A 450,788-nucleotide genomic window follows, 5' to 3' on the forward strand; every position below is an offset into this window, starting at 1 on the left:
GGCTTGTGTGTGTGTATTTTGTATCTTGTATCTATGTGTGAGCGCTTGGAAACAGAATGTGGCACACTTAGCGCTCGGTCGACGTCGCTGCGCTGCGCAAAAAGTTTCCCCTGCCCCCCATGTGTAATGTATGCGAGTGTGTGTGTGGTGAGACCCACCAGTTTCTTCTGTGCCAGGTCCCAGTCCATCGGTATCCGAAAGATACAAAAAGCGACGCTGCAGCTTTGTTGCCTCGCTCCGCATACATGGCCATTTGAATCCGCTTAGAAGTGCGCGCGCGCGCTGCCAGAGCGAAAGAGACGAAAGCAGCGGCAGCGCAGTTTCGTTAAAAAGCTTCCAGTTTGCGCCAACACACAGTCACGTGGGGCCGCGTATCTGTGTGTGCCAGTGCCAGTGCCCGTGTATCTTTGTATCTCTGTATCTTTGCGGGCGAGCTTCGGCTTCTTGGCCGCTTTTTGCGGCCTGAGCTGAGTCAGCAGGCAGCGGGCAGGCACCATTAGTTGGAGCACATTTTGTGTATGCTGCCATTAGTTTTTTCTTTTCGTCCCTCTTTTTTTTCTCTCTCTCTTCCGAGGTTTTCTATGGCCCTGCACAGATACTCAGATACACAGATACAGATACATTTGCCATGGAAAAAAGGCCTTACGCAGCCAAGAACCAGACCGCAGCTGCACTTCTTTTTCCCACAGAACTGCATCCACTTCCACTTCATTATTGACCCAGTTTTCCCCACTAGGCTTTCACAGCTGCTGCTCTCGCTCGCTGCACCGCCTTTTGAGCGGCCAAAACCCTATGATTAAGCCAGGTCCAGTCCGAAACTAGACTAAGCGCATAGCTTCGCCTCTTGGCTGCACAAATCAACCAAAAAAATAGAAAAATTGAAAGCGGCAAGTCCCTCGTTAAACAGAAATGGCAGCGGAAATTGGCCAAAAAAATAAAAATCTGGCTCAGGCCAAAGTGAAATCGGAAATGGAGGACTCCTGCTCATACAGCAACCCTTTAGCTTTGCCAAGTATTCCCTTTTGGCCACTCCATTCCAATCGTCAATCATAGCATTATTGGGAAGTAAATGGAAAACATAATTCAATCAGTCAGACCAATATTCCTTCAATCGAAATTGCATAAATATATCCTTGCAGGGTATTATCATGTTTGTCAAAAGCTTGTAACGCTGCAAGGAGTCATTTCCGACCCTATAAATCATATATATTCTTCATCAGAATCAACAGCAGAGTCGATCTAGCTATGTCTGGTGGAAAAATAAATTTTTCACATTTTTGAAAATTTCAAAATTTTATAAGGGGTTACATCGTTCAAATTGTCAAAATTTGGCAAAAAATTGATTTTTTTAATTTAAAAAATGAGTATGCATATTTGTTAATCTAGTAAAAATTAGCAAAGAACAGCTTTCTGAATTAAAATTAATGTTTCTTTGACTTAGTTATGAGAATTTTAAAACTACTATGTACAGGTGAAAATCCAAATGAAAAGAAATGAGTATATATCTTTAAAAGTTAGTCAAAAATAACGATTTTATATAAGAGCTAGTATTTTCGTTACTAACTATGTTATTTAATATATAACACTCTTTGTTTTTCTTTATATTTTTATGTTTAACTATATTAATATGTATCTGATTAAACAAAGATATTTTATTCAGAAGACAAATCTAACTGGAAATCTAAAGGATTCATCCTCGAAATCTCATCAGTATATTTATATATTTAATTTTTAACTCAAGATATTTACCATGTAGCTTTGGAAATCCTCCAATTTTCCATAAAATTTTTTTTTAGCAGTGTTTTCAATGATTTACTGATTTGCCAATCCAGATGCACTCAATCGCTTTGACCAGCAACTTGAGGGCATTCATGTGTCCTCACATTTCTATGGATGTTTCAGATCCCCTCACTTGGAATCCCAACCCATCGACACACTGCTGCGGCTTTTTCCCTACAGTTCCGTGACATATTCCCCTGGATATATGATGGAGCACGTTGCTCCAACCAGTGCTACCTACCTACCTACCCCTGTCCACAGTCCGCGATTGATTGAATGGATGCAAACACTGATTGACTGATTGAGGCTACCTGCCTGCCTGCAGGTTGTCAGCGGACGCTTTGCATTGACCGTTAATTGAATTCGCCTCCAGGTGGCATTCGTCGAGGTGGAGCAGCAGCTCCAGCAGGAAATTGCACAGCTTGCGTTCAATTAGATGGAATTCGATTTGTCCCATCCCGCATCCCCGTACAAAATTCATTTAGCAGTGATGCATTTTAATTGGTTCCTCCCATCCAGGAGTGGATACATGAATACTACATACATACATATGCTTCCAACCCAAGTGATCCTAGGCATAGGGACCAATGCCAGCGGCACGTCCCATTAGAGCCGGAATGTTGCTCTGCTCATAGTTGCCGCTAAAGTACTGAGCATATGGTCCCGAGGCGTATACTGGGACATCATCACCTCCATGGGATTCGGCATCCAAGGGAACCAAAGTGGGGTGCTGGAAGTCAGGGTCCTCCATGAACTTCTCCTTGAGCAGGGCTCGACCCTCGGCACGATTGTAGGCGGAGGTATAACCAGGACCATTGGCATACGAGAGAATTGTGTAAGGTAGATCATCGTCCGCCAACTGGGCCAAGCCAGTGATGTCCTGATCGCGGAACTGCAATAAGAAGGAAGATAATCAGTAATAGTAAGTTTTTTTCAGGCTCATCCCTCCTCACCGGATATCCATTGATAGACATGACATGTCCATGATCGGCAGTGACCACAATTAGGGTATCCTCCTCGGAGGTCAGTTCACGAGCCACTTGCACAGCTCTGGCAAACTCGGCGGTGTCCTCAAGGGATCTCCTAGCATAGGTGTCATGATGCGCCATGTCAATGCGGGCGCCCTCGACGAACAGGAAGAATCCCTCGTCATTGCGTCGCAGAACCTTAATGGCGGCTTCCGTTAGCTCGCTCAGCGAAGGATCCGCCAACTGGCTGCGTTTCCGGTTCCTGTCTCCATTGTAGGGCAAGTGAGAGCTGGCAAAGAGACCTAGCAAATAGTCCGTTTTGTCCAGATCCACCAGGCTAAGACCCTTGCGACTCCACACATAATTGGCAGAGACATTAGCTTCCTGTTTGTGGGCCAACCAGTCGCGGATCAAGTGACGCCCATCGGTTCTATACCCAGGATAACCCTCCTCATCGTTCACGGTGGTATTGATAAAGTTCTGCCGGCCACCGCCGAGGATCACCTTGAGACCCTGACCCACCGGTTGCTCCACCAGCTGGCGGGCAATATCAAGTGTCTTCTCGGGATCACAATTCCTGTTGGCCACCTCCCAGTCATTCTCCCAGTTACGATCCGCGGTGTGGGCATAAACGCCGGCTGGCGAGGCATGTGTCACCCGAGCGGTGGTCACCAGACCAGCATTCTTACCCGCAGCCTGAGCCCACTGAGCGATGCTTAGCACCTGGTTCTCCTCCAGTTGATCACCATCGCAGTTGTACCTCGGAACATTCGCATTTATGCCAATGGTTCCGTAGTTTCCTTTGACGCCGCCCAAATAAGCGGTGGCCGTGCAGGCGGAATCCGCCACTTGCCTGTTGACGCAGTACGTCTTGGAGAGACCCGTGTACGGGAAACCCTCAAAGTACACCTGCTCTGCACTGTCGCCCAGCAGATTCCGAGTGGCGGTCACCGTGTGCACGGACATGCCATCGCCCAGGAAGAGGATTACATTCTTGGCCTTGTTCGTGTGTGCTGCCTGGGTTTCGGCCAGCTTGGACAGCAGCTTGGCCTGAGCCTTGTCCACCCAGTATTGCGACTGCTGCTCCTCGGCATTCTTGATGGGATGTGCTTCGGGATCGAAGGAACGTCCTCGTGGGTGGTCTGGCAAAAGTGGGGCAACAAAGTTTGTAAGAAACACTTATTGAAGGCTAAAACCTCTATAAATCACTTCGGGAGACTTGGGGGATTTCTAAAATATATCACCGGGATTACGGAGTCTTATCTCTACGCAAGAGTTAGCATGTACTTTTCGATAACAAGTTATTTTCCAAGAATTTTTAGCTCAATGAAATTACTTCCTAAAAGTTAAAATAAAAGAGGAAATTGCATTTTTGGATTAAGCTTCATGATCGATTTCTAATACTATCCCATAGTTTCATAGCAAACTGCAAGGATACATAAGCCTTGGCTTCCCGAAGTTAGTTTTCTTTCTTATTACTTATTACTTCTACATTATTTTTAAAACTTTTATTAGTTGTTTAAAGCTGAAGACTTCTTACTAAAAAGTATGTTTATCCTTTGATTCCCATTTCTCAAAATCAAGACATCTTACCCCTTTGTCCGCTGACACTACCACTCAGCCAGATGGCCACGAGGAGAATCAAAATGAATCTTTTGGCCATTTTCCGCTAATCCCAAGTTACCCAAAGCGACTTGTGTGGAGACCAGACCTTGGTTACAGACTGAATCGACTGACCGGGGCCCCTCGAAATGGCCATCGCTGGCAGCTTATCGCCCTAAATATCACAGAATAAATCTAATCAAAAGAACTAATCTAGACGGTTCAATTCAAACATCATTTATGGCTGGCCAAGAATCAGTTAACAGAAGTCGTAGAAGGCAGCCAGCCAAATGGCCAATGCCAAAATATGCTCACGTGCCCAGGCCACAAACTTTATGAATCTCAGTGGACTCCAATCAATGATTGATTACGTGTAGAAGGAGTCATGCAATCGAGTTCAGTGAATGAAGCTAGGAGTCAGGATTCTGGAGCCTGGGAAATTGGAGACTGGAGCTGGGAGTCTGGAAAATCAAACCCAAAACCTCTTTAGACTTTTTTAACCAACTTTTCTTAAACAACTCTTTGGTGTTTACAGCAAAGGCTTTATTTTTCAGACACACTTCAGTCTGTGGAATTTTATGGTATCCTTTTGGAATTTTGCCACTACAACTTTTGTGGCTTTGATTAAAAGAATTTTTGATTGTGCATTGTTTATAAATTTCTTGTTTGCATACTTTCGGGCTAGCTGGAAGCCACAAAAAATAGTTGAGGGAAATACCAAGATACATATTCCTTTTTTTATATTATAGTTTTGGCCAACGCCACAATGGAACCTGTAAATTTAATAACCTAAAAAAAAGTCTTAAGTGAGTTAAAAGATATCTCTCCTTGTTAAGTATTAAACCCACCGCAGTGAAGACTGGCAGGGAAGGAGCAAAGAATGGAACTTTGACGGTAATGGCTCGTTGGGCTCGCAGGATAATCAGGAATACCCGACGACGTGTCTCCCGATCCCATTCATACCAGGCACTGCTATAGGCAGCTTCTCCCAAGGAAAGGCTCTGCAAGAAGGGATAATATTCTAGTCTAGATTCTAAATAGAATGGGAAGAATATCTAATGAGACTAAGGACTCACCTTAGTGGCCATTTCTGTGCCTCCATAGCAGTAGAGAAATATAGCTGAGCAAACAGTGAATGTGTATACCACATACCGAATGATATTGTAGCCGGAATACTTATTTAAAATGTAATCAAATAAATATATAAATTAGATTACATATATATGCTTACCAGAAGTATGTCTATCAGACTGGTGGCTATCACTAGACTGGCTGACAGGAAATGCACAAATGTGGGTGCTCCCATGAGAACCGAGAAACGCTCGACAATTCTCTCGATTTCATTATGACGATCTACGATATCGACCAAGCGATGACAGCATATTTCACTATCTCTAGGTAAAGGATCTATAAAAAAGAAAAGGAGGAATAATATGAAATTAGTTAAACTTAAGATATTACTTTAAAATCTAATCCTATCCCTTTGAAACCACTTCATCTTATTTCAAACTCAAATTATATTTACCTTGAATAGGCCTAAGGGTATCCTGAATATCCCATTCCAGAGCCTGGAGCAGAAAAGCCACATAGAGGGTAAAACCAAAGAAGAAACCATCGGTGCCAGCAAAGGCATAAACTGTGACCTGACCACTCCAAGTGGAGTACAGATAGAACAATGGAAACCAAGGCATTCGATGGGCAAAATCCGGAAATCTAAATGTCAAGCAACCTATTAAAAATATATATAAAACTAATACCAAGAACCTACAGCATTCGAAAGGGCATATCGAATTTGAACTCCTGCCGGCGACGTGCATACAGAAGGATCGCAGGACAAAGGCGCAGGTGGTGATGCTGCCCAGTGTGAAAACCATCATGCCACATCTAGTCACCATCACATAGCAGCTCCTTTGGGCCACATCTCGCCGCTTGTCCCGCCTCTTCTCCTGCTCTCCAATAAGCTGACGGATGCGCTCCATCAAGGCAGCCACCTCCTGACAGCGCCACCACATCCAGCACAGCTTAAAGAGCGTGGTCAGGCTGCAGGCCAGCGGGCAGAAGGCATCCATGGCATCCACAGGACTCGTCCGCAGATGGCTCCACCCAAAGACGAACTCCGCCTGACAGCAGTGCGCCAGATTTATGACATTGAAGACCAACCAAATCAGTTGCCACCACGACAATTGCTTCTGGCCGAAGCTCAGGCCCAGCAGACCAAAGGAGTATCTGGTCACGAAGAACAGATGCTTCGCCAGGGGATAGTTGCGGTCTAGAAATTTAGGATACATGTCTTTACTTTTGGAACAGCAGCTATTCCTTTTATACAGAAGCAGAGCTCTAATGAGGAGCGTCTACTAATTGCTTAATAATTGTTTTACCCACGGAGAACACGACACCTGGCCGGGTGTTTAATAACAGGATTATTGAATATCCCTAATTGAGTGGTCAACACCCACCAAACACATGTCATGTTATGGTCACAGGTGTTTAAATCTTAATAATTAACAATTGCTTTAAAATTGACTAATTGAAAGTCAACTTAAGTTCAAGTGAAATTCTCATAAATAAAGCATCCCTATATATGCAGATTCCTTCGCTTTGGTTTCAATAACCTTTTGCCATTTATCTGGAAGTACTTATAAATTCCTTTTGACATTGATTTCAGACAAGGACAAATGCCATAGATACATCTGTTATTCATATTTCCGAGGGAAAGTACTTGCTTAATAAAGGAAATGAAATAAGTTTGTGAATGGGAAGCAGGAATTTCTCAATCTTCGAAGCCTGCTCTGTTTAAGATACATTGCTGAAAACATTGATGACATTGGCCTATTGATGACATGTTTTGGTTCTACAGGATGGTCCTCTGTCTTTTGTGTAGTTTGTTGAACTCCCAATGAACTCGCGCCTCGAAATTGGAATTTCAAATCACTCAGCAATGTGGGTCAGCCGAGAAGAAACAATCAGAAAACAAAAATTCGTGTAGAATTAGCATAGGATTCGCGGCGCACACAGATTTATGTTGATGCATGCAATCCGAGTGTGGATTCTCCTTTATTTTCTTTGGGCTGAATCACTTTTAATTAAGTTCTTTGTCCGGGGCTCACGTGGCGTATGAGTAATATTGATTTTCAATGGGGGCAGCAAGGAACTCCCTCTCTCTCTCTCTCTGTCTCTCTCTTGATTATGATTATTTTGCCAAGGAGTCGCGTAATCTGAGTAGGAAGGAAAGGAAAAACATCCCCGCGCCCCCAAGGCTGATATCATCATCATCGCAGGGCCACCACCCCCGAAAAGAAAACCCCAAGCTTTGGCGCCTCATTTTATGATGGCCCTGCAGCATTTGTTGGAGGGTGGAGGTGCGGCAAACCACCCCCGAAAAAGGCAACAAAGGTGACCCCGACACACCCTGTTGAGCTGTGCTGGAAAAGTTCACCCTGGAAGCCCAAGGAAAGCCATTACATTTGATTTTCCTGGCGCCCTGCGATCCTGCTGCAGGAAAATGAGGAAAACCTACCGTACCACACGTAGCATAGCAAGTGGAAAAGCTAGAGGAGTGCCAGCTGGAAGCGAGGAAAAAGGAGGCCAGCGTGTCAGCGAGTCGCCAAAAAAAAAATAGAAGCAGAAAAAAAACAGTTGCAGAACCCGAATGAAAAACCCGTTTTCCCACTCGTCGCTGCTGGTTGGCCCACATTCGCCGTGTTGCTGTGGAAAATGGAAGCGAGTTTTCCCAGTTTTCCCCCCCTTGAGCTGTACAAAAAGCAAAGGTGCCCCGAAACAGGTTGATTTTCCTGCCAACGCCGTTGGCCATTAGCCAAATGGGATTTCACACGCTTCCTTTTGGGCACCGACTCCAGCCCGGGCTCGGGATCTCCGCTCTGATGCGTTCGCCTCACGCCATGTCCCAGTTGGAGTTGGAGTTGGAGCTGAAGTTGGAGTTGGAGGTGCTGTTGGTGCCTGTCAGCGCCACCCATCCAACATCCATCCCACTCAACTGCCATCATCATTGTCAACATCACCATCCAGTCATACAGTCATCCAGTCATCCATCTAGCCATACCAGTCCTTTAGCTCCAGGCGGGATCAATTATTAAGGCGCCGCTCTGGAGGTGTGTGTGTGTGTGTGTATGTGTGTGTGTGTGTGACAACCTGATTGACAACCTGAGCCTGGAGCCTCAGAGCCTCTCAGCACGTCATCCGATTGGCACAAAGCCCATATTCACGGTTGGCAATCAGTTCCAGGTGACAGATTAAGGGGAGTTTTAAGTGGAAGAAATGTAAGGCTTTTATGAATGTCTTATTTAGATAGTATAAGGTTGTTCTTGATTCAAATAGGGTTTTATATAGTTTTTAATATATTTAATATATTTAAATAGAAAATATACCTATTTGAGCAACCTTACTGTAAAAATTAGAGTAGAATAATCATAGAATTTATTCAAATATTATTTTGCAATATATTATAGTTATCTCTCTCAGACATTAAGTCCAGTGTGGAACCAAAGTTTTAAACAAAGATGACCTTTCTACTGTTATACCCTTGCGGGTATTCAAATTTTATTCAGAAGCTTGATACACTGTAAAGGAGTCATTTCCCATAAATCATATATATATTCTTGATCAGCATCGCAAGCTGAGTCGATCTAGCCATCTTTGGGGAAAACAAAAATTTTCACAATTTTTCGAAATTTTATATATTTATTTTAAAATGTAAAAATTTGTACTTTTTTCTTAATACTTAATGCAGTATACAGACTTATTACCCTAATAAAAACTAACATAAGAATGCCGAATTGAAATCAATGCTTTTTTGGCTTAGTTATGAATTTTTTAAACTTGAATTTGTCAAAAAAATGTCATATAAATTATTAAAATTATTATTTTAAGCTTAATTATGATCGATTTCGCATATGATCCTATAATTCAATTGGAAACTGTAAGGATTTATAATCCTTAGCTTCCCCATATAAGTTTTCTTTCTTGTTTTTGTTAAATGTTGTTTTTAAAATTTTAAAATACAAAACTTGCATGTTTTCACTTATTTCCTGGAATTAAAGCATTTATAATAAACATGTATATATATATAATAATGATTGCAAAAATTTCCTTTTCATTTCGTGTCACTCTGTAACTGACTTTACTGTCAACCAGTTGGGACGTCTCGTTTTTATTAAGCTCGGAAAAAAAAAAAAAAAAACTACGGAAATATCGAATCTACAACTAAATTTTTCTACATTTCATTTTGGAAAATTCTTCAAAACAATTTAAAAAGAAAACAGTATTCATTGTGCGAAGCAGGATACCTTGCCCGGCTGTGGCTTGGTGGTTTCTGCTATGCAGAAGCCACCCACAGCTGGCCCCTCGAATAAGGAGGAGGCTACTCTATCTCGACGGTTAACCCGCGAAGACAACTCTCGATCGGCTACCCCTACTAGCTCAATTGACGTTGCGGCTGAGCTCCGCAGCGCTGCTCTCAAACGTGCCCAGCCAAAGAAATCCCTTGGATCCTCCCAGAGTACTGTCGCTGACCTTCCCGAATGGAAAACTAAAGGAATCAACCATGTCTTTAAGTCGAGCACTATTGATTGGCAGCGGGTGCAGCCCAAAAGACGACGATTGCAAAATCAGGCACCGCAGTTCAAAAATGTTATAGCTTCGCAACTGCCCACTGTATCACGTTCTCAGCAGCCAAATACTCCACTTGGCCATAATCAGTTTGCCTCGCTGATGAGCGTTGATGATGATGACATCGTGGAAGTCGATGAAGTGAAGGATGCGGTCAATACAAAGCCAGATTCCCCATTGAAAATCAAGAAACCAAGGCCCATTAGAATTCCAGATGTCGTTGATATTAATGCCTTGGAGGCCTTCCTTTCCCCCATTATCCCATCTGATGATTTTGAATTTCGATTGTCTCCTGCTGGGGATGTCAGAATTTACGCAAAGGATTCTAACACCCACCGCCAGATACTCAAGTTGCTTAATGCTCATAATGTTGAGTATACCCATTTCTGCCTAGACGAGGATAAAACGTTCCGTATAGTGGTGCGTAATCTACCTGCCTCAACTCCTGTAGACACGATTGTCCAAGAGTTTAAAAAGCAAGGCCACTCGGTTGTCAATGCGTACAATCCGAAGTCGAGGCTTCCTCATCGAGTCAACTCTGATGGAAGTATCAATGCCCAGCCGAAACAGAATATATGGTTCCTAAACCTGTCTCCAGCTCCCAACAACAGGGACGTTTTCAAGATTTCTAGAGTTGGCCGAATGCGAGTATCAATTGAAGTACCCAGAAAGAATAATACTCTGAGGCAATGCTTCAGGTGTTTCGACTTCGACCACACTAAAAATTACTGTCTAAAGAGGCCCGTGTGTGGACGATGTTCACTTGAACACCCAACTGGTTCTATTCTGTGCTTGGCAAAGACTACCAACGACCTCATTTGTGTAAACTGCCTGGGTAATCACGCGGCTTATGATCGAGCTTGTCCTGTATATTCCCTCAAACTGAACAATCGTCGATCTGGGATTAACCTTGCCGCTCCACGACAACCAAGTTCTAGATGTCAAAACCAATCTATCCCGTCCTTGGCTGTCCGCAATGGACTGTCCTTTGCGGATGTTATCGGGCAACGTAGTAAGCCTATTTCTCAAATGGACTCGTCTCCTCGTAACTGGAATACAAACAACTATAACACGGAGTTTCCTAACCTTCTTGGTAATGGCAAGAGAGCGAGATCCAGAACTAGAGTCCGTGCTCCTTCCTCTGCGCATGTTGCTCCTTCTGCCTCCACTCCTGACTTGTTGAGTTTGTTCCAAATGATGCAAGAGCTCCAAAGGGTGGTCGCTCAGCTATCCCTCTCAGTGGCAGCAATAGCCCAGAATGTGAACCAGATTCAGGGAGGATCCTCTCTGACAATTCCCAGATATAGTGCCCATTATGACTAATGATCTCCGCATTGGATTCTGGAACGCCCGCAGCCTGGCATCAAATGCGAATGAGCTGCTTATATTTACTCTACAGCATAAAATTGACATCATGTTAATTGCGGAGACTTATTTACACCCTGGAATCAACTTTACTCTTGCAGGATTCGAATGCCTGAGAGCTGACCACCCTGGCAATACTCGTCGAGGTGGCTCAGCCATTCTGATCAAGGAAGGAATTTCCTATTACCAACTTCATGTTGTCAGGGATTGGAAAGTTCAACTAACTACCGCCATGATCTCATCTAGCAGTGGAGAGCTATTGATTGGTGCAGCGTATCTTCCTCCTTCATTAGGTTGGACTAGTGCTGAATTTGATCACCTCCTTTCAGAACTGGGCCATAAGTTCATCCTAGGCGGGGACTTCAACGCAAAACATCGACTTTGGGGTAGCTACAGAGCCGACGGTAGAGGGAGCGCTCTACATGATGCTATTACGAATTCTTCAGCACAAATTCTAGCAACTGGAAGCCCTACGTGCTTTCCATCCAATTCTAGGGCCACCCCGTCCTGCATTGACTTTTTTATCTACAAATCGATTACAAGTAACCTGCTTTCCATCAGGAACGAGCATGATCTTAGCTCTGATCACTTGCCGCTGGTAGCAACATTTGCGTCTGCTCCTACAACCATTGTCTCTAGATCCAGCCTGCTGAAACCTGGATTTTGTCTCTCCGCCTTCCAAGATTCACTGGATAACTCCCTTGAGCTTTCCACCTCCCTAAACACGAAGGAGGACGTGGATTCAGCCATTAACATCCTTCTTACTAGGATTGGGGAGGCTGCTGCAGTTGCGGCCCCTTCGGTGATTCCAGGCTCTCTTACGGCAAGGCGTCATTGTGTGCTCTCTTCTGAAGTTGAGGGATTGCTGTTGCTGAAGAAGAGGCTTAGGCGAGAGTACATCCGCACATCCGACATGAGAATCAACAGATTGTTCAGGAGGATTTCCAACAGAGTACGTAAAAAATTGTCGTTACTCAAGGCTGAAGCTACGGATCGCATGCTGGAAACCGTGACAGCTGATGCGAGCTCCAACTATTCCCTTTGGAAGCTGACTGGATCCTATAAAAGGCAAGCTACTCCTAAGTTTCCAATCAAAACAGAGGATGGTACATGGGCAAGATCAACACAAGACAGAGTTGAAGCTTTTGCTCAAAGTCTAGAAGATAGATTTACTCCCTTCGGAACAGCCTCTGTCCGGAGACAACAGATTGTGGCTGACAAGCTTGCGATTACACACCAAATGGAGCTTCCGGTGCCACCTATAACTGTGCAGGAGGTTAAGGAGGACATAAAAAAGTTAAATGTCAAGAAAGCCCCTGGAGATGACCAAATTGATAATCGTATTGCACGAACGCTACCTCTTAGAGCACTGCTATACCTTATACTCATCTTCAATGCTTCCCTGAGGTTGAGCTACTTCCCAAAGGCTTGGAAGAGTGCTCGGATTGTAATGATCCTTAAACCTGGGAAACCACCCGAGGACCTAAACAGTTATCGGCCTATTAGCCTCCTTTCCACATTTGGTAAGCTGCTGGAAAGATGCATCCTTAGAAGATTACGTCAGTCTCAGTTGGCAATGAACGCTCTTCCCAAATTTCAGTTTGGGTTCAGACTTAGGCATGGCACCCCTGAACAGCTGCACCGTGTTGTTGAGTATATACTCGAGGGGTTTCACTCTAAACAATACGTGGTGGCTGCCTACCTGGACATACAGCAGGCTTTTGATAGGGTGTGGCATCCAGGGCTACTCTATAAACTCAAGCCATTACTAAACCCACAACTGTTCGAAATGGTTAGAAGCTTCCTCTCTGAAAGGACATTCAAAGTGGTTCAGGACGGTACCCTATCCTCTCTAAGGCCGATAAAGGCTGGAGTTCCCCAAGGAAGCGTGCTGGGACCGACGCTGTACAGCTTGTTCACTCATGACATGCCGAAGTCCACGGGACATGATCATAATTCTATGCTGGCCACATTTGCTGACGATACTGCTGTCCTCTCCAGATCCAACTGTATCTATGACGCCACTGATATGCTTCAGCTATACCTCAAAAGGTTTGAGAATTGGGCCTGTCGCTGGAACATTTCAATTAATCCGGCAAAGTGTGCTGTAGTGACGCACTCCCTCAGAAAGGAGTCGTGCCCTGGACTGTTCCTGCATGGAGAGCTTCTTGAGCAGGTCAGAGATTATAAATACCTGGGGGTCACCCTGGACACTAGATTAACCTTCGCCAAGCATACAAGGTTAGTTAGGCGTTCATTGGAGGATAAAGCCAGAAGGCTGTACTGGCTCCTAAAGGCAAATAATCACCTGAGTCTGGCGAATAAGGTACAGATATATAAGTCCATACTTGCCCCTACTTGGAGATATGGGATTCAAGTTTATGGCATAGCGGCCAAATCTAATCTGAGTTACATCCGGGTCTTCCAAAGCAAGTTCCTGAGGAGAATTACTGGTGCTGAGTGGTTTATTCGGAACACTGACCTAGCGAGGGACCTTAAAGTTCCCTTGATAGGGGATATTATCAATGAACAAGCCGAACATTACAAAAATAAGCTCATGTCTCACCCAAACATTCTAGCCAGGAGACTTGCGTCTCGGCGGGCAAGGCGGAGACTTAAAAGGATTCATCCCTCGGACCTACCAAGAAGGAAAATTTATTAAACACTAACTAAACTCCCTGCCACTTGTTACTTCTTCACTTCTTACACTTTTGTAATAATCCAATGAACTCCTCCGCTCACTATTGCATAAGTTGCTACACTACAGTAATTTGCAATAATAAATTCAGTCAAAATGGAAAAAAAAAAAAAAAAAAAAAATTTCGTGTCAATCTTTATAGGCTTTTGACATGATATTTAACCATTTTATATGCATGATCCTAGAGACACATGCCAGAATCACTTAACCCAATCTCGTAACCTATATAGAATAACCTATATATAAGCAAACTTTCAGAAATTCCCAACGACAATCCGAAACAACTATTTTTCTTTAAATTAGAACTACATATATGATGATTCGCTTTCTGCTGGTTAATTCACAAAGCGGCGTTAATTATAATTAAAACAGGCCAACTAAATGAATAAATGTATAATTAGCCTGTACATCACTCTATATACAATCGAGTCATATCTAGAGAAGCACTCATAGAGATATATGTATATATATATATATATTGTAGTAAATATATATGGAATATGTGGGGCTTATATCCCGTTCACATGGCCACAGATCGAGCGTGACACAATACAATTTGTGGCGCTTTGTTCTAAGCGCTTGAAAACTCTTCGCTTCTAGCCGCATGGCCGCCCAACCCCCGTCTTTGGCCCCGATTGCTTTTCCCCACCCCCACCGTTTTTCCCCACCCCCTCAACAGCCCCTTTGGCACTGAGCAGACGTGACATAAGCTAAATTGTTTTAAATTTTGTTGAATCGCTTTTCCAATGACTGCCAAGCATTCGGGGTACTACTGCCGCTGGCGATAAATTGGAACCGCTTCGCATGTCATGTGGTCGAGTGGTTGGAAATTGTGGCTGCTGCTGCAAGGAAGGAAGGAAGGGAGGTGGGTGGGTGGGTTAGGTTCTGGGTCTGCGGTGTGGAGCGAAACTTGTGTCTAACTTAGCCTCCGGGCGGGGAGCAGATCTTTAAACTGCGGCTGCACTGCATCGGATAATTGCCGGTCGGAATGGAGATGTCAGCTGATGGTGCGGAAGGGGTATCGGAATGGGGCACACCACAGGCAAACGCCTCTGATTAATGACAATTAGCGCGGATCGATGTTGGATCGGTGATGGCCTCCAGTTTGGTCATAGTTACAGCTGGGAACATGAGCAAGCACTTCCTCCTCCGTCCATGTGTAATGACATCAACATGCATTTAACATAACAAGGCTACTTAGGAGAGTGGGTAGCATGGGAGTGTTGAAATCGAGTTGATATTAATTAAGTTCCATTTGTAATGGGTTATGTTAATTTGGGCAATAATTATTATAGTAATGTTTTTAAAACACACAAATAATATATGTATATACATACATTCAATGACTGTATATACTATATACAGTTACATTACTTAGTACATTTATTTCTGCCGAAATTAAGCTAATATTTAATAGGTTTTAAAATATTCTATTTAAACCTTTTAACCATAACATGTTAATATCGAAACAGGAAAGGAAACTAATTCCAGGAAGCCGAAGTTTATATATCCTAGCAGTTTTCAATAATATAGGACCGATATGAAAATCTATCATAACTATCACATTCTTTAATTTGATATTTATCAATATTTTTAGGACAATTTTGTTGACAAATCAAAGTTTAAAAATCTCATAACTAAGCCAAAAAAACATTAATTTCAATTCGGAAAGCTTTCCTATGTTAGTTTTTGTTTGGTTAATAAATCTGCTTACTCAATATAAAATTTTTAAAAATTTAAAAATTTTCCAATTTTTGACAATTTTAACGATGTAACCCCTTTCCATTTTTTTTTTTAAATTTAAAAGTTTTGAATAATTTTTTATTCTTCGAGAGATGGCTAGATCAACTCGGCTGTTGATGCTGATCAAAAATATATATGATTTCTAGGGTCGGAAATGACTCCTTCACAGTGTTACAAGCTTCTGACTGAAGTTACAATACCCTGCAAAGGTATATTGATAGGTCTATATATTTGGTATGTAGTTACCAAATTTAAATATATTTTTTATGTTTATTATAAGTCCAGGAAATAAATGTTTACTCCTCATTATTGGTATTAAATTTAAAAAGGAAATTATTTAAAACTAAATTATAATAACCTTAAATTTGTTATCTTTGTATTATGTGAACCCTTAAATTGTAAGCCTTTTCTACTGTTAAGATTCTTATACCAACAAAGCCCTGAATCATGACATCTTGATCCCACCTGGATTATTCTAAGGGTAACTTTGTGGGTATTACAGTTTTGACATCCAGCCCTTAACCTTTACAAACAAAGCAGAAAGCTGAAAGCTTCAATGGAGCGCAGGCTTCTCCCCCACCTAAAAAACCCATTAATCACACAGCACAAAACCCGGCCACAAAAGTGTTCTGAAGCTAAAGCTAAAGCTGAAGTGAGGCTAAGAGCCAAACTCGCTGCCTTCAAGGCCAACTTCTTATTAAATGCCAAAATGCGAGAGCCTTAGAGCTTAAGGCAGTTCCTAAAAAGTTGCAAGGGCTATGATTATAATTACAGATCCGACCAAAGATCGAAAATCGAACGATTGGCTCAATACCTTAGTGAGTACTAAGGGATTATTGTAAAACTATTGTATAACTAGCTTTCAGAGATCATCAAATGCAAGATGGCGTCATCTCTGCTTAGCAACTGATGTAGAATTTATCCGGATAGATCGTTGGAAAAGGGGTCGGGGATGCCTTTGCTAATGAGTAACAAGTCTACTGTAAGGCCATAAAGTACAGTGGAGTTTCGATAACTTAAAAGTCTCTATTGGTTGCAAGTACTTGGAAAACATTCTTGTTAATATTTAATTAATTATATATTAGTTTGTAAAAAGAGACTTCTATAGAAATACAACTGTCTATAAATAGAGATGCAATGCACAATTCCAAGTTATGGACGTTGCACTGTAAATACACAGATCTGTTTGCTCGCCCCGTCTCTTTCTCGCCTACTATGTGCTTTGGCTTTGTCTCTCGGTCCAAGGTCAGCAGCTGCAGGCGATAGAAAGAGACGCTGGAAGGGAGGGAGCAAGCTAAACTTCGACTCCGAACCGCAAAGTCAAAGTTTTCAATGCAACAACAACAACAAAAAACCTAAATTATGCATTGCGAATAGTTGATAGTTATTGTGTTAGATTTCCAAGGTCCCCCCGCAAATTACTCCGGACAATGTATTGTTTAGTTGAATGTTAGATATATAATATTGTTAGCACGCTAAATATCTATCTATATCTATATTTGCTGTAGTTTCCAAGCGAGTGCCCCGTGTAACAAGCACCTGAAAAGCCAATTTATATAATTCTGTACAGTGTGTTTTTTTTAGAATAATTTCAGCAAACTGCAGTTTTCATTGCTGCCCTCGCATCTCACTTAGTCATTCCGCCTTAATTAATGGGAAAAATAAGTGCCAGCAAAAAGCCCCATGACAAATGGTGATTGTTTATTGTACAAGTGCCGTGCATTTGAAAGTCTCAGTCTCCGTCTCCGTCTCGGATTCATTCTTTGGAATATAATATGATTCATTCCTCCGATAGAAACTTGATTTTCTACTTCTCCTTTTCGAAAAACTAGAAACATAATTCTTCACACACACACTGGCTCGCTTGTAGACATGCGTGTTTACGTAAGTTTCGCTTTTGTTGTGCGAGCATTTCGTATTTCCTATCGCCCTGCTCTGCTCTATCCTACCCACCGTTGTTCATTGTACAGTTTCATTTCTTTTCCATGCCGTACAACAACAACAACAATTTATATCATTCACCGACTCTTGGCAACAGACAAACCGAAAAAGACCAACAACAACCACGCGCTGTCGTAACGGTTCTCGCTCTACCCCCTCCTCGTCGGCCACCCACCCGTTAGCTTTGCGTGCGGGAACAAAGCACATACAACGAAACCCACTATTGAAGGGGAGCAGCTCGGGTCAAAGTGTATGCGTGCGAGTGGGCCAGCAATAAGGCAGTGATGCGTGTGGAATGATAAAACGTGTAATGAAGAGTCATGAGAAACATTGGGAGGAGAGAGCGACCAAACGAACGGTTTCAGTTGAATAGCTCCTGGTGCTGGTAAAAGAGAGAGAGGAGCATTTATTTATTTAAATTTAAATTTTGTGGGGCGATTACAAATATGGCAGCTTAAGAATAGGCACAAAACTATTATTAATTCGTTTCACTTCACTTTCCTACATGTTGATTCGCTTGCAATTTGTATAGGAGAGAGAAAAAGACTGACTTCTTAAAAAGCACAGTGAGTCCCCGTCTCGCTCCGACATTGGTTGCAGTACGTTGAGTTCATAAATTATTAAAAACTAGCACACTACTGATGGCTTTCTGTTCGATCTCACTGTAAAAACACTCGCAAGACAGTTGCACAAGCGGGCCGCAAAAAATTCCATTAGATTTGCGCGGCGACAGCAAACGACGAAAAAGAGAAACGCGCGGAAAAAACGCGGCCAACTTTGTCCGTCCGCTGTGCAGCTGCAAATGAACGAAGGAAACAAAATGCCGAGCCAAACTTGACGAAGCCGAACTGAACGAACGCGAAAGCGTTTCGTTAGAATTCGCGCGCGCTGCTGTGTGCGTGCGTTCCATAAAAATATGACGTCGGCAGAGCTTTTCGCTCGCAGTCTCTCATTCTCTTCAAATTTGGGTGAAAAAGTAAATGTGTGTGTGGATTTTTTCCAACTTGCCGTTTGTCTTCCGATAATGAAAAGCACACAATTACAGGGGCCTTAGAAACACGACGGGGAGAGCGAGACGGCGGAAGGAAAGTCGGACCAGCAGGCGAGTGAGCGAGCAAGAAGCCCGCAGCGCCATTTGCAAGTTGCGTAATTGATTCGGAAAAAGAAATGTGTCATCCAGCGCGTCCGCGTGCCAAGTTCCTGCTGCTGTCTCCCTCTTTTCACTCCGCTTCTCCTCGCCACGTCCGTGTGTTCTCCTTGAAATTCCTGCTCTTTACGTAATTCGCGGCGAGTTTTTATTTTGTGTTTTAATTTTGTAGAATTCCGTTTTGTTCGGGTTTCGGTTCGCTTTAACGACTTTTTTTTTCCGAGTTTTGTTAATTATTATTGTTCTATGCAAAGTTCACTCGAGGAAAACCACCACCAAATCAACCGTCGCGCCACTGTGTTCGACGACTATTTTCGACGTTAGCAACAGCGCTCTCCGCTCCCGTTCGCTCTCGCTCTCCCTCATTACTCTCCACTGTGCGTTTGCTCTCCTTGAGGGTTTTCCCGTTTCACCAAGTTGTGGAATTATTAGGAAGAGGCGAGTTCGAGGAGTGGATGTATTGCTGCAAGCGCTAAATGAACCACACGGGTCGGCCGTTCCACGATGAATGAAACGCAGAACGGGAAAACGCGAGCCAAAAACGCTTCCAAACGCGCGGCTAGTGGCGACTCGCAAGTACAGTACAGGGCTATTTACACGCGCGCGGGTGCGAGCGAGAGCGCATGTCGAAGCTTTCGGTCGTTGTATATAAACGGGTTTGCGGTATGTGTTAGTGAGTGTTGCTTTGTCGTTGACACATATTCAAGTTGCTGCTTACTGTTTGGCTGTGTTGCTTTTCCATTGAAGTGCGCGCGCTGTAGTTTTGTGGCCGTGTAGCCCACTCTTGTTGAAATTTTCCGCGTCGCGTCGTGATGTTTTTCCATTGAAACGTAACCATGTAAAGCTCGTAGGCTGGTAAGTGTATATTTATGTATGTATGTATTATGTATAGTTGTATGTGTGAAGATAAATGACAAAAGATAAAGACCTCCGCCTGGAAAACGCAATCTAATTAGAAATCTGCATGTTGCTTAAAGAAAGTAGGTTAGTTTGATTAGTTAAAAAGGCCTTCAGCGCTGTAATGTGAACATGCATACATACGTATGTATGTATTTCTATGCTGACTTGATGTGTGTGTGTTGGTGTGAAAAAGTGTGTCATCACTTGGCGCAACTAGAAAACTTGCTTATATACCATGTATACATACTTATCTTTGTATGTACATACATTTACCAGTTTTTTCCACTACATACATACATATGTACGTACGCACATACAGAAATAGTTCTTTGTGTGTAAGTAAGTGCAAACTAGAAACAGAAAACAGAAAACTAGGTTATTGGCGCGCGATTCTCCATCTTCTATCCCTCTCTTTGCCTCTCCTTTTGCCATCCACCTCCTTGGCCTCTCTTTTGCTTGCATTTTCCACTTGGCACGCGAAGCTGCAGCTGCATTTGTTGTTTTTCTTTTTTCGTCTTTTTTGTCTTCTTTAGTTCAGTTGCCAAGCAACGGGATCAGAGGCGTCGGCAAAAGGGGTGTGCATAGAGGGTGGGCGGAAATTGCATCAATTTTTGGGGGCTTCGTGATGACGACATCAAAAGAAACCAAACCAGTTCGAAAGCGAAACAAATTTTCGGCGATGACGCCACAATTGCCGTCGCTGCTGCGTTGTTGTTTCTTTTATTGCGTTTTATGTTTTATGCTCGAAAATTAAAAGCCACACGAAGAGCCGAAAAAAAAAACACTTGAAGCAAAAGAAAGCTGGCAAGATCTGTTGCTGTCCCGCTCGCCCCTTTGGACGTGCGTTGCATGTGATTTCATTTAATTTTCGTCTCTGTTTACGTTTACCACAAAGCAAAAGGCCGAAAGAGAAGCAGAAACAGAAAATGTTTTCAGCTTTTTTTTTGGGTTAAAAGTTAATGCGCTCCAGGCACGAATCTTTATGTTCTTCCCCCGAATCTCTAGAGAGTATCTTTCAATTACGTTGGACACGCACAAATTCAGCTTGGGAATTATGTACATACATATGTATAAAAGGGTGAGGCGGAAGGAGGTCGGATTTGGGTGTTTTTTACAGGTATTTTTCGCTTTCCCTAATTCGAAATAAAGAAAACCTTTTGGACCTCTCAAAAAAGCTTTTAATCTAGAGAAAGATTTAGAGGAATCTTCTTGAGAACTATTTTATGTTGTTCTTGGTTTTAGCTGTCAATTTCTCGAATCTCTAGAAAGAATTATGAAATTATATTTCCTTAAAATTCAATTTATTTCTTTATCTCTAAATATTATAATTCTTTATGTTTCTTTTATATTGCAATAAGTTTATTGAGCCCTTTTTAGATGTTTTTTAAGCTTGGGAATGGGACTTTCTAATAGAAAATAAGAGAACTTTGTGTATTTTCTTTGTATTTTCTCACCAAACAAATTATTCAAATAGCAGAGAATTATGAAATCTGGTATATCTTTTCCCTGATTTTTTAAATATTTTTTAATATAAACAAGAGAAATAAATTATTTCTCTGTTCTGAAAATCTATCGCATTTCGATAATACACAAATCTTCAAATCATCATCTGAGACATTAAAGGAGAATCTCAAAGATTTCTCTTCCTTGGGTTAAAAACTGGTTTCTATAGAATGGTATTACCCTAACAACCACTTCTAATTGGCTTCTAGCTTATAGCCTTGTGAATTGAGCTTTTGAACTTTAAATTCTAATCCGTCAGCTGAGTGTACCTGGGAACAAAAAGCCGTACACCTTGAACGACCCACACATATTAGCGATTGACTAATTAGAGAGTCGGTTTGCCGAGAATAACCAATAATAAATCGAATGATACTGCTGAGAGAGCTAGGGGTACTGTAATTTTATGCAATTATCGTGCTTGCAGGTCGAACATTTGCCAATAGCCATTAATATTTAATAATGGTAGCTGCTTCAACATCTGGCATCTGGTCCAAAGTTGGACTTTGATTGGGAACGGAGAGCGGTCCAAGGAATGTGTGTTATCAGAAGGCTAAGCGTTTTGGGGGCTTTTTAATATTTGTATACCCATCCAGGGTATCAGAAGCTTGTGAAGAAGTCATTTCAAAACCTATAAATCATATATATTCTTGATCAGCATCAACAGCCAAATTAATTTGGCCATATCCGGGAGAAAAAAAATGTTTCAAAAATAGACAAGAGGTTAAATTTTCAAAAATGTTCAACATTTTTTTTAACCTTTTAAAAACTAGCATAGAAAAGTATTTCGATTTAAAATTAATGATATTTTGGCTGAGTTATGAGTTTTTTAAACTTTGATTAGTGAATAAAATGTTCATATAATAATATTTCTATCTTCCTGGAGTTAGTTTTCGTTTTTGTTTTTACAGTTGAAATTGCTTATATTGGAAATGGTTTTAAAAACTTAAAGGAAGTGTATTAAAATTCTAAGGAACCTATTGGGTGTGGTTTCTAGGTTCGTAACACTGTTCCTTTTAATATTTTTTAATAGAATCTCCACTCCATATTTCAAGTTATGTAAAGTATCCACAAACTGAGACATTTCTCTTCAACCAGATGTTTCCATTTCGTTTGGGGTTCGACTGTAATTCCCTACTTACTTGGTCCAGAATCTCCAGGAATGCGTTTATCAGCCAAAGCAAAAAGAAAGAAAAATAAAACTGATAAGCGAAAAACCCGAGCACTCGCTCTGGGCAACCGGGGTGAGCAACAACGCGTCTAATGCCAGCGGATCAAGATTGGCGAATGCCCTGCCAGAGACTTGGTTTCGGTCTCAGTCTCGGGACTTGGACTCGGAATCGGAATCTGAATCGGACTCCAACTCGCTTTCTGTTCGGCCAAAAATCGTTTCTATATGCGTAGCACATGGCCATAAAAAGTGTATGTACATAGAGTAAAGTTCTGTATAAGCTTTTTCATGTACACTGTTGTGGGTCTTCGGGTGGGGCGGAAAAGGGAGGAGCGTGTGTAGGTCACCGAGCCACAACGCCGACGCCGCTGCTCTGGAGCCACCAAGATGTCTGCGGCACAGAGAATCTCTCAGACCTCAAAAAGGCATCTTGAATGGTAGAAGATCTGAGGAAAAACTTACGGGGTGTCGACTGGGCATGGAAATTGCGCACAAAAGGCGGAAAAACTTGGCCAGCGCTGCTGCGCAGTTGATAAGAAAAGCGGAAAATTGGGGGCAATGGAGGAGACGCTAGGCTTAGTCACTTTCAGACGATAGAAGTGTTTCCGCCTTGGAATATGATTGCGAAGCCCTGCTTATCAGTCCTGGACAGCTAAGTACCATTGTAGCTTTTGTTTTCTCTGATATTTCTCTATCAAAACAATGCCGACCAAGCCACACCACCCCTGGGCTTGTTTTTTCCCGCTTGGAAACCTCAAACCCGCCCTGGAAAGTCGGTCCCGACACTACTGCGCATGTTTCCACATTCTTTTGCAGTTTCCTTTGTAAAGCATTCGCCCTGCAACATACATTCATATGGGGAACATATAGAATTTTATAGGGGCAGAGAAAATGTCTCATTGTTTTCCTGTTTCTCGCTTACCTGAAGGCATTTTTCATTAGAATGATAACTTGGCAAGAAATTGCGTCTTATCAAGAGGGGCCTCTGGCTTCCTTTTCCCTTGTGTTTTTCCCATTCCTTACCCTAAGTGCAATTGCAGTTAGAGTGACAAGGGAGGGGGGATATCTTGAAATACAACCAGTTTGCTGGCATTTGCATTTATACTCGAATGTTTCCCTAAAGAAATGGATCCGATAGATTGCCTCTGTCCAGGAATTTGAGTTCATAATGAATGTAATGAGTCCGCTTTTGTTGATGTTTAAGGGATCCTAGGAAAAGGACTGATATTGTTTTAGTTTTCCAAGACTATTTAATAATGATCAAAAGTTACAATGGTATTATCATGATTATAATTCAAAAATTGTGAAATGATATCTGAGACCTTCAACTAGTTGGAACCATAATATGTTAATGTTAATATTAACACTCGAAGTGCTTATTATATAATTCCTATTAAATATAATAAATATAAATATGCTATATATTAAAGAGTGGTAATTAAAACAAGTTCCAGAGATATAGAGGCAGTTGGTATAAGGAGTTTTCCTAAATCAATTCAAATTTTTATAAACTTGCAAGGGTATTTTAATATTAGTCAGAAGCTTGTAACGCTATGAAGGAGTCATTTCCGACCCTAAAAATCGTATATATTCTTGATCAGCATCAAAATTAGAACCGATCTAGACATTTCCGGAAGAAAAATAAAATTTTCACAAAATTTCGATTTTTTCAAAAAGGGGTTACATCGTTAAAATATTCAAAAATTGACAAAATTTTCATTTTTCTAAAATCTTCAATTGAGTATGCAGATTTATTAACCTAATAAAAACTAACATAGGAAGGCTTTTTTGGCTTAGTTATGAGTTTTTGAAACTTTGATTTGCAGATAAAATTGTCATATAAATATATGTATATGTATGTGATAAATATCGAATTAAAGAACGCAAATGTTTTAAGCTTTGTTATGATAGATTTCCAACTCAATTCTACAATTCAATTGCAAACTTCAAGGATATATGTACATATTATCTTTGGCTTTCAGAAGTTAGTTTCCTGTCTGGTTTAAAGTCAAGAAAATTAATCTTTAAAATTTCTGACTCAAACTATATCTATTAAATTGCAATCAATATAGAAATGTATACACACATCTATAGATAAAGATGCTGCATTTTCCGTTCAATTCTGACCGTATTAAATTTCCTGGCCACAATCTTGGCCAAAAGGCAAACAATCTGAGCCTAATTGGTAACCAAAGAGCTCGCTGATTCTCAAATAAAATATAATTAGAAGGTCTTCAACGTTTGATTTGGGGATTAAGGATTTCGGTTTTGAGTTTTCCGTATCAGTGAATGCTCATTTGTGATGGTAATTCAAAGGGCAGGAGGTAGAAGAAAATGCTTACGGGTCAGGTAGAGGTTGCGAAAACTGTAAACCGAAACGATTGCTGGGGAGATGGGAAATGGATTTTGATGGGTTTGGGGTGGGGGTGCCCATGAGAAGGTCGTTTCCCCGAGCTGCTGGCCATTTCCCCCTGGAGTGAGTACGGGAATCCGTGACACGGAATTTCCATTTAGCTCCCGATCTGAACGAGACTCCGTGTGTGTGTGTGTGTGTTAATGAAGGCATTTGAGCATTTGAGCTGAGCAAGTTGCAGTTTCCCTTGCACTGAGAAAATTACAATAGAAATTACAATGTAAAGAATGAAATGATACTAAGTTCGGCAACCCGAAGTTTGCAATTGAATTATAGGACTGACTCGGAATTCGATCATAACTAAGCTTAAAATCGATATTTATCCACATTTTAAATGAAAATTTATTCAACATATCAAATTTTAAAAAAGTCATAACTAAGGCAAGCATTAGGAACTATCAAGTTTTGTTTTCTGTGCACCTTTAAAAAGGGAAACCCAACCGACTCAAGGAAACTCAAACTCCCAGAGCTCCGAAAAAGTCGTTGCCCAAAAAGTGAGCGAGAAGAAGAGGCCAGAGAAAGAGAGCTAGAGCGAGGGAGACAGAGAAGAAAGGGCAGCCGACAATGCAGCTAAGTAAACAAAAAGAGGCGAAGAAGGGAGAGAGCGAAGAAAGGAAAACATTTACAAAAGAAAGTTCGTTGAACTGATGTGTGTGTGTGTCAGTTTTGTGCTGTGGCTACTTTGCTCCCCCCTCCCCCTTAGACCCATGGATTCCCCTACTGACTCCCATGACTTCCCTTGGAATATATGGGGATATATGGATGTTGATGACGTCTTCAGGTTGAATTTCAAACCAAACAATAACACAGAAATGTCAACGCCAACGTCAGTGACCGCTACGTTTGCCTAGCTTGGCCCGGCTCAGGGAAAAGCCTCCTACCGAGGATCGATTTACAATAGCAGGAATCTTCATTTCCATTCCAGAAAATGAATTCCCTATGTGTAGTAATCTGAATTCTTTGTTTAAAAAAACGTAGAAAATGGTTTCAGTTTTAGTATTCAAATATCCACAAAACAACAAATAAGCTTTTAGAATAAAGATTGATTAATTATTGATTACATTAACCTGATCTTGAACGCCAGCACACAATCGATATTATTATAGAATATTGTATATTATTATTTATTTGCTTTTATCATACTTATTTAACAATTAAGATTTATATGAAGACATATCTTATAAGTATAAGGATCTTCCAAGCACATGATTTTTATAAAAATTATCGGGTTTAAATAGTCCCAGGACTCCAATTCTATAAAAAAGAAAAAATTCTAATTATAACAAATAAAAAAGGTAATTATTAATAATTTATACAATATTAATAATAAGGTTTATTAATATTATTCAGTTTTATAAAACAAGCCAAAAGAAAACATTCGTATTTTTTAGGCTTCCACTTGCGGAATTGCTCAAATAATACAAAAAGAAATCCCATAAAAACTATGTATATTTATCTTTAATACATAAGCGTTGTGTTCACTATACCGAGAGCACACTGTAGTTATCACTGCCAAAATAGTCTTTGTTTATTTGAGCCGCTCATTTTTACGAAACAAACGGTATAGAAAACGGGCAAGAAGAAGGGGAACAAGCGATCGGTTATTGCTCGCAAGTGTTTAGAGCGATTAGTGCGAATATTTATCAATAAAGAAAAGCAAATTCGATACATACAAATGTACATTCATACGTACATACCTGCATGCATGGCATGCAGCGACACGAAAACATCACGTATACATGAGCTTCATTTACATACAGATGTACATACAAACATAGCCACAAATGTACATACCGCTGTTCGTTAAGTTTTGCGACGACGACAACGACAACAACGACAACGACTACGAATGAACGAAACAAAAACGATGAAGAACAGAACGCGATGAAACCGTACGTAAGCGCGCGCCAATGTGTGAGTGAGAACAGTGTCCGTGTGTAGAGTTCTACAGCCAGGTGGTGGCTGCCGGGGGTACGGGAGAGCGAAAGAGCGGAAGAGAGGCTAACGAAGAGCGACAGAGACACAGACACACTCACGCGCGCGCCTGTTGCAAAATTCATTCCGTTGCTCTCATTCGTGAAGAAAGGATGTACAGCCGGTTGTAGCCGAATGAATCCGTGTACATCATCGCCACAGCACATGCCTCGCGGCCACGGAGGAGCCGGTGGCTCTGCCCCAAACGCTGGCCTGGAGTCCCATGCCATGCAGCTGCTCGAGATGGGAGCCAAGGAGGAATACGAAGAGCTACGAGACCTGCTCCACTCCTGGGACGTCGCCGATCTGCTGCCCCATCTGCAAGGTAAACACAAAACATATATACATACATACATACATACATACAGAAAAAACACAAGCACAAAGAAGAGGTAAAGATAAATAGCCGGCAAAGTGAGAGAGAGAGAGAGAGAGACAGCGGCAGACCTTAACCCTGCATTCGTCACTGCCAACTTGACTAATAACTTAAAACCCAAAAGTTTCGTTGAGTTTATGAATTTTTTATACCCTTAGAAAAAAGGTATTTTAAGCAGCACAAAAACATGATGCTACCGATCGAATTATGTGGAAATAGTATTGATAAAAGTCTCGGTTAGAATACAGTAGTGCCTCTCTAAATATTACAAGTCTAATGGAAATTAATTAGTATTATTATTTAATTAAATAATTATAAAATACCTAATATCAGAACGTTTTAGAAACGAATACTTGAATTTTAAAATATTCAAATTAATATATAATTTTTACATTAAACTCTTAAAGATAAAGAAAACATTAATTTAAAATACTAATAATAATAATGAAGAAATTAATTGAATATTTGCAATATCGTCTTCTATAAGTATGTATTTAATTATATGTTTATTTTATTTCGAAATTTGTTCAAATTGATATTTATCAATATTTTTACATGCTAATTTTTCAAACAAATCAATGTTTACCACAACTTGGTCAAAAAAGCATTAATTTAAATTTGGAAACTGTTCCATACTATTTTTTATTTGGTTAATAAATGTGCATACTAAATTTAATATTTAAAAAAATAAAGATTTTTGTCAATTTTTGAAAATTTGAACGATGTAACCCCTTATATATTTGAAACAAATTTCAAAAATTTATTTTAAGACCGGACATGGCCAGATCGACTCGCCTGTTGACGTTGATCAAGAATATATATGATTTATAGGGTCTAAACTGTCTTCTTCTTTGTGTAACAAGCATTTGACTAAAGGTATAATACCCTAAAACGGCATTATACTGGTCGTGCAGATCACAATCTAAATCTTCTAGAATCTTCTGCCTAGTAAGGCTTACCTTCTAATTCTTGGTTCTTCTTCTCTTCTAGATGAGGCCATCAATGTGGACGAGCTGCAGATGATAAAGCGTCACCACTTGTCCGAGTTGCTACGAAACTTTCGCTTCGGCACCCGCATACGCTTTGAGCACCACCTGGAACGGTGGCGTCGCTGGCTAAATGTGCCACTGCAGGGAGGCCAGGATCAGGGCTCCGGACATTGCAATGGATGTCGATGTTCAGAGATGCAAGCGCAGGCCCAGATCCAGTCTGAGACGCTGTGCCAGCAACCGATGGTGGAAATGAATGATTCAGAGACACAGAACGACGTTGGATCGAAGAACGTGGACAAGGACATTCCACCGCTGGTGGCTCTCAGCGATCAACGCACAATGACAGTGCCCTTTCAGACAATTGATCCCAAGGAGACGGATGGACTGATGATGGTCAAGCAGGAGCAGCCCTCAATGGGAGGCGGAATTGGAGTTGGAGGAGTGCCTCTGAAAGCCGAAGAAGAAGACCCTAGCATTGCCATAGCCTCAATATTTGCTGGCGGAGAAGACCAAATGTCATCGTCTGGGGATCAGGAAGTCAGCGTTCTGGGCATCCTGCAGGCATACGGCATGAAAGCCCAATCCCTGCTGGAACGCATTGGTCAAAACACTCCGCTGGATGCAGTGCAGCGCCTGCTGCTGATCCAGCTGGTGTGCAGCTTCTACGAAGATAACCATCTGCACCTGACCCTGCAGCGCAGTCATCTGCTGGAGCGTGAGATTCTCCAGCTATTCCCATGCGAGGAGCTGCACTACTATCGCACCGAGCGACGTGGCAAAATCTATGTGAGATTCACCAATATGAAGAGGAGCAAGCGTGCAACTTCCTCACGCCCGGACAGCAAGCGACGACGCGCAGACAACATACGGCAAGCAGGTGGACAGATGGGGCCACAGGCCAAGACGAATGTGAATAGTTCTGCCACTGGGGAGCAGACCTCCAGTCCGGATCGCTCCGAATGACAATGGACATAGTTTTTGTAAGGAGAAGACGAAGCTAGATCCAAACGTAATGCTAATCGTAGGTTAAGTGAAAACCAACTGTTTTATTTGTTGTGTGACTGGATGTACAATAGTAGGGTATTATGCGGGTCGATGAACGATCCACCGACTGATGATACTAAATCGCAAATGATTTTTGGTTACACTATGACGACTCGGCAGTTTTCTTTGAAGAGAGAGGGACCGAATAACTACTAAAACTGATTACATCAGCAACGAAAATAGCCAGGCGGCAGAGTGTTAACAATTGGCTAACACGACACCAGCTACTTTTCGCTGACTAAACTGCAAGAATAGTATCTGTAAGATACGCAGTGTAATAAGTAAATGTAGGAGAGGGAAAAACTAATTAATTAAGTTGCCTTGGTGGCTCTGGATTGTGGCTCTTTAGGTTCTCCAGCTACAGATTCCAGTGCCAGTTTCCCTGGCACATGTTCCCTGCTAATTGCCTTTATCAGCGACGCGACAGAGAGCAAACAAAACTATCTTTATCTGCAGGCCCCGACGGATAGCAAAATAGCACCATATAATTGCCATTGGGTTTTATATATACATATTTGTATTCTCCAACCCACCCAGGCCCAGGGGGTTCTGTATTTTTCCCATTTTCCCCTATTTACACCCCTTTTGATTTTCCCTTGTTTTAACGCCCATTTTCGTTGCAATTCTTTCAGAGATTTGTGCCAGCGAGCGCATTCCAATAGATCTCTCATCGTCATGTAAAAGGGGTATCTTCTCTGCCTTTTTTTTTGTTTCATTTTCAAGCGTTTTCAAGCAAAGCAATTGTTCTGTGCATGTATCTGATGGATACGAGTGCGCTGCCAAGTAGTAAATAGGTCGCTGGCAACAAGCTGGTGTATATTGTGTATATGTATGTATGTATCTGTGTGTATTTCTCAGCTGCAAAGCGACAAACTATTTTTTATTTGTTGCTTTCAGCCAGCGAAAGCGTATTGCTGAGCTTTGCCTGTTTTGCTTAGCTGCAAAAGCTTGCCTTTGTACACTTTGTATCTGTTAGATACTTTTTGGGGTTTTTGTTGAATTTCACGAATTCTGGCTCATTACAAGACCTATCAAGTGGGTTAGTTCTTGGCCGCAACTATAGGTTCTAAATTTGTGAGTAATTTCTCTGGGTTTTGATTATCTTATCTGCATTTTTTTCAAGCTTTTTCCAAGGCATTTCGGTTTGCTGGACAAGCTACTCGCACAGATACAGATACAGATACAGCTGGTGCTGCTACTGCTACTGCCTGGTGTGATGTGGCTGTTGCCTTTGCTTTTTCGAGTGGGGAAAGTAGGTCAATTACACGTGTCGTGTGTGTATGTACTGTGGGTCGTACATATGTCTATGGCGCCCGTACATAGAGACGGTTTTTTATGCTTGGCCAGCATAATCAAACAAGCTCTTTGTGTTGCCAGCGTTTTCTGGTTTTTCTGTGTTGTTTGTTGTTTTTTCTTCTCTTTTTCTGGTTTTCTGGTTTCTTTGGTTTTTCGTTCTCCATTCTCCATTCTCTGCTCTCTGTTTCTTTTTGGCCTGATCAAAAGTTTACTATTTGCTCAGTTCTTCATTCTTTGTTCTTTGTTTTCTCTTTTTTTCCCCCTTTGGTTTCTAGGCCAAAACGCTGCAATGGGCAATCGTTCTTCTTGTTTATCTTCCATGGAGTTCTGGTCTGTAGATACATATATCTATCTACAAATTGTAGATAGATAGCTGGCGGTTGTTGCTGGCTGAGATAATAAATCGAGCTAGGGCCCTTTTAGGGGGTGTTTGTTGTTTGTTATATACTTTTTATCTAGAGTAAAGGCACTTTTAAAAAGTAAATATACCCATACATTTCTGGGTATTTAGATCTTTCCTTAAAGCATTTTTTAAAGTGGATAATTAGGTAAGATTATTATAAAGGAAACCATCAAGAAATCTATGTTTTATCGTACAGTTAAAAGATCTAATTAAAACCCATACTTTAGAATATATTAGATAATTATCTATTAGTTACAAATTGTAGTAAGTTTATATACTGCAAACTTTATAAATTTTGCCTGATGATTAAGGTTAAAACAGACTTATGAAAAGGTTTTTATATGCCAATTACAACCTTTTTTGATTTCTTATTTCCTCAATAAAACCTATGATATTCCAATTTTTTTAAGTCATTTCAATTTGGAAAGCTGTTCTGTTCTAGGTTTCATTAGGTTTATAAATCTGCGTACTAGATATAATATTTTGAAAAATTTTAATTGATGTAACCCCTTTCCTTTTTTTAAAAAATTGAACGTTTTTGAAAATTTGTTTTTCATGTCGGAGATGGCTAGATTTATTCGGCTTTTGATGCTGATCAAGAATATATTTGATTTATGGGGTAGGAAATGATTCCTTCACTGTGTTTTTAGCTTCTAAATACATTTAAAATCCTTTTTATTAGTATAAAAACGTTTCAGTGAAAGTTTATATTTTTTTTTTAACTTAAGCTTCGTGACAGAAACTTAAATAAAAAAGAAAAAGGTAATTTTGCAATGGAGAGATAGACTTTCTAATCAGTAAATAAATAAATGTATACTGTTGTTTTTATTAAAACCCTTTTCCTATAAAATAATATAATTTCCGCTTTAAATCTTCATTTTTTCATAATTTTTAAAAATGTAATACTTAGCACTAGTTCTACTTAATTTTACCCATTTTTGGACTCCAAAAACTATGTTTAATTTCCTAAAACCAAAAATAGCAAAGCTCTCGAATGCTTGGAGGACATTTTTCCCGTGTGGAAAGGACGTTGAAAGGACAAGGAAAAGCATTGGAATGTGCGAATGTGCGGGGTTGGATGTGGGGGTGGTATGTACATACACCAAATGGCGCAATTTAGTGGGAGGCATTTTCGGTGCTCCCAGAGGGTGCTGGGTGGGCGGGGTGTAAGGAGGGGAGTGAGATAAAAAACCGTCCAACTACAGCAACAACATACATATATATATATAAATATATATACCCGCAAATTGGGTCAATCGATAAAAGAGGCAACGACGCTGACAGCGAGAGGCGGCACATGCGCTGACATCGAGGTTGGGGGATGGGGTGTGGCGCCCCAAGGAGCTTTCCCTCCCAGCTATGACCAGCTTTTCCAGCTTTTCCTTTTTTCCTAGCTGCCGGGAAAGAGAGAGAGAAAGAGAGAGAAAGAGTAATCCAATTGTAGGTGGCTCCAAATATATGTATTTATATATTGAAGCCTGGTATATATAGCCTCGTTCCATATATACATTTATAGCAGCCTTGCTGCCGTTACATGGCTCCAGCAATATGGATTACATCACACGAGGTTCTGTTTCTGCAGACCATGGGGTCTCTGGGTGGGTGTGGGTGTCTGTGTGTGTGCCGGGGTGTGTGTGTGTGACTTTTAATATTTTATAGGGCAGCTGTCACTGCTCCTGCTGCTCCAGTTGCCACCCATAAAAGGCGCCACCAACGCACCCCATAAAAATCCCCGCTCCAAGCCACTAACTGCGGGCTCATAAAACTGAGTTTTTGGGGCAAATATATATATTTACACGTATATATATATATATATATATATATATATATATATATATATATATATATATATATATATACATATACATATGTATATATTGCTGATAAAATAAATAAAAGAAATCAAGCCCGGGAGTCGTAATGAATGTTTTTTCTCTTTTGCCAGGGCTGATTAAATTTTTGCCAGCAAAATTCTAAGTATTTCTTAGCCCCCAAAGAATGTTAAACACTTTGGACTTCTTCTCCGGGCTCAAAAAGTTGCTCGGACTTTGGTTTTTAGCAGTACAAAAATGATTTTTTGAAAGTTATGCAGGATATATGTAGGTTGAGTGGCTTTTTAGGTAAAAGTTAGTTATACTATTTTCTATTTTCTTGAGATATTACAACTTTGAAATAAGTCTTGTTTTTTACTTTTGTTAAACTTAAGCTTTTAATATAACATTTTATTTATTTAAAAGAAGGCCTTTATATTCTTTCAGTTTATTTTTATTTCAGCTTCAGATAGAGAGTAATAAACACTCCTTTTAAATAGATTTCCTGTTACCTTTTTTGGCATTTCCTTTGAGTTAAAAAAACTTGACCACATTTTCTATATCTTGTATTATTTTTAATAATAGGAACGTAAGTTCAAAAAACACTTGATAAGCTAGGAATTTATACTAAATTGATACTTAAAAAGAAATCAATTGTTGTCCACCTTTATAGCCTGATAATTACCTTTATAAACAACCTGTAATACCCGGAAGTGGGTTTTTTACACAGATTTGAGAGATTTTATAGAGACATGAGAGACTAAAAGATATTTTCACAGTAGTATTTATATTTTTAAATATTTATACTTAATTTAGCCTTCTATTTTTAGTATTAAAATGAGAAAAATAAGCTAGATTAACTTTGATTTTGATATATTTATAAAAATTATAAGCTATATTAACTTTTTTCTACATGTATAAATGTAGAATGAATGTAATTATTATTGTTCATACAGCGACACCTGGTGGCTTACAAATAAAAGTTATCTCGTTAGTTCCAAGGTGAGCCACTGGATGGCGCTGTAGCAGCATAATAAGCGATACGGCAAGGCCTAACATACGGCGGAAATTTCAAATAATTTGATATAACAAAAAAAGTAATTTAACGAGGAGGATTGTAAATAGTTTGTTGTTACAATTTGTATAGTTTGTTGACAAAAACATGCAGGCGATGTAAATGCATTAAATACTTGATTCCAACCTTATGAAATTTATTATTGAATTTATAAATTTAAAATAAAAACCAACAGGGAAACTAACTTCGGAAAATCAAAATTTATATACCTTTGTGGCTTAAAATACTTCCATTTTGTAAATTGATATTTACCAATATTTTTAAGTGACAATTTGTTGGGGCAAGTGAAAATTTTAAAAACTCATAACTAAATCTAAACGCATTAATTTAATTTAGAAGGCATTCTCATTTTAGATTTTATTAGGTTAATAAATCTGAATTACAAATTTTAAATTAAAAATAAATAAAAAAAGGTTTTGACTAACATTATAATACCCTACAGGGAAAATTAAAATCTATGGAAATCAAGTAAAGTAATCCCGTAAAATCATTTAAATTGCAAAACTGGTTGATATTATTTGAAATATATTTTATTGGTAGGCAGTTTTGAAGAACATTTGTAATGACATTTATATAATGAACATGTTTCAAATAATCATTTTCATCTCGCTTTACTTTCCTCACCCATTCTTTTTTTTGTAATATTCTTCTATGTATGTATGTATATAATAAATTTATTTACTTTATTATTATTATTATTAATATTATTATTATTATTATTATTATTATTATTATTATTATTATTATTATAATTATTATTATATATTTTCCCACCTCTCCTCTAATCAATTTTTTTCACTTTGTTTAGTTGCTGCGGTTGCTTTCTTGTTTTTTGTTTACCGTTTATGTTGCTCTTTGTTTTTGTTGTTCTTTGTGGTTGATTTATAATTTGTTGTCATATACCTTGTAAACTTATGTAGTTCCATATATGTATAATTTATATATATATATATATATATGTATGTATATATATATGTGTGTATATATAATGGCTTACTATAAGTTACTTAAAAAACATTATATAATAAATATTTACTCGTACTTTATGTGTATGCCTCCCCCTTGTTTCCGTTCACATTACTTTTTCTACTCCTCCTTAAAGTCCAGTACTCAGATCGACAAAATTTCCTTGTGGGGTTCGAGAACCAAGACGAAGGACGAGAAGGATGGCATAGTGTGCCCGTTCAACTATCGGTGATTTGTGTCTGTCTATTGAATGGCCACACTGTGTCGATATTTTTAGTTTTCCAAACGCTTTGATCGATCTGAGTACTGGGCTTTACTTCATATATTTGTATAATATATGTATATATATATATTCTTTTTATTTTACTTTATTTTATTTTATTTATCAATAATTATTACCAATATCGTAGATCACCAAACTTGTTTTTAAAAAAATGTTTACACGAAATTGATGTTGTCCTTCTCTGCGGTTTTCATTATCTGTTTTGGGTAGTTCAGTTATGGATTTATATATGTTTTCTTTGCTAGAGGGATTCCCACTGTTCTGTTCTGCCTCTTCCTCTCTATCCAAGTTTTTGCTTTGACTACGATCTTCGGCTCTGATGGATGATGCTGTGTGTAATATGTCGTATCTATATAATTTGCGCTCGCTTTTTTATATTATATTCATGTATATATTCTATATTCATCTATCGTATGCTTTGCTCTAGTCATAAATATTTATATATTTATATTTATATTTATATATATATAGGTCTATGTACAGAGAAGTACACAATGGGGGGCTAATTAATTAATCGCTTGCATTATCGATAGGTAATTGTCGACTTGTGATCGTTACTTTCCCATATAAATTCATTTAGTGGCCTTGCCCGGGATCGCTTTATTATGTTTTCTTGCCTGATATCTGTTAGGGTGTGTGTTTGAGTGTGTGCCTATATTGAGTTTACAATTTGCTAAATTACATTATTCGAGACTTTTGGGTTTGCTTTCGTTTTGTATTTGTTTTTTTTTTCTTTTTGCTAGATTGTATAGAAAAAGTCGACAAAGCTTTCCTGGCTATCCTTTAGTTTCGTATTTTGTTTTAATTTTATTATTTAGTTTTTGTTTTTTTATTTTATTTTTAGTTTTTGTTTTTGTTTTAGTTTTTTTTTGTATTTGTAAGTAGGGTACACGACGGCGGGGATAATATGATTAAAGTGTCTTTACGGCAAATACTATAAGTATTAGATAGTACACCGTTAGTTCATGTTCTTATTCTCAGATTTTGTTCGTTACTGCTGCTGCTGCTGTAATTGAGACTATCTAGGCTAACCATACGATACGTGGTAAGTTAAGTTTAGTTAAGTTAAGTTAAGTTTAGTTAAGTCAAGTTAAGTTATGTTAAATAGTTAAAGGCAAACGTTTCTTTCATCTTTTATATAACTCGAGATCGAGAGTGAAAGTGAAAGTGACTGGGTGACCAAAGTGGAACTCGCAGCGTTAGGAAATCGCTTTTTCAAAAATTTGTGGATGCTATGGATATCGGATATCTAGCACTTCTTTCGCCTCAGATATGTTGGCTTCCAATAAAGCAATTTGTTTTTGTAAAAAATGTACCATCTACCTTGTTGATCCATCTGAAACTGTATCTGACTGAGATCGTGAGTGTATCTGTATCTGTAACTGTATCTGAGAGTGTGTAAGTTTCGTGGTGTGTCCTTGTGGGTGGTTGTATTGTCAACGTGTGTTTGTCTTTTATATCTCAGGAGCCCAGGAGCCAGAGTGATGTGTTGGTTCTACGGTGAAGTTAGTTCGGTTTTGATTTGTCGATAGTTAATTGTTCTCGTGTTCTCAATGGTCTGCATATAGGTTGATTTCATATCGTTATATCATTATATATATGTATATATAGGTTAACTTTCATATATAATACAATTGCGTTTATGCTTACACAACTAGACACTTATGTACACTTCTGTCGAACACGAAGATGTAACTAATTATTACTTGACGCGCGAACTCGCATTCATTTCTGCCCTTCTGCACCGTAAAAAAAATCCGATGTTCCTGGTATAGGAACTTTTTGGGGATCTCTTTTTGTTTTGGCGGGAGCCAGGGAGAAAGGGGGGACGAAAAGGAGTACCCTAACATATGTACATACAAATCGAAGGATGGCAAAACTTAAAAGTCAAAGCAAATAAAGAATGCATCTCTATCGTTATTTTCTTGGTCGTTAATCGATTATCGAAATGGTGGCAAGTACTTTATCGATTCGATCTAATAATCGATTTATTAGGTGCTGAAAGATCTGCGGTTAATTTAAAGCGCTATGCAGAGTCTTCCCTCTGGGTTCTACTTCTTCTTCGTTCTGGGATTATGATATAGGCTTGTTATGATATGATTGTGTTGTGTCTTTTGCTTCGTATCTTTTTGCTGAATGTCTTCGTGGTGTTGGGGCTTCTCTATATGGTAACCGAAAGTCGAAAATAATGCAATAATCGAATTGATAATCCCTAGGCCTCTAATTCCGTTCTATCAAATATGCTTGCTTACACTGGCAGTGATGACTCCTTACCCTATCTCACGTATTCTTTCCTATATTCCATTTAAATTTCATTCTAGGTAAATTATACATAAACAAAATCAATCGGAAACACTAACGTTTGCTACTATAGCTATGTAAATATATATATATATGGGTACATATATGTTAGTTAACAATAACACTCTTCATTCTGTTTATAAATCAAAAGCAAAGGATTACAAGGGGGACCCCGGACTATATGTATATAGATCTAATATATATAAATACTCCTTCCTTATTCGCATTCACAGCTGAGATAGGTAAAGCTTGCGTAATGGACTCGATCTATGCTGTATGTTATTAGGGGCTAAGGAACGTGGGGATATCGTGTAGATTTGAACTAATTAAAATAGAGATTGCGTTTTGGTTTGTAGTTAATGCTGGAGTTTATTTTTTAATCGGTAATATCCATACTAGGCGATACGAATGGTTAGGTAGTGTCTTTGCTCCGTTCTCATTATGGATCTGTATATGTATATACTCGTAGATAGTTCTTTGGTACACGGCTAAAGGCTACGCAATATAATTGGTATAATCGCAATGCATGTAACTACAATTTACATGTATATATATATATATATTTCATATCTGTATTATCTGTGGTGTATCATTTATTGCTCTACATATATGTAGTATCCGTATCTGATGGATGCCAATGCTTTATGTACATGTATGTATGTTGTGACTGTGTGTTGGTTGTGTGAAGTGATGAATGCTCATGTTTAACTAACTATAACAGGGACTAGCTTATATAACACAGTGCACTCTGGGTCCAAAGCGGATCATTATCTACTTTAATGCGACTTTAATGCTGTTACTACATCTCCTAGCCTCCTCTCCTCGATAGTCATGGCTAATGGCTGTGCCTCAGGAAGTAGTCTTCTTCGACCGACAGAGAGAAAGTGAAGGACAGAAAGCTCTTAACGGATGGGGGATAGAAAGGACCTCAAGGCGAGTGTGTCTGTGTTTTTGTGTTGTCTAACGATAAACTTTAAGTTGAGTTTGAGTTTGAAAAAGGATTGAGTTTAGAGAGAGAGAGTTAAGAGAGTTTACAAAGTACGCTATACCAGCTGACTTTTAAATGCATCCACAATTTGAGTATAGCGGCAAACCTAATTACACAATACACATAAATATCAAATAATTTGCATTTACATGGTGTCATTTACAATGTGTGTGTGTGTCTCAGTGTTTTTGTTGTGTATATATCGTGTGTGTTTTTTAGAAATACTGCATAGTTGGTATTGGTTTTTGGTATCGGTATCGGCATCGGTAGTATACAAAATAGTAGACAGTGCTTTTTTGGTAATTTTCTTATGCTGTGTTTTCGGTTTTTCCATTAACGCTGCAGGTAAATAGTACAGGTGTATTCCCTTAGCCATACTTGCATCTGAATCTGTGTTTAGGTTTCTGTGGGCACTGTTTAGAAAAAGCTCTTCAAGAAGCCAGCTGGACCAGCCTAAAGAGGGGAAAGTAATTCGAATTAAGTTAGGTTCATCTCTTATATCCTTGAAAACTTACATCCTGCTGCTGCTGTTGTTGCGTTTGTGCTTGTTTGACTTTGGCTTGAGCGATCTTTAAGGCTCTGCAAGGACAATATTTGGTTAGCTTATATCCTAGGTTAAAGTTCAATTAAGGACTCACTGTTGCAAATCCATGATGGTCTTCTCCTTGGCATTCTGCTCTTCCTGCGACATTTGTACCAATTGCAGCAAGCGTTCCGTTTCGGTTGCCGCCTTCTTGTGCTCTTCCTTTGTGTTTTGCAGCTCCTTGACGCACCTGAAATTGGGGAAAATATCGAATAATGTTATATATCTGCTATGACTTTGATATAATTTAGAAAATTGCGCAAGATACTTACGCTTCCAGTTGACGCTGCGTATCCATGAGCTTCTTGTTGAGCTCCCCGGCTGCTGCCGCTCCGCCACCTTGCGTCTGGAGTGATTTCTCCAGCTGGTCCATTTGCTCCTTGCGCTTGCGCAACTGTACATCGAATTCGGCCATTTTCTTCTCCTTATCCTCGATGTCCTTGCGCTTGGCATCGATCTGCTTGCGCTGCTCGTCGATGATCTTACGCTCGCCCTCGGTGGCCTTGGCCTGGTTGTCGATCTGCTTCCGAACCTCCTCCAGCTGCTTTTGCTGCTGCTCCAGCTGCTGGCGTTGCACATCGGTGGCACCGGCTCCCGCACTGGCTGCCTGTTGCAATTGTTGCATCTGTTGCTGCAACTGTTGCACCTGCTGCTGCAATTGTTGTACTTGTTGCTGCGCTGTTTGAAGCTGTTTGGCCTGCTCCTGGTTGGACATCTGGTAGGGAAATCGAATGAATATTGTGTTGAAGGAAAAAATGCACATCCAGCTCACCTGGCTCTTTTCCAGCTCCTGAACTAGGAGCTCTAGTTGCTGCTGGAAGCGATCCCGCTCGGTGCAGGCTGCCTGCAGCTCGCCCTTGACCTTCTCCAGTTCCTTGGCATCCGCTCCGCCAGCACTTGCCGCCGTTTGTTGCTGCTGTGCCGCCTGCTGCTGCTGCTGCGCTGCCTGTTGCTGCTGCTGTTGCATCTGTTGCTGCATCTTCTGCATTTGGGCATGCTGGTCCTTGATGTGTTGGTCCATAAGCTATGTCCAAGAACAATGGGAATTGTTAGCTATCAACTTGATTAAAGGTTTTCTTTTACAATAAAAATGTTTCTATTGGATCCAATATTAGTTTCAAAAGAGCTGTAACAGTTGGAACAAGTGTAAGTGTTTTCATAAATTGAAATAATGATAAATAATGAAAGCTTCAAGCCTTTAAATTTAATATTAGTAAAGGTAAATTGAACCTGAATTAACCTTAACGAAATCATACAACTACAAAATTATAATGTGAAATACTTACTTACATTGGCATTAAAAATGTGTGAAAATTAGTGACTTAGAAAGTATCAGAGTATTATGTTGTGTTATATATAAAAGATTAACATTTGTGATCATTTTTGGTGATATTTCGTATCTCTTTGTGAACTTCTGCATCCATTTCTCCTCCATTCTCACCTGAATCCGCTTGTGCATCTCCTGGGCTGCCTTGTCGGCCATGTCGGCACGTCCTTTCTCCTGCTCGATGACCTTGCGCCATTGCTCGATCTCCTCGCGACTCGCACCGGCCGCCGCTGCAGCCTGAGCCTGCTGAGGACCGGCAGCTGCCAGAGCCCGCTCCGATTCCTGGAGCTTTTGCTGCAGTGCCTGGATCTCCTTCTGCATGGCCTGGATCTCGGCGGGAGAGGCTCCGGCGGGTGCTGCTGGCTGGGGTGGCACTTGGTGGCCATTCCTCAGCTTGCGATTCTCCTCGCGTGTCTTTTGCAACTCCGCCTCGGCATTCTGCAGCTCCTTTTGGAAGTTCATGAGAATCTCCTGGCTCTTCTCCAGCTGCAGCACCAGTTGCTCCCTCTCCATGGCCAGCTGCTTGACATCGGACTCGAGCTTCTGGACATGCTTCTCCAGCTGCGGATGGGGGGCACCGCCAGGACCATTTCGGCTGGCTTGACGCAGTGCCTCGCGCTCGGCCTCGGCCTTCTCGAGGCGGTCGTGCAGGCGTCCCAGCTCGGCGCCCATGCGCTCGAACTCGATCCGCGTGGACTCGGTGTTCTCCTGCTGCTTGGCCAGATGCATTTGCGCCTTCTCCAGTTCCTTGGCCAAGCGACCGGCCTCCAGCTCGGTGGCGTCGCGCGACTGCAGCGCCTTCTCGAGGCGGTCGCGCAGCCGATCGATCTCCTGCCGCTCGCCAGCGGACAGAGCGGAAGAGGAGGACGTCGACGCTCGGACCGGATCGCCGGGGCTCACCGAGGACTGTTGCAGGCGCAAACGATCGACCTCCTTCAGCAGCTTCTCGTGCTTGTCCCGTGCCTTCTCCCGCTCGATGTGGGCCCGCTCCAGCTCGGAGCGCTGCTTGTCCTGGTTGGCCAGCAGCTTGGCCACCTCGCCCTTGGACAGCTCCAGCTGCAGGCTGGTCTCGTGCAGCTTCGACTCCATGTTCTGCACCTCGTTCTCGATCTTCTCGTACTTGTCCTTGTACTTCTCGAACGACTCCGACTCGTACTGCGACTTGCCCCGGATCGTCTCCAGCTCCATGAGCGTCTTGTCCAGCTTCTCGCGCAGCCGCTCGTTCTCCTCCTTGAGGCGTCGCGTCTCCCGCCCAAAGGTGTCCGTGTCCTGGAGCTTGCGCAGCTCCACCTGGCTCTTCTCGTACCGATCGCGCATCTTCTCCAGCTCCACGGCATAGTGGGCGGCCTCCTCCTTGGCGGCCTCCACACTGGCTGCCGCCTTGGTTTGTGCGGCATGTGCCCGCTCCAGTTCGTAGGTAACCCGTTCCAGCTCCGACTGGAAGTGCTCCTTCTCGCCCTGGGCCCGCCGTATGTCCGTTTGCAGTTTGTCGAAGCGATCACGACTGTGCTCCAGCTCGCTGCGCGCATTATCCTCGCACTCCTTGGCGCGGCTCAGCTGGAGCGCCGCCCGATCGCAGGCCTCCTGCAGCCGTGTGCTCTCGTCCTGCAGCTTGCGCAGATCCTCGCGTGCCTTGCCGGCGGCCAGGCCAGACCGTTCCGCTTCCACCTCCAGGCGAGCACGATCAGCTTCGGCTGTGTCGCAGCGGGACTGCAACCGATAGATCTCGTTCTGGGCTCGGTCATACTTCTCCAGCATCTTCTCGAACTCCTTGTTGGAGGTGTCCTTTTCGTCGATCAACTTCTGACTGGCATACAGGGCCTTGTCCAGCTTCTCCTTGAGGATCTCCACCTCGGTGACGGCATCATCACGCTCCATCTGAAAGATAGTTAGCACAAGGGAAGGGGGATTAGGTCACAGGGGGATGTACGCCAGTGGACAGCGGGATGCGTGGGGAAAGCTACGGATTTTTACATATACAGCCAATTCACTGGTACTTCAGTTCAGTTTTCATGCGGTTTTTGTTTTGTTTTTTGTTTTTTCGAAACAATATGCAGTACAGACAAGTCAAGGATTATATAGTATATAGAGTGGGAGTTAAGGGTTAAGGTTTTTGGGTTTGATAGCCAATTGTTTTGGGTTTCGTTTCTTAATGGGATTACCAGGGGGGATACCTGAAGAAGAACGAATCACTGTTAAAAGTTAGTGGGGGAAGAGGGTCAATTACCTGGAGTTTCTGCTGGATGGCGTGGGATTTTTCATAGCGCTCCTTCAGGACCTCCAGATCCGTTTGCATTGCCTCCCTGTCGCGGGCAGCCTTCATGAGGAGCGTATTCGAGGACTCGGAGCGCTCCTTGAGCGTTTCCAGCTCATCGGAGAACTGATCCCGCTCCTTCTGGATGCGCGCCAGTTGCATCTGGGATTTCCAAAGTTGAGTGTGTTTTTGTGTGTTGTGTGTGTTTGAGGTGTAAGGTGTGACAGTCGAAAGATAGTTACGCATACGTAGAGATATATGTTAGGGTTAAGTAGTTAAATATATATACAAGGCAGGGTTTTAGGGAGCTTGGGGGTAAAGCAATAGCAGTCACATTGATCTAAGCGAGGCTTCGGTATGTTTATATTTAGTAGTTGTTATTGGTTAGTTAGTCTATATAGTATCTCAGGGGTGGGGATTTGGTTAGCACAACACAGTTTACACGTTTACGGTCACAGACATATGTAGGTATCGGTTAGCTAGTCACTTCGAAGATGGGTTTGCATTTGGTTTGGTGTGGGTTTCGGAGGGCTTGGATGGGACCCGGGCATACCTGCGTCTTCTCCAGCTTCTCCCGAATGCGGTCCGTGTCCAGGGTGAGCGTTTCGCGCTCCTTCTGTATGCGGGCCGCCTGGCCCAGGGCCTTGTCCAGCTGCGACTGCAGGTTGTCATAGTCATAGGTGAGCTTCTCCTTCTCCAGCACCAGGCGACGGTTCTCGGTGCCCATCTTGTCCAGCTTATCCTGCAGATGATCGACCTCGTTCTGGGCCTTGTCCAGCGAGTTCTGCAGCTTCTCGTGCTGCAGCTGCGATTTGCCCAGCGTCGCCTGCGTGCGCTCCATCTCCTCCTTGATCTTTTCCACCTCGGAGAAGGCCTGTGCAACGGATGGTGGTTTTGTTTTTTGGGTGAGAGAGTGGTGTGGTTGGGTTGGTTAGGTGGGGTCTTCAGGGGTTACGGATTTGGATGCTTAGCTATAGCTAAACGGTTTTGCCTACCCGATCGCGATCGGCGTGAATGCGCGAGACGCCGCTCTGCGCCTTCTCCAGCTCCTGGCGTAGACTCTCCTGCTCGCCCTGGGCATTCTCCAGCTTCGCCTTGAGCCGATACACCTCGCCCTGGCTCTTCTCCAGCTTCTCCTGCAAGGCGGCGGCCTCTTCACGTGCCCGCTCAGCATCCGACTGTATTTCGATTTCCATTTCCGTTTCCGTTTCCGGTTCGTTGATTGGTTTTCATTATCAATCGATCGAACGTTGTTGGATCGATGGTTTTATGATGTTGTTGTTTCGGAGGGGGGTAGAGTGGATGTTGGATAACGGATATTATTTACATGGCCATCATGGGGGACTAGGTTCTTAAATGACTGATTCGACTGACTGACTGACTGGATGTCTGACCGATTAGTAGACACAAATCAAAGGTTTAAGGTTGACAAACAACAAATACTAAATAACAATAAGTAATACTTAATTTACGATAACGATTACGAACACGATTACAACGTCTAGCGAGCGAGATAGCGATAGAGAGAGAGAGGAATAGCGAGCGATTTATGCTGCAAGAAGCTGACATTTGATAGGAAGAGAGATAGAGAGCGAGCGAGAGGTCACAGGAAGTGAGAGTAATGAACAGGAAATGAACTCGTTGGTTGGGTTTTTTTTAGCTTAAGATTTTTGGGGTGTATTAGGTATACTAGACTGATTAAAATGTGTATAAAATATATTTTTCATAAACAGGTAACTTTGGATTTAAGGGAAAACTGGGAAAAAAAATTAAGGCAAAAACAGTTCAAGGAAGGCTAGAATGAAACAACAGGCTTACTAAGGCCAAGGTGGATCTGTCGTTGAAATTATAATAAGGCAAGTGAAGTGCCTGTTAAATAGCATATAGTTATCTATCCTTGCTCCTTGGCAAAGTTTTGAGATACAATTTAATGCAAGGAATGTATGAGTTGAAAATGTATCTAGGTTTTATGTAGTTATAGTTACCAAAAGGTTTCTAATTCTTCTTTAACTTTTAATTAACTCACAAAAATTCCATTCGGGATTAATAAAAGTTATACAAATTTAAGGAATTCTAATAAATCTTAGACTGAATCCCAAAAATCCTTAAGAGCTTAAGATAGGAACTGGGTAATGGAAATGGAAATGGAGTACGACTTGGCAAACACTGGGTTCCAGATGAGTTCAGGATGAAGTTGACAAACCACAGATGGCTCATTAGTGCAAGAGGAAAATTGGGAGGACCAAGAGTGAAAATAGCGTGTGTTGATTAAGGAAAGTAGAGTGAAAGGTGCGAGAGCAAAGTAAGGCAAAGTGTGTGTGTGTGTGTGCGTAATGGTGTGCGCTTGTGTGGGAGAGCGAGTGTGAGAGCGAGTGAAAGTGAAAGTGACAACGCAGTTAAGTCAATTAACTAGGGCCATAAGCCAGTTTCCGCTTTTCTTTTTGGCTTCCTTCTCTAGGACCTCCCTTCTCGTACTGACAGTGTGTGGGTGTACGCGGTGTGTGTTTGTGTGTGTCCAAAGGCAAAACGCTCCAGGATACTTTGTCATACTTTGCTAGCTTCCGGTTTTGGGGCAGGCTTTTCGTATCGAGGATTACACCGGAACTATGACGGATAAGCTCTAGGCAGATTTTTCTTCACCAAGGTCAAATGATGAATTTATGTACAATGTTTATGTATGTTATATATATATAGTATATGTATGTGTGTGTATTTTTATGCTTTTATGACAGCAATGTTAGTATATTCACAGGCAATATGCAAGTTACATTAAATTGAACAAGTGACAGATTGCAACTAGCTTTTTGGTTTGGTTTTGGAATACTTTTTGTTTTGGGTTTTCGTTCAAGTTGGCAATCGAATTTAATTACGATTAAGTTGCTTTACTAAAAACTTGTTTGATTGATTGATTGCTTGGAAGCGGTTTTACTCACAAAACGTTTTTCAAAGTCGCCCTATATATAGAGAATGAATGTAAGCACAACGGTTTGGATAGAGTTTTGGTTTTAGTATACATTGTCTCAACGGTGGCTTTTTGCATAAATATAAGTTTCTTTACAATTTACATACAGTTACTAAGACAATATACAAATTACAAGTTACAGTTACATTTACGTTAAAGTTTAAGTTAAATTAAAGTTTACGAAAGAAGCAATAGAACTGAAAAAGAGCTCAAATCGAGTTTATAAACTTCAGGTCCTTAGAGCCAGGACTTTAAAGGTGTGTGTGTGTGTGTTGTGCTCGGGTTGTGTGGGCTTTAGCATGTGGCAGCGGAAACAGGTGTTCGAGGTGTGTGTGTGTGTGTGTTCAGGGGGGGAAAAGTGTCAATCGGAAAAGTCTCTTCTTCGCGGGGTCCATCAACAAGGCACACACGCACGCCGAGAAACGAGTATATAAGATATATATTTTACACACACACAGAGAGAGAGAGATTGTAGGCATTTGCCGGGGCAATGCACTTGCAGAGTTCATTTCATACATCAAATGTTCATATTTATATATTCATATATGTTATATATATATGTATATGTATAGCTAACTAAAAAGAGCATTCGCATATCGATATATATAAATATGTTTATGGCTGTCTCGATTCGCAATTCAAAATGTGGCTTCAAGTGGACCATACCTGGGTGACCCTCAGCTCGGCCTGAGTGCGTCGCAGTTCGGCGGATGCCTTATCCGCCCGCTCCTGGGCCCGGTCCAGTTCCTGGGATGTGGTCATTGTGGTCCTGCCAAACGTCGTCTATTCGTGGACGAGAAACGGGTAAATTAGTGATATGAACACAGCCAGAAGGAGTTTTTTAGGATAACAAAGTGCAAAGAAACAACAATCGAAAGCGATTCAAGGCATTAGCAAATGTGTGAAGTGATGTGTGTTTGTTTACAAGGATAATGCTGATAAGGATAATGATGATGATGATGATGGTGCTCGAATGAGTCCAGCAGGCGAGCTGTTGTCCAATTCATAAAGCTGTGAATGATTCAATGAGACTTTTACTTTGACTTTTGCTTGTGCTTTTTGAGTGCATTTGACGCTTGGTTCTCTAGTTATATAACATATATTCATTCGATCTGGTTATCGTGACGTGAGCTTTACTTTTTGTAATTTGTATCTATATAGACTGGCTATATATATTACGCTGGGTAGGGAGAAAAATGACTGATTTAGGCTGGGTCAGCGGCTTGGCCGACTTACCGATATCTTGCCCGTTTCGAACATTAACTTTTGTACATTCTGCAAGAGTACGGATACGGAACATATTTATATATATCTCTTAATCTTAGGTCACGCCCTCAGGTGTGATTCGTGGATGGTGAATGTGTGTGCATGTTCGGTGGCAATCAATTCAACTTATTCACACCTCCGTTTTTTTTTCTGCACACCGATTAAATCAAAACGAACCCAACTAGGTGAGGGCTGCTAATCCCTGTCTAAGTATAAGTATCTAAGTATCTAAGTGCGCAATATGTCAGGACTTTATCGGATCTGAAATCGTTGAAGGTGCTGCTGAGTGCTGCTAAGTGAGACTTCAGCCTGCTGCTGGCTCTAAATAATGGAATGGCGATAATTTAAATAGGGTTTTGGTGTTATTTTTTTAGGGTAGCTAATGTGAGTTATATACGATATACGATATAGACATATGTTGTGGGGTTTTACGATATATAAAAGGTGCGATTTGCATAATAGCGGAATTCGATGTTTCGATATTTTGTCTTGGTTGATGTTAACGAAAAGAACTATTTATAATACTTGAGTTGTTTGCTTTTACAAGTTACTTAAGATCAGAAAATGGAAGATTTTTAATTAGATATTACAATACTTCGCTTTACGATCAAATATACTATTACGATATTCAAGAGCAGCGGTGGGCATAAACAAAGAGTCAGGGAGAGCATTCAATACCCTAAGTACTACTTCTCGAAGTTATTTTCCTTTATTGATTTTGTATATTATAATCGATATTAATATTAAATGTTGATATATCAAACTAAAAGAGATTTTCGAAATGCTAAAATTTTTGTTATTTTAAATTTTAATATATATTAAACTTTATGATATTGTCAATATCGCTTTGTATAATTATCAATATACAAATCATTTAAAAATACCCATCGCTGCTCTTCTGTGAAAACTCAAATGTTTACGATATTCAAAGTTATTGTCTACAAAACACTACGATTTACGATATTATGCAATTGATCTAGTTTTTGGTAATTGGAAGATTGGAATTTGGATTATTGGGCTTACTTTGTGTAGTGTGGTCTGTTCATCTAGCTGCATCTATATTTGGTTTATGTTGGGTGAGTTTTTTAATATTTTTATTTTTAGGTCGGTTGTTGGTTGTAGTTATTATTATTGTTGTTGTTGGGTAGTTGGGATGCGTAATGTGTACATGTAAATACATATTCAGATACAGATATAGATATAGATATATAGATATAAATATAGATATTGATGTGGATACAGATAGCACATATAGTATGTATGTTTATGCAAAATGGGTTCATTGATTATCGATATAGCAGTATGTACGTATGCGTGGGTGTTCCCTTGATTATATATACACAGCCCACACACATACATACGAACAGATTGATGATAAGTTAGTTATGATTATATTTATGGTCTTGATGTCATGGTATATATCTGTTAGGATATGCGAGTTAAACTGGTCATAATGCACGAGTACCTGCGAACGCTCCAAATCGTGTTTCAGCCGCTCGTTCTCCAGCTCCAAGCGGGCAATCCTCTGCTTGGTGGACTCCCAGTCGGCACTGCTCCGACCCATCTCACAGGTGGCCTTCTCCAGCTCGGCCTTGGACTTGCCCAGTTCGCTCTGCGAAGCCTCCAGCTTGATCTCGAGTCGCTCCCGCTCGGTCACGGCCCGCTCCAGGCGCGTCTGTAGCTTCTCCACCTCACTTTCGGCGGCACGGAGCTTGATCTTATAGTCGGCCACCTCACGCTCATGGAGATCACGCTCCTCCTGCTTCTCATGCTCGGCACGATCACGCTGATCTCTCAGCTGGGCCATTTGCTTCTCCTTATCGCCAATGGCCTCCTCCAGGCTGGTCAAGGCACCCTCGGAGCTGCTGTGATGAGCTTGCATGGCGGAGAGACGGGCCCGTGCCATATCCACCTGGTTATCCTTCTCCTTGAGCAGATCCTCCAGGTTTTCAATCTACAGGGGGAAGAAATTAGGGCTTGAGGATGGTGCATCGAAAAGGAAGAGTTTCCTTTGGTTGGGGGTTTTTCTTCAAGTTCTTAAAGTCTTTTTGAAATACTTTATTTTCTTAACCTTATCTGAGACATTAACTAAACTTTTTAAAGATTAAAAGATTACTAAAATACTGAGTAGAATTTTACTATAAATTGCATAAACTATATTTTAATATATTTTTTCCACTAAAAATCTCATTATTAACCCATCAAATTAAACGAAACTCTTTGTTTTTCTGGCTGCTAACAAGGTGTAAGGGTTGATTTAAGGAGTCTAACCTTGCGCTGGAGGACACTGATCTTGCGGTCCTTGATGTCCATGTGGTCCTTGATCTCGGTCAGTTCGCTGGTGAGGCGATTCCGCTCCTGCACGGTTTGGAGTGTGCCCTGGGTCTTCTTCTCGATGAGACGATTCTTCTCCTCGAGGCGGGCCCGCATCTCCTCGACATCCGTCTGCAGCATGTTGTAGTGCTCCTCTTTGGCACATAGCGACTCCTTGAGCACCGCTATGTGCCGCTGGTAGTCCTAATGGATATTACTTTACTGTGCAAACAACAAACTTGGTGACCCAACGCCTGGGGGGATTCATTTACCTGATGCTGCTCCTCGAGGGTTTTCATTTTGGCCGCCATCGCCAGGATCTCTTGATCCCTTCTCTGTATTTCAAGACGGAATTCGTCCAGCTGAATGGTCGAATGGGAGGTTGGGTTGTTGTTGTGGGTGGTGGTGTGATGGTTGGTGATTGGAAAGGAACGAACAAGTACAGAAGATAATTAGATCAGAATATGCTTGGCTCACTGGTAATGCCTGGGCCGGGGATAGATCCTTAGCCAGGACTACAGATACTGTTGGTGTGTTTTCTTGGTCTGCTTATTATTTGTTTGTTTGGTTATCGCAACAGGAAGTACGAGTATCTTGCTGCTGTGGCAAACTGAGTGTGGAAATGAGCGATTTAGAGGTGCGAAGAGCGAGCTTACGCCTTGTTGAGGAGATGACTGAGAAGTGGTGGAGATAATGGGATAATGTCTTTGGGCCCCTCCCCGTATCGGTACAGGTACTGGTACAGGTACAGGTACTGGTACTGGTACTGGTACAGGTACTCGTTATCCTAACCGCCCTCGTTGGGTGTTATCCTGTGTGTATTTTGGTGGGTGTGCTTGTGAACTATTATATTTAGTTCTTTTCATATATATTTTCTTTTCATGAACGACTTTCGGACGTTCGGTTTTCGTATGTAATTTTTTATTGTTTGCTTTCGAAAAGTTTCCATTTTATAATGCTTACAGCTTACAGTTAAGTTTAACAGATTTTCGAGAATATTCTTTGTTGCTTGTCGGAATTAAGTCTGAATGCGTTCTTAATTAGGTTTACAGTTAAATCATTGTATAAATAGTACATCCCGTGGGACCATAAATGTATATGCGTATAATCAGAATATTAACCATAATTATTCAAATACAATACAAGTATGTATATATTTATATATATATATAGAGAGAGTTATGTATAATGTGTGTATATCTTATATCAATATTCAAATGCCTCGTTTCTTGTTCTGTTCGTCGTCTTGTAGAAGGGGGATTATACAAATCAAACCTAATCGAAGGGGGGGAAATCTAAGTAGATCTTCTTTTCTTTGGCTGAGCAACAACAAGAACAGAAGTTGGAAAAGCTAGTGGATAATAGTATCTTTGTATCTTTGTATCTACTTATCTATTCACACGCTAGCACCGAAGTGCTGTCTTTCGAATTGGCTAGTGATAAGCTTTTATCTCTCGACTACACTCACATTATATATATATGTATGTATATATAAACAATTGAAAAGAGTTTTTTGTTTTTATCTATGAACACAATTTTCCGTTTTGCGATTGCTGCATATTTTATGGGGGGAAAAACTACCAACTACAACTAGGGTTCAAAAAAACGAAAGTAACTCCCGGATTCACAACTTCAAAACGGAATCATCTATATTGTATGTATATTAACCACTACTTTAACAAGAATTTTTCTTTTTTACTTTCTTTGAGAAATATCATCTACGCATTATAATTTCGATTTTTTCAAGCACAAATAAACAAGATATAATCGATAGCCCGACTTGGAAGTGTCCACTACTCAAAAGAATTCCTCTTATAATACTAATAAATGATCAAATTGATTTTAGGCTTCAGAATAAAGAGAGAGAGAGAATAAAACTCAACTCGGGGGGATTAGCTTTTCAATATTTTGTATACTTATCGATCGATATCTATCGAGTGTATAAAGCGCTTCTTCGAATACGAAATACAAACACTAGTTGAGTCGAATATATATATTATATATTCGCATAGACACATTTTGAATGCTTCATCGTTTCACTTTGCTGGCTGTCTCTCAGACACACAAAAAACTAATCCAACCGATCTAATGCGATCTATATAATCCGGCTCTAGATTGCACATACATATAAATTTCAATGTTTTCGTTCATAATTGACCTTCATTGCTAATCACACGCTAGTTAATAAGTTTATAACTCTTGCATTTGCTTTTGCTGGGGAAGGCTTTCAGGGATACTTGAAACTTAATCGATACCTAACTTTACAAGGATGCTAAGACTGAGGCTGAGGCTGAGGCTGAGGAGATAAATAGTAAAGTTAGGCCTAAGTTAAACAATTGTTCTACACAAATGATGCCCACTAATACGAGATAGAGAGATAGGAAAAGTTTTAATTGGGTTAGAGCTGCTGGTTAATTAGGTTAGTTAGGTAGTTAGTAGGTTGCTTGGGTATAGGAAAGGACCCTCGGTTACTATGACCATGCAGGGGCTTCGTTACTTAGTCACTTACAGATAGATAGAGTGTGTGTGTCTGTGCTGCACTAACAATTGGCTAAGTTGTCATCGAATTTTTCATACTAAGTACGAGTTACACTATAGGTTTTGATTTAATAAATTTCAAGCTTCGTTTATTTTTGCTTCTTGCTTTCACACAAAGTTTAAAGTAAATGTTTATTTCTTATCCTGTGTGTGTGTGTGTATATATAAATTGTTGTTTAACTTGTGAGTAAATCTCATTTAGTTTTTTATATACAGTCTTTTACTTTTGAGAGTCAAGAGCAAGGTTCTACAAATTTCCACAAACAGAAAGTCAAACAATTGGCGTTCTTCCGTCCTATTTTTTCACTGAAAAGTTCTGCCCTGAGTGCTCTATGCAAAGAACCTAAATCGAAATCAAGGATAAAGCATTAATCGTTATATATATCGTTATTTATATCATTCGTTTCTTTCGGTTTTTGTTTCGTTTCGCTTTGACTGTTTGCTACTTTAAAATGGCACATGAAACAATAGTTCTCCTTCCTCCACTCTCCGCTGCTTAGCCTAGTTCTACTAAGAGTATTCCGATTTATTATCATATATCTTGTATATATATATATTGTATGTATAATACTTGGTGTCTTATCTTTTCTCCCTAAGCGAGAACCGTTCACTGCCAATGGGGCTCACTGGTTGATGCAGAGGAAAGCGTTAAATGCAGATCGGCCCGTTGGCCAGATCTTCTTCCAATGGGGTTTCATTCGATCTCTGATTGTTATATATATTTGTATATTTAATATATATAGAGGATGACTTTATGGTTTTCAATGACGTCGAGTTGTTATGGGGGGGACTTTACGAATTAATTCAAATTTCTTTCTCAGGGCTTTTTCCTGATTTTATAGTTCAGTTTTGAGTTTTCAGTTTTCGGGACGGGGAGGACTATGATGATTCTTTTTAGGAGTCTAGGGATAGCGTGTCTACGTCAAATTTAAAACTTACTTGTCGCTTATGCTCTTGCGGCAGTTTCGGGTAATCTAAGTCTAGTTTCGAGTATGGCAGATGATGGTGATGATGGGCTTGATGAGGCTGCGGACCCTGCGCCCCCTGATGGTGCGTATGCGAGTGCGGATATGCCGTGTGATGCGAGTGATGCGAGGAGTGATGCGGATGCGAGTGCAGATGCGAATGCAGATGCTGATGCGGATGCTGATGCTGGTGCTGATGCTGCGTGTGGCCATGATGCAGTCCCTCAGCATAATCCCTGGCGCTGCTGGCCAACGTTCCGCCAAAGGGTCCCGCCGTATTGGCCAGCGAAGCCAATGGATGGGTCTGCAGGTGATTCTGATGCTGATGCACATGGTACTGGTACTGTGGATGCATCTGCTGCTGCACCGATGCCTGGATGTGCGAGTGTCCTAGCGGCGGTCCTTGGGCACTGCCTCCATAGTGCTGCGTCCCGGCGAACTGTTGCTGCAGGTTATAGGCCAATGCACCGGCAGCTCCTGCTCCGGGCACCTGGCTTTGGTAGTACTGCGAAATGGCGGGATTGGAGGCATGCAACGATTGGGCCAACAGTTGACGCTGCTGGAAGGGAGCCAGGGGATTCCCATAGCCGCCGGCAACCCCCAGGTCACTCTGGTAGGGATTACCCCCATAGCCCCCACCATACTTGCAGGCCCCGTAGCCCGTTGTGGTGGGATAGCTGGACACCAGATTCGTCACCGAGTATGCCGGCCGCAATCGCGCCGCCGCTGCAGCGGCACTCTGGGCCGCCGTCAGCTGCGTGGGCAGGACCTGCTGGGCCTGCGCCGCCGGCTGGAAGTACATGTTCGGCTGCGAGGAGAAGCTCTGGGACATCTGCAGCAGGTTATCGTTGAGGTACGGCGGCGAGGTGTCTCCCGGGTGCAGCGTCGGGTAGCTGGACACGACACGGCCCAGGCCCATTCCTCCCACACCTCCCAGGGGCGTCGTCACCAGCTGTCCCAGCTGGCGAGCCTGATTCGTGAGATTAAGGATCTGCGAGCTGCGCGATATCGACTTGTGGGCCTCGTTCAGCAGATTCACAATGTTCGAGGAGCTGGTCTGGTGCAACGGTGGCGCTGGATAACCATAGACATCATTGTACATGGTGGCCGAGGGCAGACCGGCAATGCTATAGCGTCTCCTGCGTATTGGCGAGGTCTGGCACTGACCCGTCCCATAGAGCTGGGCGGTGGACAAGGGATCGTAGAGGCCGCCATAGCCGCCGGCGGTGGCTGAGGTCGAGGGTCCGTACAGATCGTAGGCGGGGCCGTAACCGTTGCCCGCCGCTGAGCCGTAGGGCAGGGATCCGGGACCCAGGACCGTGGGACCTGGTCCGTAATACTGACCAATAATATCCGGCAAGGGTGGGCTGGTTCCGGCAATGCCCGAGTAGTTATTGTACATCTGAAACGGGGCGATTTCAAATGGTGGTTGCTGTAACTGCTGTGACTGACTGACTGACTGGTTGGGTTAGTTTGGTATTATTGGTTCTTTGGTACTTGGCTGTTTCTGTGGTGTCTAGAGAGCTCTCTGGGTCTGTTTTGCTATTGTTGGGTCTGGTGTTATATATCTGTTATCTTTTAACTTTCACTCGATTTTCCGGCTTCGATGTGCTCACAGCATGATTTGGTATTAGTTTTGGTTTCAGTTTCAGTTTAAGTTTAAGTTTTAATTTAAGTATTAGCTTTGTTTCTGGTTTAAGTTTAAGTTCAAGTTTGAGTTTTGTTTCTGGTTCTGGTTCTGGTTCTGGTTTCTGGCTTTTCGTGTGGAGCGTGATCATGATCGTGGCTTAACAAACATTAGCTATCTATATATATAGAGGTTACATTATATATATTATATATATATATATATATAGGTATTTTTGAATTGGATTACATTTAACATAGCGAAAGCGATTTTTGCCCGAAACACTTACGAACTATTCTGGCCCCATTTTAAAACGTAAATAATTAGCTTTGGTTTTGTTTTTTGCTGCTCTTGTTCTTGTTATCATTATTAATATTATTATTAATTAATTATATTTGTTGTTTTTCTTCAAGTTTTTCAGTCTTTTCTTTTTTGTTGTTGACACTTTTTTGCGCTTAATTTACAATAAGGTTTTGTAATAGAATATGAGATTTGTTGATTATGAATTATGATTTTTTTCGGTTCTGGCTTTTTGGTACTTTCCATTTGGTTAACTCTTTCGGCTTTTGGCTTTATATAGTTAGTTCCTAGGCACTTTCAATGGCTCTTGTTGGCACCCAAAAAAAGTTCAACAAGGGCGGGGGGTGGGCGTTAAAGTTGTACTGTGTGTATGGTGTGTTGTGTGTGTGTGTTTGGTGTGTGTTGCGTATGAGAAATGTTTGTGAGGGGGAGAGAGGAGAGGCGCAACATGAAATGTGTGTCACTTGGTTGACAGCCGCCACGAGGATGCGGTAGCTGCTAGTTCTTGTATCTATTTATGTGTGGATGCCTGTATCTATGTATCTATGTATCTTTGTATCTGAGCGAGTGGCAGGTTGGGTATTTTGTGGTGGTGGTGGTATCCCTGTATCTGCGTGTGTGTGTGTTTGTGAATGTATCTCTGGTCGCTGGCATGATCAACGTGGCATACAAAATGCAACTCGAATTCTGATTTCGTATTTTGTTTATTCTCAAAAAATGGTTCGTTTGGCATGTTTTCTTGATAGTTTTTTTTTTGGAGGTATTGGGTTTCAGTATTTTTGTTTTGTTTTTTGTACAATTGTATTTTTCGGTATTTTGTTTGTACGCAGAAATGAAACATAAATATTCGTATAACAATATATAGTTCAGATGCATTATAGAAATAACGTGCAAAAGTATATTTGTTAAATAATTTGGTTCGGTGTGTTGGAGAAACAAACAAACAAAATATATATTCATATAGTTGTTTAGACAGACAGTGAGCGAGAGAGAGAGAGACAGATAGAGTTAGAGAGAGAGATAGAGAGAGTGTGTGTGAAAGAGATCGACAGAGACAGCTTACATAGAGACTTAGGAGAGATAGAGAGAGATAACGCAAGTTATGTATTTCAGACAGAGCAGAGTATCGTTTTCTTTCGTTTCTTGTTCTGGAATTTTATAAATTCATGAAATATCTTTCAGTGTAATTTCCAGTGTGTTCTTGTGACAGAAGGGGGGGCCTGGGTCTGTGTTTCTGTGAGTGTGTGCGAGTGTGGAACCCATCATGAAGGTGTTCTTGTTGCATTGCGTCGTGTGTTCTGTGTGTGTGGTGTGTATCTGTGAAATCGATAATTATCGATAAAGTTCGAGAGCTTCGATCCGATCGGTCAACGTTTGTAGGTGAGGTTAGTTCGATATTTACAAAAACCAAAAAGTAATATATCATACACAAACATGAATACACCGCCACACATGTGCACATAAGGACACACATGAACGTGTGTGTGTAAATGTCCTTTTTTTGTTTGTTTACTTTTTTCTCTTTTTCTTTCTGGTCGGGGATCTTGGGGGGCGGGACTTCAAGGACCTTTTTTTGGGGGAATGGCGGGGGCTTATATCTCGGTCTGTCGTAAGCGGAGTAACGCAATAATATCGAAAACAACATACTGGAGAGTAACATATTTATATATATATATAGTAGTTGTAGTTGCTGATATTCGGTATATATATTTATATATATAATGAGCGACAGAGATAGAAAGAGACAGACAGAGAGAGAGAGAGCGAGAGATGGAGAGAGAGATAGAGAGAGTGAGTGAGTGGGGAGAAACAGAGACAGAAACAGAGGAGTAGGAGTATATATTCATATGTTTGTTAGCCATATTGTGGATATATATACACGTCGTAATTGTTTTATCATTTTATCGTCAAAGAGTTGTCAGTGAATGAATCGAACTTCTTTGCTTATCTTCTTCTTCTTGCCCGTCTAATCGAAGTATTAATCAATTTGTTATCGCTTTCCTTTCGGTAGTATTTTCTTCATTTGTTATGTAGTTATTTTGATTTTATTAGATTTTTTTATTTTATTTTTGATTTGGTATCGTGCGAAAATATTACAAAAGCATATTGTAAATAGTTGCATACGTTTATATACTTGGTAAACAAATTTGTTTTTATATTTGTTATTGCATTTCTTCAATTGTTTTTCGGTTTCGTATTTTTTTTTCGTGATTTCTTTTAGAACAACAACAAAATATATGTTTTTTTTTTGGTACGTAATTAATAAAAAGATCAATTCTGAAAACAAATATATATTTTGCATTTATTGATTGAGTCGCTTGATCTTGCTTAATGATTTAAGAATTCTTGCCTATTTGAAAGTGTTTTTATTTTTAATTTTTTTGTTCGTTTAGATTTGAATTTGAATTTTGATATTGATTCGATAATGCCAATTATTGGAGCCATTACAATCGATAGGTTTCGTGGAAAAATCATTCTGCATCTTTTGGCAATAAAATGACAAAAGAATTATTCTTGTATGCTAAATAGATCACAGTTCACTAATGTTTTGTTAATTGGTATCCTGATCATTTCAGTTGGGATTTTGCTTTCGGTTTCGTTTTCGGATATATATTTTCTGAATTTCTGATTTGTGATTTCTGAATTCTGATTTTCGGATTTCTATGGTTTGCTCTTTGGTGTGTTTTGGTTAAATGTTATATATTACTTTTTGATTATGTAAGAACAGTAAGAAAAAGGAGTTCAAAAATCAGCGTTCCGTTCAAAATGCTAAATTTAAATTTAACGCAGAACAAACATTGTGTGACTGTGGCTGTGTGTGTGTGTGTGCGTGTGTGTTGGTGTGTGTAAAGTCATTAAAGTAAATCTAAATAAAAAAGCGAGTGTCGAAAGTGTAAGGGAATAATTTATTTATATATATAAAGTGATTAAAGGAAACTAGGGGAGTTACTAGGGGTAGGAAAGTTGGTGAGCTACAGGGGCGAAATGTTAAACAAACGATTACACGAACAACATTAAGACACAAAAACACACATTTATATATACTTTTATGCTCCAAGTAAAACAAAGATTAATTTAAATTTAGAAAATGATGCCAACTGGCAAGAGGAAGAGTACAAAGAGTGGCAAAGCAGGATAGACTGAGAGAAAGCTAGAGCGAGAGTGGGAGAGAGAGACAGCGCAGGTGAGCAGAGCACTTAAAATAATGCCAAGAACTTTGGCTCACCCACACACACTCACACACAAACAAAAAAACGCACACACAAACACATGGAAATGGCGGACCGAAATAACAACATTTTGGTTACAAGGTTACGTATACGTCACGTGTGTTTGTGTGTCTTTGAACAGGGACTACAATAGCGGTAACTGAGCAAAAGAGAGAGAGAGAGAGAGAGAAAGTCAGAGCCAGAGAGAGAGAGAGAGAGAGAAGAGGAGACCGGGAGGGGTATGGCTAGAGAGGGGCCGATAGAGAAAGAGAGAGAGAGAGAGAGAGAGAGAGCTAGAACAAAGCCAAAAAGAACACAAGTAAGAGGCGAAATCAAAAGCCGAGAAATATCCAAGTGTATGTGTATGTGTGTGTGTGTGTTGAAAGTGTGTTAAGTGCCAAATACATGTAGCAGAGTGTATATTTTCTGGCTTTTCACTCACTTTGCTGCTATTTTTGGTTTTGTTGCGTGCCCAGCACAAATCATAAAATTAAAAAACAAACACATTAAACCGAATATGTATTGCAAAATGAAAACAATGCTGAAGGGAAAACAATTTCAAATTTTATGACTTTACGAGTGGTAGGGAGAGCAAGAAAAGGAGGAAGAAAGTAAGGGAGAGCGAGACTGTACCCCTCCTAAAAAACGACATTGACATGTGAGCACATCAAAAACTAAAAAAATAAGGCAGAAAAGCCATTTAGCCAGATTTCAATTCCCCGACTATGATATACATTTCCTACTAAGTTAACATTTGATGCCATAACTGATTCGAAGTTGCATTGTCCTTTTTTTATCATTTGTCTTTATGTTGCATACTTAGTGGGGCTTCTCCAAACACCTTTTAGGTTCAATTTCCCTTTTCATAACTAATGCTTTAATCCTTTCTTTATGCATCCTTTTTGGGTTACATGCATTGGCACGTACTAAATACACCCTTGAACTCTGTGCAAGACAAAAATTAAAGAGGATGCGGGCAAAGTCCCCGCTTTTCAATGAGGGAAGGGGATTCCCATTCCCCTGCGCTAATCATGACAAATCATCACGTTCACGTTTCGTTTCGTTTGTACTTCTTCCTTTCAGTTTTTTGTTGTTTCTGTTGTTGTATTTTGTTGTTGCTAGCAAGGCCAGACAGAGAGTCCTTTTCCCCATTGTATCCTGTCTGACGCCCCCCAAACCCCAATCCCCATTCTTAACCCATTGTCAGTTTCTGTCCCGTGCTTTTCCCGCACGCACGTGCCCGATGGAAGCATATTTCAAGTGACATTTATGAAGTGCATCCCTGTCAGTTCGCTAGCTCTCTCGCTTTGGAATCTGTTTTTTTTCGGTAGGCCTTTCTGCTAATGAGAGCAGATGTGTTGAGCAGAGGGCGGGGGGAAGGGAATAGGAAATAAGGAGGAGGGTGGAAAAATGTGGGGGGCTGGGAAATGGAAAAACGGGTGCCAGGGCCCGTCTGCACTTGCTGTCTATGCTTCTTGCACTTTTCTGCAAGTTGTTCGCCCTGTTGCCGAATTTCACTAATTACGCAGAAAAGCAGGCAATGCGCTTTCCCCCCTTTTTTTAGACAGCATGGCCTGCCGCATTACTGTTATGTTGGCTTTGGCCCTGTACGGCTGTGTGTTTGTGTGTGTGTGTGTGTAAGTGCTGATATGTGGCACTGTATGTGTGAAATTAAATTTGCAGCTCGAGGCCACAAAAGGACAGGCTAAACAGAAGAAGTTTAACAAGTTTTATTTGTTTTGCGTGCCAGTTGTTGCACAGAGAAAAATATCTTAGGGATATGTTATCGATATACATTAGAAAATTAAATTTTATATAAGAACTAAGCTGGTTTTCTCTATTTAAAATGTTGTAAATATCATGTTATTAGCTCTACTATATATTTATTCGTTTAAACTGATTTTTCCTGTTTGTTTTTTCTAACTGTGATCAATTTTTCTAAGCTTTACCCGCTCTCATCGCTCACTTACTCCCTTTCCTTTCCTCTCCTCTTTGGAGTTGCTCATGTTACGCCTTGACAGGACATTTAAATGGCTTTTGGTGTCTGGATGTCTGGGGTGTGTGTGTGTGTGTGAGGACTGTCTATTGTGGCCCCATTGATAGCCATCGTTTTGATTTACACTATTTCCATGCGAACTGTACCATGACCGAGCCGAGGATTGCATTTACCCTACGATAATGCGCCAATTGTACCACCAAAACCGTAGAGGGAGGAGGATAAGAAGTGGTTGGAAATTGTGAAAATTCCACCCAGAGACATTTTCGTTTAGTTGCATTTCGTCGTCGGTTTTGTTAGTTTGTTATGTTGAGTTTTGCCTCTGGCTGATTGACTTTTGAATGGAGTTGAAGGTTCTTGTGTGCTGATGATGAAGTAATGACATTTGCGAGCTGATGACATGATGGTATTTCTCGGCGACTGACTGACTGACTGATTGGATGACTGTTTCCGTTTGCTGGACTGCTGATGGGCATAATACCTTGTAGTAGACATAGGCATTGTCCATAGGTTTCTGGGTGTCTCGCCTGGTCGTTAAGATCTAATGTTGCTGCAGTGCTGCAGTTCGTTGTACTTGGACTTAGTGCTGTTTTGGCTCCCCGCCTGCTTGCCCTCTAGAGCCAGGCCTGCCTGCCTATTTATGTAAGTTGAGCTGCCCGCTGGTTGTGTGTTGTGCGCAGGTGTCTGGCTGCGTTTGTGGGTGTGTGTGTGTCTCAAGTATTATTGTAATACAATAATAAACTACTGCTGGCCGTCGTTACTATTCACTTTTCCGGGAAAAAAGAAACTTGCTTATTTTATCTTGTCGCTGCTTCCGGATTCTTAGTGCTTAATGCAAATGGAGGAAGATGTGTGATTGTGAATGTAACCTTCTGGCCGCACCGCACACACACACTCGTACATTCTCACTGCGGAGACACACACACACACACGCACACACAGAAATCGCTGGCAGGACGAGGAAGAGGACGAGAGCTATAAAAAGAAATTGTTGTTTTTCTCGTTTCGCTGTCTGTGTGCGTGTGTTGTCTTTGTTGTTTGCTAGTTAATGTTTGCTGGCAAAGAACTTTGCTTTTCTTTTTTTTCGGCTGCTGCGGCTGCTTAAGCAAAAATTATTGATTTTATGCTGCTGCTGCTGCTGATGCTCTGGTTTTTCTGCTGCTCCTGCTCCTGCTGCTGCTGCTGATTTTCCTTTAGCTGCTTGGCTAAAACAATGGGAATGCTGGGGTTTTTTTTTTGTAACTGCACTGGCACTCTCGATTCAAGCAATTATTATTTGCAAAACACAGACACTGACATTTACAGGTAAAGGCACAATAATGAAATGCTCAACATTTCCTTCTTCTTTTTTTCTACATCCTTCTTCGGTCAAGGAGCGGATTTTTCAAATATATATGTATAAATATACATATATTATATTCTTTGGCAGCACACGCGTTCGCGCCACGAGTGTGGGATTTTCTTTCGCGAATCTGTACGGCGGATGATATATAGTAGTGGTGGGGCCTCCACTCGGTATTCGTGTGGGCCTCGTTATCCTGGCGGAGTCCTAATTCACTTGGCGTTGGCTCGCTGCCCACTACACAATTTGTGTGCCATTTGCCACTCGCCTCCTTGCCACACTTTGTTTCTTTCGTTATTTTTTTTTCTTTGCTGTGCGTTTTTCGCGACGCGCTCTGCTCGATTCTCCTCTCCTGCGACTGGTTCGGTTCTATGCGATACAATTCTTTCCGTTCTTTCGTCCGTGTCTCGGCTCGGCGGCTGGAGCGTTGCGTGTACAACTGTTCGCGCCTGCGGAGCTTTTGCGACCACGAGGCCACTCGGCAGTCAGCATATCACTCATACGCCCCGTGGGTGGGCTAGCTTTTTTGCAGTCACACTCGTTGGAGGCGCTTGGCAGCTTTCACTCGGCTATCAGGAGCTCTTCGAGGCTTTCGGCACTAGTCAGGAGGATCTTAGTTATGAAGATTATATTATTAATTTAGTTTTGTTTTTAATTATAGAGCGCCAGGACGTAACTAACATTACTTTACTCGTTTTACCTCTCATTAGGTATAGATTTGGAAGGTTTTTAGCCCGTATTTTATCAGTTTTGCCTCTAAATTGTTTACTGGTTCGATTTATAGTCCACTTTTAATCAGCACATCTTTCGTCAGTCAATCAGAAGTCATCGAAACACAAAGAATTATGTTTTATGTAGGCCCTTACCCTCAAACTACTCATTACCTACTATGGTAATCATTATTATTCTACACAAACTTCAACATATTTTATTTAAGTTTTTCTCAGTGCCTGAAAACAACTCCTGTTTATCCTATTTTATCCCATTTCTCAGCTGTTTATAGCTGAGCTTTTGCCACCCAGTTTCTGCGAATGGAGAAACATTAACTTCTCATTCATTTAACTGTTCGGTTTTCATTCAGCCTTTCTACTCGTCATTGCTCGACTTGAAGAACTTAAAAACTTAACAACTTTCGGCACCAAGAAAGCCCAGTCTTTAGAGGACTCTCTAGGCTAAGGATACTCTCTCTAATTGTAAGACTCAACCCAATTGAGTGAAATTCCAGACTTCCGCTCACTAGACCAGTCATGTGGTCTGCGCCCCTTAGAGCTTTACAAGTCAGGCGAGAGCTTTTACGTTCAATTACGCTCAAAAGCTATGATATTGATTACTTCATAAAGGAAAAGGCAGAGAGAGAGAGTGAAAGAACGAACTCGTTTTACAAGTTACTCGCTGAAACCTTAACCCTGCAGTGGCTGCTAACGGTTGAAACAGCCACATGCCACATGCAACTGACGGCCTGCGCATGACATGGCCTGCACTTCTCGAGCAGCTGACTTTGCGGGGGGTCCTGCTGCTGCTGCTCCTGCCTGCCTGCCTGCCTTCTGCCTCCTCCTTAACGCTTTCCCTATAAACTGGCCCGCAAAAGTAGGCAACACTTTGCATATTTAGCCAGCTTCCATTCAATTATTATGCTAAGTGGGCAACTCATCAGGCAGTCATTTGTTTTTCGACAAGCAATTACGCTCCAAGCTTCAAAATCGATAAATCGAAGTCCCTCTTTAAATGCATAAAATGCATCACATTGCGGAACTTGGCCGAGTAGGAGTTTTGCCTGTGCGGTTCTGCGTCTTTTTTCTCCTGCGTTCCTGTGAGCTGGTAAAATGAATTTTGCGGTAGGCCGCGTAATTATTTTATGCGCTGCTTCTTCCCCCGCAAAACAATGAGCTGCCTGCCCTGCCAGCAGAGAAGCATAATATATCAAGCGTTGAGCAAGGCCCACACTGGCAGCCATAACGAGCTCACAGTTCCGAGTTACCGGCTACCAGGACTCAGCTCCCTGCTACCAGGATCTACTCCCTGCTACCAGCTGCACCCCCATCTTCCGTGCTCCATGCCCATTATTATTTATGCGTATGCATAGGACGCAGGGCTGGCTCTGGCATCGGTTTAACTTTATGTGCGAGGGTGTCGTGTGAGCCTTATTTAGTGACCTGCGAGTGAGGCAATGCCTGCCTGCCGCAATCGGTTGTTGGATGGTTGGAAAATTTAATATAGCTTCAGGGAGTGCACAGTATTTTATATCGGTCTGGTCAGCTTACAATTTTTGCCTTTTTAAATTTACGATTTAACCCAATTTTTTGGGTGCTTTATTCTTGGGGTTGATTACTCCATTTGGCCAAATGTATTGTGATTTATATGCAATGCCAGCTTCTTTTTTGGGTCAATATAAGAAGGTAATTTACTATGTAGTGCTATATTTTGGTCGTATGTCGAAAGTTATATATGTGAGTTTTTGCTTAAATTTTGCATGATTTGATATGCAATGGAATTTCCTTGAAATTAAGCAGGGTTCCTAAGATGTACTTCAGTTTTAAGTAAGAATCAGGTTTTAGCTTGGGAGCTGGAAGAATATTTCTGTATTTTAAATGATATTTAATATCAGTTTTTTAAGTAGGACAGTTCTTCTATGACAAACCCCACAGTTGATATGACTTTTCATTCTCTATAATATATCTAAATCACTTTCCACTTTTAATTTATAAATATAAAATAGAGTTAACCAATTCTAGGTCCTTTTACTATTTCCCTTTATATTCCTAGGAATTTCTGGTTATTTTCCAATCAAATACTTCTATTTTAAGCCCCCCTCAGAGCACCTAAGTCCGCTCCTGTCTCTTTGGCATGTGCCAATCCCCGTAATACATCTAGATCCCGCCACTTACCCCTTTTGGCCCTTTGGCTTAGGCTGCTAATTAAAATTCAGCCATTGGCATCGTTTTGCATAGTTTCTAATTTGCCAGGGCGTTACAGAGAGATAGAGAAGGACAGACAGAGAGAGGGAGAAAGAGAGAGAAAAGGGTGAGAAAATGGAGGGCGCCTAAAGAGGGGTCGAGCCAAACAACATGAATATTTGAATATGGATTTGTGTATATATAGCTACATATTTGTATATGTTCTGTGTGTGCCTTTTCTGGTTTTTTTTTGTTTGGAAGGGGCTGATTGTAAGCCGAAAGTTAGAGCTTCGAGCAGACAAAATGGCGTCAGTTAAATGGCCATAAGAAGTAGACAATAAAAGCAAGAGGGGACTCTCGTAAAAAGTATATTCCAAGCTGGAGATACATGCGTGTGCCACTCGCCTTATGTAAGAGTGCCAAAAGTTGGAGCTTACAGGGGGAAAAAGTCGATGGATGCTGGGTCCCAAACTTGGTTCTAAACACTTTGAATTATAGAAAGTTTTTGTTTTTCTCTCTATGTAGTAGGCTTTCAACTGCAGTTTTGCAATAAATAGAATCTACACTGAGCACCGAAATAGGAAAAAATGGGAAATGTAAAACGCAGTGACCTCGAAAGAACTGCGCCATTGCGCCGCCTCGATTGCTCCCTTTTCCGGCCGTTGTTAACGCGGCGTATACGCAACAACTTTTAATTGCTCAACCGACGAGGCGAAATTTTTGTTTTCCTTCTTTTGTTTTTTTTTTTTTTTGTATTTTATGTGAGCCTCCAATTGTGTGGGCGTTTTTTTTATTTTGCCTTTGATTCGGTTGGGGTTTTGTGGGTTGCTTTTTAATTACTGCTGTCCGGGCCATGTAACTATGCCGCATTTCCCCATACACTTGTCTGTTTCTTTTTTATCAGTGACAAATTAATTTCGAGCCTTACCAATCGCTGGTGAAGGCAGTTCTTGTTGTCATTTCCTTTTCAATTGGTATAATATAATAAAGAACCTATCGCCCGCTGGCTTACGTTTTACGCAGAAAAATAAAATGTGATTCCCCCGAACAGAAAAAAAGTACCATTCGGCACTGAGCCAAGAAAAGAGCTCGAAAAAAGCGGCAACTGAATAGCCATTGTGCAGAGTCATTCCATAGAATTGGTGGCCGAATGGCCGAAAAAAAAGGATGTTAAGCTTATGCAAATGGCTTTAACGCCACAGGGAACCAACGAGATAAAGTATGAAGTTTGAAATTCAGTCAAGGATAAGTGGCCTTAGCACTTGAGTTGTCACAATGCGAATGCATATAATACAAAATGTGTGAAATATACTCCACTCCAATATGCTGTCAGTTCCTGTGACCCTACAATTTATGAGTATTTCTATATAGCAATGATATGCCATTAAAGAGCATCTCGATGCGAAAATAGTTAGATTTTCCCTTAGCTCTGATGGTTATATTCCCATTGGTCTCCGCTTGGTCTGTTGTCCTTAAATAGATTTTCTGTTTCTGTATCAAGGTTATTTATGCTGCCCACTGGGAATATTCCCCAACTGTCTCTGTCTTTGTCTCGGAAAATGCCATTTCCTACCGTATATTTTCCTCTTCCCTATTTTTATATATATTTTTGTTGTTGTTTGCCTGACTGCCTCCTGCCTTCTGCCTTCTGCCTTTTGTTCTGTTTGCTCTTAATATTACGCATACGCCATGTGTGCTTGTGTGTGGGAGTTTAGCCAAGGGGCAAACATGTAATTAGAGAGGGGGGAAAGGGGAACGAGTTGGGATCAGTAATAAGCAGTTGGTTGTTTGTTACGTCCTTGGGGAGGTCGCTGTCGCTGTAGCTGTAGCTGGCTTAAAACTTGGTCTAAAGACCAAAGGACTAAATGCAGTTTTGCAGCAAACTCCAAAAACCATTTCAAATTGATTTCCCCCGGGGAATGGGTAGGGTAAAGCACTATGTCGATAAATAATGAAATGCAACAATGAATGCAGCAGGGCAGGGCAGGGAGGAGGAGAGGGAGGAGGGCGGGTAAGGAAATGCACTTTTCCCTGGCAGGGGCAATGTATTACTTGCTGCATAAGTGGGGCACCGAAGATGCATCCATTATGGCGCCGAAAAGTGTGCAACAGAATCGAGACTTTATTGGGCGGCGAACAATGAAATGACTAAGCTGCTGTCTGAGTGTGAGTGAGTGTGTGTGAATGGGTGGATGTGTCTGTGTGTGTATGTATGTATGTGTGTCTTTCTGTACTGCACTTAATGTTAATTTGAACGACGTTCATTGATGTTGACTGGCGTCCCCATTCTCATCTCGTTGTCGGCACAAAAGTTGCAAATTAATTAAGCGACACAAACGGCAAACAAGAACAAAACATTTAAAAAATATGCAAAACATGTAGCAAACTGAATGAAACGTGTCAAGCTCTGCGTATATGTATGCGAGTGTGTGTGTGTGTGGAAAATGGAAAATCAACAGTGAAAAACATAGAAAAAACAGTGTTGAAAGAACACTATGTTAGCTAGCAACTACAAGCTCGAGCTTTATTTTTCCATAAAAGCGAACATTTTCTAGGCTCTACTTTAGTTTTATATTTTTTTTTTTGTTTCAACTAGATTGTAACAGATATGGCTGTGTGTGTATAGTATAGTATATAGTATAGTATATAGAGGCTTAGTGTGTGTATATGTGTTGGTGGGAATTAAACAAAAGTTTTTACAGTTCTGATGTTGCATCAAATGTTTCGAACTCAAGATGCATAAAAAGTGTTTGTGTTTTCTTCTTTTTCGTGTGTGTGTGTCAGAGAGAAAGGGCAGGCGGCGGAGAGAAAGAGTTGGAGATAGAGTGGGGGGAGAGAAGTCTCCCAGTTTCTCCATCTCTCATCTTCTCTCTCTCTCTCCCCGCCTGCCCGTGTACGAAATCATTCTCTAGAGCATTGTTTGCCGAACGAAAGAAAATTAGAGAGATAGGTTGACAGAGATATATATATATATATATAAAGAGGCTGAGAGAGAGAGAGAGAGAAAGACTGGGGGGGAGAGAGAGAGAAAGATGGCCAGATTGGGACGCGGGACAGGGACTCGTCCGCGACCTTGTCCAGCGGGTAGTTGGGGGGGTCTTGGGTCCAAAGCATCTGATCGTTTGGGTCTTACCTGCTTCTGGGCCATGGCCTGCATTTGCTGGAACATCTGGCGCTCCTCCTCTTTGCCTAGAAGTGAATAAAATCAGTTACAGATTACTTTCTCCTTTATTTTGGAGTATATAAAGTTTAAGGACTCACCCATGCCCTTGGCCTGCAGCATCTCCAGCAGCTTCTTGATGCTCTCATCGCGGGCAATCAGCGTTTGCTTCTGGGTCTCCACCCGGCACTCAAGATCCTTAATGGTCTCTCTTAGGATGCTGATTTCCCGCTGCAGATGATCGTTTTCCGCGTATATAGCCTCCATTTGCTGCTGCATTTCCAGGTTGGGCTGCCGCATCCTGAGACGCAGCTCCTCTTCCAGCTGGCGCACCAACATGGCTTGTTTCTATTTGAAAACATTTAGAATGATTATAATGTAATGTAAATTAAGCATACAAAATCCTACCTGATTCTCCGTGCTGAGCAACTTCAACTGATCATTGATCAGACTATACTTGGCACTCTCCTCCTTGCGCAGTGCCCGCTCCTTCTTCAGCTCCGGCGACCAGAAGGTCTTGATGCTGTGCATCGAACTGCCCAGCTTCTGATTGGTCAGCTCCAGTTCGCGCTTGAGGTTGCCCAGCTCCCGCTGCAAATCGGTATTCTGATGCTGCAGGTCACCCAAATAGGCCCGATCCGATGTCGGACCCATGCCCGTATTATAGCCACCCATGGCACTGGGACTCTGGCGCGCCGATCTGCCATATAGTTCGTCCTCTAAATACAGTCCCCGTTCGAGGGATCTGTCCCGGGAGCGGTCACGTGGCTCCCGGATGGGTATGAACTCGCGATCGTGGGGATCCACGAGTCCACCGCGATCCAGTGATTGGTAGCGGGTTCCTGTCAGGGGATATAAGAGAATGTTTTAGTATAAAGGAAACTGATATATCTTTTTGCTTTTCTTTGTCAATATTTTCCTAAATGTGTTAAAATATTATTAATTTTAATTTGCTTATTAATTCTTTTCATAAATATTTACAGGTCTTACGGCAATATGTTTCGTTTAAAGATACTTTCAAGGATTGCTTCATTACCTCTTTAGGGTAAGTCCTTCTTTAATCTATCTGTTATTATTTTATAATTATATTTTTATACCCTTGAAAGGGTATTATTACTAATAATTTCCGACTAATCATTTCCGACCCTATAAATTATATATATTATTGATCAGCATCAACAGCCGAGTCGTTCTAGCTATGTCCGGTCGAACAATATGTTTTTAAAATTTTTTTCGATTGTATCAAAAAACGATAAGGGATTACATCGTTAAAATTTTCAAAAATTGGCAAAATTATGATTTTCCTACAATTTTAAATTGAGTATGCAGATTTATTAAGCTAATAAAAACTAACATAGGAACGATTTCAGAATTAAAATGAATGCTTTTTTAGCTTAGTTGTGAGTTTTTAAAACTTTGATTTGCCGAAAAAGTTTACGTACAAAAGTACTGATAAATATCAATTCAAAGAAAGCGAATATTTGAACATTAGTTAGGATCGATTTCTGATTCCATCCTATATTATTTTCAAAATGCAAATGCATAAAATCTTCGGCTTACAGAAGTTGGTTTTCTTTCGTTAAGATTCCTTTCAAGCAAAATGATATCCCGTCACATTAAATTGTATAACATTTTCAAAGACTAATTTCCAAACTTAATAACTAGTTCTTTGGTAATTATTATTATTTACTTTTCTATATTTGATTATATTATATTATATTAATTATATTTGCAATATTCGATATATATTTATGAGATTTAAAAACAATCATTACGTGGATAATCCATGGCATGGGCCATCGGTGGTCTGCTGGCGCTCCGGCTGCGATGGTGACCCGCTCCGGCCGGACTTGTTGGCTCATCCATGTCGCGGTAGTATGGACTGCCCATTGCTGAAATTCACACACACACAGAATTCATGAGGATGACCGAAATGAGTGGATGATGGAACGGGTGGACGGGTTTTGTTGGGTTTGCTGGGTTTTTGCTGGGTTTTCGGTGGTTTTATCTCTGGTGGTGGTTCTGATTCTGATTCTGACTCTGGTTCAGGTTCAGTTGCTTGTTTCGTGTTTTTCGTTTTTCGGCTCCTCATTCGGCCACCAAAAACAAAAAAAAAGAAGACAGAGAGAGAGAGAAGGAAGGCAACCGAAAAACAAAAAACCAAAAACTGAAAAACAACACAGGGAAAACAGGATCACAGGAACAGAGTGTGTCTCTATAGGTGGCAAACTAGTGCATTGGCGTAGTCTCTGCCTCATTTTCTTTGGTTAGCTTTGGTTAGTGGTGAGGGTGGCGGGGAACGCAGGTAACTTGTACAAAAATGTAAAAGGAAAAACAAAGTAAAAGTCAACAGGCAAGGCAACAAGGGAGCGAGGGAGCGAGGTAGAAGTGTTTGTCGTGTCCTGGCTTTGGTTTGTACTTGCACCCCCACTCTAACTACATTGTGTGTCCTGGCTCATATTTCACCTGCCCTGAACCCACTCTTCAACCAGCGAGGGCCATAAACTAAGTTTTCCTAGCACGAAATCATTTTGCACGTCGAGAGCACGAAACTAAATTTGCGGTTCCTCGTCCTCATCCACGTCACCGTCATCGTCCGTCAGTGGTTCGCTGCTCGACTCATAAATGGTTTATTTCAGACCCTCAATGGCGGCCAAAATGCTAATTAGCTGGAGTAACCAAGTGCCCTGACCCCGTTCAAGTGCAAAACAGTTTAGCTAACCATAATTGTAATCCAGTTTGAGGCTTTGATATCAAGCTGAGTGCCCCCGGCAAAGTTACTTTGCTGCCGCGCACAGTGTCAGTTCAAGGTGCACACTTTTCCGCTGTTCTGTGTGGTTTGTTTTGTATTCCTTTCGGCTGGCTCAGCTGTGGTCCATGTGTCCTGCTCTCTAATGCAATTTTCCAGCAGCTGTAGCTGCTGCCTCAGTCCCGTACTGATTTTCCCCAACCAATTCAATTCAATTCAATTCCATTCAATTGAATTCCATTCGCCCCGCAAGGAATCCAATTTGCATGTGTTTGTGGCCAAGGAGTGTCGAGGGTCGTTTGTGTGGGTTAATTGAAATGAAAAAGTGAGATAGAAGTCGGCGGTAGAGATTCGCAAGATGAGTGAAGCGAAACGGAAACGGAAACGATAAAAAATAACGAAGAAGAAGAAGTAATAGTAATGAAAATTAAATAAATGAGAATCGAATCAAAGTGAAAAATGAAATGAAATCAAATTTATGTACCATGCGCATGCGTGTGATGTTAGACAGAAATAATAGAGTTTAGTTAGAAATTGCATTAGTTGAGTCGACTACAAATAGTACGAGAAATGAAAATGTTTATACTATATGGCGGTACAAGTTAAGAGAGCTTAGCGAGCGATATACAAATCTCAGAACAGAAGCGATAATTTTGCATAATGAATACTGGCGAATTTTGGGCGAGTCTCTTTGCGAATCATATTTTGAAACTAATTTTGAATGAATTTTCAACGAATTTTAAGCAATTTATGTAATGACAACTGCTCAATGGGCAGCATTTGGGTTAGTAGTTCGATATACGAAATCAGGAAAAAGCATGGCCAATTGATCGAATTAATCGAAAATAATTGTAAATAATTGGGAATTTCAAATGATCTCTCGCACAAACGATTCTGGGTGCTGGATTGGACTACGTTTGTGCTCGGATTATGCTTTGGACTAGCTCCGTTAGCAACTATGATCGATTTAGATCGATTTTTGTCGGGATGAAGGATTCATTCACCTAAAGGACTTCCGCGTGGCGCGCCGTAGTCCCGGGATGGTGATCGATCGACTGTCGGCAATTCCTGGAGACGCCGCACGCGACCCGGACTGCGCACACCAGAGCTAGTTACTGGATTATAATCGTCACGTGACATAATCCGCGGCTCATCCGCGGCATGCAATCTCCAACTCCGATTCCGATTCCGATTCCGAATCCGATTTTGTTTAGGAGCCTTAACCCAAGGATACGGGCAAGAGAGAGTGTCCTGCTTGATGCGGTTCGTTTAAATGCAACGTTGAACTTTGATTTCGGGCTTCTCGGTTGATATGCACGGTTTTGATTGATTGATTGATTGATCTATTCGCGACTCCCTCTCTCTCTCTCTTGCTCTCTCTCGCTCTCGCTCTCTCTTTCTCTCTCTTTCGCTCGCTCTTTCTCTCTCTTTCGCTCGCTCTTTCTCTCTCACGCTCTTGTGCGGCATCTGGAAGTGAAAGAATTGAAAAGAGAACGAAAAACATACACACAAATAGTACACAATCTGCGAGTTACTCTGGCTAGAGACAATATATTACATTACGCATACGCCCCGTGGCACGCTTCCGTCTTTGCATTTAAATTGGCTCCCCATCCCCGCATCCTCTTTCCACCTCTTGCATATCCTTAACCTTTTTACCTAAATCTCAGCCAGGAGCTGTCCCATAAGCGCATAAACAAATACCATAAACAGACTCACGGACAGAAGCGAATACATCTCGCCGAGCATTGCATTACGGCGGCTCTATGCAAATTCAAGCTTCACGATGGCAACAAATCGCATGCAAATTGCCACTTGAGCGGTTGCCACTTCTCGGTTGCCAAAGAAAAGAAAGTCTGTCGCTGGCTAAGACTCTGCCTTTGCCTTAGACTCCTCCTCGAACTCAGAGACAGCCGCAGGTGGAAGTTTATGCCGCGCGCAAAAGTGTTCATAATGTATTCAAAACTTTGACTTTAAAATAGGCAGCTTTGCCTCACGAAAATATTAACAAACTTGTGAACAAGATTTTTGGTGTTAAGTAAGGCATAATTTCCTTGCTTACTTCTTAAGTAAAAAGTAATTTAACCAAGAGAGTGAAACCTTCTTCTTCAATTGGAAACCTTATGGAATTAAAACTTTTGTGAAGTAATGTATTAAATATTCATGTTTCACTTGAACTTGTATGCCACAGACGTACTTCTCCCCATTTCCCCAACAGGCAGGATTTGAAATATGACTGTGAATGTCATGAATAGCAAATTGCAATTAAGCCGCCCCGCATAAACAATGCGACATGGCGATAAGTCGCTACGGAACGGCGGTGCCTGACTGCCTGAATGGGCCAAGAGTGCGGATATCAACGGCACCAGCACCAGCTGCAGCGTCTCAAATGAAAGCATAAACGAATCAGCAAAGCCGGAAGCCCATTCACATTCACAAGCCGGCAGACTCCGTTAGCTGGAGTCTACTGGCTGTGACACAGAAGGAAGAAAAAATAGATATATAAGGAAACAACAGATAAAAACGAAAAGGAGAAGGAAGCGCCAGCAGATGAGGTCAGGATATGGCAGACAGGCCATAAAATATCAGGCCCAGATTCGATTACATCGCCATGCCATTAGGGAGCCCCAAGCACTGCACTTTGCTCGGCAAACATGGCAATGTACTCTATATACTATATATGTAGAGTATGTATATGGCCAGAAGAGGAAGCCCAGATAGATTGCACTTTGAGCTGCATACTTAGGGGGCACCAGGCTGGGGACCGGAGTCTGGGCCAGAGCTGGATGACGGCATGCTGACCGGGGCCATCATCTTATCAAACTATCTGCCATGCTCCACCCCAAAACAAACATGTTGAATAGCCATCGCCACCAAAAAAGAGAAAGAGAGTTGGATCCGTAAAGAGAAGGCCTAGGAGAAAGTCTCAGAGAAATGCCGGAGAGCGAACTCACCACGGTTGGGGCTATGCGCAAATGCGTGGCATCTCCGGTGCCACACACTCTTTTTGCTCACAACAATAGCGTCATCGTAAAATATTTTGCCGTATTTTGTTGTTACCACTGGCCCAATGTATGGATTGGCGGCGTTTTTCTTTTCTTGCACCCACACACACACACACATACACCCGCACACTGACACACACACACACAAGGCACATGTAAAATAAGGTTAAAATTTGAAATCAATAAAACTTATTCGACTGATCTAAAATTAGAGCAGGCAACTCAAATAACAACCGAAAGAAATAAATAATAAAGGCAAACACCGCAGCATTGACACGAAAACCACCGTACATAAAAAATAATAAAAGAAATATATATTGGGAAAAGGAAATATAAAAAACTGACAAATCATGCGAGCATTCGCGAGGTGCGTTCGAGCCTGCCCCAAAAAGAAGAAATCTACCAAGCCCCTTCTCTGATATATCTAATTATGAGTTTCCAAATTGCTTGCCAATCCGTTTGATTGATTGATTGAAAACCGTACGGGGCGTATGGGTAATATATATATATCTAAAATTACAGACTAAACTAAGGTTTATACTCTCGGTCTACAACTATTATTATGACTCCAACTAGATCTAAGGCAATCAGGGAATCGCGATAAATTATAATTATATTTCGAGTCTCAAAAGGAAAAGTATCAAAAGAAATCACAACATAAAGGAGAGAAGGGGAACTGGGAGTAGTTACCGCAGGCACAATGTATAGATTACTCATAACTGATTACGGTTAAATTATGGCAACTCCTGTTACACAAGGCTTATATATATATAGATAGATATATACATGTACATGTACGCACAAATCAGAAATCAATATTGCTTACGGTTCACATCACAAATTGAAGTTCTTTTCGTGTGTGTGTATGGGTGTCTGTGTCTGGTTTTTGTGACTGGGTGTGAGTGTTACGTATACGTAATGTGTGTTAAATAGCTCACCCGCTTTGCTTAGGCGATGAATTTTGAATGATTTTTCGTTAACGTTTTGCAGGCGAATGAAATTTTGCTAATCTATCTCCGGATGCTCCTGCTCCTGCTGCTGCTGCTGCTGCTGCTGCTGCTCCTCCTTCGTTTGCCGCCTTATCCTAACCTGCCACTTCCGGTTCCGGCTTGCAGAGCCGCAACAATTTGCTGCGCCTCCCTCTCACACTCACACGCGCGCGCGCACACACACACACACACAGAGGCAAACTCGCACTGCAACTACATGTGTGTGTGGGCGATTTGTTGCTCGTCTTGATTGCAATATTTGTTGTCGCTGCTGCCGCTGCTACTGCTGTCAGGCGGCTCAATGGGCATTTCCGTTTCCGTTTACGCTTCCGGTTAGCTTGCCGCTCGCTGCTCGCTGCTTGCTGCTGCTGGTTGCACTAATTCAGTTGATGACACTTGGTTAGGCTTTAGTTAGTTTGTTGACTTTGGTGGTAATGGCGTGGCGTGGCGTGTCGTGGTCGCTGGCTAATTGCATCTTGTGTATGATTTAAACGGGTTTTGTTTTTATGTACATGGCTGTGTTGAGAGTTTTTTTTTTTGAGAAAAGGGAGGAGGAGGAGGATTACGATAATTAGACACCGCAAAAGCTTTTTGTTGTTTTCAAAACTAATTAAAGTATTCATTCAGATTTTTTTCACTCCTCCGAGTTTCGAGTGGTTTGGCTTCGTGGCTTCGTGCCCAACGAGGCGGGTTTTTTTATATTCCGAACTCGCGACAGCATAGGAAAAAGCCACTGACACACATTCGAGGCACACTCACATACACTCACTCACACACACACACACACACACTGTGGCACCCACACAGATGCGCCGCCAGGCAGAGAGTAGATAGGGGAGTTTGAAGAGTGCTCCGAAAAATGGAGTGCAGAGTGCAGAAAGGAGAGTGGAGAGCGTTCTACGCACGAGTTACGCTCAACGCTCACAGACGACGTAAGGCGCAACGTAATGCGAGAAAGGGGGGGGGGGGGTGAAGGGGGAAGGGTGTCTTTAAGGGTGGCCTAGGGTGGCTCCAGCATAATGCCCTGGCACCACCTTCTGCCACTTCATTCGCTCGGCTCTAGGCTCTGTTATACAGCTTATGGCTTTTCAAACTTAATGTCTCTGCTGTAAGCGTGTGCCAGAGTGTGTGTGTGTGCCTGTGTGTGTATATATACACACATACATATACGTATCTCGCATGGCTTATATGTAGGTTGAAGCAATTTATAATAATTTTTCCGTTCTTTCGCCCCAATCGATAGGCAACGTTTAGTGGGGCAGATTACTCCTTTTTGATTGACAGCTACACCATGTGTGTGTGTGTGTGTGTACTGGTATTTATCGTCAAGCGTTATGGGTTAAGGGTTAAGGGTTAACTCTCTGTTCGGTTCACACACAAAGACTGTAGGTTAAATGGACCCTCTTTTTAAGGCACTTTTCGGCTACATTTTCTAGCATTTTTTCGCAGCACATTTTGCAGGAAATCACTTTTCTGTATCCAGGGAGCTGCCTCCAGCGCTATTTGCTGCCACTCACGCACACTCACTCACTGCTCACTCGCACACACACTCACACCGATATACACACATACACTGTGGCTAGTACAAATTATTTATTTAATGTGCTTCGATCACAGCGAATCAATGGAATTTTCACGCGATGCTTGTGTTTTTTATTTTCTTCACTTTTCGCCGCCGCTGCGAATGCAATTAAGTTGGATTTTTTTGCCTGGCCTTATACATTTCTCTGGCCCGAGATACATATACTTTGCGTGTGTGAATGTGTGTGGGAATGCGAGAGGGTGTTGGTGTCGCTATCTGTGTGTGCTTGTATGTGTGTGTGTGTATGTTCCTAACCCAAAAATGTATTGTGCGGCAGCTGAGGTGGCCCGTTTTCGGCAACGCCGTTGTCCAACTAACTACCCTCAAAGAACTGAGCGCCGCTCGTGCGAGCCAGTCGCTGATATAGTCGCTGCTAGTGGTGAGTTTTCCGGGGACTTTTCCCTCCCCTCCTTCTACCTCTTCTTCTCACTTGTGAGAGAGAGAGAGAGAGCGAGTGCTCTGGCGATTGCAATCAATGAATTTTCTTTTTGGCGCTCGCGCAGTTCGGCAAGTGCTGGCATTTCGTTTGCGAGCTGCCAGGCCAACTTAATGGATCCGGATTCCGGAATCCGGAATTCCAATGCCAAAATACATATGAAGCCAGGCGCAATGCGTTACGCTCCCTGAGAAAGCAGCACCTTACGTTGCGGTTGAGGCTATCATTTCAAACTGGCAATGCTGCGCGCCAACTATTTGAACCGCCCTGAAATGTATGCTACGGTTTTGGTTGATGGAAAGTAAATGCGCTGAATTTGTTTAGTTTTTAAATTGCAACTATTTAGTATTCAAATCTTTCAAATCAAATCTGAATCTGAAGCTAGGTTTATTGTGGTTCTTATTGATTTCATTAAATATTTAAGTGACTTATTTTTGACTTAGTTTAGATCTCTAGTAAGCACCTAAAAACCTATAAACTGTATTTGGTTTAAAACCTAAACGAATTAACAAAACAATTATTTATAAAGTTTTTAAATTTAAATTAAGTAAATACATCTATTTTTACATATACATTTTTATATGACTACTTTTTTGATTAAACCAAGATTAAAAATGTTAAAACTCAGCGAAAAAAGCATTAATTTCAATTCGGAAAGCGGTTCTGTGCTAGTTTTTACAAGGTTAAAAAATCTGCGTACTTAATATATAATTTTAAAGAATTCAGATTTTTGCCAATTTTTGACAATTTTAACGATGTAACCCCTTATAAAATTTTCAAATTTTGAAAAAATTTCAAAAATTTGTTTTTTGACCGGACATGGCTAGATCGAATCTGCTGTTGATTCTGATCAAGAATATATATGATATATAGGGTCGGAAATGATTCCTTCACTGCATTGTATGCATATAAAAATAAAAAAGATGTTTAAAAAGTAGTCAGTTTGTATAATTTTCTTTTAATTTGTGTACCTTGTTTTTAGAAAGCATTTACGAAATTTCCTAGCTAAATGTACATTTAGAATGCATTTCATTCAAACTAAAATTCAAAATATTTATATATTGAGGTAGTTATAAAGATGAATAATGCTACAATGTATTTTGGACAGGGTATACAAACTGAAATCTAAAACGACAAAGTGCACAATAAAAGGTTGCAATGCAAATGTGCCTAGAAATATTAAGAGCAACACATGCAGCATGCTGTTAAAACATCGATGTTGCAGATGTTCAGCAAACATTATGATTTAAGGAATTCCCAATTGTCATATATATTATATCTTACTCTGATAACCTTAGAGAAGTCTGACAGGCAGATAAACATGGCTAAATCGCCTCCCCTAGTGTTGCTTATACAGTATACTTACCCAAAATAAGCTCTGAAATATCTCCATCTGAAAATAACATAAATTTTATAATAAAAACACATTGTTTGTGATTGTTAACTTGTTACTCTTTATTCTGGAATGTGTGTGTTTTTATGGTGGTGTTGTTTTGTGTTTTTGTGAGTGTAATACATTTCTCATAATACTTAAGTAACGCATTTCCTATGACATAGCCCCCAAGCAATAGCGGCATCCTGGGCCGTCCATTTCCGTCTATTTACAGGTGAACTCCTCGTAGCTCTCGTCGCATTCCTCGCACTTGACCTCGCAGCACCAACGGAACTGGCAGTGACACTGCCTGCTCCGCCGTATGTGTTGTGTGTTGTGACCACGTCCACAGCACAGGAGGTCACAGCTGCCGGGACCATGGCCATTTCGTTGGCAAATCCTACCGCCAGTTCCCTGGCTTCCCATCTGAAGGCTGCGTTCGCAGTAGTTGGGCGATGCCTCCAAATACACCAGCTCCATGCGTTTGGGCCAGTCGAGAACCGGTTTCTGGGCACGAGCCGCACCGGCATGCTTCTTTCTGCAAAGATTCAGATATTGAAGGGTCCCTCTTCACATCAATCTCGAGCTTTTCTCACCTGCTTAATACTAATCTCAGTCCACGTTTGCCTTTGACGGCTTGAACAGTTTTGGCTTTTTGATACTTTGTCATGAGCTTGTCGCCGATCAGGCGAAAGGGCGGCAGGCTCTTCCAGCAGGTTTTCATCACACAGGACCCACTGACGCCATGGCACTTGCAGTCCGTGCGCAGCATCTTCTTTACCAGCTGGAAAATATATATAGCTTAGAAATAAGGTAGCAATCGAAAGGTTACTCATACGCACCGTTCTCCCTGCCCGATTGTTGTGCAGATTCATTAGCGTGCGAGCATCTCGCTCTAGTTCCCGGGCATCCATGAACCTTCGGGCATATCGCATCCCAAAGTCCACGTCTGCAGAGCAACCGCCCCATTTCCAGGGCTCTTCTGGTGCTTCTCCACCTGGAGCAGCTGGCGCAGACTTGTGCCGCACATCACAGCCGCAGGTGGAGATGTTGCCACGGGCACAGGCGGCAGTTACCGCATAAGCGGCTCCGGCGCTGGCTATCGCATAGGTGTAGGCTGCCTCACGCGAAGCTAGAGAGGATCGGGGAAATAAATTTGTCTAAAGTAATGCTTCAGCAAATAAAAGAATCGAGAATCTCCGTCTAATAATATTAATGTTGCTTGAGATTATTCTGCGAGGGCGTTGCCTTCGAGAGTTAGATCTTGGGATGTTCACTCACCTGTGGGTATGACATGGGCGAAGACATTGGCCTGCCACACCTTGGAGCAGTTCCAGCGGTGGCCACGGAATTGCTGCTGGCACTCCTGGGCGCCCAGCTGGTGGCCCTCGCCCAGGGCAATCAGGGCTTCCGGCATCTCGCCGCACATGTGACGCTGGCCGGGAGTCAGGCCCGGAATCCGGCCGCAGAGCATGGCGGATGTAAAGCTGGACACTAATCTGACAAGAAGGCAAATCGAACAGAACCATAAATAACAGCTCATGGAGCTACAATATCGCTATATAAGCAGAATAAATAAGTAAATAAACAGACAAGAAACAAATGCCGATCGATGGCGTTGATCTGGATCGTTCGATTGGCAATGGCTGAAAAGTCGTGCACAGCAAATGCCGCCGGCTCTTTTTGGGTTGGCTGGAAATGCATTTCCATTTCGTTTGCCATTGGAGGGAGCTGAAACCTAGCCACGAGCCACCACCAGCTCCAAGCTCTAGCTCCGGATCTCAGCCAATCGAACACACAAAAGCACCGAATCGGGTCTGGCCAAGATTAATGCCTGGCAGTTGTCTGAGGCACGGAAAGAAATAATAGAATTTGTTTATATTTTTCCATAATAAAACGATGTAAAGAACATGCAATGAAAGGGTATGTTGTGAAAAGCCACACTGAAGCATTATTTGTTTTTGGAATATTTATATAAATTAGAAAAGTTAAATGTGCTTCTCCTCATAAAACCATTCAGGCAGTAATGAAATATATGCTCAATTCCTTAAATGTACACTGTAAAATTTTTAAAAATACCCTTACGGGGTATTCTAATTTCACTTATAAGCTTGTTACACCCTGAAGGAGTCATTTCCGACCCCATAAATCATATATATTCTTGATCAGAATCAACAGCAGAGTTGATCTAGCAATGTCCGGTCAAAAAATAAATTTTTGAAAATTTGTCGAAAATTTCAAAATTTTATAAGGGGTTACATCATTAAAAATGTCAAAAATTGACAAAATATTGAATTTCTTAAAATGTTCAATTTGGTATGTAGATTTATTAACTTAAGAAAAACTAGCACAGAACTGGTTTTAGAATTGAAATTGATGCTTTTTTGACAGAGTTATGGTTATGTGAATCTGTGATTTGTACAAAAAATTATCTTATGTAAATATTGATTTAAATTAGAGGAATATTTTAGGTCTTCTTAAGGGCAAAAGATATCCAAAAAGGTTGTGATTTCCGAACTAAATATATATATGTTACGATTCGTTATTAAAATCCTAAATAAATAATATTAAAATGTTAATAATGAAATTTCAAAACAATGTTAAAATGATCTCTCCTTAATATTTCAATTTTTTATCATAAATTTAGCAAAAAACCAACTGAAACTTTAATAAACAATTTGTATATGGCTTTAAATAAATACCTATTTGTTAGTATCCCTTTCTGTATTATTTTAAATACTTAACATTAAATTTTGTAAGTTATAGGTATACAGATTTTTTGCCATGTAACATCATATCTATGGCAGGTGGCTGTGGGCTTGGGCGTTGTACTGTCAGTTTTAGCCAAATCCCAGCCGCCAGCCGTATTATTAGCCATAATTACGGAGATGCAGATGGAGAAGCTTGGCCATCCGTCGTGACTGGCTGGAGTGTCCAATCAAGTCGCATTTACTTCAGACTCAGACTCTGTCTCAGCTTCAGCTTTGACTTCAACTTGACTTCAGTTAAGTTGTCGAGCTAAATGGCGAAATTAATGTTTGCAGTCGAAAATGGCAAATGGGATTAATGAGTTTTGACAATGAGTTGCAAATTGCCAATTTCTGCTGTCTCCCTCTCTATGTATATATTTTGGAGGCGCCTCCCACCTGCCGCCCACTCTCACCCACATCCCCCCCACTTCCTGCCTCCTCTGCCCCTGCACGAGACGTGTCGGCTGTCTAACCTGTCGAGTTGCGGCTGCCAAACCAATCAGCATCAAACAGCTGCGGCAATAATCATGCGATCGATCGATTTTGGTCCACAGTCTGGGCCAACAAAAAATAAATAAAGAGCCAGGGAAAGAGCCAAAGAAACACATCCCCGGGCCAAACAACTGGCGCACGGGTGGGCAACTCCAAAACGTTAACTTTGAATGCAACGTTAACTTCAATTGCCAGGCCATATGGTTACACAGGGGAAAAAACTAAGGGCTTTCAACTTCATTAACATCTATTTTATAGACATTTTAGATCAAAGAGAGTGATGCCTATGTTTTGGATGGAAATTTGATGTTATATATTTATAATGTTAAGAGTGTTGTGACTTTAATCTGACAGCTAAAAGAACATGAATACTTTACCAAGAACCTTTTCTTATTACACACAAATTGTGGTATAGCAATGTAAAGAACTTGTTCTTTTATGAAATAAAATACTGATTATTAGCCTAGAAATGTAAAGGTCCCAAAGATAATATCAATAAAAAAGTAAGGAAACTAACTTCGGTAAGCCAAATCGTATCTTATCTTTTTGGAGAATACAATTGAATTATAAGGTCGCATTGGAAATTGATCGAAACTAAGCTTAAAATATTTTTAAATTGATATTTTAATATGACAACTTTTAGCGACGAACCAAAGTTTAAAAAACTCACAACTCAGCCAAAAATGCATTAAATTTCATTCGGAAAGCTTTTTTTATGCTAGTTTTTAATAGATAAATAAATCATCATACTTAATATATAATTTGAAGAAATTCAAATTTTTATAAATTTTTGAAAATTTTAATGATGTAACCCCTTTGATTTTTTTCAAAAAATTGAAAAAAAAAATTTTTTCTATGGGAGATGGCTAGATTGACTCGGCTGTTCATGCTGATCAAGAATATATGTGATTTATGGGGTCGGAAATGACTTCTTCACGGTGTAGAAAGCTTCTAACTGAAGTTATAATACCCTGAAATGGTATATTTATTACAAAGTAAAAATCATTTAATTTCTAAATAGTAACCCTAGTCACTATTAATAAATATATTTGTGTTACTACAACCCAAGAATAATATATTGATATATCCTAAATATATTCCAAACGATTTCCATTTCTTTGCCGTGTAAAAAACAAATGCAAGTGGCTTTCGCTGCCTGCCACTCGAGTGTCTCCAACTGCAACTCCAGCTTCGAGTTAAACAGAAATTCCCGCTCCAGCTTGAGCTTCAGCTTCAGCTGGCGAGGCACTCTTAAATGCAGCAATTAAATCAATTTACAGAAATTACACATTTTACCAACCGCAGAGGAGCACGAAGACATGAGCTTGAAAACCCTCGCCTGTCGATCGCTCTGATCGCTGTGATCGTCGATTTGCGATATGCGATCGCTTTGCAGCGTTGTTGCTGGCTTGTTGAACACGCTGTTAACATGGCTCAAACTCGAGTCGACGTTGAAATTGGTGGTAAAACTAATAATTAGGCTCGTTTAACAGGTCCGCAAGGAAGGGAGGCGACCGCAACAGCAAAACCTTCAACTCCAGACTTGGCCCAAAATACGCGATCGATCTGTCAGCAGTTGGGAGCATCCGCTCAGGCAGTTAGTCAGTCTTTCAGTCCGTCAGTCAGTCATCCAATCAGTCAGTCAGTCAGTTAGTCAATAGCTTTTACGTGCGTTCGCTCAGCGTGACCGTCAAGCCACCCCGCACCTTGGTACACCTCACATACTCCTCCTCCTCTGAACTCCGTACCCGTACTCCAAAACTGAAACGCAATCAAGGCAGCCATCTCCAACTCCTCGCAAACCCTTTTGTTTTTAGCTGCTTTATTTAATTTGTCGCTTGGCCCGCCCCTTCAGCCGGTTGCCGGTTGCCCTGTTGCATGTCAACGCCGACAATTTCATCATCATCATCTTCGCCATTAACAGAACACATTTCAGTTCCAGACTTCTACACAGACGAAAAATCATTTAAATTGATCTATAATTTAGAGTTACTTATTAGCAATAAAGTTGGGGTTACTTAACAAACGATTTTGAATACTGATTGGCATTTAGAATTCCAGAAAAACAAAACCAATTGAAGTTGAAATATTTAAAAATGAATGCGAGATACACAATTAATAGATTCTTTTAGCGAAACAAGAGTATCAAGGCAGATATTAAGAGTAAGTTCAGCAATATTTTGTTTATCTTTTATAAGACTTTCTTTAGTTAGTAATATAAAATAAAAACCCTAAAATATCTGTACAAATTTACATGCAGCTTCTAGATAGCATTATACTTTATATATTACAAATTAATGTAGTCTTGTCTTAGAGAAATCTAAGGTCTAAACATTCTACAGGATCTATACATTTTGCCCTTTGAATTTTGTAGACTTTTTGATAAACTGTGACTATAATTTAGGTCTCACTAAAAGCCACTACATGACCCTTAAAATATTCTATATCTTTTGACAAACTTTGACCATAATTGTAATCTCTCTACAACCTTTTGTATATCCTTAAGGTTTGACAAACTTTGTCTACAATTTAAGACTCTGTAAACTCCTTTTCAAGCCTCTTAATGATCCTCAAAACCATCTAAATCTTCTGACAAATGTTGGTCATAATTTTGTTCTCTGTAGAACCCTTTCCAAAACCTCTTCAAGATCCCTTCAGAATCTTGAACAGCCCAAGTCACGTGTGCTTGATTCGCGCTTTGTTTTTGATTCTCCCCCTGTGCTTTTTTTTTGCTCATAGTCCTTGGACTGCTTTACTTTTTTTTGTTGTGTTTATCTCCAGTTCTATATCGGGATTGTGTTCGTGACCCTTTATGCTGCGTGAGAGCAAGGACCTGTCATGAACTTGATACCGCTTCCGCCTCTGCCTCCTTGTGCTAAATAGAGCCTGAGTTGGCATTTACAAAATGCGAAACTAGTTCCATTGACAGTCTTATGGCTTCTGCCGTCGGACAAATTGGTGATTCCTCACAGCCACTAATTTGCACAAAAATATTTGCCACGACACAACGCCGGCGGACTCATTAAAAATGGATTAAGCCGAGTGCATAATTCAACGGCAGCCAAGACGGGGCCACTAATGCAGCATAAATGCTTGCCTCCTCCTCCTCCTCCTCCTCCTCGTTGCCCCCTCTGACTTCAAGGCGGGCCAATAACAAGCCCCAAACCAGAAGCAGCAGCCACAGCAGCAGCAGCAACAAAAAAAGCCACAAGAAATGCTGACTTAATGCGCACTTTGGAGCCTCATAAAAATATGAGTTTAATATTTTCACGCGCAGGCGTAGCGGCAGCCACTGGCGATCAGGGAACTGTATAAATGTCTGTATATATATATATATATATATAGATATATATGTATATAGGCTGGAGGCTAAGTCTAGGGCCCTGTCATAATTGTGCGAATCTAGTCGGCCAAATAGTTTCGACCCACCGCTGTGCAGGCGGCTTTGGCTATTTATACCCAGTAATTGAAGAGGAAAAGGGTATAATGTATTTGTAAATAGAAAACTATAAGAAGAAAGCATTACCTATAAATATGTGCCAAGCTAAATGTAGAACAAGGAAGTTATTTACTTAAAGTTGAGAGTTATAGTCACTGTCTTTGCTTTAAAGAGTTCGATCATAACCTAAACAGAACTAAGAACAAATTACCAACTACTATTAAGTTAAATTGGGTTCTTAAGTTCTTCTAACAAATCAGGAACAGTTCTTTCATAAAATACGCATATTATAATATCTCTTAAATATCTCCCAATCAAATAATAAGTATCTCATAGTACACGACCTTCTAGCAAACATATTGCTTAGGTTTTATTCCCTGGACTTGGCTCTATGGTATCTGACCGGTAGCGCCTCCAATAGCAGGCAGATATATATGACCGGCGCTCCGTCTGGTAATTACATGCCTTGCTGACATGTTCATGGCCCTCCGCGGACCCTGTCTCCGCCTCAAGTTCTCCTCTCCTTGGCCAACTCCACCTCCACCTCCATCTCCATCTCCACCTCCAAGTTTGCCAAGCGCCAATTGGAGGCGGAAGCAACAAAGGCGCTTTAATCCGACCAAAACAATGCGTTGGTCCAGGAGGGAATGCTCGTGGGGTTCCCCTTTGCTTCCCCTTCGCTTTTCGGGCGCATTTGAAAGTTCCGTGTGCGCTGATAAAACAGCTTTGCTCTCCTCCAGCTGCATGTAAAGTGGGCGGGGCCGGGATCGGGACCAGGGGGATAGAGAGGGAGTGGCCCAGGCAAAGGGGGCAGTGAACAAACCGAAAACCCATAAAGGCTGTTCAACATGCCATCAATAAAATACAAATATTCCAAAAGAGGGGGGCCAAGCGGAGGAGCATTGAAACGAGGAGGAGCAGGAGGAGTAGGTGCAGGAGGAGGAGGAGTAGAAGGAGGAGCACTGGAGCGGAGCAGACCATGGTCATGGCCAAGAAAAATGTCGCTGCCACGCTCAGACAAACGGCAACAGCAACAATTGCTGGCCATCCTGGCCACAAAAACGACGACGTAATTGACCAGAGAAAGACATATGTACAAGCACTGAGAGAAAATATTTGGGTGAATCATTGAAAGGATATAATATTTTAAACAACTTTTAAGTATTTTTATAATAGATGAAGAATTTTAACAGACTTTACGGGATTTTAAAGAAGATGTACAACTGTTCAAAGGTCAATATATCAACCTCATTAGTATCTAACTTGAGTGTTCACCAGCTAGATCCAGTTGGGAATTGTAGAGCAATTGAAGTTCTTAAATTCTGAAGAGGTCCTTTGTATGCTTTGGTCTTTTTTTCATTTAAAAGTATTCAAAACATTTATTTATGGGTACTATAATCTGCTATGCAAGTTATCTTGAAAGCCACAGCAAGTTATAAATTATTTTTCCGGTTTTCTCCTAATTTATTTTTGCAAGCTTTTCTCTCTGTGCATGCATGCCGTGTCCATGTAACAGGTAAAAGCCAAAACGGATCGTTCGTCATGGACAATTGGCAGAGACCAAGTGGTCGAATGGCCACTCAGGCAGTTAGCCAGTCAGTTGGCCTGGCTTGAATCGCTCTCGCTCTCGCTCTCGCCCTTGCCGTCACCATCCAACATCGTTATAGCCATCGCTCGCCCTGGCAAACAGATCAACGCAGATAGTTTTGTTTGTGCTTTGAGGTTTGCAGTCGATCACTCATCCATAGCCACAGTCGTAGCCACAAAAAACTCAGAGTGGTAAGAGCCACAATGCCAGACCAGGCCTAAAAACTGAGAAAAAAGAAGAGATTCCTCGACCACCGTTCCGATGGGATGCCAGGCGACGGCTCCCGCACAGTGTTGGCATTGCACAGGTTGGCCTGGGAAACGAGGAAACGTGGAAACTTGGCCGACTGGCGGCGACTGGCAAAACCTGGCAAGAGTTTATGCCTTTTTGGGGGGCTTGTAAATGCTGGCACAAACTGGCGCAGAGTGATCTTGATCGCAATTTGAGCGTTTGTCTGCACGTTCATGCGTTCCAATTGTCCATGTACGATGAGCATGAGGAGATGCATCTGTATCTGGAGGATGCAGCTGGTTTCCTGTGCCGGGGCATGCGCTTTAAAATTGCAGGTAACCTCAATTACACGAGCTAAACATTTTCTGGGTTAAGACCCTTTGGAGCTTCTTGCTTCTCTCTTTTCTTATTCTTTTTTTTCGGTTTTACTGGGAGATCTGCCCACTGACAGACCAGCCCACTGACAGAGAGAAAAACAGAGGAAAGCCTCCTGCCCCATCAAGTTGCGAGCGCGTATCTTTAAGATACACTCAACTTATTGCAAGTTGCAACTGCATCAAGGCAATTAGATAGCAGTCGAAACAAACACACACACACACACACGGCAGGTCTATACACAAGGCAACGTTGATGAGTTTATGGCAAAAATTGATTTCCACTTGTCGTTGCTCCTCCCCCAGGCACCACCCCTCTCTATCCTGAATCCGATTTTAGCCATGGTTTCAGATACAGATAGAAAAACAAGTAGAAGCCTTAAAGCTTAATGGGATTTTGTTAAAAGAATTTACTGAGCAACTTGAAACGGATGGATTTGGTAATATTTGTAGTTAAAGATTAATTAGTTCCCTTATTTAAATTGTTCTGACACTTAATTATATAATTGTGGTTATATTTTGTAAAGGTTTTATCTTTAGTTTCCTTACAAAGATATTTACAATGCTAACTTGCTTTACATTTTGTTCTATACTAATTTCAAACAATTTTCTAAAGAGTAAATAAATTTAATACTTTAGTATCCATGATATTTATCTTGTTTTTCTGAATCATAAGAATCATGAATTTTAACTACGTTTCTTAACCCTTTAACCCGGAAATTACACAGTTGTAAGATGAAATATTTGACAGATATTTTTCTTCAGGGTATATAAAGATTGTTTTGAACGATTCTCTGGGACTAGAAGTGTTATTACGGTCTCTAATTATACTTCATTAAATGTTCAAAATGTTGTATAAGAAGAACTTATACAAATATACGAAAAATGCATGTAATAATTGAACATAAAATATTCATCTTTGGGATCTTTTATCCTAAATATTCCCATTATTTTGCTCGGTGCTCTCCTCGCTTGATTCGCCGCGATGAGAGACTGCTGTCTTTCTGTCAGTTTTGTGTTTTAGTTGCTGCCTGCCATTTAATTGCCAATTTTAATGAGATTTTTTCTCCGAAAGCTTTTCCCCCTTTTCCCCAAACAGCTGCCTGGCTGCGGATTGGCCCACAACGCCAACTATAGAATATACATAGAGGAGATAGTACCACCGAGGCGGTTACTGTTTGGGCGTTCCGATAAGGATTTAACATACATCGAGCCGTGGCTCTGGAGATAAAAATTAGCGATCGTGTCCGGCGATGTGCCTGATAGGTAAACTTGTACCAAAACACAGATCGAAATTCGAAGCGAAGCGAAAGAGTTGTCAACTCGTGCAGATCTGTCTGCGATAAAAGTTAAACCAAGGGGAGCCGCCGCAGGGAAGTGCTGGGAAAATGCCTGGAAAAACCCAACCCAACTCTAGCAAAACCTTGGGGGTTATATGAAACTTAACATAACTTTCGGTCGTTCGTTTGTTCGTTTATTCGTTAATGTTAATGGGCATGGAGCATTTATGGGGCTACTATACCTTATTTCCATAATCCAGAGTATGTAGATTAAGAGCTTGTTATGTATTTTCCACATGACGATGCAAATCCACGAATACGAGCCCACCAGCAGCTGGCCACTATCATCATATTCTATTCGCACTAAAAGTCTCAATACATTCGAGGCTTAATTTTCCTTTCGCTGAGCTTTGCACAATAGTAATAACAATAATAATAATAATGCCAGTCTCCAATTTCCACTAAAGAGCTGGACAGTTTACACAGAAACCAATGCCATGCGAGACCGAAGGGGAACACTCTTCTTCTATTGGTAAAGTTTACTCTGCTTTTTGTTATTAATGAACCGAGAAAAAGCAGACGGCAGCACTCGGTAAGTGACCGAAACCGAGAGAAAAAACTACCAAAATACAGCAAAGGCTTTGTCCATTTGTTCGTATGCTAATTAACACCTTCTGCTACGGTTCGGCCAGCGGCGTTTCAATTAAGTCATCGCAAGATCGGTGATCACCAGGCGGCTAAAGATGACCAGCTTTGGTTCCAGCTCCAGCTTCAGATTCAGTTTCAGATCGTTTATCAGCGCGTGCGTTTCATTCATGCAAATCTCCGGACTTGGCCCGGCCATAACTCAGACCCGAAATTGCCATCAGCGGCATCATCATCCATCAGTGGGGATCCAAGTATTATTTTTCTTTTGGTTTTTTGTGGGGGCCGTGGTCCCTTCCCTCGGCGACTACACGATTTTTTAATTTATGATAAAGCGCCTCCGACTGTCACAACGGAATTGCGGCAATAACCATAAACGGCTCAGCAGGTGAAAACTACCAAAAATGAGAAAAGGAAAAGCAAAAGAAGTGCCGAATGCCGAACGATATGGAGATGGGATCGATCCCCGATCTTTGGATCGTGCAGCGCTTAGACGTCCCGGGTGCTGAGATTAACATAAATGCAGCTCATTAGTGACGCAATTAAAGAGCCAAGACGAGCCGACAAAAACGCTTTTTGGGGTCCAGGAGACGCACTCGATCGATCGATCGATCGATTCACTTTGGGTTATTTGAGCACTTGGAACTGGACACTGATCGCTGCGACTGTCGAGTGCGAGGTTTGAATAAGAACTGAGCAAAGCCCGAAAAAAAATCAAACTATTCACATGCCAGCAGATATCGAACATGTTCGGGTTCGATGGGATTTTAACTGGTGGTTAAAGGTCTTTTGGGTCTAAAAGAGGATTGTGAAGAAAAAAATGGGAAAAACCATCTTAACAAGTATCTAACATTTTAAACAATGTATATTTAATAAATAATTAAATTAATTAATTATTAATTTGTATTATATATTAATTAATTATTTTGTATACCCTTTTGGGGTATTTTACTGTTATTCTGAAGCTTACTACACCCTGAAGGAGTCATTTCCGACCCCATATTTCATATATATTCTTGATCAGCATCAACAACAGATTCGATCTAGCCATGGCCGGTCAAAGAATAAATTTTCAAAATTTTTTTAAAATTTTAAAATTTTATAAGGGGTTACATCATTAAAATTGACAAAAAAAAGCAAAATTTTGAACTTTCCTAAATTTTAAATTGAGTATGCAGATTTTTTAACCTAACAAAAACTAGCACAGAACAGCTTTCCGAATTGAAATTGATGCTTTTTTGGCTGAGTTATGGCTATATTAACATTTGAATTTTCTATACAAAACTGCATATAAAAATATGGAAAAAGATCTTGACAGCTTTCACTGTCACTTAGACATTTGTATTTTATTTATGTACTATATCTTATATATATTTATTATACTTCACAATATATATTGTAATCAAGTGATAAATAATCACACTTTGTGCCAAAACGAACATAGAAAGTAGGAAAGCCGCAGTCGACTTTATGATATTCAATACCCAAAAGCAGTCCTAACATGGACATGGCTAATTTACTTTGTCTAATTGTGCTTAAATTGTTGACAAACTTATATTAAAAAGGGCTGAAGGCAAAACATGTTGACAAATTAAGGGAAATGTGGCTGGGAACATGTTGAGCAGCAGCCACAATTAAGACAAATTTATGAGACAAGTTGGTAGAGTTAACTTTTAGAGTCACTGATATCGGTTCTTTGTGACAGAAGGACAGACTGATATCCTGTGATTGACGAATTACTTATTCGTTCCAACAGGACAATCGAACTGCAACTACCAGCCTCAAGCTAGGTATGAGCTCGACTCAGTTTGCTGCAAACAAGTTGTTCAACCAAGTTGCAGAGCCCTGTTCGATGAGGCTGGATGCAACTAGCCAACTTCAGGTGATTCTTCGCCCATCAATTATGGCCTATTGGCGATCCTGCACGTGACTTGGTCTCCTCGCTGAATGAATGATAATGACGGAGACCTCAATTTAATGTTAGTCGGGCCTTTTTTGGGGAAAAAAAAACGAGAAACAACTTTCGTCGGCAATCAAATCAATTATGTGGGTAAAAGTCGTGTTGGCCGAGAACGGCTTTGGGCCTAAACGGTGGGGCTTCAGCTGAGGAGATGAGCCTCAGCTAACCGATCAGAGATCTTCATGCTCTGCGGCTGCATTCGGCGATTTGTCAGCGTGTCGAACAAAACACAAATCATGTTCATCAAAGTGCGGCTACAAATGTGTGTTTTGTGGCTTTTTCGCAAATTTATAACTTGTTGTGTGTGTTGACTTTGGCATCAACTTCAACTACAACAGAGGCGCGATTGCTGCGTTATTTTTTTACAAATTGTTTTTGAACATTTGTTCAAAATGATTTATCGACAGTTATTTACAGTCCGCCTCTTGACCAGTTGGGAAATTTGTTCATTTTTTATTTTTCTACCAACACTGCCAACAGCTACCATGGAACCTCCTTCGACTCCGGCTTCTCCCCCGACCACCTCCACAAACGGTAGCTGCAAAAGTGGCCAAGAAGGCCGACCATCTAATGCATTTCTCGGATACGTGTGTCGTCTTAATTGATATGTCATTTATGCTAATTCCTGGGCAGGCCGCCAGACAGGCTCACTTCTCACGACCGGACCAGGCCAGGCCAGGTCTGTCTCTGACGGGCTACAAGATGTGTTTAGTGCCGTTGGAGTAACACTCGATGGCAGCCTATTAAATGCAATTAAGTTAATTTAAACAGTTTGGTGGAAAGCGCTGACAGCTTACAATAAACAGGTGGCTCAGGCTCGCAAAACAATTGAACAGCCATTGTTGTACTTACCTGATCTTGGTCTGACTCACTAGCTAGAATGACGATGCGCTGCTCACTGTTAATCCCAATAATGGTGAACGTCAATTATCGGCAAGTGTCGTCACCTCCGATTGAGGTAAATACCCATAACATACTCTTGGGCCCAATCACTGCTTTAGCCTGACCCAGATTCCAGAGACAAGTACCTACGAGTATGGCTTAGTTTATTGTGTGCCAAGACTTTTAAATTCAAGATAATTGTTTTATGGCCCCTCCAAAGTCTCTTTATGGCAGCCAATCGATCGCTGATTAGCAGCAGCAACAGCAGCAGCAGCGTGAAAATGTCGCTGCAACATTGTAGCAAAACGCTCACGAGGCTTGTGGGTGTTCTCCACGGGAGGGGAATCAATTGTCTTAATCCCAAATTAAAGACCGTTTTAGTTCCTTGCCACCTTTGGAGATTTAAGAGCAATTAAAGTCGGAAATGTTTTTTTGCTGTTTATTTTTCTTAACGTTTTCACACCTCTATCAACACTGATTAAATGTCCTGTTTTTGGGAACAATATTTACAGAAAACTGAAAATAGATCATAAAAATAGCGGTCTTAAAACGGTTTCATGTCCTCGATCACTTTTTTCAAATTAAATTAAATAGTCCTTCTTAATTTCTAAACAATTGTATAGCACTTATTATGTTTTTTAAAAGAAACAAAGCTAGATTCGAGATTTCGAAAATCATAAACCCATATACCATATCATGAAAATTATCATAACTAAGTCAAAAATGCATAAATTTCAATTCGGAAAGCGTTTTTATATTACTTATTAGACAGTTAATAAAACTGCATACTCCATTTTAAATGTGAATTTTTGGCCGTTTTCGAAAATTTTAACGATGTAACCCCTTTCCTTTTTTCAAAAAATGGAAAATTCTGAAAAAAAAAAAATACATTTCGGCCGGGTACAGCTAGAAAAATTTGCCTGTAAATGCTGATCAAGAATATATATGATTTATGGGATCGGAAATGGCTTATTCATTATGTTCTTAGCTTCCGACTGAAATTATAATTCCCTTTGAGGGTACTATTAATATAATAATTATTTCTTTCTTTCTGTCTTCTTCAAGTAATTTAATTATGAAAGCTTACTTTACTTTTGTTTAAAACAAATGTATCTATATTTTACTGCTAGATATGATCGTTTTGTTTTTAACTTCTGATCATTTATTATTTTCTGACAACTATATCAACTAAATAGGAAAATCGATATTACTTCATTGTATTTTTTTATTGTTTTAAAATGGCAATAAGCTTTCCCCAATTTTCTTTCATTCAAATTTATATATTTATCTATATATTGTACGTTCCTAAACTAATTTTATATAGTTTCCTATTCCTGTGATAATAGAAATTAACACAGATGTAAATTTCTAGATACGAATACCGTTTTTGGGTCAAGTTTTTTGTTCAAGTCTTTTGTTTGTGTAATTAATTTTATAATTTCATTGTGATTGAAAATCTTCACATTTTGTTTAAACAACCCAATTGAATGAAATGAAATTAGAACCTCTAAAAAAATAAAAAGAGAACCCATTCCAATTTTATTGGCTACCTTTGCCCTTTTTAACTGAATGGAAGCCGGCTTACGCCACTTCACAGTGGCAGCGTCACTCAATGACCATAAAATAATATATAAAACGAACACACAAAACAAGGCACTGAAACAATCATGAATAGCCCGAAAATTCCAACTAAACAACGACTACTCTTTACCAAAAAACAAAAATAAAAACAACCGAAATACAATAAAAACTGGAGAGAGAGAATTGCTTTCGGTTTATTGTTGTGGCTGGAAAGCGCTAACGGAGGGCAACGCTTGGTTTCACATTACCCAGCGGAGCAGCAGCTTCCGCTGCTGACAGACCGAATGTCAAGCAGCCAGCCAGTGAAGCGATCAGGCCCCGAGGAGCGAGAAAATCGCATTCGGAAAATGAATATGATTTTTTTTTGTTTGTGGACTAAACAGCATGGCGATTGGCCATAAACAAGTGTAAATTGAGCTGGAAAAGCGGAAAGGTTCCGGCATCCGATTTCCAGCAGCAGCAGCGGCAAAAGGTCGAGAGTTGGGCGATTTATTAACAAGACACTGCCAGTGCGAGTGCGAATGCCTTGGCATTTTGCATTGTGCTCGTAATTACGAAACAACGCAGCCCAGCTAAAAGATACAGATACAAAGATACAGATGTGTCTGCGTCCACGCCCCATTAGCTCATCCTCGGCCCCGCCCCCGCAGTGCGGCAAGTGTTAATTGAGAGCTGAGCCCCGGGGGAAAGAGGAAAAACTGGAAGAAAAGGAAATGCCCAATGACCCAAGCAGCTGAGGGTATTTTTTCTTATTAATTTTTTGTTACCTGAAGTTTGCTTTCCTTTTGGGAAGATAGGGTTAGTCCGAAGGACAATCCATTGATAATGACTGGCGCCAGCTGTTAGGCGGCTCACTTAGACAAATTGATTACTAATTGGTTTGTCAGGTCGGCAAGAAGACAGGGAAAGGGCCTCTAGATGGGCCAAGGATAAAGACTAGGACCAGTTTAAAGTGTTGAATTAAACTTTATTGGATGTAATTACAATTTTACAGAAACTGGAAAGTCGTTTTACAATATATATATATTGTATATTGTATATATAACTCTATGCTTTTGTGTTGTGGGTGTTGTTTGTTGTTGTGTGTTTCTGAATCTGTACATATAATAATAATACGTTGATTTTTTTCGTTAAACATTTCTATATAGCTTGCGGATATATGTATGTGTATAGTTCATGCTAAGTATCCCGTACAAGTTAGGTATAATATTTAAAAAGAGTACACGCTAGGGTATATTTCGCTTAAGGGTTTTAGTTAACAGTTTCTTACCGATGCATCTACTAAGCTGAAAATCGGAAACAAACGATTCAAATTCAAGCTGCCATATATTTCAATTTGGATTTGGGGATAGTGTTGGTTTTATGCTTGATTTTTTTGTTGTTATTATTTAACTAGCTGAAGTTGGAGTTGTAGTTGTAGTTTGGATTTGAAGTTGAAGTTCAGTTTAAAGTCAAAGTGGAAGTAGACCGCCGCACTTTAGAAGTTATAATAAGACGAAGAAGATATATAGGTGTAAATGATCTAACAGATATGTGAGTACAAATATCCAATTATGTTGGCTATAATAGATTCATTGGTATTGTGTAAAGTTTCGTTAGATACTATAAACAATCTTGGTGTTGCATTGCATAATTTGTTTTTTCAAAGATTTTTAGTTCAGTTGAAAGAAAAAACATTCAAACAAAACTATATTAGGCTATAGGCCCTACAATCCGCTAGGATGTTTTCGAAAAAAACACCTCCACTTGTTATATTTCGGTATTTCTAATTGTTTTTTATTTCTTTTTTGTTAGATTTAAGTTTAGTTTTAGTGCCAATTGGCTTAAGGTACTTAAGTTTTCTCTGCCTTTTGGCCTCGCCGCGCCTTTCTCTCTATCTAAAAAAGACTTTCTCACTGTCTTACTTTCTTTAAAACACACTCAGGTTGCTACTTTGAGGTTTATAAATTGTGTGTAAGTGTGTGTGTGGGTGTTACGAGTTTAGTATGTGTGTGTAAGATGTGCAAATATTGCAATTAATTGGTTTTAAGTTATCAGCTGTTTTCATACATATCTAACACCCTGCCTAAACAGTTTTAACAAAATTGATTGCAATTCTTAAGTCAGTTGAGTAGTGAAATCGTATTTAGTCTTCATTTCGAATCAGTTATCAGATTTATACATAGTTAAGTTGGAGCAAAATGCAATCAAAGTTTCGTCGAGTAATATAATAGTGCGAATTAAGTATAATAGTTTCGTAGTTAAATAGTTAACAATGTGATAAATCCTAGATCCCGCCCACAACAGCTGCACTTCCAATACCCTCTGATTGTGACCAAAAACATGCTCGTTGAGTACAGTCTGCCTTTTTGCACTTGGTTTTTTATATTAATTATTATTCTTTTTTGGGGATTTTATTTATGGTGTCTTGCTCTGCTGGAGGTAAGTGCCTGTATAACTAAGGTGCTACCCATAGTTTTCGCAGCCTGTGTGTCTGTATGTGTTTTTGTTAATACGAACTTGAGGGGTACTTTATCAGTATCAGTATCGGCTCTTTCTATATTATATATATATTTATATATTGTATATTTGTAAGTATATATGTTCTTGTTGGTATGTTATGAAAGCTAACAATGTGGACGGACAAAAATAATTTACAAAAATTCATTTATTGTTACATTTAGTTTAAAAACTTTACTCTCTTGCATATATATATGTATATATATATATATATATATATATATTTGTCTTTATCGAGCAATGAAGACTGACTTGGGGGGAGTTAGCGACAGCAAAAAGTTGGAAATTCCATGCCAAAGCCCAAAGGCTTCTTCTGCTCTTTGATTTCTTCTATCATTAGCTAGGCTTAGTCTAGATAAGTTAGGACTTGGTACACATTTATCGTAGTAAGTACTTGCTTAGGGGAAATTAGAATAGAGTTTGCTTTCTTTGAAACATGATAGAACGCCATACGAATCTGATTTTAGAAATCAACAACAACGTTTGCTTTTTTTATACTTTAAGTGGAGTCTTAAGGAGCTAGCATTTAGCAACTAGTTAGGATCGAGGATTAATGCTTTTCTTATATATTTTTTTGTTTGTTTTTCTTTTTTTTTTTGCTTTAAAGACAAGCATAGTCGCATCGCAGAGCTTGGTAATACATACGTTAAAATAGACTAGAGTTTATTTAGTTAGTTATCCTCGAGTTAGGCCTTATCTATATACAAATGTAACTATTTAGAGGCATACACATGCGTAATATTGGTTTAAATCGTATGTATATATATATAATATAATATATTTTGCAGGCTACGTTTTCCACTACAATTGGAGTTAAAAAGTTGTTGTTTTCAAAGGCTTCGGTAATAAGTTCTTTCGAGTTGACAAATGGAAAAATTGTGTTCTCATCTTCTCCCTGGAGTCCGATCTTTAGTTAGGTTTAAGATAATACCCTTTAAAAAAACACTAACCTAGGCAACTACATTTCGGTTTGAAAATACATACTTTCTTAAAATTCGTTAGGCAAATGAATCAAAGTGCAGGTTTTAGTTGCTACTAATTCAGTGTGAGTTTGTATGTGGTGTAAGATCTAGAGAGTTTTAGAGAAACAAAGTTCCACTATATATAGAGGTGCTTGGGATTGGTTTGTCCTAATGGGAACAACGAATACGAAAGTAGAAAGTTTCACTCGATTGTTAAAGCTATTCATAAATTCTTATGGAACATGCAGCTCGTTCCTATGTTAAAAGTTCTTCACTCAGTTGGCGACCCTCACTGATTGGATTGTATTTGGTGTAGATTGTTGATGTTGCTGGCACCGGTGTTGCCACTACTCGTTGCTGAATTGCTGTGAAATCAATCAAATTAATTATTTAATTAAATATATATATAATTGTGGTTCACTGACCTATTTTCGTGGCACACCAACATTTCCTGCTGCCCTTGAAACTGCAAGTTTTGAAGGTATTCCGCCCTGCGTTGGTGCACCAGCTTCTCTTTTTCGGCTCGCTCTTTCTGTAGTCTGTTGGTTATTAAATAAATACATTTGGATTAGTTTGTGTAAGGTTAGGAGGTTCAAATAAACTTTGGAAATCAACAAGTTTAAAAACTAAAACCAAAACCTTTCCACGGTCTTACCAAAGTCGTCAAATTGCCATCCCAAATGCTTGCGTGCAAATTACATTACATCCGATGAGTTAGCTTAGCATTAGACTTAGAGACTAATTAATTGAATCAATTAGTAGTACTTACTTGATGCGTGATTGTCTCATAAACTGTTGGATTTTTCTGGCAGCTTGATTTTGGGTGGATTGCGAGTAGGTTCGCCTGTGAAAAATTAAAGAATAATAGTTTGTTTATAACAACATTGAAATACTCTTCACTTCAACATCAAAAAACAAAAGCCTCTACAAGATGGCATTATATTTCGTGAAATGAAGTTAATAATCATTAAAAATAGGTAATTATTCCTTCACTCACTTCAACGGTCCCGATGGACTCGTTTCCTTGGGCGTGCTCGGCTGCGAGCCCATCTCATGCTGCTGCTGCTGATCCTGCTTGTAATGATCATAGAAGCTGGACAGGCACTGTGAGTTGCTGCTGACGCTACCGTGATCACTGCCACTACCCATGCCACCCAGGCCGCTCTTCTTGAAGCGCTTGTTGCGCCGATAGGAGCGATATCCATGCTGGATAACCAGGGCAGCGTTCGTCATCTGCCTGTAGTAGGCATACTGCTTGTATCGTCTATAATAGTTCTGAATGACGGTGGCGGCGGTGCGTTCCTTATTCTGCTCCTCCATCTTCTGCCTGCCCTTGTACGAGCGATAGGCCTTCTGTATGCACTTGGCCGCTTCGTACAGCTCCCGCTGCTCAGTGTCCGTGAGCGTGAGCTTCGAGAAATCCGCCTCGAAGGGATACTGCGAAATGCTGGAGGCATGCAGGAATTCCGTAAGTTGTTTTGTCGACGGCGGCGGACTCGGTGAGCTGACCGATGGATCGGTGCCCAGTATGGAGTAACTGGCAGGCGACTGCAACGGTCCCGAACTGGCTGGACTCAGACTGGAACAGGGCGTGCTGACATCATGATAGCGATAGCTATGGTCATGGAAATCAAAGCTAAAATCACTGTCAAAATGGGTATTGGGTAGGGAATCTAGCAAAGGATCCATAAAGCTGTCTGTCAAAGCTGACGATTCGGAAGTCAGGGGTTCTGTCAAGGGGCTGCCCAGAACCATCATCTCATCGGCTTCATTCTGAAGAAATGAAAGAAACAATTGTAATGCATTGTTATTATATATGAGATAGTAACTCACCTTAATGCGTTCTGGCATGGCTGCTATTATGTGCTCGGCCAGGGTCAGCACTTTGGCATCCGAATCCCCTGAAACAGGTCAAAAGTTGACTTACAAAAACTATTTCAAAACTATAAATATCAATACAAATACATGGCAAACAAGTCTACAGAACAGAGTTGGTCACTTTTTACAGTTTCTGATATTAAGTTCGAGTGGAACTTTAATCGATAAATGATTATAATGAGTCCCCAAATTGATCACGATATATAAACAAAGTCGTTGTTAATTATTATTATACACACACACAGATACACACCGACAAGCATATTGATTATAGTGTTTCGCTAGCTATATTTACATACACCTCGATTTATATTTACAAACGATCAAATCGTGACTAAAATTATGCGGCGAGTGTTTTTGTTAGTACAAGTAATTTGGTTAAATGTAGACATCGATAAAAGCGCACAGGAGGGGAGGCCTCCAATCAATATTATTATTAATAATGAACATTTACATTCGATTAAACGAGCTTCCGTACGCACACTCCACACACCACACACCACACTCCACACACATGATTACATATAACAACAAACAGCAATAGCAACAACAACAACATCAACAACATCGATATAGCCACAGCCCCATATACATAGTTAGTATGGTTTTTTTGTTTTAACTACAGTGTTTAGAGATTACGGGTGAGAGCTGTGTCCTGCTCTGACCATCATCACTGACCTACAACGGCATCGGGCAGGGCCAAGTCATTGCCAATGGTCACATCGGTGGCGCTGGTCGAGTTGTCATCGATGTCTTTGTCGTTAACGGGGCTCGATTCGCCCGTGGATACCACCTCGCCTATTTGTGAATTTACCGGAGAAAATTTTGAGCATTTTGATTTTTGATTTCCATTAAAACCATTATTTTGAGCTAATTGAAGATGGGTTTCTCTGGGAGACCAAACCAACCCAAAACTTACACAAGGCAAAGTCCATTTTGCGTAACGGCGACAGCAAACAGTTGGTGCCGGTCAACGAGTCCAGCGGCGAGTCCACGCCCAGGGCATAATTGTCATGACTCTCATAGTTGCTAGATAAAATTATAATTAATACTTATTGAAACTGAGAGGGCTTTGTAAGTGTACCTATGAAGCCTGGCCAATGGTTTGCCTGATTTACTGCGTATGTCCATATTAATGCCACTGTCTATTGAAGAGCGTTTCGAGTAGCGACTGCCACTATTTGGAGGACTTTGATTGCTAAGGGTTTAGATGAAAAGAAAACCATTAACAAAAATCTAGTAAGCTATATGCATATGACCCCCTACCTATGCACAGCTACTGGTCTCAGGAAAACCCCATCATGCTTTCGCTGTAGCTCCAAATCAAAGCCGCTAAAGCTTTGCTGTTGCTGCTGCTGTTGTTGTAGCTCCTCTGCTTCCGCTTCCACGCCCATGTTCATTGAGAGATTGGCCAAGCCACCACGCAATTGGGGCTTCCGGCAGCGCTCCTTCTCCAGCCGGAACATTTGCGCCAGCAAATGCTTGTGTCCTCGCATGCTGGCCAAATCCAGAGGCGTTTGCTGTGCCTGCGTCTTGATCTTCAGTGCATTGTGATTCCACTTGTAGAGCAACAGCGAGCACTCCACATGGCCACGCACACAGGCCCAGGCGAGCGGCGTAAAGCCATAAACATCCTGGCTTAGGGCGTCCAGCTCCGTCTCGAGTATGATATGTGGATTCTCTGACCGCCAGTTGAGCATGGCGCCCACTAGCTTGGCGTAACCCAAGGCGGCGGCCAGATGGAGGAGCGTCATGCCACGCAATCCCACTGTCCAGGAAGCCACCGTGCTGGGCATGCTCCATGCATGCTTGATCAACTTGTGGCAATAGGCCACCAGCTTCTCCTCAAAGTTGGGCTCCAGATAGAGAGCGGTGTGGTCGGTTAGCTCTTGCTCGGTCTTCACCTGCAGCTTCTCATCGATGGTAGACAGGCGATTGAGTAGGGTGAACTTGTACAGGCAGTCGTTGGAGCTGCTGGCATCGAACGGAGCATCCGCCAGCAGGGACAACTTGTACTCGAACATCACCGAGTTCGAGACGAGGAATCCGCCGCAGGCCACCTGCAACGTTACGAATCCCGCCTCGTGGGCAGGACAGTAGCAACGGAGGACGCCCTCTTGCACCAGTTGCGTGGGCACGGGCTGAGCATCAAATAGCACCGTGTAGGCGCCACTATTGCTACTTGTCCAGGGTCCTGCCACCAGGACCTTAACGCCTCCCTCCGTGTACGACCATTCGGGACTAAAGTCGCATATGTTCAGGACCTTGCGTGGCTGCGTCTGCGGCGCAGGCTCTCCCAAATACGATCCCTGCTCCAGGGCTGTGTTATTGAGGGCCTGCTTATCATCCAGATCTAGTTCGGGAAACTCTACGAGCATATCGAAAGCATCCAGATTGGCAAACACATCATCCGTTTCATCCTCCTCGGGTTCCGTTTCTGCCTCAGTTCCCGTCGAGGATTTCTTCTCCGTCTCCTGTTGATTGTTCTTGGCTTTGGTGTTGCATGTTGCTGCTGCAATTGCTGAGGGCGCACTAGCTCCTGCTGCTGCGCTTGCTTCTGCTGAAGGTGCCTGTACGCTGTACGGCATGTTGGCTATCAAGGTGCGCTGAATGTCCTCGTGGGACAGATCCAGCGTCTCATTAAAGAAGCTCAGCGCCGCGGCCTGGGGCTCATCCTCGCTACTGCTGCTGCTGCTGTTGCTGCTACTGCTGCTGTTCTCGCTGGCGCTTATTTGGCTGCTGTTATCACTGGAAGCTCTGAAAGTTGCACAACCATTTGGGTTCAGGGGTTGAGTCTGCGACTGACTCCTGTTGAGGACTTCTGTGGCCTGATTGTTGATGTTGCCGTTGCCGTTGCCATTGCTGTGGTTATGGCTGTTGCTGCTGCTGCTGCTGCCCAAGTCCTGCTGTCGAATAAGTTTGAATTTAATCAACATAAACATCATACGCCTCTGCGGTTTCTACTACTCACCTCAGAAAGCGCATTGGCGCTCATTAAATTATCACAATTTGCTGCTGCCGCCGTCGACGTCGTTGTAATTTGTTGCTGCTGATTGCCATCGATAATCGATTGTAAGGAACTCGAAGTGGATGAGCTGACCGATGTGGGTGTGGATGTGGATGCGCAGGAGGGGTTGCCAGCGGAAGACGTGGCAGCTGGGGGCTGACTTCTGCTATTGCTGCCGTTGCTGCTGCTGCTGCTGCTGTTGCGGTGCTCCGGCGACATGCACATGGCCTCCACAGGGGGTTGGGGTTGAGCCTGAGACTGAGGCTGAGGCTGGGGTTGGCCACTGCTTGGGGTTGCTGCTGTCTGTTGCAATTTATAATAATGTTGTTGTTGCTGCTGCTGCTGGCTGCTGTTGTTGCTGTTGCTGGAAGCATTAAGTTGCTGCTGATGATTGTACATGAAGTTATTATTGTTGCCGGTGTCGTTATTATTTACGACATTTAATTCGTTGTTTGTTTGGCCTGCTAATTGCTTGCCGGCATTGCTGCTACTGCTGCTGCTGCTGTTATTATTGCTGCCGGAGTTTGTGATTTTGTTTGCGGTCATGTGGCTTTGGGTTTCAATTAGTTCGGTGTCCATAACATTTGAGGCAACTACAGCTGCCGCTGCCGCCGCTGCTGCTGCTGCTGCAGCTGCTCCTCCTCCAGTCGTTGCAGGATCTCTGGCTGTGGCCGTGATTGTTGTATTGGCAATTTGCAGCCGGTGCTGCTGATTGAGATGCACCGAGTTCTGGCTTTGACTGGCCACGAACCTCTGCAGGCTCAGGTGCTGCTGCTGTTGCTGCTGCTGCTGCTGCTGATGGTATTGCTGCTGCTGCTGTTGATGTTGCTGCTGCTGCTGCATCACCAGATTGCTTCTTGCGGCCAGCATTTGACTGGCACCTCGATACTGTTGGTAGCTTCCATCTCCATGTCCTGCCTGCTGTTGCTGTTGCTGCTGCTGTTGTTGCTGCTGCTGCTGTGGCGGAATGATCTGGAACTTGATGGCCGACTCCTGAGGCAACTGCTGCGTGGCATTGTGGAACTGTCCGTGGCTATCCATGTGCTGCCTTGGTCGCTCTGCCCAGCGGGAGTACAGCTTGCTGGCCACCACCACATTGGGCGTGTTGCCGTTAAAGGGCTCCCCTAGTCGCTTCTCCTGCACCGAGGACTTGAGGATAGCGCCAGAACGCCGCATCACAGGATGCGTGCAGGTCTTACCATCCGCACATCCTGCATCCCCACAACCGCAGTCCAGCTGCTTGACCAACGCAGCCTGGCGGGACAATCGCTGTTTCTCCATCAATTGGCAAACTATTGACTCCACTGTCTCTGCCGTCTTTTTGGGGAAATTTATCATTAAGTCAAATGAGGAAGTTTCTCATTGCATCCTTGTACTTACCGATATTTCTATATCGTTGCCAGAGTCTGAGTCATCATCAGAGTTGACTGTGGAGACTATATAATGATTTTTTCAATTACATTTACAGGGTAATCCTTAAAATTACTCTAAAACTTACGCATTGGCTTCAGTTGGCTAACCAGCTCCTCCTTGGTCCACTCCTTTTTGTCCCCCCAAAGGGTGATGCTGGGCGCTATCACGGCCATTTTATTATCATCCGGATATGGCACATTCAGATAATGCACCAAAACAATGTCGGGATTCTAGGGAGAGTGATTTCCAAGCATTAGGAATAAGAGGAGCAGGCCTCCGGAGTCCTCCTCACTTACCTGCAACAGCCAGTAACATCTGCGATGAAATGTGGGCAATATGGCCGAGTGTACATAACAACCATAGATGCACTGTGGGGAGAGAAGGTGGCACAAATCGAGGGAAATTCAATTTATCAAACCGGAAAAGCACAAACAAGAGCATAAAATAGGCCCCTCCACGCAGCTCGGTGCTCACCCGCGGAGAGCAAATCCATTTAATTGGAAAACATAAAAACGAAGAGATCAAATTAAATTACCAACCGCCCACGCTTTGGGGCGCCACTTGGTCTTGGTCCTTGCTCCTGGTAAGTGCCAAAAATCAGAACTCAAACTCTGAGCCCAGAGACAGGCGAACTGTAACGGAAGAGCTACGGAAAAAGGGTTTCCCTGACTTATAAAACATTTCGTTGCGCATTTTTCTTGTTCTCAAGACTTTTTCTACACTTTTTTCTATCTTAGTTTTTGATTTTATTTTTGTTTTTTTGTTGTATCCTTTTGGAAGAGGGTAACTTCTTGTGCCCGCTGATAAATTTGTTGGCTCTCGTTGGCCGCGATATGCCGCTGACTTCTTCTGCTTCTCTCCTTTGGCACTTCCTTTGTCCTGGCCGCCTCGTTTGGGCCCAGTTATCATGTAAGAAGACGGCACCCCGCCAGCACTGCCAACTGCATATAAATCTCTTTGCCGAATGTATTAAAATAAAAATTAAAATAAAAACAAACGGGGCACAGAGCCCAGTAAGAAAGAAAAAAATTGGCGTGAAATTGCCAAATGTTTTTATGTTTCTGTAATGGACTACTGACTGGTCGGTTGGGGGATATTCCTTCGACTACAGACAGACATTCAGACAGACATTATAAATAAGCTTAACCCTTGGCAAAGGCTTATTTCATTAGCAGGGAACGGCGTCGTTGCATGCATCCTTGAGCAAACACTTGCCATGGATGAAACGGATGAAGGAATCCCGGCCAGGACACCGTAAGTTTCTGTCTACTTCCGGCGGGAAATCATAACTCACCCAAAAGGAACCCCCCTCGTACGGTCAAGAGGAGAAAAAAACATAAAAACTGAACTGTGAACCCCAAGGAAATCGCTGGAATTTAAGCACATTTTTTTCTCTAGACCGTTGACAAATGACTCCAATGTCCTGCTTGAGGACGGTCTCTTCCGGCTAATTGCCTAATTGTGCCTAGCTAACAAACAGGACTCGTCCAGGATATGAAAACAATTTCGGACTCACCTCTGTGCCTTGTACTTTTAGTTTCATGTGATCCTCGCGCGTTGTCTTGCCATCCTTACGCTTTTTCCAGCAGTAACCATCGCGTCTGTAGCGGACCTTCTTCCTGGAGTACAGCAATAGGGATCCACTTTTGGGTCTAAGGAGGAGAATCAATTTGGAATTTGTTAATTAAATAGCTGTAGCTTATTTGTACCTATAAGAAATATTATTAAACTCTAATTTTTAATCATTTTAAACCCCCAATTCTTGCCCTAATGACTCACCTAGTTCGAACCTCCTTGGACTGCCATTCGCCATGCTTATCAAAGCTGATAAGAATTGCTGCGATTTCCTGGAAGACACCAAAAAAAACACAGACTATGATAAATATTCCAATATTTGCATTTATATATTCGCCAGATAGCAAGAGAATGGCCTTCGTAGTCCAACTTTATCATTGCTGCGACACTGGAACTCTGGTTACTTTTACCAGCTAGCCATATATTTGGTTGGTATCCCCCGCTAACTTGGCTAACTGACCTTAACTAACGTGCTAACAATTTCCGGACTTAATGGGCTCCGTTGACCAGTGCCCAGTCACGGAACTCGCGGCATTTCCTCCGTCAAAAAAAAAGCTGGATGGGAGGGATTTCTGCGCCATAAAACAAAGGAAAACATTTTAGAAATTTCATTTGACCGCAAAGCGGACACTGCCACACACACAAGGATGAAGGTGAATATGGTGAGGGGGAAAGGCAGTGTGTTAACCACAATTTACAGGTGTCGCCGCCAGTTGACACTTAACCAGGCTGGAAGCAAAAAAAAAAGGAGTAACAGCAGCAGCAGGAGAAGAGACGCATCCCAAGTGCAATTTGTGTGCATATTTGAAATGCCCTCCAGGCAGTCGGGAATATGTTGGCTTATGTTTGCTTAAAAGCAAGCCAAGTCAAAGGACATTCGAATGCAAATCACACAACAGTAACAGTCAGCGAAAGTTCACAGAGGAAAAATCTCCCCAATGGTCGTCGCTTTTTGGCCATTTTAGACATTTCATTGCATGTTTTGCCGATAAAGTTATCAATTTGTTTGCTTCCTTGACGTTGCATGAATAATGCAAAGTGGCCATCCATCCATTCACATTCGCTGGAGCAGCATCCTCAGCATCCTCAGCATCTTCAGCATCCTCAGCTGTGCTGTCAGAGAGATTCGCCACATGTCTCAGTTTTGGGGCAGATATCGCAGCATTTGCGAGTGTCATAAAAATTGTATATCGGGAAATATAGGAGGGAGTTTGAGAGCAAATCACAGGCGCGTGTTTGTCAAGTGGCAAACGTTTGCATTTTGCCCAGAATTGCCCCTGACTTTAGCCTTTAGGAAAAACGGAGCATATGGAGAGACATATGGAATGATAGAAACATGTACATATGTATAGAGATGGATGGCTCTCGCTTATTTATGCATGGCCCAAGAGCGACCTACGACCTACGACCTACTCCACACTCCTCCTCCTCCTCCTGGCTTTATGATGAATTCCAGGCACATACACCAAGCGGCGAGGCATTAAATATTTATGCCCACCTCAGCGTATTCCACGCTTTTCCCTCCCAAATGGGCGTGGTCTTAGTCAAATGTTATTTCAACACTTTCGCTCAAGCGATGAACAAACGTTGCATCAATCAATCAGGAAGTCCAAATCAAAACTTATTCAGTCAACGGGGATTTATAAAGCTAAAATTGCAAGAGAAATTTGTTGTTAAAAATGTTTTATGCTATTATTATTCTCTAAAATTTACTTAAAAAGAAAAATATAATAAAGAACTACAATGAACCAGAAGGAAAGCTAACTTTGGAAAGCCTAAAATTGTATACCTTTGGAGTTTGTAATTGGTTTCTGGGATTAAATGTGAAGCCTATCATAACTTCGCCACAAAAGGCATTGACCATCTTAAACTATAAAGAAAATCGAAATAAATGCATTTATTAAATCGCTAATTATTAATATTTCTATATGCTAATTTGTGGTACAAAGTAAATTATAATATAGCCATAGTTCAGTCAAAAATGCATTAATTTCAATTCGGAAAGCAGTTCTGTGCTAGTTTTAATTGGGTTTATAAATCTGCATACTCAATTTATAATTTTAGAAATTTTAATTTTTTGTCAATTTTTTAAAATTTTAAATTTTCAAATTTTGAAAAAATTTTAAAAATTTATTTTTTGACCGGATATAGCTAGATCGATTCGGGTGGTGATGCAGATCAAGAATATATATTATTTATGGGGTCGGAAATGATTCCTTCACCGAGTTTTAAGCTTCTGACTATATCTAAAGTTGACTTAAGGTTCTCTTGATATTTTGATATAATCGCTCTTTAAAATCATAGATAATTTCAAAAGTACTCTTTCTATTTCTTATCTAAGGTTAATTTTTTAAACAAAACCACTGTAATAGATCCTTCTTTTAATTAAAATAACGCAATTATATCATATTCCCGCTGATTTTCACACCTTAACCCAAGGATTTTCGTACATTTCGTACCCATTTCGAATGTCCTTAGAACAAGGAGACCAGAGACTAATTTCAAACCCAGCCACTTAATCATTTCCAGCCAAGTGGTCCCTTTTTCGGGTGACCAACGCAGAACGGTAAGTTCGGGTCACCCAGAAAACGAATGAGGCGCAATGAAAAAAATAAGCATAAAATTGCGACTCATTATCAATTTAACTTTTTGATTTTTAAGCTGCATCCTTTTTGCAACCACACACACACACAGAGGCACACACATGGTCATTGTTGCTGCTATTATTTTGCAGTTGCTTTATGAGCAGGGTCGAGTGGCTCTGCTCCGTGCTCTGGTTTTTGGCCCCGGGGCAGGCTACTCCTGCTTAAATGCCAAATTAAAACCATGTGGTTAAAGCGACAGTGGATGGCGGACGGGGTCAGGGGTCAGGGGTCAGAGTCCCACAACTGCGCCCCGTTTTTCCCTGTAAGCAGACTAAAATAAGCGTGCGTAATTTTATTTATGCCCCGAACACTGCTACATTTTGTAATTTTTGCATCCTGATGCAGTGGAGGGAGGAGGAAGGAGGGAGGAAAGAGAGGTCCTTCACAAGTCCTGCTGCCGCTACTGGATTTCGAAGCTGGCACTGGCCATGTCCTGGGATTCTTTGCCTTTTGTATGGTCAACTTTTTATTTTAATCAACTATTTAATGCTCTCACGGGAACAGGTTTTATATATCATCTATAATTTTATAGAAATATTTATGAAACTATGGAGATTTATATCTTTTCAGTTAGTTATATTTTGGAACAAATGTTGTTTAACAAAGTGTCAGAAAATGGCCATATAATACTGTTAACCATAGCACTTCAATAAGATAGAAGTTAACTAACTTCACCTAAGAAGTTTTACCTTATTAAACAATTTCAAAATTAATTTTAATCTCTAAACCTTCTCCCTTATTTTACTTTATCGTTAGAAACCTTTCTTTGCTCTCCAACTTCCATTAATTTAGTCAACTTTTAGTGGCAAAAAGAGTGTGGAAATAAAAACCCTACCCAAAAACCCTTACCACCGTGAACTTTACAACTGTCCAAATGAATATTTGCGGTTGCGCTTAATTCACAAGTAAAACAACAAGCCAAGCTCATTGCAAAGAATTGTCTCCCTTTTTTTATATATACATATATTTTGCTGTTGTTGTTTTCTCATTTTCCGCGAAAACTTTTATTGCAAACCAAAAATAAATAAAGGGAGTGGACAACACGGAAGCGAAACTTTTCGGCGACGCGTGGTCAGGTTTTTAAAAAAGCCACGTTGTCCCCGAAAAACACACAGTTTCCCTGTGGCACTAGTTTTAACCCATGTTTGCATTATAGTTTTGTGGCGCAATAAAAACGTCGCGAAGCGTTTCCTAATAGACTGGCCACCATCTCATTAATCTGCATATAGAAATGGGCAAGTGTATGTATGTGTGGCAAGCCAAGGAAGAGCCGTCGTCGAAGGCTGTCAAAGTGTCCTGGCCGAGGACTGGCAGGCTCATCCGCCTGTCAAGTGTCCAAGAAACCCCTTGGATTACTTGGCCAGAGTTCCAAGTTCGTAGTACAGAGTACAGAGTCCTTCGGTGCCGCCCCTCAGCACTCGACGACAACGACTTGCCTTTGGCTTTCACTTGACTTCCCCGTTTCGACAATTTTATGTGCAATCAAATGCAAATAGAAACAGAAAACAGAACAGAAATGCCAGGGAGGCAAATACAAACAGAAATAGTCAACAACACACAAACTTAGAACTAAAACTGACCTCATTTGTATTCCAACGATGGCGCTGTGATGGAAAACTGTCGGCTCTTGGCAGGCTCTCCAAATTGTCGGGCAGCTTGATGGGTTCGCCATCTGTAAAACGGGTGAGAAAATGGTTGTAGTAGAGTGTACTGAAAGCGCAAGTCGTCCGCCGACTTTTATAAATCAATTTTGCATATCTATATATTTTTCAAGCCCCACCAGTAGCCCAGCCAGTAACCCTTCCTTCCCACCTTTGTGACGCCCAACAGGTGCAACTGTCGGACATTCATAAATGCGACAAAAATGTAAATCAGTTTAGAGCAATGATTTATAGCTGGGTGTACAGGAGACAACTTAAAAAGGAGGAAAGAAATCCTATAATGTCAACATTAATAAACGAGTTTCTGCATTTATCCATTTATCACATCCCAAAAGATTTTCCCCTGGCTTTTCCCTGATTCAGTTTTCAGTTACCTCTGGCTGTGGCAGAATATGCGTGGCAAACTTTTTCGGCTTTGAGTCATTGAATAATTACCCACACTTAATGGTGCTTGCAACGTAAATCGAACCAACTTTCGGTTTATTAAAATGCCACGCAACTTGCCGGGTAAATAAACTTTGCGGCCAAACTGTAATTTAGCAAAAATGTGTAATAAAAGCGGACACATCTCTAGCCACCGACTCCTTCTCCGTCTCCAGCACATCGCACATCGTCGTATATCAAAGAGCCAATAGGTTGCACTCGAAGAGCCATAAAAAGTATTTGTACACAATTTATATAAAGTGCTTGGAGCGGAGCGGACCGGAGTGACTTTGCTTGCCAGTTCGCCGGTTTGTCAGTAAAAGGCCGCGTAACCAAAATGTGTTGCCAAATTGCAAATGCCAGACGATGGGGCGGGTTAGAGAGGTAGTGGGGGTGACAACCCCTTCCCAGAGCTGAGACTGTGCGTGGGGTTGTGGTGGCCCCTCAAAAGAGGTGAGCTCACATGAACCAGGGATCTGGCTATGATTTTATGATCATTATTTACCTGTGACTTAAAAAGGAACAATATTGTGTGGAATGATGAATTTGAATTATTGAGTAGAATTAAATTTAGTAAGTTAAGTTGATGTTATAAACCCCCAACGATTTTTTTTAATATTTTTTACTCTATCAGTATCAAAAGGAGACTTCATTTAGCCAATCGGAGTTGCTCAACATGTTTCCAGCAACATTACCGTAGTAACAACATTTACCTAGCAACATTTGTCTATCAACATTGATCCAGCAACATTTGCATAGCCACATTCGGCCATCAATATTTTTAGTACATTTCGTCAATATATTTTAAAGTTTTTCATATGTCATATAACTTAACATACAAAACTTTACATATCAAAAATTTTATAATAGAACCTAGCTGTCTTGCTTGTTTTTTATGTGTAAATAATTTTTGTATTCATGTTTTGTCAGATAAAAAAATATACATAAACTAGAAACAAACAAACTCTTTTAACAATACAATTAATATTTAAGCCAGACAATTTTATATCCTTGTAGAAAAAGTTAAAGAAAACCCCTACAATATAAACAGAAAGGAAACAAACTTCGGAAAGCTAAAGTTTGCAATAAATTATAAAATCAAATCGGAATTCGTTCATAACTAAGCTTAAAATATTCCCATTCTTTGTATGTTATAGATATTTATCGTAATTTTGTATGGTAATTTTAACGACAAATCAAAGTTTAAAAAACTCATAACTAAGCCAAAAAAGCACCAATTTTAAAAGCTGACCAATGTTAATTTTTATTAGGGCAACAAATCTGCATACTCAATTTAATATTTTAGGAATATAAAATTTTTGCCGATTTTTGACAATTATAATGATTTAACCCCTTATAAAATTTCGAAATTTTTGAAAAAACTAGATTTTGGCCGGAGATAGCTAGATCGATTCGGCTTTTGATTCTGATCAAGAATATATATGATTTATAGGGTCGAAAATGACTCCTTAACTTTCTTTTAAGCTTCTGACTGAAGGTAAAATACCATTTTTTAATCAATATTAACTATATTTTTATATGCAAATTTTACAACAAATCTAAATTTAAAAAACTCATAACTAAGCCAAAAATTCATTAATTTCAATTCGTTCATTTTTAGCCGGTTAATAAAACTGCATTTAAAATGTGAATTTTTGCCAATTTTCCAACATTTTAATGACCCCTTTCCTTAAAAAAAAAAAAAAATGTAAAACTTCTGATATAGCTGAAAAGATTCCCCTGTTGATGCTGATCAAGAATATATATGAATTATAGGTTCGGAAACGATTTCTTCACAGTGTTTTAAGCTTCTAACTAAAGTTATAATACCCTGCAAGGATATAAGAATCATGCACGCATCCCTGGGCTCGGCAAGGATTTTCCGAACCCTCCACAGTCACACTTTACTCCCAATGATGACGTTGATGTAGTTACTTTTTCAGGGCGTCGTTGTACTGGCAGTTGAAGTTGTTTATGCGATTTTTATATGGCCCACGTTTTGGCAAAGGACACACTCGCTCGATGGCAGTCCAGAGTAAGGCGTGAGGATGGGGCAGGTGGCGAATTGGCGACAAACTGTTTGCTTTGATCGCACTCTCCAGTTTTATGGCCAAACTAATTTGTCATCGCTGCCTTGGGCCCACCTCCTCCGCCGAGTTGTCATTGAGAAATGTTCAAGCGATAATTGTCAAAAATGTCGAAACAATCACAGTCAGCCCCCCTTCCGAACCCATACTTTTCCCAGACAGTCTTTGCGCCTATTTATAATGCAGTTGCTGCCATTGTTGTCAAAAGTGAGAGGGGGGAAAGGAATAACTCTGTTTGATTAATACAAATAAAAAGTTTTTTTAACTGCTCTCTGCATATTTCATGGCAAAGAGCTTCAAAAACTGACGTTGCCAGAGCCATCATAATAGACCTGGCCCAAAAGGGGGAGGTGGCACAAAGGTGTGCAGAAAGAAGGCCGGCAGCAGCAGCCGGGGACTGCCAAAAAATAAAAGAAGAGAAAAGGAAGGTAAACCCAAACCGCAGGTGAGGCGAGGCAACCGCGGTCCCATGTCGCCAATGTCGATGGCAACGTCAACGTGGCAGAAGTTTTCCGCCTGCCTCCCTCCGTTTTCCTCCTGTTTCTTTTTTTGCATTATTTTAAGCGGTGGAAGAAAAAACTTTAACAGGGGCAACAGCAGCAGCTTTTCTCTTATAATTTTCATTCACCGCTTAATTGTGACAAATGCGCTTTGGTACACAAGATTTTCTCATAATTTGTCTGAAGATTTAAAGGAGCAGGAGGAGAACTCTGGGGATAGGGAAGACCCCCTGGCCTGGCCTGGCCCGGCAGCAAATTGTAGAGATGGCCTCGACCATCATGTCCCACGAATTGACACGGCAAATAGCACAAAAGAGTTGATATAAATAATACATTTTCGTTTTATGATTTCGTGCCGCCACCACCACCTGTCCAGGTGGACTGACTGAACGAGACAGAGCTGCCAATTTGTGCTGCCTGCCAAATTGTGGCTAATAAATATCTCACCGGAAAGCGGCAGCATTGAAAGGGGGTTTGGAGCCATCTCCCTCTCTTCCTCTAGTCTATAAAACATACAAAAGAAAAATTGTTTTGCACTTTCGTAGAGGCCGCCAAAGTCAGCGAGTGTGAAATTACTTTTGTTCAGTCACACACTCTTGCCACAATTAAAAGCCATTAAAGTGTCTCGGAAATAGCCGCAAAACAACTACCAAATAGAAATAGAAATGGAAATGGAAAGAGAACTCTTTGGCCACGCAATTCTTTATCGCCACGAAATATATGGCAAAAGAAACATGGAAATAAATATCGCTATATATGGGCTTTAGTTAAGATAAGGCATGGTGACGTCTCCGAGAAGAAAAGCCAACCGAAAGCAGAGAGCCCAATAATAAACAAAGATAGCCTCATGGGAAGGCTATAACCAAAGAAGGCCAGAACAGACGTCATGGTTAAAACAAACAATCAAAGCAAAAGTTTTTCAAGATAGTAAATACAAATATGTGATTATTGTGGAATCTGTGGGGAACATAGTGCGGAAATACCAAGTAACTAATTCATAAGAAAAGAAAGAAAGAGATTCCCAGTCACCCTACTTCTCAGCTATATTCCCTACATTATCTATTATAAAAATCCAAAGCTTCTTCACTAACTCTCCTCCATAAATGACAGATGTGCAAATGATTTATAATGTAAGCAAAAATCCAAAACTAACACACACTCCACACGTTGCGCTTGATAAAAATCACATTTTGGCAAAGGAATAACCAAGTCTGTCGTTTTCCCATTTTCCTCCACTTTCCACTGCACTTTTCTCCAGCTGTGTGTTTGTGGCATTATAAGGAAACATTTCTCATCGAGTTTTGCATTTTTCCCGGCAAAAAGAACAGCAATTAAAAGACACATAACAGCAAATATGCATGTCAGGCGCGACGGGGCCAAACAATAATTAGCCCAAAAGTAGCAGCAGCAAAATGCAATTTCACCTCAAATGAGGAATATTTGCAAAAACAACGATGGGGCACAGTCATAGGAAAACTGGCAGTAGAACTGAGCACAACAGCGATTAACATAAAAATGCAACAAATGGGGGCCAAAAGGGGGCAAGTAAGTCTGAAAGTCATAAAAGTCCTATTAATGAATGAAATCTAAACAGAAAACGGCTAAAAACAAAAGCCAAAAGCCACAGTGAAACTTTGCAAAAATGTTATAAATTATTTACAATTTATGGTGGGGTCACAGAGAGGGGTCTTTCCTCCTCAGAGGAAGAGTCTTTGGCTCACATTGTCATCGCTGTCTTTTGTGTCTACGGGCAATGCAATTACGTGCGGATTTCATTACTTTTCGTTTGTTCTGTCTAAGTATTTTTATTCTCTTTGTATGGATATTATGCTGTTTTTAAATGTCATAAGGTATTGCTTATGCTGTGCATCATGAATAGATCTACAATTCTTTCTAATTCTATGGCCAAAAAATATGTAAATGAATCGATGGAAAGTCAGAGCAATCAAACTGATTGAAAATGGGTTTTAAAACATATAGGGTTATGAATTTGAGGAATTATACTAAGGTCAGTAAAAATATATTGTCAAATATAATAGGCCTTTTTCTCTCAGGATTGTTTACTATTAAAAAGCTGACTAAAAATAGTGTAACCTAAATTTACAAGTGTCCCATCTCAGCTAGCATCGTTTCATAAGTATACGAAATTTTTTAGATCGTTTCTTTAAGAATTTAAAAACAGCTTAGCTTTAACTGATTCCATTTTAAAGCTAAAAAATGTTTCCACTGTAGAAAAGATTGATTTAAATAAATTTTAAGACAAAATAGCTTTTAGAAAAATGTAAGAGCTGTTTCTCTATTTCTTTTACTATAACAAAGAGTACTTCCAACTTCGTCTTTACTCCCGACTTCAGCTAGTTGTTTCTGCTTTATTTTTTCTTACAAAAGACCCTCCTTTCCCCCATTTGGCATTACCGACTTGGCATAAATCTCGCGAAAAGGAAAGAATTTAATGCACTTCAGGTGAGGTAAACCAAAGGGCGCCTCCCTTATGTGTCTGATTTGCTGACACGAGGGCCAAAAGGATAAAGGGGGAAACTCTTAGTTAAGCTGCCTGCAAATTATATTAATATCGGGGCTCTTCATATCATATATTTTTTCCGGATTCACTCCATTTTATATTATTTTTTTTTTAGATTGCATGCAAGGTTTGTATAAGCTTCCCCCCGGGTTTGTTCTCGGTTTTGGTTTGAGTATATTAAAAATACGAATTTTTTCTACCAAAATGCAGGGAAAGAGTTGGTCCTGGGCTAACCGAAAAGCTGTAATTTATTTTAATGCCGGGTATTTATCATGATACACATACGTTTCTCAGGCCGAACCGAAAGGAAAAAACTGCTATTTCTATGTGGAAAATTTGCCGGTATTTTGTTTTTACATAAATTGTAAATTAAACATTTAAAGTGCCATGAAATTGGCACTGACTCTGAACGTGCAAAACCCTAAAAACACATGGCCTACGGTAATGCCGGGGCAATGGGTTCATTAAAAATACATAAAATCGGAACACTGTCCCCATCCATTCCCGTCCCACTCTCGAGTGCGAGCTGAAAACTAATATTTATCTAACAAAATTAATATGGTTTGTAAGCCAAATAGAGACGTAATGGTGGGAGGGGGGATGGCTGCAAAAACTGTTTGTCTAACCAAAAACAAACGACCGAATGTAGCACAATTTTCGGCAAATGCATCCTTCCGGCAGCAGGAATGGAGAAGGACAGCCCCCCTTTTCGAGCGATAAGCCAAATAAATAACGCAGGACGACAAAACAGAGGTCGACCGGCCGGCAGGATGCATTGTGTGTTCAATAAATCTATTTTTGGGGCTTCTCCCTAATCGAAACGCATCCGCACGGGACAGGTGGCTGGAGAGGTGCGAGGTGAGAGGTGCCAGGGAAAAGGCAACAAATTGCCATTGGATGGGCACAAGACCGGAAGCAGCAACAACATATTAATCCAAATTAGCATCAAAGTGATTTAATTGCTTGGAATTTCGGCGTTGGCAAACACTTTTCGACTTTTCGAAGGACGCAGCAGGACCAACGGATGCACTTGTAAACAAGACCAAAGAGAGGCAAGCCCACCTGGCTGCATTTTGTCAACATTTGGCCATCGATCAGGCTAACAACAGGACTCGTTTATATGTATATGTGCTGCAAATTTAAAGTCCTTCCAGCCCGATGCTCCTTCGAATTCGCAGGAATAAAACGGGGAAATGAAGTTCTCTCTCTCTCTCCATATCTATCTCTAGTATCCAAAGCCCTTGGCACGATTTATGTGGCTTTTAGTAATATGAGCAAATATATTACGTGACGGATCAGAGCCAGGGACCTGGTCGGAGGACAACTAATTGAATTGCTGCCGCTGAAAGCGAACAAACTCGAAACTCGAAATTAATAGGCGCACATCAAACACACAAAAAATAAAAAATATATAGACATATACGCCCACTGACGACGACTGGCAGCTGGCAGCGAAATTAAAGGGGAAACCTATAAAGACAGGACATTAGGACTTGGCCAAAAGGGATAACAAGTGTAGCCAACTGTGTAGCCTTCGAGGCTTGAGCAATATTTATTGAGTACGTGATCTTCTGACCAAATCCGTATGTGAGCGAGAGTTTTGAATTTTTTATTGCCCCCCGGGATGGACGGCACACCATCAAAAAAACCAAAAAAAAAGTGTCCCCCTCTCATGGATATATATACGTATGTGTGGTCTTCTGACAGCTGCCAACTTTTGGCTTTCTTTGGTGTCCTTTTTTTCCTCCTTTTGGCATGCAAAAGGCGGACAGCAAAGTGGCTTATTAAAAATTTTGTCAACTTGCGAGTTTCCTCCAGTTACTCCACCAGTGATTCCACTTTTTTACTACTTTTTCACACTCCCCTGGCCCCATGCATATATATTAGCCAAAAGATGACTGATTTTTTAGGGTTTCTTCAAATCATTAAAGACTTACAAGACTTATGTTCAATGTTCTTTTTATGGAATTTGATTTAGTGACTTAACGGAGGGAGTTTTTGTTTTATTTATCTAAACTCCTTAGAGTTAATTAAACTGTTTAATCGAGAAAGAATGCGATACTTCTGGGTAGTCTTAAGAAATCTACATAAATAGCAAATATTTTCAGGGATATTGGTTTAGTTTGTTTAGTTAGATTTCTATAAGTTTTTAGATTAATTGTTAAAAGATTTTCCCATTTAAAAAAGTTTTTCAAAGATTGTTTCAAAGCTTTTTACTTGAAACGACTCCTTTAAATGTAATTTTTCGCATAATTTATTAAAGAATTGAAGTTTTTAATGAAGACAACGAACTCCTGGGTGCCACAAAAACAATCCAATTGACGGCTAACAACAACAATAAACCCGGACACACACCACACACCACACACACACACACACACACTAAGTACACATAAACCTGCCTGCGCCGCACTTGTTGGTTTTTCACGACCCCAAAAAGTATGCTAAAAAAATCAGGCGCATAATGAAGCTGCTCATAAACGAAGTGTCTCCGCTTGCGCGGGTGTGTGTGTGTGTGTTGGTGTGTGCGGGTGCTGGTGTGTGTGATATGTTTACTTACACCCACGCCCCATTCTGAAGCTCCAAGGAGCCATTGTTCGCCATCTCGCACACATAAAAAACACTTAAAACGCCGTTAAGTTAAAATAATAAAGTTAAGCGGCCGCCGGGCAGCAACAAAATCTAATGTAACAATGGCTACAATAACAACAACAAAAGTTTGCAACAATTGCTGACATATTTCACAATGTGCAACAAAAGCAAGGGGACACACACGTGAGAAAGGTGAGAGAAGGTGTGCAAAAAACTAAGCCAACACAAAAGGCACTGAAGGTACATATATGCCATACGAGGGCATAAAGGCTGGAAAGAATGGAGTAAAAAAAAAGAGAGACACCAAATGTTGGGCATATTTTGCATTGTTGCTTACACACTCTTACACGCACAACAAGCACACACTCACACACACACACAAACACACACAGAGAGAGAGGGAGAGAGAGAGAGTGGGAAAGCCTTTCCTTTGGGCCTCCTTTCGGTGGCCTTTTGTTTCAATTGTCTGTAGTTTAGGTTTTAGGCGTGCGAGCCTCGTTATAGGTAACTGTAACTGTAACTGGTAAGTGTCCTGTGTGTACTCAGAGTGTGTGTGTGTGTGTGTTCGCTGGGTGTCCTTTGCGAAACAATAAAGGACTGTCAACATATGCGCGAGCCACGCCACCCGTGCACGCGTCTCTGGAATGGCGTGCGAATTATTGCCCAGGAAGATATGACATTAAATTTAATGAAATGTTCAGAAAATGCTAAAATCCATGTACTCCAAACGGTGTCCAAGACTGTGTTTTTCGCAAAAGTAGGGTGTAAAATCGAATTCGTGGGGAAAATAAAGCTTTTTAGTTGAGACAGCCTAGATTTGTGGCAAGTTTTGTACTTAAATTCAAAGAATACTTGTCAGATATCTTAAATAAAAAGGTTTATGAATATATTACCAGAAATCCCAAATGAAATGGTATATAAATCTGTTTGGATATTATTAAATTTCGGGTGAATGAACAATCAAAGTTTAGAATGGATGATAATGGATGAAAAATATAACCAATGAACTGATTTGAAAACACATTCGGTGTAAACATTTTAAGTATTACTTTTACCAAAATCCTACAAAAGAATCTCTACTAAAAAAACACACACAGACACATCGATATATGAATATTATAAAACACAACATCGATATGAAGAGAAAAACATTTGGTTAAAGACACAACATGCGACACCAAAAACAGAATAGATCGGTGGCTATTTCAAGTTGAAAAGACATAATTTTTAAGACTCAGAAATATTGTAGTCAAAGTTGTTTAGTTATCTGAAGGAATTACAATCAATAGCACTTATTTATGAACTAGCTTTTAAACCCTTACTGAACTACATACAAATTACTTCATGAAACCAAAAGGTTCTTCAAACAAAAATACACTTCTCTGATCTTTATTTATGTAATATCTAATATTCAGAAGGAAGATGCTTTAAAATCTGAAGTAAAAATAACTATTAAGAGAGGATTATAATTTTATAAGAAATTACTTAGCTTGGAAATGTTTTAGTTGATTTCTAAGTGGAGAATTTAAACCACAATCCCGAAATTTCTCATTTTAGAATCTAATAATTGCTCATTAAACCTTTTGCATTAACTGTAAAGTAAACTGTAGTTTAGTAACCTATTCTTCAATATCAATTATTTCCTGACCTCTAATCAACTTTAAATAGCCACCGGAAGTTAAGGACAGGGTACAACCTTTTTGCCGATCCCATTCACTTTGCCAAGGACTTCGTCAAGGAGCCACAAGAGCGCATACTTACTGACACTGAGCGGCATGAGGGCACTCTGCAGGTGACTGAAGATCTGCCGGTGGTGGTGATGGTGGTGGCCACCCAAGCTGGCGCCGCTAAAGTACAGGTGGTTCTGGTGCAGCGACAATTGCTGGTGATGGTGGTGGTGGTGATGATGGTGGTGCTGTTGCTGCTGCTGCAGCTGCTGCTGCTGTTGCTGCAAATGGTGATGTTGCTGCTGCACCACCGAGTGCTGCTGATGGGCCATCAATTGCTGCTGCTGCTGTTGCTGGTGTTGCTGATGCGACAGATGTTGCTGCTGCTGGAGATGTTGCTGCTGCTGTTGCTGCTGCACCGCCGAGTGTTGCTGCTGCTGCTGGGAGTGTTGCTGCCCATAGGCGGCATGTTGCTGCGGTACTGCTGCTGTAGTTGCTGCTGCCGTCGGTAGGGCAACAGCTGCTGCTGCTGCTGCCGCTGCAGCGGATGCTGTGGCCGCCGCCGCTGCTGCCGATGCAGTTGCTGTTGCCGCTGCCGCTGCCGTCGCTGTGGCCGTGGCTAGAATGTGATGATGGGTGGTGGTTGAGGATCGATGCTGGCTCTGGACCGTATTGAGGCTGTGAATGGAGGCGTGCACCGCCGACTGATAGATAATACCGTTGTTCGACATGGCCGTCATTGACTGGTGGTGGGCATAGGCAGCCATCGTTGGCTGCACCTGCACGCCCATCGTGGGCTGCACCGCTGCTGTGGCAGCCACAGGAGCCAGGGGCAGGGATCTGTAGCCAGCCATTATGGCTGCTGGATTGTTTTCAGTTAACTGTCACTGATGATCACCGATCACCGATCACTGATCACTAAGTCACTTGATCTGTTCCCGATTATATATCGTTTTTGCTTTTTGTTTCCGCCTTGAGCGTCTTTTCGCCTGGCGCTACGAGAGTGGACTGAATGGACCGCAACGGGGTCGGATTATTTCCTACAATTCGTTCGTTAAATTTGTAAGTTGAATTATTTTGTTCTCAGCCATAAATTAGTGGGGGGAAAGAGTAGATCTTAGTTAGTTCGGGTTGATAATGTCACTCCGTGACGATGATAAGGTCCGCGCCGCTTATCTGGACAGCTCCTCCAGCCTCTTCTCCGCTCGAGTCGTGTGTCAACAGAAATCTCAACCACACAAATTTCACAAATTTCCTGGACAATCCGAGCGACTAAACTAACTTGGCAAATGTTGAAATATTTATTATTGTAACTTTGCCTAACAGATTGTGGTTACTTTTTAGCTGTGATCGCAGATATTACACGGAAACTGAACCTTGAACTGGAGTTCAACGGCAAATACGTTGCCCAAGTTGCTGGCTACTTTTAAGAAAATATTATTTAAATATATATACATATATATATTTATCCGACTTATCAGCTGACAGCTGCCAGCTAAAAACTAGACTTTTGATAACAGAGAGAGCTCCAGTCTCGTGTCCCTAAACAATGTCCAAGAATTTCGTGAATCACAAAATGCCGGGGAATATCAAAACAATAAACGAACTTATCTTAATCTGCCTTAAAGTATTTACATTAAAACACCAATTAACAACATTGATCAACCAATAAAAAAACGACTACCAATAAAATTAAAAGGCACACTAAACACACAGATATATGTATATATATATACTATATATAAATAGGAGTCCAGGTCTTAAGTACACCAATTTAAATTGACGACACAACATCGAGAGGAACAACAAACAACATGAACGGAAGAAGAACGGAAGGCAAACAAACAAACAGAGTCGCTGGTACTTGGGTTAAAGTGTAAACAAATTACATAAACAAATTGTGGCAAGATTCTGCGATTAAATCATGTTTGCCAGATCAACCAATCCGTGGACAAATATTGATGGCAGCCATCTCCTCTGGCTTCACGTAAGCCAGCCTCAGCCTCTCCCGGCACCGGGATACGTCAAAAACGGAACGTAACGCGATGGCTTTGCAACGAAGGCCTCGGTTAGAGCCACATCCGACACGCTTGCCCAAGGTCTGAGAACTGAGAACTGAAAACTGAAAGCTGAAAGCTAACAGTGGCAAGCGGAAAGCTGGCAAGGACATTCGGCTGTTTGGAAACCGACAGGATACGAGGCGAGTTCGTGTCGAGTTATTGCATTTGTGCCCGGATTCGTCGGTTGGCCAGCAGCTTGGGCCCTAAGCAAGTGCGAGCGAGAACGAGAGCAGCTACTGCCAGGTTCAGGGAGATGATGGATAATGGTTGTGGAAAACCGTGCTTCCTTAAAAACTACATCTACTACTAATAGTTATCTAGTGGGTGAAGATAAGACGCCAGAATATCTGTATTTTTTCCTTACATTCAGTCATCTTTTACCTTAGATATATGTACAAGTTTTAAGGCGCAACTTAATCTTGGAGCTATAAAGCCCCATAGACATTAGCCTAATTTTCCTTAGAAATACCAAAGGAGCCACTGTGTGTGGGTTGGTCGACACAACACAGCACCTACACACACACACACACAGAGACACCCGCCCACACACACAGCTGAGTTTCTATTGCACAACACTGCTGTGTGTGTGTGTGGGTTTGATAATATTTTTAGGGGTTGTTCCCGACCATTAGAGACCTGCGCAATAGATCAAACCCCTGCCACCTAAAACTGGGTAGGCTCGTCGTCCTCGTTTGTCGTCAGCGTCGTCGGCTCCTCTTGGTCCTACCCCAAAAACAAAAAGCTAGCAAAACCAAAACAATAACAAAGTCCTCGCACAAAAAAAGGGGTGAGAAGCCTGCCCCTGCACGTGCCTGGAAAACCCTTGGACACCTTACACCTTTCGGGGGGGAGGCCATTCAAGTCCTTGTAGTTGTGCTGGAATTTTTAATCAAAACCAAAGCGCAACTATGCAACACGGACACGGATGCATGGCAGTTATTTAATATATATTTTAATATAATAATAAATACAGACTGTTTGGGCATGTTAATAATTGGGTTATTGATGGCAAATTCCTAGGCAGGTACGTATTTTATAATAACTAAAAATAGATTAATAGTCTGGCATTGGGTCAACCGCAAAATAATGGGGAAATATTTCATGAGCTAATTTTACGTTAGTTGTTTAGATAACGATTATTAGAGTAATATTAATTAAAATAAATCAAGCAAATATAACTTATTTTTAAAAATTACAACTGATTACCAGTATTTTTCCAACAATATATAGAAGATGGATATTTATCAGATAACCCCAGTTAGGTTTGGGTTTAGTTTTGAACTTGGAGCATTAAACTTAAGCTTTTACAATAATAAAAGTCTTAAAACTACCATAAACAGTTCGGCAGAGTTCTTTAACTATAAAGCACATAGAAACAAGAAAGGAAGCTAACTTCGGCATGCCGAAGTTTATATACCCTTGCAGATAGAACTTCCATGAATAGGAATCCATACAATATAAATTATATATATTTGTGTTAAAAAACAATGAAGTAATACCTGCTTTCATTTCATTCACCTATACATATTATATTTGCAGTTTTACATTCACAGATTTGCATTTCTCCTCTACATCAAACGATCGTTTGTATGGCACCTATATGATATAGTCGTCCGTTTTTCATGAAATTTGACACAAAATTTAAGACTGATATAAAATGGCTATACCTCAAGTTTGATGAAAATCAGCTGAAAACTGAAAAACTTATAAATTTAATTGTATTAATTTCTCGATCGTTCCTATGGGAGCTATATGATATAGTAGTCCGATTTTCAAAAAGTTTTGTGCAAAATTGTAGAGTATATATATATATATATATATATATATAAAATGGCTATCTCAAATTTGATCCAATTCTATTGAAAACTGAAAAAGTTAAAAATTTTTTTGTAAAAATTTTCCGATCATTCCTATGGCAGCTATATGATATAGTCGTCCGATCCGGCCCGTTCCGACATATATACGAGTGAGAGTATATAGAAGGCTAACTACAAAGTTTCATTCAGATAGCTTCAAAACTGAGAGACTAGTTTGCGTAGAAACGGACAGACGGACAGAAGGACAGACGGACAGACGGACAGACGGACAGACGGACAGACGGACATGGCTAGATCGACTCGGCTGTTGATCCTGATCAAGAATATATATACTTTATATAGTCGGAGGTGCCTCCTTCACTGCGTTGCAAACTTCTGACTGAAATTATAATACCCTGCAAGGGTATAAAAAGCAGCATTTTTAAATATTTCAAATGGAAATCATTAAGAAATTAACTGACATGAATCAGATATTACGTGTTATAGAAAAACTAAAAATATTTACTGATTATTATTACGGTTTAACACTGATTTAAATTTAATTGAATATATTTTTGTGTTAGTTCACGAGCTCGTTATACAGCTCCAAAAAATATTTTTTTCCTATTTGGATTTAGTTATCCCAACTAAAGCCATGTGGACAGTCATATTGTCATGACATCCATCAAGGTTGAGAGCAAGTTCAAGAGTCTTCACTGTAATATTCATGACAACACTATAGGAGAATTTCCAGTTTGTAGAATCAAAGCCATAGATCGCTTCAGGAATACTATCAGTGTTACCTTCTTGGCGAAAAAGGCCCGAGAGAATATCATGGTAATTTCTTATAGTACCTAAAAAATGTATTAATAATTAAAATCCCACCAGGTGCGAGTCGAGACGCTGAAGAGAGCCAACGGCTGGCAACCATTTCTGGCAAGCGCAATAATTTTCTTTGGAACCTGGGCTTTTCCTACCTGGAACCATACCTAAAACAAAGCTCCACTTGCCCCTTGAAGGTATTAATCTGATTTTAAAGTCGAAAGAAAATATAAAATTCAGTATTTAATTCACAGATCAATGACACAATTAAGTGTAAAAATTTGGAGGTGGATTTTGAGCAATTTCCTGCTCGTTTTCCAATTGAGACTGGAGAATATGGCCTGAGACTAGGATTTTATTACAATGGAGGTGTCACGGTCTCTATTAATGGTTCAGCGCAGTATTCCAATTACAGGGAACATTAAATCCGAAATGATGCATGGATTGATCATGATTTTTTGAACAAATAAAACTGTTTACTTTATGGACCATGAACACATTCAGAAAACTAAGGATACACTCGTAAAATTATTAAGAGAATTTGGGAAAAACTAGCGTATAACACTGTAAGTAAAAGAGATATTAAGGAAAGCACTGAAATAAAACACTATAAGTATAACAGTTCGCTTTTCTTTTACCAAATAAATAATCCATAGCTTTTTGGAACATGAAAATATTAACTAAGGAAAGAATCGTGGTGTAACAAAAGATTTATATGAATAAATAAATTACTTTTCACTCTGTAAACCTTAATATTTTATTACACCAGATTTAAACTGGTATGTTATATATTAAATCAAATAAAAATATACTTTTGGTTGTTGAATTTTTCAAACAGAAATGAATTTTTAATGGTTTTTTAATTAACCGTGGTTTAATTTTGCTATAGCACATATAAGCTTAAAATGTCTCAACAAGTTTTTATATGGTTTAGTTTTCTAAGCAAAAGCCATGTGGGCAGTAATCTTATTAACCTTTTTCCTGGTGACCACCGACGGTCATAAACTGGAGAGCAAGTTCAAGAGTCTTCACTGTAACGTTTACGATCCAAGTGTTGGAGAGTTTCCACTTTGCAAAATCAAAGCTTTAAATCGTTACAAGAACACTATAGGCGTTACTTTCCGATCAAAATTATATCAAGATAAAATAATGGTAAGTCTTAAAGAGTCTTGGAATATAAAAAGAAGAGATTGAATATTTCATGAGCTAATTTTACACGTTAGTTATTTAGATAATGATAATGATAATCAGAGTAGTATTAATCAGTTGCCTAAAATAAGTCAAGCAAAAATAACTCATTTTTAAAAATTACAACTGATTTCCAGTATTTTTCCAACAATATATAGGAGATGGATATTTATCAGATAGCCCCAGAGGGTTCTTTGAGTTGGGTTTGGGTTTAGTTTTGGACTAGGAGCATTAAACTTAAGCTTTTACAATAGTAAAAGTCTTAAGACTACCATAAACAGTTCGGCAGAGTTCTGCAACAGTTCAGTTCAACACTGATTTAAATTTAATTGAACATATTTTTGTGTTAGTTAACGAGCTCGTTATACAGCTCCAAAAAATATTTTTCCCCTATTTGGATTTAGTTTTCCCAACTAAAGCCATGTGGACAGTCATATTGTTAACCCTTTTCCTCATGACATCCATCAAGGTGGAGAGCAAGTTCAAGAGTCTTCACTGTAATATTCATGACAGCACTATAGGAGAGTTTCCAGTTTGTAGAATCAAAGCCATAGATCGCTTCAGGAATACTATCAGTGTTACCTTCTTGGCGAAAAAGGCCCAAGAGAATATCATGGTAATTTCTTATAGTACCTAAAAAATTTATTAATAATTAAAATCCGATCAGGTGCGAGTCGAGACGCTGAAGAGAGCCAACGGCTGGCGACCATTTCTGTTCAACTTTACGGTTAACGTATGCAATTTCTTGGAAAAGCGCAATAATTTTCTTTGGAACCTGGGCTTTTCCTACCTGGAACCATACTTAAAACAAAGCTACACTTGCCCCTTGAAGGTATTAATCTGATTTTAATCAAGTCTTATCGAAAGAGAAATATAAAATTCAGTATTTAATTCACAGATCAATGACACAATTAAGTGTGAAAATTTGGAGGTGAATTTTGAGCAATTTCGTGCTCGTTTTCCCATTGAGACTGGAGAATATGGCCTGAGACTAGGATTTTACTACAATGGAGGTGTCACGGTCTCTATTAATGGTTCAGCGCAGTATTCCAATTACAGGGAACATTAAATCCGAAATGATGCATGGATTGATCATGATTTTTGAACAAATAAAACTGTTTACTTTATGGACCATGAACACATTCAGAAAACTAAGGATACACTCGTTAAATTATTAAAAGAATTTGGGAAAAAGTAACGTATAACACTGTTAGTAAAAGAGATATTAAGGAAAGCACTGACATAAAACACTAAGTATAACAGTTCGCTTTTCTTTTACTAAATACATAATCCATTGCTTTTTGGAACATGAAAATATTAACTAAGGAAAAAATCGTTACATTCGATACACTCGTCGTATAACAAAAGATTTATATGAAGAAATAAATTACCGTTCCCTCTGCAGACCTTAATATTTTACCACACCACATTTAAACTGTTATACAGATATAAATCAAATAAAAATATACTTTTGGTTGGTGAATTTTTCAAACAAAAATGCATTTTTAATGGTTTGTTTAATTAACCGTGTTCTAATTTTGCTAAAGCACATATTAGTTTAAAATGTCTCTATAAGTTTTTATATGGTTTAGTTTTCTAAGCAAAAGCTATGTGGGCAGTAATCTTATTAACCTTTTTCCTGGTGACCACCGACGGTCATAAACGAGCAAGTTCAAGAGTCTTCACTGTAACGTTTACGATCCACGTATTGGAGAGTTTCCACTTTGCAAAATCAAAGCTTTGAATCGTTACAAGACCACTATAAGCGTTACTTACCGATCAAAAATATATCAAGATAAAGTAATGGTAAGTCATAAAGAGTCTTAGAATAAAAAAAGAAGAGATTGAATGAATGGAATCTGGAGCAGGTTCGATTGGAGGCTTTGAAAAGAGCCAATGGATGGCGACCATTTCTATATAATATGACACTTGACGCGTGCAACTTTATGAAAAAGCGCAACAACTTTTTAGCGAATTTGGCATTTTCTTACCTGGAACCGTACCTAAAGCTGAACTACAGTTGTCCATTGAAGGTTTTTAATTAACTTATTAACTTTATACATAAATTTCATAATAAATTCTGTATTTGATTCACAGGTCAATGACACATTCAAGTGTGAAAATTTGCAGTTTGACATGGAGAAAATCCTCAAGCGTTTTCCGGTCGAACCGGGAGAATATGGCATGAGGATGGGCTTTTTCTACAAAAGCGATATCAAGGTCTCCATTAATGGTTCAGTTCAGTACTCTAACTACAGGGAAAATTAGATCAAGTTTCTCTTCAAAGACCCTAAGAATTCTTTTCAAGTCAGTCAACCTTTTCAAAAGGACATTAAGTTTTACTGTAAACATCTATTATAAAATAAATATATAAAAAGTTTGTTCAACAATAATTAAGCTATTAAATGCTATTCAAAATTGGCTAGACTTGCAATATTTAGTTTCAGTTCATTAAATATCAGTTCAAAGCTCAATATCAAAGTTCATTGTGAATAAAACATTTTGAAAAGATAAAGATTTAACTTTGATTTATGCAATACCTTAGCCTCAGCCATGAAATATAAAAGAAATATTTAATTACCAAACATACCATTCATGTTTTAATGGTTTAAATATTTTAGGTTTTTAAATATTGGAATTGCCTAAAATTGCACTGCTGTTCAAGTAATTTAACTCTTTGATTGGTCACCATTTAAGTGAATCCGTCACCTGATTTAGCCCGCCTTATATTTTCACCTTTATTTACTAAACAATTCAGTTCTGTTTTTGCCATCCAGGAGCCATGTTAGCCGTGGTCATCTTTGGCCTAATCCTGTTGTCCTCCGTGCAAGTGGAGGCCAAGTTCAAGAGTCTTCACTGCACCAACTACAACAAAACCCTGGGCGAAATTTTACTATGCAGAATCAAGGCCATCAACCGATATAGAAACTCGATTAGTATTCAATTCAGGCAGAAAACAACTGTCCATAATGTGCATGTTAGTGAAACAAGAAAAATATATACTATATAGAGTGAAAAATTACAATATCATAGTGAAAATGATAAAGGACATTCGGCAAAAACAGTTGAATCTGTTAAAAAATCTAGTTACTCTTAAAAGTGATGATAAGAAATTAAGTTTCTATAATAATTAATCTAACAAATTTCTATTTATATTAAAAAATACAAGTATGCTTCTAAAGTCGTCTTTAAAAGTGTGAAATCTTTGACCTAACTGTTGAATATATTCGTACCTCTATATATTTCAAACTAAATAGTCTTTATTTTCCTTCCTTAGATGCGTCTTGAATTATTTAAACGAGCAAATGGCTGGCGTCCTTTTCTCTACAATATATCATTTAATTTGTGTGACTTTCTCTCAAAAAGAAACAATATGATCGTTGGACTAGGCTATGAATATATTAAACCATATATACCCATCACCAACTACACTTGCCCCTTTAAGGTATACAAAGGTTTCGTGTCTATAATTACTTTAATTCATTTCCATATATTTTTCTATTTCTAGAAAGGACACTTGATTAAAGTTACGGATCTGGAATTTGATATTGAAAAATTTCGCGTTCGTTTTCCCATTGAAACGGGCGAGTACGCATTGCAATTGAGTTTCATAGTAGCGAGAATTGTGACCTTGACCCTGAATGGATCTGCGGAATATCACAACTATCGAGAACACTAGCTGCAAATAATATACGATTTCAAGTTTATAATGAGCAAAACTAATTTGTAATCATTATAATAACTAAATTGATATCAATAAAATTATAAATATGTGAGCATAAATATAAACTCTATTTTAAAATCAAACATGGAAAGGATTTAACATTACTTTGAGGTTCGAAATTATTTAAAATTATTATTAAATATTTAGTTTTCCATATAACACACACTTTAAACCCTAAAACGTTTTTAATAGACTTTTAATGAAGTTAATTTATAATGCATCAAAAGCCAGCCAATAATGAAATGTGATTTTAATGACAAGCTGTGAACAAGTTTAGCCATATTTTTGTCATTTTATAAATCAGTACAACTCAGTAAAGATCATGTTGTGTTTGCTCATACTTTGCCTTTTCTCTAACCTGCTGTCAGTAGAGTGCATATTCAAGAGTCTTTACTGTACCATTTATGGTCACAATTATGGAGAGTTTACTATGTGCAAACTGAAAGCTATAAATCGATACAGGAACTCAATCAGCGTTTACTTTCGCCAGGTGCAGCCTGCCGAGAAAGTTATGGTATTTATATGGAACACGTTGATATTTGAAAATATTATATGATATTAAACTTTGATTTATGATGTGAGTTTCTAAATAATCTGATTTGTAATAATGTATCACAACAAAATATGCAATTGTATGTTAAAGGGTATTAAAGGAAATATCAATAAAGTGCTTATATATTAATTTACAAGTACTCAAACCGAGAAATTGGAGTATGTACAGAATATAATAATATAACTATAATTATAATTAATATTATGATATACATAGAAGAAAGTTCTATTTATTGAGAAGGTAATTAAAGGTGAGGGTATTAAACTCACCAGGATCTTCATAATCAGAAAACAAAATAATTTTAACTTTCTAAATGAATTTTAGCTCGTCTAAGGAAAAATTTTAACACAGCAACAAGTTTAGCTTTAACAAAAAAGGAAAACAACTTAGAGAAACCCAAGTTTATATACCTTTGCAATTTGCAATTGAATTTTAAAATAGAGTCGAAAATCGATCGCTAAAAATATTCGCATTCTTTGAATCGATATTTATCGAAATTTTTATATGAAAATTTTTCCCACAAATCAAAATTTTAAACGCTTATAACTAAGTGAAAAACCTATAAATTTAAATTCGGAAATCGTTCCTATTTTAATTGTTTTTAGATCAATAAATCTGCATACTCAATTTAAAAATTAAAAAAACTAAAATTTTTGCCAATTTTTGATTCCAATTTTGATGCTAATTAAGATTATACATATATGATTTATAGAGTCGGAAATGACTCCTTTATAGCGTTACAAGCTTCAGACTTAAATTATAATACCGTGCAAAGGTCTAAAAACGGTTTAGTATATAAGCAAGTTAAAACACACAACTAAATCCTATTTCAAAATTTAAATAAAAAAGTTGATGTCACCAAACTGTAATTAAGTCTCAAACATTTCGCTTGAATAAGCATCCATTTAACAAAAATGAATAAACCGAAAACATTGTTTCGGTAAATATGTGGAATGTGTGATTAGAGTTCTAAAATGAAATGCGGCGCAAATGGCCAAAGCAAATCAGGGCAGAGCAAACACGGCCTGAAAATTGGGTAAAAGGCCAAAAAAAGAGAAGGACAAGCCAGCCGCCAGGACTTTGACACAATAATCAAACGAAGTGTCCTTTGTGTGTGTGTGAAGGGAAAATGGGGAAAACAAGTGAAAGAAAAGCAAGGGCTTGCAAAAGTGGGCGTGGCTGGGTCAAATTAGGCACAGTGTTATCTAATTAGCCACCTACAGGAGGAGATACTCTACACGCTTTTCCACTGCCACACTATCTGTGTGTGTGTGTGTGTGAAGTGGTGCCAGGCGCCGGCCATCATATTTTGCAATTTAACTCACACGAAAAGATTTTCCTTGCCTTTGTTTCCTTTTTTTTCGCCAATTTTTTTCACTCACTTTTCTGGCACTAGCCCTGGGTTTTTTCCTCTGATTTTTTCTATTTTATTTTTTTGGAGGCGCTCAAGTTTCATAACAACGGAAATGCAAAAGTTTTGTGCAAAACAAAGCGCCAACTTTTTTATTTCTCTTGGCAATTATGTGCTCAAGGAGAGAGACAGGAGCAGGAGCAGGAGTTTGGGAAACGGACTCAAATAATGATAATGAAGCACACAAGGAAGGCACTCTCTTTTGGGCTTTTTGAACAAGAAAAATGCCCAACAAAAAAAAACAGGTGTAATGCTTTTTTCCACAATTTTTATTTCCAGGTTTTGCTTCTTCTCTTGACGGGTCTTGCATGCAAAAGTATCTCATAGATACTTTCACACACATGTGTGTGGGGGTAATTTGTTTAATTTGCTTGCCTTTCGGCTCGCAAAAAAATAAAAAAGAGAAAAAGAAAACTCAACTGATAGAAGACCTCACCGAAAGGCAAATTTCGTGGCTTTATTTCACTCGTCTCTTTATTTGTATTTATTTTGAAGGTTGGCCGCCTTTTAGCTAATGGCCATGGCGAATATGATAGGGATAACATGGGAAAAAGGGTGCCGACAAACAAAAACTAAAGTCAAACTAAATTAAAATATTTTTTAAATTCAGAGCTACCAACTACTACTCCATACTGGGGGCTTGGCAAAAGTTTTATCAATAAAATGCAAAGCGGGCAAAAGTCGTCTGTTCGAGGTTTATTTGCTTGCTTTGCTTTTAGCATTTGTTTAACTGCAAATCAGATATAGATCTTCTCCCAAAATGTCTGCATTCAGCATACACACACTCGCTTTGTGTGTGTACATATGGGAGTGTGCCGGCAATTGAAACATCAGCAATACTTGAGCTTTGCAATATGCTCAACAGCTCAACACCCCCACACAGAGAACGAGATGTTGCACGAATCTGGCTTAAAAATCACTTAGACTCTTCTCGCCTCGTTTTGGCCTGTCAGCAGAAAACCCAAGGCGCCAAGACGACACTCATGTATCGAGTGCCATAATCAACACTACTCCGGGCTCATCCTGCTCCTCCTGGTCTCTCACCCTTTGGACTCTATTTTTTCTGTGGACCTAAGCACATTGTCCCAGGGTCCTCGGGCTTTGCTCGCCAATCGTTTTCAAGAGTTGTCCACTTGCCTAATCTGCACTTGAATCTCGGAAGGAATGTTTCCAGGAACATTTATTACCAGCTGCCAAAATGCGTGGGCAGGGGCCATGAGATAGTTCAAGTGCCTCAAAGTGTTTCTAATCGATGGATTTTTAAGTACTTTCAAATAAGATTTTTAAATTTAAGGAGAATCAAGAGATATACGGATGTTTTTTTCAGCAACAATCCTAACTAAAATTTCAACACAAATAAATTGCTTGATATAATATAAATACATTAATGGAAACAAACTTCGGAAAGCCGAAATTTATATACCCTTGCAGTTTGCAATTTGATTAGAGGATAACATTAAAAATCAATCATAACATATCCCAAAATATTCCCATTTTTTGTATAGATATTTATCAATTTTTTTATATGACAATTTTTCCCCAAAGTTTTAAAAATTCATAACTAAGTCAAAAGATAATATATTTCGATTCGAAAACCTTTCCTATGCTAGTTATTATTTGGTTAATAAATCTGCATACTGCATTTAATAATTTAAAAAAGTCAAATTTTTTGCCAATTTTTGAAAATTTGAACGATGTAACCCCTTATAAAATTTTGAAATTTTGAAAAATTTTCAAGATCAAGAATATATATGATTTACAGGGTCGGAAATGACTTCTTCACAGTCTTACAAGCTTGTGACTAAAATCAAATTACCCGGTTAGGGTATAATAATGGTATCCTTTCATATATTCAATTTGTATATATCGAAACATATAAAAGAAAAATGTTAGTTCACTTTTTATCCTCCATTAACCAAAAAATATATCGGGTTTGATATATATATAAAATATACGCAACTAAGCAAACTAAGCTTAAGAAATGTTCAAATAATTAACTCTTCAACCTATTTAAGTATATTAATGTTACAAATTTTAGAGTACTTCAAAAAAAACCCCTCTATTGTTGTATATATAACAAATCCCTATTAAATACAAATCCCTTAAGTAAAGTTGTAACTCTCAATTGGCTCAAATTGGTATCGTTGAGAGTCCTGAGCACTTTATGCCCAAACAAATTGATTTCTTTTCCTTTCTTTTCTTTTTTGGAAATCATTGAGCCGCTCGCCACTTGCCGAAGCTCGTGAAAAGTTTGCCAGAATAACTTGTTACTCAGCACACACAGCGCTAATGAAGACGGTACACACACAGAGACACACCACTTCCCTCTCTCTCTTGGAGTTGGCCAAAACACTGGACACCAGGGAATGAACTTAGAAGCGCTCCCAGACATTTCGGGTGTGAAAATCAATGGGCAATAGCATTCACAGCTGAGTGCAGCCGCCAAACCCTGGGGGGCGGTCCAAGATGCTTCTCGATTTAATTGAATAATTGTTAGGCATGCCACGTACACCGAATTCTTGGTAAATCAGCGAAATTTCGACTTTCGAAACAAAACAAAAAACACAGAAATGGCTAAAATCAGCCTCAAAATAGGCAACACAAAAAGAGGGCGATACAAAGCAAAAGCCCCAAGCCTAGGCGAATCTTTCGCCCCGGAGACTGCGTCAGGCTTTGTTTTTCGGTCCCGATGCAAATGCACCTGCATCAGCAGCAGGAACACCTGCTGGATGGATACCCCTATCCTATCCTATCCCATCGATTTATGCGCCGCATTTGAAATTCGTAGCTATATGAAATCCTCGAGACTTACCGTTCCCAAGTGGCACATTCGTTGTCGATTGTTGCTGCTGCTGCTCGGACGTCACCGCGTTGGACAATTTATTTGATGTTGTGGTGGCTGTCGTTGCCGTTGCCGTGGTGGCCATTGTGGCCTCCAGCTTGCTGCTACCTCCGTTAATGGCCAATGTGGTGGCGCTTTTGCCTAACCTCAGTATAGTGGTGGCCGTCGATGATGATGATGGCGCGTTGACCGCTGTTACTCCCGTGCCCGATGCTGTCGTGGTTGCAGCCGCCGCTGCCTTGAGCTTGTGCAGTGCTCCTGCCACACCCTTGGCCGCCTTTGTGGTGCGTGTCACGCTGAGAATACTCGATGTGGAGAGGGAGTTACTCGCTGGCGGTGAAGTTGCCATGGAGGTATTGGCAGTCGCCGAGCTGGCTGTGGAGTTACGTATGACCAGAATGGACTGTGACTTCTCCAGACGTTTGAGGGTCTGCAGCACAAAGGGTGACTTGGTGTCGCAATTGCTCTCGGAACTAAGACTTCGCGAGGCCTGTAAGTGTAATCAATTTATTAATAAATATTAATTACAATATGTGGTGGGTTTGCTTACATGTTTCAGCATAAAGGGCCGCTCTACTAGCTTGGTTTGTGTGGCATTGGCATTGGCCTGCTTGGAACGCTCCTGAGCCTTTAGCACGCTCTCCAGCTGGCTGGCATTGATGGGAGTCTGCAGCAGAATGGTATTGCTGCTGGCCTCCTTGCTGTTGCCACTGGCCACAATGGAAATGGTGGAATTACTACTGGTGTTACTGCTGCTGCTGGAGTTGCTGCCTCCATTGGAGCCTTGGACAATGGTCTTTCTAGCCACAGTTGTGGTCGTGGGCAGTTGATTGAGCGTAATGGCCGTGGACGAGTGATTCTTCTCCTGCTGCTGCTGCTGTTGCTCGTTGAGCAGGCTGAGTATATCCTGTTTGTTTTGAATGATGATCTGGCCATTCTCATTGCGTGTGCCGCGCAGCAGGATAATATTGCTGCCGCCGACTCCGTTTGCAGTCTGATGTTGCTGTTGCTGCTGCTGCTGGTGTTGCTGCTGCTGCTGCTGCTGCTTCTGCTTCTGCTGTTGCTGTTGCATGGCCCCGATCTTGAGCTTGGCCGCTCGCAGAGTCGTCGTTGTACTGGATTTAGCTGTTGCCTTTGTTGATTCAGCTTCATTGCTGCTTAACTTGCCGCTGCTCTGCGATCTGATCAGGACATTTCTGGAATTAACTTGGCCTAAAACAGGGAGATAGGAAAGATATATTACTATATTGTTTAAAAGTTAATCTTAATGGTTGAACTAAAATAAATGAGTAATAAAGACTTTGCAACATAATAATAATTGAAAAATAGATTTTCTTTTTCTAAAAACATGTTGAATTATAAAGAAATCTATGAGTCTATCTATTCACCTTTCAAATCTTTACTATTTATTGCTTTCCCTCTACTTTAAATTAAAATATATTAGATTTTATACCCAAAAAGAATCATAAAATAATATGAACAAAATCTTCTTCCAGAAACCCTGATTATAAATCATTCCAGTGACGTTTTACTACTACTACTACTACTACTCCTAGTACTACTACTACTATTACTACTACTGTTTACTACGTTTTGTTCCCGTTTCCGAGAGCAAAGTCTTGAATTGAGCAATTTACAGTGGCCTCAAAAACGTTGACAGGTCCCATTGTATGCAGATTCAATGGAAACTTTATAAGCGCCACAAGATTTATGACTACATCTCGATCGTGGAGAAGGAAAGGCATTCGCCCCTTTTTGCAATTTTGCATTAGAAACCCCGCCTATGGGCAGACCAGGGGGCGCGTCTCTCTATTGTTGCACTTTCCCAGGGCAAGCGTATTACGTATACGCCGCGTATGGCAAGAGCGGTCAGTGGCTCCTCTGGACACTGTATTTTGTTGGCCCACAAAAGCGGGCATAGGGGGTTGGTGGGTAACTAAACGCTAAATCAAGCGAAAGACGACATGTTTATGGCAGGGACGAAGGACTACTTAGCGAAGCAAAAGCAACCCCAGCACAAAACGCAATAAAAGTGCAACAAACAAACAGTGAGTTTAGCAGCCAAGAAAAGTAGGGGAGGGAGAAAGTAATGGGGTGGACTGGAGTAGGGTTATGGGAGAGGGTCTAAGGACTATGGTCTTTGGTCTCTTGGTCCCTGGTCTGTGTCACTGTCTCTGTCTCTGCCCTGCATGCGTTGCCAAATATAGACTCTCAAGGCTGAAGGCGACACGGAACGTAAAGTGCGCGCCGGAAACATTTCAAAATGTAGCCTAAACACTTGTCCAGCTCCCTGGCTTTCCCTCAAACCTTTTTCAACCATCAACCATATGTGTGTGTGTTTGTTTTTCGGAAAAACGTGCGGGTCATAATTAGCCGTTGACGCCGCCTTCAACTGACTGTTTTTCGGATAAAAGATGGTAGGTAGAGTTGGCAGGAAGAGCGCCACATGCGACCATCTGACCCCAAGTGGACTGTGTGTCTGTGCCCCCTCCCATCCATGTGTGCGAAAAGGTCGCCTGCCGCCAGGCAAAATAAACCGCCTGAATCGCGGACTAGGATCTGGCCAAAGAATAGGTGGGGAGATATGTATCCCTTGGCTGGCCATCCATTCGGGTGCACATACTTCATTGTAATGTATGGAGCCACAACAACAACCAAAGGATTCTGGGGGATAGGGCAGCCAAAAGGGACAGGGAGACGGGAGCCTGGGAGCTGTCCGCGTAACACATAAAACACTCTTGGCCTGGCCCAGGCGGCTGCTGAAGTATCGCATATTTTTGCGTTTGTCGCGGCTTTTGATGTGAAACGGACCAGCACAGTGGATCAAGTTATATTTTATATGTTACTTGATAACATAGAATATTTACAAATTTATAAAATAGCTTGGTTAATACATATTTTACATATTAAAATTTAAAAAAAAGGAAATCTTTTAATTTTTCTTAAAAAAACTAAAGTCTGTATATGTTTTTCATAAAATTCAAGCTAATTTAATTCCATTTTTATATATCTATAGTAAAGAACCTTATTTTTTTTAGTTTTTAGTTTTTAATGTATCTTGCCCCACTGTGCCCTACCACGTGCTTGAAAATGTTGATGGAAGTGCGGCAATAAAGGCAAGGGGAACACAAAAGTTTCTATGTAGCCGGACAAATTGCAAGTCTATTGAATTTTTATTAGAAGCATAAATCAAAAAGAGCGTTAGATATGCCAGCCGTGGAGGGAAGGAGTTCGATAAATATGTCAATAGATTCTGCACATAAATTGTCGCCGAGAAGGGTTAAGAAAGAGGACAAATCAAAAGAGATCGAGCTCTCTGGTTGGGGGTTAAGTAAACACATCATCACTATCACATATGGTCATCATAATCAAGAGGTTTTTGTTCTTTTTTTTTGCTAAACGCAGAGTTGTGCTAATAACTTTTAATACGGTTTATCAATAATGTTGATAATGAGTCAGTGTCTAGAAACTACAGTAATTCTGCTGGTTTCTGCTTTTGTGTTTGTTTTCAATGTTTATCAGTTTATTAAACATTAATTGTTAAAGAAAAATCTATATATTTACTTCAATATAAGTTTTTAAATTGTTATTATTATTGTATTATTATTTATTTCCTCATTTTTAAATTCAAATAAAACGTTTAGTAACAGGGTTGCCAGACCTTGTCCAACTCCTGAAATCAGCTGATTGTTTGTAAAGGAATGTCCAACAAGGTTTCCCCTTCTATAAAAACATCTAATTAGACTCCAAACTAAATCAAAATCCGAAATAATTAAGTCAGTCCATAAAGGTCTCAATATTAGCCTTCAGGCAACAATGGGTTAATGGCCCAAAGAAACCCCCCCAAAACAACGCGCAAAACAAAACGCAAACGCGCAAAGCGAACCACAACAAAACAACAAAAAACTAATTGGAAAACCAATATGCGATGGAAATCGAGGAACGGAATTCGTAATCGGAAGACACCTTATGCTTATCGGGTCTGGAATCTGGGTGGGAGAGATACCACAGATATCTGAAGGGGGCTATGCACGGGAGAGGCAGGGGTAAGGTGGCACTTACTTTGGAGTTTCAGTGTGGAAGAGGCAGTAGAAGAAGAAGACAGAGACGAAGACGAAGCGCTGGAGGAAATATCGGGCACATTTTCCATGTGCGCTGCTGCTCTGCCGTTGTGACAATTTATAGAAATGCACTACAACTTTTTTTTTAGCGGGTTTTAATCGGGTTGGCACATTTTCAATTCGGATGCATTTCCATTTTTGCACACCAGCTCACACCCACACACGTTCACACGCACGCACACAGCGACGGCGACGACGGAACACGCACACGCACACACACACGCGCAGGAATTGCAGGGCTCTCGGATATCGAAAAAAGGTAAACAAAACTTTTTCACTACGTCCGTGGGCAACTTGCGACTGTTCTTCGTGCGGAATTCGATGCGTCCCGGCTGGCCGATGGTTTAAATGCAATAAAAAATCAATAATATCACCGTTTCACACACGAAATTATTAAAAAAAAACCATAGCGAAAATATTTTGTGTTACTTCAAAACTGTGACTGGCCAGAGTGCGTGTAAAACTGTATGCCGACGCTATCCAACACTGAAGGTTTTTGGTGTTGGGCAATGCACGTGGAAATCGATAAGTTTGTTATCGTCAGCTGTTCGAAAGCATTGCCACTTGGGGTGGATTTGATTTTGGCGGGTAATTTTATTTAAATTGCATTTATTTGAAATTGATTCCCTTAAAACAGAATATACGCTCTTTAATTGTTTGTGCAAGGGGTTTATTCACATTTATTATAAACAATTAAACTGTAGATATTTATTAATACCATTAATTTATTCCCACAAACTGAATTAAAGAGGAACATACTTTTGTATTATGATTTTTAATAAATTAAAGTAATTTACTTAATTGATTTCTAATTTAATTTGAAACATTAAGTTCTGCAGATAATCCTGTCTAGAAAAAAAATTTAGAAAACGGCCATATTTTATTATTTAATTGAAAAATATTGGTGGAATCCCTTCCTTTTCCTGGAAACGATAATCCTTGTTAGCCCAATATTTTTCTGCTGCAAGCTCACTTTCGCCAAACTTTCCTTGAAATTTGCAGCCCCTTTTAGACCCCTCCCCACCTCCCCCCACGTCAACCCCGCTTCGGCGGAAGTCTCTGGCTCTATCAACGGGCGGCGACCAAGCGAACACAGAATAATTGCTGTGTGCCAGTGCCAGTCGGTGCCAGTGTGTAATCGACGACAACATCAGCTACAACAATTGCACCAACAGCGGCAGCAGCAGCAGCAGCAACACATAGATAACTCGGCACTGCTGCTGGGTTGTTATTTTATTGTCGCTTTTGTTGCACATTGAAAATAATACACAAAATAATTGAATTACTCGAAATGTGAGACAGAGCGAGGGCGGGGAGGGACTTGCGCTCGTGTTCAACGCTTTTATTGGGGGGCGTTCAGGGCTCCGCTGATAAGCTCTGATCATCAAGCTAAACGAGATAAGCGCTGCTCATTTGCATTCCACAGTCGAAATTCCATGGAGTGAACCCAGCATTTGGATAAAGACAAAAGTTATACTTCTCCGAAAAGTGCACTTTAATTAAAATTATGTGAGCAATTTATATGGGTTTATATTTGTAAAACATTTTTATTAAATTTTGCAAAGTTATATTATTTTTGCCTTTTCGATAACCCAATTGCTTAAAAACATGGTTGGGCATCAAATAACAAAATTGGAGATCGGATAATAACCAGCTTTATGTGTGTGTTTCGTTTTTGTAAACTTTATTTGTTTTTAAATATTGCTAGGTTAATAACCTTTGAATCATTTTGTTTTGTATTTTAAATCCCTAGAAATATTTGTGACATTCCTTATATCGGTGATTAAGATCCATTATAATAAATATAAATTATTTAAGCGTTTCTAAAAACATAAAAATGGATAGTAACTTTTAGCCGATGCCAGATTATTTACAATTTAATTCAATTTTAATTTCTAGTACTAAATTTATATTAGTTCTGTTTTTTGTTTTGTTTTGGGGGGTTTTCTTGGTTTTTTGTCAAGTGTGCTTTTTTGTCGCAACGACATGTGATAAGGAGTATGTGTATGGGGGAATCGGAAACGTGACTCTCGGCCGGGGCGGGCATCGGCACGTAAATTATGCTGATGACACCGGCTCCGCACCCAGGCCAAGCCAGGCCAGGCCAGGCCAGGCTCAAGCTCAGAAAGCTCGCGGAGCAGCGACGATTGCGCTTGAAATATTAAAGAAATACCAGCACGTTCCTACGAGCTGCAACGAGAATAACTGGCTCCGGCTCCGACTGCCATTTGATCGATGCACACAAAAATATATTTACAATTTACTACCATTTAATGACATTTTGCCTTATAATGAAACAGTGTGTAAAAATGAGATTTTTTCTGGTTTTTATGCATTTTATTTGGTTAATTGGGCCTTTGAACTCTATGGCGACGCTGATGAAAACGACGCCAAAGATAAAGTCATGCGCGAAACTTGATTTGAAACAAAGGGGGCCTCGACGTTCCTCCTCCTTCTGCTGTCCCTCAACACATACCCCCGCGCTTGCTTTCTGCGTATCCGCTGTCAACGCCCCTCTTTGCGGCGATAACAATTATAAAAATACTCCAATCAAAATGCAATTGTGCATTTTCAAAGGCTTTTATGGCTTGCAAATAAGGGGGTGTTGTTACGCCCACACACAATAAATGCAGGGAGTAAAAATGTTATTGGATCGCAAGGATTGTTTATCAACTTTTTCCTCTGTGTAGATGTAGTCACGGGTCACCCTGTTGCTGGACAGGAAAAATGTCTCAATGAATGTCCATTCCAGGCTTTTTCTTTCGGCCGGCGGATAGCCAACAGGTAATAAAATTGCGGCGGGAAAGAAAATGCCAATAATCGTTGTGGCAGCAACAACTGCGAAATGCAATATCAGCCGTCAGCAGCGCAGCGAGCCTCTAACTGTAAATGGCCAATATTGAGCGGGAGAGCAAGAGTCCAAAACAGGAGCTCGAGAGGCTGAGAGGAAGCGAGAGATCAGAGTGCCCAGAGAGCGGGTGTGGGAATCCAGTGGCAGGTATGTGTAGATGTAGATGCAGATGCCTACGATACGACAAGGAGAGTACAATGGGCCTAAAACTATATGGAAAGTTTCAAAATTACTTCCCAAATAACCTAAGCGCCATTCAGATGATTAGTTTCATTATTATCCTTAAAAAATATATATGTATATTATTTCACAGAAATAATTTTATATTACAAATATGTGTCAGTTAAAGGATTTACAACATAATCTATGTATTTTTGGAATCTATGTAAAGTCTTATATAAATAAAAATAATAATACTTTGTAAATAATTTGTTTCTGTGCACTGCAGTTGCCTATAACCAAATATTCATTAAGTTGCAAATGCCAGAAACTATTTGTGGTATTTAAGCTTTCACGCCAATTTAATTTGCTAAGTAACATTTCCGCTCCATGGTGCCAGCATCCAAACCAAAACTCCAATTGCAGTTGTCACACACTCACACATACATATACTCTCACACACACTCATACTCCTTTATGTCAAGCCGGTTTTTGGAAGGGGGGAGGGGCCACGGCCCAGGCAACGCTCAAAATGTGGCAAAGTGGAAAAGGAAAATGTGTACTGGAAAAATGCAAGGCATGCAACAAAACAATAGCTAAAGCCACAACGACAACAACAAAGCTAGACGGTAACGACGATCATCGAAATCCTGCTACATTATTATACGGTCAACTCGGGGAACCTGTTTTTATTGCAATTTGATTTCAAGCAGCCAAACAGCACCAGAAATTACGTATCACAAAAATAAAATATATTTTTCTCGTTACTGCTGCTGCTTCTTCTTCTTCATCTTCTGCGGCTAACAACAAAAACAACAACAGTGGCTTTGTTTTTACGTCAGGCTGGGATTACACACTCACACAGAGATCTAAACTAAACCACCAGTTTATATGCATGTGTATGTGTACGAGAGAGCACTTGCGCCCACCTGTTGTTGGCAATTTTTAATTTGCGAAAAGCTATTCGGTGGAATCTCAAGACAGCGCCGTATGTTCTGGCAATTGTGGAAAAATCACAATTCTGGCAAAATGTAAAACAATTGAAAAGCAACAGGTAAACAAGCAGAAATACCCCACACGCACACACACCACAAAGCTGACGCGGACATATGTTTGTATGGAGAGTGAGTGAGTCCGCAGCTCCAACCGCAAAAGAGAAAACTACGGCCGATCACCTACGCTGGAAAAATTGGGTCTTATGGGTACAATACTCTTCAAGTACAAATGCACTTAGTCCATATAAAATTATAAAGCAGGGAAACCATTGTTATAGAGACTTTAATTTTAAAATAGTAGAAAGCTAATCAAAACTGTACTAAGGGAACTGACCATTATAATTAACTGAGAAGAAAGAAAGTTAACTTCGGGAAGCCGGATTGTGCATTCCGTGCAGTTAGCCATAGGACCGTGGGTTCAAGTACGCAATCGAAAATAACTAAAACAAATGCATTAATTTTAATCTGAAAATCTTTTTTGGGTTAATTTTTTATTAGGTTGGCAATCCAGCTTTTATTGTTTAATATTTTTGTCAATTTTAATGACGAATTTAATATTTGGAAAATTGTAGTACATTTATTTCCGATTATTTTCATATATTCTACTTCTTTTTAGTTAAGACGATTCGAATGGCAAATCAAAATATAGGCATATGACTTCTGACTATCATACTCTTTTTGGGCATCATATACTTTATTAAGATATTTACATGATAATTTTTAAGAAAATTAAACTTTTTCCGAATATCAAACCTCAGTCAAAATACATTAGACACAATATTAGGTTAACAAACTATCGCGTTATATTAAAAATTAAAGAAAATCTAATTTTTTGTGTTTATAATATTAATGATGATGATTTTACAACAGGAGGCTAGATCAACACAGCTGGTCAATAATATACATACATGGTTAATAGGGTCGGAAAATACTCCTCAACTTCCTCGAAAGCTTTTGATTGAAATTATAGTACTCGCTAAGCTATAAAAAGGCTGTTTAATTTGTTTAATTGTTAATTGTTCGATATAATATATATACATAGATCCAACATTAATTTGTCGTAGGGCACACACTTAGCTCTTGCTGGCCGAACACCTGTACCATAACTAGTTTTACATCTGTAGCCGACCAGGGCTGGTCGCCGCCACTCCACCGCCCATCCCCCTCCCAACAAACTGCATTCAAGAGAGAGCCGGAGAGCGGGCCGCTCACCTGCAGCCCTGGCGCTGCAGAGCCACCGAGGAGAGCTGAGTCGTGTTTTGGTTTCAGTCTCTGGACTGTTGGGCGCGTGATCGGTAAATCGAAGTAGCGGACCGTGAAGGTGCAGAGGATATTCCCCACGACTGTTGTTGGTGTTGTTGCTGCTGCTGGGTTAACGTAATTTCGCAAAAGAGAGACGGAGAGCGCCAGAACGGTTGTTTTTGTAACGCGACGAGAGCCGCCCGCAGATCCGATCCACCATCCATCCTTGTCACTCGCTCCTTGTCGTCGCCGTCGTTGCCTCGCGTGTAACTAAGAAATAAGAAATAATATAAAACTGTGCCGTCGTCGCATCAATTGCACTAATTTCTTCAATCAGCGGACAAGGCGAGCATATCGAAAAAGCAGAGTGAAACTAGCGAAAATTGTTTAACAGCCAGCAAAGTAAGTGAGCGATTAACAAAGGCCCAAGCCGCGCTTAAAAATCAGCAAAGCGATTTGCGTTTGCATTTTAAACGTTTGTTTGTCTTACACGTCATTTTCTGCAGAGTCATTAACGAAAGGCAGGTCAAGAGAGAGCGAGAGAGAGAGAGAGAGAGAGGTAGCGCTGAGTGGGAGGAATGGGAAATGAGATGAGGAAAATGAGACAAGAGAGTCAAACACAGAGGCAGAAAGAGCGGAAGAGCGAGATCAAGACAAGTCTTTGTTTAGCTAGAAATTTGTTTAATGGCACTTGAAAAAATTAAAATTACAAATCACCATTGCTCCGCTCTCTCTGCTAACGTCTCCGCAACGTCTCCTCCCCCTCTGGGCCCCATCTAATATCCGCCAGTCAATCTTTACAATTGTTTATCTCTCTCGCGCGCTCTCCCACTTGCGTGATTGTGTGTGTGTGTGAGTGCAAGTGAATTAAACGAAACGAAACGACTTGAAAAAGTTGGAGCTGGGCTTTTTTGTTGTGTTATTCCGTTTCTGTCTCCCGTCGCTTTCGTTTGTGTTTGGCGCCGTGGCGCTCCAGAAATAGCGGTGAATTGTGACAGCTCCTACACCTCCTGCTCCAACGCCTCCTCGTCCTCATCCGTCGACGTCGACGTCTCCTTCCACTTGTAACGGTATGCGTGCGTGCAGAAAAAAAAACTGCGAAAGCAAAAGGAAAAGTGCTCAAAAAGCAATTACAATAACCACTGAAATTAACGTTTTATGTGTGCCAGTGTGCCCTCCTAATGAAATCCCGTTGTTTACTAGTGTGTTTTTATACGAAATTGCAACACAAACACTGCCATACCAAGTCATATACACTCGAAAAAACAGTCACGCACAAAGGCAAAAACACGCAAGCTCCGCGTGTCCGTGTACCAACTTCTCAGCTTCGCGGCGGCCGCTTCTGCTAATTATGAAAGTTATAGTTGTACCAAAAAAACGCCGATGGACGCTTCATTTGTTTGTTTCTGGTAGCCTTGTGCAATGCTGTTGCTGTTGCTGCTGTTACTGCTGCCTCTGTTGCTGGCCAAACACCTGTTGAATGCCAAAGAAAGTGTCTTGGGCAGCAAGAAAAGCAAGCTAAGAAAATGCTCATAAACACATGGCAACAGCAGCAGCAGCAGCAGCAGCAGCATAAAACAAAGCATGAAAAACCACAGAGTCGGCGAAAGAGAGTGAAGTGAATAAAGGTAGTGGAGGTGGAGGACGACAGAAAATGGCTCACAACAATTTCACAGTCGGTGCGCAGGCCCATTTGAATTTGAATTTTCAGTACAAAAGAGCCTCCATTGTCCCCTGCCCCTCCTCTACCCATGCGTGCATGCCTGGTCATATGTACACTTCTCCCAAGATATTTACATATTCGATGTACTTTACGACTTTGTCTAATCTCAGTAGTCAGTTGGCTGGCAATCAGTGCTGAAAATCTTACCTGTTTATAGCCAATTTATGTTTAAACAACTAATGAGATAGATCATAAATTTCATTATGAGGCCAGGAAGCTTAAAGAAAGCCAACCAATTACCAAATTAAGTCCTGTATACATTGTAGACATTATTCACTTCCGCTCTAAGGTGGAGAATTGTTAAGGTTTTTAAACATTTTAGAGAATGTACAGAGCACTCAGAACTATGAAATTAAAGCTTACACAAGGTTTTTCCTTTAAACTTTATGGTTGATTATTGTTAACATGCTCCGACTTTGAAATTCCGTTTTAAATAAACAATCAGATTCTTTGGAATTATATTCCCCATTACTCCTATCTCCCTTATCTTAATACAAGACAAACAAAGAAATTATTTACAAGAGGATCATAGTCGTGAAATGGTTTTTAAAGGCAATTTTGTAAACTTGATTTAACAAACTTAATCCAGTGTTAATGATTAGAAATTCTCTCCAGAAATAAAATGCCCTCCAAAAACTGTTTGTAAAATGTAACAAGAAAGCCCCCTCCCTCTCTCTAAACACATTTAAATTCGCGCAATTTCTCTAAAGTGACATCCATAGAGAAACAGAGAAATAGTGTCAAGTTGCTCTCGACTGCTAATATCAATTTAGACGACAATGTGCGGGCCAGATCTGGCACGCAGCCTGCATTCCAAGTGCCGCTGATGCGGGGCAGTATGGTGGAGGCGGTATCCACAAGTCCGAGAATCACTTCCGCGACATCGCCTTATCTCGGTGCGGATGGGGGATATGTACATATACATATGCGTAGATTCACTGTACATAAGCATATGCATATCTGCGGTTTAGTTGTCGACATTATCTTTTGTTCGTCGTTTGAAAAATTGTGTGTGTTTGTGTGTGTATAGAGTTGTTTGGGTAATTGCGCACAATTGGCAGTAAAGGAGGGACACAGGGTGCTGCCTCTGGTGGTGGGGTTTTCTAGCAAAACGCTATTTATTTTTATTTTAGGTCCGAAAGCTAGCGTTGTGCTATTTTCGAATTTTGTATTTTATAACCCAGGCTGTCGTCATCGGCGACGCTGGCCGTTTTTGGCCAATTTAGCTTTCGCTTTTGTGCGATTGCCTAACGAAACCCCCCATGCCTCATTCCCCAAGCCAACTCCTAAATAAATCAAACTTAAAACACTCACTCACACATGAATAAGTAAAAAATAAGCGAAAAAAGAGAGCCACAAAAAACAGCATAGATTCATTAATTTTTTGCAAGATTTTTCTTAATTATGAGACAGCACGAAATGTGAGAATTGAAGGAGACATACATAGAGAAAGAGAGAATTCACAAAAGATCCATCGTCACATCATCATCTCGACCCAAGGTGTGACTTTGATCCGCTGTGAGCTTAGCTTACCTTTGCGACTTTGTTCTAATTTTGGTTTATGTTGTGTTTTTTGTTTGCCTGTGTGTTTCGTTTTTTATTTCTGAGAAACCGGTGTCCCATTGTCTTTGGGGACCTGCGAGACAATGACTGCGGCTTGAGTGCAATTTTTACACCTCAGACAGTGCGTTTCGCAACTCATACAAGGGGTTACAAAAGTGTATAGTTAAGGTCTAAGAATTATAGTTAAATTGGTAATATTTCTGCCTTCAGATTTACTTGAGACGTGTGACTCACTTTCGTCATAAAAACTCGTATCTGGTTCTTAGTTAATAAGCGGTTAAGTGACCTCATTTCTGATATCAAATTATAAATGTGCATAAAATCCACATTTAAATATCATAACTACATACTATATATAGGAACCCTTTGGCTTGCACTTGTGATATTTATTGCCAATGATAAAGCTCACTTCAATGTTTAATAATAATTTAGTTTTAATTCTTCTTTGTACTGCGATGAACAATCTTTAAGCATTAACCGTGAGTGAATTCTCTCAAGGTTAATGAATAAGTGATTGAAATTTCTTGGAATTGTATTTGTATATTCCACACAAAGGAATACGTATACACAAATTGAAATAATAAGAAATATTGTGAACATTTGTTGGTTTTAATTCCGAAATGCGCTGTATGTATGTACATATATTATTTTTATAGAAATGTCTAGGTCCAAGTGCACCCATATGTCGACAGCTGATGTAGAGACAGGTTTAAGTCTGCCGGTGACGCAGATGCTGCCAGTTGGGATTGGCTTTCATGGATCCGAATCTCCCCTGGCCTCGCCCACTCCCCTATTCGAATGCCTTCAATTCTATTCCATTGCCGTAGATTCTTTGCTCTTCCCTCTCTCTCTCTCTGAACACGATTTGCAATTAGCCAAAAGAATACATTCAGATTCAGTTGGTTGTATAACGATAATTAGCAGTACAGCGACAGCTGGAATTTGTATGCACATTATATTTTATACTCGAGGGATTTGAGAGGAAAAACCCGACGACAGGCAAAGTTCAATTCGCATCTCATTTATCAATTCCCTGGCTCTTGGTACTTATTACAGCTCACCCGCAACAGCACGAAAACGGCGCCGACAACGACGATGCCTTATCAGCCAGCCAACAGCGGCGGGACGACCGGCGGCAGCAAGGCGGCCGCCAAGATGGCCCAGCTGAAGTTCTGGAACAAGCAGAATAGCAGCAAGCAGCAGCAACAGGACAAGGACAAGGACAAGGATGCCGCCGACTCGGGCAATAACAGCAGCAACACCACCGGCAACAGCAGCAACGGCGACACCAAGGGTGAGGCGAAGAATGGCAAGCGCAACTGGCTGCACACGCCGGAGCAGCTCATCAATGGACATGCGGTGTATCTAGTCAAGGTGAGCATCGAGGGGCAGTGGCCTATGACGACCTTGTTGACGATCGTTACCAAACGGAGAGATTTTTGATCAAATTTCGATAGGATACATGCCTCTGTGGGTGATATAGAGTGTATATTATAGGAAAGACGCATTATATTTTAGCCAAAAGTGCAGGATTTCCCTTATTTAAGTATTACGTTATGCCTAATTAATATATTAATTGAAATCAATCTGTTATTATGCCTTTATTTGCTTTATTATACTTACCCAATTGAATTTTGTATTATGCAAAGCCAAGAGAGAGGTAATCGTCTTATGTAAATACAAATTGTTATTAACTGCATAATTGTATACGTTTTGAAGGCTTGCAAAATTATCATAAAACTACAGCTAATTTAAATAATATATATTTTTGCAAAAACAGTCTGAAAACTAAATCTAATCCTGTTTTCTCGCTTTCAGTTCTTTGGTAACCTGAATGTGGACCAACCCAAGGGCATTGAGGTGGTCAAGGAGGCCATTCGGAAGCTGCAGTTTGCACAGCAAATGAAGAAAGCGGAGACGGGCACTCAGGAGAAGTTCAAGAAACTGGAGATCACCATCAGCATCAAGGGTGTGGCCATTCAGGAGCCGCGTACCCACAAGATCCTGCATCAGTTTCCGCTGTACAACATCTCGTATTGTGCGGACGAGAAAGGTGTTAAGAAGTTCTTCAGTTTTATTGCCAAATCGGTAAAGACGCGAGAAGGTGGAAGCGATTCAATGACGACAAATGGCCATGCAAACGGAAATGGCGATGGCAGTGCCAAAGTGGAGGAAACCCATGAATGCTTTGTCTTCATATCGAACAAGTTGGCCTCGGATATAACACTCACCATTGGTCAGGCCTTTGATTTGGCCTACAGGTGAGAAAGAAGTCTTTTAATACAAAGAATAGAATAAACTAAAAGCTATTTTAAATTTCCAGAAAATACATGGACAGCACTGAGAAGACGAATTTGAGCAAGGCGCAGCAGCAGATCAATCATTTGCAGCAAACTGTCAACGCTTACAAGGAGCGACTGCGCGAGATTTCCGCCAAATTGCCAAAGGCCGAGCTAGATGCCCTGCTCTTTCAAATGGGCATAAAGGATATTCTGGAGGCGCCCAGCACTGAGCTGCAGCAGAATGGTATTGAAGTGGCCACCGAGGCCCTTAGCAATGGCAAGCTGGGTAAGATTATGATAGATTAAAGTATTATTCCTAATAACTTACACTATTTGACATGTTTCAGATGACGACAAGCTGCTGATTGACACCAATTCCACCACGGCATCGACCCATTCGTCGTCGCCCAGCTCGTTCTTGCCCATTGTCCCGCCGCGGAACAATCTGTCCAGCCAGATCAGCATCGGTGGCAAGAGCAACAGTCAGAAAATGGATGAGCTGCTGCTTAATTCCGATTCCGATAGTGATTTCGATCCGCGGGCGGATGAGATTCAGGACAATGTGAGCAATGGTCGCAATGCCATCAGCAACGATCTGTTTGGCTTTGAGCCCTCAAAGAGCTTTGGTCAGCAGCTCTTCTTTAACAATAATGATCACAAGCTGCAGAATAACAACACGAACAGCAACAACAACAACAACAGCAGCCTACTGATCACCAGCAATAATACCAGCATTAATAGCAGCGGATTCTCCAGCGAGCTGAACATCACGCCGCCATTGTGTATGTTTTTGAGATTATAATTTATTAATGCAAACGCAATTGTTTAATTAATTATTTCTTATTTATGTAGTGGCACCACCGCCAAAGATTGCTGCTCCAAGACGCCTTACCTCGGTGACAACGGGCAATGGCCTCAATGGCAACACTGATCTGTTCGGATCAGATCCATTTGAAATGAACAATGGTCCGACCATCTTCAAGGTGAGTGTTTAAACAATTTTATAGCTTTCAATGTATAATATTTATTTACCTTTCAGCAAAATCAACTGAACCTTGATGACTTCTCGCTGGAGAGTCTGGATCCTCTGCGCAAGTAGAGCGGTGCTAGTGCTACCAACGCCATTTTCACGCACGTCAACTCGTCGTTTGAGCCTTTAAGAACAACCCGCGAATGGATATATCCCAATTCTCCTTCTCCGTTCTCCGCTTCGCATGCATTCCCAGCCAATTGCAATTCGATTTGTTTAATGTGTATTATTGTTTATATATATATATATTTATATATATATTGTATTGTATTTATTATCATTGATTTTTTGTCGATTTTATATATTGCATATTATGATTTCTACTATTATTATTATTAATATACAGATACGTTTATTATCTGAGGGCGAGATCAAAAGAAAACACACGACGCAATGCACTTTGTTTAAACTTATCAATTTGTTGCTGTAGCTAAATAGTTGAATTGAAACAGGAAAAAATGTTAACAAGCGATAATGTGAGAAAATGCTAAACTGAATGTGAGAGAATGTTGTATAAAATAATTATAAAATGAGATGTAAATCGGAGAAAATAAATCGATCGATTATTGTATAGAGCCGAAGCACGAGAAGAATCAAAGCAAAATGAACAATATTTAATGTTATCGATGCAATACATAGAGAAATATTATTATTACTATTATTATTGTGTATGTAAAGAATAAAATGTAGTGCCTAAAAGAAAACATTTGTTTTATCTTCAACAAGTTGCATTATTTATTTTTTATCCGTATTAGTTTTATTCGCTTTTTTTCAATAACAACACACGATAACTACAAGTTACTGCCATGAATACAAATTTGAGTTGTTGCTGCTGCTGCTGTTGCACTTTGGGAATGTTTGCCTAGAGCTAGTGATATATATATCCAACAATTGGTTCCTGAATCGTTTGTCCTGTTGCGGTTGCCTAAACCTGAGTGGCTTTTTTCCGGAGGCTTCACTTCCCCCTCTTCAAGCGTCCTGGACAAAGTCGCTATAGCGTTTCGGTATGCTGGCCGACAGCTGGCGTGCATTCATATCCGAGCTCTAGAAGATCAGAGATTATCTAACGTGAGTGCATTCCCTATATTTTGATAAGGAAATGAAAAACCAAAGAACTGCAAGCGCATCTCCAAGGAATACAGTCTTATAAATTCTTTAAATAACCATATAAATAACGCCAACGATTGGAAAAGTTCTGAAAGAAATTATCAGTTTGAAAGAAGTTAAATATAAGTAAAGAAAAGGTCAACAGAAGCATTAGAAAATTATAACACAATCACCTTTAAATTGAATGAACTAATTTATTAATCAAACATTAAAAGGAAATAAACTGTTAGGGGGAGGAAATAGAAAAACAAATAAAGGTGGAATGCAGATGAACCAGAGTAAAGTTTTAATAATAATAACAATTGATGTAACAAAACCCCCGAATAAACATAAACTCAAAATACAAAACATAAATAGACGAGAATCTGTGTTTTTTTTTTTTGTGTATACTTTTCAACAATTTGTTTATTTGTTTAAAACTTTCATAGCTTAAGCAATAAATTTAAATAGTGTATGCTCAAAAAGATAAATGTATTTTGACATTGCATGCAGTTCGGGCTATATATTATATATCGATATCCTAAATAAAATCCACAAATTATATGCTAATTTCGTAAATCTCTCAAAAACATCTGTGTACCTTGGAGTATGTATGTATGTTCTTGTTTTTGTATATATATGTATATAAATATGCATCGAAATTAATGTCTACAAACGAAATTATATATAATGCCAAGGGCGCTGCGCCACTCGCTTCCCCACAAAAGAATATACAGAACTTCAGGCCGCATTTTGTGGAATGTCAAATGATTAAAGTGACAACAAATATTTTAAGGTTCTTTAGGGGGAAAAGTTGGGGCAAATACAATATACAAACAAAAGTCGTATTTAACATTAAACAATAAATAAACACTTTTCACTTGACTGGGTTGCGGATGCGGGAAGAAATGGGGTTGCTTGCTGGGATTGGATTTGGTGCAGGGTGGCGCAAACTCTTTACACAGCCAGGCGGGTTCGTTTCTATCTCATTCACTTTTTTAATGGTTTTTTGATTTCACACTTTTACTGGCTGACAGCGCTCGTCTTCTTCTTTTTAGCGTATTTTACCTGATTGGACCAGTCACCGGTGGGCACGGTGGCGCGATAGAACTTTGAGCTTGTCTTGTTGAAGATGGGCAGCAATTCGTTGGCCTCATCGGACAGAGCCTGCAAGCAAAAGGTATTTAATACAATCATAAAACAGAATATCATCTCAACGAAACTCACCTTTAGATAGATGATGGCATCAGTGCCAAAACCCTCGCAGGATAGCAGCACTATATCCCCGTGGAAATAACGTGCATAAAGCCTGGAGATCGGCAGGCCATAGCCATAACCCGCAAGCGGCACTGTGTGCAGATCAGACTTCGAGGGCTGCGGCGCCGTGCTGTACATGTACTTGAAAAGCTGATCTGTCTGGGAGCGTGGAATGCCACCACCCTGGTCGGAGATCTTAACGCAAATATCCTCCTTGCCCTTGGAAATGGCCACTTTCAGTGGAGGCAATGTGTCATTGTTGTCATGGCTGTGGTGTTCCACCACCGCTCGCATCGAGTTCTTAAAGACCTCGAAGAGCATATAGTACAAGTGCGATGGCACATAGACCGTCCGGATGGGCAGGCTGTCTGAGGGCTCGCAGGTGTGTTGCTGTATCTCCAGCGCCGGACTGGTTAGGTAGTACTGATCACACAGGAAACGGGCATTCTCGTACGCATCTCGCACCACATCCGAGAGATCACAGGCGGGGTCCAGACAACCGATGTGACGGCCACCCGAATGGGGATTTCCACCAAAAAGCAGGGCTATAAAACGTTATAAGAAAATGTTAATAACAATAATAAGTAGGTAATAAAAACCCATTTTACTCACTGTGCTGGTTGATCAGCATCCGGATGCTAATTCGTGACATGTAAAGGCGGTCGAGAAAGTACTGAATGGAGCTCTCTGTGGGCGCATCCACCTGGCCGCCCTCGTTCTCCTTCATCTCGATGACTCCCTGGGCCATCGTCTGCACTACGTCGTTGTGCCGATTCCTAATGAGATCCAAATCGGCTACAAATCTGGAATGTAAAGTAAAATCAGTAAAATTCACAATATCCTTAAGATGTTTGGACTCACTTTTGTAGATTGTCGTGGGTGGGTTCAGCTTTCTCGTACTCCAGCACATCCTCGAAGCTTTTCACATACCAGGAGCTCACTTCGCTTACGGATCTGGTATGCAGCAGATTATCCGGCAGCAGGGCGATCTCCTTCATTATATTAGCCAGTCGCACTGGGAGCTCCTTCCGCAGAAATATAAAGGATTTCTTTTCACAGGCATTTTGACCTAAAATAGAAAATTATAAGGGATTAGGATTCGTATTCCAAACGTTTAAGTACAAAATAAAGAAACTAGAAAGGAAGCTAAATTACTTTATTGTGTTGCAAACTTCTAAATAAAATTAGAATGGCCTGCATAGCCTGATGTAAATATTTATTACACAGAGTCTTTAAAGACTTATTTATACTTAAAAGAGTTTAAGAGAAAAGATTTATAAATTTAAAAATTAAAGCTGGCAATGTGTATGTTTGGTTTTGGTAATTCTGTGTTTTTGGTATTAGTTCCCCCATAAATGTGTAGGTTTTCTTTTTTGACTAAAAACATGGACTATAACAATATTTAGTATATTCTATTATTTCATTAACATTAATTAATTTATGATTTATACAAAAATTAACACCTTTTAAAAGCTAAAAAAACTGCAGTTCATTAATATCAAGTCTTTTTATACCCTTGCAGGGCATTATTATTACAGTCAAAAGCTTGCAACGCAGTGAAGGTGTCATTTATGATCAGTAATTAACTATGATTAGTAAGTATCTATGACCAGTAAGTAACTATGATCAGTAGATAACTATGATCAGCAATTAACTACGAACAGAAAGTAAATATGAGCAGTTATTAATTATGATCAGTTAGTATCAATGAACATAAACTTTAACCAGTAAGTAACTATGAATAGTAACTATCTACATATAACCAGTAAGTATGTATGTATGCTCAGTTACTAACTTTGAACACTATCAATGACTTGCACCTTTTTTTACACAATACATTTCTGAGACCTGGTTGGCAGAATTCACTTCGTTCCGGGGATGTTAGAACTAGTTGGGAATCATATGCACACATGTACGATATGTGTTATTGGATCAGTAAGTAACTATGATCAGTAAATAACTTTGATCAGTAATTAACTATGAGCATTAATTAAGTAAGTATCTATGACCAGTAAGTATCCATGATCAGTAATTAACTATGACCAGCAAGTAACTCTGCACAGTAAGTATCTATTACCAGTAAGTATGAATGATCAGTTAGTAACTTTGAACACTAATAAAAAATGACTTGCAACTTTTGTAACACAACACATTTCTGAGACCTGGCCGATAGAAGTCACTTCGTTACGGGGATGTTAGAACTAGTTGGGAATCATATGCACAGATGTGTGAGATTTGTTTTGGAACAAAGGGCAAGCTATTTGAATGAAACTATGGAGTTATTCTTATATATAAAATTACTAACATATAAGTCGGAGCATGGCGAATCGGTGGACTATATGTATACATATATATAGCTGCCATAGGAACAATCGGAATATTGTAAGACTTAAGAAATGTAACTTTGTTAGTTTTCAACAGATTTTCATCACATTTAATATATATGCATTAAAAATTAATCTCGAATTTTGTGTAAAATTTTATGAAAATCGGACTACTATATCATATAGTTGCCATACAAACGATCGTTAAAAATAAAGCAACGCAGGCATTAATTTATCGTATTTTAACGTAAATATATATAGATTATAATAATATATAATTCCAAGTAATCGAATTTAAATCTGCAAGGGTATACAAACTTCGGAGTGCCAAAGTTACCTTCCTTTCTTGTTTTAGCTCAAATTGAATTGAATTTCGTACTTAATTAAACATTTCCCTTGTTGTGTCATTCTGTTTTAATATTATTTAAATTTTTTTCCGCTTTTGCCTTATCAATGCAGCTAAAGCTAAGCCATTCGTTGATCATGAGCTCATGAGTGAAAACCTCATGTGAATCTACTAAAACAAAAAAATAAAAACAAAATAAACAACAGCCTAGTGGCGTACAAAAGAAAACAATTCTGAAAGCCACATAAATTCAATTGGATTAATTATCAAGAGAGTCCAAAAAGTACTTGAGCCAATTACATACATATCTACAAAAGTACAAAATGTATATACATACACACTATATAGTGCCGAGTGTGTACTTTATAAACAAGCTAAGTTCAAAGCTCTCTGTGGCAAAAAATGTGAAATAAATCAACCGCAGCAAACTTTGGCCCCGTCAAGCTTTTGCATATTTCCTTTGCCTTTGTATTTGTTTTGTTTTTTTTTTCTGTTTATTTGCTAATAATTCTCTCAGTGTGTGAGTGTGTTGTTTGTTTGCCGATTGTCAACAGTTTCGTAACAAAGAGAAAAGCAAGAAACGAGCGAGTGATAACGTCGCTGGCGGATTTCATGTCTTATCGATGGCGGAGCCTTGACCGGGGACACGCCTTCTTTTTGCCAAAAAACAAAAAAAATTAATGGCTATAATAATCATAAGTAATTAGTGAGGGTATGTCCAACGAAAAAATTCGCCACACTTAATTGGAATTCCAGACAGAAACGCAAAAACAAAAAAAGTTATTGAACGTGGCTATTTCGTATAAATTAGACTGGAACACCGCCTTTATATAGCCCCACATTTATGAGTCAATTGTAACGAATTGCCAAAACAAAACAGAATCAATAAAACCAGTTATAAAGGCAAGCCACAGAAAAATAAACAACAAAGAATACGGAAAGAGAGGCGATTAACCCGAAAACAAAGCCAAAGATTCCACCTCATCGAATTTTGTATGTAAAAGAACCTGCCAGAAAACGATCGAAGACCCCAGAGTATATGAGTTATAGTGAGAGATATAGCTTTGAGACTGGACCTCAGAGAGAGATAAATATATGATGAGATATAGTGAGAACTTTCAGAGAGTAACGTCGCCCCTCTCTACACGCGCTCCAAAAAAAAAAAAAAAAAATTCCCTACTAGCTGACCTCAAAACAAAGCTTTTAATGATATGTTTTTGTTTACTTGTTTGCCATTTTAGACCCCCTTTTCTCTCTCTCCCTCTCCCTCTCCCTCTCTCTAGCTCTAGCTCTATTTGCTCGTCTTGATAATAACAAAAATAAAGAAGCCTCCAGACCCGATCGGTTTGATGTCTGGCACTCTACAAAGCGTAGACTTTGATGCATTGCCACTTGGTGCCTGATAAGTTTCACCCAACCACCCTCGCTTTCATTGGCGATAAATCGCAAAAGGCATTAAGTGACTTAATCATAAGTACTCTCTATATCTCTATATGCATTAAGATAATTGCTAACCATAAAAAAATAATAGTTAAGCTGGACAGTCGGTTATGGCATATGGTTACCAGGGGAAACTAGGATTACGCACCTATTTATATTATATATTACGGGAAAATTATTATATAATACCCAAAAAATTCGAGATATGCCCAGATGGGGAATTAGTTTTGTATAAAACATATACATTAAAATTATTGTCGATATATATATAAATTTCAATAATATTTAAGTTACCTTAGGCAGATACTCATCTTGTTGTTATAAGGTCTGCGATTTAAACCCATTAAACATTAAAAGCAATCTTAAGACATTAATTATGTCTTTATTATAAGATCTCTATCAACATAAAGTGTAATAATTGTTTTAGAAATTGTTCCAAATACATCCTATCACAAAATGTTGATGCTGATCTTCAAAAAAATATAGTTCAAAAGATGTTTCTCGATTTGAAACTGAAACTATTGTATACTAGAAGCATTTCTATATATTTTGAAAGGAAAATGGCTCGATTTATGTGGATTAAATAATCTTACTTAGAGCTCATCTAACCCTACAAAAATATTTTAAAATACTTTCGTCAAGCAAAATATTTACAAATAAAAGTGATAAGGGTTGAAGCCTGTCATAACAAGAGAATGATTAATTAATGTTAACCTTTATAGTAAACTTTACTAAGAAATACAAGTGCTTCTTAAATTCGTATCCAAAATAGTATGAATCAATCTCACTTGTTGCATGTCATAGACGTTAAATTGAAAATTTATCACCGCACGATTTCAATTCCAAAGTGTAGAATAGAAAATGAGCTACGCTTTTCATATACACAAGTCCCACACACTATCAGCTTGGACTGTATAATAGGGTATACATGTATAGAGGGTAATTCAGTCGTCAATGGCGCATTAAATAATTTACAATGCCTGGAAAGGCACCACGCAATCAGGGTGAAAGGGTGAAAGGCGTCTAAGGAAATGCAATTTCTGCAACGACTCAATTTTCTAGCTAACTGCAATTACATTAGGAGCAGCTGCTGACGTCACACTGAAACTGGGAGGGCATAAATCCATGACCTTACTCTCGTAGTACAGCTGTTCTACGAGCCCAATCCTATTGCATCAGCTTAAACCCAATTGGCTGTCAATTTATGGCCTAAATTGCTCTCAACATTTCCTCAATCTCCCAATCCATATTATACATATTTGACTCACATTCGCCCTGTGACAAAAATACAGCGCGTGTGTATGACTATTATCGCTGCTCTCTTTCATTTTCTTGGCCATGTTTTGGTTTTTATTTTGGCCAACTGTTGACGTCTGGCCGGTTTTACGGTGTATCTTTCTCCCTAAAGCGATTCCAAAGTTCAGGTGCTCAGCATCCCTGGACTTTGGCCCCCGAAAATGGTCACTGTGAGATCCGATCCATAAGAAATTTTTCCATTACTATATATAAGAATGAATATGAAACATTTGAATTGTCAGACATTACGTTTTTCTGGCTCTTCTCCTTTCCGTTTGGTAATTAATTCTCTTTGTCACACACGCAAAAATTGGCACATGATCAAACTGATCCAAAAAACAGGCCCCCCCTGTATATACATATACAAACATTCTTCTTTAGTTGATATTTCCCATTGATATCAAAACATGGCCTTCGCATTTATGCCTTTAAATTCTATAAACACTATATATGTATATATATGCGATAGTGAACGCCCTCGAAATTAAGCATTATACTTTAGAAACGAAACTCAGGCGCGAATTTTAGAACCTTTTTATTTTTTACACTTGGTTTACCAAGCGCTAATCGATGCCTAACCTAAATCATCACCTCTACGTTTGGTGGTATGATAATATATATTAACAATTTCCCGTAGCAATAATAACAAGCAACACAACCCTTACTCTATAGATATAGAACATAATTACCCCATGTTTATGGACCCCCAACAAAACACAATTAAGTGTCCCCAGGCTAGGGTACAGTTGGCGACAAAACACAAGCGAAAGCGAACCTTATCTATCACATCAAAGTTCAAGTATAGGCAGGTTTATATTAGTTATTTATTTGGTCACTTCGATGTGGGGTGGCAGGAGTAATAAAAGCTTGTAAACTAATTTCGTTGTTGTCGCTTGTATAAATGAAAAAAGAAGAAAAACAAAGCCTGCTTAGTCTGCTTAAAAATATCAAAACACAAGTGGCCCTAAAAGGCATTCACTGAAGCTTGTTGTTTGGTTCTAATTTTAGATGATAATAGCTCAGCCTCCGGAGGAGGCTCCTCTTTTTCCCCTCCTCCTCTTTTTCCCCCCTTCAGTTGTGCTACTTGGCCTGGCTTTTATTTCTGCTCACGTCAGTTGCCATTTTTGTTGCAATGAGAATGGGGCTAGGGAACTTTTAACTCGAGTTCAGGCTGTTTACACAGAAAATAAATAGAGAAAAGTTAAAATTATAGAGAAAACTAATTGATTTATATATTTTTCTGAATATTAAGTTGATTTATAAACTTAACTAACAGTTCATATATAAAAAGCTTGTGTTGAAATATGTATTGCATTTCAAAGCACACTAAATTGAGTTTTATGTTTTAAGTAAGTTTAAGTACTACTTTCAACTAAAAACATTCATATAATAAGTTTAAGTACTACTTTAAACTATTAATTAGTGATATTTTTTAAAGGTAAGACAGTTTCTTGATTTATATACATTTTCATTTCCCCCTTTAGTTTTTGTTTTATACCCTTCTAGTACTAAAAACATTCATAAATATATATTGCATTTCAAAATATATAAGTTTAAGTACTACTTTCAACTATTAATTAGTGATATTTTTTAAAGGTAAGACAGTTCCTTGATTTATATACATTTTCATTTCCCCCTATAGTTTTTGTTTTATACCCTTCTAGTAATAAAAACATTCATAAATAAATAAACAAACACAAGTAGAATTTTCTGTGCACGAAAGCCACTCAGTTTGAGTGGGTTTTGGGTGGCCGCCTGCTGCGTGTTTGGTTATTGGGTCAGGTTGAAGGCCTGGATTTCGGGATATATGCACATAGGTATAAACATACATATCCTCCAAGTGGGTGGGCGTGACATTGAAACGTCATTGAAGGCCACGTGCCGGCTGTCATTGCCGCCGCTGCTCAATGAAGTGTGGGCGGGAGGTATATATGTATGTATAAAAAAATAAACGCTTTCCTTTGCCCGTCCTCATGTTTCAGTGCCAAAACTTGTTTATAAATTCAAAGCGGCTGTCGTAAACAAGCCGAGTTATTCTGACTTCCGTTTTCTTTTTTTTTTTTTTGCAACAGGCAGCTGACTGAGCGTAGGAAAAGCCAAAAGCTAAAGCTGAATTGAACAGAGCAATTCAATTGTTTATACTGCAAGTTTGTGTCTGCCACTTGGTCTCCCTCGGACGCTCTCGTCGCACAATCAACAGTTTGCCGGACAACAAAAAATAATATAAATGCTTAATTGACAATTCAATGAAACGAAATTGGGTATTAGATAACGGGAATTTTGCGCAGTTTAAACATTTCGAGTCAGATCAGGTTTTATAGTAAATTATAAATGAAATTTAAGATAGAACTCGAATATCAGTTACTTACAAAATGATGCTATATGTATTGGAAAGAATTAATTTTCTAGTTCTATTAATTTATTGCACTAAAAAGGAAAGAATTTCTAGGTTATTAGGGTTTAAATATCTCTTTTTCTACAATTTTCTTAAAGGGAAATATTATAAAACACCCTATAGTAAACTTTACATTTAAAAGTCTCAAGTTCACTTTTTCAATATCCGGTTAAGTCTAAACTTCACGTTATAATAAAGAAAGCTCTTTTATCTGGATAACTTCTGGTTATTGTCCCTCTTTAAAATACTGAGCTTAAGCATCTCCTTTGAAATTAAAATTAAAAAATCAACTATTACTTAGCCCTTGGGTTATCTATTACGTAAGTCCTCACTTTCATGCACATTTAATAACAAAAAGCTATATTTTTCAATACACTTTCTGATAAGATTAATTAATATAAGGGTTCACCGCACACAGTTAAAAAATATTTACTTACCAAAATCCATAAACTGCTTTATGGAGAGCGGCGACGGGTTAAAGCCCGAATAGAAGTCGAGCATTTTGGCCAGGCTCGCCATCGAGGAGGAGGCCGAGGAGGCCGAAAAGCGGACTGGGAACAGGCGCATGATGTATGTGTGTGTGTGTGCCTGTTTTGTATTTTTCTGGTTCGCGGGGGATTACTCAGCTGCTGATTGCGGTTGCCGGTAAGTCTTTGGGGCTTATCTTTAACAACTTTGTTTGCTACTTCTTCTGATTTACCAGATATTATAATACATTTGCCAAGAGCTGAAGAGACCGGTGTCCTTTCGCTCACCTTCGCTTTCGCTCTCTTCCTCTCCCTCCCGTTCTCTTTCCGCAGGACGTTGACCGGGCGGCAAAGCTCTCACTTTCTTTCCAAAAAAATAAGGAACAAAAGAGAGACCAAGAAACAGCTGGCAACGTCTTGAAAACTCTCTGGCGGCGACGGCGGCAGTGCTCAATAAATCAATGGAGCTCTGGGCTTAACAACAAAAAACTTTAACTTTTGCGAAGAATGGTAGCAAATATATACATATATGTATGTTTTAGTTTTGGTTTTTTTTGTGTTAGCTCTCCTGCCTATTGTTGTTTTTGTTGTGGGCGGCGGCGGGGGAGGCGGGGCGACGTCTCTGCTGCGGCTGCTGCTTCTTCTCCTGATGCGCCATAAACGTGTGAGTGATGCTATTTGTACGGTATTTTACACTTTGTTGTTGGTTTTAGTTTTGTTTTTGTGCTCTCTAAATTGCTGCTGCAATTCTGCTTCCGTTCTAAGCGATCGTTGTTATTGTTATTATTTCTTTATATTGTTGCGCGACTCCAGAAATGAGCGGAGCGCTCTGGATTTACCTGTTTTTATATTGCTCGAAGCTTTTTGCCATTCGCCCGGAAGAGCAAAGCTCTTTTGATAATGATAGTATCAATGTTTTGAAAACTTGCTGTTAATTAACATTTTACATCTTACACGTCTAGGTAACATTTTCCACGTTTCTGATGTAAAAATTAACAGAATTCTCTCTCGTTGGCTGTCGGGTGCAAGGCTGCCACTTAATTTTTGCTATTCGCCCGGAAGAGCACAGCTTTCGTCGGGAAAGCAGTGTCGGTTAGCGTTCTAGCTGAATTTAAAATTGAAACTTCAACCTATGTTATTAATTAAAATTTCATTCTTGCTTGCACTTTGATATAAAAATAACCTTAAACGAAAAACAAACCAAGAGTTAAGCGTTAACATTTAACTTAACATTAACAGTATTAATATTATTGTTCAAGCGATCGATTTACACTTAACTTGGCGCGCAATGATAAGAAATAAATCGATTTTTTAATCACACTCGAGCCTTTGGCTTAAATAACAAAAATACTTTATTTTCAATTTAAAACTTTTTGTTTTTATTATCTTTTTTATTTATATTTTATTTACTACGCGTGTGCTCTTTTTTTGAAAATAAAAATATACAACAGTTGACAATAGAAATACCAAATTTTACACACGTCTTTCTAGATTTGTTTTCCCGACTCAACAGTAATAATAATAATAGAGTGCAACTTACTAATGATAAATTATAGAATTTTGTAGAGGATGCAGAAAATGTGTTCAGCAAGTAGTGCCTCCGTTCGGTTCTGGCTTGCGCACACACACGGAATGAAATGCAGCAAAGTATCTAGTTGGTATTTAGTTTGGAATACATGTGAAATACAGCAGCCGATGCCTCCGTCCGCCTCCCACTACTTCTCCGCTTCTCCACAGGCCACCTCAGTCCGGAGTTTGCTCCGGATTCGAAGACTTAGATCTCTGTCCCATACGATCGATCGGGACACCGGTCAGCTTTCAGTTCTTGACGGAAAACAGTTGCGCAATCTTGGAGGCGTGGCTCTTAAAGAACTCGTAGCCTACTTTGGAGGCGCCCTTCAGCCTATCCGTGGTGCTGCTGCTGTGACTGCTGACGGTGGACGTTGTCGTGGTGGATGTGGTCACTGCAAGATCGCTTGGCGCCGCTATAGCTGGCTGATGGTGCTGTCCACCCAAGTGGTTATGCGGGAACATGCGTCGCAGAACGTGATTGAAGCCGTTGAAAGCCTTGACACCATTGGATTTGAACCGCTCGAGTCCAAAGGCTCGAATGGCACGCGAGAATCCCAGAACTTGCGAACTGACAAAGGCTCGTCGCTCGGCCAGAGTGCTGCCGTCCGGCTGCTCGCTGTACACGACGATTTCTTCGACGTTCTGAAAAGGTTATTGAATAATAAAGGTATTTGTCATGATCCCAAACTTATTACCACTCACCATTATCTTCTTCATGCCCAGATTTCGGGTATAGGTGGTGAGCGTCTTCTTGACCGGATCCAGCACCGAGTCCTCAACAATCTTGACCGGCACATTGTTGTAGAAGCGAGCTCCCCACCTTGGCACGGGATTGGTTTTGGAGAGCAGTCTACGCGAGCGTAGCTTGCCGTCGCGCACCTCTCGCGAGATGGTGTCTTCGGTGAGGACGTGCGTGCTGTAGGGATTTGGGTATCGGTTCCAATACGCAACCACAACGTCCTTCCAGTTGTAATCGAACACGGTCTCCGTGCGGCAGGTGGAGGCCGTCACAACCATTGTGATTGTCCGCTAATGAACTTGCCCAAGCGAGAGTGAAGAAAAGTGAAAACTGCGGCCTGCGTGACCCTGAGCTGAAAAGAATAGAGCAGATAATCAATTGCAATCGCATGTTCCTCGCTATAAATAGCCATCGATCGGTGGGCGAACCTTCAGCGGGCCGGGTGGCTTTCGGGGGGCTTCTGCCGGCTCGGCGTTCGAGCTTCACGGAGTGCGCGGTAGCGACTCGCTGGCACACAAACACACACACTTTGATTTAGCTGGCAGCTTGTGGCGTTGATAGTTGACTTGAAACGTGTGCCCCTGCCCCTGGGCGCCTACTTCTCTGCACAGAGAATTTTGTTGTGTAACTGCGTCACAGCGGAGCCCACACACAGGGTGCCTTGTCGAGTCTGCACACTATTCGTCGTCGTCCTGCTGGCCTGGGGGGCTTGTGGGCCGTGTGTCTCGCTCAGACTTCAGTGTCCGCGTCTTCTGGCTGTCCACGGTTTCATTGTTTCTGTTCTTACAGTTTGTTTTTGCCAATTTGGAGCCCAATTCACGCCTGCTGGTCAAAGGCCATCCGGAAGCTGCCAGTGTGTTCGGGAAAGTTCTAATAAACGCGATTGGTCACACTGCCAAACAGCTGTTCAGCAAAGCGACCGTTTTTGATGAGAAGAATATGTAATTGAATATTAGCGTGTTTGTGGAAATGCCTTGTGTACTTAATAATTAGTAGAAATTAAAATTAACTTTGTCTTTCTAAAACAAATTTATATTCAATACTCAGAGGTATTATGATTTTAAGCTATTAATGTTTGTTTGAGGGTACGGCAAGCACTTCTGAGTGATGCCAGATATTTAGTTTTTTTCTAATTGGAAGTTGAGATATTGGTAAACTAACGAAAAGGTCATATTACTGCTATTACTTGCCTACCAAAACAAAGATTACGAAGTAAATCTAACAAAAACTTGACAAAATGCCGGTTGATTGGTTCGGTTATGTTTACGCTGCCACGGTGGCCGCCGGCGGAGTTATGGGCTACGCCAAGGCGGGTGAGTAGAAGAATATTCACTACAACACATCGGTACAAACTCTATTGTGCAACCTCATGCAGGTTCCATACCATCGCTGGGAGCTGGCCTGGCCTTTGGAGCCCTGCTCGGCTACGGTGCCCATCTGAATTCCCAGGCCACGCCGCGTCCCCTGCTCCAACTGGGCACATCCCTGTTCCTGGCTGGATTAATGGGCATGAGGTGGAACCGATCCGGCAAACTTATGCCCGCCGGCATGGTCTGCATGTTGTCCGTGGCCGCTCTGGTAAAGAATGTTGCCACATACAATCGGTACCTTCCCATTCCCGCAGGCCCAAGGAATACTTAAAGCCTGCCATTGTAGGGAATTTCCAAAATGCTGGACTTGCCAGGAGATTTTTATAATACTTATTTTTCTTCATTTACACAACCATGTTAATTGGGCGTGTTCATTTAAACATCTACATTTGGTGATTGGAAACCTTGGTATAGCGCTGTGTCACTTTCTAAGCTAGCGATAAGATACTGTACTCGCTGGGCGATGAATAAATTTTATCATCTATGCTTTTATCATCTTGCTGGACTAAAATAAACCTTGTTTTTACTTGAAAAGCAATTTTGGCAATATGAAATTGTAGATTAAAAGTCAAACAATTTTTAATTATTATTAAAATTCATAATTTACTTAAATTTTGTGCTTGGTGATTCAACTTACTGAGCCTTGCAACATTTATGTATTGCCACAACAAACGAATGTTGTCGAACATGTTTCCAGCAACATAGGTCTAGAAACAAGTTGTTGCTGAGCCCTGCAACATGAATGTGTTGCCAGTATGATTGAACGTTGCCGAACATGTTTCCAGCAACATAGGCCTAGAAACAAGCTGTAGTTCTTTCTGTCACGTTAAATTTCAGTTTTTAAATAAATATACGCCAATTTAAACATCTTAGCCAACATTTTCCAATCCCAACTCTCAGACCAAACTAAATCCAGTGATAACAATACTCTCACATTTTTGTATACAAGTAAAATTATATATTTTTATTCTTAATTTATGATTTTGTTTCTTTTGTGTGTGTGTGTGATAAATTTACAGTTTCATTTATTATACGATGTTCAGTTAACTACAACTAAAACTTAGCTATTACACATTTTTGTTGTCATATAAAAAGAGAGAGCATTAGGCTAGGTAAATATAGAGTAATGATTGTTTTTTATTTAGAATTTAGACTTCTAACAATTGGTAATACAATAATGAAATGAATATTTTAAGTTTTCTTGTAGGCAAAGTGCGGCAAGGTAAGTAAAATGAACGATTCTCCACCTTTCAAGCAATTTTCTAAAAGAAAATTATAAATATTTTGTTTTTTTTTTGTTTTGTTTTTGTTTGTTTAGTAAAGAGTACAAATTACATATGTTTATCACATTGGAAATTGGGATAATTATTGGTTTTCCTTTCGATTGATTTGTGGCTCAAAGAATAATTTAGGTTGTCCGCCAAAAGGTGTGTGGGTGTGTGTGTGTGTTTGGGTGTGGGTGTACATGTGTGTGTAGATGAACTTTTTACAGAATAATATGTACTATTTTACAAGAATTTGCATTAAATTAAATTATACAAAAATTATCATTACATAATATATGCATGTACTGAACGTAACAACATTGCTATTGTTGTTTGTGTTGCTTTTAACAGAGTATATTTTAAATTAGTTGCGGCTAGAACTAACAACAAATCAATAGTTTTTCATACGAAATAATAATAGTAATAAATTCTAGCTAAAAACACTTTTTAACTGCAAACATTTCCTCGTCCAATTTCGATGGCAGTGACGTCGACGCGTGCCAGCTCCAAACGTTCCCCAAATGTTGCTGCATTGCACTTTCACTAGAACGGAAACAGCTTCCAGTTAACCACTGTGCGGGCGGAATGATGGAACGGAAGCGGAAACGGAAGCGGTGGAAACGAGAAGGAAATACAAAGAAAATTAGTGAAACATGTCAAGTAGAGGATTTTTTTTATTGGCGTGCAAAAACAATGAGTTTCTTATATTCTTATGCAGTTTATAGAGATATATATTTTTGCGAACGCCGACCATTATTTTGAATTAAGTGGGTGTGTGTGGTATGTGCGTGTGTTCCATTCCATGCGTTTCCATCTGCCAAATTACTTTTGTTTCACTTTTGTGCCATTCCGCTGCCTTATATTTAGTATGCAGAATGCGTTTATTTCAATTCCATCATTCTTGTTGATCAAATAATACTTAAGTGCTACGGTTATAGATGTTTCGATATATCGTTTCATATATATTGATATTGCCTTCAAACAGTGTGTATGCGTGTGTGAGGAATAGAGCGTGTATGTTGAGTGTTTCTATGCTGGAATGTGTGTGCGCATGTTTCAATGCCAATTTTTGTCATTTTCGATTTTATTGCGTATGTGTTGTGTGGTTGTGTTGGTGGTGGTATCGTATGTGTTCGATGCAATTTTAGAAAAATATATAGAGGAACTAGGAGGAAATCAGCGATGAGTTTTTGATCTTTCGATATATTTTTGGATAGATTTTTGTTTTTGTGGTGGTAATGAGATAGTTTTCTGCAAGCATGCTTTATGAGGTCGAGGTCTGCGGATGTGTAAATGCGAATGTCCCTACTAACTGCCGTTTCGGAGGCGAGCGATGATTTCAACTGAAATGCAATTCGATATTATTCTAGTTCATGCCAAGATATTAGGTAATTAAGTTTCAAGAACTACCATTCGGTACTACAAAAGTTAAGAGGGTGTATATGATCGATGCAATGCCAGATGCCAAATGCTTAAAATACGAGATAAATCCATATTATAGCTAAATGGACCGTTACGAATGCGTACTGCTATGAGTTTAGCCCTGGTCCTTTTGCGCTTCCCCTTGGGCCTCAGCAACGCGTCGGAGTCAACAACCAGGATTATATATTGATAAATTGATTAAAAAAAGGCAGGCAGCATAGTAATAAATAGGAATAGAGGACTACTACTAGTAAACTATCGCAAATCCATGCTCTACTTTTATAATTCGTAGCGTACTTTAGGGCCAAGCTTTAGACTACTGAGTTAGGAACCCGACTGAATTGCTGGATTGGTTTGGGCTTACCGCACGCAAGGATAACGAATCGGTATCGCTATCTGTATCGGTATCGGTATCGATCAGTTTTGGCATTTACTTGTGTGTGATGCGTGTTGCTTTGTTTAGTGTGTGTGGATTTGTATTCTGATTGGTTTTGGGGGGTAGCCGTTGAAGGTTTGCTGGAGGTTCTCCAAGCTCTCTGTTTGTTTTTCTTTATCATATTTTTTTGTTTCAGGCTAGCAGTAGGTAGTAGTAGCTTAGGCTAAATTGGTAGCAGAGAGAAAGAGTTCCCAGAGTTGCATCTTCTTGCAACTTTATTACATGACTCGTGTGCGTCTTATTAGTTTTTGTGTCTTGATTTTGGGTTTCGGTTTCGGTGTTTTGGCGGTTGTCTCCGTGACATTACTGTTGCTGTTGTTGTTGTTGTTGTTACTGTCCAACACCTTTGGCAGGTTGTTTGTGGTATCGCCAATGTAGTTGGTAGTCTGTTCTTGGGGACTACTACTGCTACTACTAGTTTGATATGCCTTAATACTACTCCGATTGGGCGTACGTTTTAGGAAGGCACTGCCCCCGCTAGGTTGCTCCTGCTGCTGTTGCGCCTGTTGCTGCTGTTGCTGCTGCTGCTGTTGCTGTTGCGATGATGTTACCGATGATGACACAAAGGTGGTGGTGGTGGTGGTGGCCGTCACCGCACCATCATGCAAGGCTTGCAGTTTTTTAAAATACGCATCGAGGAATGATGATGTGGTTATCGGTTTGACGGATGCTGTTGTCTTTTCGGTGATCGGTATCGGCGCAGCTTTGGTTGTGGCTGTTGTGGTGGTGGTTGGTGTGTGGAACTTACGTTTTTGCCGCTCAATCGCTTCATTGCTCTGAATGCCGGCAGTTGCTTCGTTCTCCTCATCGGGCAGGCCGTCCTGATGATGTTGCTCCTGCCGATGTTGCTGCTGCTGCTGCTCGTCCTTGTTGCTGTTCGGTTTCGTGTTGCTGCTGCTGCTGCTGGTGCTGGTGCTGCTGGTTACACTATAATTTGTAAGGCGTTTTTGTTTCTGTACCAAGGGTATTTCGACTATCGACTGTTGTTGTTGTGACTGCTGTTGCTGTTGTTCTGGTTGCAATTTGGTTGCATGTTGTTGTGTCTGTAGCATGTGTAAATAGTATTGGATTTGTTTGCGTAATTCGTGTGTATAGATTTGGAATAGGTTCGGTGTTTGTGTGGTTGTTGTTGTCGATTTGGGTGTTGTTGAAGTGGCTGAGGGAGCAACGGAATTGCTGCCGCTACTGCTGCTGCTGCTGCTGACGCTGCTGCTGATGCTCGTCTGGACCAGGACACGATTTTCGGGCAGAATGCGATGCAGATAGCCAAAGGATTTCGATTTGGGCCTAATGGTGGTCGTGGTCGTGGTCGTTGCAGCAGCAGAGCCACCGGCAGCAGCAGAGCTCTGCTCGATCTTGTTGTCCTGCCGATTGGCCTCCTGCTCCTCGCTACTAGTGTTGCCCTCATCCTGCTCCTCCTCATTACTCTCGTTCTCGTTCTCATTCGCATTCTCAGTCTCATCCTCCTGCGAATCGGTCTCCTCACTACTATTTTCAATATCCTCCTCTGCATCTTGTTTCTTGTTGTTGAGTTTACTATGTTTATTAAATTGCAGATTGTTGTTGTGTTTGGTGTGCGTATTGTTGTTGTAGTTGTTGTTGTTGTTTTCGAATTGGTGTGTAAAGGTGTAAAAGTTTGTATATTAAAAAATTTGTTTGCTGAGTGTAATCGTGTGTTCTCAAAGGTTGTGTGCGTTTTGTATTTATATATTTTTTTTAGTAAGTAAATAAGTCTTAGCTTACACAACAAAAACTACGGGGAAAAACAGTCTCTTCTAAGGGGTTTTACTAATTTTACTGTACTCACTTGTATACTAAACGATAGTTGTGTCCATAATCGGGAATAATATTGGAAGGCAGTGGTGTGCAGCGACCATCCAGACAGTGCTGTGGATTTATGAAATATATAAAATTAGTTATGTATTCATTAAAGATGGGGAATAGGAGTCTGGAGTCTTAAAGCACGCTCCTAAACAAACACCTAAAAATGGTATGACGTTGTGCATTTTATTTATTACCTTGTGCTACCTCTTACACGGTTTTCTCTAGGGTATAAAAATCAAATTACTCACATAACCATTACCGCAGGCCGAACCCTCAGCCGCTGGTCTGTAGGCCACACAGTATCCTGTCTGGGCGTCGAAGCAGAAAAGCTGAGCACACACTCGCTCGTCCTTGAAGCAGGCGTAAGTACCCCGATCCCTGCGGCACTGGGCGTCCAGTGAGAGTAATGTTCCTGGCAGCGATCTACCCAAGGCGCTGTCCTCATGCGGGGCATTGTGCAGGCAGGTGGCAGTGTCTCCACTGGAAGAGGAAACATTAATCATTAAATCATCCTCTTTGAAGAAAAACCCTCAAACTCACTTGAGGAAATGATGGAAACTCTGGACAGTGCAGGCGGACCATCTGAAACCTCGTTCCGTGTGACGCAGATCGGACATGATGTAGCCATCCTCCCAGCGACAACGCTGGGCACCCGGTCCGCCCAAGTAGCTGGGCGGCGGTGAACCGTCATGGACCGCTCCCAGCCTGAGAAGCACAAAAAAAATATAATATAGAAATATGGCCGCAGAGCATGAGACACATTTTGATTGAGCGGGGAAAAATGTTAATTGATTAATTGCACGCCGAATGATGTCAAACGGAAATGCAAACGAGTTTCATTGACCAGTTTCCAGCAGCGGAAATTATTCATGTTTTTGTATTTGTATATTTTTTTTTAGTTTGGGTGCGAAATGAACTCCCGATCGTGGATTTGGGGCGTTAAATAGAGTGTGTCTTTAGGGGAAGTGGAAGGTTCCGCTTGCCAATCCACCAATAAACGGACAGAGATCAAACAAATCATATTTATTTATTGCAAAAAACATGTTTTTGATTAGGATGTGGCAATAATGTATCTTTTGTATGAGAAAATATTTAAAGTTGTCAGAAAAAGGTTCATAGGCTTTTATTACTATTTAAAAAATTCTTGAATCTTTTATTTTAATTATGACCTTTTTTAGGACCTTTTCAAGATACTAAATGCCTTCCTAAAATCATAAATTTTTTAATGTTTATAACTCACAGATGTCCCACTTCATGGGCAGCCACGATGATGCCACTGAAGCCGCCGGTGTCCTCGATTATGGCCACGCTGTTCACCTTCTCCAGTCGCTTGTTCACCACGCATGCGCCGCCGACGTAAGCAAAGCCTTGTTTTTTCCAAAAGAAAACACACGAAACACACCGAAAATTAGGCAATTAGTAGGTTGTTTTGTGGTTTCTGCTTTTCTCAAACACATTTTCTTTTTCATTTTATTTTTCTCTCTCTCTCTCTTGTCCAACAGGAAGTTGACAATTTTTATTCAAGTCGCCAAACGCTGTTGCAGTTATTAAATGAAAAATCTAATGTTGTTTTTTTTTTGTGCAACTAAGCAATTAGTTTTTCTCTTTTCGCTTTCAAGCATCGTATTTTATTTTTACATAATAACTGTAACCGCTGAGAGAAGCTTGTGATTGTGAGGGGACGGGGGGAGTAAGTAAATCGATGTGAGAGAGCAATTAATTAGTAGGTGCATTTAAATGTGTAAATTTAGTCACAATTACCATTACTTAGAAACGATTAGTCCAGAGCCCAGAGTAGCTTAAAGTTCACCAATGTTAGTAAGTTGAGAGAGTGTGGCTTTGAATATATTTAAAACTATAAAATATTCTTTAGAAAGCATACAAAATCAGCTGTTTATTTTAATGAAATATTTCCAGAACCTTTTTTTCTTACTATAAGTATAAAGCAATCTTTTCTCATTCTAAAATAATTAACTTAATATATTTATTTACATTTCATGTAAAACTCCTTTCATAATTTTGTAACGCTGAAACTCTTATAATATTTATTAGTTATATATGGACACACAAAAATTGAAAAGGTTTTTATTTGACAATAGAACGGAAACGAAAGTTTGATGCCTTGTGTTCGGGAAAATAAATATTCCATGCAGTTGACACAAACAAATGCTGGAAAAGGCTAAAGAAAAGTTGAGAGATATATACACACAAAAACGAAGACAGTTCGATAGGCAAAGAAACAAAGTTTTCTGTACAATTTAAAGGCTTAAAGAAACATCTCAAATTTAGCCGGAAACTGTACAGTTAGAGTAGCACGCCACAAGATGGCGCATTCGAGCAGCCATTTCCTGTTCTTGGCGTTCTTTTTACTTTGCTATACACAGGCGCGTGCGAGACACAAACAAACACACAGAAATTCGAATCTCAGAAAGAGAGAGGCGAGATATAGAGAAAGAGATAGAAGGAGGATAAAAATAGAGACAAAGAGACGTGCATGAAATTCAATTAAATTTGCTTGATTTTGTTGATGATGGAGCGACGCATTTTGGGTTCGGCGGTGACCGCCTTTAATGTTATTTATTTTTAACGCGTTTGCTTAACTTCTGTGTTTCTTTTTTTGCCAGTTTTTTAGCGTTTTTTTTTTTGTTTTGTTTTGCATTTATCTGTACAGATGTTGGCTAACAAATTGGCAGCTAGTGGCTGGGTCTTTACCTGCGGTACCGCGATTACATTCACCATAAGCGGAGGTGCGACGGCACATATCAAGTCTGCGGGCGAAAATTGTTCAAAAAATGCGTAGAAATTTTTAGATTTCGTTTCGTTTTTGGGGTGTTTTCAGCTTCATTTAATCAATTATCTCCCCAAGGCGTTTTGATCGATAGTTGTTTTCGCTTCGCCTCGATCGGATATAATCGAGAGCATTTGCGCACAAATATTTTGAGTCACAAATGGTGGCAGTTTTTGAGGAGAGTCAGGAGCGGAAGAAGTATTAGAAGAAACCCTTAAAACTTCTCCAAAATTTAACTACTGATGAAGGACCTTATAATCTAGCCTAAGAAAGTAATATAAAGCGCATTCATTGCTTAGCTCTCAGTACTAAAATAATGTTGAAAGATATTTGTTATTTCCTTTAGTTCTTAGATTCTAAGATTTACCTATCTATTAATATAATTCCTCATTAAAATATGAGTAATACATAGTCTTAAAAGAGTCAAAAATACAATAAAGCAAATATTAAATAATTACTCATAACTAATAACCCTTTTTTAATAAGCTTTTTAGACCTTTTCCTCTAATAACTATATTTAAAGGCCAAACCTATAATACCATATCCAAGATATATATTCTAAAAGCCTGAATCTCAGAATCGTTTGATGAGATTTCTCACCATATGGCTCATAAACCAAAATTAAATGTTAAACTAAAACTCGATGTAAATGTATGCTTCAACCAATGAAACCTTAAAGCAGCTACAAAATACTGAATAAATCAACCGGTTTAATGCTACACAAATTAGTTTAACGCTTTGCAAGATTAACTTTTTTCTTTTTTTCTTAAATGTTGTAAATTATCTGTGTCTGTATTTGGTGTTTAGTGTGAGTATGTGTCGGTGTCTGTATCTGTGTTGTATAAATAATTGATTAAGACCCACACGCAAAATTAGTCAACTTAAGTTTGTTATTATTATTATTTTTACTTAATTTCTTGTATCTTGAAAGGTGCAAACGAAAAACTAGCTAAAATATGTTAAACACCCGCAATGACATTTGTTCTTTGTGCGTGTGAGAATATGTGTGTGTGTGTGTGTGGTCATGGGTGTGTGTTTTGTGAGAATCTAAATCTATGATTTTCCTTAAATTGGTTTTTGAAATCTGTCTTTACCCGCTGTGCCCTTGGTGCAACGACCTCCTTTACGCCTGCGACACATATCATACCTAGACACGAGTATTTAATTTAATAATCTTTTAAAATACATTTCGTGGGAAATCTTGGGTAGAAAAACTTTTGTTGATAGTGGATAGAGGTTTTAGAAAGAGGAAGTACTGCTCGGTGAAGGTTTCACTGTCGATTCTGCAAAGAGAACTCAAAACACACAAGATAATTTGGCCAGAAGCCAGTTTAAACTTACTTGGTTATGGCCACGGCAATATCGTAGACGGGCAGACGTCGTTCCCGGAACAGATACTTTCCCATGTCCGTAAGGGCAGCGGCTGAATCAATGGCATCTCGTCCCACTCGGTTACGCTCCAGGTAGGGTGTGGCATCACGACCCTAAAAATGAAGAGAAATTAAAGGTTATTAAGGGATTATTACTATTACTATTAATACATATGTATATTTTTAGGAATATGGGAACACTTGCTCTTAATGTTTTTAACTTTATTAAGAACGGTTTCCTATGAAAATAGCTCTAGGCTAAAGTTTATCTAACTTCGATCTTGATTTAAAATACTATACTCTAAAATCCCTTTTACAAATACAATATCTTAAATAACTAATAAGAACAAGTTACTTTATTCTCTCTTTACAACACCTTTTTCTTACCACTATTACCCAATAATTAATTCCCTTAAGCTGACACTTATAGCCCCCATCAAATTCACTCTTAAACCTACTGGCCCACATAAGAATGGGCCATCATTTGGTAGTGAAAATGTCCAAATATTCGTACAAAATCCCATTGCAATGATGCAACTGATTTGGCATTTTGGCTGGATGACGCGAAGCGAATGGTAAGAGCTTCAAGTGAAATATTTATGGCCCATTCGATGGTGAAAATGAAGCTGGAAACTAAAAGTCGAAACGGAAATCAAGTGAACGTGAAAAACGTGCTGCAAATGCCGCCGAGTCAAGCGATAAGGCCAATGCAGTAGGAGATGATCAGCATTGAAATTGCACAGAAAAACTAATCTGAGTTCTTTGATTAAAAATTAATATTAAAATAATATAATGAGAAGTGTTTATTAACTCAAAGTTTAGTGGAAATTTAGATGAAATTGCATTTATAAAGAGATTTTTGTCAATTGAAACCTGACGATTAATGTTTTGGTATTCTCTTTTTTTTGCTTAATTAAAATATCTTTTAATAGAACTCTCGTAAAACCCACGAGTCTGAGAAAATAGAATTCCTATTTATTTATTATAAAAGCAAAAAAACATTGTCACAGCTCCATAAATCTCTTTATAAAAGTGTCAGGGCCACATTCATTTCCATACAAACTCAAGTTATGACAAATGTCTCGTTTCACTTAATCCAAATAAATCTTAAATATTAGTTCCACTCTATGACATTATTAAATTTTTTCTCTGTGTTTGGATCAGCGATCGAAGCGGGCAAAGTCAAAGTCGTGTGGGCTTCCTTTAAAATTTCGTTGCTTTTGATTGTTAGGCTAGGCCACCGTGGGAAACCAGTTGCAATTGTGCGTTGCATAATTGGAGCTGCAGTTGCAGTTACCGGTTGCAGTGGCAATTTCATCAGTTATGTACATCCGAGGGCAACTTTCAGCATTCGTAAATCCACAACAATATTATATATATATTGTATAAAGCGCATTCGTGTCGTGACCCATGGGGCGTTTCTCAGATATTGACCAAAGTGACAGCTACATAAATTTAAATAACACAATTGTCAATCACTTTGAGCCCTAGGCAAATCAATATGTTAATACGGCTCTCATGGCTAATCTGTGTGCTTTTGCGAACCAGTTGCACTTCCAGTTTAAGCAGCAGTCTCCGGTGCAGGTGATAAAACCAAAGTTAAGTGACAAGCCGCACTCGGTTGACACATTTGATTTGCAGCCAACTGCAGAGAATAGTAAAAAATAAAACAGTCTCGGAACGATAGAGTCACTGAGAGATCGGTTTTGCTTTTATTTTTTTCTGGGTTCCCAAGTCTTTTTGATAAATTACCAACTAACCTGACGGACAGCAGATGTCGAGGAAATGAACACGGTCTGACAAAGTGATCCATAAAGACATACAAGCACAAACATCACGGAATGGAGTTTGGAAATATAACATCCAGTATATTGCCAAATGAGATGCAAAACGTATCCGCTCGATTGGGTGTATCTGTACCTCCGTATCTTTGTATCTGAGTCCGCACTCAAAGTCTATCCAATGGATCTGACACATCTGATCATTTGAGAGTGCGAGCACGTCGTTCTCCCGAAATTAAAAATAACAAAATATAAATTCGTATTGAACTTTTGGTAATTTTCGACAGGCGAAAAACTATCAAGAATTTTAAATGCTTCAATTGTGTGGCCTTGGAACGGAATCAAAATGATTGGGAAAGGCAAAAACCTATAGAGTTCGGTTTTGGAATTCACAAAATTACAAATAATTGTTATGGAATTGCACTTTGAGTGGTTTATTAGAGCATCAAAGATGCTCCTCAGCAATCAAGTCAAGTTTGGGTTTGTAAGTTCTTTAAAGAAGATGGAAGTATATATAACAGATAATATATTACATAATTCCTGGCTATATGCAAACTAATTGCTGTTCAAGATATTGCTTTGCCTCAGCAATTCCCAGACCTCAACGACCATACACGGCAATCAACGTCACCCCAAGTTGGCCTGGGAAAGACAAACCTTAGACGACGACGACGACGACGATGGACCACCAACAGACGTGGTCCCTCTCCCGACTGGACCATGGATGACCTGGCACATCTTTGATTACAGATTGCACAATTCAAGTGGCAACTTGTATAGCCAACATTTGTCAAATAATCGGAAAAAGCCACAAAAAATATAAAAAATATATAAGAAAAAACTTATCAAAAGAAACTGTCAGTTAGGACCTAAAATGTAACCGAGCCACGACCGGGACCGGTTTGCCTTTCCCCCGAAAATGGAGTACAAAGTGCGGCAAAAATTCAAAAAATAAACTAAAGCCTCGCGACAGTTTTGCAATAGCCTTTTGTGCGTAATTAAAAGCAAAAATGAAAATGTTATATATTTTAATTTAATTTTTGCAGTCTGGTCGCCAACTATAAACTCCGGTTTTTCCACAGAGCCTTTCCTTTGGTGGGCCGGGCATATAAATCTTACCGGCCATAAAAAAAAAACTAAAAACTAAAAACTGTCAATGCAATTGCCTGTAATTTCTAGCATTTCGCAAGGCTGGTCACTAAACTATCCAACAGGGTGGTGGACACTGGCTCACACCCACTCGGACACACACACCACACACTACACACACCCACCCAATGACATACGCTTTGACTTTCAGCGCCCACACAGCAGATAAGTCTGAGCTTGGGGGATTGGGACACCACCCACAGAGCGAAGCCGTTTGGGTCAAGATATGAGGGAGACTTTTCCTTTTACTATACCCTATAACTAGCCATGAGTCCACAAGGATAAGCAGCTTAAATTAATAAGTAATAAGGGTATTTTAAATAACATGAAGCTGCTAATTACAGAGCCTCTTCAAGGGTATGAATAATACTAAAGGGCTTTATATCATATTCATATTTTTATCTCAGCTACTTCTGAAAGGAAAACCATTTTAAATTGCTTTATCCAATTAAAATATATAACTTTTTCTTTTAATAGGTCCCATTACTTTAAAATATAAATATAATCCATCATCTTAGCTATTAAACATCATCATAAAAGAGCAATTATTTGAAAAACTAAAATATAAGTAATAAATATGCACCAAATGCATTAATCTCCTGAAATTAAAACTCAGATTATGAACAAGTTATAACGATTATTTGCACTACCATTTCCCCGTTAGGGTGTTGAACACAAGATGAATTTTCCGACTTTTCCGGCATCTCCCCCACTTGGCAACCATTTATTTGTTTATTTATTTATTTGCCTGCCTGCCTTTCTGCCTTACTGCTGCTATATCCGAACTCTGTGGCACGTTTCCATTTGCATTAATGCAATTTATGTATGTCTGCCACTTGTATTTTTGGCTACCGGCACCCTATATACTATATATACCATGGACTCATGGGGATATGGGTCTCGCAGGAGCGAGAAATGTGCCCTGGGGCCAACACCTGGTCAGCGCCCTATCCCGGGCCTTCGTTAGTCGTGTGGAATTTGTTATGACAACTGGCAAATATGAAAGCTGGCCAGAGTAATATATATTTGGTATTATTTTTTGTATTCTGTTGGGTGTGTCGCTCCATGCATTTATTTTGGCATTTCTGTGGCACTTTAGATAGAGTCGTTGAGATAAGACTGAAACGGGAGAATGCCAAATGTCGATTGCTTTTGAAATTGGGGATAGTCCAGAGAATTCTGGCAGGAAGTTAGGTAAACCATTTTTGCGATATTGCTCCATTAATCAATTGGTGGAATTCCTTTAGCTGATAGCGCTGTGCTGCAGGTGATCATAACAAGTCATAGATACAGATTTATAAAGCCAACACTGTATATCAGATCACAAAAGCTATGGGATTTAGCGTGGGGGTAAGGTAGGTAGCTTAAGTCGGCTACCGACTTGACTTGAACTTTTATCTGTGACATTTAATTAACATTTTAATTAATTGCGGGCAACTTTCCGTTAGAAGCTAAACAGCCTTCCCCTGGAGTCCCCCTCCCTACTGCTCTGCCTCGACAAGTGTCGAACGCATTGGCGCTGCGCTTGCGCCACACACATATTTCAGTGCGGCCGCAGCGGCAACGTTGCGTATGCGCAATTTATTAGGTGCGTATCGTGTGGCGAACATGGAGAAATACGTCAAAGCTCGACGGGCTGTTACTTAGTATTGAATTTCACAGTTGATTGAGAGACATTAAAGCTTAGTTTAATATATAATTTATGTCTGTCAAGAAGTATTTATTAACAAATTCCTTTTGTATTTACTATTTATTATCTAACTTAAATGTTTCCTATACTTTATATGGATTTTCTTTATTTGATAGTAACCGAAACTCTCCCAGTTTACCCTTTTATACTAACAGAAAAAACCATTTAATAATCCCCCTTGGCCAAAATGTAATTTGAGCGCTTGCCACTCGATTAGAATTTTTGATTTGGCCAAGTTTAGCTCTTTGGAGTTAAGAGTTGCCTACGTAACTGGGTTGGCACTCGATCAGAGCTCATTGTTCTGCCTCCCATTCATTACCTAGAGAGAGGAGGGGGTAAGGGGTTGCAAAAATAATGACACGATTTGCAGTTCTTAACGCCTTTGGTGCTCCGTCTCGGCCAAGTTACGCAGTTTATGGCTTATTAATGCCTCAGCGTTTTGTTGTCATTTTGTTGCGGCTTATTTATTTATTTTTTCGACTCTCCGTTGAGTTAGAATCAATTAATTGAACAACTCTCGTAGATCTTGGCACTTTGGCGAAGTTGTTGCCTAAGTAATTCTCTTAGTTATTTGTCAATCGGTGATTAATTTATGTGACTTGGGGATTTCGTGCATTTGGGTGTCTCTTTTGGGGCTTTTTGTTTTATGAAATATAAGCGATTGGCAATTGGAAAAGGCATTCGGTGTTTTGTTACTGTCATTGGGGTCAAGTTGTTTGGGTTTATTTATTTTTTTAAAGTTCGCACTCATATATATTATGGCTTCTGTATTGGCCCAGCAAATTATCAAGCAAATCTCTTCCGATTTAAATGTGTTCCATAAAGTTGTTTTGAGATTGTTTTTTTTTTTATCGGATATAATTTGTTACCCAACTCAAATTCTGAGTAATTACCCGACTTCCATGCTTTTTCAGTATTTTATTTTTTTGTTGTTGCCACATTCATTAGCGACATAGAAACTGTTTAGCGACGGATGCCGAGATACATTAGGTCTATCTGAATCCAACAGATACGATATGCGTACGCATGTGGGCACAAATCGCACAGAAGAGGAAGTCTGACTTGTGTGAGTGTGTGTGAAATTGGGCAAAAAGGAAAATATACAAAAAATTGAAACACATGCCAACCGAAAAAAAAAAAATCTGATCTGAGTCAACTTTGGCTAACGCTGGCTGCAGTTAGCGTGGCCCATTAGATTATGTAACCACGGCCAACACGCAGTCGCAGTTGCAGTTGCAGTTTGCTGCAGCAGCGGCGGCAGCGGCTGTTGCATTATTTATGCGGTCTGAAAATAATTTTTTTTTTGCCTCCGCTGCTTTAAAAGTTAGAGCCAAAGCCAATTGACGTACTTAGGGTAACCCGTCGACATCGTTGTCTCCTCGGAGTTGGACTCAAAGCTGGAGCAGCCGTTGTCGTGTGGGCAGCCGCTTGATGCAACTGGTGGCGTCTATGCTGCAGGTGCCCCAATCCCAAGTCTGTGCCAATTTTCCACTTTCGTGTGCCACATCACTTGGCCCACTCTCTTGCACACTCTCCTCTCTCTCTCTCCTCTCTCTTGGCCACGACAAATGGCTTCCTGAACCGACGGCAAACTGATTTGTGTGAGAAAGTCTAGGTCCAAGATTGAGACAAAGCGAATTGGTAGTAGCAAAGCCACGAATAATGCTATAATGTTGTCAAAGTGTTTTATGGCTCTCTCTCTCTCTCCATCTGGGTTATGCAATCAAATTAGTTGAACGTTAATAAGTGAAAGATGTTAACAAAGATCAAAGAGATCACTCACGAATGCCATATATCATTCACTGTAAGAGGCACACATATGGTATTAGTTTTATGGCTAAAATGGAGCTTGTAAAAGACTTCCGGGAGTTCTAAAATATTTGGCTCAATCCAGCTTTAAGCTGATTTTTAACTATAGCGATTTGGTATAAACGGGCTAAGACTAGCTGTTTATGGTAGCATATTCTTTGGGTTCTTGATCTATAAATTACTTAAATGTTTTATGAATTTTAAACCCCTAATTGTTTATATATAATAGAAGTTAAAAACTTATTTGTGGAATCTACAAATAGTTAATATTCTCTTTCCAATTCCCCTACTCTTTAGGACATTTCAGCCAGAAGGTTAAAGCCAACTTTTCTGGCTAACTCGATTCGCGTGTCCATAAAATATTTCTGTTGCTAATTTCTAGTCTAAGACCACAAAAAAAAACACATTTAGCAAGGCTCAGAGAGCAGGCACGAGTGAGCACAATACACGGACCAAAATCGTACCAAATAAAAAACTTGTTAAAATTTGTTGGCCTGGCTTTAACCAAATTGATTGTTCACATTTTTTTTCTAACGAATCGAAGCGCATGCGTTGCATGTTTTTTCGATTTTTCTATTTTCAGCCAGATTCCCAGATCGTGACAGTTCATTTGGAGCGGGTTTTGCTTGCGGCTACCAATCTGGCCCATATTGGAGTCAGGGGTCAGAGTTGAGCTAACCAAATGGATTACTCAATTAGCCAAATGAAAGTTGAATTTTGCTGCTGCTGTTGTTGTGATTGTGTAATGATCCCCCGCTAGGGGCTTAATTTATATAGATTTTTTTTACTCTATAACTTACTCGTGAAATGATAATGCCGGCAATGCTGATGCGTATTCTGGGTCCCTTCAGCAGGCGATATCTTAGATCCACGCCATTCCAGAAAGAGATAAAGTAGCGTTTGACCTGGGGAGAGAGGAGAATATATTATAGAATATAACATAGTATATAATGCACGTATCTGTCAGAGGTACTATACATTCATCACTCTGATAGACTTTCATCTCAACCGCATCTCAGGCTATTCTTTGGGATTCCTACAAGCTACATAGAACATAAGAACGCACCCAGTTTGGCCAGACAAATAAATCTTTACCTGCGAGTGATGTGCATAATAATTATATTTACGAGGACCCATAAATATAAAAGTAAGGCCCAGGAATGAGGCCTGAACAAATCTTAAAGTTATAAATACTTTTTATTAGAAATAACTGGGCTGTCTTATCCCCTTTGGGGATTTGTCTAACCCCAAGCTATCTATCACTGAGATATGTCTTGGCTCGCATAACATCTACACATGTATCGAACCACAAAAAAAAAAGAAAAACAACTTTTACAAAGCCTATCTAACTGAAATCCGCTCCGGGTGCTGGATTGGGTGCGACGGGCATCGACGGCATCGCAAAACACACGCAGAGACAATCCCGAGCTGTCTGCAAATCGCCATCGCAAAACAACTTCATTCGCGGCACCCGTCTCTTAATTTCTTTCTTTTTTTTCGGTTTTAACTAACCATTACTTATTTTTATTTTTCCCCCCCATTTTCCAGCCATTTGGTTTTCCAATTGAGCTCCCTGTCACGCACACGTACCTGCAAATTATCGCCGCCATGGAGCCGGTAGCCATCGTAGTCGACAATGACCAGGACCTCGGGATAGATGATGTACGGGGCTTGGCGGCGTGACCGGATCCGGGACTCGGCGGTCTGTGGTTCCGTTTCGAGGGCTCCTTCATCCTCATCATTGAGATCCTCGAAATCGGGACTCTTGGGTGCACTGCGTCGCTGGCGACGCTGCAGCTTCTCAAGCTTCTCGCTGGCCAGCAGATCGTCGGGCTCCATGAAGGCTGTGCATAAATAAAAACCGGAAATTGGTGGAATTAAGTTACAAAAAATTAAGCAAAAATCGAATATTGGAATGTCTTTATTATGATATAAGAAGCTGGGACGGGACAAGTCAGGTAGCCGCACAGTTAACTGTATTGGGGATAATTTTTGTGGGGCTTGAGTGAAATACCAGGCATTAAATAAATAACTTTATAGTGATTATAGGTGGAATTTTGGCGCCACCAACTGTTAAAGGGGTAAATGCATTCAGCGAAGGGCGAATTGTTACATTGAACTCTTTTTTTCGCATTTACGATTACGTCTTCTTATTTCGCATTTTTATTTGTGGTTAAAGATTGAAGCAGGAAATGCTATCGCCCTCACGTTGATCTTTGAGGCGAGATTTATGAAGGTAGTAGGTACATAGTGGATTTCTATGGCATTCTATGGGTCAATGAGCTCATTAAGAACATAGCCTGCTTCTCAGGGGCTTCGAATTGATGATGATGATAATGATGATGAGACTCACCAAAGTCACTCAGCTGCTCTTCGGCAGCAGTTGCCTCACGCTTGAAGATGATGTGGTGCGACTCCTCGGGATTGGGACTCAGTTCGTGCGGCAAGGGTTTAATCACCAAATCGTGACCAATGCTGCCCTCCTGAAAATATACAAAATAACAAGGTGAGAAAGGTTTAGATTTGCTAATTAATTATATACATATAAGAGGGAAAGGTCGTAGGTTTTATTCAAGTCATAAGTGAACTTGCATTAATAACATTAAATTAACATCGACATTTGTCAAACCACTGACACCGGCAGCTGACTCCATTTCGGGGCAATGCAGACCACCGACGGACATTTAAATAATTTATTGAATTTGTTTTAGCCAACATTCTTGGCCCGCGACTGCGACTGCACTCAGCAATATGAATATGAGTTGCGTTTGAATGACGCTGGCCGAGTCATAAAAATTAGTTGCAATTTGCATAGTTGCACATTTTATGCAAATAATCCGTGATCTAGATAAGAAATGTTTCCACACTATTCTTGGTCTCTCTGTTCGTTTTTATCGCCTTTGTAATTGCAATAATTAGCGGAGTATAAAAAGACCCGGCGGGCCAAAAGGCCTTGAAAAAGGTTAGCTACTAAATTACCAAGTGAACATATTTAGCCAACTAAATGCTTTCGATTCAATTTGCTTACGATTTCGTTTCAACTTTAATTGCCTTTTTGTTTATCGATCATCGGAACTCCCACTTGACCGGGCGTGAGCTGAGCTAATTAAATCTTGGCCATAATGCTATAATTAAAATATTAACAGTGAGTAAAGCCGGTTGGACATTAGAGCCACCAGCTGAGATCACGCCAATTTAAATACTATAAATAAAGGAAAATGAGTCAGCTAACTTTTCAATTTTATTGATTTCCTAAAGTTATCCCATGGGAATATAAAACTTAAGTAATTTCAAGGCAAGTGTTCCCATGAAAATTTCGTTACACAAATCAGGCAAACAAATGACTTAGGCAACGAACTTGGTTTGTGCTCTCTCAGAGCATTTTTTGAAAATGCCAAAAAAATCGAAATTAAAATAAATACAAAACGCCAAAGTTCAATGTCCCCGCACACGCGACTTCACTTAAATGTCAACAGAAACCAGGCAAAGCAGCGAAAACAACAACATGTGCCATAAACAAATTGCAGGCAAAGCCAAAGCAACAAATTGCCACTGATGACATGGGCCAAGACATGGCCCGGACCAGAGGAGCAGCCACTTCAAATGCAATTCGAGTGCATTGAAAATTGTTGGAGCTTGGAGCTGCATCTTGCTGGGCACTTGAATTATGATAAATATTTGAGTTAGCGACACTTAAATGGCTTTTGGCACACAGTGCGTATGATAAATGTGCGAGATAAAAGCCTGGCATTCACATTGAAAGTAAATTGACAGCAATAACGAGGAGAAGGTGCCAAAAAGTAAAAAAGAGGTAAGCAAACAACTCAATCTCGGTCTTTCTTTCTTATTTCACAACTACACTTCGTTTTGGGAAATAACATAAGTAAAATTAATTTGTGCATAAATTCTGTGTGTGTCAACACAGTTAATTTAATGTTATTTGCCATTTGCCAGATCTTTTAATTTACGCGGCTGGCTGGCATTTTTCCGCCCCTCCTCTTCTCGTAACAAATTTTTCACGTTAGTGGCGCTTTCCGCATTTCCATCCCAGGCAGCTAAAGAAAAACCTCGGAAAACTGTAAAGAAACAAGCCATAGCATTTTGGGCGTGTGCTGTGCTTATTTCGGGTTGTTTGTTTTATTTTCCTCAGACTTACTTAATGTTTTGAGGGGGTTACTTTTTTTGGCTTAAGTTTGTCTTGTTTTTAAGAGTTCTGGTACGTGTGTTGTGTAACTGCCAGACTGTAGTTTTCCAAACGCCTCGCCTTGAACGCAATTTATGCGAAAAATCAATTAATAAATTACCCAAATACGATTTATTTACCCAGGCTTAGTGTCTTGAAAGTGTGGCCGATTAATTGCCTCTTAATTGTTAGTTGAAATGAAAACGCTTTTACTTGGGAAATCGTAAAATAAAACTGATGAAATCGAACAACTAAAAGGAATTATGTTCGCTTTCGAATCAAATTGGAATTTTGAAATGAACTTTTGACTTACTTTTCAATACAATAAGTTTTAATTAAGACAATGCATTACTAAATGGGTTTATGATACTGCAATATGGGTTTCAGTTAAAGAAAGGGAATTATTATTATTATTATAGAAACTATCTTTTTGTTGCATATAATCTATAGAAAATATCTAAATTCCTGTTCCATCAAGTACTTCCTCCATTTCAAATTGCTATATCTTGGCTCCCAGCATAAAGTTCCAAATATTTTACGATAATCATGGACCTTACAATTTTTCCGGCTGTCGGCAAGTGCTGCCAGGCCAATTACATGTTGTTCAATGGATAGAGGCTTAGAGTGCATTAGATGGGGGAGAGAGTATAAAAGCCAAGGGGTGCTGAGGTGGGGAAATACAGCAAATTGCTTTCAAATCACGCAGCTTACACACTAAAGATACATTTGCGCCACGGGTATCTCTCAGCTCTCAGCTCTCAGCTCTCAGCTGGCCCGAAAATAAAGTTGTCCGAGAGTTGTCTTGTTTATGTAATCACCCACAACACGATTGTTATATATCTTCAGAGGGGGAAGGGGAGGAGAGGAGAGACAAACTGATTTTGGCATTACGCTCACGGGTGCTTTTGACCATTTCAGTTTCAGTTTGAGTTTCAGTTTCAGTTTTAGCATCGGTTTCTGTGTCTCACCAAAAAGTAGAGTAGAGTAGAGTAGCCTTTCACACACCATTTGGGACAAGTGCGCGTATCTGTTGGATACGGATAGACAGACAGCCTGATTGACACCTGCAGAAACGCCCCGCGATTGCAATCAACTGACAATGAGCCTGATTGATTTGTGATGATATTTTCGTTTCTTTCCCCCACTATTCAATTAAATGTAAATCATTTCTACTTGTAATATTTCTCCACAATGATCGCAGATAATCCATGAATGGTTGCATAATGTGACACGCCACTAGAAAAATAAAAGAGTTCACTGAACCAAAAATTTACTTACAATCAAAATTAACACCTTTTCGTATTTGTTTTTTGTGTTTTGGCCTGGCCCAGAGCATCATCGCGTTCAAATGTGCAAATACCAAAAATTGGCAGGCAACAAATAAAGCAATAGAAGAGGGGAGGGGTACAAAAAAAAAAAAATCACTTTGCGGTTTGTAATTTTTGGGAAATTAGCATAATTTGTGCAAATTCATGACACGAACATTGGCCCCAAGCCCGGCGGAAGGAGCAGCCAGCCGATCATCATTATAGTCATGACTGTTGCTGTTGGCCGTCTGGCTGCCGTCAAAAAATTGAATGTTAATTGAAATAGAAGTTGCCTGTCTTACACGCGGACTGTGATCACCGCAAAAAAAAAAAAAATATATATATATATAATAAATATTAATTCGAATGCAAATGAAACAAGATTTAAAAGAATTATGTACGTATTTGGGCGTCGTTTATATGAAAATCTCTTTCCGATCAAAGACCGCAAAATCAAGGCTGCGTTTTTTTGTTGAATTTTTAGAAATAGTTATTGCTCTTTTTGAAGCCATCAATGGAAATGCGTTAAGGTGTGTATTAATTTTGTAGTTGTTGTCTGGTCTCTTTTTTTTTTTTTTTTGTTGGTTATCATCTTGGTCAAGGTTAAATCTAATCGGCTCTTAAGATCGCTGTTCGCAGCGAGTGCATGTTAGTCATAAACTACGGCCACGACAATAAGAACAAGAACGGATATTAAAGCTCTTACAGTGAGAGAAATATTGGTAGGTTTATGGAGAGAGCGAAGAGGGAGAGGGAAGAAACCGGCCGTGTTAACAGTTTGTTTACATAAAGCAGCTCGTTAAAAATATTCCGAGCCCACCATCAGCCCACTCCATGCCAGATTCTGAACTTGTATCTGTATCTCTGTTGTGGTTTTCCAACTGGTCAATGAATATTTATAAAAGAATAAAAATCAGCAGTGGAGCAGCAGTGGCCACCGCCCATGGCCAGTGGTCAGTGGTGGCCAATGGCTAAAGAACTTGGCCCACACAGCGGCTCTCAAAAGCAATCAAAATTAATTTGCTCACAAAATGTATCTGCCACCAGAACGCACTTTGCTTTTTGGTTTTATTTTTTTGGTTTCAGCGTAATTTGTTGCGATCTTTTTTGGTGCGTTGGTGCTGCAAGTTCAGCGATTGCGCTTTCAAGTTGCCGCTCCAATAACTCCCAGCTCCGCCGAGTATAAGTATCTTTTGGGTTGCAAGTGGGCAGGCCTAATGAAGTTCGAGCTGCAGCATGTCAAAGTCAAGTGGATTCGACATCGACATCAACATCAACATCACCATCGGGCTTGACTGACTGCAGGTTATCCTTGCACTCAGAACTGTCTCAGAAGTGAAGGTCTCTCAAGGTTGCCTGACGACAAACTGGGTGCTGCTGCTGCTGATGTTGGGTGTGACCCCTCAGGTGAGATACCAAAGAATCAATCTTTGCATCTAATCTGAATTTAAATATCTACAAGGCTTTAGGGGGCTTTTGGCCACGCAAATACTCAAGAAGCAATCGTAAAGTCAATCTGATCAACTGCAATTGGTTCCATCTATCAACTAATCTATCTCTAGTTAAATCAAACCATATCTCTTAGATACTTTAAAACTATCTCTAATAAATATAAGAAATTGTGAAGCTTATGAAAGTCCACTTCTTTTAATTTCTTTACCTAATGATTAATGATAAACCCCTTTTGATTAATCCGCTTAATTGAAATCGGATCCACTGATAGATACCAAATCCCCTCAAATTGAATCCCCATCAGCGGGTATCTTACCCAATTTGGCTATCTAAAGCGTGAAAATACCCGGCTCTCTCTCCTCCGAACCGCCCCCAAACCTCCCAGAAAACCAGGTAATGGTCTTAAGCGATCCATGATATGTTTGTTGTTGTTGTTTACGCCTTGACGTAACCGATATCTGGCCGTTTATTAAAATGCAATATATGCGAACGGCACCCGCCAGAAATGTTGTTATCATCTGGTTGCTTGCCACACCACGTTGCACCAATTAAAAAACATTTTTCACTAGGAAATTGCAACCGAAACTGAGGAAAAATGTGCATTTTGATTAAATAATAAATATGAGCAGCGGGGCGTAATTGAAAATAACAAAATTGTCCGGCATTTAATCCTTTGTATTTGGAGCAGGTGTGGCGCGTGTCACGCGGCCATCGCTGGAGGGGATTTTTTACTCCCGATCTCCCGATCTGCATACGAGCTGCTAACTGAAGTTGTCTGAAACCTGTGAATATTGGTAACATGCTCGTTGTTATGTTGACTCGATTTAGTTTCAGTTTTTAGTCTAAAAACATTTTTTGTTTTTCTTTGCGGCTATCGAGTAACGAAAATCTAAAACCCGAAAGACTTGGGCAACTAAACTCGTCAGCAGTTGGGGGTTGTGTCGTCCACATAAGCCTGTATATGGTCTTAACCGATAAATATATATCCAGGGCGGGGTGACCAAACCAATTTGCAAAACTATTTTGCATTAATTTCGCTACAAGCTGAGAGGCTCATTGCACAATAAACAGAGCCGGATCGGGGGCCTAATCAGCTGGAGAAGTCGAAACGAATAAAGTCATCAAATTGTATAACATTTGTAAATGTCGCCGGCGCATAAATTGCAAGTGGATAGACATACACTTGCTAGCCATCCCCGGCTGAATGTCAACTCAATAGACTTTGGCCCATAAATTGTGCAATTTTAACACTTTGCTGATGATGATGCTGGTGCTGCCTGCAGCTTGGCAAATGCAAATCAAATCGGTGGTCAGCCAAGTATTTAGATATAGAATTTCCAGCCAAGAAGAGCAACTATCTACTATATACTCACACATTGGACTCTTTTGTAAATATCAAGGCCAGCAATTAGTTGGGAAGGTGAGAAGAAGAAGCTCTAAGCGAGGCGAATCGAAACTCGTTTTGGCACTTTGGACATGAACGTTGCTTAATGATGACGCTGCCGCCGATGATGTTGCGATTGCCATCAAATAGAGTTGGCCAAAACGAAGCTGAAAGCCGTGTCCAAATGCCGCTACCTCGGCTACCTAATAATTCTGTTTTGCCGTTTACAGCGTTCTGTTTGCTCAAATGGCAGTGTTTATATTGATATTTCCAAACAGTTGTCAAATGTCAAGAGTGTTTTCACAAAGAAAAAAGGGCATTGGGGGGAGTGTGCATTGTAGGTGTGACTGATAAAGTTCAACCAGAAAAGTTAATACACGAAAAAGATGTACAAATGATAATGTCTAGATATTATGACCATTTTGGGGGATTTTAAAGGGTAGGTAGGTTGAGATCTTACCCAATAATATCAGTAAAGTTTTAGAGGATAATCTGATAAAGTTAGCTTTTGTGATCTCTTAAAATTAAAAGTATATAACTTCCCTAAAGAGATCCACAAATTCCCCCGCTAAATTAACAAATTGATTTCAACCAACTGGAAGATACTTTTACCTGTCGGCGGCCCTTGCACTATGCACCTCTTTCTTTTTCTTAAAAACTCATTAATAGAGAGATGCATATCACGAAAGCACTACATAATTGCTCTTACGTAAGCGGACCTTTCACGGCGGCTAAAAAGCATTTCATGACTTTCCTGGTTTTGTTTTCAGGGCCAAACAATATATTTCGGAGCTTCAGGTAATTAGCAGCCAAGAGTCATGCCACAGATGCATTCATCACCACAAATGCAACACCATTGCATTCAATTCATCAGCGGCCGCACGCATTGCTGCTGCAATTAGCATTAATCAAGCTCGGACTCGCCGAAAGATACTTTATTTATTCAAGTGCACAAACAAATGACCACAAGCCTTAAAGGCAAAGATGGGTAAAACAAAAGCCAGCCAGCTGTTAGTACAATTTGTTTTGTGCGTCTCGTCTTGTCTGTGGTTCCCTTGAGCTCGTTTCGTTTTTGATAAATTCCCAGACGAAAGATCCGAGGGTCCGAGGGAGGGAGGGAGCGATCTACACCTGTAATTGGCCTAAACAATTAGCCATCTCCTGAATGGTTGTCATCAATTTTTGGAGCTATTCGCAAGGCTTATAGACTTTGATTACCTGAGAGTGTAATTGGCCATGAAATTAATATTCGCATGTAAATGTTTCCCCCCCCCCCCCTCCGCGGGCGATAATGAGTCAATGTCAACACAACACTTTGATTGAGTCCAAATTAGATACATTACCTCGATTGGCAGTGGGTGGCAAGCACACACATTAAAAAGTACATAAAGTAGATACTCAGGTTCAGGTCACTTTGGGCCATTCAAGACAACGACCTTCAACTTCTGACATGTACAAAACATATTAAATCAAATTCGATTTGTGTGCCGCTTCGTTTCCCACACACAGATCTCGGCAGCTATCAAAATGATGAATAACTTTTAGGTTGCATCGTTTTTTTTTTGTTTTTAAGTAGTGTGGGAATCGTTTTGGTCAAAACTCATGAAGAACCTTTAAATTCCAAGCTCAGTAATGAAGTTAATTCATCGAATATATCCCACAATTCCTTGGAAAATAACAACAAACATTCGAATATCTGATGGAATAGTGCGTGCAAGTCCATAGTTAAGTAAGCTGTAATTAAATTAAATCGCTGACGGGCTTGAAATTTCCTTTGAACGCGTTTTGCAATGGCCCACAAGCAAGTTCGTGTCTTAAGTCTTTCGTATAAAGATTTTGATCACCGCCAAAAATCTCTCCCAACCCCCACTGTAACAAAATATTTAAAATATTTCCATCAAGTTGTGCCAGAGGCAACAATTACCTTAAGTAAGTCGCACATTTTTATGGTGGAAATACTCTTTTTGGCTTAAACCTAATTAAATGGCCATAAATAAGGACCGTTAAGTCGGTTCAGAGGAGACTGTTGCTGCTTCAGCTGCAACTGCAACTTAATTTGTCGGCATTGTTTGTTTCAGTTTAATGGCAAATGGCCAGAAGTCTTACATAACTTGGCCATCTTCTGGCGTTGGCGTTGACTTCTTGTTAATTACAACGTGGCAGCACCATCTCGATACGAGATGTTTGAGAGCCCGTCCGTTTAAGGTCACAGCCAAGCCGGAAGATGCAGCATCATCGGTTTTTGGACAGCGGCCAATGTCCAGATGGTGGTGGTGGCAAGACACAGCTGCGTTTTTGAGGCTTCGGGCAATTGCGAAACTTTTCGCCGGCTTTGCACCTCGAAATGTCAGCGAGCAGCAAACATTTTTCATGCTCACATGTGTGCCGTATATTTTCTACATATTATTTATGAATTTTTGTGTCTTGTGTGTCTGTTTGTTTGACTGTCAGTGCAACAGCATCGGCGGCAGTGGCAGCGGCGCACTTGGCCATAACAAGTCGGTCAAGTCAGACCGGGCCGCCAGACATTGTTGTTTGACCTTTTATTGGCTCTTGCCTGTAATTATTATCAAAAATACATTTTTTTCCCCCCCTATCCTCCATTTTTTGTTTTACAAATTAAATCCAAGCAGACGTCGTCGATGCCCAAAAAAAATGAAGAAAATTGCCAAAAATATATAATAAAAATAAAGAGAAGGGGCGGGCAGTAACATAGAGGCCCCAAGACTTTTGTCTACGATGCTTGCTTATTGACCTTATTGTCTGCCAATATTTGTTGGCCATTTTACGATTCCATGATTATTGGTTTCTCCGTTTGATTATTAATTTAACCGAATTGTGACATTTGCTTGTGCAATTCTCCATGCAGGCGAACCTCAAAAGGTTTCCTCTTGGTTCTTTTCCCACCAGCTCTGAACCGATCGCGATTACGATAACCAACCATGAAAGAGAAAAGATCCCACACACAATGGCCGGTAATTAAGGCAGACTTCCTCCCTGCCAAAATATAATAAAAACTCGTTCCTGCCTCACATATTGAGAGTTCCATTTCCGCTCGCGTAATGTTAATGGCCAATTGTCTTATAATTAAACGGCACCAGAACTTATCTGATGCTAGTTTAATACCAGAAACAATATAAAAAATTGCATATTAAATAAGAGCATAAAGAGAACTACTGCGAATTAAGGCGACCTTCAGCTGGGGCGGTGAGGAAATGCCTCAATTATGGCCAAAAGGTGAAGTAAATACACCTTTTTTTTTAGTTGAAAAAATATTATCTTAGTGCTGCGTTTAGAGGCTGAGCCTCAAGTTATTTGCTGTTGATTCTAAAGCATATCGAAATATTTAAAAGATTGTTCTAACAAACATGAGCATTTATGGTCTAATGCCATATATCTTGGCATTATCGCCCATACGCCATCACAATTTTTGTACTACTGTCAAATTGGCCCAAGGTGGTGGCCACCGCAAATAAAAAACTAGACTTTGAGGATATCTAGGCTTTACAAAAAATCAAAATAAATACAATATTCTATTGTTGGAGTGCTCTGGGATATCCATTAGTCGACCCTGACTATTTTTTGTTGCTTTTCAAAAGCCGGCAATTTACATTTACAGCTGTCGATTGGCCTGAACGTTTTTACGGCGATAAATTAATGCTTAATCAGCAGAAATTGTCTAAATCCGCAAATTATCCGCACTCGTTCTGAATATGCAACCAAACGGGCGTTTAATTGTAATGCCCGCCTCGCAGACACAGAAATTGAAATGTGCGACAGCAGCTAACATGGCCAACATGTCCAGCCTAAGTTCTGGCTCCAAAAGTGACCACAACAATGGCCGTCTGTCATAACAAAAAAAGCAACAAGAACACAGAACAAGAACATAAAGAAATCTATATATTTATATAAAAAAATGGTAACAGAACAAGCATTAATGGCTTGCGCTAATTGAAATTCTTGTGGCACGTTCATTGATTGCACTAAACAGAGTGAGTGACCTTGTCAGGCGTGCGGAGGCGGTTATATATAATTAATTGATCTGCAGAAACTTACCATTATCAAATCACCAGTTTTGACGTGGCGCCGCATCAAGATTGCAGCCATATTTTCCTCATCCTGGAAAACCTCGCCCACATCGTTTTTGTGGTGCTGAAAAGTGAATAGAAAAATAGAAAATAAATCAATAACTTAGTTTTATAAATCGGAAATAAATTCAGAACTGTTTTAGATAATATACTATAGCAAAATAAACTTAAATAATTTACTACTGAACTATAAAATATATTATTATTGCGATGTATTTATTGATTTAATTTGCACTAATTATTTAAGGGGGTAGACCACCCTGACATTTTTTAAAAATCGAATTTTTTTTTTTTAATCAATCTTGATGCTGATATTCTTACGGTCATTTTAAGACATCGGGCTTAAAAATATCTCGTTACTTGTGGATTCTACAGCCATTAGAAGTGAGCGCTGCCGGTATACCGTAGAGTACTTTCTTTATCTTCTTTTGCGTTTTTCTCAAAACAACGTTTTTTAAATCGGTATACATGATTTCTCAAAAACCGCCGGACCGATTCTCTTCAAATTTTTTACACAGCTTCTCTATAATGCCCTCTATGGCGTAGGATTTTTTCGATATGTTTTTTTGTTTTAAAGTTATAAATTTTTAAATGAAAAATTTTGTTAAAAAAAAAAAAAAAATTTTTCAAAGTGCTCCCATTTGCTCAAAAAAAATTATTTCCAAAAACGGCTACGTCATGCTATAGCCATACTTATATAGCTTATAAAAAATTTTTGTTTTTGAATTTCGGATAACAAATGTGGTGTGCAGCATGTACACCATCCGACCATTCCCTAAAAAAAATTCGTTTTTTGACTGGCTATATCTCCGAGGTTCGTAAATATTTTTTTTCTTTCAATAAGTATTTTTTAGTTTAACATATGTACTTTGATGTACTAATAAATAAAAAGTTGTATTCCCAATACCTTAGTCAAAATGAATTTTTAAAAAACCCTCCAATTTTCATGCGTTCAGGGTGGTCTACCCCCTTAAGTATTATTAAAAGCATCTTAAATATAATTAAATTTATTTACGAGTAACCATAAAATGTATTTATTGCCTATAAAAGCTAATAGTATATATTCTAGCCGTAATATATAATAGTAAATAAACATTACGAAATCAACTTTATGATAAAGTTCTTGGAATTATTACTTATAAGTTTATTTTAATCTAACTTAGTTAGTTTTTATTGTAAGTAATAATAATGTAATTATATAATTGGATTAAATTGAATAGTAAATATATAGTTCTATACCTAGTAAATTATTTAGTGATTTAAAGTTTATACATATACTAAACATTTAATTCAATTGCTTTGATTTATATTCTCCAATTCTAATTCCTTTATTAAATTACATTTAGATCTCTTTTTAATCGCAGATTATGACAGCTCGGCAATGAAATATAATTTGTTTGAAATGGCAATTAGACAGCCATTAAACATATTTTTTTATTAGCGGCTCCAAATTCCACAAATTCCACCAGATGTAAAACAAATACATGGCTAAAACTGCAGCTGGCCGTTACTAAAAATTTAAAGCAATTTTCGTTTTGTTTTTTTCGTATAACAAATGTATATACTGCGGCCACAACAGCGACTTTGTGAGTTGACCAAGACAAAACGCGTGGTTAGCGGGTAAATTTAATTAAATGCAACTTTTGGTTAAATGGACAAAAGGGGGCGGGAAGGTGGGAGGCAGGAGGCAGGAGGCAGGAGGCCGGAGGCTGGGAGGCACTTTGTGAGGAGCGTGGGGCGAAGCTGTAGCGGTAAACTGAGCTTTGATTTATGCTCTTGGCTGGCAAATGTGACGCCTCAGCATGCACGTCACTCATACGCCGTGTGAGCCACGGCAGACTTTAGACTGACCATGAAAAGAGCGCTGCTGTTGGCCCGGCTTAAAGCCTAAGCTTCTGACATTTGGTCAACTGCTCCAGTTACAATTCAGCTTTTTTCTCCAACTGACTCTGCGTTTAAATCCTGTGACATAGACATTCGTTTTGGGTTTGTTTCTTTTTATTCGCTACTTGCTGTTCGAATTCAAGGCAACCTCTGTATAAATACCCCGGGGGATATTGGTCTCAAATTAGCATAAATTATAAATTTCAACGTCTTATCTTCGGGCCCGCTTTGGTCAAACTAATTAAATTAATTGCCCCTGCGTAGTCTGACCATTCAATTCGATTCCATTCAATTGAATTGAGTTCTGTAATAAATATCGAAATAAATGTAATCTGACACTTGACATCGGCATCAGCACTTGGCATTGGACCGCGTCCGTGCCTCAAAAGCCTGTCGTGCCGGCACTCTATCAAATTACAGGCATAAATCATAACTGCTGCTGCCCCCGACCAAATATACAGTTACTAATCGCCATACGCCCGATCGGAGCAATAAATGGCACTACATATATGTACACTCGTTCATATCAAACTAAGTCAAGTGCCAAAAAAATCTTAAAACGTTCAACTTCAAAGCTGCAGAGCCATTGGCCTTTGGCTTGATGAGTGCTGATGTTTTGGCCAGAAGGCAATCTAGATATGTCTGCTATGATATAGTACAAATATGTAAATGTTAAATATCATTTTGAGCTTAGCCTGAAATTATCGGATAAAGGAACTAGTTATGGCAGTGCAAGAAGTACAAATAGCCTTGGTTTTTTATTTTTAATTCCAACTATAAGAATAATTTTGAGCTTAGGAGGGGGCAATTATTGGTTTTCTAAGAAGAGCAAATAATCTTGGTAATTTTACCTTTTCAGTGTATTATACTTATAGTCAGAAGCTTGTAACGCAATGAAGGAGACATTTCCGACCCCATAAATCTTGTATATTCTTGATCAACATCAACAGCTGAGTCGATCTAGTCATCGAAGGAGGAAAACAAAGTTTTTGATACATTTTTCCAAAATTTTATAAGGGTTTAAATCATTAAAATTTTAATTAAAATTATTGGATAAAAGAACCAGTTCTGGTTGTCTAAGAAGAGCAAAAAATATTGATTACTCTTATAACCATTTATGTATATAAGTTTAGGATTATACTAGACATTTTTAAATAAAAAACAATTAGGTAGGTTAAGTAGATAAAATATTTTACTTATTACATTTATTGCTATTCAGCACGGATCTGCAATTGTGGAAAAAAATTGAGCCAGAAAAATGTTAACCTTTAAAACGTTACAACAATGTAAAAATATTTCAAAGCAAATCTAAAATATATAAAAAGTTAATTTGCTTATTTTGTAATAAAGAAGTTGCCCTTTATCAAATTTGATTAAATGTATGAAATGTAGGAAGTTAACTTTTTGATCTTTATCTCAACTATGTAACCTTTAAGTAAGGCTATTGAATGTCAAGAAAAATACTAAACTATAATTGTGTGTACAAAATTACTCAGAATTTAAAATTTTCTTTGTTTAACAGAAAAAATAAGCAAAAGGATTTTTATTTTTAAATCTACTCTAAGCTGAACATTTTTAATTTTGTTATATATATTTTATAAGCTTTCTTTTAAAAATACCCAAAAAGTTTTACATTTAAAATATGTATTTTTTGCTTGAATAGTAGTCATTTAGATAACCAATACCCTTCTGTATTTACATATATTATAATAATTAAAACTTCGTTCTAATCACTATCAATAATATCTGTTCTTTTTTGAAAATTGACTTCCCAGAAAATGTTGCCCGAGCCTGAGCAATTATTTATCGCTCTGATCGAATTACTGAGCTGTCCAGAATGGGGCGGGGCTTTGGTTAGGTGACCGTCAAAAGCGTGTGGACACGCAGCAGCAACAACAAGGCACAAAAATTCATGTGCAGCAGGCATTTATGGCTTAATTTGTTGTTGCCAACGTTGTCGTTGTTGTATTTGCTAGTTGGACACGGCGACCTTGTGGAAAAATAAGTTCAAAGCAACAAGTGGCAAGTGGCGACCCCCACACACATTTTGCCGTGGATACGGGGGCTCACGTATTTCGGCTTCCATGAATCCAAATCCAAATCCAAAAGCTGAATCCAAATCCGAATCTGAATCCGAGTTCGAGTCTAAGACCGAGACCCGGCCGAGTTGTCAACGCTGCTTGGAGCCTGGCCAAGTGTTTTGGCCATATTGTATTTATGAACTGTCAGTTGGCCACTTATTGCACTGCACTTGCCTCTTGCTCTTGACTCCACTTTGCATGGACCAATTTCTGCATCTGTGTTGACAATTGCTGTTCTCATTTTGACTTATTTTGTTCTCTCTTGCGATTCCTCCCTCCCCGAATGCAATTTTAATTAGTTGACTTGCAAATTGTAAATTGTTAGCTGTCGCTGGCTTTTTTCTTCTACTTTTTCACGTTTTTGCTTCAATTCAATTCCATTTCAATTGGACCTAAGCTAACCATATATGTATTTTTTTATTTTTATTTATGGCGCCGTTAACTTTTTAATTACAAAATGGCTACAAGACATTATGCAGATCTCTTGACTGAGATTGGGCTTTGATCGGAATGTTTTTGTATCTCTTTAGGTTTGTCTTGTAAGCTTACGTAAGAAGTGAATTTCTGATGATAGCCCTCAGGGAGCTGATTATTGCTGATAATTTAATGGCTCAAAGTTCCGGTTTTTTTTTTAATATTAGAAATACTTTTACTTGACTTCAGGAGGTTGCAAAGAATCTCTAGAAAGCGTCAAGGAAATATATATAAGATCAATTTTTCAGGAAGAAACATTACCAATAAAGGTTGGTCCAATAAAGCCCAACCCTTCAATTGTCTCCCTTCATCACTTGGCCATTTAAATGGCTTAAAATGAAAGTAACAGCCTCGAGAGTTAACAACTTCCTGGCTGAAACATTTTAGGCGATTTTCTATCGCTCGTTTCTTTTTCTTTTGGCAATTTTGTTATGCAAATTAAACCGAAAAGTTGAAAGAAGAAAGACACAAATGACCCGAAGCGGCGGCGAACTTGGCAAAGTGAAAATTAGCCTCTGAACTCTCTTTCCTCTGTGGTTCAGTATCGAAGCGAGAAGAAGGTTAAGGCATTAGTCTCAGGCCCTTAACCCGCACAAGAAAATGTTAATTTGCCATTGTTTCGAGGCAAACGAAAGGAAAACCTCACCTGGAAGTCTTTGGGAATGCTTTCATAGTGGATATACGAATCTATATGTATTTGGTCGGAAGCCCACACGCTTTCAGTGAGTACGCACCGTAAATCCACGAGCCATTTAGCCAAGTTAACCGACACTTAACGCATTAGACATCGTGTGGGCGTCGCTTGTTTTTTTCTGTTGGTTCGTTCCATTTGTTAGTTTGTTTATTCGCCGATTTGTTTGGCATCGTTACGCATACGCCGCATTGGCCGCATTGGTAATAACTCTGGGACTTATCCATGCGTGAGTGTCTCGCTCGTCGGCTGATTTGCTTTGGCAGTTAGCTTGTTTATTACGCACCATTATGCATTGTATGTGGATTTGTTGTTTTTTTTTTGTTTGCAGTTCACCTTTGATTTCAAGACAATGCCAAGGCTGGATCTGGCCATTACTTGACCATTATTTGGCCAATTATGTGTCCCATTGATTTGTTTAGTGGCGGAACTAAGGTTGGTATCTGTTGGCCCCATTAGATAACTTGTGTGTTTGATGTTTCGATAAGGAGTAGTTCCTTGTTTTTGGACCCTAAAGGGAATGAGCAATGGCCAACTTGTTGTCGCTGCTACAAAGCAACAAGCCGCTCTCGGCGTTAACAATAACTGCAACATGGCAACATGAGCATGACAACAACAGCAGCAGCAGCAGCAGCAAGCACAGAAACTGTCAGGCCATGGCAACAACTTGGCGGCATTATGCAACCCGGTTGCAGCCACAAAGAAAGATAGAAAAAAAGAGAGGTAGTGACTGTGGGAGGGAGAGAGAGCCCGGACGAACTGCTTTCTAAGCCGCAAACAGTTTTTCCTGGCTACCCCTTAGTGTTTTTTCCTCGCTTTCCGCGGAATTTGCAACTTGCTTCGCCCGCGCATTTGAGCCAGAGAGAGAGAGAGCGAGGAGGACACAGTGAGCTAATTTCAAATTCATTCAGCTGCCAAATCGGTGGACTCATTAATCATGCTTCTGCACCACCACCGGCACCACCTGCACCACCTCCGACAACAGGCTGGAATCGTTTTGCAATGACAAGATACAATTTTGCGTCTTGTGAAATGAGTGCAACGTCGGTGCTTGGGCAGCTCAGCTGCGTGGCATGCAGCAAATGCTCTTACAGCTCACTTGTTGATTTTTTCTCTTTTAATTATGCACTTCGCGTTAGCACCCATCAAAAATGCATTTTGAAAACTTAATTAGTTTGCTTTCAATTTTTCTTCGACTGGTTTGTTTGTTGTTTTTCCGCTGCTCGGGGTGGAATCACTTATGCCCGCGTTCGTTGCCCAAGTCTTTCGTTTTGTGTGCTCCGATTTGATGGTGATTGTTGTGCCTCCGAGTACCGACCGGGAGCGCGCACAGGTAGCCAAGCCTTAGCCCAAAGGGGATTGTTCTGTTTTAGCCACAGTCATGAGCCGTGAGCAAAGTCTATAGATTGATATCGAAGTACCTTGGCAACATGGTGCAGTCATGGAAATCGGGATCATTTCCCCCTTTGCTTTGTGGGGAATTTAAGCAAAAGTGAACTGAGGAAATCCTTAACATTTGCATATATGTATGTCTGTATGTAAATATTTTTATTACATTTTTAAGGGGCCCCGGATTAACTGCACAAAAGAGAACTTAACAATGCATTGTTGTAAATAACTATTTAGCTGGCTTTTGATTGAATTTAAGTGTTATTATGGGTCGTAAAAGTGGGTCATAAAATGTAGGAGCATAAAAAACTTTATTAAGAACTTTATGAAATATTAATATTATGTTATGATATATTAATAACCCCGATTTGTTCCAAATTGTTTTAATAACATTTGCAGCATTATTTTCTATGTGAACCCTGTATATTTATTAAACTCTCCATTATTTTTCCAACCTTTTGTGACCACTAAAACCCGTTCAGCGTTTTGTTTGCCAAACACAACTTCTGGTACATAATTCCATTTTGTTGATATAGCGCGCCCCTTTTTGGCAGTATTTCCATTATGCCAGAGACCTGTGCGACTTTGTCTTATTTCGCCCCATTCCTGGCTGCACTGACCTTTGTGTGGAGCCCCTATCGCATTCATCATCGCATTGAATGCGGCAGTGGGAGTGCCGAGCAACGCCTTGTGTTTGCCTTTTAATTTCATGGCTTGCACTTGCACCGAGGCTCAGGATCCGAGTTGAGGGGGAATTAGTTTAAAAATTACCAAAAATTTCACCGCACGAATTAATTTTGTTTAAGTGGAAAATATATATTGCAATTTGTGACACCACAATATATTCTAATACCCTTGCGGCGAATTATAAGTTTTGTTAGAAGTTTGAAATGCATAAAAAGTATATATATTCTTGATCAGCATCAACATCCGAGTCGGTTGCCTCTCTATTTCTATTTCTCTGTCTCTCTCCCTCCATCTCTCTCTCTCTCTCTCTCTCTCTCTGTGCATCTCTTTAGATAGCTCATTCCCTCTACCTCCCTTATTGCATCTCTAGAGACAGCTCTTGCTCTCTCTCTCTCTTTCTCTGTTCTCTCTAACTTTCTCTGTTCTCTTTACGCGGTAACTATAAATAGAGGCAATGCAGTCGCTCCCACCTCAGTCTGTTCGCGGCCTCCCCGCTGTTCACATCTCCAGTGATAGTGGCAATGATAGTGCAAGTGCTCTTCGACCCCAAAAATATCTCCTGACTAATGCAAAACATCTGAATAATCAGGAAGAAGGAGGAGGGGATCCGACTTAGCTGTTATATGCATTTATTTTACAATTAATTCCCTAATTACTCCCCATTACTTAATTTTAATTTTAAATGGTAAAAGAATTTGTTATTGTATTAAGAATATCTACGAAAATATAGTCAAAGTTAACAATCTTTATTAATTTAAATAATTTCTTACGATAGATTCCTTTCTTCTTTTTTGAATTCAAATTATTAATGGACAATTGGAATTGAAAAACGCAACAATTTCCCTTGCTGGTTGTTTGGAACCCAAAAAACGGGGTCAGTTCTTTGGACATTCAGCTATCAATGGAAAATTATTTTTCGGTACTTTTGCGGTTGCCAAACAATAAGGCACAAACAAAAACTGAGATACAGAATGTCAGAAATTAGAATAAATGTTTTTTTCATGGCATTTTTCGGTTGACTGCCGATGGAAGGTCTCTGACAAAGTGCCGCCATTACCAAAAAAAAAGTATACGACATAGAAAACATTGAAATTGTTGTAGTTATGTGGTCTATATCTTGAGGCCATTTATTTGTGGCTAGAGTCCAAAAAACAGAAACAAAAATAATTGCCAAGTCACAAGACTGAATGAAGGGGGAAAATGCCTTGCGTGGGGGGGTTACCTAATCTTGGACAGAAAATATCAAGAAACTTTACCTGCAGCTTAGTTCATTTTAATTAAAAGTGAAGACTAAATCCCCAGCGAGTTGAAAGAAAAGTCAGACAAATCTTTCCGCATTTCGTACTACACTAGGCTTATGTTAAAACTAAAAATTATCACACATAAATCACAAAAAAGGCAAAAACAAGAAACAGAAAAACACAGAAAAACACCACACAAAGTTTGCCATAAGAGTTCGAGTTGCGAGTTCATTTCTTTTTCGGCTGTCGCCTGACATGACATTTCACTTTCATTTCCGAAGTGTTGTGTCTTGCATTTAAAATTATGCCATGTCCCCCACCACCACCCTTGGTCCAAGTAATAAACGCCGAATATAAAACTGGTAATTTAAAGTGCGATCAATTGATTGTATTCCATTGGAGGGAAGCACGCCCACAGAGCGGGTGCAAAAACCACACGAATAATGGGTAAACGGGGGAAATTAAATTATATATACAAACAAGCCCGGGAAGAAAGTGAACTTTATTTGTATTATGGCAAAACAGAGTCACGTTCATGGCTCGCCTCTTGGCTAACTGAATTTGATTGGAAGTTGTGGGTGAGAGAGTTAAATATTAATGAAATTGTGGTGATCGCATCACGAAATGAGTAATTGCATTTGCTTTATACTCGTAAATCGGGTATAGAAAACCCACAAAAAGAAAAGGTTAAGGCTTATTTGATATCTCTTTATAATTTCCCGTACGCCCTTGACTTTAAGCCGGATTTTCTTGCCTACACGTGATCATTTTCTCAGACACAACAAACAAATGCAATTAACTGCGAGCGCAGTCTACCTCTAATCTCTTTATCACATGGCCAATTAATTTTGATTAGATACGAGTGTGTGTATTATGCACACAAGTAAATAAATATTACAAGCAAGAGCAGTAACAACAATTACAAAAGGAGGCAGAGAGACAAAAGCCGTGCATGAGGTATTGTTAAATAAAAAGCAAACAGCAAACACCAAACAAAACGAAATATATAAAGGCCTAAAACGAAGCGCAGATAAAAGGCTGAAACAAAATATCTGCCTACCCCAAGCGGAAGTATGGCGAATCAACAAATCAGAAAACGTACAAAGGCAAAAGCTGTAATTTTTTGTACTTCTTTTTGTTGTGTTTTGTATATTACCCGACATCATGATGTAACCAATGAAAGTGCGGTAAAAGCAAAACGTATAAGGAAAATATGTGCAACAAAACGCCAATTTAGGGCAGGAAAATATATGTGACAGTAAATGAGACGGCCAATCAAAGTCGAAAACCCATTAAACATATGTTTACAAATATGGTTGCGAGGGAATGTTTTTAGTTATTGATAAAGAAATTAATAATAACCAGAAAGGAAGCTAATTGTGGGAGGCAGAAGTTTGTATACCCTTGCTAATAGCCATAGAATCAAGGGTTCGACGTATACCTTTAGAAAACCGAAAATATGTGTATTTCAGGTATACTTGATCTATATTTTGATGTGCTTATTTTTTTGGATAAATCATAGATTTTGAAATATCATAACTAAGCCAAAAATGCATTAATTTTAATTCGGAAAGCATTTCTGTGTTAGTTTTTATTACGTCAACAAATCTGCAGTCAGTTTAAAATACAAATTTTTGAAATTTTTTGACCATTTTAACGATGTAAAATTTTGAAAAATTGACTAAAGAATTTTTCTCCTCCAGACATGCCTAGATCGATTCTGCTGTTGATGCTGATCAAGAATATATATGGTTTATGGGGTTGGAAATGACTCCTTCATAGTGTTACAAGCTTATGACTAAATTTTTTTTATTATTTTAGTATTCTAAGAAAATTTTTAAAGAATGCTTTTAATATTGCAAAATTGACAACTTTACTTATAAAAACATAATATTCTAAGAAGATTAAATATATTTTAAGGCCCATTTACCATTTAAATATAAATAAAATATATAAAGTGTATAGATAAATATATATAACTAAGGTAGTGTATTATAAAATATATATTTCTAAAGCTCCCTGACTTAGTTTAAATATTAAAAAACAAATTGAATCTTAAACTCACCTTTTCATGCTGGATCTCCTGCAGGTCCAGGCCGTGGGTGGCATTGGGTTCACTGCCGACGCTCCACATGCGCAGCTGGTGGGGCGCGCCCTTGAAGAGTCCTTGGGTGGCGCGCAGCGAGAGATTGAGATGCTGGCCAAAGGCACTGAAGGAGACATTGTGGGCCTTGATGGAGCTGACATCTGGGCCAAGCAGGTGGTTACCGCCTCCTCCAACGGATGACGCCATGCTGGCCTGATGCTTCAGCTCACTGTAGTAGGCATTCTTGCTGAGATCCTTTTTCACATGATGCGGCGGCAGGACGACATTGAACTTAGGACCCTCGCCGATGCTGCGCCTCCGCCGCTGCCGCAGGCTGTGCTCATCGTGATGCAGCAGCTGGACAAGCTCATAGTGGGGCACTGCATCATAGTTGTCCACGTGGAAGACTGACTGCAGCTGCTCCGGCGACATTTGTTTGTGCAACTGTGGAGGAGAAGAAATCGAAGAAAACCAGGTTAGCGATCGCAGAGACAAGTTGCCCTGGGCAATGGCTGTAAATTGTAGCAATTGTCAGATGGATAATTGAAAAATTATCAATAATTCAATGCAATAATCGAGTGTTTGGCTCTCTCTTGAAAACGGTTCCATGCGTGGCATGGCTCGGTTCGTGTTTGCATTGGGCCCCTCAAGAGCTATCTGGAGATTAACGACTAAGCCAAGATCGGCTTGGGTTTGGTTCGCCTTTCGGCGCTGTGTATCTTCGCTAACTGGGTCAGGGTCAATCCGGCGTTTGATAGATTTACGGTCTGTGCAGACTCGCATGTCTCTTTTTTATAAGTATTTCCGAATCGAAAAACCAAATCGAATTGAATCGAACAAGAAGCAGAAAATAACACAAACACACACAGAGAGCTATCGGCAAAGCGATCTTAGCCAAGTTGCGTGTAAACCTTTTCTCTATAAATATATAATTGCGAATTTCAATTAAAATCAAATTAATTTTGTATTGTTATTAATTGACTTTTAATCCGCACTCCATTGTCGGTGCTCATAAATAGTTGTATTCTTCTTAAACACTGCCAGTGGGAATTCCACAATATCTATGAGTTTATAAATAAACTAGTTTGTGTTTAAATGGGTTTAAAAATTCATTCATTCATTCATTTATTTCTGTACTCCAAAACAAGGCTCGTAAATATTTCCTTAGTTGGCATATCATTCTACCATCAATCAATCTTGAAATTTTAAATTTTTGCTGGTTCTTTCATCGCATTTCCGTTTTATTTATCCGCCAAATCTGCATCTCACTTGCAATCCAATCAGCGGCAGCATCAACAAAGGAAAAAAAATGCACAAAAATAAGATTTGTTACAGGGTCAAGCGGCGAGTAGAATTTCCTTAAACAACGTTTGAAACGCTTGAGCAAAAAACACAAAAAACTCAGGCAACGAACTTGCTGCCAGCGGTGCTGCTGCAAGCCAGCCATTTAGGCAAATTTCTTGCATTTATTTCAACCGAAAATGGCCTAAAATGAGTCAGAAATGGTATTGCAGCAAATGACGACAACACCGGACAAGATACGACCAGAAAAAAAGAAACAAACCAAGAAGCCAAAAAGAAGTCCAAGACGAAGGCAAGGTAAGCAAGATTTTCAAAGCTGGCTTTTACAGTTTTACAGAGCTCGAGATGATGACACCTCCGGGCATAACAGTAAGCCCATAGCTTAATAATTCTTTTATAATCGAAATGCTGGCGGAAAGTTTAACTCAGGTGAACAAACGGCAGAGGAAAACCAGACTCGAGTCAGACTCACGCACACACGGCGGGACACGGGACAATGCCAAAGCGTTTTTACTTTCATTTGAAACGTGTTTTGACCACAGACAACACTCGCTCACATGGCCAGGAGCCGGGCAGACAGCGAGCCATCCAGCCAGCTGTTTGGGGTCGAATTGAGCAACTTTTGAATCGTCGTCGTCGCCCCATTGAAAGTGAAACTGAGGCTTGAGAAAGGAAAAACCGACAACCGAAAGAAAAAAGCTGCTCTTTCGATGAGGCGTTGCGAGTTTGCCACTCGAGTGCAATTGTGGCAGCTCAGTGCATCGCTAGGGCTCTTGGCCAACTCTATGTTTGGAAAGTTTTGCACCTGCAGCAAATTATCATTATTCTCGAATGCTTTCCTATCAGTATGCAAATCCCCCCTTGCTGGGTGACCACACCCAAACACCAATCAACACTTAGCTTGGCCCTTGTGGCCAATTAATTGCAATTAAAAACAAATGAGAAAAAAGCTACGATCAGCAATTACAAATTATGCAAAAAGGCGGCATCCAGTGAACAAGATCAGCAGCGGCGATTAAAGAACCAGGGTTGCCAAGGTTTAAGCCAGAAAACATCACCGAAAACCAAAAACAGTTTAAAGACCCAAAACAAGCTGGCCTAAACATTATGTAAATGACAGATAGTCATCGAAAATTACAGCCTACTAAGGAGGTGTTGAAATGGGCGGAAAATTAAAAGAAATTACACAAAATGATGGTGTTTCCTTTGGGGCTTGTTAGGTTAATATAAAACTATTATATAAACTGTTTTATAAAATATTATAAATTATATAGAAGAGGTTTAAAGTTGTTAAAGGAATTTCTGTTTTCATATCCTTTTATAAATAATTTGTTAATCATTTGAAGAGCAGTAATAGCAACCGTTAAGCTCTTCTTTATTTATATATCTGTGATATAATTAAATTCTCTGTAATTGCATACTTATAGTTTTAATTAAAGATATTCTCAACTAATATTTATTTATTAAGAACCCAAATATAAACTTGAAACCTTCTAAACCATCGGATATATATATATATCGAGAATAAAACCAACGAAGCGCAACCCTAGCTTAAATTTGTCATCCGATTCGATTGGTTGACGGTTGCCATTAAGTAGTTGGCCAGCGGCAGTGATTTGTCCAGGCTTAAGTTTGATTTTATTTTCGGTTTTCGTCGAGTGCAATGACGGATATTGTGAAATTTTTGCGCTGTTTGTAATTTGTATGGCTAGCTGACTCGCTTCCAGCTGCTGCTGGTGCTGGTGCGCGGGCAATTACTGAAATTGTGCGATATTACTCATACGCCCGGTTGGACGGTGGAGTATAACACTATAACCGGCATGACGGCGACAGCGAATCGACTCGACCAAGTGCAATCAGAGTCAAGTCAAAGTAAAAGGTGTAGCCGCCATATTAACGCAAAAAGTGTGCTTCAAATTGGCTCTGGCTGAGGCCAATACACTGTTTATGGCATACAAAACCAACGCTGTTGGTTTGGCGGATTGTGCAATTTGTTTTTCCCTCTTTCTAGCCGGTCAAAGTCAACAGCGAATAGCGAACAGCGGCAGACGCTCGAAAGAGTGTCACTCGACCTTTCGCGGAGTCGTCAAACACAAAGAAATTATTCACTCGAAGAGCCATGAACGGATATACATACATAGAGGCCTGTTCAGTGAAGATTTCGGGTCTCGAAATGTACATGGGCTGCTGCGGATTGTTAACTATCCACTAAATTGCCAGTTCGCCTCTTTTTTTTCCTTCCATTTCCTTGGGTGTGTTGACCTTGTCGCCACGGCTGACAAGCGGCGGAAATTAGCAACAGCTTCTGTCGGCGTTTAGTTTTCAGTCGGGTTTTCTCATCACTTTACTTAATATTTTGTTTTTGTATTTTTGGAATTTTGTATTTGTGCCAGCGATTAGCAAAGTGTGAAAAGTTCAGGGTGTTACGACACCTTTGAGAGAAGTTGTGCCTAATGCAAATGGCAAATTAGGTGATTTTTATTGTTTGCTTAGAAGAGGTTGTGCTATGTTCGATATGAGATTGGTAACTAGGTCATAAATTATATAGAAATGCAGGTATCTAAAAATATAAAAAATGAGAAATCTTTATATATACCGATAATTTTCATTCAACTTTAGCTAACTTTGAAAAGGGTAATGGGGTGCCACAAAATTATTATCAAATAAATTGTCAACGGTTTTCTCCTAATTAAAATCTAACAACAAAATCGAAAATATTGATAAAATGAAGCTAAATTTTATAAATTTTAAGCTTTAATGTTCTAATTATTATATTATATTATTGAAATAATATATTAGCTTTTGAAACAATTCAAGTATTTAAGTATTTAATAACAAAGGGAACAGACTTTGATATCTTAAAAATTCTTTAAATTATTCTCCGATAATTATAGCTTTTTCATCGTTTTCTGCTTGAATATATAATCTTATATCGATTGCATAATCTCTTTATCATTAAGCAATTACTCATGATCTGACAGTACCCCGATTTTTCCTATAACCCCACGCACACACACACACACACAGCGGGGAGAACGTGACCCAAGAACCCAAGCTCCAAAATGATTAAAATAATAATAAAAAAACATAGCTAAAAGCAAAAACAAACTCGTACCGTGACAGCGGTAGAGTAGTAGCAAAATCGAAGACAACGGAGAAACACGGGCAACGAGTCGTGCCACAAAACAGTTCTTGATTTCACAATTAAAGGCTTAATTTATTTGGCCCGGCCAATTGATAGGCCAACAAACATTTGGCCAGCCGGGCCAAGGAATGGGATATCTCATATTTTTTTCCTTGCATTTCTGACAGCACATAAAACATGGAAAAAGAATTAAAACAAAAGCTAGATCGCTGCTGCTGCTGCTGCTGACTCATGCAGTTGAATCGATATTCTTGCTGTGTTTTGCATGTCTCGGAGTCTCTTTTGTATTCTTTTACATCACTTTTTTCATGCTCGGCTGGGGATTTGAAGGGCCTCGTCAGAGTCTGAGTAGTTGTTTTAGTGATTTTCTTCTAGTTTTGTAGTTGCTGCCTGCTGGTGGTGTAGCGTGTCAACTTTAATTGCAGTGGAAAACGGAGACGAAGTCGTTTATGGGCCATCATGTTGCAAGCGCCATTTATGCGATGCCGGCAAGGCTATGGCTCGATGTCTCCACCAGACGCGACACAAATTTGTTCCAAAATAAATATAGTTTATGACCACAAAAACTACGCATAAGTTTTAAGAACTAAATGCAGTTAGTTGTATCTTTAAGGGAACTAACTAAATATTATTTGTAGGTTATTTTCTTTAATAAATATTGCTCATGCAATTCATATTTTTCTCCCTCTGCAGGAAGTCAGCATTCAACTTAAAATTCGAATTAAAAAACCACCTTGAAAAGCAGTTTTCTTCAGTCCAAAGTCAAACCATAACCTCCGCAACAGCGGAAAGCGGTGACAATGAAAGAGAAAGATCCAAAAAGTGTAATAATAATAATAAATAATAAACGCAAAGGGAAGGAGAATTAATTACAAGAACTTTTTACGTCTGACCTTGGCCATAATTTTGCTGGCAGAGAGCTTTTTCTTTGGGCCAAAACAAAAGCCAACGTAAGCTGTCTTGGATTTCAATGAGACACAAATACACAGACGTGTATGGCAATGCCATTCAGATAGCCCGGCTATAACAATGCCGTTTTATTCCTAACATCGACTCTCTTTGACTCCGCGCTCTGTTTTGTAATTTAATTAATATACAAAAAATGTTTTTTGTATTTCTCGAAATGCTAATTACGCACAATGCGAATGACAATGAAACCGCTGACTGACTGACTGACTGGCGGTCATTTCTTGTTGTTGGGTTTTTTTTCACCGTTAGCCGTTTGGCTCTCAACTCTTAACTGTTGACTGTAAGTGCCCCCAAAGGTTATTTATATCGCATTGAATTGATTGATGAGTTCTTGGAGTTCGATTGAACGTGCTCCAAGCAATTGGCATTGGAACTTGGACTTGTCGGGTTTGAGGTGGCTTATAGTACTTACATCTGGCAGGGCCTGGCATACTGTGCTGGCCAAGAGTAGCGCTGTGATTAGGCCTAATGTTGAGGACATTTTACTGTGCCGGTTGTCTAGTGTGCTAAAGGTATCCTTAAAAATGATTAAACTGTAAAGAGAAGAAGGGAAAGACAAGAAAACTTATTAAAAATGTAATGAAAAGCAAAATAATATATTATAAATTAAATAAATTATGTTAAACTAGGGTAAACTTAATTGTATGTATCCCAAGATAAAGATTTTGGTTTATCTAAAATACACAATGCTGACTGGAAGCTATTTCTAGAGGATGGTACCTCTTTTTTAACAAAATCCTTTACGCGAACAAGTAACCCATATCTGTCTAAGGTATTAAATTCTTAAAAACAATTATTTAATATTTTAAACATCCTCTAACTCTATCCCATTCACCTCACGCGTTATGGCCGCATGCAAAATATTTAATATCCAAATTAATAGCTTTACTACCACCTTATATGAGGCAGTAGTTCCCTGCCCAAAACCACCTGTCCTCGTCACGCTCAAATGGGCATTATTATTTGGCAAAACAACATGAGTTGTTGCAATTTTATCGCTTTGTTGTTGCTACAATTAATATTTACTTTTTTTTTGTTCGTAGAAAGAAAAACCTAGTTTTCTGGCCGGCTGACTGAGTAATTAATTATTGCATAAGGCCAAGAAGCAGCCAGCCTCGAGGCAATAAACAATCTTGTCCGGCCCTGCTTATGGCTGCTGTTGTTATTGTTGCTGCTGTTGCTGCTGCAGCATGTTGCACATCCGCCCGGCATCGAATGCGGCTAATTGTCAATAATGATGCAGCGATGCGTGGCAATAGGCGAACAGCAAACAGCATCCATCCGACATGGCCAAACCTTTTGACAAACCAACCAAGAAAACAAACAGAACTGACCAGCAGCAGCATCGCCAGCTGCCATGTTCATGTTGCAACTTCTCAGCGGCATTTACGACAAATTGCATGACATTTCATTTACCCCCCGCCCCCGCCCCCCAAAACGTTTTTGCACAATTTGCATGCAACATGCTGCAAGCAAACTGTGCCCCAGTTCCAGTCGAAGAAAGTGTAAAGCCAAAGGAATCAATCATCATCAATCCTAATGAAAGCAAAGCAATTGCCAAAAATGGGCGTGATTTAGCCAAAGGGCATTGCCTCCATATATCATGGCTTGCTTCAGCCCGAAGAAAGTACAATTTCCACAAAATAAATACATAGTTGTGTGGCTGCTAATTGGCAGGCAGAAAAGTGGTAACAAATATGGTAAGTAAATTACTGGATCACATTTTGGTGAAAGGTAAACAAATGTTGTATGTAAGTTAAAGAAGAAGTATATGATGTGACATTTAATGAATCTTGAACTGTCTTCTTAGTAACACATCAAGTCCATTCTCACTTTTCCAAATAAAACTAAACCCTTGGGCTCTACCAAAGGGCACCTGACTTGTGCTGAGGTGTAATAACCCTCAAAAGTTCATAAAAAAGAAGCCATGCCAAGTGAAAAACAAAAACCCAAAGCCATCGTCTTTTAGCCGAAAGTGCAATTTGGCACAACCTTCATAGTCTTGAAGAAGACTTTCACCCAGAAAACGAAAATAAATTCAGAGCATTAAAGACGGATAGCGTGCAGCCAGTGACTGCAAGTCGAGTTATCTGGAAATTCAAATGCAATAAAATGGCCAGAGACCTGAGGCCAAAACGTGACCGAAAATAATGCTGCTTATATACCGATTAATATTTTACAAAATACACACTAAATCAGAGGGAAACAGTTATGAGGCAAGCAAATCCGAACGCGAACGCGATATATTATAGAAGCAAAGCCAAGAGATGGCAACTCCATTCGGTCGATCATTTGCATAATTAAGGTCGATTAGGGTCGAATCATTTGCCATATGTGTGTATGCATGCATAAATCTCGGTCTGCGTTTCGGCCAACTCAAGGTTATGGCTATGGCAAAACAGTTTTTTTGATTTATATTCAGGCTTGCATAATTCCCGTTCATATGTTTTTTATATTTTTATATAATTACCCTAGCGAAAAGGTAAATAAATGTGAAAAAAAAGATACGCATCATCAAATGTCAACCGATTCCAAACAGAAGCTGGCCAACAAAAATGTGTGGAAATGGAATTGTGCCAAAAACCACCAAAAGATATGGCCAAAACGGTGGGGAGACAGAAAAGCAAGTTGCATTGTCAGCTTCCGCATAATTATGCCGACTTGGACCCCAACACTTTGCCATATACTTTACATTTTTTTCTGTGTGTTTTTATTTTTTTACTCGTTTCTGGCTTTTTATTTTGTGGGTTGTGCTTTTACCATAAAGTCAGCGTCTCTTTCGGTTTATGGGAATTTTTTTGTGTTTGTGTGGTGGCTAGTAGTCTTTGCTTTTAGCTCTTGCTTTCTTAATGAATTTGCTGACACAACCATCTCTGAGCTGAAGTCGAGTCTGTTGTAAGTCGGAGGGGGGGCGTCAGCGTTTTACTTTAAATTGACATTGACAGTTGGCCAGCAGCACCTCTCTTAGCCATCTCTTTTTCCCTCTCTACATTGAGTCAGACGAGCAAACGAACAGCTGGTTTTTTGGCTTCTGTTTGGAGATAGCCATCACCTGTGTCAGCACCTGAGTTCGGTAGCTTGATGAGCTCTGCATTTGTCTTGATAATGAACCCATTTCCCCAATTTATTGCTGAGCTGTGTCTGGCATTGGCTGACTGACTGACTGACTGCTCTCTGCAAAAGAACTGTCACTTCTTAGTGGCCTGTCTGGGCCAGAAACTGGATCACACATAAATCGGCTCAAATGTGACATAACAAAGTTCAACTGTGAGCGTTTTGCACAAGAGATAATAAATTTTGGCCTGATACGAGTCGGAGTAACTGCAGCTTGCAGACAACGATCAAGTGGAGGTGGAGATTACGTAAAATGTCTGTGACCTGAACTTTTTGCATTTGCTTAACTTTTTCGGAGCCTCAGACCCACACTCAGTCGCAGTCTCAGTCTCAGTCTCAGTTTGTTTTGTGGCAGGTGGAAAAGGGCGAGCGAATCTCTTTGGCCATTGTTTTATAATGATAAAACAATGAATGTGGTTTGGGAACCTGCACCTTGAGTTGGCTGTTGAAAGCATTGCTTTGCCTGAAGAAACAGCTGTGCAAATGTTTTCGTTAAAGTTAATGGAGCAGTGTAGTGTATTAACTAAGCCTCACGTCAAATATAAATATTCGAATGAGACCAATTTAAATTCTAGGTTCGCTGACATAAGACATCAGAAGATCTTGACTTTTAAACTGGTTTCAGGGCCTCGACTTGGGTTGTTTCCCTGAAAATGTTTGGCTTAAACATCTGTTTTTTTAAACATATTATTCATTTATGCATATTAGATGGCTTAGCCAAGAGAATCCAAGCCAAGAGTTCTGCACACGGCCAACCACATGGTGCGTATACGTAATGTGTTAAAGATACGCCGCCTTTGCCAAGAAACCGGTTTCAGTAGCTACTTCTTATTAATCCCCCTCTTCCGCCCCTCTACTAAAAAATATTCATTAAAATGCCATTATAAAATGCGCAAATATATTGAAAAATTGCAAGCCACGCCGCGTACAACACTGCGTATACGTAATATGCCAAACTAATTAATTTTAAAGATGAGCCAGCAATGACAGAGGCAGGGGGATAATTAAGGCAGGCAAAAATAAAAGAAAAATAAATAAAATAAATAAATAAATATAACCGAAGAACATGCAATCAAAAATGTGAGGAGTGTTTTTGGAGTTTATATACATACATAGTATGTAATTCGGAGTGAATCCGTTTGCTTCTGTTTCTGTTGTTGTTTCTGGCTTGTTATAATTTTTACAGCTGTTGTTACAACATGCACCACCACCAACAATAATAACAATAACAACAATTATAACAACAACAAAAAAACAACAACAATTTGCACTGATTGCGTGCTGCGTTAGCGTCGCCGTTGCGGTCGAAGCCGGCGACTGTCGGAAAAGCCATAAACCGCAGGAAAATGAAAGTGAAATTGTAATTGAAATTGAAGAAGACGTCGGCTAAAATGTTTGACTTCAACTTTGCTTCGATTTGTGCGATGGTTTCTATAACTTTATTTTTATTGGTCTTTGCCTTCATTATTTTCGTAAGCTTATTGCTATTGGTAATGCCAAAGTAAATATTTACATTTTTTATGGCAAAGGATTATTATTAACAAAATGATGGTCTATTGAAACGGAAAAAACTAATTAAAAGTTTGTTAAATAAACAAGTTCATGAGTAAGTTCAATATAAAAATATTTAAATGATAAATAAAGCATTATATAAACATTATTTTAAAAATCCCTGTTATCCCCTTTAATGACATCTTAATCGAATAAAAACAACTATAATTCACAGGCAAACACTTCGTTATATAAACAAACAAGTAAACTTGAGTACATTGACTACCCAGACAAACTATTCCATGAATGCTAAACAAAACTCAAAATAGCAGCCAGCGACTAAGTCAATTGAGTGGCGACTGAAACAACAAACGTAAAAAATTAAAAAACAAACAGGTTACTCGAGTTTCGTCTTCTTCGTCGATGGATGTCAATGAAAACCCCCAAAGCAAGGAGGGTAAAAAACAAACTAAATGCTATGAAGATTGAAAGCGAAAACCAAATCCAAATCTGATGAATGATGGCCACCGGTATCGGTAACGCTTCCAATAAAAAGGTTATTTATTATTTATTGGATAGATCAGACAAAAGCCACTCAGAAGGGCTGTTGTTACATGATTTCCATAGAATATCAATGGCATAGAAAGTCGCAAATCGATGCGGATGATATGGGATAATGGTTGATTCAAAGGCGAACAAAGGCTGATCGGAAAGCTCAAAGCTCTGTCTCTCTTTCTCTCTCTCTCTCTCTCTCTCTCTCTCTGTGGCCCTCTCTTTCTCTTTTGTTGTTGAAATCGAAAAGTGCAATAATTGCAGTAACAGAAACAACAACAAACATTAAATAAAACTACATAAAATATACAGTGAGGAGAGCAAAGCGTGGCGAGCAATAATAACTGTAGCAATATTACAAAATCGCATTGGTCTGAAGCCAAACTCGTACAACAACAACAACAACAATAATGCGATAATAAGCCTGCAAAGCAGCAACAACAAAATCCTCGTAAAAATAAACAACAACAACAATAGCAACAAGTTGGCACGAAAAGTTGTTTCAACGAAACAAAAATATAAAACAAAACCCGCTCCACTCAACTTTAACTGGGAAACAAGCCCATTTTGTGGGCTCAACTAAAAGCCAGACAAAAGTCTCGACTACAGTTTGAGTTCATGTATATATCCCCATATAATATCCCCTTCCATTCAAGCATCAAGATCCTGCTCTAGAAATCTTGTTTTGTGTTTTTCTCCTCCGCCCAGGAAACACCCTTAAAAAGATTTATTTTGATCCCAAACATAAACTCTTTTTTGGATTTACTTTTCTATAACTTTTATTTCCTCTTGTGTTTGTGTGTCTCTTACATTTTATTCACTCGACTCCCCAATTAGCAAGTTCAAAACCAAACTAACATATGAAGTAATAATTATGAACAAAAAATCACAAAAACTTGTCTGCAAATTAGTAAAAGCCAACTCAACAACTTTTTATTTAGGTTTATGTTAGGTGAGGTAATAATTAAAAATCATAGAGATTAAAGAAAACTATGGTTTCTTTTTGGAGGTCTTAAAGACAGAAAAATGTGACAGATTTGAGTCATTTTATTAAAATTTGTATTAAGAAACGATTAGAAAAGGTTAAGCAATAGAAAGTTTACATCTTTTTTGGATTTCTTAGAAATATGTCTGGGAAGTTTTTAAAAATCTTGAGATTTTTACGAAATATCATAAGAAAATGAGGAGCAATGGAGCAATGGAAATGGAAGGAGCAATATTTAATTTATTTTATTTATTTCGCCAACGGAAAAAAACTCTTTTCTGGCTAAATAACTATAACCTTAACCAACATTTATTAACTTTAAATATTGGAAAAGTGCTTTTTTAATTGAATCTCTTGGGTAAGTATGTTTGGTGGCACAGATTTCAATGGATTTTTGATTATTATTTAAATTTACTTTGAATTTTAAGAATCTCCTTAGCTTTAATTTCTATTCAAAATAACACCCTTAAACTCACCTAAGTCTGTTTTTGTTTCGCTTAAGAATCAAACTGATTTCTATGTGATTTTCAAGTTTTCAGCAGCACTTTCATAGGCAGGCACACAACACTTTCATTATCGAGTTGCCGAAGTGATTTGAGTTTAAGGATAGGGATTTTTGTATTTTGTTTAATTTGAATTTCTACGAGTGTTCCGAGTGCTGTTCTGAATCGATGAACGGCAACGATAGCATTCGATGGCTAAGATCGTAGGCCAAACGCGCGGCGATCTTCAGAACACACAGCCCGGGTGTTAAAGGTGGAAGACTCGAGTATATCGAATACGAATCGAATCTGATCAGATCGGATCGCTGCTATATCCGGAGCCGGAGCACGGAACACACACGAACACGAACGGAACGGAAAGAAAGACGAGCAGCGATTAAGCTGGAGGCGGTCAGTGAGCAAAGATTAAATACGGCGTGAAATTTGCTTGACAGTGAATTTTTTTTCTACTTATTTGCTTAAATTATTCTTTTTACTTGATCTTTTTGTTGTATTTCTTCTTTTCTTTTCTTTTTTTGCATATATATGTATTTACTTTTTTTTGTAAACGAAATTGTATTTTTCACTCAATTTCGATCGCATTGCTTTTATTATTACTTCCCCGCTCTCTGGGGCAGGTTTGGGGGAATGCAGGGGGATGCAGCGGCGGCTCAGAACACAAAAAACATAAACAATAACGAGCGCGGCGACTGCGACGCCGACTCAGACGTCGGCGGTACGAATGATACGGAATACCAAGTGCGAGCGGGATGGCAGTGAAGTAAACTCTGAAAACGGGCAGATTCACTTTTTTTAAATAATTTTTTCCCCCCTTTTTATTATAATACTTTTATTTTTTGTTGTATTTTTGCACGATGCGATTACGAAAACGGGGTAAAGACAGAGAGAGATTGCAAATTGAGCATTGTTTTTTGTTGCTGCTGCGACTGGGGAATTGCACTCCGGTTGACGTCACGACGATCTTGTCACTGCACTGAGGATAGAATTTTACGATCTGATTGAGGAGTTTCAACGGGACTCTGGGCTCCTTTTCGCTCGATCGATCGGCGGTTCGGTATCGAAATTGAAATCGAAATCGTAAAGATCACACGATCGGTGGCTATGTCTTTGACTGTTTTTTCTTTTTTGTGGCCGTCTACGGAAACAGGTCGGCGCACACTGAAGTTAACGCTCGCTTGGCCCGCTCGACGGAGTCCAAAGCCGACCCAAAGCTGACGGTGGAAGCGGGACGGCACTAGCTGCTAGCTTGGGATCAACGCCGGAGAGCGGTCTTCGGAGAGCTTTGGGCCAAATTACTAGACGCAATAATCTGCGGGCCCAAAGCCAAGCCAAAAGCCTTGAAAGCTCGCCCAACGAAAGCGAAAACATAAAACACTTGCATTTTCTCGTTCCATAGTTTGAGCTTCGAGTTTTGAGCCAGCTTTTTGAGTTGAGTGAGTCTCAGTCTATCTCTCTCTCCCACTGCGTTGAATGACATTTTGAGTCAAGTCCAATATACGCCGCCTGATTAATGTTGTAAAAATTCACTTCGATTAATCTCGGCGGGGCAATCTTCCCTCGGTGTTGAGCCAAAACATTTGACATTGCTTAATTGGCGAATCAAATGTAAAATTAATTAAGAAGGTGTCATTTGGGCATTGACATCCCTGACACTCAGTACAGGAAACTGGAGACAGAACAAATTATTTCATAAACAATCGTGATGTACGTCTTAACGGTTAACATACTGATAGATCAATCTGAAAAGATCATTAGCTAAGGAGAAGGTTTCTCCAGAAATTTCTCACAGATTTTTGTAATTTCCTAAAATGTCAAAAGTTAATGATTCTTACAATATCTACCAGCATGGGTAATTCTAATCCTTTTTACCGGACTTTGAATAAGGATTCCCTCAGGATGATTCATAAAGTGCATTCAATAAACAAAGTCGCAAGTACTCCCATAGAGATAAAGAATAAGTAATAGCAATATACATAAATCCCATTTATATAACCCATATTACTTTGAAGGTTTAATCTGAAAATGCTTTTCAGCAATCCAATCCAAAAAGTTCATTAAAGCCACTTCCCCGAGTAACAATCGTGTTAAAGCGAACAAAAAGCATTCTTTCAAAGGTGTTAAACAGGCCAAGTTCAATGACAGGCTTCCCCTGTAAAATTATTTATGTTCGCATTGATAAAAACTCATTTGACTCCCACGTGAATGTTCACATATATAAGTATATGGGGCATTTAAAATATAATGCCATTCAAAGTGGGCCATTTAAAAAGGTAATTGTCACACGTCGCGAGATCGATGTGAAGATCTCTCAATGAGTCGAGTTCCGAGTAAAACGCAGGCACACTGAACCTGAGAACTTGACAACCTGAGCTGAGCGCCCCCACGTAAGCCCGGCAGCAGCTGTGGCATCAGGATAATCAAATGATTTTGTGGGTGAAAAGGCATTGAACCGTTCACTGGTGACTCAACGGAGGCGCACGAGATGGAGACGGAGATGGAGATCTCTCGACAGCCATCCTCCCACAAACTTAGCTCATTTGCATTGGCGCTGGCAGCCGTGCAGATCCAGATCCCCTATCTGTGTGCATCTCAAAGTGCGACATTTCAGGCGACATTTAACTCGAGAGTTTGAGATATCCATCTATTAATGAGCTGTGAATTCCACCTTAAGCTTAAACCGACTCCACCTCCTCGGTGGATCGTCGAACGGCGAACAGGTTTCGTTTTTGGCAATTGAACTCATTACTTTTATGCGGATTTCGTGTTAATTACCTTGCATTTGTTTACATTACCTTAAATTTGTCGTGTTTATTGACCAAGACTTGCCTTTCTCACCGCCTGCCCAGGTTGCAGTGCATTGCATTTGACTTTAAGTTTATTTCGAATGCATAAAATATCATTTGACACATTTTCCTTTTGACTTTTAGCCAATTGTTCTCTGCTGAGAATTGTTGAACCCCAAAACGAGAAATTTGTTTTTTGTCTGGCAAGACGTTGATGAGTCGTTCGAACAACTCGAACAATAAATATGGGGATACAGGGTCTGAAATGTACAGAAAATATTAATATTGAAGTATGAGAAGAAGGGCTTGTTAGGCTACTCAATAAAAGATTACAAAGACAGAAGGTCATGGGTGGAAATGTAATCCCCACGATTTTGTCGCTTAATCAAATCCCAAGGGGTTCTCCCCATAAACCCATACCCATAACCATGCCATTTATCCACGTCAAGTCAAAGGGTCAATGTCAATCTGCCCGCATCGATAACAAGCCGTAAGTCCAAAGCCCCAAAATAAGAAGAGGTGGAGAAAGATGGAGAGTTGGGCAACCGCAGCTGAGCTGAGGAATGGGATGTATCGGCGATAAAGAGGTTAACAGATCATCGTGTCCAGCTTGTTAGTCCCCGATCCCACTCAGGCATATGGCAAGACTTAACGAGGCGTCAACGAACACAAATGATACATAAAAAACACAACAAAAAACATAAAAGTAAACGAAACAAACCCCATTTAAAAGTCCATCCCAGCTGAGTTCGATATTTATGTGTGTGGCTGACTGCTCTTTCCCCCCTTAAAATTTCTACAAAAATAAACAAAGAAAAGCTATAAAAAATTTGCATAATTTTCAACATTTCACGCTAGTTTGGCGCTGCCTTTGGAAGCTAGTTTGGAAACCCTAAAAATCCGCCAACGAGAAATATTTACGAAATTGTCAAACCAAACATTTGGTTTATTATTTAAATGATGTAAGACTCCCGCTAACCAAGCACACTAATCGAGTTTAAAATTTAAAAGAGATCACGATCACACGGGGGGTTAAAAAAATATGAATATGAAACGCTTCAGCGAGTCCCGATTTAAGCAGTAAAACTTAAGAAATGCTTATGGGTTTAAGGGGCAGACAGGCCGAACAAGTTGAGCAAAATTGCAGTTGAATCGATTATATTATTATTTCCATTATGTCAGGTCTACCCGACTACCGTATATCGAATGCCCAATGGACCAGCGGCACCGTTTTGGCCATAAAGGCACCGCCAGTGCCACTAATTCAATCTGGCCCATAAACTGGGTCTCTCTCTCTCTATCTATCTATCTCCTCAGCCCCCTCTTCTTTCTCCTCACTTCTGGTTTATTTTGGTTTGTTAGTCGGCCAAACAAATCTATAAATATGCATAAAGTTGGCTTAAAGACAGGCGCTTACATATGGCCCGGCAGCTCCTGGTCTTGCGAAAGCCGCAGGCAAAGCCCCCAGGCACTTAGCCTGGTTCCAAGCCAAGTGCCTGGCCACAGATTTTTTTGATTGCTCTCTAAGCGGGCTCTAGGAAGTGACAAGGAATTATTTGATTGTTTTTCGATTTTCGTTTAAGCGGAATGTGAGCACAATCATTATAAACCATTTTCAGTGGGAACCCATTGAAATCTGGACGGGACATTATCGCTTATGATCTTTTATAGTTAATGACAGACCAGTATAGCCTGTCCAAATCATTCAAATTCCAAACTTATTTCAAATTTTATATTTTAAATTCATTAATGACAACCTTTAAGAATGCTGCTGAAAGTGATATATATTTATTATGGCCTTCTGCTTCCTGGCTGGCATACATTCAAAGCTGTTGTAAATCGTCGGCAAGACCTTACCATCCTCTGGCTTAAGTACTGGGTCATATTTACGCTCCTCCAGGGACTGGGCTACCTCACAGATATCCTCTTTGACGGATCACTGCCTTACACACTGCTCAAGCTAGTAATGGCCGTGATTCTTTGGCTGGGTTATCCGGACAGCTCCAGGATCATATACGAGTTTATCGATAAGCCAGTGCTGCGGAATCTGGAGCTGAATTTGGCTAACCAGGGGTTTATGTCGCTTGGTCAGCAACTACACAGCTTTTGGTCATCCGATCAAGAGGATAGTTACGAGTACAATAAAGGTGAACCACAGGTCAATGCTGAGCTGTTGAAGCGGGAACTGAGCATTCTTATGGCCAACATTTCCGGAGGCGACACTTCTAACCGGGAATCCTTGCCCAGGCAGAACTATAACCATGCCCAGCTACCGTCAGACCGCCAAGCTATGTACAAGATCAACTACCTCAACTCACGTTACCAAGTTCATTACTCGGAGGATGAGCAATCCGATTCGTTAAGTGACTGACTGAACTATTGTTTTGTTGCCTTGATTAAATGCGGAATCTGATCTGATCGGATTATCCGAAATCTTGGCGCTGTGATTCATTTTCGGGGAGTTTACAGAAGCAGCTGCCAATCTGGCGCGACCTTCCATTAATCTTCAATTGGGAAAGTTCATTGCCAGTGTGTTAATTAATTCATGGACCGACGCCAGAAATCGATGATCGGTTCGATCAGTAGCAATTTGTTGGCCAATGGCCCACATTGTAATTACAAATTGGTGAACAAAATTGTGTGTCGATAAAAGCAGAACACTTACAGCGATTCCCGGTCTCCGGTTCCAAGGGTCTGCAGCTGATTAATTGCGAATGGCAAGCGGAGAACAGAATGCAAAACAAAAGACTGAAGCAACGAACTTGCTGCGCCGGAACGGACGCGTGTGTGCTGCGGCTTTTGGGGGAATGCGAATGCGAATGCTGCTGGCACAATCTTAATGCAATTAGCACACTATTAATCTTGATCAAGATTCGACAAATTCAACAGATTCTCAATAACAATCGCAATGTAAATGACGCATTCGTCACCCCGCCGTAAAGCAATTTGTTTCAATTTCGTGTGTCGATGATGGTTTGCGAATCCGATTCAGTTTATTTTGGGGCCTTAAAATCACAATGGGGGTCGAAGCGAATTCTAGAACCATAAAGGGGATATATCATTTTGGGGAAACCTTTATTTATTACTTTATTAATTTCCTGTATTCAATTGGATTAAGCAAATTAATAAAGAGCGTTAAATGTTAAGTGTTAAAAAGAAGAATCAAGTGTAAATCAGAGAATAAAAGATTTATGACTCAATTATATATTGTTTTTAAATAATTGTGTGTAAAGAGTCGATATAAAATACGTGTTATAGGAAGAGTAATGAATTAAATATGTACAATAGAAATATTATTATATTTTACTCCTCAGTTCATCTTATTTTTATGAAACTATTCTTAGATTTCTTTTTGTAAAGATTCCTTTGGCATTACTCACTATCGGTTCAAACCACTTTCATCAGCTGACTGCACCCCCATCGCGGTGTCATTAGCTCCTGACCAAAGGTCCTTAGCCTTTGGCTGGACTCTTCTCACTTCTCAGAGCGAATGCTTCGAGGCTTCATTTAAATTTGGGTTAATCAGCGATAAAGCGCGCATTGCCATCGGACAGCATTGACATGAACGGAGTGCGAAATAAATATTTACATTTACATATTTTGTGGAAAACAAAAAAAATAACAATAATAATAATGTGCAATTAATAAATCGGCTTTGTCTCGCATGGCTAATTGTTTGTCATTAATTTGCATAACAAAATTAATTGGCGGCATTTATGCAAATCCGAATATCTCACAAAAAATTACTTCCTAGGAGAGATGTGCCAGAAGATGACACCGCCCCAAGCTGTCGGACGTGGCACAGCCCAGAGCCAGATCCAAAGCCACTTGAATTGAAGTTCAAGTTTTTGCAATTGACCCACAAATTAATTATGCATGCAAGCTGTTGGTAACTGTGATTTTTGCCTTTTACAATCGCCTTACGCGCACACGTAATGTTCCCCCTTCGATCCCTCTCTCCTTCTCTAAGGCTCTATTATATTCCGTGTTATTTCCGTCAACATTTCATTTATTAGACACAATTACAATTGATTTGGAGTCGGAGTTGAGTTTCGATTTCAATTGCCGAAATCTACATATCTGTGAATGGTATGGGAACCTTTTCTTACGTCTGAATAATGCTGATGGCTTTTTAAATGCCTATTCGAAATGTCATGAGCGTTCAGCTCTGTGGGCAGGGTCATAGCTTCGGCACTGGGTCTGTGTGTGAAAGAAATTTCAGCCGAAAATCGATCTGAATCGGAAGCCAATGATCTTAACCTTCGGCCAGAGCACGAGCTTTCATTCAAATCAATTCCCACGTGTCGGAACCATCTATATAGTACGAGTATTAAACTCCCGTAAAGAGCACTCATTATTAATTTTAATTGAAATCATTTTATTACGATTACAAAGGGATAATCAAATCGGGAAAGGTATTTTACAGCCAGTTAATAAATTTATGGCGAATTTAATAATTGGTTTATTGCACTGCCAACGATGTTTATTACAAATACTATATTTCTCACTCATTTTTTTGTGGCTTTATTAGCGATATTCTGTTAGCCCAAAGTACACCTTAACCTGTGCCCGTTCCTTGCGATCGAAACTGAAGGTAGTGAATAATCCGTAGTCCCCAGAGGGCAAAGGCATTAGATCCAAGACTTTTACGGGAAAACGGAAGTGTTCCAATATAATTTCAGGCTAATAAATAGAATAATTATTACTATAAGGGATTTAATTAATCAACTGAACTTACTGGAATTGGGCACTTGTTTACATTGGTTCGATTGCCGAAGCTGTTGAGAATGATATTAACAAAAGGATGATTCCTCTTCTCCAAATATTCACACACATCCGATTGATAGACATTATATAGAAAAGGCTTGTAACCACTAGCTTTCTTCATCAATTGCATACGCATCTGGGAAAAATAAATGTAAATTAAGAAAAAGGGATATGTTATCTCAATAAAACAAAGTTCTAAAACCTAAAAGTAGGCCTGGTTTTTCAACTCAAAACAAACAACACACTCATTTTCACAGTTTATGTCAAATAGCTGCAGTACAGACCTTACTTCCGTTGACTGACAAAGTTTATTACACTGTTTTCGTTTAAATTCAATTCACTTTCGAGCTGTGTGATTTTTTTTTCCATAATTACATTTTGGAATTTAGGCGATCACCATCAATATGTGCTTCTTTAGCTGTGCGTCTCGATTGGTGTTCTTTATATACGGCACCCTGGGACCGGCATATCACACCTACAAGACCCTGAACAACGGGGACGATGAATTCCTGGCCTGGGCCAAGTACTGGATTGTTTACGCCTTCCTGGTCACCTTTGAGTTGCTGGCGGACGCGTTGCTGTCATGGATGGCGGTCTATATGCCCATCAAGCTGATCTTTATGGTGTGGATTGTATTGACCGCTCCATCTGCCAATGTCTGGATGTTTGATTCGATCCTTCATCCGTTGCTGGTCCACCGCCAAGAGCAGATTGATCAATTTCTTAACCGGGGCAAGTACAAAATCCTGAACGACTCCCTCAGAACTCTATCCCTGATGTGTGTCAATGGTCGAACCTTCATGAAGCCACTTATGCACTGGTGGTCTAAAACGAAAATGGGTCTCCGGATGCCCAATAAACTGGATATCTTGACAGACGCGACTGCAGGAGGAAATGACCAGGGTTCCGATGAGAGTTCAACTTCAGTTCAAACCTCAAGGATCAATGTGTGCACTCGGTCCAGTCCCCATACAAGTTTCACTCAAATCACCGATAACTCTGAAGAAATGCAGCCCGCTCTCCACTCGAATCGCTCCTTCGACCTGGCCACCAACATCATTTCACCGGAACCATCCTCTGCAACCGTTCGTCGCCAAGTTTCACGCAAAGGAAAGATGTCCAAGGTGTCCAAGACAGAGTCCAGCTGTATGTTTTCATCGCAAATTAACCTGATAACGCCGAAGGAGAAGCTCTACGACGGTGTTGAGGATCTGCTGGCCTCGTCAAGAATTGAGCCCGATGGCCAGGACGTCCGTCAACAACGTCAACTTGCCAGTCGCAATCGACCTGTGATTTCCCAACAGTAACTCATCCGTTTGTGAGTTTATGTGTTTTACCAACAGAGGGTTCGTTAACTACGTTCAAGTAGTACTACTTAAGCAATACTTAAATTCAAAATGTGTTCAGAGGTTTTTGGATTCTTTTTTAAAGTCGTAAATAAAAATGAATAATCATTTTACTGGCTAGAATATTCTAATTGAACTTGGAGAGTTTAAAAAGTATAGCAAATATTATTTATTGCTGAAACCATTAAAAATTTTCGTATTTGTGGCATCATTACAAACGCGTTCAACCAAACAGAAGTCCCACAAAATATTCACAGCAACCAATGAACCAAATAGAGTAGAAAACATATGGTAAATTTTAATCCCCAACTCACCGATATCGGACGCTTTGGCCAGTGCAGAATATGGGCTTTTAGACTCATTTCCACCACATCCCTCTTGACGGCATACAATCGGCACAGGGAAATGTTGGTGAAACTCTCGTCCATGTTAAGGCACTCGATGTTTGTGAACTTGGATATTCCTTGAACCTGATGGCAAGCATTGTTTTGGATATAACCATCCAACTGTGGACAATAAAGTTCTGTCGGGCACTTGCCTGCGTAATGTATCCGAGGCCAATCCAAAGCAAGAGATCCCTTAACATGGCCATAACTGCAGACTCGGAAAAGCGTTTAATGACTGAAAAAATGCCATCATTGTGGGCGTAACGAGCGCAGTTCAACCGAAAAAATAACCGATAAACATCCATCATTAGGGGCACTTATCAAATCGGAATAATTGCTACAACTTTCGATTTGTTGTGGAGTTTTAATTAGACAAAATCGTGTTGGTCTGTATCCAACAGGCAGCACTTAACTAACCCTAAGCGTAAACTACAATTGGGCAAAGGTATGGTGTGTGGTTTGTTTATGGAATTATGTTGTATTGTGATTGGTGGGGGTCTAATCACTGCCCTCATCTTCATCATCATCCTCATCCTCGTCGCTGGGCTGCTCACTCTCCTCCGCTTCACTTTCGCTCTTCTTGGAACTGTTTTTCGAATTGTCGGCATCCGCAGACTTGCCCTTCTTCTTGGCGGGTTCTTTGTCCTTCTCGTCGGAGCTGGTGGAGTCGTCATCAGATATGTACTCCTTGCTCTTAAAGTTACCGCCGGAGGTATTTGCCTTTTTGGTTGGAGATGAATCCGTTTTGCGCTTCTTAGTTGCCTTTCCGCCTTTCTCGTTGTCGCTACCGCCACCAGCTCCTGGTTTATAGTTACGCATCTCATCCTGGTAGCGCTGCTTGTCCTTGTTTGCTGCCTCCTCCCACTTGGACTTGTCCTTCAGCTCCTTCCACATCTCACCGCCCTTTTTGGCTATTTCGGTGACCTTAATGCCTGGATTGTCCCTCTTGATACTCTCGCGAGTATCGTTCAGCCACAGCATGAATGCGGTGGTGGCACGCTTCGGCTTGCCGGTGTCTTTCTTCTTGGTGGCCTTTTTCTAAAGAAAAAATTATTAGTACGTTGCAGATACCGAAACATTCATTCTTACCGTTCGCTCCTTCTCTTTGTGTTTCTTTTCTTTCTTCTCCTTCCTTTCGGACTTCTTTTCCTTCTTCTTTTTGGCACCATCGCTGTCGCCGTCGCCACCGCCACCGCTGGCATCGCTATCATCATCCGAATCACTCTCCACATTGCTGTCGTACTCTTCGGCAACATCGGACTCGTTTTCGTTTGGCTTGAAGTCCTCGTCCGTGGACTCCTCATCGGAATCGTCGCCATCATCGTCGTCCTCTTCTTTTTCCCTGGCCTCTGCCTTGAGGCGAGCCAGATAGGCATCCGGTTCGTTCTCGTTATCCGAATCCCCAAAGTCCACATCCTTGTAGCCGCTTTTGTCCTTGCCCATGTTACTCACATGCAACTTTTTCTGCGTGATGAAGTCAAAGAGCTTGGCGTACTCCTCCTTCTCGATGGATGAGAAAATGTGGACGGTTCCGTTCTTGAGCGTTACCTCAAAGTCGAAAGAGCGGGTAGAGCCACCGCTGCGGGCAAAGTTCACTGAGCTGATCTCCTCGAATCGGATGTGCAGCGGTGGCTTATGAATGTAGATAAAGCCACGCTCCAGGGGATACAGATAGCCAGCCGCGGCCTTGAAGGAGCAGCCCACCGCTGCCGTGCCAGAGTGTCCAATGAAGTTACCCGGACCGGTGATCTTACGTCCAATGAGCACTTTCATCACCTTGCCCATTACTTCGTAAACCGGTCCAGATAGCTCCTTCTCCAGTTTGCCCTCGTACTTTTCGCGCAGCTCAGCCTCCGAGAAGGGCAGCTCAATGGTGGTCTCTTCGTCAGGGGCGAAAAGAAGCACCAGGTAATGGTAACGCGTTTGTCCCTGTTTGATGGGAGGATCCAAGGAGAGGACGAAAAACATCTGACGACTGTCCTTGTGCGGCAGCATAAAGAGGCGCAGCACCGAGTCCATGGGAATCTTGTAATCGAACGTCTTGCCGTGCAGCTGGAAGAAGGTGGAGAAGATTTTGATGTCGTAGCGACCTCGAGGCGTGAGGATCTGGATCTCCCTGAATATGGCGATGGACTCGCCAGAGGCCGAGATGACAGAGGCCTTGCTCATCACATTTTGATGGAACTTGTCCACTGGGTCCTCCTCCGCCGACTCTACGGCAGGTATGTGGAATCGCATCTCTAGCAGACCCACAGGCGCATCGTCATTTTGATGAAACTCCAGAGTGACTTCATTCTTGCCCGTGACGCACTGCGAAACATGGGACAGCGGCACCTCAAAAATGGTCTTGTTTTCTTTGTCGAAGCTGAGGACGGAGCCCATGAAGCGAGCGGTGCCCCAGTTCCAGCCCTTGACGCACATCTCCTTCTCGACCATGCCCTGCTTGTACGCATCCTTGATGAATTTACCAAGCTTCTCGTGCTCGCTATCCCGGAATCCGGTAAAGCGGTGCAGCGCGCCACTCTTGGTGAACACCCTTAGCCCCCAGGTGCCGACGAACTTTTGCGAGTTGATCAGATCTATGTCGTCCGATGCGATCTGCTCCACCTTGCCGGTCTTTGTGTTCTTGAAGATGATGTGCTGATCGGTCAGCTTCAGACGTCCGGAAGACTGGCGCGCGCGAAAATGGGATGGAAAACCGGCGTCAGACGAAATGTGTGACAATTGCAAATTCGGACACTTACCATGACACCGCGCACCTCGGCGCTTATGTCGTTGTACTCCAGGGAGTCGGTCATCGTCACTGTTTAATGCAGTAAAAACTTAATAAATGTAACAATAATTACACCGCCTTGCGAAATAATGTAAAAATTCGAGAGGAATTGGCATGCGAAAAATGCCGACAACAAAAAACAACAAAGCGCGCCCGATTCTAGGTTAGACGACGCTGCCGTAGGGATGGACCGTTGTCATGGCATATATCGATACATCGATAAGCTAAAATCACGAGAACTTGTTGGTTTTACAAGGTAATAAACAATTTAAAGCATAATAGTTTAAAAATACGAGTTCTACTTCTTGGAATGAAAATCTTTTTATTAAAAATATCTGCTAAATATTCATATGGAATTAAAATAAACTATCGAAACACTACTGTTTTGACAGGAATTTCCATCACTAATCGGCAGTGTAAATAAAATAAATGAGCAAATTATTTTAACTTAAAAAGTAGATTCTCCTAGACATGCAGCGTGGTAAGATTTCCTTCGGGAAAATCCAACTGAATGTCAACAAGGCGCCCTCTGAACCCAAGGCTAATGAAAACCCAGGGGAAAATGAGCGGGAGGAATCCTCTCAAGCCGGCAGCAGCAGTGGAGGCGGTGGATTCAAGAAGATGGACAAACAACAGATGATTCGACAAATCGAGGATGTGGCCGAGGATCTGGAGAGCCAGCACCTGAAGGAGGTGATGGGCATTAGCGGATTTGGACGAAAGGCAGCCAAAGTGTTCGACATTAACGAGCAAATAGAAAAGGCCAGGATTACGCGGCCTGGATTGGACAGAAACAAGGAGGATCCCACCCAGAAAGCGGACGAAAAGACAGAAGAGGAAGAAGAAGACGTTATCGGACCTCTGCCACCGGTTCCCGCAGAGGAAAAGAACAAATCCACCAAGGACGATGCGAGCAAAGAGGATTCCGATGATGATTCGGATGATGACGATTCCGATGATGAGCAGAGCCTGGCCAAGCGCATACCCTACACCCACGAGGTGCAGATGCAGCACGGATCCCGGGCTGTCCTGGCCCTGGCTGGAGATCCCTCCGGTGCCCGTTTGGTTTCCGGCTCCATAGACTACGATATGTGCTTCTGGGACTTTGCCGGCATGGACTCCGGCATGCGCAGCTTTCGACAGCTCCAGCCCTGCGAGAATCATCCAATCCGCTCTCTGCAATACTCCGTGACCGGCGACATGATCCTAGTTATCTCAGGAAACGCCCAGGCAAAGGTGCTGGATCGCGATGGCTTTGAGAAGCTGGAATGCTGCAAGGGCGATCAGTACATATCAGATATGTCGCGCACAAAGGGGCACGTGGCTCAATTAACTTCGGGCTGCTGGCATCCCTTCAACCGAGAGCAGTTCCTCACCGCAGCTTTGGACGGAACCCTGCGCATCTGGCAGGGCCTGAAGGCCAAGGAGCAGGTCCAGGTTATCAAGACCAGAGCTCAGGGCGGCCTGCGAACAAACGCCGCGTCGTGCAACTTCAATCGGGATGCCACATTAATTGCAGCTGGATGTGTGGATGGATCCATTCAGACCTGGGACACGCGCAAAATGTTCGTCAACACAACGCACTGTGTCAGGGGAGCGCATCAGAAGGGCTCCGAGATTACCTCCATAGTGTTCTCGTACATGGGACAACAGCTAGCCACCAGGAGCAACGACGAGACCATGAAGCTGTGGGATCTGCGACAGTTCAAACAGCCACTGCACACCTGGACGAATCTGTTTTCGCGCTACGACACTACCGACTGTTGCTTTAGTCCGGACGACCGACTGCTGGTGACCGGCGAATCACTGCCCAAGGATCAGACCGAGGCGAATCTGTATTTTTACAGCACCAGGAACTACGAGGAAGTGCAACGCATTCCCGTGTCCAACTCACATGTGGTCAAGACACTGTGGCACCCCAAGCTCAACCAGCTCTTTGTGAGCTGCGGCAATGGAACTATTAAGTGCTACTACGACGAACATCGCAGCATCCGCGGCGCCAAGTTATGCGTGGTAAAGAGCCACCGCAAGCGACAGCCGATGGAGATGGTGGGCGTGTCCCAGATCATCACGCCACACGCTCTGCCGCTGTTCAGGCAGGAGAAGTCACGCTCCTCGCGCAAGAAGATGGAGAAGGCGCGCATGGATCCCGTCAAGTCGAAGAGGCCGGATCTGCCCATCACCAGCGGTCAGGGCGGCCGAGTGGCAAGCTCCGGCGGTACTCTTTCCTCATATGTCATCCGGAATCTTGGCCTGAGCAAACGAGTGGACGACGATCAGGATCCCAGAGAAGCCATCCTCAAATACGCAAAGGACGCAGCGGAGAATCCCTACTGGATAGCACCTGCCTACAAGCAAACCCAGCCAAAGGCCATCTTCTCCGAGAAACTCCCCGCAGATGAGCCGGTGACTAAGAAACCCAAAACAGAGGCGGACAAATAAGAAGTTAATTGGTTACTTAGGTTACTTAGCCATGTAATTAAATATATTCGGTAGTACAACAGCCTTTTTTGACTCCAACAATGGTCCACAATATTTGGCAACTAGACCATCACATCTTGCAGGCGGTAACAATCAGAGACGATCTTCCACTTGTCAGCGTCGGCTGTTACGATGAACGACTGCTGATAGTTGCGCATTGGCTGGTCGCCGTACTTGACGGTACCGCTGGCCAGGATCACATAGGTCAGCTGCGTGCCCACACATTCATCCATAATGGGTTGAGCGTCCAGATTCGTCATTTGGTGTGTGGATGACGGCAGTTCAACGAAGTAGCGTTCGATCATCTCACGCCCGGTGGCCCCGTTGCCGTTCCAGCTGAATATGGCGTTGTTAATGTAGAGACGACCCATTTGCTGGAAATTGAAGGTATTGGTGTTATTTCGTATGCTGTTGCAGATAAAGTCTCCGGCTTTTGGTTGCCAAACAACTTACGTGCCGGCGGTTGTCCAAGGAGGCGTAGTATAGCCGCGTAAAGTCCTCCGCCGTGCGGGCGCAGGCTTCAATCTTCGTTCGGAGATCCTATAATGTTTTTAATGTAGTTATATTTGTATTAAATATTACATTTAAAAAACTCACGCTATTCATGTTGTTCATTCGCGCAGTTTCAATTAGTGTGACCAAGGTGTGGCCGCGACAATAACGTCTAATTGGGCCTCAATACATATTTCGCCGACAGAGGGAGCTTTATGACCGTTAAAAATAACAATTTTAAAATACTTCTATTTATATTTAAATCTTTTTTATGTGATTAATATCAACATTCATAACTATTTACGTATAACATACAACTTTTACAAAATCTATCGGTACATTAGTTTAAAAAAATAAAATTTATTTTGTTTCATTTTTCACCTACCACAAAAAAATCGAATTATCAAATCAAAATTAATTGTTACGTGTTTTTAAGTCTTTGTTTTAGTGATCTGATAGATTTTAAAAGGCTTTTTTGAATAAAAACAAAATCTTTTTAGTTTTTCATTATATTTTATTACATATAAGTTCAATAAATATTAATAGTATAGCTTGTACAACTTCTTAGGCTACCCCTGTGCGTTTTCCTAACTGTTTTTTGCAATATTGCCTCCAATAAACTGGCACTTATTTGCCATAGCTGTCAGTGTAGGCGGCGCGTCTTGCATCGGCGCGATCCTTGCGAGCCTCGAAGGAGTCATCGGCCAGATAGTGCGGCCCGTAGGCCTCCGAGTCGTAGGAACGACGGTTGTAGTTAAGCCCATTCCTGGACTTGCCGTACACTTCGCTCTTTGGGTAGCAGATGAAGTAGTCGCCCTGGTAGTAATCCGCACTGGCACGCTTTTGACGCACTGGCTCTCCCGTAATATCTGTGGCCGAAACGAATCCTGGATCGTTTATGGGTGCGGCCTCGAGCAGGCTCATGCTGAAGATTAAGAAGATCACGGCGAAGGAGATGGAGAACTTCATGTTAATCCTGATATTTGTGAGTTTGTTGAGTTTAATTTGAATGTGAATTGTTTTGCTGGTTTAGTGTGTCCACTGCTGGCTGAGTTCCTTGCGATTCTGTGCTTAAACTGGCATCCGACGTTCGCTTTTATAGTCGCGAATATTCCCCAATCCTCGCTAATTGTTATGACAGACCGCGTCGCTCCGTCACCCAAGATTCCAGTGACACTAATTTAATTTGCCGCGCATCTTTTGGTCCAATTAGCAGGGATCGACGCCGCACAACATTTCCGTCAATGCGGTCGGTCCAGCCTTTTTGGCCAGTTTTTTTAGCATTCGAGTCCAGTCTTACTGCTCCTCCATGTGTGACGTCAACTGGGGGTTGAACATTTTTAACACCTTTTTGGGGGAGGCATTTCTTGGTTTGATTATTGCGGTTTAGCGTTTGTCGGCTTTTGTTACTCTTGTTTTTTGTTGCGGTAGGCACTGCCGTCAAAATACTGATGATTCACTTTCAATCCAGAGTTGGCTTCTTGAACGAAGCAAGGTAAGAAATACATCACCGAATTGGTCATCAATTAGGATTTTTTAGTATCATATTTGTGACGTATTAAGATGGGACTGAAATACAAAAGAAACTAAGAATAGAATCAGTATATTTAGTAAGATTTAAGAAAATATAAAGGTCTATGTAAAGATTTATCTATATACAAATATGGGGTTTTATATAATAAATAATTCTTAGTTGTATGCTTCTCCCTTTACTTATATAATTTGTGTTTAAAAAACCACAAGATCCGTAGACCACAGAGCCAGCCAAGTTAAGTCTACTACGTGATTGAACACTTTGAGTAATGATTTTGGGGTTGGGGATATTTTTAGACCATTAATTTAATTAAGTTCAACTGCCCAAATATCAAAAATTATGTAAATAAAGGAAGCACCACGAGATAGTGTTTTCATGTTGCCAATATTAAGCAAATCTTGAAATTGCATTGTGGGGGAAGTTGCTAATTAAGTGTAAATGCGAAAACTTAGAATTAACATGAATCATGTTGACAACGTTCCTGCTACTACGGAAATGAATCTCGAATCCCACAATCGAGAGTGGAAAATATTTGTCCCTGCTAATTAGAGATTGTGAATCATAAGATCGTCGTGGGGTCACATTAAACCCTGGAGAAGCATCTCACAAACTGGTGAAATGGTGTGCCAGGAACCTGGGCAGGTAATTTTCCGTACCGAAATACTGGTCTTATCAGGGAGTTCGGGAAAACAAATACACAAAACCCCTGTACCAAAATCCAAGCTCATATGTCTGGAAATTGCTGGAATTAGCTTGAATTTGTATTGATTTATTAATTAGTGGGTTTGTTGGTCGAAAACAGGTTACATTATTCCTGAAATAGCGATTCCTTTAGGTAGTAGGGAATATATTTCGCAACCAATTTCATAACTTGCCTTAGGAGAAAACCACAATAAATAAACACCACTAACCACAATAATTAACCACAAACCAACCACATATTTATGGTCCAGATGGGCTATTTTTTAGTGGAAGATTTCTCAATTGTGGGAAAAAATAGAATTTCGTTCGAGTTTTGGGTGGCACTCATCGATTAGCGTTTAGCGACCGGTTCCCATTACCTGCGTAGTATTTGCGAATATTTGGTTATATCTGGTGAAGTGCGTAAGCGATCTGCCACGCCCCTTACACCCTTAAGCCCCTTTCGATTAGCGCTCGAATTAAACTCTGATTTTGTTTTCGCTTCTGTCGTTTTTGTCTATTTTTGGCTTTATTTGAAATTAGGCAAATTATAGAGATTAACGTCCCCAGGAGCTGGCTGAAGCCGAAGCTGACGCTGATGCACTGGCGCCTCCGAAGCCACCGCCTCCGAAGCCACCGGGATAACCTCCGCCGAAACCGCCACGACGATAGCCACCGCCTCCGCCGCCACAACATCCTCCACGACGACCCCAACCGCCTCCAAAGTGCCGAGCTGCCCTCACGACGGCTCCTTCATCGGTTCCCGGCTGGACCTCGGCATCCTCCAACGTCAGCTGATGTTGATCCTCCTGGACGGGATGAGCGTTCGTCAGCGCCAAGATCGCTCCGAAAATGACGACAATAAGTACAAATAGCTTCATATTGGAGAGTCAAACACTTTCTAGTTCCAAAACGATCGAAGCTGCGACCTTATATAGCATTGAAACTATACGGGGAAATCCCTCCTGAAGAGGCTGAGTTCTAGCAGCTATGTGAGAGTAAATCTGGCCAGAACCAAGCATCATTAGTTACTGCCGCCGGGCAATTATCCCATGATGATGACTTCACTAAAAGCCTGAGGTCAACGGAAATCCCAGACGCGTCAATTGATACCTCAAAAACACCCCCGAAATTTGTATCTAGGATTTATTGTAAAAAACAATTTAATCAAAGCAAAAAAGGGCACAGGAAAATAAATTTGTTTTATTTTGAGATATTTTTAGGGTATTTACCGGTATAATAACTTTAATCAGAAGTTTAAAGAACATTAAAGGAGTCAATTCTATCATTTCGGCGTGCTATTCCATTCCATTCCATCTTTCCTTATTCGCTCTCTCTCTCACTGTTGCTCTCTTTCTCTTTTTTAGTGCATCCATCTAACTTTCTCTAGAGATTTCTCTTTCTCTCTCGCTCTCACTTTCTCTTTTCTCTCAACTCGGGGACTATAAATAGAGCCAATACCTTCGCGCGCGCCTCAGTCTGTCCGTGGGGTACCTAGCGTTTACATCTCCAGTGATAGTGGTAATGATAGTGATAGTGCGACTCGACTCCAAAAATATCACTTGACCAATGTATAACCAGGAAGAAGCTCATTTCGATGACACAACGAAAGGCCCAATTTAAGTCACCAAGATTATAACTAACTCTACTCTGGAAGGAATTAAGCAATGACGTGTCGCCGGTAAGTCTTAACCATGACAATTATATCATCTATATAAGTGCTACATATATGAGGTATCAGGCCTATGCCTAGAATCAGTTGTGCCAGCTTTGCGTTTATTTTCCATTAGATTCCTTTAATGCCATGGACCCCATTACTTAATTTTAGTTTAAAGTTATACAGCAATTTGTATTAAGGATGTCTACTCAAAGTTAACAGCTAACTTAATTGTGAATTATTCACCAATATTATAGATTCCTCTCTTGTGCTTTAATATTAAATGCAAAATATAACTTGATATTTTTCTTAATGTGCATTCCTGCATGCCTTATACCTTTAAGACCAGCCCCCAGAATGGGGGTTTTCTTATCCCATTTCTGAGTCCCATCGAATTCCATGGTCAACCGCTATTTAGTGATCACTGACCCGATGAAAGACAAATTTTGCGCAGTAAATAAACTGCACACTATGATAGGGATCGACTTTACTTTATTGTCTAAGAGATTGGTGTCTGTTTTAATAGCTCAGGGGAAGCACGATAATTACAAGCTACAGTAAAAATAAAAAATTGTGTGAGAAAGTCAAACCCGTTTATTGCCCGGCTTTCAAGTCATTCAAAGGAATAAACGTTAAACCAATGATGATCGACAGATGGACAAATAAAACGAAATAAACGTAACAAAATTAATTATAAAGAAATGTTATATCAAAGCAATAGGTATAACCGGTTTTATATTATTTCTCGACATTACAAAATCTTATTACGCCCTTTTATTATTGTAAATAGTAGTAAGGTTCCCCATGAGTTTCGTTTTTAATTAATTATTCATTACCTGACGGACATCTTCAGTAATAATAAATGATAAAGGCAAATTTCTTAGTAACAGGTTTGTATTTGTAAAAGTATTTATATAGCATTAATTTTTCTTAAATTCTGATGTTTTTCTAGGTTTTATAAATATGAGATTCTAAAGATGTATCTTTTATAGTTTTTACAAAAACTTTTTTAACCGTGGGGAAGGATTTTTAAATGAAAATCTACTAACATTAATTCTAAGTAATTATTTAATTACTGTTTTATATAGTTTCCTTTTATTACCATATAGTTTTATGTATATATCTCCCCGCAAAGACACGCTTTGATAAATTTGCCAAATTGGATTGACTAACTGGCAGATGTCTAGCCAGTTTTAATCAAATTAAAAGCCGAAGATTTCCATGTCTGGCGAAACGATCTTCAATTAGTGCAAATATTATAATTTAAGGTGGTCTGGGAGGTAACATGGTAACACATGGGAATCACTGGGGAATCTGATCTCTTATACGTATAAGATGATTCAGAATTGGTCATGCGAAGATCGAGTGGAATGCAGCTATTCAGGGGTGAATAGATCTCCAGCCGCTAATTAACTTGGCTATTGACAATCTATTATTATACTCGTACTAAGCAAATATTAGGCTTTGCAAAAACGCCCCCAGCAGATATTGGCGGTATATATATATTTTTATTGAATGAAACAACAAGCCCAAAAACTAAGCCAAAAAAACCCGCGGAAGTGAGCGATCGAGTTAACGGTGTGAAGCAGATTGACTGACTTATTTGGCCAACTTTCGGCAAGGTCAATGTCGGGTGTAGCTTGGGCCAAGTTAAGACGACGACGATCTCGACTCGCAAACTGGGCGTGAAAGCACGGCGTGGACCTAACCAGTTGATGACGTTCTGGCTTTGTTCCGCTCGGTCTGCGATTTTTATTTGAATTTGGCGCCGGCGAAGGTCTTCTTGGTTGTTTTGTTAATTTTGGCAACAAACTAATTTGGAAATTCACCCAAGAACTCTGCGGTATAAAACTATATTGGGTTTTTCGCCAAGTCTTCAGTCTTTCGTAATGTATCTACCCGCGCGCTTGGCTCTGCTGAGTCTTCTTCTTTCGACGGTGGCCCTTGGCCAGAAGAGTAAATCCCGCGAGGATCGACCGCAGGGCAGGACTCTGGGCCTCCTGACGCCTCTCCTGCTGGGCGGTGGGGCTGGTCCGCTCTTCGATTATCCCGTGGCTGCACCCATCAGACCAGCAGGTGGCTCATCCTCAGCAGCAGCTGGAGGAGCAGGAGCACAATCGGATCCTTTGGACTCGTACTATGGCAGCAGTTATCCCAGCTATGGCTATAGACCCAACTATGGTTATGGGTATCCCAATTATGGCTATAACTATGGTTATCCTGGCTATGGTTATGGCTATAATCCGTATAGACCCAGTTATAACTACAATTACGGAGGCTACCAGAGACCACAGCCATATCCTGGCAACTATGGTGGATACCAGAGACCACAGCCTTACTATGGATACAGACCGAGCTATAGTGCTGCTTCTGTGTCCAGTTATCCCGGATACGGAAGTACAGCCAGCATTTCCAGCTCTCCCTCCTATGCAACCACGACGTCTGGTTTGGGCGTGGGTTCTGGGGTAGGAGCCGGAGCTGGAGCAGGAGTTGGAGGAGCTGGTAACCAGCAACTATCCCAGGCCCAGGCCGCTCAGTTAGCAGGACTTTTGGGCCAGGCCCTAGGTAGCAGTCTGCGTCCCCTGCTGGCAAATGGAGGTGCTGGAGCAGCCTCTGGTTCACCCGGCGTGGGCGCTAATCCACAAGCACTGAGCGGTTTACTCGGCCTGCTCGGTTAGGCCATAAATCAGTCAGTATTAATGGAGCTCGTCTCACATAACTTTTTATTAGTAGTAAGTCACAGTTATTTTATTCATAGAAGATGTTTGCACTAAAAAAATAGTACCAATCATTTGACCTTTCACTGAGAAGTAAACAAATTCAACTCAACATTTCAATCATTGAGATTAATTTGATCAGAAAATAGGACACTAAACATATTAGAAAAACGCATTCCTTATTCATCAATTTAAATTGTTTTGAATTCTCATAAAAAAACGAAGCCATAAATATTGCCTTTCTTTTAAAATCTTAGACCATTTCTGTATAAAAATAATCAAAGAATTGTTTAAAAATATGTTCAATGTTGATATAGCTCATAGAGCTCTTAATTCTTTAAGACAATCTTGTTTAAATATTAATTGATGTTGTATATTGTTATTGTTTGAGAAAACAAAATGTATTGATGTTAATATTTTGATTATATTTAATTTTTAGCTTATCTAACCAAATTTTAATTCCTATAATTTTAACAACTACATTTCTTCCTCTGTATTTTATAGGCAACGTTTTTTATAGTTTTTAATGTTGTTACTCAGCGAATCCATGTAAATTGTGTTAATTAAATTTATTTTTATTCGTTAGCAATGTGGAATAGCTGTTGGGTCAGGGCTTTGCCGTTCTTTCCCCGTCCTTAAGTTGCACATAAATTCTAATTAGTGGGTGGAAAACTGCACTCTGATGGGGTATAAAAGGCGGACCGGATTATCACTTCAAGTGCAGTAATCGTTAAAGCATCGGACCAAGATGCAGCTCTTCTATTTCTTGGTCGTTGTGGCAGTTCTGGGCGCTGCCTATGCCCAACCTGTTGGTGAGAATGAGGGTCCTGCTACACAACTGGAGGATATGGCCGATTTGGGAGCTGACCAGCCACAGGAGGGAGATGGAGCGAGACCTCGCCGCTGGCTCTGGGGAGGATGGGGTGGTTGGGGAGGTTGGGGAGGCAACGGTGGTTGGGGAGGCGGTTGGAACCGGCGATGGGGTGGAGGATACGGTGGAGGATGGGGTGGAGGTTGGAGAGTCTCCTACCACCCCTGGAGCAGCAGTTCCAGCTACTGGTGGTAGTGCCTCTGTTAGACAGTCGCTTCCCAAAAAGCCGCAGCATTATTTTTAATAAAACGATTCCCACAGACTTTGGCAGCTTTGTGTTCAAGTTTTCTGTAAGCTCGCAGGTCCAAACTCAAGCGCAGTTTAGTTAACAAACAAAAAACAAAGCTTCGAGAAGCTTTTTTAAATGCCAATTCAAAAAAACCAAATAACAAAAAACGCTCCTTTTGTTATTGCCTTCAAATTTCATGGGAAACATTAAATATTGTGCAGCGTAAACAAGTCTATTCCGAAATAGTAAACAAGAAACTGGAATGTCGGTCGTTGGCCAAATAAAAGGCCCGGGATTTTTTGGAAGAACCACAGTCGTTCTAAGCCAAGAACCGAGAATAAAGCTCTCAAACCACTTCAAAAATCGAAATTTATATCAACAAAATGCGTCTGATCCTGCTGTCTGTCGTTGTTCTGTTGGGACTGGCCTTTGCCTTTGCCCTGGAGGATAATGGAGCCAATCTGAAGGATCTGCTGGGCGTGGCCGATCAGGGAGATGCCCATGCCGAGGCTGGATTGCGTGAAGCACGAGGATATTATGGCGGCGGTCGAGGAGGTCATTATGGAGGTGGACATGGACACTATGGAGGTGGACATGGACACTATGGTGGACATCACGGACATGGACATTATGGTCGCTAATTTCCAGCTCTCAACTTGTAATTGCCGGATTGTATTTGATGATTTGATATTTTGTAAATAAAAAAGAAGTTTTTTAATAAGAATCAATTAAAGTCTGAGATTTTCTTAAAAGTTTAAAAGCGTATTGCTTGGTTTTTGAATATTGGTATTTGAAACAAATTAGCAGAATTATTTCCAATATCACCACTAAAATCTTTGATTAAGCTTAGCAATAATTAATTGGCTTTTTATATACACGAAAAACAAGGGATATTAATATGCTAATTATATAAATAATTGTTAAAAATGTACTCTTTTGTTTATAGAATAAATAAAAAGTGCATAAGATTAATTAATAATTATCATATTGTTAAAATTATTAATTAGTTTTAAGTAGAATAATATTAAAAGTTCGTTTTGTTTATATTGGTTTTAGTTTACTTTTCCCAGGATATCGAATTTTTAAACAAAACCAAGAATTATAATTCCTCATAGAAGACGAGCCCCCCTGGCAGACCTAGGACTTAATGAATAAATAAATAATTAAAAAAGCTTTAGCTTTTCAAAAACTTCTCAAAGCTCAAGCTCTGTTCGTTCAAATCAGGTGGAACTCAAGTTTATTCAGATAATTATAAACCATATATTAGGGGGCGTGTGTTTTTTTTCTCGCCCAACTCGCACGAGTCAATTATAGGTTTTATTTATTTTTTAGCAAAATATCAAACGACGCTTGGGATATTCGGAGGAACCTGTATTGACAGCTCAGGTTCAATGCCTTGGACTCGTAAATCCCCAAGTTGTTTACTTTTTTTCACGTCTAGATCACACAAGTCGCTCTTGACATTCATTAAACAATCGGGAGCTTATTACCATATGAATCCTTCTAAAATATTTATGCTAATGGGAATTATTAAAGCCATATGGCTTATTTAAACTGGGCATTTAGTTGATTAGACTATAGTTATTAATAGTTGGAAACACTTTTTTGACAAGGTTTTCCATGGCTGGTTAAACCACATCTGAATATGTATGCATTATATCGGAGGGTATTCCTCAATATAGATTTACTATATATACTTACTATGTTATGTATGATTAAAAATGTATTTTTACTTGCCTACATTATTATTATTTGTTTACAAGTTAATGGAAAATTTCTAATGGGTCATCAAATTGACGTTAATCTGGCAGTTCTGGGCTCCAGTTAAAAAATTGGAATCGTAAAACCCAAAAACTGGTCCCAATTGTTTAGGCTAATCGAATGATCTATGTATGAATCCACTTAGGAGAAGCATCCCGACAACTTTCGCGAAATGAGACATTTAAATTTGAAATGATTCAGTAATGACAGCAACAAATAACCGAAAAATAAAAAATTAAAAGGCAGACGACTGACAGAACAACAAAGAGTGTAATAATTGTGTGGTGAAATATATAACGACACAGCAGAGGCCCGGTCGAAAAAGCCCCTAAACAGTCACACAAATGAAAAAAACACGAGTGCAATCCCACCTTTGGCCAGGTATACTTGTTAACAAATGTAGGAGCAGGTGAGCTAGGCGGGATGCAGGGAGCACAGGAGAGATGAGATGTGATGAGATGAGCTTGGCTTATTGATGCGTACGAGAACAGGAACGTCGGTCTCGACGACTCACGGGCTCTCGGATTTAAATAAAAGGCCCCTGGCAGAGTCCACCAAATATCAGTTGCACTCAGATCTTCTACAGCAATCAATCGAATCGAAATCGAAATCTAAATCTCAAGATGCGTCTTACTTTGGTGGCCCTCATTGCCGTCCTCTGCCTGGCCTATGCCTATGCTGCGGACGATGCCCAGTCGGACAACGAGCAGGTGATCGGACTTTTGGATGTCGCCGACCAGGGAGCAAGCCATGCCAACGATGGCGCCCGAGAGGCCAGGCATTGGGGTGGCGGATACGGCGGATATGGCGGATATGGAGGATGGGGACATGGTGGCGGATGGGGACGTGGATATGGTGGCGGCTGGAACCGTGGATGGGGCGGCCGTGGCTGGGGACATGGTGGCTATGGACGTGGTGGCTATGGATGGGGCCGATAAGCTGCCACTGGACATCCCGCCGAGCTGTCACCGTCTGACCACGCCTCCGATATGGTGTGTGACCAGGCCAAGCGGACTCCCACGGATGTCAATTTGTTAATAAAGAACATTTCAAGCATTAAAATTTGATTGTGATTTTGTATGCCTGTTGAAGAGGTGTCAAGCAGAGGAGGTACTTGGTTCTCGGTCTATAATTATAATCTTTCAAGGGGTATATTCACTGCAAGCAACAGTTTGCAGTCGTAATCAACATTCTTAAAGGAGAGAATGGTCGGATATCAACCATAAACTACCTGCGCACATGTTAATCTATATATCCTTGAAGGAATAAATGAAAAAATTCAATAATTAAGCCAAAAACATAAAAGTGAAATGACACATGATGTAAAGTTGAAAACACCCGAATAATTTGATTCTAAGAGTATCTTAGGCTTCGGTTCTTTATACCCCTATCACATTCTTGTGAAACCATTTAAAACCCCTGGTCCAAGGATATAGGGCTTAGTGCAAGACCGAGTTAATCCCAGACGACATGGAGAATTTCCTGCAAGTGCAAAAGAGCACCATTGCCCTGCTGGGATTTGATCTCTTCAGCGACAAACAGGACATGTGGAAGCGTCCCTACAGGGCCATGAACGTGTTTGGCATAGCGGCCATCTTTCCCTTTATCCTGGCAGCCGTGATCCATAACTGGAAGAATGTGATGCTGCTGGCAGATGCCATGGTGGCTTTACTAATCACCATTTTGGGACTCTTCAAGTTCAGCATGATTCTATACTTGCGAAAGGATTTCAAGCGGTTGATTGTAAAGTTTCGTTTGTTGATGACCAATGGTGTGTGTACGTTTCAAACTCATTGTCATTAACTTCAAGAATTCCCCTTAATTTATAGAGGCAGACCAGGGTGAGGAGTACGCGGCGATCATCAACGAGGCCAACAAGCAGGATCAGCGTATGTGCAGCATTTTTAGGACCTGTTTCCTCCTGGCTTGGGCCTTAAACAGTGTCCTGCCCTTTGTGCGAATGGGTCTCAGTTATTGGCTGGCAGGACATGCCGAGCCAGAGTTGCCATTTCCCTGCCTGTGGTTACAATGTTTTCCAAAATATTATATATTTTTAATGGGTATTCTCCCCCTAGGTTTCCCTGGGACATTCACATTCTACGGAACTATGCCCTAAGCTTCGTTTGGAGTGCCTTTGCCTCGACTGGTGTGGTCCTGCCAGCTGTTAGCTTGGACACCATTTTCTGCTCCTTCACCAACAATTTGTGTGCCTTTTTCAAGATTGCCCAGTACAAGGTTGTGAGATTCAGGGGTGAAAATCTGGAGAAATCCCAGGCCACGCTCAACAAGGTCTTCGCCTTGTATCAGACCAGTCTGGATATGTGCAATGACCTGAATCTCTGCTATCAACCCATTATCTGTGCCCAGTTTTTCATCTCCTCACTGCAGCTGTGCATGCTGGGTTATCTGTTCTCCATAACCTTTGCCCAAACCGAGGGCGTGTACTATGCCTCCTTCATAGCCACCATTATCATTCAGGCCTATATCTATTGCTATTGCGGCGAGAATCTGAAGACGGAAAGCGCCCTCTTCGAGTGGGCCATTTATGACAGTCCCTGGCATGAGAGCTTGGGTGCTGGAGGAGCCTCCTCCTCGATCTGCCGATCCCTGCTGATCAGCATGATGCGGGCACACCATGGTTTTCGCATCACTGGTTACTTTTTCGAGGCCAACATGGAGGCCTTCTCGTCGGTGGGTATAGGAAAATGATTTATTTTTATGATTAAATAATGGTTATAGGCTTCTCTTCACCTTCCAGATTGTCCGCACGGCCATGTCCTACATAACAATGCTGCGATCCTTCTCCTAAATCAACTCTTAAACTCTGGATTTCATGTGCAATATTCGTTTTATTGCTGAGCTTGCGTTGTCGTTTGACATTTAACAATCAATTTTACGTATTTTACAAATGTTTATCTCACACACACAGTTTTTTTAGCACTAAGTAGGTGGTAGATTGGAAATTGGAAACTTAATTGGTTTGTAGAAATGCACAAATGAAGCACGAAGGGGAATGGGTTGGATTATTGGAAAATTGGTAAAAGAGGAAAATGGATGGGATGGGATGATGGTCCTCTCAGGAGCAGCTGCTCTCACTCTCCTCAGTTTGCCTCTGGTTCACCTCTCTTTTTGGCCAACTTGGCTGGCCCACAACGACACGATTGCCAACTTGAGCATAACGATGAAGAATTACGTAGAACACTGATACGGAATTACTTGAAGAATCTTCCGGGAGCTCGGGGAGCGTTAACTGGTGGCGGTGTTGGTATGTGGGCGCCCTCGGCGCGGTATCCATTCTCATCGGCAATGTAGGTGATGGTATAGACGACGCCATCGGGTCCGGTGTACGAGTATGAGCCCTGCATCACCTGGAAAGAGTTGCCCCACAAAGTATGTCAGAGTGTCTCAAGACTGAGCCTAGAAGTATGCCTACCTGAGCTTCCACCTGAGTGCCGGGATTCTTAAGATAACCAGCCTCATCCGCTCGAATTCCATTGCTCGTCTCGTAGCTATTCGGGAAGTATGTGATTAGGATTCCAAGTGCAATCATATAACCGAAACACTCACTTGTACTGGTAGGAGCCATCGGGATTGAGGTCAAAGTTCTGCTTGAGGATCACCGCATTCGCATCGAAGGAGTTGCCGCGCTGCGGAGGCAGTCCACGCTGGGGCTGGGCATGAATGGAGCCCAGCAGGCAGAGGGCCACAGCGACGGCTACGAAGGAGGCGTGGGTGAGCGTCATGACCTTTAAATGGAGTGGAAGATGTGGAGACGGTATACCAACTTAAATAGAGTCATAACCAAGTACTGCAGATGAGGTGCGGTGTTCAGTGTTCAGTTTTCAGTGTTCAATGTTCAGTGTTTAGTGTTTAGTGTTCGCGGCGCCCGATTGAGTTGCCGGCGGCGGCGGTGACTATGTCTTTGAATGTCAAACTCGTTGCTTGGCAATTAGCATCCGATATACCAAGATTGCCTTTTTGCGATTTGAAAGTTCTGCGCAATCAAGTCGATTATGATGATCGAAGGTCGTGGGAAAAATAGCCATATATGGAGTTGGTAAGATGTCCTGAATAGAATTGGTAAATTATATCCTCTTAACCTTAGTTTAATCCTGTTTCAATAAACATTGAAATTCTTAGAACAATATATTCCCAAGTTAATTCCCTCATCTACAAGGAGAGTTAATCCTTTTAATAGGTATTTCTTGGAGTAGTTTACCATTTCAAAATAAGTTCATTTAATTTTAAATCCTTTCTTTTAAATATTGTATAATTTTCTAGTTACTGATTTATAGGGATTCTGAAGAGGATATATCCTGTGGCGATCCATAGTTAAATAAAACCATTATGTCAGCTGGTTGTTATTTGAGTATCCTTATGCCAGGACGGTCTCCATTTGTGTTTTTATTTTATACGTTTCAAAATGATTTCTGTATTGAATCCTTGATTCAAGGATACACCGCACCGCAATTAGAACAGAGACTCACTTCGAATTCGCGACTTTGGATCGGTTACTGCGCTGGGAGGCTCGTCAAAAGTGCTTTGACTTGGCTGCAGTTGCCACAAACGTTTTTATACCGAAATCGCATTCACTCGGAGCGGCAGCGGCAGCGGCCGAAGCTGAAGCTGAAGCAGCGCCAGCATCCGCAGCGAGATGCAGTGCGGCCCAGAGATGGCTCGAGGGCAGGAAGGGCAGGAGGAGCACCACCGGTCGGATCACTCGGAGCGGGCGGATCAGCAGCAGCAGCAGCAGCAGCGGCAGCAATAGTGCTTGACAGCGACAGAATCGGAAGAGCTGCCGTCTCTCTTGGGACTGCACCACGTAGCGTATGCGCAACGAGTTTCAAATGCAAATGGGCGTTGCGCATACGCCGCGTATGCGGCGCGAGATCGGTGTTCTCCTCCGCGTAATTTATGTGAATTAGCAATGCGAACTTCATTTGATTAGTGCCCCCGCTGCAAGCTACCGCCGGCTGCAATAATACGTTAAGTCAAATATTAATTAAAAGATTACAGATGTTGCAATTGGTTTCGATTTGATGAATTGGCCATTTCGCATGCCGATGGAATCTGCATCTGACATTTCAATGGGCCGCGGGATAGTTATACAAAATGGGCGTGGCCCGGCCAACTTGTCCATTTTGAATGCATCGTTAAAGAGCACCACTTGGGCTTTTGTCTCGCTGCCCTTTTCGCCCAATTTCGCTGACCAGGTCACCGAATTAGCCACTCCCTTGCACCAGTTACCCGATCCCGATCCCGAACCCGGCTCTAACTCCAGCTCCCATTCCAGACTTAAACTTTAAACTTTTGCAGCGTGTAGGAAATGTCAGTTGCAATTCATAAAAATTACGGCAATAACTGCTGGTAAAATCCAACAAAAGCACTGCCGCCGCCGCCGCCGCTGCTGCGACGCGGAGAGATGATCACGAACATGATGAACATCGCCCGAGATTTAAGCCAACACTTGGCGTCAGCTTTGGCGTCGTTGGAGTTGGTTTTCCTTTTCGTTGGCCAAGTTACTTGGCCAATTTCGCGGTTGCCCGCGTTTTGCTTTGGCCTTCGCGCTGCTTTTCGAATTGCGACTTGGGCGCAGAGGAAGAGCCTCGCCAAGCCGGCTCGCCGGCCTGGTTTAGTGCATTTTTCACATTTGACATACAATTTGCGGCCCAGCAAAGATTGTCTTACTCACTCCCAGTTGTACCACGGCGTACTTTATGTATTTTCATCACACAACACATCGCGGTGGCGGTTCGAGTGTTCGAGTGTTCGAGTGTTTCCCGTGTGATGATGACTGATGACTGATGGATCGCGTGCGATCGATCCGATCTGGTCTCGTTTTAAGTGCACATCATCTGTATCTGCATCTTTAACTGCAACTGTAACTGTGTATCTGTATCTTAATTTATGCCTCTTTGTTTGGTGTAGCGTGTGTGTTTGGGGCGTACTGTATGCTAATGGCTGTGCAGTTCCCTAAACATTGGCAATCAATCAAATGGGGGACCAGGTATTTGGGCATTCCAGCTGATGGAAACAAGTTTATGACGCTATCAACCTGTTTGGGATTTTCTGCGATTTTCGGAATACGAATCTCTCAGATTAAGACCTGTGTCAATCGCTCTCATTACAGGGAATCATCATCATGGGATTTTATTTCGATCGGTTGACCTCTCTTCCGATGTCTTCGTTTTGGCGCTGAATCATAAATATGCAAATCTCGTAGCGTTTCTGTGAGTGTTTTATTAACTCACATTCTGTTCGCTTCCATAGAATTTCTTTGGTGTTTTTTTCTTTTGGTTTTTTTTTTTTTGTATTTTGTTTGGTTTTATTTTTTTGTATTTTTCGGCGGTGGCGTAATGGACTGGAAGATGCTAATTCGCGGCTGCTGCGCACATTAAATGCCGGTATATAAAGATGGCCTGAAGATGTAGTAAGCCAAGTCGTCGGTCGGTTCCCGCCAAGAAAGCATCTCGCACTCTCTCCCCCCAAAAACCAACTACCTCAAAGTACCACTTAAGATGTTCAAGATTGCCATCTGTCTACTGGCCCTGGCCACCGGCGCCCTGTCCGCCAGCATTGGCCAGGTGAGCAGCACCACGGAGAAGCGTGAGATTGTGCCCCTGTTGAAGTTCGAGACGGACAAGCAGCCTGATGGCTCCTTCCACTTCTCGTACGAGGGCGGTGACCAGTCCATGCGCTCGGAGCAGGGTGTGATCGAGAATGCCGGCACGGAGGACGAGGCCTTGGAGGTCTCCGGCATGTACAGCTACATCGATGCCGATGGCAACACTGTGGTTGTTAATTACACCGCCGGCAAGAACGGATTCGTGCCCGTCGGCACCATCATTCCCGCCGAGATCACTGCCCTGGCCAAGGCTGCCGCTGATTTGCCCAAGGTATCCGAGGAGGAGGAGCAGAAGTACAAGTCCCGCCGTTCCCGATCCCAGGATGTGGAGAAGGAGGTCGCTGCCGTGGAGAAGAAGGAGGCCGTTGTTGCCGTGGAGAAGAAGGATGCTGTTGTGGCCAAGGAATCCGTCATAGTGGCCAAGTCCGAGCCTCTGCCAGCCGAATCTCAGGTGGTGCCTGTCCAGGTCGTCCTCGAGTCCGTGCCCGAGGCGGAGGTCAAGGTCGCCCCCGTTGCCGCTAAGGAGGTGGAAACCAAGACTGCCTAGACTGCCCTAGACTCTAGCTTACACAAGTATTCTTAATTTACGATTAAACCCGAGTGCGATCTAATTTAAATTTGCTAGAAAATAAAACGAAACGAAACCCTATCTTAAAGATATATATTCTCGATTCAGGCGATTCAAATGGAGCGACAGCAGCTGCATGTGAAATGCGCGGCCTCAGCGCTCTGCATATCAATACTCGTCATAAATTTCGCCTTGGTTAGTGCTAATTTAAGCAAAGATCTCAATGCAATGACGCCGATCTTGGCTTAGAACTTTATTAGTAAGTTTTTGAAAAGATTAACGATTATTATTATAATCGAGAGAAAGAGAATCAAGTGGAGAGTTTGAAAGAGTTAATTATACCGATGAGTAACGCCTCCCAAAGATTTCGTAAACAACCCATTAAGCGAGTATAGCCCGGCTTTGTTCTCACCCAACTCTTTTATTGAACATCTTTTTATAGCACACATAAAGTTAGTAAGGAATTTTTAAATCGCAGAAAAAATGTATATTTTTGGGGGATATAGCTTATATTCTGTATCTAAATTTTCTAATGCAAATATTAACCATTATCAAGATGCATTTTAAAAGTCGGTCGTTAAAAAACCTATCAAATATGTGAACAGTAGCTTTGAGTTTTGATTTCTTATAAAGTTTTATTAGAAGGAACAGATATTCCCGGACACCTCTTAATATAGATGTTTATTGTTTAATATAGAACCTTTTCTCCTTAACTCAAAGTCAAAAATATTTCTCACTGACATACAGGCCTGGGCTTTGTAGTCATCTTAAATAACTTTCCTCAACTAGATCAGACCTTCTTATCCATCTTAAAATGTCGTCCCAATTATGTGAACATGTGCACCTCATACCGCAGATAAAACGCTGCGAATTTGTGGAGACCAACAAGGATTGCCTGGAAAACGTATTTTTTATAAACTACTTGCGTTGGCACTACTGCTACGTGGATGAACGAAACAAATTCAATGCCTTCTGGAGCGTTCTGGCCATGGTTTTCGTTGTCGGATATGTCTTTTGGATGATGCAGTTCACTGTCCTAAACTAGTAAGTTCATTGGAAAAATGTCATTTAAGCATTTTGTAGGGTATCAGCAACGTGTGTCTCCCGTCAGCTTTTGTCCCTGCTTGAAGGTAATTGCCGATTCATGTCGCCTAAGCCAGAACACGGCTGGAGTTACAGTATTGACCATGGCCAATGGATCTCCGGATCTATTCGTGGCCATAGCATCACAACTATCGGCGGGCAAATTGACCTTTGTGGCGTGTATGTCGCAGGCCATCTTCCTGAATTTATTCGTCGGCGGAATAGTGATGATAACCAAACCATTCGACATGGGGCCCCACTACTTTCTGCGTGACTTTGGCTTTCTTTTCCTGAACGTATCCTACTTTGACTTTATTTTAAAACGTCCGGAGGGGATCAGATGGTTTTTGGCTCTGCCCAGCACCTTCATATTCATTGGTTATCTTGTGGTCGCCATCGTCGACCAGAACTTGGTGGCGGTGCGTATCCGAAGTGGGTATAGCTTTAAATCTTCCTAGAATCTCATATTTAATTACCACATTATTTTTCCAACCAGAACTGGAACGATTGCGGGGTGTCCAGGAGAAAAGTGAGCATGATGAGGAGCTGGAGTGGCTGAAATCGGATTTGCCTATAAAACGCCAAGTGATTGATAGGACCGAGCGAAAAGGAGGTCGCAATCGCAAACTATTCCAGCAGTTCTGGCACTCCATCTACAAATTCGACAAGGAGCGCTTTCGACGCGGAACAATACTATTGAAAATCTATATATTACTGCAGGTGCCAATCGAGATGTTGCAGCGCCTGCTAATCCCAGTGGTGGATGTGGAGAAGCCTCTCTACAACTGGTCCAAGCTCCTCTTCTGCTTTCAATTGCTCGCCGTGCCGACCTACGTCTGCTTCATATTATGTGAGTTTGAGTATACTTTTTTCCCAGAAATATCCATCTGACGATTCCGCCTGCAGTTAAGGATAGTTACTTTAAGGGGATCCCCTACTTCGCTATCGTGTTAATGATCATGGTCATCCCCTGTGCGTTTATCTTCTTCCTCACCCGTACGGATACTCCACCTAAATTCTTTAAGGTAAGCGCAACCTACTATCGTAATCATATGGAATTGGAAGATGTAACCATACTCTTAACAGATGACAACCGCTCTGAGTTTCATCTCCGTAGTCATGTTGATTTTTGGTCTGCTTTCCGAGGTGAATTCCATGTTTTTCGCATTGGCCACGGTTCTGTCACTGACCCCTCAGTTTGCGGCGGCAACGGTTATTTCCTGGGCCGTTTGCAGCAATGATCTGGTAACCAATATCTTGCTGGCCAACCAAGGATTTGCTAGCATGGCCTATACGGCCACCTTCTCGACGCCTGTATTGCGTAATTATCAACTGAAATAATACGTTTTATCATTAAGAGGAGCCTGAACGATATGTTTCCTTGTAGAATCCTTTGTCTTTTTAGCACTGCCACTTACTCGTGAATCATTTACGAAAGGTCTATCAGCGGCTTATGTAAGTGGAGCAAACATTTATTATTTTGTTTTTGTAATTTTTTAACAATGATTTTTACAGTTGCCTGAGGGAAATTTGGGGGAGACGGTGTGCATCTACGCGGAGGTGGGCCTGATTATCGGTCTACTCTGCGCCCTCACCACAAATTTCCAGATGCGAAGGGCCTGCGGCTTTCTCCTGGTCTCCTACTACTTGTTCTTTTTTATAGTTCTGTTTCTCGTGGAGTTTGAAGTGATCGCAGGCTATGGATTCGATTGAATGAATTCCACCATTGACATATTACTAATTATTATGCAAATACCTGAAATGATTTATGTCCCATTAAAAGGCCAATTTGATTCTAATGCTTTCGTCTTCGTTAGGTCTTCATTTCATGTGTCTGCGATCAATGGCTAATGGACAGTGTTTAGGCATGTGTAATGATGTATTGAAGCAGGTATCTCATCGGTAGCGTAGCCCCCGGGGCGGCAGGTATCACTGGATCTGCCGCCAAAGTGGCCAAACGTGTGCTTAATCATACAGCATCCCAGACTCCGATACTGTGCCAAGTTTGGGTGTGCTTTTCAAGGTCTTTTTGGGAGGGTATTTCCCTCTTTTTCACTGGGGAAAACATAATATAAGAACTTGTATACAGAATATAATAAACATAAAGTGCGTCAGAGAAATATTCTTTATATAAATAATTTCTTTTGTTTTCAAATTCGTTTTCTTGACTTCCATTTCCCCCAGTGTATTTAAGCCTTCTTTGCTGCTATATAAACAAAGAATACTTTATGCAAATTAGGAATAACTTATCAAATTTTAAAACAAAAAACGCTTTGTAATATCTTTTCGATTCTTTTTATTTTTGTTTATCTAGTTACATCGCGCTGACTCTTTCGAACAATCTTATATACAAAGTCTAATTCTATGAGATCTCTTCAAGGCTCCTCCACCTGCTCAACCTTCTGGAACTTCCCAACCTTTGCGAACTTCTCAACCTTCTCCGCCTTGGGCAGATCCTTGGCTGCCTCGGCCACGGCTGTGATCTCAGGATTTATAATAGAGCCATATGGCACAAATCCATTCTTTCCCGCCGTGTAGAAAACCTCCACAGTCTCGCCCAGATCATTGACGTACTTGTAGGATCCTTTGACCTCCAGGGCCTCCTCGTCAGTGCCAGCATCCACTATAGCAGCATCCTCCTGCCGCTTGGTTCCGTCACCACTCTCGTAGATGGTGTCATAGGAACCATCGTTGTGCTTGTTGGTCTCCGACTTCAGGATGGGCACCGGCGTGGATTCGCTGTCCACGGGCAAACCATGGCTGCAGGCAGCCAACGCGGCCAGGACGAAAAGAGGAAGCTGCCGGAGATTAGGGGAACATGTTCATATTATCACTTTTAGTATAAATGTGATTAGGCATTTATTTAACATTCATCACTATTAGCTTCTGAAATATCCTTCTTCTCAGACATGAGATCTAATCCAAAAATCGTTTCTTATCCTTTTTTATTCCACTTACGAACTTGTACATTTCTTCGAGAGTTTCTTGTGGGTGGCAGCGTAGAAAACGAGAGTTAAAGCGCGTGTGAACTCAATGTGGATCGGCCAGTTGGCTTTTATAGTCGCGCACTCCTGCTACCAAATTGCGATCGCATCCAGCTCTTTCGGGTCTTTTGCTTAAACATGCCAAACATGTTTGCATCCCGTTTTATGTGAACGCTACGTCCGCAAACTTCCAAATGCGACGGCTTTAAATGCCAAGGTCCCCGGTGGGTCAGTCTGCTCCGAAAATGTGTCACTATGCTGTGGGGGGATATAGCATCTCTCCCTAACTGAGTCAGATTGATGACACCGATCGGCGCTACCATTAACGGGCCCCTGTCAGGCTACATAACTCGCGCACTCGGCTCTCCCACTCGCCAGGTGTCGCGATTAATCAGTCGCACCTCACACCTTGCCCGAGATACCAATCCCAGAATCGTGTAAAATGCCAGCTTTGATGCAATTTATATTATGATCTGCTATGGGGTGTATCTCCATCTACACATCCACAGCACCCATCTATAATATATATGTATTTACAGATATATATCTGACAAATGGCTCGATTCAGAATCTCGATGGGGCGCATCATCAATTTCATTTACATTGCATCGCCATTAATTCAATCATCGGTAGTTCCGGGCCTCTATAGTTATAAACGATCGTGTTATTTTCGCTATAAATTTCAACAGCCTGATAAATACAAATCCCAACGACATTTGGCTTGTCTGCTCTCCAGGCAAAAGGGCAATCTCTGGTGCTGCTGCCGCAATCTATTACTTTGACAGCTTAACTAATTTTGAAAATCTGCCGCAAATTAAATATCTAAGCGATGAGACAGAGATTTCAGCTGGACCAAGGCACAGCGACAACAATACTATTTAAATATTTAAGAAAAATCGGGTTTCTTCCATAAAGAATTTATGAGTAGCTGGACTGTTTTTAACTTCATTCAATCTATAAATAATCTATGCCTTTGTTAAAAGTTTCAGTTCATTACGTAGTTTGTAATATTGTCTGAGAATTTAAATACTTTATAATGATTTATGATTTGAGCATTAAGTCTAATAAATATTAAAATGAAACCCTTTTGTAAATATAAACATTATTTCAATTTGAAGCACAGAATAATATACTAAAACATTACCTTTACTGATATTGAATTGAATTACAATTTAGATAGAAATCTATAATCAAAATTGATCTCTAAGATCTCAATGATAATCTCTCTCCCCGCAATTGGCAAAACCCGTTTGATTATATTTTTTCCCTATGTTTATGCCGCTCCTTTGTGGCCCAAAGCTGGTCCGATTTGAGCCTGGATTGGAGCTCCGCTTTGGTAATTGTACTGCTAGCATTTGCAAGAATGTTTGCCCATCAAAATTAATGGCTCAATGGCTCACTTTATTTATGGGAATTCGCCTGACATGGGGCAAAAAGCCATGCTTGTCGGCCGTATAGCTCACTTCCACCGTCTGGCCAAAGTCGTCGATGTAGTGATAAATACCGGACACCTCCAGCTCGTCATTATCGTGATCATCATCTGCCTTCGGATCGGATCTCCTCACAATGCCCACCTCCTCGCGATAACTGCCATCGGCTGCCTGGTAGTTGAAGAAGTACGAGCCATCGCTCTGCTGCTCGGCCACAGATTTGAGGATTGGCACTGGCACTGTCACTGCCACTGGACCACTAATGGCGGCACTCTCGGCCGTCCAGCTCCACAGGTGGCAGCACCCCGTCAAGATCAATAGCTGGGGAGGTTCGAGATGGGAAAAAGACTCACTTAACGCTCCCGTATTCATGAGCCGTCCGGCGACGACTACCACTACTTACCAATGCGAACATGATTTATGCTAATACTGGGAGCGCGCACAAAAGATTCTGCGCTTTTTATAGCACTCCGTTAGAGAAGAACTGGACGCCGGTCCAGTTGCGGCAAAGTTATGCAATCCGAGATGCCGTTTTTGGGGTCAGTAGAAAGTAGCTGGCCCGAAGTTTGTTGAACCGCCAATCCGTTTGGATTTGCAATTCAAATTTGTGGCCATTAGAAGTGTGTCTGTCATGTTTACAATGCAGATAGCATCGTAAACACACAGGCCAGGTGCGTGGGTTCACCTCCAAAGAGGTGCAGCAGCAGCTAATGAAATTTGACAAATGCAAGGCGAAAGGTGCAGAAATGGTAACGGCTGAGAGCGCAGAGACCTCCATGCAAATTCCAAAAATTCTGCTTCAGTGGGTGGGCACCTCTGGGGCTTTGAGAAGCGGCTAACATTTATGGCAAACAGACGGCACAACGGCAAGACAAAAAGAATTCAATAATAATTTCCAGCAATTTCGCAATACTGCCACAGCAGCAGCAGCAGCGGCAGCAGCCGAGTTTTAAGACCTGCAACCTGTGCAACTTGCGAGGCAGAAGTTGCATTTTGGCATTTGCCTTGGCCCGCCCAGTTCCAATTTCCAGTTCCACTTGCCAAAACGGCCGGGCTCTCTCGTTCGGGCAACGTGTTAATAAATTGATTCTTGGTTGCTCCCAAAGACAACTCTGGCTCTAATCCCCTCCCGAAGCTTCCAACTGCTGATTTCCACTTGAAGAAATAATTGAAACAGAGAGAACTTATTTGAATTTTAATACACATTATTATAATATTAATTTTCAAGAATAAATCTTGTCTACTTAATAAAATGATTAGTCTGGTTTTAAATCGAATAATATTTTAAGCTTAATTTATATTGCTCCAAATATTGGAGGTTCTTAAACGATTGTGATGATCTGTTTATGTATTTAATCAGCTTGTTAAAAGAAGTTAAAATCCTTCAACTATTCTTGTATTTTGTGAACCAAGAAAGACTAATTATAATACCTTTTCTGATTGTAAATTTAATGTTTTCATACTCCTTAAAAAGTTGCCAAAGACATAAATACTTCTACATAATTAAGTGTCATAAAAAATCTCATAAATCATGAACTGCAGAAGTTTTTAGTGAAGCTGTAAATATAGTCATTGTATTGCATTTATTTTTTCTTAAGCTTTACTAACTTTTCTAGTATTATGAATAATAAAATCTATAAGTAAAAACGAACCCAAAAGTATCATCATTTGATGTTCATTTCTTAGTGTTGTGTTTAAGCCACTATTAAAATTTTGCTTTCATTTTATTCTTCTCCCAAAGAACTTACAATCTCTTTCCCAATTTTTCTTTTTTCCCGAGTGTGACATTTGATCCGCCTGCCGCAGAAGTGGAAACTCATTAAGGTGGCAGTCGCAATGCCGGCGAGGTCATAATTCAGAGCTGCGACACGTTGACCTTTCGCCGCGATCTGCTTCAGCCGGAACCAGTAGGCATTGGATGGAATGGATAGAATGAATACCCATTGCGGCCGCTCTACGCACTCACCTCAAAGTGAATCAATTAGCCGCGCCGGCGACCATAATTTCCAGCTAATGGGAATCCGCAATTACAAAATGTCAGGCGAAGCATCTAAACCAAGCCATCGCACCGATGCAGTGCAGCTTTCTGGCTGCAGTCTATTAATAATCGTCGCAGCCGCTGTCCAACTTGGAGCTGGATCGCAAGAAGAGGTGATCCACGGATGGAGAGGGAGCCGGAGACGAAGACGGAGACGGAGACGGAGTAGCTGGCGTGGGAGGAGTGTCCGACCCGACCTGTCTTTAATGCGGTTTGCTCATCGGGCACCAACAGCAACATTGTGTGTTTGTGCCTCGTCGCATTTCTGCATAAATTTGGCAAGCCATTTTTATGTTTTATTTTCATTTTGGGTGCCCCGCATCCGCACTTCTTGCTTGTTTTCCCGCATTTCGGTGCTCTGTTGTTTATTGCCATTATTATTTCCTCCAGTTTCGTGAATTATTCAAATGGCAAATCAATCTTCGGTGACTCTTGCCCAATGTGGGGCAGACATATTTATAATTAATATTTGACACTCACATTTGAGCAGCTCATTAGACTGAAACGTGGCTTTAAAGTTATGTATTGTATTATGTTTTAATTTTAGTCAAACGCTTGTTACACTGTGAAGGAATCATTTCCGACCCTATAAATCATATATATTCTTTATCAGCATCAACAGGCGAATCTTTCTGGGCATAAAGGAAAGATTATAAATTTTTTTCAAATTTTTCAAAATTTTATAAGGGGTTACATCGTTAAAATTGTCAAAAATTGGCAAAAATTTAAATATTAAATTGAGTATGCAGATTTATTACCCTAATAAAAACTAACATAGGGCTGCTTTCCGAATGAAAATTAATGCTTTTTTGGCTTAGCTATGAGTTTTTTAAGCTTTGATTTGTTGAACAAATTGCCAAATATAAATATAAATAATATCGACTAAAAATGGTAATATAGCTTTAGTCAGAAGCTTGTAACGTTATGAAGGAGTCATTTCCGACCCTATAAATCATATATATTCTTTATCAGCATCAACAGAATAGTATATCCAGCCATCTGCGGAAAGAAAACAAATTTTCCCATTTTTTCAAAATTTTATAATTAAAACTTTCAAAAATTGGGAATAATTTTAATTCTTAAATATTTTAAATAGAGCATGCAGATTTATTAGGCAAATAAAAAGTAGCATAGGAAAAAGTATACGTTGCTCTTCTCTTTGTTAAAAACTTTTTAACAAAATTAAACTTACAATTCTAGATTTCAGTTACTAAATTATTTATTTGGAAGTTATTTTATTTCTAAATTTTTATTAGTCTACTTTTTGGATAAGCAGCATACAAAATTGAAGCACAAAGTTTTGCGAGCATTTAGGCTTTCAATAGAAATAAATCATTCTTGTTTATTATTTGTTTTAAATAGAGAATATAAGAATCTCCCTTTGGGCAGCAAAATAAAAACTTCCTGTACAAAATGTAATTAAGTTTTAGAAACTATATAAAATGATTCAGCGAGACCACCATGAATTAGCAATAGTACTTGGCCCTGCCGACCTTGCTTCGGTATGGAAAATCTCATCATCATCGGAAATTAGCATATGCAATTAAAGCATGAACTGAACATGGAATAAGACATGTTCGAATTTTAATGGCAGTTGCCGGAGCAGATGACAAACGAAAATGTATGTGTCAGCCAGTTGGCAGTTATAAATCACATCTCGCCTAGATCTGGACATGAGCAATCCCAGGCCGAACGCCTGATGAATAACCCCAGTGGAGCGTGGAACAATGGAACACCTCCGGCTGACAAGCTCCCACAGACTATCCTGGGGATAGGCATAATATCTCTCTATCCCATTTGACAAATGATGTTTGTAGACCAAGTTGAGGTCCGAGTGGCACCTTGACCACCAACCAGATCATGGGGATCGCGGATCCGCGGGGCACACACATAACTCACACAGACACCTGTGAAGACAGGTGCTGGAGCAAAAAGCCAACAATTTGCATACGGGGGCCGCCTCATAAACAAGTGCGCGGAAGATGAGAGCTGGCCACCATGAAGATATCAATCAGCTGGAGTCAGAAGCATAGCCACTAACTAAATTCGTTTGTCCTTCTGTCAATGGCCGATAAAAAACCAATAAAGCTGCCACCCAGCAGCAGCGAAGACTTGTTAACACGCAGATAAATTACACTGCCCCCGGGAGATGGCCATCGAGATGCGGTCAGCAGTGGGCACAGGAAGCGGCCGGGTCGCTGGGTCGATTGTTCTAACCATAAAGCTGAGCTTTAGGGCCCGCCGCTTGGATCGCAGATCGAGATTGAGACTGAGAATCGCATAAATACGGCAGCCACTGGGAGCCGCCGTTGCAGTCGTGGCACGGCGTTCGATCAGTGACTTCCAGTGGCAGCCGCATCTTAATCTCCAGCTCCATCGCCAGCTCAAACTCATTCGCAATCCGAATCCGAATCCCAGCCATAAGTCAGTGCGAAAGTGAGACGTCGGGTTTATCGAGCGTGTAATTGGGAGCTCCGTACGCTCCGTCCGAGATTTATGATCCACGGCACCCGCCCACTGACAGCCTAAATGTCTAGGGCTCGCTCCCCGCGATTCCGCCAGATCCGCTGGCTCATCCTCTGGCTCTCCATAATCATCTCCATTAGTCAGGCTCAGTTGCCGGGAACTGGCTTCCAAGGACAACGGCAGCAGATTCCACCGCTGCAGCAGACCAATCCATTCCAGCGCCGCCAACCCAATCCGGTGCAGGGCCAAGGACTATTTCCGGCACAGAGGAATCCTCTTAATCCGCTCGGGAATCCCTTGGCTTCGCCACTAACTGGAGCCGGGCTGCAGAATCCCTACACGCGCTACAATCAGTACCAGCAGCAGAACTATGTACCCATCACGGCCTACCAAAACGATCTTAATCTGGATGGAAGCTTCTCCTACGGTTATTCATCCGCTGATGGAACCACTGCCCAGGCTCAGGGATATGTCAAGAACTTGGGATACGGCGAAGGGGTAGAGGCTCAGGTCGGTAGTTTTGGGGAAATTTTAGGTGGATGAAATGATTAAGGAATTTTCAGTCTTTACCCCAAATATATGGATTTATTTGAAACTATATTTCCTCTTTCATTATCAGGTCATTCAAGGCTCTTATTCCTACACCTCGCCGGAGGGCACTCCCATCACTGTGCGCTACATTGCCGATGAAAATGGATTCAGGGCCGAGGGCACCGGAATACCAGCTTCTCCTCAATACTTTCTAGGCACCCAGCCGTATCAGCAGGCCGGTGGTGTCATCAATCCTAATCTAAACCCATATCAGACACCCTTCCGCCAACTGCCGCCTCCGCTGCCCAACGCTCCCTTTCGTCCTCAGATCCCAGGTCAGGGACAGCAACCACTGAACCCGCTGCAGCAACAGCAGCAGCAACAGCAACGTAATTTCCAGCAGCAACAGAACTCTGGTCAATATCAACCGGATCAACCGTTTAACCAGTTGCACTCTGGCAACTTGCCCGGACAGTATGCCGGCCAATTCGGTCAACCAGGACAGCAATTTGGCAGCAATCTCACAGCCCAGCAGGCGCAGCAGCAGCAACAGCAGCAGAACCTTAACCAACAGCAACAGAATCTCAACCAGCAACAGAATCTTAACCAGCAACAGAAGGAGCAGCAGAATGAGCAGCAACAGCAGGCGCTGATCACTCAGCAACTGAGGGGCAGGCCCAACAACCTGGTGGATCCCTATGGCTATAACCAGTATGGCAGACGCTTTAAGAAGTCACCGAGAACCCCAAAGGAATAACGCAGCTATAAAGGGAATGTTAACCTTCCATCGAAACAATTAATTAGTCCAAACATGTAGTCGCAACTCAAGGGCATGAAATACATGCATTCGAAAAGTCAACTGTTTGTTTTAATGAGTTTCTATAAGATTAATAGTGTAAAAGACCTTTGAGAGTTTCGTATTATAAAACCCAACAGGGGAGTTTTTCGCCTTTATACAACAATTTGTTTAGAAAGTCATCTAGTAGCTATTTCATTTAATTTCGATATTATAGTCGGAGTAAACAGAATTCTAAAATTGTTTTCAAATTTGTAATTTAGAAAAAAGGGTTTCCATTGAAAAATTTTTGCATGTTTTAATTACATTGGTAAAAACGTATTTCATATTCACTTATTTGCTGAGAAGATAAAATAAATTAAAAATTTCATTTAACGACAACATTTTTAAATTTAACAGAATTTTTGAACCTCAGACGGTCACATTGTATTTTTTCGCTACTCGAAATTCGAAGAAAGGTTTGTTCACCAAAGTTCTCAACCACACCCTGTATTAGCCATGTTCCTCATCATTTTCCGCAAGGCCTTTATCTTATCTTTTAGCCTTTTCGTGGTATTTTTGTTATATGTCATACACAGCTTACACTTTTTGTTTCGAAAAAAACCAAAGACAACGTGTGTTGGCGTTGGAAATTCCATTTAATTGTTTGATTTCGCCAGATAACTGCTTCGTCGCGGGCCAAGAAGTTGCGGGTATCCGAAAGCCCTTTGTGGATTCTATAGGGCACACGCCTGCACACCGATTTCACAGCGATTTTACTGCGCCCTTGGCAACAAGTAATTCCCCCCTTTCCCGTCGCTGTGCTTGAGAGAGATAGAGAGTGAGAGCAATGCAGAACATGAAGACCAGGTCCGGTCCCAGGCCGTCGCACCAACGCCGACCCCGACCGGGAGCAGCTGCCAGCTCGACGGAGAATGCCGCGGTCAAGCCGGAGGCCACCGACTACCAAGCGGGCAGCGACGATAACGCTTGTGTGGTGTGCTTCAAGAACGTGGACATCTACTCCATTGGCGACTGCGACCACCCGGTTTGCTACGAGTGCTCCACGCGAATGCGCGTCCTGTGCCAGCAGAACGAGTGTCCCATCTGTCGTCACGTCTTGTCTAAGGTAGGTTTCCTGCGCTGCATTGGAAACCAAAATAAACACGATCCTCTTCGCAGGTTTTGTTTACGCTGGAGAAGCTGCCTTACCGCGAACTGGAGGCCAACAACCGCTCCGATTTCTACAGCAAGAAGTACCGCATTGGGTTCTGCAGTGCCGAGATTCAGCAGAAGTTCTTCAAGCTCCTCGACCATCCATGTCCCAAGTAATTATACCCGCCGAACACTCAAATAATTGTATTGTGACTCATTCTTGGTGTTGAACCCCTTTAGGTGCGATGTGCCGCCGTACCGAACGTTCCAGGGCCTGCGCAACCATGTACGTAGCGAGCACAGCCTTCACTACTGCGACCTTTGTGTTGAGACGCTGAAGATCTTCACCTTCGAGCGCCGCTGCTACACACAGCAGGAGCTGCAGCTGCACAACACCAAGGGTGATCCGGACAATCGCTCACATCGCGGCCATCCGCTGTGCGAGTACTGCAAGAAGCGCTATGTGGACCGGGATGAACTGTTCCGCCATCTACGCCGCGAGCACTACTTCTGCCACTTCTGCGATGCCGACGGCTGCAACGAGTTCTACAACGACTACGCCGACTTGGCCGATCACTTCCGCCAGGAGCACTTCCTTTGCGAGGAGGGCAAGTGCGCCACAGAACAGTTTGTTGGCGCCTTCCGCAACGAGATCGAGTACAAAGCGCACGTGGCTAACGTGCATGGCAAGTCTCTAAATAAGCAGCAGGCCAAGCAGACGCGCACCCTGCAACTGGAGATTACTTTGGGACCACGCGGGCGCAGCGGTCAAACGGAGCAGGGCATAGCCAACATGAGAGCACGGTGAGCGGAAAGTCATACTAAAAAAATTAACTCTGCTGATGTTCGAAAACCATTTTAGAAACGACGAGCACAACGATTACCTGGACGATCTCCCGTCGACAAGCAACCAGCGGCAAGTGAGCATAGATGCCGATAACGAGGAGCAGTTTCCCACTTTGCGAGGTGCGTCGACAGCTCCCAGCGTGTCCCTAGTGAGACCACCGCCGCCCTCGATGCGAAATCTCAGCGGGACCTCGGGACTTGCCAGGACCAAAGAGAACTTCCCAGCCCTGGGTGGGGGAAACGGGGGAGTTGTGGGTGGCAGTAGTCTCTCCAGTAGAGCTGCCCAGTCCCAGCATCCAGTGGCTGCTGTATTCAAGAAGCCAACAAGTGGAGCTAGTTCAGCTGGCCGGGCTGCTGCGGCGGGCAATGGAATGCTCCTGCACGTGTCCAATCGACCAGCAGCGGGAGCATCAGCAGCTTCGTCAAAAAAGTCAGTCCCTCCACAACTGGACTTTCCAGCCCTGCCGGGAAAGGGAAACAAAAAGAATCTGCGCAACCTGGAAGAGGACATGTTGCCCAGCAGCTCACCAACGCCCATGACGAATGTCTCGGCCAAGCATCGCACGCTGGTCGATGATTATGTGTCGGTGGCCAACCCGACCACCTTCCAGAAGCTTCAAATGGTACAACAAGAAGAGAACGAGGCGAAGGCGCGTCAGGAAGTCTTGAAGAAGAGTGCGCCAAAGCTCACCGCTGCGGAGTTTCCCACCTTGGGACCGAGTGCAAATGCCAGTGCCAATTTCAGCAAGGCAACTGTCTCGAAGCCCGTTAACGGATCTGCTGCCTTAAACTGGTCCAAGCCAGTGTCGGAGAAGAAACAGCGGGAGCTTGAAAATCGCAAAGCTAAGGTGGCTCCCGCTCCTGTCTTGCCCACATCCTCTGCAAAGGCGGTACCCAAAGTGACCAATAATAATGGAGCAGACCAGCAAGGCAACAAGAAGGATAAGAAGTCAAAGGATAAGAAGAGCAACCAAGAAAATCAACCCAAGCCGGCGGCAGCCAAGCAAAAAGAGAAAAACAATAACGAACAAAAATCAACTGCCAATGGGACCCCATCGACGCCAACACGTAATCCACCTGGCTTAGGTTCCGGCGGACCACTTAATCCACCGCCCGGTTTCATGTCCAATGTGACTGTAAACTCAGTGGCCAAGCTGCCCAACAACCTGACCTTCACGAGCTCGATGGGTGAGACCTATGACATTGTGCCTAGCCCCTACACGTACACTGACCCACCAGATACTGGCATGAGAAATCAGGTAACTTTGATTTCAAGAAACTTTAGTATAATCATAACTAATCTTCGACTTATTTTCGCTCCAGACATTGGTGAACAAATTTATTGACATACTCAAAACGCCTGAGGCTTTAAACGAATTTCGCATGCTCTCGACTAAATTTCGGGAAGGCTCATGCACCGGTCAAGCGTACTATGAGCACTGCCAGTGCGCCATGGTAAGCTCGTTCTACGAGCTGTTCCCGGAACTCTTGGCTATGCTGCCCGATATAAGCAAGCAACAGGTTAGCGACTCAGTGAATTATTGTATCTTGGTAATTAACGTTTTATCCAATTAGGAGCTGTATTTGGTGCACAAGCAGCATCTGAACAGCCTATCGCCATCGCAACGCAAGTCCGTGCCCAGCCTTGAAGTCTGTAAGGTTTGCAAGCAAATCCTCGTCGCACAAGATTTGGACGGTCATCAGCAAGTGCACGAGCTGACAAAGAACTTTCCTGCGCTCGGAAGCTCAGCTTCCAATTCGCATCGCAAATAAAGGCGAAATGGATCCGTACATACGACTATAATAGCTTTATTTCTGTATATTTTGTATATACTATTTCCACGCCCGCACTCAAACCATGTTCCCTGGTTATGGAGTGTGTGAGTCGAAATCTAATTGTGAAGTAGTAGTTAAACTGTATAAGCGCCTCAGCCCCCCAACAAAAGCAATCTGTTCGATGTGACTTAGTCCAGGCAGTAGTGCGTAGTTCAAACTGGTGTAAATCAAGAAAGCCTTTTTATTCAATGAGTGAGCTTGTGCGTGTAGTATGTGCCCGAGACCCAATAAAGTTCAAATGAATCGAATTATAAATTAGTTGTAATTAAGGCCAACAAGTCTTACATTCACAACGGGAAATCTGCTTATCAAGAGTGCCGCCAGCATATGGTTATCTACGAATGGACATGGGCTGTTCCAGGGAACACAGAGCTGATTTATTATCGGACATATGGAGCACTTTGCAACCTGTTGGGAAGCCCCACATTCTGGTTATCTAATTGTTTGTCTAACGAAAGCTTTTTGCTGTTTATTGGTTATTATTTCAGAGAGTTGGGTAAATATTTTTAAAGCAAAAGCTATTTTTGTGCGTAAATAGCTTTGGTTGTGTGATGAAATTGCTTGCTTTGGTTTGATTTCATATTATTAATAATTTAATTTATTATAATCATTTAAAGTTTTTTTTGTAATGAAATATTTAAAGCAACAAACAATATGTAAATTGAATCATAACATAATAATCAGTATTTAAGGCTTTTGCAATTACTACTGAGAATAATATTTATCTTATTAATTTATTAAATTTGAAATGCTAGATTTCAGCGCGCAACAGAAGCTATTCGATGTTTTTGCTCTAATAATCGCAGTTTATAAGTCGATAACCCAAGCAAGTCAAAAGCTAAAAAACCGTAACTAGGTGTTGGTTTTCATTGGTTTAATATTATAATATTTTGTTAATAAATTAAGCTTTTATTGGCGAATCTTAACTGTCAAGAAATGCAGAATTATTCGGTAGAGGTGGGGAAACATTGACACTCGCAGACATCGAGGTGCAATCGATAGTATCGATAGAGCTTCAATGTTTTGCCAGCACTAATTCAAACAATAACAAAATGAACCGGCAGCGTGAGGACATACTGCGCCAGGTAATTACTGTATTTAACTATAAAAACTGATTAACAATAGACACCCTTTGTGTTAGGCGCTCGACAAAAATGCCTTTCATGCAGGGCGCTGGCAGGACTACAAGAGCGACAACGAGAACACCATCCGAAATCTAGACTTGTTCTCCCAGAAGCTAAGCGTGGACATTATGGTTCCCATTGGCAAGAAAGCATTGATGCCTGGCGAGCTGATCCACACCAACGAACTTCTTGTGAGCCACTACGAGGGCTACTTCTCCGCTTGCTCCGCCCACAAGGCCAAGGAGATCTGCAGCCATCGCATTAAACTCGCTGAGGAGCACCTGAAACAGCTGGAAATCGAAGCTGATCTCTGGCAGTAAGTTGTTTATCTGTTCCCATGAACAAAGGAAAGAGTAGTAATGTTTACGTTTGCAACTACAGAAACAAACTCAACACCCCGCTCGAGGAGGGTGCGGTTCCCAGTGGCGATCAGGTGGAGATCGTGGAAGATTTTAACGAGGAGTCACATAACAAGTGGATGGAGGAGCATAAGGAGCGGGTGCGTCAACAGAAGCAAGAGGAGCGCCTGAAACGTCAGGCGGAACCTCAGAAAGGGGACAACGATGTGCTCAAGAAACTAGAAGAGCGCGAAATGATGGAGGAATTGGGTCTGGATCCCGACGATATCAACGAAGATATGCTTGAAGACCTGCTTAACGTAGAGCAAGAACCCACAAAGCCCATAGAGAAGCCCAAGACCCTAACCGAGGAGCAAGAATTGCAGCTCTGGGAGAAACTGGAAGCCCAAGAGCAAAACGAAGCTAAAGATCTCAGTTCGGAAGCAGAAGAGAGTCTGAAAAGCACAGACAATATAGTTCGTCAACTGATGTCTGGTGAAATGGAAACTCCAAAGCCAAAAAAACGTATTGGAGGTGAAAAAATAACAAAAGAAGAGGAAGATTCCATATCAGATGATGAAGATGTGGCCCAAGTGGAGGAGGTAAAGACTATACGAGAACAAATCTCTCTGCTGCCAAGCGAAGAGCGTGAAGGCTTCCTCAGAGCCCAACTGAATATCCTAAAGGCTAAGATGCGCCGGATTCAAAAAGCCAATTTTATCAGCGACGAGCTGATTCACTTGATGAACGTTGTGGTCGTTCTGGAGGACGATTTACAGGACTTGATATTTGAGCAGGAACTGGAGAACAGCGAGGAGGAGAAAGCACCAGACGAAACTGCTAATCAGATTCCTGAAGTACCTGAAGACAGCCAGGAAACTGGAGCTCAAGCTAAGAATAACACTGTACCTAGGGATGTTATAAAGCTAGATGAAGAGAAATCTGAAATAGTACCTGAAAACGGCACCAAGACCCGTCGCATATCATTTGCAATCTCGGACGAAAAACTGGAATTCCGTCGTGAGGAAACCGTAGCTGAAATGCTGCCCAATGCCCGGAAGAATTCTAGAGATGTCATAAAGCTAGATGATCCCGTGACTACCCAACCTGTATCCGAAGAGAAGCCAAATTCATCGACTAATGAAGATATCCTGAAAAAGGTTCAAAGAAATATTGAGTTTGTCAAGGAGAATCAGAGTGTCCAGGACTTTGATTTGCTCAATCAGATTCTAGAGGCGTCCACCGGACGTATTAACACCCTACAGATTAATTTCAAACATTCCGATGCAGTGCCTTCTACTCACAAGAGTGATGATCAGGATGATGCCGACATACCTGGAAACCCAGCGGATTTCTATAAGAAATACGAAAAGGATTTGGCCCAGATGGGTCAATCGTCTTTCCCCATTTATGTAAACGGTTTCGAGGGCGAGGAAAATGTTAAAGTTCCCATAATGAGCGAGGCCGCCCGCGGGTCAGCCTACGAAGACCCTAGAAGTGAGGTAAGATCGTCACACTAAAATCGATGATAGGAAATATATGTATATCCCCTTCCTTATTTCCAGTTCTCAAAGCCCAGTATGTCACACGGAGGAGAATCCACAGACTCTGAATCCACCACTAAGTCAATACTCCGAAATAAATCCGCTGTAGAACTGGAACCTCGCGTCAGCCACAACCAAAATGCGAAGAAAGGCAAGAAGAGCCGGAAGCAGAGGAAGAAGGAGCGCACCCTAGACGACGACCTGCGCGATATGAGTGCCTATCAGAAGGTCATGCATGATCTGGTGGAGAAGGAGGAGCCCACGGCCCCAGAGCCCCTGCCAAAGGGCAAGTTTATCGACGCGCACGCGCCCAAGAAGCGGGTCAGCCGCTTCAAGGAGCAACGTGCGGCGCTCAGCAAGACATAGCGAAGAGTGAAACTTCAGCTGGGAACTACTGTTAAATCTGTTCAAGTTTAATGTGAATTTGTATTACAAACACAACGCAAACAATAAACAATAAACAACTACTACTGGTGTGGTGTACATTGGTTGTTAAGTTTTAAATTAAACACTAAATGCTAGTCCGCTGTGACGGAATTTATTTTTAAAACATTTACAGTAGGCTTCAATTTACATCAGATCAGATTGAGATAGGTCTTGACTCAAGGACTCGCTGCGATTGGATGTGCGATCTCTTCTTACAGGCTACTTTAAAAGTACATATTAACACCTAATACATACAGTACTGATCTTAAGCGTAAGCGTACTCGGATGCGTGTCTCGCAGGATTTCGCAGAAATTCCACATGTCCAAATCAAAGAGTGAAGAAGTTAATCTTCTAGGCCGAGGAACTCTCTCTCCAAGGCAGCGCCCATCATGTTCCATTCGCCGTCGTCCTCATCCTCCTGGTTGTTCTCACTATTCGAGTCGGAGCCAAACTCCAAATCGGACGGCACGTCTTCTCCTAGAAAAACGAATTCGGATCAATAGAAGTTCTAGCGAACTTTTTAGAGATTTATACCTCGTCGAAACTTGGCGCTAGGCATCTCGTCGTCATCGTCCTCTTCCTCCTCCTCGTTATTGTCATCACCCTCCTCGTTTGAGCTCTTGTCGAAGTCTATGATGTTCGGCGCTCCGATCATTACATCCTCAGCGCGTGTGAAGAAGTCGTGGGCTCTGTTGGAATTGTCATCTTCTCGCTTCCGCTTCAAAAGCTTTTTGTCCATGGGTGGATTTTCTAAAAAGTAAATCAGTAATTATTAATTAGCATCATAAGACTGTGTATGAATATGTAAGCATTGTCAGCACTTTGCAACTGTAGATGTGTACATATATGCCACGTGCTTACCAAAGTTGACTGGCCCCTCGTCGCTGGACGAGTCCGATTCGAAGAATGTCTCGTAGTCCTTGTTCATTGACTCAATGTCCGCATTAGTGAAGACCAGCAGCGGATTGAGGGTCTCGCGGAAGTTGCCGCTCTGTTCCTCCTGTTGCTTGCTGCTCGACGGAGAGATCTCGGACCGCTCGCTGTAGTTGACCACGTGCTCAGGACTGTGACAGTGAGCGGGTGGCTGGCGACCTTTGTTGCGCACCTTACGGTCCAGCGGGAAGAGCTTCTCCTCCACATGCTCCCAGCGCTCGGCGCAGGTCCACAACCAATTTGCATTAACAACTTTGATGTTGGCCTCCTTCTTGGCCGCGTTCACCTTGTAGGTGCCGGCATTTACTGCCACCAGATGCGTGATCTCCTTGCCAATGTTCTGCTGCACCTCGGCGCCCAGACTTTTGGCGATGAAGTAGGCTCGAGACTGCTCCATCTTCATCTGTGTGGGCACCAGCCCGGAGAACACCAGGTTCTGGCCACGCAGCACCTCAGATCGGATCTTGGGAACAATGATCTTGAGGTCGGGAATTTCTGTGGTCTCGTCGTAGATGGCATAGAATCTCTTGTGAATGTTGCGTAGTATAACCTCCAAGTAGAGCAGATAGTCATCAGGATCCTCGATTTCAATCTGCTTTTGTCCGTCATGTGCTGGCGGGCTCTTTGACGTGGAAGCTAGATCCTCTCCTTTGGCCTTTGGGTTCTTATCCTCAGTCGAATTCGTGGAAGATGCCACAGCAACCTCATTCCCTTCGGCCAGCGTGACTTCCATTGCCGTAACGTCGGCATTTGTGCTATCTTTAGAATTTTCGTCAATAACAACTACGTCTTCACCCTCACTAACCGGCTTTTCTGCATCCAATGAGCCCGGTGAGCTGTCTTCTATGACCACTATTTCCTCCTTGGGGGAAGTCTTGCCATTCAACTTGTCACTCAGCTCCTTGGTTGTCTCTGCGGTGCTTGAGGAGTTGGAAACTTCAGGGTCCTTTGTTTCCCCACCCTCTAATTCAAACACATCCACGGATTCTTCATTGCCCTCATCATCTTTGCTTGTGCTTGAGACAGTATTGTCGACTTTTTCGGTTTCTTTGGGCTTTGCTCCACCGCTGGACTCAGCTTTGTCTTTGTCCTCCTTCTTCTCTGTAATCTCTGCAAGAAATGCGACAACTGTAGTGATAAGCCCTAAGGAATTCGATTGAATATTTAACCCACCTTTGAAGTCAACACCTTCGCCGTCCAACTCGTGCTTTGACAAGCCCGGCGGGGCATTAATATCGCCCGTGTGCTGAAAGAAGTGATAGGGCTTCACTTGAATCAAATTGGAGGCCATGTTCCACACATCCTCCCGGTCGTCGATAATGCACACCATAGAATCGCCGTTGGGAAATAGAGCCCTGTAATTAATTGAGTTGTAGGGGTAAAGTAAGAAATAAAAATAATAAGAATTTGTCCGTACTTTAAGTTATCCGTCTTGCTGGTGGCATTGAAACACTCATCTCTGGAAAGGATACGATGCGAGAAGAACTTGCCCTCCGGGTCCAAGAGCTGTGCTATCATGTGTGCGTAGTTTCGAGCTCCAAAGGTGCAGATGTGCAGCTCGTACAGCTGGGACATGCGCTCCAGGAACTCCGACGTGCCGGGGCGCAGGCGCGTGTGGTACCACGGCGATTGGGGGCCGTACAGCTGAAAGTGGTAGATGCCCTTGATGTTGTTCGGCACCGTGTCGTTAGTGGTGTGGATCACCGTTTGATCGAGATCGACCAGCAGCACCAGCTTGCGATCGGCCAGCAAGCGCCGGGTATCGTCATGCCCGAGCTTTTGAGCCAGCTTCTGGGTGACCTTCAGATCGGGCATAGTATGCACCATGGGCACCGACGCCTCCGACGTTTGACCCTGCAACAGAAATTATAGGTATTATGCACTGGTTGATAAAAAACAGCCGGTGGTGGTGGATATGCCGTGTGTTTACTCACATTCTCGTTCTGACGCAAGTCGGCTCCGCAGTCCGCGCACATGTCCTTGATTACCGTGGTGTGTATGCACTCCGACAACTCCAGAATGGCATCCCTAAAGGGCGGGAAGGCAGGCTAAGTTCGTGTGTATACGGCTGCATAATTGCATTTAACACCCATGCTCCCACGCACAGCCCAGCAGCACCCAAAGCCGACAGAAAAACTCACCCCTTTGTCAGCAGCTCCCCATCCTTGCGAAGACGCTTCTTCACTACCCCGGCGCGCTGGGACTTGTACTTCTGGACCGTCGAATCGCCCGATTTCCCGGGCTTTCCATCCTCGCCCACTGGCTGGTAGAGAAACAGAATTTGCGCGGCCGACACGAACTGTCCCTCGCGTACCCGCCATTTATTGATTACCGCTCTCGTCTCAGTCTCTCCCAGCGCAGCTCTCAAAACAATGATGCCGCCGCCACCGCCACCGCCGTTGCTTCCGCTTCCACCAACTTTTCCTCCGCCGTCGTCGCCATCGGGTGCTTTTGTGGCGGCCACGCCCCCGGCCTTTCGGCTGGGCGGGACGCCCACCTCATCCGATATGTTCTGCATCGCTGCGCTTGCACTTTTATATATAATTAATTTGTTTAAATCTCCTTGTTGTGTTTGCAATTTGTGTGAATATTGCCAACCATTCACATGAAAATCGCAATTCACCTCAGACCACGAACAGCTGACCGCGAGTACCGATGCAGCCCTGGCGGGAAACGCTTTCAGGTTTAAACAAAATTTGAGAAACTTTTCGGTCCTTTTCTTGCCGCGATAAGGTATATTTTATTCTAGAATATATTTGTTAGAGTACTTTTATACCTTTCTTAAAGTCGCGGGAATAAATATACTATACCCTTTAATAATTCTGAACAAGGCACTCTTTAAAATATAGTTATATATGGTCGCGAAGGTGCAGTTAATGCTTTTAAAGGTTTCCGTAAATTTTCACTGATTTTGTTATGTTTTATGTCTTTTGGTTTGCTTCAATTCGTCGCAATTCCCAATTGTGAAAAATTTCCAGGCTTTACTTGGGATGAAATTTTGACACATTAAATTATCGATGACAACCGATACCGATAACTATACAGCTGTTGATGGCGGCTTTGCAGCCCTGTTTCGCAAACGGCGGTAAAAATTTACAATCCGTGTGTTGTCTTATTTGTTAATCACACGAAATGAGCGAAAAAGGCGAAAGGGAGGATCTAAAGCGCAGTGCGCCAGCGGAGGAGGATGAACCCCATGCGGCAGCACCGGCAGACGCCGACGGAGAGGGCGAAGACGACGCCTGGATAGGACCAATGCCTTCAGAACAAAGCGCCCCGGTGCCGACCAAGAAGAAAAAGGGTAATATTGTGAAAATAACCCCTATTTATGATTTATAATAAACCCCTAAACAAAAATAGTGCTGCCGTATGAGCACATCTTTCTGGAGAACCTGCCCAACGCCGAGAGCTACGAAAGGAGCTATATGCATCGCGATGTCATCACGCATTTGGTGTGCACGCGAACGGAATTCGTAGTGACCGCCAGTCTGGATGGACATATCAAGTTCTGGAAGAAGGGGGAGCTAGGCATCGAGTTTGTCAAACACTTTCGCAGCCATCTAGGTGAGTTTTGGCCTCAATTTTTCTGACTAATTACTAATAATGCCATCTTTAGTGCCAATCAAATCGCTGACCACCAATGACAGTGGCACCCTGCTCTGCTCAGCGTCCACAGATCAAACAGCCAAGGTCTTTGATGTTGTCAACTTCGACATGATCAACATTATTCGGCTGGGCTACACACCTCAGTGCAGCGAGTGGATAAGTGGGCCAGGAGATGCTGTCCAAGCATTGGCCATGTAAGTAGGGCGAAGGGGCTCTCAGCCTTAATTCTAATAGAGGCATCATCCCTGTTTAGATCGGATTCGGAGACCAGCTGCATACACATCTACGATGGACAAGGTGGTGGCGAAGTGCTGCATACACTGGAGAAACTGCACTCGGCTCCGGTGCTAGCTATGTGCCTGAATGTGGCCATGGATACAGTCATCTCAGTGGATCGCAACGGAATCTTGGAGTACTGGCAGAACTCCAAGTACGACTACAAATTTCCCCAGCGCCTAGTAAACTTTGACTCCAAACTGGATACAAGTAAGGTTCCCTTTCAGGATTGTCTACCCTCTACTTAAATTTGATTACATTATTATAGGTCTTTTCGAGTTCGCCAAGCAAAAGACACAAGTCACGGGTCTGGCGGCCTCTCCAGATGGAAAGCGCTTTGCCGCCATTTCCACAGATCGCAAGGTACGAGTCTTTCAGTTTAATACGGGCAAGATGATCCGGGTATTTGACGAGGCGCTTTCTACATACACGCAAATGCAACAGACGCAGCACGCCCTTCCCAACATGGAGTTTGGCAGAAGGTATAAAATCATTTAGTTTATAAAGGAATATTATATTCATGAGATTCATTTTGAAGGATGGCTGCTGAAAGGGATCTGGAGAAGACGGCTCAGAACACAACGCTTAATATACTGTTTGATAGCACTGGCCACTTTCTACTCTATCCCACTATGCTGGGCATTAAGGTGATCAATGTGGTTACGAATCGCTGTGTCACCATACTGGGGAAAACGGACAACATAAGACCACTGCAGGTGGCACTTTTCCAGGGAAGAATCAAAAGACAAAAGGCTGCCATAACTCTCGAACAGGAGGCCAGCGAGAATCCGGCCCTACAGAATATTTTAAACGATCCCACAGCCTTTTGCACAGCTTACAAGTATGTTTCTGTAATTATTCTAGTTAAATGTGTTTAAACATGAAATTATTTTGTACACTAGAAAAAATCGCTTCTACTTGTTCAGTCGAAGATTACCTTCGGATCTGCAGGATGTTGATCGTGATATATTCAACGAGAAGCCCTCCAAGGAGGACATTATAGCGGTCCCAGAAGCCACAGGTATTTTGGATATTAACTAATTTTGGTTTAAATTAATTACTAATTTACTAACCACTTTTTTCTGCCACGCTAACACTTTCAAGACGAAGGTTCAGTGTTATGTTTCTTAAGATTGAACATATATTTAATGTAAAATGGTTTATTCTTTTAGTTGTTCAACGTATTTATGAAAATGTGGTCTTACACACCACCAAAGGCGATGTTCATATGAAGCTGTTCTTCAAGGAAGTGCCAAAAACAGTGGAAAACTTTTGTGTTCATGCGAAGAATGGGTAAAATCTCAGATTTATAACGTTGATTACCCATTTTAATCATGAAATTCTTTAGCTACTATAATGGCCACATATTTCATCGAGTGATCAAGGGCTTCATGGTGCAAACGGGCGATCCTACGGGCACGGGCACAGGCGGAAAATCCATTTGGGGACACGATTTCAAGGACGAATTCGTACCAAGTTTGAAACATGATCGTCCCTACACGGTTAGCATGGCAAATGCAGGTCCCAACACAAACGGGAGTCAGTTCTTTATAACAGTTCTGCCCACGGTAAGTCGTATCAATGTTTTAATGTTAATAATATTAGAATATAATCCTTTTTCAGCCTTGGCTTGACAATAAGCACACGGTTTTTGGACGCGTGTTTCGTGGCATGGAAGTGGTACTCAACATATGCAATTCAAAGGCTAATCCCAAGACGGACAAGCCCTACGATGACATTAAAATAATATCCATACATCTAAGTAATTAAGCGAAAATTGTAAATAAATTAGCTTTCTTTTTTATTCAATGATTTTAAAACTAAAAATACCGTTATTGGTTTTAGTATTTTTTACCATTTTGGTATTTTATACATTACCGCCACTGGTCCCAATAAACAGCTGTGTTTGCATTTTTATTCTTCGTCGGTGTTTCTTTTGTTCATATATTATTCTTTTAAAATCAAGAAAAGTAGGACAAATAGCTTAAAAGTAATATAATTCTTTACATTAGAAGTTTTTGAATTATGAGTTAAGCTCAATATAAGTATTTGCAAGTGATTGTTAGCTCAATTAGATAAGGGTTTCGTTTTGCGAATTATGCGGGCGTCTGCAATATGAGAAGTTTTGTTTATGCATAAAAAAATAAAACAAAGAAACCGAAGCTGACGAGTCACTTCTGCGTATCGGTAATCTATAAAACTATCTGTAGGAATATAGGTTTTGCCCCAGATTTCCAACGCCATTTACTTGCGATTGTGGTCAAACGAGGTATGTGTACTTGTATTAGCTTTAATTGGTCCCACAATCATTTCGCATATGGAACAGCTTCTTATCTGCAAAATTGTGGGCCTTTAAATTAGTCATTTACAAAAACTCTAGATAAATCCTTGATTTCAGTATGGAAAACATGAGCTAAAGTCGGAAACAGCCACTTGCCATCATGTCTCAAAGCGATCCAAACGATGTACGCAGTGCTGCACAGCTCATGTTGACCAATGCGCGGCAGGGAAATAATGCCTACCACATGCAGTACGATATGTGTGAGTATTGTTATATATAATATGTTTAACTCCTCCTGTAACTATATATATCAAACTATATTTCAGCGCGATCACATTCCATCAACCTGATTACGGAGGACTTCTTGGCCGGCTACATGCAGGATGGTCGCATGTCTGTGGTGCGGCGTTTCTTCTGCCTGTTCGTTACATTCGATCTGGTCTTTGTTTCCCTGCTCTGGCTCATTTGCATAGTGGTATGTATGGAGATTTATTGCAATGAGATTCGGCAGAGCGTCATCAATAGAACCCTTTATATTTCAGATTGACGGTGACAATATATTCAATGCCTTTCGCAAGCAGATCTTGGAGTATACCATTTATAAGTCTCTCTTTGATGTGGTGGCCATCGCCATTTGCCGTTTCGTGGTGCTCATCTTCTTTTATGCTATATTGTATATCAATCATTGGTCCATCATAGCGGTGGGTTTCTGATCACTAATTAACTAATACTTATAAAATCATATCGCACTTACCTCCTATTTTACAGCTCTCTACAAGTGGGTCTTGCTTGTTCCTTATCTCTAAGGTGTTTGTGTTCGATGTAAGTTTAACTATACTCACTACCCGATCATATTCTAAATTGATAGCTCCTCATTCTCATCTCCCATTTAGTGGCTGCAAACAAAGCAACAAGTATTCGAAGTTATACTCATAATTACTTCGTTTATTCTGGCTTGGGGGGAAGCCTGGTTTCTTGATTGTCGGGTTATACCACAAGAGCGACATGCCCGACACTATTTCCGATGTAAGATTAAGTATACATCAAGCTATTATTTATAATTAAATCTATTATTTATTTTAGCCATGACATCGACAAATGATCGCACTCCCTTGGTGCAGCCAACCATTTTGACTCAGAACGAACGAGTGCCGCAAAGTGTAACTGATTTCTATTCACCAATGGACACGACCCGACACTCCGACGAGGAGGAAGAGGAGGTAAGCTATTCATTAATGCGCATTTTTAAATTTCTACGGAATAAAAAAGTGAGTATGGGAACTCTATATAAGAAGTTGTGTAGACGTTGGAAGCAGCAGCAGCCAAATGAGATCGGTAGTTCATTTTCGATTTGGCCCACCTAACTTATCTATCTTATTTGTTTGGATTTCAGGATGAAGAGTACAACCAAATGGGACTGGATTGCCTGCGAAAGGCATACGCCATCATAGAGTCCAGCGATTGGAAGGTGGAGAAGGTGACACCCAAGGGCGACACCATTCACAGCATCCAGCGGGAGAAAATTGGAAAGATTTACAAGTTGACAGCTCGGATCAAGTACCCAGCAAAGGCTCTGATGGAGGATCTATTCTACCGCATTGAAGACTGTCCCAAGTGGAATCCTGCTCTGCTGGAGTCAAGGATTGTGCGAGTAAGTTTTAATACTAATTACAAATGAAGGATCCGTGATAATATTAAGTATATTCTTTAGAAAATCAACTCCTACACTGATATAACCTATCAGGTGTCCATTGGCGGTGGTGGTGGCATGGTTAAGAGCCGCGACTTTGTTAACTTACGTTCATGTCGCTTATTTTACAATGGCAAAGTCTGCGATGACGACGAAGCCGCCCAGCTAAGCAGCGACGATGATAGTCCTCTAAGTCGCTCGTGTGAGGGCAGTGTGAGCACCATCTCCGATGGCGAATCGAACACACCGCTGCCCGGCAGCGTATCCAGTTGCAAGGCTAAGTTTCCCAGCTCCTCCACGGGTCCCGCCACTCCCTTCGATACCTTAGGCAACAGTTTGGGGGCCAAGAGCCTAGGTCCCATTCTAAACTTTGAAGAGGAGCCACCACCGCTGGATCAAGATGAGTTTGAGGATGCTAAAGATAGAGTTGATGAGGGAGAATCAAAACCTAGTGTCCCGAGCGTGGGTAAGACCAAGGATAAAGTATGGGTTAGCTCAGCGAGCAGTGTACAATATGCTGGAATGCCGCCCTCATCCAAGTACACAAGGTAATTGTTATAAATTAATATATCAGAGCCACTGCTTACCCTTTGTTTTCCATTGCAGAGGCGAGAACATTGTGACTGGGTTTGCCTTCCGCGAAATCGTTGGTAAACCGGACAGCTGCATTGTGGAATGGGTTCTATGCTTAGACCTGAAAGGCTACATACCCCGCTATGTTTTGGATTCGGTAAGTACATTTAGATCTTTTTTATCCATATTTATTGTTATGGAACTCTTGGCAGGCCCTCACCTCCTCCATGACCGATTACATAACCAACCTGCGCAAGCATGTCAACGAACTGAGGCACCGGGGACGTGGCCGCGTCCCCAGGACCCACTAGTAGCCAGGAAGTGTATTTTAATTTTTAATATCTTGTAGTATCTCAGAAGTATCTTTTAGAATATTTGAAAAATTTTGAAGCGAGAGCGAGGAGTTCAGTGCTGTTAGTTTATTGAGTATTGTATGATGTATATGTATGGCATAAGTATGTAACTATGTACGTATGTATATGCTGCACGGCTTACATTATAAATTTTATACATGAATTTTCTAACGTCCGGCCTTTCCACACATTCAGTCGCAGGTGCAGGCGCAGCACCTGCCGCCCACTTGCAGCTGGTGTAAGAGTCGTAGGCTTGAGATCAGTTCTTGGAGGCGCTGTCGCAGGGCGTGGTCCTATTTGCTGTCGTTCTGTGGAAACCACATGGGACACGCCTCCATGGCCACCTCGCACACTGCGCTCATTTTGGCGCTATCGTAGTCTGACAGGGAGTGAAATAAGCACTAGGATAAAAGGGTTATCTAGTAGAGTATAATTACCTAGGCTGTTTCGCTTGCCGAAGATGCTGCCGTTGAAGGGAGGCTTCCTGTAGGCTGCCTCACTGGAGCCCAGCAGTACGGCTGATACCAGGATTGTGACCAGGAGCAGAGTGAGAGTGAATCGCAGAGCCATCTTGCAGTCGTCGTCGCTTAGCGTACTTCTGGGCAGTGTGCAATTTCTCGTCCGAGTGATGGGAGCTAGCGGATGCTTCTGTGGCTATCCAAGGAAAATCCCTGACTTTTATACCCGAGCCTAGAGAGCAGAAGGACTCTTCCTAATTGGTTTACCCGCCGCTAATTGAAACGATATTGCTTTGGGGACTGCTGTGCGTGAGAGACTATCAAATGTAATTAAGATATTTACATTGCATTAACTTATGCTACTACTATCCATGGACCGGGGACGGGCTCACGTCTTGGAATTCCAGTCGAGCACCTTGTTGAATTCCTTCTCGCCGAATCCGATGGCCGCCGACTGCTCCATGCAGTTGGTCTGTCGCTTCAGGTTGTCGATCATGTACAGCTGCTTTTTGTAGGCATTGAGCAGGTCGTTCCGCTGTCGCTTCAGCGCCCGGATACGGTTGTCCCGCTGCTTCAACTCCTTGCGCTGGGCGTCCAACTGCTCGCGCTGCTCCTCGCGTAACTGCTTGAGCTCCAGGCGAGCAGTGTCCGCATCCTCCTGGGCACGGGACAGGCGGTTCTCCAGATTTACGTTCGTTTGCCTGGCCACTTTACTCTCCCGCTTCAGCTGCTCCAACTCTCGCTGCTGGCTGGTGAACTCTTGCTGTCGCTCCTTCTGCCGTCGACCAGAGTCCTCGCACTGCCGCTCCGTCCTTATTAGCTGCTCGGTCAGGTGCTTGTTGGCGTTCAGCGTCTGGTCGCGCTGATTCTCCGATTTGCGTTGCGCCTCTAGAGCTTTCTCGAGCTGCTCCTTTTGGCGCGACAGCTCACTGGCTTGCTGGGCATGGTCCTCCTCGAGAATGACCACCTTGGCCTTCAGGAATCTAAAGGTTGGATGGGTATTGTTCTTGTAATGATTACAGGTGAAGCTTCCTCACTTACTTGATAAAATTATCCTGAGTAAGTTGTTTCTTGGCCTGGCCATTCACCACGGTTGTGCTCTCCCGTTTCTGGGTGACCTCCACCTCGACGACATCGTTCTTGGTGGCTTCTTCGGAGGCGTTCCGCAACAGCATGTCCAGAGAAGGGCTCTCGCTGAAATTGGGATTCCGGTACTTCACAAACATGGCTGTCTTGCTGCTCACATCCCGTGTAAAGGTGCTGAACTTGGCCGCTCCGCGGTTGCCTGCGGGTGATACTGTGGTGGCGCCCATGGACTTGTTGTTCTTCCAATCGGGCGCTTTCGACTTGGTCAGCAGACTCGCATCAGGCGGCGGCGATGTGGCCACCGCTCGGGCCATGACAACAGCGGCGGCGGCGGCCGCATCCCTGCCCGGCGGACTTTTGGGTGTCGGCTTCGCCTGGGACGTAGCTGCGTTCTTCTTACGGAGCAGGGTGCTCGGACCCTTCTGCTTCTGGAAGGTTGCATATCTTGTTGGTGCCGCTCCGCCGGTGGCGGGCGAAGGTTTGGCTGGATACATGGCCTCGGCAGCGGAGTTGAGGGACAGCAGATTCAGCTCCTGGTTAATTTTGAACAGTTCCTTTTCGCGGCACAAAAGCTCGGCCATTTTAACGGGCAGACACTTCGATGGCGTTCAAATCTTTACTTCACCGTATTCTGGGCTCTTGCTATAATAATTCAGATTTAATATAAAAGACCTGGAAAATCTAAATACATTGAATTTAATTCAATTTAAATTTGCTCTGACTCTCCGAAGGGTGATGTCGTCTGAGTTGAAAAACTAAGTTGATTTGATGGACTTACTTCAGAAGTAAATAACTTTCCCGGCCGCCAAACAGTGACAGTTACCCCTGGCTACCTGGTCCCCTGGTCTCTGGCCCCCCGCTCCGGGCATCGGCTTCTGGGAATCGTGGGTGACCCTCCATGTCCTGTTGCTGATGTCTTGGGGTGGTTTTTCGGTTTGTTCGATTGTCCCCTCCAGACGACTGTTGCTTGGGGGATTGAGGAATTAAATCAAACTGTAGCCAGTGTGGGTGTTAAACTTCACACAAAAGATACAAATTCGCGTGGGCTGGCTATGCCAATGCTCTTCAGAATGATGATCTACGAATGATGTAACTGAACCATAAATAAATACTTATAGCTTGAAACTTGCGGAAGAATGATTTAAAATAAGTTTAGCCTTGAATTGGTAGATGTTTAAGAGCCTATTAATTTGGTTTATAAAGAGTTATGATTCTTTTTTATTATTTCGAACATTTGCTTGATGATTCAATAGTTAAAAAATATATAATCAATTTTTTATAAGCTACTGAAATTTTGAATAATTATTGTCGAATTGCAAGAAATTTCGGTTTAACAAATTTATGCTTTTCCCTTTTTTAAAAACAATTTATATTATAAAGAATTCAATATGGAAATGTTATGTACGGTAATTGCATGGAATTCTTTCACGTTCCAAAAGAATATATCGCTCGATCTTAGAAACTCCTTCCAGAATATCAAAATGTCAGAATAAAGAGCACGCATAATAATCATAAATATTGGTATAACTAAAAGTACAAACACGCGTCTTAAAGGGGAAATATCCGAGAATAGGACAATACTGCGAGACCTTCACCGGGTGTCACAGCTACCTGTGATTGTACCTGTTCCCGTGAGGGTGCAAGGGTGCCCTCTGGGTTCATGGAATGTAAATGCAAGTTCAAGATTTATGGGCGGCATAAGTAAAACAAAAGAGGATAGGCAATTGTCCCACGGCGAGAGCTCGTTGAGTCAATCCAATCAGTTGAGAGGCTGAGCAGCAACAGTGGCTATATATGCCGTCATCAAGGTGTTCTGGTGACAGCCCACACATTGGCCATAATTGCAGCAAAGTCTGTTGCCAAGTTTGAGCAGAACGTGGCCACCGGTTTCAGCACAGAACAGCTGTGGCTAAAGGCATGACTATGGGTCTGGAGAGAGCCAATAGACACTTGGAATAAAGTTTGCTAAAGGTACTAAAGTTAAGAAAGGTTTTTAGTTCTTATTGAGAAAAATGAAATATTTTTCATAAGGGAAACAATTTTATTAAAATTGTTGTATAGTTTTTCTTAAGTGTAGCTCTTGGACCTTGCTATATGGGATGACCACCTCTAATTATCCCACACCGCACTCATTAGAAAGACAATCCCGAGTCGTTGGTGTGGCAAAGGAAGCCAGCGGAGCGTGGCATCCCCGTCGGGTGCAGTGCTGAAAAACTGCCAGCGACACCAGGTAATACTTACTAGAGATACTATTAACTAAAGAGCTCGCTTTAAGAGCGCACTTGGACTTGCCAAATACTCCGAAAACCGCCTAGCTACATGCCACTCCGAATCTTGGCAAGACCGGTTGTGGCGACGCCGTCTTGACGGTTTACAATCGGACTGCGAGAGCGTCTCGGCCTCAAGTCTAGTCAGTCTTGGCCAGGTTGGTGTGCGAGACACATCCACAACGCTCAACGAACGCACGGATCGCACGACAGATCCGATCCGAACCGCTCCATTTCGATCCCATTCGATTCGATTCGATCCTCGTGAGTGTATGATTTTCGAGTGAAAAGTGGAGTGTTCTGATAGTGCGTTTACTCGGTTCTAATTGGATCGTGCCAGTGGATTCGAAACGCAATCCAAAAGATTTTTGATTAAGCTTTTCGAGATTCAAAAAGCGTTGCGGTTGTTGCTGTTTTTGTGTGATTTAAAGTATAGCTCCGTGTTTTTTCCCCCGATTGTTGCTGCCCTTGGGAAGCTACGATCGAGCATTAAGCTCGACGGGTGGTTGAACCGCACCAAGTAAATACGTGCTGAATGATTTGTGAATCTTTTGAATATTTCGCCTGTATTTTTTTTGGGAGGGAAGTGTAAAAGTGTCGGGAAGTTTGTTGCTTCAAGTCTTTTGTTTGTCTCTCAGAAAAAACAGCAGCAACCGCGGATTATTCGCCACAATTCGCTAGAGAGGGCCTAGACTCTCTTCCGTCTCTCCGGTTGCTCTTGGCCAAATCTCTTAAACGTGTAATTCCCGCAGCGTTAACATGTAAAACGAGTGTTGGCCACAAAAAAAAACGAACAAAATTATAGAGGAAGCCCGTTCAAAAAATACAAGCAAAATATATACACACACAAAAAATGTATTCAAGCTGAAGCTTGTGTGAAACAAAATTTTCAAAAAATCATCATTATTTTTGGCAACCAGTTTAAACCGTAGCAAAATCGCAAAAGCAAACCAAACAAATTAATAAAACAACGGGCCACATAACTAATTGGATTACGCAAAAAGGGCGAAGTTGGATAGAGGTGAGTGATGTTTTTTGGTTAAAAAACCAGAAAACCCCAAAGAGAAATACAGTTAAAATCGGGCGAATCGAAGTTTGTGCCGTTTTGCAAAAACAAAACCGAAACAGCCTTAAAAGATGACTTCATAAATCGCCAGACGACGTGGATGTGGCTCAGGCTGTGCCAAAAATCCATCAGCCAAACCGGTTAGCCTCTGTTTTGCCTCGATTGAAATTCGCGGAATGATTGTGATGGGGAATATCATATTTTTTCTCGAGCCGGGAGACGCGCAGGAGCTGTGCAATTGCTTTTCTGTGCAAATGAAATGGGCCTTATCTGCGTTTTTCGCACAAAAAAATACAAAAACTGTCCCCATCTGCGGCGTATCTGAACCTGTTTTCCAAGGCTGACTTTGGCCGAAATTGGCTGCCAAGTTCGCAGCCAGTTGCATCATCTGGGGGACACATAGATGGTCGGGATGGGCAGCTGCTTGAGCAGCCACATCACGGACATCCGTCTTGCATCCGCTTTTCCATGTTGCCAGTTCCCAGTTTCCATTCCTGGATGTGCCGCGCATATGCAATGTGTCATCGAGTTGAGTTTTCCAAGACCCAAAGTCCATTCACATTTTCCACGCATTGTGTGCGGTCATTATAAGCCAGAATCTGTTGCTAATTGGCTGACCCAACAAACTCCCCGGAGTAAGTAAGCTTGGGTTCTCCTCCTGGACGGAGTTTTAGCACTTCCACGGAACATCAAGCGATCCGTACAGGGCCATAATTATGCTCGTCGGGGTCGTGTGAGTCTTGGCGTCTAAAGAAGCAATTAGAAAATTTGATTGATGGCGGCGGGAACGGCTTCGGCTTGGCCCGACACTTGCATCATCTGGGGATGGCATGGGGATGGGAATCCAACCGAACTGAACCTTTCCTTTTTTTTTGGGTGATGCATGGCCTATTAATTGGTTAATTTGTGGTTTGTTAGCTATCAAAATATTGTTGTCCGATGGCCCAATGTAACATAATGGTCTTCATCTGCTGTTGAATGCAACGCCTTGTGTTGTGAATAATGGATAATCGCTACGGATCTGGCCTATCGATGGAGTCCAAGTAGTTGCCCCCGCAACTTCTGTCGAAGTTTTCCTCTTCTCAGCATTCTCGGAGAATACTTTGGCTTTGTTTGCCACAAGTATTTCGCTTTGGCGTTATGAGGAACGCCAACGCAAGCGTAAAATTTGTATAATTAAAAGGCGAATCCGAGCTGGCGCGCTGCCAGCTGAATACCAGTTTCTTAGCCATCATGTGTAGTTAACTTGTTTATATAACACGGCGAGGCAGAGCGAAGAAAAAGGCAAACAGCTCGAAATGTGACCTTGAGGCGGCTACAAAATGTATAAAAATAAAGACGGAAAATATGCTTGTATGTAGTATAATTTTATTATTACTCTGCGGTTGGGTGATGTGAAGTGTGGAGCGAGGCAGAGAGTCAACTTCCTCCAACTTCTGTGGCTTTAAATGCAAATGATGACGAATCTGGCGAAGCGGGTTCATGAACTAAACTCCGAACTGCGTGTGGGCATGCCAAAAGGTGTGCGTTTGTTGATTGATTTATAATCTCCTGAAATACCGAAGAACCGACAAAGAAAGCGCCAAAAAAGAGAGTTCGTTCAACCAGGCTAAGACCTTTGGCAACGTTAGATTTTCCGCTGCGAAGATATAGATTTACAGTTCAGTCAAGAGACCACAAACGAAAGACTTAGGCAACGAACTTGGCTCACTCGTTACTCATACGACACGTTGCCGCGCTAGCCACTAATTATGCAAAAAGCCCCATAATGCGCCGCTAGAAAGGCGTGCCAGTCGTGAGTCATATGCTCTCCGGTCTGGACAATATGCCTGCTGCAATGGGTTTCTTGTTTGTTTTTGGCCAAAATGAAAAGTCGTCTGGCTAGTTGTACCGCTCCCCCGCCGTTGACACCGCCACCTCTGGCGAATTAAATCAACATTGGCAAACTGAAGCGGACTTAAATGCAGGCTTTTACCTTAAGCCGAACCCCACGCAAAAAAAACTAACTATTGCCATTGCAGCCAAGTTTGTTCCATTCATTCGAAGTCACTTTCAAATCCGAAAAAACCTTAAATGGGGTGTGGCGGCAGGCCAAGACTTTTGAACTGCCTTGTGTTGGCCGGTCTTTGAGTGAATTAAATAGCCAGGATTGGTTCTCACATATTCTAAGCTGCATGGAGAGTTTTGTAATAGAAATAATGGATCACAGATCTTTAAAGTTTGGTAAATATGTGTAATATATAGCCATTATATGTATACATTGTAGGGTATTTACATTTCAGTCAGAAGGTTGAAACGTAGTTAAGAAGTCATTTCCGACCCTATAAATCATATATATTCTTGATCAGAATCAACTGCGGAATCGATCTAGCCATGTCCGGTGAAAAAATAAATGTTTAAAATTTTTCCGAAAATTGAAAATTTTATAAGGGGTTACATCATTAAAATTCTCAAAAATCGGCAAAAAATTGATTTTTTTAAATTTGATAATTTTAAATGCAGATTTATTAACCCCATAAAAACTAGCATAGAACAGCTTTCCGAATGGAAATTGATGCATTTTTGGCCAAGTTATGAACAATTTTCATGGTCCAATTCTAAGCTACAAGAGTATAGAAATTTAAATTTTTTCCTAGTTAGCTTTCTTTTTTGTTTTATAAAGAATAATTTAAACTAAAGTTGAATTCTTTTAAAGCAATAATAATAAGATATTTTGCTCTTCTAACTGCTCCTATAACTAATCTCATATTCGATAAATTCTAAATACACTTTTTGTTCTTTTCAAAGAACGGATATGACCTAAGCCAAGGAAATAATTTTCTTCACGCCAGCAAAGTTCTTTTGCTCATTTCAGCCAAGCATGAGATCATTTTTCCTTATATAGATGTAAGCAACACTAAAATATAAAAAGATATATGTACGAGCTGAGCCCCGGGAAATGCGGATAAAGTTATTATGAGAGGAGGAGCATGAGGTCAGCCCGAAGTGAGCTGTAATTAGTATTGCCCGTGTCTCTGGCTCATCAGCGGGTTCCCTCATCAGTCGCCGCCAAGTATAAGCATTTAAAATAGCCCCCAATAAATAAGTTTTTAATGAAGAATTATCCACCAAGCTCCCAGTAGCCGCAGCCCGTTGCCAATGTCGCTGGGAGCCTCCATTTTAAGTACTTCTAGACGCAAAATCCAAAGCCAAAGCCGACTCGCAAGCAAAAACGGAACTACAAAACTAGTTTCTGCTCTGCCTTCGGGGCAAAATGAGAAAAACATGAGGGAAAAAATACAAAACAGCGGGTAACAATGGGCGCCAGTCAAAAGGCAAAAGCAAAACAGCAAAACAACGCAAAGTAAATGGCTAAAACTGAAAAAATTGTAGACTTGCCTGATAAAAATCAAACACATTCATGTCTATGGCTTAGCTCAAGTCACGTTCAATGCGAATTTCTTTGGGGCTTTATGGGGATTTGTTGTTGCTGTGGCAAAAAAATAGCCGCAGAGCTTGTAACCCACAAAAATTAGGCGTCAAATTGAGAGGAGAGAAAAATATATTCAGGCTGAGAGCCGCGGGGCCAGTGCTTGTGGTGGGTGTCCAATCAGCGCTTTGCATATTGCCAGTCAGCGTTTGAGCCAAATCGGACATCTTGACAAATCCACGCCAAAACAGAGAGAACTTACATAACCCAGCAGCAGATACGCAACCAATTGGCCAGTCAGCTCCGTTTTGGTCTCACCCCAAACTTGGCTCGCACAATGTGGCAAGACGCCGTCGTCTCCACGCTCCAGTTTGAGTTGCTGCTGCTGCGTGTGGCAACACAGCCCAACCAGGTCAGCTCCAGAAGGTGGGGTCGCACCACTCCATCTAATGATGGGCGATTTTCAAATTCTCACATTGCCTTAATGGCCAATTGTGGCCGGCTTCAAATGGCTGCTGTTGGCCAAATCAAAATCTTTAAACGGTATCGGCGTTGGCGTTTATTGCAATTGGCCAACAGCAAATTAAAGCATTGTTGCCTCATTAGAGCTGAACAATGGGGGGTGGGAAGGGGAAAAACGCTCGAGACAATTGCACTGACCTTGAGGTAATACAAAAAATAAAGCTCGTTCCGTACCGTTGACTTTGGGAGCCTGGCCAGCGAGCTGGCTGACTGGTTAGCTGGTTAGCTACCTGACCCATCAATCCCCGATCAAATGCCAGCTAATTGTGAGATCGTCGCATTAAAAATTCTAATTTCCAGACGTAGCGCCTGCATACGAAAGCAGGTGAAAGTCGATGCCTCAATTGCCTTTGATCTTCGAGACAAAAAAACCACCTGGGGCTGGCTATGGCACAACTAGAAGTTGTCTTCTTTTTCGGTTAAAAGTAAAAGCTAAGTCGAAAAAATCTAGCATTGAAGCCCGGTTGCCTGACCCCGTTAAGAAAGAGTAAAGAAATGGCTGACCACGGAGCTGCCCTTTTTGTTCGACGACTCCGCTAATTGCCGTCATTAAGAACAATGCGATACAATCACAATGCATCTGAGGAGCATCCACAGAGCGGGAAGGTAGGTCTTTAAGGCCATAATATACCTAACCCTCCCCAACTTACTTTCTATGGCAGCGAAATTGCAGCGAAATTAGCTCTACGCATCGCTATGCTGATTGATCGTCAAGATTTAATGGCGAACCGCAACCGAAAGTTGGTATCCCGCATCCCGCATCTCACCATCGTTCCAAATGGGTCAACCGTGTGGTTAAAACCAAATGCCAGTATGTGTGCCCATTCGGGTTTGTTGTGTGCTTAGCACAGATTCTCACTGATTTTACTGTGATTTTGCCAGCAGTGCCTTTGGCTATTCCAGATTGAAACCAGATCTGTGCGAGAGATGGGAGTCGTCGATATTCTAATTGGTTCATTTCCAGAGCTCCCTTGGAGATCTTCCCTTGATTAATGTGGTTCACCCAGATACTTTGATGAATGAACCGATCCACACAGGAGGTCGGTCGGTTGCCTTTAATTAAACGGTCTCCTTCATTAGTTGCGCCCAGGCCCCAAAACATTTAATGGGTAATTAACATTTAATTTTCGATTATTTAGTTGAAGCGAAATTTTACGCACAGTTACGCGCCTTTTCACACACTTTTCTCTGGCTTTTCGGGTTTTTTACCCTCGACTTTACAATTTTGCTCGAGCAGAAAGCTGTAAAGTTAAGTGTGCATTTCAAAACTATTTTTTTGCATACTCCCTATGCGGTATTTAAACGCAAATGAATTACGTTCGCTGGAAAATGGAAACACGCGAGGTCATTTAGCCGCCACATTAACAGAGTACACATACACACACACATTTGCCTCAATGAAAATGCAATTGTTTAAACAAAAACCTAACAATAAAACAAACAACTTTGTGGCTCATCGTTGTCGTGCACGCAAAACCCATTTAATTTATTCAGTTGCACGGCCCATTTTGTTGTATTTACTCCAATGTTTGTTTAGTTAAGTTTTTTTATTTTATTTTTTCGGTGCGGAATGTGTGTCAAATGAATTTTAATTGACACCTGAAAATATCCGTTACCATCCAGTGCACACACAACCATTTCGATTGATTGGACAATGAGTCATTCTTATGGAAGGAAATTGTATAATTTATATTCTAAGCTCGGGTTCTGGGACGTACTTACTCCGTGGTCTGAATATTAGATTGAGGAAATGCGCTTCTGTTAAAGGAAGTGCCAACTATGCACACAGGAAATATAAATATGAAATTGATTTCAAGGGGAAGTTAAAAGATACAATCCCTGTAAGCTGTAAAAAATCTATTTCAATAAGTTTTGGTGTATATTTTTCTACCTCATCTGAAATGAAAAGATTTTACTTCGTATTGTTTTAGACGGATAAGAAAACTTAGACTTGATGAGGTCAGCGAAGCCTTCTTCTTCACAACGATACTATGTTAGAAACCCCCTTGGATACCGGATATAAAGAACTCGGTCGTTGCTTTACTTTCATTTCCTGCATATTTAAACTTTTTTTTTTATACCTAAACAACCTTTTGATCTAAAAATTCTTCTCTGAATGTGAAAGAACCTTGAATCCAATCCACAATTTCTGTCCCAATTCTTTGCAATTTCCCTTATCTTTGATGAACCTAATTGAAGGTCATTTTCGATTTGCCATTTTCATTGGACATTGGCTTTTATATATAGTTTATTTTCCCTTGCTTTACTTTTTTTGCGTTAAGTTCGAACTAGGTAACGAGAGCAGCAGAGATGCCAATCAAAGTCATTATTCATAATGCTCGTTGGCGTGCTTCGCCGCATTTTTCCTAGCTAATTTTTTGCCTGCATGAGCTGCGTTTTCAATTCGGATTTATATATATTTTTTGCGTTGTTACCTGTCTCCCTCGACTGCTCCGTTGGCTTGCGTCATTTTGCTAATTTTAGCTAATTTATTGCAATGCCAGTGGAAGTGCGCGCTCGTACTGGTATTGTCACCGTGGGATGTCGCCGGCTCCAATGGCGATGCTGGCGTCAGTTGGCCATTTGCATTCGGCTCTAAGCCACGTTGGTTGCGAACTCAAATCCGATCTCTGATCTCTGATCCTCATTGTTCAGGAAGTGTGGGCTCTGGAGCATTGACAAATTGATGTGTGCTTGCTGCATAATGCCAGCAATTTATCAATTTCCAGCCATATCTATTGACCCAATTCCGTGCCTCTCCCGAACCCATTTCAATAACAACCCGACTCCCAAGGAGATTACAGCTCTTGGATAATAACCGAGCCAGTTTCGGTATATCTGTATCGGAGTATCTGCATCTGGATACGGTGGTTTTGGGGTGAGTGCTGGAGTGCCGGTCTTGTGACATCATCGCCGTGTGTGTGTGTGTGTTTGCGTCGTAAATGAAATGTGTTGGCAGCGGCACTGGTAACAACAAATCATTATCGCCTGTCGGCCATCAGCGTAAGCCGCGGCTTGCTGTTGTCTTGCGACGCCCAAGATTATAATCAAGCTGCACAGAGGAAAATATATCACATTAGGGCTGTTGAAAAGTAGGGGAAAATGTATATAGGAAAGCCGCTTAACTTGGCTTGCTGCATCAGTAGCATAAATTTTTGCATTGTTCCCCGTTCAGTTTAATTGGTATAAATTAAATTGGGAATAACTTAAAGATTGCTTGCTTGCCTTTCTAATATTCTATATACCTCTAGTCTGAAATAGTCAAATATTAGTTCATAAAATCGACCACAAATCAGGACAACCTATTCAAATAATTGACAACAATTTGTAATTGATTTTAAATATCTAAAAATTAAATATCTCTAAGAGCTTGGTTATTATTTTTCCTCGGTGCATTGACCAGTTTCGGAAAAGCCTTCCTGGCCATGACTGGCCTACAATGTTCTCACCGCTCTGCAGGAAGTGGAAAAGCGTTTGTCACGGGCCATTGATATGTGTTTAATATCTCTCGCGTAATACTGCACGGCTTCTGTTGCACAAAACTCGTATGGTAGAAAAAGGAGCGGAAATCAGAGTCATCATGCCGTGATGTTGCAGTTGACGGATGATGTTTGTTTACTCAGCGCTCGATGGCTGGCATCTTGTAGATACCTCCTCCTCCTCATCCTCATCCTCCTTGATTTACCTTTATATCGTTACCTGTTAGCCGAACCGATGTTAACCCATTTGCAATAAGCGCGCACGCGAAGTAAATTTCGGCCGTGTCGACTTGACCCATTTGGCAAACAGAAAGTTTGCCTTTGGGCCACGATATTCATTACAGAATCGCTGTATGCTCGGTTCGAGTGATTTAGCATAATCCTATACGTGTGTGTGTGTGTGTGTTGTGGGTGCGAAACTGGTTTCTCTCTGTGGGTTTTCTGTTTTCAAGTCTCTTGGGTTTCGATTTTTGATTTTTGACTATTTGCCAAGGTTTGCAATCCATACTAACATCCGCCTATTTTTGTTTTCTCTCACTTTGGCAGGTCGCACCATGAGGACCGGCACTCTAATGGATATTTTCTACACGGCGCTGCACTTAATCGTAAGTATTATCGGGGTTCTGGCGTCCACTGGGCACTGAAATGGAAAATTGGACATCAATCAGCGGGGCCGCTGAATGACAATTGCATGCCAATGCGATTAACCTGGATATGAGACTGGAGGCCAGTGTGGCGGCCACCTCCTCCTCCTTCATCCTTCTCGGTATGCTAAATGCAATTCCAGCCAAGTGGCCAAAAAGTGGCACACCAGCGACTCCATTCTAAGCCCGACTCAACCTCGTCTGCGGACGCTGATCCAACACAGATTCAGGTTCGGGTTCGGGTTTGGGTTTGGGTTCAACTCTAACCCAGGCTGCAAAAACTTTCGCCAGGCACCGAAGGAGAAGGAGGTGAAGTCAGCCTTAGAATCGTGAGAATATAATGCTTGGCCATATCTCCCGGCAACACGAAAACGAAATTTCCTCGGCGTTTTTCTCCAGCTTTAATTAAAGAAGCTTACTGGCGATGGATTAGAGCAGGGACTTACTGTCGGCTTGCCGTGATTTATGTCAACGCTCTATGGGGCATTGGGGATCGACTACATATAGTCGCTGTGCGGACTATATCCCCCTTCAGTGTGGCAACTATGCTAATGAGTGACTTGTCTCCACTTTCTTTGCAGACAATCGCAGCTCTCACGACGCACGCGGCGCAGATACCATCGGCAGTCAGTAAGTACATAAATCTGTCTATTAAGAAGCTAAAATTCTATGGATTGGAGTTGGTAATTTATTGGGGAGGGAGGTCTAAAAGAAATGGCTAACAAATTGGTAAAGAAAACAGTCGATTGGTTGCCTTTGTGGAGCTTTGTTAAGTAAAATAATATTTAAATTAGACATTAGCAGCTTTTATATATTAAATGGTTGCGTTTTCATCTACTATATGTTGCCTTGATTTATCATTCAAAGACAAGAAGGTAAAATAGTAAACTTTGGAAAGCAAAGTTAGTATTACCTTGGAGTTTGATAATACAAATCTTCATAACTAAGCCAAAAATGCATTTATTTCAATTCGGAAAGCAGTTCTGTGCTAGTTTTTATAGGGCAAACAAATCTGCATACTTAGTTCTAAGATTTAAAAGAATTCGTTTTTTGTCAAATTTTGACAATTTTAATGATGTAACCCCTTATAAAAATTTCAAAATTTTGAAATTTTTGAAAAAAATAAATTTTGCCCGGACATAGCTAGATCGAATCATCTGTTTAAGCTGATCAATAATTTATATGGCTTATACGGTCGGAAATGACTCCTTTACTGCGTTTAAAGCTTCCGAATCAAATTAAATAATGATAAATATTTCTTTTTACAAAAACATGGGATATTTGTTACTATTTTATTAGGATATTTATTTCTTTAACTAGAAAATAATACAAGAATTATATAGAGTGTCGCGATATTGTGAAACTATCCATATGAAAGAGCATCTAAAGCTTAAACTAAAATAGAACATCTCTCAATTATAATTAAATGTAATACTAAATAATGTGTATTGCTTTTAAAACTTTTTGAAAAATTACAACAATATACAAATCTGCTGATCCTCTGAGATTGTAAATAAAAGAGATACCTAGCATTACCATGATCCATTAGCTTTCCTGCAAACTATTACCTAATTAGAGTTATAAACACACTCTACTTCAATCGGCCAACGTTTTGTTGCCATTGTTAAGTAAACTCGCTAAGTTGCCTGTTGTCTTGTTGGTTGCAAAACGCTTTTGACTGTTTGGCCAAAATCACAAAAGGTACCAAAGCACCGCCAGTAAAGCCAGCAAAGTGCCAGGCACATAATCGCATGGCAAACAAGAGTCCATTGAAGTTGCTTGGCTGTTTGGTGCCGCCTCATTGAGAGGCGGCTGGCCAAACATTGCGGCACACTTCCTTCTGGCTTTCACATTGCGTTTCAAGCTAAGGGGGAATTTGGCTAAGACCCCGGTGACCTAGGAGCCATGATCGGGCAGCGAGCCATGGAGTGTGTAGTTAAGGAACTACCGGAGGCTAGCTGTAGTACGAGGATCGACTGGCGAGGATGCACTTCCTCTGAACTGTAGGTTCCAGGATGAAGATGAGTTACAGCAAGCTAAATGATTGTGAAATCAGTTTCTGTGCCGACGTTCAATCAATAGTAAACAGAAGACAGGAAAAATCCCGAAAGACAGGACAAACTAAGAAACTTCATTCATAAACATCCTTGAATAGGCATTCGAGGCTTATAGTTTCAAGAACAAAGACTCCTTTGTTTTTCACATAAAACCCTCTTAAAAGTTGGAAATACCAAATATCTCTCTGTCTTCCTGTTTCGTTTTCTTTTCCGTCATAAGCTTTTCGATTTATAGATTTAGTTCAGAGAAAGCGATCAATAGTTTAACTTAAATCAGGTCTAGATCGCAATATATCACATCACGGCAGAAAATAAGTTAAGCCTTAAAAATTAGATGTACTTTAACAAGACAGCTTGAGTAGCACACTTGGATTGAGATACTTTTCGGGCTTCGGGCTGTGCAGTTTCTTTGTTCTTCGCTTCGGAGACGTGTAATTTATGCGATCCATTGTTGCCTTAGTCTAGTTTAAGTTCTATTTGAGAAGTGCACTTCGCTTTGCCTTCGGAGACCATAAAATTATACATAATAGAAAGCCATTAAATGTTTTATGTGCCGAGTGCCAGAGCTAGAGCCTGAGCCACAACCAGAGCGACGGATTCGTTGCCAGTGGGAAACCGGCTTGGCCGCGTTGCATGCAATTACTTTGCCCAAGAACCGCAGTAAGTGATGCGAAATGCTGCAAGGTTCGTTGAACCGATCCAGGCATCCCATCGGGCTTCGGCTTGGGTCCATCCACGCCACGGGTTCGTATATATATAGTACATGCCCCGTATACACACAAAGCCAACTGCCAGGGCGAACGTGCCTGGCCAGCTTTTCCCACCTCCCGCCTTCCGTCTCCCGTTTCCCGTCTTTGGTCTTGGCCAATTGTGTACCTTCGCGAAGAAGAGTCGGTTCTTGGCATTGCCATCTGAAGACATCTCCGACTGGCTGTAAGCAGGAAATGCCAAGAGCACAACCTAATCCCAGGCCATGGCCCAAGCTGAAGTTCAAGGAACTTGCCTTGCAGAATGGCATCTTTCTAATAGCCACGAACGCTTCTGTGCCGTGTCTTCGCCCCATGTTGCCGGGTTGTTGCTGCTGTGGTGGCTGATATTTCGATGTTGCTGCCTCAATAGCGATTCAATGTCATGAGCAAACACTGGAAAAAAATTATACAAAAAGCATAGAATATTGTAAGCAAAAATGAGAGAGATTTTTCTAACAAATGTTCATTTTAAAGGCATAACTAGCACTGAAAGTAATTTAACTTTTCGGATTTACTAAGGCTAAGCACTTATATTTTGAAGTTATTAGGATAATATTAAGTTTTGGTTTTTAGTGAATCAAGTTAATATGTATTACTTACAAATATAAGTTAAAAGTCTAACTATTTTTCTTCAGTTTAAAATTACAAACTATAAAAGTCTTCCGCATGCTGGCTTTGACTTAGACTTGGAGCTACAGGCTTGAGTAAATACTGCTCCCATGGCTCCCATTGTCTTGGTGTTTTTTTTCTGCTCATGATTTATGCTAACGGCTCTTGAGGTTACTCCTCCAGATGCAGCATCCTCCTGCAGCTCCTCCGTCATCTAACTGTGCTTTTTCAGCTGCGCAAACATTCCGTTTTCGGGAGTGGGCCTCTTGTCGTGTTTTAAGCCGTCTGTTTGCATTTCATAATTTCCTATATCGCGTTATGTTTCTGTTTTTTTCAGAGGATGCCCAGAGCTCGCTGAGCGAAGCCATTGCAGCAGCCGAGGCGGAGGCGGAGGCGCAGGCCACCTCCAAGCCGGCGGTGGAGCCGAGCGTGCGGATCAAGTGCCTGTCCGGCTCGATGCTGATCACCATCAAAGATGCTCCGCCAAACCATGAGACGGGGCTCTTCAGTGGCATGATCTATCCGAAAGGCCTGTCCAAGAACTCCACATGCCTGAGCGAGTACAGGTGAGTGCGCAATCTATCGATCGCCTTGGCGACTCTAATCCATGATGCCATCCATCTACCCCGCAGAGATCACGTGGGCTCCCTGCGGTACAAGCTGCCCCTGCGGTCGTGCAACACGATGCCCAAGGAAACGGTGAGTCGAATTGAATTGGCCAATCCAGAATTTCATTACACGCACCCACTCAGATCACAGAGATCTCGGAGATCTTGGTGATGGCACGTCCGAAGCCGTCCAACTCGTTCTGCCATTTTGGCATGCAAATAATGAAAAGAAAAACAAACGTTAACATTAAGTTTAGGCACTTTTATGGCAACACGACTCATTGGTTACAAGGTAAAGTCCGTCCAAGATGACTTGTTTATTTAAAAGGTTGGCCAGCTTACGCACCTTTTGCGGCTAAACTAATGATGCGATTTGATGGCTCAACACAGTTTCCAGCTAAAATAGTAGTCATTAGTCATGGTTTATGAAATACAGAACCTTATAGTAATGGTTTTAGCCTTATAATATTTTCTAGCAATTAAGATTTATAGCTTTGAAAAATATAAGCTGCCTGAAAAAGAGGATAATTTATCACAGGTATTATTCATTCCTAAAGTAGGTTTTAATAGTTATTCCCATTTGTATCTGAATAGATTTTGTTGTAAATTTCTTTATTATTGTTTTAGGGAAACCCTTTTTCAAATCTATATTCCAGCTTAGACTCAAATTTAATACTTCTGTTCTTCCTAGAACCCCAAAACTTATATATTGCCTAAACGTAGGTGTATATTATTCCCATTTCACGCATTTCAATTACTTAAAATTCTGTTTGTGTAGGCTGTCAGTTTAAACGAAAAACCAGATTTCTTAAGATCGCTGATCTGAACGAGCATAGTATTGATCTGAACCGCCCCAGCGAGCATGACGCGCTGCCTCCATGTCCCTGTAAGCAATATCGAGTGATCCAAGAGAGACACAACCACGATGTGCCATATAAATTTCAGTCTTGCCACGCTATTGGATTTGTCTAATTCATATATGGCCCGACGTATTTATTGGCTCATTCGGCCGATCGATTCGGGCCAACAACGGTTGGCTTTGTGCTGGGATCTGGAGTCTGGGATCTGGTATTGGGGATCTGATTTTCAAATCTCAATTAGCACTTAACCGGGCTAAATGCGGCTGCAACTCACGCACCGACAGCGGCATTTTTATAGCCACGTATAAAGTCCGATTGTGATACATATTAATGTAATTTTCTCGGCATTTACGGGGCTAGCGTTTTGTAATTTGTTGATCGTATGAAGCTAAAGCTGTTGCTGCTGCTTTTTCCTTTCGCTCGATTGACACAATTTTTGAAATTACAAATTTTAATTGCAGTTACGACAGTTGTACGTCCATTTGATGTGGCAACAAAGTGCATTGCATTTAAGAACCGCAATGCGGTTGATGGAACGAATGTTATGTTATTGATTGGGGTTTGCTAGCAGTTTGTTGTTAGCCAACTTTTTGATTGGCTGATACATAATATGCCATTCATAAGCAGGTGGTATTTATTGTATTTAAGTTTAAGGTGCCAATAAAACAAGAGATAAATGGTTAATAATGATGCATAAACACTCTCGTCACTTTGGACTCGAAGTCTTTTGAGAAGCCGAAGTTTACCATTTAATTATAGGATCCAATCGAAAATCGAAATTTTGATATGACAATTTCATTCCACAAATCAACATTTAAAAAACTCATAACTATCCGAAAAATGCTTGAATTTTAATTCGGAAAGCTGTTCTATGCTAGTTTTTATTAGGTTAATAATTCTGCATATTCAAATTTAAATTTAAAAAAATTTAAATTTTTATCGATTTTTGACAATTTTAACGATGTAACCCCTTATAAAATTTTTAAAATTTTCAAAATTTAAAAAAAAAATACATTTTGACCGGGGATAGCTAGTTCGATTCAGTTTTCGATGCTGATCAAGAATATATATGATTTATAGGGTCGGAAATGACTCTTTCACAGCGTAAGATGCTTTTGACCTAACGTATAATACCATTGTAAAATATAAAAATACGTTATTTTAGCAAGATTTTCAATATCATTTTCAAAAACACTTTGATTTAAAATCAATTTCAACTTGCTTCTAACCCTTACCACTATCGATCTCATCAATATTTATATTTATTCTGACTTTTTCGTTATGCACACATTCTGTATCTCGCACGTATAGTGTTCTCCAGTTCGTTGCCTAAGTCTTTCGTATTTTTCATTGCTTTGTCCTTCGCCGCCGCTGCGCCTTTGTATATGTGCGTTGTATTGACCCAAGCAATTTACACGGATCGTTCAATAAGCAAGAATCAGTAAATATTTTATTTACCCCTCGACAAATATGGCTGGAAAATCAACAGAGAGGCGGCCAAGGCCGGTCGGGGGATATTTTTAATGTTTGTCATTAAACACGATGAGCGGGTCTCATCCAGCGTGCAGCCACTAATGGCCAATCGCTTGCCAGCCATCCTGTCTTACGTCATGAGATGAGCTCACTGCAGTGTAAAAAGTCGCGTGACAAGATGCCACATGACAGCTCCATGGAGGAGCGGAGACGAGGAGCAGCGGAGTCGAGGGCCACGTCAAGTCGCGACTGTGAGGCATGCCAGGCATAATTAAATCGGCCACAGGGTCGCCAAGGGTTGGGGGCAACAACGTTTTTAATTAAAATTTAATTGCTGCCATCCCAGAACTCCGAACTCCAATCGAACACATTCTATTTTTCACGGCTCAGCGAGCAAGCCATCTTTCTCGAGCAGTGAAATCAATTTGTTCTGACAAGCTTACTGAGATCGACGTTGGCGGTTCGTGCGTTCATTGGCCGCCAATGTCAGCGGATGGCCGTGAAAAGGCCAAAAGTGTTCGAACATGTAAGCGGCTTTATGGCCGATATTGATATTTTAATGCCTGCCACCGCCGTGTTTGGAGCGAAGGTCACTCGGTCGATTTGGCTGCGACTCCCACGCATTCGTTCGGCGTTCGGCGTCCAGTGTGAACCTGTTTCGGGGACCGTATTTGGATGCATTTGCATCCATTCCCTTATGAATATGAATCCACATTCGACACACGGTCACATATATGTTACATACCTCCATCTATGATGAAGAAGTGTTATAATGACATAATAGGCTTTCTACCGTTAGAATCTCTGCCGCCTGGAAATCTTCTTGAAATCTTAAATGTCACTTTATTATGCTTTTTATTGGCCCATTGTCTCGAGATGATGATGATGCCCGGAGGCTGAGAACTAACACTTGAAACATAACTGTCAACGCTTCTTGGCCAGAGTTGGGTTCTTGGGCAACAAAGGAAGCCCCTGCCGGTTCTTTCTCCTCCTCCTCCCCCTCCTCCTGAGTCTTGTTTTAAGCCATACAATCGGAGAGTCACAGAATTGGACAATGCCAAGCGACGGAAACGCTTCGGAGCTTGTGTTGGGCAATAAATCGCACACCGGGACAGGAACAGAGTAGAGCCGCAAGTCGTCGGCTTATTCTTCTTCTGGCCCTCGATTAATACCGGCTTTAACAACAAACAAACAAACATCGGCCATCATCTGGCCATTAAGAATTAGGCCCGCCGGAGGAGAGGAGAGCCCTCCGAGCCCACTTAAGCGGAGAACTTCCGTGCCCAAAATCTGCCGAGACCCAATTACAAAACTTTCGAGCCGTCGGTGTATATATAAGTAGTACTATACTTGCCACCGTCATTACCTCACCTTTCTTCTTTTCGGTCGAAGCCATCGAGTGTGTACTCGATTTGTTTCTGCCTTCTGGTGCCCGTTGGAATTAGCACAGCGCACCGATGGGCGAATAACCCGTTAGAGATACACATAGCGAAAAGGTTTCTGATCGGATTCTAAATTGGAAATCAATAAAGCTATACGAAATATAAGAATATATTGTTACGACTTTATTAATGTCAATATATGGATTATTTAGTATTCATTTAGATAGATTATTCCTGATTTAAGTTTCGCGAAATCTATTGTATTTCTGTGCTGTCTTGCTATGCCAACTTTAAACAAGAATGTTTTATAGATTCAAGCAGAAAAGATGAAAAGGTTTAGATAATTTACATTAAAAAACCATAATTGATTCCACAATATGCCTTTCTCTTGCTTTAATTCTCTTCTTTCAAAACAAAAAGAAACCTTATACAAGTTTCTTTCCCCCCAAGAACAGAATACAATTAAAATTAATTACAACAAACCTCAAATGTTGATAAGCAGGTGGCAAGTTAAGATTCCTGCCTGCCCCAACGGAAGTTCAATTAAAATTTCCTTAATGAAGGGAAATTGCATCACACATTCTTGGATTTCCCAAGTTCCTTAGTAACTATCGCCATTAAAATTCATCATGCAAACTTGGCTAATTTGCGAGGAGATAAGGCCCACGGATCTTTCAGAAGGGGCGGCTGGCTAGACGTCACACCTGGCTGATCGGCTTTAGCACCATTCTGATGGCGCAGCTCCAGGAAGTGCTCCATAGCCCCCACTTGCGACCATCGCACATTCAACTTCTGAGTGGCTGCAGCCGAGCGTGAATCTTGCTGAATGCATAATGAGAAGGGGCTGTGCCGCCATTGTAAGTACATTATGCTGGTACTCGAGGTTCATGTGGCCGATATGGCTTCTTGGCATTAGCATTAGGTAGGTGACCAGCTTGTAGTGGCTCAGCTCATCTATGGAATCGGGTGCAAACAGGTTTTGCTCGTCTACGTATTTTTCAGTAGGTGGTAATGGGGGTATTATTCTCATTTTAATTTGAGCATCTAGAAAGCACCTATTTAATGTGAAAAGTAGATGTAATTTGAATATCAAGGTGTTATTTGGGGTAAGGTGTTTCAAGAGACAACGAAGACTTTTATAATTACTCCTAGTACTTACTTTATACATTATTATTAAATAACTAACCCAAACCATTATCTTTCCCCCTTTTAGGACGATGGAGGAATCGAATTCTTCAACACCATTGTGCTGCAACCGCATCTAAAGCTCATCACCGATTTGGGACGCGGCTACCATGTGAGATGTGCCTACAAAAGCCGTGATGCCGCCATTAAGCCCAAGAAGCACCTGCGTAAGCATGCCCAAAAGCCGCAGGCCTTCCGCAGTGATGATCGGCGGGACTATGGACGATCTTTGGACAAGCAGCAGCAGGATGACGACCTGGACGAGGAGGATGTGTACGATGCCAATGCCCCGCAGGAGGTGGAAGAGGATGTGAGCAACAACGAGATTCCTATGCCCGGCTGCCACATGAAGATCTACAATGATGAGCACAAGATAGCCGATGACGTGAAGATTGGTGATCCGCTCACCCTGGTGATCAGCATCGATAGGCAGCAGGTGTACGGCCTACATGTCACAGACTGCATAGTTCGCGATGGCTTGGGATGGGGAGAGCAGCGACTGGTCGGCGAAGATGGGTGAGTTTAGCTCGAAGTCATGTGGTTTGCATTTATTTTAAGCCATAATATTACAGCTGTCCCATGGACAATGAAATTATGGGCCAGTTCAACTACACCGAGGATCGACTGGCCGCCAATGTAACCTTCCCTGCACACAAGTTCCCGTACACGACCTCCGTCTACTATCAGTGCAATGTGCGCCTGTGCGCTCTGGAGGATCCCACCTGCCAGGAGGCGCCTTTGTGCAGCGGAAAGCGGCCAAAGCGACAGACCGCCGTCGATAGCAAAGAGGAGGACGGCCTACCCGCCACCATCGAGGTCTTCTCGGGTCTGTATGTGAATGAGAACGAAAACGCCAACGACAGCGATGATGATGCGGTGTACAAGGAGAAGGTAAGTGGATCAGTTGCATTTAAGTATTTATATTCCTTATATTAAGAATGTATTTCCCAATTTCCAGACCCTGGATGATGCCCTGTGCGTGTCACAGCGTACCTTCGCCATAGCCATTGCCATTGCCGGCTTGATCCTGATGCTGGCCGTGGTCGCCGCCGTACTGTGCATTATGGCTCGCCGCAGCACCAAGACGGTGTCCAACTCCGGCAGCTCCATTTACAGCGGACCCTACACGAACACCGCCTTCTCGCACAGCAGCTAAGCGGCGTGAATGAGTCAAAAAAAAAAAAAAAGAAATTCAAAATTCAAATAGTTTCCAAAATCAAAACACTCAAAGTGTTGAAAATCAGAAAGTTTACACCAGGATAAAATTCGGTCGCGCAGGTGCCGCTGCGGTAGTCAACGATTGATAGAAATGGGAGCCACTTAGTCTGTAAGGATGCCGGATGCTGGAGCGGAGCAGTCAGTCGTCCAGCGGCTGTCTCTAGATTAAGCATAATTAGTCTTAGTTCACAAAATATTGTGCAGAGATTACCGGGCAATGGTATGGGTTCATTGTCCTTAATTGCCCGCTAATGTCGCAGAGCTCCGACGAAGGATACCCCATCCTTGGAGCTCTGTTCCGCACAGTCGGTGTTGGACTCGCCCTTCCTTCAGACACTCCACTGTAAGTGTAAGCGTGTTTCTACAACCCCTACTCGTCCTCTTCCTTCTTTAATTTAATCACTCGAACTAACAACGAATGCAGCAGCCGACGCTCAGGTGATATTTGTACTCGTATCTACTTAATGTCTAACTTTTATTCGTAATTTATTAATTTATCGGATGCCTAACTGCCAAAGGTCCAAAAACTGCACAAGCACACGACCCTCGACACTCTTAGTAGAATTTCCTGAATATTTTCTTGTCATTGTTTTTACTTGAACCAACTGCACTCCGGATCTGGACTTGGGCAGGAGCCCTTATCATAAAGAAGCCGTCCCGATCAGCCACTTACTATATATAGTTTATATATAATAATAAAACAAAACAAAAATCTGGCAACAGTTCTCAAAGTAGTAAGCCTAGGCCTTTGCACAGCTTCAATCGAGCATTCCGCCTGGGAATGCTCCTCTGGAGCCGTTCAATTACACAATTCAATTCATATTATAAAAGCTCAATTATAGTTTACGCTGTAAGTTAATATTAATCATTGAACAATAAACGCAAATTGATCTAAATAACTTTTGTGACTCTTGAGTGACATATAATGAATGTAGGGGTTGGTTAGAATAGGATAAAGAGCTGAAATGGAGCATTGCACATCAGTTTAACTTTGTAAACTGACAAGAATAGATAAGTTTTTGAGTAGCACATGGGGTTCTATTATATTTTACTGCTGCTGAGCCTCCTGGGTGGCCTGGCAAGATGTTCTCTAAACTGTCCCACTGAAAAATGGCAAACTCTGCAGTTTCATCTGGTGCGGCAGTGTCAACGAGCCTCGACAGATGACGCTCTGGCTCTGGAGAGCACCGCTTCATTGGAGGAGTGCGCTAACCTCACACGGGAACTGCGAGGCCTGGCCTTTAACTATGCCCCTGGAGGACCGAAAAGGCATAGTAACCTATTTGATCTTAAGTTCTTTAGAAATGAAACCCAAAAGCAGAAGCATATGCGTAGTCAATTGACTGTTTTTGAGCAGCCAGGGGAGTTCTTCAACTGCCATGTGCTGCCCTGTCCACAAAACCATACGTTCTCAGGAATGGTCAACGACAGTCGCTTTGATTATTACAGCTTGTATGGCAGGCCAACAGGTTGGGCTTCATAGTGGATAAGTTAATACAAAATTTAACTGAAATGTATTAATTTTTATGACCAGTTGTTAGGAACTACACCTGCCTGCCGGAAGTCGGTCTATTTCTGGTTTATACCTCACCAGCTTCTTATCTGAATGCTTCCCTGACCTGCTCAAATTCCTCCGAGTTTACTGGTAGCTTAGCCCATATTGCCTCCGAATCCCGAACAAGTTTCCTGGCTCAGTGGCTGCTTCTGTTCAACAGAAAGTTACTTAGTCTCCCAGAGCCAGAGTCCAATGTCTTCCTGGCCTACGTGGGTCTGGCGTACAACCGCTCTACTTCACTGAGTCCTATGGATTTTCGAAACTCTCAGCAGGAAAGCCTGCAGTGCTTTCTGTATAGGGCCTGGGATACAGGTCATCCTCGTACCAGGTGGGTAACTCACAAATTTCCAGACTCATGACTTGATCTCCCACTTAATTGCAGTCAGGAGCAGGCTAATGCCAGCTGTGTGGCGCTGACGGCCCAAGGTACTTGGCAAACCCTTAGCTGCGACCGGGAGCTGCCCTTCATCTGCGAAATTCACACAGCAAAAGCCACCACTAGCTGGGAGAGGGATGGTGCCGAGCTGGACATCGGGCCGAATGCGGTTTTTGAGTGCGGCAACGATTGAGTATGGGCAGAGATATCCGCAGCCGTTTTATTCACTTAAGCAGTTTTTCAAACACAAAAGCCAAATATAGTAATTGTTGTGTGGTGTTCGCCCGCCCGCCTCTCGCACGCCGTGTGGAAAGTCTGTAACTGGATCAAGATCGAGTAGAGTTGCAGGAGGTGCCACCAGCGGAGTGCCGCTTAGTGGTACTTGTAGTTCCTGTGGTGCTTCAACTTGGTGTAGTTGATCAGATAGAAGAACGTCATGCTGGCGACGGTCAGCTGGAAGAAGGGAGCGATGCCAGCGCGCTTGGGGAACACGTACTTGTGCTGCCAGCGCCACCAGGCACGGCTCACGGCTCCGGCAAGGGCATTGGGGCTCTTGTTGCGGCGTCCCAGCCAGGCGCCCAGCTCTCCTAACTTCACCTGTCCGAATGGCACATCGGCTGTGGAAGAATTATGTAAATAGTAAGTTTGCTGGCCAGTGTAAATGTGCTCCAAACGCCTGCCGCAAAAAACGGTGCGCTTAAAATTACGTAATTTCGCGGATGGTGCTCACCTTTGCCGTAGAATCGGGCCGGGTCGTAGGGACCGTGCACCTTGGGGTTATACTCAGCAGGATAGTCACCGAAAGCCATCGTGCTGGTTTTGTTGGAAAATATTGTTAAATAACCTTATGAAACGAAAAATTATGCCTGCTTACTTACTCGTTCGATACCAAGTATGACAGTAAAACGATATCAGTGAAATGGTCACATTTAATTCGATAAAGTTTTCCGCATTTTACAACCACTTTCATAAATGCACAAGTATTTTCTGGATAAACGCCGGAAACATATAAACAACGCAAAATCGAATCGATATAGTGGCATGGCATTGGCTTTGCTTAATTTTTATGTGGTAAAAAAGAAAAATACTAATAAGACATTGTCATTAGAATTGGTATCCACAAACCAACGCCACCTGGCCACACTGCAACTCCAGTATATACAGAAATCAAATAGGATTTTTGCAAGCCTGCTTGTTCGAATTGGAATCCAACCAATCGCAAGGCCAAGTTGTAAACAAAAACAATGAAACTGGAAGAGCTGCTAGCCAAAGGATCGTCCTCGCCGCCGGAGGACGACGACGAGGACGAGAAGGCCGAGCTGAAGCCACAGAAGTCGAGCAGCGCCACCGCGGACGAGGGGGCGGAGAATGCAGAGGATGCGGCCGAGGACGCTGGCGAGAAGGAAGGCGCGGGCGGCAAAAAGAAGGGCACGCGCAAGAAACGTTCCCTCAACTGGGAGGAGGCCGAGCGCGGCCTACTCCTCGAGGTCATCAAGTCAAAGGTGGCGTTCGTCGAGAATCGCAGCGTGGATGCCAAGAGCATAAAGGCCAAGCGACTGGCCTGGTCACAGATAACGAAACAGTAAGTTGGCATTGTATAACTATCTACCTAAGATACATATCTCTAATGTCCATCCCCCCTTCAGGTTCAACGCGCTTAACTTTCGTCACAGACTGCTGGAACAGATCCAGGTGCAGTGGCGCAGCATGAAGAACTCCGCCAAGCGGGAGCACCAGCAAAAGCACCCGAAGGCGGAGGCTCTCGAGGGCATGCGCATGATCGAGTTCATGGAGGAGATGCAGAAGGATCCAGTCACATCGCGCAGCCAGACGCGCAGCGCCAACACGAACGGCGCGATCAAGAAGGAGCTCTTGGACATCGACGAAGACGAGGACATGCCGCTTGCCGCTCTGCCCAACTCCACGAACGCCAGCGAGGACACCCTGCAGACGTCCACCATAGCCATCCCATCGCCGCCGCCGTCAACCGCCGGTGGGGATGGGGACTCGCAGCAGGAGAGCACTCCCGCCGCCCAGCAGCCTGCCCAACGACGCAAACGGGCCAAGGCCAAGCAGTTGCCGTTGGCTGGCGCCAAAGCAGAAACATCCGCCGAAACGGGGGAGGAGAACGAAAAGACAGCAGGCGCCCCGCCGCGGAAAAGGCGGCAGAGAAACGTAAGTAGGGGGAGGACTTAGATGAAGCTTTTAAAATAAATGAGATATTAATGATCTACCTTTTTCCACAGCTCTCGCAGGCCCAGTCGGTGCTGTCCGACGAGAATGAAGCCTCCAACAGCGTAGCTCCCGTCACCACGCTTCAGCAGTTCTCTTTGGGTGGCACACCAGTGGCCGCCGAAACGAATAGCCAGCCAGCCGACCTTGTCAGCACCTCCGAGATGGAGCAAAAGTACAAGCAGGACCTGTTCAAGCTGCTGAAACAGGCTCGATTGGCTGAGATTGACTATGCCCGGCGGGAACACGAGCAAAAGCTGCGCTTCGAGCAAATGGAGCAGGAAATAAAGATGGCCTACTACCGACAAGAGCAAGACCTGAAACTGCGTCACATGCGTGAGGAACACGACATTCGGCTGCGCCAGCAACGGCGGGAGCATGAGGCGCGCTTGGGCATCTACTCGCTTAAAAGTAGCAGCCACAACGGAAGCATACAGGAACCGAGTGCGGCGAAATGCAATGCCAAAGCGGACTACAACAATGTCCACGACGTCGTCGGGCCATCGACTAGTGCGGAGGGGGCGCTGGCGCTCAATGCCGCCTGCAATTAGAGGCTCACGGGCTCTCGCATGCATATACAATACGAATTGCCAGCAATTAGAGTGTAAGTGCATTTAGAGGAAACATCAACAAGAAACAGTACTTTAAAATTTAGCTTGAAATACGTTTAGCGAAATGTAGCTCATCCGGACATCTGAACTTTTGGACAGCCGGATACGAATACGAATACGAATACTCATAGACACACTCAAGTTGCCACACGGGCGGGCGCGTTCGCCGCCTGTCGTCACGACAAATGGACTGTTGTTTTTTGTGCATTTCGCACCTCACGAACTCACTTACAGACATTGCATTTTTTCAAGAAAAACTAGTATTATATATTTGTATCTGTATCGGTTAAGTGCTCCGGACAAACAAGAGATCAATTGAAAACGCGGTTGTGTCGTCGAAAAAGAAATAAGAAAAGAAAAGAAAATACTCAAGAACAGGCTCTGAATAAGTTCCCCAAACTACTCCTCCTCAGTCAGTATTCTCTATGGCCACTGTATTATTTTTATGTATTCCTTTTTTAGTTGTAAGCTTTTTTTGTAACGTAACTACCATTTATACATAGTAGGTAACATGTTTCGGACATGTTTGTTCATACATACGGAAGCGGGCATCTTTTATAGCTCGCACATAATCATAAGTTACTGTACGTACGTGTGTTGTATAGCGCTGTAATATCCTGTCACTTGCTTCAGCTTAATAAATGCCGTAATCCGGGCGAAAGCAAGGTCAAATGAAACCCATTAGATAAAGAAATACAAATACATAGTGTGTAAACAGTTGGGAATAGTGTTTAAATGGTATGGGACTTTTAGCTATGTAGGTACCATTGAATCAAAAGTCATACAACTTCAATCCGAACTAAGTACTCGGGGCGTAAATAAGTATTTCTATGGACACCTTATTATTTCTCCAAAACCCTTTTTATTTTAACACAAAGGAACCACTAAATTGTTCAAAAGTTCTTGCAAGATGAAAGACTTGGATCAGACCATAGATACCCTTGAAAATGCCCGTTTCAATTGGCTGTACGCAAATGAGATTGTTCAGATGAGCAAGGACTCCATTTTCACGACGAACGAACTGATTTGCATTGTAATGCTGTACCACAAGATGGTCCTGGCTAATGGACCAAAGGCGAAGTATATGAGTATCCAGCAGCTCACCACTCTCATGCTGGATCTGTTCGAAATAACTGATTGCAACATTAGCACAACTACGGTCTTTCGCATCAGTCATGGTACACAAGGGACCCATCCCGATTTTTGTCCCGACAGGCATGTGAGCTTGGAGTCCTTCGTGAGGCTATTAACCATATATTTCACCAGAGACCTGGATATGAAGATGGAGTTTGCCTTTTCTGTAAGAGAAACCATTTAGTATTAATTTATTAAATGTAAACAGTTTATACTCATACCGCTGCAGATCTACGACAAGCAAGACAAAATGCAGTTAAATGGCGAGGATGTTGGGTTCTTTCTTAAGAAATTCTTTGATGGCGAGGACGAAGAAGAAGCCACGGAGCTGCTATTGGTAAGACAGGCGGAATATCTTCCAATAAATGATATTACAGGAATTTCATGCTGCAGGACATGAAGGAAATGATCTTCCTTAAATTCGATTTAGACAAGGACACGATCATTTCGTTTGAAGAGTACTGTGAGGTGGTACGCAAGCAACCTCTCCTCATGGAGTTCCTCGGACGAGTGTTTCCAACCAATCCCCGCATGGATGTCCTCGCTCTTTGTGCCAACGTAATGTCCTGGTTCGATGACTCACCCAACCCGAGAACCATTCGAAAATCAGCAGCTGCTGAGAATGGCCAGGCACTAGTGGTGAAAGCAGAACCTCGTCGCATCTCAGAAATTTAAATTGCAAGTGTTAATAGTTGTTTTGTCATTTCGAGACCGCATTTTTTCAAGTGCTTCCAGATGACGCCATTCCAAATTGAAAAATGTTTCTTTTAACGGGAATTTTCACCCGTTTAACATTTATAAAAGGACATACATCGACGTAAATATTATTCAATGGGGAGGCAGCTGGTTGTCAAAGATGACAATGCGCCGGTCAGAGCAACCCGTAGGGAATCTACACGAAAAAGATAATAGTTTTTAAAGTTTATAAACAATGCAGAGCACTCACTTGATTCTATCTTCGAGACACTGTGCCATTGCTCGTGCCCCGAGATACACTCTGCGATAGGTAGCACACTTCCTTGTTGGGGTAACAGGCAAACGTAACGATATCTTTCCCTTGGCAGCTGTGGGCCAAGTCCTAGTTGATTTTGTAGCGCAGCATCTGGTGGTCGAGCTCCAGGGACTAGAACAACTTAGGACTGATATCACTCAGCCAACAGATGTGTTTACAGATCATAATGTCCTGATTCCTATAAGGGGAGGCCAGCAGGGGTACAGCCCGTGACTGGCGAGTTAAGATTGTTCGGCGGTCTCTGAGGCATGATCCTCTGCCTGGTGGTAGATGTGATGCCTTGCTACCTCTCCATCGCCGATCACAACGTTGAGGTCAGCTCATTGAGGTTCTCCTCCAGGGGAGCATTCAGATGGGCTCCTTGTGGCTATTGAACTTGTGGACATGGCTTGAGTAAGTGCGAGATCAGCACATTCCCCATGTCAGTTTCCATCAGTTCCCAGCACCTGACTTTGAAGGCCTCTTTCAGGAGTCTCATGGCGTGATTGTATAAACACCTCCACCCGCAGGTTAGACATGGCAAAATACTGGAAGTGCAACAGGTTCACTTTCCAAATTTATCAATTCACTTTTCAATTCAATTTGAGTTACCAATTAGAAAACAACAGTGTGCCCGCTGGCTTTACCGTGGATAAATCTAAAAATCCCAGAAAAGGCGCGAAAATCCGGTAGAAAAAACGCCAAAATGACAGCTTTCGCAGCAGCTGGTCACACTAAGTCAGCAAGACAAGGTGCTTAAAAATCCCAAGGTGGCAACCGAAGTAAACAATCCAACAGGTCAAAATTCGAAATGGCAACGGAGGAGCACCAGCGCCTGGCCAGCATCGTCAAAAGCTGCCATGAGAGCCTTCGTCAGCTGACGAAGCAGCACGGGGCGACGGTGGCTTGGCAGGAGCACACGAGTCCCAGAAATGCCAAGCGGCTGGCGGAGTACGCCAAGGCCATGCGGCAACTAGCGGCCATATGGGAAACGAACGACGGGAATATGGAGCTGCAGGCGCGTAGCCGAATCAAGTGGGCCATTGACTACATTACCAAATACTTTTTCACCGAGGGCATATACCTGCAGAAGCGACAGCGGGAGCAGCGACTCCTGGAGTCCTACAAGAGCGATGGCCAGTTGGGCGAGGTGAGATGCCAACTAATGGAGGAACCGCCGGACAGGCTGCGGGTGCTGGACGTGGGCAGCTGCTTTAATCCTTTTGCCACTGCCCCGCACCTGGAGGTTACGGCTCTGGACCTGTGTCCCGCCACCGAAGATGTGTTACAGGCCGATTTCTTGAAAGTTGAAGTGGTGACTGGCGTGGCGGAACCGGAACTAGATGAGGGCAGTGTCAGAAGGCTACCGGCGAACCATTACGAGTGCGTCATCTTCAGCCTGCTGCTGGAGTACATGCCCAGCGCCGAGCAGCGACTTCAGTGTTGTCGCAAGGCCTACGACCTGCTCCTGCCCGAAGGCATTCTCGTGCTCATCACACCCGACTCTCAGCATGTGGGGAAGAATGCCCACCTTATGAAGAACTGGCGCTATTCGCTGGCTAGGCTCGGCCTGTTGCGGGTGCGCTTCGAAAAGCTGCCGCACATCTCGTGCATGGTTTTCCGCAAGGCCATCAGCAGAGAGCTCTCACAGCACTGGGCTAGCATCCACCGGGAGGAGGGGATGTGCGAGGAAATCCGGATACCGCAGGACGACAGCTAGATAAGATACAAAATACGAGCTAGAGGCCTCATAAATCGATGTAAATATGTCCGCGTCTACTTATTTATGGCTTAACTTATCTGTGTTAAATGTGAGTTAATAATAATGGTTGACGATTTATCTACTATCTATAGATGTCGTAAATGTGCAAATGCTATTGCTTCTGTTCCGACTGTGGGAACAGGGTGCTGCTGGTCTGCCGCTTCTTCATCGCCGTGGTGGCGCCCTGCGATATCTTCATGATGTTCGGCGGCAGCGGCTTCTTTCGGTCCGCCTCCCACTCGGCGCGATGAAGCCGCTGGCGATGCTTGTACATGTTGGCGTTGGAAAAGAACGTCATGGGACAGTTGGGGCAGGTGTAGAGCACCTCACCAGTGTGAGTGGACGTGTGTTCCTGTAAATTTGAGACCATGAATCTCTTCTGTCTTGGCAATTGGCAGAGGTTGACTCACCCTTAGATCCTGCGGTCGCTTAAAAGCCTTCTCGCACATCCCACACTTGAACTTGCGCTCACACTGGTGGTTGTGGTAGATGTGACGCTTGAGGGCTCTGGAGTTGGTGGACGTCTTGTTGCATATGGGACAGCGGTGCTCATTGCCCGGCGGCTCGTGCACCGTGTTCATATGCTGCTTCAGCCCAGAGAGGTGTCGCAGCCAGGTGCCGCAGATCTCGCATTGCACGGGATCGGGCTTCGGACGTGGCTCCTCGGAATGTTCCAGTTCGTGGTGCTTCTTGAGATTCGCTTGGGAACGCAACTTCTTGCCGCACTTATCGCAAATGATGGCCGTTTCTGGGTCGTGCATGTATCGCAGATGCTCCTTTAGCTTGCGTTCCGTGGGAATCCTGAAACATAAAGGGATTAGCTTGGCCTTTGGGGCAGGACATGTCTACCCACTTCTTGTTACACTCTGGACAGCTGTATTTGAACTCGGACTTGGGCACGTGCTTGGACACATAGTGATACTCTATGGCCGCCTTGGAGGTAAAAGTCTTAGAGCACTTTTCGCATGGGAATAACCGCTTCTCCTTCGGCTCTGTCTTCACCTTCGAGTTCGCGTGCGTCTGCTCGTGGACGTCCAGAGAGCGAGAGTCCTGGAAGACCCGGCCGCAGTGCGAGCACATAAAGTGTTCCGGATTTTTGTGGACCAATACATGCTCCGCCAGACCCTTACGTATGTGGAACTTTCTCCCGCAGCACTGCATGTAACCATATTCGATGTTGTGGGAAACTCGTTGATGGCGTCGCATATCCGCAAAATTCTGCACGAGGAGGTTGCAGATGTGACAGGGGAACTTCTTGAAGAACTGCAAAATAATCTCATCGTACTCGTCCTGCACTTGTTTTCGTCGCTCGATCTCATCGCGACTCATGCGAACTGGTGGGATCAAAGGTTTCTCGCGTTTCCGGTACTTTTTCGGCTTCACAACGACGCGCTTGGGTATCTCGGCATACCGCTCCTCCGGCTCAAAGTCCGGCAGGCTGTTGTCCGAGTCGTCGTCACTGCTTTCGCTGGATGAACTGGAGCTGTCGTCAGTGCCCAAGACGGCTTCAGCGGCCACGAATTCCCTATCATTGCCAATTTCGTCGTGGTCATCTTCATCCGATTCAAGTTCTTTTTTGGGAGACGCCAGATCTTCTGGCTTGACCTTTGGTGGGCGACCACGTCTCATACTCCTTCGCAGCGGCTGTCCCTTGCCCTGTTCGTTGTTCTTTGCAGATCCGTTGGCGCCGGACTTTATCTCTGCACCCACAAACTTTGCCAGAGGCACATCCGAATCACTGTCTAAAATTTTTTCGTTTTTAATGCGACGCTTGGGCTGGGATAGACCTTCGGCTTGGGAACCAAGGCGCTTGGTGGCGCCGGTTTTCCTTTCCGTATTAACTGGGTCCTCGAGGAGCTCCACCTTAGGCAGAGGTTCCAGCTCGTTGACCTCCACCTTCACTTCATTGGGGGCGAAGAAGCCCTCAGCCAGGGCATCCAGTTCAACGGCAAACAGCGGATTGATGGCCTCTTCCGTTTCCCCACAGAACTCAATAGCTACGCTTTTGGAGTCACCTCCGCCTGGCTGTTGGTGTAGCCTGGAGACACGCTGGTGGAGCTCATCGAAACTGCTGACGCACTGCCAGCATTCTCGGCATACCGCGGCATCACCGCCAGCAGTGAGCACCTGCAGGAGGGAAATAGTCGAGTCAATAATATGGACAACTTCCGACTATGTCGCGCAGCTTACCTCGAAAAACGAAAAGTGTTTGTTGATGGTCCCCTTAATGTTTAGCCGGACCCCCTCGGCAGACAACAGCGGGTAGCCGCCATCAGAGCAAACCAAGCAGAGCACGCAAACGGGCATGCTGTAATCCGATTCCGTATCAGCGATAATCCACTAAAATAGCTTCATTTTCCACTCACAGGTTTTGTTTATGGTTTTTTGCAAAATTTGTTTTCGTCGATGCAAAACAGGGTTGTCAGATGGACGAAAAAAAAGATAAGCGATAGTTCCCGAAATAGGCGGTGGGAATCGCATAATATTTAGTGAGATTATCAGGTTATATCTTCCTGGTAATTATTTGGTAAATATTTAAACTAATAAATAAATATATAAGAAATATATATATTTTTTCAAATGTTTTTAGAGACTGGAAAGTATTAAAAGGTATTACTTTACGCCAAATGCGGTATATTTTTATATAGATGAGACAATATTGAAAAACTATTAATTTACCCCATTTTAAATTTAAATTTTGTATGTCTTTATTAATTTAATTTGTAGTTTTGTAATTCCATCCTTTTTCTTAATATTAATCATCAAAAATTTCATAATTAGTTTCAAATTTCTTAATTCTAAACATTGAAATAATTAAAAAAAAACATATCTTTTTGTAAATATGTACTTATTTGTGTAAAAATAATGTATGTTTGGCGGAAAAGAGATGATATGGCTCTTTCAGTTTTATTCATAAAGTGGCCGAAAATGGTACTAATGTAACCCTTACTTAAAGTCAAATAAAATTTTTAATAAAATGTTATTCTCATTTTATATAAAACTTTTCAGCAATAAAGGGGTTTGTTAGAAGAGAAAATGGCATTTAAAACTTAGCAAATTTTTCGTTCATCATTATCATTATCAGCTTGAAACGCTTACACAAAACGATCGATACTTGAGATAAAGCAGTCAAAAAAATGCCTAAAAATTCAATTCGAACAGAAAATTGTACACAGAAATAAACTAGTAATAAACGATTAAGCATATGTGACGTTTTATCACAACAAAAATTAATTGAAATTTAAAGGCCATTTATTTTTGTTTGCGGTAGAGGGTTAACTTTTTAAATGGGGGTGACAGCCCTACTAAAAATTGCTAACGCCTTCCAAACGCGGGTCAAGCGCAGCGACCATGAAAAAATACCAAAACGAAGTGTGACACCAGCTGTTGCTTTTGACGAAATTAAAAGTTTATTGTTATTATTTTTATGTGCAAGCCCCAAAATGGGGAAAAACAAGTTAAAAAGGATTAAGGCCTTGAAAACCTTAAAAGCGGTGCAGAGGAATAGCAACTGGCACTCAGGCGAATCTACGGCCCACGAGGCTTCGAAGATTCTGCTCAGCCTGGCCAGCAAGTATGTTCGGAAAGATCAACTTCCCGCCGTATCGATTTTGGTGAGTGTTTTGTTTATATTCCATAAAGTAAGATATTTCGGAGACATTCCGCACTTAGCGTCGCTACAATGCGCAGTATCCGTTTTCCCGCGTGTGGTTGCAGAGGGGCTTGGGGGGCACCTCGGCGTAGTGCGCATACGCCAGGGCCCAAACCCCAACATTCCCAACGAAAAGTGAAAAGTGAAAAGTTCGAGAAACGCCAGACAACCGCCGAAAGTGAGCTGTGTTCGTTGGATCCAACGATTCCTAGAGGCCAAAACGACAGCGACTAGAACCCACCTAAGATGGAGAAGATCTGGAAGAAAGTGTGCGACCACCACGATGTGCCCGAACAGGTGGCCAAGGAGTGGTTTGCCCGTATCCAGGAGCACCTGAGCGCCGAGAGTCCATCGCGCGCCTACCACAACTGGCAGGAGATGATGCAGCGCAAGGAGCCCCATCTGGCACACTGCGCCAATCCCAATATCGTGCTGGCTGCCTTCTTCCAGTACTACCACTTCGATGGCAACCGCAGCTGTTCGGAGGAGAACATCGAGGTGTTCGAGGAGTTCTGTCATGATGCCGTCATCGAGGATGTGAGTAACGCTCGGCGATAATCCCCCTACCGCTTTCTGTACGGAGTATTTGTTTTAACAAACCGTTAAATAGGACCGCGCTAAGAGTCTGGTCTGCAATCTGCTAGGGCGAAAGACTCCGGAGAATCAGTTAACCTGGTGCCATGACGACGAGGCCAATTTGCTGCAGGATGTCGACCTAGTAGTGCTTGCGTGAGTATCATGGCATAACCCATCCCTCCGTCGTTTTCATATCCACGTATCGACTCAAGTTCCTCTCCGGAAGAGTACAAGCACTACACTACACTTTTGCGTTCGGAGTATGCCAATCTGGATGATGCCACATACAAGGCCATGCGCATCAAGGTGCTGGAGACCCTGTTGATGATTCCCTCCATCTATGCCACCGGCGAGTACCACGACAAGTACGAGGAACTGGCGCGCACCAACATTCGCAGTGAGATCCGCGAACTGAAGCAGCAGTAGGTACTACCAGGCTTACTCTGTCAGGAGTTGGAAGAATGGGCATGCGACGGGGCTGCTTTGTTTACTGCAATTGAGTTGTGTACTTACGGGCCGTTTTACCTCGTTTGGTTGCATGGCCTCCGCGATTACCAGGAAGCTGTCTTCTTCTCGGCCATGCACCTATTTATTTTAACTCTTAAGTTAGGTCAGAATCAAAATTGATTTCCTAGTTAGTGTGTACGCCTAGATATATATACGTAAGCCCTGTAGACACTATCCAACTCTCAATAAAAATGATGTAAATGAGTGTAACAAAAAATAACCATGTAGTTTTATTCAAAAGCACCATAAAGCACTATATAAAGCCCCTAAACTAGAGGAAACTCTAGCCCACAGTAAGTACACAAAGAAAAAGCGTTCCATTGCCTACTAACTAACCCATAATTCCCTTTATTTATCTTAAAAATATAGCCAGGATCACAAATAAATATAGATACGCCTAGTACCAGCTCCGTAATGTCAGCAGAAGCCACTGAACCATTAAAGAAGTTCAAGAAGTTCAAAGACAACCTTCCCAAGGTATGTTATTGCAATTTGAGTACCAATTAAATCCGACGTTCTTTGACCTTTTAGAACACACCGAAAAGATTGCAGCACAAGGCGAAACACAACATGAATTTCGATCGCAACAGATTTACAAAACTTATGAGCTCCATTAAAAAGAAGTACAATGTTAAGAAGAATCCTCAGGTTCAGCGAAAGTTTGAACTCCTTAGGAACTCACCCACGAAAAACCTTGCAGTGCCCAAACCTAAAATCTTCACTCCGCAGCAGGTAAAAAATTAATTTAATATTAAATATTATTAACTTCATATAAATTTGAAATTTAGGAAATTACAAGTGATATATGCAAAATTGAAGAGGGCGAAATCATCGAAACCAGTGACGACGATGACTGCGTGCTGCTGGAAACTACGAACGTCCCTATAAACCTCGATGAGGACGAAAGCGATACGGATACGGAACCATTTTCCAGTGATAAATTCTTTAAAGCTTGCCAACGCCGTGCCGAGAAACTTGCCACTCCGAAAATAATTAAAGATTCCCGGCGCGATGTGGCACTGCTTATGAAACCAAAGTCGGACCATGAATTGCTGTACTCCACTATAACAAAATCGGAGTCTTCGTCGGACAATGCCTGCATCGATTTGCTTGAAAGTCCCAAATCAATGCCGATGCCAATCGAAAACAATGACGATTCGGTAATTCTTTTGGAGGATTCTATTGGAGGAGAAGATTTTATTCCCTTGCTTAATCCGTTGGCAATAAACGCAACGAAACTCAAAACGCAAACCCCTAAAAAAGCGTCAAAGATATCGAATAAGAAAAGTGGACGTATGAGCCTCAGCCAGTTTTCCTCGGCAGATAAGAAAAAAGTGGGGGACTACAGTAGGAATACGTTCAATCCCACTGAGGAGACCGATGGACCAGGACAAGCAAGCGGCAAGCCAAAGTCAAATAAGCGCTCTATTATCATTGACGGCAGCAATGTGGCCTTTGCGTAAGTGTCTTCGATTTTCCAAAATATCTTTTAAATTAAATTAACGTAAACATTTCGCAGTCATGGCAATTCCAATTTGTTCTCCTCTGAGGGCATCAAGTACTGCCTGCAGTATTTTGACAAAATGGGACACAATGCCAAGGCTGTGATGCCATCGTTTCGGCGAAACGCCTTCAAATCTTCCAATCCCGAGCTTCTCGATCAGCTCCACAAGGAGGGAAAGGTAGTTTTCACGCCATGCAAGAACATTCCCGGCCAGAAATCGATTAGCTATGATGACCGGTAAGACACTTTCAAATAGTTATATATTCTGAAATGTACTTACTATCATTTCCTGTCTCAGGTTTATTTTGCAGCTTGCTTACGAGTGGAATGCTGCGGTAGTATCAAACGACAACTACCGAGACCTGATTGACGAGAGTCCTGCCTTTAAGAAGATCGTGGAGACTCGAGTCCTTGGTTACACATGGTGCGACAACATATTTATTCTGCCAAAGGATCCCTACGGACGCTGGGGACCCACTTTGGATGAAATCCTGCGATGTTAGCTCACTTGGCGTTTAGTAAGATTGCGAAAAGCGCTTTGCAAAGAAGGAGCGTAAAGCACAAAGTAAAGCTCATAAGTTAATTTCCGGCATTTACCCGGGTTTCTATCATCACTTATTTACTGTATCACAACATTGTATATATAACGACTTCTACATGAAAAAAATATACTTAATATTCATACAAACTCAGGTTAAAATGTCGTAATGTTATATATCATGATAAATAAATAATGCATAGAACACTACTTTTTATTTTTTCATTTACATTTCTAAAGTCACCTAATATGTATTTTTTAGGTTTCTTAAAGAATCAACTTCTGCTTTTTCAAAATATAGTCTGAGAAAAATTACTCAAAATAAGATCACAAATTCGGTGTCAGATTACATTATCTCCATTTAGTAGGTAAAATACTAAGTTGAATTTATTTTCAGAACACGCCGAATTCGAAGCACAGCAGGACAATGACTAAACCGCTTGGGATCAAGGGCAAAACCAAAGTATGTAGTACCAATGTATATTTGAAAACATTACTTACATGATTTACTCCTTAGAATTCCCGCAAAAGATTGGATAGGCCACAGAGAAATTTAAAACTGGAAATCGACGGGTTGATCAAACAGCTCAAGACTTTAAAGAAGTTCGGATGCCAGAAAAATCGCAGTTTGTATTTTGGTGATAACTCGTCCGTAAAGGTAATATTAATTTGGTGCTTGCAATTGTAATTTATTTAATTGTAATTTTACTTCGGAAACATCAGCATGTCGATGATGCAGAATTCTTTAAACAGATTCATCGCAGATGGCAGATGGCAGATGGTCCCGTGAGTGAAGGTCTTTTGGAGAATTGTCATCGCCTTGCCGAGAAATTTGAAATGCAGAAAATAAACAAACGTGCCGATAATGGGGTCCTGGTAGATAAAGTCGTGAGTGATGAAAATATTCTCAAGAATGGCCCTTGCTTCAGCAAAACGTTTTCAACGTTTAAAGTAAACAAGATTTCCCTACCAAAACCGGAAGAAGACTATATGTGGATGAACTCCTCGTGCGGGTCTTTAAACGTCGATGAGGACAAAATTGAGGAATTTGTTAAGGCTTGTCAGCTCAGTGCAAAGAAAATCGCCGTCTCGAATATATTCAAGGATCCCCGAAGCGATGGGCTTTCGGAAAACAAGTCAAAACCAATTCTGTCAAAGAAGAATATATGCATAGACTTGATTGGTGGCATCTACGATAATGTTTCAAAGCCACTGGGGGAATGCAAATCCAAGCCAACGGAGAAAACAACTGACAAAATCCAAATAGTTCCTCAGTCACTGGAAAAACAAGCAGAGAAAATCGACATATTTCCAAAGGAAATTGAGAAAAAAACAAAGAAAATCAACATAGCTTATGGGACGGCGGATAAAACCCAAGAGAATCCCCAGAAAGTTTCTAAGCCAGCAGAAAAAATGAAGGACAAGCTTGACATAGTTCTTGAATCACTAGACAACCAATTAAGAAAACTACAGATAGTTCCCAGGGCCCGGAAGAGAAACCAAACGAAACTGAAAGTTTGGAAGCCACAGGAGAAAGAAACAGAAATACTCAAAGTAGTTTCCAAAGCACTTCTTGGCAACCCACAAGAGAAAAAAACAGAAATACTCCAAGTAGATTCCAAAGCACTGAAAAATAAAACAGTGAAAGTCCAGATAGTGCCCAAGCCTCTGAAGAAAAACGCAGAGAAAATCGACAAATTTCCAAAGCAACTTGAGAAACAAACAAAGAAAATCAACATAGCTTATGGGTCGGCGGAGAAATCCCAGAAAGTTGCTTGGACCCCACAGGAGAAAAAAGCGGAAATACTCCAAGTAGGTTCCAAACCACTGGAAGATAAAGCAGTGAAAGTCCAAATAGTTTCCAAATCTCTGAAGAAAAACCCAGACAAAATCGACATAGTTTCAATGCTACTTGAAAAAATCAACATATCTTATGAGACAGCGGAAAACACCCTAGAAAATCTCCAGAAAGTTCCCATCCCAGCAGAGAAAACAAGAGAAAACCTTGACATAATTTCTGAATTACTGAAGAACCAAACAACGAATCTCCAGATAGTTCCCAAGGCCCTGGAGAAAAAAAAACGGATCGTTTTAAAGACACTGGCGAAAAGCACAGCAATACTCGAAATATGTTCCAAACCACTGAAAAATCGAGCAGTGAAACCCCTAATAGTTCCAAAGGCACTGCAGAAAAACTCGCCGAAATTTAAAATATTTATAGACCCAGAAGAGAAAAATCTGAAGAAACTCGAGATTGTTTCACAACCCATGAAGAAAACACAAAGGAAACTCAAGAAACAATTGAGTACAACCAAAATAGTTTCAAAGCAACAAGAGGAAGGAACGCTGGGGGTAAAGGACCTTCAATACTCCCTTGCCGAAATGAAAATAATAGGAAAATACAACAGCAACATATTCAATCCCTCAGCTCAATCGGACGACCCTGAAGAGACAAAGCAGAATAAACGAAATATTATAGTCGATGGCAGTAATGTGGCCTATGCGTAAGTTTTCTCGATCGCCTGAGGTTTTTATACACTTGTATTATTATTTTATATTAATATATATATATATTTATATATAAAATATATATATATATATAATAATATAAGAATAATATATAATATATAAATATATATATATATAAGCCCAGTTCTGATCGATTTCAATTCAATTGCAACCTGAAGTTAGTTTCCTTTCTTATTTTAAATTAAAATAAACTCTTTTACCCTTAAGCCATAAAAGAGGCACCTACTTCTCCTCGGAGGGCCTACAGTATTGCCTGCAATACTTTGAGACAATGGGACACGATGTGAAAGCAGTCGTGCCACTTTTCCGCCGCAACGCCTTCCAATCGAGCAATCCCCAGCTGCTTGATGGTCTGTACATGACGGGAAAGGTAGTTTTCACGCCATGCAAGAACATTCCCGGCCAGAAATCGATCAGCTATGATGACCGGTAAGACACTTTTAAATAATTATATATTCTTAAATGTACTTATTATTTCCTGTCCCAGGTTTATTTTGCAGCTCGCTTACGAGTGGAATGCTGCTGTAATATCAAACGACAATTACCGAGACCTGATTGACGAGAGTCCTGCCTTTCAGAAGATCGTGGAGACTCGAGTCCTTGGTTACACATGGTGCGAAGACATGTTTATTCTGCCAAAGGATCCGTACGGACGCTGGGGACCCACTCTTGATAACATTTTGTACAACTGAGTCTATTCTCATAATCAACGATTATAATATTTTATCATATTCCCATACAATCAACTAAACGAAATGTTCGTGTTGCTTCCGGAACATCAGGATGGTTCGGTTTATCTTTAATTTAATATTTTTAAGAAGGTTTTAGGTTGGTTCAGAGGTCGTGAATCCGATGCTCTCGTTTGCAAAATTTATATACATAAGCAGGACTGTACACATTTTTCTTAATGGATAAATTAAATACATTTGTAATATTCCTCCAAATCGCAATGCTGAGTTACATCACCGGGGGCTGGCCGTTGACCATGAACGTGGTGGTGGTGGTGGTGGTCGTGGTTGTACTGGCAGCCATGTTCGCCTCGTAGACCGGCGGTGGCTCGTTGATGGCAACCGCCAGGTTCGGGTTGCTGGCCTCCAAGCTGGTGGCTATGGTCAGGGTGCTGCCCTGCTTTTGTTCGCTAAAAGCTGCCTCATCGTAGCTGGGCGGCAGATCCAAGGTTTTGGGCAGCACACTCAGCTCGTCTTGGGTATTCACACACACATTGGTGACTCCTCCAGAGGAGCCACCACCGTTGCAGTTGCTCGTCACATTGATCTCCATTTGGCGACGGGCTGTGGAAAAGTTTATTAAATTCTAAATTATAGAAATAATTAAAATAATTTTTGAAATTTGAATTGCTGTTTGCTCAAAACTTTACTCCAAATTTAAATTGGAGAATTGAATTTAATTGGAATTGATAGCTTAGGAAGAAAATAAGAAATGTTACGACTCCAAATTGCTCAAAAATGTAAGAAAACACAATTTTGATGACCATTCAAATTGGCTTTAAACATATAAAACCAATAATACCGAAAATGCAACATAAGCTTCCCACTTTCTTTAATATAAAATAAAATAAATAACAAGCGCGACTAATTTGAATTGAATATAACAATATCGATATCGATAACGCGATAAAAAGCAGTTGCGGTCAGCTGACTAAGTCCCTTGTGACGTCACACGAACAGCTGGAAGCAGAAGACTGAAGTGCGCTTGAATTTAATCACAGACTTTGTTTATTACCGTATCTACGCGCCATCGAAAACGCGGCGCCAACGTTAAGCGCACAGAATTGAGTAAGTGAAACTATTGGCAGGTACTGCAGGTGAGCAAACGCCTCACCTTCATTCAGTGTTTACATAATGAAGGCGCGGGCCCAAAGCGGACGAGGTGAAAGTTGAGCTGCATGTGGCGCTCATCGATGGGGAAATTTTGAATGGAGAAGTTTGGGAATGTGCAACAGGTTTAGCCGTTTCGATTTGGCGCAAACTGAAGATAATCTTAGTTGCCAAGGCAAAGTTCAAAGCTCAAAAGTTGGGGAAATTTTGCGTGGTAATCGAAGGTGAAAGGCTGAAAAAGTTAATTGCCATTGACACCTGTTGATTTTGCCCGCTTGAATGAGTGACTAATCAGTGGAACAATTATTGTTTTCCAGCCGGATGAGATGCTGCTGCGACGCCTCCTGGGCTATGGCGTCTTAGGCGCCGGAGTCGGCTCCGCTGGCTGGAGTCTGCACACAAATGACTATGATCCCAACTCCCTGGGCATTGTGAGGCTTTCGCGGTCCGCCGCTGCGGTCGTGGACGTGGCACTCACCTATAAGCGGGAACTCTACTACAGAGAATGGGACAAGACCACGCCGGAGTACAAAGCGGAAAAGAGTCGCGTCCACAAGATCGCAGCAGAGAAGCTACTAGAGCTAATTTGCACAAACAAGGGTGTATACATCAAGGTGGGTCAGCACATTGGTGCCTTGGAGTACCTGCTGCCCAAGGAGTTTGTGCAGACGATGAAGATTCTGCATTCGAATGCGCCGCAGAACCCCATCGAGGACTTGTACAAGGTGATACGTCAGGATTTGCGCTGCAATCCCGAAGAAATTTTCGAGAGCTTCGAGCGAGAGCCCCTGGGAACAGCCTCACTCGCTCAGGTGCACAAGGCGCGGCTCAAGAGCGGCGAGGTGGTGGCTGTCAAAGTCCAACATCCCTATGTCAAAGGAAACTCCCGGGTGGACATGAAGACCATGGAACTAGCTGTCAATGTACTGGCGCGGATATTTCCTGACTTCAAGATCCATTGGCTAGTGGAGGAGTCTAAGAAGAACCTACCCATCGAGCTGGACTTCCTCAACGAGGGACGCAACGCCGAGAAGGTGGCCAAGCAGTTCGAGAAGTACAACTGGCTGCGGGTGCCCAAGATCTATTGGAAATTCAGCTCCTCACGTGTTCTAGTCATGGAATATCTGGAGGGTGGACATGTGATGGACCTGGACTACATTCGTGCCAACAAAATCGACACCTTTGCGGTGGCCAATCGCATTGGTCAGCTGTACTCCGAGATGATATTCCGTACCGGCTTCGTGCACAGCGATCCACATCCGGGCAACATCCTAGTGCGACGTACGCCGAAGAACAGTTTGGAAATCGTCCTACTGGATCACGGTCTCTATGCCAATCTAACGGACAAGTTTCGTTACGATTACTCCAATCTCTGGCTAAGTATTCTCAACGTGGATCGTAAGGCCATGCGGCTGCACAGCGAGCAGCTGGGTATTAAGGTATATATAACAAAATTGCAACTTTCTTCAGTGAAACTTATTCGCCCCTTACTTTCAGGGTGACCTGTACGGCCTATTTGCGTGCATGGTGACGGGTCGACCATGGGAGACGGTGATGCAGGGCCTCACAAAAGTCAAATATTCCAAAGAAGAGGTGCGTAACATATTTTCCCTCTCGAGGAAAGCTGGTTTCACGTATAAACTTAATTTTTGCAGAAAAACACACTGCAGAACAACACTTCACTGGTGCTCCCACACATCTCGGACGTCCTCGAGCAGGTGGACCGCCAAATGCTGCTCATTCTTAAGACGAACGACTTAATTCGCGGCATCGAGTCAACGCTGCGAACCCAAAACCGGATGACGGCCTTCTGGGTCATGTCCAAGTGCTGTGTGCAATCCTCTTACGCCGAGCAGCGAGCCCAACAGGCCGCAACCGGCTCCTCGCGGATCCTGTGGCTGCGGTTGCGCGAGCGCTGGGAGCTGTTCAAGCTTAACTGTTACTACCTCTACCAGGGACTGATTAACTTCGGTTTCCTGGAGGCCCTCAAGCAGGTTATTTAGTCTAGATGTGGTCTGGTCCCTCAATTAAAAGTACAAAACTCTTGACGAGTCTTAGAAAAAGGGGAAATTACCTCGTTGTCTCTGCAGGGCAAGACTCCTAGCAGCTGCTTCCCGCTTGCGTTTGGCGCCCTTTGTGGTTGAGAACGAATGGTGAAATCATTAGCGAACCAAGGACATTTCCGGTTTTCGGTATGAGCTTACCAGAACAGCAGCCATCGGCAAGGCAACCATAAACATGAGGATCAGCAAAACATAGAGAACATAGCCTGAGTACCAGGACCAATAGTAGTCTCCCCCGTCATCTGGGACATATATGATGCTCGGATACGAAGTGGTGGTTGTGATATTCAATGATGCAGTGGTCGTTTTATTCAAAACCGCACTGACCGTTGTGTTTGCGGTGGCAGGTGCCATGTTAAGGGTCTTTTTTCGAGGGATTTTTCCGCTCTAAATTATGATTCAGATTTTCCGTCCAAAGAAAAAAAATCGGTGAAACTGGCTTGACTCTAGCGAACCGTCGTACCCAACTAACCTGAGCTACTGGCCACCGTATTGATGGGCCTCATCGGGGCGTGGGTCAGACACCAAAAAACACACATATTTGCTTTGTAATCATTAGCTGATAAGGTGACAAAACCAGAGCCAAGCCAGGGCTTTGCTTTTTTGTTAACGTTTTTGTTAACGTTCGCATTCGCAATTTATCTAATGAGGCGGTGGCGATATGATAAATGTTCGCAAATAGATATATATCAGAGCACACACACATAAATACATATTAATGTCGTCCATGATTTATGGCGAACAAGAACGGTTCTCGGCCTCTTTTGCGTCCCAAGAACGAGTTCAGTGGCCCAACTGGGGCAAATATTTATGTTTACTCTCATCGGGATGAGAGACCCTCCCACTCCCATCCTCACTCACCTGACTCGCCCGGCTCCTCCTTGAGGCGCTGCGACGTCGCGTAGGAGCGGCAGGTAATCAGCAGCACCTGGAAGGCAAGGTGAGATAGTTTGGAAAACGGAGTAGACTGGCTCTGGGAACACTCACTCGCAGCAGGAAGAGCAGGAAGCTGAGGACGCAGAGCACCAGGAGTACGGCCCCGAGATTATCCATTCCTTCGCTGGATGCGTTGTTTTGCCCAAAATTGGCTACCGTGATTCACTCTAAAGCCTCGGGCACATGTCAATCCGATAAGATACGAGGTCTGTGGCCCAAAACTTTGATTACATTTTAAGCTGGCCAATGTGCTGATGGCCTTTTCGTTGACGCCGTTGTCTCTACGGCCGTAACGAGATCCCTTGCAAATTTGTAATTTTTCGGTGGCGTCGCAATGCGAACTGGGCCAACTGGGAGTCACTTACCAAATGGCCAAATTACAGATTGTTCAGGCCCAGTTATCTCGCCGAGATTGCACTTTATATCTGCGCCGTCGCCGGGTAGTCAGGCTGTTATCTACGGATTCTGCCCGTCACTCAGTTGTTAGCTGCTAATTGAAGCTAATGGCCGTTGGCTTGTGTGGCTTGCACACACAATCCGGCCCACACACGACCCGTCAAAACGGCGACCCCTGACCCAGAAAGACATTGCCCCAGAGTTCATTTTCCAACACAAATATATATATGCTTATATATTTCCAATGTTTCTTTTTGATTTGAAATCAATCGAACGAATGAAAAGCATCACACGAAAATTCTTAAATACTTAAGCGCTACCAACACCGAACCTTTACATTAAGATAAATATTTTATTGAATTTGCAAATAGTTTTCGGTTCCATTTTGTTTTTCTTTGTTTATCAGATTACGGGCTAAATAATCCCCCTTTGGATTTTTATTTCCGTTTTTATTATTTGGTTTGCAATTCATATTCCAATATGAATACGAAATTGGCACAATTGTTTTTCATTGTTTCTGCATGTGTGGCATCATATTTACTGATAATAATCACTGAAAATGTTTCCTATTTTCCAGCCAGCAATTGAATTTCCGCCGTCTCGATTGGAAAATAACAATTCGCAATTAATTTATTTATTTCGTCACGCGCACCATTCGAGTTTGCATAATGTCCAGAGCGGGTGTGTTTGTTCAGAGGAGTGTAGATTGCATATTTGTATATAGGATATATGGCAGCGGGAAGCATGTCCTTCGATTTTATACTATTTGTATCGGAACTTAATTGAAATCAAATCAGAAAGATAAATGAAACGCAAATAGACCTTGGGCGAGAGCTGGGTGACAGCCGCTGTCCGAAGGTGTCACTTGCAATTAATGGACTTTGCCGGAATGTTAAACTTTAATTAGCCGCAGTGTCCGATTGCTGATTGGGTCTCCTCCTACCGTTCCTCTTCCTCTCCAGCTCTCGTTACCTGTGCAAATAGAAAAGAAGTCGGGAAAAAATAAAGGTAAATACAAGTTGAAAATATGCATATGTATGCTCAGTTTCGCATAAAAATCTCGCATAGCATTTATTTTAATTTTTATATCTTCCTGCTCCTCCTTTTGGGCTCATAAAAAATTCATATATCCCGCCCTTCGCTTTTTGCGGCGGCTTTCGACTTAAATTATGCCTGCTCGGCGCCTTTAAGACATCCTTCGTCCTTTAGGAAAATGAAACTTTTGTCAACTTGGGTGAAAGATAAATTCACGTTGACATTTTAATTAATTTATCCCCGACTATGTCTCGTTAATAGTTCTGTGTTGGCTCCGAGTTTACAATGTAAACTCCAAATGCCAGTCGTATAGGACCTTAATCAAATAAATACATATGACTAGCAAGGACACTGCGCCCACACGCACAAGGTGGCGGCGGGAATTTTGAGATTGTAGCAGAAACACACGACACAAATCAATTTGCATAAGGATAGAAGTTTCCAACTTTCCCCAGGATCGAGAGAAAACTTTGCTTTGCCACATACGCTGTAATTAAAGTGAGGAAGGTGGGTATGCTCGTCCTGCCTCAGTCTGCTAGATGTTATTTTAAAATGTAAAGCAAGTAATAATACTTATTTTCCTCATTTTCGGTTACCTTTTTATATTAGTTAAATCTTAGAAGGACTTTTACATTTTATGGTGATTTTAAAGGACAAGTTTCCTATTTAGACTATACTTGTTAAAAAATTCAACTACAGAGGTCCTTTGTGTGTCTTTGACTTTGTTCCGTTTTAAAGCCTCTTTAGTTATCTTTATATTTATATTTCTATCTATCCTTGTACATTAGCATCATAAGTAATTAAATAAATCTGGTATCCTACCTGACCATACCCTAACTATTTTAATACAACTTTCTTGAGATATAAATCTTACCTTAATGCCTATTATCTCAGTTCATATTCATTTACCTTGGTTGTCAGCAACAGGCTGCCTGAGATATCATTTCACCTGTGAGGCTGTCAGGTGAAATATCTGGATTCATGGAATCTAAAGATATAACTCAAACCACATTTGTTTTTTTTTTTTTAATTCTAATTTAAGGTATCTGGGAGTCGTATCTGAAGCCATTTCAGCCTCACATCTATGCGTGTGTGTATTAAATTTGAAATTCAAATTTATTAAACTGCAGTAGAAGAGCGGCCCGTGTCTGATTTTCATCGGAAAAGTGAGGAAAACGAGGAGCAGGAGAGGGAGCTGGGACTGGGACAGGAGCGTAGCTCATTCAAATTTGTGGCATTTGCTTGATGCTTTAACAATTAGATAGCATACATTTTGGGGCATGCTCGCACACACTCACTCTGAAAACTGAACTTTTTTGCCATGCAAAACGAGGCGAGAAGGCGACTTTTATGTGGTGTAGGCCATTTTTGAGGGCGGCTCTCTTCGTCGTCGTCGAGTGGGGAAAGTTGCTCAGCTGGAATCAAGTTGTTAGCACAATTAGTTAGGGAGGCGTGCCAGTGGGACCCCTTAGGAGGGGGGCGTGGCCGTTTGCGGCTTTCATTATCGAAACGTGCCTCCGTTTGTCCATGAATGTTGAGCGAAATTAATTGCCGGCGGGCGGAAAAGTGAGAGAGAGACCCATTCGAACCCCAAGCCCAGAGTCGGTCCCAGCGATTGCACAAAAGTTTTGTTTGAATAATTTCATTAAGATTAATTTTCGGCAACAAAGGATCTGGAAAATTATAATTTATAATTAGCAAGCAGAGCAAATGCGGTTCTGTTTGCTCACGGAGATTTTATTGAAAATTTTAATTATGATTTTGGCGGCGCTGGTTCGTTTGTTTTCTCTTTTTTTTATATATATATTTTTTGGCAAAAAGTTTTGTGTGTACATGGGCCATAAATGAGGTTTTCCTGCCACCAAAAAACAAATTAAACTGAAGTCGAACTCAAAGCGAGGTCAGCGAATGAGAGCGAGTGAAAAACGTTGGACAATAAAGTTTAATGAATTACATTTTACGCGGCAAAGGACGAGCGGAAGGAGCGGAAGGAGTGCCAATGCCAGCTGCTGGTAATCCTTGGACAAACAGCCAGCGAAGCCAGCTCCGCAAAAAGTCGAAAGGAAATGAAAATATGTCGACGGAAATGAGCATTGACGCCGTCCGATTGCCCAGACACAGAGAGAGAGCGAGTCCTTCTGGTCACTTTCCTTGTAGCCCTGATTTCCCGACTGGGCGGGTCTTCCTCCGGATCCCTTCGCCATACTCCATCTGTCGACCAAGTTGCCATTTCATCATTGTCAACGGCCGCAGAACATCGAACAAACAATAAATATTGTAAACAATTTGTTTGGCCAGGCTGGGGAAATAGAAAGCCATGGCAAATATTTGCCCACGCCCGGGGTGGGCCAGCCCGAAAACGGAAATCGTTTCCTCCAAGGAGCTTCCCAAATACATATATAGAGGCACAGTCAGAGGAACGAAGCGGAGCGGGACCTGGTAAGCCCTTCGGGGCAATAAATTATCATCATCAGCAAATGGCAATGTGGTTCATCCTGCACCCCGGGCCTCCTCCGCGGCAGCCGTTCACAATTTCCAATTGCCATCCGGCCGTTTGCGATCCCCAATCCCAGTTCCAGTCACCAAGGGGGACTCCCGACCGGGGACACCAAAAGGGGGACTTGGCCACGTAAGGTAATGCCGCATTAATTAAATCAAGCATCATTAAGCGGGGGCGTGGCTGTGGGCGTGGTGTGGTTGGGGCCCCTAATGGCAATTGCATTCGAATTCGGATTTGGATCTAGATCCGCAATTGCACCGTGGTTGGGAGCACTTAAGCAGCGAAAACTGTCAATAGCAGACCGCAATGAACTTGAAAGTTTTGGTATTGATGGGGGGTCCATTAATTTAGCCGGTTACTTAGGCCACTGCACAGAAAAAAAAAACATTTGTAATAATAAATAATTACTATATTAACAAACAGGTTTTAAAGTAATTTTTATGAATATTTATACCTTTCCTTTTGGGTATTATAAATTTAATCTGAGGCTTAAAATCCTGTGAAGTAGTCATTTCCGATCCTATAAATGATCCTATTAATGCTCAGCATTAACAGCCGAATCGATCTAGCTAGGACAAAATTTATTTTTTCAAAAATTTGAAAATTTTTAAGGGGTTACATCGTTAAAATTTTTTTAAATTTTAAAATGCAGTCTGCAGATTTGTTAAGCCTATAAATACTAGCACAGAACAGCTTTCCGAAATGAAATAAATGTACATATGTAAATGTAGTTATGGATTTTTTAAACTTGGTTTTTTTGGAAAAAAGTCATATAAAAATATAAAAAATATGTCTTTTAATTTTTCTTTTAATTTTTCGCTGTGCAGCCACTGAGCCATGTTGTGGGTAACTTTTTCTAGTTTCTATTTCTTTTTTTGTCACAAAATTGAGACCACTGTCCAACTGGTAAATTGAAAATAAAAACCCTCGCAAAACACACAAAATGTTTCCACTTCTGTGGCCGTTGCGTAAAATTTAATTTGCTAAAGCTCGGTTTTATGGCTGGCGCTTCTGTGCAACTGTGGGTCAGGAGGAGTGTGTGCACCCAATTGGCCATGTCGGAGAATCTAAGGTAAAATGATTTTTCAATAAAGCACACATCATACTTGACGTGGGCAGAAATTGCATAAGTAGCTGTCGGGCGGAAAGGAACGGGTTTGGATGGTTGGGCTTTGGGAGACCATGTTTTTTTTTGATTTTTTGGGAGAAGCACACACAAGCTCCCTACAATTTAGTGCATTGTCTTTTGGCCAAGCGGAATCCGCTGGGCGCCTGGCAAATGGCCAACAGCTGGCTGGCGGTGCTTGGGTGCTGCTCCTTCATCTGGGAGAAGGTTAAACAAGAGTAAATGCAGTTGGCTAACACCCACATGGTTCGAGCACAAAACACACACTTACTAGGAGGAAGCACCACGCAGGTTCTACCGCACAGAAAGAAATAGTTGGGGGGAATTAATTAAATATTATTTAAAGACTGGTTTTAAATATTTTTTTTTAGAGTTTTGCATTAAAAATTCATTTAAAAGAAGACTCTCAATTATTAATTACTAAATTTAATATAGAAATATATTAGAAAAACTAAAATTAATAATGTAATGATGGATAATAGCTTCTAAAATTCGGTTCCCATTTTTTTTCTCTGCATCATTGTAGACATTAAGCCTTGGGGGCTTAGGCGGTAGGCTTTGGATGCCAGCAGTGGAAGCAGTAGAGCATGGCCATTGTAGCAGGAAAAAGGAGCACCGAGTGGGTTCGGATGGAGAATGTCGGATGGAGGATTGCCGAGGCCGAGGAGCATCCTATTTATTGCCAACGCTTGTAGCAGTCATTACTCACACGGCTAGCAGGATCTTTAAATTTCATTTGGCAAATGTAATTCGATTTAAGTTCTTCGCTCTCTCCATTCGCCATTTGCCACTTTTGCCGTTTGCCATTTTGATGGCACTGAATTTTTCATAGTTTTCGCCTCTTTTGGCTTTTGAGATCTTTGTGCCGCCGTGGCGTGCATTTCAATTGAATAATCCAGCAAACAAAATAAAAAATCCGGCTAACAAAAAACCACAGCTCTCTGGAAAAAGTTTAATTCTACAAAAAAAAGTGATGGGGGAAAAACAAACGGAAATGCATGTTTTGCATATTGCTTTGAGCCCTCACCAAATATGGAAAATATCCTCAATCTCCCTCTTTGTGTGTGTGTGTGTATTTGTGTAGGGGAAAATCAAATTTGCCAGCGTTGAGCTTCTGTTTCCTCCGCCTTTTCCGCCCTCGAAATTTCATTTGTTGCCAACAATCGTCCATGCAAACAACGAAACTTGACTAAATGCAATAAACTGACCAAGTGCCGGGCCATTTGGCCACTGTTGCGGTTCCAAAACCACCGACAATCCCTCTCCAGGCTCCACTGGCTAAGCTTTTTGCCAAGTCAGCGGAATTTCTATACCTGGTACTTGAAGGGTATACTAAAAACAGAACTATAAACAATATTCAGAGTTTAAAGTAAAGATTTAATCTATCTGAGTGAGCTTGTTGCTTCTGAAGAGAGATCTTTCTAAGATCTCAGGATCTTTAAGTAATAGAGGTATGCATTTTAGGATGTAGATTTACCTTAAAAATATATAGTTTTAATAAAATAAGTTTCTTGTTATGTTCTGAACTCTAAATCCTTGCATTTCCTTACTTTCTTTCCACTTGGTATCCTAGTTAAGTTCATTAAACAATTCTTTTTAACTAAATTTCTGTCTCATAACAAAATTGAAATAAAAACTAGTTTCCCACTTGGTAACTTATAGTCCACTGCAGCTTTCTATCTTTTCGCTTTTTAGTTCTTTCTGGCTCTGCCTTTTTCGCATAGAATAAAATGCAATTTGCTCATTTTTGCATAAACCCCAATTTGAGTTTTTCCCTCTCTCGAATGAGAAACTGTTATTGCATTCGAGTCCGCACTGGATTTCGGACAGGAACTATATGAGTGAAGGGGGTTGGATCTCTCCGGAGCGCTTTGACCGGCGACAGGTGAAATCCCCCTGCCAAAGGATACGCTTGTCATGCAACATCCTCAGCTAAATTCCCGAAATTCCCCAAAACGGACAACACATGCAAAACCCCAAACACCTACCTGGATTTACGTGTACGAACGCTCAGCTCCGGCGGCGGCTGCGGCATCTAGCAGACTCAATTCATTGAATGTTTCACAGTTTTGCAGAACTTGGCTGCAAGTGGCGTTAATTAAATCAAAATCGATGGCCAACCGATGTCCGACAGATTCCGTTTGCGTGTGTGACGTGTCCGGGTCCGTGTCCGGGGAAGCCCCATTGTGGCGCAAATGGGAAACGGGGCAGCAAGCCTCCAGCTCCCTATCCCGGCCTGCAAGCACCGCTTGTAGCTCCTCGGCGGTGCAGTCGAACTCAAACTCATACTCGTCGTCCATCAGCGATTGCTCCGAGTAGCTCTCATCGTCGTCATCGCAGTCAAAGTAACCACTCTGTGGATGAGCCAGAAAATTGATGATTGTGTGAGCTCCAGGATTGAGCAGCACTTGATTGGCTACAGGATATCTCCTGTAGGGATACCAAACCGAACTGAAACCAAGGGAAATCCCTTCAAAGAAGATGGAAAACCTCACAGAAAGTGGGTTTTGTGTTTACTTTGACTTGCTTTTTGCATGATTTTCATTTAATTTAAAATCTTTTAAGTCATGTTTTTAGGGTTTTGAATGCAAGAAGTCTGTTAAGTAATTGCTTTAGTATTATTTTTATTTATTATGGGAAATCTTAGTGAGAATCTCAAAGCTAACATTATTATTTGCTTCTCCCCAGGTTTCCATCTTAATTATCTTTAATTTTATTTTGATTCACACTCACCTGACAGTCCAGGCATCGGCAATTATCACAGAGGCTGCAACTCAGGCCCAATATGTCGGCTGCCTCCTGGTAGAGCTCGAAACTGGATTTCCCCGGCTGCTGGTCCTGGCTGGTGGTCAGTGCTGTCGGTGCTGTGCTGGTGCTGTTGTCCTCATTATGCATGCTCCAGTTGCTCAATTTATTCAGCTGCCGCTGCTCGCTGCCACTTCCACTTCCACTGCCACTGCCACTGCCATATCCACTTCCGCCTCGATTCGCAGCCTCCCGACTGTTGCTCTGATTTTTCAAGTTGCCGCCATTGTTGTTGGGTGGCTCCGCCTCATTGCTGTCGAGCATGTTAAATGAAAGTTTATTTAGCTTTTGGTTGACTAAACTAAACGCGTATCAAATGGCTGCAAGTGGTGCGTAAGGATGTCGACGATTACGCAGGACGCAGGCAGAAGGACGATGCAAATTGATATAAAGTGTGTTCAGGAGGCGGTAACCCAGGGCAACCCTGACACGAAAATGGCTAGTCATGTGTATAGTACATGGAAATTAACGCTCTAATTACTCCAGAGACCTATCACGGCCTAAATGGGTCCTAAAAGCACGTCATCTATTTTTTTGTCACCCAATATTATGCTTCCCATTGCACAGCTACAAGTTTTTATAGACTTTTTATGCCGAGTTCTATGATTTTTTATTTTTTTTTTTAAATTAATTATATATGTAAATGGCATTTTATTAGGCATGATTTTTACTTGTAAAGGGAATGGCGTAAACTTAAATGTGAGGTCCCGTAAAATGTGATATTTCCATAAAAATGCAAAACGAACAATTTATCATAATATGAATAGAATAATAATCTACAGCAAAGGCAACATTCAAAGGCATAAAAATCTCAATCAAAATTCACACTTTTAAATATGTAAATTAAATAATTAAATAAGCAGTTAACTATGAGCAGTAAGTACCTATGTATGACGAGTAAGTAACTATGATAAGTAAGTATCAATTAACAATAAGTAACTATGACAGGTAAGTATAAATGACCAGTAAGTATATATGATCAGTTACTAACTGTGAACACTAATAAACAATGACTTGCAACTTTTGTAACACAACACATTTCTGAGACATGGCCGGGAGAAGTCACTTCGTTCCGAGGATGTCAGAACCACTTGGGAATCATATGCACAGATGCGAGTTGTGTTTTTGGATCAGTAAGTAACTATGATCAGTGAATAACAATGACCAGCAATTAACTATGAGCTGTAATTGACTATGAGCAGTAAGTAACTCTGAACAATAATTATCTATGACGAGTATGTAACTCTGAACAGTAAGTATCTATGACCAGTAAGTAGCTATAACTAGTAAGTAACTATGACTAGTAAGTATCCATGACCAGTAAGTAAGTAGGATCAGTAACTAACTTTGAACAATAATAAACAATGACTTGCAACTTTTGTAACACAACACATTTCTGAGACATGGCAGGGAGAAGTCATTTCGTTCCGGGGATGTTAGAACCACTTGGGAATCATATGCACACATGTGCAAGATTTGTTTTGTAACAAAGAGCAAGCCATTTGTATGAATCTATGGACTTATTCTTATATATAATTTTACTGGTATATAAGTCGGAGCATGGCGAATCGGTGGACTATATATACATATATATATCTGCCATAGGAATTATAGGAAAATTTTAAGAAAAAAAATTTCTTTTCCAGATTCGAACAGTTTTTCACCAATTTTGATACATAACCATTATATATTAATGTAGAATTTTGTGAAAAAGTGTATAAAAATTCGACTATTATATCATATAGCTGCCATATAAACGATCGTAAAAAATAGAGGGAAATGCAAAATGGTGAATATAAGACTGTAAATATAAAATGTACCCTCAAAGAAAGGAAAATGTATCTAGGTCGTATACGTAATATTCTTTGTCAAGGACAGTAAACTTTTCACGACATATTTAAGTACCATTCATTACTTACTACCATGAAATATACCTAATACATATATTTTTATTGAAACTTGCCACAAGTCAAAGCGATAACAATGGGCTTAGCAATCGATGAAACCGATAAATCATCCGCGGAAACTTTTCGCAATTAACGAGCTTGCAGAAAAAATGCAAAATTAAAACAAAAAAAGAGCAATTTAATTTTGCGGCTGCAATCAGGCATTGTGGCAGGCAGCATTTCCAGCTAGTGGCCACGATAAATTAAGCCACCTTGGTGGCCTTAAATACGAACTGTGTGACATTCCTGACGTCGCTGGTGGCCCAACGAGGACCATTTAAATCGCATCAGCGAAGGCCAGACGGCACGGCGCCATTAAAAGGACTAACAACGAAAAATAAAAGTGGAAAAATATGCAAAGAAGTGCAAAAAAAGTGAGAAAACTGCAAGAGTGAGTAACTTTGCACAACAAATTTCCGTAGTTATTCTGCAACACAAGTTTACGAAGTCATTCTTGTCAGTTACGCTGGTGTCGCCATCCAGAAAGTTGATGAATGTGCGCCAAAGAATTTCCACGGTGCCGCCGGAAAATGAAAATGCCTAAGAAAGTGCTGAAGGGAGGAAGCAGCATTACGGGGGCCCTTGTGCATTTTTACCCCGACTGACGTTTACTAATTAAATGCGCACCGGGTACTAATAAATCAAAGCAAAAACGTCCTCCCCTTTGCCGGCTCTGCTCTTTTTTTCTCCTCGGATGCAATTAATGAAATTTTCCCAGCCGCCTTTGATGGTGAAAATTTTCAGTAAGCGAACTTTTGACATCATTATATTGCAGAAGGGGCCCCACGAAAGGACTGAGGGGATAACGTTGCGTATGAGTAATGTCTGGTGTGCTGTAAGTTGCAACTTTTGCATTAAGTTCCCCTCTCAGAGTCCGCGAAATATGATTATTGCACTTCAATATGTACATTTATGGCCATCATGCATTTTAATCAACTTTCCGCTAAGCCCCCTTTAAGCTCCACTGAATGCCTGACTGCCTGCCTGGACACTTTGTGTTTATGTCGAGCGCATTAATTTTTCAATTTCGCAAATGACTGGAAAGAGTGGAAAATGTGGAAAAGCAAAAAAGGGGGACAGGGTGAACTTTGCTAAGCGCTGATGATGATCAAAACTTATGACTTCATGAACAATGCAGCAAAGTTTCCCAGTTGCAACAAAGTGTCCGCCCGTCAGATAATTGAATGCGCTTAAAAGCCGCAACAAAAACGAACTAAAAATACCATTTTCCCCGGCGCAAGATGGCCATAAAGAAGCCATAAAATGAGGAGGACTTTTTTGTTTGAAAAATTATTCGTGAGAGGGCAGATCGATAAGCAAACTGATAAGTTGCCATGATTTACTCGGCAAAAAGCGGTAACTAACTAAGATTGCTGCTGCTGCACTTCAATAATTAATTAAGCAATAATCGAAAGGAATTTTGCCGGGTCCTTCGCCAACTTAATGAGAAACCACTTTGGGGAGGGAACTATATAGGACACACCACGGTTGTTCTGCTCCATCGTGCGTCCTGTCGTGTGCCCCAAAGATTGCCATCATAAAAAGTTGCCACAGTTTGCAGCGCGCTGCAAGATGCCTTATAACATTTATGGGAATTTATAAGTTTTTGCGGCGGCAAGAAGATTGCTCCGCTGACACAAGACCATACATACTCCAGCAGAAATTACACTGAAATTTTTAAGGGATATGATTTAAAAGTAACTAATAAATAATTTAAAAAATTGCAAGTATTCCTAAGTGAATCCTAAGATAATTTAGTTTGCCTCAGCGATTTTCCTCATTAATTTTTCCTGACCCAATAACAAGGCTCTTAAAAAGATTGCCAAGAATCCCCTCTCAAAATTTAGGGTTATTTATAGTTTATAAAATCTCTATGGTAACTAATTTCTCTAAGTGTCTTGATGCTACATACCTGATGGCGCCCGCATCTTCTGCTGCTGCTGCTGCTGCGGCTGCCTCTGCGTTGCTGCGCCATTTTTCTTCTTCGAGATATTTCAGAAACTTTGTCTTCTTGGCAATAAGCGCTGATTTGACATTGGTGCATTTCTTCTTCGGCAGCAGTGGGAGGCCACCGGCGGCGCCAGCTCCTACTCCTGCTCCTGCTCCTGCTCCCGCTGGGCCATCCAGGGACTCGCCGCCACTCCGGCTACGATTCCGGCCGTTTTGGGTTACTCCGGCTGCCGCTGACAGGCAGCTATTGTTGTGGCTGCCAGCAGGGGCATTGTTATTGCTGCTGCTGCTGATGCTGTGGTGGCTGGTGATGTGGCTGTGGTCCTGGATTTGGCCCAGGGCTTGGCCATGAGTTTGGGTGACAGTGTGGCAGGCGCTGCCAACGCTGCAATTGAACAATTTTTGCAGGGCCGCTGTTGCCGGTGAACACATTGCGGTTGACATTGATGTAGCGACAGGATTTACGTAGTTTGATGCGTTTCCCGCTGCCACATCCACTCCTCCTTCCGTTGTTGTTGCTGCCGCTGTTGCTGCTGTTGTGGCAGTGCCAAAAGTTTTGAATTTATGCTGCAGGACGACTCCCCCACTGGAGCAAGTTGCCTCAATTGGATTTGCCGCTCTGCCCTGGCTGCCATTTATTTCACGCTTTGTTGCCGCATATGTGCCATAGTCCTGCCAAGATTCCAGATAGTTGAAGTTTCAAGTTGAAGTTGAAGTGGGCCAGAAGAGGAGAGCGAAAAAGAACCAAACAAGCTGAGATAGTTGGGCCGGTCTCGAGTGGAACACTCAAAGGACTCACCCCATATGCACCATAGCTGGCGTTAAGCACGTAAATCGAATTTTGATTGTTGCACTGGAATACCATGTCGTCCATTGTTTGGGCTGTTTTGAAATAAGATATTATTATAGCAAGGAAATAAACAAATTAAGAATTAATTAAGATATAATAGAATTAATGGAGGTGAAAGTTTAACCAAAATAATGCTAACAAAGAAAGTCAAAACAGAAGCAAATTCATTCCTCCTATTCTCTACCGATCTTTAAATAAGTACAATCATTCAATTGAATGTTTAAATCATATACTTTAATTTTATAGTAAAACCTTAAATCGATGGATTTCTAAAATAGTTCTTTTCGCAGTGTGAGTGAACTGGCTTTTCGGGCCGAGTTGAAAAATGTTGCTTAACAAAATTATGCAAATTTAACATCGAAATCAAACAGCAGACGGCGTCTCTGTTTCAACTTTTCGCCTTCGGATAGGGCAAATCCTCTCCCTTGGAGAACCCAAGAGGCGGATACCAAACAAAAAAAGGCGAAAATTTAATTTAAATTCTTATTGCTGCCTGCTGATTGTGATTGTTTCGGTTTCTCGTGCTGTTTCTGGTTCTGGGGAATGGCATAGAATGAATTGGGGTCTGTTGCTTACCCATTGAACTTTCAATGAATTTGGTTTCGTCACAGCTCTGACGCAGCTGGCGTTGCTGTCGCTGGGACCAGGACAGGGATGCGGCTGGGATCCTGTCCAGCTCCTGTTGCTCCCGGTGCTGCTGCTCCCGTTGCCTTTGGTGGCAATCAAAGCTGCAATTACCACCGCCGCACACGTCCAATTGAAGCGGAAATTTATGCGGCTGCTGGAGCGTGTAAACGTTGACTGAGCGCTTCTCCTGGCCAGCGATTCCGGTTCCAATTCCGTGTCCTACTCCTCCGCCGCCTGCAAGGCTCTTCGAACGCTTGGTCCTCCCGCTACCAGAGCTGAGCCAGCTCGTTAGCCACAGGGATTGGATGTCTTCAATGGCCAAAGAAAAGGAGAAACGCACAAACATAAGCAAATTTCGTAGCAGATTTGCTTCGGGTTTTATTGTTGTTTTTTTTTTTTTTTTTTTGGCTGTGGGACGGGGGAAATGACGGGAAATGTTGCTGGGAAATGGTTAACTCGGCCTGGCCGAGCATGATAAAATTTCGTTTGAAAAGCAAGTTCATTGAAATGAACAGCTTTCCACCTCCATTTCCACCCATTCCACTTTCACTGGCAAACACGCAAAATAATCAAAATAATCCTTTTTTTGTTAGCTCCCCCGACTTGGCTACGGCTTCGGGCTTAGTCCTGTCCGTCCGCCAGACCCTTCTGTTGTTGGCTTAGAGAGATTGTTCGGCTCGGTCCTGCAACAATTCCTACAATTACGCATCGCAGACGCAATATAATCGCCGTTGCCAGGACAATTGACACAAGTGGCAGTGAGTCATGTGAATCGTAAAGTCCTAAGCCCCGGAAGATGAGTGTGAACAAAGGCTGCAGGGGAAATATGATTTCCGTGCAATTTAGAGCTGATCTATTGTTGAATAAACTGACCCGGAAGACCTGAATAACTGCACAGAAATAACCATTTTTCATTGTCCTTCAATTAAGTTTGTCTTTATTTATCATTTCTCTATTAGTTTAAGCATAAAATGCAATGATTTTATAACCACAAATAAGACAAAGGTTTATCTTTCAATCAATTTGGATTTAAATACTCGAAAACCAGACACAATTAACCTGCATTTTAGTGTCATCATTCAGGATTTAATAATTATTAATTCGGATCAACGTACATATTGAAAAATCAAACCACACAGGGGAAAATGTGTTCAACATGAAGCATATTTAAGGCCAAATATTTCTCTTACCACAGAAATCAATTTTAAATTGTGTCTGAAAGCAGTGGTTAATATCAAATTTAATATTTTGTGGTTAGACCGAAAGTAAAATATGTGCATCTTTAATAAAGACAGACTTTTAACGATTATTAAATATGAAAACTAAGACGATTGACTTATCTATATCTTTATTATATTCTTGTAAACAAAAGTCAGAGTTATCTTGAAATAAAAAGAGTCAAATCCAAATCAATGACCAATTCCGCTTGCTTATATTCCCTGTGAGCACATGAACTTGAATCTCTGGAGCGTTTAACATTTGTATCCCAGTGTCGCACTCTCGTAAATCCCGACAGCCACAACTTGGTGACCCCATTCATCAAAGTGTCGGAGCAGCTGGCGAGCAGGAATCTTTTGTCATTTGCTGTCAAATCGCCGGGACAGGAGGATATGGGATAAACTAAGCATAGTGGAGACAGAGGCGGAGCTCCTCCTCGGTGACTGAGGAAAAAACTAATACGTGATGGAAGTCAACAGAGCAACATGTAAAACATCGGACAGGGACGCAAATGGTGGGTGGTGTTGGAGCGGTGGTGGAAGGGTTCAGTCGAGCATCCCTAATGAGCGGCAATAAAGCAAATGTGGCAGGTGACACTGGCACACACACACACACACGTATCAAGCAATTTGCACATTATAATTGTTGACACACCCCCCGCATGCGTGGCATTATATATATAAATATATATATATAGGTAGGTATATATATACACATGCTTGCGTGTCATTAGTGGGCCTTTGAATAGCACCAGCAATTCCGCTTTTATTTTGTTCTATTTGCAGGGGGAAACCCCCCAGCTCCTGTGAGCTAATAATAAAACTTTTATTTATTTTGGGATTTTCGTCAACTGACCGAAGGCAAACAAAATGCTGGCAAACAAACAGGACCACAGAAATAATAATAATAAGCCGGCATGGAAACAAGCAGCTGGAGGTGGTGGAGGAGGAGGAGGAGGAGGAGGAGGAGGATCTGGGCTGGGGGGAGTATGTCCTGCAGGCTGGGTGGAAGCTACTACATGCCAGTCCAGTGGAGCGTGGCATATTTGTCATAATCAGCGTTTAGGCATAAGCATAAATTTGAATGAGTGCGCACACTGGGGCTGGGGGTCAAGGCCCATATTGTATAGACATCCTTATCATATATTAGGCAGGGACACTCTATACCCATTCCATTACCCCCAATAGAGATGAGCAGGAGAGGATTCACTATGACCTAGACTGACTTTAAAACGAAAAATACCTCTGGTTTAATTAGAGAATTTAAGATCCGTATTTATCATAAAAATCACTGCTTACTTTAAGACATCATTTAAATAACATTACAAAATATATACATCGTACTTAGAGGCACCTTTTTGATGTAAAACCGCTAGAGATTTCTGTGGCACCTCGTAAATTCCGCTTCATTAACTTTATGGACCACTGTAAAGTCCAGCTTTTAAAATCCTGAATTGGGCCTGGACTGGAGAGCCTTTAATCCTCTCAATGAACAAGGGATTCGCAGGACTCCTCCGGAAGGGTAGTACCATGTAGTATGCGAGAACAAAGCAGAGCTCATCTATGCGATGACATGACCTGACCCGCACCCCGGGAGCTGGAACTTGCGATTGACAGGACAGGAGAGTCGGCGGGGCTAGGCAAATATTTGACTGGAAAATTCCGGGGACCGCAGGAGGTCGCGGATCACGAAATTGGGTATTGGGAACAAGGCTATCTGGCCATGTCCATATTTTCGGAGAAGGCCATAAATTTGATGCGTGCATAAAAAATGCTTTTCGATTTCCTTCGACACACATAAATTCTTGGCCTCGGTCACGTACGAGCAGGTGTTGGCCACCATCAGTTCCTCGAGCCTTGTCTTTTGGCCATTTGCCCGAGATACTGACGACAGCGAGACCGGGTCTGAATCGTAGGGAATCAATGAGAGTGGACTAGAGCTTTGTTCTCTCCTCTTGGTTTTATTTTCCAAATATTTATTGCATTTTGTTGATTTTGCAGAGCGACCAAAAAAGCGACCGAAAAATCTACCCAAAACGTTTTCCGTTTGTCATAAATTTATGTGGGCCACATACAACACGGCCATAGAAATACATTTAAACTGAAATTTCGGCCGATTGGCGTTGTGTATATAGTATGGTGTATTTTTCCGGGGTTTGTTTTGCCAGCGATTGCATAATAACATTGTTTGTGGAATGGCCCACAATGGCAATAAATTAACATTTTATATGGAATGCTGTTTCGGCGTGTGTGAGTGTATATATGTATTTATATATTTCCACACTATGCAGTTGGCTAAGCCTTTTATGGCGCGATTATCGGGGAGAAACATTTTTGGCATTCCAATAAGCAGTTATTCAAAGCGGATTTGACCGGGCTTCATGGCCAAGTCAGGAATAGTCGGAATAGGATACGGATTTCAGATGCCTTTTCTCGAAGGATCCCTCCTCCGACGAGATGCCTCAATTTGAGTTGCACACTTTCCGGAAGCATTCAATCCAATAGTCGAACCGAAACGAGAAAATATTTATGAGGTTTTGTATTCAATGCTTTTGCTCTTATTTATTTATTTTAATTATAAACTCGTACAGAGCAAAGAGAGCAGGCTAAATTGAAATTCTGCATGGCAGGATAACAAGGATATGGAATAAGACCAAGCTGAAAAGCAAACAGCAACAGTGGCCAAGTGTTTGGCTTGAGGCGTTCCAAGAGTATTTTGTGCATATTTTTATACCCTTACAAAATGTTTTACGGCTATGAAAAGGGATATCATATTACATAAAATCAAAATTAAAAATCTTTAAATAAATAATATTATAAAAATGCTTTTAAAATAATTCTTAATTACAATGTATTAATGAAAATATAAATATTGAATAAAATCCTTTAAACCTTAGCCTAGATGTATGCAACGTAATTTTTAATGCGGCCATAGTTTTCCCCTTTATATGTAATACTCCGAAATACCAGGAAATGTATTTAGTATGGTTTTATTCACTTTCTACGAAGTTAGCATTCTTTTTTCTTCAAGGGCATTTCCAGATTCGATCTTTAAAGCTCAACTGTTCTCCGACTCTCCGTCTTCATCATATTCTTTTTTTCTTTTGCGGCCTGTTCTGCCCACTTCAGTGAGAGTGAGAGGGAGAGGAGGTCGTGGCGGAGGAGGAGAGTGTGTGTGAGAAAGTTTTGTGGAATGCAAGAAATATGCCAAGTGCGAAGCTGTCTCCCTCCTGCTCGCACCCACATCAGCACCCACACAACGCACACATGCACACCGCTCTGGGCACTCTAAATCACACACACTTACGTCTTGGGTAAATGTTTGCGCTTGTGTGCACGGCCGCGAGAGCTTGCTTCCGTTATTATCCGTTTGATTAGAGAAAACACAACATTTTGGCCTAATTAGAGTCAGAATGTCAAAACATTGACTTTGCCTATTTGGCCGGACATCAAAGCACACGAGAGGGAGACAGGAAGGTGGTGGAGGCGGAAGCCGGAGGAGCTAAGTTAGCAGCACTTGTAATGTAATGGCAATGGCAGAGCAAAGAATGGAAATGGAAGCGAAAACAGACTCGAGAACAGCGAAAGCAAAGGCAACAAAGCCAAGGACGCGGACATGGACGCGGATGCGGACGAGAACGAGGACATCCAATTCAAATGGCCCCAAACCCATGAGTTGCCAATGAAGTGCACAAAAAACGACTTCAAGTACTTGGCCATTTTGGTTTTTTCCGCTCCACCTCCCACTGTCTCCCCCGTTTCGTTCGCCCTTGGGCAATGTAAACACATTTGATATCCAGCAAAGAAACAAAAAAGACGGCACAGGACAGTGTCGTCCAAGGGTGCCATTTTAAGAGGGGGTACTTTATATTAAGGTATTTTTGGGTGTTAGAGAAATTTGTGTCGGATTTTAATCCACTTGAAAATGATTCTAGTGGGATTACTTTTAAATTAAATAACTGTATTCAAATTGTATCAGAAGCTTTTTGCTTTTGAGGCAATTGTATTCATTTCGGTTTTAAAATAGTGAATGGTATTGCATTGAATACGCTTTAATTGATGTAATTTGAAGTTAGGATATTGTAGACCCCTTCCAGCTTCCAGACAACGCCCCTGGTGCAGGGCAGAAGTCAAAAGGAAAGCAAGATTTGGTTCCGAGCAACAACAAAGCGGGTGAGCCACTTGAGCTGAAGAGAGCAAGTGAGAGATTGATTTTGCTCTCTTCCTTGATATTATTCCATGCTGGTCGCTGAATCAAACGGGATTTTTGCCTGCTGGCCGATTTGTTAGCTTTTCCCTTTCCCTTCCTTTCCCTGGCTGGCTATCTTCCTCCCGGCATCCCCCTATCCCGCTCGCAGTGCAATAATTTCTCGTTAGCCGCTCACTAAATGCAAGCAAATTTTGTCATTTGGCCGGGACGTGAGTTGGTTGCTCAAGGAGTTCGGGCCAGGACTGGCTTCGTCCTCTCACATTAGTGCGGCACACTAAACTTTTCCAACCTGCAAACTCCCAGCAATTTCATTATGCTTACACCACCACTCTAACGCACACAATTATATAAGCGTGCACACACCCAAGACGGGTTCCAAGACACTAGGGAAAAAATTGAAGGACGTATTTGAATCAAATTATTAAATATATTTGTAGTATAATACAATTTGTATCTCTTTAAATAAATCTCTTTAAAAAATAAAGCGAGAAAAAGGTAAATTTCGGAAGTCGCATGTTTAGTTTCCTAGGGTAGGACACTTCACTTCACTTGCAAAGTGCAAATTTCTGACTGAAATAAGAATATAGAAATAGAAATATACCTAAAATTCGTAGAAATTTACTATTCTTTTTTCCCTGTGCAAGTTGCAGTAAGTGACAGAAGTTTCATTTCTATTTCAGTTTGTGTTTGAGTTTGAGGTCGCCGCTGGTGTAAGGTCCCAGGCACGTAGCTATCTTCCTCCAGACTCCGCCAAGGAAACTCTCGCTCCCTCTCTATCCCACGCTGTCGTCGCTAAGTCCTTTATAATAAATAGTTGAGTCACTTAAGGGGATTAATGCTGAAATTAGTTTATGCCGATGAGATTAGGCATGACATGCCGAATGCCAAATCGCAAAGACGAGCACCGAATCTACTCGCAGATGTCCTTTCGGAAGCACTCACTGAATAATGAATTCGGCGGGTTAATCCACCGCAAACAAGCAAAAGTAATTTGAATGGCTCTATTTCCCCACCTTATTAACCAGTTGCCATAGATTTGGGCTATCTGTTTGGGTTTAACCGGGTTTCAGAGGTAACATATAATGTGCATACACTATCTGATGTACCGATTGCGATCTATAAATAGCTTCTGATGTCATTAGTTGTGTATATTTCATAAAAATGCGAAACTCCCGTTATATGCAAAGCTGATTTGTTTCTTATAGAATATAAGAGATTGTTTATTATTTTTCTTTTGGAACTATAGACATAGGCATGTGACTGCCAACGCTAATTGATAAGTAAGCACGCTCTCTTAAACGTTCGATTCTTTCTCTCTTATTTAGCCCACACATATGTACACCATATGCCGGTTGTTGTTCTCTCTGCTGTTTACCTCTCATGGTCAGAATCAGCTTTCTGTATATAAGAAAAGAGAGCTTATATTGCTTATTTCAGTGGCTCTTCGGCGGTTGACTCGAACACACTCTCCGAAGCACCCCACGCTGCGCAGTTCGATTAGAACCTCTTCCCCCAACTCTCTTCCCCAAAACCCCTCTTAATAGCCCGGATTTCCGAAATGGTATTTGTGGAGTTGTTGTTATTTGTGGCCGTGTTCGGTTTGTTGCTGTACAAATGGTCCGTCCATAGTTTTAACTACTTTTCCAAACGGGGTGTGGCCTATGAGCCGCCTATTCCACTCTTTGGTAATATACCTTGGTCGGTGATGATGGCCAAGGATTCGTATATAAAACACAGGTGAGTTATTTATATACTTTTACACACTTGCTGATGTAAGAGCTACACTCTCTTTTGAAATAGCTCTTAAGTTTGGTATTAACTCTTCTGCTAATCTCCCTTAGCATTGACATTCACATGCGCCTTAAGAGCCACAAGGTTTATGGTGTTTTCAACCTCCGCGATCCCCTTTTCTACCTCTCCGATCCGGAACTCATCCGCCAGGTGGGCATCAAGAGCTTCGACAACTTCTCCAACCATCGCAAGGGTATCACCGATGGACCCAACGATATGAGTTTCATTGGCAAGAGTCTGCTCAACCTACGGGATCGTCGCTGGAAGGAAATGCGCAATACATTGACGCCCACGTTCACCAGCCTGAAGATCCGCCAGATGTTTGAACTGATCCATGCCTGCAACGAGGAGGCGGTGGGTTATGTGCGGCGACAGTTGGATGCGGGTAACTCGGAACTGGAGCTAAAGGACTTCTTTACGCGTTATACCAACGATGTGATTGCAACGGCCGCCTTTGGCATTCAGGTGAACTCGTTCAAGGATCCCAACAATGAGTTCTATAGCATCGGGCAGCGTATCTCAGAGTTCAGTTTCTGGGGCGGACTCAAAGTGTTCCTCTATCTTATAATTCCGAAGGTGATGACGGTAAGTTTTCATTGCTCACTCAAAGGATTTTCTTTAATTCCCTTACCAAATCCACAGGCCCTTCGTGTTCCCGTGATGGACATGAATAATGTAGACTACTTCAAGAAGTTGGTCTATGGCACCATGAAGCATCGCAAGGAGCAGAGTATCGTTCGACCTGATATGATCCATCTCCTGATGGAGGCCCAGCGGCAGTTCCAAAAGGATCAGGAAGCTGCCAAGGGAGATGCTAGTGCATCGAAAGAGCAGCACGCCGAGTTCAATGATGAAGATCTCCTAGCCCAGTGCCTGCTTTTCTTTGCGGCAGGTTTCGAAACAGTTGCCACCTGTCTGAGTTTCACCTGCCACGAGCTGCTGGCTAATCCCGAGGTCCAGCAGAAGCTATACGAGGAGATCCTGGCTGTGGAGGAGGAACTGGATGGCAAGCCACTTAACCACGACACCTTGATGGCCATGAAGTATTTGGATTGTGTTGTTTCCGAATCGCTTAGGAAGTGGCCGCCAGCATTTATCATCGATCGCATGTGCGCCGCAGATTTCGACCTTAAGGATGAAGAAGGCGAGGTGATAGTGAAACTTCAAAAGGATGAACTAGTGCATATACCCGTGGCTGCCATACACCACGATCCCGATAACTTCCCAGAGCCGGAAGTATTCCGACCGGAACGCTTTGATGAGGAGCATAAGCACGAGATCAAGCAATTCACCTATCTGCCCTTTGGCGTGGGTCCACGCAGCTGCATTGGCAACCGAATGGCCCTCATGGAGGTGAAGTCCGTGCTCTACCAGTTGCTCCGCCAGTACAAGCTGAAGCCCACGGATCGCACCGCAACGGACTTGATGAGCAGCATCTCAGGCTTTAGGATGGTGCCGCGGGAACTGTTCTGGTGCAAGTTTGAGTTGCGCGAAGGAGCCAAGTGAAAAACTTACAAAATTCTTTAAATATTTATGTGCATGTAACCTATATACCTCAATAAATAAATAACTAAAATATATTTTGTTTTTAATTACATAACACAGCAGTCTCCAGCACATATAAATAATAATGAAAATTACTAAAGAAACGAGAGAAAAAGTGGAGCTGACAAAACGTGGGCAATTTATTTATTTGTTGTGGACACCCTTGCACCGACAAAGTTGACAAATTTGTCGCGGCAATGTTTCACTTTTATGCTGTGGCTCCCTACGTTTGCTTTTTGCCCGGGGTTTTCCCAGGGTTTTCCGGTTTTACAGTCGAATGTCACGGGCAGGGATTCCAAGTTAGGAGCAGGCGACATGCCACGTCATAAGGCTGTCAGGACATGATGGCCGTCGCATCCTAGGTGCTTGTATGTGTTGTATGTTGTGTTGCGGTTACACCGCATAAAATAACAAGGACAAAACAGTGATGCCAGGGCCACGCCCCAGCTCCAGTCCCTGCTCCAGCCTCTTGTTTATCATGGGCCAACATAAGCCAAAACATACGCCCACTCACACACGCACACACACACACGGGGGAAAAGCACCCACACAGGACATTAAGGATTATTTATTGAGAGTTATTTTTCAGGCGGCATTAAAATTTTTTCGGTACAATATGAATTATATTACACTCGTGTCATAAACTCTGTGCCGCAGCGAGGAGTGGGACAGGTGGAAAACTGTCGTCCTCCTCCGTCACGTCATCCTCCCTCACCTCCCCCCTCGATTGACAGCCCAAGGTGTGCAATGAAGTAAAGGTAGATAATTAACATCAATCTGTGTTTCAATGGTCGCAACGAATCGAATCGAAATTGATGGACAGACAGGAGGAATGTCTGGCTGGGCTGAAAAAGTTCTGTAAAATGGATGAAAATATGGCCAGAGAAATGGTAGAAGCTGAGGAGTATTTTCCGTTTTGATTGTTCAATTCTTCTTTCTCAAAACAAGTATCAAGGGAGATTGAATCAAAGGTAAAGATAAATGTATAGGTATTTCAAAATAAGGATTCATGTTTGTGGAGAAAGAAAATTTAACAAGAAAAGATTGAATCATGGGATAAATTCCCCTAGAGTTTATTGAAAGGAGATATATCTATAAATATATGTCCCTAGTTTAGAAGTCTTAATTTCATACTCTTATAATTTCAGTCTGACAAGCAAGTATCAATAAACATTAGGTACCTATGATCAGTAAGTAGCTATGATCAGTAAATACCAATGAGCAGTAATTAACTATGAGCATAAAGTAACGTTGAACACTAAGTATCTATGACCTGTAAGTAACTATGATCAGTAAGTATATATGACCAGTCACTAACTTTGAACACTAATAAACAATGACTTGCAAATTTTGTAACACAACACATTTCTAAGACTTGGCCGGGAGAAGTCACTTCGTTCCAGGGATGTTAGAACCAGTTAGGAATCATATGCACAGATGCGAGATGTGTTTTTGGATCAGTGAGTAACTATGATCAGTGAATAACTATGATCAGCAATTAACTATGAACTGTAATTAACTATGAGTAGTAAGTAACTCTGAACAGTAGTTATCTATGACCAGTAAGTAGCTGTGACTAGTAAGTAACTATGATCAGTAAGTAGCTATGATTAGTAAGTAACTATGACTAGTAAGTATCCATGACCAGTAAGCATGTATGACCAGTCACTAACTTTGAACACTAATAAACAATGACTTGCAACTTTTGTAACACAACACATTTCTAAGTCTTGGCCGGGAGAAGTCACTTCGTTCCGGGGATGTTAGAACCAGTTGGGAATCACAAGCATATATGTGTAGATTTGTTTTGGAACAAATTTAGTAGCAATTGAATAAAACTATGGAGTTATTCTTCTATATAATTTTACTAGTATATAAGTCGGAGCATGCCGACTATATATGTATATATACGTATATATAGCTGCCATAGGAACGATCGGAAAATTTTAGGGGAAAAGAATCATAACTTTACTGGTTTTCAACAGATTTTTATCAAATTTAATATATTGTAATTTTAGATTAATCAGGAATTTTGTGTACAATTTTATGAAAATTGGACGACTATATCATATAGCTGTCATACAAAAGATCGTTTCTTGTTTATCAAATAATAAATTAAAATAATTTAAAAATTCCGTTCAATGTACGAAAAGTACTTAAAATCAAATGCAACCAACTTTTAGGACCAAGTTTCCCTTTTTAATATATAGCCACAAGGATATAACAAATTTTATGATCCTTTTAGGCCCTCAGCTTAACGCCCACAATTTGCATAGTTTTAATTCCAAACTCGGTTGGTTGTTAACTTACAAAACATGGCAAATCACATGCCACATAAACCAGAATTGTTTGAAGAACTTGTGGCCCTAAATTTCTGCATCATTTGATGACCAGGCTGACGACTGACAGGGTGGTCAAGTACGGAGCACGCCTATGGCCATTAGGCTGGCACCCGGAGTAATAAAAAAAAATAGCAAAAGGCAATTACCAGATATGGAGAACATTATTCACACAATGTAACGCACGTAATTAGTTGCATATAACTTTGGGGCCTGGAGCTGCTTCGTAAAACTTTCAGCGCGGCTTCAAATTAGATGAATGTTGAATGCTTTTTTATTGGCAGCTACATAGCTGCAGCCATGACTGGCCCCATGCAAAACGAGTCGGTCCAGGATCGAGTCTCATGTGGAGGAGTGTGTGCGAGTGTGTGTTCTAGTCTGCCACAATATTTGCTTAAAAATGAGGCAATGGCAAAGGCAGTGGCAAAGTGGAATTAAAGCGAAAAGTTTGCGAGATGCTGGCGGGGATAACTAAGCAAACGCTTTGCGGTTCCCGCCCGGCTCTGTTCTGTCTTGTTTTATGGCCGAAGTTTTCGAGTTTGCCGACGGCTTCTTCAAGTTTTTGGGGTTTTTGCAGCTTGGCTGCTTCGTTTGGGTTTTCCTGTCTTCGGTCTTGTCAACGCTGCGTATGCGTAATGCCTGGTATGCCAACGTTGCGTATGCGTAATCTAGCAAATGTCATAAAGCGAAGCAAAAGCTGGACAACATTTCTATTCCTATTTCTATTCCTATTTTTGTGTCTCCTAAACTCTTGTTTTGTTTTGTTCACAGCAGCAGCCTTATCAATCAATTCACCCACACAAATACACCCTCTATCCCTATACATATGTACACATATAGAGTATAGTATCTGAAGCTCAGGGCAGAGGTCATAAAGAAACTTTGGCGCCGCGACCGCCAGACGCCACCAGAAGCATTAAATTTTCTCTCGGCAGACGCAAAGAGCAAAGGAAAAAAAAAAGAACTGAGAAAATAACAACGAAAAAGCGAATAAAATAAAAATGTAGGATGTGCGGGATGTGCGGGATGTTTGGGGATTTTTCTTTTTTTTGAGGTCTTGGGTCTTAAGGGGGAAAATGTAGGCGAATAGGAGAATAACAGCAATGACGACGATACAATGATAATGCCAAGAACAATAAGACGAAAGGAGCAGGCGGCAGGCAGCCGCCAAGAGAATGCTGAGCATTAACAATTTGGCACAATGGCAAACTGTCGCACACGACTTTTCCTTCATTCTTTCCCCTTCTGCGTTTTTCCGCCTTCGCACCCATCGCTTTTCCATGGCTGCGAGATGCGTTTTGCGATAAGCACGAAGCGATAACATTTGAAGACAGAGTGTGTGTGTGTGTGGGTGTGTTTTTTTGGGGTGTGACAAGTGTTTTCCCTGGTGTATGCGCTGCTGCCTTTCTAGAGAAATTTTGTGGAAATTCCAAGCCTCAACGTTCAATCATCAGTCCTACATGAGGCCTAGTGACAAATGGATAATTGTGAACTTGTCTTGAAGTACGATTGTATTTTCAAATAATGATTTATTTGAATTCTTTAGAGATTAGGTGAGATCTGTAAAATATATGACATAATTTTTGATTGCATAAAATCATTACTTAAATAAATATAAACAAGTTTTTAAGGCTAAAAATAATTAAATTTAAAAAAGAGAAATCCGTTGGGTTATAATGATCAACAAACATAAATAAGAGGATATTTAAACAATTATTTACTTACAGCCGCAACGGCTGTATTTCTGTATTTCTCTATTTCTAACTCTCTGCCTCGCTCTCTCAATTTCTCTGACTCTCACTCTCTGTGCATCTCTAAGTGCAGCTCTGCCATTCACTGCCTATCTCTAGTGATATCTCTTACTCTCTCGCTCTCACTTTCTCTTTTCTCTCAACTCGGGGACTATAAATAGAGGCAATACCTTCGCGCGCGCCTCAGTCTGTCCGAGGGGTACCTAGTGTTTACATCTCCAGTGATTGTGGCAATGATAGTGATAGTGCACTTCGACTATAAAAATATCACCCAACCAATGGATAACCAGGAAGAAGCTCATTTCGATGACACAGCTATAAGCCCAATTGAAGTCACCAAGAATGTAACTAACTTTACTCTGGATGGAATTAAGTAATGACGTGTCTCTTCTGCTGCGGTAAGTCTTAACCATTACTAATATATTTTATATATAAGAGCTATATGAGGGATTAGAATCAGTTGTGCTAGCTATGCATTTATTTTCCAGTAAATTCCCTTAATACCATGGACCTCATTACTTAATTTTAATTTAAGGGATACAGCCATTTGTATTAAAAATATTTTCTCAAGGTTAACAGCTAATTATAAATTATTTACGAATTTGACTGACTTTGGCGGGAACTTTTGCTACATTAATATAAAGTTGCAAGGTATTATAATTTCATTCAGTAGCTTAGAAATCAGTGAAGGAATCATTTCCTACCCTATAAATCATATATATTCTTGATCAGCATGAAAAGCCGAATCAATCTAGTAATGTCAGACCAATATTTTTTTTTTCAAAAATTTAAAAATTTTATAAGGGGTTACATTGTTAAAATCTTCAAAAATTGATAAAAATTTCAAATTTTTACATTTTAAAACTCTATAAACAGATTTGTTAACCTTATAAAAACTAGCACAGAATAGCTACCCGAATTAAAATTAAGGCATTTTTGGCTTAGTTATGATAATTGAAAAACTTGGATTTACGCAAAAAATTAGCATATAAAAGTATACGTTTTTTAAACACACTTTGTCTTCTCCAGTTACCTTTCTTTTTAGTCTTTTTTGTTGTTTTATAATATAAACTACTTTTAGAGAGACAAAAAAGATTGTTTTTGTTAAACCTCAAACAAATATGTGCATTTCAATTAGTTTTTAAAGGACTTTATGCCAGATTCAGATAAATCAAATTAATTTGTGTGTGAGTTTTTCCTGTTCCATAAGGATGTTCAAGTTGCAAGATGCTTTTTGAGGGAAATTCATGCCGCCCATTTTTGGGGGCAGACAATAGACAAGGACAATAACGATGCTAAAAATGCTCATATTCTGAAACTATGTAATTGAATCGGCCAACATTGTTTGCCTTGGTCCTTGTAGTCAAATATCTTTGTCCCATCTGACTCTGCTCTCCTTTGCTTATCGTTTGCCTGTATATAAATAAGAACAACCAGTTTTCCCAGTCGCCTCCCCCTTGGCCGCCGCCTGTCTCGGGAAAGCGTTGTTAACGTCTCTTGAATTCGGTGTAAGCAAGTTTGCCCCATAAGGAAAACAAGAAGGAAAAGCATAATTTGGAGAGTGCTTCAAGGGAAAGTTTCTTGTGTCGTTGGCAAGTTTTTGAAGACATCCTCTCCAGAAGCCACACACACACCCGCTGGGATGGGTGCGGGGGTAAAATAAACATAATTTTATTTTCGGTTTTTATTTAATGCTTCTCCGCATTACAGCAATTTCAGCAACATTCTCCATGAGCTTGGGAAATTATGCGATGGCAAATCGAGTTTCAGTCCGTGATCGTCCTTGGTGAGTCTTTTGGTTTGGTTGCTCGTGCAGCATTTCTGCAGCAGGATATCATTGTCTAATGCACACTGGGTCCTGGCCAAGCGTGAATTTGCATTTGCTGGCGTTGTCATAAATCGCTTTGGTCCGTGCAGTAACAGCACCAGCTGCTGCCACACACACATTTGTGTGACATTTTTCGGTTTTGCTACCCTGCTATCCTGGCAAAAGGGATGTGGCGGCATGCGGCATGTGGCAGTTGGCAGGAAGCCGTAGGTAAAAAACTTTTAATATTTCTCCGCCGCCAGCTGTTGCCATTCCGCCTGCCTGCTGCCTGCCTGCCAGTTGCATCCGGATGCCGGGATACCCGGGCTCCGCATCCGCCCGCAGATGCACAACACACAGCACAACACAAACAAAATTGCGGGGGGGAAGTCCCGGAGTAGGCCCCTTTGGCCAGGAATCAAAAAAGAATCGCCTGCGCTTATTTATGCCCACGCTGTGAAATTTAATTAGACCCCGCACGACAATTGTAAATATCTAGTGCAGGGCAACGGCTTGGAATGCGGGAGCTTAGAGCTTCCAGCTTGGAGCCCGGAACGGAATGCCAAGTCCTTTTCCGGGGGGGTTAGGAACTGCTGACTTTGGTGCTACATCCGCTCCAACCGCCGTTGACTTAAAACAAACCCAACTGGCCGAAAAAGGACGCGACGTCCTTGACTTCCTTCTCGCCTTTGCCACTTTTCCCCAGCCCGAAAAATATATGTGACTCTGCTATCAAAATAAACTCCTATCTATGGGCTAGGAAAATGATACCTTTTGATATTACACTGAGCTTATAATATTTCTTTTTAGGTTTAATATTACTTAAAAGAGTTTAAAGTTTAGGAAGGTAACTTTTAAAGAAAAGAGTGAAGGATATATAAGTGAAAAATTTTCAAATGACATAAATATTAAAGGAATTAATACGTATAAATAAGTCGTAAGTATCGAAACTATTAAATATCATTATAAGGGATAAAGAATAAGCACTTAAGTTATCTATTTTAATGAACAGATTCTGTATTCTGGATTATGGTTCTGAATGTTAAACTCTTTTTTCCTTTACAGCTTAAAGTAATACGATTATGAAAAGGATCTCTGATACAAAGGATATTATTTTTATTTTCTCTGCACCGCGTTTGTTTCCTTTTTCCGCTGGCTTTAATGAGCATCACCAGCAGGTGAAGGAATGCCGAAAGCGGATGCAGGAGTGGGATGTGACAGGTGATGGTCGGGGATGTTGTTATGCGGAGGTGTGTGGGAGTATAGCATTGGGGCTTAACTTACTTTTTAGCAAATCCGCCAGTGTCGTGAAGTCGTTTATTTCAACTGCGTTTCAAACGTAAATGAAGTTGGCTTTTCGGACCGCCCGCTGGCGGTGTCTGTTACTCTCGCTCTTCAACTTTGGCTTAATTTTCAGGTCCCTGATTCGTCGCCTTTCTCACCTGCCGCTCCTGCTGTTGTTGTTATTTGTTGCTGCAGCCGAAGGATACGCATTAAAATTAAAAAAGGAAAACGAAAGACAGAGGAATCTGGCCAAGACGAGGTGGTGGGGGGAGGGCTTATTCCATGGAATTCTTTTGTTGTTTTTTTCGGTTTTTCGGGTTAGAATTTACAGTGGAAGGGGTAATGGTCTAAAGATAGGACATTCGAGATAACATAATGCGGATTTCCGAGTAAATTCGTGGGACATTTCTGTTGGTTTGGCCCCCAAGGGACAGCCAAATCTCAATTTCGGTAGCTAATTCGCCTTAAGTTTGCCTCGCCTTCGCCCATTTCCACCTTTTACCTGCTATCATCTAGTACCTTGTGCGCTTGCAGGTGTGATAATAAGTACCTAAAAGCCATTTCAAATTCAGCTGACAACAGCTGAGTGTGAGTGCTTTTAGCGCTTTAATTTCTTGGCCTCAAAAAAGTGCAGGCGAGACTGAAATGCAAATGGAGATAATGTGGCTAACTGACATGGCCGTATCAAATCTAATATCCACTGGGCCGTTGCCTGCTGCTATCATAGCGCACTGGCAGATAACAGTAAATAAGGAGTCGTCCTTGGCAGCACGGGGAGCACTTAATAGTTGCCTGGCGTATCCATTAAGTAAACATGACTCGCTAAGCCCAACGGCCGGATGGGTGGTAAATGGCTCTGCTCCTCGTGCCTTGGCCACCGCACTGTCAATGTACATTAGGATTGTTTTCCTTCTCAGCTTGAGATACTCCTTCTCCAAAACAACAAAATAAAGCATAAAGAAAAGAAAACAGAAAATATAAGAAATGAGGGAGTTCTCAGAGTCAAAAAAGGGAAAGAAAAGGGGGGAAAACAAGAGCAACGACTCTCTGTGTTGTTGCGTATAAACGCTGAATATTTAATAAATGCAAACGGAGATGCGATACATCCACACACTGAGAAAGATTTGCCTGATTTTGATCTTGATTTATATATTAAATATATCTTTGTATAACAATATAAAGGATTTCAGACCAAAACTCTTGCTTTAATTATTAAATGCATATTAAACATTCTAGAAAAGAACTCCAAGTTTGTACTTTAATTTAAGCTCTTAACAATATTGAGTAAGGAATAGGAGAAATCTATATTTTACCAAGAGACTTAAATGCTTTTAAAAATATATTTTTATCTGGAATTTCAGCTGCCAAATTTACAATTAATTTTTAGGCGAATTACAACTTATTTAACTGAGATTACTATTTATTAATTTGGTTAGAGTCTTGGGTCTTTTTGGCTGGCTTATTTTAAGGAACACAGACAAAGTTATTATAATATATATTTTATATTTTATAAACTTCCTTCTATGGCCTTAGTTATACTATTAAATTCTTGGTTAATAGGTCTAAAAATAGCATATAAAACAAAGTTTTGCCAGAGAATAGGCTAAGTATATAATATTTTTAAATACTCTTAAGGATACTTCTTCTCAAGACAATCGCTTTACATTATTGTGGCATTATTTATATTCTTTAACGTGCACACCAGGGAGTGTGTTTGCACACACACTAGCACACCTCACCCCGATCTCTCCGTTAAAAAGAAAAGCACAGGAAAATGCTTTTGCTCGAAATCAACTTAAGCATCGCCACACCAGAGAATTGCTTTTGCTCATTCGCTGATGATAACGCGAACTGAAGAGACTTGCAGCTTTTAGGGAGCCCCAAAATGCTTTTGATATTTTATTCATGCCGCTGCTCCCAGGGCTGTCAATTGGTATTAGGACATTATAATTTATTGATGAAGAACAGCAACAACAGCAAGACAACAGGAGCAGCCGGCGGCCTTTTGTAAGCGGTTTATAATTCGCACTCGTGCAGTGAAAGCCAGAACGTCAAGCGCACAATTAACGGGCACCTCTCGAGTTAGCCACAAGCAACTTACACACAGACACACACACTCGCACAGCCGCACACCCGCACACCCTGTCTGCTGCACACACGAACTTTTCAAGCCGCTCCACACGACGTATACGCAATATTCGCATCAATCATCCGCCAGCGCGTCCACTCGCCACGACGCACCAATTTCAACTGACACAACTAGCCATTCTGGATGCTGTCTGAGCCTCGGTTTCGGATACGGACGGAACTCGTTTTCGGAATCAGTTTCGGAGTGGCATGCAACTCGTGGCACTGGGCCACTGGCACACGCGACCAGGACGCAGGCGCCAAGAGAGAGAGCATCCTGATGGCACGGCGTGGCAAAAAGGACCAGAATTAATATGCATAAGCGGTTGCCGATGACGGACCAGCCGTTCATTGATAGATTGTCGTAATGAAATGCAAATTACTTGTCAATAATTGCCGGACAACTAGCTCTTCAGACGACAGAGAGTTAAAGTCCATGGCGATTAATCGAGCTTCAAGAATTGATACTGGAAGATATACATAGTTCAATTCTTTGCTTTAGATCCTGGAAGTTAAATTTCAAAGATTTCTAAAATCCTGATTTCTATATGTCGCTCACCACTGTTCTTTCTGCACAGAGATTTCTTTTTCAGGTTTCACTTATTTTTTAATTAATTCATAAGCTGCAAACGTATATACAGGTCCTCAATTATTGCCAGTCAGATATCAGAATTAATAATTTGAACCTTGCTGGTTGCTGGTTGGTGTCCAATCGTCGAGGAAACGCAATAAAGAAAAATATTTATTTATGCGAATTCCATTCGGGGGGCTCGTAAATCTCTCGACACCATCGCTACCAGTGAAGCTCTATGACCGAATATTTATGACTCTGACTATTACATACTTTATTTTTGTTAATATTCAGCGGAGTTTATTTTGTTAGCGATATAAATTCTGTTTCAGCCAAGTCCCATACAAAGGGAATTTAATTAGAAAGAAAAATAAATTAAGCTATACAATTTACTTTTAGAAAATTACCTCTTTTTGTATAAAACCTCAATATTGTTTTTGGTAAACCAAAGTAAATTACACAGAAATCACAGTTTCAAAACTCCTTTCAAGTCTCAAGAATCTCTTCTCATTTTTGCAATGAAAATTGTAATTTTTCGGCCTCGTCATGACCGCTTAACATGTGGGGATTGTTGCACTTGTAGCCTGTCATATTGTCAACATGTTCCTGTTCCATGTGTGGTACATCTGTGTCGTGGTTTTTGCTCTGCTTGAATTTTCCCGCCAGCGCCTGGAGAACTGGTGTCCTCGTTCCAACGACCATGTGGCCTGTAACAACAATGGTGTAAGTAGAGAGCTCTGAAAATATTTTTCCAAGCTTGATTTGCAGAGACAAACTCTGTTAAAAGGTAATTATACTATACCTCTTGAAGAATAGGGTATATACTATATAAATTTTCTATAGAAAAAGTACTATCTCAATATCCTGAGTCAGATCACATAGTCCTTGATCAGGATAGAGATCATGTACAAACCCAAGCCAGCAAAAGGTTTTTTTTTGTTCCTGAGAAAGCTTCAGCCGAATATCTTTAAGTTTTAAGGCTTCACTTTATCCCAACTTTCACATTTATCAATATATAACCCTCATACACTTCAGTTAACACTTAAATAAGGACTCTTTTATTGTTCACATACATACATATAACAACTTAGGAGGTAGTTTTAGCAGATTATCAAGGGCCCGCCCAATGCTAATCCTAATGCGGATTCTCCTGGCGATTGGGTTCGATGGTGACACGGGCATAGGGACTGCCGGCGCCCACCTTCCGGCGCATGGTGACGCCTCGGTGTGGACGCAATCCCATCACGATCAGGTAAATGCCGGCGGCACTAAGGGCAATCAAGGTAAGCACCACCAAGCCGTAGGCCCAGCGTGGCCAGGAGTCACAGCTGAAGGCATCGGCGCGGGCGGAAGTCACCAGCATGCCGCGGATGCGAGCGGGCTTGTAGCAACGCCCGTTGGTCTGCACCGGGAGCTGCTTCAGCCAGAGCAACTCGCAGTCACACTGCAGCGGCAAACCGTTGAGATCCAGTTCGGTAAGTTGACTAAAAAGCGGCGCCAGCGAGGAATTAAAGGAGCGCAGCATAGTGCCACGAAAGCTAAGTGACCGCAGTGCCCATTTCTTCCCAACAGCTGTCCTGGGGATGTGACCAAAGGCATCAGCATCGAAATGGGTCAACCGGCGGCTATTCTGGAAGCTCAGCGTCTCGAGCAGCTCCAGGGGTGTCAGGGAGTTAGCCACAATGCTCTGCATCAGCGACATATCCTCCACATAGAGCTGGCGAATCTGGGTAAGGTTGGAAGTATCTTCGTGTAGGAGATGCTCCAGCAGGTTGTCACTAATGTCCAGGCGCACCAGCGTCTGTGGAAGCCGCCTGGGCATACGCTGCAGCAGGTTACGGCGCAGGGAGAGCTCTTTCAGGGGCACATCCTCGGGCAGATGAAGTTCGGTCAGGCTGCAGGCATCCAGACGCAGTGCATTCAGTTTCCAATTAATTCCCAATCCGGAGTATAGATCCAGGTTCGTTTCGTTGAAGCGTCGGTTCCAGGATAGGTCCAGGGTGCCAAGCACCAGCATAGGAGCAAATAGCTTGGCCGGCAGCGAGTGTAGGTTGTTGTGGGCCAGGTCGAGCACTTGTAGATGGGGAAGACCCTCAAAGGTGGTTGCCTCCAGCTGGCCAATGCTGTTCCAGCCCAGATAAAGCTCCCTCAAACTGGTGAGCTGCTTGAAGTTGCCGGCCACCAAGCGAGAGATGTTGTTGTGCATTAGGTTTAGTTGGTGCAGGCTGTCGCTGGTGAAGATCGGTGCAGAATCGAGGGCATTCCAGGACAGATCCAGTGTGTCAATGTAGAGGGGCAGCAGCTGGCTGAGCTCGGCCACCCGGTAATCCTTGTAGCTGCAATCGATGCGAAGGGCACGCATGCCCCAGGGCGAGGCACTTACATTGCTGCACTCGCAGGAGCGACGCGAGTTCCGAGCGGATTCCGGGTAACAAAAGCGATCCGTCTCCTCCACAGCGTCGATATTCTCCGTACGACCAAGTCCGGTCAACTGCAGCAGCAGCAGTAGCAGCAGCGGGGCAAAGGTCACTCCCCGCCTTGTCATTTCTAAACTTGCCATGGTAAAGATTCTCGTTGCACTGAATAGCTACAAAGAGGATGATGAGTGGCTTCCACTTCCATATCTTATCGCATGGCGGAAAAGCTCGCCAGCACTCTGACTCGATTTTTCCAATAAATTTTATCAGCAAAATACTTTGGTCTTGCCCTGATAGAGTTAGTCATTGGAGAACATTTGGTTACGGCCATGGTAAACAGAGACTGCTGCGATGAGCAAAAGCCCAAGCCGATTTTTAATTCCATATCTTATCGCGGGAATGGAAGCTTTGCCCCTTATCACGCTCTCTGTCTCTTTCTATTAATATGAGTGTCTCCTTCCACCAAAGCGAAAGCTTTTCTGTTATCTACCGATATCTAGTATTTCATTAATCATTTCCAACACTCCCCGAGGCGGCGGGTTAAGTCGGGGACATGGATTCACAATATTGATGGATCTCTCTATAAAGCCTCCAATTTCACACTCCGAAAAATGGCGGCCAAATCACATTCGTTTCAAAAGTCACGACTAATCCCGCCTGGATGGGGGACTTATCTAGCTCATTGCATCGCAGAGTCAAGCCTTGGGTTCAAATTGTAATTACACTTAATGCGTTTGACTGGGGGATTTTCTATTGAATCCAGGATATGTTTTGGAGGCTAACCATCTCCAGCGCCAAGGATTTCTCTTGTGGTTCTTATGCCGCTTAATTGCTGCTGATTTTAAAAAAGGTGGTTTGGGTTTGAGGGTGAGGAGAATTTTTAAATTTAAAAGGGAAAGGAGTGCAGGTATTCATTCAAGGATATAATTATACATTATACAATTTAAAACATTTTATAAGCGTTTAAACCAACCAAAGTTCTATCTATGTAAATAATATATATCTATAATCATATTGTATATTTACAGTTTTATATTTACAGCTTACAACAAAGATAGAGAAGACTCTCTTCACATTGCATAACTTTTCTATCTTTAAGATATCTTTATTCATTTAAGCTCTACTTCTCTGAGTTCTTATTGCAGAATCTATTTTGCTTTGTTTTTCTATGAAATCAAGTTAATATATAATAGTATAAAATCATCATAGAACTATCTAACATCTAGAGCTCTAGCAGTTCCTTAGAAAGTATCCTCTAGTCGAGTATTTTATATTTTTGTCGCGCTACAGCGAACTTTATGGTGGTCTCTTTACGTTTGCAATTGCTTTTACTACTCGCACAATTCGCAGTGCCTTCGGGCGATAGAACTCTTCTTTGTGTCAATGGAAAATTGATGAGGCTTACATAAGTGCACAGCGCCTCCCTCTCCCCCTCCGGCACAGGCATAGGCATTTGCATAAATTAAGGACTTTCAAAAAGTCGGAGGCCCCCCCAGACGAGTTTTCCTTCTTGACTTTTCCACAATCGAGTGGGAAAAGCCAACACATGTAAGGCATTTAATGAGCTGTGCGTGAGAGTGTGCGTGTGTGGGTGCTTAAATTTATTGAAAATGCCAGGCACATGCTGGTGTTTCCGCCCCTCAAGTCATTATTACAAGCAAAAATGTATTTTTAACTAAAAACTCATTAATTACACTGAAAATTGGGCATAGGTGTCTGTGTCTGTGTGTGTGTGGAATAATTACGGCATTACAAACAATTTAATTAAAGCCCAATTTTCGCACATCTGCAATAATGGAATTGTTAATTAATAGGCCGAATCAAAAGCGCCCAAACCCATCAATTGTCGAAAGGGGATATTCCAAAGGGTATGTATTCATATATGAATCATGTTAAAAACAGGCCTCGCTTCTCCTGTTTTGGTCAGGAATTGAAAAACAAAATCCTCTCTAAACGTGCCAAACATGGCCAACGCCAGGTCCTGCAGCAGTCGCCCAGGCAGAATATTTATGAAAGTTTTAATATTAAATGGTTTTCTGATGCCATTCGCGGTGCCCACAGGGAGGGAGAGTGAGGAAAAGAGACAGGCTTAAACGAGGCGAAAGAGACAGACAGCCAGGGCTGGCAATCAATGGCAGAAATGCAATTTCCCGCACAGGATATGCAATCATTAAAAGCGCTTGATTATCCACAGCGAGCGGCATTGTCCTGCGCCCTCGCAGGCCATAATGATGCTCCAACTGTCACAGTACGTTCCATGTATATATATCTATATATATTTATATGTAGGTCCCAGTGCGACAGTTTATGGCGTCCTAATTGAATCGCTTGTCATGCATTTGTCTAATAATGGCGCATTAATTTGCCGTAATGTGGGGCCAGCTTCCGTTTCCCGGAAATCATCAGTGCAGCGTGTCCTGGACGTGACTGTTAGAGAGAGAGAGAGAGAGAGAGAGAGAGAGTCCTTTCCTCCTGCTATGTATGCTAAATATCTCTGTCATGCCCTTTTAACTCGCCGGGCAAGTATGCAGGATTCACCCCAGAACACACTCGCACCCAGCACTTTCACATTTCTAATTGCCTTTGAAAGCGCTTCTGTCACGCAATTTAAAACTCGTAATTCCGCCAGACTGGGGCCTAAATTCATTAGACGGGCTTTAAGAGCTCACATTAACCCAAACACACACCGAGAGAGACATACACACACATTGCTCAGTTGCGGTTGCCATTGGGATATCATTCTCTTTCGCTGCGCTCAATTTAATCGACAAATTTAAAGAAAATTATTGTCTCTAATGGGCAGACGTGCCCACAGAATGCGACCTTTAACCGCAGGCTATATAGGAGGCGGAGTCGGAGGCTATTGGCTTTCCCTTTTTGGCTTTTAGATCCCCAGCAGCTGATAACAGTTGAATAATGAACAAATAATGGCTGGCACAACCTTCTTGTCTGCTCAAATATTAAGTATACGCCGGGGAGTCCGTCGAGCGAGCAAGCGAGCGAATGAGCCGAGAAATGTGTTGTAAGAACTCCATTGGAATAATAGATGAAGAATGGTTGTAATCCTGAATTGTACAAGCCCAATAATCCGTAACATAGCTCAAAATGGCCGAGTCTCCTTCCGCTGGTCACAGAGGATAATGTTAATTAGGGCAAAAATGTGCAGAATTTGGGATTTGCTTCATTGCATTAAGCATACATTGGGTTTAATTTCATTTTGTGCAGGATAATGCCATTAATTAGCAAAATGATATAGCAGATTTGCTACTCAAAATAAACATAATAGTGTTTGGAAAGGAGAATTTCTGTATGGAATAATCAAGTTGCTGCTTAATAAAGGTAATTCACTCAAGGATAACGAGGATTTGAGGTAACTCAATGAAGATTGTTTTGTTTTCTAATTAAATTAATTAATTGAAGATGTTTTTGGTAGGTTAATAACTATAACAAGTCATGCATTTTGTACATTTTACAGTGGTTTTCTTCATTAGGAGAAGAAATTACACCAAGTATCTGGCATATGCCTTAAAATAATCATAGAATAAATCCCAAAATTCAACCTCTTACTTTTCATCCTTTCGAGAATGTAAATTTCTGTTTTGAATAATCATTTTGCACTTGTTATCCTTTGGTCTGTGGTTCCTGCCAGCTGCCCTTAAAGAGAGTGTACACATTTAAAGCCCTACTCCAATTTGGTTTCTTGGAAAAAAGGCAATTTGCAGGCAGCACAACATTTGTTGCTTCAATGCCAACATGCAAAGGCCGGAGTTTCATTTTTGAGAGTGTTGTGGCTGGTCGGGCTTTGTTGGCTCTCCGGACGCAGGAGCAGGAGCAGGAACAGGAGCAGGATCCTCGGTCAACAGTGGCACAGTGGCTGGTGCTGCTGTTGCTGTTGCAGTTGCCCCTCGTTGTAATTTGATTTGTTTTGGCCGATTGCTACTGCGACTACATTGTTTCACAGCCGGTTGATACTTTTGGCTGCACTAATTAATTTTCACTCGCCAAACAAAAGGAGGAACTGATGCCCCAGGGAGATGCCCGAAATGCCCCCAGATTGCATTGTCTTCGACCAGGCCATAAATGTCAGCTGGGGGCTGCATTTCCCAATTCAATCCAGCTGTCAATTTGAGTTACTCCTCTACAGATACTATATAGAAGAAACTCGTTCGGGGAAAGCCAAAACCGAAGCTGAAGATTTATTGCCTGTTGCCAAAAGCCCACAAAATTAATGTACTTCACAGTTGAGTTTAGCAGCTGCCCCGGGGTTCTGCTTCAGGTCCTGTGAGTCCTCTCTGTGTGTGTGCTTAGGCATGTGTGCCTGTGTGTGTGCGACGACCTCTCTCTCTGTGTGTGCTTTGGCCCTAATGAAGTTGTTAATGCGAGTGCTGTCCTGCCAATTCCTTCGTCGCGATGCTACTTGCCCCCTGTCCTGTGTCCTGAGTACACACGAAAATCTAATAAGACGCTTACGTCTCTTGCTGTTTGGGCTGTTTCGGTTTGTGTGTTTGAGCCCAGAGGCTTTCACACCCTTTCGAGGTCAAGTGGGGCCCCTCCCTGGCTCTTACATAAGCCATTAGCCATCGCAAAATGGCAGCCCGTGACAGTCATCGTGGCCTGTCCGTTCCTCTGTTCTTTCAAATTTTATTGCTTAGCTTTTTTTATGGTCAGCGTCTCCAATTTATATATGAGTCGAGTCGAGTCGAGTCGAACTCCCGGCTAGTTCTTCATCTTTTGCTTGGCCAGCATTTATTTTTATGCCCCTTGTCCTTGATTGGATCGTAAACTTAAGTTTCAGTGTGCCAAGAGTCCTTGGCAATAATCAGTCGAGGGGTGAAAGAGTTGCGCCATCAGCGTTTCATGAAAGTCCACTAAGGAAAGCACATAAAATAACATATATTTCGATTTAAAAGCTATGAAACATTGTTAAGATATAGTGTGTATAAAAGGGGTTTATAAGTGTACAATTAACTATTAATCTTAGTTACAAAGTAAAGAAAACAAGGAGTTAATAAAAGGCAAATAAGTATTGTTTTTGAATTACTTGAATTACTTTCATTTTGGTTTGCTTTCTCATATTTCTTTCACTGCAGTTTCAGTTTCTCTCTCTTAACTCTCGCTTTTTTTCGTGTTTGCCAAGAAAGACACGAAATGAAAGCCAGACAAACTGCAGCAAACTGCAGTTCGGGGCAAATAAATTAATCTTTCATTTATAGCAGAGACTGGGGACCGGAGACTGCGACGACTACGCATTGAGCGCTCGCTTAATTAGATGAAGTGAAAGTGGGCGATGCCAGCGGAGACAATTGCAACTGTCAACCCGTAAGAGAACTGGGTCAATTGCCTGGCTGGCTGGCAGGATGAATCTGAATCTAGTGGATAATGGACGTGCCAGGGCATATTTTAAGGCGAGACAATGCACGCGGGGCAGCCAGAAGAAGGAGGATGGAGGATGGAGGAAATCTGGCAGCTGGCAATAAGTGCAGGCTAATTTAATTACCAGCTCAAAGTCTGAAGTCCTCGAGATAACAAAAGCGAGAGATGCAGCCCAAAGTCGGGGGCAATCAAGTACCTGAACCTGTCCCAGGACACCACCTCCACACACACGCACTCGTGAGCCGAAGGATGTGTGTAATTGACAGCGCCAAAGCACACTTGACAGGCTCTCCTCTCACACACACGCAGACACCTATAAAGCGCGCACACACACATACGCATGGCCCCGGGAAGTAGGCAACACTCTTGTTTGAAGCCGGGGCCAAATGAATATTAAGCGGGGCTCGTATGAAATGATTTTCGTAATTTAATTGAAACGTCAACATTCAGTGCACTCCTCCGGCCTTAATTATATTATGAGTATGGCGCTACGCCACTCTGGCATTGGTTATCCCCAAGGCAATTTTCGATAATTGAAATTTTATGACCCCGTCCCAGGGATTCTTTTGCTTTTCGCTTTGTCATGCCACGCCCCGTCCAGACACCCCCCCTGAACATATGAAATTGCGCAGGAAGCAAACGAAAAACTGTCAATAAAAGTGACATCAAGCCAAGGACTAAGAGCATTCGCCTGATAATTTATGTGTAGCGCCCACAGATTTCGCCCTGTCTGTGTGTCCCTCGCTCGGTATGGTATAATGCCCCCTCGAATAATGTTTAATGCACAAGCAGCCAAGATATAGAGTCACTTAAGATACACGCACCCAGGAGAGAGTGTTTCTTGTATCTTGTACCTGGGCCCAAGCACACACATATAACATATATCACATACATCAAGTTCAAGAGCCAAGGACACGCCACGCCTCATTGAATGACTGAAGAATTTCATGGGGTTGGGTATTTTAGCCAGGTAAATTTATGCAGCACTTGTTATTGCCATTGTTGTTGCTCCTTCGCCTGATATTGAAACTCCGGCGTCATAAATATTTTTATGTTCTCCAGTAGCCGCCACAGCCTCTGTTCCTGCTTTTACTGCATTTGACAGATCTCCTCCACCTGTCGCCTCTAGATTTGTCATAAACAGACACAGAAGCCTCATGCTGCTGCAGGATAAAAAATAAAATAAAACACATAAATCCCCACATACGTCACCGGCAAGTTTTCAAATTGACCAAAAGGCAAAAAACAGAAAAAAGTTCGTGTTTCACTCTCCGTTTTTTATGATGCATTTAAAACTTTTGATTATGCCGCAAAGAGCGGTAGATGTCGGCGTATGTAACTTATTTAATTTCCTCCCAACAGCCCGCTCCTGCTAGCCGAAAAGTTCATTTAAAGTTTTGTTGCAACCATAAATTCCTAGGCCGAAACCTAAAATATAAACAGCCCAGCCAAGTGGAGCGAGTGTATATGTGCGAGTGTATCCGGTAGAAAAAAGTTAGATGCGGTCGTAAATCTGGCATTTGTCAGTTGCTGCCGACTGGATGCTGTGCCCCATACCAAAAAGCACTGAGAGAAAATGGGAGGGATAGAGCAGGTATTTATGGGTGCACTGATAGAAATTTGCATCTATTTTTGGATGCAAACTAACTATTGTGAGGGGGTTCAAGTAGAAATAGTGTTAAATACAAAAGAAACCTTAGCCAGGTTTTGTTTGCAATTAAATAAGAAAGATTCTTTAAACTAACATTTAATATGTTAACTAAACTAGTTAATTAAAATTTGTAAGCTTGAATTAAGATTAAGATATATAAGTCCCAAAAGAAGATAAATCTTAAATTCTGTTCAAGAGTGAGCTTCCGTAATCCCCAACATCTCCCTGATATTTTCGACATAAAGCCCGCCCTTAATTTCTTTCCCTGCTAGAAGGGAAAACCTCCATACATTTCCAATTTTCCCACAGTGCCTGGCGGAAAACGTGCAACTCAGTCGTCCTCTAATTGGCCTTTTTATGCACACAGGCACACTCGACATCATTTCCATTTCCAGGGCCATTTCCGTGCCAAAGCAGTTTATCACTCTAACTATGCACATTCAGTGGATCCTCCTCCTGCCATATCCTCTCCTTACTCTCCTCCCCCTGCCCCATGTTGCACCATTTCGATTCAATATTACTCATACGTACTGTATGCCGGCTGCCTTCTGGGCCCAGCGATTGCCGTCGGGCTAACGAAGCCCTTGAAATGGAAGGGGAAGGGGCGCCACTAGCATTGCAAACAAAACTGCAGGCGGGTGTCGGGTGTCCAGCTTTCCCAGCTTTTTGCCAACTGCAACAAAGTGCTAATCTGGAGGGCATGGGGATCCGGGGCGCAGGAGCTGCTGCTCCTTCGCCGCTTAATCGCCATGTGCGACAGGCTTAACTTGTCGGCTTTGAGTGTCAGCGCTGAGCCTCGTTTAGCCTTTGAGTGCCGAGGGGGATGGGTTGGGTTGGGTTGGGTTTCGGGGCTAGGAGGTGCACTGGGTCTGGTTATGGCGGGATGGAGATGTGCCCTGATGCGTAACTCGGCTGACATGTTATTAGTTTCATCAGCGAAAGAGCCGCCGCCGGGGAGGAGCTGGAGGAGCAGGAGGAGGAGGCTGAGGCTCGTCGAAACTTGTTCCACGTTTCCATTCCATTAATTGAGTCCTGGGGCAGTCGTGGCACTTGGAGGACACGACGCGACTCCACAGATAATCCAGTCTTGTTCCGCCTTGGGCTGCTGATTTATTTAACCGATTATTTACCAATTTTCTTTAGTTGCTGATTAAGGAAATATATCATTTAATTGCAGCCATTGATTTATGGAGGATTTTCTTCATTATAATTTTATAATCTTACATTTAATTCTAATTCAGAAGCTTGTAACGCAGTGAAGGAGTCATTATGAGTTTTTTTATTTATGATTTGTCCAAAAAATATCAGTCAATATTGATTCAAAAAATAAGAATATTTTAAGCTTAGTTGTGATCGATTTCCGATTCTATCCTATTATTAAATTGTTAGTTTCAAGGGTATATTAAATTCGTCTCATGTTTTTATTTAACCTCTGACATTCTTTAATTAATATTTAGTCTTGAAAAAAGTATGATTTATTTATTCTATAATGAAATTTCATATGATTAATGTATTAAAATAACACAATAAATCTGTCTTACGTTGAAAGATTTGATTTATTGATTTCATTAATTAATTATTTGGCATACTTATCTCAACCATTGCTTCCGAAATCTTGACTATTATTCAGAATATATATTTTACTGGCTATAAACAAAATGTCCTTTGGAATCCCCATTCGGAGTTTGATTTAATTTCCTTCTTCAATTTATCCATAAACCTTTTATAGAGCAACTCTCTCAATTTCAGTGCCATATTTATTGGAAATTCCTTGGCCATCAGCCCTCAGCCCTCAGTCGTTCCAAGCACAATTGAACAATAATGCGACAGCCTCATTAAATGCTCTTACCAACGTTGGCGGCAAACAAAGACAGGACGAAGGCAAACACAGGACATGGACATTGGCAGGCCGTGGAGGGTAAGGTCGAACTTTGCTTTGCTTTGGTTGTTTAGAGCTGCTTTCGCCTTCATTGTTCGACAATAAAAAGCTGTTGTTCATTTTTATGGAGTAACGCCTTGTGCCCGCCGTCGCCTTATCCCTTCCTCTCCTGCTTCCCGCTTCCATCCTGCCAGATCCTTTCTGGTCCTGCCGGAATGGAGCCAAGTCGGCAGACGTCGTCATTGTCCCGGTGTTGTCGCCTTGCCATTATTATTGTGAGAGACGACACAAAAACAAGAGGGAAACAGCGGCAACAACAAGGCACTTGGCCTAATGCACTGGAGAAAATAATGTATACTTAATATTTGATGATTAATTTGAAGTATACAAAACAAAGCTTAATAAATGGAATTCATTTTAATATTATAAAAGTGTGTACCCAACCTACGAGCACTTACCATAAATGTTTCAAGTTCTATTCAAAATCTGTTTGCCGAAGTGAATATTGATGTTTAAATATATTTTCTAAATTATTTTGAATCTCATTCTTTTTAAAAAATTAATTAAAAATACATTTTTTCATATTGATCTATCACCATTCAGGTTTTTAATATCTCTTAATCCTCCTTTTTATATCCTTATTTTCCCTGAGTGTGTCTTGAGCCGCCATTGAAGTGCGTGTATGTGTGGGTGATGTTGTTGTTCTTGTAAGTCTTAGTGTGTGTTTGTGTGGGTGGATGACGCACATAATGAGTCTGCGTGGCAAGTACAAAAGTTTATAAATATGATGGAATAATTAAAACTTGGCGCCAATTTGAAGGCCCTCCGCCGAGCCAGCCGAAGGTGGCCAAAAAGGCTGTCAGCAACAAAAGGCGAAGGAAAAAACAAGGGGGAAACCCAGGGAAATCCCCCGCGGCCACGCCCCCTTTTTTTGGCATTGTTTTTGGCCTTTGGCACCGCTTGCCCTTTGGGACTTTTCTGTGTGTATGTGTGTGTGTGTGTTTCCTTTGAGCCTGGCCACAATTTCTTCTCTTTTTTTTGTTTTTTGCTTGTTCTTCAGCAAGGATGTGAGAATTTGTATGCTTTATGTTTTGCAGATGCTTAGAAAAGTTGTTGTTTTCGTTTTTGTTTTGTTTTTCTTTGGTGTGCTTTAACTTTGTTTAGCAGCAGCTACCTTTTCCATTTTCCATTTCCCATTTTCCTTCCCAAGTGTTAATTATGCAACATTAATTAAGAGCCAATGTGGATGGATATGATGTGACTTTAAGCAGGCCTCACAATGATTGTTTAAAGATGGCTCTAAAATCGTCGCAACGCCTTCGTCGAGTGTTGCATTCAAAGGCAGTCACCATAATTATGTGCACATATAAGTATATGAAAAGCCTTGCCGGTGACTACCAAGCAGGCCACTCAGCCGGGGTTTATTTGCAGAGTCACTAGGAGACACATACACTCCGAGATACGGAGACACATCCGGAAATGCGCTGCGACTTGGCATTTGGTTCAATGAACCTCAATGACAGCCCGGGTCTGAAAGGCATCGCAGCTCTCCAAGGCAGCCGCTCCAGAAATTCTACAAGCTCCAGCAGGCTCCCATCCGCTTCAGCAGCTCCACAGATTCCCTGCAATCTGCTAAACTTTAAGTCCAACTTGACGCTGGGGGCAATAAAAACGTAAAACGTAGAAAAGTTCGCCACGGCGAAAGAGTTACGGGTTTCTTATTTTTTTTCTTCTTTTTGGAGGGGCAACGTGAAACATATTTTGCACTCGTCGGACGTCGTAACACATGTTCAGCTCAGCTCGTTTAATGGGCACCAAGGTGAGCTGAGCTCTTCAATTTGTTTGAATTTGTTTTTGGTCTGGGGAAAAGTTTACAAAAATAATCCCAATCCCAGGCACACCGAAAAGAAAACATGGAGTAAGCTGCCAAGAACTTGTCCTGTCTTCCCTGTGTGTGTGTGTGTGTGTGTGTTGTATCTATGCTGTAAATCCTTTTTCTTCGAAATTGTTGCTGCCTGGAATATATATATATAGGTTTATATACATGTTATATGTTGTGTGACATGGCCAGGCGTGCCATGATGAATGAGGGAGGCTCGCTTTCGGAATTTGGCCCTTTTGAGAAATGCAACCCTCTGTTAGACATGTCAATTTCCAGCCTGATGCATCGCACAAAAAAGGCTAAAGCTGGAGCAGGAGCAGCCTTGCGGGGGGCAGGTGACACGGTGGGTTCAAGGGGAACAGGCGGAATTGCGTGGCTGAAAAGCCAAAGACTTTCATCCAATTTGCAAAAGTGGAATACGCATACGCCCCGTGGTCTTCAAAAAGTTCGATGCGACACGTGAACGTACACTCAAAATCGAAGTAACTTGCACAGAGAGAAATCGGTATACGATAAAGGTTTGTTGTTTAAATTTAGAATAATCATGGAAATTAAGGATAACTTTTAATAGAAATTTTAGGAACTAATATGACATTAGCCAAGGTTTATTTAAGCCTAGAAAAAGGCTACTATTATTGTACTTCACTTGTTCTACAAATTCATTTCAAGATTATTATATGATATTTAAGCTTTCCAGACAATTCTTTTTTGGTTTTTCTGTCTGTAAATTAGATCAATCTTAAGAGTAAGATTAGTTTACATACTGTATGCTCCTTATCTTCCGGAATCTATTCTTTCTCTCAGTGTTTCTCACTCTAAAAGGATGGGAGGACATGTGTTGCCAACGTGCCTGCCGGCAAGTCAAACATTACGACATTACGCGCTTTCCAATTCACCTGTGAAAATCATTTTCTTCGTTTCCACGTAAAAATAAAGGAAAACAAGAATGAAGGTACGACAAAAATAAAAACAAAAAGTCGGCTCAAAGTCAGAGGTGGAATTTTTAGCGAATTTGCCTTGTCAAATGTTGAAGGCGACGTGACAAGCATTAGCTACAGCTACAACCTACAGAGAACAACCTACAACCTGTGCTTGCTCCATAATGTCGATGTCGCTGCATGTCTTCATGCCGGACCCAGAGGTGGAAGAGGAATGGAGGCTGGATGCTGGATGCTGGAGGCTGGAGGATTGTGTCCCGGGGAGAATTTCGCCGTGTATGTAGTTTGGCATATCATTTCGTCGCCAATTTGAAAATCGTTGATATGCATGCGAGACAGACGACCTCCAGAGTGAGGTGTAAACACAGAGGAGACGTGCGTGCCTGGGTGCGGGTTAAGGGGGTTGCCAATCAAATCACCTGCCACCATCTACACCTACACATTGCAGGTATGTATGTTGCCCTCTCAAGAGCAAAGAGCTTTCTCCTGTTTTTTGATAGCCACAAAGACCTCAACACAAATACAAAAAAACTCAGCTGACTAACCCCATAAAAGTCTTTAAAATCAAATATTTGCAGGCAAAGGGCTGCAATATGCAAATGCAAATTCAAATGGAAATGGAAATCAAATATTCGGAATTAAATGCGTGAGCGTTTGCTCGCCCAAAAGTCGAGTAGTTTGTTGAATCAGGAATTACGGCAAATAAAACTACAATTGGTTCGCATTTACATTTCATTGAGTAAATTGCACAATTGCAAATGGCATTGCAGTGAAGAGGGGGAAAAGACGGGGATATGGACGACTTGAAATACTCTAAATAAATGGCATAACATTTTCCCCCATTTTCCCCACTCGATCTCGCATGAGAGCACTTGCCTTTTCCCCCCAGATGGAGGATGGCCTGAGAAATCACATAAAAATACAGTCTGTTAGACAGACACTGGGGAAACTCTCTCTGGGCGCTGCTCAAGTTCCTGGATTTTTATGGCCATATATCCGAACTTATGGCTGGCAATGTTCGAATAACAAAACGAATGCGATAACGAAAACGAAAACATTTCGACTTCACTTGATGCTCACAAATTGTTTCACAAATGAACAATTTTAAATTTTCACATTCAATAAATTGCTGCTGCCTGGAAAGTCGACAAATTGCCGAAGAAGAGGAGAGTGGGGAGAGATATTTTCTTTGTTTTCCTTATTGTTGTTTTTTGGGTAAATGAAAAAAGTTTTTTGTCAATTGTGTCGACTTATTATTAGCATTATCACTTTTTATCTAGGCCCCAAATACACTTGTCAAAGAGTAAAAAGGTATTATGACAGGGTAAGGCGATATATATATATATTTATAAAAAATGTGTTATTAAGGGTAAAAGCATATGGTTTGATATGGTTATATTTGAACAAAACAAATTTATATATTTACCAGATTTTAGAGCCAAAATAATCCTTTTACCTGCTTTTATGTTATATTTATAAAAAAGGATATTATACAATACAATACTAAGACAAATAATTCAAAAAAACATACGTTTCAAACTATTATTTTCTACTAAAAAACAAGAGACCCACAAAAATCTGTATTCTATTCTATATCCAACTTTCTCAGCTTTTTGCAATAAAAACCCATTAAATTTGTCACAATCTTGCAGCCCTAAAGTAAAAACACTCCTTGAAGTGAAAGTGTACCTAAAAAGGAACAGAAAAGGATACTAATTTAGGGAAACCGAAGTTTATACACCCTTGCAGCTTGCAATTAAATAAAAGGTTTTAACAGCAAAATCGATCATAACTATTAGTTATTAGGATTTCTAATATGACAATTTTTGTTCACCAATCAAAGTTTAAAAAACGGATAACTAAGTCAAAAAAGCATTAATTTCAATTCGGAGACCATTCCATTGTTAGTTTTTTATGGGTCAACAAATCTGCAAACTCTATTTAAAATTTTAAAAACTACAAAATTTTATCAAATTTTGACAATTTTAACGATGTAACCCCTTATAAAAATTTGAAAAAATTTGTACAATTTTTTTTTCTTCCTAATATATCTAAAACGATTCTCCTGTTGATGCTGATCAAGAATATATATGATTTATGGGGCCGGAAATGGCTCCTTCACTTCCTTAACAAGCTTTTGACTAAATTTATAATACCCTGCATAGGGTATAAAAATGCAAATGACTCTCGATTCCGGTGAAGCGCAAATGGCATCGAAATTGAAAATCAAGATGACTTCTTCTAGGAGAATAGGGCGAGAGCGGCGTCATGAATACAGATACCGGGGGCGACTACAGGTACACCTCGCATCCAGGTGTGTACTCGGATGTGGGTGTGGGTGTGGGTGCGTACGCATGTGTTTGTCTCAGACATTTCGATTACTTTTTGAGTGGTTCCACTAAGGTTTCCCCTTCTTTAGCCCGGGAATTGCTGCATCCGCAAACTTTGGGGTCTCATAAAATATGTAGACCAGTAATACCTGGAAGGGGGGAGGAGAGAGGAATGGACGGGGCACACAAAAGGCAGCGCAAATTACTGAAATATGCATGCGACTCGCCATGGCCATTATCGGGGGCTTCCTTTTTTGGCTTCCGCAGAAGAAGTACGAGTATCGAGGTCCATCGAGGCTACGTGCCGGGAATGCCCAATATATGGCCATTTGCCGGACTGCCCTGGACTTGGGACACTCATTTCGGCCATGTCAATGGCATTCGGTTCGCAGGATGGAGGCATTTGTGGTTTTTGAAACTGCACGCATTTGATTGCGTTATTGAAATTGACTGGGCCATGGCGGTGGCTTCATTACTATAATGTCGAGGGCGGGAGCTGGCCTGGGCCTGGGCGAGAAATTCAATTATAAATGCCTGAAGATTCCCAGGTCTGCCTTGGCTTATGAATATAAATCTGTTGGCTGTGCGGCAACGGCAACGGCAGCTTCGACTTAATTGCCATTGGACTAGGCGCAGGTGAGACGGGGTGGCGGGGGCGGCAGGTTAGTAATTATTTACTTGATGATGTCGCCTTGGGCAAAGTTAAATTAAATGAGGATTATGTGAGCTTTTTAATTAACTTAGAGCCCAGCAGGAGTTTCTGTCTTGCTCAGCTTAAATTTAAATGTTCCGCCTACGACCTAGATCGATAGCAGGCTATCGACGATAACAGTATCGCTGCTATCACTTATCACTTCCGGCAGCCCTGGCTCCCCACAGCTGTTTGCAATAAATCGATTCAATTAGCAGGTGCAAATTGCGTATACGTTCTTAAGAGTTTTTAAAAATAATTACTGGACAAAATGGCCCTGCGACGCTGTCATCTAAACCCGAAGAAAACCCTTTTCCTGTTGTGCGACATCCAGGAAAAGTTCCGGCCGGGAATGCCGCTATTCGACAACATGGTCAAGAATGTCGACAAGCTGGTAAGTTGAACTTTGATTGATCTCTATCTGAACACTTAGATTAGCATTAACCCCCCGTAATCGGTTGCAGACCAAAGCTGGAAAAGCTCTCGACGTCCCGCTGATTGTCACGGAACACTCTCCGGAGAAATTGGGCAAGACCGTGCCCCAACTGGATGTGAGCCATGCCAAGTTGGTGTCCGACAAGACGCTCTTCAGCATGTTTACACCCGAAGTTAAGGCTGTGATCAAGAATATATTCAACGATAAGCCGGAAGATGTGGTTTTGTATGGTCTAGAGGTGAGTTATGATCGTACAAGTAATATTTATAATGGGAAAGTCAAGCTTTTTATCGGAAAAGATTATGACAGCACTTGAAGGTGCCTTAAAGTATGCAAAGACATTTTTGGGGTTTTTATTTGCATTGATTCAAAGTTTACAACAGTATATTAATCAATTTAAAACCTTACTTTTACTTTTATATTTTGAATATTATTTTTCATATATTTTTAAAAATAACAAAGATTTTACTAATTAAAACTCCCTTTTTATCCACAGTCCCACATTTGCGTGGAGCAAACCGCCATTGATCTCTTAGAGCAGAACATCAACGTCTACATTGTGGCTGACTGCTGCTCCTCCAGGCTTAATCAGGATCGGGATCTGGCCCTGGCTCGTCTACGCCAAGCTGGCTGTGTGATCACCACCAGCGAGAGTGTCATCTTCGATTTGTTGCGCGACTCGAACAATTTAAAGTTCGATGCTATTCGGAAACTGGTGAGCCAGCCCTCGGTGGATATGGAACTCACGCGCAGCGGTAACGGACAGCCTGTGGGCAATGCCAAGCTGTGAGGGAATCCCCACGTTCATCTATTTTTCGCTTTGTATGTATGCATATCCCTGTATATGTGATGATGCCAATTGCATTTATATAACCATCATGCAGCAAAGTGTTTTTTCCATGGATAACCGGATGGAGGGTTGCGGAAAATGGGGCAAAATGGGAACAGCACCCATTTAAGTTGTCATTTCCGTAACATATTCCAATGGTCGCGCACAATGGGCGAGTCCATATTTGAATTTAACACTTAACAATGGCCTCGAATGGCCTCCCTTCCGGCGAGGAAGTCTCTCCGCCGCCTTGGGCCCATTTCCGCCCGGGGTTCTTATTATGCGAATGACAATGCGTATTTTATGTACAGCCATTGCCACGCCCACTCGTGCACCCATTTTCCATTGATTACAAGACTGAGAGTTGCGTCGTAACCTTTTATTTGTACAATGGGGAATGACAGAAGGAAATCAGCGACGCATTTGCGGGAACTTAAAACCTAAGGATACTCAGTGGAGGTGATGGTGACCATGGGGACTGACCGTTGGATGTACTGGATGCGCTAGATGCACTGGGAGAGGCTGCTGAGGATGCGCTTGATGGGAACGAGGAGGCTGGTGATGCACAGGATGCGAATGAGACTGCTGATGATTTACTTGATGGGAACGAGGCGCCTGAGGATGCACTGGATGAGAATGAGGAGTCTGATGATGAACAGGGCGCGGCTCCTCCCTCTTGGGATGGGCGTCGATGTAGGCCAGTGCCCGCAGGATTGCCTCCGGTGTGGGTGGTGGCGTGGGCAGCAGATCCCCGTGCGGATGATAGCCGTTCTCATCGGCAGTGTATGATACCTTTACAGGTAGACCTTCCTTTGAAAAGAAGTGGTACTCGCCGTTCACCTGATGCTCATCTCCAGCCTCGCCGGCACCAATGCCATTGGTTATGTCAAAGCCATACGAGAACTTGCCATGTCCATCCTCCTTTTTGTACTGCTTTGCCACATGAGCGTGGGCATCGTCATCGGTGGCCACACAGGCACCGATCAGCAGGACAAAGGCCAACTGCAGGAGGATGATAATGAGCCCAAGGATAACTTTGGATCATCAACTTACGTATCGGAACATTTTGTAAGCTTAGGAACAACTCAACTGTTAACCCCCAAAACCAGACCAATTGCTTAAATACCCAGAGACGGGCATGTAAGTCGTCGTCTCCCCAATTCCTGTGTAACCTGTTGCGGGTGCTGCCCCCGATCTTCTTGGCCATAAATTATGTGCTTCACAAAGCTGCTAACGTTTAATTGTGAGCAAATAACGACACTCTTTCCATTGATTTGCACGCATTATGACAAACAGCAGCGTCGTAAATATGTACTAAGAATATATACATATATATTAACTCGTAATTATATTGCCAAGGTCAGGCGATCAGTTGTCCAGTTTGGGATGAAAGCCGGTGGCATCTGCTGTGTACGTCACCCGGATCTGCTTGCCATCTTCGCCGGGCAGAAAGTATTCGCCTTGTATGCCATTCACGTTGCCCTGGGCTTTAACCTGGATGCCGTTACTGACGCTGGTCTCGTGGTTAAATTGTCCGGCGCCGTCCAGATTCTGGTGGTTCTCGGCCTTGAGGAGTACGGCATTAAAGTCCTCCTCATTGCAGCTGGCCAGAGTCACCAGCAAAGCAAAGACAAAAGCCTGGAGGCGGATATGGTTTAATTTATTTGAAATCCAACCCAGTTTCAGCAAAAACTCACGTATTTCAGCATTATATTAGAGCAGCAAATAGATTGAAACAATGGTCCAATGGCTAGCGAGCTTTTATACTAACTTCGCCCACTAAACGGGTTTCCGTCTCATCTGCTAATGACTGCGATTAACCAGACAGCCATGAATATCAAATTGGCGGCTGCTTCTGGCACAAGCCAGCCTCCCCCAACTTAATTAAGCCATTTCACAACTCAGTTAACTTTTAATGATCAAGATTTTCCAGTTGTTTGTTCTAGAAATATATTCCCGTGATTTTTCTTCTGCGATTCCATTTTCGATCTCCGTATTGCCTTTCTCAGACTTCTCAGAGCCCTGGGCAAGCCACTGGAAAATTTCGGATGGGCAAAGGGCACAGTCTGCTTAAGTAGATGGTCTTGTCCCAGGTGCTCTTTTCGCAAAGGATTCTGAGCCTGACGTTTCTTTAAATAAGGTTCCTCATCTTGGTCCTTCGGTTTGCCTGTTTCCTCGAGAGCCTTGACATACTTTTCGGCACTCTCCCGGGCAGAATATTTTAGGGCATTCATGTCCCAGTCAACGTCCAGCTTGGACTTGAGCTCATCTGACGCCGATTCCGTCCTTGAGCTGAACAAATTATAGAACATATCCTTCAGTTTATCATGTTCTGACTCGTCAGAAGATCGAAGAGCCCTTGAATCGCAATTATTTTCTTTTTTGTCCAATCCTCGCTTGGAATCCTTTTCAAGAGCCAGCTCCTTGCCCAAATTCCCCTGCAGCTGCTGCTGGAAATCTTGGAAATCTGGGGCAGATGGCAGATCCTCTGACAGGTAGCCGCGACTCTTCAGGTAAGCAAAAGGCGACTCCCAGTTCTCGATCAGATCATTGACAATGCTATTAACAGGGGTGTCGTAGTTAATGTCTTTTAAATTGCTTGCAGCTGCCGCGATTGTAAAAAGTATAGAAATAACGTGAAAAATAAAAATAACCATTTTGGAAAGAGCTTATTTTTGTTCGAAAATTCAAATAGAGAGCCAAGTATCGATTACTTGTGTGGTAGTGACCTATCGATAAGTCAAAGTGACAGTTAAGTTAACGCAGCCCTGGACCACAAAAAACAGCTGTTGTGTTGTAGCAAACGTAAATTCTGGCCACAAAAATTAATAATTTCGAGGTTTTCTATAATTGCAAACCATTTACAGGGTATTGAGTAGAACGCATACAAACAAACGCCAAAATGGTCATCACCAACAACACAACACTGCCCGAGGAGGCGGAGCTGGACACCCAGGAGCTGAATCTTTCGTCGGCGGCTCTGCGAGCGGGCGCCTTCCATTTGGGCAAGCAATGCGAGCAAGCCAACAATGTTAGTACATCTACATCACATCCCAGATACTCCCAATGGCAATGCCCAACTGACAACCAGCTCCAATCGGAGCTGGAACCGGCGGAAACCATTAAATCTCACCGCTTAAGTTATATAACCTAACCTCAAAACGTACCTTTCTGGGTTTGTTTACGTTTTGTTTTCCATGTAAAATTGCAGGAATTCATGCTCTGTAGACAGGAGCTGGACGATCCACGAGCCTGCTTGGCAGAGGGCAAGGCGGTGACCGGCTGTGCCCTGGACTTTTTCCGCAAGGTGAAGAAGACCTGTCATGAGGAGTTCATGCAGTACGCCACTTGCCTGGACAAGAGCAGTGGAACCATGGCTTTTGGACAGTAAGTGTATCGAAGATTATAAGTTTCAGAGGTGTATAAGCCAAGTCCTGCTCTTTTTTGCAGCTGCCGCAAGACGCAGGGTGTGTTCGACAAGTGCGTTAAGGACAACTTTGACTGGGACCGTCCTTCTTACGGCTACTTTGCCAGGGCCAAGGTGAGTTCTTACTAAAGGCTATCCCAAGCCTCGATGTAAACCACTTCATTCAACAGGTCATCAAGTCCGCACGGGACCCTCCCAAGAAGGAAGAGAAGATTTCCTATCCCGATGCCACTCCAGGTCTGCCCAAGGATTACCCCACGCCTCCGGCCAAGTATGGCTCCCGCTTCCACTGGCTGGAATAAAGGCACAGTTGCTAGCAAATAGTGAATTATCAAAAAAAGCGTTCATCTTAACATAAACTCTTGTTTCCATTAGTATTTAAATCTCTTTATTCTATCGAATCTTCTTCCGTGACAAAGTTTGCTTGATTTTGGCCATAATCTGCAGATATTGATTGTTAAGACAGCAGCCGCAATAGCTGACGGGGAAGCAGGCGCTGCCCTCGATGCGCCGCTCCATCGCGTTGTTAGTGTAAAACACCCACGAGATGTTCTCCTCGCCCAGCACCAGCATGATCTTATCGTAGCGATAGCTCTCCACGCTGAACAGATTCGCGTCTCCAGTGATGATGCGCCATTCGGCATACCGTAGATTGACATCCGGTGGCAGCTTGGAGCGCTCCCGCATCATGACATGCTCGAACCAATCGCGAACCTGGATGACCGATCCCGTGGGCGGATGCTTTCGGATCTGGTAGCTAATGTGCGGATACAGCGGATGACTGTGGAAATGAGTTCGCTTTAATAAGTTTCTGGAAGCCCCTTCCTTGAACTCTCTTCACTACTTACATGTGAGGCGCATAGGCCAGGCGGACTAGGACAAACTCTACTTTCTCTCGAGGAGCCATCTTCTTGCTGAAGTTATTAATTCAATTTAGAGCGTTCGAAACGCTTCGGAGGCACTGCTATGCAATACTGATGAGCTTGCTTCAACCCGCGGACTATATATACGCCTTATTGTTCAGGTAGAATCATATCCAAGCAGATGGTTGGCCTTTAATCCCTGGAAACTACCTGATCGATACCTGGATTGATGTTTTCATTTACAGTTTTATTGCTAAACGGAATCCTTAGCCTAGACAGGGGAACTTCACTCGGTGTACCACTTCGTGCGTTTGGGCTTCTTAATTTTACCTCCCGTGACGCCCTTGACACCGCCGCCATCCTGATTGCCACTGATCATGTTCTTGTACTTATTAATTAGGGGTCGCAGGTCATCCTTCTCCTTCTTGCGTCCCTGCTTGGGTCGATTGTTGGCCTTGCGCTCGGCCAGGTGGGATTCCCGTATCTTCTTGTTCTTCTGCTTGCGCTTTTCGGTCTTCACCCGTTTCATGTGCTCCTGAGCCTGTTCCATGATCTTTTTCTTGGATCGCATCTTTAGCGAGGTGCCAGGTTTGGCTGCCGCGCCTACGAAATCGCTCTGGACATCGCTGTCCTGTTGCTTCTGTTCCTTCGCCTTGCCTTCGATCTTGGTTGCCCGCGTTGCCTCCAGTTTCTTGATGTGCTTCTGCAACTTGACCTTGTTGTCTGTCTGGGGGCCTGGTGGGTTAGCCTTTTTGCCATTCCGCTGCAGCTGGCGACGCTCCTTGCGCTGCTGCTGTTTGGCCTGGTATGTGGGATTGTTCAGCTTGGAGCGTTCAGTGCGCTTCTCCTTCACCTTATGTACGGCTCGATCCTCTATACTAAAGGCCACAATAGGACGCTAATCATAAGGGTTTAAAGATTAATAATTGGAGGAGTATTATTACAAAGGATATAATTACGTGTTGGTTTCCAAATATGCTGGGATTGTTGTTCAATTTCCGCAGAGCCGTTAAGGCTCTCTGATGTGTGTCAAAGGAGAGGAAACCGAAGCCCTTGGACTTTCCCTGCGGATGCTCTGGTGTCACCTTTTGTTCCCGCATCACACGACATTCGTGGGGCCGAAAGCCAGTGTATGTTTGAGCCATTTGCTTAAGCTTTTCGTTGTCATAGTTCTGGGGAAGATTGTGAATAGATAACCGGTTGCGCGAAACAAATCTGAAAGAGGGTTAAGGCATATAATACATAATTATTCGTTGAGATAAAGAAAAACCTTACCGATTCAAGTTTTTCAGCACTTGGGTCTTAACCTGCTCCAGTTCATGGCGCTTGGTCATGTCTGAAGCAGAAACCCCATCGGCTGCCTTCGATCCGGACATGATAAGACCTTCCCTGGCCAGATACAGGTTTCTAGAATCCTTGCCAACGTCATCTTTGCTCTTCTCCTGCGACTGCTTCGACTTCATCTCCTCGCGACTGAGTGCAGGATGGGGATCCAACACTTCATCCATAAGCTTAAACTCGGTGCCAGCCTGCAGGCACAGATCTGCCGATTCCTTGGCCTTGAATTTTACAAAGGCAGTGCCTTTGGAGTGCCCTGAAACAGCCTGGCGATTGATGATAGCATAGTTGACCAGTCCAAACTTGCGGCACACCTTTCGCAGATCCGCATCCTCGGCGTCGAAGGGCACATTTTTGATAAAAACTGTGCAGCCTTGTTGGACATCGTTGGAAATCAGCTTCTCCTTTTTGACGTTTTTAATGTCGAGCTTTGATTTCAATTCGTCTTTGTCTTCTTTCTGATCCTCATCCTCCTCATCGCTGTCTCCGTCATCGTCCTCAGCATTATATTCACCCGATTCTGCCTCTGATTCTACTCCTGAGTTTTCCTCCTTATCTCCATCTTCTTCTTGGTCACTTTCCACTTTGATTTCCTCTTCTTCCCCTTCCTCCTTCACTTCCACCTTGGGCTTCTTTTCCTCGGGCTCCTCTTTGGGATGTTTGGCCACATATTCATCCTTGCCCAGGGCCCAGTCCACGAATATCTTGCGTCCCAGCAGCTCCTTGCCATTGGAGTGCAGGATAGCTTTGGTGGCCTGGTTGATGGTCTCGTACTGGACAAAGGCGCAGCCCACCAACTTGCCGTCGCCCCGCTTCAGGATTTGGACATCCTCCAGTGTTCCCCACTGCGAAAAGTGCTCCCGCATCGATTCATCTGTGGATTTGTAGCTGATGTTCCGGACGATGAGGCGTGCCCGCTTCTTCTGGCGCCGCTCCTTCTCCTCCTTGAGCCGCTGCGTGTTGAAGGGGTTGCGGCGCTTCCGGGCCGGCTCTCCACTGGTCCCCGTATCCACCGAATCATCTTTCAGAGGCTTCATTTTTTTGAGTTCCATAATTTTTGGGCTGCACGTGGAACTCAGTATGACCATACATTGGCCGCTAATATATACCAACCATGCTGCGGGCCATTCTTTGATCTGGCAACGCCGCAACTTTGTTTACATCGCGATGCCGACAATTTTGTATTTTAAAATATTTATTTATTTAACAATTTACAACATGAACTTATAGGCAATGTCTGTTACTTAGTCGCGAATAGCTGGTGGAACTCCGAGGGCGTTTTGAAATAGTCGACCAACAGCATGGAGGAGCGATTTCCCAATTTGTACATAATGTGTTTCCAAGGATTCAGGAAATTTTTGTATTCAGAGATTTGCCCTTTTTCGAAATAGTGTTTTACTGTCCCCACCGGCAGTTGGGATCCGTATACAGCCACGTATCTGAAAAGAAAACCAAGTAAAGTACTCATCGATAATTAACATTATTGTGGTCTTACTTCTCAGGACTCTTGTAGATCCTCAACGGGTACTTGGCCACAAAAGTTCGTATGGCCAGGTTGATGAGCACAAAGCCCCCCAGGAAGAAGTACAAATCCGATTCCTGTGACACCAGTATGGCTATGTCCATCTTCTGGACAACGTTGACGACCTGCCAGGTGGTGGCCCAGTGATAGGCGGCCACCACTCCCAGAATAGAGGTCGTGGCCGTGGATATGTTCTTCGTCCAGGTCACATAGCTCTCCATGGGGGCCCGATAGATTAGTTTGTAGTTCTCCGCCAGCTTATCGCCGTATAAAAGCTTCCGCTCCACATCGCCAGAGGCCACATTCCGCCACTTGCACAGCGCGGAGCTGGTGCTGAATGGAAAGATTGGTTATATGTTTAGAGACAATTATGTAACTACTTACTGCAGCCTTTGGAGGTGGGATATAGGCGCTAAGGACCTTAAATTCAGCAATATCGAGCTCCTAAGAATTGCCGAACACATTTTGTTTTGATGTAACGACTGCGAAATCAGATGTTCCGCCCGGACAGACTGGCCACACTACTTGGGGATACCAAACACGGAGCAGCTGTTCGGATCAGCAAGCCATGGAGCGGGTCTGGTTGTAGTGTCAGTTTGTTTACAAGTTCCACAGTCATTATTTTACTTACATTCGGTTGATTAACACTTCCTAGTGAATTGTATTTTTCTAAGCACAATTTACTTAGGAACACGTAGGTTGGTAAAATTAGTTTTTATTTTTGTAACGAATTATGGATTCGAAACGGCCGGGTTCCGAGACTGGCGACGGTCCAGAACCGAAGCGTGTAGACACTACCGAAGATAAGGATAAGTTAGGAGTGCATGGCAATCTAGTGTCGCTAGATGCCACTCATGTCGCCCCCTTTCCGGGCAACGTATGCACTTCCACGCTGGAGTCGTTCATGTTCCAGCCTACGCCGGCCGTCAGCCAACTCATTTGGAGTCCAACCTCTGAGAACGACCTTGATCTAGAGAAGAGCGCCATTGGTGGCAAGAAAGGTAAGTAAGCAACGGTCTAGTGTCTAGTGTATACTCCTAATATTTCTATATTCCTATACATTCTTATATTCCTATATATTCCTATATTTTTTAAATCCCCAGCAGAGACTTCACAGGGAAAGGTATCGCGCCGCGAGCAGGCCAAGTCTCGCCGCGAGGACACAATGAAGGCTCTGGCCTTAGAACGCGAGCTCACCTTCAAACCGGGCCAGAGTAACACATCCGTCGTGCTTGTTGTCCGCTTCCCTGACCCAGAGGTCACATCTTCCATGCTAACTGACATATCCAAAGATATTCGAGATGTGGTTATGCCACACAGTGTGGCTCCCCGATACTGCCTGGTGTACCTCAAGAGTGGTGCCGATGTCGAGGCAGCCATAGCCGACATAAACAAGGTACGCTTTGGAACCGGGTTCCTAGAGGCGGAGCATAAGCACTTCTCAGACGAGGAGCAAGCCGATTTCATTGATCCGTGTTCCCTGTATGTGAGCAACATACCTTTTAACATGACCACATCGGCCATCAAGGCCTGTTTTGTCAACGCTCTAAGAGTGGACATCGGAGTGCTGAAGCGCGAGAAGCGCGCTCGCTACGCTTTTGTGCGTTACGCCTGTCCAGAGGGTACCATAGCTGCGTTCAAGGAGCTGGTCAGCTGTCCCTTGAATGGGCGTACCCTTACAGTCCGCTTTCGGCGGCTTAGGAAGCGATCTGGCATGCAAATGATGCAGTGCGCCAACTCATGCCAAATGTTGGCAATGACCATGCCAAGTGGTGGTGCCGGCGGCGATGACGATAATGCCGATTGTAAAGTTATCTCACCTCCACCCGTGGAGTCAATTACTATAAGCGACAGCGACAATGGCTCCGATTCCAGTAACGATGGCAAAGATCAAAAGAGAAAGACAAATGAACAGGACGAGATAGAGAAGCTCAAGCGCCAGATGGCCGAATACGGGGCCATCCTAAAGAGCTTTCAGATCAGACAGAACATTTTAGGAGGTATGTATGATCTCTGTCTTAATAGCTTAGCAAGCTAAAATATTTCGTACCCTTTTAGACACACTTTCATCGGCTATCGTGCCCAAATCGGAGCCGTGCCCGAATCCATCAGCCTATATACCAGTGTTAGGATCACACGCAGTACATGTAATGCGCGACATTAAAACCGAACGTGAATATTTGGGCATTCCCGACGAGGCTATGCCCGAGCCCAAACCGGTTGACAAGCCAACCACACAAACCCCCATAGATAATATCCCAGAAAAAGAGGATCTGCAGAAAATTAAAAGTAAATTAATTCCTTGTCAAGGATCGTCTATCTAACCCCCTTCCTCGTATCTTACTCAGAACCCAATTATTTTGGCTGGCTGTTTTCAGGTTTCACCAGGCGAGGCCATTGTGCCAAAGAGACCACCGACAAGGTTTCGCCGAACAAGGAAGACCGTCTTGCAGAGCTGTATGCCCAGCTGGAAGCCGATTCTGATCACTAAGTTATCATTCAAACGTCTAGCAAATTAATAGTTTTGAAGACGTCTCAAATAATATATAATTAGTTTCTGTCATCATTAGATTTACGATTTGTTTATTTTTTGTTATTTTCGTTTCTTGTTTGTTCAGTTTCTCTCGTTTCAGCGTACATTTATGGTATACAAAATAAAATTACACATAATAATACGTAAGTTAAATAATATTTCGGTTTTAAATATTAAACCCGAACAAATATCGCTTAAGGGACTGGCTTAAATATCACTTATATAATAATCATATGTACTCGATGATGATTTTTATATTAGTTTATGGTCAAGTCGAGTCACGCATCGTTTCGTAAAACTTAAAACATTTACAGTGTCTGCCGAATCGGTACACACAGCACTCGTGCACACATTAACAATTAGACCTAAACTAAAGTACGTTCTCTCAATGGGATTAATCGTTCAGTATTAGATTTTAGCTTGTTGGTCTCCTTCTACTCCGATTCATTGCATATGGCTCGTTAAATTTAATATCGCAATTATCGCATTACCAAAACAGTTGACTACATAAAGAATTTCTGCTATGACCACGACTCTTGATATCGGCTGGCTGTCGCTTGTCGTTAGAATGCGGAATGTTATAAACTATTTTATTATAGTTAGGGCTGATTTTTGTATTTACACAACAAAAGTATTTGATAAGGCACCTGTTTCACATGCTGATAGCTCAATTTACAATTGATATTCTGTTTGATTTCATTCTCGTTTTAATTTGGATTTCCTTTCATCGTATTCGATATTATGTATGACGTTACGCATTTGAATTTCAAGCGATTTCTCGGTGCCCAACATGCGGTAAAATTTTTGAAACTTTACTCGAGTTGTTATAATTTATTTCTTTGTTCCTACGGTTGACAAAATGCACTGCCTACGGGTCACTAGGATCTGTGTGGCTCTTTTAGCTAACGATGAACTTGGACACGAGGCACATCAGGATGGTGGTGATCACAGTGTTAACGGCGGACGTGCTCGTCAGTTGCTTAAGCGATATGGCTCCATTTCCGGTTCGCTCGGCCGTTTCCGGCTCGAAGGGTTCGTCATTGGATTGGTGATCGCCAACGGCTAAGTGAAAAAAGTGATTTTAAGATTTCAAGTTAGTTAAGTTAGATGATAAGTTTTAGGGGAAGTCTGTGCAGAATAGTCGTAGATCTAAGCTATATATAAGTAGATATATTTAGAAAATTCAATACGCGTTTTTTGTGCAAGAATTTAAAGTTTAAAAGTAAATTTAAAAAAATTAACTTAATTAACTTAAGGGGGGAATATCAAATTAAAATAATTATTAACATACTCTTCACTCTGTGAGTTCGTTCGTTCATTTCTTTCTATTTGGCTTGGTTTGGCGTTTCGGCAGGCGGCGCAGATCGTGGGCGTGGCATGTTTATATAGTATGTTTCGATTGGTTTGTTTGATGATGGCTTTATATATTCAGACAGAGATCACTCAAGCGGGCGATGGATATAGCATAATGCTGGCAATTTAACAACTGGACACACAGGCTACACAACACACGAGCACAGGGACGATCGAGATCCTCTCAATTCTAGAAGAATCTGTTCGTAAGGCCCCACATCCAGCCGGGCAGGATGCCCTGATTATTGGGCACTTGCGGAGCTGTATACCGAATGTGTGTGTGTGTGTGTGTGCGCGCACAAAGAAGAGTATATTTTTTGTTGTTTCAAAGAAAAACAAAAGTAAAGAATGACGTAAATAAAACAGTACAGTGTCAATTATTGCTGATTGGAAGGGAGGAGGGATAATGTGCTCAAACAATTACTAAGATGTGGCAGCAGGGCGATCAGCTGGATGATAATACAGTTACAGCATGGGCGCAGGAAGAATGCAAAGCAGCATGGCGGCGACTACAACTACACACACACAAAGAGTACAGAGTACATTAAGAAATGGAGGGCAGAGGAAGAAAGGAGAAATTGTGACAGTTGGGTATATGTGTGTGTGCGTGTGTTGTTATTGAGTTGGTGTGTTCGTTCGTTTGTGGTTCTTGCTGTTGCTGTTGTTGTTTCTGGATGTGTGCTCTGGTTAATTGTTCTTGTTTTTATATCCGCGTCTCTTAAAGCCTGCAAGAAATATACATACATATGTACATACATACGTACAGACACAGATGACAATGACGAATACATTTCGAATTTCGAATTGTGCTTTTTGGCTTTTGGTTTATTTTTTTTTTTTGGTTGAATGCAAATTTAACGGTTATGGGCCAGGCACGTGCATGCGATTGTTAAGCGAATGTCGTACAAATCACCGATTGTGGGTCATAACGGTATGTGATGTACGTACATATTACTGCGATTATGCGTTGTCCAATTCATGTAATCTCTTATTGGTCTGGTATTTTCATAAAGCTTTTCTAAGAATTCATGAACTACATTGCATAAACTTAGTAATTACCATTCACCTGACGACTTGTAGCCAACTTGTGAGGCTTTTTAACTTCCCCATGCAGGTGTAAATCTTTTGTTTGCTCTAGATTAGTTCATGCAATTAACGTGGGGATTTCAGGAGTGTAAGTGTCACATTTGCGTGGTAGGTGTGAGTGGGTGTGTGGGGTGGAGGTGAAGGTATTTTTGTTTGTTTTATTATTTTTTTATTTTGGATAGCTCATCCAGCCATTGTTTAGCCATTGGGAATTTTGTGCCGAGGGGGTGCCAAAACAAGGAAAGAACGGTTACGCATGGTCACTTGGCAGGACTCTAGCGAGTCCTGGAAAATGCCACAAACTACATACAGGGCAAAGAGTTTAGTTCAGGGGAGCGGAGGCGGAGTGGAAAACCAAATATTAATATTACCATAACTAGATAAATACTTAGTGCTACAGAACTACATTTAAATTTCGACCATATAGGGGGTGGGAGGGTGGTGTTCTTAATTTTCGGGACTTGTGGTGTTTTAGAAATAGTGTTGTAAAAGTGTTTTAAATTCATATTTTAAAAACATTAGCGGGTTAGTAACTCATTGCACATGCCATATAGAGTCGAGTATTTTCTACGGATTAGTTGGTTAGATTAAGTGCACATGCTAGGATCGTGACTTAAGGACTACGAAAATGGTATTGGGTGGCGTTGATCTGGGAACCACAGTTAGTGAGACCGACTGACCAGTAGTTTTCATTGCTGTTGTTGTTGTTGCTGCTGCAGAGATATTTATGTCTTATTTTGGGCTATTAAACTGTAAGCAAGGTATTGAATTATTTTTGTTTGTTGTTTCTTAGGCTTAGATCTTTTTTTATTCTTTTGTACATGGTATGCTAAATTGAGTTGGTTAGTTTTCTAGAATATATAACCCTCAGCCTTAGGCATCAGATATAGAAAGTGTTAGTTGGGTTAATAGGAAAAATACACATAATGTTAGTAAGTGGAAATTCGGCAAAAGTTTTGTTAGTTTTGGGTTTAGTCTTAAAAGTTTTATAAAATTAATAATACAGTTAGTAAAATATAATTAATTAGTAAAATATATAAATTAAGAAAATTGTTAGTGTATGTTTGGTATATTGTAGTTCTCAGCTTGAGAACACTGAAACAAAACTAAAGTAAAACACCACAAAATCAAAAGTACAAAGAAAATAATAAATGTACAAGATATATATATGTAAATACAAAATCTATATAGACTGAGCAAAAGACATTGGACATACACAGTAATTAGTTTTGTTAAATGTATTTAAATGTATTTCTTCCATAGGCAACAAAGACAAACACATTCGACTTGAGTAATAGAATTTCACTACATAGACATTAACTTAATTAAACATACCATATAGATAGGACTTTATTAACGTAATTGTCGCTCTTTAATCACTGCACGACTCTTAACTTCTCTTCTCGCTAAGTAACAACTCATACAAGACTTCTTTTCTATGAGATCTTTTTGACTTTACAAAGTTTGGGGTTTTTAATTCGATTTCGTTCCTCGATTTCGATCTCTAATGCGCGATATCGATCTCGATTCCAGCAGATCGATTCGGGTTTCACACAAAACTACCGTCGCGTCGGTCCCACTCACCTGCGTCAAAGTCACCATTACCATCCTCGGCGTGCGGGATCAGGGAGTGCTGTTCGAACTCAGAGTCCGAACCCTCGACGATATTACCTGTGGACGAGGGCGTGTTCTTGCAGCCGAACCACCAGTGGGCGGTGGGTCTGGGGAAGGGGGGCGTGGCCGTATCCACCTAGGGAAAATATAATTGATTATAGAAGAAAATAGAAATGGTAATCAAGCATCTCTACTTACCGCAAATCGGGCATCGTGGAACCGATAGTACTTGTCACCCTTGAAGAAGTACGTGTACCCATTGGTATACTTGAGCGCAGCATCCAGGTTGTTGGGCACTCCCTCCCAGTTGGAGATGGGTTTCGGATAGCTGGCCTTAACGGGCGGCCTCTTGGCCGGGTCGAAGCGCCAAAACTTGCTGCCCTTGAAGAAGTAGATCTTGCCATTGCCCCCCCAAACCATAGCCGCATCCAGATGATCGGGAATGCCAGTGAATCCCTCGCTGATCTCCTTCGGATAGACACCATCCATTTGGCGGCCCTGGTAGCGCCAGTATTGGGTACCCTTGAAGAAGTATGTCTTGCCGTTCTTGTACGTAAATGCCGCATCGATATTGCTGGGCAATCCTGGCCAGCCCTTGGAGATGAGCTGCGGGTAGCCTTCCTCCACCGAATCCGTGGTCAGCTTGTAGAACTTGTCGCCCTTGAAGGCGTACGTCTCGCCCTGCGCCGAGTTAAAGAGCGTGTCCACCTTGGAGTCCTTGCAGATGGAGTCATCCAGGGGCACCTTGGGGGGCGAGAACGATGGCCTCTGTGTGGTGGGTGGGTACAAGTTGGTGGGCCTCAGCTGGTTCGTCTTCCTGCCGTACAGTGACTGAATGGCCGCCTTGTCGTCCTCGTCCAACTTGAAGACAGGCTCAAAGCCGCGATAGAAGGGAGCCATCAATGCCGAACTCTGATCGGAGTGCGAAAGTCCAAGAGAGTGACCAAATTCATGGGCTGCCACCTGGAAGAGATTAGTGCCTCGGGGCGAGCCAATGGTCCACAGTTCGGCGTCATCAAAGTGAGCGTCTCCGCCAAAGACCGGGAAGAAGGCGTGGGCAAGGGTGCCACCTTGGCCATCAAAAGCATCGCCATCACCATGCTCACTCTCTACGAACCTGGTTATAGATAGTTAAGACATAAGTAACCTTCGAATATATTCGAAAGGGGAAGTAACAAGCAACTCACTTGATCTCAATGTGCACGGGTCCAGAGGTCTTCCTGGTGAAGGTCAGATCGGTATCCTCGGACCACACGGCAAAGGCGCGTCCAATCTCAGCATCCACATCGACGCGCTTTAGCCGCTTCGGGTACTTGGAGATCTTGTACGTGAGGTTCTTCACCCGCCACCGACTGCCCTGGAGGGCATACCTCTTGGACCGACCCTCGCCGGCGCCCACGCGATCCCTCACACCGCAGCGGGGCAGGGACATCAGCTTCATGGTCTCGGTGTCCAGTTCGCCGGTGATGTTCAGACCCGCAAAGCTCTGGAACTCCTCGATGGCGCTCACCCAGGTCTGTTGGTCATGCAGCCCACTGCTGGCCGGATTGCGGGCTGAGGCGGGCAGATAGCCGAACTGGGACAGGTAGATCTGGGGACGAGAGAAGGGAAAGCCTAGATTGAGTGACTGCAGGAAGGAAGAGGGATACAGAGACGCAGAGACCCAGGCAAAGATCAATGGGCTGCGCTTGTCCGGCCACCCGTTGTTGTTTTGCCAACTTGATTTATGGCCATCAGATTAGATGGCAGCGGCATGTCCTGGCTCCTCACACTGTCGCATTTCTATCTGACTTGCATAATTTATGACTGCCGCCACACTGGCTTATAATTTATATAGAGAGAAGCACACAGAGACCCCGTGGCTCCATGGCGTATACTTGATATGTACATGCATGTATTTTTTTTTTGTATATGGGAACAGCAACGTGACTTGTAGAGAGGTGTGAAAAATCTCTTAATCGATCTCCAGCGAGCATCGGTCGCATTAAGGAAGCGTTTCGATTGCTAATTGTAAATTGTAACATTGAGAAATCGAATGAAAATATACAGTTTGCCCATCAGGGAAGTGCACTGCAGCGGAGAACAATGCGAGGTTATCTTAACAGTTATAGTGTATAACTATTTAGAATTTAATTCGAATTAGAATTTGTTGTCTGGCCAATTACAACGGCAAATCGTCTTACAGCCAGCTTATAGGCTATAGAACATTATGTGCTTGAAGTAAACTTGGTTTATTTGGCATGTGGATCAGGTTTGCATGCCGTTTATGTGTCGCACATTCTTAATGACACCGCCTCACAAACACTCACTATATATGTATATATATATATTTATACACGTTGTATAATGATTTGCCGAATCTTGCATAATGCCAGCTGACTGTTAATTTTATGGGGTTCTTTCCGCCTCCGAGGAAGTAAACATTTCGTTGTCCCGCCCCATTTGTATTCATGCGATATACCTTTCCGCCAGTGGCTCTGTGATCTTTTTTACTCTGGGTGTTTGGTATTGGGGATCAGCTGGAAAAACTTGGCCCACCGAAAAGGTAAACGAACTGCAGACAAAGCGGTGCTCGAGTGGCAAGCATCTGTCGCTCATCTCTTGAGATTTCCACTTGAGGGTGAGATTCTGATTCGAAATTTGACTTGGCATTCGAGTGACTCATTGACTCATCCAACGGAGGCGACCTTTTGATGCAATTAACATGATTACGAGTGCGAGTTAAGCATTGCAGCTAACACCTCTCCCTGCGGCGGGCACGCTCGTCTTGATTGCCCAGAAAAATCGCTGAAAAGGCGCCACGTTGTTATGGGATTGTGCTGTAATGCAGCGCTTTTGTCATAGAGCAAACAAGCTGGAACCGACTGAATAACCGAGGGCAATCGAATGCATTGTTCGAGGCCTCAAACACGGGCTCTTTCGGTTATCTCCACCCCGTATCGATAAGATATCTGCCTGCCTTTGGCAGCAAACAAAAGACTACTCAACGCGGCCATAATTGAGTCATTTCTCCGCACCTGACGCATTTGTTCGGCGGCTTTCAATTTGGAATTTAATGCGTCACAAAAAGCGAACGGAAGTCGAAGCTAAAACGGAAATGTTTGGCCATTAGATTAAGGTGTCTCTCTATTTCGATTTTGTTTTTCTTTGAAAGTCAATAAGCTGTAATAAGACTGTTGTTTTCAATTGCTTGGTCAGGTGAATGCATCCGCATGCATCGATTGAGATATTCGTGCATATGCATTTCATTACGAATTCTCGTTTCTCGATTCTCGAGGGGATGCTCCATGGCTGGGCAAATCATTTACAATTATCCGGACTCCTCTACTCGCTCCGAAAAGTGGGTGAGGTGAGGGCCAATGCAGTTGTTTGGGTCACGTTTCAGAGGGCGTTGAAATTGCACTTCAATTTATTATTGGACATTGACACAAATTTGTTAGTGCGATTCGGACAACAAAAAGCGGAATGTCAACATGGAATGACTTTGTCCAGGTCCCAGTACGCTCGTTATTTGAGTTTATTACCATAAATACACAGGAAAAAATGAAACTAAAAGAGTTTTAACTAAGATTTGTGTAACTAAAAGCATAAGATTGATCTCCAGGATCAACACTGCTAGAAATATTCTTCTTAAGAACCATTATCCTTTACAATTACCCTTTAGGAACATTAATATCTTAACGTGTAACTTAGTATCTACAAGTTTGTGTGAAAAAATATCTAGTTCGTTAGCGCTTGGCTGACCCGCTTGCCTGGTTTACTTGGCCAAAAGGAGTTGAACTTGCAGGAAGTGGTCCGCAGGGCTTTTCCAACCCAACGTGGGACATGTGCAGGTGTGTTTGTGGACTCTGGAAAGTATGCTACAATCGCTGGCTTGCAACCTTCAAATATTTAACACAATTTGCACAGGTGCACAGGTGAAAAGTTGCCAGTTGCGCCCGACTTGATTTGATTTCAAGAAGGGGGGAAATGGCACTGGTGCAAAAATTGAGGAAAATTGCTTCGGCTCCTATTGCTCCTGGAAGTCATTGAACTTTCCCATTTAAATTGAAAGGCGTACTCCGCCTCGTTTATTTCCGGTCGAGAAACAAGAACAGGACATGCATAAATTATAAACAAGTATCGTTTTGTGTACACTTTTCGTATATACATACATTTATATACATTTGCCGACAAACGTGCCCGGTTGAAATTGATGGGAAAATTATTGCCCAGCCAACAGCAGTTGGAGCGGAAAACTCTTGGCTTCCACGTCCGTGCTTCGTTCTGCGTTTTCCTTATTCCGTATTGCTTATTCCGTATTTCGGGGGTGCGTGGTTAGTTTACGCTTGGAATGTGGGTCAGCCAGGTCGTTGACTTTCACCCACCGCCGCGGGCGAGGGTTTTCCCTGCATTTCCCGCTCTCGCCTCCCCCGCTCTATTTTTGGTGCAAACAAACCTAGACCTAGTTGCACAAATATTTGCGTGGCACGTTCATAAAGGAAAGTGTCGGCGACAATTAAAGGCAAATAGCGTAGGAGGTTTTCCCTTGTGCCGCTGGCGATTTTCCCAGCGAAATTGCGACTGCATTTCGAGTTTTCCAATCCCGCTGGCCATTAAACAAACAGGCTTAACTTGTTTTAATGTTTTTATAACCCGGCGATTACATCATTAATCGAAGCGCAGGCGCCCCATTTGGCGGCACTTCTTATAAACTGGGTTTCTGGATTGAGATTGAAATATAAAAAAGAAATCTGACAACTTAAAACCAAAAACCAAAGCCGAAGCTCAGACCAAAGGCAAAAACAGAGACAGAAACTGGGCCAACTGCTCTGTCTTAAATGCAGCTTAAAAGTTGTATAACGATTTCAATTCAATTCAGGATCCCCCCAGAGACAGAGGGAAAGAAATGCTTTTAATTGCACAGAATTTCGGTTAGATATCTGCATCCGAAATTGGGTTATAAAGCGAGTGTATTTTGCTTTTAAAAGCTTGTTCACAGAGTGCAGCTTACTAATTAAAATGGCTTCCAAAGAATAGTTTAAAACTAATACTTTAAGGCACCCCTAACAGAGCTCTCAATAGTAGGAAAACTATTTTCCGCCGGTAAATTCCTTGACATTTACTTAAAAGCGACTGCTTAGCATAGGAAACTCCCACAAAATATTTGACATTTTCACCCCCAAAGAGGTGTGTCTGTCCCTGTCTTTTTGCCACTTTTTTTTCGTTTTAGTTTCAGTTTTCAGTTTTTTTCCAACAAGTGCAAGTGGCTAATTCACATGGCGATAAATAAGCGTCAAGATGCTAAGATAACCGGACAATAAAAAGCGCTATTCATGCAAAGAAAGAAAAAAAGGATTTTATTGCTGCTGCCATTCCGATGCCTTTTCAGGCTTGTTGTTTATGGCAAGACGCGTGAAATGCTAAACCATTCCATATAGATGACCTTAGGGAGTCCTAAAAAAGGAAAAGGAAAGCTATCAATTGTTTGCCAAAGTGGCAAGGCTGCCGTTGCAGCCGCGTTTGGTTATCCTTTTGTTTGTGCATTTTGTTTGGCACCTCGCGAAGGTCGCACGCAACTAATTCATAGGCGAATCCATAAAAAAAAAGAACCTGGCAAAAAGCAAACAAAATTCAGGCGTCTATTGATTAGTTAACTTGGCCAACGGAAGGGGAAAGGTGTTCTCTCGAGTTTCCCCCATTTTTCTGTTGCTATAATTAGCCTGGAGTAACTTTTTCTCTGGAGTTTTTTGAGCTTGTTTTTTGCGCACGATGACGAATGCCTGAATGCCTGAGCTCATTTCAATTTCATTCATGGGTGAGAGTAATTAACCTCTTGACAGCGCCATTATGTGCGGGTTGAGCTACTTACGAATGACTCACTTTACAGCCACTGAGCAGTAGTTTTGTGTACTTATTCCTGTTCGAATCTCTTTGGTCCAGATCGAATCAGTGTCTGTTATTAATCGATGTCTTTAAGCGAATGCAATTTGATCGGGGAGAGATTTGTGAGAGATTTATAGAGAGATTTAACGCATCACGACTTCCTCGAATCATCGGCGGTGGTCTGCACGATTTGCATTCTCTTGGTGGGAGATTTATGGAGGGGAAAGAGTTCTGAATCCGGGGAGAACAAAGAGCCTGGCATTGGAGGCAAACACGTCAACGTCGTCTGTCGCCGCCTTAGCTGCTTTTGGCCAGCGACAACGAGCCAAGTTATTGGCGACACAACCAACATACCAATTAGCCGGGCAGGTCTCGCTATTACGTAAAACATAAATAAAACCTAAATAAAAGCCAAAGCAATGTTAAGCACGCGCTCATGCGTGCTGAGTCCCAGAATTCACTTCGATTCGATTCGGATCGAGTGTATATATCACCTGCTACATATCGCCCGATCGGGAGAGTTGATCGCAAATGGCCAATCAGGAAGTTCTAGGCTCTGTAAATTGTAAATGGCTTTGCTTTGGCCATAAAATTGCTTCCCCGATTAATTTATGCAAGTTTCTGGCTAAACAAAAAACGTGATTAGCTTCAGGTAAAGTTGCTAAAGGTGCAAACGTGCTGCAGCTCCCTCAATTGTTGTAAATGATAATTGCATTGGGCTAAACAGTGATCATGACAAGCAATTAACCAGAGATTAATATTTATAAATTGTAAGCGTGGAAAACAAGTTACTTAGGGAGGCAGGTATCGGAAAGGGTTAATTTATGTGACTATTATTATCAGAATATTTGGTAGCTCTGTAAATTTATTATTTGTTAAAGTATACTTAATGCATTTGCTAGATAAGTTAAAGGTGTCTCCTGCTGGGCTTTCCCACTATATTGAGCATGTATAAGTCAGGTGATGGATGGCTTTAAGTGGTCTTAAGTAAATTATAATGTTTTTGTTGAATTCTCACAGGTTCTGTCAACTTTTACTGGTATTTATGCTTAACGAAACCTCATTTCATATCAGAAGGGAACCTAATAAAATCTACCAGGTGTTGGTTTAATAATAAAAAGATTTAATGACTCTCAAATTTCACTTAATTGCAATGCTTATCAAGTGGTTTTGTCTACATTTTATTGTTAAATTCAGTTTTAATGCCTGAAGATAAGCGTCTCTAAAGTCATCTAAGAACTTTGATATTTCCACAAAGCTGTGAATTTATGAATCATACGTTTAAGAAAATTAATTTCCACATATATTTAATCAGTATTAATTAAAAGAAAATATACTTAATGAAGCAAGCTTATCAGTGATTTTATTTAAATTGCTTTTTGCTTCCCCACACCGTTTCTACATTTGTAAATATTAATATAGGGAGTACTTTCGAATCGATTCGTTGGCATGTCAATGGCGTGCGAGTTTTCCTTGTGGAAAGCCACGCTTTCCGCTGACCAATGTCACGAGCGATAGCGATAACGATAACTGGATAGTCGGACGATAGACTGCAATTAGCCGGCGAGCCGTGTGCATGCACTTTTCGGAGCCATCCGACTAAGGCTAAGGCCAGAGCCTCTGAGCCGGGCCAAAACCTAGTGAGTGTGCGAGTGTGTGTGGAATACAAAAAAATTTCCGTTGACATGCAATGCGCGTGAGCCTGTTGCATACAAAATATATGTGTATATATGTGGTATATATCCACCGATATACACTGCTCAGTTTAGTGTTAAATTAAGTATAATTTGCGAATGCAACCAACTCGGAGTGCTGAGCGCCTGGCACGTTTGTCATGCAAATCGGAAGTAAAGCTGCAGACTGGCTACTATATGGAATATACTATATATATAATATGGAGAGAATGAGAGGCAGCGACAAAGCGGTTATCTCATACCATTTTAACTGTCACCTCAAGTGCAACAAACCCGCTCCTTCCCTCCACTTATCAATCATTCGGAGTCCGATTATGATTCATCTCCATTTCGATTTCTTTCCTGGTCAGTGTTATTGTGCTAAGGCACTCGGAGAAAAATTCCAGTGAATTATTACTACATTTATATTGAAAAACTTTGCCATTAAAGCATATACATTTCAAAGATTGATCTTTAGAGAGATTTCCATTACTATTTCGTTTTTATAATGAGTCTATTACTTTTTTGATTACTGATTATTACCTTTACATTTTGTAAAATGCAGGAAAACAAGGTATTTAAAGTTGTTATATAAAATTTAAAAAGCAAACAGCAATGTCATGAAATTATAAATTATAGTTCATATTGCAAAGTGAATTAACATTTAATTTCAATCAGAAGCTTCAAAAACTGTGAAGAAATCATTTCCGACCCTATAAATCATATATATTCTTGATCAGAATCGAAAGCTTAATCGATCTGGCTTTGTCCGGTTAAAAACAAATTTTTGAAAATTTTTCAATTTTTTCAAAGTTTTATAAGGGGTTACATCATTAAAATTGTCAAAAATTGACAAAAAATGAAATTTCTTAAATTGTTAAAATTAGAATGCAGATTTATTAACCTGATAAAAACTAACATTGAACTGCTTTCCGAATTGAAATTAATGCCTTTTTGACTGAGTTATAAGATTTTTAAACTTTGATTTGAAGAAAAAATGTGAAGTAAATATCGATTCAAAAACTTTGATCATTTTAAGCTTATTCATCACAAATTCCCGATTTGATTCTATAATTCAATATCAAGTATTATATATAGTTTCCCTTTTAATTATTTTTATATATTATAAAGAATCTTATTTACCTGTTTTAAGAGCTACTTAAAATATTGTCCCTAGGTTTTATTGCACTGAATTTTCAATTAAATTCCATCCCTACTAATAACTTTAAACTCCAGAATTTTCCTCTGTTTGTGATTCGTAATTCTTGTGATTATTATTTCCCATTTTTTTCCATTTGATTGCATGCTTTACATTTTATGAAATGCACAAACGAACGAGAGGCATTACAAGCTTTTATATAAATTATAGATGAATCGAAAACGTTGATTTAATTTCGCAATTTACTGGGAATCACTTAACTGTTTTTCTCTTTTTACGTTGTTTATATGCATCTACCTTTAATTTTAATTTAATAACTTAATTATGTACTCACCTCGGCCTGTGTGGTGGTGGAGACAGGTGCCGCTTGTGCCGCTGCCAGAATGGAAAGCAGGGTGCCTACGACTATGAACACTGAACTTTGGCAGTTTGTCATTTTGTTGCTTGTTTTGCGATTGCTGTGATTGCTTCTGCTGTGGATGGTAGTAGTTCCCTTAGTAATTGTCATGTAGTTCCACTTGCTCTGTGGCACTTTGAACTTTATATCACTGCAAGGCAAAGGTGGAAAGAAGGTCAATTAATATTTCATAAAGCCGGGGCGGAGTAATAAAGCAGCCAGCAGGAACAGGCCACTGTCCGGAATAGAATGGAGAATGGAGAAAGGAGAACGGAGTGCGGAGTGCGGAGTGCGGAGACCAGGCCAAGTACAAGTGCAAAAGGGCGAACGGAAATCGTGTCCAACTTCCACTCTTGCCACTCCTTTCCGACCAAAAGGTTGAATGTGGCACACATTTTCTGTGGCAGGTGGAACGGCAAACGGAAGTGGCCAAGATTTGCGGCCAGGTGTGGGGGTCAGGGGATATCGGTTGTAATCCAAGTCGTAGTAAAAAATGGTACAACTCGAGTACGTCCACTTAGAGGCCTCAAAGCCTTACAGTCTAACGTGGCCTGGGAGCGGAGCTGCCCCTTGAGGATACCCCCTAAATATGCGAAACCCCCCGGTAACAAGCTCTAAGAATATATACAGCTCCTGCCATAAGTAGACTACCTTTACCCTAATAACTTTAATTGTAATATACAACCAACTATATTAGATCTAGCAAAAAACAACGCACTTTTTATTGCTGAGAAAAGTACAACGAACTGACGGCAGGCTGCTTTCTCCTCGCATCTTGTGAAGCCATTAAGTCCTCGGCCTAAGATTATCCCCTTATCGTTGGCCAAATATTTGCAGAACCTGCCTCCATATCTCGCTAATCCCCAAAGAGAATTTCATATTCACGGAGAGCTCTCCTCGCTTCAACCAGCTGTCCTGCGGCTGATATTTTGATCGGTGAGATATAAGTGCATATATATACGCGTAGCAAGTCATGTGGTCTGAGGTCTGGACGCCAGCTCGGACGTCATAAACGGCTTTAGTGTAAGTTTAGACTCCAATTAGAATTTAATTTTAGACTGTGCGCCGGGTAAATATCAAGTCAGCAATAACCGTAAAGGATTTTGGTCGGGGCCTCTGTGTATATTTGGTTATTTGATTTGCTAAAAATACCCAGCAGTTAGTTTCGTTTGTAGTTTTTGGATGTTGTTATTGTTGATTTGTCTGTGGGGGGAAGTGGTGTTGACCTAGGGCACGAGACAACTGCCAGAATTGTCTAAGTAAACGTTCAGGTTTATGGTGATGTTTATCCCCCCGACTATATCTTTCACCTATGCTGATGGATACGCTATACCCCGGAGCACAGACGTGACATCAGCAGAAAAAGAGTGCGATAAGTCATATCAAGTATACGCCAAAGTGGCAGGCACTCGCTTCTGCAAATATATAATATATATACTAGGTATATTTGTTGTTGTTCCTGACTAATCGCCGGGGGATTTCGGGGCCGCTTTATGTCCGGCAATTAGCTGCTAAAAATCCAGACAAATGAACATGCAAATATGTATATAATGAATATACGCACAGGCTATCACCATCGCTGTGGCGTTATCTGATTACAATAATTTCTGCTAAGCAAATACCATAAACAATTTCCATTTTCCCTTCTTTTTTTGTTGTTTTTGTACCATTTTGGGCAAATGGTTTGGGTTGAAGGTCGACGGGCTGACAGTTTAAGGTTAGCGCCGTGTGGTTAACACCGCCTGACGGGTTGAGGGTTCTGCGGGGCCGCTGCTTCTCGCTCTGTCCCGGAATCCGGACACACACCGGGTCGTCATAACAATGGACGCATTTCGCTGTCCCATGTTAGATCAATAAAAAGCGAGTTTCGCCAGACTTGGCGGAGTGAAGTGCTTGGGTCGATGGCGAAATTGCATTCAACGCGAAAGTTTTCCTTTGGCTTTGCCCTAATACTTTAATCGGAGCGGTTACGTATACGACATGTAGAACATGTCTCTGGGTGTGTGGTCGATTGACCCGATTATGGTTCATAAACAAGAGCTCCTACTTCCAACCGGTTTTTCTTTTGGCTTATTCACTTAATTTTGTTTTTTTTCGGGGAATATGAATCGAAATTCTGCGAAGACTTGCCGGGTGAGTCAGGCTCATTCAGAGAAACACAGCACTAAAGAGATGCTAATTATAATAAATTTGTATGCCAACCAGTTTGGCCATTTAGAAAAAATACCCCCTAAAGTGGCCCAATCTAACTGAAATTCCACTTGCTGTTATAGCCTTTTGGCATTGTTCACCTTATCAGTTGACTTTCCCACAACGCAAGTGTGCGTATGCCCCGTGAGCGATAAGATATGGTTGGGAATTGGTATTTATGCTTTTGAAATGTATATGAAAATCCCAATAAACATGAGTCTCTGCACTAAACAAGGCGTCCGTCCAGCTGTATTTGTCTAGAACTTGACCTTAGTGATATGACTAACTTAATTTGAAATTGGGCGTATTTCGAAAGGTATATTTTGTGAGCCGATTTCGATTCAAGTTCATTTCCAAAGTGGAGTGCATATTGGGAAGGGGACTGCCTGAAATTAGGCCTGATTAATGGATTTCAGTTGCCCTTCTTGACCTTCCAATTGAGTGAACGAGTGAACGAGTGAATGCGAGTGGGATGCAGTTTCGGATCAATGAACTATGCCTGCCCCCTTCTCTGTCTTTGTTGCAACACTTACAAATTAATTAATTAGCCGTGGCTGTCGTCGTCGTCGTTGTTGTTGTTGTTGTTTATATTCCGCTGTGGATGTGTCGTCGCGTTTTATAATTTATTGGGCTATCCTTTTGTCTCTCAGTGTCTTTATGTCTGGACGAGAAACTGCACTAATTGCTCGCTGGCACTTCCATCTTACCGCGCGTTTCCGCGTATTTTTTTCTTTTTTCGAAAACAAAAAACTCAAAACTGAATGCGATTCACTTTTTGATATGATTTGATCTCTATATCTCTCTCCGATTATTTCTTATATATTATTTGGGTTGGGCTTTTGGGGGGTGGATTATTGGTAAATAATATTTTGTTGGCTGACTCGAACTTTGTTTCTGTTTCTCGCCACTGGACACATCCGCCCTGCACAACGCGCAAATTTCAACTGATCTTCGGCGATCGCTGGAAAGCCAACGACGACTTCGCTGCCCACGGCAGCAGCGAAGCCAACTGCAGCAGCGATGCCAGCTGAGGCAGCGATCGCATTGGAGCTTTTCGCCAAATGAAAGAAAAAAAATAAAAGGGGAAAAGCTTGCTAGCGGCATTAACAGACAGCAAGCGATGCCGATGCCGGGGAGGCGGCTGAAACCTGTTGCCAATAATCGAAGTTGTGCCTTCCCCGGGCCTCGCTTCCCCTGCTCCCTCACTCTCTACTCTTTCATGGGCGCGGGGGGCGTATGAGTAATGCGATTTCTTGGAATCATCCAAATGTGTCATGCGTCGGGCGTCGGGTCCAGCAAGCAGAGGCAGCCGCTACAGCCCACAGATACAGATACAAAATTCGGTGGCTATTGACAGTTTATCTTGAAGTTTAGCATGTCCCTCCCGCTTTTTGTTAACAGCTTTTGTCTCCTCTCGAATTTCCGCCTCTGCCCCTGACAGCACACAAATACTAAATATATATATATATACATACATATCGATTTATGAATGAATCTTGCGGTATGGGTTTCCCGTGGCCAATCGGTTTCTCAATGAACGTATGAGTAATGCGTAAACAAATAAGCCAATAAATGAGGGCCTTTTATTTCTTGTGTAAAAACTAACGGGCACACCTCCTAACGAGATCGTTTCGTGTCAAGTAATTTTATTAGACTTAGCTTTTTGCTTAATAGTTTTAGGAATTATGCAAAAAAAGGAAAGTAATTTCGGAAAACCAAAGTTTATACACCCTAGTATTTTGCTATTGATTTAATAAATCGTATTGGAAAAGATATGACAATTTTTCTAATAAATTAAAACTTAAAATACGCACAACTTAGCCAAAAATGCATTAATTTTAATTCAGAAAGCGTTATTACTATAGTTTTTATTAGTTTTAACATTTAAAAAAATTCAATATTTTGGCAATTTTTGCAAATTATAATGATGTAACACCTTATAAAATTTTCAAAAAATTGAAAAATAAAAATTTCTTTAAAATACAGCTAGATCGATTCAGCTGTTAATGCTGATCAATAATATATATGATTTATAGGGTCGGAAACGATTCCTTCACTGCGTTACAAGCTTCTGACTAAAATTTTATTACCCTGTAAGAGGAAAAACATTTCAAATCATATTTTTAAATTATTGCACTATTAATTATTATCAACCGTTTTTAGAGTTAACTGGAAAAGTTGTATTTTATTATTGTTCTTTGGAAATATATATTGTTCATATTTTAATGGTCTCCTTGTTATTAATATTTAATAGAATTTCTTCAAAGGGCTTAACTTTTCTCTATTCTAGGGCACGTACTAGTGCTTAAGCGTTTCTATAAATAATTTATAATTATATATATTTCTATATTTCGCAGTCTGTAATGTTGTAACAGCCAAGAGATAAGATTATATATATTTCTAGAAAGATACAGCCTTGAATTACAAGAAAACGGTCTAGTTTATGTTATAATACTCTTAGGAAATATAGTAATGCATGCATTATAACATTAATATTATAACTATAAGCTTAATAATCCCATGGGAATTTCATTAACCAATATCTTCTACAAATAACCCATAAAAATCAATGGTAATACCCAGATCTCAATCTGACGTTTTCAGCGGGAGAATCTGTGCTAATAAGCTATTCATCTTTGAGTCTATCTCCTTCTGGGAATCAATGATATATCTTAATGTGCGGCTGTTCCATTCCATTAACGTCAATTGAGTGCAATTTTGGGCTGAGTCAGCCGCCTGCAGTGGCTATGGCCACGTGAAGTAAATTGCCACCTCGGAGCAAACAGATCTAGTAATCGCTAGCAAAAACAATTGTTTACAGCCACGAGCTGAAGATTCAGTTAAAAAAATGTGGACACCAACGTGTCCAGATAATGGTAACCAGAGAGATAGAGAGAGAGAGATGTTTTCCCTTAACGACAACAATCCCTAAGTCTCTGACAGAACAAAAGCGGAGGCTGCAGTGTAAAAGTCAAAGCCATTTATTCATGGACCAAGTGCAGCTGGCCCCCTCTCCTGCATATATATATTGTATATAATATATAGTCTTCTTCTGTTATGGCAATGGAAGACAAGTCGACTTGTCGTTGAGGTTGCCCCGCTGTGATCTGCGATGCAGTTGGAACAATGAAATATTTATGAGCTCCTTCTGCCTTTAATGACAACTATTTATGGTATTTTTAGACCATTTTTCCCCTCCTTTGGCATTCACCATCGAAGTAAGTGGAAAGTTTGTTGGCTTTTGCCGGCAAAGGGGAGTGAACTTTTCCAGGCCAAAAACTTGAAAACAAGCGATTTTGCATTGACTTTTGCCTTTGAACTGCGGCGATCCAAGCAGAACCCATATATAACATATATATAATTGACATATAGATGGGGCAGCAGATAATGCTAATTGTATATGAATATAGTATGCCAGGCAGTCAGTATATCATTTGTACACTGGCTGACTTTGAGTGCGAAAAACTGAATAACTATTTTTCAAAAACTCAATCACGTCACGGTCGGGCTTTGATAGTCGTTTGGCAAGCCAATATACGTATACATATATGAAGTATCTGCCAGTTGGATCTATAATTATACGTATTCATGTTTGTCTGGCCTATGAATTGGGTTCTACAAAAGCCGCTCTACGTGATGATTGTTTAGGCAATGTCAAATGTCCCCTTAGTCTCTCAGTGGATCTTCCCCAAGATGACTCACTTACCATCCAGAAAACGAAAAACTTTCGTTATGAAATTTGCATGAACCAATTTGTGTTATAATAATAATCAGGGCAGTTGGGTCACACTCGTGTGTTCCTCCAGCAAATATTGCACAAAAAATCGTCTCAGTTTTACTTAAAGTTCCTTGCCGCTTTTTGTTTTCAAACTTTATCAGGCATTATCTTTCGACCGATTGCGATTAGATCTTAGTTCTTAGATAAGAGACCCCGCGAACTCAGACACTACTCATATCACTCATAGTGGGGCTTTCTCACTCACAGTCATCACTCGGCACTCACGGTCACTCGAGACTCCGGTACTCTTTCACTAAAATGGATACCGATAAATACTTTAAGGGTATATTCCTGTTTCAGGTTATTGGCATTTCTACTATTATTCAGTTAAGAACGAATAATGACGAGTAGAGCTGCGATAGCGACCGATTCCCAGCAGGTTCCGAATGCGACTCGTCTGGGGCTTTTTGCTTTCTGGTTTTCTGTTTTTTCTGCCTTTGTCGTCGTCGTCGTCTTTTGTGCCACCCTCCCACCTAGCCACCTCTCCCTGGGTGTGTGTGTGTGTGAGTCTAATGGTAGCTGCTTTACGAGTCACGCGAACATCCATAAAAAACACACACTCTTACACCGATAGTCCTCGTTTTTGGTGGTTGAAAATATAGCCAAACCTCCGGACTTCGCCCTCCTCATGTATCCTGTGCAATGTGATTACAAAGCAACAGGAGCAAACGCTAAAGCTCCGGGGACTCACCTCAGGCTAGCACTGTTAGCCGGCTGTTGGTTATAGCCCAGTTAGTGAGCTAGCAGTTAGTACGCTGCTACAACGACTGTTAGATGATTCACCGCAAAGGCGCAGCTTTCTCTCATTCACTCGCGATGGAAAGCTCTAGGCGACTCTCATTAATTTGCCTAAACTTATTCCGATTGCGTTTTAATTTTGTGTTTTTTTTGTTTTTCAAATTAAGATCTGCCTTGCTGCAGCAAGCTGCCGTAACTGCAAGTTCGTTGTGCGTTTATTGAGCTAGACTGAGGCTTGGCTTTCTCGGCTTAGATTCTTTTATATGGCCGGGAAGCAAGGCGATCCGTTTCGTTAAGTTCCGATCGGATTCGCACTGCCTCCGTTCCGATTGGAGGCAACAGTCATCACAGCAACGTCCTTCCCTGTCATCACCCCCTCCAATTCGAGTGTTTGCGATACCCTGGGATCTTCCTCGTTCAGTTGGCATAACGGGAGACTTACGCATCGCAGATCGGGTTCATCGGGTTCCAATCTCGTACGTCACATAGTATTCTATAATATAGTGAGTCAGTTTGAAATGTACTGGGAAAAGTGGTGCCGATATCTCCATTTATCCCTTTATGCTCGAAGAAAGCTTCTAAGATATGTCGCAGGAGACTTACGCATCGGGATTGTGAGGTCTGAATCAGTTCAAGTTCATATTGTTGCTATATCTTTATTTTAATTACAACCCCTTAAACTCTTATCAAGCTTATTGTGTTTCTTTAATCCCAACTTAATTCGTTATTTAATGACTCATCTCACTTAATAGTCCCTTTGATCGGGAAACCTATATCTTCATTTAATGCGATATCTTCGCCTGAAGTCCAAGACTCAAAGAGTTGAATCATTTGAAATGCACGCCGCCCTCTGGCACGATTCATTCTGTTTTTGGTTTCGCTCAGCGTTGCGATGCTAAATTTCGCTTTATATTGTTCTTATATTTTGATTTATACGCACTCGAACGTGCCGGAATGTCGTCCTCTCGCTCTCTTCCTTAAAAAATTAAAGAAAAAATCACGAAGAACGGCTGTAATGTCTGCTTTTGTCTCGGAATTAAATACTTTGAAATGTCTGTCGCACAAAACAAATAAACTAAGGATTTTAGATATACAAAAGAATAATTCAATGCCAAGCAGGAAGTCTGATTGAGGAGGAGTGATTGTTTGATTAAGTCTGCTGATTGATGGGAGCCGCTCCTTATTCGGGGGGTTTGGTAAAAAGAAATCCTTCAAGCTGGCAAGCTTTGTTCAAAATTTTTGCATTAAATGCGGAATTTATTACATTAGAAAGATATATATTTTTATGTTAATTTCTTTAATAAATAATTATAATTATTTATATAATATTTAACTTTAAAAACGTTTGAAAGTAATCTATTCTTTTATAAATGATTTCTTAGGTCACTATGTGAGCTTGTTTTACTCCTTAATACCATTAATCATTTTTTAACGATCCCTTTATGTTTGTAACGGTTTCTTTGTTGTCTTTACTATTTACTAGTAAGCTATATTATTGTTATTTAAATGTGGACAATTTATTAGCAAGAATCCGACGCACCTCGCAAATAAACAGGCTTACTTGTCCCGTTGAGTTTAATGAATGATAAATAAAGTTGTCCGTCGACCTTGACTCCTTGCAGGCCATCTTTTGTCTGGATCTTGGCCGAAACAGACTGCACAGTTTAGTACAGTACGTGTTGTGGTCGTGGGACACGCCCTGTATGAGACATCACCCCATAGGATCCATATGGCATATGGGTTAACCCTTTGACAATGCAATGGTTCATATTTCGCCTGCCTGACTATCCCCGGGTGTTCTTGGAAATCTCTTGAGTAACGCTATCAACCCGAAAATACAATTTAATAAAAACAAAAGCACCAGGCCAGACCACAGCCAGCTGAGGCTAAGCAAACGTGCAATGCAAATGAATAAAACCGAATGAAGAAAACCGAAATATTATTATGTGTTGGTTTATTTTCACTCAAGTGCCTTTGCCAGCTGAGTCATCATCATCATCTTGTGCCTGCTCCCTCTGTGGACGGATCATCCCTACTAGACACTGGCATTTGATTTCAATTAGCACAAACATTGGACTGCAAGTCGTTTCAGGGGAGCAACTTCTGATGGAGGAGTGTCACGCCGACAAGCTATTCCGATTCCGATGCCGATTCTCAAAACAGATGTCCATGTCCATGTCACTGCTGACCCTCTCGGCTGGCCGGGGCTGTCTGTCATTCACCAGTCGATAAAAATCCAATAAAAAAGCGACATTTCTAATTTGCATGCTACATATGTATGTATCTGTAGAAGCTGCATCCCAACTAGGGCGCATCCAAAGAGGGGAAGAGGAGTGCCTCTCCCCTGGGTTTTAGTTCTGGGATATATACTGAATATGACACTATTAGAACGAAAGATATAAATGCTTTTGAATAGCTGCTGCTGTTTGGAATCGAGCTCAAGGCTGTGCACTGTGCTTAAATGTTTGGATTCCTGTACTTATTTTAATCATATAGCTTAATTTGTAATTCTTCCGACTAATATTTGACTTAATAAATAAGAAAGGAAGCTAGTTTTGGACAGACGAATTTCATATACATACTTTCGGACAGCATTTAAATTGATCATAGCTTAGACAACAATGAACTAATTTCAATTCTGAAAGGTTTTCTTTGAAATATATTAAGAGGTTAAAAAATATTGTTTTTAAATAATGAAAATTTGAATTGTGGATTGAAATATATACCACCAAGAAGTTGTAGAATATTTGCTTTATAGGAACTAAAATCAATATTTTTAATGCTAATTTTTGTCGCAAAATTAAAGTTAAAAAATATCATAACTAGGGCAAAAAAACACCAATTTCAATTCGGAAAGCTGTTCTATGCTAGTTTTTGATAGCTTAATAAATCTGCATCTAAAATACCAAGATTTAAAAAATTAATTTTTTTTGCCAACATTTTTTTCAACATTTTTTTTTGCTCTAACATGCCTAGATCAACTCAGTTTTCGATGCTGATCAAGAATATAAATGATTTCTTGGGTCGGAAACGATTCCTTCACTGTGTTTTAAGCTTCTGAATAAAATTATAATACAATTTAAAAGAATAAAACAAATCAAGATATATGGGTATATCCATATGTTTTTAAATGGAATATCAAGTTTAAAAAATTCCAATATTTTATAAACTATTAAAGCTAGCTCCCATTACTTCAGGTACCCTAAAATATCCACCCATAATCGAAGCGATATTACCATAGAGAAGACCTGCACACGCTCAGCAGTCACTTTACGATTTTTCGCTATAAAATTAATAATTTTGTTTTCTTGATTTATCAGCATGGCGAACACGTTCACACGAGGGCAACAACCGCGCCTGCGCAGAGAGCTTTAGCCGCAGAAATCCACAAAAATAACAAATAAATACAGCAGAAAAAATGCTTGTAAAATGTCAAAATATTGTTGACCAAAATGCCCAGGGTCCCAGTGTCCAATGGCCAGTGCAGGCCCAGGTGCTGTCCAATTACCAAAACAAAGAATTGCCCAATGGCAAACATAAACACGTGAATTGTCTGGCTATTTGCATTTGTCAAATAAAAATCTGAAATGTAAAAATTCAACAAAATATTCCAAATGCAGCAGCAGCAACTCTTTTGTTTTTGTTTTTACCCGTTTTTGTGAACCCGAGTTAGGTGAACTTTCCGGGCTTTGAAATGCAAAGGAGCAAACTCCCGACAAGTGGAATAATGAAGGAGTTCAAGCAACTTGCTGGAATATATCGTGTTTATCTGAAAACTTTAAATTGCCTTTCGGTTTTGGCTCTCCTTTGTGATGCTGGGCGAGTGCCCTTGGGTCATAACTTTCATTTCGTTTCGCATCGATTCGTGTCCTTTTCCTGGTTCAATGGAATCTCGATATTTATTTTGGCTATATATTATTTAATTGCGTATACGCAGCGTTTAAGCCAGCAACAGCACAACGAAAAAATTGCCATCATAATTCCGACTCTCCGCTGCTGTGTTTGTCTCTTCACTTTGGAGTCGCTGCACGTCCGTTGTGCCGCATCACGTATTAATGAGTACTTTCCTTCCTCGCCTCGCCCACGCCCACTCCCACACCCACTCTGGCTGGAATCCTTGGGACTGGAATAATAATAATAATACTTATTGCACTCAGGTCGCCCGTGTAGACAAACAGTTATGGCATTTAATGGCAAAGGAAAACATGAATCCGCGCAGCCAGTCATAATTTCTGTTTCTGTTCTGTTTCGTCTTTTGTCTTCTCGTCAGCAGCCAAGAAAAGCAATCAAGATGCCACTTGGGAGACTGCCTCCTCCTCCTACGCAAGAGGAGCCCCTGGGCAAACACTTCAGTTAATATTCATTGCAAAGCTGAATGGTTTATTGCACTCGATGAAAACCGCTTGATTAAATGCACCTGGATTGTCACTTCCGCCTGCGAAGTACTTCCTTTGCCTCCAGCTCCAGCTCCAGTTCCTTCTCCTCAGTAGCCAAAGAAGTTGAAGCCGCAGAGGAGTTTGTCCGGCCGGCGTATCCTCAGAATGCCAAACTGAAACACAGATATGTCATCGTCCTCCGCCATGTTCATGTCCAACGCCATCAGCTTCTCGGCGGCCAGTGGATGCCAGGACCCAAAGGTGCAGGCGGAATTCATCTGTGGAATAAATCATATCAATGCCACCAATGGTATATAAAGTGACAAGGAGAGATGGATAAATGTTTTACCTCTTTGCTGTAGTAGTGACAGCGTCCATTGAGCCGTGTGGATGGAACATACTCCACAAAGTCCACCTGCGCACAGTGCGGCAGGAGCAAAGCCAATCCTGAAACAGCAGGCAAAAGAATACGTTTATATCCCTAAACAATCAAAGGATATCTCACCTATAAAACCCGAACTGGGAGGATTGCGGCTGATTGGCTTATTTCCGGCAAACATTTGCAGACTCTGCCAGAGTCGCCACACGGAATGAGGATCGATCAGGAAGGCCCTTGACTTGGGATAGCGACGCCTGTATATCTCATAGTTGGTAAACAGATCGTAATCCGCACTGGTCAGCCAATCCTCCAGGGTTCCATTATACTTGCCCGGATCCCAGGCGGCAATGGTCACATTCCGGAAGATGGGGGCATGGGTGAAGTCAAACTCGGGCTTGGTCACCACCTAAAAACTGCAGTGCTTAGTAAATGCATTTCGAAAGTGCGGAACTGCGTGCTAAAATCTACTTGCGAATTCACCACACGAATTGTGGTTTTGCTGCCAACATCCACCTCGTGTCCTTGCGTTGGCGCGTGATTGAATCTCATCACAATGTCATGCGTGTCTGGGAGCAGGGCACAGAAAAATTAAAAGCAGAAAAGTTTATAATAAATAAACGGAATTAGAGTACACGAGTAAATCAAATTGTTCATGAGCTGGGTTTCTTCCGACTAATTGTGCATGCAGGCTGCAGAATTGCAGTCTTGCTGCCTCGATTGCATTTTACTAATTTACAAATAAATAAAGCAAAATGGGTTTCGTGGATGTCCTTAATAAAGACGTGTAATTGGAGGGTTTTGTGTGAGATTAACATGTAGTTTTATGACATGAAACTGAAGATTTTCGTTTACGTTTTCAAAGTTTACTTTCCACTACTACTTTTAATATCAAATATTTACATTAAGTAATCTTTAATATTTAAGTCCTCTTAGTATTTTTACCTATAAATCGACCCAATTTAGAACCTGCCAGTGATCCTGCACTTGAGACAATCGCACAGGTTTTGATTTCCTTGATGTTGCGAAAGAGTTTCTGCCGTGGGAAGAGCCTCCCAAAGGGCAGCTTATTAAAAGGAGCATCCTTCCTTCGCAGGACTCGCACGCCTGCCTCCATCACCAAACAAGTGGAGGGATAGTACTGCTCCTCGAAACTATCCCCGAATACCGGCTTATAGTCCACATTATAGTGATTCGCCTGCGATTCGTTGACGGACTCAATCATGGCCTTCTCAAAGGTCTGGACAATACGTTGCCGGAACTGCTGGGTTTTGTTGTGACACAGCTCCGAGTGCTTGTCATGGCAGAGATACAGCTTTGGGCTCAGTGTCAGCTTGGTGTTCTTGGATACCTTCAGCCGGGGATGTGGAGCCAATTTAGAGGAATTGATGGCCGGATTCTCACGACTTTCCACAATGAACTTTTCGTTGGGATTCCAGCGAACATGGAAGACGCTGCGTGGCTTGCGATGGTTCTGCGCATCGCTGAAATTGCTGTTTAAAGTTTCATTTCCGTTTCCTGTGAGGAAGACATTTGCGCCGTCGCTCTTGAAGAATCTATAAAGGAGTTGAGAAAGTCATACGCACCGTTGTCCCGCTCTGGCAAATTCACCTCGCCGAGCGCCGGTTTGTGTCCCCGCTGAGCTTTCGCCTCGCCGAGCTGCTCGCTTTGAATTATTAATGCGCCGCCGACGAGGAGGAGGCCGATGACGAGCAGGTGATGTGCCGCCTGACACTGACCTGGCAATGCGCGTTTCACTTGCCTCATTCTCCACACATAATACGCTATTTGAACGGGGGAGGGGGGAGGGGGGGTCCTCAATAAATATTTAAATAAGGCAAAGATTCAAGACTGACGGCAGTCATTTGTACAAAACAAGTCACCAAGGAACGCAAATTTATCACTTGGTTAAGATAGTTTGCAAGTATTTTTGGAATATAATTGAAATTGTAACGAATATTGCTTGGGGTTTTATTAGGAAACTATGATTAGTATAGATAAAAATATATATTTTTACGTAATATTTATATCCTTGAGGAGTATTATAATTTTATTCAGAAGCCTCAAACTAAGTGAAAGAGTCATTTCCGACCCTATAAATCATATATATTATTGATCAGCATCAACAGGCGAATCTTTCTAGTCATCTCCGGAAGAAAAAAAAAATGTTCAAAAATGTTCCATTTTTTGAAAATTTTTAAAAATTTATAAAAATTGGAATTTTGTAAAATGTTAAATTAAGTATGTAGATTTGTTAACTTAATAAAAATTAGCATAAAGCAGGTTTCCAAATTGAAATTAATAAATTTTTGGCAAAGTTATAATCGATTTAGGATTCAAGTGGCAAGGTTAATACGAACTTTGGCTTACCGGAAGTTAGCTTCCTTTCTTTTTTTTCTAAAGAAAAGCATTAAGAATCAGCATTAAATAATATTTATATGTACAATGCTGCTCTAGCAATCACTATGCATTTTTAAAGATTAAAAAATGCCCAAAAAGTACAATAAATTTGTTGTTTTTTTTTTAAGCCATTAAAACTTTGCTTAAAAGTAAGCAATGATTCCTATTAAAAACTGTTTAAGGATAACTAAAACTTTGCTTCAACATTTATATAATTTTATCCTAAATGAATCGAGATTTCTAATATTTTATCCAACAAATTACCAACTTTTCTCTGACAAAACCAGTAATATATTTAAACACTCTTTAACCTTAACCATCCTTATTAATTTACAACTTAGTCCGGCTGCATGTTAACTATAATTTAAAAAGTTTGCCGAACATTTGGTTCTCCCAAATCCAGCTCCCAGCAATTACGTTTCAAACTATTCCCTATAATTGAGTTTCAAACTACATTTTTTTATTTTGTTTTTGGGGAAATTTCCAACTCATTTGCTATGCCAGTCTCAATTAGCATTGACCTTTTTCGGCATTCACGACCTGAGTACGAATCCGTGTCGCTGTCAATTCGCATAAAGTTTTGCATGCCAAAATAAAACGATTTGGACGCATTTGCAATTAAAGTTTCCATTGTGATGGCGCCAAAAAGTATGTAAAAATAGCCACAAAGAGCACCTGAACACAAACACAAGTTGACCGTTGTGTCGCACAACTCGTTAACGCTGTGCAAATATTTAGCCACCACACACACACACACACACACACACTGAATGGACACGGAAAACAAAAACAGGAACCCCCGGCCGCCAAGAAGTGCGTCTGCCACTGACACGCACGCGAATAAAAAAATCACCGGATTTCTATGACGGATTGTAGATTTTCCGGGTCCCGCATCCGCAGCTCGAACTTTCCCTTTCGCCAGCCGAAACGTATCTGAAGCCCAGAAACCTGGCCAAGCCGACCCGACGATGGAGGAGCCAGCAGCAGCAGCAGCAGCAGCTTCGGCAATGGCGGCATCCCGATTGCCTTCGTCAGAGCCTCAATCCCGCCAGCCGTTCGTCCTTTCGTCCTTTGCGCCTCGTTTTCCTTTTGGCTGCGCGTAATTAGAGTGTGTGTTGTGCCGTTGTTGTGGTGGCTGCGGATGTTTTTGCCGCTGTTACTGCCGCTAAGCACCTGCTCGAAAAGTGAAAGTTATATAATACAATGTCGTCGCTGAGCCCGCTCCGAATAAAGTCAAGCCAGAGGAAAGCACTTTAAAGGCAAGTGCGTGCGAGATTTCCATACACACGCACACACATGCCAGAGGGGGCTCTGCTTGCTAGTTTTCCACGGGTTTGATTGCAGGCACTTTGCCGGTTTCCCGCATCGGGGAAATCAAGATTTTCCGCGAGAACTCCCCTGGTGTGCATAATTATATTGGCTGGAGCTCTGGCAATATTATTTAATTGAATTTAGCTCAGAGCAAACTCTACATTGAGTTTTATTGAAACAAAGGGGCAGAAATGATACAGAATATTTCAAAATTATGAAAAACATTGAGGAATATGAAGAGCTTAAAGATCTTTTATAAATTTCAAATCACCTCGACAAGCAGCTAGATAAGGGAGTTGACAAATAAATAAGTTTTTCCTTTTTCATTTCTTGTATTAAATCATACTGTTTGACTTTTCTTTAGATCTTTAGTTCCCTAAGTCTGCAAAATAGTTCTAGAACTATGACATTCAGTAGGAAAATTATGCCTTCCGTTAAAAGAAAATCGACCACAAAATTAAACCAACTTTGCAGACGAGAAAACCAACTACAAAATAATGAATTTATGGTTAATTATATTGTTATTTCCAGGCTTTTCATATGCTGTATTCCCTAGGCTGTCCCTTGTTTTCCCCTGGGAGTTCTTAATTATTTTGTTTGCTAGATGTTTTCCCCCCTCAATTTTTCCCCAACTTTTCTTTCGCAGCATCCATAAAGCAGCTTTGTTGGAGGACCAAACCCATGGGACTTGGCACGTGTCATCGGCGGACGGGAGTTCGGGGATCCTTTGCCATCCCAAGTCAGTCAGGAAGTCAAAGGCATTTTCTCGTATATATATATATTTGTTTTGTTTTTTGTTTTTTTGTTTGTTTTTTTTTTTTTTTTTTTGGTTTGCTTTTTCGGTTTGAACAATAATTATTATTTTTGTAATCATTTATTATTCATCGTCATAATCATAATAATTTTTCTATACAAATACATTCAATAACAACAATTTATTTTTTATTATTTTCGATTTTTTTTTCCGTTTTTTGGTATTACGTTTACGTCATTGTTTAATTATTTTACAATTACCATAATTATGCCAGTTGCCATTATTATTACATAGTATTACTATTTCCATCATCGTCCTCTCGTCTTTGAAAATCATTTTCATTACTTTAGATAGTTTTGGCTGGGGGAATTTACTTTCTTTTCGTTTTTTGTTTTTTTGTTTTTCTTTTTTTTTAGATTTTAGCTTAAGGACTATGAAATTTCGTTTTTCCGTGTTCTATTTTTGGATTTTTTATCGTTTTTTTATAATTTGTTGATTTTCTATGTTTTCTTTTTTATTTTTTTCTCTTAAGTTTGTATTTTTTGTTTGGTTTTAAATAACAAGTACAGAAGATTTCAGTTTAGTTTTTGGTTTTTGGTTTTAAAGTTTTTAGCTGTCTCATGTGGGATTTTAGAGTTTACGTTTCTGTTTATTTGTTTTTATCAGTTTTCACTAAATTACTCTGCTATCTGGAAGGGGAGTGGGCTTGTGTTATTGTTAATTTCGATTTTTTCACTAGGCAAACATTTTCATTCGGGAAATTCTATGGGATTTTCAGTTTTACGGAGACATTTTTTTTCTGGTTGTTGTTTGTTTTGTCCTGTTTGCTAGCTGTGTGTGTATGTGTGTGTTTTGTGGCTTTCCTTTAAATTAATCTATGTTTTCATTTAATTAAATTAAATTTGACTTGACGCTATGAATTTCATTTATATTATTACTTTACTTTTTCGCCATTGTTTCTGGTTTCTGTGCTCGCTTGCATGATATCAAATACAACACATTTTAACGTTTCATTTTTGGTTTTTATATCTTTATGTTTATTTTTGGTTTTTGGTTTTCTTTTTTTTTTTGTCACTTTTGTCCTGGCACACAATTATGTAATTTCATTTTTGGCCTAAAAAGAATTTCGTGTCTCCAATTTCGGTTTTTCGGTGTTTAAAAATCTCTTTCATTTTGTTTTTCGCTTTTGTGTTTTGTATTTTTTCTTTTTTTTACATATTTTAAATAGTTTTTTGGTTTTTGTAAAAAATAATTGGTAGCGCACGCTGCAGCGGAGCTATTCGTTTCGACTGATCTTTTTGTTGTTAATGTTTTCTGTCTGTGTGGCAGCGGCTAATCAATTACAAAAATTATTGTATAATTCGTGCTAATTGGTTATTGATTTGGATTTGAAATTCATGTGTGTGTGTGTGTGTGTGTGTATGGTGTGTGTTTGGATCGCATGAGATGGCTTCAATGCAGTGTAGTTCTTGTAGTTGTTGTCTTTGTCTACTGTAAAGTAATGCCCAATCGATGGATCAGATCTGGTGCTATGATTCTTTTTACCCACATTACGTACACAATTCAACTAGTTATTTTTCTCTAAGCGCAGGGACCCGGGTAGCGGGATGCTGTGATCCTTGCCACGCACTTCCGGTGCCGTCGTCCAACGCCTAAAATTTATTTCGTATATACGCTAAATGCCCCACGGGGTAGCCGGAGTTCGGGGGTCGGACCTATGGATCGTACCGGGAAATGCCCTATTGCCCGCCCTCCGCGTCCGTGTCCGCGTCCAGTTCCTTCTCTATTTATTGTTTACATTTAAATAAATTAACATTTAATTTATTATTATTTAGGCATCTATTCATGTTAACTATATTATATATATCAAAAAGTTTTACAAAAGTACACAATAATTCATAACAATTTGCATTCTATATGCGCGCAATTTGTGCCAGCGGCTGTCTGTCTCTTTCTGTTCCTTTGCTGTTACTGACTCTGTTTTTCTTCTTTTTTTTTTCTCCGTTTCCCCGTTTCCGTTTCCGTTTCTGTTCCGCTTCCGTTTCGTTCTGCCATTGAAATGTTTTGATAACGGTATCATCACCCCCGCCCGCCCTCCTACCGCTCATGCTTGCCTTTTGTTTTATTATTTTTGCTTAGAAAATGTCTTGCATTCGCCTCAAAATGTACATACAGTCGACGAGCCGAGATAAAATGAAAAGTTTGTTTCGGCCACGTAAACCCCATGCACATACTTTGCATTATATATCTCGCATATATATATTATATATATCGAAAGAGTACCCATAATTAGCGGAAACTTTTTGGGGCGAATGAATCATAAAGTCACAAAAAAGAAGTGTAGAAGAAATAATCGGAGAATAATGAAACTTTGGGTAATAATGATAAAGGACTTTGATGAAGTCGAGTTGAATTGTTCATACTTTATCTGTATTTACAATGATTTATTGATATACATATATAATAAAACACAGAGAGAGAGAAAGATATAGAAAGATTTATAGAGAGAATGATAGATGTGAAGGCTGCTGCTGCTCTATATCATGTTTTCTTTACGTTTCTACTACAACATCTAACAAAATCCATACCATCAACGGCATCGTATTCCTATATCTCCTCCTAAAGTAATTTCGTCAGTTTTCTAATGCAAATATTCTCGCAGAAATTCATGTCGGAAAAGCATATATTCCCTTTAATAGACTTAAAAACTTGGTAACTCTGACACTGCCTGCAGTGGGTTAAACCGTTCGATAAATGGGTCTCAGAGAGGAAAACGAACCAAACACTTTTCCCGGAAACATGGGAAAGTATCAAGGAAGTGAGGGATGTGACAGGTGAACAGGTGAACAGGTGAACAGGTGGACAGGTGGACAGGTGGTGATTTGGTGATCTGAAGAACTGAATCGTTGGGAGAGAGTGCTCAAAGAATGCGTCTCTATATCTGAGTGAGAGTGTGTGTTTGTTGGCGAGTGTGCTCTATCAGAGATTCTCTCAAATTGTTTAGTACTTACTTTAATAGTTAATTAGTTAATACCAAATACGACTAATTATTTGAATATTTCTTAATTATTTACGTTTCATTTTTGTTTTGTTTGTTTTTCATTTATGGGTTGGTTTTTCTTGCTGTGGGGTTTTTTTCTCATTGGATTTTTTTTTGTTTTGTTTCTCATAGGTTTCTCGTTTTCTGCTGCAAGTTATGTACGATAAGTTAAGACAATATATATTATATAAATATATATATTTCATATATATAATTAATATATATATATATGCTACATAGGGTTCACTTTATTACAAAAAGTATTATTATTCATTGTTAGTATTTATATAGTAGGCATATTGTTGTTGTTCTCCTTCTTCGATCGCTACCTTATTTGCTGTTTACGTTGCACATTGTTGTTGTTGACTATATCTATCGTACATACATACATATATCCGTACATATGTAGGCTGTAATGTGGCGCATGGTCTAAATATCCTGGTAATGCTTCCATTTGTTACCCGAATCCGAATTTCTCTAGAGTCCCCGTTCTCGCGATGGCGGTCGATGAATCTTAAAGATACGTTTTTACTGTGCGCTTTATATACTCTTCATCTCGTTTTTCCATTTTGGCTCTTTTCTTGTTTATTTTTACTTGGATTATACAAATTGTTATGTTTCCATTTTCATATTCCCTTTCCTCGGTTCTTTTTTTTAACTAAATAAAGACATTTTTAGACACTTTAGCGGATTTCCACTGTCGTTAATTGTTTTAATTGTTAATTAAATCGCTCCCACCGCCCTCGACTATGCTATTTTCCCAATACATAATCGCCTATGTGTGGGTTTTAAGTTTAAACTAATTTAAGTAAAGTTCACGTTTCGCATTTTACTTGTTTTTGTTTTGAAAGGTGGTTGATACGCGGCCTCTGACAAATTGTTTATGTTTTTCCCTTCTAGCCTGCCTTAAGGGGGTTTCCCTTTCTTCATTTCCGCAGTTTTCAAGTTTTTTTTTTAGTCTAGTAAATTTGGATTTCTTAATTTGCCTTCAGTTTTTTTGGTTTTTCGTTTTTTTTTTTAGCTAACCTAAACTTTTCGTATTTTCGCTCGCCAGTAATTAAATTATTAACTATTTATATTTCTTATCGGTTTCCCCAGTTTGGTTTTATAATTTAGTTGTATGCGTTTTGTTAAATCTTTTTGGTTTTATGTTATTTTTTTGTTTCTTTTTTGGTATTTCCGTTATCGTTTATCTAAAAAACCTATTCTTGTGGCAGTTGCTTTTTGTTTAATTAAATATTCATATTCTTTGTTCTAGTTGTAATAAAATATGCTATTTTGGTTTTGTTTCAATAGAGATTTATAATTAATTCATGCTTGTTTTTTTTTTCTTGTTTTTATTTCATTGGAAAGAGGACCATAAATATTTAATTGGTTTCTGTTTTACGTTTCATTTAATTCGCATTTCCATTGGGGGTTGTCTGTGTTTACTGTGTGTCTGCTACGCATATCCTTTATCCTTTATCCATCCTGCCATCATTTATGCCACATCTATGTATTATGCATCCGCTTCTGATTTAGCTATTATATAAGTATTTGGTTTTTGGCCATTTTTGGTTTTTTTGCATGGATTCTTTTTTATTTTTGTTTATATTTCTGTTTCTGTTTCGGTTCAGTATTTCGCTAAATAGAGGAGAGAGACAGAGAGAGGGGGAGTTCGTATTAGCTTCGTCCACCCGGGGGTGTAGGTGGCCGCATACCGCTCGCAGGCACTATAAGGCGCCGGTGCTCAGGCAGCGCCACCATCTCCGCCACCAATCGTTTATGTTGTAGTTGAAGTAGTAGAAGTAGCGATAGTTCCTAGTCCTAATGCACCCGCCCTCCTCCTCCACATGCACCCGCACACGCACCGCACTCGGCCGGGAGTCCCCGTCCCCGCCGTAGTTGGTCAGGCCTTTGAACTTGCTCCTGCTACTGAAGTATCGCACTTTCCGGCACGTCATCTTGTACGTGTACGACCAGGACCAGCTGCGGGATGCGCTCGAGAGTCCCAAGGCAGACTTCGCTGGCTTGGCCTTGGGCGGCTTGGCAGGCTGCTCCCTGGTGCTCCTATTCCTGATCCCGCTCCGGACCAGCTCCTGCTCATGGCAGTTGGCCTCGCAGGTCACCGCCTGGCGACCACGACCCGTGCCCGTCGTCACCCTGCTGCCATGACCACCGACCATTGCGCTCCACTGACAGCTCCAGCGTTGCCGTGCCGCTCCACAGCTGCTGAGCAGGCCGAGCAGGGCGCTCAGCCAGACCAGCAGCTGCGTGGGCGGATTCGCCACGGCCTCTGTGCCGGAGGCATAGTACGGTATTGTGCAGCGACTGGAGACGGAGGGCACGGCGGCACAGTCGCCGGAGAGCGGCGCCTGCGGCATATCACCCTCCTCGTCATAGTAGAAGACACCATCGTGGCGGGCATAGTACGGCAGGCGATCGAGCAGGGTTTGCATGGCATCCGGATCACCGCCCGTGCGGCTAACGTTCCTTAGAGCCAGAGCCACGCTCTTGGCCCGGGCATGTTCGCCGGGATGTGAGCTCAGCGAGAGCGTGATGTTATGAACACGCCGGCTGGAGTTGGTCGAAGTGGAAGCATCCTCCTCCGATATCCTTGGGGCGGCAAACTTCTGGCACACAGTGCAGATCCCCGACATGGGACCATTGCAATAACTATAGCAGCAATCGTTGGGACCGTAGCTTGACTTCTCCAACTGCGCCCCTGTCTCGGGTATGTTTTGATCTGTCAGATGGATATAGATATGAGTAAGAGCACTCAAGGATCTAAAAGGATATATATTATATCTATTACCTAGGCAGAGAAATGTCGGCTCGCCGGCATATTGGGTGGGCAGCGCTGGAGCGCGATCGGCGGGCAGCAGGTAGGGGCACTTTTGTTCCACGGTTTGGCAGACGCTCAGGCAGGGCCGGATACGGCGGCGCTTACGGAACTCCTCCTTGCGTGTTGATCTAAGGGGATACAGGGGAGATAATGGATTAATTATTTACTTTATAACTAAATAAACAATAGCCTATTCCTCAAATCAATCTAACTATAGGGCCAGCTATAACTTCAAGGCTCCATCCTACCTTAATAGTTAAAATAGTTATTATATTTAAACCCAAATGAATACTTATCCTCTCACCTCTTGTGTAGTTTTGATATCACTGGATCCGTGGCTCTGGGATCCGAATTATTGGCAGTCGATATGAAATTATTGGATTGTTGTTCGGCCTCAGCCTCCATGTCCGCCTCGGACTCCGTCTCCGCCTGCGCCTCCGCCTCCGCCTCCGTCTCTGGTTCTGGTTCATTGCCGTCATCCAAGCCCGTACCCATGGCCACTCCCAGGATCTCCTCCTCACCCTGGTGGCGTGAGTTAGACAGGCCAACAACATCGTAGAATGTCTGGGCCAGGTCCCTGCCAATCGCATCCTCCACACTGTTACTGCTGCTGCGGCGGCGGTCATTGTCCTGGCTCGTTGCCTTTGCTCTCGCATTCGAGCTCTTGTCATGCTTCTGATTAATCTGACGCTCGTTCATGTTATTGCCGTTATTTGATTTATTGTTATTGCTGATTAATTTCAGAGATTTATGCTTGATTCCATTCGCCTCCGTCGCCGTTGCCGTTGCCATTGCCGCCACCTCACCCCTCGCTCCACTTCTCGCCGAGCGTTTACTTTTGCCCGCGGAGGATCCTGCTCCTGCTCCCGCTCCCGCTCCTGCTCCTGCTCCTGGTCCTGGCGCAACGTCCTTTGGCTCGGCAAAGTATGGCACTAGTGTACTGCAGACCCAGCGACGATATGCTTCCTGCAAAACAAGCAATTGAAAATGGGCATCAATTATGGAAATCCCTGGGCCACATTTAAATTATTTCGATCCGAAATGGGTTCTCTTTGTGTGCTGTGAGAATTTAATTGAAATTATTGAATTACGGCACAATTAGGCATTCAAGAGCTCTATATATGTAGTATGTATGTATGTGCACGGGTGCGGATATCTCTCTCAATATATTATTGAGTAGTCTCTTGATACAAATTCATTCTGCAGGCCTCTTAAATATATTATAGTTTGGTTTCAACAATAAAACATTAGCAGGACAACTCTTAATAAAATTCGAGTCAGTTGTGAATGGAAAAGAGCAAAGGGAAACTAACTTTGGAAAGTTAACTTTGTTAATCCGAAGTTTGTATATCCTTGCTAATTGAACTAAAGGAAACTTATTTAAAAGCGCTCATATATAAAACATAAATAAATAGCATTTTGGCTTTAAAATGCAACATAAAATATATGTAAAATGTGCATTATAGAAACTGAAATCTATATATCTAAATGATACTTTTTGGGGAAATATTGAAATTTAAAAATATCATAACTATAGTAAAATTGCATCAATTTAAATTCGGAATGCTGTTCTATGCTAATTTTTGATAGGTTAACACATCTGCATATAAAATATAAAGATTTTAAAAATTCAGATTTTTGCCAATTTTTGAAAATTTTCAAAAAATGGGTCAAAATTCTTTTTCGCTGAAACATATCTAGATCAACTCAGTTTTCGATGCTGATCAAAAATATATACGATTTATAGGGTCGGAAATGACTCCTTCACTTTAAAAATAACTTGCAAATGTATAAAAATGAATTAAATTGAACTTTAGTAACTAAATCGCTTTTAAAACAAATATTTTTGAATTGCAAATACTGCATTGCATACTTTAAAACCTTTTTTAAATTCTTTTTAATCCTGAAATACCTGCAATACTTTTGCATAGTTTTATTTGATAACCAAAATGGATTCCCTTTTGCTGACTTATTAACTATTTCAAAGGACATACACACACATCACAAAAAGGTTTGATGTATTTTTAGTTAGGAAATCTGCTGAATCAATTGCAGCTACCTGACTGCCATTTCTATATAAATTTATATAAAAACTTTGCTTTTATATAAACACCCATTGGAAATTCCCGTATGCCGCTGCAATGCCAGCCATAGAATGCACACTCTTCATATTAATTTCGAATCCACATATCTATCAGTCCATCCATATTTTCCAACCTTCCCTGAACACCACCCACTATGAACCTCCCTCTGTTTGTCTGTCCAACAGCTTTTTCATTTGCCAGCAAATTTGTTGCCAGGTAGGGAAAATATTTTTGCTTATTCTTTGCCGTTGTTGATTTTTACTGTTTGCTGTTTGTTGCTGCCACTGCCGGCCTTGTTGTGATTTTCTATTCTGTCAGAACTATTGCCAGTAGTTTTTCGGAATTTCCTGCCCAGCCTGGGCCAGTCCTTCCCCCCATCCATCCCCACCGACTAACACCCACCGATGGGCCATAACTGTTGGTCAAAGGCAAATACCAAACAAACCAACTCCACGATGGCCTGCAGAGAATTTTTGGTTCAGGTGAAATTTTTGCTATTTGCCAACATTTCTGTGGCTATCAATGTGTCTGCACTGCCATTACATTTGCCTGCCAAGGGGAGGGAAATTTCAGTTTCAGTTTTCATTGGGAATGCGGCAAAACAAAAAATAAAATACCAACAAAAGTCATTGTTTTTATATGTATGTGTATGAATACACATGAAATCGTTTATATATGTGGATTTTGTTGGAGACACTGGCAGGCAAAGGAGCAGAAAATCGGCTCAATATTTATACAGACTCCTTGATTGCCTCAAGTTAAAGTGCATTGATTGTCTAAATCAATTATCGAATTTGTGCCAGCACATACAATTGCATATATTGCATATACTACATATATTTTAAGTGAAACAAAGCACTGCTGTTGGCTAGGGTCGAATGCAAACACAACACTAATTGAATTAACCTCTCCTCGACTCTCACTCTCCTAAAATTCGGGTGTACTAATCACGCCCAGGCCTAATAACCGCAAAATCGTGAACCGCATTCATAAATCACGCATACGCACCGTTGGCCCTGCGGCCAAACTGCAACTGGCAAGGCTAATTGTTTGTGTTTGCCACCGCTGATGCTGATGCTGCTGCTGATGCTGATGCAAGGTGCAAATGCTCCTGCTGCTGCTGTCACTGCGGGTGATGGTGTTTGCGGCTGGAAAAACCTAACATTCCGCCGCGGTGACAACATGTGGCTTCTATCTGAGGTGGCCACGCACACTCACAAATTTTGAGTTGCGAAAAGCAATTTAATAATCAGAGGAGAGTGTCCTTAGACCGGGAGAAATGGAAGCAAACTGAAATTGCTAAAACATTTGTGAGTAGTTCATCAAGAACTACACTCATTTTGTTTTGGCCATGAAAGACAACGACCCCATAAACTCGTCGAGTGTCTGACATTAAACCGCAGATACACACACGAATGTATACACTAAGGAAAATTCTACTTAGCACAGTTTATGGGTTTAGGAAGGTTTAAATTTACCTATAATTGAAATCATTGAAATTGATAATGTATAAGCTATTTATACATTAATATTGATTTATGGGTAAGAAATGCTTTAAAAATATTTGAAATCTATCAGAAAAATCAACGAACTGGGTTACATTAAATGTAATTCATTCCTAAAATATTGTTGAGGTATTATTATCCTTATTATCTTTAACATTAAATGTTATCTATCAAAACAAAACATATATTTGAACATGTTTAACTTTTTAAAAGAAGAAAAACTTCTTAATAAAACAGTTTTGCTCAATTCTTGTTGTTTATTATATATTTAATTTAGCAATTAAATCGGATTTTCATGTTTACACTAAATAAAAATATATATAAACAGTTTTTCCTTGTGTATCCTTTTCTATATGTTATATATGCTGTTGCTTTGGTTACTTTGAGAGTGGCGTTGGCTCGCGTAGGCGGGTTCGTCATCGCATCTTCACCTTCTATCCCCCAGCTTGCTAAATTATTATTTAATTACAAAAAAAAGATAGAGAGAGAGAGAGACTATTCCCCATTAATAGGACACCGTCTCATGTGTGTGTGTGTGTAGTGTTCTTCGCCGAGAAGCCAGCCATGCAGGCAGGCAGTGGCACGTGGAGGATAACTTGAGTCCCAGATGTCACACCTGCTCCATCTTTGCCTCCACCACCGCCAAGATACTGCACTCTGCACTCGACACACTAAATGAATTCCGACGCCAAAATAAAAAGTCGCACAAGGCAAGAACTCAATTAGGGGCCACAGGTGCAAACTTAATTGGTAAGGATGCGGGCCAGGCTAAATACAGGCGAAAATCAATCCGAGCTGAAGAAGTGGATTTAAACTCATCCCCAGGGCGAAGGCACCCAAGGGAATCCATTTAAGCTTGCCTTCATTTAAATGCGGGACGCAGAAGTCATTCCACACGCAAAGTCCCGATTTTCGTCCTTTTCGACCATTACGCCGACATGACACCACCACCATCACCATCATCAGGGATGAGCACATGAGCATGCAGCCTGCAGCCAAAGGATGATAGGATGGGGAGTGGAAGGATGGCAGCCGGATGCTGATCCTTGGGGTGCGACACTCACACAAACACACACACACACACATGTGGGCAGTAAATAAGCCGGAGCTATGCCCTGCCCATCGAACTGTATGACCTTCATGCCGCACCGCATCGCTCCGTTCGTTCCACTTCCTGTCGAACTGTCGCCCAGATTGGCCGGATGGGAGGGAAATGGGCATATAGGATGTGAACGCGATTTTGCGGCTTTAAAACTCGGAAAACTGGAAACTCAATATGCGATAATGAGTCGCCCGTTGTGCGCCAATGAGCTGGGGCTTAATTGTAAATTCAGATTAGGGAATGAAATTCTAATTTCATTTATTTTGCCACCGTCACCAGCAGCAGGTTTTAGTCAGTGTTTACAGCCAGGACATATCAATAGGAATAATGTTTATGGGGTTGTCCTGCCACAGCCCAAAAATAATATATATATACATACACATACACATAACATATATATATATTGTAACTTTCTTGGCTGTCTCGTAAACATTAATGGCCAACCCCAAGGGTTAAGGGTAACGGCAGGACAACAAAGAAAGGAGCAACCTTTGCCATTGACCATCAGTCAGTCAATGACCGTTTCATATGGCAAATAATTGAATTTTTCCCTTGTGTGTTTGTTGCTTTACTTTTCAGAAGAAAGCTGAAAAAATTCTTTTTATATTTGCCAAACGGAGCAGACATTGCGTGTGGGTTGATTTACGAGTTTTCAAATGGCTGCCGTTGCCATTGCCATTGCCATTGCCGTAGTCGGTCGGGTTTTACTATCATAATTTCATAAGCCGTTGAACCAAAGAAATAACGCAAACATTGCCCAGGCACATGAGTAATAAAAAAAGAAAAAGAAAAATAATAAAAATATATAAATAAGCCACAGGGTTTGGCACAAACAACATGGCGAAAATTATACCATACTTTTTTCTGATGGCCAGCATCTAGCTTATTTGCTTATCCCTTTCTCATTTTCAGATCAAATTCATGCTTTTTATACCCTTGCAGGGTATTATAATTTCAGTCAGAAGTTTGCAACGCAGTGAAGGAGGCACCTCCGACCATATAAAGTATATATATTCTTGATCAGGATCAACAGCCGAGTCGATCTAGCCATGTCCGTCTGTCCGTCTGTCCGTCTGTCCGTCTGTCCTTCTGTCCGTCTGTCCGTCTGTCCGTCTGTCCGTCTGTCCGTCTGTCCGTTTCTACGCAAACTAGTCTCTCAGTTTTGAAGCTATCTGAATGAAACTTTGTAGTTAGCCTTCTATATACTCTCACTCGTATATATGTCGGAACGGGCCGGATCGGACGACTATATCATATAGCTGCCATAGGAATGATCGGAAAATTTTTACAAAAAAAATTTTAACATTTTCAGTTTTCAATAGAATTGGATCAAATTTGAGATATAGCCATTTTACTATACTCTACAATTTTGTATAAAATTTTATGAAAATCAGGCTACTATATCATATAGCTCCCATAGGAACGATCGAGAAATTAATAAAATTAAAAATTATAACTTTTTCAGTTTTCAACAGATTTTCATCAAATTTGAGGTGTAGCCATTTTATATTAGTCTTAAATTTTGTGGCAAATTTCATAAAAATCGGACGACTATATCATATAGGTGCCATACAAACGATCGTTTGATGAAGAGGAAAAATGCAAATCTGTGAATGTAAAACTGCAAATATAATATGTATAGGTGAATGAAATGAAAGCAGGTATTACTTCATTGTTTTTTAACACAAATATATTTAATTTATATGGTATGGATTCCTAGTCATAGAATTTCTATCTGCAAGGGTATATAAACTTCGGCGTGCCGAAGTTAGCTTCCTTTCTTGTTATTATTTTATTTTCATTATCCAGTTAAGTGCACAATGTTTTGTTTAGCTTATAAATTATTGTCATTAAAAAGGGTATCGAATCGCTGAACTTTGACTATGGCAAAACCTAATTTGTTTCTGTTTAATTTATTAAAAACAATAACCCTTTTTATTTATCCCAAAAAAACGTAATTTACTGAATATATTAATTAATTAAAACCCTTTATATTTTCTTTTTATTAAAAATCAAATATTTTTGAAGAACTACTTAACTGGTAAGTGCAAAAAAGTAAAGTGAAACCCTTTAGTTAACCTTTGTTATTTGCACTGGTTAATAAAGCCAAATTATTGTCGTTGAAAAATACACAAAAAGTAGAAAAAAAAGGCATTCGATGAAAGGACCTCTTTACGATGACCAGCTGAAATGGTAACAACTTTGTTTGCCCTTGCATATTGTTTGCGTTATCGATTCCCTTGGCCACCAACCAACCAACCAAAGAACCAAATTGCCAAAGAACCACTCTCACCCGGCACCAAGTCAATCCGCAGCTCGATTGGCCGGTTGAGTGTATCAAAGTTTATGCTCCTGCATTGGCCTTCAAATTCATTCGCAAACTGGCTGAGACATAAATATTTTATGGCTTTCTAAGCGCCCAATGTATGTGTGTGAGTGTGTGTGTATGTGTGCAGAAAAACCCCAACTTCAGCATGAATTTAATACACTTTCATTGGGGTCCTGTTGTGGTCCTGGTCAGTGTGTTATGAAAACGTGACTGAATTTGGCAAAGATTTGCGCAGCACACAAAATGCCATGCCCTGGACTATGTAATGTAATTGATATGGGGGCACAAGTGCAGGCGAAGAAAAAGTTTGACAAATCAATCAATAGGTTTGGCAATAAAATGTTAGAAAACTACTAGAGTTCACTTGTTAAAAATTAACTACTATTACTATATATATTTAATAAAGAACATTTAAACCTTAACTTTCCTGGTAAAATTGATAACAATAATTGAATTCCATTCCCTGTTTTATTATATCTTAGTAGATATTTTTGCAAGCTTTCTAAAAACCATAGTTTCTCGCTATTTCTCTCAGTGCACACACACAGTCGCAGTTCTGCAGATTGAGGACCTTCGCACATACATGGCAGCTAGGCTCGTATGTATGCAAATAAGTTATGATTTGATTTGTACCATTGCAGTAAATTTATGAGTAGTAAGAGCCGGGCATTACAGCTGGCTCGACTTTCTCCCACTCTCTCACTCTCTACCTTCTGCCCCTCCCCCCTTCATCCTGTTTGGTCCTTATTTCCCCGATTTCCATTCCGATTCCTGGGGCCTCGTGTTGTTGCCAATTTGCATAATGGCTCACGAAACGATGCGTGTGCGCGAGTGTGTGTGTGTTTATGTTATGTATATGTGTGTGTGTGAAATGTGGCCCATATAAGTAGGCTACAGATTTTTATATGTGCAAAATTTAAAACACATTTATTAAAATTCACTCCATAAATAACAATCAACGATGATTTTTACAACCATTAAATGCAAATTTTCGAAATTTTTCTGCTCATTGTTTCACCAGAGTAAATACTTCAATTATATCAATCTACTATGTATAACATAAGAAATTCGAGCTGAGAAATACTTTTTGGTTAAAAAACAATATGCCAGCTGTTCGAAATAATCATATGAACTATTTGCATTCATTTAATTTCTTATTAAATTAATGAATTGTGGAAAATGTATATTAATAAATGTTGAGATATAAATAAATGGATGAATGAATATTATCGATAAGTGAGCATTGTCATTGAATTAAATAGTATTCGATTGAAAATGAATTTAATTTACAATTTATCCTATATCAGTAAGCTAATCCATCTCGTTACCAGTTTCCCAGGAACTCATCAAATTAGTCAGTTACAAATAGAATATTATTCCTATAACTGGCTAGAAAACCTCAAATTTCGCTATAATCTTAAGAATTTAACCTAAAATCGATGTATGAACTAAGAGAGAAACTTGCTGTGGTCGTGTTAAAGGGAGTCCTGGCCAAATAACTTATTCGGTTTCAACTGGAATGGTTGCAATGAAAACACCCAACGAACAGAGTGTGTGTGCGTTGTTCGCTTATTTTGTTAACCAGCTCAAAGTGCCTGGGCCATAGTGGCAGTCGCTACTGCCAACGCCAACGCACTTGACCAACTGTGGCACGTGTTGTCGCATTGGCTATGGCAATAAGCAGCAGCAGCAGCAGCAACACACAGTGTGCCACCCCGCAGGACCTCTCCCCCTGCTCTTAAGTAATGCTTCTGCTGCTGGTGGCCCAAGGATAAACTTTTATTTTCCATCCATTCTGCTATTCTGCGAGTGTGTCTATGCGGGGCCAAAAGGGGTTTCCCCTTCGCCACAGTAGTTTTTCTTCCTTGCTTTTTTTTGCAGCTCGGTTTGCAACCGAGTGCCATTATGTAGCAGCCACCTCCTTCAGCTCTTTCTCGTCCTCCTCCTCCGTTGGCACTTTCTTTCTGCGCTTCTGCTTCTGTGTTGCAGCTCCTTGTGTTTCCCTTTCGTTGGCTGGTTCATTGCTTCGTTTGTTTTGTTTGCCACACGGTCACGTGTTACCTCCAGAGTGCAGGACATAAAGCTCTGATACACCGATCCGCCAGCTGCCATTTCCCATTTCCCATTTCCATTCGCTCCCGGGCCAGTGGCTCTACGTGCTGCATCCGACAAATATAAAATTTAAAACCACAAAATCCCATAACAAAATGCCACAGCAGCAGCATCGCTTCAATGGGGGGTTAAAAGCGGTCCAGGGTACATGGCCTCGCTGTCCACTGTCCACTGTCCACAGGGCGGATGAGTGTTTAAAAGGGTGTCGGGACAAATTATCATGAACATTTTTGGCACATTTGTTTAGCTGCTGTCCGCATTCGTTTGGCGCCTTTTCATAATTGTTGTCTGTTGTCAACCCGAAAAGTGGCAAAAAGTGTTGCTCCTCCAGCTCCAGCTTCTCCTACCCATGCCTTTGCTTATAAATCGCTGGCAGACTCGGCTAATTGGGCAACAAAATGCTGTCCTAGTCGAAATTTAATTGCCTGTCATAACTGGCCAACAACGTTTCCTCCTCTATTGTAAATATACACGCTGCTGGCTTCTATATATATATATATATCTGTTATGCCCATGAATGTGGGCTAAATTTTTCAATTAACGTGTTTGCTTTGAGCCCGAAGCTTTCGCGAAACAGTTGAAATGTCAACCCCAAACCCTCTATTCCCCCTTCATGTTTTTCTTTTTTCTGGGTTGAAGGGAAAAAGAAATTTGCATATTTAAGTGAAATTTACGTTGTGGCTGATGTGAAATGTTTATGACGGATATGTTGGCTGACAAGTGTTGGAATTTATGTACACAGCGTCCAGCATATACATGCATAAACATTAAAACGCAAACACTCACTGGCATATATAATCATATAATGTATACATTTAAAGGGACATATCACTGGGATTTCCATTTCACAACACTTTCTAATTAGCATTCTGGGCTCTGGGCTTTAACGAGCCAGTTGAGCTGTCCACTGTCCTATGGACAAACACATTAGTTAGCACTTAATTAGGTGGGATGTGTCCCCAGAAGATGGATTCTTTGGATAGAAGGCGTTAAGCTAATTACCCAAGCTGGACTCGTTCTCATAGATTTATTTCATGCCGTAAGGATCATAGGGAAGGTGATGCTTCAAAAGGGATTAAATCGAAAAATAAATATACAGCGGCTTCAAGAGAAGCCTTTGACAGATGCAATTCACAGAAACTATTATCCTTCTTTAAATTCCCTTGAAATTATGCCACTCTTAAAGTGATTTTTGATACATTTTGTTTCGCTTTCTCTTCAAAGTGATAAATATTTCAAAGACCTCTGTAACATTTAGTTCCACGCAACTGCCTTGGCAACTGCTCCCTTTGCTCCCTGGTTGCCTCGTTTATTTTTCCTTAAACGCAATGCTTAGTTTATTTTGCAGCTTCCGTCCGGTTGAGGCAGTCAGGCGTTGAGGGCGCTGATACAGAGACCCGGGAGGTTGCCTCGCCTGTTTGTCTATGCACTTCCCATTGCCGGCCATTGTGCCACCGTCTGTGGCCTCCGGTTTCTCTCCCCGGTCTCTCTCTCTCCTACCCTGAAGCTGCCACTGATTTGACAATTCAAATACAATGGATGCCAGTGGCACACACAAGTAAATAATGCACAAACCGAGAACTCAATGTGTTGGGAAAGTCGATTTCCCTCCTTGAATGAGTGGTGTGGGTATTGAAGGATGCCGGTCTGGGTGTGAGTGGGCGTGTGAGTGTGGGTGCAACGTCTGCAACTTTTCCCCCGGAAAGAATGCAGCGAATGGGCTAAAAAGACATTCAGTCATGCCGAGTATGTTCCACATTTCAGTTATGCAGCATTCGCAATTCAGTGAAAGCCGCTTAACTGATGGGACATATGAATTGAAAGTTTAATTAAAAATAAGACGCGGAAATACCCATCGAATGCATGTCCGCTATTTGATCGACAATAAATCGCTCATATGCAGAAGCACAGGATGGCACAGTCAATATATATATTATATATGGCCACATTAAATTGCAAGTCAATTTGCACGTCAGTCAATAACTATTTCCAGTCTTTTTAAGCATTTTATTATTATTAAATAACTACCTAAAGAGAAGATCTTTTAATCAACATATCCTTCAACCATATCCTTCTATGGGCAATCCATATCCATTTCATCTAGATTTGGACACAATACAATTCTGACCTAACTAATTTGCTCATTAAGCCTCAATGGAGGCTGAGTCATTGGCAGCTCATTACAGGCTGTCCTTGGTGAGAGTGTTTAACTTCTCACCAAGGACAGACACACACTCACACACACACACACTCAGACATTCGAGGGTGTGGCATATTTTGCGAAAGACGACGGCACACACGCTGAGCATCTGACAAGAAGAAGAAGCTGGCTGGCTGGCTGGACCCAAAAAGTATGAATGACGCTAATGCCTGCCACCAGTTACATCCATAGAGTGGGGGAGGAGAGAGTATACTGTAGCCTGTAGGTTTGCTGAGTTGTGCTGAGAGTGTATTGCAGGGTAGCTTAACTTGTCCTAGACGCGAATCTATGACGTCAGCATGCAGCGACAACCGCAAATAATTCATTGGCCTTTTGTGGCCTCAGCTTTAGTCTCGTTTTGAGGGTTCAGTGTTCGTGGGTTCAGTGTGTTTTTGGGTTCAATTTTCACTTTCATCAGTTACACGATTAAAAATTAAATGGGTTAAACAAAAGAAAACATAAAGAGAATGTGGCAGATACCATTTAACATAGACAATATCAAGATGACTTATATTTAGTTATAGTAAGCATTTCAAAGACTTTTAAAGAACACTTTTGAAATGGATTTAAAAGAGATTTACGATACCTTCTTTATACATAGAAAGCTCAAATAATTTGTATTTAATTTTCAAGGAATATATTCGCTGTAATAAGACTTTCAGGCATACTTTTAAGATATTTCAAAGGCAACAAAAATCCGGCAACTTGATTTCACAAAGTTTATCTGCAACTTTTCCGTCACCACAAAATCCCCTTGTAAGATCAATTTGAAACACTGATGAGGTCACGTTTTATTTTCCAGTGCATCCGTCGATGACAGTGAAAGGGAAAGGGACCAGAGAGGTGACAGACAGACGGAGCGAGCGATAGAGGAGTACAGAAAGCGAGCGTAAATTTAAATAAATGCTTTGAAGCACACTAAAAGCGATTTATCTTTGTCGATTGTGGATTACCAACATGCCCTCCGATCCCCGAGGAGAGTGGACGGGCGGGACGGGGGGAAAAGGAAAAAAGCATTTTTCATATTGTGTCAGCGACGAGCTGGTCTCTGTCTGTGTGTATTTGCGAGTGTGCGAGTGTGTGTTTGTGAGTGGGATTGTGCGTCTGTTTGCACAAAGACTTGTCAGTCAACGTGGGAGCAGCTCACCAGGATACGACCATACACACACACACACACAGAGAGATTCGAGAGCAGGAGATGGAGAACCGGGGGCATTGAAGACCCCAAGGAGCAGAGGAGGAGCACAAGGAGCAGCTGCTGCCGCTGCCACTGCTACCCTTTTGTCTGTCCTGTCGCCGTCCTTCGGCCCGCCTGTCTGTGTCCTGCTCATCAGGCTTCGTTTTATTGATTAATCGTTTGCTGCTGCTTAATGCTTTCTCTCCCTCCGCTTCTTCTACTTCTTTTGGCCACATTAGCACCGCTCTGTCTCTCTCTCTTTACTTCCCTCGAATTGGCCAATTTCGCGCTGCATTTGGCAAAAAAAAATTGTAGGGTTTCCAGGCGAAACTTTTCTCCCAACTCGCAGGCCTACATGGCGTATACGCAATATTTCTTTGTGGAGTGAGGAAACCAATTCGATTTTCTCAAAAGGGGGAGAAGAGAGCCTAATCAGAGGAAGGAACTTTCTCCTGCTATTCTCCCTTTTTATTGGGCACATTCTGACAATACATTCGGCAATCGATAGTGGCCATTTTCCAGGAAACTCTTGGAGTTTTTGGGAAATTTCACTGCGTGAAAAACATGCAAAGCTTTCAGTCAAAACAGAAATTCGTATTAAAGGAACTTCTTTAAAATATTTTTTCTATTTACTAGCATTTAGGGCTAAGAATAAGCTACCAAGCATAATTATCTTTTCTACAAAGTTATCTGTAATTAGTACTGAAAAATATGATAAGCAAGATACAAATACTTTTCCCATTTACATAAATTTAGACTTTAGCTTCATGGAATATTTATAGAATCGCTTTACACCCCCACAAAAAGGGCACCCATCTTGTTGTGGAATCTCGGCTAAATCAACTTTCGCCTTAATCCACCTTGTACCGCAAAGTGAAATCTATCAATCTGGAGTCCTGGGCCAGCTGCTTCCCACTGCTGCCTTGGCTGGATTATAATCTGGAAGATGCGGCGCCCACGCAGGACTCGATAAATTGCTAGATTGCACAAAGTGGCAAGCTGCGAAACAGGCAATGCCAGGACGAAGGAGGAAAATCAAGCCAAGCCAAGCCAAGCCAAATGCCAATGCAAAAAAGGTAGAAACAAATGCTGAGAGAGTGGCGGTGGCGATGGGAAAAAAGCGAAAGGAAAACAGATTATTGGAACACAGAAACTTTTTGCCTGGCTGTCGTCGTCGTCGCACACATGTGTCCAGCCGCAAAGGCTGCGGTGAAGGAATCCGCAAGGATACGGCAAGGACGAGGAGGACAACCAGGAGCAGGAGGAGCGAGAGGAACAGCTGGATAAAGAACTGCAAAAGCGGACCTAACAAAACGCGGCTATAGTGTAATTCAGCTCACTGTTGTCAGCTGTCGCCAGTCGACAACAGCAACAAATCGTTTATGGCCCCAAACACCTAAGCAAATATGGGAGAGAGGAGTGTGCCAATGTGTGTGTTTGTGCCAGTCAGTGTGTATGTGTATGTGCTCTGTATGTATGTGTATGTATGTAGGATCCTGGGGGCGGCTGTATGTGATTGGCGTACATAAGTGAGAATGCGTGTAAAGTGTTTGTAATCAATCATTTATGAAATTACGCTACTTCCGCTTTTGACAATTTTCTTTCAACGACAAAGGCTGCTTCCTTCGTCCTTTGACGCTGCTTTAGATGACGTAAGGCTATGTGATATGTGTCTATATGTTAAATGCAAATTCACACGTTGCTCAAACCAAAGTAAAAGTATATTTTACAAATCGAAATCATGGAAAGCCAGCCTTGAGCTTAAGTTTCTTTAAGGTGCTTATATTAATTGTAATATAATTTTAATTTTAAGTTGATCTATAAGTGTTTTAATCAGTTTATCCTACTTTATTATTGCAAACTGAGTTTGCAACTGTTTTAATAGCCCACTTAAGTTGCTTACCAGACAAACAATCAAGTTTTTCTAGTTTTCTCATGCATTTAGCATGAAATGTTAATTTGTGATTAATTTGATTTCAAGTTGATTGCATTTAAAGCCAAGTATTTATATGTTTAGCTTCATGGTATTCATTTGCGTTTTCGGCTTTATCGGCATATCATCATAAATGTTAGTCTTGGCTGGAAAATGCCTTCGAAAGTGATTATAATTGACTCTTGCATAGTAATCGAATCAACACAGTTATGGGGGTCATTCTTGGTCCTTAACAAGGCCAAAGGATGGTCGGCGGACAAACTGTTTTCGCAAAAGCCACAAACTGGGGACACACAGAAAAGGATGCCTTGAAAGCTCCAACTGCTGCTGGGCTTCATTTTGCGGTTGGCCGCAATGTCAAGCCTTTTGCGACTAATTAGACGAACTTGCGGCCGGAATAAGGTGAGCAATCATAAATAAATATGTAAATAGGCGCACAAGCATGTCCTTGCTGTCGGCTTTAATTCCTCGTATTTTTTTTTTTGCAGTTTCTAATTGGCTTTGATTCGATTTAATTCGCTGGCATGTGATACCGATACCGATACTGGCCGCTGGGCCAAGTCCAAACTTTGGTCCATGGGCCATGTGCAAAAACGTGTTTTCTGTGTGTGCTGGAATCCTGGCTAGGACTTGGGAAAGCCAAGGAAAACCGAAAGCCTCCTGCTGAATTCGACCGAGAGAGAGAGAGAGAGAGAGTGAAAGAGAAGCGAAGCGCGCGCAGTTGAAAATTCAAATGTTTCTGTTGGAAATTCGCCTTCGATGGCTTAACTTTGGCCAGGACTTTTGCCCCGAACTAAGCAAATTAAACTGAATGTTACTCTAAAGGATAGTAAAGAGTTTTCTAAAGTACTTTAGTGTTTAAGTTGTATTTAGAAAATTAGGAAAATTGTTTTAATTTTGGTTAATTTTTAACAAAACATTTGCCTGTTGAAACTTATATAAACTGCGAAAAAGTTTGCAGAATCCCCAAAGCCAGGGAAACCAGAGAGCTCTCTTTCTCTCTCCAGAGAGAGTGCTGAAAGAGAAATGTCCTGGAAGTCCCACTCTCTCTCTCTCTCTCTCTCTAACTGCCTCTGCTAACTGTTTTCCAGCGAGAGACTGCGAGAGTGTGAGATTTATTTTTCGAACTAGAATCATGTTAAGGCTGCTGCTGGCGATTCTCTGCTCTGATTCTCCTTGCCCCCCTCTTTCCCCCTGCCTCCTGTCACCATTCTCCTCTATCCATATCCTTCGGTTAGTTTAAAGCCCTTGCTCTGGTTGTTGTTGTTGTTTTCTGCTGCTGCTGCTGCTCCTGTGGCTGCACAGGGCATTAAATGTGTGCCACCAGGCGTATGCGTAATTTAAATTTAAATTTGTGTGTGTACATATGTCTGCCCCTAGCACCTGCGGCTCCTCCTCCCTCCTTTACCCCCCCACAAGCCCATCTTGTGTATTTTTGGCCCCAGTCGTTGCCACCGTTGTTGCTGTTGTTGTTGTTTTGTTGCTGTCTGCTTAGCATTTGCCTCAAGTTTTGTTAATCAGCGCAATTCACATTTCTGTTGCTGCTTTTTTTTCTCCTCCTGCACTCCCTCTCTCTTGGAGATTTTGCAGTATTCAAAAGGAGGTTTTTCCTTTACGTACAGAGACCCTCATTAGCGTAGTCATTGTTTTAGCCTCAGCCTTTCGTCCTTTTCAGCCCTTTTCGCCCAGCTTTCCATCGGCCATTTCAGGTTTTCAGGTTAAGGAATGGATGTGGATGCAAGGGATGGGTGGAATCTCTGTCCGGCACTCGACAAATAATTACCAATTATATGGAACAGACATCAAATATGCAGCCAAAATCTGGCTGTTGTTATGTAGCCAGCAAACTGCAGCCGAGCTTAAGTGCCACAAATTAACCGCAACGTGGACACTATGCCCCGCCTCATGGCAGACTCATAATTACGCGACTGAAATATGAATCCTTGGACAAGAGTCCTGCCGCTGCCGGAATGAGCACTGAGAGAATCACAAAAAAGGGATGGGCCAACACTTTGGTCAATTTTAAATGCAAACAAGACCCTGTTCGGGATTAAGGACTACCACTTTAAACACTGAAAGAAAAACTAGATAAGTGAGCCCAGAAAACCAACTTAACTTGTAATACAAAATCCACATTAAATGAATAAATATAGATAAAAAGTTCATTTCCGTAGATTAAACTATGGAAAACGCCCCTCTGCTATCAATGTCTTCTATAAAAGCATATTCCTTTCTTTATACACATTTTCTGGCAGTGCATAACTGCTGCTTTAGGTTCTTTGGTTTTGTTTCGAGTCGAGTTTTTCCCTTTTTTCGCAGCTCAACTTTAATAATTAATGAGCAGCTAAAAATGTCACGCGGTGCGGAAGAGTTTCGGCCCAGCGCAAAGTGGAAAGCGAACGAGGTTGGGGCTTAATTGGGTTAGAAGGAGGAAGTTGGATGCGAGGGGTTTTTTTATGGCTTGAAATGAGATTGGGTAAGACAGGGGATTAGATGGGTTTTTGGCCAGAACCCAGGGCCAAGAAGGTTCGAGGGCTTAGCTTAAGACTCTTCGATAAACTCACCTTGCAGTCGTCGCACTGGTTGATCAGCGAGTAAACCTGCCGGCAGTCGAACCGGAACAGGATCTCGGCCAGCTCGCAGGTGATGCGATTCGCCAGGTTGTCCACGTCCAGCAGGTCGCTAAGGATGCGGGCGCACTCCCGACGATCCGAGAGGCTGGCATTGAGGGCCAGCGTGTGCAGGGCACTGAACACGCTCCGCTCGCAGCAGTTGCGCAGGCGCAGCGCCCGCAGCCGTTCCACCAGCTGGCCGGGTGACCGAAGGTCGCACAGGTGCTGCGGACTCGACTCGGCGGAATCGCCCAGATATTCAAGGCACTGTTGTTGCTCCTGCTGCTCGTCCTCCCCCCGGTCCTGGTCCAGCTGGAGCTGCTCCTGGGCATGCAGATGGCTGTAGGACAACGTTGGCTCCGGCACTTCCGGCACTGCCGCTGTCTCCTCGGTAACACTGGACGCACTGGAGGTTGAACTGCCCATGTCCCCATCGACATTCATGTCCACGTCCAGGCCCAGGTCGGTGGTGGTTGGCCGCTCACTGGCCGGCATCGGGGAATTGCTCTCGGTGGCGTCCATCGCGTAGTCCCTATCGCGACGTAAACGCATCTGGGCCGTTTTATAGTTTACGAAATACTTGACTTTATTGTTACTGGAGGCGCTCCTCGGGGGCCTCGCCTTGGAGGCCGCTGGCTTCTGGTGCTGCTGCTCGGCGCAGGATCGCGGGCAGGTTGGGGGCCCGGGTCCCTCATCGACCCAGGCCATGGGCAGTGTACCAGCCGAGCACTGACCCTGCAAGAGATTAAGAAAGAAAGGGAGTTTTAATTTGAGTTTAAAGCAGAGAAGCCCATTGCAGTATCCTGGCACTCAAGGATCGTTTAGAACCCTTAAAAATAAAGTTTCTTATAGTTAAAGTTGTCCAGTATACAGTGCTTTAATTAGTTTTTATATCTTATATGGAACAAATTCAACCAAACATTAATCCTGGCTTGAAAATGTCAATAAACCTAGACTCTTATTCTTCTCTAAAGAATTTAACTACAATTCTAAAGCTGAAAAGCATTTAAAAACCCATAAACAACATGACATTTGCCAAGAAAATTCCTTCAAATTGTTATATCTCAAAGATACACAGATTCAAAGATACAAAACTAAGCTCGATGATTGTAAACATTCAGCCCTGACCCAGAAATGCGAGAAACAGCATTATTCCTATTGCAATTTCATTCATATATCTATTGAAATGCCCCAGAATGCCGCAGGACTATGCAGTAAGGACTCCACAACTGCTGCCACTACTCCCTCCATCAATTAACTGTCTTGTGTGATTTAAAAATTAAACCAACCAACTGTGATAGCCACACACACTGCCGCATAGATACACACACATTCACACACTCACGCTGGGGAAAATCCAAGCCAGCGGGAGGGTTGCAGGAAAAACAAAAAGCATACTGGTATATTGGAAAAGTTTTGCGCTGGCTAACAACAACAGCGAAAGTCATAAAATGCAACAACAACAACGGCGGCGAAATAACACAAGAAAAAAAAAATACAAATAATAAAAACAAGTAAATAGAAGCCAAAGCAGAGCAGAACAGCGAAAAGAGGAACAACAAGAGCCATGAAGTGCATAAAGAGCTGATGTTTTTTGTTATTAAAATGACCGCACTTCGTTGGAATTTTCCACATGCTTGCATAAAACTCAAGCCAGCAGCAGCAGCACCAAGTTAAACGAAGGGAGTGAGGAAAAGTGTGGGGAAAAGCCGAGGAGCCCAACGCGTGGCTGCAAAAAATTTCCCGTAGAACACTTTACGGCATTTACCATCAATATTGCAAAACCATACAAACACACAACCAACAGCCGGAGCTGCAGGAGGAGCTACCACGAAGTTGGAGCTGCAACAGGAGCTTAAAACATTTTCCGATTTAATCGTTTTCCGGTTATAACATGAATATTTATGAGTGTTGCCGGTGGAAAAATTATTTTATCCCGACGGCTGGCTTCCACCTCAGATGGCAGTGCATCCGCCAAAGGATCGGGTTTTTCAGACTTAATGTAATAAGGAATAAGAATGCCATAATGTTTAAGTTTATACCCGTTACACTTGAAGGATTGAATAAGTTTTTTGCAAGTATTCAGACATTAAAACAGTTCAAAAACTATACAACTTAGGTTATGATTATGTATTTCCTATGACAAAGGATTTGCAGAGTGTCATTAAAATACCTTTAAAAATTTACGACAAATACAAAACATATTTAATTTCAAGTATTATGCTTGTATGTGGGGCATTGGGGTATTAGTTTTAAGCCGATTATTGCTACCATTAACAATGCAGTCAGTCACTCTCTATTCCCCAACGGAAATCATTATTTTTTTATTTTATATTTGTTGAAAGGAAGGAAAGTCGACTTTAGAGTCCTGAATCCTGGGAATCAACTCGCCCGCTTGCGATGACCCTTTGAACTTTCGGCCTGTGAGTAATATGCAACAATCAACAACTCTCAATTGCTGCGTGTCCTGTGCGCCAAAGCTCTGTGTTCCGTACGTCCTGTGTGTCCTTTTTTTCCAACCAGTCCTCATCCTGCTCATGCTCCCCTCCACCCAATCGTTTTCCATGTTCCCGGGGCAATAACAATAAGCAGCAGAGAATTTCACTTGCAATACGCACAAATATGCCCAGGCTTTGGGGGGCTCGAAGGGGGCCTCGTCGAGCGAGCGTCGTCGGTCTTAACTCAAATGAAAAATCATACAAAGGGGAAACTAATACAGCCAGGCACACCCACTCTTACACACACACACACACACACATATACACACACACCCGTTGAGAAGGACGAGCACGTGTACGGGCGGCCATTGTTGATTTAATGGCAGACCAGCTGCGGCCCAATGCACAACAATGCGGCAGGGTAGAGAGCCAGAAGGGAAAAAAGGGGAAAAAGGACACAGACACGAACAAGGATATACAGATACACAGACATGCCAAAGCTGGGGGTAAAAAATAAAGATAAATTCTTCAATTCGCAGCAGGCAAAATAAGAAATTACACTTCCTGCGGCGGTCCCGGAGGCGACGGGCGGAAGGAGCAACCCTTTCCCTTCCTGTCCCCACCCCCTCCAACTACTCTCAGTTGGCCAACTTTGTGAAACTTTCCAATTTCTGCTCGATTGCCAACTTCATAATGAGCCACCAGTTTCCATCATTGAAGCGCCACTAAGACCTATTAATAATTTATTTATGCATATTCCAAGGAAACGAATAAGGGGCGGGCGTGCTCTTTTGCATTAAACACTTATGATCTCGCATTTATTTGGCATTTCGCAAGGAACTCATGAATATTGCATGACCATCCATCCACACAGAGGTGCCTTAATATTTCCTGCTGACTCCTGCTGACTCCTGGCAAAGTGTTAAAATCCATTGACCATAATTGTCTTACCATTTTCTGGGTTGCAAACGAAGCATGCTCAATGCACTTGTGCAGTGGCCAGTCGAGTGTGTCTTCCTTCCATGAAATATTCATATATATATTTAGGAGGAGGAGCAGCACGGAATTTGCAACAGGAATTGCCAAGGACTTCTGGTAAAACATGCATGTGTGTGTGTGTACAGGAGCCTGCTGCTACTGTCTGTATGTCGATTGTGTGTGTGTGGCCAAAGGGTTCTAGTGCAAGTTGTCATTAACTTTGCCATGGACCTGAAACTGAAACTGAAACTGACTGACGGTCAGATGGCATTGGACATTGGGCTTAGAGTCGCAGCAACATAGAGAGCCATTAGAATGAGACACTGTCACAAAAGTAGAGGAGTTCTGTCATGGGCTAAAAGGAGGTAAGTTATATAGACCATTTTAGGCTGTTTATATCAAAAGTTCAATCAAGAAATTACTTAAATTACGACATTAAGGGTTTATTTGTAATCACATAACGTGTTTCCTAATCTTTAACATAATTTTTAGCAATTAATTAATTAACTTTAAGTATATCATTGATTTTCGTGCTGTGCGGTTACTTTGCCTGGTCTTTTTTCACCAGGACATTGCACACACGCCCCCAGGAAAAATCAGGGCGGGAGGAGGCACAAAAAAAAAACTTAAACAAAGCCGGCATAATGGAGTATGCATTATGGCTAATGGCACACGCCCACAACTACACATTTATGTGCTGTATAGATAGCTGGGGATGTCCTTTGTGACTGCGATCCTTTGTGCAGGTTTGGCGAGGTCCTAGCAGGCGGGGCCACAATGTCTAATAAGCCACGATGGGAGGCCGAGCTCCTAAATGCTTAGACAATGGCCACTGGACCCGGCCCACAATGATGTCAGCTGCAGGCGAGACGAGGCACCAAGGGGATGAGGGGCTGCTGGTCCTGGCCAAGTTGGCCGCTGGAGAAGCTCTCCGGCCACTTGACCCATGACATGGCTTAGGCTCGGCGACAATCTCTGATGGATGTGTGACACAGGCAAGCGCAGCTGTGTGTGTGTGTTGGCTTGCCCCGACTCAAAAGGATGGCTAACCCGTAAATGCCCTAAGAAATTAATGCCTTGATTAGCCAACACGACGGTAGCAGGCAGCCGGGCAGCCAGGCTTTGAGGGTAGCAGGTCCTAGCGCAATATTATTCAAAACTTTTGCCGAGTGCCGGCGGGCAATTGAAATCTGTCAGAGCATTCTTGGCAGCAGGAATGTCAACTTCTGAGGCCAGAAAGGGAAAAGCCCAAAGTGCTCTTGAGCTAAACACCAGCAGCTGCAGCAGCAGCAGCGGGAAAACTACAATGGCAAACGGCAAGCGGAACCGACAACACTTTAAATGTTACAGCTTAACCTCGACGGGCAATTCAAACAATGCGCCAACACAAACACACACACGTCCTGATAGGGACACACACTGCATATGGGACTGTGGGTGGCCACCGTATGTGTGTGTGTGTGTGTGTGTGTGTGTGTGTGTGTGTGGGTGTGTGTCAAATTTTAACGCCTGTCAACAATGCAGGCAGGAGAGAAAAAAAAAATGCAACGGCAATGGAAACGACAACAACAGCCCAAGAACATGTCGCAAGCAGCACTCAAATTTTCAAATGCATGCATACAAATGGCTGGCTGAGTGATACCCTGCCAAGGAGTAAGGGAATATTTGGATGTATAGATCGAAGGGAGTATAAAAACAAACCGAAACTTATTTACCCTTTAAGTGAGGAATTGACTTAAAAAGGGAATGTTAAATTGTTCATAACTTAGCCAAAAATACAGTAATTTCAGATAGGAAAGCAGTTTTGTGCTAGTTTTTGTTAGGTTAATAAATCGGATTAGTAAATACAGAGATTTTAAATATTCAGATTTTTGGCAAATTTTGCAAATTTTAACGATGTAACCCCTTATAAAATTAAAAAAAAATGAGTCAAAATTTTTTTTTGCTTGGACATGCCTAAATCGATTCTGCTTTTGATGCTGATCAAGAATATATATGATTTATAGGGTCGGAAATGGCTCCTTCACAATTTTTCAAGCTTTTGAGTGTGTTGAGAATACCCTGAAAGGATATATTATCAAAATATAAAGTCCTACAAGTTTGGTTTCCACAGACGAGGAAAAGTATAGCATACTTTCTAGGGACACATTGCCCATTGGCAAATCCTTTTAATTTTGATTACTTTTATCCTTAATTTAATATTGTATTTTCTGTAAGTAATTTTGGAAATATAAGGTATTGCCTTTAAAATCTCTATTCCCGTACAGATCTCATATCATCATGCAATCTGTTACTGTTTCATTGAAAATAAAATAACAATTATTAAGTCTTGCTTTTTTAAATAAAATAAAATAAACTATATGATTTTTGTGTCTATATTTGATATTTAGAGAATCTCTGAATTCTATTTTATTGTGGCCATTCCTTTGTTGATAGTTTGCGGTTTTATGTCATTCTCTATATATGTTATATATCCTTTCGTAAAGTCCTCTTCAAATTTTATATACCAACTTTATTGGTTTTGCAATACTGGAATTGTAATGGACACATCCTTTTATTTGCCCATTTTTGGGATAACCCCATCTGGGCGCTGCTTTATTTTGCAGATCTACTTTTATTGATAGTTGCCAGTGTCACGTTTCCTGCTCTACTGTAAGCGCACCACAGAGGTATCAGATATTCGTTGGATGCCACAATTTTTACTTAGATATTTATGCAGTTCGTCAGGATGTGGGTGGTGGATGTGGATGTGGATGTTTTGCAGGAGCGTAAAAAGTGACAGGCAACACAGAGAGGGTGGAGGAGAGACTCGTACGTACAATAAACTGGCACAGACACATGGCCGCGTTGACGTGGCTGAAAGCCGCAAGGGACACGATGAGGAGGGACAACCCGGCCGGAGTGGGCGTGTCGGTGGTGGGTGTTGTAGGCAAATTGTTTGTCACATGGCCGTGCCAGCTCCTCCTGCCCAGTTCACCTTGATGCCGAAGGGGTGGAATTCGCTGGCGTTTTGTTGTCAAAATCATAAACATGAACCCGTGCCCCCTCTTTCGCAGCCATTTCGCATTGTTTTGCACATTGTCGAACTGCACGCATTTTGCCAGCTGCATTGCTTTGCATAACAAGTGTAATCCTGCAGCTGAGCTTCAGCATGAGGTCCTGCACTATCGCCACTTCCACAAACCACCTCCTCCTTGATCCTGAGCAATTATGCAACAATTCTCGATGTGCAATTGGCAGGCGACGATGCCCAAAACATAAACGCCACTTATCACATTAAAGAAAGTCAACAAAACAAGAAAAATCAGAGTGCCGTCGACTCCCCAAGCCGGGAGTGCCGTCAGGACATTCAGGACAATTACAGTTCGTGCATTATTCAGTGAATGCTCCCCGAGGTCTACTCGAATGAGACAAATGGTTTCAACACGCAACTAAAGTGGCCCAAAAAATCTGGAGAGAGAGACTGGGTGAGGAGATGCTTTTTATGAAGTGCTTTGCTAGGAATTTGCGGCATTTATATTTGATTTGGCATTATTAAATATGATTTCTTTGTCCGCATATTTCCACATTTATATACACATACATATATACATACATTAAATATTTGTTAGTTTCTAACGCAAACAAGCAGTGCAATTATTTTTTATAGTCAACAAATTGCATTCCTTTAAGGCTGTTGAAAATTGTATAATCAAATAGTTGTTAGTTTCTCAAACAAATTGGCTTTTAAATAAATAATATTCTTTGAAAGTGAATGGAATGTAATTTTCTATTAAAATAAATATACAACATTTTATAGGGCTATATCTTTGATTTTGTTTCTAGTTTCCTTAAGTAATTAAAGCAAACAAAGTCTGATTTGTTCACTATAACGAGTGTGAAATGTATACCAATCCCTTAAAGCTTTCTGTATATATATTTATAATATATGTATATAAAATGTCAGCCACGCCGTTTATGCTTTGAGCCTAATGCAATAATGTTGGAATTATGTTTTCCGCCCATTATCAGAGGTAATCCATCAAGTTGAAGAGCCCGATGTGGGGGGCCTGTACATATCATTTTAATCATATTTAAACAGCGCCCGTATTTATCACTCATTATTTATGCATATATCAATCTATATGGCCACGAGACCCCATTAACGGGCAAACAAATGCCCAGGCAAAAAAAAAAAAAGAAATTCGGGAAAAAACCGCACCCAAAAAAAGGAAAAGCCGCACCACGCACACACACACACAAAGGACACTCTATACAGTGAGAGGACTTGGAAGGAGGAGAGCGCGAACGCCAAGGTAAAAAAAAAGGAGACGCACCTGTCTGTCTGTCACATCACATATTTGTTTGCCTAACACACACACACACATTCGTGCAGCGCAGGAACAGGCGCCTGTCGTTATGCCACACAATTTTATCAACATTAATTTGTCAAACATTTACCGGCATTCCATGTGTGCATGTATGTGTGTACACACACATATCCTTGCCGAGTTCTCCCTTTTCTAATGAGAACAATAAGTTGAATGAATTTAATGAAATGAGATGTAAACATGTGGACAGCTGTGGACAGGCAGCAGCAGCAGGAAAATGGGAACATAAAGGCAGCAAAAAGGACCCTGGCCATTGTTCCTTTTCACTCTCGCTCTCCGGCCATATCCTTGCGCTCCTTGCTGCTCCCTGCAGCATTTGCTTGTTTTCGAACTCGTAATGAAATTCTTGAGTAGAAATTCATTTTGCAACTTTTGCTGAAACAATGCTCATTGAATAATTTACGCCCTGCGCCCAGCACAAATGAAAAACCAAAACGGAATGAATGAGAATGGCAATGGGAGGAGGGCCACCCCTTACCCCCCGCGGGATGTGGAAAACTGCAGCAGTGCTCCACTTAGTGCCCTACTATCTACCCCGTCCCCTTGGCAATTTACTTGCTGCGGGGTCGGAGATCCTGGAGTCCTGGCGTCCAGGCGCTGGGCATAATTGCATTAGCCGGATGCGCTGGATGTGGCTCCCATTGCTCCAACTGCCCTCGCCCCCCTGATATCCAAGCCTGGTAATGTAATTGTTTTGTGTATTTAGCCTGGACATTGCATTCAAGTATCTAACAAAGCATCGACCCTAGTCACCTCCCCCTAATGAGCCAATCAAAGGCCGCGATTCTGGGCCCCATTTGCAGAGCTGAAAATGCAAATTGTTGCCAATTAACATTCTCAGCGATTCCAGCACGAAGGTAAACCCGACATCTTAGCCGGGCTAATCTGCAGTCAACTAATTAAACTTCGCCTGTGAGTTGAGCCTCTAATGTGCCGTCATTTGATGACAAGACACTTGCAGAAAGAACATCATGGAAGGGGTTATCTTTAATTATTTAGATATGTGATTGATGTGAGAGAGTTCTGACTTTAAGTTCAATGTTTTGTAAGAGGGGCATACTAATGCATTGGCTGTTTTTCATAGAAAATACTAAACAAATTGAACAGAAAAGAGCTTTTGAATGGTTTAATTCCATAATTCCATTTTTAAATGAATTAATTTCATTCTGCGTATTACTGAAAAGTACTAAAATATAACCTGCACTTTAAATAGTTTGTCTAAGTGAATATCACACAGAATCTGATCCTGGTCTTATTACATTTAAGGCTAATTCAATTTCCACATTGCTTTTTTGACTTTTTCTTCTTAATTTAATGACATTTAACGATATCATTTGCATATGACATTTCCTGTAATCAATTGGCAATATTTTGATTCAATTGAAATGGTAAAATCAACGGAATTAAACTCCAGCAATGGGGGGAAATGACAACAATTGATGCATATACAGGCAGATTCACATTCAGAGGCAAAGGATATTCCACAGGACGACTGCCCGAGGGCGGAAAATTTATGACAGTTTTCGGTTGTTTGTGTCTCGATGGGTTCCGCAGTGTGGCAGTGTGGCTGGAATGATGTAATCAGGAGGAGCAACCAGAAACCTGCTGCTGCAGCAACCTGCAACGTACTGCAGCAGCAACAGCAGCAACTGCTTACAAAATAATTGATTTTGTACACATCCTTGACACAAATAAACATTCGCTCTCGGCTCTGCCAGAGTTGAACCCACCATGAGCTGGCCGTGCCGGGGTGTTCGTCGTAAAGCTCTGTAAAAATTGTGGATTAAATTCCCACAAAGCTAAAGGATTTTTAATTGAATTCGAGGGGTTTTTGCAACTGCAAATGCAATTTGCAGCAGCCGTAGTTACAGCTAAAAGTTGAATGAATCCATTGAAATATTGTACAAACATTTGGAGTGTGTTCGTTCGTATTTTGTTTGGCAGGCATGAATCAAAAAACAAGAAAAAACATATAAACTGAAAACAGAGGAAATGCAAACATGGAATTTCCCAGGTAACTGTGCGACTGATTAAATCACCTGAAAACGAGCAATGGATCTCGGTTCCTTGATTCTTCAACTCCATCCACATTTCGATGGGCACTCGTAATCCAAGTGGCACAACACCATCCAAGCTCCAGCACACACAACGCATTTGCACACAACGTTGCAGCGTTGCAAGGACCCCGAGCCATGCCACCCCTAAAGTCCTCGATATTCCTAACCCTGCAGCCGACACAGTGACAAGGATACCCGACTACTGCTGCTGCTGCTGGATGCCTTTGCATGCGAATCCACTGGGGCATCAACACATCAACAGGCCGCCAAATGCTGCGAATTTTGCCATCATAAATTCAGTCCTTGCGCTTGCAAAAACGGCCAGCTAAAGAGAATGGCAGAACAGGCAGGAAGAGCGAGGAAAAGCTGACAGGAAGCGAGATGGTGATACAGAGCTGTTGGCTAATTTGCAACTTGAATGCAGGCGAGTCGCCCTTTTTTGGGACAAAGCTTAATTGAAAGTTTGGACAGGTCTTTGTGCTGCAATGTTATCGAGGATTTTTGGCCTCTGCTCTGCAGCTAAAAAAGTACTTCAAAGGGTTGACAAACTACTAAAATTTATAACACTTTTAAGGCTAAATCTGAAAAACCTTTCAAACATTTCTACCTGAGCAAACAAATTTAAGAAAACAGCACAGCAACTAATTACTTTTTCTACCCAATATGTAGTTTATTTCCTCGATGGTAGATAAGAAAGTGCAAAAAGTTGACACGACTCGAAAGATTAGTCGTAACAGCACCCCATTATCATTCTTAGCCGATGCCAAGCTAATGTCCTTGAAACAACTTGATTGATTTAATTGCTTAATTGCCGACAGGCTGGCAGGTTGAGTGGCAGGCAATCGAAATGAAATACATTTGGTAAAAGGTATTTTCGCTTTTACTCCTTGAATTAATTGGAAAATCGATAGTGTGCCTTCGACTTAAGCAATTGCCATTTTAAATTAGATCCTGGCTAATTGTCTATCTGTCTGAATGAGATTTAAGCCACATCATTGTGGTTGCTTCTCCTCTCACCTGAGGGAGACGAAAAAAGGCGTGAGAATTCGATATTCGAATCAATTAAATTTCCATTAGGAGCTCGAATGCATTAATAAATATTAAAATCTGAATTACACTTGGCAAAGCCAATCCAGGGGGAGGCGCGGAAGCTGGAATATTCTATAGGTGAGTGGTTAGCTGGGATTTTTTGGCAGACAACCAAAAGCGAACAAGCCGAGAAAGAAATCAATTTGAAAGTGTTTGCCTGTCCCTCCGTTGGTTTACTCTGTTCTTTTTCCTTTTTTTTTTTTTTGCTCGGTTTTTCCCCACTTTCTGGCACAATTACCAAGGCATTTTCGTTGATTTGCAGCACGTTTTTCCAGTTGCCAGCACTAACGCTGATGATTCCGCCACCGACAACGACGACGACGACCACGATGATGATTTCAATAATGATGCTGGCGGCCATGATGAAGCTGTCGTGGCACTTGAAATGGCCAAAGATGTGGCACACAATTGTCACAGCGAATACTATATAGCATAGTATATATATATATAGTGGCGAAAAAAATCACTTTTCCTTTGGCAGCTTGAGTGGCAAGCCAACAAACCCAAAGTAGCTTGCTCAACGGCGACAAAAACTGGCAATAATAATGTGCAAAAGGCCTTGCCTCGCCTTGTTGGCAGAGTTTACCAGGCGAAAACTTAAGGTTTTCCTGCTTGGTTTTGGCCCAACTTTAATTGACTTGAAAAGTAATAAATACCATTTATTTGGACTGTAGAAACCCTGCAGCTTAATCTCTTCCTTCCCTTCGCCCACAAAAGTAGGCAGCACTTTTTGCAGCTTCAGCTGAACTCTCATCGTCCTCGTCATCGACGGCAACTCTCAATATTGCTGAGTCGCAATGGCCAGGGACCACATTGCCGGTCGTTTGGCAATAAGAAGAATCCCTTGAAATGCACACAATTTGTATATGCATTCGAGTGGGTCCTTTGTGCGTATTTCTCCTATTTGCATTGGTGTGCACTTAAGCTCTCCTTTGTCGTCGACGATTGCTCGGAAGCTTTTCTTTTTTTTTGCAGTGAAAAAATATGGATCAAGAAATAAGTCGTCTTCGAAATCGGGTCTTTTGAATGGGGAAAAGTCAAGATGACGTTCAGAGAAATGGTGGCTTTGAATACTGAGAGTTAAATACTGAACTCTGTATCCTTTTTTTTATGTAAAAACAAATTTGTAAATCTGATCTGATCTAAATCCTTCATCAATAACTTCAATAACAAATATAAGATTATAAAATTGCATATTTAATAGTATCTTTCAACTAAATAATCTAACCAGAACATATATTTGAAGTCACTTTAAAGGTCCTTTTCCCTGAATGACTATGGCATGCTTGACTATGCAGGGTCTAAAAACAAAGCAAAGCCAAATTAAACCCTACTCCAGGGGCTGCCTCTGGCCAGGACATAATCTACTTGATCCTGACCATCGGGCAGTCTTGAAGACTCACCTGCAAGTCGGTTGCTGTGCCCGGCTGTGCCAGATCACAGGCTGATATCCAAGGATTAAGGCGTGTTAACGAGCTCGCTGTGCCGAGTATGGACTTCTTTAGGTCCACGGGTGCTGGCAAGGTTGTGGTGGTGCTGCTACCGCTGCTGATGGCGCCTGCTGACTCGGTGGTGGCCACGGCTGACAGGCTGCTATCCTTGTGTCCGATCAGCTGGGCCGTCTGGGCATCAAGGATGCGGCCGCTGGCCTCTCGTTTGTTATTGTTATTATCGTAGCTGTTGGCGGACTCCGGCGAGTGGCTGTGGCTGTTGTCGGTATGCTGCAGGACTCCCTCATCAATCAGGCGACTCTCGTCCTGCTGCTGCTGCTCCGTTTCGGTTTCGGTATCCGCTTCTGCTTCTCTTTCCGTTTCCGTCTCTGTTTCCGTTTCGCTCTCTCGCTCTCGCTCTGGCTCTGGCTCTGGCTCTGGCTCTGTTTCTATTTCCGTTTCCGTTTCCTCCACGGGCTGCGGTTGCTGCTGCTGCTGCTTGTAATCCTCCTCGTCAATGTCTTCGTTAAGCTTGATCAGACGATCAAAGGACTCCTCGGACAGCAGATCGTCCTCGGCCACCAAGGCGAAGATATCCTCGTCCTCGTCGAAGGCCTGCGACGAGGGAAACTGCACCGGCAGTCCCGGATCGCGATCCTCCTCCTGCTCCTCCTCGCTGGACTCCGCTGTGCCCGCTGTGACTGCCGCTGTGCCCGATCCCTTGCTGGCTGCTATCCCTGTCCCTATCCCTGTTCCTGTCACTGTCTCTGTTCCGCCCGCCCGACCTGCTATATCCCTGCTGCTACTGCTACTATCTCGTCGCCGCCGCCGCTGTCGCCTGTCCGCAATCCTCGACGATATCCAGGACTCGGTGCGGGCGTGGTCGTGCTGGTGCTGCTGCTGGTGGTGGTAATTGCCGGGCGGCAAACGTGGCCCAAACTGGAGCGCCAAGTCGAGATGGTGGGGCAGGAAGATGGGCAGCAGGTACGAGCCAGAGCTGCGAACGAATGACGAGGACTCGCCAGTGGACGGTAACGTGGTTGAGCCTTCACCTCTAGCGATGCCGCCTCCTCGGTCGTTGCCCCTGCCCTCTGCCCCTCTGCTCCCGCCGTCGCCTGCCGCTGTGGATGTCGGTGTCGGTGTCGCTGTCGCTGAGCTGATGCCGCTGCTGCTGCCTCGCCGAGCCCCCGAAATAAACGCAAGCGCCATCACGACCAGCCCGGGTCCTGGCCGCATATTGACCTCGGGTTCGGCGGTGCTAGCATGGTGCAGGCCCGCTTGAGACGCGCTTGCGACTCCAATTCAATGCGAGTAATGACGGGCTCATGGCCCCATCATCATCGGTAGTGTTGGCGGCGGACTTGTTGGGCGGACTTCTTGGAGCGTCGCTCTCTCCGGTCCGGTCCGATCCGTCAGCTGCCTGGCCCAGTTCCTGTTCCTGTTCCTTAACCGGTACGGGCTTGGGTTCCTGTTCCACTCCCAATTCCCGTTGCTCTGTACCCGCCTGAGCCGCTCCAGCTTCAGCTTCAGTGGCTGCCCTGCATCCAGCGGCATGAATCCCGGCCTGAATCCCCGTTCCTTGCCAGCAACTCACTGGCCAGCCTGCGAATATTGATTCCCGTTAGAGCGAATCGCGTTTTTAGTTGTCGTTTTCATAGTATTAACATTTGTTATATATTTATTATATTTAATATCATTTACGTTTTAATATATTTATTTATTATTATTGTTGTTTTTGCACAATAACCTTGGAATTGGACATTTTTTGAATGGAAATTCGTTTGCTTCGTTGAATTGGTTTTCTTGTTGTTGGGGTTGTTGTTGTTGATGTTGTTGCTTTGTTTTAGGGCTTTCTTTGTTGGTTTGCTCACATAATTAATTAGTTAAGAAATCTGCACGAAAGAATAAAGAAGTTGTTTTTTAACTTTAACTGCACTTTAAGGGATTTAATCCATTTTATTTTTTAAGTTGGCTTGCTTTTTGGTTATCCTTTGGGACTCTACAATTTCCCCGATTTTAATGTGTGTTTTTCGGTTATCCTTCCAAGTCGACATTAAAAAAAATGTGATTTTCGTGCGCTCACGCTCTTGCTCTCGTTCGCTCAATTCTCTCGGTTTGCTCTCTCTTAATCACGATAAAGGTTTGGCTAATTTGTTCATCAACTTTGTGACAATCGAATTTCGAAACTGTTTTATATAATTATTCGAGTTTTGATTAGGTTTTTGCCTTAGTTTTATTTCGATTTGTATTAGCATTTTTCAGAGACAGAGCCAGCGAGTGAGCGAGCAGGATGGCAGGAGCTCTTCGTTTTGCCGAAGCTTTTGAACCGAACGAACGAACGCGAACACCGCACAAAAGAAGAAAGCCAAAAAAAAAAATGGTCGTGGAAATCCCGTATATCTAACACACACACACAAACACATACAGCTGCGAACAGTGCAAAGAAATTTATATAATTCGCTGCTCTGCTTCTGCTCGCTTTGCTTTCTCTCTGCTGCTTTGCTGCTTGTTTTTGTTGGTTGCGCTGCAAACACAAAAACAGCGAACGGATCCACAAGGAGCAAGGAGCATGGGAATGGGAATGGGAATGGAAAAGGGAATGGGAATGGGAAGGAGAGGCAGAGGCAGAAAGAGAATGAGAACGAGAACGAGTGGGTGTAAGCTGCTGCTGCTGCCGTGCATGCGTCTGTGTGGCTCTCTCACCCACTCTCTCCAAGTGCGTGTGTGTGTGAGTAGTTACTTAGGGCAGCCAGGCAAGCACTCCGCATGCCACTTTTTTTTTATTTTCCACAAGAAGAAGATGGCGAAGAAGAAGAACTGGCAATAAGAAGAGGCACAAGAAGATGGCGAAGAAGAAGCAGCAGCCGCAGCAGCACAAGAAGTCGCCCCTTTCGCTACTGTAACGGTTCTTTCTTTTACGAGTATTGGTGGTAAGCCTATGCGTGTGACTCTCTCTCGTATGCCATGGGCCTCTGTATTGGTGTTAGAACCAAAGTCCAAGAAGTGGAAATATCGAAGGATATTTGAAATGAGACCAACAAAAAAAGAAAGCGAGCCCCAAAATTCAAGTCCTTTCTTCTCCTTCAACCACAAAAAAAGGAAGAAAAATGAAAATGAAAAAAGAAAAAGCATAATTTGCGAACGTGATGGCGACAATGGAGCCTACAACATTTTATTCAGCACTTTTCGTGTATTATTTAAATCCTCGATTGTCCTCTTTGCCTTTGCCTTTTTTTTCGACGGCTTTCTTCCTCTGCTCTTTGTGTGTTAACTTTCACTTTTGTTTTATTTGCTGCGTTGACACTGCGCACACACACTCGCAAGCAGACACACACACACAAAAGCACGAACACTCGTGGGTAGGTGTATATGTATAAGGATTTTCTCTTTTTTTTTCTTGGTGCGTGTGCTGGTTGCGGGATCCTTTCGTTTCAGTACAACAGCCGCTTATATAAGCCCGGAACGTAGCACGAAAACTTTGGAGCACTCTTTATCGAGGGGATTGCCGTCGAAACTCGGGGGTTTTTTTACAGGCTATCGAACAAAGTCGATAAATAAAAACTTCCCGAAAAACAGGGGGACCATTCATTTTTCTTTTTATTTATTCGACATTATATAACATTTTCGACGAGGCGCAACCGTTTTTGTTTTTCTTTTCGCTTTTCCCGTTAGCGATAGGCGATAGCACTGAACACTTTATTTTATATATTATTTTATTTAAAGGGGGTTTAGCGAGCAGAAGAAGAAGGGCTACCTATATATGTAAATATATACAAATATATATGTGATATAAACATATATACATATATACTTGGGGCAACTCTTCCTCTTCTACGCAGAGCGCAGCATCAACGGCCGTGTAACGGTTATTTTCGCATGTGTGGGCGGGGACACACGGCAGAATGCGGGGGGGCGTGGTAGGCGTTATAGTGCTCGAGAGTTATGCTTGGCAGATTTTCCTTCCATGCTTTGATTTTTTTGGTTTCGGATTAGCATCACCATCGCCAACCCCGGCCACTATATAATTCTCAAGTCCCGAATACCGTTAGATTCACTTTGAAAAGCTGCTGCTGCTTCTGCTGACTTCTTTTCTAAATCTTTTTTCTTATTTTCTTGTGACAGTTTACAGGCAAGAATTGTGTGTTTTGTGGACGCGACGTCGCAGGACAAATACCGTACAATCCTGCTTCCTGCTGATGGCCCCAAACGGCACTGACTGTGCCACAATTGCAGATGGCGCTCGACTGGAATGTGCGAGCGGTCCTAAAGGACACGAGTCCTGGGCCGAAGCACGCCCGAGTCCTGACACGAACTCACGCCCGAGGGCAGAGCAGCTGACAAAGGAGAGAGCCAGCGCTCTCAGGCTCCTTGCATGCGCTGTCTCTCTCCAGCTGTCAAGCTCCCCATGCTCTCCTTGGCGCTTTCCAGGACCCATCCTGCGGCCAGCTAACAGAGCTCTGTTAGCGCTGCCCGCTCTGTTGGGCCAGCGGCCTTTTCGAAAACCCATTTTTCGGGTCCCCGTTCGAGTTGAAGCAAGAAGAATTACTTGCTGCAGGGCACTTAATCACAGAGCCAGCGGGAGCAGGAGCAGGAGCAGAAGCAGAAGCGGGGAGCAGTAGAGGAGGAAAGAGAGTCACTCAATGGCCCCGGCACTTGACTCAACTCATCTATCTCACATTCTGCCCGCTCTGTTTTTCCTCCTCTTTTTTATATTTTGCTTTTTGCGCTTACTTTTACTTTTCGGTCTCCGTCTCCGTCTCCGCCTCTGTCTCTGTCTTCCGTTATGGCGTTTTGTCTTTGTCTCACTTGGCCTAAATGTGTAATACCCTATAATGTCGTTTAATCCCACTCGACGTGTTTTAGTTTCGCCCCGCCAGCTTACGGCAAAGTCACTTGGAGTCACCGGGAGTCGCTGAAGGAGTCGGGAGTACACCGGTGTGAGAGAGATAATTGCCAGGTGACTCGGGATCAGGGTGCAGGATGCGATATGTGGGTTATGGGGTGTGGAATGCAGCTACAGCTCCCCCAGTTTTCGGTTCCCTGCAGCTACTTGATTGGCAATTAGCGGCAATCTAATGGCTGACAACCAATTAATATGGCTCACAGGAACAACTTGTTCCAATAACAGCAATTCAATATTGTCTCCATAATTTCAAAAGTGGACTTAAAGAGGACAATAACAAAAAGTGAGCTACTTTAATTTGTAATGTTGATTTCAAATTAATAAACATGTTGTTGAAATGTTTGCTACAATATATTTATGAACTTAAGAATTGTAATTTTATAATTAATGATAAAGATACTTAAAAAAAACACCACAAAACAAATCTTTTCTTCAACAACATCTACAGTATTAAATTAAACGCTGTAGGTTTTGATGCTGAAAAGTATGCTATAAAATCGCACACCGAAAAAATCGCTGTGAATTTCGTAATGAAAATATGAAATAGTTTATTATATTAATTAATCCTTAATTTGTAGACCCCATATTGTAATCTATATCAAATAATAACCCCATCTCAAGTCCTGCCAATGAGTATCCTGTTGATGACCAATTCCGGTGATGCATATTCACCCCGAGCACTCGCCGGCGTCCAGCTGAGATGACTGCCCAAGGCCGCGTCGACCTTCAAACAGACACTCAGCGGATGAACAGCCGCTCACTCAATAGTAGTTGGCGGTTGGGCATTCCGAGATGAAAAGAGCTGCCAGGACGAGGGGCGGGAGAGGGTAGAAAGGACCAACAGAACGACAGAGAGACAGCACTTGAATTATTAAGTTTTCTCTTTTTTTTGGTAATTAACTTAAGTAACTGCCACGACAAATCAAACGGGGAAACCGGTACTGGCAATGGCCACACCCCGTCCCGATCCTATCCGATCCGAGAAGTGACCAAGTGAAGTGGGAAAGGAAAACAAACCGTGGCAAGGCGCGGCACGGCGACACCGAAATCGAAAAGAGGAAAAATTAGAACAACAAAAGCGGAAGGAAAGCGGGCGAGGCGAAAATCATTTGGCTTGGAAAGCAGTTTGCTTCAATTTATGCGCATTCCAATCAATAACTGTGACACATGCAAGGACAACAGAACCGAACAGAGCAGGGCAAGCCAGGCAAGCCAGACGGGCAAAAGGACTCAGGACACACAGGACTCACAAAAACCCACCCAAGAATCTCTCCACGAGGAGAGTGAAAGTGCCAGGACATCGTCGAGAACATGGAAGATGGCTCGCTGGTGTTTGTGGCATGGATATGAATGTGTCAAACTTATGCTGGCTCACACACACACAAATACACACACCCACGCAAAAACACCCACACACACACACACATGTCGGTGTGTGTGCAGAAATTGATAAGAAACGGAATAACCCTCAAGAAAATTTGCGGCGAGCGAACGTATGGGTCTGTGTGTGTGTGTGTAAGGATGGGAGAAAGGCACTGAGAAAATGGAAAACAAAACCAAAAATGCCTGCACAAATAAGAAAATAATAATAACAATAAGAACAACAACAACTAGAAGGGAGAAGCAAAGTTAAGGTAAGCATTAGAGAGTCCTGTATACTCTTCCAAGAAAAATCGGAAAATGAGCTATAATTTTTAAAGTGAAAGTGAGAAAAGGAAGTTAATAAGAGGATTTTACGGAAATAATTTTATGTTGGTTGAATACTGAAGAGGATTTATATTTACCTTTATTATTTATTTTTTTCTTGATTGAATATTTTGTAAGATTAATATATTTACTTATTATTTACTAACTATTTACTATGATGTCTGCCACATATTTACAATATTATTAATACAGAAAAACCTAAGGCCTATTCAAAGTAATTTAAATTCATATTAAGGCCATATTTATTATAGTTTTACCTTCTTAATTCTAAGACATACATATTCATTAAAGATTCATTGCTTATTGAATTTCATTTTTCAAATTCATTGATCTTTTTCACCATGTTAAAGTAAAACTATCTTAGCTAAGCTCAAATGTAAATTTAAAATATCTGTATATATATATTTGCCTTTAAATTAATACTCTTTTCGCGTGGCAGGACATTAAACTAATTGAATTCAATTTGATGTCTGTGACGTTCCGGGAAATTCCATTACCAAGTCAGTTCAAAAATGCAATTGTCAAGAGTTATATAGAATCCAGCATCCCGAGTACCCAGTTCCCGAATCAGAATCAGACTTGTTATCATCGCCGGATCTGACAGTTTTGGTAAGTTGAGCATCCAATCGCATCACATCGCATCGCATCTCATGGCAGCGTGAAACATCCGCTTCAATTTCAGCGCTGGCTTCAGTTTCTCAGTTTCAGTATCGCAGTTTCAGTTTACCAATTTCCCAGTTTGCCAGTTTCGCAGTTTGCCAGTTTGCCAGTTGAGTTTTTGGCTTGTGAGCGGGCCAAGGTAGCTTCGTTGCTCAGCATTTCAGATATAAGCGTTACAAGGACGCCGCCTGACCAAAACGAAAGCAAACGAATCGAAACGAAACGAGAGGCAAGGCAGCGAAAGGACGCGGCAAGGATTTTGCGCAGT

At 41.5% G+C, this 450,788-nt stretch overlaps 65 protein-coding genes, 2 long non-coding RNA genes and 1 pseudogene across 162 annotated transcripts; 33 read left to right on the forward strand and 35 right to left on the reverse strand.

Moving 5' to 3' along the window:
- Positions 1-2,259: 2,259 nt before the first annotated feature.
- On the reverse strand, positions 2,260-4,500 carry Alp6 (Alkaline phosphatase 6). The gene is made up of 3 exons (XM_020943534.2): positions 4,341-4,500; positions 2,733-3,889; positions 2,260-2,671 (listed from the first exon to the last, which is right to left on the reverse strand). Exons 1-3 carry the CDS (start codon positions 4,408-4,410, stop codon positions 2,351-2,353), a joined length of 1,548 nt encoding a protein of 515 aa, XP_020799193.2. The 5' UTR covers positions 4,411-4,500; the 3' UTR covers positions 2,260-2,350.
- Positions 4,501-4,876: 376 nt separating this feature from the next.
- Positions 4,877-6,931, reverse strand: Or45b (Odorant receptor 45b). The gene is given in 7 exon segments (XM_020948448.2): positions 4,877-5,138; positions 5,198-5,350; positions 5,426-5,524; positions 5,581-5,756; positions 5,875-6,062; positions 6,118-6,172; positions 6,175-6,931. Coding segments are annotated over 7 exon segments (1,185 nt in total). The 5' UTR covers positions 6,638-6,931; the 3' UTR covers positions 4,877-5,087.
- An 11,734-nt stretch (positions 6,932-18,665) lies between these two features.
- Positions 18,666-127,531, forward strand: LOC110189235 (uncharacterized). Of its 3 annotated transcripts, XM_086828681.1 has the most exons (4): positions 18,666-19,723; positions 68,081-68,142; positions 127,026-127,193; positions 127,257-127,531. In XM_086828681.1, the coding sequence occupies exons 3-4, from the start codon at positions 127,026-127,028 to the stop codon at positions 127,425-127,427; spliced, it is 339 nt and encodes a 112-aa protein (XP_086684807.1). In that variant the 5' UTR covers positions 18,666-19,723; positions 68,081-68,142; the 3' UTR covers positions 127,428-127,531. The 3 variants fall into 3 exon arrangements, with proteins under 3 accessions (XP_086684807.1, XP_086684808.1, XP_086684809.1); XM_086828682.1 differs by lacking the exons at positions 18,666-19,723; positions 68,081-68,142 and adding an exon at positions 123,059-123,126; XM_086828683.1 differs by lacking the exons at positions 18,666-19,723; positions 68,081-68,142 and adding an exon at positions 125,367-126,725.
- Positions 25,950-27,134, reverse strand: LOC147644401 (uncharacterized). The gene is made up of 2 exons (XR_015270692.1): positions 26,647-27,134; positions 25,950-26,106 (listed from the first exon to the last, which is right to left on the reverse strand). It is a non-coding gene; the product is annotated as an uncharacterized LOC147644401 (long non-coding RNA).
- On the forward strand, positions 26,096-29,347 carry LOC110177080 (uncharacterized). Its single transcript, XM_020943601.2, has 2 exons — positions 26,096-27,151; positions 28,193-29,347. The coding sequence occupies exons 1-2, from the start codon at positions 26,962-26,964 to the stop codon at positions 29,155-29,157; spliced, it is 1,155 nt and encodes a 384-aa protein (XP_020799260.2). The 5' UTR covers positions 26,096-26,961; the 3' UTR covers positions 29,158-29,347.
- Positions 34,338-75,772, reverse strand: brp (ELKS/RAB6-interacting/CAST family member bruchpilot). 17 transcript variants are annotated; one of them, XM_086828678.1, is made up of 22 exons: positions 75,678-75,772; positions 73,790-74,356; positions 70,851-71,313; positions 68,873-68,989; positions 67,506-67,939; positions 67,199-67,445; positions 67,071-67,126; positions 52,544-53,971; positions 49,339-49,428; positions 49,025-49,270; positions 48,219-48,707; positions 46,724-46,762; positions 46,154-46,270; positions 43,521-43,703; positions 43,079-43,399; positions 42,499-42,687; positions 40,386-42,149; positions 39,717-39,968; positions 39,217-39,659; positions 39,000-39,134; positions 38,877-38,940; positions 34,338-38,814 (listed from the first exon to the last, which is right to left on the reverse strand). In XM_086828678.1, exons 3-22 carry the CDS (start codon positions 70,984-70,986, stop codon positions 38,779-38,781), a joined length of 6,786 nt encoding a protein of 2,261 aa, XP_086684804.1. In that variant the 5' UTR covers positions 70,987-71,313; positions 73,790-74,356; positions 75,678-75,772; the 3' UTR covers positions 34,338-38,778. The 17 variants fall into 17 exon arrangements, with proteins under 17 accessions (XP_086684804.1, XP_086684790.1, XP_086684791.1 ...); XM_086828664.1 differs by lacking the exons at positions 52,544-53,971; positions 70,851-71,313; positions 73,790-74,356; positions 75,678-75,772 and adding an exon at positions 69,820-70,033 and having other exon boundaries at positions 49,025-49,261; XM_086828665.1 differs by lacking the exons at positions 46,724-46,762; positions 52,544-53,971; positions 70,851-71,313; positions 73,790-74,356; positions 75,678-75,772 and adding exons at positions 47,777-47,809; positions 69,820-70,033 and having other exon boundaries at positions 49,025-49,261.
- Wnt2 (Wnt oncogene analog 2) lies at positions 77,289-90,937 on the reverse strand. 3 transcript variants are annotated; one of them, XM_086828680.1, is made up of 5 exons: positions 90,842-90,937; positions 78,512-78,729; positions 78,073-78,362; positions 77,827-78,014; positions 77,289-77,768 (listed from the first exon to the last, which is right to left on the reverse strand). In XM_086828680.1, the coding sequence occupies exons 2-5, from the start codon at positions 78,702-78,704 to the stop codon at positions 77,456-77,458; spliced, it is 984 nt and encodes a 327-aa protein (XP_086684806.1). In that variant the 5' UTR covers positions 78,705-78,729; positions 90,842-90,937; the 3' UTR covers positions 77,289-77,455. The 3 variants fall into 3 exon arrangements, with proteins under 3 accessions (XP_086684806.1, XP_086684805.1, XP_020814801.2); XM_086828679.1 differs by lacking the exon at positions 90,842-90,937 and adding an exon at positions 87,627-88,723 and having other exon boundaries at positions 78,512-78,724; XM_020959142.2 differs by lacking the exon at positions 90,842-90,937 and adding an exon at positions 87,627-88,723.
- On the reverse strand, positions 93,399-136,900 carry Camta (Calmodulin-binding transcription activator). 11 transcript variants are annotated; one of them, XM_086828654.1, is made up of 20 exons: positions 136,341-136,900; positions 132,829-133,490; positions 132,249-132,768; positions 108,012-108,103; positions 103,991-104,058; positions 103,728-103,863; positions 102,508-102,579; positions 102,297-102,441; positions 102,179-102,234; positions 100,763-102,115; positions 99,058-100,694; positions 98,876-98,989; positions 98,711-98,820; positions 98,470-98,589; positions 97,747-97,814; positions 96,911-97,686; positions 96,683-96,757; positions 96,569-96,596; positions 96,339-96,452; positions 93,399-96,278 (listed from the first exon to the last, which is right to left on the reverse strand). In XM_086828654.1, the coding sequence occupies exons 1-19, from the start codon at positions 136,426-136,428 to the stop codon at positions 96,339-96,341; spliced, it is 6,234 nt and encodes a 2,077-aa protein (XP_086684780.1). In that variant the 5' UTR covers positions 136,429-136,900; the 3' UTR covers positions 93,399-96,278. The 11 variants fall into 11 exon arrangements, with proteins under 11 accessions (XP_086684780.1, XP_086684779.1, XP_086684784.1 ...); XM_086828653.1 differs by having other exon boundaries at positions 99,058-100,697; XM_086828658.1 differs by lacking the exon at positions 98,470-98,589.
- Positions 122,327-124,903, forward strand: LOC110189399 (uncharacterized; annotated as a pseudogene). The gene is made up of 5 exons (XR_015270691.1): positions 122,327-122,575; positions 122,627-122,757; positions 122,815-122,937; positions 124,416-124,580; positions 124,647-124,903. The product of XR_015270691.1 is annotated as an uncharacterized LOC110189399 (transcript).
- Positions 136,901-141,470: 4,570 nt separating the features above from the next.
- On the forward strand, positions 141,471-148,948 carry ced-6 (PTB domain-containing adapter protein ced-6). Of its 2 annotated transcripts, none has more exons than XM_020944637.2 (7): positions 141,471-142,048; positions 145,989-146,306; positions 146,751-147,193; positions 147,256-147,500; positions 147,562-147,996; positions 148,067-148,197; positions 148,254-148,948. In XM_020944637.2, the coding sequence occupies exons 2-7, from the start codon at positions 146,028-146,030 to the stop codon at positions 148,311-148,313; spliced, it is 1,593 nt and encodes a 530-aa protein (XP_020800296.1). In that variant the 5' UTR covers positions 141,471-142,048; positions 145,989-146,027; the 3' UTR covers positions 148,314-148,948. The 2 variants fall into 2 exon arrangements, with proteins under 2 accessions (XP_020800296.1, XP_020800304.1); XM_020944645.2 differs by having other exon boundaries at positions 141,672-142,716.
- A 2-nt stretch (positions 148,949-148,950) lies between these two features.
- On the reverse strand, positions 148,951-159,769 carry Pdk (pyruvate dehydrogenase kinase). Of its 2 annotated transcripts, none has more exons than XM_020943697.2 (6): positions 158,826-159,769; positions 151,449-151,656; positions 151,200-151,390; positions 150,558-151,132; positions 150,399-150,497; positions 148,951-149,288 (listed from the first exon to the last, which is right to left on the reverse strand). In XM_020943697.2, exons 1-6 carry the CDS (start codon positions 158,953-158,955, stop codon positions 149,214-149,216), a joined length of 1,278 nt encoding a protein of 425 aa, XP_020799356.1. In that variant the 5' UTR covers positions 158,956-159,769; the 3' UTR covers positions 148,951-149,213. The 2 variants fall into 2 exon arrangements, with proteins under 2 accessions (XP_020799356.1, XP_020799364.1); XM_020943705.2 differs by having other exon boundaries at positions 148,951-149,439.
- A 437-nt stretch (positions 159,770-160,206) lies between these two features.
- Positions 160,207-162,065, reverse strand: prel (preli-like). The gene is made up of 3 exons (XM_020942823.2): positions 161,595-162,065; positions 161,130-161,518; positions 160,207-161,069 (listed from the first exon to the last, which is right to left on the reverse strand). The coding sequence occupies exons 2-3, from the start codon at positions 161,442-161,444 to the stop codon at positions 160,674-160,676; spliced, it is 711 nt and encodes a 236-aa protein (XP_020798482.1). The 5' UTR covers positions 161,445-161,518; positions 161,595-162,065; the 3' UTR covers positions 160,207-160,673.
- A 271-nt stretch (positions 162,066-162,336) lies between these two features.
- On the forward strand, positions 162,337-163,051 carry LOC110178885 (transmembrane protein 14 homolog). Its single transcript, XM_020946162.2, has 2 exons — positions 162,337-162,479; positions 162,542-163,051. The coding sequence occupies exons 1-2, from the start codon at positions 162,404-162,406 to the stop codon at positions 162,805-162,807; spliced, it is 342 nt and encodes a 113-aa protein (XP_020801821.1). The 5' UTR covers positions 162,337-162,403; the 3' UTR covers positions 162,808-163,051.
- Positions 163,052-163,471: 420 nt separating this feature from the next.
- sona (sol narae metalloprotease) lies at positions 163,472-214,238 on the reverse strand. Of its 29 annotated transcripts, none has more exons than XM_086828704.1 (15): positions 213,052-214,238; positions 206,846-206,966; positions 200,997-201,461; positions 190,453-190,548; positions 180,424-180,553; positions 179,661-179,914; positions 178,871-178,975; positions 171,613-171,755; positions 170,196-170,251; positions 168,724-168,850; positions 168,024-168,188; positions 167,732-167,963; positions 167,467-167,546; positions 166,408-166,574; positions 163,472-164,373 (listed from the first exon to the last, which is right to left on the reverse strand). In XM_086828704.1, the coding sequence occupies exons 2-15, from the start codon at positions 206,912-206,914 to the stop codon at positions 164,345-164,347; spliced, it is 2,118 nt and encodes a 705-aa protein (XP_086684830.1). In that variant the 5' UTR covers positions 206,915-206,966; positions 213,052-214,238; the 3' UTR covers positions 163,472-164,344. The 29 variants fall into 29 exon arrangements, with proteins under 29 accessions (XP_086684830.1, XP_020804238.2, XP_086684820.1 ...); XM_020948579.2 differs by having other exon boundaries at positions 166,114-166,574; XM_086828694.1 differs by having other exon boundaries at positions 165,588-166,574.
- Positions 214,239-217,521: 3,283 nt separating this feature from the next.
- On the forward strand, positions 217,522-218,294 carry LOC110180975 (uncharacterized). Its single transcript, XM_020948654.2, has one exon. The coding sequence runs from the start codon at positions 217,627-217,629 to the stop codon at positions 218,230-218,232; it is 606 nt and encodes a 201-aa protein (XP_020804313.2). The 5' UTR covers positions 217,522-217,626; the 3' UTR covers positions 218,233-218,294.
- Positions 218,295-220,218: 1,924 nt separating this feature from the next.
- LOC110180986 (uncharacterized) lies at positions 220,219-222,596 on the reverse strand. The gene is made up of 4 exons (XM_020948664.2): positions 222,513-222,596; positions 222,289-222,444; positions 220,600-220,764; positions 220,219-220,544 (listed from the first exon to the last, which is right to left on the reverse strand). The coding sequence occupies exons 1-4, from the start codon at positions 222,564-222,566 to the stop codon at positions 220,389-220,391; spliced, it is 531 nt and encodes a 176-aa protein (XP_020804323.2). The 5' UTR covers positions 222,567-222,596; the 3' UTR covers positions 220,219-220,388.
- Positions 220,840-222,087, forward strand: LOC110180964 (uncharacterized). The gene has a single exon (XM_020948643.2). It carries the CDS (start codon positions 221,033-221,035, stop codon positions 221,933-221,935), a length of 903 nt encoding a protein of 300 aa, XP_020804302.2. The 5' UTR covers positions 220,840-221,032; the 3' UTR covers positions 221,936-222,087.
- Positions 222,597-222,704: 108 nt separating the features above from the next.
- On the reverse strand, positions 222,705-225,512 carry Ssrp (structure specific recognition protein). The gene is made up of 3 exons (XM_020948623.2): positions 225,105-225,512; positions 223,450-225,030; positions 222,705-223,398 (listed from the first exon to the last, which is right to left on the reverse strand). Exons 1-3 carry the CDS (start codon positions 225,156-225,158, stop codon positions 222,859-222,861), a joined length of 2,175 nt encoding a protein of 724 aa, XP_020804282.1. The 5' UTR covers positions 225,159-225,512; the 3' UTR covers positions 222,705-222,858.
- On the forward strand, positions 225,420-227,636 carry LOC110180954 (gastrulation defective protein 1 homolog). The gene has a single exon (XM_020948632.2). It carries the CDS (start codon positions 225,605-225,607, stop codon positions 227,573-227,575), a length of 1,971 nt encoding a protein of 656 aa, XP_020804291.1. The 5' UTR covers positions 225,420-225,604; the 3' UTR covers positions 227,576-227,636.
- Positions 227,588-228,338, reverse strand: Nxt1 (NTF2-related export protein 1). Its single transcript, XM_020948676.2, has 3 exons — positions 228,212-228,338; positions 228,068-228,154; positions 227,588-227,988 (listed from the first exon to the last, which is right to left on the reverse strand). Exons 1-3 carry the CDS (start codon positions 228,227-228,229, stop codon positions 227,677-227,679), a joined length of 417 nt encoding a protein of 138 aa, XP_020804335.1. The 5' UTR covers positions 228,230-228,338; the 3' UTR covers positions 227,588-227,676.
- Positions 228,339-228,599: 261 nt separating this feature from the next.
- LOC110180338 (uncharacterized) lies at positions 228,600-229,593 on the reverse strand. The gene has a single exon (XM_020948003.2). It carries the CDS (start codon positions 229,073-229,075, stop codon positions 228,734-228,736), a length of 342 nt encoding a protein of 113 aa, XP_020803662.2. The 5' UTR covers positions 229,076-229,593; the 3' UTR covers positions 228,600-228,733.
- A 1,218-nt stretch (positions 229,594-230,811) lies between these two features.
- On the reverse strand, positions 230,812-231,322 carry Listericin (listericin). The gene has a single exon (XM_020947793.2). It carries the CDS (start codon positions 231,200-231,202, stop codon positions 230,879-230,881), a length of 324 nt encoding a protein of 107 aa, XP_020803452.1. The 5' UTR covers positions 231,203-231,322; the 3' UTR covers positions 230,812-230,878.
- Positions 231,323-233,514: 2,192 nt separating this feature from the next.
- LOC110181773 (uncharacterized) lies at positions 233,515-234,717 on the forward strand. Its single transcript, XM_086828710.1, has one exon. The coding sequence runs from the start codon at positions 233,868-233,870 to the stop codon at positions 234,654-234,656; it is 789 nt and encodes a 262-aa protein (XP_086684836.1). The 5' UTR covers positions 233,515-233,867; the 3' UTR covers positions 234,657-234,717.
- Positions 234,718-235,443: 726 nt separating this feature from the next.
- Positions 235,444-235,828, forward strand: LOC110178760 (uncharacterized). Its single transcript, XM_020945999.2, has one exon. It carries the CDS (start codon positions 235,444-235,446, stop codon positions 235,759-235,761), a length of 318 nt encoding a protein of 105 aa, XP_020801658.2. The 3' UTR covers positions 235,762-235,828.
- Positions 235,829-235,980: 152 nt separating this feature from the next.
- LOC110178768 (uncharacterized) lies at positions 235,981-236,519 on the forward strand. Its single transcript, XM_020946011.2, has one exon. The coding sequence runs from the start codon at positions 236,179-236,181 to the stop codon at positions 236,434-236,436; it is 258 nt and encodes an 85-aa protein (XP_020801670.2). The 5' UTR covers positions 235,981-236,178; the 3' UTR covers positions 236,437-236,519.
- A 1,543-nt stretch (positions 236,520-238,062) lies between these two features.
- Positions 238,063-238,618, forward strand: LOC110180329 (uncharacterized). The gene has a single exon (XM_020947991.2). It carries the CDS (start codon positions 238,180-238,182, stop codon positions 238,492-238,494), a length of 315 nt encoding a protein of 104 aa, XP_020803650.2. The 5' UTR covers positions 238,063-238,179; the 3' UTR covers positions 238,495-238,618.
- A 149-nt stretch (positions 238,619-238,767) lies between these two features.
- On the forward strand, positions 238,768-240,564 carry Or47a (Odorant receptor 47a). The gene is made up of 4 exons (XM_020947921.2): positions 238,768-239,327; positions 239,386-239,575; positions 239,632-240,247; positions 240,315-240,564. The coding sequence occupies exons 1-4, from the start codon at positions 239,027-239,029 to the stop codon at positions 240,363-240,365; spliced, it is 1,158 nt and encodes a 385-aa protein (XP_020803580.2). The 5' UTR covers positions 238,768-239,026; the 3' UTR covers positions 240,366-240,564.
- Positions 240,386-242,485, reverse strand: Cpr47Ea (Cuticular protein 47Ea). The gene is made up of 4 exons (XM_020945774.2): positions 242,044-242,485; positions 241,124-241,302; positions 240,990-241,065; positions 240,386-240,924 (listed from the first exon to the last, which is right to left on the reverse strand). The coding sequence occupies exons 2-4, from the start codon at positions 241,297-241,299 to the stop codon at positions 240,769-240,771; spliced, it is 408 nt and encodes a 135-aa protein (XP_020801433.1). The 5' UTR covers positions 241,300-241,302; positions 242,044-242,485; the 3' UTR covers positions 240,386-240,768.
- Positions 242,486-243,890: 1,405 nt separating this feature from the next.
- Cpr47Eb (Cuticular protein 47Eb) lies at positions 243,891-244,837 on the forward strand. The gene has a single exon (XM_020948346.2). It carries the CDS (start codon positions 244,075-244,077, stop codon positions 244,726-244,728), a length of 654 nt encoding a protein of 217 aa, XP_020804005.2. The 5' UTR covers positions 243,891-244,074; the 3' UTR covers positions 244,729-244,837.
- A 604-nt stretch (positions 244,838-245,441) lies between these two features.
- Positions 245,442-247,631, forward strand: LOC110178851 (mitochondrial sodium/calcium exchanger protein). The gene is made up of 7 exons (XM_020946114.2): positions 245,442-245,793; positions 245,861-246,264; positions 246,329-246,682; positions 246,739-246,857; positions 246,919-247,153; positions 247,220-247,287; positions 247,348-247,631. The coding sequence occupies exons 1-7, from the start codon at positions 245,564-245,566 to the stop codon at positions 247,543-247,545; spliced, it is 1,608 nt and encodes a 535-aa protein (XP_020801773.2). The 5' UTR covers positions 245,442-245,563; the 3' UTR covers positions 247,546-247,631.
- Positions 247,632-248,104: 473 nt separating this feature from the next.
- Cpr47Ec (Cuticular protein 47Ec) lies at positions 248,105-249,255 on the reverse strand. Its single transcript, XM_020949615.2, has 2 exons — positions 248,791-249,255; positions 248,105-248,630 (listed from the first exon to the last, which is right to left on the reverse strand). Exons 1-2 carry the CDS (start codon positions 248,800-248,802, stop codon positions 248,208-248,210), a joined length of 435 nt encoding a protein of 144 aa, XP_020805274.2. The 5' UTR covers positions 248,803-249,255; the 3' UTR covers positions 248,105-248,207.
- Positions 249,256-249,927: 672 nt separating this feature from the next.
- On the reverse strand, positions 249,928-250,635 carry Cpr47Ed (Cuticular protein 47Ed). Its single transcript, XM_020949146.2, has one exon. It carries the CDS (start codon positions 250,616-250,618, stop codon positions 250,205-250,207), a length of 414 nt encoding a protein of 137 aa, XP_020804805.2. The 5' UTR covers positions 250,619-250,635; the 3' UTR covers positions 249,928-250,204.
- A 3,481-nt stretch (positions 250,636-254,116) lies between these two features.
- Positions 254,117-256,140, forward strand: Cpr47Ee (Cuticular protein 47Ee). The gene is made up of 2 exons (XM_020944109.2): positions 254,117-255,260; positions 255,370-256,140. Exons 1-2 carry the CDS (start codon positions 254,814-254,816, stop codon positions 256,036-256,038), a joined length of 1,116 nt encoding a protein of 371 aa, XP_020799768.2. The 5' UTR covers positions 254,117-254,813; the 3' UTR covers positions 256,039-256,140.
- A 129-nt stretch (positions 256,141-256,269) lies between these two features.
- LOC110179352 (E3 ubiquitin-protein ligase ZNF598) lies at positions 256,270-260,141 on the forward strand. Of its 2 annotated transcripts, XM_020946867.2 has the most exons (7): positions 256,270-256,535; positions 256,737-257,185; positions 257,239-257,384; positions 257,452-258,015; positions 258,074-259,316; positions 259,381-259,578; positions 259,633-260,141. In XM_020946867.2, the coding sequence occupies exons 2-7, from the start codon at positions 256,907-256,909 to the stop codon at positions 259,828-259,830; spliced, it is 2,628 nt and encodes an 875-aa protein (XP_020802526.2). In that variant the 5' UTR covers positions 256,270-256,535; positions 256,737-256,906; the 3' UTR covers positions 259,831-260,141. The 2 variants fall into 2 exon arrangements, with proteins under 2 accessions (XP_020802526.2, XP_086684838.1); XM_086828712.1 differs by lacking the exon at positions 256,270-256,535 and having other exon boundaries at positions 256,605-257,185.
- A 695-nt stretch (positions 260,142-260,836) lies between these two features.
- uri (unconventional prefoldin RPB5 interactor) lies at positions 260,837-263,382 on the forward strand. The gene is made up of 4 exons (XM_020960016.2): positions 260,837-260,978; positions 261,035-261,333; positions 261,399-262,857; positions 262,921-263,382. The coding sequence occupies exons 1-4, from the start codon at positions 260,946-260,948 to the stop codon at positions 263,263-263,265; spliced, it is 2,136 nt and encodes a 711-aa protein (XP_020815675.2). The 5' UTR covers positions 260,837-260,945; the 3' UTR covers positions 263,266-263,382.
- On the reverse strand, positions 263,292-267,080 carry Fcp1 (RNA polymerase II subunit A C-terminal domain phosphatase Fcp1). The gene is made up of 7 exons (XM_020959887.2): positions 266,401-267,080; positions 266,194-266,287; positions 265,677-266,113; positions 265,433-265,614; positions 264,188-265,369; positions 263,861-264,076; positions 263,292-263,803 (listed from the first exon to the last, which is right to left on the reverse strand). The coding sequence occupies exons 1-7, from the start codon at positions 266,775-266,777 to the stop codon at positions 263,670-263,672; spliced, it is 2,622 nt and encodes an 873-aa protein (XP_020815546.2). The 5' UTR covers positions 266,778-267,080; the 3' UTR covers positions 263,292-263,669.
- Positions 267,081-267,279: 199 nt separating this feature from the next.
- On the forward strand, positions 267,280-269,968 carry LOC110189851 (peptidylprolyl isomerase domain and WD repeat-containing protein 1). The gene is made up of 10 exons (XM_020960108.2): positions 267,280-267,560; positions 267,620-267,823; positions 267,876-268,059; positions 268,119-268,351; positions 268,410-268,623; positions 268,680-268,982; positions 269,044-269,162; positions 269,314-269,434; positions 269,490-269,709; positions 269,765-269,968. The coding sequence occupies exons 1-10, from the start codon at positions 267,392-267,394 to the stop codon at positions 269,909-269,911; spliced, it is 1,914 nt and encodes a 637-aa protein (XP_020815767.2). The 5' UTR covers positions 267,280-267,391; the 3' UTR covers positions 269,912-269,968.
- Positions 269,969-270,009: 41 nt separating this feature from the next.
- On the forward strand, positions 270,010-273,201 carry Start1 (Steroidogenic acute regulatory protein-like). Its single transcript, XM_020945216.2, has 11 exons — positions 270,010-270,410; positions 270,540-270,682; positions 270,749-270,897; positions 270,965-271,123; positions 271,191-271,244; positions 271,316-271,448; positions 271,506-271,642; positions 271,816-272,073; positions 272,134-272,660; positions 272,719-272,842; positions 272,898-273,201. The coding sequence occupies exons 2-11, from the start codon at positions 270,583-270,585 to the stop codon at positions 272,994-272,996; spliced, it is 1,740 nt and encodes a 579-aa protein (XP_020800875.2). The 5' UTR covers positions 270,010-270,410; positions 270,540-270,582; the 3' UTR covers positions 272,997-273,201.
- Positions 273,090-273,690, reverse strand: SIFa (neuropeptide SIFamide). Its single transcript, XM_020945238.2, has 2 exons — positions 273,476-273,690; positions 273,090-273,417 (listed from the first exon to the last, which is right to left on the reverse strand). Exons 1-2 carry the CDS (start codon positions 273,606-273,608, stop codon positions 273,332-273,334), a joined length of 219 nt encoding a protein of 72 aa, XP_020800897.2. The 5' UTR covers positions 273,609-273,690; the 3' UTR covers positions 273,090-273,331.
- A 98-nt stretch (positions 273,691-273,788) lies between these two features.
- LOC110178190 (uncharacterized) lies at positions 273,789-276,251 on the reverse strand. Its single transcript, XM_020945226.2, has 2 exons — positions 274,538-276,251; positions 273,789-274,479 (listed from the first exon to the last, which is right to left on the reverse strand). Exons 1-2 carry the CDS (start codon positions 275,161-275,163, stop codon positions 273,885-273,887), a joined length of 1,221 nt encoding a protein of 406 aa, XP_020800885.2. The 5' UTR covers positions 275,164-276,251; the 3' UTR covers positions 273,789-273,884.
- Positions 276,252-276,886: 635 nt separating this feature from the next.
- On the forward strand, positions 276,887-297,009 carry pio (zona pellucida domain-containing protein piopio). Of its 6 annotated transcripts, none has more exons than XM_020946414.2 (9): positions 276,887-277,113; positions 277,602-277,870; positions 285,872-285,930; positions 286,551-286,599; positions 289,722-289,950; positions 290,017-290,083; positions 294,921-295,408; positions 295,465-295,783; positions 295,851-297,009. In XM_020946414.2, exons 3-9 carry the CDS (start codon positions 285,880-285,882, stop codon positions 296,046-296,048), a joined length of 1,401 nt encoding a protein of 466 aa, XP_020802073.1. In that variant the 5' UTR covers positions 276,887-277,113; positions 277,602-277,870; positions 285,872-285,879; the 3' UTR covers positions 296,049-297,009. The 6 variants fall into 6 exon arrangements, with proteins under 6 accessions (XP_020802073.1, XP_020802097.1, XP_020802089.1 ...); XM_020946438.2 differs by having other exon boundaries at positions 276,969-277,119; XM_020946430.2 differs by having other exon boundaries at positions 276,992-277,155.
- Positions 297,010-297,087: 78 nt separating this feature from the next.
- On the forward strand, positions 297,088-298,624 carry LOC110176784 (uncharacterized). Its single transcript, XM_020943224.2, has 3 exons — positions 297,088-297,579; positions 297,645-297,993; positions 298,048-298,624. Exons 1-3 carry the CDS (start codon positions 297,141-297,143, stop codon positions 298,232-298,234), a joined length of 975 nt encoding a protein of 324 aa, XP_020798883.2. The 5' UTR covers positions 297,088-297,140; the 3' UTR covers positions 298,235-298,624.
- On the reverse strand, positions 298,231-298,951 carry ATPsynF (ATP synthase, subunit F). The gene is made up of 3 exons (XM_086828716.1): positions 298,916-298,951; positions 298,772-298,854; positions 298,231-298,658 (listed from the first exon to the last, which is right to left on the reverse strand). The coding sequence occupies exons 2-3, from the start codon at positions 298,848-298,850 to the stop codon at positions 298,414-298,416; spliced, it is 324 nt and encodes a 107-aa protein (XP_086684842.1). The 5' UTR covers positions 298,851-298,854; positions 298,916-298,951; the 3' UTR covers positions 298,231-298,413.
- Positions 298,952-299,148: 197 nt separating this feature from the next.
- On the forward strand, positions 299,149-301,604 carry LOC110176772 (uncharacterized). Its single transcript, XM_020943215.2, has 3 exons — positions 299,149-299,623; positions 299,688-300,216; positions 300,288-301,604. The coding sequence occupies exons 1-3, from the start codon at positions 299,286-299,288 to the stop codon at positions 300,822-300,824; spliced, it is 1,404 nt and encodes a 467-aa protein (XP_020798874.2). The 5' UTR covers positions 299,149-299,285; the 3' UTR covers positions 300,825-301,604.
- Positions 301,605-301,635: 31 nt separating this feature from the next.
- LOC110176794 (calcium and integrin-binding family member 4) lies at positions 301,636-302,834 on the forward strand. Its single transcript, XM_020943234.2, has 3 exons — positions 301,636-302,184; positions 302,248-302,355; positions 302,412-302,834. Exons 1-3 carry the CDS (start codon positions 301,795-301,797, stop codon positions 302,691-302,693), a joined length of 780 nt encoding a protein of 259 aa, XP_020798893.1. The 5' UTR covers positions 301,636-301,794; the 3' UTR covers positions 302,694-302,834.
- LOC147644402 (uncharacterized) lies at positions 302,780-303,669 on the reverse strand. The gene is made up of 3 exons (XR_015270693.1): positions 303,622-303,669; positions 302,965-303,557; positions 302,780-302,910 (listed from the first exon to the last, which is right to left on the reverse strand). It is a non-coding gene; the product is annotated as an uncharacterized LOC147644402 (long non-coding RNA).
- Positions 303,670-303,718: 49 nt separating this feature from the next.
- Positions 303,719-304,856, forward strand: Samtor (S-adenosylmethionine sensor upstream of TORC1). Its single transcript, XM_020962295.2, has one exon. It carries the CDS (start codon positions 303,821-303,823, stop codon positions 304,727-304,729), a length of 909 nt encoding a protein of 302 aa, XP_020817954.1. The 5' UTR covers positions 303,719-303,820; the 3' UTR covers positions 304,730-304,856.
- LOC110191422 (uncharacterized) lies at positions 304,765-307,222 on the reverse strand. The gene is made up of 4 exons (XM_020962283.2): positions 306,962-307,222; positions 305,625-306,898; positions 305,182-305,572; positions 304,765-305,123 (listed from the first exon to the last, which is right to left on the reverse strand). The coding sequence occupies exons 1-4, from the start codon at positions 307,076-307,078 to the stop codon at positions 304,884-304,886; spliced, it is 2,022 nt and encodes a 673-aa protein (XP_020817942.2). The 5' UTR covers positions 307,079-307,222; the 3' UTR covers positions 304,765-304,883.
- A 725-nt stretch (positions 307,223-307,947) lies between these two features.
- On the forward strand, positions 307,948-311,758 carry LOC110190114 (uncharacterized). The gene is made up of 6 exons (XM_020960467.2): positions 307,948-308,385; positions 309,876-309,983; positions 310,038-310,238; positions 310,295-310,965; positions 311,026-311,247; positions 311,309-311,758. The coding sequence occupies exons 1-6, from the start codon at positions 308,059-308,061 to the stop codon at positions 311,511-311,513; spliced, it is 1,734 nt and encodes a 577-aa protein (XP_020816126.2). The 5' UTR covers positions 307,948-308,058; the 3' UTR covers positions 311,514-311,758.
- Positions 308,462-309,723, forward strand: LOC110190259 (uncharacterized). The gene is made up of 3 exons (XM_020960664.2): positions 308,462-308,960; positions 309,034-309,152; positions 309,212-309,723. The coding sequence occupies exons 1-3, from the start codon at positions 308,670-308,672 to the stop codon at positions 309,423-309,425; spliced, it is 624 nt and encodes a 207-aa protein (XP_020816323.1). The 5' UTR covers positions 308,462-308,669; the 3' UTR covers positions 309,426-309,723.
- A 111-nt stretch (positions 311,759-311,869) lies between the features above and the next one.
- LOC110177208 (uncharacterized) lies at positions 311,870-315,021 on the forward strand. The gene is made up of 5 exons (XM_020943830.2): positions 311,870-312,011; positions 312,066-312,206; positions 312,272-314,052; positions 314,285-314,506; positions 314,565-315,021. Exons 1-5 carry the CDS (start codon positions 311,976-311,978, stop codon positions 314,767-314,769), a joined length of 2,385 nt encoding a protein of 794 aa, XP_020799489.2. The 5' UTR covers positions 311,870-311,975; the 3' UTR covers positions 314,770-315,021.
- On the reverse strand, positions 314,836-319,091 carry LOC110177229 (uncharacterized). Of its 4 annotated transcripts, XM_086828720.1 has the most exons (4): positions 319,065-319,091; positions 318,966-319,006; positions 318,840-318,906; positions 314,836-315,369 (listed from the first exon to the last, which is right to left on the reverse strand). In XM_086828720.1, exon 4 carries the CDS (start codon positions 315,356-315,358, stop codon positions 315,035-315,037), a length of 324 nt encoding a protein of 107 aa, XP_086684846.1. In that variant the 5' UTR covers positions 315,359-315,369; positions 318,840-318,906; positions 318,966-319,006; positions 319,065-319,091; the 3' UTR covers positions 314,836-315,034. The 4 variants fall into 4 exon arrangements, with proteins under 4 accessions (XP_086684846.1, XP_020799521.1, XP_020799511.1 ...); XM_020943862.2 differs by lacking the exon at positions 319,065-319,091 and having other exon boundaries at positions 318,966-319,031; XM_020943852.2 differs by lacking the exons at positions 318,840-318,906; positions 318,966-319,006; positions 319,065-319,091 and adding exons at positions 317,990-318,047; positions 318,120-318,450.
- On the forward strand, positions 315,697-317,985 carry Adck1 (aarF domain containing kinase 1). 2 transcript variants are annotated; one of them, XM_020943841.2, is made up of 4 exons: positions 315,697-315,873; positions 316,233-317,354; positions 317,413-317,508; positions 317,571-317,985. In XM_020943841.2, exons 2-4 carry the CDS (start codon positions 316,242-316,244, stop codon positions 317,916-317,918), a joined length of 1,557 nt encoding a protein of 518 aa, XP_020799500.2. In that variant the 5' UTR covers positions 315,697-315,873; positions 316,233-316,241; the 3' UTR covers positions 317,919-317,985. The 2 variants fall into 2 exon arrangements, with proteins under 2 accessions (XP_020799500.2, XP_086684844.1); XM_086828718.1 differs by having other exon boundaries at positions 315,774-315,902.
- A 421-nt stretch (positions 319,092-319,512) lies between the features above and the next one.
- On the reverse strand, positions 319,513-350,348 carry LOC110178263 (uncharacterized). Of its 2 annotated transcripts, none has more exons than XM_020945332.2 (8): positions 350,257-350,348; positions 348,094-348,282; positions 332,099-332,458; positions 331,472-331,554; positions 330,635-331,344; positions 326,705-327,029; positions 325,960-326,325; positions 319,513-320,282 (listed from the first exon to the last, which is right to left on the reverse strand). In XM_020945332.2, exons 3-7 carry the CDS (start codon positions 332,100-332,102, stop codon positions 325,966-325,968), a joined length of 1,482 nt encoding a protein of 493 aa, XP_020800991.2. In that variant the 5' UTR covers positions 332,103-332,458; positions 348,094-348,282; positions 350,257-350,348; the 3' UTR covers positions 319,513-320,282; positions 325,960-325,965. The 2 variants fall into 2 exon arrangements, with proteins under 2 accessions (XP_020800991.2, XP_086684845.1); XM_086828719.1 differs by having other exon boundaries at positions 350,195-350,348.
- Cyp9c1 (Cytochrome P450 9c1) lies at positions 337,255-340,943 on the forward strand. The gene is made up of 3 exons (XM_020945320.2): positions 337,255-339,313; positions 339,418-339,952; positions 340,010-340,943. Exons 1-3 carry the CDS (start codon positions 339,135-339,137, stop codon positions 340,871-340,873), a joined length of 1,578 nt encoding a protein of 525 aa, XP_020800979.2. The 5' UTR covers positions 337,255-339,134; the 3' UTR covers positions 340,874-340,943.
- Positions 350,349-351,821: 1,473 nt separating the features above from the next.
- LOC110178279 (uncharacterized) lies at positions 351,822-353,390 on the reverse strand. Its single transcript, XM_020945352.2, has one exon. It carries the CDS (start codon positions 353,349-353,351, stop codon positions 351,927-351,929), a length of 1,425 nt encoding a protein of 474 aa, XP_020801011.2. The 5' UTR covers positions 353,352-353,390; the 3' UTR covers positions 351,822-351,926.
- A 14,703-nt stretch (positions 353,391-368,093) lies between these two features.
- On the forward strand, positions 368,094-369,271 carry LOC110178827 (isochorismatase domain-containing protein 2). The gene is made up of 3 exons (XM_020946096.2): positions 368,094-368,346; positions 368,417-368,626; positions 368,885-369,271. Exons 1-3 carry the CDS (start codon positions 368,224-368,226, stop codon positions 369,176-369,178), a joined length of 627 nt encoding a protein of 208 aa, XP_020801755.2. The 5' UTR covers positions 368,094-368,223; the 3' UTR covers positions 369,179-369,271.
- Positions 369,272-369,581: 310 nt separating this feature from the next.
- LOC110181396 (larval cuticle protein 4-like) lies at positions 369,582-370,383 on the reverse strand. The gene is made up of 2 exons (XM_020949134.2): positions 370,271-370,383; positions 369,582-370,219 (listed from the first exon to the last, which is right to left on the reverse strand). Exons 1-2 carry the CDS (start codon positions 370,280-370,282, stop codon positions 369,668-369,670), a joined length of 564 nt encoding a protein of 187 aa, XP_020804793.2. The 5' UTR covers positions 370,283-370,383; the 3' UTR covers positions 369,582-369,667.
- A 44-nt stretch (positions 370,384-370,427) lies between these two features.
- Cpr60D (Cuticular protein 60D) lies at positions 370,428-371,055 on the reverse strand. The gene is made up of 2 exons (XM_020962250.2): positions 370,915-371,055; positions 370,428-370,855 (listed from the first exon to the last, which is right to left on the reverse strand). The coding sequence occupies exons 1-2, from the start codon at positions 370,924-370,926 to the stop codon at positions 370,586-370,588; spliced, it is 282 nt and encodes a 93-aa protein (XP_020817909.2). The 5' UTR covers positions 370,927-371,055; the 3' UTR covers positions 370,428-370,585.
- Positions 371,056-371,109: 54 nt separating this feature from the next.
- LOC110191365 (uncharacterized) lies at positions 371,110-371,975 on the reverse strand. The gene has a single exon (XM_020962218.2). The coding sequence runs from the start codon at positions 371,872-371,874 to the stop codon at positions 371,137-371,139; it is 738 nt and encodes a 245-aa protein (XP_020817877.2). The 5' UTR covers positions 371,875-371,975; the 3' UTR covers positions 371,110-371,136.
- On the forward strand, positions 371,886-373,021 carry ND-19 (NADH dehydrogenase [ubiquinone] 1 alpha subcomplex subunit 8). The gene is made up of 5 exons (XM_020962229.2): positions 371,886-372,022; positions 372,085-372,248; positions 372,429-372,604; positions 372,668-372,758; positions 372,815-373,021. Exons 2-5 carry the CDS (start codon positions 372,120-372,122, stop codon positions 372,944-372,946), a joined length of 528 nt encoding a protein of 175 aa, XP_020817888.1. The 5' UTR covers positions 371,886-372,022; positions 372,085-372,119; the 3' UTR covers positions 372,947-373,021.
- On the reverse strand, positions 373,010-374,139 carry LOC110191354 (uncharacterized). 2 transcript variants are annotated; one of them, XM_020962205.2, is made up of 2 exons: positions 373,493-374,139; positions 373,010-373,425 (listed from the first exon to the last, which is right to left on the reverse strand). In XM_020962205.2, exons 1-2 carry the CDS (start codon positions 373,549-373,551, stop codon positions 373,038-373,040), a joined length of 447 nt encoding a protein of 148 aa, XP_020817864.1. In that variant the 5' UTR covers positions 373,552-374,139; the 3' UTR covers positions 373,010-373,037. The 2 variants fall into 2 exon arrangements, with proteins under 2 accessions (XP_020817864.1, XP_086684857.1); XM_086828731.1 differs by having other exon boundaries at positions 373,010-373,401; positions 373,493-373,656.
- Positions 373,734-375,972, reverse strand: LOC110176297 (RNA-binding protein 28). The gene is made up of 3 exons (XM_020942621.2): positions 374,783-375,972; positions 374,467-374,722; positions 373,734-374,405 (listed from the first exon to the last, which is right to left on the reverse strand). The coding sequence occupies exons 1-3, from the start codon at positions 375,931-375,933 to the stop codon at positions 373,794-373,796; spliced, it is 2,019 nt and encodes a 672-aa protein (XP_020798280.2). The 5' UTR covers positions 375,934-375,972; the 3' UTR covers positions 373,734-373,793.
- Positions 375,973-376,022: 50 nt separating this feature from the next.
- LOC110182826 (uncharacterized) lies at positions 376,023-376,877 on the reverse strand. The gene is made up of 3 exons (XM_020950963.2): positions 376,752-376,877; positions 376,341-376,700; positions 376,023-376,284 (listed from the first exon to the last, which is right to left on the reverse strand). Exons 1-3 carry the CDS (start codon positions 376,829-376,831, stop codon positions 376,086-376,088), a joined length of 639 nt encoding a protein of 212 aa, XP_020806622.2. The 5' UTR covers positions 376,832-376,877; the 3' UTR covers positions 376,023-376,085.
- On the forward strand, positions 376,359-380,190 carry Pof (RNA binding domain-containing protein painting of fourth). Of its 4 annotated transcripts, none has more exons than XM_020950941.2 (4): positions 376,359-377,368; positions 377,471-378,367; positions 378,426-378,656; positions 378,716-380,190. In XM_020950941.2, the coding sequence occupies exons 1-4, from the start codon at positions 377,101-377,103 to the stop codon at positions 378,856-378,858; spliced, it is 1,539 nt and encodes a 512-aa protein (XP_020806600.2). In that variant the 5' UTR covers positions 376,359-377,100; the 3' UTR covers positions 378,859-380,190. The 4 variants fall into 4 exon arrangements, with proteins under 4 accessions (XP_020806600.2, XP_020806613.2, XP_086684855.1 ...); XM_020950954.2 differs by having other exon boundaries at positions 378,746-380,190; XM_086828729.1 differs by having other exon boundaries at positions 377,474-378,367; positions 378,746-380,190.
- On the reverse strand, positions 378,934-399,080 carry Mmp1 (Matrix metalloproteinase 1). 12 transcript variants are annotated; one of them, XR_015270695.1, is made up of 7 exons: positions 398,707-398,990; positions 391,985-392,198; positions 384,141-384,544; positions 383,152-384,070; positions 383,011-383,089; positions 380,192-380,514; positions 378,934-379,962 (listed from the first exon to the last, which is right to left on the reverse strand). XR_015270695.1 is itself a non-coding variant. In XM_020950930.2 (6 exons), exons 2-6 carry the CDS (start codon positions 392,156-392,158, stop codon positions 379,799-379,801), a joined length of 1,827 nt encoding a protein of 608 aa, XP_020806589.2. In that variant the 5' UTR covers positions 392,159-392,198; positions 398,707-399,080; the 3' UTR covers positions 378,934-379,798. The 12 variants fall into 12 exon arrangements, 8 of the variants coding, with proteins under 8 accessions (XP_020806589.2, XP_086684852.1, XP_086684850.1 ...); XR_015270697.1 differs by lacking the exon at positions 398,707-398,990 and adding an exon at positions 398,221-398,410; XR_015270696.1 differs by lacking the exon at positions 398,707-398,990 and adding an exon at positions 397,944-398,410.
- A 4,026-nt stretch (positions 399,081-403,106) lies between these two features.
- SiaT (beta-galactoside-a-2,6-sialyltransferase) lies at positions 403,107-406,941 on the reverse strand. 4 transcript variants are annotated; one of them, XM_020945078.2, is made up of 7 exons: positions 406,581-406,941; positions 405,092-405,289; positions 404,451-405,023; positions 403,977-404,074; positions 403,635-403,914; positions 403,479-403,576; positions 403,107-403,407 (listed from the first exon to the last, which is right to left on the reverse strand). In XM_020945078.2, exons 2-7 carry the CDS (start codon positions 405,270-405,272, stop codon positions 403,237-403,239), a joined length of 1,401 nt encoding a protein of 466 aa, XP_020800737.2. In that variant the 5' UTR covers positions 405,273-405,289; positions 406,581-406,941; the 3' UTR covers positions 403,107-403,236. The 4 variants fall into 4 exon arrangements, with proteins under 4 accessions (XP_020800737.2, XP_086684863.1, XP_086684864.1 ...); XM_086828737.1 differs by having other exon boundaries at positions 406,759-406,929; XM_086828738.1 differs by having other exon boundaries at positions 406,742-406,840.
- Positions 406,942-407,977: 1,036 nt separating this feature from the next.
- Positions 407,978-447,505, reverse strand: Mid1 (calcium-permeable channel component Mid1). Of its 6 annotated transcripts, none has more exons than XM_020946887.2 (6): positions 447,430-447,505; positions 443,224-445,142; positions 430,841-431,623; positions 414,139-414,800; positions 413,805-413,962; positions 407,978-413,735 (listed from the first exon to the last, which is right to left on the reverse strand). In XM_020946887.2, the coding sequence occupies exons 2-6, from the start codon at positions 444,484-444,486 to the stop codon at positions 412,723-412,725; spliced, it is 3,879 nt and encodes a 1,292-aa protein (XP_020802546.2). In that variant the 5' UTR covers positions 444,487-445,142; positions 447,430-447,505; the 3' UTR covers positions 407,978-412,722. The 6 variants fall into 6 exon arrangements, with proteins under 6 accessions (XP_020802546.2, XP_020802538.2, XP_086684859.1 ...); XM_020946879.2 differs by having other exon boundaries at positions 447,425-447,505; XM_086828733.1 differs by having other exon boundaries at positions 447,378-447,496.
- Positions 447,506-450,788: the final 3,283 nt, after the last annotated feature.

The sequence above is a fragment of the Drosophila serrata genome, unplaced genomic scaffold (assembly GCF_035046125.1).
Source record: "Drosophila serrata isolate PLE 108 unplaced genomic scaffold, ASM3504612v1 contig_184, whole genome shotgun sequence".
Classification (NCBI taxonomy): Eukaryota; Metazoa; Arthropoda; class Insecta; order Diptera; family Drosophilidae; genus Drosophila; species Drosophila serrata.

What these genes read in the sequence shown, in the direction of transcription:
- LOC110177080 (XM_020943601.2), top strand. Translation starts at nt 26,962, where the DNA reads ATGAATCCGTGTACATCATCGCCACAGCACATGCCTCGCGGCCACGGA. An exon ending in TCTGCTGCCCCATCTGCAAG is followed by an intron (nt 27,152 to 28,192) that starts GTAAACACAAAA and finishes CTTCTCTTCTAG; the next exon opens with ATGAGGCCATCAATGTGGAC.
- SiaT (XM_020945078.2), bottom strand. Translation starts at nt 405,272, where the DNA reads ATGAGGCAAGTGAAACGCGCATTGCCAGGTCAGTGTCAGGCGGCACAT. An exon ending in TTTGCCAGAGCGGGACAACG is followed by an intron (nt 405,024 to 405,091) that starts GTGCGTATGACT and finishes TCTTCCTCACAG; the next exon opens with GAAACGGAAATGAAACTTTA. An exon ending in TCCCAGTTCGGGTTTTATAG is followed by an intron (nt 403,577 to 403,634) that starts GTGAGATATCCT and finishes CTGCTGTTTCAG; the next exon opens with GATTGGCTTTGCTCCTGCCG.
- LOC110189851 (XM_020960108.2), top strand. Translation starts at nt 267,392, where the DNA reads ATGAGCGAAAAAGGCGAAAGGGAGGATCTAAAGCGCAGTGCGCCAGCG. An exon ending in GCTGTCCAAGCATTGGCCAT is followed by an intron (nt 268,060 to 268,118) that starts GTAAGTAGGGCG and finishes ATCCCTGTTTAG; the next exon opens with ATCGGATTCGGAGACCAGCT. An exon ending in TGACTCCAAACTGGATACAA is followed by an intron (nt 268,352 to 268,409) that starts GTAAGGTTCCCT and finishes ACATTATTATAG; the next exon opens with GTCTTTTCGAGTTCGCCAAG.
- LOC110178760 (XM_020945999.2), top strand. Translation starts at nt 235,444, where the DNA reads ATGCAGCTCTTCTATTTCTTGGTCGTTGTGGCAGTTCTGGGCGCTGCC.
- LOC110191422 (XM_020962283.2), bottom strand. Translation starts at nt 307,078, where the DNA reads ATGCCCGTTTGCGTGCTCTGCTTGGTTTGCTCTGATGGCGGCTACCCG. An exon ending in TGTCCAGAGTGTAACAAGAA is followed by an intron (nt 305,573 to 305,624) that starts GTGGGTAGACAT and finishes TTTATGTTTCAG; the next exon opens with GATTCCCACGGAACGCAAGC. An exon ending in AGCGACCGCAGGATCTAAGG is followed by an intron (nt 305,124 to 305,181) that starts GTGAGTCAACCT and finishes TCAAATTTACAG; the next exon opens with GAACACACGTCCACTCACAC.
- Cpr47Ed (XM_020949146.2), bottom strand. Translation starts at nt 250,618, where the DNA reads ATGAATACGGGAGCGTTAAGTGAGTCTTTTTCCCATCTCGAACCTCCC.
- LOC110178768 (XM_020946011.2), top strand. Translation starts at nt 236,179, where the DNA reads ATGCGTCTGATCCTGCTGTCTGTCGTTGTTCTGTTGGGACTGGCCTTT.
- Nxt1 (XM_020948676.2), bottom strand. An exon ending in CCTTGGACAACCGCCGGCAC is followed by an intron (nt 227,989 to 228,067) that starts GTAAGTTGTTTG and finishes TTCAATTTCCAG; the next exon opens with CAAATGGGTCGTCTCTACAT.
- LOC110176772 (XM_020943215.2), top strand. Translation starts at nt 299,286, where the DNA reads ATGAAACTGGAAGAGCTGCTAGCCAAAGGATCGTCCTCGCCGCCGGAG. An exon ending in TGGTCACAGATAACGAAACA is followed by an intron (nt 299,624 to 299,687) that starts GTAAGTTGGCAT and finishes TCCCCCCTTCAG; the next exon opens with GTTCAACGCGCTTAACTTTC. An exon ending in GGAAAAGGCGGCAGAGAAAC is followed by an intron (nt 300,217 to 300,287) that starts GTAAGTAGGGGG and finishes CTTTTTCCACAG; the next exon opens with CTCTCGCAGGCCCAGTCGGT.
- sona (XM_086828684.1), bottom strand. Translation starts at nt 206,914, where the DNA reads ATGTCCTCAACATTAGGCCTAATCACAGCGCTACTCTTGGCCAGCACA. An exon ending in AGGAGATCCAGCATGAAAAG is followed by an intron (nt 190,549 to 200,996) that starts GTGAGTTTAAGA and finishes TTCACTTTTCAG; the next exon opens with CACCACAAAAACGATGTGGG. An exon ending in CCGGCATTATCATTTCACGA is followed by an intron (nt 171,756 to 178,870) that starts GTAAGTTATAGA and finishes CTTCATTTTTAG; the next exon opens with GGTCGTGATGCCACACCCTA.
- Samtor (XM_020962295.2), top strand. Translation starts at nt 303,821, where the DNA reads ATGGCAACGGAGGAGCACCAGCGCCTGGCCAGCATCGTCAAAAGCTGC.
- LOC110180329 (XM_020947991.2), top strand. Translation starts at nt 238,180, where the DNA reads ATGCGTCTTACTTTGGTGGCCCTCATTGCCGTCCTCTGCCTGGCCTAT.
- Start1 (XM_020945216.2), top strand. Translation starts at nt 270,583, where the DNA reads ATGTCTCAAAGCGATCCAAACGATGTACGCAGTGCTGCACAGCTCATG. An exon ending in CCGACGAGGAGGAAGAGGAG is followed by an intron (nt 271,643 to 271,815) that starts GTAAGCTATTCA and finishes TTTGGATTTCAG; the next exon opens with GATGAAGAGTACAACCAAAT. An exon ending in TGGAGTCAAGGATTGTGCGA is followed by an intron (nt 272,074 to 272,133) that starts GTAAGTTTTAAT and finishes TATATTCTTTAG; the next exon opens with AAAATCAACTCCTACACTGA.
- Listericin (XM_020947793.2), bottom strand. Translation starts at nt 231,202, where the DNA reads ATGAAGCTATTTGTACTTATTGTCGTCATTTTCGGAGCGATCTTGGCG.
- LOC110178885 (XM_020946162.2), top strand. Translation starts at nt 162,404, where the DNA reads ATGCCGGTTGATTGGTTCGGTTATGTTTACGCTGCCACGGTGGCCGCC. An exon ending in TATGGGCTACGCCAAGGCGG is followed by an intron (nt 162,480 to 162,541) that starts GTGAGTAGAAGA and finishes AACCTCATGCAG; the next exon opens with GTTCCATACCATCGCTGGGA.
- LOC110179352 (XM_020946867.2), top strand. Translation starts at nt 256,907, where the DNA reads ATGCAGAACATGAAGACCAGGTCCGGTCCCAGGCCGTCGCACCAACGC. An exon ending in ATACTGGCATGAGAAATCAG is followed by an intron (nt 259,317 to 259,380) that starts GTAACTTTGATT and finishes TTTTCGCTCCAG; the next exon opens with ACATTGGTGAACAAATTTAT. An exon ending in CCGATATAAGCAAGCAACAG is followed by an intron (nt 259,579 to 259,632) that starts GTTAGCGACTCA and finishes TTATCCAATTAG; the next exon opens with GAGCTGTATTTGGTGCACAA.
- pio (XM_020946414.2), top strand. Translation starts at nt 285,880, where the DNA reads ATGAGGACCGGCACTCTAATGGATATTTTCTACACGGCGCTGCACTTA. An exon ending in ACACGGCGCTGCACTTAATC is followed by an intron (nt 285,931 to 286,550) that starts GTAAGTATTATC and finishes CTTTCTTTGCAG; the next exon opens with ACAATCGCAGCTCTCACGAC. An exon ending in GCAGATACCATCGGCAGTCA is followed by an intron (nt 286,600 to 289,721) that starts GTAAGTACATAA and finishes TGTTTTTTTCAG; the next exon opens with AGGATGCCCAGAGCTCGCTG.
- LOC110180964 (XM_020948643.2), top strand. Translation starts at nt 221,033, where the DNA reads ATGTGCTTCTTTAGCTGTGCGTCTCGATTGGTGTTCTTTATATACGGC.
- Cpr47Eb (XM_020948346.2), top strand. Translation starts at nt 244,075, where the DNA reads ATGTTCAAGATTGCCATCTGTCTACTGGCCCTGGCCACCGGCGCCCTG.
- LOC110182826 (XM_020950963.2), bottom strand. Translation starts at nt 376,831, where the DNA reads ATGTGTTCGGCAATTCTTAGGAGCTCGATATTGCTGAATTTAAGGTCC. An exon ending in TCCCACCTCCAAAGGCTGCA is followed by an intron (nt 376,701 to 376,751) that starts GTAAGTAGTTAC and finishes CTTTCCATTCAG; the next exon opens with CACCAGCTCCGCGCTGTGCA. An exon ending in ATCTACAAGAGTCCTGAGAA is followed by an intron (nt 376,285 to 376,340) that starts GTAAGACCACAA and finishes TTTTCTTTTCAG; the next exon opens with ATACGTGGCTGTATACGGAT.
- ced-6 (XM_020944637.2), top strand. Translation starts at nt 146,028, where the DNA reads ATGCCTTATCAGCCAGCCAACAGCGGCGGGACGACCGGCGGCAGCAAG. An exon ending in CCTTAGCAATGGCAAGCTGG is followed by an intron (nt 147,501 to 147,561) that starts GTAAGATTATGA and finishes GACATGTTTCAG; the next exon opens with ATGACGACAAGCTGCTGATT. An exon ending in GAACATCACGCCGCCATTGT is followed by an intron (nt 147,997 to 148,066) that starts GTATGTTTTTGA and finishes TTATTTATGTAG; the next exon opens with TGGCACCACCGCCAAAGATT.
- Fcp1 (XM_020959887.2), bottom strand. Translation starts at nt 266,777, where the DNA reads ATGCAGAACATATCGGATGAGGTGGGCGTCCCGCCCAGCCGAAAGGCC. An exon ending in GGGGAGCTGCTGACAAAGGG is followed by an intron (nt 266,288 to 266,400) that starts GTGAGTTTTTCT and finishes CCCGCCCTTTAG; the next exon opens with GGATGCCATTCTGGAGTTGT. An exon ending in CGAGGGGCCAGTCAACTTTG is followed by an intron (nt 264,077 to 264,187) that starts GTAAGCACGTGG and finishes TTTACTTTTTAG; the next exon opens with AAAATCCACCCATGGACAAA.
- ND-19 (XM_020962229.2), top strand. Translation starts at nt 372,120, where the DNA reads ATGGTCATCACCAACAACACAACACTGCCCGAGGAGGCGGAGCTGGAC. An exon ending in AATGCGAGCAAGCCAACAAT is followed by an intron (nt 372,249 to 372,428) that starts GTTAGTACATCT and finishes GTAAAATTGCAG; the next exon opens with GAATTCATGCTCTGTAGACA. An exon ending in GCTACTTTGCCAGGGCCAAG is followed by an intron (nt 372,759 to 372,814) that starts GTGAGTTCTTAC and finishes TTCATTCAACAG; the next exon opens with GTCATCAAGTCCGCACGGGA.
- Mmp1 (XM_020950930.2), bottom strand. Translation starts at nt 392,158, where the DNA reads ATGACAATTACTAAGGGAACTACTACCATCCACAGCAGAAGCAATCAC. An exon ending in TCCACGATGCCCGATTTGCG is followed by an intron (nt 383,090 to 383,151) that starts GTAAGTAGAGAT and finishes TATTTTCCCTAG; the next exon opens with GTGGATACGGCCACGCCCCC. An exon ending in TAATGGTGACTTTGACGCAG is followed by an intron (nt 379,963 to 382,923) that starts GTGAGTGGGACC and finishes TTTTTCACTTAG; the next exon opens with CCGTTGGCGATCACCAATCC.
- LOC110177208 (XM_020943830.2), top strand. Translation starts at nt 311,976, where the DNA reads ATGACTAAACCGCTTGGGATCAAGGGCAAAACCAAA. An exon ending in GGCAGTAATGTGGCCTATGC is followed by an intron (nt 314,053 to 314,284) that starts GTAAGTTTTCTC and finishes TTTACCCTTAAG; the next exon opens with CCATAAAAGAGGCACCTACT. An exon ending in TCGATCAGCTATGATGACCG is followed by an intron (nt 314,507 to 314,564) that starts GTAAGACACTTT and finishes TTCCTGTCCCAG; the next exon opens with GTTTATTTTGCAGCTCGCTT.
- Cyp9c1 (XM_020945320.2), top strand. Translation starts at nt 339,135, where the DNA reads ATGGTATTTGTGGAGTTGTTGTTATTTGTGGCCGTGTTCGGTTTGTTG. An exon ending in GATTCGTATATAAAACACAG is followed by an intron (nt 339,314 to 339,417) that starts GTGAGTTATTTA and finishes AATCTCCCTTAG; the next exon opens with CATTGACATTCACATGCGCC. An exon ending in TAATTCCGAAGGTGATGACG is followed by an intron (nt 339,953 to 340,009) that starts GTAAGTTTTCAT and finishes CCAAATCCACAG; the next exon opens with GCCCTTCGTGTTCCCGTGAT.
- LOC110180986 (XM_020948664.2), bottom strand. Translation starts at nt 222,566, where the DNA reads ATGGCCATGTTAAGGGATCTCTTGCTTTGGATTGGCCTCGGATACATT. An exon ending in GCCTCGGATACATTACGCAG is followed by an intron (nt 222,445 to 222,512) that starts GCAAGTGCCCGA and finishes GCTTGCCATCAG; the next exon opens with GTTCAAGGAATATCCAAGTT. An exon ending in TAAACAAGTGCCCAATTCCA is followed by an intron (nt 220,545 to 220,599) that starts GTAAGTTCAGTT and finishes TCTATTTATTAG; the next exon opens with CCTGAAATTATATTGGAACA.
- ATPsynF (XM_086828716.1), bottom strand. Translation starts at nt 298,850, where the DNA reads ATGGCTTTCGGTGACTATCCTGCTGAGTATAACCCCAAGGTGCACGGT. An exon ending in GGCCCGATTCTACGGCAAAG is followed by an intron (nt 298,659 to 298,771) that starts GTGAGCACCATC and finishes ATTCTTCCACAG; the next exon opens with CCGATGTGCCATTCGGACAG.
- LOC110180954 (XM_020948632.2), top strand. Translation starts at nt 225,605, where the DNA reads ATGCAGCGTGGTAAGATTTCCTTCGGGAAAATCCAACTGAATGTCAAC.
- LOC110178851 (XM_020946114.2), top strand. Translation starts at nt 245,564, where the DNA reads ATGTCGTCCCAATTATGTGAACATGTGCACCTCATACCGCAGATAAAA. An exon ending in CAGTTCACTGTCCTAAACTA is followed by an intron (nt 245,794 to 245,860) that starts GTAAGTTCATTG and finishes GTCTCCCGTCAG; the next exon opens with CTTTTGTCCCTGCTTGAAGG. An exon ending in CTACGTCTGCTTCATATTAT is followed by an intron (nt 246,683 to 246,738) that starts GTGAGTTTGAGT and finishes TTCCGCCTGCAG; the next exon opens with TTAAGGATAGTTACTTTAAG.
- LOC110180338 (XM_020948003.2), bottom strand. Translation starts at nt 229,075, where the DNA reads ATGAAGTTCTCCATCTCCTTCGCCGTGATCTTCTTAATCTTCAGCATG.
- LOC110177229 (XM_020943852.2), bottom strand. Translation starts at nt 318,332, where the DNA reads ATGGCACCTGCCACCGCAAACACAACGGTCAGTGCGGTTTTGAATAAA. An exon ending in TGCCGATGGCTGCTGTTCTG is followed by an intron (nt 318,048 to 318,119) that starts GTAAGCTCATAC and finishes TCAACCACAAAG; the next exon opens with GGCGCCAAACGCAAGCGGGA. An exon ending in TGCCCTGCAGAGACAACGAG is followed by an intron (nt 315,370 to 317,989) that starts GTAATTTCCCCT and finishes ACTTTTCCACAG; the next exon opens with CCCGTCGCCAAATGGAGATC.
- Cpr47Ee (XM_020944109.2), top strand. Translation starts at nt 254,814, where the DNA reads ATGTCTAGGGCTCGCTCCCCGCGATTCCGCCAGATCCGCTGGCTCATC. An exon ending in GCGAAGGGGTAGAGGCTCAG is followed by an intron (nt 255,261 to 255,369) that starts GTCGGTAGTTTT and finishes TTTCATTATCAG; the next exon opens with GTCATTCAAGGCTCTTATTC.
- prel (XM_020942823.2), bottom strand. Translation starts at nt 161,444, where the DNA reads ATGGTTGTGACGGCCTCCACCTGCCGCACGGAGACCGTGTTCGATTAC. An exon ending in TGGGCATGAAGAAGATAATG is followed by an intron (nt 161,070 to 161,129) that starts GTGAGTGGTAAT and finishes TAACCTTTTCAG; the next exon opens with AACGTCGAAGAAATCGTCGT.
- LOC110180975 (XM_020948654.2), top strand. Translation starts at nt 217,627, where the DNA reads ATGCTGCTGAAAGTGATATATATTTATTATGGCCTTCTGCTTCCTGGC.
- SIFa (XM_020945238.2), bottom strand. Translation starts at nt 273,608, where the DNA reads ATGGCTCTGCGATTCACTCTCACTCTGCTCCTGGTCACAATCCTGGTA. An exon ending in CGGCAAGCGAAACAGCCTAG is followed by an intron (nt 273,418 to 273,475) that starts GTAATTATACTC and finishes ACTCCCTGTCAG; the next exon opens with ACTACGATAGCGCCAAAATG.
- Or47a (XM_020947921.2), top strand. Translation starts at nt 239,027, where the DNA reads ATGGAGAATTTCCTGCAAGTGCAAAAGAGCACCATTGCCCTGCTGGGA. An exon ending in TCGTTTGTTGATGACCAATG is followed by an intron (nt 239,328 to 239,385) that starts GTGTGTGTACGT and finishes CTTAATTTATAG; the next exon opens with AGGCAGACCAGGGTGAGGAG. An exon ending in GAGTTGCCATTTCCCTGCCT is followed by an intron (nt 239,576 to 239,631) that starts GTGGTTACAATG and finishes TTCTCCCCCTAG; the next exon opens with GTTTCCCTGGGACATTCACA.
- Pdk (XM_020943697.2), bottom strand. Translation starts at nt 158,955, where the DNA reads ATGCGCCTGTTCCCAGTCCGCTTTTCGGCCTCCTCGGCCTCCTCCTCG. An exon ending in ACCCACGACAATCTACAAAA is followed by an intron (nt 151,391 to 151,448) that starts GTGAGTCCAAAC and finishes TTTACATTCCAG; the next exon opens with ATTTGTAGCCGATTTGGATC. An exon ending in ATGCCATCATCTATCTAAAG is followed by an intron (nt 150,498 to 150,557) that starts GTGAGTTTCGTT and finishes TTTTGCTTGCAG; the next exon opens with GCTCTGTCCGATGAGGCCAA.
- LOC110189235 (XM_086828683.1), top strand. Translation starts at nt 126,531, where the DNA reads ATGTTAGCCGTGGTCATCTTTGGCCTAATCCTGTTGTCCTCCGTGCAA. An exon ending in CAACTGTCCATAATGTGCAT is followed by an intron (nt 126,726 to 127,025) that starts GTTAGTGAAACA and finishes TTCCTTCCTTAG; the next exon opens with ATGCGTCTTGAATTATTTAA. An exon ending in ACTACACTTGCCCCTTTAAG is followed by an intron (nt 127,194 to 127,256) that starts GTATACAAAGGT and finishes TTCTATTTCTAG; the next exon opens with AAAGGACACTTGATTAAAGT.
- LOC110191365 (XM_020962218.2), bottom strand. Translation starts at nt 371,874, where the DNA reads ATGGTTATTTTTATTTTTCACGTTATTTCTATACTTTTTACAATCGCG.
- LOC110178827 (XM_020946096.2), top strand. Translation starts at nt 368,224, where the DNA reads ATGGCCCTGCGACGCTGTCATCTAAACCCGAAGAAAACCCTTTTCCTG. An exon ending in TCAAGAATGTCGACAAGCTG is followed by an intron (nt 368,347 to 368,416) that starts GTAAGTTGAACT and finishes AATCGGTTGCAG; the next exon opens with ACCAAAGCTGGAAAAGCTCT. An exon ending in TGGTTTTGTATGGTCTAGAG is followed by an intron (nt 368,627 to 368,884) that starts GTGAGTTATGAT and finishes TTTTATCCACAG; the next exon opens with TCCCACATTTGCGTGGAGCA.
- LOC110191354 (XM_020962205.2), bottom strand. Translation starts at nt 373,551, where the DNA reads ATGGCTCCTCGAGAGAAAGTAGAGTTTGTCCTAGTCCGCCTGGCCTAT. An exon ending in CTGGCCTATGCGCCTCACAT is followed by an intron (nt 373,426 to 373,492) that starts GTAAGTAGTGAA and finishes TCATTTCCACAG; the next exon opens with TCATCCGCTGTATCCGCACA.
- LOC110176794 (XM_020943234.2), top strand. Translation starts at nt 301,795, where the DNA reads ATGAAAGACTTGGATCAGACCATAGATACCCTTGAAAATGCCCGTTTC. An exon ending in AGATGGAGTTTGCCTTTTCT is followed by an intron (nt 302,185 to 302,247) that starts GTAAGAGAAACC and finishes ATACCGCTGCAG; the next exon opens with ATCTACGACAAGCAAGACAA. An exon ending in AAGCCACGGAGCTGCTATTG is followed by an intron (nt 302,356 to 302,411) that starts GTAAGACAGGCG and finishes TTCATGCTGCAG; the next exon opens with GACATGAAGGAAATGATCTT.
- brp (XM_086828678.1), bottom strand. Translation starts at nt 70,986, where the DNA reads ATGTCACGTGACGATTATAATCCAGTAACTAGCTCTGGTGTGCGCAGT. An exon ending in TTCACGCCGATCGCGATCGG is followed by an intron (nt 43,400 to 43,520) that starts GTAGGCAAAACC and finishes TCCGTTGCACAG; the next exon opens with GCCTTCTCCGAGGTGGAAAA. An exon ending in ACGCAGCGTCAACTGGAAGC is followed by an intron (nt 39,135 to 39,216) that starts GTAAGTATCTTG and finishes CCCCAATTTCAG; the next exon opens with GTGCGTCAAGGAGCTGCAAA.
- LOC110190259 (XM_020960664.2), top strand. Translation starts at nt 308,670, where the DNA reads ATGGAGAAGATCTGGAAGAAAGTGTGCGACCACCACGATGTGCCCGAA. An exon ending in ATGATGCCGTCATCGAGGAT is followed by an intron (nt 308,961 to 309,033) that starts GTGAGTAACGCT and finishes ACCGTTAAATAG; the next exon opens with GACCGCGCTAAGAGTCTGGT. An exon ending in GTCGACCTAGTAGTGCTTGC is followed by an intron (nt 309,153 to 309,211) that starts GTGAGTATCATG and finishes TATCGACTCAAG; the next exon opens with TTCCTCTCCGGAAGAGTACA.
- Mid1 (XM_020946887.2), bottom strand. Translation starts at nt 444,486, where the DNA reads ATGCGGCCAGGACCCGGGCTGGTCGTGATGGCGCTTGCGTTTATTTCG. An exon ending in ACCAGTGCGACGACTGCAAG is followed by an intron (nt 414,801 to 430,840) that starts GTGAGTTTATCG and finishes CTTGTTTTGCAG; the next exon opens with GAAGCATATCGTCGCTGGGT. An exon ending in ATATCAAAACTACACAAGAG is followed by an intron (nt 413,963 to 414,138) that starts GTGAGAGGATAA and finishes GTATCCCCTTAG; the next exon opens with ATCAACACGCAAGGAGGAGT.
- LOC110178279 (XM_020945352.2), bottom strand. Translation starts at nt 353,351, where the DNA reads ATGGCAAGTTTAGAAATGACAAGGCGGGGAGTGACCTTTGCCCCGCTG.
- Wnt2 (XM_020959142.2), bottom strand. Translation starts at nt 87,682, where the DNA reads ATGTGGAAAATACATAACAAGCTCTTAATCTACATACTCTGGATTATG. An exon ending in CGCCCATGTCATACCCACAG is followed by an intron (nt 78,363 to 78,511) that starts GTGAGTGAACAT and finishes GATCCTCTCTAG; the next exon opens with CTTCGCGTGAGGCAGCCTAC. An exon ending in CTGAGATTAGTATTAAGCAG is followed by an intron (nt 77,769 to 77,826) that starts GTGAGAAAAGCT and finishes GAATCTTTGCAG; the next exon opens with AAAGAAGCATGCCGGTGCGG.
- Adck1 (XM_020943841.2), top strand. Translation starts at nt 316,242, where the DNA reads ATGCTGCTGCGACGCCTCCTGGGCTATGGCGTCTTAGGCGCCGGAGTC. An exon ending in GCGAGCAGCTGGGTATTAAG is followed by an intron (nt 317,355 to 317,412) that starts GTATATATAACA and finishes CCTTACTTTCAG; the next exon opens with GGTGACCTGTACGGCCTATT. An exon ending in TCAAATATTCCAAAGAAGAG is followed by an intron (nt 317,509 to 317,570) that starts GTGCGTAACATA and finishes TAATTTTTGCAG; the next exon opens with AAAAACACACTGCAGAACAA.
- LOC110181773 (XM_086828710.1), top strand. Translation starts at nt 233,868, where the DNA reads ATGTATCTACCCGCGCGCTTGGCTCTGCTGAGTCTTCTTCTTTCGACG.
- Ssrp (XM_020948623.2), bottom strand. Translation starts at nt 225,158, where the DNA reads ATGACCGACTCCCTGGAGTACAACGACATAAGCGCCGAGGTGCGCGGT. An exon ending in CCGAGGTGCGCGGTGTCATG is followed by an intron (nt 225,031 to 225,104) that starts GTAAGTGTCCGA and finishes CGCGCGCGCCAG; the next exon opens with TCTTCCGGACGTCTGAAGCT. An exon ending in ACAAAGAGAAGGAGCGAACG is followed by an intron (nt 223,399 to 223,449) that starts GTAAGAATGAAT and finishes TTTTTTCTTTAG; the next exon opens with AAAAAGGCCACCAAGAAGAA.
- Pof (XM_020950941.2), top strand. Translation starts at nt 377,101, where the DNA reads ATGGATTCGAAACGGCCGGGTTCCGAGACTGGCGACGGTCCAGAACCG. An exon ending in CGCCATTGGTGGCAAGAAAG is followed by an intron (nt 377,369 to 377,470) that starts GTAAGTAAGCAA and finishes TTAAATCCCCAG; the next exon opens with CAGAGACTTCACAGGGAAAG. An exon ending in GGATCTGCAGAAAATTAAAA is followed by an intron (nt 378,657 to 378,715) that starts GTAAATTAATTC and finishes TATCTTACTCAG; the next exon opens with AACCCAATTATTTTGGCTGG.
- Camta (XM_020959040.2), bottom strand. Translation starts at nt 136,428, where the DNA reads ATGGAAAATGTGCCCGATATTTCCTCCAGCGCTTCGTCTTCGTCTCTG. An exon ending in CAAAATGGACTTTGCCTTGT is followed by an intron (nt 98,590 to 98,710) that starts GTAAGTTTTGGG and finishes ATTCACAAATAG; the next exon opens with GCGAGGTGGTATCCACGGGC. An exon ending in CCTGCCCGATGCCGTTGTAG is followed by an intron (nt 97,815 to 98,469) that starts GTCAGTGATGAT and finishes GACCTGTTTCAG; the next exon opens with GGGATTCGGATGCCAAAGTG.
- Cpr47Ea (XM_020945774.2), bottom strand. Translation starts at nt 241,299, where the DNA reads ATGACGCTCACCCACGCCTCCTTCGTAGCCGTCGCTGTGGCCCTCTGC. An exon ending in GATGGCTCCTACCAGTACAA is followed by an intron (nt 241,066 to 241,123) that starts GTGAGTGTTTCG and finishes CTTCCCGAATAG; the next exon opens with CTACGAGACGAGCAATGGAA. An exon ending in GCACTCAGGTGGAAGCTCAG is followed by an intron (nt 240,925 to 240,989) that starts GTAGGCATACTT and finishes AACTCTTTCCAG; the next exon opens with GTGATGCAGGGCTCATACTC.
- LOC110176297 (XM_020942621.2), bottom strand. Translation starts at nt 375,933, where the DNA reads ATGGTCATACTGAGTTCCACGTGCAGCCCAAAAATTATGGAACTCAAA. An exon ending in GTGCTGAAAAACTTGAATCG is followed by an intron (nt 374,723 to 374,782) that starts GTAAGGTTTTTC and finishes ACCCTCTTTCAG; the next exon opens with ATTTGTTTCGCGCAACCGGT. An exon ending in GCATATTTGGAAACCAACAC is followed by an intron (nt 374,406 to 374,466) that starts GTAATTATATCC and finishes CCTTATGATTAG; the next exon opens with CGTCCTATTGTGGCCTTTAG.
- LOC110178263 (XM_020945332.2), bottom strand. An exon ending in CCAGCTATGGTGCATATGGG is followed by an intron (nt 331,345 to 331,471) that starts GTGAGTCCTTTG and finishes GAATCTTGGCAG; the next exon opens with GACTATGGCACATATGCGGC. An exon ending in GAAGATGCGGGCGCCATCAG is followed by an intron (nt 327,030 to 330,634) that starts GTATGTAGCATC and finishes CATGCTCGACAG; the next exon opens with CAATGAGGCGGAGCCACCCA.
- uri (XM_020960016.2), top strand. Translation starts at nt 260,946, where the DNA reads ATGAACCGGCAGCGTGAGGACATACTGCGCCAG. An exon ending in GTGAGGACATACTGCGCCAG is followed by an intron (nt 260,979 to 261,034) that starts GTAATTACTGTA and finishes CCTTTGTGTTAG; the next exon opens with GCGCTCGACAAAAATGCCTT. An exon ending in ATCGAAGCTGATCTCTGGCA is followed by an intron (nt 261,334 to 261,398) that starts GTAAGTTGTTTA and finishes TTGCAACTACAG; the next exon opens with AAACAAACTCAACACCCCGC.
- LOC110178190 (XM_020945226.2), bottom strand. Translation starts at nt 275,163, where the DNA reads ATGGCCGAGCTTTTGTGCCGCGAAAAGGAACTGTTCAAAATTAACCAG. An exon ending in ACTCAGGATAATTTTATCAA is followed by an intron (nt 274,480 to 274,537) that starts GTAAGTGAGGAA and finishes TCCAACCTTTAG; the next exon opens with ATTCCTGAAGGCCAAGGTGG.
- LOC110176784 (XM_020943224.2), top strand. Translation starts at nt 297,141, where the DNA reads ATGGGGTTCTATTATATTTTACTGCTGCTGAGCCTCCTGGGTGGCCTG. An exon ending in CTTGTATGGCAGGCCAACAG is followed by an intron (nt 297,580 to 297,644) that starts GTTGGGCTTCAT and finishes TTTTATGACCAG; the next exon opens with TTGTTAGGAACTACACCTGC. An exon ending in ACAGGTCATCCTCGTACCAG is followed by an intron (nt 297,994 to 298,047) that starts GTGGGTAACTCA and finishes ACTTAATTGCAG; the next exon opens with TCAGGAGCAGGCTAATGCCA.
- Alp6 (XM_020943534.2), bottom strand. Translation starts at nt 4,410, where the DNA reads ATGGCCAAAAGATTCATTTTGATTCTCCTCGTGGCCATCTGGCTGAGT. An exon ending in TAGTGTCAGCGGACAAAGGG is followed by an intron (nt 3,890 to 4,340) that starts GTAAGATGTCTT and finishes CACTTTTGCCAG; the next exon opens with ACCACCCACGAGGACGTTCC. An exon ending in TGTCTATCAATGGATATCCG is followed by an intron (nt 2,672 to 2,732) that starts GTGAGGAGGGAT and finishes TTCTTATTGCAG; the next exon opens with TTCCGCGATCAGGACATCAC.
- LOC110190114 (XM_020960467.2), top strand. Translation starts at nt 308,059, where the DNA reads ATGGGGGTGACAGCCCTACTAAAAATTGCTAACGCCTTCCAAACGCGG. An exon ending in TCAAAGACAACCTTCCCAAG is followed by an intron (nt 309,984 to 310,037) that starts GTATGTTATTGC and finishes TTGACCTTTTAG; the next exon opens with AACACACCGAAAAGATTGCA. An exon ending in TCGATTAGCTATGATGACCG is followed by an intron (nt 311,248 to 311,308) that starts GTAAGACACTTT and finishes TTCCTGTCTCAG; the next exon opens with GTTTATTTTGCAGCTTGCTT.